This window comes from Callithrix jacchus, chromosome 2 (assembly GCF_049354715.1).
Source record: "Callithrix jacchus isolate 240 chromosome 2, calJac240_pri, whole genome shotgun sequence".
NCBI classification, from domain to species: Eukaryota; Metazoa; Chordata; class Mammalia; order Primates; family Cebidae; genus Callithrix; species Callithrix jacchus.
In genome coordinates this window covers 86,094,687-86,627,500 of record NC_133503.1, presented here as the reverse complement: position 1 = coordinate 86,627,500, position 532,814 = coordinate 86,094,687, and the positions used below count along the sequence as shown (strand labels likewise).

Below are 532,814 nucleotides of genomic sequence, written 5' to 3'. Positions count from 1 at the left end.
TAGAGAAAGAGAAAAATCAATGATCTAGAGGAGCAAATAAATAATATTCCACATATCCCCACACTTACAACAGCAGGAAAATAGAGTACAATGCTATGCAGCCTTTAAGAATGGTTCATTCTCCAATGTCCATTGCAGATGAGGCAATGGGACACAATGAACAGAGTTCCTCCTAGAAAACAGAACAAGATGTTGTCCTGTGAAGACCCACTCCCAGGGAAGAGATTCTAGCAGCTTCTGTTTATCCGGACCAGTGACAGCCGCCTTCCTTTTCCAAATGGGAGTCTTAACTGTGGTTATTACATTGTGAAGGAGAGATAACATTTTCTGTTCACAGGTTGCTAGGCCACGAGGAACTATACCCAGACAAAAATGAGAGCATTACACATAGACTTTGCTCAAGATGTGGTAATTAGATAGGACTTATGAGTTACCTCCTCTTTGATAAGAAAGAAAATAAATATGCTTCGTTTGTGAGAAGAAGCATGTGCACAGATATTTAGGTAGTTAAAGGCACTGACTGTGGCAGATGTTGTTAATTATCCTTCAATATCTGTTCTCCCCATCTTCATTTAGAAATAGAATCCCCAAATTATATCTGGGCATATGACCATCAGACTCCTTTGCGGCCAACTTTGTTCATTTTACTAAGTCTTGGCCAATAATGTCTAAGCAGTAGTGATGTTGAAATTCATTCTTATGTCCTTAAAGTAAAGGAAATGATTTCTGCTTCCCTCTTTTCTTCCTTCCTCCTGTCTGTGAAGTGGACGGACACTTGCAATAGTGAGAGCAGTGATATTGTGCTATAGGTAGAAGCCACATGTTGGAAATAGCAGAGCAGTGAGATGGATGAAACATGAGTCCCAACATTATGAAACCACAATTATCCCCAGACTACTTATTCTTGGATATTACTTAAGAATAAAAAGAAGGCCAGGCGTGATGGCTGATGTCTGTAATCCAAGCACTTTGGAGGCCAAGGCGGTCAGATCCCCTGAGGTCGGGAGTTCAAGAACAGCCTGACCAACATGGCGAAACCCCGTCTTTATAAAAAAAAAAAAAAAAAAAAAAAAAAAAAAAAAAAAATCTCATTTCAAGTATACATTATAGAGGCCAAAACCTTTACCTTAACTAATACTTAAACCAGGGTATAACTAAAGAGAACATGAAATGCAGTAAAGCCAAGAGACAGGAACCTACTCAAGATTTACGTGACTGTGCCTTCTCTCACACCCAGAACAATCAATCTCTAAGACCATGACCATTTGGGAGAATATTGCATATATGTGTTGATATGACAACCCTAGACACTTCTTCATTGGAATTGCATGTGAAAGTACCTATCACGTACTCAGTCCAGATACTATCTTCTACTTCTAAACTGAAGCAGCCCCTATGCAAAAAGGACCCAGTATGGCCCTAAAGCCAATAATTAGTTGGGCAAACAGCAAATTCTCCCTTCTTTGAGGGGACAAAGAGTGATGTTCTTTTTCTTTCTGGCATACAAAGAGCATAGAGGGAGGAAAAAATACACTTGGAAATGACAAAGAGTACTTTTTTGAGACTGGAGGAAATAGTGTGAAACCCAAGGCAAGGAAAGGGTCTCTATAATGACCAGTGATTGATTAGGTGAAGGGGGAAAGGAGGAAGAGGCAAGCAGGACTATTACCCAGAGAGAGGCCTGGTGGAAGCTGATTCAGAGAGTTGAGCCAAATGTGTAATTGAAACCAGAACTGATTAGGATGAAAGTACAAGTTTAAAAGTGAGATCACAAAACCAATTCCAAGGAACCACAGTGTTTATATGTCGAGATGGAATAGATCCTAAGAGCCTTAGGAGATTTCTTGTCTGTTTTCTAAACAATACTCACATTCTCATGCCCAGCAGGGACACTCGAGGGCAATGAGTAAGTACATCCCCTTTTATCTTCCAATCAGATGAGAAATTCCCATGTGCTTTATCTAGTTTGAAGTTTTCTTTTGAAATGCAACTATGGAAATGAAATTAAGATAAGCAACTATTAAAGTCTTGTATTAGACACAAGGAGTTTTACTTGACTAGGGAGTTTGTTTAACTAAGGTGATTTGCATTACGTTAAGTAGCCAGGAAGGAAGACATCCCCTCAGGGACTCAGGGCCTACCAGTGGTTCACAAACAGAAGGAAAACTAGAGATTCGCAGTATTGGTAAATATCTTTTTCTCCTTATTCCCTTGACAAAAGTACGCCTGCTTGACAGAGTCCATTACTCATTTTGAAGGGTGCTCATTGCCAGTTTTCTAAGTATACCATTATTAAAAGATGAATACATTTTTTGAAAATTTCAATACAATTTTAACCGAATTTTAAGAATGTAAGATGGAAATAGTGTATGCAGATGTTCTATATTGATTTCTAAAAATATTTTCTTCCCAGTGACTGATTCTCAATTTTGGGTTTCAGGATCTTTTTCCTTATCTATATTACCTGGAAAATTAGCATGGGGAATTTTCGTAATGCAATATGAATTCTCGATGGTCAATAGAACTGAATCAAAAGGCCCAATTTTGCTAACTGCTAACCAAGAAACTAATTCTCTCTAATACTACTTCTTATCTATGTGGTCTTGTACAAGCCACATAACCTCTCTGTTTATCACCTTTAAAATGAGAATGAAGGCCAGGTGCAGTGGCTCATGCCTGGAATCCCAGCACTTTGGGAAGCCCCAATGGGAGGATCACTTGAGGCCAAGTGTTCGACACCAGCTGGCAACATGGTGAAACCCCGTCTCTACTAAAAAAAAATTAGCCGGGCATGGTGGCACACACCTGTAATCCCATCTACTCCAGAGTCTGAGGCACAAGAATTGCTTGAACCCAGGAGACAGAGACTGTAGTGAGCCAAGACAGCACCACTGCACTCCAGCCCAGAGAAACAGAGCAAGGCTATCACAAAAAATTAATTAACTAAATTTTAAAAAATAAAATGAGAATAAAATGTCTTTTCTCATCTACATGGGAAGCACAATTGAAAGAATACATATAAAACTATACCATAAACTGTCAAATGCTGGTGGACTCCAGGCCTTCAGCTAAGGTAGAGCTGCCTCCAGAACTCAGCATCTCCAACTCTTTCTTCTTCAACCCCATTCTAATGCCAGCCTCTCTCCTTGCCTTCTGAGTTCTTACATTCTCCTTCCCTTCATTCTCTCTGTGTACAAAATGGGAATTATATTATCTACCTAATGTAATTGGTATAAGGGCAACCTGGAAAGTTTCCGGTGCAATGCTTAGCATATGGTCAACTCAACAAATTCAACTAGAGATGGGCAAAAGCAATCAGAGACCATCTAATCCACTTCTCTTATGCAGTTGAGGAACCAGAGCTGAGCAGTAAGGAAACTGTACAGTTACACATGGAGCAGCAGATTTGGATCCCAGGTCTCTGGACTCTCAGCAGAGACTTTCAGTGAAACCAGTATGAGGATGAGGTGAGGGGCAAGGGAGGGAAGGAAAAACAAAATATGCTTCTTTTCCTATGGTTCAGTGGACTATTACAGCTATATATAACATACAAATCTTCTAATTAAGGTTTTATTATTTGACAAAATACATTCTGATACATCCACATAATGGAAGATTATCCAGCCACCAAAAAGTCTAAAGTAGACCAATAACCACTAGCATGGAAAGGCGTGCCCAATATATTTAGGGGCAAAAGAAAACTGCTCTGTGGTATCTACAACATGGTCCCATTTTTGTTTCATGTATATAAGTCTTATGGTAATAAGTCTAGAAAGCATCTTCCAGAGCATTTGCAGTGGTTATCCTTCCACATAATAAATACCTTTCCTTTTCTATTTTATTTCTATATTATTTACATTCTCAGATTTTGATCAATAGGAAAAAATAAATCTTTTTAAGTTAAAAAAAACTTTTGAAATAAAGATCAATTGCATAAAAGTACAATTATTCAGCACTATGAAAGATTAAGAGCTTTGGAAAGAATAATGAAAATATTCAGCCTCTTTCTTTCTTAAAGATTATTGCTGTCTGATAGCATTTCCTTTATGTGAGTAATATTAGCAAAATAAAATAAAACAATAGAGAGAAGCACTTATCATGGAACATCTTTTCTCCATATTCTTGAGTAAATTAAAAAATGCAAAGCAGGCTATTTTGGAAGCAAGTATGAAAATTCTCCCCACCCCCATAGCTAAAAAGGAAATAAATCCAAATTATGTCTCACAGCACATGCACAATAGCCTGCAGTGTTTTTTTTTTTAATTTATTTTTTATTTTAATTTATTTATTGTTTTTGAGACAGAGTCTCACTCTGTTGCCCAGGTTAGGGTCCACTGACGCCATCTCGGCTCACTGCAACCTCCACCTCCCAGGTTCAAGCAATTCTCCTGCCTCACTTTCCTGAGTAGCTGGGATTACAGGTACTGCACAATGCCTGGCTAGTCTGCAGTGTTTTAATCCACTGTTACTTGGTATCTTAGTCCTAAAAATCTTAACCTTGTCTGAGAATGCCATGAAATATACCAAAGGCATACACAAGTACATGTGTACAGTTCTCTGGAGAAAGGAACTATAATTCAAACCCACAAATATTAAGAACCGCAGTATTCATGTATTTACACATATTCAAATATTCTACAGACACTTGAGAATTGTTTTCCTCCATGCATTGTTATACATGAAGTAGGAATGTTACAGCCATTCTACACCCATTGTTTCTAATTCTGGCAGCAATGCTGCAAATAAAGATTATCCCTATTTTACCAATGGGCAATATAGAGAATTAAAGATGTCTACAAATTCTTTGACACTCCTTCCATCGAGAGTTGAGGCCATGGGCTCCTTGAGTCTACATGGGCTCTGTGACTACATTGACTAACTGAATATGGTGGAAGTGACACTGTGTCAATTTCCAGGTCCAGGACTTAAGACACAGGCAGCTTCCAATTATAGTATAGTAGCTCTTCAAAGTTAGCTATCACATTGTGAAAAAGCCAAAGCAGCCCCCTGGAGATGCTCACACAGACAGGAACTGAGCTCACCAAACTGCCAGCCACACAGATGGGCTGTCAAGGAAGTCAGTGTTCCAGTTCCAGTCCCAGTCCAGCTGCCCCAGATGATGCTGTGTGGCATAGAGATGAGCCAATATCCCCAATAAGTTTGTGGTAGGCAGAATAATGGGAAGAGGTACACATCCTAATTCCCAGAGCCTATGAATATGTTACATGGCAAGGGTGAATTCAAATTGCAGATAGAATTGCTAATCAGCAGGCCGGGCATGGTGGCTCACACCTGTAATCCAAGCACTTTGGAGGCCAAGGTTGGCGGATTACCTGAGCTCGGGAGTTCAAGACCAGCGTGACCAACATGGTGAAACCTTGTCTTAAAAAAAAAAAAAGAATTGCTAATCAGCTGACCTTAAAGTAGGGAGATTATCCTGAGATATCCAGATGGGCCCAATGTAATAAAAAGGTCCTCAAAAGAAGAAAAGAGAAGCAGGAGAGGTCAGAGTGATTTAGTGGGAAAACAGCTTGACCAGCTGTTGCTGGCTTTGAAGATGGAGGAAGAGGCTGTGAGCCAAGGAATACAGGCATCTTCTAGAAGCTGGAAACGGCAAGAAAACAGATTCTCCCCCTGGATCTTCCAGAAAGATACACACCCCTGCTGAGACCTTGATTTTAGCTCAGTGAGAACTGTGTTGGATTGCTTCCCTACAAAACTATAAGGTAACAAATTTGTGTTGTTTTAAGCCACTAAATTTGTGATAATTTGTCACACAGCAATAGAAAACCAACATAGAGTTCTTTCCAAATTGAACATTTGTGAGCAAAATGAATTATAGTTTAAAAACCACTGTGTTTTGGGTTGGTTTGCTCCTCCGTGATAGATAACTAGAGCAATAAAATTAAGCTCGAGATAATTAATCTTTCTAAGTGATCCAAAAAGTTCATTTACTTGCCTCTGGTATGACATTTTTCACTGTGAAAACCTTCATGGTCAAAATTTCACCAGTCACTCCTTCCCCCAGGCTTCCTGGACATCACTTCTCTCCTTGCCACTCTGAGTCTGCTCTCCCACGGGTTTCAAGTGCTCTCTGCACCAAACCCCACGTGGTATTTTCTCTGTCCTCATTCTCAGTGGTGATGTTGTTGACCACCACTTCTTTCTTTCTCCAAGAATAGGTTCTTACACACACCATTACTTCAAGATCAACACATTAAAATCCAAACATATCATTCTTAAAAATAATGGCTACTTAAAAAGTTAATAGTACACAAGAGCAAAATTAAAAACTTCTTAGGAGGCTATCAAACATTTTTATGAATGCCTACGCCTCTTGTTTTAACTTACTTGAAGATGTTTTATAGATGTAATTTTCTATGTTTAAGTATCTTCTTTTCAGTGGAGCCATAAATGCCCTTTTAAATTAGTGTTAGTGAAAGTAGTTATCCTAGAAATAATTATATTTAGCAATTAAGTTTTATAATAAAGCTATTTTAATCAGCTGAAATAACACTCTTCACTGGTCATTATACTACTAGATAAGGAGAGTTACATTTTCAGGCAGGATAAGACCACTTCAGTTTGTCAAAAGGAACTTTCATAGTAAGTCTTCCCACGAAATTCCAAAGTAAAATGATAATTGACTGAAAAATAGGATGATTCTCTTTCATTCCTCCTCATTTGTTGAAGACCATCATCTCTCAATGTTTTAAAAACTGATGACTTAAAGAAAGTTCGTTTCTCCCGAGTGAAACCAGTGAGAGATGTTTCAAATCTCAGAGAAACTCCCTCTGGCCTACCAATCCAAACACAGATTAGATGCAACCATGCTCAACTTTAGACTATAATGAACCAAGTAGCCTTTTAACTCAAATCTCTGTGATACTCCCAGAAGTGTAGCTGTGAGTCAGAAGACATAGCAGGGAAAATGCATCACAAGGTGCTATTTGTTAAAAAGATAAACACAACTATTGAGTGTTTATAAATATTACTAAAATATGAAGCAAACATGAATGTATTTCCCTGTAAACCAAGTCTCAATTGAATTTTTGTGTTCTTATTGCAATTTTACCAAATAAGACGAATTGATACAGTATAAGTCAAAAATCAAACAAAAAGAGGATTTAAAGCTAGACTTTCATTATTAAGAAAGTAAAAAGAACTTCCAAGAACACTTGGGGAAACCTATCAGTATACAAAGATGTAAAAGTCATTGGGTGACAGAGTAACTGGTCTGTTTCCCTACAGGCTACACAGCAAATTTAATTTCAGGAGTGAGCTAATCAGGATACAAACAAATTATTTTGTTGGGCTCCCCACCAAAAAAAATGAAAACCATGAAGATGTAAAATAACTCTACCCGTTAGCACCCTTTAGTATATGATAGAAAATCCGACTCAAACTTGCCTAGTTAATTAGAGAAATATATTGGTTCACTTAGCTGAAGGCTCAAGGACTAAGCTTCAGGCATAACTTGATTCAGAGGCTTATGCAGTGCTATATGAGGTAGGTTAATCTCCATATTTTGATTTTGTCATTCTCTGAGTATTGGCTTCATCCTGAACTTATCTCCCCTTGTGACCGTAGCAGTGTCAAGCCTCATGTTCTTACATCACTGGATTCTATGGAAATGTGAATGCTCTTCCTTCTCAGGACCCCAGCCAAGGTCTGCTCATATCTCCCTCCCTTCGACTGGGTTAGATGCCCATCATCAACCCCACTACTTGGCCAGAAGAATGGGATATGCTAATTGGTTTTTCCATGGAACGAAGGAAATAGTCACACCCATACAAATATGGCTGGAAATAGGGAAGTAGTTTCTCAAGGGAAATTTAACATACTATAGAGTGTGAATGTTTGTTAGGCAACAGTGTTCACTGTAATATACTGTCATCAGGTGTTAACACAAGACATTTTTATTGACACATGGTATTTATACAGATTTATGGGGCACATGTGCTATTTCATTAAAAGCATAGAATGTGTAATAATCAAGTCAGATTATTTAGGACATCCATCATTTCAAGCATTTATGCTTTCCGTGTGTTGAGAACATTTCAAGACCTCTCTTCTAGCTATTTTGAGATATGCAATATTTTGTTAATAACTAGTCACCCTGTTCTGCTATCTAACATTAGAAATTATTTCTGCTATCTAACTACACGTTTGTATCCACTAACCAACCTCTCTTCATCTCCCCTTGCCATACGCACACCCTTCCCAGCCTCTGATAATTATTATTCTCCTCTCTCCCTTCACGAGATAGACTTTTTTAGTTCCCACATGTGAATGACAATATGGTATTTGCCTTTCTATGCCTGGCTTATTTCACTTAACATAACGACCTCCAGTGCTATCCATGTTGCTGCAAATGACAGGATTTTATTCCTTTTATGACAGAACAGTATATACAATAACATATTTTCTTTATCCATTTGTCCATCCCCAGACACTTAGGCTGATTCCAGATCTTTACTACTGCGAATAGTGCTGCAATAAACATGGGGATGTGGGAATCTCTTTAATCGGCTGATTTTATTTCCTTCAGATAAATATCCAGGAGTGGGATCATATGGATAGTTCTATTTTTAGTTATTTGAGAAAACCTCATACTGTCTTCCATAACGGCTATACTCATTTACATTCCAATAGTGTATAAGAGTAACAAAAGACATTTTGAGTATTGTTTTATGTTTAAATGAGAAGTAAAGTCATTTAGGTTTATAAGCACTTATGGTCTAATATGCAAGTATAAAAAATATTCAGCCCAGCCACTCTGATACCTAATGAGGTATTGATTTTGTTGCTCTTTCATTCTCTCTGTGTTTTGTCCAACTTTGTCTCCCACAACATCCATCCATGCAAACTTCGCTCTGGTCTCCTCCATTGGCTGATCTGGATTGCTTACTTCTATACCTTGATCTTCCCGATTCCTAGTGCCTGGACTGTCCTTTCCCCTCTTTATTCTCCAATATCTAAATTCTCCTTTTTCGAAGCCTGACTCATAGCTAGTTTCTCTATGAAGCAATTTAGAAATAGTGACCTTTTCTCCTAAATTTTCTCATAATTTTTAGGTTACAATTTGCTATTTACCACTAATTCCCACTCTCTAGATCATGGACGATATTATTTTGATGGTTGAAGTCACGTCAGCTGACCTTAGTATGATCCTAAATTTCCTCTCCATAGAACACTCCTAGAAGTCCTGATAAATCAAAGTTTGCTCATAAAATGAAACTTCTTGGCTGCTTTGCATGAACACTAGGTATTACATTCTCATTCTTTTCATTTATAGCCCTAACAGCTTATATCTTATGAGTATATAAAGCTTTGTCCCTAGAAAATGTTCAATAAATGTTTGGTGAATGACACTTAATGGAATGGAGGGCAAAATCTAAGGATAAACTAAATGACAGTGGTAACTAGTACAAAAACTAATTATGTATTAAGGATATACACTTCCATGATGAGCATTTAAAATGTGAGCATTCCAAGTTTCCTTTCCCCAAACAGTATGTATTCACAAAATTGAAAATTAAAATGTACATAAAAGCTTTCCCTGAAGAAATGGTTATAAACCACTTAAAGGAAAATACTGACATTCAGCTATTCTTTGTCCTGAGAAATAAAATATTTTAGCAGATTCACCTATTTAGAAAATACAATCTGTGGCAGATGATATATTTGAGGAGAGGGGGAAAAAAATCCGTCCTCACAACCAGATGTGGTTGGGGAATGATTTCTGGAATTGTGAACAATTATTCTATATATTTTTAGCTGTGGTTTCAGATGACCTTATACTGTATTGGGAATTATAGCATTTTATAGCCCAGAAGTGATTACATAAAATCATGTTAAAGTGATTATAATAATAACTACATAGGCAGTAATGTTTGCTGCTCTGCAAAACACTTTGCCCAGGAGACTCTTTAAAGCTGAATGGAGCAGAAAATGCTGGTAGTCATATTAGACCTGCTCCTCCAGTAAAAGCCCACACTCACTAGCAACCACAATCTGCCAACATTTTCTTTAAATCTCACATCTCATCTACCACTGAACGAACATCCAAAGAGCCAGTTACATCCTTGTAAAACAGGACAGATTAGCAATTTAGCAGCATATCATAAGTGCCTCTTCCTTCATCCCCCTATCATTTTTACATGATTTTATTTTTTGTATATTTGTTTTTGAGACAGAGTCTTGCTCTGTCACTCAGGCTGGAGTGCAGTGGTGTGATCTCGGCTCACTGCAACCTTCATCTCCTGGGTTCAAATGATTCTCCCGCCTCAGCCTCCCAAGTAGCTGGGATCATAGGCACCCGCCATCATGCCCAGATAATTTTTGTATTTTTGTAGAGACAGAGTTCCACCAGGTTGGGCAGGCTGGTCTTAAATTCCTGACCTCAGGTGATCTACCCAACTCAACCTCCCAAAGTGCTGGGATTACAGGCCTAAGCCACTGTGCTGGTCTGGTTCTACACTTTCATGAATTTAGAGTCTGTGGCAGGAGAGAAGATGAACTGGGATAAAAAGAATGATGGGGGAGGTAGGGCTGTCAATTCGGAGTACATTGCAAAAGTCTGCCCAAATTGATGATAATAGTCTCTTCTGGGGAAGTGGCAGCAAAACTAGAAAGGAAAGAAAAATCCTAAACTGGTGGGCGGCCACAGCCTACGGTAATCTGCAGTTGCTTCCTGTCAGATCCCCACTATTTCCCGAGTAACTTCTCTTCCTGGAGCAACACTTTATTTTTGCCTTTTCATAAATCTCTTATTGTTCCAACTCAAATTTCCCTAACTTTATAAAAGTTTTTGGTCTGTTTGGATTTTAAGGTTTGTTTTTAAGGGTGCTGAAGAGTCCAGGGCAGGGAAAGAAGATAAAAGTTGCTTTTGCTTTTCCTTTTAATCTATATTTGCCATAGGAATATTTTGACAATCTTTTAAAACATATGATACATGTCAGGAAAGTTGGAGAAAGTCACTGTGTGAATATAAAGTGATAATTATCATGAGGATAGAGCAGGGATTACAAAAGAAAGACTTTTATAACTATTTTTAATCCTCACATTTTAAAAGTACTGGTATTTGAGTTGAACAAAAGGACTCAGAGCCAACTTTAGAAGGTTGTTTAAAATGTATATATCTTCTCAGGCTTTCCTGGATGGAAACATTAGCAATTTAAAAACTCCAAATTATTCATGAAGAAGAATAAAGTATTTTCTAAAGCCTCAGAAGAAATCATCACAGAAATTATTTTATCAATTTCTTGCTACTAAAAGATTGTATTTTATCCCCAAATAGAATGGAGTTTCCTAGCTATCCATGACTCAGAAAAAAACAAATCATCCTGTTGGTCAGCTTCAGATATAATTTATCATTAAATATGGGAGTTAAGGAAGAGGAAACATTATCAAGTTTCTATGTCAATAACTGAAATAAAGTAAATTACATGACTGTTCAGAACATATAAAAATACCTTAGTGTATATATAATGCTTCTGTTTGGGGAATTTGTTTTAATTTCTTTCTATACCATCTACAACAGGGATGTCACAATGATTTCAAATAAAGAAGTTAAAATCTGAACCCCTATGAAAATAAAAGCACAAGTTGTAAAATTCAAAATTCTGTCAAATTGATCACTTGGGGCTATATAGAACCATAAAACCTGATTTAATTATACCAGGGTGCTCAATAAAGAACAGTTTTTTAAAGGAACCCATATCTTCTTATCAAAGGGCCCTGTTTCCTTACCCCACAGTGAGTAGGATTATGTTGTGACCATGAAGGACCAGTGTTTCTATCTGTGTTCTCTCTGGGCTGAAGGGTGGAAGCGCCCATTAAAACAAGTATTATTGCTGCTTTCTAACTTCTTGCCACTTTAAGTGTGGCCCCCGGACCAACAGGTAGCATGCTACCTGGGAGGGTTTTTTTTGGGGGGGGTTGGGAATGCAGACTCTTAGGCCCTACTCAAAATCTGCTGAATCAGAAAGTATATTTTAACAAGATCTCCAGGTAATTCATATGCACACTATATTGTGAGAAGTATTGTTCTAGAACACACAAGAATGTTTCAGGTTCCAATGCTCACCTTTCATTTTAAATATCACCTATTTGATGTTTCCATCTGGTTGTGTGAGATGTTTCCTCCTTGGCTTCATGCCCTCCAGCCCTAAGGTAGGTGCTAGCAACTACACCTGGCCCAGGCTTTCAGGATAATGAATCCTGGCTCAGATCCTAGAATCTAGAACCCCTTGAGGGCAGAGAGCAAGCTGAAAGAATGTCTACATCCATTTCAGTACTTGCCACATAGCAGAGACTCGAGTACTTTTTGAAGAATTAATAAATGATACATAAGAACATGGCCTTTGATATCAAATTGAGGTAAATACAAAACCTCATTCTTCCACTTACCAGCTGCATAACCTTGAATAAATTACTTAATTTCTCTGAACCTCACTAAAATGTAAATCATAATCCTATCACAATGAATTCTACTGAGGATGAAATAAAACTAAATGTATCTAGCATAATGTACATATTCCATTCTAAGTCTGGGTTTTTTCATGTATTAACAAAATAGTACTCTGTTTTTTCATTTTTTAACTGTTGTTTACTTCTTGTCTTAGTCTACTTAGGCTGCCATAACAAAATACCATAGACTGCTAAAATTTTTACCTTGGACTTTCTAGCCTCCAGAACTAGGAGAAAATTAATTTGATTAAGCCATGCAGAGTTCAGTTTCTAGCCAGGGCTCTCTTCCTGGCTTGCAGTCAGCCTCCTTGCCTTCTCCTCACATGGCAGACACAGACAAAGCTCTTCTTTTCCCCTTATAAAGACACCAAACCATTAGGATTAGGGCTCCACCTTCATGAACTTACCTATGCTTAGCTACCTCCTAAAAGCTCTATATCCAAATATGGTCACACTGGGGCTTCAACATTTGAATTTTGAGGAGACACAATTCAGTCCATAGCATCTCCAATACATAGCATTGCAGTGTTAACAGCTGTAACAAAAAACTTCTATGTTAGACAGATTTACGTTCCTTATAGCAATGCTATTATTTCTTTGGCCTTATAATGTCCTGATATTCCCTTTATTTCAGTTTTTCTGTTTCCTCGGTATTCTTTATTCATCTTAATATAGAGTCTATTTGAGTTTTGCCTCTAATAACTATTATCATTTTTTTCTAGGTTCCTCAGAGTTCCAGTAACACGATTCAACTGTCTTTATGCTTCTTTAAATCCTTAAACCTTTTATTAAGTCAATAAACTGCTAGAAATGCAAGTGATACTCATAAGCATTTTCTTACAATGCATCAAGATAAAAATAGGTTAAATACATGATGAAAAGGATTCTCAACTTTCTTTCTTTCTTTCTTTTGAGATGGAGCTTTACTATTGATTCCCAGGCTGGAGTACAAGGGTGCAGTCTCCGCTCACTGCAACCTCTGCCTCCCCAGCCCAAGCGATTCTCCTGCCTCAGCCTCCCGAGTAGCTGGAATTAACAGGTGCACACCACCACACCTGGCTAATTTTTGTATTTTTTGAAGAGATAGGATTTTACCATGTTGACCAGGCTGGTCTAGAACTCCCAACCTCAGATGATCTGCCTGCCTCGGCCTCCCAAAGTGCTGGGATTACAGGTGTGAGCCAATGTGCCCGGCAACTTACTTTCAAAAAGATTATGCAATCTAGCATCCTCTCCTTTACTTTCTGAATTCATTTCTGACTATTCTTCTGTTTCTTTATTCCAGTGCAAAACCATATAACTCTTTAAAAAGAGCCATTACCAACTGGTCACTGTGGCTCATGCCTGTAATCCCAGCTCTCTGGGAGGCCTAGGAGGGTGGATCACTTGAGGTCAGGAGACCAACCTGGCCAACATAGTGAAACTCCGTCTCTACTAAAAATACAAAAATTGCCTGGGTGTGGTGGTGGGTGTCTATAATCTCAGATCCTTAGGAGGCTGAGCCAAGAGAATCATTTGAAACCAGGAGGCGGAGGTTGCTGTAAGCCGAGATCAAGCCACTGCACTCTAGCCTGGGAGACAGAAAAAGAAAAAAAACAGAGCCATTACCTCTTTTCAATCTGTGACTAACAACCATTATGAAGAATGTGAACAGGCTTTCCCCCTAGTTCTTAGATGCTAACGTGTTTTTTGACTGCCATGATAATTTTAAAACCATGTCTAATTAAAGGTATTTATTATTCATAAATATCTAGTTTATGCATTATGCTTGGTAAGAATAGAAAAATGAGAAAAACAGATTCTTCTCTCTGGGAGCTGGTTGGCTAGTGGGAAAGACACACATATGAACAAAAATAAAATATCATTCATTCCTCATAAATGCATCTGTAAGATACAAATGATTGATGGTATTTCAAGTATACTTGGACTGGGAATATAAATTCATGTTGGTGGCAGGAAATCTCCTCAACAGTATCGTCTAGGTTTACTGCCTTCAATTCCTCTTCTCCATTTTGTCTTGAATACATGCCAGGTAAGCTTTAATCCTCACGACTCTGCTGAAACAGCTCTGGTCACGGTCACCAAGTCCCTAGGTAATCTCAGTGTGCCCGTGGTTTAAATTTCATTGTAACATCTCACAAGTGTGTTTCTCTAGCCTGAATCTTTCCTCATCTGAACTCTAGACCATTCACTGGAGTGTAAAATAAATGTTTCAAAATTATATGTAAAACTGAATCTTCGATTTTCTTCCACAAGTCTTCCTCCATGGTCATCCCTCTATCCTACTATTCACCTCGCTGTTCAGGCCAAAAATGAAGAATCAGCCTTCATTCTTCTCTTAACCTTGCATTCTTAGAAATTGTCATCAGCAAATTTTGTCAACTCTACCTTGGAATAATATTCTAAACCCAACACCTATCACCACCAATGCTCCCACTGCTCCAAACCATCACTGTCTTTGCCTGAATCCTGCAATAGCCTCTCAACAGTTCTCTTGGCTTCCATTCTTTCTCCCTTGCAGTTGATTCTCCACACAGCTGCCACCGGCTTCTGCTAAAATGTCAGCCAAATCATTTAGTCCTCTGCTCCAAAATTCTCTAATAGCTCCCCATCTTACTCATAGTAAAAGTCAGTGCACTCGATGGCCAAAGATCCAAGCAGTCTAGAGTTGCCACCCACACCCTCTGAACTCATCACCAGCTCCTCTCCCAACCCTGACTGTGATCTCACCTTACTGGCCTCATTGCTATTCTTCAACCACACAAGGCACGCTCTTGCTGTAGGGCCTCTGCCTCTGCTGTTCTCTGCCAGATCGCCATCTGCATAGCTTGCTCCTTTAGATATGCATAGCTCGCCTCTATTATATCTTTGTTCAGTTATCACCTTTTCAGACAGGACTTCTGTTTTAGACATCGTTCAATCAAAGAAGCAGAATTAGTTGAAGAGAGAGAAGGGAGAAAACGAATTCATTACATAGACTTGACTTAACCAATTATAGGAGCTCATTAAGCTGTCTCTGTAAGGCTGTTTTCTTTGCATTTGTTGCTGGAGTTTGAAGTCCATAGATCAGAGAGTAGGAAGAAGAGATGGATATAAAGTTGAGAAGAGTGTGGTCAGTGGGCTGGAATCCAATAGGGCACACTGGACCCCATATCAGTTCTCATTTCCTCCAGACTGATGATGGGGCTGTTCTACATAAGAAGCCAGGCCCTCTTCATCACAGAACTAAACACACACCTGGCCCAGGAGTCTGGGAAGCTGAAGGAGGATTTGGGGGAAGGTGGAGCAGTTGCAGGCCGGCTTCTGTGCTATATTAATGAAGTGAGCCAGTAGAAGGGCCACAGCATTGCCTGTCCTGACTTACTAAACATAAGAATCAAAATGGTGGCTGTTTCACGTCTTCCCTCCAAATATTGCACAAAATACACACAGGAGAGATATAATTCAGCCTAGTCAAGTTACATATTACAAAGTCACCATCCCTTTTATGATTGCCCAGTCTAAAATTGCAGCTCTGCCTCCAGCACTCAATATCCTTCTCCTCTGCATTATTTCTTCTCCATGGCACTAACATTCCATATATTTTACTTATTTGTTTCATTTAGCATCAGTCTTGCCCCACTTAAATGTGGACTTCATGAGGATAGGATTTTTTTTTTCTTTTTCTTTAAGACAGAGTTTTGCTCTTGTTACCCAGGCTGTAGTGCAATGGCCTGATCTCGGCTCACCGCAACCTCTGTCTCCTGGGTTCAAGCAATCCTCTTGCCTCAGCCTCCCGAGTAGCTGGGACTACAGGCATGCGCCACCATGCCCAGCTAATTTTTGTATTTTTAGTAGAGACGGGGTTTCACCATGTTGACCAGGATGGTCTCAATCTCTTGACCTTGTGATCCACCCGCCTCGGCCTCCCAAAGTTCTGGGATTATAGGCATGAGCTACCCTGCCCGGCCTAGGATCTTTTTTTTCGTGTGTGTTCACTGCTCTGTGTCTGTTGCCCTGAAAAGTGTCTAACACATAGTAAATATCTGTAAGTATAAAGAATAACAGAGTTTTGCAAGCATTTAGATGAAAATTTTAATAGCTCTGTAATTATGATTATTTGTCAATGAAACATTTACATACAGATTTTCTAACTGAAGCAAGTGAACATTACAGATATAGGCAATAAATTCACAAACTATAAAATAATAAGGGAGCTAAAGAACTAATGGCCTATATTCACTCCTGATTCCATGGGAATGAGGAACAAGTTTATAGACAATATCAAAAGAGCAAAAAGGTTTTGTAAGATCTTTCATGTAATATATGGAGTAGTGAAGATAAGACTTTGTTAATATAAAAAGGGATGCTTATCACCAGACTTCTCACCTTCCCACATTAAATTAGGCCCTTAATAAATTTACTTGGCTGCCATGTTTTTTGGTTTTGTTTGTTTGTTTGTTTTTTGACAGGGTCGGGTTCTGTCACCCAGACTGGAGTATGGTGGTGCAATCTCAGCTTACTACAACCTCCACCTCCCAGACTGAAGCCATCCTCTTACTTCAACCTTCAGAATACCTGTAACCTTTGTAACAGCCAGCTTAAGGTGACCTCTCAGGGTAATCTGTCACCTCTGTGGAAGTGATCAGTTTTACTGTAAATACTGCAGTGAGTCTAACGAATCAAGAATCAGCCTGAAAGGCAAGAATCTTTCACTGAGTCATGTGGGACATGATGTTGGACAGGAATGAAGGGTAAAACCTGAAATACCTCTGAAATATTTGTTGGTCCATTCGTATGCTGACCAGAAGGTGTCAACAGTCCTCTACATGGGAGATACAGGTGAGAGGCATGGGAATGGTGCACTGAACTCTAAGAGCAATAGAACAGTTCCTACAGCAACACGCCTTGTGGTGCTACAGGGTGTGAATTCCCAGACTAGGCTTCACAGGCCACTGGCACAGGTCACTGGCAAACTCCACCCTCAAATAAAGAGGCCTTGACCAGGATCTCACAGGTTTATCTTATTACTGATTATATTACTCTTGTAACCTTATAACTTTATATGTATGATTTGTGTGTTCTGTCTCTCTCTTTTTTTACTTTTTATATTTTTATTTATTTATTTATTTTGAGATGGAGTTTCGCTCTTGTTACCCAGGCTGGAGTGCAATGGCACGATCTCGGCTCACTGCAACCTCCACCTCCTGGGTTCAAGCAGTTCTCCTGCCTCGGCCTCCCAAGTAGCTGGGACTATAGGTGTGCACCACCATGCCCAGCTAATTTTTTGTGTTTTTAGTAGAGACGGGATTTCACCATGTTGACCAGGATGGTCTCGATCTCTTGACCTCGTGATCCACGCCTCGGCCTCCCAAAGTACTGGGATTATAGGTGTGAGCTACCACGCCTGGTCCTACTTTTTATTTTTATTTTTTATTTTTTGAAATGGAGTTTCACTCTTGTTGTCCAGGCTGGAGTGCAATGATGCAATCTCGACTCACTGCAATCTCCTCCTCTGGGGTTCAAGCTATTCTCCTGCCTCAGCCTCCCGAGTAGCTGGGATTACAGGCATCTTCCATCATGCCCAGCTAATTTATATGTGTTTTCTTTAAATGTTGGTCAGTGATAGATTTAAAGGAAGATCAATAAAGGAAGGAGAAATATGCCTGAGAACTATGGAACTTAATATTTTAAATGTTAGGCTAAGGAAATCAGACAAGGCAACTAGGAACACATATCTTAAAGACCAATTCGCATTCTACATGCGTTTTATGAAATGGATACCTCCTTTAGGTATACTGCTTTTACTCAACAGCCTAATAACCTGGAAAGTAGTAAAACTAAATGTGTACCTTATTGATTAGCCATCAAAAATATTATATTTCACCTTTCTCATAAAATATATGTGAAAAATGTATTAGGACATTAACATACAAGTTCACCTCTCTAGTGGGATGAGCTACTAATCCAAAACAGTATGATTCCTTTGGTCTTCTCAAAAGCAGCATTCTAGGATAGAACTGCAAAAAATACATATCTGTGTATGGCAGTTTTCATAAATAAGGATTTATCTTTGAGCCTTTCACACATGTCTTTAGTTCTCTTTTAGGGTTTTAAAGTAGCACAATTTCTTTATGATCCTTTAAAGATCTTAAAGGATCTTAAAGGAGAGAGATCCAAGATGGCTGATCACTAACAGCTCAGGATTGTAGCTCCCAGTGAAAGCTCAGAGAACGAGAGGACGCCACATTTTCAGACAAATTTTCGCCGCTCACGGACCAGCAGATTTCTAGTGGAGGAGCCCCACGGGTCGCCAGTGTAACTCTTGTGGCCCGCGCAGCGGTTTTGCCGGCGCCTTGGCGCAGCAGCTCTTCATGCAGAGTAAACGGGACTGGTTCCCTTACTGACCGGTGTTTGGAGCTCCGGGAAGGCAGAGCCGCTTGTTGCGGACTCAAGAAGGAAGCCAGACCAGAGATTCCCAAGCAGAAGAGCACCATCAGTCTTATTGCTGCTATTTTGGCTGGCGCATTGGGTTGCTTGAGTCCCAGCACTGGGAATCAATAAATTGGACATCGACTCAGAAACCTAATTAGAAAGGCGGTAATTGTAAAGACGACAGATGGATAAATTTATAATAAAGGGAAAAACCCAGCCTAAGAAGGCCGAGCATACCCAAAATCAGAACCCCTCTTCCTCTACAGGGGATTGCAGTTCCTCATCAGCAACGGAACAAGCCCTGATGGAAAAGAACTGTGTTCCATTAACAGAAGTAGGCTTCAGAAGGTGGATGATAAGAAACTTCTGGGAATTAAAAGAACTTGTTCTAACCCAATGTAAAGAAACTAAGAACTTTGAAAAAAGGTTTGACGAAATGCTGAAAAGAATAGACAATATAGAGAGGAATATAAATGAACTAACGGAGTTGAAAAATTCAACACGAGAACTTAGTGAAATATGCACAAGTTTAAATAGCAGAATGGATCAAGCAGAAGAAAGGATATCAGAGGTTGAAGACCAACTTAATGATATAAAACGACAAGACAAGAATAGAGAAAAAAGGATGAAAAGGAATGAGCAAAGTCTCCAAGAAATATGGGACTATGTGAAAAGACCCAATCTACGTTTGATTGGTGTGCCTGAATGTGATGGAGAGAATGAATCCAAGCTGGAAAATACTTTTCAGGATATTATCCAGGAAAATTTTCCCAATCTAGCAAAGGAGGACACTATTCAACCCCTGGTAATACAGAGAACACCACAAAGATATTCCTCAAGAAGAGCAACCCCAAGGCACATAATCGTTAGATTCACCAGGATTGAAACAAAGGAGAAAATACTAAGGGCAGCCAGAGAGAAAGGCCAGGTTACCCATAAAGGGAAGCCTATTAGACTTACAGCAGATCTCTCAGTGGAAACCCTACAAGCCAGAAGAGATTGGGGATCAATATTCAACATACTTAAAGAACAGAACTTTCAGCCTAGAATCTCATATCCTGCCAAACTAAGCTTCACAATTGAAGGAAAAATAAAATCTTTTATGAACAAGCACGTACTCAGAGATTTTATTACCACCAGGCCTGCTTTACAAGAACTTCTGAAAGAAGCATTATACATAGAAAGGAACAACCAGTATTAGCCTTTCTAAAAATATATCAAAAAGTAAAGAACATCAACATAAAGAAGAATTTACATCAACGAATGGATAAAATAGCCAGTTAACATCAAATGGCAGTAACCCTAAATTTAAATTGACTAAATCCCCCAATCAAAAGATACAGCCAAAACCTAACAGTATATTCAAAGATACACAAAGACTCAAAACAAAGGGTTGGAGAAAAATTTACCAACCAAATGGAGAGCAAAAATAAATAAATAAACAAAAAGCAGGAGTTGCAATTCTCATATTTGATAAAATAGATTTCAAAGCAACAAAGATACAGTGGTAAAAGGATCAATGCAATAATAAGAGATCTTAATACCCAGATACATAAGACCCATAACAAGATTTAGACTCAACCAGACAGAAAATTAATAAGGATATCCAGGACTTCAACTCAGATCCGGAACAAGTAAACTCAATAAATATTTATAGAGTTCTCCATTTTAAATACACAAAATATTTATCTGCCATTATTAATACCCATTTTTAGAATGAAGCAATATTCCTGTTCTCTCTCCCTCTTTTTCTTCCTCTTTCTTCCTCTCCTTCTCTCCTTTTTTTACTTTTTAACATCCTAGTTCCTCACCTCTACTCAATACATTCCTCTGAACACCTGATTCCTTGTGATTCTCCCATCCCACTGAAACCTCCAATCCATAAAAAAAAAGAAAAAAAAAAAGATATTCATTTTTCTTCTAAAAAAAAAAGAAGTGAATAAGGAGTAGTCTTCTTTCCCCTTCCCTGCCCCCCAAAAAAAGAAAAGAAAAGTAATAGTTAGATGATATATTTAAACCCAAACGTGTCAGTAATGAAATAAAACATAAGTGGTCTAAAAAGTCCAACTAAAAGGCAGAGAATGTTGGATTGGATAAAAATAGCTAAACCCAACTGTATTTCATCTATAAGAAAACTAAGTTAAATATAAATATTCCCATAAAGCAAAAGTAAAAGGATAGAAAATGATAAAATACTAAAGACTAGTGAAAAGAAATTTGAGATATTAACAGCAAGAAAAAGTGTAATTTAAAATAAAACCTTTACTAGGAATAAAAAAAAATAAAGATCTTAAAGAAAAAAAGAAACAGTGTAACAGCATCAACATACATTAAATGAAGCTCATTTTTTCATTCCTGGAAACATGATGAAAATAGAGATTGTTATGAAATAATCATGTTTTTCTCCCAGAAGTGGGGCAGCATTTTATTTAGCTTTGAGTTCTCAAACTTAAGGCTAGTGCCTGGCATATAGTAAGTGTTTTATAAATATTTATAACCTGTGCTGTACCATGAGGCCCTGTCCAAGAATTCATACCCTGTAGTATTTTGCCACAAGCTATGTTGCTGTAGGACATGTTTTATTGCTATGAGAATTCAGTGTTCAGCCATTTCCATGTAGAGGACTGTGTTGGCACCTTCTGGTCAGCATACCAACTGACTGACATGGCATATGACTGTATGGCATATACACTAAAAATGTAGCTAGGGTTTTTATTTAAAGGCACACTCTAATAATTACCTGTAATTACAAATGACTGTAAATGTACTACACGCATTGCTTACACCAAAATATATGAGATAATGTCAGTAGTACAATTTATTGATTAGGATGTTTTCAGCTGCTAGGAAGAGAAAGGTTTCTCTCACTTTGTTAAAAAAATAAGAAAACATATTTTCACATGGTAAGAAGTCATGAAGTAGGGTGGGTCTAGGGCTGGTGAATTCAGCAACCCAGTGATATTTCCAAGGATGCTGGTTCTTTTCATGTTTCTGCTCTGCCTCCTCAGTGTATCAGTCTCATCCTCAGACTAACCTCCCATCCCCTGCCAATGGATAATTCCAGGAATTAATAGAATATTCAGAGACAGAAAGGAAAATCGGAGTTTTCTTTAAAACCACAGAAAATTTTCCCGGAATCCATTATTCACACATCCATCAAACTTCTCCACAAGTCTCATTGGCTAGAAGTGTGTCACATGTTTTCCTGAACCAATCATTGTCAATGGTGATGGGACTGCTATTGGTGGTTTGGAACAATCAGGATTACCAGATTCCCACTCCTGCCAAGATGCAGAATATGTGACCAAGTGGAAGAGAAGGACACTTGAACAAAATGAGGATTTTATAAAGATGGAGGAAGGGGAAATGACCATTGGGCATGCATTCAATGCATCTGCTACAGGAGTAATAATACAGCTTTTCTAAATCTTTAATTATAATGAATATATTAGTTACAACTAAATTTTTATCAATTTATTTGGCAGAATTCTGTCTTTGGTATATAAGGAGAGTTACGGGTCAACATCTAGGCATGGACGGAGGTGAGACTACAGGAGATCAGCTCGTTCTTTATAAAATTTAGCAGCAGGAGAAAATGAGAAGGTGAGTAGGGGGTCAAAAAAGGGAGGCAGAAGGGCCTGTGGCACTTAGAGCAGACTCTTCTGCCATCTGCAAGTGGAAAGAAGATGTGATCTAGGATGAACTGTTTGCCCAACCTGGGAAGCGGCTGATTATTGGCCACACATGAAACCTGGAAGCTTCTGGTTTTGTGAGTTGAGCAAAAATTCTACCCATAAAGAACATTTGAAAGTACAAATGGGAAGTGCAAGTGGTGTCTCCTCAGAGAATAGTAGGGGCAGAGATCTCAGAGCAACCCTGCTCTGAACTGACTTAGCTGGGTGGTGTGCCATCCACCTGTAATCTGAGCTACTCGAGAGGCTGAGGCAGGAGAACAGCTTGAACCGGGAAGCAGAGGTTGCAGTGAGCCACGATTGCGCCACTGCACTCTAACCTGGGTGACAGAGCAAGACTCGATCTCAAAAAAAGAAAAAAATATTGTATAGCCATTAAACATAATTGTGTGAAATAATACTTATTTGTAAAAATGTTCATTATGTAATACTAAATTTGAAAGGAGTATGGAAACAAAGCAGTATGGAAACTCTCTGATAACTTTTTTTTTTTAGTTGAGATAGAGTCTCACTCTGTCACCCAGGCTGTAGTGCAGTGGTGCGATCTCGGCTGACTGCAACCTCTGCCTCCCAGGGCTCAAGCTATTCTCCTGCTTCAGCCTCCCAAGAAGCTGGGATTACAGGCACACACCACCATGGCCGGCTAGTTTTTGTATTTTTAGCAGAGACAGGGGGTTCTCCATGTTGGCCAAGCTGGTCTCCAACTCCTGACCTCAAATGGTCTGCCCTCCTCAGCCTCCCAAAGTGCTCGGATTACAAGCATGAGCCACTGCACCAACCTCTAACAACTTTTTGTTACATATAAATTACACCAAACTATTTTGTTGTTCTTTGTTTTTCAGACAGGGTCTCGCTCTGTCACCCAGATTAGAATGCAGTGACATGAGCACAGCTCACTGCTTTCTCAACCTCCTGAACTCAAGAGATTCTCCCACCTTAGCCTGAATAGCTGGGACTTCAGGCACACACCACCATGCCCAGTTATAATAATTTTATTGTTTGTAAAAACTGGGTCTCACTATGTTGCCCAGGCTAGTCTCCAACTCCTGGGCTCAAGCAGTCCTCCCACCTTGACCTTCCAAAATGTTGGGATTACAGGCATAAGGCACAGCACAGCAAACTATTAACAGTAATTTTCCCTAGATGTTATGATTTGGAGTCAGGTTTTTACCCCTCTCTTTTCGAGATTTTTTTTTTTTTTTTTGAGACGGAGTTTCGCTCTTATTACCCAGGCTGGAGTGCAATGGTGCGATCTCGGCTCACCGCAACCTCTGCCTCCTGGGTTCAGGCAATTCTCCTGCCTCAGCCTCCTGAGTAGCTGGGATTACAGGCACGCACCACCATGCCCAGCTAATTTTTTGTATTTTTAGTAGAGACAGGGTTTCACCATGTTGACCAGGATGGTCTCGATCTCTTGACCTCGTGATCCACCCGCCTTGGCCTCCCAAAGTGCTGGGATTATAGGAGTGAGCCACTGCGTGCCTGGCCTTTTTTTTTTTTTTTGAGATGGAGTTTTGCTCTTGTTGCTCAGGCTAGAGTGTAATGGTGCCATCTCAGTTCACCGCAACTTCCACCTCCTGGGTTTAAGCGAGTCTCCTTCCTCAGCCTCCCAAGTAGTTGGAATTACTGGCATGGGCTACCATGCCCAGCTAATTTCGTATTTTTAGTAAAGACAGGGTTTCTTCTTGTTGGTCAGCCTAGTCTCAAACTCCCGACCTCAGGTGATCCACCTGCCTTGGCCTGCCAATGTACTGGGATTACAGACATGAGCCACCACGCCCAGCATGTTTTCCAGATTTTCATTTTCAAACATTTATTGACATAATAAAAGGGTGCAAATTAAAGTCATCACTGCTGACTTGAAAGTTTCATTATAACAGCATCAACCATTTAGCAAGTGCTCCCCATGTGCCTGTCAATGCACTGAGCACTTAACATTTGCTAGCTCACTTAATCCCTTCAACATCCTTATACGTTAGGCAAGCCATGTTCTCCATTTTCTCCTCAGGCTATAAATGACAAATTTAACCATTTATTATGTTAGACATCTTGCCCAAGATACATACTAGGAAGTGGTTCACCCTGAATTCAATCCAAAGTAACCTGACTCAGAGTCTGCTTTTTAATCATTGATGCTTTTCTGCCTACAAATACAGACTATAAAAAGTAGTTGGGCAGAAAATCAATGAATTAGATCACAAAACTTAGGGAAAAATATAAAGAGATAAGCAGAACTGTATCAAGAAAGCAAAATAAGGCCAGGCACAGTGGCTCACACTTGTAATCCCAGCACTTTAGGAGGACAAGGCAGGCAGATCAAGAGATCAGGAGTTTGAGACCTGCCTGAGCAACATGGTGAAACCTCTCCTAAAAATACAAAAATTAGCTGGACATGGTGGTGTGTGTGCCTGTAACCCCAGCTACTCAGGAAGCTGAGGCAGGAGAATAGTTTGAACCTGGGAGGCAGAGGTTGCAGTGAGCTGAGTTCACACTACAGCCTGGGTAACAAAGTGAAACTCCATCTCAAAAAAAAAAAAAAAAAAAAAAAAGCAAAATGACCTAGAAGCTTCTCCAAGATAAAATAAAATAATATTTTCAAGACCCTAAAAGCTGCTTCATGACTATTTATTGGATTAATAAATACGTAATGCACTACTGGTTTGGCTAAAAATTATTTTTAAAATAACTTTCAAGTTTTTAGTTCATTAATCAGCTGTAGAAAAATCCTGTCCATTGCTTCTTTTTTCCTCCTTACCTTCTGTTGCTGAGGTTATTAACTTTTTAATAACCAGAGATATATCAAATTTGTATTACCTGCTAATTGACTACTATTCTACTAAGAATGATTTTATGGTGAAAGGTTAAGACTATTTAATAGCAAACAGTCTTTTTTTGTGTGTAGTTTTCACCCAGTGCGAGAAGAAATCATCGAAAGACAAATGGGATATACACTAATAAGACAAACATGATCTCTCTAATAACACAATTTATAAAGTCATCTAGTTGAAAAGAAAGACCCTAGCTCATGATTAGAGAGAGCCGTTAGAGAATCGTACAAGACACTTCCTGGGCACCACTTCTTAGCCTCTTTGCCTGGCCTCTTAATCTTGCCACAGCTTTGGTGACCAGTAGCAAGTTCCACAAGCTTCATGCTTAGCCTGTCAGCAACAGCACCTCACCTTAGCCTGTTTAAAGTACCTCTTACTCCCTATCCTGGGGTCTCTCTGACACTGTCTCAGGGGGCATTCACAGAACTCACTCAGCACTCACACAAATACAACTGCACATGTGAATCTTCTGCTCCCCAGGGGAGCTGCCCTCTAGAGGCTGCATCACCCACCGTCTCTTGCCCTCTGGCTAATCGAGTTCTCCCAATGAGAGGCATTGGCAGGAGATCAGTGGGCAAAAGAAAAAGGTGGACTATTTCTTCTTTCATTCCTGTCCTGTTTCAGCAAAAAGTTCTTGTGGAGACTCTGTCCCTTTATAACTACAACTCTTCTGAGCAATCACTCTTGCTTGCCTCAGCACCTAGCAGGCCATTTCCTCCCCTGGTCCCTTCAGGTGGGACAGTGATAACATTCTGTTGTTGCTAGTCCCTGGATGTCTCAACAATCCTTGCTGGTTCCCTTAGCCCTACCTACACCTCTGTAAATAGCCCTTTTACTAAATTATCTTCAAAATCTCAGCTGAGCATTCCTTCTGTTACAGTTACAGTCTTGTAAGAGCTAATAAGTTACCTCCTTTGTAAGAAAAGTACAGGCAACAAGAATACAAGTAATAAGTTAGCCTAGTTTAATCAATGAACTCTATGCTAGAAAGCTAAAAGAAAGAAATTATGTTGAAGAAAGTATATTATAAGAAAAAGATATGATGGCTCATGCCTGTAATCCCAGCACTTTGGGAGGCCAAGGCGGGCAGATCACCTGAGGTCAGGAGTTTGAGATCAGCCTGGCCAACATGGTGAAACCATGTCTCTACTAAAATTTTTTAAAATTAGCCATGTGTGGTGCTACATGCCTGTAATCCCAGCTACTCAGGAGTCTGAGGCAAGAAAATCGCGTGAATCTGGGAGGCCGAGGCTACAGTAAGCCAAGATTACGCCACAGCACTCCAGCCGGGGCAACAGAACGACTCCATCTTAAAAATTAAAAAAGAAAAAGATATTGGTTGGACTGGGCATGGTGGTGCATCCCTATAATCCTAGCCCTTTGGGAGACCAAGAGAGTAGGATCTCTTGAGCTTAGGAGTTCAAGACCAAGCTGGACAACATGGTGAAACCCTTTCTCTAAAAAAGTAAAAAAAAAAATAGCAAAGCATAGTGGCACTTACCTGTAGTCCCAGCTACTTGGGAGACTGAGGTGAGAGGATCACTTGAGCCTGGTAGGTCGAAGCTGTAGTGAGTGGAAATTGTGCCACTGCACTACAGCCTAGGGGAGAAAGTGAGACTCAGTTGAGAAAGAAACAGAAACAGAAGGAGAAAGAAAGAAGGAAGAGAGAAAGAAAGAAAGAAAGAGAGAAGGAAGGGAGGGAGGAAGGAAGGACAGGAAGGAAGGAAAAGAAAGAGAAAGAAAGATAGAAAGAGAAAGAGGAAAAAGAAAAAAGGAAGGAAGAAAGAAAAGAAAGTTGATAAATACAAGTCAAAAGTTTGATAGGGGAGGGTTAACAAATACAAGTCAAAGTTTGATAGGGAAATGTGATAAAGATTATTCTTATTTTCAAAGCTGAAGATACAACTAAATTTCAAGGCTAACGAAAAGAAATCTAAATACAAGAAATGCACTTGTATTTATTGTTTTTGATGTTTAACCAAATTAACCATTGTTGTGTCCACATAAACAGTTTCTAAGCACGTTCCAGCGAAGAGATACAGTGAACTAACAGTATTATTCTCTCTAACAATATGTGTGTCAGCAATTCACATGTTTAAAATGGTCATAAACAATGACTTCAAGTCTTAACTCTTATTAGCACTGGTCACGTGATTTGCGAGCACTGTGATAAATAAATGAGCTTTTAGTAAACACTAACGATAGGCTGGGCCGTGTGCTGATGTGTTCATGTATATCATCTCCATTTATTTTCTTAAAAACTGTGCTGGAATGTACAATTGTCAACTTATTGGACGCTCTCTTTCTCAGAATCCCCTTCTCTGTATTGTTCCAAATTAGGGTTGATCGAAGAACTCGTTTAAGATATGGAAGGCAGAGCAAGCAACAGCAGTGACTCTTGAAAGATTGTCAGACACAATAAGAGACAGATGCAGAGGTGCCCATCAGTCCCAGCTTGTCCTCTCTGTCTCCCATGCTGCATCCTGCTTATGTGCCCAATTGCTGGCACTGCTGACCAGCTGTGGCCCCATGTGATGCTTGCCTGTGGACTAACACAGCCTATATCTTGGATGAGAAAATATTTTCTCTTATACCACCTTACTCAAGAATTAAATCCTCCAGAGGTAGCTGGTAGGAATTCAGTCAGTCTAGCTTGGCTTACTTGCCTTCCCATGAGGACAAGCACTTTGATATACAAGGGACTGCATACTGAGAAATAGATAATTCCTGGTAACGGAAATTTAGGCTAGAGAAAGGGGAATGGATGCTAAGGGGCCAAAAATAACAAGAACACCAAATGTCCAGTCTATGCATTTACCCACTATGTTCTATGTCACTGACTAGCTACTAATAATAGATAACATTTATTCAGCACCTTTTCTGTGCCAGTAATCCGCAATTTATGTGTACTATCATATTTAACCCACACAATAATCATAGGAGGTAGGTATTTTTCTTTCTCTGTTTTACAGTAAAGATAGATAAAGATGGCATTTTGCCAGCATCTCCTGTAAAATATAACTGACCAGACATGAATCTAGTTAGAGGTTTGACTCTAATATCAAAACTACTAGATTTTCAACACCAATTTTTCTATTTTAGGGGAAATTTTGCTGGAATTTTTATTAATCCATCAATTAATAATCTAAGTACTGCTCATTTATATTGTAATGACTAACTACACAGCATAAATCTCATCCTTCATTCCATAGGAGAGCTCTAAGTTGCATAAGATATTTTATTTCATATTATTTTTCAATTTGTTAAAGTTAAAACTTAAAAACCTACTTTTCCCTTAAGCTTTTAATTATAATTTATAAATTCTATTTTCTGTCTAGTGAAGTTTAACACTCACTGTGGAGGGAGCTTTTATATGTTAATCTAATGCTTTAAAATATTTTTGGCCAGGTGCGGTGGTTCACACCTGTAATACCAGCACTTTAGGAGGCTGAGGCACGCGGATCACCTGAGGTTGGGAGTTCGAGACCAGCCTGACCAACATGGCGAAACCCCGTCTCTACTAAAAATACAAAATTAGCCAGGAGTGGTAGCATGCCTCTTATCTCAGCTACTCCAGAGACTGAGGCAGGAGAATCGCTTGAACCCAGGAGGCAGAGGTTGCAGTGAGCCTTGCACTTCAGCCTGGGCAGCAAGAGCAAAACTTCATCTCTAAATAAATAATTAATTAATTAATTTAAAAAAATTTAACCAAACTTAAAACCACATTACATTTTCTTTTATTTCAATTTTTAGTATTATAATTGACTTACAAATCTTCTCCAGAAATCAAGTAATTATTTTTAACAGCTTTATTGAGATACGATTCACATGCCATGCAATTCACCCATTCAAAGTATAAAATTAAAGTGTGAAACTCAAAGTATAATTAAGTGACTTTACTATACTCCCAGAAATATATAACCATTATCATAATGCATTTTTGGGACATTTTCATCACCTCACAAAGAAATTCCTCATTCCTTAGTCAAGCGATTCTTATAAATCAGCTAAGTTAAATTTATAGATAAGGTTAATATTAAAATCTCTTAATTGTTCTAATACTCCATGAACTTAGTGAGATTTTAACTTAAAATCACAATTATAAAACCATTACCCAGGCCGGGCGTGGTGGCTCACACCTGTAATCCAAGCACTTTGGAGGCCAAGGCGGACAGATCACCTGAGGTCAGGAGTTCAAGACCAGCCTGACCAATGTGGTGAAACCCCATCTTGCAAAAAAAAACCATTGCCCAATTACTCATTTTGAATTAGAATCATGGGCCCCTTCTAATAGGCCAAAATACCTAAAACATTATAAACATATAAGTACATATTATTCCTTAACAAAAAAATGTCATAATATGGCTTTGATTTACTTCATCACTTTTACATTTAATTCCAAATCTTCGCTGAGCTATAAATACACCCGCCCACTAAAGAAAAATTATATCAAACAAACATAATTTGGGATTCATTTTCTAGAGCAAATTTGGGGAAATAATTTTCTTCACTAGATGGAAATGCATACCAATAAGAGATTTTGGCCAGGGAACTAGAAACACACTCAGAACAACTTATCTCATTATAGTGAGTGATAAGCCATGCCCAATTTGATAGACACTATATCAGGAGAATTGGCTGTTGGTGGCTTAGTGGCAGCTGAAGGAAGGGTGTTTGAAGTAACCAAGAAGATAAAGAGGCTCAAGTAATATAATGGTAGGCAGAGCCCAGAACCTTGTACAAGAAGAAATTACATATGGGGAAAGAAGCTGAGAAATTTTAGGACAGGAATGTGTGATATTTTGTGTTGTAATTACTCTGTGTTGTTGTCATTCAGCCTTCAGCAGAAGTATAATATGTTTGAAACATAAAAGTAGGACAACTGGATAACCAAAAGTGATGGAAGGAAGCATCAAGCAATGTAAGCATTGATACAGGCAGCAATGTAAGTTGATGCAGGTGCAAAGAGCACTCCCCTTTTCAAAATATCCTTGATTCATTAGAGAGGGCTCTGACTGCTGTGAGTGGGATGGAGGCTTGGGCCATGTTATTTGGATATTATAGGAAAGGATAACTACAGGATGAAGGACTTCAGAAACCCCAGGCAGCAGAGGCTTGAGTTAAAGGAGGATGTAACTGCATCCTTCTTAAGGGAAGTCTATTCCTTAAAAGTAAGTGAAATAGAGAAAAAGTATGGAGAAAAGATGATGGGTTATTTCCTATCATTGTTTCTAAGAACATTGCTGAGTTATAGAATTCTACGCAGATTCAGCTGCTCAGGAACCAAAAAACGATTTTTACATCCTCTTTTTTGACCAATGCTGATGAAAGAAGGAGGAAATGTCATGAAAGGAGGAAATGAATCATTTGGCTGCTCCAGTACTTACTTATTTCCTTTGAATTGCATCAACAGCCCCAAGAATTTTGAATTTGGGTCTTTGTAATTAAATGGAATGTTTTGTCAATTTTTCATAAGAATTATTTATCTTCATAACCCTCTGAATTTGGCTTTATAGAAAGACTTTTTTTGGTTTGTTGTTATTGTTGTTTTGAGATGGAGTTTTGCTCTTGTCTCCCAGGCTTGAGTGCAATGGGGCAATCTCAGCTCACTGTAATCTCTGCCTCCCAGATTCAAGCAATTCTCCTGCCTTGGCCTCCCAAGTAGCTGGAATTACAGGCACCTGCCACCACACCCAGCTAATTTTTGTATTTTTAGTAGAGAGAGGATTTCATTATGTTGGCCAGGCTGGTCTCAAACTTCTGACCTCAGGTGATCCACCCGCCTAGGCCTCCCAAAGTGCTGAGATTACAGGCGTGAGCCACTGTGCCCAGCCTATATACAGACTTTTAAACAGTGTTCTATGTGTGACTGTGTTCAGGTGGCCCCAAACATCTGAACTGATTGGTGAAGTCAGTCAAATCACTGGCTGAAAAATAATAGGAACAGGTAAACTGGCTACTTGTCATCATGAAGACTCAAAAATTGGGCCTTATTTCCCACTTTTCATAAAGATACTTTTAATATTAATTACATAAATAGCCCTTTGTATGTAAACCAGGCTATTTGGGTTTGGCACTTTGAGCCCCTAACTATAAAACAGATTTTTTTTTAGTAGTGTTATTATACTAACTTTTATTTTCCTCTCTGCCTAGGTATTTTATTAGTCAAGGGATGCAAAAGAGGAAGAGTGAGCTGTGCTTCGTGCCACTGTGCCCTGGCTCCTGGGAGCTCTTTCACTTGAACCACCATGGCTGTCCTGGCCATGCCTAGCATTTGGCCCACCTAGAAAGGCACTAACTGTGTCCCAGAGAAGTCTGTGAATGCCTAGTGAGAGAAGTTGAGAAAATGTGAATCACAATTAGTAACTCTTCACGCACCCTCGGTAAGCCGTTAAATTTACCGCAACTTAAATTTTGGTGGAATTTTATAGCTAGCTCTGTGAAACGATTCCTGCTACTAACAGACTTGACAGTCTACTGAATACGTGTGTGGCTTCACAACTGCTTTGGGGATAGGAGATGTCGATGGACAATTACATTAATTTCTGCCTGGGAAAGAAGAAATATTCATGCAAGATTGAGCAGAACTATTGTAATGAGTTTGCTTTGTTCTTTTGCCAAGGAACACAGCATCCTCTTCACTGCCCCTCTCATGTGAAAAAGCGTTTCTCCACAGAGTGGAGGAGTTCTTTTGGGCCTCGGTATAGGCCACGCCAGGTGTCCAGTGAAAACCAAGAATGTGGCATTTCTTGCAAAGGAAGGAGATTGATTTTGAAATTGCTTCTCAACTTTCATGTAAATTATGCCCAATCTTTAACACAATGATAATATAATCAGCTTTCTACTTCAGAATGTGTTGAGTTTTTTCCCTATCTCTATGCAATTGTGAAGTACATATGAAACCAAGTATGTAAATATAGTGTTTTGGGGCTGGGTGCAGTGGCTCATGCCTGAAATCCCAGCACTTTGGGAGGCTGAGGCAGGCAAATCATGAAGTTAGGAGTTCAAAACCAGCCTGGCTAATATGGTGAAACCCTGTCTCTCCTAAAAAATATAAAAATTAGCTGGGTGTGGTGGCACATGCCTGTAGTCTCAGCTACTCTGGAGGCTGAGGCAGGAGAATCGCTGGAACTCAGAGGTGGAGGTTGCAGTGAGCCAAGATCACACCACTCCAGCTTGGGCAACAGAGTGAGACTCCATTTAAAAAAAAAAAATACATACACATATATGTATATAGTGTTATGGGCTGAATTATATTCCTCCCAAAGTTCATGTTTTGAATTCCTAACCCTAGTTCCTACAATGTGACATTATTGGGAGATAGGGTCTTTACAGAGGTAATAAAGTTAAAATGAGCTAATCAGGGTGGCCCCTAATTCAACATGACTGGTTTCCTTATAAAAGGGAGATTTGGGCAGAGCACAGTGGCATATGGCTGTAATGCCAGCACTTTGGGAAGCAGAAGTGGGAGAATGACTTCAGCCCAGGAGTTTAGGATCAGCCTGGGTAACATAGCAAGACCTCATCTCTACACACACACACACACACACACACACACACACACACACAAAATTAGCCAGGTGTGGTCGCTCATACCTATGGTCCCAGCTACTTAGGAGGCTGAATTGGGAGAATAGTTGAGCCCAGGAGTTAGAAGTTTCAGTAAACTATGATCATGCCACTGCATTCCAGCCAGGATGACAGAGCAAGACCCTGTGTCAAAAATAATTTTTTTATTAGCCAGGTATGGGTGCACACCTGTAGTTCCAGCTACTTGGAGGCTGAGGCATGAGAATTGCTTGAACCTGGGAGGAGGAGGTTGCAGTGAGCCAAGATTGTGCCATCGTACTCCAGCCTGGTGACAGAGCAAGACTCAAAAAAAAAAAAAAAAAAGTAAACATTTTATTTTATTTTGAGATGGAGTTTTGCTGTTGTTACCCAGACTGGAGTGCAATGGCACAATCTCGGCTCACTGCAACCTCCACCTCCTGGATTCAAGCAATTCTCCTGTCTCAGCCTCCCTAGTACCTGGGACTACAGGCACGCACCATTATGCCCAGCTAATTTTTGTATTTTTAGTAGAGACAGGGTTTCACCTTGTTGACCAGGATGGTCTCCATCTCTTGACCTCGTGATCCACCCGCCTCGGCCTCCCAAAGTGCTGGGATTATAGGCATGAGCCACTGTGCCCGGCCAAAATTTAAACATTTTAAAATAAAATTATGTCATCAACATACTCATTATAAAATTCTGATTAAACAATCTCATCAGTTATAGCTGGGCTTCTGGACTCTAATTGGTTACAGACCTTAATGAGGCAGTGACATCATTAGAAATGTAACGCTTTCTGGATATCAGCAAATATCACAGAAAGGCTGTCCCTCTTCTTTGGCCTTGTAACTTGACCTTCAAGCTCTATCAAAATTCCTATTCTTGAAACCTCTGGGCCTTATGACTCTTAGATGACTACGTATTAACTTGCTTTTGCCTGCTTATCTAGTATCTTTTACTGCTATCATGAATTTATGTTCATCATTTCTCTCTGTCACCCATAAGTATTTTGCTGACTGATCCTTCCACCTACCACCATCATTTCTTCTTCCAAAATGTCTGTGGACAAGCCTTTAGCTCATTAAGCTGACTTTCCAGCACTTTCAACATGGTTTTATGTCTGTTTAAGTCTTCACATATCGACCTACAGAGTTGTAAGAAAAAAAAAAGAAAAAAAAAAGTCTTCACATATCATAAATTTCACATTGTATATTCTTTGAGGACAAGAACCATACATTTTATTTATTGGTTTATCCTAAGCACCCACCATCAGGTAGGTAGCCTCTTCCACTTAATTGACTGTATTTATATAGTTTTAAATTAGTGGAATGTAATTATTATGATTTATGATGCTTTCCACATTTCTACAGTTCAAATACAAACCTTTTGTTAAGAAATTAACACATTTATTTACAGAGTGATATACATAAACATAGAAACTTTTTGCCTTTTGCATGAATATCTGTTGGAAATAGATGTTGGAAAGAAACATTCTGTGCTGCAAAGAAAAATTAGTACTGAGACGAAGGGTAGCAACAGAGTTTTTACTTTCTGGACTGTAGGAAGGGAACCCTTGCTAGCCATTGTGTCACAAGAGTACAATGAACAAAGGAAAATGCACAAATTTATTTCTTACTGTTATGTCTGATTTTCATTGGCTGGAGCCAGACATTACAATCTAAACTAAAACTCGATTGGCTAATAACTTAAAACTTTTTTAAACAGGTAAAAGCAATGGAGAGCTGGGAAATGCCTGTGAACACGTCCAGTACAGATATTTTGGTTAAAATACAAGAACAGGCCGGGCGCAGTGGCTCACATCTGTAATCCCAGCACTTTGGGAGGCCAAGGCAGGTGGATCACAAGGTCAAGAGATCAAGACCATCCTGGCCAACATGGTGAAACCCTGTCTCAACTAAAAAAAAAAAAAAAATTAGCTGGGCGTGGTGGCTCACGGCTGTAGTGCCAGCTACTCGGGAGGCTGAGGCAGGAGAATTGCTTGAACCCAGGAGGCGGAGATTGCAGTGAGCTGAGATTGCACCACTGCACTCCAGCCTGGAGTCTGGCGACAGGGCAAGACTCTGTCTCAAAATAAAATAAAATACAAGAACATAGAATGTATTGCATACCTGTAAGGATGGCATGTCTAACAGCTATATAGGATAGGGCTTAACAAAGTTATTAGTACACTTATTTTTTAACAAGAAAGGAAACTTTAAAAAGGAACTTTTCTACTTCCCACATATCTGTTGTTTGATTTTTATTTTTTATTGCGACATTTGACAAACCTAATGTCATTAAAGGATTACATTATCATTTAAGACCTTTACCCATGTGACTGCTTATCTCAGTTTATACTAGAAACTATTCACTTTGAAGTCAAATAAGCAAGTAATGTAGATATTATCTACAGAAAGAATTCACCTGAGATACAGAAAGTTACAAAAACAGGGTGAGGACATTTTATTGTTGTAGACTTTCTTTATTCAGCTGGAAATTTTCCCTTTTCATTTAACATTAACTTGAATAGACTGAATTTTGCATAAATACAGACATTTTTATCTTAATCTCTGATGCAACTCAAGAACATACATCACTGCTGTGTTCCATATATCACTGCACTGTTCACAATATTTCTGTATAGATCTCCTGGTCATGGTGATACAGTGGCTCCTATTTGTTGTGTGACGCTTCACTGTTCTGATGTGTCTCATGTCTTTGCTCCTTGTGTGCTTGCATTTCTGCATTTATGCTCCAGAAGCTATATTCTAATGAACATTTGGCTTGAAATTTAGGTACAGCTTCATGATCCATTTAGCAAAATGTCCTGGAGTAATTTGGGAGTGTTGGAGAGATTTCAAGGCTACAGGTAGGTAATTGGGAATCTAATGAAAGAGTAGTGAGTAGGAGGGCCTGATCTAGGATCAGATAAGAGGTACAGTTTCAGTGATTTGCCCTGGAGACAGTGGAAGGTCCTACAGGGCGGAAACAGTCAGTGGAAAAACAAAACAAAAACCTGTGTGGAAGGGGTAAATCAGAGCCTAGTTCTCTGGAAATGGCTGCAGGAATGACACAGAAAGCTGGCTAGTGGGGATGAAAGTGAGTTTCTCTTTTGAGGAAAAGTGAAGGAGAACACAGGTGGCCAAGAGTCCTGAGCATAAGGAGGCCAAGCAATCCTGTTGCCATCTCTTCAGATGTGTTATGGGGCCCAACAACATGACTGACAGCCAGCAGCATATCTGGAGCGCTCAGAGCTTCAAATCTCCATTAAGTAGCTATTGCAGCAATATTTCAAATTTCATTATTAGCAGGGAGAGATCACCTTTCTGATCACCTTTCTTCACTAGAGAGGGACAGAGCAAACTACAATAATCGGGTACTGAGAGCAAACAGTTTGGATGGAACTAGAGCTAGAACAGAGAACTCGTATTTCTCATACAAGTGAGTATCTGAGTAAAAATATATAGAATGCTTTTCCACACCACAGGATTTTACACAGATTTATTAAATTTATGAAGTTCAGGTCAGGCACGGTGGCTCATGCCTGTAATCCCAGCACTTTGGGAGGCCAAGGCAGGCAGATTACCTAAGGTCGGGAGTTCAAGACCAGCATGACCAACATGGTGAAACCCTGTCTCTACTAAAACTATAAAATTAGCCAGGTGTGGTGATGCATGCCTGTAATCCCAGCTACTCGGGAAGCAGGAGAATCACTTGAACCCAGGAGAAGGAGGTTGCAGTGAACCAAGATTGTGCCATTGCAGTCTAGCCTGGGCAACAAGAGTTAAACTCTGTCTCAAAACAAAAAAATTATGAGGTTTATTTTAAAATAGGATTGTTTCTAAATACTATATAAGAATATAGCAAAATGCAAATTCCTAGATACCATTAGATGGTATCACTTACTATAATGTCCTAAATAAATGCTCACTTTTATTAAACAGAAATTATACGAGGCCATTTTTTGGTCTGAGCTCCTATACCAGGCTCCATCAGAAGAAACTAAAAACCAAAACAGTCATTCATGCCGAGGTTCCATGTCACCAAACTGAAATTGAGTTGTTATCTGGTCTTCTGAAAAATTGGTAAAGAGAGATCAAGCCAAATTTCCCAGACAGGCCAGTTTCCATGACCATAAAAATGAAATTCCCTCTGCTTTCATCCTTACCAAAATAAATAAATAAATCACTTGGAGTAACCAATGTTAGCCAGTCAGTTATTTTTCTATTGTTTTGTCTTCCTGTTCCTGCCCTACAGGGAATATAACTTTGAAACAACCAATCTGCTATTTGTTCTTTGCTTTTGCTTTCAGCCCTTTACTGTCTATAAAGCCAAGCTCCTCTACTCACAGCTCATGGGGAAACTTCTATTTCTTAGAATAAGTGTTACCCATTTCTAGAATGGCGACTAAAGCCAATTAAGACCTTTAAACTACATTGTTGTAATTTTGTATTTTAATATTTTAAAAATCTATTTTATATATTTATATTTATATTATTTTGAGACGGGGTCTTCCTCTGTCACCCAGTCTGGAGTGCAGTGGCACAATCATGGCTTATTGCAGCCTCAACCTCCCCAGGCTCAAGTTATCCTCCCACCTTAGCTTCCTGAGTAGCTGGGACCACAGGCACATGCCACCATGCCTGGCTAATTTTTTAAATTTTGTGTAGAGACAGAGTCTCACTACGTTTCCCAGGTTGATCTCAAACTCCTAGGCTAAAACCGTCATGCTGCCTCGGTCTCCCAAAGTGCTAGGATTGCAAGCATGAGCCACCATGTGTGGCCTATTTGACATTTTAAATTAAGTTGAATTTCCAGTCTTGAGAAGGCCTTACTTTTTTTTTCCTTTTTTTTTTAAGATGACTCCTAGCCTCTTGATTACCTGTATCCACAAAATTCCATTCGAATTGCTACCATATATTCCTCTGAATATGCCTGTAGAAAAGGAGATTTGACTACTTTTTGCTTTCAGATCTTCAGAGGAAAATCTCTTTGCTATCCTCATGCTTCTTTTCACCTTGTGGTCAAAGCAAAAGAACAACAACCAAACAAAACACAAACACACACAACACACGCATAGATATGTCTTTACAATCCACTTTCATCTGCACACAACCTTTCTTCTTGTTACAGTGGAAAGTGGAAAAAATGTTTCTCCTGCACCTAAAGCCAATCCCTCACCTGTGTGCTGAATTCCATCCTCTTTTACCCTTTCAGATTTCGATAATCATAAATGGAGATCTATGAAGGAAAACTCTACAGGTGATAAATATTTCATCTGTAGAAAACTATTGACACAATGGAATGTTCACATTCTTTAATCCCTCTTTTTACTTCCAAGTAACAATTTTTTTTTTTTTAAGTTTAAGGCTTTGCTGGAGATTATTATATGAAAGGATTCAATACTGCCTTAGGAAACTTTTAAATAATAATTTTATAAAAATTCTTTCCAATAGATACAATTTCTCTCTGTTTCTAGTTTGGCTTTTTTTTAAAAAAGGGTGAAGCTTTGGTTTCTGGGGAGTTTTGGGGTGACAGAAGCACAGGGGCCATTTATAGTGTGACTTTCTTTTTAATGGAGGGGGATTCTTGTTTTATTGTTTGTTGAAGTGTTCCTATAATGTGCATGTCCCCCTTTATGGTGTTTAAGCAATGTAAAATAAGAAACAGTTATTATGAAAGGATGTGTTAGTCTGTAGCACTCCACTGCCATTCAGGTACTGAGATTAAGAGTCGAACCATACAATGGACCCTTGGACAGTGTAGGGTTTAGGAGCCCTGACCTTCCTCCCCCACAATACAAAATTGGCATGTAAGTTTTCACTCCCCAAAAACTTAACTACTAATAGCCTCCTGCTGACCAGAAGCCTTACTGATAACATAAACAGGTTATTAACATAAATTTTGTATGTTGTATGTATTATATGCTGTATTCTTACAATCAAGTAAGCTAGTGAAAAGAAAATGTTATTAAGAAAATCATAAGGAAGAGAAAATATATTTACTCTTCATTAAGTACAAGTAGATTGTCCTAAAGTTCTTCATCCTCATCATCTTCATGTTGAATAGGTAGAGGAGGAGTAGCTGGTCTTGCTGTCTTGGGGTGGCAGAGGCGGAAGAAAATCCAAGAATAAGTGGATCCATAAAGTTCGAACCCATACTGTTGAAGGGTCAAATGTATAACCATTTCATAGCTATTAGTGATGTCACTGATTAAGGGTTGGCCCACACTTTTAGAGTAATAAGAATTTATTTGTTTGCATTTATGGACTGTGAGGAAAAACAACAACAGCATTATACTTGGCCTTCTATCTCCCTACTTCCCTCTCTCCATACCTCCCTCCCTTCATCCAGCCCTCCTTTCTTCCTGCCCTCTCTTCCTCCCTTCCTTTCATCTTTCCTTCCTTCCTTTGCTTTCTTTCAAATAATTGTGAAGCCTTTTATTCTTTTCCAATAAGAATAGTTTCATTTAATGACAACCAATCATACTTATTTAAGCAATCAAATGATTATTTTTCCCAATATGCTTGCAAAAAAGATAATACATTCTTCTTCTTCTTCTTCTTCTTCTTCTTCTTCTTCTTCTCCTCCTTCTTCTTCCTCTTCCTCTTCTTCCTCTTCCTCCTCCTTCTTCCACTTCTTCTTCTTCTTCTTCTTCTTCTTCTTCTTCTTCTTCTTCTTCTTCTTCTTCTTCTTCTTCTTCAGACAGAGTCTAGCTCTGTTGCCCAGGCTGGAGTGCAGTGGAGTGATCTCAGTTCACAGCAACCTCTCCCTCCCAGGTTCAAGTAATTCTCTTACCTCAGTTTCCTGAGTAGCTGGGATTACAGATGTGTATCACCACACCCTGCTAATTTTTGTATTTTCAGTAGATACTGGATTTCACCATGTTGGCCAGGCTGGTCTCGAACTCCTGACCTTATGATCTGCCCACCTCAGCCTCCCAAAGTGCTGGGATTATAGGTGTGAGCCACCGTGCCCAGCCCCATAATAAATTATTATTTGTTTAAGGCTGACATTCTATAAGCTAACCTCACTCACCGGGAGCTATGTTCAAAGATAAGGACCCTCCCTTCACTTTCTATATATTCTCTTTTCTGACAGAAAGCTCCCTCAACCCTCCTGCTTTGAATAATAGGTCACTTTACTGCCTAAATGCAGCTTGTATTGGGTTCCAAATATTAGTTTTATCCCATCACTTTTTTTTCTTAAGAAATGGAGTCTTGCTGTTTTGCCCAGACTGAAGTGCAGTGGCACAATCATAGCTCACTGCAGCTTTAATTTCCTGGGCTCAAGGGATCCTCCTGACTTAGCTTCCCAAGTAGCTGGGACTACAGGTGGGTGCCACCACACCTGGCTAATCCATCACTTTTTAATCACCTTTTTCACTCTTGAAAAAAATTCTCCTTCTGTGAAATATATGACACCTGCTATCTCTCCTTGTCATTGGAAACCACATATTTCTAGTCACTCCTACTAAGAGGCTTCAAAATCCTTAGTCCCCTTGTTCTCCACCAAGATCATCCTTAAAAAGCCAAACATTGAATCAATCCAAACATCCACCTCCACTCCTACACCAACATTGCTAGGCTATTGGAGAAAATCTCACAAATGTAGAGACTATTTCTATTATAATGTCTCCACCTCGTTTGGTCTTTTTATACTACTTGCCAATCCCTTATATGTCCCTAGAGAATGATCTCTCCAGTTTTACACACAATCTACTGAAAATGCTCTTCCTCATTCCACCTCTGCTGACTCTAATTTCTTTTCTCTTAGTAATTAACCTCCCCCAGCCCCCCACAAATATTGCTTTTGGGTATTGACTTTTTCCATTTCTTGCCCCTATATTTACAAACAAGTCTATAAATACATCCACTGAGGTAAAGTGATTGCATCAATTGCCCCAATTAATGACCTCTCTTTTCCACACTCTTTGCCCTACAATTTTGTAGTCCCTTCCCATTCTGATCCTGTGCTTGGTCATATAATTTCCTTTTGTGGAGGCTTGAAGAAGTACTTGCATATTTCTGCTTTCTGTTTGGAGCTCTGCCAGGACCTTGAACAGAAGCCCAAGCTAACCTGCTGGAGGATGAGAGCACATGGAGCAGAGCTGAATTGTCCTAGCCAAGACCTTCCTAGTCCAGCCAGTCCCAACCTATCTATCAGTTGACCACAGGGCAAGAACAAGCCTGAAAATAAGACTTGCCAAATCTGGTCCAGTAGAACTGCCAGCTTAATCTGCAGACTCACGAGAAACAATATGGATGGTTTGTTATGTAACAATGGCTGACTAGTACAAACTCTTACCTCCATCTCTCCACTCTCAGTGGAAGAAGAATCCTTTTTCCTTTGTAAGGCAAATTTGTCTACTTGCCCTTTATCCCATTTTTGCATTTCAGATCTCATCCTTTTGATTATTCCTGTCTACATTGTATTTTCAACCTCTCGCTCCCTTTTGACCTCTTTCCCTCTTATATTAATATAAGCATGTTCAAATCTTTCCCATTAAAATAAAACAAACATACAAAAATAAACCTGTGCCTCCCACAAGCTATTGACGTATTCTGTCAGATTCTTTTCATTTATATTCCTTGAAAGGATAATAATTTATACTAATGGATTAGTTAGGGTTCTCCAGAGAAACAGCACCAACAGGATGTATATGAGTATTTATAGAGAGAGATTTATTTTAAGCAATTGGTTTATGCAATTGTGTAGGCTTGGTGAATTTAAAATCTGATGATATAGGCTAGCAGGCTAGAGACTCAGGGAAAAGTTACAATTGGAGTGCACAGGCAGTCTGCTGGTAGAATTATTTCTTGCTCAGAGGCCAGTCTTTGTTATATTGTGGCCTCAATTAGTTAGATGAGGTCCACCCACATAATAGAAGGTAATCTGTTTTACTAAAAGTTTTCCAATTTCAATGTTAATCTTATCCAAAAAGCATCTTCACAAACGAACAAAAAATAAAAAAACAAAAAAAGAAAGAAAAAAACAAACAAAAAATAAATAAATAAAAATTTTCACAGAACAAACACTATAATGTTTGACCAAATATCTGGGTACCATAGCACAGCCAAGCTGACATATAAAATTAACCATCACTACTTGCTATACCCGTTTATTTTTATCCATTAACCATTCACCTTTTCAGCTATCATCTTATTAATCTACCAAGACATGTGATACTACAAATGCTCTCTTCTTTGTCCTTTTACTTTCTTTATAGCCCTCTCTCTTGAATTGCTTCCTATCTCTCTGACAGCTGCTCCTCCGTTTCATTTATGGCCCGCCTTTCTTCTCTTTCTTCTTGCTTTCTTATTCTTTTTTGTTTTGTTTTGTTTTTTGAGGCAGAATCTCTCTATGTAACCCAGCCTGGTCTCAAACTCCTGGATTCAAGGGATCCTCCGGCCTCAGCCTCTAAAACACCTGAGATTATATGTCTAAAACTGTACATCATCCTTTGGGTTGTGCTTCCCAGACCGCCTAGGCCTTCTCATGTACCAGTGGCTCCAGCTACCAAATCTGTATCTTCCACTTAGGTCACTCTTCTGAGCTTCATTCATTCATTCTTTTGTTGAGGGTATTGACAGAGTGTCTATCTTAATGAATGCTAAGCACTATGGGGCCTTGTGGAAACTTTTATAATGTCCTCCCAGAATGCTGCCTCCTGTTATTCACACCCTTGTTTTACTTCTCTCTTTGAGTGTAGGCTTCCAATGAACAGAGTACAGCAAAAGTGATGAGATGTTACTTATGAGATTGGATTATAAAAACACTCTGGCTTCTTTCTTATTCACTCTCTCTCACCCTCTCTTAGAGCTGTCTCCTTCTATCTTTCTCAGAGGTCTTTACTCTGGGAGAAGCAAGCTGACATGTTGTGTGGGAAGCCTTACGAAGAGGCTTGTATGGCAGGGAACTCATATTTCAGGCCAATAACCAGAAATAACTTGATGCCTGCTGCCAGTTATGCTATTGAACTTGAAAGCAGGTCCTCTCCACTTCAGTCTTGAGATGACTGCCTCCCGTGCCAATAACCTTCTGAGAGACCCTGAGTCAGGGGCACCTAGTTAAGTTGTATAACTAATGAGCTGGTCAAAGGGATGTGGACGAAAGTGGTGTGTGTGCAACTTCTGGAATGTGCCCTTAAAAGGAAGGTAACATCATTGTTTCCCTTTGACTCCTTTTCTGCTGGCTAGAATGCAGTGTAATTGTGGTGGTGAGTTGAGGATTTTTTTTTTTTTTTTTTTTTTGAGATGGAGTGTCGCTCTTGTTGCCCAGGCTTAAGTGCAATGGCACTGTCTTGGCTCACTGCAACCTCCGCCTCCCTGCTTCAAGCGATTCTCCTGCTACTCAGCCTTCTGAGTAGCTGGGATTACAAGCACTCGCCACCATGTCCAGCCAATGATTGTATTTTTAGTAGAGACAGAGTTTCTCCATGTTGGTCAGGTTGGTCTCGAACTCTCGACCTCAGGTGATCCACCCGCCTCAGCCTCCCAAAGTGCTGGGATTACAGGCGTGAGTCACCATGCCTGGCTGAGGATCCTTGATCCACAGAAACCATGAGAAAATAAATATCTATGGTTACAGGTTGCTGTGTGTTTATGTAATTTGTTTTATAGCAATAAATAACTAATGCAGAGCTGGCTACTCAGGATCCATCATCAAATAATAAATGGTTGCTGACATCAATGATCCTTCATTATTAGGGGTGATAGAACAGTGTTCCTGTGACCACAGCACAATATGGTAGGTGTTAAAATATACACAGCAACTGATGGGAGCACAAAGAGAAGAGAATTTCAATCGTACTTGAAGGTGAAAAGATTCACTTAGTGGATTTTATTTTGTCATTGAAGAGGCTAAATCATTTGATGAAAATGTAGAGAAAAAGATGCTGGTATACTTGAGGAGAAAATGACTTTTTAGCACCTATGCTGGGAAGAATAGTTGAAGGAATTGGAAAGGAAACAACTAATGGTATTTAGGCAGTGTAAAGTAGGGATTGGAAATGATGGACTTACACAATTTTCAATCTGAGGTTGGGGTTTATTATTCAAATACTGTAGCAATCTGGATACAATATTAGAGAAACTGATGGCTGAATTTGGGATTGCAGAGAAGATGAAACAGAAAAGCAAGGAACCAAGGAAGAAGAAGAGCTGAGAAAAATGGCAAGAGAATTCTTGCAGTTCTGGCTCATAGAATTTAGACTGACTAGGAAAAGAAAGACAATCAATCAAAGATGCTGAGAGTTGAGGGAAAATGCACCTGATTCTGATCCCCCACAAATCGCTGAGATTAAGGGAATCAATAATATGTTTGGTTTAAGCCTAGGTGATGTACTCCTCTTTGAGGTGCAGAAAACGCACAGCTGAGAAGAAAATTCAGGTATGCTACCATGAAAACCATGAATGATTGCACTAGCAAGACCACTAGTTCTCTACTTTCTTCTAGGGTAAGTGAACCCCTAATTTTTAGGGGGAGAAATAACGACTGTATTTCCTAATGTCTCCTGTAGCTAGAGATAGCCATGTAGCTAATGAGCTGGTCAAAGGAATGTGGAATGAAGCAGTGTGTGCAACTTCTGAACTGTGCCCTTAAAAGGAAGGTAATACTGTTTTCCTTTTACTCTTTTTCTGCTGGCTGGAATGTGGTGTAACTGTGGTGGTGAGCTGACTTGAACCATGAGTAATGGACTATATCCTATGGAGAGCAGAACAACAGAAGGGGCCCATATCCCTGAATGATCTCATAGAACCTTCACACCAGCCCTAGTCTTACATGAGAGGCAATTAAACTTGTTCATTTTTCAAGCCACTTTGAATGTGGGTCTCTGTAATGAGCACCAGGACCTATATTTCACCTATTTCAGATATACACTAAAAAAGATAAGCTGGGAATATATATGATCATAGCATAAGTCAGAAAGCAGTAAGCAATAAATAGAGGCATATGTAAAAATTAAGGATGTGGATAATAATCACCTCAAGTCAGGCCGGGAGCTTTCATAAAAGGTTAAAATTTCTGAACCGTGACGGACTCCGGACATTCCATATGGCGGTGGAGTGCAGGCCAGGGAATGTGACTACGTGCTCTTAACAATCATCCATTGATTTTCCTATCAGTTTTCTGACTGATCTTATTGAGAAAAATATTATGTGGCCCAAGATAAAACTGGAATGAATCGCGGAGGAGAAATTATTCAGCGCCCTTTCGTTATCTAGAGCGGTAATAACTAAATAGGTAACCACTGGCTACACGTGGCTAATTAGATTTAAATTAATTAAAATTAAATAAAATTTTAAAACTGAGTTCCACACACCAGCCACATTTCAAGCATTCAGGGGTCACAGGTGGCTGGTAGCTTACTGTATTGAACAGCACAGATAGAAAACATTTCCATCATGCCAGAAAGTTCTACTGGACAGTTCTAGAGAGATCTAAGAGACAGTATGTGTCTCTTGCCCACCAATACTGAATCTCGCCCTCAGTCTGTGTGCAATCCAAGCCCAAAGACTGGTCCCCAGGCTCTTCCACTTCCTACAGAAGATTTAAAAACTGGTAATGCCAACAGAAGTCATTTAGCCCAGTCCCGCCAAGAAGGTGATGTGGTAATAAAGTCCAAGATTCTGCCACATAAATCAGATCATCAAGTCGGCGGCGAAAAGTAGTCCACGTCCCGGACCTGCTGAGAGGAGGCGGGACAAAGGGGCGGGGCGAGAGCAGCTCCTGGTGGGCGCCGTCCAGAGGCCGGGGGCGGGGCCAAGCGCGGCTGGGCGGGGCTGTAAGAGGCCGGCTGGGGGCGGGGCAGCTGGCGGGTCGGCGCGGGCCCAGCCGTGCGTGCTCACGTGACCGGTCCGCTAGGCCCAGCTCGCTCAGTCGTCCCGGCGAGCGAAGATGGCGGCCGAGAGGGAACCTCCTCCGCTGAGGGACGGAAAGCCCACCGACTTTGAGGAGCTGGAAGATGGAGAGGACCTGTTCACCAGCACTGTCTCCACGCTAGAGGTGAGACCGCGTCGCTGTGGGTGCTGCGCTGCGCCGCTGCAGCGCGTCTCACCTTTAGGTGCCTTTCCTCTGCCCCGACTTGTCCTCTCCACCCCCCTCCCCGGGTTTGCAAGGACCGTCTTGGGGTGACACCTGTGACGCGGTCCCCACCTCCGGTGCCTGTCAGAGGGCTGTGGCCTGGGTTGAGCGGCAAGGCCTCCTCAGGAGAGCAGCCTGCGGCCCGGGGTGCCGACTTAATCCTCTGAGGGGCCGGGACATTGCAGCGCCCTTTCCCAGCTCAGCTGGCCTTTCTCGGTGTCACTTGCACCTCCTCCTCTTCCAAGCCAGAAAAGGGCTTGCTCTGCATCCCAGTAAACCTCCAAGGAGCTCCATGGGGGCTTCGGTAGCCCTTCTGGAGAGACACTTTTCCTTTCCCAAGGGAGGGTGTGCCGCTGCCAGGGGAGCTCAGTGAAGTGAGCGCTGAGGGTCTGTGGGGAGCGAATGGGTGCACTCTCCCAGGAATAGTCCTTCACGGACTACTGGTGACCCTTGAGGGAACGGCTTCTGATTTGGACTGCTAAATGGGTATATGTATTTGCCTGTTGTTGTTTGTCTTTAGTTCCTAGACTTTTAAAAGGTCATAGTATTTATGAAATGTAAAGCTGAAGGCGGGATTAGTCCAGGAAACTGCTGTTGTGTTTGGGTTTTTTTTTCCCTAAGTTACCAAGGGAGAAATAGAAACAGATCTCCACTCCTTTTTCCTCTTTTCTCGCATGATCAGCGATCTCTGAAGCTGTGTGTTCCTGTTTTTGTTAGAGGAAACACCCTCTGTGAACTTAACTCTGTTGGGCCTCCTGTATCCAGTTCACATTTGAATTGCTTTGCATTTGATGAGAGTACCCACACACACCTCACTGCCCAATTTTAAGTGTGTGTATGTGAATTAAGATGTAAGAAATTTCCCAGAGAATTGTTTACTGTAGGCTGTACTTCCTTATAAAGTACTTTTAATAAGCTTTCTTGGCTTGTTCAACTCTGCACTAAATCAATTGTTACTGTAAAATATCCATTATCTGAAATTCAGTTACCTGAAACTGGAAACCCGGTAACGGTTTTCAGCACTGATCACATTTTGCTAATTGCATGTGCTGTGTCCCAGACAAACCCTACCTCCCCTCAGGTTATAGGTTCCTGTGGCTAGTGTTAGTGTCCTGATCTTCTTTGTGTCTCTCAGAAATCTTGAAAATTTGCCTTTATTAGGTTGATGCAAAAATAATTTTAATAGCCAAAAGCTGCAATGACTTTTGCACCCACCAACCTAATAGTAAAAGTGTGCTTGAGTTAAAACCAGCACCCCCTAAAATTAGTAAAAATTATTGTGCATAATATATTTTCGGAGATTAGTATCCTTTTAGCCCTTTATACTTACTAAACAGGTATTTTAATGTGTCCATGTGTTGAAAGTGTGCAGGATCCTAAGACCTGTATTCCTTTTGGAGGATGTAGTTTTTCTACCAGCAAGAATCAGGACAAACTTGATTGACTGTAGTGTAAACTAGAATGCTAAGTGTTCTGTTGGGGGTTGTTTAGACTTGAGTAAAAAGAACTATAATCTATGTTTCCCATGTGGTTGGAACTTTTTTTTTTTGAGATGGAGTCTTGCGCTGTCGCCAGGCTGGAGTGCAGTGGCGCGATCTCGGCTCACTGCAACCTCCGCCTCCCGGGTTCAAGTGATTTTCCTGCCTCAGCCTCCCAAGTAGCTGGGACTACAGACGCGTGCCAGCATGCCCGGCTAATTTTCTGTATTTTAGTAGAGACAGGGTTTCACCATGTTGGCTAGGATGGTCTAGATCGCCTGACCTCGTGATCCACCCACCTCAGTCTTCCAAAGTGCTGGGATTACAGGAGTGAGCCACTGCACCCCACTGAACTTTTTTGAAAAACAGAATGTTGGCCGGGCGCGGTGGCCCACACCTGTAATCCAAGCACTTTGGAGGCCAAGGCGGGCGGATCACCTGAGGTCGGGAGTTCAAGACCAGCCTGACCAACATGGTGAAACCCCATCTTTAAAAACAAAACAGTGTTTTCTTGATTTTTGCTCAAAGCAAAAAAGGAAAAAAAAAAAAAAGCAGAGTGTTTAGCCTTTTTTCAGTAATTAATGTAATGCTCTGTGAAAGTTGTAAACACATTTGTTTTTGATTGTTCATCTCAGCCCTTTATTCAATGTACTCATTTCGGTTACTAATTTTCGGAAGGTGGTGTGGCTATGAGATTTGTAAAGTCAGATTTTTTTTTTTTCTTTTCAAACTTGGGAAGGATATATAGCAGTATTTCCTTTTTTTTTTTTTTTTTTTTTTTTTGACGGAGTTTCGCTCTTGTTACCCAGGCTGGAGTGCAAATGGCACGATCTCGGCTCACTGCAACCTCCGGCTCCTGGGTTCAGGCAATTCTCTTGACTCAGCCTCCTGAGTAGCTGGGATTACAGGCACACATCACCATGCCCAGCTAATTTTTTGTGTTTTTTTTAGTAGCGACGGGGTTTCACCATGTTGATCAGGATGGTCTCGATCTCTTGACCTTGTGATCCACCCGCCTCCGCCTCCCAAAGTGCTGGGATTACAGGCTTAGCAGTATTTCTTAGTATATCAAAACTGTTTTAGAGGAATGTTCTTTCAGTACTTCACTTTTCTTTTAAACAGTGCTTTTCAAACTGTAGTGTGCTAGAGAATCCACACTATTCATCTTTAAAATGCAGATGCCTGTACCTCACTGGAAACTGCATGTTTAATAAGTGTTGTAGATCTGTGTTTTGCAATCTTTATAGATAGGGATCTTGTTGAAGCGCAAATTCCGATTCTGTAGGACTGGGAGCCCAATATTCTGCATTTTTAACAAGCTTTCCTGATATTAGTGCTTCTGGTCCACAGACAACATTGAGTTGCAAGGCCCTAGGTGATTCTGATGTAGATCTTCAGACTTGAATAGTTATTACGTAAGAAAACATATACTACCTAAAACATAAAATTGAAAGTAAGATATATAAATGAATGTCTTTTAACTTAAGTAAGTCAGAGTTTATTATATTATTCATGTAGGAACTTTTTCATTTGAGCGCATGTAATTTGCAGGGGGATCAATTGAAATTTAAATGATAATCATATTAAGTGAAGATCAATTGAAATTTAAGTGAAAAGCTTCAATGGCATACTTGTTAAACTTATAATGCCTATGTGTTAGTGTATCTGTACACGTAGTGTATTTTTTACTCTTACTATTTTTAATTGACACATAATGTACATATTTATGGAATACAGTATGATGTTTTAATACATGTGTACAATGTGTAATGATCAAATCAGGGTAATTAGCTTATCCATTACCTCAAACATTTATCAGTTGTTGTGTTAGGAACATTCAAAATCTGGTCATCTAGCCCTTTGCAAATATCAGTAAATTGTTGTTAATTTTAATCAATGTATGGTGTTCTAGAACATGACAATTTATTCTTCCTATTTAGCTGTAATTTTATATGTTACCCCATTTTTTACTACTGCCCCTTCCCAGACTCTAGTAATGACTCGTCTACTTTATACTTACATAAAGTCAACTTTTTTAACTTCTGCATATGAGTGAGAACATGCGGTTTTTGTCTTTCTGTGCCTGGCTTATTTCACTTAACATAATGTCCTCCAAGCTCATCCATGTTGTTGCAAATGACAGGATTTCATTCCTTTTTGTAGTTGAGTAATATTCCATCATGTGTATATACCACATGTTCTTAATCCATTCATCTGTTGATGATACTTAGATTACTTCCAAATCTTGGCTATTGTGAATAGTGTTGCAGTAAACATGGGAGCACAGATACCTCCAACATACTTATTTCTTTTACTTTAGATATTTACCCAGTAGTGGGATTGCTGGATCATATGGTAGTTGTATTTTAAACTCCATACTGTTTTCCATAATGGCTATACTAATTACATTCCCATCAGCAGTGTATAAGAGATTCACATCCTTGCTAGCATTTGTTATTTTTTGACTTTTAGTTTTTATTTGTTTTTATTTATTTATTTATTTATTTATTTATTTATTTATTTTTGAGACAGTCTTGCTGTGTCACCCAGGCTGGAGTGCAGTGGTTTGATCTCGAATCACTGTAATCTCCACCTCCCACGCTCAAGTGATTCTCCTGCCTCAGCCTTCTGAGTAGCTGGGAATACAGGCATGTGCTACCATGCCCTATTTTTCGACTTTTTAATAGCTATTCTGACTGGGGTGAGATGATACCTTATTGTGGTTTTGATTTGTATTTCGCTGATGGTTAGTGATATTGAGAATTTTTTTTCTTACGTGTATATTTTTTAACCCAATATTAAATTCCTCCCCTTTGAAAATTAATAGGAGCTCACATAAAGCCCTATCAGTAAATAAAATATTTCAGACCCCTACTGTAAGTTTCTATTGTGACTATAAAACAGAAAAAGGATGGAAACAGAGAAAGGAATGAGAAGGGAAAAAATCTGTTAGAAGCTTGTTCTTTTATGGTACCTGAGAGGCAAGGCTTTAAGTTGTTTATGAGTACTGTTTTATTCCTTAAATGGCACAACCCTAAGCTTAACAGTGCTTGACCTTTAAGTAGCGTTTTGCGTGGAGTAGAAGATGGCATTTTTTTTTTTTTTAAATCAGGAATTTATATTAACTACCTGGTTCCTTTTTAAAAACAGCTGTGTTGAGATATAATTTATATACCATACAATTTACCCATTTGATAGGTACAGTTTAATGGTTTCTACTCTATTCACTGATATGTCCAACATCACCTCAAAAAGATACCCTGTACCCTTTAGCTATCATCCCACACCCTAATTCCCTCATCCTCTTTGCCCTCAACTCTAAGCAACCACTGATCTACTTTCTGTCTTTATAGAGTTCCCTATTTTGGACTTAATATGGATGAACTGTATGATATATGGTCTTTTGTGATGGGCTTTTTTCCTTTGGTACAGTGGTTTCACGGTCTGTAGCATGTATCAATACTTAATTATTTTATATGACTAAATAATATTCTATGGTCTGGCTGTGCCACAGTTTGTTTAACCATTTGTTGATGGACATGTGGGTGTTTCTCACCTTTTGGCTCTTGCGAATAATGCTGTTCTACAAATTCGTGTACAAGTGGAATTGCTGGGTTATGTGGTAACTCCTTGTTTAATAATTTGAAGAGTTGCCAGACTGGTTTCCCAAAATGAGTTGGAGGCACTGTTTTTTTTTTTTTTTTTTTTTTTTTTTTTTGATGCAGAGTCATATTGCATGGACAGGCTGGAGTACAGTGGCATGATCTTGGCTCACTGCAGCCTCCACCTCCTGGATTCAAGCGATTCTCCTGCCTCAGCCTCCTGAGTAGCTAGGACTACAGGCATGCGCTACCATGCCTAGATAATTTTTTTTTTTTTTTTTTTTGAGACGGAGTTTCGCTCTTGTTACCCAGGCTGGAGTGCAATGGCGCAATCTCGGCTCACTGCAACCTCTGCCTCCTGGGTTCAGGCAATTCTCCTGCCTCAGCCTCCTGAGTAGCTGCGATTACAGGCACGCGCCACCATGCCCAGCTAATTTTTTGTATTTTTAGTAGAGACTGGGTTTCACCATGTTGACCAGGATGGTCTTGATCTCTTGACCTCATGATCCACCCACCTCAGCCTCCCAAAGTGCTGGGATTACAGGCTTGAGCCACCACGCCCGGCCCTTTTTTTGTATTTTTAGCAGAGATGGGCTTTCACCATGTTGGCTAGGATGGTCTCAATCTCTTGACCTCGTGATCCACCTGCCTTGGCCTCCCAAAGTGCTGGTGGGATTACAGGCATGAATCACCGCTCCCTGCTGGTGACTTGTGTTTTTGTTCAATTAGCAGTATCTTAGAGCAGATGTTTAACATTTTGTTATAAAGGAAAGCTATCTTTTCTTTTTCATTGATAGTATCTTAGATGTCATATATATGAAATCCTTTGCTAACTTTAACCCACTATCTAAAGGGGTTATAATTTTAGGTTTTACATTTAGGATTCCTGTTGAGTTAATTTTTGTATAAGGTATGGGTTAACGTTCTTTTTTTAAAATACAGATACTTAATTATTCCGGGACTATTTGTTGACAGTCTAGCCTTTCTTTATTGGGTTGTCTTTTTCAGAAATTAACTGACCGCATATGTGTGGATTAACCTATTTCTTTTTTTCTTTTTTCTTTTTTTTTTTTTGAGATGGTCTCGCTCAGTCACCAGGCTGGAGTGCAGTGGCACGATCTTGGCTCACTGCAACCTCTGCCTCCTGGGTTCAAGTGATTCTCTTGCCTCAGCCTCTTGAGTAGTTGGGACTACAGGTGAATGCCACCACGCCCAGCTAATTTTTGTATTTTTTGTATTTTAGGTTTCACAATGTTGGCTAGGTTGGTCTTGATCTCTTGACTTCTTGATCTCCCTACCTCGGCCTCCCAAAGTGCTGGAATTACAGGCATGATTCACTGTGCCAGGCCAGGTCGACCTATTTCTGTATTGTTTCATTGATCTATTGAGAATCCCTTCCTAGTCTACATTGTCTTGATTACTTAATCTGAATCTTTAAGTTGAATGACTCCTCTGACTTTGTTATTTTAAAAATTGCCTTTGCTATTCTAGTTCTTTTTGCTTTTTCATATAATTTTAGAATTATTTCTTTGAAATATGCTGCTGAGATTTTAATTGAGATTGTGTTGAATTCATAAAGTAGATTCAGGAGAATTAACCCATTAACAGTGTTGAGCCTCCATTTATTTAGTAAGATCTTATTTTTTTCACTAATGTTTGTAGCTTTCAGCATACTGTCTAAACACTTACTAGGTTTTGTGGGTTTTTGTAGAGTCTAGTGATTTTCTATGTGGATAATCATATTGTTTGTGATTGGAGTTTTATTTTCTTCTTTCAGGCTTATACCTTTCTTTCTCTTGTCCTAATGGTTAGCTAGGATCACTAGTATAATATTGAATAAAAGTGGTGATAGTGCTTTTTTCTCTTGTCCTAATGGTTAGCTAGGACCAAAAGTGGTGATAGTGAATATTCTTTCCTTTTTCATGATCTCAGAAGAAGATATTATCTGTAGGGTTTTTTTTAATGAGTATAATCAAATGAAAAGATCTCTTCTGTTTCTGGTTTTCTGAGTTTTTATCCATGAATGGATGTTAATTTTTCTGTATTCATTATAATAATCATGTAGTTTTCTTCTTTAGTTTATTGATAAGGTAGATTATATTGATTTTCTTTTCTTTCTTTTTTTTAACCCCCCACCCTCAGAATGATTTTCAAACTGTTTCAAAAAGGCTGAAGCAGCATTGCATTCCTAGGATAAGCTCCACACAATCATAATGTATTTATCCTTTTTACATATTGCTGGATGTAATTTGCTAGATTTTGTTTAGACTATTGTGTCTATGTTCATGACAGATATTTGTGTTTTCTTTTTCAAATGTCTTTGGTTTTCATTTTAGAAATGCTAGCCTCATTAAGTGATTTGGTGAGTGTTTAGTCTTATCCCACATTCTTGAAGAGGTTGTATGGAATTAGGTTTACGTCTTCCCTAAATGTTGATAGAATTTACTAATGAAATCATCTGAACTGTAGTTTTATTTGTTGGAAGGCTTTTAATGACAAATTCAATTTTTAAAATTCAGGAATACTTCATGGTGAACTTTTGAAGTATGTATCTTTTAAGGAATTTATAGTCTCAGTTATGAAATGGGCATACTGTTTGTCATAGTACTTATCCTATTATCATGTTTGTGGAGTCTGTGGATGGTATGCTTTTCTTTTTATTCCGGATACTGGTAATTTACATTTTCTGATTGTTTATTTATGTATTTATTTTAATTTGATAGAGGTTTGAAACCCTCTTAGGATCTTTTCAAACACTTAGCTTTTGCTTTCATTGATTTTTTTTCCCCATTCTTTCTGTTATGAATTTCATTGATTTCTGCTCTTTATTTTCTTTCTTCTGCTTGCTTTGTGTTTAATTTGCTCTGATACTTTCTTGTGTTAATTTTAAAATTTTTTATTTTTCTCTGGAGACAGGGTCTCACTATATTGCCCAGGCTGCTGTTGAACTCCTGGCCTCAAGTAGCCCTCTTATCTTGGCCTCCCAAAATGCTAGAATTACAAGTGTGAGCCACTGTACCAAGCCTGCTTTTCTAGTTTCTTAAAGTAGAAGCTTGGATCATTGATTTGAGACTTTTTTCCCCCACTGTTGCTGTTTAGCTTTGTATTTCTCTCTAAGGACTGCTTTGGCTGTGTTCCACAAATTTTGATATTGTATTTTTGTTTTCTTTCATTTTAAAATAATTTCTAGTTTCCCTTGTGACTCTCATTTGACTTAGGAGTTATTTAGAAGTATGTTATTTAATTTCCAAATTTTGAGGATTTTCCAGATAGCTATTACTGATTTCTAGTTTAATTTGATGATGGTAAGAGAATTCTTTGTTTTTTTTTTTGGGACAGAGTCTCAGTCTTTCACCCAGGCTGGAGTGCAGTGGTGCGATCTCAGCTCACTGCAACCTCTGCCCCCCAGGTTCGAGCGATTCTCCTGCCTCAGCCTCCTGAGTAGCTGGGCTTACAGGTGCGTGCCACAGTGCCCAGCTAATTTTTGTATTTTTAGTAGAGACGGGGTTTCAACATCTTGGCCAGGCTGGTCTTGAACTCCTGACCTTGTGATCCACCTGCCTCAGCCTCCCAAAGTACTGGGATTATAGGCGTGAGCCACCGTACCCAGCCAGTAAGAGAATTTTTTTTTTTTTTTTTTGAGACAGTCTTGCTCTGTTGCCAGGCCGGAATGCATTGGCGGTATTTCGGCTTGCTGCAGCCTCCACCTCCCAGGTTTAAGCGAATCTCCAGCCTCAGCCTCCTGGATACAGGCACATACCACCCTGCCTGGCTAATTGTTGTATTTTTAGTAGAGACAGGGTTTTACCATGTTGGACAGGATGGTCCTCAATCTTGTGATCCACCTGCCTTGGCCTCCCAAGTGCTAGGACACACACAGTCATTTATAACCTAATATCAGAAGTGACATACTATAATTTATGTAGTGTGCTGTTGGTCACACAAATATGTTGGTACACTGTGGGAGGGTACTATACAAAGATGTGGATACTCGGAGGTAGGGATCATTGTGGGTGGCCCCTCTTGGGGCCTAACTACCACACTCCATCTTGGCTGCAACATGATCTCTTTGTGTTTCTGTTTTCTACAAAAGCAAAATAGAATTCAGTGTGATAAGTTGGGAGAACTCCAAACAATTTTTTATTACATCAGTGAGCGTAAAATGCAAATCATAGGAAAATGGTGTGTGGTTGCATATGAGGCTGTATGGGAAAGACAGAGTTTGCTACTATGAGCCTTGTATGCATGCAAAGGAGTTTAGGTTTTAGACCATAGATAATGGAAAGTCATTGAAGAACTATGAGCAACACATAGATTTTTAGATTTCCTTGTAACAATAGGAAGAATATACTGGAAGTTGGGGAAGAAGTTAGGAAGACAGTTCACTTTGGGCAGAAAAAAAAATGGTTTTGGGTTGTGGCAGTGGCGATACACAGAAATGAGAGATAGTGAGGATAGAAGATATGGGAATTGGGAGGGAGGACTCAAGATGGCGCAGTGAGAACAAGCCAGGATTGAAGCTCTCGGTGAATGCGCGGAGAGGGTGAGTCAGGGCCGCATTTCCACATGGATCTTTGTTGCCCACAGAACGGGGAAATTCCCAGGTATAAAAGAGACACAGGACGCCAGGCAGAGGTTTTGGCTGGTGCAGCTGGCAGCCGGTGCGGCCAGTGGCCGGCGCTGTAGCGCAGTGGTGCTACACAGCGCTCCGCACAAAGCGCACTGGTCCGGGTGCCCTGTTGAACTGGCAATCTGAGACTTGAGAGGGCTGAACTTGAGACTGAATGGAACTTGGACAGTGAGCCAGCCCAGGAGATTCCAGGAAAACAGCGTTTGGGGTAGCACAGTGGGACAAACAAAAAGGAGATTCCAAACGCTCCTGGTGGAGAGGTTCCCTTAGGACACAGCTGAACCCAGTACGGTGCAGCTCCATGGGGGAGGGTAGTCCGCCATTACCGAGGCAATCCGCCCCTACTGAGGTCCACGCCCATTGCTGATGCCCGTTGCCGAGGAAACCCGCTGCAACAGAGAGACTCTGCCGCAGGGCATAGCCCGTGGCAGCAGGGCGGAGACTGCAGCAGAAGCGCAGAGCATGCAGCAATAGGGCGAACCTCACACCAGCAGGGCGGAGCCTCAGCAGGCAAATAGTGACTAGACTGCCTCCTAGCTGGGCAGGACAGCACAATGGACACTCACAAAGAAAGCCCCAACCCCCCCGAGACAGAGCATCTGAGAAAAAAAGGGTTTTTTTATGAGTTCTGTTGCAGCAGAATTAAACGTAGCAACCTAACAGCCCTGAATGAACAACAGAGCTCACAGCCCAGCACTTGAGCTCCTATAAAGTACAGACTGTCTCCTCAAGCAGCTCCCTGACCCCTCTATATCCAGAAGACTGACATTTGGCAGGCATCATTCTGGGACAAAGATAGCAGAAAAAGAAACTGGTAGCATCCCTCACTGTTCCACAGCTGCTATAGGTGCACCCCAGACAAGCAGGGCCTGGAGTGGACCTCAGCAGTTATACAGTGGAGGGGCTAGACTGGTAGAAGGAAAACCAAGTAATAGAAATACTTCATCATCAACAATCTGGGTGTCCACTCAGAGACCCAATCGAAAAGTCAGCAACTACACAGACGACAGGTGGATAAATCCACAAAGATGGGAAGAAAACAGCGCAAAAAGGAGGAAAACGCCAGAAACCAGAACACCTCGCCTCCTACAAAGGACCAAAACTCCTCACCAGCAAGGGAACAAAGCTGGATGGAGAATGACTGTGATGAAATGACAGAATTAGACTTCAGAAGGTGGATAATGAGAAACTTTTGTGAGCTAAAAGAACATGTTTTAAATCAATGCAAAGAAACTAAGAAACTTGAAAAAAGATTCGAGGAAATGATAACAAGAATGGATACCTTAGAGAGGAATATTAATGAATTAAAGGAGCTGAAAAACACAAGAACATCACAAAGCATGCACAAGTTTCAACAGTTGAATTGACCAAGCAGAAGAAAGAATATCAGAAGTCGAAGATCAACTCAATGAAATAAAACGAGAAACCAAGATCAGAGAAAAAAGCACAAAAAGGAATGAACAAAGTCTCCAAGAAATGTGGGACTATGTGAAGAGACCTAACCTACGTTTGATAGGCGTACCAGAATGTGACGAAGAGAATGAATCCAAGCTGGAAAATACTCTTCAGGACATCATCCAGGAAAATTTCCCCCACCTAGCAAGACAGGCCAACACTCAAATGCAGGAAATACAGAGAACACCACAAAGATATTCTGCAAGAAGAGCAACCCCAAGGGACATAATTGTCAGATTCAACAAGGTTGAAATAAAGGAGAAAATACTAAGGGCAGCCAGAGAGAAAGGTCGGATCACCCACAAAGGGAAGCCCATCAGACTCACAGCAGATCTCTCAGCAGAAACACTACAAGCCAGAAGAGAGTGTGGGCCAATATTCAACATCCTTAAAGAAAAGAACTTTCAACCCAGAATTTCATATCCAGCCAAACTGAGCTTCATAAGTGAAGGAAAAAGAAAATCCTTTGTGAACAAGCAAGTACTCAGAGATTTTGTCACCACCAGGCCTGCTTTACAAGAGCTCCTGAAAGAGGCACTACACATAGAAAGGAACAACCAGTACCAGCCATTCCAAAATCACACTAAATGCTAAAGAGCATCAACATAATGAAGAATCTACAACAACGAATGGGCAAAACAGCCAGCTAGCATCAAAATGGCAGTATCAAATTCACACATAACAATATTAACCCTAAATGTAAATGGACTAAATGCACCAATCAAAAGACACAGACTGGCAAATTGGATAAAAATCCAAAACCCATCAGTGTGCTGTATCCAGGAAACCCATCTCACAGGCAAGGATACACGAAGGCTCAAAATAAAGGGATGGAGGAAGATTTACCAAGCAAATAGAGAGCAAAAAAAAAGCAGGAGTTGCAATTCTCATCTCTGATAAAATAGACTTTAAAGCAACAAAGATCAAAAGAGACAAAGAAGGCCATTACATAATGGTAAAAGGATAGATACAACAAGAAGAGCTAACGATCCTTAACATATATGGACCCAATACAGGAGCACCCAGATACATAAGGCAAGTTCTTAATGACTTACAAAGAGACGTAGACTCCCACACAATAATAGTGGGAGACTTTAACACTCCACTGTTAATATTAGACAGATCAACCAGACAGAAAATCAACAAGGATATCCAGGGTTTGAACTCAGACCTGGAGCAAGCAAACCTGATAGACATTTACAGAACTCTCCACCCCAAATCCACAGAATATACATTCTTCTCAGCACCACATCACACCTACTCTAAAATTGACCACATAATTGGAAGTAAAGCACTCCTCAGCAAATGCAAAACAATGGAAATCATAACAAACAGTCTCTCAGACCACAGTGCAATCAAGTTAGAACTCAGAATTCAGAAACCAACCCAGAACCGCACAGCTTCATGGAAACTGAACAACTGGCTCTTGAATGTTGACTGGATAAACAATGAAATGAAGGCAGAAATAAAGAAGTTCTTCAAAACCAATGTGAACGAAGACACAACATGCCAGAATCTCAGGGACACATTTAAAGCAGTCTCTAGAGGAAAATATACAGCAATAAGTGTCCATATGAGGAGAATGGAGAGATCCAAAATTGACACCCTATCGTCAAAATTGAAAGAGCTAGAGGAGCAAGATCAAAAAAACTCAAAACCCAGCAGAAGACAAGAAATAACTAAGATCAGAGCTGAACTGAAGGAGATAGAGACACGAAAATCCCTTCAAAAAAATCAATAAATCCAAGAGCTGGTTTTTTGAAAAGATCAACAAAATAGACAGACCACTAGCCAGATTGATTAAAAAGAAAAGAGAGAACAACCAAATAGATGCAATAAAAAATGATAAAGGGGAAATCACCACAGATTCCACAGAAATTCAAACCATCATCAGAGAATATTACAAACAACCCTATGCACATAAACTAGTAAACCTGGAAGAAATGGATAAATTCCTGGACTCCTGTGTCCTCCCTAGCCTAAACCAGGAGGAAGCTGAAACTATGAATAGACCAATAACAAGGTCAGAAGTCGAGGCAGCAATTAAGAGCCTACCACACAAAAAAAGCCCAGGACCAGATGGGTTCACAGCCGAATTCTACCAGACACACAAAGAGGAGCTGGTACCATTCCTTCTGAAACGATTCCAAATAATCCAAAAAGAGGGAATCCTTCCCAAATCATTTTATGAGACCAACATCATCCTGATACCAAAACCCGGCAGAGACCCAACGAGAAAAGAAAACTTCAGGCCAATATCCATGATGAACATAGACGCAAAAATCTTCAATAAAATATTGGCAAGCCGATTGCAACAGCAAATCAAAAAACTTATCCATCATGATCAAGTAGGATTCATCCCGGGGATGCAAGGCTGGTTCAACATACGCAAGTCTATAAATGTAATTCACCACATAAACAGAACCAAAAACAAAAACCACATGATTATCTCAATTGATGCAGAGAAGGCATTTGACAAAATTCAACAGCCCTTTATGCTAAAAACCCTCAATAAACTCGGTATCGATGGAACGTATCTCAAAGTAATAAAAGCTATTTATGACAAACCAACAGCCAATATTATACTGAATGTGCAAAAACTGGAAGCATTCCCTTTGAAATCCGGCACTAGACAAGGATGCCCTCTTTCACCACTCCTATTCAATATAGTACTGGTTGCTGGAGAGGATGTGGAGAAAAAGGAACACTTTTACACTGTTGGTGGGAGTGTAAATTAGTTCAACCATTGTGGAAGACAGTGTGGCGATTCCTCAAGGCCTTAGAAATAGAAATTCCATTTGACCCAGCAATCCCATTACTGGGTATATATCCAAAGGACTATAAATCGTTCTACTATAAGGACACATGCACACGAATGTTCATTGCAGCACTGTTTACAATAGCAAAGACCTGGAATCAACCCAAATGCCCATTGATGACAGACTGGATTGGGAAAATGTGGCACATATACACCATGGAGTATTATGCAGCAATCAGAAATTATGAGTTTGTGTCGTTTGTATGGACATGGATGAATCTGGAGAACATCATTCTCAGCAAACTGACACAAGAACAGAAAATGAAATACCGCATATTCTCACTCATAGGTGGGTGATGAAAAATGAGAACAGATGGACACAGGGAGGGGAGTACTAAACACTGAGGTCTATTGGGGGGAAAAGGGGAGGGCCAGCGGGAAGGGGACCTGGGGAGGGATAGCCTGGGGAGAAATGCTAAATGTGGGTGAAGGGGAGAAAGGAAGCAAAACGCACTGCCATGTGTGTACCTATGCAACTGTCTTGCATGTTCTGCACATGTACCCCAAAACCTAAAATGCAATAAAAATTTAAAAAAAAAAGAAGATATGGGAATTGGCTAGATATGGAAGATGTGTGTGATAAGAGAGAAGTAGGACTTTGGGAAAATATCTGGATTTCTGAATTGTATCACCTACAGAGAAAGGCAGTTACTATTTCTTCTTCCCAGTCTGTCTGCCTTTTACTTCCTTTTCTTGTCTTTTTTCATGCAGCTAGAACTTTCAGTTGAAAAGAAAGTGATAAAAGGGGACATCCTTGTCTTGTTCCTCATCTAGGTGGAAAAGCTTCAAATTTCTCACCCTTAAGTACAATGTTAGCTGTAGGCTTTCTGTAGAAATTCTTTATCAGCATATCCTCTGTTACTAGTTTACTGAGAATTTTTATCATTAATAGATATTTGAGCCACTGTGCCATATTTTTATGTGGATGCACTCTAGGCTATTTTAATTTTTATAGCAATATAGACCATCTGATTGACAAACCTGTAGTTAATTCTTTGACATATCCACCATTGTTTTCTTAAAACTATTAAATGATAGTCATTGAGTGTTTTGCTGCCAGATAGTGAGTAAAAAGTAGTGAACAAGATGAAATACTCTTCCTTTCCTTATACAGCTTGCAGTCTATAAACAGATAATAATTATAATGTGGTAAGAGAAATTATGACAGAAGTAGGTATTCTATGGAAACATATAGGCCAATCACCCAGACTTGTCTAGAGTTACAGTTTAGGTTATTAGGAGCACTTTCAGGATTAACTTACTTGTTCTTTAAATTCCCAAGTGAAAGTTGCTAAGTTAAAGAGAGGCCCACTTTTGTGAAAATTTGGGACTTTAAGAACTAGCTCCTGAGAGAAAAGAAAGCCTCTTTAAATTTTCCTATTAGGGTTTGAAACTGCTTTTGAGTGTTCTAAAGAGATGTCTTTGTGCCATTGAGAATAGTTTACTTAAAAAGCTGATGAGAAAATCTTATTAATTAAAGTGGCATCAAGAGACTATTGATCCTACAAAATCCTTAGTAACTGCTAGGCATGGTGGCCCACACCTGTATTCCCAGCACTTTGGGAGGCTGAAGCAGGTAGGTCACCTGAGGTCAGGAGGTCTAGACCAGCCTGACCAACATGGTGAAAAAAATTAGCTGGGCGTTGTGGCAGGCACTTGTAGTCCCAGCTACTTGGAGAGCTGAGGCAGGAGGATTGCTTGAACCCAGGAGGCGGGGGTTACAGTGAGCCAAGATTGTACCATTGCACTCTAGCCTGGGCAACAAGAGTGAAACTTAAGTTTCAAAAAAAAAAAAAATAAATAAATGCTTAGCAACTATAAAAGAAAAAATTGGTGTAATTTGCCTTTAATGAAGAAATTCTATTGCAAAATCTACCATTAAGAACGTAAAAAGGTAAGCCAAAGGTTGGGAGACTAAATTATTGATACATACCTGACAAAAAAAATTTTATCCAAAATATATAAAGAACTTCTACAAATTAATAAGAACAGTAGAAAAATGAACAAAATATTTGAAGAGACTCTTCACAAAAGGATATCCAAATTGCCTTTAAACATGAAAAATTGCTCACCATCATTATTCATCAGGGAAATGCAAATTCAGAACACAGTCATACATGCTCTAGATGCTAGAGTAGCAAAGTGGCAAAAAATGGAATGTATCAAAATGTTGAGAAAGAATTGGAGCAACAGAGTTTCTATGCTGCTGGTGGGTCTGTGAAATTATACAACCACTTTAAAAGATTATTTACTAATATCTTCTAAAGCTGAACATTCATATCCCCTGTGATCCAGCTATTCCACTCTTAGGTTTATACAAACATATTTGTTCACATGTTCACTAAAAGATGAACTAGAAAGTTCATAGCAGCACCATTGGTAGTATTAATAGTAAAAAAAAACTGTTAACCACCCAAATGCTTATCAACACTAGAATGGCTCAAGTGTGGTATTCACACAATGGAATACTATACATTTATGAGAATGAGTGGTCTAATACTACACAGAAGAATATGGAAGAATCTTACATGCATAGTAACATTAGGGCCAAAAACCAAACCAAAAATATGTACTGTGTGGCTCTATTTTATGAAGAGCAAAATTAGGAATAGCTAATCTATGCTCATGGATGCCTGCATGGTAAAGAATGGGAGGGAGCGTAAGTGGAACTTCTAGGTTTGATGGTAATGGTCTTTCTTGATCCAAGGGCATTTGCAGAGGTACGTTGAGTTTTTTAAAACTATCTAGCTGTATACTTTTGATTTATACAGTTTTTTTGTGTTATATTTCAATAAAAAGTTTTTTTAAGTCCTGATTTTAAGTATTGTAAGAAAACCATAATAAAGAGAAAAGCTACACAATCTAGGTGTCATTATGTTAATCATTATACTTTAAGGTTAAAGAAGTATGAGAGTGGCTCACGCCTGTTACCCTAGCACTTTGGGAGGCTGAGGTGGATGGATTACCTGAGGTTAAGTTCAAGACCAGCCTGATCAACATGGTGAAATCCTGTCTCTACTGAAAATAAAAAAATTATGCAGGCATGGTGCTGCATACCTGTAATCCCAGCTATTTGGGATGCTGAGGCAGGAGAATCACTTGAATCCAGGAGGCAGAGGTTGCAGTGAGCCAAGATTGCACCATTGTACTCCAGCCTGGGCAATAGAGTAAGACTCCATCTCAAAAAAAAAAAGTGCAAGAATAGTCATAGTCATTAGTGTAGATGAAATATAAATGTCTTGAGAGGGTGTATTTTTAGTTTGAAGTGATAGAAACTTTAGAATTATTGGACTTGATTCAGCTAGTATTAAGCTTTCCTCTTATAGTAAAGCAGTAGTGTTTTGAACTTCTAGGACATGCAACATGTTTTCAAGATCTGTTGAGTCATGTGGAATTTTGATGTTTGGGTATATCCACCCCCCACCAGGGGAAAAAAAAAAACACCTTGGCAATAACAAAAAAATAGGAATTTTTGAAAATCAAGGAACGTTACATGGTTTTGATTCTATTGTATATGACTGTGTAAAATATTAGATTTGGTTTTTGTCAATTATAACTCAGCATAACAAACAACTTAGTACCTCTAAAAGGATGACTAGAAAAGGTTCTGGCCAGGGGTGGTGGCACACACCTATAATCCTAGCACTTTGGAAGGCTGAGGTGGAAGGATCACTTGAGCTCAGGAGTTCAATCCTGGGCACATGGTGAAACCCCATCTCTTAAAAAAAAAAAAAAAAAAACAGATATGATGACGTGTGCTTTTAGTCCCAGCTACTCAGGAGGCTGAGGTGGGAGGATCCTTTGAGCCTGGAAGGTCAAGGCTGCAGTGAACCCAAATCATTTGAGCCTGGCACGTTAAGGCTGCAGTGAACCAAGATTACAAAACTACCCTCTAGCCTGGGCCATAGAGTGAGACCTTGTCTCAAAAAATAAAAAGGAAAAAAAAAGTTTCTTTTTTAAATCACAAGTGACTTTTTGTTAAAAAAGATGATGAATTAGATCATCTGGTGTTGGGAGTTCAAGACCAGCCTGACCAACATGGAGAAACCTTCTCTCTACTAAAAATACAAAATTAGCTGGGCGTGCTGGTACATGTCTATAATCCTTGCTACTCAGGAGGTTGAGGCAGGAGAATGCTTGAACCCAGGAGGTGGAGGTTGCAGTGAGCTGTGATCGCGTCATTGCACTCCAGCCTGGGCAACAAGAGTGAAACTCCATCTCAAAAAATAAAAGAAAGATGATGAGTTAAAAGCTTGTTATTAGTTCATTCTTACTCTCAGAGAAGGAAATATAGATGGCTATTCTTGTTCTTACCTCCCTTCTTATCAAGAGAATGTTCTATTCCTGTAGTACATGGTGACAGAATTACAACAGATAAACATGCCGATCATTACCTATTATTCTTTTTTAACAGTCAAGTCCATCATCTCCAGAACCAGCTAGTCTTCCTGCAGAAGATATTAGTGCAAACTCCAATGGTCCAAAAGCCACGGAAGTTGTGCTAGATGATGACAGAGAAGATCTTTTTGCAGGTAATTGTCATGTCTTTATTTTTTAATAATGGCCAATTGCAGTATATTTTCTATTAGATAGAAGATATTATCTAAAACAAAACTGAAATGCTGTGTTGTAAAGTGTTAGTGGCAGCTCTTGTAACAACTTAAAAGGTTGGGGAATTTCCATTCATATCACTCTACAAAAAATGTGGACTGTCAAGAGAAGCAAAAATGTGGTTCTTTCTGGATTTAAGCATTTGAAAATAAATTATTTATTATAGTTCGATTGGGGGGCAGTACTCGATTCAAAAGATTAATGGTTGTGATACTCTGAGACATAGCAGTGATTGTACTTTTTTATTACTTAGAAGATGTCACAAAGCAAAATTAAACTGTGAATTTAAAAATTATTCTGTAATCTATTTATATTTGAAAGCTGTTTTAATAAATTGCTGAACTATTTACTGTCTGTTCCATTTGACCCACTTTTAGGTGAATAATTTGATGCTTAAGGAATTTGTTTTTTGTATAGGGGCAGGATGTGGTTTAATTCATCCTAACTTAAAAAAAAAAAGGACTCTCTTAAACAATTATGTGCTTTAAAATTAAAATTAATGTTTTAATATTAGAAAGCAACATCTTCCTTAAAATTAATGACTTGAGAAATGAAAATGGTAAATTTTATTTTCTTTATTTTTTATAGCCTAATTTAACAGAACTGGCCTTCACTGAGTTAAAACTTAATATGGGTGGATTCTTTTGTGGCTCATGGCTTGGGATTTTCATGCTAAACATTTTTAACTTGTAAGATTGAGACTTCACACTAATCTGTGAGATATGCCTCCCTCAAACCTTGCTACAGTTTTGGCACATTATTCATCTCATATGAAAAAGAAAAAAAGATTAAAAAAATTAATAATTATGTACTTAACTTTCATAGTGATTCAGTATTCAAACCATTCTGTTTTTGTACAAATATGTTTGAAGATAAAAATCCTCCACAAAAATCCATATAATTTCCAGCTTGATTCATTCCATGAGAAGTTGTCACTGCAGAATAATTCACATATTTTATTATGTTACAGAATTAAAAGTATGATACCAAATATCAGTCATGTTCTTTTTGAAATTTTAAGCCACCTAACAACATAGAATCCAAATCACAGTTAACCAAAGTTTTAGTGTTTCAGTATTTGTTATTGTGTCCTCTCATTGACTTTTTTTCAGGTAATCTTTCAAAGTTGTCTCATGATATTTGTATTTTAAGCTAAAAGATGACAGAAGTTCTTTCTCTATGAATCAACTTCTAATCTAAAATTCTGTGTATTCTTTTAATAGTATAAGGTCATACATAGAGGTTTCAAATTATCCATTTTATTAAAGATTCCTTTACTCTATAATCTCGGAATTCTATGTAGATGAATACATTTAAATCTTACTGTAACAAGAGAACTGGTGGCTCATGCCTGTAATCCCAGCACTTTAGGAGGCCGAGGTGGGTGGATCACCTGAGGTCAGGAGTTTGAGACCAGCTGGCCAACATAGTGAAACCTCTGCTAAAAATACAAAACATTAGCCAGCATGGTGGCGCATGCCTGTAATCCCAGCTACTTGGGGGTCTGAGACAGGAGAATCGCTTGAACCCGGGAGGTGAAGGTTACAGTTAGCCGAGATCGCACCTTGCACTCCAGCCTGTGGGACAAGAGCAAAACAGAACTGTGTCTGTGTGTGTTTGTGTACATGCAAAGTTTTTTTTTTTAACACTATGCACAGCTAGCTGATCAGAGAGTTAGCCAAGTGAGGACTATATGGTGATATTTGCCCCTTAACTTGATTAGAAAAAAATTTTTAAATACAGGGTCTCTGTCACCCAAGCTGGAGTATAGTGGCGCCATCATAGCTCATAGCAGCTTCGAACTCCTGGGCACAAACAATTCTCCCACCCCTGCTTTTCAAGTAGCTAAGACTATAGACATGTGCCACCATATCTGGCTAATTTATTCATGTTTTGTAGAGATGGGGTCTTGCTATGTTGCCCAGGCTGGTCTTGATCTCCTGGCCTCAAACAATCCTCCCACCTGGGCCTCCCAAAGTATTGGGATTACAGGTGTGAGCCATTGAGCCCAGCCAGAAAAATCTTTATAGTGTTTTATTCTACTTAACAGTCTATACTAAATTCAGTGAATCAAATACAGTGACTGTTATTGTTTGCTTAAAAAAGAGAGAGATGGGAACTAAAGAACAATAAACATAGTCATCTATCTCCTTTGTTGATGTAAAAATAGAAACACTTTTTATGCTTTAGCTTTCATTTTAAACTCAGCTGTATTTCATGATATCATTAAGTGATCGAAGACCTAATCTGATCATTTTTTTGTGAGTGAATGAATGAATATTACACTTGGTTCTTATTCATAATACACTTTAGCAGGTGTAGCATTCCTCCCTCTATGGAGGAGTATGGGTCTAGAAAAGTAAAATAGAGAGCAGCATATGTTACCAGGATGGTGAAAAGTATTGTCCAGTAATAAGAAACCTGTACTTTATTGTTTCTCTTATGCCAGAGGAGAGAATATAGATACTGCTCTAGTGACATTGACATAATCAGTTTATACTTGTCTCAAAGTATGTCTTCAAGGAAAAGTTAATATTTATAGTTAGCACCTGTGAGACATCTTCCTGAACCTTTTAAGTTTGCTTTAAATTAAACCTTGTGAATTTGTAATATGTTGGTTTACTTAAGCTAAAAGTGTCATGAAGAATATTTAAGACATTATATATTAGTATGTTGAATCTAAATCCTACAGTTTTTGAATGAAGCAGCCTGTTAGCGTAAATAACACAAAACCCAGTATCAGTAAAGTAAAATGTGATTAAAAAGTTTAAATGACTTTATCTGTACTGATTTCTCAATAAAGCTATTCTCACCGTATTTTGTCTGTGAGTCTTGCCACATAACAGTGCCTCCTTCAAACTCTGAGGGTTTTGTTTTGTTTGGTGCTTCTGTTTTGCTTATTGTTGTAAAGATCTCATACCTCCTAGCTTCGATATACTGTGTTTTTTTTACTGTATCATATTCCTCATTGGTCTTATTTCTTACAAAAATAGTAATGAATACCAGCAATCATCACAGCCTGAAGTTGCATATAAGCTTTTATTTTGTTATAGTAGGCTTAGCTATAGCCTGTTACAGCATCTATAGTCCGTTTTCCCTCCTCTGGTTACTGCAGTTTGAAAGATTTTTAGTTATTGAACATTTTCACTTTTAATATGAAAAAGCAAAGCAATGTATACCAAATAAGGCTCTCATCAACATGAGATAATCAGTAAGAATAGCTTGATAAAATATTAACATGTATAACCTTATTTCAGGTAAACATGCTATTATTGATTTACCTTGAGGCATTAAAATTAAAATGGTTCACTGACTATCATTACCACCATCTAAGAATCTAAGAACCTCAGGTTAGAAACCACTGGTCTGATCCTATGTTTTCCTTGAAGTCCTGCCTTCCTTTCATAGTATCAGTTCTACAAACCAGCAAATTGTAGTTTACATTATGCCCACCAATTGTAATTTACCCTTTTCCTGGCTCTGCTTTTTGCATATGTCATTATTCCATTTTCATGGAATTCTTCCCTCATTTTTTCTCTACCCATCTCAGTCTTCTCAGATCCATTTTATAAACTGTTCCTGATTTTTGTCTCCTGTCTCAACTCAAATTGTAGTGTTTGTTCAGTAGTTCGTATAGTAATTGGATGTCTTGTAATATTCTTTTCATTGTTTGCCTGGCTATTATTTAACTCTTTTATTATTATTTAACATCCCACATGTTTATGTCTTGTTTTCCCGAACTAGATTATAAACTCTTAGGGCAGGTATGATATTTTACTTTTTTTGTGTTTTTCCATGGTACTTTTTTTTTCCATGTGTTTTTCCATGTACTGAACATCTGCAGTGTTATGTAACCTGCAGATGTTCAGTTTATTGATTTGGTTTGAGTTTTAAAAATTATTAGTATTAGATTTTTCAAGTGAATGCGTATTTTAATTTAAAACCTAAATACCTGTTTGCTTTGTGTCATATTTGTGTATCCAACTAATATCCAATAACCTTTAGCAATTAATTGCTTTAGATTACTAACTTTGTGGGTTTTCCATAGCCAATTTTTAATCCAAGTTGAAACACTTCTGGGCAGACTTCTGCCATACAATTTTTGTTTATATGTATAAAATAATCATAATATTAGTGTGAATACATATTTGAAAGGTAACTTACCACATAGATGTTACAAATCCAAGCACAAATGTGGAATCATTTACATCATTGCTTTTCTTTCAGCCTTATCCTTACCACTAGTGTAGATAATTAAGCTAACTTAATAGGATTCTTTCTGAAACTAACAAAGTTACAGTTGGTTTTAAAGTTATGATAAAGGAAGGATGCATGAAATTCCTTTGTGACAATTATTTTTAAATGACATTTTCGATATTTGTGGGTAATATAAAAACATTTTTTCATAATCCATTAACTGCTATGTAGAATATTGGGGGTTTTGTTGCCAGTGTTCTTAAACTAACTTGTTTAATCTATGTCTAGAAGCCACCGAAGAAGTTTCTTTGGACAGCCCTGAAAGGGAACCTATCCTCTCCTCGGAACCTTCTCCTGCAGTCACACCTGTCACTCCTACTACACTCATTGCTCCTAGAATTGAATCAAAGAGTATGTCTGCTCCCGTGATCTTTGATAGATCCAGGGAAGAGGTACAGAAAAGTGTATTCTAAATTAATATGTAAATATATACTTTTTTTCCCCCGCTACCCAACATCACTCTCCTGTTAGTCATTGCTAATCAAAGCCTTTCAGACATTTTGGGAATAGAACATTGAACTAAGTAAGTTATGGGATCTGGCTTCTAATTTTATCTCCCCCATTCTACCCAGTGACCTGGGCATATCATTTACCTTCTTAAGTGAAGGAGTTTGTCATTTCTGACTTTATGATGATAGTTCGTGTTTCCCCAGGTTTCTCTGTTGGTCAGATGGTATATAAAAGTGCTTTGAAAATGGTTAATCACAAAAAAGCGATATTTTTGAGTTTATTTATTTGATAAAATTTGTAATAAATACTGTTAATACTTAAAGGTTGCTATTGAAAAAGAAGGGGGAATGTATATCAGTTAAAGGTACATTCTCTTAATTTGGCAATAATTTCTGACAAGATGAATTTGGAAAAGAAAAATTATGTGGAGGTTATTTTAATGACAATTATATATTTAAAAGTTATTCATGGAAATATGTCATAAAGATGACCATAATTAAGTAACAACCACACAAAAGATATGAATAATCTCACAAACATAATATTAAGGGAAAGAAGTAAGACATAGAAGAATACTTACATAATTCTAATATATGAACTTTAAAAGCAGGTATAACTAAGGTATAGTGTTGGATGTCCAGAAAGTGGTTATGTTGGCAGGTAAAAAATGTAGGTGCGGTGGCTCATGCCTGTAACCCCAGCACTTTAGGAGGCCAAGGCAGGCAGATCACAAGGTCAGGATTTTGAGACCAGCCTGACCAACATGGTGAAACCCCGTCTCTACTAAAAATACAAAAATTAGCTGGGCGTGGTAACAAATGCTTGTAATCCCAGCTACTCGGGAGACTGAGGCAGAAAAATTGCTTGAACCCAGGAAGTGGAGGTTGCAGTGAGCCAAGATCTTGCCACTGCACTGCAGCCTAGGAGACAGAGTGAGACTCTGTCTAAAGAAAAAAAAAAAGAATGGGTTGTAACTGGAGGGGAAGCATAAGAGGGCCTCCTGGGCTGTAGTGATGATGCTTATTTCTGATCAAGGTTCTGGTTACAAAGATGTGTTCACTTTGGGAAGGTTTATTGAACTGTACACTTAGAATTTATATACTTTTTATATAATGATTTTTCAGTTTTACTTTAAAAATATCTAAGAAGACAACTGTGAAATAAAACAAGAATGGTTGGAAACACTTTTCATTTAGAGAACGTTAGGCTATTAATAATTGCTTTCAAAAATTCGCAAAGTTGAATAATCTCTGAGCTTTCTGCTAGAGAATAACAAAGCTTTCCCGCAGAGCTATTGTTTGGATTTTTTATTTATAATGACATTTACAAGGGCTTCTATGAAGTCTCATAGGGTTATCATTTTTCCCACTTACTGCTTTTTCAATGAGGTTTATAGTGCTTTCCTTGGCTTACAGAAGAACATGTGTTTATTAGATAAAAATTAGAGAAGTCTTGATGCTAAAGTTGCTTTTCAGTGTAATCACTTCTGCTGGTTTGTAAGATTCTGCTGATGAAAGTAATGACTACCTACCTCCTTGTTGTTAAAGAGCGGAGATACAACTTTGAAAAATGCTAGTATTAAAATTAATTAAGGAGGTAATTTTTAAATCTGAATCTGAAGATTCAGTATATAGAACAAAAATTTCCACAATATTTGTACAAAAAGGCTAAGACATTTTTTTATACATCTGAGGATTATAAAAACACAAGATTTTGGGCCAGGCACAGTGGTTCATGCCTATAATCCCAGCACTTTAGGAGGTCAAGGTGGGCAGATCACCTAAGGTCAGGAGTTCGAAACCAGCCTGGCCAACATAGTGAAACCTCATTTCTACTAAAAATACAAAAATCACCCAGGTGTGGTGGCAGACACCTGTAATCCCTGCTACTTGGAAGGCTAAGGCATGAGAATTGCTTAAACTTGGGAGGCAGAGATTGCAGTGAGCTGAGATTGAGCCACAGCACCTGGGCAACAGAATGAGACTGTCTTTAAAAAAAATTGTTTCTCCAAATGGTCTTTTTCATGTGTGTGTGTGTGTGTGTGTGTGTGTGTGTGTGTGTGTGTGTATGTATGTATGTATTTTATTTACAAAGTCAGGAAATGTGAAAGTTTTTATTGCTTTTCACAAATGAAGTGCTGAGTGGCTAAATTATTTGTTGTGGCAGTGACTCTTACAGAAAATAGATGATAAAATCAGTTTAATATCATGACAATAAATTATAATCTTTAATGCCAAAAAAATTATACTTTCTAGATTGAAGAAGAAGCAAATGGAGATATTTTTGACATAGAAATTGGTGTATCGGATCCAGAGAAAGTTGGTGAGTCAATATTTATTATATTTTGTATTCACTTTTTATTAATTTGGTGGTTTTGTACTGTTTTTCTTAATACATCAGTATAGTATTAAATGAGTTATGCATGTGATTTTAATAGCAGTGTTTGACTTTTTTTGTAGGTGATGGCATGAATGCTTATATGGCATATAGAGTAACAACAAAGGTGAGCTTCTGTGATTTTTAAAAAAAACTATTGAGCCCTTACTATGTGTAATATGAGGTTATGGCTATGATTAAGGTAGAAGTGATCCCTGTCTTTATAAAGGTTACCACATAATAAAGATTGCCAAGAAGTGATTACAATGAGTTGTAAGTAGTTTGATATGTAGAGTATTCAGTGAGAGTACGCAGGATGGGACCTAATTTAGACCTCAGGATGCCTAAGCCAAGACATAGGTGAGGGAAATCATAGGAGACGAGCGGGGAAAGAAGAATGCGTGTTCCAGGTGAGGAATTTGCTTGTGCAAAAGCCAAAAGTCAGGAAAGCATTATGCTTTCTAGATTCTCTAAGAAGTGATGCAAGATTGAATTGTTTGGCAATAAGCCTTTGTCTATTATGAGCAGCCACATTTTAAGGAGTTTGGCTTCATCCTAAGTATAATGGAGAGCCTTTAAGAAGTTCAAAGCTTCCACAGGAGGCCTATACGCCACTGCTTGTGCTGCCGCCATGTCTCTAGTGATCCCTGAAAAGTTCCAGCATATTTTGTGAGTACTCAACACCAACATCGATGTGTGGTAGAAAAATAGCGTTTGCCATCACTGCCATTAAAGGTGTGGGCTGAAGATACGCTCATGTGGTGTTGAGGAAAATAGACATTGACCTCACCAAGAGGGCAGGGAGGAGAACTGATTAAGGATGAGGTGGAACATGTGATCACTATTATGCAGAATCCACGCCAGTACAAGATCCCAGACTGGTTCTTGAACAGACAGAAGGATGTAAAGGATGGAAGATATAGCCAGGTCCTAGCCAGTGGTCTGGACAACAAGCTCTGTGAAGACCTGGAAAGACTGAAGAAGATTCGGGCCCATAGATGGCTTCGCCACTTCTGGGGCCTTTGTGTCTGAGGCCAGCACACCAAGACCACTGGCTGCTGCATGGCTGTATCCAAGAAGAAATAAGTCTTTAGGCCTCGTCTGTTAATAAATAGTTTATATACCAAAAAAAAAAGAAGTTCAAAAAAGAATGTGGCACAATTAGGTTTTTGTTTTAGAAAGATTTCCTTGGCCTCAGTGTGAATTGGGAGGGTCAAAATAGAGATCACAATTTCCAGTTAAAAGGACACTGTAATGATTAAAGAATTGTAGGCCTTCAAATCTTAAAAGAGAGTGTCTGTCACAGTGATTCTAGCTGTGAGCTGTAATACTTTATATTAAGAAAATGGTTCTGGAGATGAGCAAAATAACTGGCTTCTTGAGTTAACGTAGGAGGCAGAATTGACAGGACTTGGATGTAAGGGGTGAGGAAGGAGAGCGATGCCTGTTACTGACTAGAGGGACTTTGCAACTGTAAGAGTTATCCATGGAGAAAGGCAACACAGGCAGAAACACAGTGAGGGTAGAGATGACAGTTTTTAATTCATGGGGTAGATATTCATTAAACACCTACCATGGTGTCAAGCTTTATTTCAAGCACTACGTTATAATAGTAAACAATACAGACAAGGGTGGTGTCTTATAGAACTTGTGTTTCAGCAGGGGGAAATATGGTGAGTTTGAAGTGCCAGTGAGATATAAGTGAGAGGTATTTGGATAAATTGGACTGAAGCTTTGAAAGATATCTGGGCCAGATGTAAATATTTAAGAATTTTTAGCATAAATAGAGTGTGAATAAGATCAGTTAAGATAGAATAATACAAATACTTTTTTGTCCCATTAAATTTCTGTAAAATACATCTATGATTTAGGTTTTTTTAGTTTAAAATCTCTATACCACACTAGTTAGATACTCTGCATTCTTTTGCAAAGTAGATATATGTGTGTGCTCACAATTATGTATAACATTAACAGGTGAAATATTGCTTACTATTCAAAACTTGAAATACTTCTTCACTTGTAGACATCTCTTTCTATGTTCAGTAAGAGTGAATTTTCAGTGAAAAGAAGATTCAGCGACTTTCTTGGTTTGCACAGCAAATTGGCAAGCAAGTATTTACACGTTGGTTATATTGTACCACCAGCTCCAGAAAAGAGTATAGTAGGTAAGCACAAATTTTCAAAAATTAATTTTTGTTACTGTTTACTAGTTTAGTTTTAACTGTATGGATTTGTGGATTTCATAATCATTCACTGATTATGAAACATTTTATAATGTATAGAGATAACTGAATTTAAATATTTCATTTATATTAATCATGCATGGATTGAAGAATGTATAGATAATAGTTTTATTTTCTAATGTTAAATATTGGGTTAAACCAGGTATGGTGGCTCACACCTGTAATCTCAGCACTGGGAGGCCAAGGTGGGACGATCACTTGAGGTTAGGAGTTTGAGACCAGCCTTGCCAACATAGTAAAACTCTTGTCTCTGGTAAAATACAAAAATTGGCCAGGCATGGTGACACATGCCAGTAATCCCAGCTACTCAGGGGACGGGGGCAGGAGAATCACTTGAACTTGAGGCGGAGGTTGCAGTGAGCTGAGATCATGCCACTGCACTCCAGCCTGGGTAACAGAGTGAGACTGTCTCAAAAAAAAAAATTGGGTTGAAATTTACCAAGTTAAAAGCAGTTTGAAACTCTAACCTTTCAGGTCATTAAATTACTGTTTTACTGAATGACAGTCAGATAGTACTTAATATTATTAATATGTTAACATTTTTCTAAGGGATGGAGGTGTTTAACCCTCAGGTATACACTAATCTTGGCTCATATAAGAACGATTTAAACTCATCTTAGTTCATTTTGTACCTCCATTTAAAGTTTAAAAACATTTCTACTTCTATAAGCAATAAAGATTTAGTTAAGAAAATGCAGAAAACTACAAAAGAGGAGGATACTTCTATAGTCCCGCCATTAAAAGACATCTGTCGTCTCTCAAAATTTTGTAGTATTTTATTCAATGCTTTTTCAGTTGTAGGTTTTTATTTACCTTTTTCTTTTTTTTTCCTTTAAAGTAATTTTCTTCTCTGTATTGTTCACAATTTTAATACATGTGCTGCTGAAGTCAGCACTACCATTACTTTTCTTTATACTTAGATTAATCTGAAAGGTTTTTTCTTTTTTTTTTTTTTTTTTTTCTCTTTTCGAGACAAAGTCTCACTCTGTTGCTTAGGCTGGAGTGCAGTGGCTTGATCTTGGCTCACTGCAACCTCTGCCTTCCAGGTTCAAGTGATTTTCCTGTCTCAGCCTCCTAAGTAGCTGGGATTATATGCACATGCCACCATACACAGCTAAGTTTTGTATTTTTAGTAGAGATGTGGTTTCATCATGTTGGCCAGGCTGGTCTTGAACTCCCAACCTCAGGTGATCCTCCCGCCTTGGCAGTGCTCCTCCTACCTCAGCCTCCCAAAGTGCTGGGATTGCAGCAGTGAGCTACCTCGCCTGGCCAATCTGAAAGATTTTTTTTTTGATGGAGTCTCTGTTACTACTGGAGTGCGGTGGCACAATCTTGGCTCATTGCAACTTCCACCTCCCCTCCCTCCCTGGGTTCAAGCAATTCGGCCTCCCATGTAGCTAGGACTTAGGCACGTGCTAATTTTTGCATTTTTAGTAGAGACAGGGTTTCACCATGTTGGCCAGGGTGGTCTCTATCTCTTGACCTCATGATCTGCCCCTCTTGGCCTCCCAAAGTGCTGGGATTACAGGCGTGAGCCACCACGCCTGGCCTTAAAGATTTTTAAATTGAATTCTGCTGGCTGCGCACTGTGGCTCATGCCTGTAATCCCAGCACTTTGGGAGACCGAGGTAGGCAGATCACCTGAGATCAGGAGTTTGAGACCAGCCTGGCCAACATAGTGAAACATCTGCTGTCTCTACAAAAATGCAAAAATTAGCCAAGCATGGTGGCTGAAGCCTGTAATCCAGCTATTGGGAGGCTGAGGCAAGAGAATCGCTTGAACCGGGGAGGTGGAAGTTGCAGTGAGCTGAGATGGTGCCATTGCACTCCAGGCTGGGCAACTGAGAAAAATTCCGTCCCGAAAAAAGAATTTTGCTGAATTTTTCCCCCCCACAAGCTGATATCAAACTCCTGGCCCCAACCAGTCCTCCTGCCTGGCCTCCCAAAGTGGTGGGATTACAGACTGGAGCCATCATGCTCAGCCAAATTTTGCTGATTTTTAAATTCTTGTTTTTACTTTTTTAAACATTAGGTTTAAAAAGCAATGTTACTCGTACCTGTTAGAGTTTCAAAACCTAGCGTATTTATATGAATTTGTTATATTCTTTCTTTTTTTTTTTAAATCAAAAATTGAGTTGAGTGGTTCTTTAACTTTTTGGTCTTTCAAGACCTTTTCTGTATTCTTAAAATTTATTGAGCACCCTAAAGAGTTTTTGCTTATGTGAGCAATATTTATGGACATTTCCTTTGAAAACATTTTTAAATTTTTATTAATTCATTTAAAAATATCAATAAATTTATTATGTGTGAAACATTTTGTGAAATAAATGCTGTAAGACAAATTTAATGATGAGAGTGTCTTGCTTTCTTCTACATTTTTGCAAATCTTTTTAATTTCTGGCTTAATAGAGGATAATTTTATTCTTGTATCTGCTTCTCTACTCAGTTTGTTTTGCGATAACACATCATATTACCTTGGTAAAACTACACTGAACATTCATGAAATAATGAGAGTAAAAAAAAAAAAACAAATAGCTTAATATTATGAAATAGACTTTGTGCCCACCCACCTACCCTCCTTAAGTGTCTCTGAATCCCCCTAGGATTATTAACGTCTTTTTTTTTACTTCATCGTGCAACATTTTTGCATACCAATAGAGGTAAAACAATATATTATTTTATCTCATTTTGATAGCTATATATGCTAGTTAATCCTTACACGTTGACCAAAAAAACTTAAAAACTAAATTTTCATGCCTAAGATCATGTTTCCAACTGATTGTCTGCCTTAATAATCTTGAGCATTCCATGAATTATTGCAGTATAATAAATACCGCATGTAAATTCAAAGTAGAAGTTAGAAACTAAATCCTAAGAGCATCCTTTTCTATTACTGATTCTGACTAGCTCCAGATATTAATAGGGAACAGTACACAGTTATATTTATGTTATATGACCAGGCTAGCCTGTTACAAAACTATCCATTAAAGTAATGGTCCCCAACCTTTTTAGCACCAGGAACAGGTTCCATGGAAGACAGTTTTTCTACAAAGGGCGTTGGGGTAGGGCATGGATTCAGATTGAAAGTGTTCCACCTCAGATTATCAGGCACTGTATTCTCATGAGGAGCACACAACCTAGATCCCTTACATGCCCAGTTCATAGGGTTCACACTTGTATGAGACTCTAATGCCACTGCTGATATGAAAGGAAGCATAGCTCATCTCCTGCTGTGCAGCCCACTTCCAAACAGGTCATGGACCAGTACTGGTTCATGACCTAGGGGTTGGGGACTCCTGGGTTAAAGCATAGGAATAACTAACATTCCCTGAATGCTTACTGTGCTAATGTACTATGTTAAGTACTTTATGTGCATATGTGCATTCTATCAGTTGATCCTCCCAACAACTTTATGAGGTTAACTTATCTTTGTCTTTATTTAATGGGCAAGGAAACAAAGGTTAATCAAGGTTATGTAACATGCCCCAAGTCATTCAACTAAATGACAGAGCTGATCTTTGAATGTAGGCTCTCTATCTCCAGACCCTTTACTTTTAATCACTCTTAATATTCTTCTATTCTGTATCCTAATTTCATTAGGGTTATTTCAATACAGTTATAGTTTGCTTGAATTTTTTAGCTGAAATAGCAAACTTTTCAATTTTTAAAAATAACATAATGCTATGTTATTGTAGAATCATCTAAAATATACTTAAGTCTGGTCCACATAGTAGACCCCATCTCTACAAAAAAAAAAAAATTGACAGATTAGCTGGGCGTGGTGACATGCACCTGTGGTCCTAGCTACTCAGGAGGCAGAGGTAAGAGAATCCTTTGAGCTGAGGAGTTTGAGGCTGCAGTAAACCACAGTGCACTCCAGCCTGGGTATAAGAGCAAGAACAAAATTTATTTTATTCTTGTAGTAGCTGGGACTACAGGTGTGACACCATGCCCAGCTAATTTTTTTTTTTTTTTTTTTATAGATAGGATCTCACTGTGTTGCCCAGGCTAGTCTCAAATTCCTGGGCTTAAACCATTCCCCCTACCCCGCAGGTTTGGTTCAGTCCCAAACTGTTGAAATTACAAGAGTGAGCCACCAAACCCAACTGAAACACATTTAATGTGGATTAAATTGTTTAAAACTTACACATACACCACCATTCCAAAAAGGATGTCAGGCAACTACATGTAATACAGTTTATATAGAGAGAAATTATCAGGAAAAATAAATGTAGTCAAATAGTAATACGAAGCCAAGCAAAACAGTTTCCTCCAAGTATGGTAAAGTCTTTTAACAGTTACTAAAGGTGGGTGACAACTTGATCTTTGAACTTCTAATTACATAGCTGGTGGTTTTCAAGTAACTTACACTTGAAAGTTACAGGGGGTGTGTGAAAAAAGAGTCATAACTTCTCTTTGCTGGGAAGCTTTATAACTGCCACTGAAGGGAGAAGAGTGTTCATGAACACATAACTGTTACTGCTTTAGTAGGACCCTAGTTGACTTAAGAACACTATTCCATGTAAACTGTTAGAAAAGAACAACAAAGTTGGAAAGTATTAAAAGTTAACTAGTTAGGATAAGTTGTTTGTTTTTTTTTTTATTTTATTGGTCACGATGTCCCTTAACAATTACTTCTAAAAAGTAGAGTAGATAGAAGGTCTTTAACTTCAGTGAAGAATTACCCCATGGTGAGATTTTTTTCAGGGAAATAGAGTTTGTGAAACAATTCACATCCCATATCCAGTAGTTCAGTCAGAGGTAATTTTAGGTATCTAAGTTTTCCTTTTCAAGCCATTGTATTTCATTGGAATTTTGTTAAACAAAACATTAATAGGTGATAATTAATGTAACAAACTGAAGATGTACCAAACTGAAAAATTGTATGGTTTTATATAAACTGTTTTTAAAAGGCTTTATTGGAATATAAATTATATGCCATATTATATCCATTTAAAGTGTCTAGGTCGGGTGCTGTGGCACATGCCTGTAATCCCAGCACTTTGGGAGGCTGAGGTAGTCGGATTGCTTGAGCACAGGGGTATGAGACCAGCTTGGGCTATATAGCAAAACCTTGTCTCTACAAAGAATTAGCTGGGTGTGGTGGCATGTGCTGGTGGTCCCAGCTACTGAGGAGGCTGAAGTAGAAGGACTGCTTGAGCCTGGGATATTGAGGCTGCAGTGAGCCATGATTATGCCTCTGCACTCCAGCCTAGGTGACCGAGAGAGACCGTGTTTTGAAGAATAAAAATAAATGGTATCCAATGTACTGGCTTTTAATATATTAGGAGTTGTTAAATACATTACCACAGTCAATTTTAGAGTATTTTTATTACCCCAAAAAGGAATCCGGGATCCCTTAGCCATCTTCCCCTAATGTCCTTATTCTCCCCAGCCTTAGGCGAGCACTAATATACTTTCTTTCTCTAGAGATTTACCTATTCTGGACATTTCATGTAAAGGAGATCATACAAGAGATTATTTTTTTGTGACAAATTTCTTCCACTTAGCATCATATTTTCAAGGTTCTTTCATGTTGTAGCATATATCAGTATTTTGTTTCCACAGAAGACATTTTTGAAAGGGAAAAAAACGGGGGAATGAAAGACAAAAATCTGGCATCTAAAATTTAAATTGCCTGTACAGAAATAATTAACATGACTTATTTTTTAAATCTGAAGTTGTAAATGACTCTGTGAAAGAGCTTTTTCTTTCATCCATTATAAAACCAGCTATGATAAGTAAACAAGAACATGCTCTTAGAATCTGCAGGAGGGAAAACAACAAATTCATGGATTACATTTACTTTTATTTTTATCATCCTAAAGTAAAGAATTTTAATTATTGCTCATAAGAAATGAAAATGTTAATTGAGCTTAAACTTATTGATTTGAAATTCCATTATGTATATTGGGTTGGAAACACATTTTAATTTACTCACAGTGTAAAATACAACAGATAAGGGATCTTTTTGGTGTAAGCTTTAATGTAAACAAAAGCAGCATGGGTCAGAAAACTAAAGATTTTATCTGTTTTCTCATTTTTTTTTCTCTTTTTCTACAAGAACTTCTGTGACATCTCTCATGTTTAAGTATTTACCAAGTAAAAATGTTAACACATCATGAGATTTAATTCCTCAAAATGTTTTTTCTTTTTAAATAAGATACCAGTTACAAGTTTAGGGCTTTTTTTTTTAAGTTCGAATTTTAAGTATATTTTAAATTGTGAAGAAATGATTATAATAGACTTTCACAGCAATATAAAGTCATCATGAATCTCATATAACTTCTTCAAAGGGATGACCAAGGTCAAAGTGGGTAAAGAAGACTCATCATCCACTGAATTTGTAGAAAAACGGAGAGCAGCTCTTGAAAGGTAATTCTAGACTGCTATACTTTATTACTGTCATGTTTGTACTTTACTATAAATGTAATTCCATTATATGGCACAACTGTGTTTTAATGATTACATTTTTTCCAAAGTACCACTTGATGGCTCTTAAAACTGCTTTAAACTTTTTTAAGAAAATTACTTCTTTCAAGAACATACTGTATAATTGTTCTATTTTTATTAATTATCATCAGTAGTCTGACAAAATAACACCTGTTTTTCTATTATATGTTACAAGCAGGAGCATTTTATAGAAAACATATAAAGACATGAATTAGTTGGGGATAGAATTATATCATAGGTAGTCACCAAGAGTACTAAGAAACTGCTGAACTTGGGAAACATGGAAATTGTGAATGGGAAGAAAGATAAAAATATGTGGATAAAAATAATCCACTTTGGTATTATTTAGGTTTCTAGGAAGTTATACCACGTTCACGTACTGTGTTGGATGGTATAGCTAATTATAGGTCGTCTAGTTTTTCTGATGAGTTACTTGGTAAGAACATTAAATACAATGAGAAGTACAGTTTGTACCCCCTCATTTTTGTATACTTGATTTTTACTTAAATGTACAAAAGTATTAGTCTTTGCTTGAGATGACTGTATACAGTTGGCCCTCCATATCTGTGGGTGTCTCATTTGTGGATTCAACTAACTGTGGATGGAAAATACTTGAAAAAAATAATTACATCTGTACTAAATATGCACAGATGTTTTTGGTCATTATTGTCTAAACAATACAGTTTAAGAACTGTTTTCATAGTATTTTCATTATATTAGGTATTCTAAGTAGTCTAGAAGTGACTTAAAGCATAAGAGTATGTATATAGGTTATTATGCAAACATTACACCATCTTATATCAGTAATTTGAACATTTGCAGATTTTGGTATCCTTAGGATGTCCTGGAATCCATCCCCTACTGATAACAAGGGACTATACTTAAAGACTAATATATATCTGTTTTCCTTTAGAGTACTTGACTCTACACATTTCCTATAGCTTTGAAGACTTATCTGCATTGAGGCAGACTAAAAGGGGAATGGATGGGAGGATGGGAAGTATCCCACTTCCATAATCTTAAAAATTTATTCTTGAAAAAGTGAGAAAACAAATTTAAATAATCTTAAATCCCAGCATTTAAGATACAAGTTGGTAGTTACCTTGGCTTGAAACTTTCTAATTTCATTGTTTGTTTGTTCTTTATTTTTATTTTTTTTTCTTTTTATAAAGTTTTATTGGAACACAGCCATGTTCATTCACTTATGTATTTGTCTATTTTTCTGTTTTTTTGAGATGAGACACTTGGCTAATCTTGTATTTTTAGTAGACACGGTGTTTCTCCATGTTGGGCAGGCTGGTCTCCCAACTTCTGACCTCAGGTTATCTACCTTCCTCAGTCTCCCAAAGTGCTGGGATTACCAGCATGAGCCACCTCGCCCAGCTCCCTGTTCTTTATTTTTCTCTGGCTTAAAAATCAATGGTTAGGGTGGATAGGACAGGTCTTGGGGGTGGTATCTATTTCTCTAGGTCACAAATTATTTTTTTATAATTTGTGAAAAACTATTTCAAGGCAACTTACTTCTGGTTTTCGGTAGTAAATTATTTAAATTTTAAGAAAAATGCCACAGAGAAGTTAGATTTGAACAATTTAAGAAAAGCTAAAGAATATGTAGTTTAAAATCTTATATTAGAGAAGACTTAAAGATGGGATTATGTCTGTGAGAATCCGCAGTTACCCATAAAAAGGATTTAAATTGCATCAAGAGAAATTTAGATTAGGCATTTGAATTGATTCTATTGTAGAAGAGGTCTTAGACTGAATATTTTTAAGAATAAAGGTAGATAATGGTCTGCCTTGATTTTGCTTAGTCTTTCCTGAAAATGTAACCATGACCCTTTGAGAAACCTTTCAAGTCTTATTTTTCTATGAGCAAATTTGAAGTATTTCAGATGGCATGCTTGATAAGGAACTTAATGAAGATTTATTGTACCAAGGACATATAATTTGATTCTACATTTACCTTTCTTCTAACTTGACTGCATTGCATAGTACTTACCATACCTTTGTGTAGTGTGAAATGTTGAGAGTTTTAAGGGATATTGAAACTTGACCCCAGTGTGTGTATAAAGACACTTGGTTTACTAATAAATGTTACTTGTTAAATGCTGCCACAGTGGAATTTGCAATAGTGAAAAAAAGAAACAGTATTGTATGAGGGAGAAGTTCATTTTCAATTAGAAAAAAATTACTAAAGACAATATAGGCATTAAGATTATAGAAGGAAAGGAACTGGAATGATTTCTTTTAATCTAAATTCTTCTATACAAGCCAAATTTCCTGTACACATGTATTTTTTAATCCATACAGGATTTTAAAACTGCATTTTTCTTACCCTTTCATATAACCAGCTTTTCTAAAGTGATTTTTCTGTGATTTTTTTTCTTCCCACCCCCTGTGATATTTCTTTTCTTTTCTTTTTTTTTCTAAAAAAGACATTTATTCAGCATCACAATCAGACTGTTATTACATTTAGCAATCAACATCATGGGTGCAAAAAAGAAAAAGAAAAAAATCTACATTAAAACCCTTTGTTGGAATGCTTTACACTTTCCACAGAACAGAAACTAAAATAGCCTATTATAAAATTAGTCACAAATACAGTCCTCGAGTTTTTTGCCTATACACATGAGTATTTGTCTAAATCATGTCTTTTTTGTAGCAGCTAGGCCCTGCCACTACTGTGCTTGGTTGAGTTCACAAATCTGTTGTAACCTGTAGCTTCCCTGTCACTTCTCTGGCTCTCCCCTCCTGCTAAGCTTTGCTTCCTAATTAAAATCTTCTGCCACTGCCATAGGTATTGCTGCTACTGGAACTGCCATAGCCACCTTGGTTTCGTGGTTTGGCAAAGTATTGGCCACCACCACCATAGGGGCCAGAGCTTCTGCCTCCAAAGTTTCTTCCCTTCATGGGTCCAAAATTTGAAGACTGATTGTTGTAACTGCCAAAATCATTGTAGCTTCCACCACCTCCAAAATTGCCTCCATCATTACCAAATTCATTATAGCCATCCCCAGTGCCACCATATCCACCATGGCTGCCACCAAAGCCACCATGACCACTGAAGTTTCCTCCATGACCAAAGTTGTCATTCCCACCGAAACCACCTCCACGACCACCACCAAAGTTTCCAGAACCACTTCGACCTCTTTGGCAGGATGAAACACTAGCCAGCTCTTGCTTTGACAGGGCTTTCCTAACTTCACAGTTGTATCCATTCACAGTATGGTATTTCTGAATGACAATCTTATCCACAGAGTCATGGTCGTCAAAGGTTACAAAGGCAAAGCCCCTTTTCTTGCCACTGCCTTGATCAGTCATGATTTCAATCACTTCATTTTTTCCATACTGTTCAAAATAATCTCTTAAGTGATGTTCTTCAGTGTCTTCTTTAATGCCACCAACGAATATTTTTTTTCACAGTTAAGTGGGCACCTGGTCTTTGAGAATCTTCTCTTGAGACAGCTCTCTTTGGTTCCACAACTCTTCCATCCACTTTGTGTGGCCTTGCATTCATGGCTGCATCCACCTCCTCCACAGTTGCATACGTGATGAACCCAGAGCCCCTGGAGTGCTTGGTGTTTGGATCTGTCATTACCACACAGTCTGTGAGCGTCCCCGTTGCTCAAAATGGCTCCTCAGGCTCTCTTTGGTTGTTTCAAAGCTCAACCCTCCAATGAAGAGCTTCCTCAGCTGTTCCAGCTCTTTTGGAGACTCTGACTTAGACATGATCACAGGGAGAACAGAGACTTTAACCATGCTTCTTCGGCGGAGTCCACAGGCCAATATTTCTTAAACTTTAAACATCAAATGGGTACGTCTGTGAGATACCCATCCTAGCTCGATCTGTGGGTTAGGGAAGTATTTTCTTTGTATTACTTTATTTAATAGTATGATGTTTATTTACATATTTGTTTGCTCAAACTTAGATAATCCAGATGGCTATCTTGAATGAAAGGATAAATATCTGGTATTAGAGGTTAGGACGAGAAAAGGAGTGCTTAAATACCCAAGTATTCCCCTGTGCCGCACTCAGTAAAGTAAGCAAAGACTAGTTCTATTAAGAGTATCCCTAACATCACTTGCTTGGTTTTCTTGAGAGTGCTTCACATCTTTAGATCATACTGAGTGTATTTATAGCTCAGGATACACATCTGCAAATATAAAATGAGAAATTTAGAGCATAATAATAAGTGTATAAGATTTAGAATTCCTTTTTAATTGAAACCTGAACTAACACTACACACTTTCTGTGTGACCTTGGGTAAATTACTTACATACATTCCTCTTTGAAGTGTAAGTGTGAGGCCGGGCACAGTGGCTCACCCCGGTAATCCCAGAACTTTGGGAGGCCGAGGGCAGATCACGAAGTCAAAAGATTGAGACCATCCTGGCCAACATGGGGAAACCCTATCTCTACTAAAAATACAAAAAATTAGGTGGGCATGATGGCGTGCACCTGTAGTCCCAGCTACTCAGGAGGCTGAGGCAGGAGAATCACTTAAACCAGAGAGGCAGAGGTTGCAGTGAGCTGAGATAGTGCCACTGCACTCCAGTCTGGCAACAGAGCAAGACTCCGTCTCAGACATGGTGGCTTATGCCTGTGATTCCAGCACTTTGGGAGGCCGATGCGGGTGGATCATGAGGTCAGGAGTTCAAGACCAGCCTGACCAACATGGTGAAACCTCGACTCTACTAAAACTACAAAAAAATTAGCCAGGCGTGGTGGCACACACCTGTAATCCCAGCTACTTGTGAGACTCAGGCAGAAGAATTGCTTGAACCTCAGGGATGGAGGTTGCAGTGAGCCAAGATTTTGCCACTGCACTCCAGCCTGGGCAACAGAGCAAGACTCCATCTCAAATAAATAAATAAACAAACAAAGTTTAAGTGTGTCAGTTAGGATTGTGTTTATTTCAAGCATTTAAAAACCCATCTAGCCTTAACAGTTAATTTAGATTAACTAATTGACTTTCACATCAAAGAGTTTAGAGTAGGCAACTATTTTCAGGATTATCTAATTCATCAGGAAATTCTGTTGCTTCTTTCTGATGTCTGATAATAGAACCTTTTCTCACCATTCTACTGACTTTTAGTCCAAAGGTGTTAATTAACTGCAGTAGCCTCCTAATTGTTGTCTCTGCTTCCATTCTTGGCTCTTCTACTTTAATATAGAACTTACAGTAGTCATTCTAAAATATAAATTAGATCATATTAACCCCTCCCCACCCCAACCCCATTCCCCTATTTTACTTAATAAAAGCTAGAGTTCTTACAATGGACTACAAGACTCTATATGACCTGCGTTAGTCACTGTGTTACCCATTCGATCTCATCTCTTCCTTGATCACTCACTCTGCTTTAGGCCAGACTAACCATTTTACTGCTTCTCAAACACCCCGGCATTTTCCTACCTTACAAGTCTTTTTGACTACCTGCTCCCTCTGCCTAGAATGCTTTGCTCCTAGGTATCTGCATGACTAACTCATTCCTTGTTCAAGTTCAAATATTCAAATATCACCTTTCAAGTGAAGCCTATTCCAACGATTGACTTCCTTCTGACCTATTATATTTATATTGCCACCAACCACGTCTTAAATACTTGGTTCCATTTACCCCATTGTTCTTTTTTTCCCATAGTTTTTGCCACCACCTTGTCACCTACTTAATAATATGTATGTTTATAGATTATTGTCTATCTTGTACTTAAATGTAAGTTTCACCCAGGAAGGAAACTTAGTCTCTTTTGCTTGCTGATATATTCCAAGTACTCAGTACAGTACTTAATAGGTAGTAAGAACTTAGTATTTGTTGAATAAACAAGTCAGTGTCATCCAAGACCCAGACTCTTTCTACCTTTTTATTCTCCCACTATGTGCACTTGTGTTTTATTTTAAGCAAGATAAATATTTGTTAACTCTGTTGCTTTCACCACTTCTTACCTGGTGTGATATTGGTCAATTTCTTTGTTTTTCATTTCTTTTTTCAGTGTTTCAGTTTCTCCCCATACCTCTTTTCCTATCTTCTTCTTACTCTCATTTTCCCTTTTTATTCTTTCTTTCCTTTATATTACAACCATCTCTGGTCTTAATTCTGAATTGGTGTATGTTTATAAATATTGTTTTAAAATCCATTTTATGTTTCTTTTCTTTCAACGTTATATAAGCTTATATTTGTAAATGCATATAAGCTTATATATATGAGACGTGTAAACTAAAAAATATATGTATATATATTTCAGTTGTGCTTCATTTCATGTTGCCCTTAAGAAGGAAAGTTTTATGTCCTTTTTCTGGAATATCATTTTCAAAATTGATTCTTCAGAATGCTAATATGTAGTAGAATGAAAAAGATCTACAGTCAATTGAGTTTTGTTAACATAGGGTTTAACAAAGTTAAACTAGGGTTATTTTCTGTAGGAGTTCTCATAACACTTAATAAAATGCTGTTTGATATGAATTTTAAAGACAGGAATATATATATATTTCAAACTTTCTTGATTATGGAATCAGTCTTTTTCATGAATATTAAGTGAGACTAGTATTCTACAGAACTCACTTTGGAAAGTTGTTTTAGAATATAAATGATACAAGATATTTCCACTTAGGTTTGAAATATTGGAATATTTCTTAGAGATTAGGTACCATATGTTTTGTCTTTCTTGGATTTTTGTTTGTTTGATTTTTACAAATATCTGAAGGCCTGCTGTTATCCAGCTGTTGTATGCATTGAGATTAGCAACTTAAACAAACTGCCTTCAAGTAGTACTTAGTCGAAACAACTAAAAAACATATGTTGTGAGAAAACTTCAGTGTTAAAATTGTAAGTCAGATTCAAGTGGGAAAACACCAATATTTCTCAAATCTGCAGGATTAGTGTTCTCGCTGTATCCCATTTTTTGGCTTCACAATATAGGCAGCAAATATCTTTTTAAACCACAGCATAGATTGTATTGCAGATATCTGTTAAATGCTCCGGTTCTAGTATAATGACTTCTTATGTGGACTACTGACTTAAAATGAAATTTAGTATGCTGTGTATTTTATTTAAATTTATAAAAACAGAAGTTAACATTTTAATACTGATAAAATAGTCATTTTGATCAGTGTGTAGAATTTGCTGTTAGAGAAGCTGTCACTTTTTTGGGAACATGAATTTTAGGCATATTTTATAATCTTATAAAAAGGTAGAAGAAATTACTGACTGCATTTATTCTAAAGAAATAAATGTTATTGTAAGGTAAAAATATAGCTGAAATATTACTGCATGTAGTTATTAACCTGGAGGAAGATAGCAGTTGTTTTTAATGGGATTAGATGATTAATTGATAATCATCAAATAGTTGACCTTATTTCCTTTTATGAAATCATGATTGGTAGTTTATAATGGTTGACAGGTACATTTGAGCTTTTCTAATAAAGGGAAATTGATTTCATAGTGGTGTTTCTAAATGTTTATTTTTATTCATTTTATGTGGTATTCATTTATTTGATTTTATATGGTATCATATAGATAAGACACCAAAAATAGCAAAACCTTAAAAATAGAAATATTGAATAAATGCCTTTGAAGAGATATGGGGAAAATATTGAAGAAAATTTAGTTCCTGTCAGGTGAGAACCAAAGCTAATTGTGATCATTTAAATATGCTGAGATGCAAAAAAATACTTGCAGACTCTCTTCCCCATTTTGGTGATAATAGCAATTTAAAACTTGGTTGAGTATAATATATATAATGATATTAGTATGTTTCTTAGAACTCTAAAATTATAGTTGAGAACATAATGACTCCACCAAAAGATAAAATTATTCAACAAACTCACATGCTCCTTTATAACATTAATACTTTGCCGTAAGAAGTTTGCTCTCCCCACTCCCACCCCCTACCATTTCTCTTTTTACATAATTATGGAAACTGCATGATATATCGATTTTCAAAAGATGAAAAAAACCTTTATAATTATTAAGTTACTGTAAGATTCTAAGTAATTACAGTGAGAACAGACTAATAGGAGGTGCTGAGGACATCTTTTTTCCTAGAATTTCTATTTTTTATTATTTCGTCGAAATATAATTCAAGATGCTACTGATAAAGGAGCCATTTTACTCTTAAATCTAGGTATCTTCAAAGAACAGTAAAACATCCAACTTTACTACAGGATCCTGATTTAAGGCAGTTCTTGGAAAGTTCAGAGGTATTATTTCTATATTAAATTTTTATATATAAATGTTCTCTTTTTTTGTCATTGTAATACTTTACATGACTACATATATAATAAATAATAGGAGCAATAGGTGGAATAAAGCAAGGGTTTTTTTGTTTGTTTGTTTTTTGTTTCGTGATTTAATTATCTTGCTAAATTAGAAGCAAAATATCTTTGCTTTGATACTTATAGTATGGTTAGTCCCTTTCTTGAACACTTAAAACAAGATTTAAGGGGATGGTTTACAAGTACTCTGAATGCCCTAAGTTGTTCCTCAGGCATCATGTTGAAATAAGTTTATTCAGACTTCATTTTAGAGAAAAAGAAAGTTGAATGTGTATTTGCTTGTCTACATTCTGATATCCTTTTTAAGGTTTTGAAATGCTTATTTGTGACTTGAAAGAGCCTAAATTATAACCATGATGCTCTTTGTATTTGAAATGTTTGGTGTATTTTGGGCTTCTAAGAACAATTTGAGTTGTAGTTTGAGTTTTTTTTTTTTCTTTAATTTACTTGAGTTGCAGAATGTTTTAAAAACTCAAAATCACACAATGCTAACTGAGCGTAAAGAGATTTTTCTCAAGACTTTCTTCTTTCCTTATAAAAAGTTCATTTATGTTAGCAAACAGGTGGCCAGTGTTAGGGTACCTGGCAATTTCTTAATATATTTCGACAAACAGGGTGTTTGTTCCATCTAAATGTAAACGTGCAGAAGAAAAGCAAATGGAAAGTCTATTTTTTAAGTTTTCCTTTGAGAATGTACAAGTACTATATTTGAGAAATTAGATCTCACTATTGAAATGTATGAGAGTGAAGAAAATACAACCACCTTTTTTAAAATTTTTTGTGTGTGGTGGAGAGAGAAGGGGGGATCACTTTTGTGCCCAGTTAAACCTCTAGGCTTTTAACCGGTTTGTTTGCCCTTATTTGTCATTCAATTCCAGCTGCCTAGAGCAGTTAATACACAGGCTCTGAGTGGAGCAGGAATATTGAGGATGGTGAACAAGGCTGCCGACGCTGTCAACAAAATGACAATCAAGATGAATGAATCGGATGCAGTAAGAGCTGATTTTTCGACTTGAATAATGAGATGAATTAATGAGCCCAACAATTGCATTTTAAAGCTGTACAAGTGGAAAATAGGATATTAATTTGCTTATTGAGTTCAGTTCTCAGCCACATCAGTTGGCCACCATGGTTATACATGGTTAATTTGTTGCTTTAAAACAAGGAATGTAGCTTGCTATTGGTAACCTAATTTACAATGGTTTGTTCTTTCTAAATTAGCTCCATTTTTCATTTTTTTCTTAGTGGTTTGAAGAAAAGCAGCAGCAATTTGAGAATCTGGATCAGCAACTTAGGAAACTTCATGCCAGTGTTGAAGCCTTGGTCTGTCATAGAAAAGGTTTGTTTGCCTTGTTACTTATGTAGTTAGCACCATAAAACTAATTAAAATATTTTATTTAAATTTTATGTAAATATCTGAAGTTATTGCAGAAGAGAGAAAACAGTCATTTAAGAGAATGTTTTCTATTTCAACTTTATTATTTAAAGTTTTTGTTCTATTTTGATCTAATATCTAGCAGTAGAAAAATAATGAGCGTATAAAACTATTTGTTAACTGGTACAGATAAGAGCTAACAAAAGAACAAAGAAAACTGTATTTGAATTTTGGATTAAAACTTGGTCACTTGATTAACTCTTTGTTAAGTAAAGTTACAGTTAAATGGATGAAGATGTCATCAATTAGCAATTTATTGTAATAAAAATACTTGAGATTCAAAAATTGCTTTTTGAAAATTTTTTGGAAAGTATTTGTTCTGTGCCTCTATTTTCTGTAAAATCCTTTGAAGTATTTTTATTTTTGAACCACAATATTTGGTTTTTCTAAAAATTTATAGAAAATTTGAGTTGTAATATTTTAATCTACAGTGAAATTATAGTTTTTTGGTTTATTTTTAAAGAATCCAGTGATTTTAAATATCAATTGTCCATAATATTTAATAAGTAAATACTCTGTAACATTACCAGCAATACATTTTATTAAGGTAAGTATGGAAACTTACTAATACACTTATTGAAAGTAGTTTATAACAGCTTTTGCTCTTTGAATTATATATCTCTTAGGGAATGGGCTTTATGGCTCTTTTGGAGAACTTTGCATAACATAGAGCAACAGAGCAAATTCCAGACAATGTAATTGTTAGTTGTGGATAGTATTTAGCCTGTAAACATCTTTTCTTTATTTGAAATATCTGAAATGATCACATTCTAAATCTTTTTAGAAATTCTAATATTTTACTGAGCATTGTTGTACAACAAAGAAAAAAGACAATAAAAGTTATGTTAATTATATATATAATTTTACCTTTTTTCATTAGCTAAATAATCTTCTCATTAAAAATTATATACATTATTTTCAATGACAAATGTTTAAAGGCCAGAAATGTATAAATTAATTGTGAGTATTGCCAGTGCTTCTCATATTAAAAATAAATTTCATTTTTAGGAATGAACAGAGAAACAGTGAACACTGTGGGAGAATATAGAAGAGGCAGATTTTTATATTAAATGATTTAAACATAGTTTATCCACTTGGAAAATAAGCAGTGATTTGTCTTAGTTTTCAGTAGATCTCTGAGCACTTGGCATTTATGCCTGAAGCATTTTAATGTCTAATTGTTTCATATTAATTAATTTAAAAATTATTTGAGCAACTTGTGAATAGGTAAAATTTAGAGAAAAGTTGAAAAATCAATACAATATTTTTAGATTTTACTAATGAACACTAAAAGTACATATGTTTTTTATTTCAGAACTTTCAGCCAACACAGCTGCCTTTGCTAAAAGTGCTGCCATGTTAGGTAATTCTGAGGATCATACTGCTTTATCTAGAGCTTTGTCTCAGCTTGCAGAGGTTGAAGAGAAGATAGACCAGTTACATCAAGAACAAGCTTTTGCTGACTTTTATATGTTCTCAGAACTACTTAGTGACTACATTCGTCTTATTGCTGCAGTGAAAGTAAGCCCTTTCTTACATTCTTCTCACTTTTCTCATGTGCTTTAAAAAGTATTTTGTTTCCTATTAGTTATGTATTTATCTAAATTCCTCATATACTAGCACAAATAAAATGGCTTCAAGATAAGTATCCATAACTTAATACTTTCCTCCCTATGACTTGCACAGTACAATAGACAGAATTAATGTTTTTAACAGGTCTAAGGAACGATAGATAAGATAGAAAACATTACACATTTACTTATGTATTTGCTTATACAAGTTTGTAACTAACTGATAGCATTCATTTGCTCATTCTAGCACTAACCGAGACTACTCATTGGACTCTATTATCATTAGTAAAGCTGACTGTGTAATGAGTGGGATAAAACCAGAAATGATCATTGCAGTGAATATGTTTAATTGGGATTTTATCATGAATTTGGATGTAATAAGACTTTCTGTTTGTATACTCAAATGTGTAATCACCATGTATTTATAGATGAGATTGGACTCGATTAGATCATAACTTGTGTTATTGAATGGTAATACTTAAATAAATAGTCCAATTTCTGAACAGTTGAGAAAGTAATCCAGTTAATAAAAATTAGTATTCTACAGATATCTCCAGTATTCAGATAGTTAAACTGAACTGAACATTACTCCATGTGTCATGTTTCAGAAGATACTTTAAGATCTTTGAATTATTGTTATAGATATTAGTTACAGGGTTGGGGGGTACTGGGTATTTACCTTTTACCTTGAATTTAAGCATCTAGAAAGTTAATGAGACCTTATTTCTTTCTTATGCAAAATTTTTTCAGCTAAAGTCTGTGATCAAGTTAGTACTCGTCTGCGATGAGTGTATTTATTGATGGTTCTGTTCTCAAGCTACTGGTGACATTTATTACTAGAGCATTCTTAGCAATTCGGAATGGTGCTTTTACTTATTTGATCAAATTGCCAATTCTACTTGTATTTATTGTTCTAAATGTTATTCCTTATGCTGTTGGTAATTAATTTTTCAGTATTTAGAAATGCTAATGTAGATAGCAGTTGTCAGAGTATACTTCATTATATACAGGCAGCTTGTGATGTATGGAGATCTAGTTTACAGATTTGTTCCACCTACTCTCACTTCTTACCAGAGCTCCCAGTAGCATGAGAACCGTTATAAAAAAAGTGTGACACTTCCAAAAAACCTGTGGCTCAAAAAAGGGAGATTGGGCAGTGTCTCTAGCAGTACATACCTGGTAATAAGAGCTAGCCTGGAAAGAGACCCCCTGGCAGTGATGGCCTGCCTGTGTAATGGATACTGATCCCTCAGAAACAGCTTTCCTCATACCCTAAGTCTTTTTGCTATATTATTATATTTCATGAAATTATAGTTGTATTAATGTTTTCCAAAATATTTTCTATAGAACACTGGCACCAAAAGATTGATTACAGTTAGCTAAGTTTGGGAATTTACTTATGTTTACAGTATCCCTGTTTGCGAGATTCAGAATGCATTTTAAAAGCTCAGAACTATCTAGGAATGAAAAAAGAATATAAATTTTAATCCAGAGGTTTCTAAAGTCATATGAACAAGAATTATTTTCCACTAAATATCTATTTACATACATGGAACACATTCGGGGAAATACTGAATTAATGATTCATTGACTGAAAGAGTTAAAGAGCTGTGGTCAAGTTGCCTTTAGGTAAATTAAGCTCTTTAAGATTGGTTTCTACTGAAATGTAGCTTAGATCAACTGCACAAAGTAATTGAGATGATATGGAAGGAGGTGACAGGTAATTTTTATGGTTTTTATTTTTGTCTTATTCTCTGTTTTAAACTAATTTATTTGTATTTGAAAAAATGATGCATGTACATGACAGTTTTAATGGCCCAGCAAGGTAAATTTCCCTGCAGAACTAAGACCTGTAGTCTCTGACCTCAGTCATAAACTATTAGATTCTTATGTGTCTTTACAGAAGTAGCTATGCATGTACCTAAAACTGATTCTCTTCGTCTTTCTGTTTATTCCTTCCGTCCCCCTTCTCTCCCTCCCTTCCTTTCTCAAAAAGGAATACACTGCCTGTACTGTCCTTTGTCTGCCTTCTCACCCACTCCTCTTATTAGCGCAGTCTCCCTATCAACATAGGTAGATGTCTTTTTAATGGTGGTATAGCATTCCATCATATAACATTTAGATGTTCCTTGAATTATAGTCTAGTCTTTAAAAAAATCAGGTATTTTGATAACTCTTTGGTCATAAAGATTCTATAATTAGAAATGCTGACCAAAGGTTATAAGCATTTTAAATTTTAGCATTGCCAAATTACTGTTCAAAGAGATTTTACTTTGTGCCCTAACTAGTACGTGTTTCTTTTTACTACCACCCAAGAATGAAGGTGTTTTTTTTTGTTTTTTTTTTGTTAAGTTGTCATTTACTCAGTGTGAATCAAGGCATCTTTACAAATGATAAGCCATTTACATTTCTTTTTCTGTGAATGAGCTGTTCAAGACCTTTGCCCCATTTTTGTTTGCTTATTATCTAATAGCTGCTTAATATTAATTAACTTTTAGTTTCATATCTATCGAGAGTACTTTTCTGATGATAATTCTGCAAGTTAGGAGTACTTTGGGAATTAATATAGAGCCATTGTTGGGAGCAGAGAACATCAGGAATTAGAACACAAAAGAAAAAGCTAAATTTTACCCTTTTCAAAATATTGCCTAAGTCTGGCTTTGTATCAGGAAATTCCTGTTTTCCTCTTTTGTACAGTACATGGCCTCTGAAATTTAGAACTACAGGTTTTGGCTGTATCCTTATAAGCATTGTCATGTATTGGGCTTCTGTGAACCATTTCTAAAGTAGGGTCAGAGATTGAGGGCAATGGTTCTTAATGTTTTTAGCACTAGAACTCTTTATAAGTAATTTTTGTAGGGGATTCCAATTTATAAAACATATTAAATTTTTTTTTTAACTAAAATATGGGTTCCCCAAAGGTTTTAAATGCTTTGTTGTTTGGCTATAAATACTCAGCACCTCTTCAGAACTCCATAAAACTGGGCAGCGTATTTTCAGATTAACTGAATTAGAATATGGTAACAATTAAAATTGTAGCATCAAATTTCCTGATGGGCCAAGAAAATTGTTAGACATCTGCAATCTTATCTAACCTAGACCAGCTTGCATACAAATGTATGCCATAAACTGGCAAGGGAATAAAGGTCCTACATGGATGATCAGTGTAAACTTATCCCTCTTCTAATGATTCTACTAGAGTAGATTAGTATCTTGGCATACAAAGGGAAACATTGCTACAATTTAATTGATTTAATTAATTGTTAGAAGTTTGACTGTGTTGCTTGTTCTTTTTTTCTTTTATTTTCTATTATTTTGTTACAAAGGAAAGAAAATGAGGAAAAAGTTAATTTGTATATTTAAGATTTTTTTTTTTTTCCTGAAATAACCTGATTTTAGTATTCTTATCTTTATCATAGCTCCTGCATCTACACAATAAACATGTCCTGGTTCTGGAATACTATGAGATAATAAATTGGACAGGGAACAAATTAGTTTAGATTTAGCATATCAATGAAAAAGCCAGTTGATATACATTAAGAATGTAAGCAAATTTTGAATTAAAGGGTGTTCTTTACCTTTTTCTTTTATTGGTACATATTTTAAGGAATCAAATTGTTATTGAACAGAGAAATTTAGAAACGAACAGATATGGCCCTGTTCCCCTAAAGCGAGACTAGGCCTAAAATCTTAAATTACTTTTTGGTTGGTTGTGTGTATGGTGTGTGTGTCTGTGTGTGTGTGTGTCTGTGTGTCTGTGTGTGTCAGAGGTGAGAGGGATTGTTTGTCTCAGATCAAGCCTGTTCAATATGCAGCCCAGGACAGCTTTGAATGCAGCCCAACACAAATTCATAAACTTTATTAAAATGTCATGAGATTATATATATATATATATATTTTTTTTTTCTTTTTTTCTTTTAAGCTCATCACCTGTTAGTATATTTTATGCTTGATCCAAGACAGTTCTTCCAGTGTGGCCCAGGGAAGCCAAAGGATTGAACACTGCTGTTTTAAATGATAGTTACTTTTTCTCAATTTGTTTGTGTTAGATGTGTTACTTTTGGATTTTACCTTAAATTAATTTGACTAAAGCAAAGTTAATTTATAATAAGGGATGTTTTAGGAAAAAATGTGGTCTTAAATACAAGAAAAGCAGACAAAGGGGTTGGTAAGATTTACTTACTAATATTATCTGAGATAAATTAAATAATAGCAGAGTGGATTTAAATACCCCTAGATACGGTGCTTTGACTTGCCAGTTTGCCCTGGATATCTGTTGTCCTGGTTAATTTAAAATGTTCACGATCTGTAAGAATTCTTTTGGAAAAATAGGAAAAATACTTTGGTTTCTGGTTGATTGGATTTTTTAATGTTATCACATTTTTAAAAAATTGTCATATGATATAAATGCTGTTTAATTATACATTTTTTCCATAATACTGAGCTATCCTTTGTACTTTTAATAGAAAGCTTAACAGTTTATAACTACATTTACATGTGTATGTTATTTAGAAGTAATCCACAATAGCTGTACTTACTGATTATTAAGCATCCACTAGGTTAAGTCACTATGCAATAATATACTCGTTATGTTATTTCTAATCCATAAATGTAGACATCACTTCCCACCTCTTATATTTGGGAGCATTATAGCTTGGAAAAGTCCAGTGAATTTACCCATGGTCATACAGTGACAAAACTAATAGTAGAACCAAATTTGATTTTCTCCAAAGCCTGCTTTTAAAAAAAATACGCTATCTCCATATTTTTCTCTTCAGGAGATCCCTATAGGAACATGTAGTTTTTACTGCTTCATGGTTCAAAAACTTTTTTATTTGGAATAAATTAAAATAACTGGTTTAGTGCTTCCTGATTCACCCAATGTATTGTTTATTTCATGAATTTTTGATTAGTAATTACTAAAATAATTTTAATATTTCTCATCAAGCCAGAAAGGGGATTCTTAGTGGGTTCTTCCATGCTATCTATGATGTTTTTTCATGAGACTGCTAGTTACCTTAATTTGTCCATATTTCATTTCTTTTCTCTATTCATTTGCTCTTGCTCTGCCGGACTCCTTGAGAAAAGTCATGGATTTGGTTGACTTACTGTATTAGGATCTTTTGTCTATTTCTTCTTTAGTTCTGCAGTGTATACATAATATATATATAGTCATCTTTTCATCTTTTGCCCTTTTCATCTTGTGTAAGATTATCTTTTTTTCATTTTGATATATTTTGCTTTTTGATTGCTTTTCTTTTTATTTGCTGTTATTTTTTCTACCGCATATCTTATGAGTGTTTCCCATTTTGTCTTTTCAGTTTCAGACATGTTTCTAACACTTAATATGCTTCTAATAATATTTAGCAGGAAAATTTCCAGTGTAGATATGACACTAGCATTTTCCTATTAAAGACATCTTCCTTCAAAGCATAAAACTCTTAGAAATCTTTTTATAAACCATATTTAAAGGCTAAAGGCTAGTGACGAAATGGATTTTGAATGTAGTTTTTTATTCTGAGTGTTCATGTTTCATCCATTGACAGGGTTTTTTGTTTTAAGCAGGTGAATATGGACATTATTTTCTTTGATATTGGCATGCTTATTTTCAGTATCTTAGTATATTAGAGTAGCACTTAAATACTTGATTTTATTGCTTTCTGTATTATAATACTTCTAGTGTTATGAAAGTATTTTAAATGTTACGCTTACTTAGTAGCATTATGTCATTCACTTATAGGGTGTGTTTGACCATCGAATGAAGTGCTGGCAGAAATGGGAAGATGCTCAAATTACTTTGCTCAAAAAACGTGAAGCTGAGGCAAAAATAATGGTTGCTAACAAACCAGATAAAATACAGCAAGCTAAAAATGAAATAAGAGAGGTGATTACTAAATGCTTTATCTCTTTACTTAAATTTTTCATGAGTCATTCATATATACATAATTTTTCATAATTTTTTTCTAAACCATTCAACATGTGGCTATTTTTGCATATTTTAATGAACTGTGTTAGAAGTACTTTAAAATTTTGATCATTATTAAAATCTCCAGAGCCCTTTGTTACTACCTCCATGTGATTATGGAATGGATAAAGAAGCATACAGGAAAACACCTAAAATTAACCTTTACATTAATAATTACACAATTCTTATTAGATGGTTAATTTGATTTCAGATAATTATTTTGTGTCTAAAAATGGTTTTAGAGTTAGATCTATCCCACATTTAGCTGTCCAGGCGACATTATCCCCCATATATATGTATTATATATGGTATTTTAGTGAATTTGTATAAGTTTATTATAATTTATACACTTTTCTTACCATGCTTCAATAAGGAAATTGAAGAGGTAGGACAACCTTTATATTACTAAAAATAAATGTACCTGCTCTTTGAAGAGTATGTACCAGTGTTTTGGTTACATAGTGGGAAAAATATCATTTCATTGCTTAAATCTTCAGTTATTTTAGTTGTTCCATTGTTCACTAATCACAACATTTCGTTGTTTCTGTACTGAATTTAATATTTATTGATGGTCTTCAGTACACCATAATTCCACATTTTTTTTATTCTGGTCATTTTACCATTACAAAAACATTTTTAGAATGTTTATTATGTAATTTTCCTAATTTAAAGTATTTCCATCAGCATATAAATTTTGATGAACACATATCCTTCGACTTAACAGTAGTAATATATTCTGAAGTAATTACTGATATAAAAAAGTAATTAAGAAAATCACGCTGATCATTTATTTTGTGGTGAATTTTATGCCCAAAATCTTTCCTCTTAGTTATATTTAATTAAGCTTTGGACATTGTAGTTTATTAAGTACAGTATTGAAATATCTTAATGTTGAGTAAATTTGCCTGTGGAATATTAATGGAAATTAAGCTAACATGCCTATTAGTCGAATTGTGCTTTGCCAATGTTGAGCTTTCTCAGGTTTTTGAGGCATTGTGATTAAATGAAGTAAGTGGTCATGACAGTACTGTACTTTTTTTGAGCTAAGCATAAAATATTTCTTTGTTTGTTTTTATTAGTGGGAGGCGAAAGTGCAACAAGGGGAGAGAGATTTTGAACAGATCTCTAAAACGATTCGAAAAGAAGTGGGAAGATTTGAGGCATGTATAATAATTTTGCATTTTTCTCAACAACATGGTCACATTTTGCTGCAATTTTGTGGTAAAATTTAGTTTTCTACTAACGGACTTTTTAAAATGTACTTCAACAGAAAGAACGAGTGAAGGATTTTAAAACTGTTATCATCAAGTACTTAGAATCATTAGTACAAACACAACAACAGGTAAGCCATTTTTGTTTGTAACTTAAACTTCTAGAATTTGTTTTTGCTATATATTTTTTTATTTTAAAAAGATGATTAATGAACTGGGCTTTTAAAGTCAAGAATAAGAAATGGAAGACAGAAAGCCAGTGATGGTAAAGCAAAAAAGGATAAATTAATTGGAAACTGTCTTAGGTTCTTTTTGCAGAGATACAGTTTTCCCAATTTTAAGCCATCAGAAACCTCATGGGCAACTTTCCCCTTTCACTGTCTTTCTAGTTTGTTTCCTTGTTGGTCAGACCTGTTTGAGTAAATTCTCAATAGTAAGTTCTTCTTTTCCATAACAGATAGAACTTAAACACCTTTTCAGAATTTTTGAAAAATGTACCGTTTTCATTTTTGCTTTATTTTGTTTGGGGTTGTTGGTGGTTGAGTGCTGCAAGTGGCATCTGTCTCCTTTACCATGAATTTTAGTGGTACATTAAATAAAAAGATAATTGCCGAAAATTTTCCTATATATTTTAATGTAAAATTGGAGTAACAGGTCAAGTAATTTAATATCTTGTATAGAAGGGTTTTTTTCTTCCCGTTTTTAAATATGTGGATCTAGAATGTTGTGTAAAATATAATAGGTTGTTTTTGAATTAAGCAGTAAGATGTCTTCTAATTGTCTTTAGTTTTTATTTAAACAGTTCATAAAGTTAGATTTTTTAAAATATCAAAATAAGTCATATAAGCTTGTTTTTAAAGGAATTATTTTAAACATGACTTCAGTTTATATTTAAAACTGTTCTCTGGACTATTCAAGGAAGACTGACAGCTAATTCTCTCCAATCCTTTTTTTTTTCTTGTTCAGTATTTTCTTTTCTTCTTTCTTATATCCCATTCTTGTCTAGCAACAACATAAAATGTCAATATGCTCTGATTTGGGAAATCTTATCACTTTATGCTGGAAAAGGTCATTGTAGTTGTATTATTTAAGGTAATCTTTAATATATGGTAACACTGTTCTATGTAAAATCTTGCATAAATCAAAAAATTGTACATTTAAAAATTCTATTATTTTACATCAAAAACTAAAATTAGTCAGGAGTAATGTTTTAAATAATTTATTTATGAAACATATTGATGGACTTCAGATAAGGAAGTTAAAATTATTTCTTTAAGAACCAGACATTGACCGGGCGCAGCAGCTCACTCCTGTAATCCCAATACTTTGGGAGGCCGAGGTGGGTGGATCACCCGAGGTCAGCAGTTCAAGACCAGCCTGGCCAACATGGAGAAACCTCGTCTCTACTAAAAATACAAAAAACTTAGTTGGGCCTGGTAGCACGTGCCTGTAATCCTAGCTACTTGGGAAGCTGAGGAAGGAGAATTGCTTGAACGCAGGAAGTGGAGGTTGCAGTGAGCTTCAATCACATCATTGCACTCCAGCCTAGGCAACAAGAATGAAACTCTGCCTGGAAAAAGAAAAAACAGACATTAGTAAATATTAGTCATTGTTAGTTAGTGATTTACATAGTTTTTTTAGTGTTGTTTTTGTTTTCATTTGTTTTTTTGCTTTGTTTTGTTTTGTTTTGTTTTTTTGAGATGGACTCTTGCTCTGTTGCCCAGGCTGGAGTACAGTAGCGCGATCTTGGCCCATTGCAACCTCCATCTCCTGGGTTCAAATGATTCTCCTATCTCAGCCTCCCAAGTAGCTGGGATTACAGGCACATGTCACATCGCCCAGCTAATTTTTCTATTTTTAGTAGAAATGGAGTTTCACCATGTTGGCCAGACTGGTCTCGAACTCTTGACCTCAGGTGACCCACCCACTTTGGCCTCCCAAAGTGCTGGGATTACAGATGTGAGCCACCCTGCCTGGCCTATATAGATTTTTTTTAAATGCTGTACAGGATATATGCATATAAATGACAAAAAGATAATAACGTATTTTAATTATCATTCATTCACAGCTGATAAAATACTGGGAAGCATTCCTACCTGAAGCCAAAGCCATTGCCTAGCAATAAGACTGTTGCTGTTAAGAAGACCTTGGATGTTGTTCCAGTTAGGCTGAGTTCCACAGTGAAATCATTTAAAACCATCTAAATAAACCACTATATATTTTATGAATTACACGTGGTTTTACACACACACACACACACACACACACTGACATTTTATTACAAGCTGCATGTCCTGACCCTCTTTGAAATAAGTGGACTGTGGCATGACATTCTGCAATACTTTGCTGAATTGAACACTATTGTGTCTCAAATACTTGCACTAAAAAGTGCACTGCAAGACCAGAAAATATTACAATATTTTTTTCTTTACAATATGTTCTGTAATATGTTTACCCTCTTTATGAAGTGAATTATCAATGCACTGATAAATGTTCACTTATACATTCCTGTACAGAAATTATGATTTTGTGATTACAGTAATAAAATGATATTCCTTGTGAAATACTAGTAACAAATTATTTGGGTATTTAAACATATTAGGAATCTTTTCCAAGCATTTTTAGTAGGAAGAAACTTTTTCTTCTAGATGTATATAAGTGATGCTATGATTCCTTAATTATTTTAATTGACAAAAAAAGCTGAACTCATATTATTGAATTACTAAATGAAGCTTAAGTTTTCTTATGAAACCATCATAAATCAAAGAACATTTGTCTCATGATTGTCTTTGGTAAAGAAGAGAATAATTGTCTTTGCTTGTTTTTAACCATCCATATTACAAGTGCCCAATTTAAGAAATAGGAAAAAATGTCTTTATATACTTTGGTTACAAGTCCCATGGAGTTTGTTCATCTTCTCCTGTTGTCTTCAAAATGTAGTATTTCGCATATATTTAATTTATTCCTTGTCTTTTGTTTTCTTTTAAAACTAAAAGTATATCATCTATGCTTACAGTTGACAAGGAATGATACCATGCTAAAATAGACCATGATTTGATGAATAAGCAAGCATAACACAAAGCAAATTTGCAGTGAAATTTACTTTGCCTTGGGCAATGTTTTTACCCAATTCTGTATGCTACTTAGACAGCTGTTATCTAGTCCTTAATGCTGATGAAAATTTAAGTTATGGCCGGTGCATTGGCAACACTTTGGGAGGCTAAGGTGGGTGGATCACCTGAGGTAGGAGTTCAAGACTAGCCTGGCCAAGATAGTGAACCCCTGTCTCTATTAAAAATAGAAAAATTAGCCAGGCTTGGTGAGGTGTGCCTGTAGTCCCAGCTACTTGGGAGGCTGAGGCAGGAGAATCACTTGAACGAGGAAGGCAGAGATTATAGTGAGCTAAGATTGTGCCATTGCACTCCAGCCTGGGAAACGAGGGAAAATCCATCTCAAAAAAAAAAAAAAGAAAAGAAAATTTAAGGTATGACTGGCAACAGAGTTACTTTTTTAAAAAAAATATTCTTACCAACACCCCTCTTCTTGATCTTAACAACAACATCTCCTTTTCAGAGGAGCAAGATATGGTATGTGTAACTAAGTCCTCTCTAGTGAGTCACTGGATACAATTTATATATCAAAGTATCCTTAGCCTGTGTTTGCCTCTATTTATTTTAGTTGAAATGTTACGCTTTCTATAGGTGTTACTCATATTTATACTCCTAGACCCCAGAAGAGTGGCTGATACATTATAGGTTAATAAAAAAGGCTTGATGGACTAGGCAAAGTGGCTAACCTGCCTGTAGTCCCAGCTTCTCGGGAGGCTGAGGCAGGAGGATCTCTTGATTCCAGGAGTTTGATGCTGTAGTGCACTATGATTATGCCTGTGAATACCCACTGTTCTACAGCCAGCCTGGGCAACATAGTGAGACCCCATCTCTAAAAAAAAAAAAAAAAAAAAATTAAGACATGATGAGTTGAACAGGGAAGAATAAAGTTTGCCCTTTTAAGAAGAAACTGAAGCAGAAATAGTACAGTCTTCTTTTGTTGCTTCTACTGGGAATACTTTTGAGAAATGAATAATTTATAATAATATATATAAGATGCTACCTTTTTGCCCCATTAATATTGAGCAACAGATAGGCTTACCAGGAATAGTTTCACTAGAATGATGTCCTAGTGTTATAGCCACAGTTATACTGCTTACAGAGGTATAGTTTGCACATGGGATAGTTATTCAGGTTGTTAAAATCTTCCATTCAAATGTGGCACAGTAGAATACTCAGTGTCTCCAAGTAAAATAATATTTTCAGCCTTGATTAAACTCTACTACATTCCAGTCTTCATTTCCCTTGCCCACGTTTACTAAAAGATGAGTGTGTTAGAAATTTCAAGTATTATATGAACCTCTGATACCAGTATTTAAACAGGATTTAATTATTTGAACACTCCACCCATCAATCTTCTTTTCTCCTGTTCAGATATCTAAAATGCTTTCATCCCAAATAAATAAACAAGAACATTAATAGTGCTAACAATATCTTTGTTGGATAGGTCTGAATTTAATTTTTTTTTAAGGAGAGCAAAAGTTAAAGGACTAAGGCAGCATAATATCTTGAAACAAGATGAACTTAGGATCAACATACATTTTTCAGTCTTGTTTCACTTAGTAGGCGTATGACTTTGAGCGTATCACTTAAGTCTCTTATCTATAAAACAAGTACATAAAACTTGATTCCTGAAGTGCCTTTCTACTTTAAAATATTTTGTTTAAAATATCAAACTTCAATATAAATATTAAGTTGGAAAACAATTCTGATCAAAGAACTTCCATTAAGTAAAACAAGACAAACTATTTAAAAATATTACTCTAACACAGATTTCCTTGATTGTATTTTCTACTCAACTATTTTCAAGTATTCAGCTTGTTTTATACAGATATTAGTCTCAAAATACATTTGTTTCGTTGTTGCTACTCCTTAAACTTCTTTTCTTTGTTATCTAAATCTAGTAAAGTTTTCCAAGTTCATTGTATTAAGATTGGTGCAGAAGTAAATTTATTCTTTGTCATATAAATTGTTTTGTAAGTAGCTTTAACTGTGAAGTAAGCCTTTTAACATAATCAGCTTTCTTGAAAGGAGGAAGTCAGATGAGTAGAGAAGGAAAGTTACATTTCTTTACAAACACTTTTAATTTTAATGTCTAAGGGAATTACAGAGACTTACCTTATTCTGCCTTAAATAAGGGATGTTACTTGAATCTTCTTGTCATGGTTCCTTGCATGGGCAGTCATGTTAAAAAGAGTTAGGGCAATAGCAGATATTCTAAAATAGTGACTGCAGATAGATCAATCAGTCATTTTGTTTTAAAGAAAGGAGGTCACTGGTAGTGAGGTGGGAAAATAATGCCTGTGAAAAGGAATTCTAAGTCACTGGCTCAGGGACTTAGCATTTTCATCTCATATTTACTAGTTAAGAAATGTGTAAGTTATATGTGTGATTGACACAGTCTATTTCAAAGTATTGGAAAGGAGACAATAGAATCACCCCCCCACACACACACACCCACTTCCTTATGTAAAATCAGAATAAAATAAGTATCATTCCAAACTCTTACGGTGAAGGATTTGGTTTCAAGTAACAATGAAAGTAGATCATGGGTCAGACATGGAACTAGCAATAAAAGAGAAGTACAACAAGATGAATGTGAGTAATAGTTCATTTTCCTGCATTTGTGATCAGGGCCATGAAGAGAGGTCATGGTAATCTGCGGAGAAGGTACTTAAAAGTATAGAACAATAGAAATATAATGTGAGCCATATATATATATTTTTAAATTTCTATAGCCACATTTTAAAAAGTAAAAAAAATTATTTTTAATAATCCAGTAGCTCCAAAATATTTTAACATACATCCAATATATTGAAGTTACAGGATAGTTTACATTCTTTTTTTTGATATCTGATGTATATTTTACACTTTCATTACATCTCCATTCAGCATTTTAAGTGATCAGTTTTCACGTGGCTGACTAGTGGCTATAATGGACAGCATAGGTTTAGAGAATGCCTATTCAACTACTCAACTTGTTTTATATGTATAAATCTCAAAATACCTTTATTTCATTGTTGGTACTTTTTTCCTTTATTATCCAGATATAATAAAGCTTTCCAACTTTCCTTGTACAAATGAAATGAGTTTATTGTGGTAATGAAAATGGAGAGGAAGTCCAACAGCTAGTTTATTTATCATCCTGAAACCAGTGAAGAAATCAAAGCTGAATAAAAGGGACTCCTAGTTGTCGCTCTCAAGGGCAGGTATAATTTAGGTGCAAGACTTTGTAGCATAATGTTTTGCAAGTAGTGGATGTTCAATATCTACAATTAATGAATTGTACCACTGTATTGTTTGAAGGAAGTTTATAGCCTGTCTAGAACAACCTTCTCAATTTTACAACTAAACTAGGAGATTCAGGGCTTAAATCATGATTGAACTGATTATTCCTGTTAAATCTGTGTGAACCATATGTGAAAATTCTTTGAAAATGTATAATAAGCATTTCAAGATTCCTGTTTTAATCATTAACATTTAAAATTCTAGGAAATCTTTTGGTATGCAGAGAACTTATTTCTTCCAACTGTTGTTTCAGATGCTGAGAAGATTGTAGAAGATAGGGAAGTTGTAGTTTACTATCTAGTTTTTTAATGCATAGGAAGTAATTTAAAATGCTCTTCCTTTCTTGTCACTTACTTTTAGAAAATTCTCTAACGATTGAATGATTTTAAATATTTCTTAACTGGGTGAAATGGAAACTTTGTAATTGAAGCCAATCAAGGTGAAGATGCCCACTTGTTAATACACAGAAAATTATTTTCTTATTAAGGCCAGTTAATGGGATAAACCGTTTTAAGAGAGTACTTTGAGAAAAAAATTTCTATTTTAAATTTATACATGTAACTGTTTAATAAAAACTAAGTCAGACAAAATTTAACAAAACTAAATTGCCTTCTTTTTGCTTCCATAGTCAGCCTCGAGTTACCTTGATTTTAACATACATTTTATTTTCTAGATCTTCATTTCAAATCTCACTACATATGTGTATACAGCATGTTTGTATATTTGTGTGTGTAGAAATGTGTGTGTGAATGCAACAGGCTTTTAAACCAAACTTAATTTCTAAATTTTAGTTTTAAATATGTCCCAGCCTTCTATAACTGAGACTTAGAGCCAACTGCTTATGTTTTTAGAGCTATATTGCTTAGGTGTCATAGTTTTACTAGGACCAACTTGAGTTGATTCTACTTTGGAAATCTCTGCCGTTCTCATTTCTGTTGTCTCTATCCTTAGGGTCAAGATCTTGTGACCATTTACTGGAACTATCTTGAGTCTCCTGTAAAAAACTGTTAGTCTCTCTCTACTCCGCCAGTGCTACAACCTGTTCCCAAACTGATCTTCCTAAAAAACTCCTGTCATGGTACTATGCTCAGAAATCTTTATAGACTCCTTACAGTCTGCAGATGAAGTCCAGATGCTTGCTTCAGAATAATTTCGTCTCAAACTATTTTTCCTGTCTTGATTCTTATCCCTTAGCTTCACCCACCTTTTGCTTTAATGAAATTAGGCTCCTGTCTCATGAGCATGCTCTATTCCTTCCTGGTTCATATTTTTGTTAGTGACATCCCTTGTCTGGTCTACCTTTCCCTTTTAATGGCAGTTGTTTAAATCTTGTCCATTCCTTAAACTTTAAAGCCACATTTGAAGTCCACATCCTTTTAAGTACTCTAGCTAGAAGAAATGTCTCTTGATCCCTCAGTAGGACTCCAATAACACTTTGTTCCTTTTAGATTGCATTTATGGAGACCTATTTGCATTATAGTTGCCTGGCATTACTGCCTTGACTAGTTTGTCTCTTGAGGAATGACTATGCCCATGTTATTTATTGTAGAAACTAGTGTTTTACAGCCAAGACAGTGTAATTGAGTGATTAAGAATGCAGTTACACATTCAGCCCACCAGTATGAATCCTGGCTCAAGAGCCTACAATATTGACTTTAAGCAAGTTATTTATCTCTAAAAGTTACTTTCCTTATCTGTGTAATGGGAAATGTGCCTTCAGATGCTTCTTAAGGACATTAAGATAATGTGAATTTCTTAGCAGTAGCAAGTGCTTAATAAAATATTAGCTATCATATATGCAACAAATGTTTACTGAACACTTAACATCTCCGTCTAAACAAAGCCCTCATTTTGATTATTTCACCAGTATTTAGGCCTTCTTCAAAACAATGAGTTTATGCTTGACAAGGGTCTAAATAGGCTTACCAAAGAGTCCTTTCCAAAATAGTATGCCCTAGGAGATCCACACTGGGAGCCCTGGGCTGAGCATCAGAGGCGGAGGGGAAGAAAGCAAGCAGTCAAAATCAGTTTGTATTCAGCCAACAAAAGTTTAGAACTTCACCCACTACAGAGATACTCTACTATAGTTAAATGAATGTTGTCAGTAAATGTGAGAAACCTTTAAAGAAGCCTGAAGACCAAGGATGAAATACAAATGTGGTTATTACTTAGGGGAAGAAAAGTTCATTTCTACCCACACATGTAAGAACCTTGAATATGTTATAAGCCAGGGCAAATAGTAAATCATGGAAGAAAGATGATGAATGAAAAAATTATAAGAACATTTGATGGAGCAGCAGCCAACCAACCAAGTGATGGTTAAGGGCCTATACCACTGTAGTGGAAGTAAGAAAGGAGGTAATTCAGGGAAATGGTAATTAAAATGGCAAGTTTCATTTATTTCATTTATCCATCCATTTTGCAATCAGAATGCTAATTTCAAAATCCTGGGTAAAACAAATGTCTAAGAAAGGAGAAGTGAGGTAGATGGAAAGACCCTCAGAAAGAAGTAGGGATATTTCTTACCCTGCACAAAAGGAAAGGGAAGAACGGGTATATTTGGAGATGAAAAAAAAATATGAGTTCAAGCAGGACATTTTTTGTTTTGGCAAAGTAAGAAAGCCATCAGGGAGTAATGTCAGCAGGAAGGCCAAAGAAGATTGGATGCCATAAAAGAATAGCACATGATTAGGAAAAAAAAAAAAGGATGAGTAAAAGGACTATTGAGTGCTAATTTTCAAAGGAATGAAATTCATGAGTTTACAGTGAAGCCAGCTTAAGAAAATAGCCATTTTTTTCAGCCATCAGAAAGTAGGACCTAAAACATCAATTTTTTTCAGTATTGGGGATTGTTGATGGGTTTGAGAGAACATTTAGGGAGAAAGTTGCATTGAGAGAAAGGAAGGCAAGAGAGAGGTGACAAGCATACATTGGAGGATTTTGATGTGGTGATGAAGTAAAAGCAGATTTTCTACCAGAGAATAGAGAGAAGAATTAAGAAAGTAATCAATGGACAGAATTCCTTTGACTTCATTTCAGAAATCAAAACATTAATTTTTAGTATATTGGCACGTTTTAGAAGAGAGAAAAACTTCAAAATGGCAACCAACCTGTACTTAGTAATGCCATTTGGGTTATTTCTGTGGCATTCCTAGAATTTAATTTTAAAATATTTATTTTTTTTAACATTTTTATTATACATTTTATTTTTTAAAAAATTATTTTCATAGAATACATTTTCACATTAGAGGTTCCCATAGTGTGAAAATAACAATTAATTACTTAGAGTTTTATATTTGTGGACAGATTTTAGAACAAGTAGAACACATTTGAGAATTAACTCTCAATTTATGATCTGTAATATTTTGGTATGTATAGAAGGGGAACTTTACCCTTATATGGAACTTCTCTATATTCAGAAGCACTACAAGCTTTTCTTCCTAGGATTTAGAAATTTATATGTGAGATACCAGCATGTCCAAATTTAAAAATTTCCCTAGTATATGTATCCATCAGTAGGTGGTATCTACTGAATAGAGAGGGAAGTTTTCAAAAATTAAACACTGTCTAATTTTCTGCCAAGTTTTTATTCATGAATTAACGGTATTTCCCTTTGTCCATTATTTCCAAGGCAAAGAATAAGTTTGATCATATAGTAATAGTAATAAAGCTGGATTCTCTTTAAGAGATTGATAAATTAAAAGGCAAAAGCTCATATATCATGTTTAGTTATACTGTGAGTCTTATGAGAAGCTGGGAGGCAACCCCATTTACTCACCAGAATACAGAACTCAGTCTCACAATTTCTTAGACATAATTCCTCTCAAACCTTTTCCTCAAAGATTAAGAGAAGAAGCCTGTCCACCAATAGACTTATCTGTTACTTCTTCCTTACTGTGAGCTGAATGACATGACAAAGCAGAGGCAAAGAGGCATACATCAATTCTTCAAAGTATGAAGTCAAAAAGGTCAGAGCTTCCATAGCATGGCAACAGCTTTGCAGATGCCCACATCGTGATAGTTGAAATAGCAAAGCCCAGCAAAGGTTAAAGCTGAAAGTGCCAAAAGCCCTGCCTTGGCAGCTTTCTGCGAGGCATCCCCATGAACATAGTAACAACTTGTCCAAGGCCCCAGTGACCATGAAGAGTGAGAGTTGCAGCCAGAGAATAGTCCATCTCAGAGCAAGGATTCAAATAAGCAGCCGGAAGCAGACCCAGGAGCAAAACACTGACAACCCTTTCACTAGTCCAGTGGAGAGATGCAGCCTTGGAACCAGAATGGTGACTCGGTGACAAGTGAATGTGGTGCACTCCACACCATTCTGGGGTAGGTTGGTCCTGAAGAAACGCTGAAATATGAGCAGGTCTGACCACTGAAGTTCGCAGCAACAGAGCTCGGCTTCCTTGGGCACGGCAAAGAGCACTAAGTCTCCAGAGAACCGCCATCTTGTTCCTGAGGGCTCCTAAAATATTTATTTTTTATTTTGAGACGGAGTCTCACTCTGTCCCCCAGGCTGTCGTGCAGTGGCATGATCTCGGCTCACTACAACCTCCATCTCCTGGGTTCAAGCAATTCCGCCTGAGCCTCCTGAGTAGCTGGGATTACAGGCATGTGCCACCACAGCCAGCTAATCTTTGTATCTTTAGTAGAGATGGGGTTTCACCACGTTGGCCAGGCTGGTCTCGAACTCCTGACCTCAGGCAATCTGTCTACCTTGGTTTCCCAAAGTGCTAGGATTACAGGTATGAGCCATTGTGCCTAGCCTAGAATTTGCTTTTTGGTTTGCCAATGTCTTGGCAGTTTTTTGTTTGTCAATGCATTAAAATCTATTTCACCCTTTTGATGTTTTTAAGTTGATGTTTATCAAATTAGTACATGCACACAATCTGAAAACTAACATTGAAAAGGCTAAATAGCTGGGCAAGGTGGCTCAGGCCTGTAATCCCAGCACTTTGAAAAGCCAAATTGGGCTGATGGCTTGAGCTTCAGAATTTGAGACTACCCTGAGCAACATGGCAAAACCCTGTCTCTACAAAAAAAAAAAAAAAAATTAGCTGGGCATAGTGGCTCACACCTGTAATCCCAACTATTAGGTAGGTTGAGGTTGGGACGATTGCTTGCGCCCAGGAGGTTGAGCTGCGGTGAGCCATGTTCATGCTACTGCACTCCACCCTGGATGACAAAGTGAGACCCTGTCTGGAAAGAAAGGAAAAAAAAGAAAAGGCCAAATAAAAAACAATGGTTCTCTGTCCCACATGTCCTGTTTTCTTAATCCTTTTACTCAGAGACAACCTCTTTCTAGTCTTAGCTGTTTCTCCTGCTATAATATGCCTTCACATTTTTAAATAATAGCCACATTCTGCTATCAATTATCAATTTTAGGCATTATCTACTTATCTTTTTTATGGTAAATAAGAGTTTGGTTCTCTCACTCTGCCATCTCTCTGCTTTACACATTTCTTCCCCACCCTTCCAATGTAGTTACATTGCAATCTTTTTGTTAAATCAGTATTTGCATTATTGTACCTATACAACTATTATTCAAAGCTCAAAGCTGAAGTGTATTTAATTGTGATTTTCTTCCTTTTTTAAAAAAATAAACTTTATTTTTTAGCAGTTTTACAGAAAAATGTCAAGGTTGTACATACAGAATTCTCTTACCCTGGACTGTTTCTTCTATCAACAGTTAGTATAGCACATCTGTTACTACAAATAAATAAATACTGAGACATTTTTATTAGCTAAAGTCTGTTGTTTACTCAGATTTCCTTTGTTTTTGCTTAATGTGTTTTGTCTGTTCCGGGACCACTTCCAGGACACCACATCCAGGATATGCTGAGTTGTCATGACTCTTTCTGCTCCTCTTGGTTGTGACAGTTTCTCAGGCTCTCCTTGTTTTCTATTACCTTGCTGTTTTTCCCTCAGGTAAAACATGCCTTGATTTTTTCCATGTGGTTGGTGCTTCTTGTATTATTGCTTACTTTTCCCATGTCTTCCCATTGTGTCTCAGTACATTTTCCCATAGCCCACCCACACTGGGTAATCTAGCTACTTCAACTGTTTTCCTTCAAGCCCTCCCTCCTGGGGACTTCTCTCTGGGTCTGTGCTCTCTGGGCTTGCTGTAGTGTTACCCTTGGACTTCTCTTGCTTTCCAATTTGGAATTGTCTTTACCATTCTCCTGGCATGTATTCCCTGTATCCTGAGACTCAGGCCCTCCTCTTTCTTGATTTATTTTCTTGTGTTGGTGAAGTATAGTTTCCAGTAGTTCCTTTACTTTAAAAGGAAGACACAGCAGAAAACACTGTGAAGACAGACCACAAAATGCCTGCTTCTTGAGTCATGTTGCTGTAGTATGTACTGGTTACCTTTTTAAACTCATTGCACAGTGGTAATCCTAAAGATTTCCTTTACTTCTCTCCTGGGTTGTATTCTTTGCTTTCTATACCCCACAGTTTCCTCTTTCTTGATTTATTCCCTCATTTTGCTGAATATACAGAGTAAGTTTTTAAAAACAAATACAGCAAAAGTCTATTTTTTTTTTTTTGAAAAGTCTTGCTCTGTTGCCTAGACTGGAGTGCAGTGGTATCTCAGCTTACTGCAGCCTCTGCCTCCCAGGTTCAAGCGATTCTTCTGCATCAACCTCCTGAGTAGCTGTGATTACAGGCATGAGCCATCATGCCCAGCTAATATTTTAATTTTTAGTAGAGATTTCGGGGTTTTAACATGTTGGCCAGGCTGATCTTGAACTCCTGACCTCAGGTGATCCACCCGCCTCAGCCTCTTAAAGTGCTGGGGTTATAAGCATAAGCCACTATGCCTAGCCTGTTTTTGAGACTTTCTTTTACCCTAATTTTTATAGATAATTTGTGTATAGATTGGAAAAGTTTTCTCTTGGAATTTTGAAAACATTGCTTCATTATCTTCTAGCTTCTAGTGTTGCTGCCAAGAATTGCAAAGCCTGCTGATTGGTCTAATCTTTTGCGATCTGTTTTCCTCCTCTCCTTGGAGACTAAAGGATCTTCTCTTATCTCCAGTGTTCTGAAATCTCATAAAAATTTGTAATAGTGGCCAAGTGTGGTGGCTCATGCCTGTAATCCTAGCACTTTGGGAGGCCAAGGCAAGAGGATCATTTGAGGTCAGGAGTTCAAGACCAGTCTGGCCAATATGGTGAAACCCAGTCTTTACTAAAAATAAAAATAAAACAATGAGCCAGGCATGGTGGTGTGTGCCTGTAATCCCAGCTACTTGGGAGGCTGAAGAATAAGAATCGCGTGAACCCAGGAGATGGAGATGGCAGTGAGCCAAGATTGCACCACTGCAATCCAGCCTGTGTGACAGAGAGTCCGTCTTGAAAAAAAAAATTTGTAACAGTGTGTGTGTATTTTCATCCTGTGTGGGGACTTTCAATCAGGAAACATGACATTCCATTGTAGAAATTTTCTTGAGTTATTTCACTCATTATATCTTCCCTTCTGTATTCTCTGTCTTCTCTTTCTGGAATTTTTTCATTATTTGAATATTGGATGACCTGCATTTGATTTTTACTCCTGTTTTTCATCTCTGTCATTTTGCTCTACTTTCTAGTTCTTTTTCTGTTTTCTGATAGTTTCTATTGTTTTTTTCTTTTTTCTTTTTTTTGTTCTCCTTTCCAATTTATATGTTGAAGATTGTTTCTGTTTTTTAACAGCTTCCTGTTCTTATTTCATAGATGCAATGTCTTTCTATATCTTTCTGAAAATTTTAGTGATGATTTATTTTTTAAGTATTTTCCCCCTCCTGGTTTTTGTTTCTTCCAAATTGTTTTTTTTTATTTTTTAATTATTTTTTTATGTTTTTGAGATGGAGTATTGCTGTTGTTACCCAGACTGGAGTGCAATGGCACGATCTCTGCTCACCGCAACCTCCGCTTTCTGGGCTCAAGCAATTCTCCTGCCTCAGCCTCCTGAGTAGCTGGGACTACAGGCACGCACCACCATGCCCAGCTAATTTTGTATTTTTAGTAGAGACGGGGTTTCACCTTGTTGACCAAGATGGTCTCCATCTCTTGACCTCGTGATCCACCCGCCTCAGCCTCCCAAAGTGCTGAGATTATAGGCGTGAGCCACCGAGCCCCAGATTGTTTTTCTATTTTGGTATCTCTTCCATGTTAAATGTTGTCCTCAAATATGTTACTCCTTAGATGTCTCCTCCTGATTAGCAGTGGGATTTGAAAGCTGATTGGAAGCTCTGTGTGTAGTTATGGGGCTTGTCAACTTAGAGCATCACTGAAGAATGATCTTATTGGGCTATCTGTAGGGGACTTTCAATGTTGGTATCTCTGAAGGTTTTCCTCTTGAGCTAGTTAGATTCCCCCAGAGAATAGATTTCTTGTTGACTGTTTTGTGGCTGCCAGCCTTTATAGAGGGCCAGCATTCATTACTCAGTATGTGTATGGTCACTTACCCTCAGACACCAATTATTTTTGATAACAGTATCCATGCCCTCAGCTGGGCCAGTCAACTTCTAATGCAGATTGTTTCTTTCTCCCTCTCTAGAGGAAATATTCTCCAGTTGTAGAGGAAGATAAAAGATCTTCCCGATTCTCAGTTTTTACCAATACTCCTTATTTTAGCCATTCTAGAGGTACCTATTGTTCCTTCTGTGGTCTCTTTTGAGTATTGTGCTGTGTAAATCTGGTTGGTTCTATGTTTTTCCTGCTGTTGGTTTAAGATTAGGATTTCTCTTGTTTGCTAGAAATGTTACTTCCCTTCTATCTCTTTCCAGCTGACAAAAGTCTTGCTCTCTCCTCTCCTGTTTTTTTCTATCTCTGTAGGTTTAAAAAAATAAAGGGAAAAATTACTTGCATTTTTACTGGGACTAGAAGTTTGAAATTAGTTACGTATTTTCAATTTGCTATCTTAACTCAGAAACCTGTACACATTTGGGAGGCTGAGATGGGTGGATGACCTCACATGAGGTCACGAGTTCAAGACTGTCCTGGCCAACATGGTGAAACCCCATCTCTACTAAAAATACAAAAATTAGCCAGATGTGGTGGTGCACAACGGTAGTCCCAGCTATTCGGGAGGCTGAGGCAGAAGAATTGCTTGAACCCGGGAGGCAGAGGTTGCAGTGAACCAAGATCATGCCATTGCACTTCAGCATGGGTGTCTTAGTGAGACTCCATCTCAAAACAAACAAACAAACAAAAAAAACCTGTACAACAGTCTTTTTAAATGCAATTAGTATTCATATATTTTATTCAATCTTCACTGAATATATATTTAATTCAATCCTCATCGATAGCATTTCTTTCCAAATTTTTGCCCATATTGAAGTTATTCTTTTTTTTGGGGGGGGGACAGTTTTGCTCTTATTGCCCAGGATGGAGTGCAATGGTGCAATCTCTGCTCACTGCAACCTCTCCCTCCCAGGTTCAAGCAATTCTCCTGCCTCAGCCTCCTGAGTAGCTGGGATTACAGGCATGTGCCACCATGCCTGGTTAATTTTTTGTATTTTTAATAGAGATGGGGTTTCACCATGTTGGCCAGGCTGGTCTTGAACTTCTGACCTCAGGTGATCTGCCTGCCTCGGCCTCCCAAAATGCTGGTATTACAGGCACGAGCCATCACCCCCAGCCTGAAGTAAGTATTTTTCAAAACTGCCAATATACTAAAAATTATTGCCATTATTTCTGAAACTTAACTTTCCTTCTTTCACTACTTTCTCATTTCTTCTCTCCTATTCTCTCATTACCAGAAAATCTGCTTTCATCTCCTCACATTAAATCCTCCAATTTGTGCCTGTCACCTCCCTCTTGCCTCATTTCTCTCAGTATAACCTTCCCCCTTGATGTTCTCTCAAAGCAGGTTGTTATAAAAGTGAGCTCAGCCCCTTATTCTTTCTTTCATATGCTCCCTTACCCTTCTGCCCTTCTGCTATGAGATGACCGTCACAGATGCCAGGGCCATGTTCTTGGACTTCCCAGGCTCTGAGCCAAATAAGCTTCTATTCTTTATAAATAACCCAGTCTGTGATATCCTGTTATATCAGCAGAAAAGGGACTAAGACATTAATCTTTATCAAATTAAAGATATTTCTTTCTACTTCTAAGAATTTGTATGAATGGTTGTACTGTTTTGTTAATTTTTTTCAGGATCTACTGGGATATTTTTTAGTCTGACAATATTGAAAAATACATCAAAAGATGTCCTCATGTTTAGCCATCTTTACATTCCTGGGATAAATCTTACTTTGTCATGATGTTTTAATCTTGTAATTGAATGCTGAATGTATAATATATTCGATTTACATTTTAGTCAAAACTTCTAATATGTTAGTATTTAAAGCAGTATATCACTCACTTTGCTGAAGTATATTTCTACTCAATACTAAGTAAATTTTAGTGTAAGAATTTTGCACCCAGATTCCAGCAGAATATTATTTTTTTTTAGCCAAGAGGTTACTGCTAAAGAATTTTATGATTTTGCTCATGAAAATTGTTTGCTTCTATTAAGAGATACTAACTGTTCAATGTCTTATATATGTATTTACCATGCATTTTTATTAATGTTTTTAGGAAAAGATATTTAGCTGGCCTGTTAGATTATACAGTTAGATTAAAAGATAACGTAGCAACAACAGGATAATACATTTGCCATTTCGTTTTCCTATGGTGCTCTATTCTCCCCTTCCTTGGTGGCTGGAAGACTCACAGAATTTGGTTAGAAATTTAGTTCTTCCAGTTATTAGCTAGTAATTTCATAGTACTTATCCTCTGTGAGCCTTAATTATGTCATCTAAAATAGCTGAAATTGTAACAATTACCATTTATGGCTGGGCCAATATAGCTCAAGAACACACCCACAAATTGATAGTTTGTATATATTTTCAGCAAGGGAAATGTAAATTATACACAGCTATTAGTGGAATACAGCAAATGGGTATTATTTGGACCATTTGTCAGACCTTCATGGTCCACACATTTCTGCCTCTTAAATCCAACAGGTAAATGGGTGAGCCATGCCATTATCAAAATATAATATCCTACAACTAACAGGTTGTAGGATATTATAGAGAGCATATTAAAAACTTGATTCTTGGGAAGCCCTTGAAACCCATGTTGCCTCTTATTGCACGTAACACTTCCTCATGTGATTGGTTTTTGTTTGTTTGTTTTGAGATGGGGTCTTGCTTTGTTGTCCAGGCTGGAGTGCAGTGGCATGATCTTGGCTCATTGCAGTCTCTGCTTCACAGGTTCAAGCAGTTCTCCCACCTCAGCCTCTCAAGTAGCTGGGATTACAGGGGTGAGCCACCTCCCTGTAATCCAGCTAAATTTTGCATTTTTAGTAGAGACATGATTTCATTATGTTGGCCAGGCTGATCTCAAACTCTTGACCTTGGGTGACCTGCCTGCCTCAGCCTCCCAAAATGTTGGGATTACAGGCGTGAGTCACCTCGCCCTGCCATACGATTGTTATAGAGCTGAAGTGAGTCAACGTTATGTGATAGTATTGAACATAGTACCTGCTGCATTTCACTAGTTTTGTAAAGATAAGTACTTATCTAAATTATGTGCTGGGTAGTATGCCAACCACGAAATGATGTGTTTTTAAAAGCATACTTGCCCTAAAACCTAGTGGGTAGAGTAAATAAATCACACATACAGTGTATAGTCCACCAGTGGCTTAAGGTAACCTACAAGCTGGGCTCTGAACTCAGACAGCTTATCATCCACAGAGCTGGCTGGTTACCTCAGGAGGTGCTGGCCAGAAAAAAGAAAGGTGTGTAGTCACAGGGCACAGCTAAGACACAGAATTTTGAGAGAAGGGCACATCCTGGAGCTGCAAATGTATGACTGCTGGGTTAGGAGGACAGATATTCAGATGAGGCTAATGTAGAGGGCTGTGCATGGTCCATGTCAGGTAAGTTCCTGAGACGAGAAGCTGCCTTATCCCTCTGTTGCATGGCTCAGGGTCCCATCATAAACTCTAGAGTTTGCCAAGTTGACAGTCCCCTGCCCTCAAGGACCAACTAAGTGCAATTGTTTGTAGGCCAAAAAAGCTTGTTGGCTGGTAACTTGTTTTCTGGACGGCTGAGGTCACTTCTCAGTGACCAACAAATCACATCCATATTTCTTTTCTTTGTTTTTCTTTTTGAGATGGAGTCTTGCTCTGTCGCCCAGGCTGGAGTGCAGTGGTGCGATCTCGGCTCACTGCAACCTCCGCCTCCCGGGATCAAGCGATTCTTCTGCCTCAGCCTCCCGAGTAGCTGATATTATGCACCTGGCTAATTTTTGTATTTTTAGTAGAGATGGGGTTTCATCTTTGTTGGTCAGGCTGGTCTCGAACTCCTGACCTTGTAATCTGCCCACCAGGGCCTCCCAAAATGCTGGGATTACAGGCATGAGGCACCGCGCTCGGCCTTTTTTTCCTGTTTCTTTTTTTCAGACGGAGTCTTGCTCTTGTCGCCCAGGCTGGAGTGCAATGGTGCAATCTCAGCTCACTGCAACCTCTGCCTCCCGCATTCGAGTGATTCTCGTGTCTCACCCTCCTGAGTAGCTGGGATTACAGGCACGCACCAGCATGCCCGGGGTAATTTTTGTATTTTTAGTAGAGACGGGGTTTCACCATGTTAAGGCTGATCTCGAACTCCTGATGTGCTGGCCTATGCCTCCAAAGTGGTGGGATTACAGGCGTGAGCCACCGCGCCCGTCTAAGTCCACGTTTCTATTCTCCGTGCTTTAACCTAAAGAAGAAACTCAGTGTTTACTTGAGTAACTTGATAATCAAGCTTCCTCCGCTGGGACACTTCATATTTTAGGGACCTTCAGGCTACTAGGTCCTGGTCCGAGGTGCGGGGTTCAGTCCCTCCTTTTCTTTCTTTCTTTTTTTTTTGTCTTCTGTTTTTCCCTTATAGTTAAAAAAGCACTTCACAGTTAGAGGGCAGCATTTTAGAATTGGAGCGTGAAGTCAGAGCGTTTGTCTCTTAGTGACCTGCCAACTTTTAGGTTCACTTCGAACTCGGTGGGACAACAACATTCCCAGATTCGACGGCTAACTCAAAAGGAGACGGTGACCGACGAGTCGAAAGGAAATCGGAGAGTCTTGGTAAAAGCTGGATGGTTCACCCGTTAATACCAGCCGAGAGACAAAAACAAATTTCAACCAAACAAAACAAAAGTTAAAAGCGCCACGCTTTCTATTCTTTGCTGTCTGGCAATCTGTTAATGGTGGTGTCTAGCAAACTGCAAATCAAGCGCCCGCCGAAATCCGCTGGGTAGTGGGCACCGGGTGCGGCCCAGTCCCTGCGCCTAGCGCGGTGGCGCACACAATTGGTTTCTGCAGGCTCAGATTTTTCTGGCCCCGCCTCCTTCGGGCCCAGCTGATCTCCACCGCCCATTAGGCCCGAAACCCAGGCGCCAGGAGCCCTGCGCCCTCTGCTCCCTGCCCTGGCACGCCCTGGGCGCGGCGAGCGACCGCGTCAGCGCGCGGACTTGAATCCCGACCCGCAGCCTCCGGGCCCCGCGGGCGCTTGGGAGCGGGAGGCGGGGCGGCCCGGCGGTGGGCGGAGCGGCGGTCGCGGCCGTGAGCCCGCCCCCCACTCACCCTCCGCCGGCTGGCCGGCAAGGCCATGGAAGTCTACATCCCGTCCTTTCGCTACGAGGAGAGTGACCTGGAGCGGGGATACACGGTAGGCGCGAGCCGCGGCCGGACAGGGCCCCGCGAGGCGGGCCTGCGGCTGCTGCGCCCAAGAAACACCCGCGGCCGCCGCCGCCGCCTTGGCGCAGGGGGTCCCCTCGCTCCTCTCTCCCCTCCCCCGGCCCAGAGGAAGGACTCCGCCTTGGCGCGGTTGTCAAGGAAACGGGCGCCCCTCCCTGGCGCGGCGGCTGCGGACGCCCGCAGCCCCTCGGGGTCCAACCCTTCTCCTCCCGGCTGAGCTCCCGGCCTCGGGGCAGGAACGCGGGGAGTCCAGTCCTCGGACGCAGCGCTCGCCATTCTCCTGGCCACCTGCCTTCGGGCGTCCAGCATGGGCTGCGTTTCTTTCTGGCACAGCTGCCCTCAGTCCAGACAGTAGTAGCTTCGCGGCAGGTTCACACTGGCTTCCAGGTTCTGTACAGTTCGTTCAACTGGAAAACCTGTTTTTTTTTTTTTAATCATTTGTAGCTGTTTATTAACCAAACTGAACACACGTATTGATTTGAGATGGTTTCCAAAGATTTTTCTTTTTGAGTTGTGCAGTTCCATGAAATGGCAAAATCACTTGCTGGTCACCTGTTTCATACCCAGGACGTAGTCACCGACTGTGGTCACCGAGATATGTGAACCAGGACCGGTGGTCTCAAGAGGGAAGGGGAGAGTAGAGACTAAGGCATGGGTCCTTTGAGTAACAAGTTTACTAAGTGAATTGTTGGTGGAGATTTCCCAGTGAATTCAAAGCATTCTTTCCTGGACAGTCATTGCTAGTGGCAGAAATGTCTGAGAGGGCCTGCACCTTGGAGGAATTTATTTTCAGTTGTTAAAGAGCCGGGAGGGTTGGAGGAAGATTGCAGGACAGTCTGAAGGGATTGTTATTTTATTTACACCAGTCACTCGCTCGCTAAACACCCGTTAGGTTAGTTTGACGGAGAGTGTTTTTACTTCCCTCCTCTAAACATTACTGATATTTGGTGACAGTCTGTTTGGGCCCTTGTGTTTTCATAGTTGGGACTAAATTACCCTCTCAAAGGAAGATTTAGAATGAAAAACAGTGATTGAAAAACTAGTCCAGGAAGTGGGTGGGTTTTTAGAATCGTGTAGACTGCTGGGTCAAGTGTTCTGAAGCAAGTTGTTAAAAGTGCTTTCTTTGGGAAGGAAACTGCACGGAGAGGGAGCTGTGCTCCACAGTGGCAGTTGTTTATATAAATTATCCTTTCCAATGCATTCACATTTCGTTAGTCTGTATCTTCCTTAAAAAAAAAAAAAAAACTCGAGTTTGTTCAAGGCTGTTTTTTTTTCTTGGAGATTTTAAACAAGTCTCTTGAGCCTAAAACCTTGCTTGTTGTTTGGTCTCCCAGGTACCTCGCTTCTCCCATCAGCACTGTCAGTGGTCATAGAGGGCTTACCATCTATGGGACATTCTTTTAGGATCTGAAGATCAAAAGGCACCTTGTTAGGGGCGTTGGCTTTCAAAGAAAAGATGAAGTTGATCTCACTGGTTCAAGCTAAAAGTTAATTACCTGCAGAAATAAGCACTTTGAAATAGACCATAATTAAGACTCGTTGTCCATTATTGATTTTCGTCTATTAGACAGCTGTGTTTTTCTCCCAAAGCTTTATGTATCTTTTTATTATTTGTATTTATGACCAGGCATGTGCCACACTCCAGGTTGTGAATTAAACTGATTTGAAGGAGCTCTTTTTTCGGACAAATTCGGTAGAGTTTGAAGATTACTTACGTGATGAGATTTCACTCTTTAAATATTTGCTTAAAAAAATCCTAACTCATCCAGATTGGGAGCTAAACTGTTAAAATCTCTGTTATCTTTTTTGAGACAGTCTTTTGCACCTAGGCAAGTGTGCAGTGGGGTGATCTCAGCTCACCTCAATCTTTGCCTCCTTGGCTCAAGTAATCCTTCCACCTCTGCCTCCGGAGTAGCTGGGACTCCAGGCACACACCACCACTCCTGGCTAATTTTTAAATTTTTTATAGAGACAGGGTTTCTCCATGTTGCCCAGGCTAGTCTAGAACTCCTGTGCTCAAGCAATCTACCAGCCTATATCTCCCAAAGTGCTGGGATTACAGGCGTGAACTACCACGTCCAGCTCTAAAATACCTTCTGAAGTGATTTTTTTTTTGGCCTCTGTGAATTTGTGAACCAGATGTTAGGTGCTTTTCCCCTCTGAAAAACTGGCTTTATAATTGTACAGTAGTTTTTTCATTCAACAAATATTTACTGAGTGCCTGCTCTGTGTCTGTATTAGGGGTATAAGGAATATAGCAGTGAACAAGCTATGAATATTAGCAGCTAAAAAAAAAAAAAAACCCGGAATTTAAAAAATATCTTTGTTTCCTAAATAAGAAGCTGGTAAAATAATGTACACTTTAGTGCAAAAAATAGCGTTTTACTTTAGCGATTATGTTTGTATGTGTGTGTTTTTATTTTTATATTTTTGAGATGGAGTCACCCTGTGTCACCCATGCTGGAATGCAATGGAACTGTCTTGGCTCACTGCAACCTCCGCCTCCTGGGTTCAAGCAGTTTTCCTGCCTCCCAGGTAGCTGGCATTACAGGTGCCCACCACACTCGGCTAATATATGTGTGTTTTTAAGAAATAGAGTCTTGCTCTGTCACACAGGCTGGAGTGTAATGGTACAATCCTAGCCTTGGATTCCTGGGCTCAAGTGATCCTCCCCCTTGGTCTCCTGAGTAGCACAGGCAAAAGTCACCACACCTGGCTGATTTTTGTACTTTTTGTAAAGATGGGATCTCATTATGTTGCACTGTCTGGTCCCAAACTCCTGGGTTTAAGGGATCCTCTCACTTTGACCTCCTAAAGTGCTGGGATTAAAGGTGTGAGCCAGGGTGGGGTGCAGTGGCTCAAGTCTGTAATCCCAGCACTTTGGGAGGCCGAGGCGGGTGGATCATGAGGTCAAGAGATCGAGACCATCCTGGTCAACATGGTGAAACCCCGTCTCTACTAAACATACAAAAAATTAGCTGGGCATGGTGGCGCACTCCTATAATCCCAGCTATACAGGAGGCTGAGGCAGGAGAATTGCTCGAATCCAGGAAGCAGACGTTGTGGTGAGCCAAGATTGCGCCATTGCACTCCAGCCTGGGTAACAAGAGCGAAACTTCGTCTCAAAAAAAAAAAAAAAAAAGGTGTGAGCCACTGAGCCTGGCCCATGTTTATGTTAAAAAATTTAAAACGGTGGGGCATGGTGGTGAGCACCTATAATCCCAGTTACTTGGGAGGCTGAGGCAGGAGAATAGCTTGAACCTGGGAGGTGGAGGTTGCAGAGAGCCAAGATGGTGTCACTGCACTCCAGCCTAGGCCACAGAGCGTGATTCTGTTGCCAGATAGATAGATAGATAGATAGATAGATAGATAGATAGATAAAATAAACACATTACATCACATTCTAACAAATTCAGTGATAGGTAGTTTAAGGTAGAAATGGTTGGTTTCTCCTCTTTGCTTCTAGTCTCATTCCCCCAGAAATAAAGTGTCTTGGTGTATCTTAGAAATTTTTTCCTGTGCTGTGAGCACATACTTTTTTTTCTTTTAAAAAAATAAATGGCAAGATTTTACTATATCTGTCATCTTACAATTTATGGACATCTTTCAGTGTTGATATGGAGAGGTCTTCCTCCTCTAACTACTGGAGACAGGCTCTTCCATGGTGGGATGTGCCATAATTCATTTACCCAGGTATCTGCTGATGGCCGAGACATCCTTGGACATGCTTTTTTAGGCCCACTACTAAGGTTTCCGTAGAGCCTTAACTACAAGTGGTACTTCCAGCCCTTTAAAGTTTTTATAGATATTGCACAATTGTTATTCAAGAGGTTTATAAAAATTTATACTCAGTACTAAGTAATTTACCTTGAAAGAATGACATTTTGCCATTTAAACATATAAGCTTTACTGTGGGCCTGTACTATGTTGGTGATGTTCCTGCCCTTAGGGATTTTCAGTCCATACAGAAGCTGCTCAGAGCTAGGCCAGGGTTCCCCGATGTCAGCTGGAGCCTTGTATCCGGGGACTTGAGGAAGGGAGAGGTCAGTTTGGCTTGGCAGGGTGGCTGTGCTGAGGTGGGGGTGGGGTGTTTAGGAAATGCTGACTTTGAAATCTGATTAGGTTTTTGCTAGGATTGTGAATTTTAGAAAGAGGAAATACAGGACAAAATCTTATAAGCCACTTTAAAACTCAGTTACACCAAAAATAAAAGGGGTGGGGTGGGGAGGATCATTTCTAAATCAGTTTATGAGAAGTAGGAGATGATAGTGTAAGAAAATACAGATGAACCCAAATGGTCACATACAAAAGTATGAATGTATTAGACTTTAGCTTTTTGTTTTTTGTTTTTGAGACAAAATCTCCATGTGTCACCCAGGCTGGAGTTCAGTGGTGTGATCTCGGCCCACTGCAGCCTCCACCTCCTGGGTTCAAGCTCTTCTCCTGCCTCCGCCTCCCAAGTAGCTGGGACTACAGACACGTGTCACTATGTCTGGCTAATTTTTTGTATTTTTAGTAGAGACGGGGTTTCACCATGTTGGCCAGGCTGGTCTTGAACTCCTGACCTCAAGTAATCTCCTTGGGAGATTATTCTCTTCCATCCAAATAGCTTATTTAATATCCTCTGTCCCTAAGCTTGAGGCTAGGTAGTGTCCATCTCCACTGTTGTATCCTAATACAGAATTCAGTACATGTCTATTGAATAAATAATGAGTGATATAATCTTCATAGGAGGAGAAAAATCAGAAGAACAGTGATCTTGAGGCATGCAGCAGCTCAGAGAGTTAGGTGGAGGGTCATGCTACAGGCTGGAATTTTGGGATTGTGCAAAGTGATTGCAGTAAGAGTGGTGGAGAGACCAGCTGACTACCCTTTAAGAGGGAAGTTATAGGAGAATGTTAAGGAAGGAAGTAACATGATGAGCTTTGCATTTAGAAAGATGACTATCTTATTTCAGGCTACTTTAACAAAATACAATCAACTGGGTAGTTTATCAACCACAGAAATTTATTTCTCACAGTTCTGGAGGCTGGGAAGTTCAAGATCAAGGTGCTAGTGGATTCAGTGTCTAGTGAAGGCGCATTTCCAGGTTTACAGGTGATCCCTGCTTGTTGTGTGGCAAAGTGGCAAAGATCTCACGGGGACCTATTTTATAAGGGTACTAATCCCAGTTATGAGGGCTCTGCCTCTGACCTAATCACTTCCCAAAAGGCCTTACCATCTAATACTATCACATTGGAGTTAGAATTTCAACATGTGAAATTGGGAGAGACAATCAGACCATAGCAATGATCCTGGAGCACTCATCATTTAAGAGACACTTACAAATGATCAGAAAGGAGAAGATGAAGGCTAGAACTAAGACTTTAGCTTTGAACATGAAAAGGAAGGGATGACTGCAAGAATCTCCAGAACCTGGTGACCAGATGTACAGCAGCCGGGTGACTCCTGTGAGTGCAGGTACCAGTAAGCAAATAAGAACCTCCTGTGAGGGAAGATATTTCATGTGGGCACTCGCTGAGTTTTTGGTGATGGGTGTAGCTATTTGATTTTGGAGTCTAGGGTAGATTGAAGTCTGCTTAGAAATATGGCTCTCAGGGGACATTCAGCATAAAAGTTAAAAAAAAAAAACAACCCCACAGAGAACGAGGGAGGACAAAGGGTAAAGCTTTAAAACTTCAGTGAGCAAAGAAGACCCACCACAGAAGCCAGAGGGAGAAAGAAACCCCGGAGTGTGAGGCTAGAAGAGAGGGCAGAAGATGCTTTATAAGAAAGAAGGTACCAGATGCTCTTGACTGGTCTTACAAGTTGAGGATAGAGAACAGTCCATTCTAAGAACTGGGAGTAATAGGTCTTTGATGCCATTTTAGGCTGGTATTTTCAATTTTAAGATACATTGTTGATAAAAACAACAAAACTAAAATTACTACTTAGGTCATGATACAAAAGTATGAATGTATTAGACTTCAGTTTTTTGTTTTTGTTTCTTGAGACAAAATCTCCTTGTGTCACCCAGGCTGGAGTGCAGTGGTGTGATCTTGGCTCACTGCGCTCACTCACTGCAGCCTCTGCCTCCTGGGTTCAAGCTGTTCTCCTGCCTCTGCCTCCCAAGTAGCTGGGACCACAGGATGTCTGGCTAACTTTTTGTATTTTTAGTAGAGACTAGGTTTCACCATGTTGGCCAGGCTGGTCTTGAACTCATGACCTTAAGTGATCCACTTGCCTCAGCCTCCCAAAGTTCTGTGATTACAGGCGTGAACCACCACATCCAGGCTGAGACTTCAGTTTTTGTAGCTGTAAAAATCAAAGCATTGAATTAGATTCAAGTCCATTTTAAATGCTTGACTGACTGCATGTGTTATACATGACAAATATATCTTCTTGGGATCTGGACTCTCTGATTCACTTGATAAACAATTAGAAATGTGTCATGCTCTTCAGTACACATGGCAGCTTCTTATATATAGCATCATAATGTGATATATTATTGTGATCATTATTGTTTTAAAGCTTTTATGGATTATACTATAAAAACTGAACAATTTAATAAACCATCATTTACCCATTACTTAACCTTTACTATTTTGCAGTTCTTTCATTCACTACCCCCAGTCCCTGTCTTAAAAAAAAAAATTCTAGAGTATTTTCAAGCAAATTCAAGACATAGTTTTATCTGTAAATATTTTACTATGTATATCTGACAGGTAAAGACTTTTAAAAAGCATAACCAAAATGTAAATGGTACCACAAAATTAGCAATACCCTGATAGCACCCAGTTTCTGGTAGTTTTCTGTTGTTTTTAAAATAAGCACAATGTAATCCCTGCCTTGGAATCAACAGTGATTTGTGGCATTTTATTGTTATTGTAGTGCCATTATATATGTGTGTGTGTGTGTGTGTGTGTGTGTGTGTGAGTGTGTGTGTATTTTCTTTTTTAAAAATTTTTATTCAAGCTCTGGGGTACATGTGCAGAGCGTGCAGCTTTGTTACATAGGTAAAGTGTTCCATGGTGGTTTGCTACACTGCTATTTTTTTTTTTTTTTTTTTGAGATGGAATTTCGCTCTTGTTACCCAGGCTGGAGTGCAATGGCACGATCTCAGCTCACTGCAACCTCTGCCTCCTAGGTTCAGGCAATTCTCCTGCCTCAGCCTCCTGAGTAGCTGGGATTACAGGCACGCGCCACCGTGCCCAGCTAATTTTTTGTATTTTTAGTAGAGACGGGGTTTCACCATGTTGACTAGGATGGTCTCAATCTCTTGACCTCGTGATCCACCCGCCTTGGCCTCCCAAAGTGCTGGGATTACAGGCGTGAGCCACCGCGCCTGGCCACGCTATTTTGTATTTTTTAGAACAAGGCCGAGACGCTGAGTGAAGGAGCCTGGCTCCCTGAGAGTGGCTCTTCTGTTTCAGAATAGCTTCTTCTTTTTCTTGACACAGGATTTCATTCTGTTGTCCAGGCTGGAGTTCAGTGGTACAATCAAAGTTCACTGCCGCCTTGACCTCCCCAGGCTCAGGTGATTCCCCCACCTCAGCCTCCCAAGTAGCTAGGACTACAGGTACATGCCATCACGCCCAGCAAATTTTGTATTTTTGTAGAGACAGTTTCACCATGTCACCCAGGCTGGTCTTGAACTTCTGCGTTCAAATGATCCACCCACCTTGGCCTCTCAAAGTGCTGGGATTGTTGTGGGCATGAGGTACCACGCCCGGCCACATTTAATAGTAAGGGCACTTTCCTCCCCAGAAACCCTGAGCAAGTAAGTCTCCCTTCAGTTTCTTTCTCATTATCCCCAGTTGATTTCTTAACACAGAATTCCGGAGGAATTTGCCAACACAGAATTCCAGAGGAATTCCAGTGCCAATTTGCTGAGGCCAGAGTTATCTTAACCAACCATCATGGCAAGGAGGGTCAGTTAACTAGATGGAGTTAAAATAGGAGGCATCTCTGGAGCTGAAAATGGGTTAGTCGGTTCCTGCCACCAAACCCCTCAGGCATCACAGTGGGAGAAGGGCAGCAGGATGTCAGGAAGACCACAATTCCACACCACGTCCTTCAGCCATCCATTACCAGCATATACGATGAACGAGGCCTTTGTATAACAAGAACATAGCTGGCACAGTGCCTCATTCATGGTAGGCTCATAGCAGAAGCCCACATTAAATATTTGTGGAATGATTAAATCAAGCATGTGTAAAACATGTTCCTTACCCTTAAGGGTAAGAAATGCAGTTTGAAAACATTCTTCTTGAACATTAACAAACTTAGAATGGTACATTCATTTAAGAATCAAAATAGGCACAAGAGGATTGAATTTTGAAAATACGGTGCTTAGAAATTTGGGGGCACAAGTTAGTTTGTTTTCATTGAGCTAGAAATATATTTGAACTTTTTTTTAGAGGTTCTTTTCAAATTTACATATTCTTTTTAAAACTTTTTCGTAGAGGTGGGGGTCTTGCAATGTTGCCCAGGCAGGTGTTGAGCTCCTGGCCTCAAGCGATCCTACCACTTCAGCCTCCCAAAATGCTGGCATTACAGGCTCGAACCACTGTGCCTGTCTTAAAAACTTGAAAATAAACCAAATAAGTTATTTTGTTCTTCATCCTGTTCCATGAGGAGTGTACAGTCAAATGACTGGTTTTAAAATCACTTGGATTGGTCTTCTCTCCTTAAAATACAAACTAGCTGCCCAGTCTCATATTTTGTATTTGTAGGATTTTTTAAAAAACGAATTTTGTTTTATATTTGTGTAAAGCATATTGATAATTTTAAATCATACAGTGCATGAAGTGTATCTACTGAAATTTAGCATCTTTTTTTCTCCTCACTTTATTACTTTCTGTTCTCACTGATTACTATTGGAAAAAAAAAAGGAAGGGGGTATGAGGCTGTCCCCAGCACTACATTGATCAAAGGGAATTATTTTTTCTTCTGTATGTAGAAGCTCTCACTACTAGCAGATTTATGGGATCAAAAGATGCATGTAAAAATAATCAGTAGTGTTACCTATGTAAAATAAAAAACCTTATGGCTTATCCTTCCATTAAAAAAATATAAACAAATACTAGCATATTTGTGCCCCCACTCGTTTTCTTAGATAAACAGTAGTATACTAAAACATTTGATTTCAACTAGCTTTTTTTTTAACTTAATGATATATCCTGGAGATCACTGCACAGGGACATATACGAAGATGTATCATTCTTTTCTGTACAGGTATACCTCAGAGATATTGTGAGTTTGGTTTCAGACCACTGCAGTAAAGTGATTATCTCAATAAAGCAAGTCACACTAATATTTTGGTTCCACAGTGCATATAAATGTTTACACGACACTATAGTTTATTAAGTGTGCAATAGCTTTATGTCTAAAAAAAGTACATACCTTAATTAGACGTACTTTATTGCTAAAAACTCTAATGATCATCTGAGCCTTCGATGATTTGGAATGTTTTTGTTTGCCTTAATGCTAATGGCTGCTGACCCATCAGGGTAGTGGTTGCTAAAGGTTGGGTGACTGTGCCAAAAGGTTGGGTGACTGTACCGATTTCTTTTCTTTTTTTCTTCTTTTTCTTTGAGACAGGCTGTTGCCTCTCTTTCTGTTGCCTTTCTGTTGCCCAGGCTGGAGTGCAGTGGTATGATTTCCCCTCACCACAATCTCTGCCTCCCGAGTTCAAATGATTCTCCTGCCTCAGCCTCCCGAGTAGCTGGGACTACAGGTGCATGCCACCATGCCCAGCTAATTTTTGTGTTTTTAGTAGAGACAGGGTTTCACTAGGTTGGCCAGACTGGTCTCAAACTCCTGACCTAGTGATCTGACCTCCTCAGCTTCCCAAAGTGGTGGGATTACAGGCGTGAGACACTGCTCCTGGCCGATGGTGCCAATTTCTTAAGACAATTAAGTATGCCTTATCAATTGACTCTATCATGAGAGATTTCTCTGTAGCAAGTGATGCTGTTTGATAGTATTTTACCCTCAGAAAATTTGGGCATGGTGGCTCTAACTTATATTCCTAGCACTTTGGGAGGCCAAGGCAGGAGTATTGCTTGAGTCCAGGAGTTTGAGACAAGCCTGGGCAGCATAGTGAGACCCAATCTGTACTAAAAAATAATTGTAATCAGTCCTCTCAAATGCTGCTGCTTCTTTATCAGCTAAATCTGTGTAATGTCCTATATCCTTTGTTGTCATTTCAACAGTGTTCACAGAATCTTCATTAGTAGTAGATTCCATCTCAAGAAACCACTTTCTTTACCCTTCCATAAGAAGCAACTTCTTACCCACTGAAGTTTTATCATGAGTCCAGTGTAGGGTTATTAATTTACCTAATTTCAGTATTGTTTGTCTCAGAGAATAGTGAGGCTTGAGGAGGGGGAGAGAGGCAGGTAATTGCTGGTTTGTCGAACAAACAAACACAACATTTGTCAGTTAAATTTGCCATCTTTTATTTATTTATTTACTTATTTTAGGCTGGTTAGCCATTTTTATGGTTACTTCTTTATTACATACTAAACAAGGGGTGGATTATTCATGAGTTTTCTCCGGGAAAGGGATGGACAATTCCCAGAGTTAAGGTTTCCTCCCTTTTTAGATAATATAGGGTAACTTCCAGATGTTTCCATGGCATTTGTGAACTGTCCTGGTGCTTGTAGAAATGTCTTTTAGCATGCTAATCCATTATAAATAGTGGCTGGGCCTGTGGCTCACATGTGTAATCCTAGCACTTTGGGAGGCCGTGGAGAGCATATAACCTGAGGTTGGGAGTTCGAGACCAGCCTGACCAACATGGAGAAATGCCATCACTACTAAAAATACAAAAAGTTAGCCGGGTGTTGTGGTACATGCCTATAATCCCAGCTACTCAGGAGGCTGAGATAGGAGAATTGCTTGAACCAGGGAGGCAGAGGTTGCAGTGAGCCAAGATTGAGCCATTGCACTCCAGCCTGGGCAACAAGAGCAAAACAAAAAACGAAACAAAACAACATTATAATTGGCATATAATGAGCAGTGAAGACGACCAGATGTCACTCTCGTCACTGTCTTGGTTTTGGTGGGTTTTGGCCATCTTTACTACAGCCTGTTTTATTAGCAAGGTCTTGTGTGGACTTCCTATCTTATTCTGCGACTTACTTACTGGTAATGTAGCCAGGTAGATCTCAGCTTTATTTTACCCAACCTCTATCAAGATAGAGGCACTCTTGTTCAAATGCCTCTGACATTCCCCCACTCCCTTTTTTTGGAGATGGTTTCGCTCCCTTTGCCCAGGCTGGAGTGCAGTGGCATGATCTTGGCTCACTGCAACCTCCACCTCCTGGGTTCAAGCGATTCTTCTGCCTCAGCCTTCCAAGTAGCTCCGATTAACCACCACCATGCCCGGCTAACTTTTTGTATTTTTAGTAGAGATGGAGTTTCTCCATGTTGGTCAGGCTGGTCTTGAACTCCCGACCTCAGGTGATCCACCCACCTCAGCCTCCCAAAGTGCTGGGATTACCAGCATGAGCCACTGCACACAGCCCACACTCCCTTTTATAAGAGAACCCTTAATCCTAAGGGTTGTAGAGAGACAAAGATTCACCTTTGTAACTTCTTCATGATGAATAGGAGCGATGATATTCCTGCCTAACTATTAAGAGTCTCTTATATTTGGGGTAGAGAGGAGCTCAGTTAGAAAGCATCGGTATGGCAAGGGCCATTAATAACTCTGAATTCTGAACAAAAGGTGATATCTGAAAGATTAATAAATGTTCAGTGTAAGAAAACATTTTTTTTTTTTAAATTTTTTATTGGATTTTAGGTTTTGGGGTACATGAGCAGAGCATGCAAGACAGTTGCGTAGGAACACACATGGCAGTGTGCTTTTCTTTCCTTCTCCCCTTCTCCCACATTTGGCATTTCTCCCCAGGCTATCCCTCCCCACCTCCCCCTCCCACTGGCCCTCCCCTTTTCCCCCCAATAGACCCCAGTGTTTAGTACTCCCCTTTCTGTGTCCATGTGTTCTCATTTTTCATCACCCGCCTATGAGTGAGAATATGTGGTGTTTTATTTTCTGTTCTTGTGTCAGTTTGCTGAGGATGACGTTCTCCAGATTCATCCATGTCCCTACAAACGACACAAACTCATCATTTCTGATTGCTGCATAATATTCCATGGTGTATATGTGCCACATTTTTCCAATCCAGTCTATTATCAATGGGCATTTTGGTTGATTCCAGGTCTTTGCTATTGTAAACAGTGCTGCAATGAACATTCGTGTACATGTGTCCTTATAGTAGAACGATTTATAGTCTTTTGGATATATACCCAGTAATGGGATTGCTGGGTCAAATGGAATTTCTATTTCTAAGACCTTGAGGAATCGCCACACTGTCTTCCACAATGGTTGAACTAATTTACACTCCCACCAACAGTGTAAAAGTGTTCCTTTTTCTCCACATCCTCTCCAGCATCTGTTGTCTCCAGATTTTTTAATGATCGCCATTCTAACTGGCGTGAGATGGTATCTCAATGTGGTTTTGATTTGCATCTCTCTCATGACCAGTGACAATGAGCATTTTTTCATATGATTGTTGGCCTCATATATGTCTTCTTTCGTAAAGTGTCTGTTCATATCCTTTGCCCACTTTTGAATGGGCTTGTTTGTTTTTTTCCTGTAAATCTGTTTGAGTTCTTTGTAAATTCTGGATATCTGCCCTTTGTCAGATGGGTAAACTGCAAACATTTTTTCCCATTCTGTTGGTTGCCGATCCACTCTAGTGACTGTTTCTTTTGCCGTGCAGAAGCTGTGGAGTTTGATTAGGTCCCATTTGTCTATTTTGGCTTTTGTTGCCAATGCTTTTGGTGTTTTGTTCATGAAGTCCTTGCCTACTCCTATGTCCTGGATAGTTTTGCCTAGATTTCCTTCTAGGGTTTTTATGGTGCCAGGTCTTATGTTTAAGTCTTTAATCCATCTGGAGTTAATTTTAGTGTAAGGTGTCAGGAAGGGGTCCAGTTTCTGCTTTCTGCACATGGCTAGCCAGTTTTCCCAACACCATTTGTTAAACAGGGCATCCTTTCCCCCTTGCTTGTTTTTGTCAGGTTTATCAAAGATTGTATAGTTGTAGATATGTTGTGTTGCCTCCAGTGCCTCTGTTTTGTTCCATTGGTCTATATCTCTGTTTTGGTACCAGTACCATGCTGTTTTGATTACTGTAGCCTTGTAGTATAGTTTGAAATCCGGTAGTGTGATGCCCCCCGCTGTGTTCTTTTTGCTTAGAATTGACTTGGCTATGCGGGCTCTCTTTTGGTTCCATATGAAGTTCATGGTGGTTTTTTCCAGTTCTGTGAAGAAAGTCAATGGTAGCTTGATGGGGATAGCGTTGACTCTGTAAATTACTTTGGGCAGTATAGCCATTTTCACGATATTAATTCTTCCTAACCATGAACATGGAATGTTTCTCTATCTGTGTCCTCTCTGATTTCGTTGAGCAGTGGTTTGTAGTTCTCCTTGAAGAGGTCCCTTACGTTCCTTGTGAGTTGTATTCCAAGGTATTTTATTCTTTTTGTAGCAATTGTGAATGGCAGTTTGTTCTTGATTTGGCTTTCTTTAAGTCTGTTATTGGTGTAGACGAATGCTTGTGATTTTTGCACATTGATTTTATATCCTGAGACTTTGCTGAAGTTGCTTATCAGTTTCAGGAGTTTTTGGGCTGAGGCGATGGGGTCTTCTAGGTATACTATCATGTCATCTGCAAATAGAGACAATTTGGCTTCCACCTTTCCTATTGGAATACCCTTTATTTCTTTTTCTTGCCTGATTGCTCTGGCTAGAACTTCCAGAACTATATTGAATAGGAGTGGTGAAAGAGGGCATCCTTGTCTAGTGCTGGATTTCAAAGGGAATGCTTCCAGTTTTTGCCCATTCAGTATGATATTGGCTGTTGGTTTGTCATAAATAGCTTTTATTACTTTGAGATACGTTCCATTGATACCGAGTTTATTGAGGGTTTTTAGCATAAAGGGCTGTTGAATTTTGTCAAATGCCTTCTCTGCGTCAATTGAGATAATCATGTGGTTTTTGTTTTTGGTTCTGTTTATGTGGTGAAATACGTTTATAGACTTGCGTATGTTGAACCAGCCTTGCATCCCCGGGATGAATCCTACTTGATCATGGTGAATAAGTTTTTTTATTTGCTGTTGCATTCGGCTTGCCAATATTTTATTGAAGATTTTTGCATCTATGTTCATCATGGATATTGGCCTGAAGTTTTCTTTTCTTGTTGGGTCTCTACCGGGTTTTGGTATCAGGATGATGTTGGTCTCGTAAAATGATTTGGGAAGTATTCCCTCATTTTGGATTGTTTGAAATAGTTTTAGAAGGAATGGTACCAGCTCCTCTTTGTGTGTCTGGTAGGATTCGGCTGTGAACCCGTCTGGACCTGGGCTTTTTTTGTGTGGTAGGCTCTTAATTGCTGCCTCAACTTCAGACCTTGTTATTGGTCTATTCATAGTTTCAGCTTTCTCCTGGTTTAGGCTTGGGAGGACACAGGAATCCAGAAATTTGTCCATTTCTTCCAGGTTTACTAGTTTATGCGCATAGAGTTGTTTGTAATATTCTCTGATGATGGTTTGAATTTCTGTGGAATCTGTGGTGATTTCCCCTTTATCATTTTTTATTGCATCTATTTGGTTGTTCTCTCTTTTCTTTTTAATCAATCTGGCTAGTGGTCTGTCTATTTTGTTGATCTTTTCAAAAAACCAGCTCTTGGATTTATTGATTTTTTGAAGGGTTTTTCGTATCTCAATCTCCTTCAGTTCAGCTCTGATCTTAGTTATTTCTTGTCTTCTGCTGGGTTTTGAGTTTTTTTGATCTTGCTCCTCTAGCTCTTTCAATTTTGACGATAGGGTGTCAATTTCGGATCTCTCCATTCTCCTCATATGGGCACTTATTGCTATATACTTTCCTCTAGAGACTGCTTTAAATGTGTCCCAGAGGTTCTGGCATGTTGTGTCTTCGTTCTCATTGGTTTCGAAGAACTTCTTTTTTTCTGACTTCATTTCATTGTTTACCCAGTCAACATTCAAGAGCCAGTTGTTCAGTTTCCATGAAGCTGTGTGGTTCTGGGTTGGTTTCTGTATTCTGAGTTCTAACTTGATTGCACTATGGTCTGAGAGGCTGTTTGTTATGATTTCAGTTGTTTTGCATTTGTTGAGCAGTGCTTTATTTCCAATTATGTGGTCAATTTTAGAGTAGGTGTGATGTGGTGCTGAGAAGAATGTATATTCTGTGGATTTGGGGTGGAGAGTTCTGTAAATGTCTATCAGGTTTGCTTGCTCCAGGTCTGAGTTCAAGCCCTGGATATCCTTGTTGATTTTCTGTCTGGTTGATCTGTCTAATATTGACAGTGGAGTGTTAAAGTCTCCCACTATTATTGTGTGGGAGTCTAAGTCTCTTTGTAAGTCATTAAGAACTTGCCTTATGTATCTGGGTGCTCCTGCATTGGGTCCATATATGTTTAGGATCGTTAGCTCTTCTTGTTTTATCGATCCTTTTACCATTATGTAATGGCCTTCTTTGTCTCTTTTGATATTTGTTGCTTTAAAGTCTATTTTATCAGAGATGAGAATTGCAACTCCTGCTTTTTTTTGCTCTCCATTTGCTTGGTGAATCTTCCTCCATCCCTTTATTTTGAGCCTTTGTGTATCCTTGCATGTGAGATGGGTTTCCTGGATACAGCACACTGATGGGTTTTGGATTTTTATCCAGTTTGCCAGTCTGTGTCTTTTGATTGGTGCATTTAGTCCATTTACATTTAGGGTTAATATTGTTATGTGTGAATTTGATACTGCCATTTTGATGCTAAGTGGCTGTTTTGCCTGTTAGTTGTTGTAGAATCTTCATTATGTTGATGCTCTTTAACTTTTAGTGTGATTTTGTAATGGCTGGTACTGGTTGTTCCTTTCTATGTGTAGTGCCTCTTTCAGGAGCTCTTGTAAAGCTGGCCTGGTGGTGACAAAATCTCTGAGTACTTGCTTGTTCGCAAAGGATTTTATTTTTCCTTCACTTCTGAAGCTCAGTTTGGCTGGATATGAAATTCTGGGTTGAAAGTTCTTTTCTTTAAGAATGTTGAATATTGGCCCCCACTCTCTTCTGGCTTGTAGTGTTTCTGCTGAGAGATCTGCTGTGAGTCTGATGGGCTTCCCTTTGTGGGTAACCCGACCTTTCTCTCTGGCTGCCCTTAGTATTTTCTCCTTTATTTCAACCTTATTGAATCTGACGATTATGTGCCTTGGGGTTGCTCTTCTTGCGGAATATCTTTGTGGTGTTCTCTGTATTTCCTGCATTTGAGTGTTGGCCTGTCTTGCTAGGTGGGGGAAGTTTTCCTGGATGATGTCCTGAAGAGTATTTTCCAGCTTGGATTCATTCTCTTCGTCCCCTTCTGGTACACTTATCAAACGTAGATTAGGTCTTTTCACATAGTCCCACATTTCTTGGAGACTTTGTTCATTCCTTTTTGTGCTTTTTTCTCTAATCTTGGTTTCTCGTTTTATTTCATTGAGTTGGTCTTCGACTTCAGATATTCTTTCTTCTCCTTGGTCAATTCGGCTATTGAAACTTGTGCATGCTTCGCGAAGTTCTCGTATTGTGTTTTTCAGCTCCTTTAATTCATTCATATTCCTCTCTAAGTTATCCATTCTTGTTATCATTTCCTCATATCTTTTTTAAGTTCCTTAGTTTCTTTGCATTGATTTAATACATGTTCTTTTAGCTCACAAAAGTTTCTCATTATCCACCTTCTGAAGTCTAATTCCATCATTTCATCACAGTCATTCTCCGTCCAGCTTTGCTCCCTTGCTGGGGAGGAGTTTTGGTCCTTTGTAGGAGGCGAGGTGTTCTGGTTTCGGGTGTTTTCCTCCTTTTTTCGCTGGTTTCTTCCCATCTTTGTGGGGTTATCCGCTTGTCGTCTGCGTAGTTGCTGACTTTTCGATTGGGTCTCTGAGTGGACACCCATATTGTTGATGATGAAGTATTTCTGTTACCTGGTTTTCCTTCTGCCAGCCTAGCCCCTTCGCTGTACGACTGCTGAGGTCCACTCCAGGCCCTGCTTGTCTGGGGTGCACCTCTAGCAGCTGTGGCACAGTGAGGGATGCTACCCGTTTCTTTTTCTGCTATCTTTGTCCCAGGATGATGCCTGCCAAATGTCAGTCTTTTGGATATAGAGGGGTCAGGGAGCTGCTTGAGGAGACAGTCTGTACTTTTTTGGAGCTCAATTGCTGAGCTGTGAGCTCTGTTGTTCATTCAGGGCTGTTAGGCTGCTATGTTTGATTCTGCTGCAACAGAGCTCATTAAAAAAAACCCTTTTTTTCTCAAATGCTCTGTGTTGGGGGGTTCAGGCTTCATTTTTCGATGTCTGATGAGGTGTCCTGCCCAGCTAGAAGGCAGACTAGCCACTGTTTGGCTGCCGAGGCTCCGCCCTGCTGTTGTGTGATTCGCCCTGTTCCTGCAGGCTCTGCTGTGGTCTCCGCCACGCCCTGCGGCAGAGTCTCTTCGTTGTAGCGTGTTGCCTCAGCAACGGCAGGCTGCGTCAGCAGTGGGCGTGTATCTCAGTAGGGATGGGTTGCCTCGGCAACGGCTGGCTGCATCAGCAGTGGGCGTGTATCTCAGTTGGGGTGGGTTGCCTCGGTAGTGGTGGACACCCCTCCCCCACAGAGCATCTCGGATCGTCTGCCCGGGATAGTTTGAAATCGCGGTTTTGTTCGTCCCACTGGGTATCCCAAACGATCTGTCCCTGCAATCCCCTGGGCTGGCCTACTGTCCAAGTCTCGTTCAGTCTCAAGTCCAGCCCTCTCAAGTCTCAGGTTGCCAGTTCAACAGGGCACCCGGACAAGCGCGCCCTGTGGGGATTGCTGGGTAGGGCCAGCTGCCGCCGCCCCGGCTGCCGGCTTCGCCAGGCAGACCTACTGCCTGGCGTCCCGTGTCTTTTTTATACTTGGGAGTTTCCCCGTTCTGTGGGCAACAAAGATCAGTCTGGAAATGCAGCTCCGACTCACCGTTTGCGGATTCATCGAGAGCTCCATTCCTGGGTTGTTCTCACAGCGCCATCTTGAGTCCTCCAAGAAAACATTTAATAAGCTTATCCTGCATTCCTATACAAAGAGTACAACAGTAAATATATTTCACAACAGTAAAGCAAAATAAGTAAAATTATCCCAAGTAAACTAAATAAGAAGGCTTTCCATGAACTGGGCAATTATTGGAATCAAGCTGATATGGGGTTGCTATATGTGCCATATGTTTCGGTAGGTGTCCAGAATTAGAATACTGATAAAGAATTTTACATTACCCATTCTTCTTGTTTCTTTTCCAGTGATCACTGCTTGATTCACAGGAATAAGCAGAGTCAGTCTAAATTGCAGAAAAAAACCCAGAAAACAACTGATGAGACTAGAAGCTAATACAGGTGTACCATAGTTTTCAAAACGTAATTTTTTTTCCCTCTCCAGTCCTTCATTTATACTAAAGCCAAATTATGGTAAGACCAGTTTGCTTTATTATACTTGGCCTGATTATTTGTATATAAAGTACAGCAAGAATAATTATCTTTTACATAGGCATTTTAAATTGACTTTGATGGAACACTGTTCTGTAAGGAATCTCAGATAAGACCTTTTTTTAAAGCTGAGCCCAGCCGTGGGTTTGTAACCTTGAATACCTGTGAGTTGGTTAAATTCCTTTCCTTTTGAGGTTCCAAGATAACTTGAGGCTCCTGGGCCTATCAGAAAGTAATATTCTTTACTTACCACAGGTCAGGAACCCTGTGTACACAAGGTATGAGACCAGTTTTCTCAAAGTGCTTTTATTGGCTCTATAAGTCAAGTTGGATTCCTTGAAGAAAAGCATACCATTTCAGTCAAAGCCTTGGTGAAACAACCACTTTGTCTAATTGTGTCCTGTTTCAAATGAAAACAGATTCTTATTGCACTGATGAAAATAACTATATTGCCATAAGTTAAGAATGCTCACAAATGGTTTCCAGATTCTGGAAAAATCAGGTAGAAAGAAACAGTGTGCTCCAAATTTTTTTCCTTGGAATACCTGTTATTTATTTATTTATTGACACAGAGTCGTGCTCTGTCGCCCAGGCTAGAATGCAGTGGTGTCATCTTGGCTCACTGCATCCCCTGCCTTCTAGGTTCAAACGATTCTTTGAACCTAGAAGGCAGAGCCTCCTGAGTAGCTGGGATTACAGGTGCCCACCACTATGCCCAGCTATTTTTGTATTTTTAGTAGAGACGGGATTTCACCATGTTGACCAGTCTGGTTTTGAACTCCTGACCTTAGGTGATCTGCCCACCTTGGCCTCCCAAAGTGCTGGGAATACAGCCATGGGCCACTGTGCCTCGTCTGTTACTTAATTGTTAAAAGCTGTAAATAGCTCAAAAGAAAAGTTTCCTTAACTCCAAAGTCTTCTATTCAGTGATGTGGTCTACTTCCTTTGGGTCAGGGGTATCCTCAGTATCTTTCCTTCATGTTCATCACAAAGATGTTACCAGAAAGGGGTCCATCTCTAGATTCCAAGAGAGGGTTCTTCGATCTTGTACAGAATGAATAAGAAGTGAATCAGAGAGTAAAGTGAAAACAAGTTTATTAAGAAAGTAAAGTAATAAAGATGGCTGCTCCAAAGGCAGAACAGCCTGAATGCATTATTTTTTGACTTTTTGATAATAGACATTCTGACTAGTGTGAGGTGATATGTCATTGTGGTTTTGATTTGCATTTCTCTAATGATCAGTGATGTTGAGCATCTTCTCATATGCTTGTTGGCTGCTTGTTTGTCTTCTTTTGAAAAGTGTTTGTTCATGTCCTTTGCTCACTTTTTAATGGGGTTGTTTTTTATTTGTACATTTATTTAAGTTCCTTATGGATTCTGGATGTCAGACCTTTGTCAGATGCATAGTTTGCAAATATTTTCTCCCATTCTGTAGGTTGTCTGTTTACTATGATAGTTTCTTTTGCTGTGAAGAAACTCTTTAGTTTAATAAGGTCCTATTTGTCAATTTTTGTTTTAGTTGCAATTGCTGTTGACATCTTTATCATGAAATCTTTGCCAGGGCCTATGTCCAGAATGGTATTTCTTAGGTTATCATTAGGGTTTTTATAATTTTAAGTTTTACGTTTAAATCTTTAATCCATATTGAGTTTATTTTTGTACATCGTATAAGGAAGAGTTTCTGTTTCAGTCTTCTACATATGGCTAGCATTTATCCTCGCATGATTTATTTATTTTTTAACTTATTGTAGGTTCACAGATACATATACTTGTTTGTTGTATAGGTAAACTCATGTCACAGAGGTTTGGTGTACAGATTATCTTATCACCCAGGTACTAAACCTAGTACTTGATAGTTATTTTTTCTAATCCTCTCCCTCCTCTCATCTTTTATCCTCCAGCAGGCCCCAGTGTCTGTTGTTCCCCTCTGTGTGTCCATGTATTCTCATCATTTGGCTCCCACTTATAAGTATGAACATGTGGTATTTGGTTTTCTTTTCCTGCATTAGTTTGCTAAGGATAATGGCCTCCAATTCCATTCACATTCTTGCAAAGGACAGTGTCTAATTCTTTTTTATGGCTGCATAGTATTCCATGGTTTATATGTACCACTATTTTATTATTCAGTCCACCTTTGATTGGTATTTAGGTTGATTCCATGTCTTTGCCGTTGTGGATAGCCAGTACCATTTATTGAGTTTGCCTTGTTTTTATGGGTGTGGCTTGTGGTACTCCAAAACAATTATAATGGTAACTTCTTTTTATTTTTCAGTGAGATCTAAGTGTAAATAGTAACTTCTAAGATCACAGATCACCATAACAGATAAAATAATAATGGAAAAAATGGAAATCCTTGGAGTATTACAAAAATGTGACACAGAGACACAAAGTGAGCACATGCTATTAGAAAAATACCACTGATAGGCTTGCTCAATGCAGGATCACGACAAAACTTCAATTTGTAATAAATGCAATATCTGCAAAGCATATTAAAGCAAAGTACAGTCAAACAAGTTAAAGCCTTTAGCTGAATTGTTCTGCATTGTTAGTCTTCAATCAATAGCCTGTGCTTATGTCTTTTTGTAGTTTTGTAAGTGAATATTTAGAATAAGTTTCTAGCAGTGGTTTCTGGACCAAAATTAAATGCATGTTTAATGTTAGCTGATATTGTCAAATTCACATCCATAGGGACTGTACTATAGCAGTTTATGAGTGTATATCCTTCCTCATAAGCTTGCCAACTGAGTGTTCTCAGGCTCTTGGATTTGTGCCAATCTGATAGGTGAACAGTACTATTGCAGTGGAATTCTTAATGTCATTCATAATTTTGTGAATCATGAAGTTGAACATCTTTTTATATGGTTAAGAATCGTTTTCATTTCTTTCTCTGAATAAGACAGTTTATAAAATTGTATTTATTATTTTAAATGTCTCACTATTTCAGTAGCTGGAACTACAGGTACCGACCACTACGCCTGGCTAAGTATTGTAGTTTTGGTACAGATAGGGTTTTACCATGTTGTCTCCGGCTGGTCTTGAACTCTTGAACTTAATTGATCCACCCATCTTGACCACTCAAAGTGCTAGGATTACAGGTGTGAGCTACAAGGCCCAGGCTGACCTTGTCTGTTTTTTTTTTTTTTTTTGAGACAGCGTTTCACTCTTGTTACCCAGGCTGGAGTGCAATGGCATGATCTCGGCTCACCGCAACCTCTGCCTCCTGGGTTCAAGCAATTCTTTCTGCCTCAGTCTCCCGAGTAGCTGGGACTACAGGCACGCGCCACCATGCCCAGCTAATTTTTGTATTTTTAGTAGAGATGGTGTTTCACCTTGTTGACCAGGATGGTCTGGATCTCTTGACCTCATGATCCACCCACCTCGGCCTCCCAAAGTGCTGGGATTATAGGCATGAGCCACTGCATCCAGCCGACCTTGTCTATTTTAATGCCATTGATTTCTAGGTATCATGCCTGGATATTGTAATCATTGGCACTTGAATACATGAATGAATGAGACCTGCTTATCTTAGTCTCACCTTAAGAGGTTTAGTGAAGGAAAAAAGTTAATGGCTTATGCCTCCAGTGTCAGGCACTCAAGAGGCCAAGGCAGACTTGAGCCTAGGAGTTGGAGACCAGACCTGTTTCCCCACCAACAAAAATTGGCTGTGTGCAGTAGCTCATGAAAGTGATCCCAGGACTTTGGAAGGCCAAGGTGGGAGGATCCCTTGAGCCCAGGAATTTGAGGAGTAGCCTGGGAAACATAGAACTTGTCTCTACAAATAATTTAAATAATTAGCTGGGCATAGTGGCATGTACCTGTGGTCCCTACTTGAGAGGCTGAGGTGGCAGGATCGCTTGACTCCAGGAGATTAAGGCTACAGTGAGCCATGATCACACTACTGCACTCTAGCCTGGGTGGCAGAGCAAGACCCTGTCTCAAATAATAATAATTGTCAATGAAAAGAGTAGAACTCTGTAAAATATTTGGAGAGATTTATTCTAAACCAAATACGAGTGACCATGGCCTGTGACACAGCCCTTGGGAGGTCCAGAGGACATGTGCCCAAGGCGGTTGGGGCACATCTTGGTTTTATACATTTTAGAGAGGCATGAGACATCAATCAGATCAGTCAGATACATATAAGAAATACGTTGGTTTGTTCAGAAAGGTGGAACAACTCAAAGCTGGGAGCTTCCAGGCTATAGGTGAATTTAAACATTTTCTGGTTGACAATTGGTTGAGTTTGTCTGAAGACCTGGGATAGATAAAAGGGAAATGTTTGGGGTAAGATAAAGATTGTGGAGACCAAAGTTCTTTTCATGTCTAATAGTGGCTGCCCTTAGAGACAACAGGTGACAAATCTTTCCTATGCAGATCTTAGTTAATCTCTTTAGGATTGGGAGGGTCTGGAACAAAAAGATCTACCTATGTTAATAGAGATTCTTTACAGATGCAGCATTTTCCCCACAAGAACCGCTTTGCAGGGCCATTTCAACATATAGCAAAGAAACATGTTTCAGGGTAAAACATTTTGATTTTCTTTTTCATTTGTTAATGTTATGCCAGAGTCAGGTTGGAAAGTAAATTATGATATATAGGGCTAAATAAAACCCATCTGAGGGCATGACTCCCCAGACCGCTTAGATAGGAATTTGGGCAAGATAAAAAAATCAGTTTAGTTGTCATAATTAACATAAGACATAGACTTACCACTGATGTGCTTTATGTGTATAAGTTACCCAAAGTTCCTGGCTCATGGTCTGAGCTCACAGGCTGTGTTTGTTATCTTTGGGCCACTCTAAACATTGAAAGTAGAGTTACTCTATCTTTTTTTTCCATTTGTAGAACCACATTAAGCTCTGTAGGAGATGAAGGGGCATTAACAGTGAGAGGTGCATACTACTTTTCTAACAATTTTTAAAGAGTGGAAGAAAGAAATTTTAAAAGCTGAGTTATTTAATTATCTGTCACAGTAGGAAAATGTCATCTCATAGTAACTGAGAATTTACTTTAGATCCACTCGGGTGGGGTGTTTTTACCACTTCCCTTATGTTTCCAACCTAATAAATAAATGCAAGAGAAAGAAACTGAGGCCTGGTGTGGTGGCTCATGCCTATAATCCCAGCAACTTGGGAGGCCAAGGTGGGTAGATCACTTGAGTTCAGGAGTTTGAGACCAGCCTGGCCAACGTGGTAAAACCTTGTCTCTACTAAAGATACAAAAAACTATCCAGGCATGGTGGTGTGTCTCTGTAATCCCAGCTACTTCGGAGGCTGAGACATGAGAATTGCTTGAACCTGGGAGGCGGAGTTGGCAGTGAGCTGAGATGCTGCCACTGTACTTCAGCCTGGATGACAGAGTGAGAATTTGTCTCCCACCCTCCCTTCCAAAAAGAAACTTGGCCCAGCTCTGTGAAGCGTTACAACTCAGCACTGTAACAGCCTTGGAAAGACCATTCCATGATTCAACCAAGCCAGCTGCTTCTGAGTGATGGGGAATGTGGTAAGCAGTGAATTCTGTGAGTACAGGACCATTACCTCACTTTGTTTGCTATTTCATTTGATTTGGGAAAACTCTAAGAGGATTTTTTTTTAACTTTCATAAAATCTTTAGAAGGAACAGAAAACTTTCCACAAAGCTAAAAGCCCTCACAGATCCCATGTAATTTGCTGACTAAATTCTGATTATTAGATTGAGCATATTTGAAACACCCAATGTGGTGTCTCTTTTCGGTTGCTTTTTTTTTTTTTGAGGGGAACAATTGAGTTTTTCTAAAGACTCCCATCTTTGCCTGTTGATTTAAAGACATACCATATTTGAAATATGCTATTCCCCTCTTCTTGTTGATTTTATAATTCTCATTCTAAGGAAGAGCCAATATGTGAAGTGTCACCAGCTGCCTTTTCTTAGTTCTCTGAATTTAGAAATCTGGGGATTGTTTTAGAAACTGTAAGCTTCTCTTTTCTCTACACCTCACCCTTTTCTCCAGTTCTCTTGCTACTGGAATAGCAATTCATCTGATTATTGAGGTTACATAGGCAGGTAGAGTAAAAATTCATTTCTGTGATTACTTATTCTGTACCTCCCATTCCCAGGGGTTGTACTGGTATTGCGGGGCAGGGGCCACTGAAATGAAAGCTCATTCTGGAAGGGTGAGTGGAAGTTTGCCAGTTCGAGAAAGGGAGGGAAATAATTTTAGGCTCAAGGAAGAGTATGGGGAATGGTAAGAAGTGTGTATTGTTGCTAATTTCTTAATGGGACCATAATGGGTTGGAGCTTGAAGAGTTAGGTTGAGTGGTTGCAGTGGGAGTGAAGCTCTCCAGTTAAAAGTATGGTCTGGAAGCAGCGGCGAGTAGGGAATGGTTTTTTGTTTGTTTTTGTCAAGAGTAGAGAAACATCAGGGGCACACGTTACAAAAGAATAAAAAGAAAGAGAAAAAAAGGAAGAGAAGATAATCAATTTCCCTAGTAATTGAAGAAACCCAAAGTAAAACAAGTTTTTGTTTTTTTTTTTTTAAATTCAATAGGCAAAATGGAAGAGCTTGCTAAAAACCAGTCCTTTTGAACATGGAGGTGAGAGGAGACAGGTTCTTCAACACACTATTGGTGAGACTGAAAGTTGGAAACTCTATTTTGGAGGTCAATTTGGCAGTATTTATTAGATGAGATATTTAATTTATTAGATAAGATATTTATACACCCTTTGAGACAGCCTTTCAACTTTTTAGTCTGTATCCATAAATTCATAAAGATATAAAGTTGTTCACTGTAGCCTCCCAAAGTACTGGGAACACAGGTGTGAGCCACCATGCCCTGCCATAGCTGGTATTTATAAATACCTTACCCATTTTATATTCCCTTTGCCTTCAGCAAGCACCTCAGCTGGTTGTGTTTCTTCACCTGGTAGGTCATTCAAACCTTCATTCCTCAGGGTCTGGGCTCTAGTAATCCTGCCTGAATTGGGTTGCTGCAGTTTTTTCATTGACTTTAATTACAGGTACAGTAATACTAATACCATGCTCGAAGAGATCTCCTGTATTCGACAGGAGATCTTTACATCTATTGTGGAGTAGTGGTAGTCCAGTTTCCCTTTGGTAAGCAGGATCAATCACCCCAGCCAGTACATGGCAGAGCAGTACATGGCACAGTAACTCCCATCTTTGCCTGTTGATTTAAAGACATGAAGAGTATAAAGTGGCTAGGCAACAGCCTTAGCTTTTATTTCATTGGTATCATTGTGTCTCCTGGTAGAAGCATTCTTCACTATGGAACTATGACCTCTAGGCCTGCAGAGCATAAAGTCCTGTGGACTGGAAGCAAACATTTTGCTAGGGGGTCACTAGGGATAATGGTGAGTGGTGCTACTGCCATTTCCACCCCTTGATTCCTGGACATATCAATCCTGGCTATGGGAGAAACAGCACTATACGTTATATGTTGATTCAGAGCATATATGGCCTTGGGAAGAAACTTAACCCAACCCTGTGAAGTATTGCAACTTAGCTAGCACTGTAACTGAGTCTTCAAAAGACTATTCCATCATTCTACCAAGCTAGCTGTTTCAGGATGATGGGGAATATGGTAAGCCCAGTGAATTTCATGAGCATGGGACCATTGCCTCTCTTCATTTGTTATGAAGTCAGTTCCATGAGAGCAGATACAGTATCCTGTCAGTCCACTGATGGTAGTTTTGGCAGAAGCATTGTGTGCAGGAAAGGCAAATCTATATCCAGAGTGTCTGTTCCAGTAAGAACAAAATTCTGCCCCTTTCATCTTGGAAGCAATCCAATGTAATCAACCTGCTGTCAGGTGTCTGGCTGATCATCCCAGCGAATGGTGCCATATCAGGGCCTCAGTGTTGATCAACTGCTGGCAGATTGGGTGCTCTGCAGTGACTGCAGCCAGGTTGGCTTTGGTGAGTGGAAATCCATATTTCTGAGCCCTTGTATAACCTCTATTCCTGCCACCATGGCTGCTTTATGACCCCATTGCCTAATGACAGTGGTGACTGGGGAAAGAGGCTGACTTGTATGCACAGAATCAGTCATTTTATTCAAATCCTCGTGATTATTAAAATCTTCATTTGCTGATATCACCCTTTGGTGGGCATTCACATGAGACAAATATCTTCACAGTTTTTTGTCCGTTTAGAGAGGTCTTCCATGTAGGTCTTCTTGGAAGACTTGGTCTTCCACGTCATATTCCTTCCAAGTCCCTGACCATTGAGACCATTGGCCACAGCCCCTGAATTGTTCTATAATCACATGTCTGGCCATTTCTCCTTCCAAAGAAAGTTCACCATCAAATGTACTGTCTGAAGTTCTGCCCACAGAGAGGATTTCTCTTCACCGTTTTCCTTCAAAGATACCCTAGAGAGGGACAGTGGTACTACAGTTGTCCACTTCCAGGTAGTACCTGCTTATAATGTAGAACCAGCTGTAAGCCAGGCACTAGTCTTCCCTTCCTCTGTCAAAATGATCATTGGGAACTCCCCATGGGGCCATAGGTGCAGGCTGGGAGAGAGAAGGCAGTGTAGCTGGATTAGGGCCACCTCTTTCTGTAACTTACTTTCCCCTTCAGGGCCTGCTTGGGTTCATCTCCTATATACCACTTCCCATTTGATGATGGAGTGCTGCTGGTCATGCCTAACTTTATAGCTTGATGGGTCAGATAACACACTGTTCATGATGGCCAGGTCAGGTCACATGGTACCTTGGTGGCCCATGGTTAAGCATTCAGTGTCTACTAAAACCCAGTAGCAGGGTACGAGCTGTTTCTCAAAAGCAGAGTAATTATCCACAGAAGTTGGCAGGGCTTTGCTCCAAAATTCAAGAACCTGCATTGCAGTTCACCTCTAGCAACCCGCCAGAGACTCCAGACAGCATCCGTATCTGCCACCGGTACTTCAGGCACCATTGGATCTGCTGGTTCATATGGCCCAAGTAGCAGAGCAGTTTGTATGGCAGCTCGGACCTATTGCAGAGCCTGTCCGTATTCTGAAACCCACTCAAAACTAAAAGCTTTTCAAGTCACTTGATGAATGGACAGAAATAACACGTCCAAATGAGAAATATGTTGCCTCCGAGATTCAAAGAGGTTCACTCACATTATGAATGATAATATTCTTTACTCAGCCTACAGAATTAAATATATGACTCTCATCCAAAAACACTCTCACAGAAACGCCCAGAGTAATGTTTGACTGAGTATCTCGGCACCCAATGGCTCAGTCAAGTAGACCCGTAAAATTAATCATTATACCACCTTCCAAAAGTGAAATGCACTCTTCCTTCATAAACTTTGTAGTGCTTTTCTCCTTTTTGTTCAGATAAATATAAAATGAGAACCATTTTTACATTTTATTATCTGATATTTATTTGCAGTTGGAGGGTTTTTCTTCAGATGCATACCTGTGGAAAGTGGGCAACCAAATTTTTAAAATGTGAGTATAGTGCAGGATAAGTTTTTTAAAAAGTTCTGTTTTCCTTGTTTATTATTGGTGAACAATTAGATCTCATTGTCAGTAAAAATTGATGACTGCAGCTTCCAAACTATTGAGCCTGAGCTAATAAATGCAACAGTTGTTCATAATTTGGTGGTAAATGACCTTTAAATGTAGCTGTTTATGGAGGCTGTCCTTGGGGAACAATTTAACTTCCAAATGACACCCATGAGTACTTGTTATCATTTAAATATGCTTCCTTTTGTCAATAACAGAATAACAAATACTGGTTAGATTTCTGATGTTGATTCAGATACCAGGATACCTGCTGAATAAATTAGTGTACATTTGATTTATATTGACCAAAATTTTTTACATTGCTGTGTTACAGGTCAAGGTGACATGCATTTAAATGTGTTGTAGAGCAGAGGTCATGCTTGACTGACAGAAGTGCTTATGTTGCTTTTAATTAACTTTTAAATATTATCCTGACATTTCTTCTTAAATACCAATGATTATGAACAGGATTGAAATTAACTTGGGACATTAGTAGAGATCTTACTTAAAATGTCAGTAATCTTGATTCTTCCCATAAAAATTATTGGAATGTATTATTGCTACATTTTATCTCATAATTTGTATGGAAATCAAATCTGCTTTTTCCATCGTAGACTCTAAATTCATTGTCTATGTTTTTTCCATTGACAGTTTTGCAGAAATAGTCTGAGATAGCATTGAAAAAAGCAAAGTAATGGACAAAGTCTTACCTAGTTCAGAACTATTTTATGAGGCAGATGCATTTCTTAGTGGTATGAGCTTTCTTTTACTGATGTTGTTATTTGTATGTGGTTGGGGGATTGTTTGCAGGATGATGCCAGGGATTAACTTTGTCAGCCATTTATTAGTAGTCCACAATAGTATAATTTTAGGGAAGCTTTAATCAACACCTGATTTGCCCTTTGAGAGGATATCTTCACCCTGAATGCTGCTTCTTTTGCATTTAAATATTGTTGGGTAAAAAGCATTTTGCTTGTAGTATGCAATATTTTTCATTTAGGCCTCGTGAGAATTTTCATATAATTTAGAACTTTAGAACGGCGATGTACAGAGCTTTTCAGTCTTTAATAACCATAAAGATCTTTGTTGTTATTTAAAATGCGTGCCTTGGAAATGTAGTATAACCTTTTGAGCTCTGCATCCGAAGGAGCTGCACGTAATCAAAAAGCAACATGAAGCTCTGCTGCTTCAAAACTTTCTGTGATGTGAGAAACCCCGTCTCTACTAAAAATACAGAATTAGCCGGGCATGGTGCTGTGTGCCTGTAGTCCAAGCTACTTGGGAGGCTGAGGCAGGAGAATCACTTGAACCCTGGGAGGCAGAGGTTTCGGCGAGCCGAGATTGTGCCATTGCACCACAGCCTGGGCAACAAGAGTGAAACTCCATCTCAGAAAACAAACAAACAAACAAAAAACCAAAACATAGAATTCTGTGATGAACTTCTACAGTTGTAAACAGAGGTGCCCTGCAAAACAAAGAGGACCTCAACCCTGCCCACATCTAATGAATAGCAGTGGGTCTGGGATGTCAGCTTAGTTTCAGCCAGCAACACTTGGTTTCAGTGTTGTTCCTTAGCCTGCAGCTTTGTACCTAAATTTAATGAATCCAGAACAGCATTAATCCCATATTGTACGTAACAGCAAAAGTAGTGACAGTGTTAAAAATGCTAATAAGTGAGAAACGGAAGTGGAGATAATAAAATGGAAAGTGGTGGAAGAATGACAAACCCGTTTCCATGTGGAATGAATCATCCAATCGTAGGAATGATTATTAAGGACAGAAGGGAGACTCATGCAGCATTTCTCATATGCCGGCATGCACATGTGCAGGGAGTTGGGGGAAGTGCCTGGCACATGGAGAAACTTTGGGTGTTAGTACCACTTCAGGGGCCTGACCCTAAGGGAGAGGGCAGGGAGTTTGAGAAAAAGGCTGTTGATGTGGTGGTGCTGCTGGTGGATGGCACATTGGAACACCAAAGGAGGGTTTGGGTTTCTGGTGCACGTCGCTAGCTGCTAAAGCCATGGAGCTACGCCTTGCAGCACACTGGCATCACCTGGAGAGCTTTACAAACTACTGATGCCTCTGGCCCACCCTCAGAGAATCTGATGGTTCTGGGGTATGAATTGAGCATCAAAATTTTCTAAAGGTCCCTTGGTGAGTCTTATGAACAGTGGAAGGTGAGAACTACTGCACTGAAGATGTCCCAGGATGCTTGTGGAGATCGTTAAGGCAGATTACGTGCCCCAGCACATATTATTAATAAGTTAGTTCAGTAATTCTTGGGAAACACTTAAAAACACACATTAACAAGCTTTGTCCCCAGAGATTCTCATGCCATAGGGGCTCAGGCTCTGGTACTGTTTAAAAACTCTCCAGATGATTTTAATTTGTAGCTAAGCCTGCAAACTGTGGGGTAGTTAGCTTCCCTGTTTGGAAAAGATGCCCTGTAGCGTGTATATTCAGCATAAAGGAGAAACGTCAGCTTTGTTTTAAAGCTTTAAAGGACTGGTTCACATTCTGATACCGCAAAAGTGCATCTAGGACTGGCTTATAAACAAATGAACTTAAGGAAAGCTTTTCTGACCTCAGCCTGCTTCAGGAAGTTCTAAGGAGTGTCATTATTAAGCTCTGGAGCCAGAAAGACTTGATTCCACGTTCTGGCATTGTGACTAGTCAGAGAAACCTGTACAAGTCATTTAACTTCCCTAAGCCTCATTCCCTAAAATAATTATTCCCTTTTCTCATAAGGATCACCTGTAAGTACCAGGCACAAAGACCTCACAACAAGGAGCTATTGTTATTACTGATATTTCTAATTAAAATTTTTGCCAGTTGGAGCTAATACATCATCATATATTTTACCTTCCTTTCATCAGTATGATAATTGTTCTCTTTCTCTCACTTTAGAATTATTGCAAATTTAATTCACTGCTTTAAGTTTTTATAAAAGCAATATCAAAAGATCCCTGCAGTGGTTTTAAATTAGAGAATAACATCTGTAGTGTCCCAGCCACATTGTATGTAAGAAAAAATGAAGAATGGTGATTCTGTGGTTAAACCAATTATTAACAGCTATTTATTAATCACAGAATACTTAGGTGAAATTCCAGCTACCTTTCTGTGCTGTAGGCGCTAGTGGTATTCTCAAGGAAAACCTTGTATTATTTTCCTACTTTCTCCATTTATAAAAAGTACTTTTTAGAAGAGGCCAAAGAACCAATCCTGAATTTGTAAGTATGGTCATCCCTCAATATCCATGGTGGATTGGTTCCAAGACTCCACATGGACACAAAAATCCATGAATGCTCAAGTCCATGATATAAAATGACATAGTATTTGCCTATAAACTATGCACAGTCTCCCATGTACTTTAAATCAACTCTAGACTATTTAAATACCTAATACAATGTAAATGCTATGTAAAGAGTTGTTATATATTTGGGGAATAGTGAACAAAAATGTCTGTATGCATTCAGAATTCTTTTCCCCTTATGTTTTCTAGTCACAGTTGGTTGAATCTGTGGCTGCAGAATCCACAGATAATGAGGGCCGACTGTATCACCATATACAGCTCTAGCCTGGCAGTGGAATGGGGCCAGCTCCCACCCAGACCCATTTATGTGTGCTTTGCTCTGAGCAAAAGTAGGACTTTAGACTCCTGTCAGTGTTTGTTCAGGTTCAGATGAGGCCAGTTCTGTGAAGCTGATCTTTCTGTGGCCTAGAGAATTCTAAATGCATGGGTGGGGAGGCAGGCAGCCTATTTAATTGGAAGTTTAGGTCAGAGTTTATGTGATTTGCTATAAGCGTGTTTGTATGCTGGGTGCTTGGTTGGGGCTGAAGAGAGGGCTGGCAGGGACAGTCAGGCAGAAGTGCCAGGCAGGAGTTGTAAGAGGTGGCAGTAGATGAGGGCTGGGTGAAGGCACAGTTACGAAGTGTGAGGCACAATTTTGTCAGCTCCAATATTTACTTAGATTCATTTATTTAACCAATGATTCTTCAAGACCTTAATTTTACCAGGCACTGTACTGGGCCTTGGAAATGCTATCACTTTCAGTAGGGTTTCTTTTTTTTTTTTTTTTTGAGATGGAGTCTCTCTCTCTTGTCACTTAGGCTGGAGTGCAGTGGCATGATCTCAGTTCACTGCAACCTCCACCTCCTGTGTCCAAATGATCCTTATGCCTCAGCCTCCCAAGTACTGTGATTAAAGGCACGCCCCACCATGCCCATCTAATTTTTTTGTGTGTATTTTTAGTAGAGATAGAGTTTCACCATTTTGGCCAAGCTGGTCTCGAACTCCTGACCTCAGGTGATCCACCCACCCTGGCCTTCCAGAGTGCTGGGATTATAGGCGAGAGCCACTGCACCGGCCAGGATTCTTTTTATATGTGAACACAGTATATAGTGGAGCTGAAGTTAAATCAACCCATCCTGTATTGTTCCATGGAAATATGAACATATAAATACAATTATGTTAGCAAGATTAAATATGAACCTCAATTCCCTTATCTTGAAAAAGGATTGCCAACATAGTGAAAACCTGTCTCCACTAAAAAATACAAAAAATAGCCAGCAATGGTGGCACATGCCTGTAGTCCCAGCTACTCAGGAGGCTGAGGCAGGAGAATAGCTTGAACCTGGGAGGCAGAGGTTGTGGCCTCTGTCACTGCACTCCAACCTGGGCAACATGTCACTGCACTCCAACCTGGGCAACAGAGTGAGACCCCTCTCAAAAAAAAAAAAATGGATTAAGATTATTATGCAACCCTGTAGAGTCATCCAAGATTAAATGAAATAATGCATGTGAAATGCCTACCTCAGATTACATTTAGCTAAGTGAGGATCAGCTGATGTTACCGGAACTGTCTGCCTTCACAATCTTGGGTTGGTCCCTTTCCAGAAGGGAAGGGATTATACAATACAGTGAAGAAATCTTGTGAAAGACGAAAGTGGCTGGGTGAGATATCCTGGCAGAGCAGACTCTAAGCATGCTTCCTTGTTGGCTAACATATTGGCAAACCAAGGTGTGAGCATTAAATAGGTGAGATTGTTCAAGTAGGTGTATTGATGTGTATCCCTTGGGTGCTGACCAGTGTGTAGCATATTTTACTTGTTCTGATACTGGGCCACACAGCATTAGGGCCAGCTCTTATGAATCAGAAAGAAGCTAGGGTTATGTTTATTCTGCAACTTCACCTTTTTGGGAGGAGGTTCTTCAGCTTTTTGGGAGAAATGAAGTAGCATTGTGGTTGAAGAGTGAACTATGGAGTTGAGAAAACCTGGACAGGCCCCTGACCCTACCACTTGCTAACCATGTGTTGAATGGTAACCAATTGCATAAATGCTGAGTCTTGGCTTCCTTCAATGGAGATAATAGTAACTGCTTCATGACCAATAGGAATTGTTTTTCCCAATTGAAATAATAAGTGCCAATCCCTTAACACATAATTGGTTCTATAGTAGCTAGTATTGGTATTTGTTTCTAAAAATTAAAATCTTTATATTGAATTTCTACAAAGAGGTGCCTGAGTTAGGCTTATATGATCTGAATATAGTTAATACCATAAGCCTCTCTCCTGTTCTTGTATAACTAAAGCAAAACAAAAACAACAAAAGTAATGCTTTCAAGTAAACATTTGATCAAAATTTCAGTATGGCAAAGGGATTTTGGGTTTATAGAGTTGAATTAGAATTTGACCTGAGTTATTTTATCCATGAACTGTTTAGAATTGTTTCTTATAGTGTCCAGTAGGGACACTCTATTAAAACTGATTAATAATATAGTTTCAACAAATGGAAAATATGATGCCATAAAATAGATTACCCAGAATTCTGTAGAGCTCAAATATTAATATTTCATGTTTATGGAGAAAATGTATGTGTCTGTGGATAGCCCATGCAGATATACACTTTTTTTTTTCAATTTTTTATTGCATTTTAGGTTTTGGGGTACATGTGCAGAACATGCAAGACAGTTGCATAGGTACACACATGGCAGTGTGTTTTGCTTCCTTTCTCCCCTTCACCCACATTTGGCATTTCTCCCCAGGCTATCCCTCCCCAGCTCCCCCCCCGGCTGCCCCCCCCCTTTTTCCCCCAATAGACCCCAGTGTTTAGTACTCCCCTCCCTGTGTCCATGTGTTCTCATTTTTCATCACCTGCCTATGAGTGAGAATATGAGGTATTTCATTTTCTGTTCTTGTGTCAGTTTGCTGAGAATGATGTTCTCCAGATTCATCCATATCCCTACAAACGACACAAACTCATCATTTCTGATTGCTGCATAATATTCCATGGTGTATATGTGCCATATTTTCCCAATTCAGTCTGTCATCAATGGGCATTTGGGTTGATTCCAGGTCTTTGCTATTGTAAACAGTGCTGCAATGAACATTCGTGTGCATGTGTCCTTATAGTAGAACGATTTATAGTCCTTTGGATATATACCCAGTAATGGGATTGCTGGGTCAAATGGAATTTCTATTTCTAAGGCCTTGAGGAATCGCCACACTGTCTTCCACAATGGTTGAACTAATTTACACTCCCACCAACAGTGTAAAAGTGTTCCTTTTTCTCCACATCCTCTCCAGCATCTGTTGCCTGCAGATTTTTTAATGATCGCCATTCTAACTGGCGTGAGATGGTATCTCAATGTGGTTTTGATTTGCATCTCTCTGATGACCAGTGATGATGAGCATTTTTTTCATATGATTGTTGGCCTCCTATATGTCTTCTTTCGTAAAGTGTCTGTTCATATCCTTTGCCCAATTTTGAATGGGCTTGTATGTTTTTTTCCTGTAAATCTGTTTGGGTTCTTTGTAAATTCTGGATATCAGCCCTTTGTCAGATGGGTAAACTGCAAACATTTTTTCCCATTCTGTTGGTTGCCGATTCACTCTAGTGACTGTTTCCTTTGCCGTGCAGAAGCTGTGGAGTTTGATTAGGTCCCATTTGTCTATTTTGGCTTTTGTTGCCAATGCTTTTGGTGTTTTGTTCATGAAGTCCTTGCCTACTCCTATGTCCTGGATGGTTTTGCCTAGATTTCCTTCTAGGGTTTTTATGGTGCCAGGTCTTATGTTTAAGTCTTTAATCCATCTGGAGTTAATTTTAGTGTAAGGTGTCAGGAAGGGGTCCAGTTTCTGCTTTCTGCACATGGCTAGCCAGTTTTCCCAACACCATTTGTTAAACAGGAAATCCTTTCCCCATAGCTTGTTTTTGTCAGGTTTATCCAAGATTGTATGGGTTGTAGATATGTTGTGTTGCCTCTGATGCCTCTGTTTTGTTCCATTGTTCTATATCTCTGTTTTGGTACCAGTACCATGCTGTTTTGATTACTGTAGCCTTGTAGTATAGTTTGAAATCCGGTAGTGTGATGCCCCCCGCTGTGTTCTTTTTGCTTAGAATTGACTTGGCTATGCGGGCTCTCTTTTGGTTCCATATGAAGTTCATGGTGGTTTTTTCCAGTTCTGTGAAGAAAGTCAATGATAGCTTGATGGGGATAGCATTGATTCTGTAAATTACTTTGGCAGTATAGCCATTTTCATGATATTAATTCTTCCTAACCATAAACATGGAATGTTTCTCTATCTGTTTGTGTCCTCTCTGATTTCGTTGAGCAGTGGTTTGTAGTTTTCCTTGAAGAGGTCCCTTACGTTCCTTGTGAGTTGTATTCCTAGGTATTTTATTCTTTTTGTTGCAATTGTGAATGGCAGTTCATTCTTGATTTGGCTTTCTTTAAGTCTGTTATTGGTGTAGAGGAATGCTTGTGATTTTTGCACATTGATTTTATATCCTGAGACTTTGCTGAAGTTGCTTATCAGTTTCAGGAGTTTTTGGGCTGAGGCAATGGGGTCTTCTAGGTATACTATCATGTCATCTGCAAATAGAGACAATTTGGCTTCCACCTTTCCTATTTGAATACCCTTTATTTCTTTTTCTTGCCTGATTGCTCTGGCTAGAACTTCCAGTACTATATTGAATAGGAGTGGTGAAAGAGGGCATCCTTGTCTAGTGCTGGATTTCAAAGGCAATGCTTCCAGTTTTTGCCCATTCAGTATGATATTGGCTGTTGGTTTGTCGTAAATAGCTTTTATTACTTTGAGATACGTTCCATCGATACTGAGTTTATTGAGGGTTTTTAGCATAAAGGGCTGTTGAATTTTGTCGAATGCCTTCTCTGCATCAATTTAGATAATCATGTGGTTTTTGTTTTTGGTTCTGTTTATGTGGTGAATTACATTTATAGACTTGCGTATGTTGAACCAGCCTTGCATCCCCAGGATAAATCCTACTTGATCATGATGGGTAAGTTTTTTGATTTGCTGTTGCAGTCGGCTTGCCAATATCTTATTGAAGATTTTTGCGTCTATGTTCATCATGGATATTGGCCTGAAGTTTTCTTTTCTTGTTGGGTCTCTGCTGGGTTTTGGTATCAGGATGATACTGGTCTCCTAAAATGATTTGGGAAGGATTCCCTCTTTTTGGATTATTTTGAATAGTTTCAGAAGGAATGGTACCAGCTCCTCTTTGTATGTCTGGTAGAATTTGGCTGTGAACCCATCTGGACCTGGGCTTTTTTTGTGTGGTAGGCTCTTAATTGCTGCCTCGACTTCTGACCTTGTTATTGGTCTATTCATAGTTTCAGCTTCCTCCTGGTTTAGGCTTGGGAGGACACAGGAGTCCAGGAATTTATCCATTTCTTCCAGGTTTACTAGTTCATGTGCATAGAGTTGTTTGAGATATACACTTTTAAAGAAACCTTCTTTAATATTTTGCCATGATTTTCTTGGGGCTTATGCAGTCTAGGAGTGCAGCAGAGCAGAAGGAAGCCAGACTGGTTTCTCACCTTGATATGCCTCCACATGCTTCAGTGTCCTCCTTTGTACGGAGGAGTGCTATCACCAGATATTGTCAGGAGAATTATATAATGGAGATAATAAATGCCAAGCACCTAGCACAGTGCAAGGCATGTATCAGGTTAGGTTACTCATACTAACAAATAATTGTTCATCCTGGGTCTGAAAAGCAGGAGAAGAATGATAGTCCTCTTTATTGCAAGCAGGACATGAGGAACACTTTTATTTTTTTTAAGACAGTCTTAAAAATCTTGACTCACTACAACCTCTGTCTCCTGGGTTCAAGCAATTCTCCTGCCTCAGTCTCCCAAGTAGCCTTATTAGCCTGGCGTGGTAGCAGGTGCCTGTGATCCCAGCTACCGTAGCTACAGTAGCCTGGCTAATTTTTGAATTTTTAGTAGAGACGGGGTTTTGCCATGTTGGCCAGGCTGGTCTCAAACTCCTGACCTCAAGTGATCCACCCGCTTCAACCTCCCAAAGTGCTGGGATTACAGGCATGAGCCACCACGGTTGGCCCCATTGCTTTTCTTCAAGTGATTTTCTTAGATGAATATGGGTAGGCAGTAGGTTTTTGAGCTGGCCACAGTACTGGCATTTTGACAGTGTATATATTTTATAATTTTTTAGATTTGGAAGGTTTTTAAAATTATTTTTTATTTTTTATTCTTCAATATTTCCAGCTGAGATTTGGAAGGTTTTTTAAAAGCAGGCTTTGCTTTATGTTAGAGATGCATTCATTTTTGTTGGCCATTAATAATGTCAGTGTATAAAAATGAAAAAGATTAGTTTTTGAAGGTACCTTAACATATTTTGAACTAATTAATTGCTTAACACTGGTAATGTTGTAAAATAGTTAATTTTAAGGAATAGTTTCATTAAAAAATAGCTGGAGATTATTTAAAAATCAGTGCCATTTAAACCTCTTGTGATCTTCTTCTCAACATAAAGTCTCAACACTGAAACATTTGCTTCAACACTTTGAAGCAAAGCGTTTATCTTTATGTTATCAAGTAGTGTGATTAATCAATATAGCCCAGTAAATGAAGTATTTGAGTGCCTGCTTTGTTCCTGCTACAGACCACTGACAACTATAAAGTATGATTCTAGACCTCAAGGAGTTTTTAGTTTAGCTCTGCACAAAATCACACAATACCTATGAGTCAATAATGAATGCTCTATGGTAATAGCTTGTTTTGAATGGAGATTTTGAAAATGAGATCAAGGAGGAGTGGAGTGCAGTACCCAGAAGACTGTCTGCAAGAGATGATGCTTAAGCTGTATTTTGAAGGCTAGGGCTTCAAAATAAATGTATGGAAAGGATAGGGCTTTGTCAAGGAACCTACCCTCAGAAAAGTTAAAAAGATATAAATGAACATTATACCATGGGGGTTAGAAAGGGAGCAGGGTCCTATGTGCAGCAGGTCAGTGGTGGGTAGAGAGTGGAAATGTTCTGGATACATGGGGCAGAGCCATGTTGGGAGGTCCCTGAGGAGGACCACCTTTGTTCCTTCTGCTCCTGGAGGGTGGGCATCTGCCATTGTTGAAGCTGTGAAAGTCAACCCTTAGACTTTTGATGGGCATTGGGAAGAGAAGGGGCACATTCTGGTGGGGAGAGTATGAGTTGCTTTCAGGGGAGGGGTAGAGATGAGAGAGGGCTCTGTCACTGGCACTACTCAAGCAGTGCCTGTGGGGCTGCCAAGGGTATTTCTCCAAGATCCGCCAAGGGTATTTCTCCAATATTAGGTGGGAGTGAGACCAGAGACTCTGAAACCTGAGAACTTTGTGAATAAATAAACAAGGTTGCACAGAATGTTAATGAACAGCAAAGTGATATGAAAATGAGGAAACCATGCTGATTAAACATATCTTGGTATGTAGAATGTTTCCAAAGAGGGTTGATTGAAATCAGGTATGGGACTGTGGCTATGGGCCAGGATGAAGGTCTGGACTGGGCCAGTGCAGGGGATGGACATGAGAGATTCTGAAAAGAACATATGAACTTTAGAAACTGTAGTTAGTAGCTGAAAGAAAAATATAAATAAAAGATACAATTTAGTATCCTTTGTCTCATCTCTGCCTAACTCTCCACTCAGCACTCCTGAACTGCCTCACTCACTGCCCAGCTGCAGGAGAACCAGGGACGTCCATGCTCTGAGTCTCATGATCTTCTGCCTACAGGAAACCTATCCCACCCCCAACCCAGAGTTGGTTAACTTGTGTTTTTGCTTTTCAAGCTAGTTCTAGTTTCACTTTCTCCTGGTAGCCAGGGGTAAGAGTTTTGATTCTGCCCGAGTTTGCTTCTTACTCCACTGATGGTATCTTCAAGCCAATAGGCCAACGGATGGTGATTCCCCACTGGACTCCCCTCTTGGTGTCCTGCTCCTATGGGCAGGAGCCCTCAGGCTATGCTCTGAAAGATGGCTGCTACACATGCTGGATGTCCACTCAGTTCCGATGATGCTTGAGACTCAATCTGAATCTTGCTTTTCCTGTACAGGCAAGGTGTTGGGGGAGCAAGGAGTTGGGGAATCCACACAAGGGAATGATGGCTGACCTGGGAGGGTCCATTACAGCTGCAACGAGCCACATCTGCCTTGAGTGAAATTATTCCTAGATAATGAGAGAACCTCCTTTTTGGGACCCCAGGTGGGAGAATGGAGTGGGAAGGTTGGTGCCACTTCCTTGTTTTGTTTGCAGAACTTGGTAAGATTCTTTCCTGTCTTCCAAGTATCTGATTGGTGCTCAGCTCAATTGAGGCCTGCTGTGTGGTTCTAGAGACTCAATGGCAATTCTACAGAGGGTAGCGAGGTCAGGAGAATGAGGTGAATAAAGGGCCACTGGGAGACGGAAGTTAGATTACAGTGGATTAAGGAAGCTAGGAGAGAGTGAGGACCCTGCCAGATGCTTTGACTATGAAAAGAGGGAGAGAAGTCATAAAAGCATGAAGGAAAAGCAGGGTCAGGTCAAGGCTTTTTCTAAATCAGACCAAAGACAGTGAGTACTTCAAGGTCAGGGAATGGAGTCAGTGACATAAAAACCTGAGTTTTGAAGGGAGAAGAGTTTACGTGGAGGTGGGAATGAAGCTTCCCGGGAGGTGAACTGCTGTTCTTGGAGTTGTTTCCCCTGTCAGGGTTATAGATTTGTGCTAATGATTCCGCCATACAAAGTTTGGCATTAAGGGATGAGTTTAGAGCAGCATTGTTTAATAGAAATATAATGCTAGCCATGTGTGGTGGCTCACGCCTGGAATCCCACATGCTTGGGAGGCCAAGGTGGGAGGATTGCTTTGGGCCAGGAGTTTGAGACCAGCCTGGGCAATATAAGCAAGACCCCGTCTCTACAAAATACAATTAAAAAATTAGCCAAGTGTGGTGGTGCACAGCCATAGTTCCAGCTACTCAGGAGGCTGAAGAAGGAAGATCGCTTGAGCCCAGGAGTTTCAGGCTGCAGTGAGCTATGATCCAGACAGAGCAAAACCCTGCCTCAAAAATAAATAAATAATTAAAATTGAAAAAAGAAATATGCAAACCACAAATATGAGCTACAGGGAGATTTAAAAATTTTTAGTAGCCATATTAAAGTGAAATGAATTATAATAATATATTTGATTTAATGCAATAAATCCAAAATACTATTCTAACGTGTAATCTTTATAAACATTATTAATGAGACAACTTGTTATTTTTGTAGTAATTCTTTGAAACTTGGTGTCTTTATGCTTATAGAGTGTCTCCATTTGGACCAGCCATGTTTCAAATGCTTGATAGCAGCATGTGGCGAGTGCTGTACTATGTTGGACAAGGCAGATTTAGAGAATAGGAAGGTGTCCAACTTCCAGCAAAACATGTAGTGAGGCAAGAATAAAGGTATCCTGTTTCAGGAGCTTTCAGACTTTAGCCCCTGTTGAGAATACAGTCTCACTATTCTTGGTGTACACTGTCAACATGAGTTCTCTGCAGGCTCTTGGTTTCAGCTCAGGTGAGTAATATTGTTCTTGTGGTTACCTTGTCCTTAAGTAAATGGAATTGTGGAATTGAGAAGCAGTAGGAGCCTGAGTCAAACTCTTCAGACTTAGTTTCCCTCTCTGCCATTTCAAACTGCGAGACATTGAATAAGTTATTTAACTGCTCTGTGCCTCAGTTTCCTTATCTCTAAAATGAGGATAGTAATAAATTAATTAATCAATTAATGTATGTATGTATTTAATAGAGACCGGGGCTCACTAGGTTGCCCAGGCTGGCCTTCAACTCCTGGGCTCAAGCGAGCTTCCTGCCTTAGCCTCCCAAAGTGCTAAGATTACAGGCATGAGCCACCAAGCCCAGCCAGTAATAACAAATTTTACTTAAATGACATTTTATACCTATGTTATAGGGTTGTTGCAAAAACTAGATGTAGATGACTTAGAACAATAGTTGACTCACAGTTAAGGCTTAACAAATAAGTTAAATTTTAAAAGAAAATATTTAGGCTACTTTATTTGAGTTGGTGTTAATGACCATTGTAGACTTTTTCAAAAAAATGTCTAAGGACCAGGACTCATTTATGGAATGCTGAAGTCTGAGTTGAAGCAAAAAACTGCCTCCTCTAATTTTCTATTTACTTTGGAGAAATAACACAACATAGATAAAGTTTTGCATTTACCAAATTAAAATATGTGAAGCAGTAATCAATATGTTATCCTTAAAGGAGCTGCCTTAGAATGGGCAATATACTCTTTAAAATCTTTTATAAATGGAATAGCAAACTTGAATCTGAGATATTGGTGTTTTGGAGATGTGTAGTGACATAAGGCAGCTTTGTTCTAATTGCATCCCAAGTTTGAAAAATTTTTTCATTAAGAATATCTGAATGAAGAGGTGGTTAGAATGGGGCTGAGGGTAAAGGAGAGAAGGCCAAGGAAGCAGAGACCTTGTAAAAGCTACTGCCCACATGCCCTTTATCTGTTAGTCAATGCCCCATTTTTCAAATGAGCTTTTACAATAACCAGATAGCTGGATCACATCACTAAGGGGGGATGCACTAACCTGCCTGCCTTCTTATGTCCAGCTCAGCCCTTCTAACTGAGTGCAAAGTTGATTTTTGCCTATAAAAGTGGAAAATGGACCTGATAAAAATGTTTAGTCTTCGAGGCCTCGTTTTATTTATCGTATCAGAAAAGAACAATGTTTTGTGTTGTGGTCAAAATAGAAGCTGACCTTGCTTGTTCACAAAAGCTCAAATCCTAGAGATAAGGGGGGCAAAATAATAGAGTACAATGGAAAGAGTAGGGTGTAATTATTTGTAGCTTGTCAAGTGAAGCCCTTTCAAGCCCCAAGTGATTCAAATCTGGGAACTCTGCACAATTCTGTAAACTAACCACAACCAGCATCAGAGAAATCTCCCCTGGCCCGCAGACAGCATCGAAATTGCATCAGTTTGTCATGCACTGAGCATGCCAGCCTCACACAATATCATTTGGTTGCAAATGGGCCTGCCCCTAAAGCCCTGAAACACATTCTGTGGTATCTGACTCTTGGCCTGCGATTTGTCATGTCCCTGCTGCTATCAGTGTGCAGTAATTTTAATAGATTCTGATGGTTTCCTTGTAGAAACACAGGATGCATCTGGTTTGGACACAGGACACAGGAGAGGCTCTTCTGGCCAAAGACAACAGGAATGTGTGCAAAAAAATTGGAGATTCATTTAATTTCATTAAAAATTTGTTTTAGGCTATACAGTTATGTTTTCTGATTTTTTTTTCTTTTTTTTTAATTATAAAGAGACCATATGATTAGAAGAAATCCGATTTTTTAAAGTATTGCACAGTTTAACATATAGAAATATATTGTTCATTTTATCTTTAAAATAGTTGCCTTTTTAGAGATACATTACTGACAGTATACTTACTCAGCTTTTAGAAGTTACGGCTGTTCGTGTGTAGTTAGTCTAATATAATGGTTTATTTGCCCCCTTTCTGCTCAACATATGGTGGTCTATGGATCAGCAGCATTGGTGAGAATGTGTTACAAATGCAGATTGTCAGGCCCATCCCAGACCTACAGAATTGGACTAGGGGATTCATATGCACATCTAAGTGTGAGAAGCTCAGGATCTCGGGCTTAGAGCACAGGCTTTAGAGTCAGAGAGCTCTGTGTTGATATTCTGTCTTTCTGACTTAGTGTGCTTGACTCTGGGCAGTTTGGTCAATTCTGCTAAGCTTCAGATTCCTCATCTACTGAGTGGGGATTATAATTACTTATATGGTTATTTTCAGGGTTGAATAAAATTATATATACATAAAATTATATAATTAGGTATACATATATTAAATAAAACTATGTATCTATAAAATTATGAATACATATAAGTATCTCTATACTTCTATCTATATAGACCTGACATAGAAAAAGCATACAGTAAAGATGTCATATAGTGTTGGTTCCAGGGACTTTGCCTTAAAAGCATTAACATTTGTCTAATTGTGGAATAATTCACTTGCAAATAATTTCCATGGTACAAGAATTGTGAATTTTTTTTGTTTGTTGGATTTTTTTTTTTTTTTTTTTGAGACAAGGTCTCACTGTGTCACTAAGATTGGACTGCATCGCTGTGACCAACTCCTGGGCTCAAGTGATTCTCTCACTTCGGGCTCTGGAGCCACTAGGACTATAGCTGCATGCCACCATGCCCAGCTAATGTTTTACTTTTTTGTAGAGACAGAGTCTGACTATGTTGCCCAGGCTGGTCTCCAACTCCTTGCCTCAAGAGATTCTCCCACCCCAGCCCCCCAAAGTGCTGGTATTATAGGCATGAGCCATCTCACCACACCTAATTGTGAATTTTATAGATGAACTTTAGCCGACTGTAGCTGAATTTAGTGTTAGGATGCCTCTATTCCCTCCCACATATCTTGTTAGCCTTTTTTCCTAAAGCATCTTTCTATTGTGATTTAGAGTATATGGCAGAGCCATGGATGGTGCTGGCTACTTGGAGAGTTGTGTAAAATGCACCACCCCCAAATTCTTGGAGATTGGACTTGGTCCCATCTTCATGTCAGCCAGGTTCTGGATAGAATGCCCTCTGGGCCTACTGGCCTTGGCCCAGCACACAGCTCCTGCCCTCATCTGTTTGTCCTGTGTTCTGGACCCACTGTGAATACTTGGGGCTCTCTGTGTCCCTGAAACATCCTTATCGTCATGGGTGGGGGCACAGTCATTTTTTCCTAGTATGGACCTATGGCAAAAAAAAAATACAGAGACAAAAATTAGGGCCAGATGTAAAATAACTATTTTTTTCCTTGAAAAACACTATTGTTTTCCTTCTTTCTTCTTTTTTTCCTTATAATTAGTCTCTCAATTTATCTGTAAATGTAATTTTTTCAGTTTACTGGCTTTTAAAATTATGAGCAATAACATAAAAATTTAGTTAATTGGGTCACCCAAGTATATGATTTATTTTCATATTCATACCAGTTAAGGACATGGGGACAGGAGTGTATATAGGGAAAAATGGGAGTAGGTGAGGAACTGAGGAAAGCTGGGCAGGGAAACAGAATGGCTTGGGTGGAGGAGTGGGTAGAGCAGATCAAGGGAAAGAGCCACAGAGAAAGCAAAAGTGGAAACAGAGCAGAGGACTGCAGTGAGCCAGAGGACGAATCAGTGTGGCTAGGGAGGCTTGTTCAGAATCACTTAACTAGCTCCTCAGTGGTTCAGAAGGTGGGAGGTTAACTGTTCTTTAACATGGGTTTCTAATCTTGAAACTACACGCAGAATCTTACATGTATGTGTATGTATGTTTCCACAGAGGTCTTCACATTTTCAGACCTGTGACTCCAAGAAAGGTTGCGAGTCACTCCTCATCACTACTCCAAATGGCACTTCTACCAAAGCCAAAACTGTCCCCTATGAGTTATATTTCTGCACATTTAAGGGCTTTCTTCTTTGTTTATATAATTATTAATATAGCCTTTTCTGTATTTGTTCATGTATGATTTATTAAATCTCTGGAACAGAAATAAAATGAATAAATGGCATGTCTTCCTAGATAATATTACCATTACATTCTTTTCTTTTCAGATTTTAAACTTACGTCATTGGTTAGCTTTTGTCATGATTCTATGAACTTCTGTTAATATTTGTGCATTACATTAAGGTGTTAATGTTACTGGCTTGGAACCAGTAGGCTTCAAAACTGGCAGAAATGTATTACTCAGGATTGCCACATCATTGATTTTTTTTTTTGAGACAGTGTCTTGATCTGTTACCCAGGGTGGAGTGCAGTGGGCACAATTATAGCTCACTGCAAGCTTGAACTCCTGGGCTCAAGAGATCCTCCCACCTCATCCTCCGGAATAGCTGGGGCTGCACTCACACATGCACTACCACACCTGGCTAATTTTTAAAAATTTTTAGTGGACTTGGGCTCTCAATCTGTTGCCCAGGCTGGTATTGAACTTGTGGGCTCAAGCAGTCCTCTCACCTTGTTCTCTCAAAATGTTAGGATTACAAGCATCAGCCAGTGCTCCTGGCCACATCATTGACTCTTACACTAGAACTTTGCTTGAGTGGATTGGTGAATATTTTCTGTGATAATTCCATTGGTTCTGTATAAGAAACAGATTTAGTGTCAGCTTTAACAAACACTGTTTGATTTATTCAATTGAGTATATAAATATTCAGTTTTACTTACAAATTTAAAACTTGAAAGTCTCAGATATGAAACACATTTTCTAGCTTTTCCTTTGGTTCCTGTAGGAATCAGTGTGTCTGATTTGAATTCTGGATTTTTTTTCTCTACTTATTGTACTTATTGCTGTCTTGAATAATTACCCCCAATTGTTTCTTTTGTTTTCTTTTTGAGACGGAGTCTCGCTGTCGACTAGGCTGAAATGCAGTGGTGCAATCTTGGCTCACTGCAACCTCTGCCTCCTGGGTTCAAGTGATTCTCCTGCCTGAGCCTCCAAAATAGCTGGGATTACAGGCGTGCACCACCACACCTGACTAGTTTATGTATTTTTAGCAGAGATGGGGCTTCACCATGTTGGCCAGGCTGATCTTGAACTCCTGGTTTCAAGTGATCCACCTTCCTTGGCCTCCCAAAGGCCTGGGATTACAGGTATGAGCCAGCACACCCAGCCTGTTTCTTTATCTGACAGAATGTACATTAAAAAAATGAATTTCTTTCAATAAAATCTGTCCTCTATAATTATAGTTCCAACTGCAGTTGACTCACCTTAGACTTTAATAATAGAGAACAAGCAATAGAGACTGTAAGGTGTGTCATGTGGGGATTAAGAGAAAGGTTCAGACAGAAGAGCAGGGGTGTGAGGTAGAATAATGAGTGTCCACAAGTGGGGGTGCTGTGTGGTTGCTGAGTGGAGAGCATCTCAGCCTCTCTCTGTTGAGGGGCCTCTGTTCTAGCAGAAGGTAAGTAGTCTCTGAATGGAAAAGTCAATATTTATGCACAGATGCTCAGAAAAATGTGGAAAACAAAATACATTTGTACAAACATTTCTACTTAGGACCATTGTACCAAATTGGCACATGTATTCTTAGAGAACTGTGGGCCCCTTTAGAAGCATGCTATTATGGAAAAGAACATGTTGAAATAATTGTTTATACCAATTTAGCAGTAAACAAGGAAATCATTTTTTAAAAGCACTGTCAAAGGGCTGGGCTTGAATAGAGTTGGGGATGCTCCCTGTGTCTGTGGGAATGGAAAGAAGAAAGGAGGCTGGATGTGTAGGTGGGGCGGGGGTGTGTCCAAAGCCAGTTCTCAGTGTTGGGGGCTCCCCATTTTTCTTAGATGTTACTTCCTTCCTGCTTGCCTCCCTGCCCCTCCTCCCCAAGCTCATTCTCTGTTCCCTCTAGAGCAGACACCTGTTGGCCACAGGTTAGCCAATGAAGTTGGGGTAGGGGCCCCAGGTTAGCCAATGAAGTGGGGGTAGTTGGCCACAGGTTAGCCAATGAAGTGGCGGGCACTATTCAATGCCCCAGGCACCTCCTTTGTTCCAGGCCCTTCCACCTCTGTGTTTGGAATCCGCTGTCGCCCCTCCCCACTTTTGTATCATCTTCTTTTGTACATGCTCTGAGAACAGTGGCTTCCTCCTTCTCTCCCTTCTAATGCCTTGTTATCTGTGACAGTTTTTGGTGTACCAAAAGTACCCATTCTTATATCTCTAATGTCATTTCTAAGGAATTTGGGGTGGAAGGGCCTACAGCCTATTCTCAGTCTGCCACCTTAACTCTGGACCAAGCAGCTCCTCCTTTTCTTTGGGTCCTGACTTTCTCAGATGAGCAGCCAGTTAAGGCTGAGGAATCAGTGGATTTGGAATAAGGAAAGAGGTTTGTAGGATTCTGGGCTTGGGAAAAATAAGAGCAAAGGTACTGAAATAAAACAGAGTAGAGTGCATGCTAGAGCAGTGGTTCCCAACCATGGACGGGGTCAGGGTATGGGGGATGGCTTTGGGATGAAACACTAACACCTCAGATCATCAGGCATTAGATTTTCATGAGTATGCACCCTAGATCCCTTGAGTGCACAGTTCACAATAGGGTTTGTGCTCCTTTGAGAATCTAATGTCCCCGGCTGATCTGATCAGAGGTGGCGCTAAGGTGGTAACGCTCACCTCCTGCTGTGTGGCCAGGTACAGACCATGGACAGTTCCCCCTGTCTCGGGGGTTGGGGACCTCTGAGCTAGAGGCCAGGGACAGGGCTCAGAGCAAGTGGTTGTACTCCAAAGTTCCAGGAGTTTCGTGGTAGGTGAGGGAGAGTGCAAGGAAATGCTAAAGCTTCATGATGACACTTTAGATGTGATTTAAGGTGGAAGGCTAAAGATATTTAATTGATTCTTGACAGTGGGAAAGCATTCATTTTTAGTAATTGCTTTGCACATAACTTTAGAATACTTTATAGAAGATAATGTGTATTTTAATAAATTTGTCTATTTAGTTTGATTACTATACATTTCTGTCATCTTAATTTGTGTTTTCTGTTTATCAGGCTTAATTCCTGCCTCTTTCTCTCCTGTCTTCTGTTAGGTGGATAGTTCTTTAACTTTCCATTCCGTGTATCTTCCCAGCCATTTTGGAGGCTATACATTTTAGAATATTTAATATCAAAAGTTTAACCTTTATCATTTGTTGTATATGTTTCTAATAACATTTAAAATTTCTCATTGTTTTTATATTTCTCCTGAGTAAGACAAGAACCTTAGCACATCTTAGGAGCACACCTCATCCCACTTTTGTTTTTCTGAGGGAATTTTAGAATTTTTGTTCAGTTTTTTTAATTTAAAAAATGTTATTTTAACAAATAATTTATCCATATCCATACTTACTGTTTTTTCCTGCATCCTGTTGCTTCCCTCTGGGCTTATGTTTTATTTGCTGAAGTATACTTTATTAATTTAAAGAAGGATCTCTGGGTGATAATCATTAATAAAATAAATAGAAGTAGGTAAGTCAGTAAGTTAGACAGTTATCTTAATTGTACCCGTACTCTGAGTTGAGAGTTTAGCTCCATTTGCAAGTCTGGGTCGACAGTCATCTTTTAGCAACACTTTGAATATATTACTTGATTATTTTTGGCATCAGTTGTTGCTAGTAAGAAGTCCGCTATCAGCCTAATTGTCCTTTATCTGTAAGTAATCTGATTTTCTAATAGTTTAAAGGCTTCTCTATCTTTACTGTTCTGCATTTTCACTGCAGTATGTCCAGGAGTCTATTTTTATTTAGCCTTTTCATCATTCTCTGTGCTTTTTAAATCTAAGGACTCAGGTCATTATTGAATTCTTGGAAATTGTCAGCTCTTGGAACTACTTTTAGATGTATGTAGAGTCTTCTCAATCTAGCCTTCATGCCTTTTTATTACTCTTTCATATTTTTTATGCCCTTATTATCTCTCTCACTGTGTTCTGGGTAATTTTATAAGATTTCTCTTCCACTTCATCAGTTTTCTCTTCAGCTTTGTCTAATTTGTTTAACTGAACCAGAGTTCTTGATTTCAGGGATTGTAGTTTTTTTGTGTTTTTTTTTTTGAGATGGACTTTTGCTCCTGTTGTCCAGGCTGGAGTGCAATGGTGTAATCTCGGCTCACTGCAATCTCCGCCTCCTGGGTTCAAGTGATTCTCCTACCTCAGCCTCTGGAGTATCTGGGATTACAGGCACATGGCACTGTGCCTGCTAATTTTTATGTTTTTAGTAAAGATGAGATTTCACCATGTTGGTCAGGTTGGTTCGAACTCCTGACCTCAGGTGACCCACAGGCCTCAGCCTCCCAAGGTGCTGGGATTACAGGTCTGAGCTACCGTGCCAAGCCTGTATTTTTTATATATATAGGATTTGTATTTGGTTCCTTTTTATATCTCCCTGTATATGTTTAATTTGACTTGCTTTTGAATTATCCTGCTCTAATGGATGTTATTATTTTCATTACCCTTTTGAGCTGATTAAGCGTTCTTCACATTTTTCAGTTCTATTATTTGCATTTTTTTTCCTGATTATTTGTTGGCTGTTCTTCTGTGGTTTTTAATTTTAATCTTCAGCCTTACTTCAAAAATTTGGGTCTACTCTCCCTCCACTCTGTTTCGCTCTTGTTACCTGGGCTGGAGTGCAATGGCGCGATCTCAGCTCACTGCAACCTCCGCCCTCTGGGTTCAGGCAATTCTCCTACCTCAGCCTCCTGAACAGCTGGGATTACAGGCACGTGCCACCATGCCCAGCTAATTTTTTGTATTTTTAGTAGAGAAGGGGTTTCACCACATTGACCAGGATGGTCTCAATCTCTTGACCTGGTGATCCACTCTCCTCGGCCTCCCAAAGTGCTGGGATTACAGGCTTGAGCCACCGTGACCGGCCAACTTTGTGTTTTTTGAGAAAGAATCTCACTCTGCCACCCAGACTGGAGTGCAGTGGTACAATCTCAGCTCACTGCCGCCTCCGCCTCCAAGTTCAAGCAATTTTCCTGCCTCAGTCTCCTCAATAGCCGGGATTGTGGGAATATACCACTATGCCTGGCTAATTTTTGTATTTTTAGTAGAGATGAGGTTTCACCATATTGGCCAGGCTAGTCTCGAACTCCTGACCTCAGTCAATCTGCCTCCCTTGGCCTCCCAAAGTGCTGGGATTACAGGCATTGAGCCACCGTGCCTGACTGGAACAACCTTTAAATAACTTTATTTTGAAATAATTTTAGGGCCGGGTGCGGTGGCTCACGCCTGTAATCCCAGCACTTTGGGAGGCCGAGGAGAGTGGATCACCAGGTCAAGAGATCGAGACCATCCTGGTCAACATGGTGAAACCCCGTCTCTACTAAATATACAAAAAATTAGCTGGGCATGGTGGCGCGTGCCTGTAATCTCAGCTACTCAGGAGGCTGAGGCAGGAGAATTGCCTGAACCCAGGAGGCGGAGGTTGCGGTGAGCGGAGATCGCGCCATTGCACTGCAGCCTGGGTAACAAGAGCAAAACTCCATCTCAAAAAAAAAAAAAGAAAGAATTTTAAGTGTATCAAAAAGTTGCAAAAATAATACAAAGAATTCTCATTTCTGTATACCGACATTCCTCAATTTTTAACGTCTTTATTATTTCCCCGGTCCCCTCTCTGTTTTTATAGACATCTATACCTGTCTGTCCAGACACACTCATCTATCTGTCTATATGGATGTATATAGGCCGAGTATTCCTCATTTGAAAATCTGAAATCTGAAATTCTCCAAAATCCAAAACTTTGTGTACCAACATGAGGCTCAAAGGAAATGCTCATTGGAACATTTCAGATTTTCAGATTAGGGATAATCAACCAATACATATGTTGCAAATATTCCAAAATGGGAAAAGACCGAAACGCTTTTTGTCTCAAGCATTTCAGATAAGGGATATACTCAATCCATATATATACGTGCATATGTGCATATATATGTGTGTGTGTGATTTCTTTTTTTGAACCACTTGAAAGTAAATTCATTGCATATATTATGCCTTTTCACCCTTCTTTTTTTCTTTATGCCTAAGGACAAGGAATCTCTTAGTGTAATCACAGTAAAATTGTCAAATCAGGAAGTTTAATATTGACACAATATTTTGTAGTCTGTATTAAAAATTTGTCAGTTATCTCAATAATGTCCTTTTTAGTATTTTTTGTTTTTTGCTGGTACAAGATCCAAATAGTGCATTGTATTTACTTGCTGTGTCTTTTTAGTCTCCTTAGATCTAGAACTGTCTCTTAGCCCTTATTTGTCCTCTGTGACATTGTCATTTTTGTAGAGACCGGTTGAGACAGGCCATAGACTGTCCTTCAATTTGACTTCATCTGATGGTTCCTTATAGGTAGATTTAGGTGATGCTGGAGAACTCTATAAGGTCACTCTGTGACCTTCTTAGGGTATCACATTCAGAGGCATATGGTGTCTGTTTGCCCCAAACTAGTGATGCTAATTTTGATCACTGGTTAGCTTTTGATGTTTTCTCTGTTGTCTATGATGGTGTTTTCCTTTTATAATTATTAACTAACATTGGGGAAGACACTTTGAGGTTATATAAGGATTCTGTTCCTCATCAAATGTTTCTGTCCTGGTTCAGCAGACATTAAATGTTTTTTGCCTAAGTTTTTGTTCTGTTGTTGGCAAAATGACTAACTCCATCGTTCCTTCTCTATAAGGAAAATATTTCCATTTAGAGGGGATTTTTTTTTTTTTTTTGAAGATGGAGTTTCACTCTTGTTGCCCAGGCTGGAGTGCAGTGGTGCAGTCTCGGCAACCTCTGCCTGCTGGGTTCAAGTGATTCTCCAGCCTCAGCCTCCCAAGTAACTGGGATTATAGGTATGTGCCACCATACCTGGCTAATTTTGTGTTTTTAGTAGAGACAGGGTTTCTCCATGTTGGTCAGGCTGGTCTTGAGCTTCGGACCTCAGGTGATCCGCCCGCCTTGGCCTCCCAAAGTGATGGGATTATAGGCATAAGCCACCATGCCTAGGCGGATTTTTTTTTTTTTTTTCACAGAGTTTCACTCTATTGCCCAGGCTGGAATACAGTGGCACGATCTCGGCTCACTGCAACCTCTATTCCCAGGTTCAAATGATTCTCCCACCTCTGACTCCCGAGTAGCTGGTATTACAGGTGTCTGTCCAGCTAATTTTTTGTGTTTTTAGTAGACACAGTGTTTAACCCTGTTGACCAGGTTGGTCTTGAACTCCTGACCTCAAGTGATCCACCTGCCTCAGTCTCCCAAAATGCTGGGATTACAAACGTGAGCCACTGCACCTGGCATAGAGGGGACTTTTAAAGCATGAATTTATAGCCCTATTTTGACAGTTAAGTACCCAGAAATATCCTTTCTATAACTGATTATCTTTCAGGAAATGAGCTGTAGTTGAGCAGTGACTTTATAATCCTTTTTGTACCTTTTCAGAAACAGGAATTGTTAATTAAAACTTTTTTACCTTTAAGATTTTTCTGCAAGGATTTTAAAGTAAAATTCAAATAATATAAGGGTATGAAGTTAAAACCAAAAGCTTCTTTTGTTTTCTGCCTTACCTCTCAGTGGGTAATAGTTTGGCATAAAGCCTTCAAGACAAAAATGGAATCATATGAAATTACTGTTCTAAATTGCTTTTTCAAATTGAAGACTTGATGTATCAGGTATTTTTGACTTTATAAAACTTTACCTAGTGTTTTTTTTTTTTCTGCCTAAGTAGTTTATTTTTCTGGTTGAAATTGTTTAGGAGTGTTGACTTTAAAGTGCCTATTTATTCTAATATTAATCTATTCTATTTAAAAAATACAGATCGGCAGATAATTTTAAGAATTCTCTAAAGCTAAGTGTTAAATTAAGAAAGCAAGTTACCAAATGATATGTACATTATGATACCATTTGTGGGAAAAATACCAAATCAATTTTAATTTTTATTGTCACATATACATGAAGTAATCATAGTTACCCAGGAAAAATCCTGTTTTATTGAGGTAAAATGGGGGAATTTTTACCTTGTTTTATTGAATTTTTTTCAGTGATGATGTATTCATTTTTTAAAATAAAATGCAATTTTTTAAAAGTATAAGTTTTACATATTACCTTACATGGTTTTTGGTTATCTCTTTCCACATGTCCTGCTCTTTAAGCAGTAATGCATACTCCCAAAGAAGGCCTCTCACGTTTCTGGAGAAGTATCACTGGATCTTCCAGATTTATTAAAAATTACATTGACTTTGGTATGATTTACTTATGTAGAGACTTACCTTATTCAAACCCTTGGTGTTATGTTCAGTTGTATTATTCTTGAATAGACTTTTTGGGCTGGCCAGGAAAATTAATGCTTCTGTGAATAAATCCGTTGTGAATGTTAGATGTTGACTTGTGAGCAAACGTGAGAATAAAATATGTGTGTAATTTGGAGACTGTTGAGTGACCAAAATGGTGCTTCTGTTATTGAAATAGGATGGTAAGGGTAAGACTATGGGAATGTAGGGTCAAAGGGATGAGTTCAAAACATCATGAGGACCTTCAAAAATGGGGAGGCCCATGCAGCAGACTTACTTCTTTGTTTTTTCCACCAATAATTAATTTTGAGAAATTAAAATTTAAACCTAAAAGAATATTGAAAGCACAGTACAAGGAACTCTTATGTTCATTCGGATTCACCAGTTAACCTTTTGCTGTGTTTGCTTTATATTCTTTTTCTCTCCATTAGTCTCTCTCTTTCTCTATATACACACACACAATCATAATGTAATAGCTTATTCAGGCAAAGATCATTACTCTAGTAATGAATAAGCTATTACATTGGTGCATTTTCTAACTCTGTCGTTTCCTTTAAATAAATTTATTTATGTATTTTATTTACTTTTTTAAATTGAGGCAGAGTCTTTCTGTGGAGTGCAGTGATGCGATCCTGGCTCACTGTAATCTCTGCCTCCCAAGTTCAAGCAATTCTTGTTTCTTAGCCTTCCAAGTAGCTGGGACTACAGGTGCCCACCACCATGCCTGGCTAATTTTTGTATTTTTAGTAGAGAGTGGGTTTCACCATGTTGACCAGTCTGCCTTTGAACTCCTGGCCTCAAGTGACCCATCTGCCTTGGCCTCCCAAAGTGCTAGATTTACAGGCATGAATCACTGCGCCTGGCCCACTTCCTTCATTTATTTATTTTATTTTTTCTGAGTCAGAGTCTTGCTCTGTCACCCAGGCTGGAATGCAGTGGCTCGATCTCGGCTCACCGTAACCTCCACCTCCCAGGTTCAAGCTGTTCTCCTGCCTCAGCATCCCTAGTAGCTGGGATTACAGGCATGTGCCACCACACTCAGCTAATATTTGTATTTTTAGTAGAGATGGGGTTTCACCATGTTGGCCAGGCTGGTTTTGAACTCCTGACCTCAAGTGATCTACCACCTCGGGTAGTCCTGGGATTATAGGCATGAGCCACCACACTCGGCCCCATTTCCTTTAAATTTACTAGTTGGTATTCTTCTGGAAAGAGAAACTTCTCCCTTCCTCTTTATCCTCGTGTATCTTTATAGACCCACAGCTTAAAAAAAAAATTCAAAGTGTTTTCTACTACTGTCATCATCCTTTTAATACCCCAGTTGTTTTAAATTTGTCACAAGGACTCTCCTTACAGTCAGCTCTTGTGTCCTTTTGACGTGATTCCGTTTTTCTTTGATGACCATTTCTTTCTTTATTTTTATTGCATTTTAGGTTTTGGGGTACATGTGAAGAACATGCAAAATTGTTGCATAGGTACACACATGGCAGCATGATTTGCTGCCTTCCTTTCCTTCACCTATATCTGGCATTTCTCCCCATGCTATCTCTTCCCATCTCCCCAACCCCGGCTGTCCCTCCCCTATTTCCCCAACAGACCCCAGTGTGTGATGCTTCCCTCCCTGTGTCCATGTGTTCTCATTGTTCAACATCCGCCTGTGATGCAGGTTCACCTTGTACTTTCACAGTTCTACATTGTCCTAGGACTCCTGCTTTCTTTTTGTGGGTAATGGTATGTAGAAACCAAGATCTGGGTGGCAGGTGTGCTATGGTTTATCATTGCTTTTAGACTCTTTCAGTAAATAGAACTAAGAAACATGTTTATTTTATGTTTCCTATACATACACACACATACATATATATATACACATAGTTATATAAAGTATGAGCATAGGCCGGGCGCGGTGGCTCAAGCCTGTAATCCCAGCACTTTGGGAGGCCGAGGCGGGTGGATCACGAGGTCAAGAGATCGAGACCATCCTGGTCAACATGGTGAAACCCCGTCTCTACTAAAAATTACAAAAAATTAGCTGGGCATGGTGGCGCGTGCCTGTAATCCCAGCTACTCAGGAGGCTGAGGCAGGAGAATTGCCTGAACCCAGGGGGCGGAGGTTGCGGTGAGCCGAGATTGCGCCATTGCACTCCAGCCTGGGTAACAAGAGCGAAACTCCGTCTCAAAAAAAAAACAAACAAACAAACAAAAAAAAACAAAGTATGAGCATATACACTTTAAATTGTATTTTAAATTGTGACATTTTATTTTGTATCGCTTCTGCTCATACATAATAATTCCAGTATTTCAACATCAAAACTGTTTTAACAATAAACTCACTAAATAGAATTTAAAATTTTTATGCAGTTCGTTTTGTCTTAGAATATATTTCGTTAGGTTTGTACAGTCAGAGTTCTGCATTCATAAGTTACTTGAAGCTAGGTGCGGTGGCTCATGCTTGTAATCTCAAAACTTTGCGAGGCCAAGGTGGGTTGATCACTTGAGGTTAAGAGTTTGAGACTAGTCTGCCCAACATGTTGAAAGCTTGTCTCTGACGGGTGCATGTAATTGCAGCTGCTCCGGAGGCTGAGGCAGGAGAATTGCTTGAACCCAGGAGGTGGAAGTTGCCGTGAGCCAAGATCATGCCATTGCACTCCAGCCTAGGCAACAGAGCAAGACTCCATCTCAGAAAAACAAAGTTACTTGAATTATTTGCTCTGTATTGTTATGTAATCAATTTAATATGCATTTAGGCTCTTTTTTTCTGTTTAAATTTTTAAGGTTTTTCAAAACCTCTTTCTTTTGATTTAAATGTAAATTTATAAATAGAGAGAACATTTATTTGGTTTAAAACTATACAGAGACATTTGGAAAAGTCTTGATCCCCTTTCATTCTATACCCATACCTATAGGTAATTATTTTTATTAGGTTCTGGCTTATACTTCCTGTGTTTTTCTTTTGTGCATGCACAGAAACATGCATACATGCTTATTTTATTCCTAATATATCTTCACATCATTATATATGTCCCATATTTTTTCCTTTCATAAATAATATTATATGTAATCTTTTTTTCCTCAATTTTTTTTTTCCAGTCAGTATATCCTAAAAAGTACTCCATGTGAGTTCATAAGAATCCTCCTCACTGGTTGGCACCATGGAACTTCCTTGTGTGACTGAACCATCATTTATCCAGTCAGTCTCCTTTGGATAGGTATTTGAGTTGTTTTTCAGCATTTTTCTCTCATAAATAATGCTTTCCCTGCCAATTTTTTGTTTTGTTTTGTTTTGAAGATGGAGTTTTGCTCTTGTCCTCCAGGCTGGAGTGCAATGGCACAGTCTTGGCTCACTGCAACCTCTGCCTCCCGAGTTCAAGCCATTCTCCTACGTCAGCCTCTGGAGTAGCTGGGATTAGAGGCACCTGCCACCACGCCCAGCTTATTTTTATATTTTTAGTGGAGACGGGGGTTTTACCATGTTGAGCAGGCTGGTCTCGAATTCCTGACCTTGTGATCCACCCACGTCGGCCTCCCAAAGTGCTGGGATTACAGATGTGAGCCACCACATTCCGGCCCTAATTTTTTAAGTGAACATTTGCTATAGAAAGGGCAGTGTCTTAGGACTGCTAGGTTGTCTAGTGAAGAATACGATACCTTTTCTGCCCCTGAAGTGCTTACTGCTTCTGGTAAGGGATGGTTTTAGAAGGAAGAGGGCTAGGAAGAAAAGTGGCCCAGTACTTAGTGGGTAAGTATAATCTGGATGCTTCCAGTAATTCTGAGTGTTGACTGTGCCTTCTCATAGAAGTGGGTGAGACAAATATATGGGAAGTAACTATTAGGCTGTAGACTAGTTTCCAAGAAAAAATAAAAAGTAACCTTTTAAATTAAATGCTCCTCAGCAAATAAATGTTTAATAAATTTATTGAGCTACAAATGCTAGGTTTCAGTAAATCATTTTAACAGCACTTTTTGTTTTTTTAAACAGAGGACTTTCTAAAGGTAAAATATAGTTAGGGAAATCTTTTTCTTATTAGTATTATTCAGCCAAAACAGTAAATCTTTTTTTTTATATTTTTAAAAAGCTTCATATTTAATTCACTCTTACACATTCAAAATATACAAGGTTGCACAGCCTATTCATGGTTAAAAAATTTAATTTATATTTGTATTAATAATAGAAAAGTTATAAGACAGAAAAGTATAAAAAATAAACTTAGGGTATAGGTGTAAGCATTAGGTTATCCATGATTAACTTGGGCATTTTCATTAATTTTAGATAAAACATGTCTCGATTTTAGCATGATATCATCTCTAATCAAATACATTAGAGCCAGGTTAAAAAGTAGCTTCCCAGTGAAGAGCTCAGTGCTGTTCAGATTTAGAAGTCATCCCCCTGAGAGAATCCACACCATTTTGTATCCCACATCTTGGACCAAGGGTATAGGCAACCTTGGGTCCTGGTGATTTGAAGCAAAGCCCGTGTTCTTTTCTGGTGGAAGGATGGGGTTTTGTGAGAGGCCCCTAGACTGGGGGTTAGGGGATGATGAAATATCACCCCCTGCAGGAGACACTTCTGCCAAGTGTGTTTAGCATGCCAGCAGCTGCTACTTCTCTAGGCCAGCGTGCCCTGTGTCAGCAGTCGTCCTTTCCACCCTCACCATCCCTCTCGACCAGCCTAAGAAAATCCCGACTTCTGCCTATTTGAGCCACAACAGGACTGTTTTCAAAAGATTCTACTTGGAAACAAAGGAAAAGACTAAATACACAAACACAAAAGTGCAGCAGTACAGAAGTGATACAGAAATACAGCAGCAAGTTTGGGCACAGTGGCTTACACCTGTAATCCCAGCACTTTGTGGCCAAGGTGGGCAAATCACTTGAGGTCAGGAGTTTAAGACCAGCCTGGCCAATATGGTGGAAGCCCATCTCTACTAAAAATACAAAAATTATCCGGGCACGGTGGTGTGCACCTGTGATCCCAGCTACTCGAGAGGCTGAGGTGAGAGAATCTCTTGAACTCGGGATGCAGAGGTCGCAGTAAGCTGAGATCACGTCACTGCACTCCAGCCTGGGTGACAGAGCAAGGCTCCCTCTCAAAGAAAAAAAGTAGAAGCAGAAGCAGAGTTTTGTTTTTAATCTTCGGGTGGTGAGGTCACAGTCTTTGGCACACATATTGTAATTCCCTTTCTCCATACCCATGACAGACATTGCTAATTGATCCCATACACTTTCTTGTTAGCACCACCTTGAAAATCACAGCAGTACAGTGTAGCCATGCTAGTGGATCAGATTTGCCATGTGAGTTGCATATCCTATTCTTGAGGTAATTCAATTTTGCCAACAGGTTGGCTTCACAGAAAGGATTTATCACGGACATGTTCGTGTCATTCTCTCTGGTCCAGTTGGACTTAGCTGCAGCTGGCGAAGGCTCTCCTACCATGTTGACTTTGGTGGCAGCCACCGTTCCTGTCATCTCTGGAGCCTCCTGTTCTATCTAGCCATAGGCCCTTTTATTTCTATTGTCAAGTTACACTACCTTTAGTTGCCAGACTTCTGATGGATGCTCTACTCACTTGCCCATATTTTTTCCAGCTGCTTCATCCTGAAGTTATTTATCTCTCTGGCCAAATTCAACAATAGGATATGTACTGTTAGGAAAAAAAGTCTTATGAGTCTTGCCTTGTTTCTGTGATAGACCATAGCTTATTTATAATAGGCCACAGCTTGTTTATAAAGCAACTAACCCCTCCCAACGACTATTTTTTTAGTTTATATGATTTTTAAAAATTATCACGTTATGTGACTGCCCTTAGCCAAACATTGATCTTAGTGAGGTTTGAGGTTTAACTCTAACCACCAAACATAAATACTTATGGCTTTTGGAAAATGTGAACAGAACACTGAAGTCAGGCCTCTAAACCTTGTGTGTGTCAGTCTCATGGTGTCATTAAGTTAGAATTGAAAAGCACACATGTGAGCTTTTCTCTTGCTTCTTTCTAGTATTAAATCAATACAGTGTTTTATAATATTTTACGTAAGTGTCATTTCACAATGTAAACATGTCTACTTCAGAGGTCTCTGCCTGTGTGTGAATTTTCGCATCTTGTCTTCATTGCCTCATCAGTATGCCAGTAGGTGTCACTGTGTACATTAAATGGAAATCAAAGATCTCATTAGAGGAATTTCCAAAATTATCATGGCAATTTTTGTCTTTTAAACCAGAGTTCCCAAAAGTAAGCCAGAATGTTTGTACCACTTTTTTTTATTTAAAAAAATTTTCTTAGACTATCTTAATAAAGCATGACATCAATGTTTCTCTCCCTGTTTCTGCTACCACACTACCTTATATGAGCCCTTATGTATATGTGAAAATATTTATTTTGGATGCATTCTTAAGAATTAGAAGACAGCATATAGACTAACATGTTAACATGTTAAATGGAAGGAATGGATCATTTTCAACTTTTGTATGTCACTCTGCTAGTATAGAACTATATTCCAGAAACCTTTTTCAGGGGTTGGGGTAGGGATTTCATCACACCAAATACTTATTTGTGACAATACAAAAATATTATTAAAAAAAAATTAACATGCAGTGAATGTGTGTGTGTGCCTGCACATGCATGCTTGCCAGTTGAGGACTTTCTTAACAAGTATTTTTAGGTCCTCTATACATTTATGAGGCTACTCTTCAGAATTTCTAGGTTTTCTGTAACAGAAGAAACTGTTCCCTATCTTGTTACATAATCCTGAAGTTTCAAGTTTCCTATACAGTAATATTAGTGGAACTTAATTGATTAAAGGTCTGAGGCTTTTTTCTAGGGGCTCACTGTCCTGTTCAGCTCTTCAAAAAAGTAAAAGTATTTGACTTTATGTCTTCTGTTGCTTCTTAGGGGAAAAACAGCGTGATGCTCACTTAAACTCATTTACAGGTCTTTCATACTAAGATTAGCAGTATTGGAGAATGCTTTCTTCAGCTGAGCAGTGCAAATTGAGGTTATACCAATGTTCTGGAGAGCTGTTGTGTGCAAGTGTCAGAGGGGTGATGTTGGAATTGTGATCTGTCACCTGAAATACTTACATGCAGTTTTTTCATTCAGAAGAATGTTAATGTTCATTTCGTGAAGAATGACTTAGGGAAGATTCATGATGACTGAGTGGACCCTTGTGGAACTCTAGGGCATAGATGCGCTCCTACAGAGTCAGTCTTAAATCAGCTTCAACCCTATTTTCCCTGATACACATAATAAAAATGAAGATGTGTTCTTTTTTTTTTCATTTCCTGAGTTATAATTTTTTCAAAGGAGGAAAATAGACATGATACAGATGGCAATTAAAATGCAGTGGGGCTTACTCAAAATTCCTTTCCATTTATAACTCTTTAAATTAATAGTACTTGAAGTAAAAACCCTTTCCAGATCTGAGGCCCTGCAGGCAGTGTGGGACAGGACAGTGGGCCACGTGCATTGGGGTTAGAGGGTCTGGGCTCCAGCTGCTGTGGCAGCACTCTGAGTTTGTGTATAGGCAGAGCTCAGATTTTCTCCAGCTTTGAGTTCTTTGGTCTGGGAACGGAGAGTTTGTTTTGTAGGTTCAGTGTAGGGCTTTAGCTGAATCAATAACATTTTGTTTCCTAAAATAAAATGAAATAAAAATAAATATGGAAAAATATCCACTGAATTTTTATGATGGGTAGATGTTTCTGTTTATACTGTTTTCTACCCACAGTTTCTAAGTGGTTGGGTTGAAGGCGTGAGCACTGATATTTTCAAAACGTTCTGCAGGTAATTAATATGCAGCCAGAATTGAGAATCAGGTCTACATGGTTTCTTATTCCTAAGCCGGAAGGCCAAATGTGGTTGATGGGGTATTTCACAAATCAGAGTCCAGGAACTGGAATCAGAGAACCTTGAAAGTGTCCCCATCCTAGGGTGTACACGGGAGGGTGTCTAGAGGCTTACAGTGTGTGTGTATTATTGGTGGTGGGCTGTCCTGGCCACTTTTGAGAGCTTCTTTTCCTTGATGCTTGAAGCTTTTTCTTTACTATTCTTACTGGAATAACTTTCTCCACCTGCTGCCAGACTCCTCTGTGAGATCTCTGCCCCACCTGAAGAGCACAGTCTCTTCTGCTCTTTTCACTCCTGTAGTCTTCAACATACACCTGCCCCGGAGTCATGGTGACTTTAGAGCTAGACTACTAAATCCCTTGCTATTGGTAGGGTTCTGGCAGATGTTTGGCATAGGCAGTAGCAGCAGTAGCTTGAGTGAACATGCCTTCAGCTATCATGGAGTCCATAGAAATATACGATTTCCACCAGAAGAAATTAGTTTAACATACAGTCTATCAGTATTGCTTCTGTTGAATATTTTTATTTTTATTTAGTTTTTGAGACAGGTTAGTTTTTGTTGCCTAGGTTGGAGTGCAATTGCACAATTATAGTTCACAGAAGCCTCGAACTCACAGGCTCAATCTATCCTCCCATGTTAGCCTCCCATATAGGTGGGACCACGGGCACATACCACCACACCTGGCTAGAGACGGGGTTTCACCATGTTGCCCAAGCTGGACTCAAATCCTGCATTTAAGTAATCCACCTGCTTCTGCCTACCACAGTGCTGGAATTACAGGCGTGAGGCTCTGTGCCTGGCCCCTTCTGTTGAATAAAAAAAGTTCCTTCAACACTTTCTTGATTCTTTGCTAGGTGCTTATCGTATAATGATGAAGGAATGCAGTGAGCTATTAGCCCCCCAGGGCAGTGTATGCTCTTGGGGGGATAATCCTTATAGGAGAGTTGGGGAAAGTTTTTCTTATTAGGATTGATAACTCAGGTAGAAACCTCAAGGACTTTAGTAGAGCCAATTTAAAAAATCTTTATCTCTCCCTTTTTTCCAGCTTTATGGAGGTACAATTGACAAATAAATATTGTATGGATTTAAGATGTGGGGTTTTCTGTTTGTTTTTTGAGACAGGGTCTCACTCTCTTGCCCAGTCTGGAGTGTAGTGGTGCAATCACAGATGGACCACTGCTGTCTTGAACTCCCAGGCTCAGGTGATACCCCCTCCTCAGACTCCTGCGTAGCTGGGACCACAGGTATATACTAGCACACCCAACTACTTGTTTTTGTTTTTTGGTTTTTGTTTTTGAGATGAGGTCTTACTATGTTGCCCAGGCTGTGATGTTTTTGATAATACATATGCAGTGTGAAATGATTACCACAATCAAGCTAATTAACATATCAATCACCTCACAGTTATAATTTTGAGAGTACGTGTAGCAGCAATTTTTAAAATGTGAACTATTAAACTTTTTTTTTTTTTAAATTAAGAACAGAGAACATGCAGGTCTGGGCACTGGAAATTAAATTCAAGGCTGGCACAGTGGCTCATGCTTGTAATCCCAACACTTTGGGAGGCTGATGTGGGCAGATCACGAAGTCAGGAGTTTGAGACCAGCCTGACCAACGTGGTGGAATCTCATCTCTACTAAAAACAAAAATTAGCTGGGCATGGTGGCACATGCCTATAATCCCAGCTACTCAGGAGGCTGAGGCAGGAGAATTGCTTGATCCCAGGAGGCAGAGATTACGTGAGCTAAGGCCACTGCACTTCAGCCTGGGCAACAGAGCAAGACTCTGTCTCAAAAAAAAAAAAAAAGTTCAACATTTGGTTCTCTATGGCCATGTAAAAATAGTGTGGTATAGAAAACATAACTGAGGGCCTGGTGTACTGGCTCACATCTGTAATCCCAGTGCTTTGGGAGGCCAAGACAGGAGAATCTGCTTAAGCCTGGGAGTTTGAGACCAGCCTGGGCAATGTAGTAAGACCCCACTCCTACGAAAAATATAAAAAATTAACCAGGTATGGTGGCACACACCTATAGTCCCAGCTGCTTGGCAGGCTGAGGCAGGAGGATTGCTTGAGCCTGGGAGGACAAGGGGGTAGTGAGCTGAAATCACACCACTCCATTCCAGCCGACAGAGTGAGACTCTGTTTCAAAAAATAAAAAGGAAAACAACTGGGAAAGGATAAAATCTTTTTAAAGAACGAAGAGCCAAAAATTTATTCTATTACCATTATAAGTAATGTTTCTTTTTGAGAGGGAAAAAATGATTTATATGTCTTAAAAAGGCAAAATGTAGCTGAGTGTGGTGGCTCGTGCCTATAATCCCACCACTTTGGGAGGCTGAGATGGGTGTATCTCTTTGAAGTCAGGAGTTCAAGACCAGCCTGGTCAACATGGTGAAACCCCATCTCTACTAAAAGTACAAAAATTAGCTGGGTGTGGTGACGCATGCCTGTAATCCCAGCTACTCAAGAGGCTGAGGCAGGAGAATCACTTGAACCTGAAAAGTTGCAGTGAGCCAAGATCACACTATTGCACTCCAGCCTGGGTGACAAGAGCAAAATTCCATCTCAAAAAAAAAAAAGGCAAAATACTGCTAGTATTTATGATGAAGAACTATTGCAGTGTACCTAAGCTTTGGATCTCTGGAAATATAGCTTAGTTTTCTTTTTATTAAGTATTTATTCATTCCTACTGTATGCATTGACTGTGGGGGACAATAAGGAGAATGTAGAAGATTTATAAAATGCGATATCTTTTTGGAATTTATAGGCTATTTGAAGAGATTGTAGTTAAACAACAATTAAAGCTAGGATATGGTTAGGGACAAAACACAAAGATATAATAAATATTCTAGGAATTTAGAAACTATCAGCCTGGTCCAGCAGGGCTGGTCTGTGGGAGGTATTTGGGCATCCCATTTATTGCCTGTGTCCTGGATGCTGTTGCCCTGCTGCTCCCTTTGTTCTGTACTCCTGTTCGCATTGAAGGTTTACTTGGCCTCTCACTCTTTTGACTTTTGTCTCCTGTCATTGCCCTTGGACTTCACAGACTCATCTTACAGGATCTTGACCCTCCATTCTCTCCCTGGGATGTGTCATACACATATGTTCTACCTGATCTTGACCTTGGGGTAATAACAGAGGTGCCTGGTAGATGCCTGCTTCCAGGATCCTCCTCCACATTGACCCATTTGGAATCACTCTGCTCTGACTTGCTTCTTACTGGGTGTCTGTTCCTGGTCATTCTGTAGGACATCCTAATTTCAGGATGTCCCAAAACTGATTGCATTATCTCCATTCCATCTTTCTCTCTTCCATAAACAATATTCTTTTGTTTTCTGCATCTTTATGAGTCTGAGCTTGAGCTTCACTATCTACCCAGTTTAACATAAAACATAAGAACAGTCATTTTCTCTCCCTCATCTGGGCATTTGGCTCTTTGTCCCTGTGGCCTCTGGCCCCTGCTCACACTCCTCCTTGTTCACCCGCCTTTCCTGTGTACTCGTGGTGGCAGTGCCACTCTTCTCATAGGCTTTCCTCTGCTGTGTCTCTCCGTACCTGTTTTGAGTTTGCCTTTCTGAATATTTCTACTGCCTCTTGGCTCTCTATAGCCTGAAGGTCAGACTTGTAGGTGTAGTGTAGTGCTGAACCCCTTTTGACTCTAGTGGGGATGGCATCAGCTTCAAGAGACTGAAGAAGGGACACAGAGCCAGCAAAGGAGACATGAGGTTTTATTGTTTACATACAGGGGAAATGGAAGAGGACTGGGAAGGATAACCACACAGCTCAGTGGCAGTGAGCTGGGCAGGAAAACCACAACCACTTGCAAAAAGCATGCAGTTTAATATAGAGTTTCCACTTAACACCTTCTCTCTAACAACCTCCACCTGGCAGTCTTCATTCCACATGAAACTCAGGGCCTCACTCTGTTCACCTTATATTCTATGGGAGGGGATGTGGGCTCAGATGTTCCTGTAGACAAGGAACAGAATCTTTGTATTGCCCACTCCTGGATTCCATAGCCCAGTACACATGTTCAAATGTTTTCTGCCATGCAGGGTCATCCTCAGGGTATGCTTAAGTTGTTGCTATCAGGTGCATTTACCATGCATATGGTTCAGAGAGCCCCTTCCCGGTCTTGTCTCAGCTTACCTTTATAACCATCTCTTAGCCAGTTCAGTTCCCCTCCTTTTGATGACTCTCTGCCCCCAGACTCAACCAAGTTTCAACTCGTATTAATCTGCCATTGTTGCACAGATGTATCATAGCAATTCTGGATCTGTATCTTCCTACCTATTCCCTAGGCCTGAGGCATCCCCAACCTCTTCAGTCTCATGTTCACCCTGTACACAGAGACCCCAGTACCCTACTCAGAAACAAAGGTATTTCTGTGAATCATTGTCTAAATGCCCCAGACAGAGGTAGTTGCACTCTCCTTTGCACTTTTTTTGGATACAGGGTCTTACTTCGTCACCCAGGCTGGAGTGCAGTGGCACAATCATGGCTCACTGCAGCCTCAATCTCCCCAGGCTCAGGTGATCCTCCCACCTCAGGCTCCCTAGTCACTTAGACCACAGGCATGTGCCACCACGCCTGGGTAATTTTTGTACTTTTTATAGAGACAGGGCTTCTCCATGTTGCTCAGTCTGGTCTCGAACTCCTGGGCTCAAGTGATCTACTCACCTCAGCATTCCAAAGTGTTAGAATTACAGACCTGAGCCACAGTGCCTGGCCTTCTCTGGACTTTTAATGTACCCTGTTTATGTTTCTTTTATATCAACTTTTGCATTGTGTTTTGCCCAGTGAACAGGTCTATCCCTCTGCTACTGGTGTGTGACGTTTGATCTGCAAATCATGCTTTCTGCATCTAATTATCTCCTGTGGACTGGGCACCCACACGCTATTCAGCTCATCTTTGTTGCATGAATGAAGGCTGATGTTGAATGAAGTTTTAAAACTGGGGAAGCTTTAGGCCATGTGCTTAAATGTTGAGTTTTGTTTCCTAATTAACCTGAAGTTTTGGTTTACTGTGGTGTATCCAGTTCATGCTCCTGTAATTTAAAGCATAATTACTTTCTGAATCTGTTTGAGAAGGGTATGTTTTAAAATTTTTGTAATTTTGATAAGCTTCTGCTTTGTTGCATTAATGATGTAACAAAGCCCTTCTATTGGTGGACTACTTTCTAATTAAAATACTCTATTTACAGATTTGTTCAAAGTCACAGTATGTTCCAATAATTACAATAAAAGACATAAATATGCATATTAATATTGAAAACACAAATGTATGAATGTTAAGTCTAATTGATCCTATAGTTAAATGGCAAGGTAGGAACAGGAGACCTTATATATATTTTTGAAGCTCTTATAAATTCTTGGGTTCTGTGGGTTAAGTTTAACATAGTTTTAGACCCTATAGCAAAAGAAGCTTGAGAATGATGGGTTGTTAAAGCATTACCCAGTGGAATACCTAGTCTTTTTAAAAAAATTATTTCTTAATTATTTGAAGTTCTTTAAGTGTCTAGCCTTTTCTACAAATCTATAATTACATGATCCTAGTATTTAAAAATGTTTCTTATAGTTACAGCTTTTTCTGTATTTTATAGACAATTTTATAATTTACATGGTCATCAGATAATTCAGCTTAATATGTCTAATTCTATTGAATATGCTCTTAAAGTTAACTCTGACCAAAGGAACATTGTCCACAAAGAAAGCTAAATGTTTCATATTGATAATAAATTGAGATTAATTGTTCTTTTGGCTTTCGCTTAAACTCCATGGAGTTTAACTGGAAAAAAAATGCCACCACTTTAGACCCATGTGGAAGGAAGACAGCCTGATGCCCCAGGCTTGTTTGGAGCGCAGTGGCCGTCTGGCATTTCCCCACTCATGAGCCATAGTCAGCTTCTAGCAAGCTGTGTGTGGGTGTTGTTTTCCAGGAGACATTTTTTTTGTGTGTGATGGAGTCTCACTCTGTCATCCAGGCTGGAGGGTAATGACATGGTCTCAGCTCTCACTGCAACCTCTGCCTCCCGGGTTCAAGCAATTTTCCCAGGAAACATTTTAAGTAAGTGTGTAAGAACATATATGTGTCTGTTCAGAAAAGTTCTTCCAAGTCCTTAATGTCCTCAGTGAAAGTATGTTAGAATGTATTGTGTTTTTATAACCCACATTCCAGCTGTGTAGAAGTGAAACAAGACTAAATAGGCATAGTTGACTTCATGGGTTTTGTGGGTGGGGCATGGGGGTTAGGTAAGGGTCCTGATTCCATTCTGAAGTTACCAGCTAGGGATAGAGAGTGGAGGGAAGTGGGAGACTGGGAAGTAGGAGGAGGGAAGGGGTGTGGGGGACAGATAGTACCTGACAGTTGGGTTCATTCTACCAGCACACCCTGAGAGGTCCCACCACTCCTAAGCAGAAGTCTATGATTCTGGGTCTTTACTATATTGATCATAGGTGGCCTGCCTCAGCCACTCATCCAGGAGGCTTAGGATATACCGGCACTACTTCTTAACTGCATTCAAGAAATTTATACAGGTTGAGCATCCCAAATTCAAAAATCTGAAATGCTCCAAAATTCAAAACTTTTTGAGTGCTAACCTGATTTTCAAAGGAAGTGCTCACTGAGATATTTCAGATTTGGGATGCTCAACCAGTAAGTTTAATACAGTTACTAAATCTGCAACATTTCTAGTCTTAAGCAATTCACATAAAGGATATTCAGCCTATAATTACCCTAGGAACACTGATGGGAGATTTGTCCAACTTCCTGAGCACTATTTCGAGATCCTTCTCTCTTTCCGACTCAGATATTACTTTCATCTGTAAGAGCAGGTTTATAATTACAGGTTGCAGATTTAGAGATATTACCTGGCAACTCATGTTCAAATAATTTTCACCTGACCCTGACCATTTACTACTTTCCTGGTTGAACTCAGTCCTAGCAGGTTTATGGTAATCCATTAGTTGTGGATGTCTCAGGATTAATCATTCAGCCACAATTAAGTACCTACTATGTAGTAAATTCAAATAGACAGTGGAGACAGAATAACAGTGAAGAGTCAGGAGAATGTGTATATGCAACAAATTCGTATAAAACAACCACAGGCACTTCAGGTATACACAGAGAGCTCTAAGACCACAGAACCTGCAGGTAGTGAAGTGTTCCTCTGCATTCTTGGGGTGACCATACAACTTGGCATCCAAACTGAAATGTTTTTGAAAGTACAAGGTGGTAGTATTGACATTTGTGCTGGGATTACAGAAGTAGACCTGGGCCTGTCTGGGAACAGCCAGGGTGGTGCCTCTCCACATAGTACCCCACACCTGGCTTGCTCTGGGTTCCACATGCTGCTGTCCTGTCTGTCAGTGTACAAGTACTTTACAAGATTGTATTTAATGGTAGTCATGTGTCTTACTAATTATGAGTACAGCATAGTGGGTCTGATTTGAATCAAATTTTTGTTCCTATGTAGCCCTAGAACAGAAAGTGTGTGAAGTGAAAATATTTCGAACTTGACATGCATAATCTCATTTACTTCTCAGAGCAATTCTTTAGGGTTCATATGCTGTTGCTATTTCCTTTTATAGATGAGAGGACAGTGAGGCACACAGAGGTGTAGGAACTTGTGGGGGCCACACAGTCAGCGGCAGAGGCAGGATTCAAGCCCTAGCAGCGTGACTCCAGCCCCTGCTCATGCAGCTTACTCGGCTCATGTTCTCTGGGTTTGGATACAGGCCATCAGTGCCACGGGAGATGATTTAATTGGTGCCTAGACATTGAATAACATTGACTCAAAAGGAAGAACGTTACTCTCTTTTCACTTATCTTTTAATCCTATGTCATTTTCTCCACCACCCTAAAAAATTCTCCAAAAACTTTAACTTGGTTTTAATTTGCTGATCCCTCTTTCTAAGGAAGAAGGAGTAACTTCAGGTTCCAAACTTTAAACAAGAAATGTAATTTTAAAATAAATATTTCATTTTTATACTCACCTATTTATGGCAAGTGATACTGGTTTCTCATATCTATTTGTGACATAAGGTTTTCTTTAAATCTTATTAAAGTAAAAAGTCTATTAAAAAAAAAATCAAGTACAGATAGGATGCAGATGTGGCTAAATTGTTAAGGTAGTGTGGGAATTTGTAATTTGTGGGAACACTCCCTCCCCAAGGGAGGAATTAAGGAGTAGAGATAAAAGCCAGACGGCCCTCAGGGTAAAGTTTTAGCATTCTTTCACCTAGGAGTCAGGGGACTGTAATTCTGTCCCGTTTGTTGCCTTGTCCTTTTCTTCTGTTTGAGAAGTCACATAGCAAAATATTAAGAATCTGTCTGACTTAATGATCTCTATTCCAGACATGTACTAATTTATAACTTGGTGGTCATTTATCTACACTGGCAGTTGAAATGGGAAGTAGTTTAAATTGTTATCTTTATAACTGAAGGAACAATTTGCATGCAGAGGGGCTTAATCTGCTATTTTAGTTCTTAGAAACACTTAAATTCTCCTGTTTATAAGTAAAATGTGACTGTATCTCAAGTTACCAATTTTTTTTTTTCCTGACAGTGACACAAGAATTAAAAATCCATTGAAACTTCTTAACACTGTGTTATAAAAGTTTAACTTTAAAGTATAATTGGGCAGTTATAGCTCACTGAATGGTAATTTTCTTTTTTTTTAAGGACAGCACAATTAGATTTTGGTAAGATTGAGACTTCAGTGTCTTCTGGTATATTTGTCAGGACAGATTCACAAGTAGTTTGCAAGTGTTCATGAACAAATCGGGTTAGTAATACATTGAAACCAGCACAAATGGATTGTCCTCATCACCACATAGACAAAACAATCAGGAGATGGGTTTGGTGCTGTAAGCACAAGTGGCATGATATAATGAAGTTGTATTCCATTAAGCTCTTGTGTACGGGGAGCAAAATGTCATCACCTGAATGTGGCTGCATTTCTGTGATACAACCTCATCTGTTCCGTCAACTAGTTTTGCTCTGATCAATAAGCAGTTTTCTGTGGCCTTTCACTGCTGTCAGATGTCATTGAGTGATGTAAATGCACATCAGAAACTAGAAACTTGACAGCTCACCCAGAGAGGGAAAGGAGAGAGGAGAGGGAAATCGCTACAATAGACATGGTTGACAGCTGACATCTCCTCGGGGTAACTGATTGGATACTGTAGCAGCCGGCACTTTTCCTGTATAAACACGAAGAAAAATGATCCTGTTATGTGTAAAATACAGTGCAGATATTTTAAAATAACTTAAGGGAAAAATTATTCGTGTAAAACTGTAGCATAGTGGCTGTATAGCTTGTTTGTATAAAATATACCAAAAACAATTAGTTGCTTAGTTTTTGACTAAGAACAATTAAGGCAGATGAAAATATTGTATTTCTACCCATTTTTTCCACACCCACTGCCAAAACTATAATTAGGAAAGCTTGTCAGTGGAGAAAGAAGTGTAGCCTTAAAGACGTTTATTATAACAGTGTTTATGCAATAGAATATTATGTAGCAGTAAAAGAAAGAAGAGGACTTTTTATGTCCTGATGTAGGAAGATCATCAGGGTCCACTGCTGAGTGAAAAAGCAAGAGGTGGAACAATCTGTACTGTGCTGCCTTTTGTGTTGAAGGGAAGGACTTAAAACTGACTGTTGAAATGTGCACATAGCAAGACTGAAGGGATCTTATAGTGAGCCCTTGAGCAGGATGTGGAGCATGGGACTTGCTCAGAGAAGGGTTATGATTGCGAGACCAAAAAGATACTCTGGGTATCTTTTTTTTTTTAATACTCTGGGTATCTTTTTTTTCTCTTTTTAAACCATATGACTGTATTACCTATTCAAAACACTATTATAAAAAGACATGCATTTCTTCCACATATGAAATTATCTTCAATACTTGATGAGAAACACAGCATTGTTACATTAACAAGGGACTCATAGTCTCAGAGTACTCCAGTTAAGAGTCTTCATTACCAAAACTAAAAAGGCATTCAGATGTGTTAGAATGGGGTTTTGAAATCTCATTAAATGCTAGTTTAAATGATTTTATTGTCATTGACTAAAATTCAGGGACATTTAGACATAGTACTTATTACTTATTGAATGCTTAGTCTATGTCCAATATTATACTCTCTGTTTTATACATAATAACTTTTTAAAATCTCAACAGAGAAAGTGTTATTATCTCTATTTAACAAGTGAGAAAACTGATGCTCAGAGAGTTTAAAACCTTCCTGTAAGTTATACAGCCAGTACATGAGAAGCTGAAATTTGAATCTAGGTTTTACAGTCTCCAAAGATAAGTCTAAGGTCTGAGTATTAGAGTGAAAAGAGCTATAACTGATAGGCACAAGCACCCAAGTATATGTATACCGGTGAGGACAGTTGCCTTAACCTGGCCATGCCGTGAAGAGTAGAGGGCAGTGTTAAATCCCTGGGGTGGTTCATCACTGCCAGGCTTACCTATTAAGATGACTTCTTGGCACCATGTGTGTTTCTTTGTAGTTCCCATTTTAGTCACATGCTTACCATTGGCCAATCTGTCTATCCCTCAGGTCTCCATGGGGCAGAGACCATGTCTCTTTTGCTGCCCACTCAGCCCCAGCTCAGAGTCTGATGCAGGGAATGTACTTAATAAATACTTGCCAAAGGAATGCTCCATTACTACAGGCAGGCAGATCTTGTAGTAATGACAAGATTACATTACACTGGTGTGGTTGTCTTCCACAAACTACCTAATAGAATAATTCTTTCTAGTGCATGCTTTTCACTAATGAGGAATGCAACTTTGAAGCCAGAGTATAGGGAGAGCTTGTAGGTTAAAGGCAGAAAGATATTAGTTTATTTCATAAATAGTGAACCATCACTTTACTATTAGGGGTAAAGCTGTAAAAGGAGAAGATTAGGCTTAAGACAAACAGCAGAGATAAAATTTTCTTGGGGAAACATAATTGAAAAAAATAAAATGGAACCAAGTTGAATTAGAACTTTAATCCTACTATTGTGATGTTCAGAGTTTGTACGCTTTGCTGTGTGTCTGGACACCTTGAGACCTGCACTCTCCAAGGCTAATCCCTTGGTCTATAGCCTAGGCTGTTCTCTGTTCACAGCCACCCCATCTCTACTGCCTTCTGTTTTCATTTTTACTTTTGAAATTCTTTTCCTCTTCATTTCAGGACCAGTGTTATTAGAATATAGGGAGGAGCGTAAAATTAGGGTCATCCCTACTGTAGCCCATCCAAGGCCAAAGCAAAGACAGGCTTTGATGAGTGAGTGGGGAGAAGGAATTTAGGTATGGATGTGGCTGTTTTGAAAATGAAGGCTCTAGGTTGGATGATGCCCGACCCCTTTTCCTTTGGTCCAGTTGAGGTGGAGGCAGGAGGAAATGCTACTAACTACAAGATGAGTGTCCCTTATCCAAAATGCCTGGGACCAGAAATTTTCAAATTTCAGGGTTTTTTAGACGTTGGAATATTTGCATTGTATTTAGTGGCTAAGTGTCCTAGATCTGAAAATCTGAAATCTGAAATGATCTTAACTCTAATGCCAAATCCTATTGACTCTACCACCTAATCATCTTTTACAGTGTGCCCACTTTCATCTTCTCCATCTCCATCATCACTCTCCCTCCCATTGCTCTTGTTATCTCACCCTGCTGTAATATTACTGCTGTAATAACTTCCTACTCCATCTTCCCTGTTTACCTTGAGCTCTCTAGAATCCATCATTTTGGAATCTGATTTTTCATGGCCAGGTGCTGTGGTTCATGCCTCTAAGCACAGCAACTTGAGAAGCTGAGACAGAGTGACAGTTTGAGACCAGCCTGAGCAACATAGCAAGTGCCCATCTCTACAAAAGAGAAAATATATTAGCCAGGCCTGGTGATGTGCGCCTATAATCCCAGCTACTCAGGAGGCTGAGGTGGGAGGATTGCTTGAGCTCACAAGTTGAAGGCTGCCGTTAGCTATGCTTATGTCACCATACTCCAGCCTGGGCAACAAAGCAAGACTCTGTCTCTTAAAAAAAGATTTTTCATAGTACACATCTGATCATGTCAGTTCGCACTTACAGTCATTGAGTGGCTTCTCCTTTCTTGTAAGGTAAAGGCTGGTCTTTAGTGTGGCCTGAGGCCCTCAGTGTGGTCTGCTCTCTGCCTACCTTAGCTGCCCTGGAGCTCTCCTGCGCCCTGAGCTCCAGTCCCATGGTCTCAGTTCCTCAGGCAATCTGTTTCTTTTTTTAAACTCACCTTTCCTCTTTGCCTTGTCCTCAAATCCACCATCAACTCCCCCCAGGTTGCAGGCCTGTTTCATCATGGCCTCCTCAGAAATTTAGCCCTGGCTCGGCTCCCTGGTTTCATGCCCTCTCAGTAGTCTATCTTTCCCCCCATAGCATGGCGAAGATGATTCATTGTGCCCTTAGTTCACTGTATTCCCATCCTGTAGCACATGTTTACACATAAAATTGATCAATAATTTTTCACTGAATAAATAAAGTAACCTGAGCCAGAAGTGAGAGTAAATGATCTATCCAAGATAGCATGGCCACTTAATATCAGAATTAAGACAAAACACACAGACTTTCCACTGTATCTGGTTTTTGTTTCTTTATTAGTAGTCTGGGTCTGCGTAGGAGACTTGCTCATTCTGATTGCATGAGGAAAATGTGCCTTTGAGTCTGTTTCCAGGGAGACATGGATCTCTGCTTTTTGTTTCCAACCTTTCTGTGGAGTTGATTCCTTCTGATACGTTTCCTAGACCCCTTCTTAAGGTTTATCCTAGGGGGCCTGCTTGTTCTCTTGGCATCATAAAGCTAGAAGTTGAATGTTTTTCACTTTTTAAAATTCTTTAAAGTGACTATTTCAGATTTCATGTTTATAATATTTTGTGCTTTTTTATCTTAGAAGCTTTTATTCTGAGTCTTGATCTGGATGCTTCCTTACCAGATACTTTAAGCTTGAATAGTCCATTTGGGACCTTCTGCATCCCAAGTTCTGTGTTTGTTATTTCCATGGCTGATGACACCCCTGTCCTTATTGACTCACTTTAAAGGAAGAGCCTGTTTACTTAACAGTGTTGTGTCATCTGTTTTCCCAACATACAATCTGACCAGAGACTGGGTTGATTGGTAATCTTTCTTTACATAACCTGCTTGGAAACTGTCAATTCAGCCTTATCTGGGGGTGATTTGGGATGTGGGCTTATTATGCTTGCATGGCATACTCTGTCTTGGTCTTTTTTCTGAGCTCTAGACTGTTCGGAAAACTGCCTAACTGCCTTTAATTCTGTTACTGGAATCTAGAAAACCTCACTACATTCCCTCTACCCATTTGCGCTGAAAGTACTTAAGGACTCCTCCTCAACATCTCTCCTTGCTTCTCAAATACCAGAAGGGAAGACCTCTGGCCCTGCTCTGGCTTCTCTATGGAAAAGACTCTATCTTGTTTGACAATGACTTTCTTAAAATGTGGCATCCAAAAATGATTCAGGGTGGACCTGGTATACAGGTTTTTCACTGTTTTATGGAACCAAAGAAATAAGCATGTTTGCTTGCTCGCTTGCTTCTGTTCCCCGCTTCTTCCCTCCTTCAGAGTCAGTTGTCAGACATTCAGGAAGGAGGATCTGAAGAAAGCCATGTGGTTTGGTTTTAATTTGCAGCTATATCTTCAAACCATGGTGGTGGGGATGATGTACATCATCCACTTTTAGGCCTTCGTGTAAGGACCCTGCCCAAAATCTGTTAACACAGAAATCAGAAGCTGCATTCTTCACATGTTAGCTAAGTAAATGTATTATAGAATTACAAGTGTGTGCTCTAGCTTCCTGGTGAATAGGTAAATAGTAAATAATAAGCACTATTTAAAATAATGCTGACAGGCTGGGCCTGGTGGCTCACCCCTGTAATCCTGGAACTTTGGGAGGGTGAGGTGGGAGGATCACCTGAGGTCAGGAGCTTGAGACCAGCCTGGCCAACATGGTGACTCCCCATCTCTACTAAAAATTAAAAAATTTAGCTGGGCGTGATGGTGCACACCTATAATCCCAGCTACTCAGGAGGCTGAGGCAGGAGAATCACTTGAACCAGGGAGGCAGAGGTTACAGTGAGCCAAGATTTCACCACTGCACTCTAACCTAGGCGACAGAGTGAGAGGTTCTGTCTCAAAAAAATAAAAGATAAAAAAAATAATGCGAACAAATCAAGGGACATCATTGAGGACAGCGAAGGTTTTTCAAGGGAGTGAAAAGATCACAGGGATAAAGCCTTCTTTAGCCTTATTCAGTAGTTAATTTTACAAAGGGCTGCCTAGGGTCATATCCTGGAAGACAGACTACTACTGATCTGCTATGAGGCTTCTGAAAAGCCGTTTACTTTTGTGATCCACATCTGATCTGCTCATCTGTAAAATGTTGATAATAGCCTGATCCTTGTGCCTCTCATGAACTAGTAAATAATATCACCATATTGAGATAAGGATGATTAATTACCACTACATGACTATTAAATGTTTCAGAGGGATTTTCATGTTTTAGTCAGCTCGGGCTGCCCTAACAAGCAAGATACAACAGACTTAAACAACAGGAGTTTGTTTTCTGGCAATTCCGGAAGCTGGAAGTCCAAGATCAAGGTGCCGCCAGGGATGGTTTCTGGTGAGGCCTCCCTTCCTGGCTTGTTGATGGCTGCCTTTTCTCTGTGTCCTCACAAGGGCTTTCCTTGCACTCAGGAAGTGAGAGGTTTCTGGTGTTCCTTCTTGTTGTAGGAACACCCGTCCTATCAGATTAGGGCTCCATCCATATGACCTTATATAACCCTAATTACCTCCTTAAAGGCCCTATCTCTAAATAAAGTCATATTGGAGTTAGAGCTTCATTATATAAATAATTTGGAGGTGGTGGTGGTGGGGTGCAGAGTTCAGTTTATAACAGGGCAGTGGATTCCATACATAGTTTATTCTTCGCCCAAGATCACTGTTAAGTGACCATCTAATAAATACTCTTCTATACACCTATAGTTTAAAGGCCAAATTATGTAATTTGGATGACTACCAAGGGAGTTGCATTCCCCATTTACATGTACAGCTATTCCTTAGGACTTTTGGAAAGATAATTTGTTTTATAACATTGGGCAGCACTTTTACATGTTGCTTCGTAAGTAATCATATATATTTGTGTTTTCATCTTTACTAAGTTTTAAGCCTGTTGAAGCAGTGAATTAGAATTTGTATAATATCTTACTCTGTCCTGTGTCTAGTACAGAGCCTAGCATAGTGTAGGAATTTAATAAATAATTTATAGACTTTTAATAAATCATTTACAGTCCTGTGTCTAGTACAGAGCCTAGCATAGCATAGGAATTTAGTAAATAATTTATAGACTTTTAGAGCTCAAAGAATATGTGGTGACAGTTTAATTTCACTTTCTCATATTTATTGATGGAAAGAACAAAAAAAGAGATGCAGAGAAGTTACGTGGTTTACCAAAGTCACAGAGTCCTGAGAAAGAACAGAATGTGAAATGTAGGTTTCTACTGTATACGAAATACTGCACTGCTGTTGAATAAAGTTTAAACGAGGGCTAAAATGTGATTCAAGAAGCGATGCCCTATATACTGTCTTAAATATGTTTCCCCATATACAAATTTAATGGTGTATATGTGTAATCTATATGAAAATTTATTTTATGCTCTTAGCGCAATTACAACTTTTTGTCGCTTATTAAGACTTCAGAGACACAAACCAGTAGCTCAGTAATTGCTTTCTTGAATCTGCCTTTAATAATTACATTTAGTAAAGCTGTATCGAAAATTAGAAAGGCAGAGACTAATGGAAAACTAGATTTTTCACTGAATTAGAAAGCAAGACAATCCATATATTGACAACACTTCAAGTTGAAACAGATCAGGAAAACTGTTTTGGACTGTTTGTGCAAAGAGGCAAACCTGGGCCTGATGGGCAGTGGCGTCGCATTTTATGGAAGCAGAGAAACTCTAAGAGATTTCATGTAAATCGGCATATTGGGAAGAGCGAGTCCAGGTCTGATTTAGAAACAAGTCATTTGAATCTTTTAAGGCCTGGAATTTCTCCTTGGTACTAACAAAGAAGTAGAATATAAAGAATTGTGTTAATGAAGTGGAAATATCTTTGAATAAAAAAAAGTCCAAAACTCATTTGGGGGTCATATCTTGCAGTCAGAAAGAAACGTGCGCAGGAAAATTGTAGTAGCTTCTGTAGTAGCTGATGTGGTGTTTTGACTTCGTGGCCAGAAAAATAAGTTGTTTTAGTTTTTTGGCATTTCAGAAAGCATATTAAAAGGATCCCAATGGTGGATTAACTCAGGATTTTTTACATATTAGGAAAATAATTAAAACTAAAATATAATGATATTAATTGAAATAAACAACACTGGTGAATACCTGACAGAGGGACAGTGTGTTTTTGCACAGGAAGCCAGGGGACAGTCCAGGTAGCCTGCTGACATACCAGCTCCCCAACCAATCCAGACGCTGGCTACATGGTTCACATCCATCAGGGCCCAACAAACTCTTCCCAGACTGTGGAGGCACAGGTCTCTAACAACTATAGAAAAATGTTATGCCCTTTAAAAGGGCCCAATTTATGTGTCACATTATCATGGATAGATGAATTGTTCTAATAGTTACCTGTTGAGCAAGCTCATCCCTTTCTGAGAATGAGGGCAGGTGTTTGCTTACAGTGTTTAGCAGTGGGATAGTTTATGTTTCTCTCCAAGGCAAGAGGAAACATCTAGAAACTAGAAAATTCAGGTAGATAGTCATGTACAGACTTGATTGCCTTTTTTTTCAGGTTAAGGGGGAGAGAGGTATGAAAAGTTTAGAAAAGCTGGTAGGATGAGAAGGCATGTGAAATGAGCAGACAGCATGTGGTCAAGTCTGTCCGAGAACTTTTGTCTGGCCAGATTAACTTGGGGTTTAAATTTGTTAGAGCTCTCTGATTTCACCATCAGAATTTACACATAGGATGGAGAAGTAGGGTAGTGTAAGTAAGGTAGAAGATAGGGTTATCCTGCCTTGAGAAGTGAATTTGCGGTTTGTTAAGATAGTTACAGACTAAGACAACTAACTGAACAGAATCTGATCCCGAAAATAATTATTTTGAGTGGCACAGTAAGCATGCATGGTTGGTTATGAATGAGTTAGCATTTGTTTATCCTGCACAGTGTATAAAGTATGGAACACAATATGCACATATGGCACTGTTTCTGCCTTACAGTAGAGTTGCAGAGCAATGTACATGACAAAGCAATACGCAGTTGTTATACAGGAGTAGAATGCTAAGACTCTAGAAGACAATCTGATCAACCCCCTCACATCCGCAAATTTTTTTTTAATCTCTCCCCCCCATATATATATAAAATTGCATTTTAGATTCTGGGGTACATGTAAAGAACATGCAGGATTGTTGCATACATGGCAATGTGGTTTGCTGCCTCCATCCCCGTCACCTATATCTGGCATTTCTCCCTGTGTTATCCCTCCCCAACTCCCTACCTCCACTGTCCCTCCCCTAGTTCCCCCTCCAACAGACCTCAGTGTGTGATACTCCCCTCCCTGTGTCCATGTGTTCTCATTGTTCAACTCCCACCTATGAGTGAGAACATGTGGTGTTTGATTCTCTGTTCCTGTGTCAGTTTGCTGAGAACAATGGTTTCCAGGTTCATTTATGTCCCTACAAAGGACACAAACTCATCATTTTTTATGGCTGCATAGTATTCCATGGTGTATATGTGCCACTTTTTCCCTGTCCAGTCTGTCATCAATGGGCATTTCAGTTGGTTCCAAGTCTTTGCTCTTGTAAAGTGCTGCAGTGAATGTACGTGTGCACGTGTCCTTATAACAGAACGATTTATAAACCTTTGGATATATACCTAGTAATGGTATTGCTCAGTCAAATGGAATTTCTATTTCTAGGTCCTTGAAGAATTGCCACACTGTCTTCCACAATGGTTGAACTAATTTACACTCCCACCAGCAGTGCAAAAGTGTTCCTATTTCTCCACATCTGCTCCAGCATCTGTTGTCTCCACATTTTTTAATGATTGCCATTCTAACTGGCGTGAGATGGTATCTCAGTGTGGTTTTGATTTGCATTTCTCTAATGACCAGTGATAATGAGCATTTTTTCATATGTTTGTTGGCCTCATATATGTCTTCCTTTGAAAAGTGTCTGTTCATATCCTTTGCCCACTTTTGAATGGGTTTGTTTTTTTCTTGTAAATCTGTTTTAGTTCTTTGTAGATTTTGGGTATAAGTCCTTCATTAGATGGGTAGATTGCAAACATTTTTTCCCATTCTCTTGGTTGCTGGTTCACTCTAATGATTGTTTCTTTTGCTGTACAGAAGTTCTGGAGTTTAATTAGATCTGATTTGTCTATTTTGGCTTTTGTTGCCAATGCTTTTGGTGTTTTAGCCATGAAGTCCTTGCCTGTGCCTATGTCCTGAATGGTTTTGCCTAGGTTTTCTTCTAAGGTTTTTATAGTGTTAGGTCTTATGTTTAAGTCTTTAATCCATCTGGAGTTAATTTTAGTGCAAGGTGTCAGGAAGGGATTCCAGTTTCTGCTTTCTGCACATGGCTACCCTGTTTTCCCAACACCATTTATTAAACAGGGAATCCTTTCCCCATTGCTTGTTTTTGTGAGGTTTGTCAAAGATCAGATGGTTGTAGATGTGTGGCATTGCCTCCGAGGCCTCTGTTCCATTTCATTGGTCTATATCTCTGTTTTGGTACCAGTACCATGCTGTTTTGATTACTGTAGCATTGTAGTATAGTTTGAAGTCAGGTAGCATGATGCCTCCAGCTTTGTTCTTTTTGCTTAGAATTGACTTGGCTATGTGGGCTCTCTTTTGGTTCCATATGAAGTTTAAGATGGTTTTTTCCAGTTCTGTGAAGAAGGTCATTGGTAGCTTAATGGGGATAGCATTGAATCTGTAAATTACTTTGGGCAATATCACCATTCTCACAATATTGATTCTTCCTAACCATGAGCATTGAATGTTTCTCCATCTGTTTGTGTCCTCTCTTATTTTCTTGAGCAGTGGTTTGTAGTTCTCTCTGAGGAGGTCCTTTACATCCTTTGTTAATTGTATTCCTAGGTATTTTATTTTCTTTGTAGCAATTGTGAATGGCAGTTCATTCTTGATTTGGCTCTCTTTAAGTCTGTTATTGGTGTATAGGAATGCTTGTGATTTTTGTACATTGATTTTATATCCTGAGACTTTGCTGAAGTTGCTTATCAGTTTAAGGAGGTTTTGGGCTGAGACAATGGGGTGTTCCAAAGTACAATCATGTCATCTGCAAATAGAGACAGTTTGACTTCCTCCTTTCCTATTTGCTTTTTTTTTTTTGAGACAGAGTTTCACTCTTGTTACCTAGGCTGGAGTGCAATGGCGCGATCTCGGCTCACCGCAACTCCGCCTCCTGGGTTCAGGCAATTCTCCTGCCTCAGTCTCCTGAGTAGCTGGGATTACAGGCACACGCCATCATGCCCAGCTAATTTTTTGTATCTTTAGCAGAGACGGGGTTTCACCATGTTGACCAGGATGGTCTCGATATCTTGACCTCATGATCCACCCGCCTCGGCCTCCCAAAGTGCTGGGATTACAGGCTTGAGCCACCGTGCCTGGCCTCCTATTTTAATACCCTTTATTTCTTTTTCTTGCCTGATTGCTCTGGCTAGAACTTCTAATACTATATTGAATAGGAGTGGTGAGAGAGGGCATTCTTGTCTAGTGTCAGATTTCAAAGGGAATACTTCCAGTTTTTGTCCATTCAGTATGATCTTTGCTGTGAGTACATCCCCAGATGTTACAGATGATGAACAACCATAGAGGTGAGAAGTGGTTTTCCTGTCTATATGGCTAATAAGTGTCAGAGGGATCTGGAACTCAGGTTTCTGCTTCACAGATTTTTTTTCTCATATAGAATGTTATCACTCAAAAATTTTAAAAATGAGATATACATGTTCAATATAGAAAAATTGCAGGGAAAACATGAAATATGAAAATAAGAAAAATTATTCATAATCCCTTTTAAACATTAACATTTTTGTCTTTTTAGTAGAGACAGTATCTCACTATGTTTCCCAGGCTAGTCTCAAACTCCTGACTTCAAGTGATTTTACAACCTCAGCCTCCCTGACTGCTAGGATAATGGGCATGAGCTACCATGCGCAGCCAACATTGGCATTTTTTTCTACCAGCATTTTTGGTAAAGAATATATATACACACACATACATACACTATTAGGCACATATATTTGCTAAATAAAACAAAAATGCATTCTGTAGCCTGTTTTTATTTTTTTTAATTTTAACAAAAGCATGGCTTTCCCACTCTCAGCTGTGTTCAAATTGGATGTACTGTTTCTCCCTGAGGACCCAGCAGCTTGCCTCTCTGAAATGTTCTTATATGTCCATATTTGATATTGAGAATTTTAGTTTGTAAAAGGGTAGCTTTGGCAAAGCCATGGTGAGGGATAGAGGGATTGGTCACCTAGAGAGCAAATGTTTGGAAAATACCGGCACTAATCATGGTTGAAGGTGTTGTGAACCATTTAGAAGCCCAGGAATAAGGTCTTTTTCAAAAAGTTTCTTTTAAGTCTATGTGTCCTGACATGTGGGAAAGTACTTGGCAGAAGATTCACAGTTGTACTGTCTCTGTAAAGAAACACTTTGGAAAGAAAGAAAAAAAATTTACATCCAGGTAGTATAGGTGATTTAGTTGTGAACGTCTAATACGTGAAACCTGGATTTAAGACTTGAAAAAAATATTTATTCTTCCTACATTGGGAGTACTGTAAGAATTTTCAGATGTTGGATGCTTTAGATTTAGCTCAGGCTCTTGGGAGGGCATGAAGTAGAGCTTTGCATTTTCAGTTTTTCTACAGAGACTACATATGTCATATTACTAAGGGAAAGCAGCCCATAGTAACAACAAAAGAAAACTTGCAAAATGGTTGTATTTTTGCAAGTCAACACCTTTTCTCAAATCCATTGTTCTTTCTTTAAAGCAGTCAAACAAATTACATGATTATGATATATCATGTAACTAGGAGAATCTCTTTGTTGGGGGAAAGAAATCAATACAAGAAGCTCTTGGAATGGCGTTTTTCTCTCTCTCTCTTTAGCAGCTCCTTATGTATGACTTTAGAAACGCTGATTGTACATGAAGAATGACAGTGATTCATGCTGAGGCCCAGCCTTGTTAGACTCCTAACTGCTCTCTGAAAATCATTGACACTGATACTGGTTGTATGTATCTAGAAGAGGTAGTGGTTGGTTTAATACAGAAATATAGTTGTAAATCTTTCATCAGATAAATTTAATATTCAAAACTTTGTATGGGGCATTTTTTTTTGTTTTGTTTTTGTTTTTGGGAGACAGGGTCTCGCTTTGTTGCCCAGGCTGGGGTGCAGTGGCACAATCTTGGCTCACTGCAACTTTTGCCCTCTGGATTCAAGTGATTTTACTGCCTCAGCCTCCCAGGTAGCTGGGATTACAGGCGCATGCCATCACGCCCAACTAATTTTTGTATTTTTAGTATAGATGGGGTTTCACCATGTTGACCAGACTGGTCTCAAACTCCTGACATCAGGTGATCCACCCATCTCAGCCTCCCAAAGTGCTGGGATTACAGGCACAAGTCACTGTGCCCGTCATTGGGTGTGTTTGTTTGTTTATTTATTTATTTAAGTAGGTTAACTTAAATTTAAAGTAACAATAAAGGCTATTCCTAAGTTCCCTGGAATAATTTCATATTCTGCAGTTGCCATCCTCTCAATGCTGCCTTCTCTGAGTATTGTATTGAAAATTACAACCTTTCCCACAGTGCTCGTACTTTTGGTTACCTGGCTTTATTCTCCCCTTCCCCATGCCCAGTAATCACGTCCTAAAAATTACTTTTTAAGTTACTTAGTTTTATATTCATTGATTGTTTTCCGTCTTTGCAAAATGGCCTGCATTCTTTTACGGGCACAGAGCTTGTCCCTCTCTACTTCTTCTCTTCCCATCTTTCTTTTTTATTTTTATTATTATTTTTTCTCTTCCCATCTTTCAGAGTCCAGCTGCAGAGCTTTGAAAGCTGGCAGCCGTTGTCCCCAAGCAACCTTCCCTTCCTGGGGTCCAAAAAGAACCATAAGTTCAGTCTTGAAAGAACACAGGTGAATCTTGGATCTCATTTTTCTGATGCCCATAGAAAGGAGCCTGACTCATCATGAATGAAACAAGAGATTTGCAGCCATTCAAGCTTACACTTTACACTTCTTTTGGTTAAAGAGATAATTATCTATCCATCCATTCATTCATCATATGTGCATGACAGAGACAGAAAACACTTTAAAGTTTTTTTGTTTTAAATTATATAAGTTTATAATGAAAATGTGGTATTTTTAGAAATAAGCATAGCACATCATAGTACTTCATGGTGTGTTGAAGAAATGATGGCTTTTCATTGCTCTGGATTCCATTTTGATTTCTGAGAAACTAAATAATACCGTAGCCCCCCCTTATCCTCAGGTGCTGTGTTCAGAGACCCCCAGTGGATGCCTGAAACTATGGTTAGTACTAAACCCTATATGTGCTATGTTTTTTCCTATATGTGCACACTTGTGATAATGTTTAATTTATAAATTAGGCACAGTAAGAGATTAACAAGAATAACTATTATAATAATAATAAAATAAAACAATATGCCAACATCACTTCTCCTGTGCTTTGGACCATTATTAAATCAAATAAGGGTTCCTTGAACCATAAGCACTGAAATACTACAACAGTTGATCTGATAACTGAGCTACTACAGCTAGTTAAGTGACTAATGGTTGGGCTGCCAGACAAAGGGAGGGGTCATGTGCCAGGTGGGACCAGGGAAGACACTGTGGGGCAGTGTGAGATTTCACCATGATACTCAGTACAGTATGCATTTTAAAACTTACAAATTACTTATTTCTGGAATTTTTCATTTCATATTTTTAGACCATAGTTGACCATGAGTAACTGAGATCGCAGCTAAGGGGGGGGACTACTATATTCAGGAGGATGGCGGAATGCATTGAGCACCAGTTATGTGCCAAGCTAGGTGCTAACGGTTTTTATATACCTTGTCTTGTTTATTTACTTTATCACCAGCCATAAGAAAGTAGGCATTATCATCTCTATTTTACATAAGAGGAAACTAAGGTTCAAAGTGGATAAGCAACATCTGTAAGGAAATATAGCTGGGAAGTAGCAGATCTGGGTGTCGGGTGTGTCTAAGTCCAGACTGGTGCTTTTTCTACCATATCATGTGGCTTTTCAGAATAGCACAAATTATTAAGATTGATAATTTCTTATTGATGAAAGGAGTGGCCTTCCCTCTCCTTTCCTTCCTTCCCCCTCTTCCCTTCCCCTTTCCTCCCTGTTCTCCCCTCTTTCCCCTTTGTCTTCCCCTCCTTTTCTCCTTCTCTCCTCCTCCGCCTCCCCATTCCTCCTCCCTGTTCCCCTTCTCCCTCCCCTCCCCCTCACCACTCCCCTCTCCCTCCTTTCTCCTCCTTTCCTGTCCCCCTTCCCTCCTTCTTCCTTTCCCCTTTCCACTTTTCTCCCCCTTTCCCTTTCCCTTTCTTCCTCCTGTCCCTCCCATTCCCATCCCATCTCCCTTCACCTTTCCCATTTCTTTCCTCTCTCCTTCCCTCCCTCTTCTTTTTCTCTTTCCCTTCCCTCCTTCCCTTCCCCCTTCCCCTTTCCTTCTCAGTGAAGTGGCTTAGCCGTGGCTCACTGTAGCCTCAACCCCCTGGGCTCAATTGATGAACCCCCTAGGCTCACTCGACCTCCAGAGTAGCTGGGACCTCAGGCACATGCCATCACACCCAGCTAATTTTCAAAAATTATTATTTGTAAAAATTAGAGCTTCCTATATTGACCAGCTGGTCTTTATCTCCTGGGCTCAAGTGATCCTCCTGCTTCGGCCTCCCAGTATGCTGGGATTAGAGAGAGATGTGAGCCACTGTACTTTATTTTCATAGCTTTCAGGCTCTCCTGAACAGTTCATCCTGCTGTGTTGCAAGGTAATGTTTAAGGCAGTGAGGGTGTTAACAGTGAACAAAACAGATGAAGTTCCCATTGTTATTGAGCTTACAATTTAGTAGACAGACAATAAACCAACCGACAAACAAGCATTGTATCTGCGTGGTGTGTGTGTGTGTGTGTGTGTGTGTGTGTGTGCGCGCGCATTCCCACGTGCACCAGACCATGGTAAATGCACAGAAGAAAAAGCCAGGTTTGGGGATAGAGGATGCTGGGAGCTAGTTTTAGATGGGTTGGGTAGATAACACCTCTCTGAAAAGGTGACCTGGAACAACAATTGAACAGACTTTGAGGGAGAAGCTCTAGGTAGAGGAAAAAGCACTGCAAAAGCCTATTAAAGGTGGCAGTGAGGGGATGTGCCTATTAGAGTTGTCAGCGAGGAGGCTGGTGTGGCTGGACCAGGGTGAGTGAGAGGGAAGTAGGAAGTGAGGAAGGATCTGATAGAGATTGAAAAGAGCCACTTTGGCTGCTGTGAAATATAGATTGCTTCAGGGCAGGAGTGAAGCAGGGAGACCAGCAGGGAGGCTGTAGGGTGAGAACTCAGGCCTGGATGAAGACACAGAAGGCAGGCACTTCAGATTTACATGTGATACAAAGTTTGGCAACGACACTGGCTCATGTTTTGGAAGACAGAATCAGTTTCCAGAAAAGTTTCAACAGCCTTGCGTAATGAGTCAAAATTAACATAATATTTAACAGGTCGTTATAAAGCCTAAGCTCAGGTCTGAAAATTGCCTGTTTAAGAACTGTTGGGGAGGACTTGGGGGTTTTGTTTGATTCCAAAGGCATCATTACCCAACAGTGAGATATAGTTCCCAAAACATTTAGGTGAATGCGGGTTGCAGATATAGAAGCTTAAGTTAGAATCATGGGAGGTCAGGGTTCCACTGGACCTTGTGCTCATCAAGCCTCCTCAGGAATCCAGGCCTATGAATGGGCGTTGACAGAGGTGAGTGCCGCAGCCCACTGCACGCATGCATTACAGGGTCAACCCCTCTCGTGATGGAGAGAGAAGCACCTTCTCTCCCGTAAATGGGTGAACACGGTCAGTGTTACTCTCCTGGTCATCATTTCCCCTATCTACCAAAAGCTTCCCTCTCCACTGATAAGGGAACAGTTATAGCAATGGTTAGAAGTTAATAATATGAATGGGTAGCATTGTTTGGATTCTTGCTAAATAACAGATAGTGTTTTAATGATTTGCATGGATAATTGTGTTTCATCCTTGCAACAAACCTATATGATAGGTGCCACTATAAACCCCATGAAGCAAAACCTTGTCATTAATGAAATGATAAAACTGTAAACTCTAATATGAGCTAAAGGCCCCTATTTGACTTCTGTTTCTAGGTGATCAGATCCAGGCTTCATTCACACTCTAATGACTCCCAAATTTATATCTCTAGTTAAGACCAGACTTGTAAATTCAGTCGTCTGCAACATCTCCATGTCATGTCTAATGTGCATCTCAAACACAGTGTGGCCAGTGCTGAGCTGTTACTTACCCCCACAAACTGGTTGATGCAGACGTCCCCAGCCCAGTTGATGGCATCACCATCCTTCCAGTGTCTCAGACAAAAAACCTCACCATTGCATTTCATTCTTCTCTCACTTCTCCCTTTTACTTTTATGTATTTTTACGCTTTTCCACATCCAGTCATCAGCTTATCCTGTTGGTTCTACTTTCACACACCTCCTTCCACTGCCACTCACACCTTCCCTCTAACTATTCTCTCTCTGGATCACTCTTAGCATACAAGCATTCCAAGCATTCACTCTTCCATCTGCCCAGACCTAGGTGGGCTTAGTACTCCCACCCTCCTGTCCTTCAGGTCTGTAGTGAATGAAATAATGGACCTTCAAAAATGTCCACACCACAATCCCCAGAACCTCTGAATATGTTACCTTACATGCAGAAGGGACTTTGTAGAAGTGTTTAAGGTTAAGAACCTTGAGATGAAGGAGATTATCCTGGCTTATCCCAGTGGGCCCAGTGGAATCATATAAGTCCTTATAAGTACAAGGGGAAAGCAGAAGAGTAGGTTAAAGAAATGTGACAAGGGAGGGGGGCATGAGCTGCTGTTGCTGGCCTTGAATATGGAGAAAGGGACTCAGGAGCCCAGAAACGTAGGTGGCTTCTAGGAGCTGGAAACAGCTAACAAGAAAGTGGGGGCCTCAGTCTCACAACTGCAGAGATCCTATTGCAGGAACCTGTTCTTACCTAGAACCCCTGCAGTCACACAGCCCTGCCAGTACCTTGATTTTAGTCCATGAGACTGAACAGAGTAACCAACCAAGCCCACTGGACTTGTGGTCTGTAAAACTGTGAGATAAGTGGATGTTGTGTTTACTACAGCAAGAATAGAAAACCATACAACAGCTCTGCTCAAGTATTGTTTTACAAGACCTCACCCAGAATTACAGCTATACACTCATCCAGGCCCTCTCTATCCCCATCACCCTGGTTTATTTTTCTCTGTGCCACTTATCAACTAATACGCATTAATTTGCATGTCTTTGTCCCACCCTCTACCCTCATTAAAATGTAAGTTAAACTCTGTTAGGGGTTTTCCTTTGTGTTCATTGTTGTATCTCCAGTGACTAGCTCTGGAGCTGGCATGTGATAGACGATTAATACTTGCAGAAAAGTTGAGTGGACTTAGCGTTTTGCTCCCTCTCCAGCATCCTGCAGAGGTGTCTCCTCACTGGCTGGCTGTAGCACACTCAGCTGCTTCCAACCTCTTACCTGCTGCTTCAGGTCTTTTGCACATGCTCTGCCTACAGTGCTTGTCCACTTTGCCTCCTTTCTCTGTAGTTTATTCCAAAGCATCAGCTCTTTAGGAAAAGCTTCCCAGGTCCCTGGGAGAAAATCCTGTCCTCTCTCATTAAAAACTATTTCCAAGGCATATTCATTTGAGGGGAAAAATAAGCATTTTATATTTAGTATAGCTCCAATAGCCTTTTTAATTTTTTCTTTCTCTAGAGACAGGTTCTCACTTTAATGCCCAGGCTGGAGTGCAGTGGCACAATCACAGCTCACTGCAGCCTCAAGCACTTGGCCTCAAGCAGCCCTCCTGCCTCAGCTGCCCAAGTTGCTGGGACTACAGGCAATCACCATCATGCCTGTTTAATTGTTTTTCCTTTGGTAAAGACAGGGTCTCACTATGTTGCACAGGCTGGTCTCAAACTCCTGTGTTCAAGTGATCCTCCAGCGTTCAAGCGATCCTCCTGCATTCAAGTGATCCTCCTATGTTCAAGCGATCCTCCTGCTTTGGCCTCCCAAAGCACTAGGATTATAGGCGTGAGCCACCACATCTGGCCCAGATACCTTTTTAGACATCTCCTTTATAGCATACTTATGGTCCATTATAGCAAAACCATAGTCTTAGCCTTCATGGTGCTCACAGAGAAGAAATTAAGTGGTATTAATATAATCAAAACAATTCATAATTATATCATGTTAGCTGCTATTTCTTTTGTTATTAATACAGCCTGGCACATGGCTCAATAAATATCTGTGGAAATGTATCAATGAATCATAACAACTTGATAGTTGTATTAAAAAATAATCATTTATTACATTTATTCTAGTATAAGTTTAGAAGACAAAAATTTGATTAAATCTTTTCTCCTGCTTGTAAGAATAGTATATACTCTAAAGAAAATTTTAGTTTACACAGAAAACTATAATAATTTACAATCCTTCCACTCACACATCATTTTGACTTTGTTATCTTTCGTTGCATGTTTTATGTGTCAACAGCACAGTGTGAATAAATTATTTGTGAATAAATTATTTTATCCTGCTTTTTAAGTTAATACTGTATTACAAATACTTCCTCAAAACAGCACTGTAGGTCCTCTTTTTTCTAAAAAAATTCTCCTAAAAAGTACAGGTTTTTTGGGGCATATAGTACATATCTGTGTGTAATAGACAATAGAATTACATTTGATAATGCTGAAAGTTAAATTAAAATCTGTGACTATACTTTAAATAATACTATTATGCCATTTAGATGCTCTGTTTAAGTAGAGGTATGGAAGACAATGATGCCTGAAGTCCCAGCAGGCTTTGGAATGGAGGTGGGATTTCACCTGAATGCTGAAAGGAGGATAGGACAGGAGTCCTGGGCCTAGAAAGGCTCACCTGTGAGCAGAGGTGGGCCAGCTCTGTGCAGGTGGTGCCCAGAGTAGAGACTTCAAGAAAAAGTTGCTTCTGATTTGCTCTTTCAGAACAACTGTGGAAGCAAGAGTGTGTTGATGGGTTGGAACAGATACTGAAAGATTTTGGAAGTAGGTGCAAGAGTTGGTATGATTTGCAGATGGTATGGACTTGTGATAAGGAGAAGCAATCTATAGCTAAGTAGTTTCGAGAGAAGAAAGGTATATTCTTTTATTTCTCTATGTGACAAGCTATTTCAACCACAGATCCCTTCTTCGACTAGCCTGTAAAGAAGGCTGTCCTGAAATACCCATGAAAACCATTCTCTGCTTTCTGCTGGAGACTTTGTCAACCTCTTCATAATTTGCAGTAATTATTTCTACTATTTCAAAATATCTTACAAAGCACCAAGACATTTATTATACAACAAACTAGTATAGTAGACTCGGCTTTGTTATTTTTATTTTGTTGATGAAGATGCTATGACTCATATCTCATATCTCAAAGATATGTTGAGATTTGCCCAAATTAGTAAGTAGTGGAGATAAAACTTATCTATTTTCACTCTTGAAAAGCAAGTTATGAGGGAGAATAATAAAGCTATATAAAAGCTATATGATGGCAGCTGTCTTCTAGAATGTTTCACTGATTAACACAATGTGTGATTTATTGTTACAACTCAGGTAAGCAAAGAACCAGCAGTGTTCACATTTTATAGAAAAACTTAAGTCACAGTTATATGATATTGAAACTAAGGAAAAACTATATAGCCAGTCAGCACGTATGACCTGATGTATTTGAGTGCATTTTTTCCCTCACACGGAATTGATTGATTGGTTTTGTGTCATATTGGTGCAGCTTAAGAGAAGAAAAATGAAGACTTTTCATACTCAAATTATCAGTCAAGGAGATGCAGCTAAAATTAGTCAGTATTAGGGTTTAGACTGAAAACCTGGAATCCTGTCATATCTGGAATCCTGGAATTCTGTAAATACCAGTGAACTCAAGAAAATATTTTCTTTATAATGAGAATGATTCAAAACATTTACCAGAATCATTCTTAGGATGTCTGAAAGTAATACAGTGTGTGGAGAAAGTTCCAACACTACCTAAACATGTAAGAGGAAAAGATAAAATGTGTCTAGAACCTTCCAGAATCAAGTTAGTTGAAAAGTTGCAGGTTTGTTTAAAGCACCATGATTCTAAATAACATATCTGTATCTCCATTTCTTGAGGTCTGAATCTTCGAAAATATACACTGTCCCTCCATTTAAAAAACTGGATTTAGCGTAATCTACCCATGTATTTACCTCCTTTCAGCACTCAATTTTCACTATGTCTATGATTTTAATGTCATTACTTTTTTGAAGAAACTAGTGTTATAATTTTTTTCATTGGTTACTTTGCAATTTGAACTTATTTCTTCATCCGCCAGCTTTTAGCAGTATTCTCGGACTACCAATTATGCAAGATGAGAGAATCTGCACCCCATTCACTTCCTTTCACCCAGTCCCTCCGCAGTTCATCTCTTCTGCTTGTATGCCATTTTATGCTGGCAAAGTTTTAAGATACTTACAATATGTTCTGTAAAAATAATTGTCTTCTGTGCTGTATAGATTGATTCCAAAACCTTACCCCCATAATTAATGTTTCCAAAATTATAATTATATATGTATGTGTACATATATTTATTTATATTTTCACTATATAATCAAGAATTGTATTTGGAACTGCAGAGAAGAAAACGTTGCCCTATAAATTACTAAATCTGTACTATTAAGTGTGAAATATTTCAAGTGTTATGTGAAATGGACACTCTTTTCTCATTATTCTGTAAACTGTACCAAATCATATCTATTTTTTTTTTCCATGAAAGTGTTCTTCTTGGAGCTGTCTGGCTCTTACTCTAACTTGAACACTTTTAAGACTGGGTCTACAGTCTTGGCTTTTTTTGTGAATCCTTTTTTTTTTTTAATATTCAAAGAAGATTCCTGAATGTGTCCATAATAAACCATTTGTGCTCCTGCCTGTCTGAAAATAGCATTTTCCCTTGCACTTGGTGGAAGATTTGACTAGATAGGGAATTCTGCATTAAAGCTCATGCTCTATCAAACTTTGAAGACATTTGGAGCTAAAATTTTGAACTGTTTTTCTATGGATTTCTTTTGTTTCTCTGCGTGCCATGCGCCTTTGATCACAAAACCTTTCTAGAGAGGAGAGCAACAGAGCAGGCTGTGAGAAGATGCCTTCAAGCGGCCTAGAAGCCCTTGTGTGCTTTCTGCTGGGCACTTTGGTAGCCTTTTCTTTAGTAGCAGCCTCTTCCTTTTGATTTATCTTTCCATGGCAGTTCTGCACCTTCAATAATTTTTTCAAAAAAGATGTTTGGGTTATTTGTTTTTTGAGTTTTCCCACACTGAGATTGACTTTTTGTTGTCTTTATACATAAATAATAATTTAGATGACTATTAGATAAGATTATAAAACTCCGCAGGCATTGCTCTACTTTTTCTAGCAATTAGTGTGTCAGAGAAAAAGTTTAGGGCCATCCTGATCTGTTTCTGCTCTTTGTACCTGTATGTTAGCAGTGCTTTTTTGGTTATGCTTGTAATTAAGAACAAGTTCTAAGGTGGGTAAGTGTGGACATCCTTTTCTTGTTTTTCCGTGAGATATGTAAACCCTTGTTGAACTTTCCAGCTTAAGAAAGTTAGATTTCTTTTGTCTTTGATGTTTGCTCTTGCTCTAATTTTTGTGTTTTTTCATCAGGGATTCTTCTCATTGTAGACTGGATATGTGTTCTCTGTCTTCCATCCATGATCTTCCTGATGTTCTTTTAGGTATCATGAATTTTCTTTTGAAAGCAGAATCATATTGATACACATACACATATATTTAATCATGTCCAACTCTTATGCAGGTATTCTGTTGTGACAATTTTGGTTAAGTCCTTACTTAATATCAGTAGGTTATTGGAAACTGCGACAAGTGAAATGACAGACAGCAGGTCCTTGAATCATGCTGTTTTGTTATGAAGTTGACAAGGAAAAGATTGATTTTGTTACATGTGCTTCATATGCCAGTTTCTGAGAACCTCTACAGCAACGTTAAGTGAGGGCTTACTATATTTAGAGAATTATTTTTTTGAAGTAGCGGTTTGTTGGTAGCAGTATGCCTTTTTCTTGAAAACTTTTTAAAATGTCTGAAATTTAGATATTTTTGAAAACACGAGAAAAAAGTTAGCTGCCTCTCTCCCACCCAAAACAGTCTGATTAAATTAGCAATGTCTCTTGCTCTGTCAATGTGGCCTGAGAATAGAGCAAACATGACTTAAGGCTCAGAATAGGAACAAATCGAATTTTTATGCTAGTTTTTTAAAAATGTAAATGTACTTACAAATTGAATATCATAATAATTTTTTACAATTAGAGGGTTTTTTACTTTTGTCCCCTCAGAAAAACTGTATGTGTTGTGAATTAATACCTTGCTAAGTACCTGAATTAATACCTTGCTGAGCACCTGACAACAGGCCCACAATGGCTCTTTTAAGCTGGGTGCAGTGGCTCACATCTGTAATCCCAGCACTTTGGGAGGCCAAGGATCACCTGAGGTCAGGAGTAATGATGAAACCCTATCTCTACTAAAAATGTAAAAAATTAGTTGGGCATGGTGGTGGGTGCCTGTAATCCTAGCTGTTCAGGAGGCTAAGGCTGAAGAATCGCTTGAACCCAGGAGGCAGAGCTTGCAGTGAGCCGAGATCGTGCCATTGCACTTCAGCCTGGGCAACAAAAGCAAAACTACATCTCGAAAAAAAAAAAAAAGTAGCCCTTTAAGAGATTTAACTTTTTATAGTGGAATAACAACCTTCTTTATTTTATTATCTTGATTGCTTATTCCTGCTAAAGAAGGAATGCTGATTTTTAAGCCTGGCTTTAATATTTATTTGGTGCATCTTGTTCTGATGAACAAGTATTAAATATACATATATATGCATGTACATGTATATATATTTATGAAAAGTCATATTCTACACAGATAGTTGTCCTTCATGTATATTTCAGATGACCAGTGTAACGATATACTGACCTAAACTACTTGGAATCTTGGGGTTAAACCTTTATTTGTATATAGAACCCCCATCTCTATTTGGCAGGCACTTGAATTATTTATTAGATACTTTAATCTGTTATAGAGAATACTTTCCTTTTTTTCTTTCTCTCTCTCTCTCTCTCTTTTTTTTTTGCTTTAGAAGTGATCAACATTGTAAGGTATGAGTTTCTGAGACAGAACATTCAACCTGGAATATAAGTTAAGTCCTTCCTTAGCTTAAGTTTATTTTATTTATTAGACATACTCTTGAAAAATTGGTGTATAAACCCATCTTTTGAAATAGTTTAGCCTTGACTTCTAGTATAATTTCAGAGATGTTACCACAAAGGAAAAAAGTTGGCTTTCACATATAATTAAAACCATACTTGGGGATCAGATTCTTTCCTTTAAAGTAATGGCATTTGTTTTTCTTTTTAATTTGAATTCTATTGACTTAATAATGTTTCTACAACTGTGGCAAAAATTTAGTCAAATGAACAGAATGATTTTTGTTTTGTTAAGCAAATCTGAATGGAATCCTTAATACATTTATTTAATTACATGCAGCTTCCCTTACTTTATACAGAAGGGATTTCTGGAAAACTGAGGAAAGATGTCTCTAGGAATAGAAAACTAAACAGGTAGGTCAGAGCCAGGCGCAAAGGCACGGGCCTCATCCTACCTACTCAGGAGGCTGAGATGGGAAGATCACTTGAGGCCAGGAGTTTGAGTCCAGCTTGAGTAACATAGCTAAATGAATACATAAAATAAAAAATAAGCAGGCAGCTCAGGCCTATATGTAATTTTATGTGAGATAGTTGGAATGGAAACTTATGCCACCATACATGCTTGTCAAAATATGCCCAATTAATTCTCATTTTATGCACCAGACTGGCCAAAGTGACTATGTTGACCAGGATGGGCTAGACATTCTGTACCCTATTAGTAACAGTGTAACTTAGTACATTGGAGGGGAAATCTGGCAACCTTTTTGTTAATTTTACCTTGTTGGGTTCTAGATGTTTTTATAGTCCTAAAAATATTCTTGAGCTTTGTTCTGGCATGTGGTTAAGTTACCCGGAAACAATTCAACCTCTTCAGACCTGGCTTTGAAGTGTTGTTAAACTGGACTAAAACAACTTTTAATCTAGTTCATTTTCCCCACTTCTGAGTCAAGAACTTTCAGGGTACTGTAACTAATGCCTTGTGAATGATGAGGTTTTCTGCCCCGGCTTTTGAACACAGGCACCATTACCAGTTGCATGTGAGCTCTAATCCTTTTTCATCCTTGGGTAGTTTAGTTACTCAGTCTCATGCGCCCATCAGTTTTCACCTGAATACTTGAGGGAGGCCCCCTCAGCTGCAGGCGCTAGCTTCTCTCTGGGCAGCAAGCTGAGGTATTAGTAGGGCTCACCTTGTTTGTTTCCTGTCTCTCACTGTCTTTCATTTCCTGATGTCCAGTGTCTTGAGAGCCATTTTTTCCCACATATTTAATTTGCCCAGTTTCAAGTGGGAGGCTACAACTCCTTCCCGTTACTCTTTGTCCAGAAGTGCCCTTGGTTTTAACCTTAAAGTGTGTGGGGTTTTTCTTTTTTAAATAGGAGTGAAAACAGCCCTTGAAATTCCAGGCAACACACTCAACTTTTTTATTTTTATTTTTTTTTCTCTATTGCCCAGGTTGGAGTGCAGTGGCGTAATCTTGTCTCACTGCAACCTCCACCTCCCGGGTTCAAGTGATTCTCCTGCATCAGGCTCCCAAGTAGCTGGGATTACAGGCTCCCACCACCATGCCTGGCTATTTTTTGTATTTTTAGTAAAGACAGGGTTTCTCATGTTGGCCAGGCTTGTCTTGAACTCCTGACCTTAGGTGATCCGCTTGCCTCCACCTCTCAAAGTGCTGGGATTACAGGTGTGAGCCACCACATCTGGCCTGCGCTCAACTCTTGCATCCCTTTTTGCTGGTATTTACCCCCAAGTTCGGTACCTCTCACTGCCTCGCTCTTCAGGGAAGCCTTCTCTGACCAATATCCAAACAGTACCTTCATGGAGCACCATCTCCTCACCCTGCTTGCTGTATTGTTCTTCATGTCACAGATTATTTCCTAAATCATGCTATTTTTTTGTCCCTCACTGGATAGAATGTAAGCCCCATAAAAGCTGACCTCTTGTCTTTTTTGTTCACTGCTGAATCGCAGAGCCTAGAACAACTTCTGGGCACTTACAGGCCCTCAGTAAATATCTGTTGAATAAATAAATAGATGAATGTCAGATTCTATGCTGAGTGCTTTCGCAGCACCATCCGAAAGGCTGCCACCTCATGAGTTGCATAATCACTACTAGGAGTTTGCCAGCAGAGCCAAGCAACAAAAGGGATTTCCAGACAGCAGGGTCAACATCTGTAAGAAAGTTGGAAAGGCTTTACAAAAATGACCTAGCATGGTATTCAGGAAAATAGGATTTATAAATTGACTCTATTTCCTGCTTCACTTTGTCATGAAAATCCTGATGAACAACTTCCTTTCCAAAATGTTTTCCCAGAATTTAGAAGAAAGTCTTGATAATATTAGGCATCTTGTGTGTTTTTCCAATTGTAACATTATTAAAGTTTATCACAAACACTCCTGTGGGTGTGTGCATCCACCCTCGCCCAGCCCACACTGAGAATTTAGTGCTTGTGAAGAGTAACTGTGGAACTCGGTCATGTAACCATCTGGGCGGTAGAAGAGGTGACATTCTGTGAAGCAGCCGTTGCGTAATTTGTTTTACCTTGGCCTTCAAGTGGGGGTGCTTTGACGGGTGAGCCAGTAGGTCAAGCCTTGCTCAGTTTTCAAACTTCTCCCTGTTTTATAGATTCTGTAGCTAATGTGCCAATTAAGGTGGTGGTTTTGTGATAAAGCTTCAAGCAGTAAGACCCAGAACATAACCTCATTTATTTCAGAAAGCTCAGCAGATGAAAACTACTTTCACTGCTACCATATTGTCCTGATTTCAATCTGGGACCTGATAGTAAAAAAGGGTCTCTGTAGCTTATTAATCAAGCCCCCAAGTTAAAGCTGTGCTTCTCTTGTTTGTTTTCTTGAGGTATTTTCCTGGTTCTATTTCTGTCAAGGTCTTTGAAGAATAATTTTCTCTGGTGAATTAATAAACATTTTTTTTCCTAATAAACAGTGTAAGTATATCTGAGAGGTTGAAGCATATGTAAATGGTTTTAGAAGAAAATATTTTTACTAGTTCATTTTGTTTTTTGTGAAAAACAATAAGATATTGATTACATTATTGAAAATTTACGGCTTCATAAAAGCAGATTTCTTAAACTGAGCCATGCAGCAGAAGATTTTGTTTCTGATTCTAAGAAGCACAAAAATGCAAACAGATTTTATGTTTGATGACATAATTTCTGGTTTTCTAAAACAGTCATACTTAACATATAAGATAGAAATATAGAGCCATAGCAATCTATTTTCGTAAGGAAGTTGAGCAACCTTGTATCTCATATGCTAAATTTAAGTAGTTCTTATTTTTAGACTAAAAGTAAGCATGCTTTTAATACTTTTTAATGTCATGTGATCTCAGCTACAGTTTTGTATTTTTTTTAGAAGGACAATTGAAATAGAAGATTAGGCTTACTATGTAATTAAACAATATTCCTTCACCTTAGTGTTTATAAACTCTCACTTAGCAAAACAGGAGTCAAATACAAACTCTTGGAATGACAGAGCTCCTCTTTAGATCCTGCCAACCATCCCTCCCCATCTGACCTTAACATTGTATTTTCATGAGCATTTCGCAGTATTTCTCATCCCTTGTTCCCAGTCTTGACCCACTGACCCAAGAATCAAGAAAATGTCATGTTAGTGTCTACTAATTAGTGCACCCAGAGAGCCTTTTCATCTGGCCTTTCAACCTTGTGGAGGTAGGAGCACAAGCTGTCACTTGTATCATGCAGGGAAAATGAGCCTTTACTACATTTTCCCTGTTTTGCAAACAGCAGAGTAAGCCCAGCTGAGACTAGAGATGAATATGCAGGTTAGGAGGAAATTAACCTAAAATGTACTGCTGTTTGCATGATTGTCTTATAGATGACACAGTACTGCCTACACTGAACTGCCCGTAATAGAATGCCGCATGCCTGAGATTTTTACCGGAGTATTCCTCTTGCAATACTGTGGTAAAGAGTATTATTTCAGTGCTGTCATATTCGCTTGGAGAAATAATTTTAAGGGAGAAATATTATCTTATTAAAAAATGAGGTAGCTTTTTAATGCATTTATGTTTCCCTTGTTTTTAGACATGTTTTTGGAGAATGCTGTACTTTGTTAGTGAGCCTTTGGTTCGAGTGCTCATTAATCAGTGCTGTTGGGCCAGGGTCTCCTGAGCCTTCTGGGTTTTGGAGTATCAGCTACTGTAATTAAAGGAATGAAATATATCAAGGTCACAAACTTACCACCTCAGACAATTGAGGGTTTTGAACTAATATAATTAATCTTCTAAATTTTTTCCTCAGGTGTTTAAGATAGAAGTGTTAATGAATGGAAGAAAACATTTTGTCGAAAAAAGATACAGCGAATTTCATGCTTTGCACAAAAAGGTAACTTGTTTTTTGGTTGTTTTTCTTTTCTCTATGTGGCGGATGGTATAATGTTAATACTCCTCTCTGTGGTTCTAAGAGCACTGATATTTCTTGGGTATGTATATACAGTGTCTTATATCAGGAAGTAAATTTCTTTTTAGAATAAATTCAGTTCCTTAAAGGTATGCTTTCTGAATAGGTAGATTTTATATGTAAAATCTTTTACATATAAAAATCTGAGGCTGCAAGCTGTTTGCATTATGTTACATTCAATGTTACAGGTTCAGAAAGAATAAGACCCAGACCCTGTTTTATCCATGAAATACACTTAATGTTCTTTACCGAAAGGGGAGAAAAAGCAAATGATTGTCTTACAGGAAGACATTTATTAAACTCAAATTATACTTACATGTACCTGGAAAAGATCATATACACGTAGTTGTGTATTCAGAGACTGGGGAACACACGTTAAAAGAAGCTCTTAGCCTTCTTTTGAATTGTAGAGCCACTTTACAAAACTGATGTTTCAGCACTAGGATACACTTCATTAAAGGTCTTAGGTAAATGAAACAGAAAGACAAAAAGAAGAGCTGAGTTTTGGGGAGAAATGGTTATTAAAGCATAGGAGAGTGAATGCTTCTTTAATTTCTACCTAAATTTAATTTTTCTAAGTTATAAATTCTTATTGGTGTGCTGAAATTATTTTAATATCTAGAAATACCTCATGAAATTGCCCAGAAAAATCCTGCTAACAAGTAAACGTATAAACATTAACAGGATATTAATGAGAGATTAATTAGTCTGTTTCCTTGTTTTCTTTTAAAGGGGAGCTCTAACTTGTCAGTACACTTTTCTGTTAGGTCGGCAAGGGATAATCCACATCTACTTCTCTAGTTAGCACTTTGTTCAACACAAGTTGACTTGGAAAAGAAACAGTACAGGTGAACAAAGATTTACAGCAGGTGTTGCCAGCAACTTTGCAAAAGCTCCAACCCCAGGGTACTCCAAAAAGAAACAAATCTGGAGTCTGGGGCTCACTTCCTTCTCAGGGAATTCTGGTTTTGTTTGTGTGTTTTGGGAAAAAGTCTAGTGAGGTTTCTGCCGGGTACTGATGAAATTAAGTCCCTACTGTGGTATTAAAACAAGTACTCCCTGCCTTGCCCAGCCTCTGTTAACCAGTCTGGAGGAGGCAGCCTGTCATATGCAGGCCCCTCGCTAACCTCCTAGGTCAACACGCAGCACTCCATAACCCTAGCACAGCCCAGCTGTACTCTCCAGATACTCAGGGACCAGCTCCACACCAGGCACAGGTGGGTGACTGCCAATTAGGCCTGCCCCAAGCTCGAGGCTGCCTGTGCTTCTGGAGTGAAGGCTTGTTCACCCTGTTCTCTGCTCTAATACAATTTATTTTCTTCTGCAGAAGAGGACTCTCTCCCCAATCAGTATAGGCAGTTTGTAGCTATTTATGGTCAAAAAGATTTCTAGATTTTTCAGGACTCTCCTTTCTCTCAATATCTGCAGTTCTATTATAATTTTAGCTGTTCTTATAATTATATAATGAGATCTAGCGTTAATAGAATAGAAATTATCAAATCTCCCAATTTGGAATATTTTTAGCAGCCTTTGAGACAACTTTACAGGGACATAGAGATAAAAATAGCTTTGTGGAGCAGAGTTTTAGTTGGGATACACTGTCTAATTTTATGTATTATCAAGGGGCTAGCAGCTGCTAGAAGTCTCCTTTGCTTGCCTCCTTGTGATTGTATTAGATTTGGCAAAAAGATAACTCTAAAAGGCAGTGAAATACAGATACTGATGGGGGTAAAAAATAAACATAAATCTGTAAGATAGTGTGCTAAGAAGGGTTGAAATGGGTAAAAAATGCAATCAGAGAATAATAATAATAGGCCAGGTGTGATGACTCATGCCTGTAATCCCAGCACTTTGGGAGGCCTGAGGTCAGGAGTTCAAGACCAGCGTGGCCAACATGGTGAAACCCCATCTCTACTAAAAATACAAAAAATTAGCCAGGCTTAGTGGTGGGCACCTGTAATCCCAGCTACTTGGGAAGCTGAGGCAGGAGAATCAGTTGAACCCAGGAGGTGCAGATTTCGGTGAGCAGTGATTGTGCCATTGCTCTCCAGCCTGGGCAACAAGAACAAAACTCTGTCTCATAATAATGATAATAAAAGTTAAAAAGCCCTTCAATAGCTACTTACAGCCCTCCAATTTAACAGTACAGTCCTTACCCTGGCATTTACAGCTTTCATTAAAAAAAAAAAAATGCAATCAGAGTCCTCAGACTTGACTGACTACCACTGCCACATCACGCAACCTTACCCTTTTATTGCAGTTTTGGTACCTTAAATTTCCACATTTGAATCTTGTGATGTGCTTTGAATGTTAGAGTTTAACATAAAATATTTTCCCTTTAAATGTAGTTAAATCTATGGTTACTTAATCCTCTTGAAATATTCAACTCTATTACCCCTTCAAAAATTAGATTTATTAGCAAGCATGTATGTTGCCTTGTTTTAATAGGTGTTTCTTAGGTTTGTTTAGGAGTTGTAGTCCCTCTTTTTTGAACTGTCTGTTTTATGTGTTTCTCATTTATCTGCTAGGGTCTTGGGTTTTTTTTGCTTATTAGTTTGTGTGGCCTATTAATACAATGTTAGCCATTTGCTGGAAGCGTTTTTTAACAAGGGCCTTTTAATTTTGGTTACAACATTTATTTTAATTTATGCAGGTGTTAAATTTTTCTGTTTTCTAATATGTCTGTTTTTACCCTTTCAGATGCTATCTAAAATTAATCTTGTTGTGCTATGATGAGTATTTGATTCCATTTTCTTTTAGTTTTTCTAGATTGGCATTTTTGAATTATCTAAGGTCAAATTCCTGGGCAACACTTTAGATATACTGAATTAGAATATTTGTGATGAAGCCCAATAATCTGCAGCACCCCAGATGATTAATGTCTGTTAAAGTTTGAGAATTCCTCTAGTATGATTATCACTTAGACACAACCCTTCCTAACGTACTTCTATCACACATACTGGAGTCACAGAACTTAGAACCATACATTTCAAGGTTTTAAACCTTCAAGTTTGTTCCTACCTTTCTGTTACCTTGCATTATCTTTCAAATTCCTATAATATGCACTACTTAATTTTTCATTTTCTTGATCTCCTGTGCTCAAGCGATCCACCCGCCTTGGCCTCACAACAAAGTGCTAGGATTATAGGTGTGAGCCATGGCGTCCAGCCTTAATTTTTCATTTTCTTTTCTTTTCTTTTCTTTTCTTTTTTCTTTTTTGAGATGGAGTCTTGCTCTTTCACCAGGCTGGAGTGAAGTGGCTCGATCTCAGCTCACCACAACCTCCACCCACCAGGTTCAAGCAATTCTACTGCCTCAGCCTCCCAAATAACTGGGATTATAGGCACCTGCCACCATGCTTGGCTAATTTTTATATTTTTAGTAGAGATGGTGTTTTGCTGTGTTGGGCAGGCTGGTCTCGAACTCCTGACCTCAGGTGATCCCCCCACCTCAGCCTCCCAAAGTGCTAGAGTTGCAGTCATGAGCCACGGTGCCCAGCCTAATTTTTCATTTTCTATTCCTACTGTCCCAGTCCAGAATCTTACTACTTTATATCAGTATTACTTGAACCATTTCAGATCCTTATCCAGTCTCTGCTGCAGGACAGTTTCCCTAAAACACCATTTTTATCTTCATTCTTTTACTCAAATACTCTGAAACAAGTCTCTGTTGTCTACCATCATAGACATTGACCCTCAAGGCCAATAATCTTAAACCTTGTATGAGTTTCCTACTGCTGCTGTAACGAAACACCAAAAATGCAGTGGCTTAAAATTTATTTATTATTATTTGAGACAGAGTCTCACTCTGTCACCCAGGCTGGAGTGCAGTGGTGCGATCTAAGCTCACTGCAACCTTTGCCTCCCAGGTTCAAGTGATTCTCCTGCCTCAGCCTCCCGAATAGCTGGGACTATAGGCATGTGCCATCATGCCCAGCTACTTTTTTGTATTTGTAGTAGAAATGGGATTTCACCATATTGGCCAGCCTGGTCTTGAACTCCTGAGCTCAGGTGATCCACCCGCCTTGACCCCCCAAAGTGTTGGGATTACAGGTGTGAGCCACCACATCTGGCCTTAAAATTTATTATCTGACTCTAGCTGAGTCTTCTGGGGGTTATAAGACAGAGTCCATTTCCTTGCCTTTTCCAGCATTCCTTGTCTTGTGACCTCTTTCATCTTCAAAGCCAGCAATCACTCCACTTCAGCTTCTGTGTCCATCATAACGTCTCCTGTCATCACCTCTCCTCTGACTTGACACCATGTGTATACAGCTTTTCTGATTCATGCAGATAAGTACCAGATTCCATGACACCACAAACTCAGTCCCCTTTTCCTTGTGCCTCCCCTTATAATAACATTGAGCCCACAAAGATAATCCAGGATAGTCTCCCGTTCTCAAAATCCTTAATTTAATCACATCTGCAAAGCCCCCTTTCCCATGTAAACAAATACCTTCACAGATTCTGGGGATTAGAACTTGGACATCTTTGAAGAAATCATTATTCTGTCTATTACTAACCCCTTTGCTGGCCAACTTTATTTTTCACTCCTCCTAAGAACCTTCAGTGACAGCTGAGCCAGTATCTCCCGTTACCCCATTATATGCTATAAAACTTGCTTCCCACCTGTCTTTGCCCTGCTGAATGCCCTTTCCTCTGTGTTCTGGTCTATTCACACCAAGACATTTCAAGTTCTCCTTTTTTCATGTTAGCTCCCTTTCTTCCCTAATGTCTTTGTTCTTAGAACTCCTGTTTAGAGTAGAGATTTCTGCTTAAATTTTGGAAATATATGAGATAAAACTGTAATCCCCAAATTATGTCTAATTAGAAGGTACTTTTTAAAAAGTTGGGACCATGTCCTATCTTTTGCATCTTCCACACTGTTAGAGTATCTAGTAGGGTCTTGGGCACATACCGGGCATTAAATAAGTATTTGGCAAATGGCATATTTGGAGAACATCATACATGTTTATGAATTACTAGAGGAACAGTTTCTACTGTGGGAGTTTGCATTCTCTGTTAAGTTTAACCCCAGGCTGTGCTTGCCTGATGCCTTTGTAGCTCCTCTGCTAGTACTAGGTGGGAAGAACACCACATCCACACCAAAACAAAAACAAAACCCCATCCTAGTCTTCTTCGTTACAGGCCAGGCACAGGCTCCTGTGACAGGGTGAGCCTTCAAGCTTGTATGCGTTTTCCTGTGTGCCTCTGCTATACCTGTCCACACCCCACTACGGCCAAATAATTTGCTATTTTAAATGGTGGTTCCTGAAAAGAGCTGTATCTCCCTAGGCCAAAAATTGCATGTATGGGCAGAAAAACCTTTCCAGCATGGCAAACTGCTAAGCACATTTTATTTTCATGCCTTCCCAGCTGTTTTTTTGTCAGTTGCAGCCCATCCTTTATTCACAGAGGTTTCAGTGAAATGTGGTGCTGTTTCATTTTTAAATTAACGATCTTCATTTTTTATTGACTTACTTTTGGCTTGAGTAAAAGACTTCATTCTCCTGTATTTATTTCCATGAAGTAGACAATAAAGAAGAACCAAAAACCCACCATGTGGGGTCAAACCAGTAGCACAGCACCCTGTACATTCTCTCTAAAAGGAACCCTGGGGGGAAGATGGGATATTATCCCCAAATGTTTCACGCCTCTTTAACTTTTCTTTTCATTCATGTGCTTGGGAAAAGTCTTTCTGCTTCTTTGTGGAAAATGGTTACTATAACCAATGTATGCAGTGGTAGGTCTGCATGGAGTAAGTTATGTGTAAATTCTAGCAGTATAAAAAAGGAAAAGGGAGTGGTCACACCAGGAAAAGGGGATTGTGTTTGTGGTATCGTGGAATCTGGTACTTATCTATGTGAATCAGAAAGGCCGTTTGCCTGGACGCAGCTGGGCCAGGACTGTTAATCATCGGGTGAAGTGGCAGAGGAGTATTTATCTTATAAGCAGCTGAGCCCTACTGGAAACATATTGTCTTGGGTTTGTCTCTCATCTAAAGCAATTCATTACTCACCTACAAATGCTGTCACAGATCCCAGCAGCTACGATGATCCGCTTCCTCAGTACTCCTGACATAAATAAAAAAGGAAAAATGTTTTCAGTGCTAGATCTTCAAAAGTTTTTTTTAAAGGGGACACATATAATGGAGTTGATTTTCTATTCTGAAATATATGTTGTGATTCAGTAGTTTGAAAGGAAGTTTCTTTATGTTTAAAATGAAACTTAATAAGCTTATTACCACAGAATAATTTAGCATTTTGGCTTTGATCTTGAGAAATGTCTCAGACCATATAGAGATGAAGTATGTATTTATTCTGCTGTCACCAATTATAAATCTTCCTCCTTCTCTGTCTCTTGCATTATCAGCTTCCCCCTCAACATGGAATCAGTCTCATCAATATATGAACCTATTGCAGTAGTTTGTTTCACAAAATAAAGCCTGCCTTTGGCCCTGTGCTTCCCTTCTGCACTCATCCCACTGCACTCCTTCCTATTCTTTTAGTAGAACTCCTTAAAAGAGCTGCTACTTCCCCACTCCCCTTCTCTCTGTACCCGAGTTACTGACTTCCTATCATCTGGCACAGTCTGATTATCCCTGTCCTCCTGATGAAACCTACTCACCCACTTCCTCCAGTGATTGCCCTGCTTCTCTTCCCTGCCGCTCCATCCCATCTGAGGCATGGGGCCCTCTTCCAAGCTCATTTAGGCAGAATTCAGTGGCTTGCAGTTGCAGGACTGAGGTCCCTTTTTTTCCTTGCCGGCTGAACACAAGGGGCAGCTCTCAGCTCCTAGAGATCACCCTCAGGTCCTAGCCATGTAGCCCTCTCATCGCATGACACCTTACTTGAAAGCCAGCAGTCTACTAGGACTATCAGATACAACACAATGTAATCATGGGAGTGACTGTCCTGACATAGTCACGGGTCCCACTCCTGCTCAAGAGGAGGTGATCATACGAGGCATTTACACCAGGGGATCATTTTAGGATTCCGTCCACCACAGCCTTTTTTCTCCATCTGTACCTAAGTCTTAATGCCATCTCCTCTAGTTACATGGCTCTAAATACCCATATATTCTGACCTCCACATTTACAGACCCATACCCACCTGCCTACCCAGCATCTCTGCTTGGAATCTATTGAGCATCTCTGACTTAAACTAGAACAAGTGATTCCTTTATATTAGTAGTGTCTTTGATTACATATAATAGAAACTTGATTAGATTTCTTAAACAAGTAAGAGATTTATTATTCTCATAGGAAAACTAAAGGCAGGCAGTCAAGGTGATGCAGGCATCTCACAACATTCATGTTCTGGGCTCTTCATGTTTCCCTGCTTCACTGTCTTCATCGTAGCATGTGACTTTCACACTTCTGGTGATAACATAGCTGCTACCCCTCTAGGCATGGCTTCTGCATTTTCTGGCAAGAAAAGCCAGTTGCTTTTTGTTAGGAAAATAAGAGCCCTACCCCCAGTAGACATGTACACATATTGGTAACTGTCACATGGTCACCCTAGTTAAAAGAGAACCTGGAAAACCAATTTATAGCTCAACATGTTAGCCCTCTGAATGACATTGATCTTTTTTTCTGCAAAAGAAGGAGGGAATGAATATTGGCTAAGCAGCTAGCAGTGCTAGCCACATCCCTTGTTTATGAGGGATTGTATTTGGCTGCAAGCAACTCAGAAACCAAAATAATGGTGACATTAGCAGATATAACTTGGTTTCTTCCTCCATAAATGTCTGGTGCTGGTGTGGTGGTTTCATGATTGTCAGGGACCCAGGCGCTTGCTGCTTTACCATTCTCATGTGAGACTTCTACCTCAGAGGCAAAGATGGCTGCTCTGCTCTAGCCAGTACATGGGCCCCTTCTTTGTGATGTACAACAAATTTTACTCTTACATATGGAAATAATTTTTCATTATAGTTCTAGCTGCCCAGGTTTAATTCCGTGCATTTTCTTATTCATAACTCTGTTGTTTCTGTGCATGTTTAGTAAAGGAGCAACCTTGGTAGGTTTTTTCAAGTTTTTAATTAGCAATTAAGCACATTTCATTTTTAGAGGCAGTGTATTTGTTTCCTATTGCTGCTATAACAAATTACCGTAAACTTAGTGGCTTCAAACAATATAAGTTTATTGTATTACACTTCCTGATGTGAGGAGTCTGAAGTGGGTTTCACTGGGTTAAAATCAAGGTGTCAGAAGGATGACATTTCCTCTGAAGGCTCTAGGGCAGAATTCATTCTTTCCAGCTTCTAGAGGTCACCTTGCCTCGTGGTCTCGTTCTCCATCTCTGGAGCCAATGAAATTGTTTCTCCCAATCTCTTCCAACTTATTCTGCTGCCTCCCTTTTGTAAGGATCCTTGTGATTACATTGGGCCCACCCTAACAATCCAGGAGAATCTTCTTATTTTAAGACGACCAATTTAACCAAATCTACCAAGCCCCTTTTGCCATATAAGGTAACATCCACAGGATTAGGATTTGGGTGTCTTTGGAGAAGGAGGATTATTCTGTCTACCACAGACAGTTCTAATGCAACTTGCAAAGAAATTTTTCTTTATTTATATTATCCCCTAAAACTGCTGTCCCAAAAGGCTTAGCCGAGAACTATCATTGAGTTTTCATGAATGGAGTTGGAAAGTAATTGTTAGGAACATTGAAAAGATTAGGCTTTCATTTTTTTAGTTTTCTCTCCAAATGATGTAGTCTAGTTAATGGCATTTCTAGGGACAACGCTTATATACAGTTGCATTTTGTTTTGATTTCTTTATGTGAAAAATATGTAGAAAGATTTTTCATCAGTGGAGTCCTTCATCTGAGCAAAATTCTGTTGTATTAATTCATTTTTGTAACTAAATTTCTTTACTTTCTTTTTTATTTATTTACTGGGCTTTTAATTTTTCAGATTTCAACCTGAAATATCAACAATAATACCTACCAAAACACAAAACTATTCTTCTGAAACCTCAATAGTCAAGACACCTAAATAAAGAATTGTTTGACAAAATTTCAGTGTAATTATATTTTTCTCTATTTTATATTGCAGATAGCAGTAGTTCACTTTCTTTTATTGGCGTTTTTCCCCCAAATAATATCATTATAATTAACAGACATCTCTGTTTTTTTTTTCTATTCTGTCTTTATAGCTTAAGAAATGTATAAAAACTCCAGAAATCCCTTCTAAACATGTTAGGAACTGGGTCCCCAAAGTCTTGGAACAGCGACGACAAGGTTTGGAAACATACTTACAGGTAAGATATGTTTAGACCCTCAATTTATATAATATAACTTAAATAATCATATGTCTCACCATTTTTTTTCAGGACATATGGGTGCAATGCAAAATGTATTAAGCAGCCAAAGATTCTAAATGAAAGGACGTTCAGAATTACAGATATGTTGTTGATTGGTTCTTGTAACTTCAATTAGGTTTCTATTTAAAATTGGTTCTATGTATTGGGGAAGTGAAATTTTAATAAAAAGGCAAAAACTGTCGTAGAGAGGATCTGTGTTTTTTTTTGTTTTGTTTTTTGTTTTTTGAAATGGAGTCTTACTCTGTCACCAGGCTGAAGTGCAGTGGCACTATCTTGGCTCACTCCAACCTCCACCTCCTGGGTTCAGGCGATTGCCCTGCCTCAGCCCGCCGAGTAGCTGGGACTACAGGCACGTGCCACCATGCCCGGCTAATTTTTTGTATTTAGTAAAGATGAGGTTTCTCCATGTTAGCCAGGATGGTCTCAATCTTCTGACCTTATGAACCACCCGCCTTAGCCTCCCAAAGTACTGGGATTACAGGCATGAGCCACTGCACCCAGCCCTGATCTGTCTTTTTTTAAATTCAACTCTACAGATTACTTTGTTTTTGCTTTTTGTTTTTCCTCTAAGATTTTTTTGCTACTTTATAGCAATCCCAGCCTTTAGGTTTTGAGTTTTGTGGGGCTGGTTGCCGTAGGTAGGGAGAGAAACTGAACTCACAGCAGGTCTGGATAGTATATTTTTGGAATCAAATTGAAAAGGAATGTATAAAAATTGCTGATGATGAAGTGCCAACTTCTTTGAAAATTGGAATGTCCACTTAGGAAGAATGCACTGGGACACTCTTTCCTGCAGCTGAGAGGAGCAAGCAGGCTGCCTAAGTGAGATAGGACAAAGACAGTCTCTCTACCAAGTGACAGAAGAAGCAAAAGGAGAAGGTAGAGCAGTATCAGTTTCTCTGAGTTTTAAAACAAAAAGAACTAGTGGCCCCAGGTGAGTACTCAGTGTCGTCGACATTAAATCCAATACTCTGTAGGGGAGGAGCTGGGGTGGTCAGGGCCTGAGGTCAGCCATTGCTCCCTGGCACCGGAGTCCACTGGAGAGGCAACACATGAGAATGACGGAGTGAACATGGCTGGGGATGGGGGAATCCTGGCTCTTGAAATAGTGTAGCCGGACTCCACCTAACAGCTATGAATTTCTGACTGACCCATCTAAGACATGTTATATCAAACAAATTGGCAGCCATGACTGTGTTCTCCCTTTGATATCTTCATGGCCCTTTAAGCATTAACCTTAGGGTGGATTCTGTCGAGGAGGGAAACAGGGCTGTCGAGCTAGTATGCTGTCTCTTCTACAGAGCTCTGCGAATGGCTGTCCCTGAATCACTGGTGATGAGAAGCTGAGGGGAGGCTAACTCCTCAGGCTTGTACTTAGTGAGAAATTCAGAGGACTCTCTCACAGTAGAAAGATTCCAGAATTCTGTTCCTGGCCCTTACAGTTTTCATGGTCTTTACAGTGCTCTAATAGGAAAGCTGACATGCAGAATGCCCCTGAGGACATCCAAGGAGGGCTCTCTTTACTGTTTCTGCTCTTCTGCTTTTGGACTTGGTAGAAGAATCCTCCGCTGCCTCTCTCTGGGGGTGAGAGCTTAAAGGAAATGGGGATTACAAATCACAGGAATGTGTGTGGCCATGGTTTTTGAGACTGTGTATGAGGAGCTATGATCCTTCCATAGCTTCAGGCAACACTACAGAGCAAAAAACAAACAACAACAAAAACAGACTTCAGAAACTGTATGTAAAGAGTGAAAATGCATGTTCTCTATAATTAAATGAAATAGGTAAACAATGCATTCTTACTCGTAAGCCAGATTTTCCATGATATTGTATATCTTTAAGCTTTAGTTCTGAAGAAAGCTCTACTCTCTTCCCCTCATTGTATTTGACACATGATTTCCATTACTACTCAGTGTAAACATTCTAAGTTGTTTGTACTTTGGGTATAAATATGTGCATAGAGTCATCTGGCACTGAGAGGAGTTTATAGTGACACTCAAATTGAGCTTAGAATTTTCTATTCTCAGAAATAAGGCTTGAAAGATGTGGTCGAAGGGCTCAGAGGGTTTGTTTCTTGTTGTGCATTTAATAGTCAATTTGTTGTCACTTAATTCCCCAAGGAGTTCAAGGGAGATTTCTTTTCTACTTGATTCTGTTTGCAGGCAATGGGAGCTAGATGGATGTTGCAAAGATAAGCCTGAACAATTTATTAATCTTAAATGAAAATCCTAGCCTAGGTGTCATTTCTTGATCATTTAAATCTTGTTAGAAGTAAGACAGTGTTACTGTTTCTTTTGCTTTCATTACACCAGCTAGAGTGCATTCACGCTCCAGTCCAGTCTAAACCCCAGGCAGTGGGGTGCCAGCAGCACTTTCTCAGCAGGTACCCTCCTTCCACTAACCCATCTCCGTAGGAGCCGGTAGTATGGCCCTGATCTGGCCCATCAACCTAGGAAGGTATTAATACCTTCAAGCCATAGCATCTTAAGTTCACTTAAGGGAACTTAAGATGTTACATAGTCTGGCCCTTCAGCTATGTTCACAGTCATCCCTCCAGCCTCAATTTTCCACCTGTAAAACAGGCAGATCAGCTGTTGAGAGGGTCAGAGAAAACAACTTCCTGCCATCCAAGGGGCAACTAGTACATTCTGGACCATCGGTGAGTACAACCGCACACATTTCCTAAGGTGGTTCCACACTGCTCTTTTATTTTAGAGATGGACAAACTGAGGTCCAGTGGAGTTAAAAATCTTGCCCTGCTCCTGCTCTTGCAATATAATAAAGAGTTGGGACTGGAATTTTAGTTTCCTAACATCCAGTATGGGCTCCTTTCATCATGTGTGGTGGATTTTTCTAAGTCAGGAGAAATTTTTCAACCTTGACATACAGCTTTACCTAAGGCTTTAATAATAGATAAAGGAAAAGACCTTATAATCATAAACTATTACAGTCTAATTGACTATCATTCCCCAACTCCCTGGATAGAGAGATACATGATTTTTTAAATCGATAACTTGAATTGCAAAAACTATTCGCATGCTTTCATTTTCTGTGCTGTATTTAAGTAAGATGCTAACTTAAAAACAAGAAAGGTCAAATTACAAATTACAAAAATTATTTTCAAAATTAATTTTGTCCTATCTGAGATTTTAAACAAAGGAAATCCAACCTATGTCGGCATTTGTACTTTTAGCACTCTTTTTTATTCCTTTGCTAGTTACCAATGAAATTAATGAAAGGAATAAAACTAATGAAAATGAGAGGCAAAAAACCCTACGCTTAGCATTTATCTGGCTGTTTCTTCAATTTGAAAATAAACACATCATATTGGTCTTTAAGATGCAATTTATAAATATTTTCTTTTTTATTTTAGCATCTCTATTCAATTTAAGTAATTTTAGTTTTAAAAAACTATTTTGGCAGAGAAGTAGGGATTAGGAAATTTTCCTGGTATATTTTTTATTGTAGGTTTCTTTAAAATATTTTACATTGTATTTGAAAAAGCCACTTTATTTTCAAATAGAGATTATAGATCTTAAGGAGAAAAAAGCAAGCATATTATTCAAAGTAATGTGGAATTGCCACAGTATGAATAATTTGTGGATAGGTTCTAGTCAGTGAATTTACCTTCAAAAACTTCTGCCAGTCTAGAGATTTCCATATGATCAATTTTGCAGAGTCTAACAGTGGAGCAACTATAGTGAATACTGTTTAGTATTACTTGCCTGGAGAATAAAAACAGTAGTATTCAGGTCATACAAGTGAGTTTTAATTTTTTAAATACATTTCTAAATCATTATTGCTTTCCTACTTAACTTTTCAAATGATTTGATTAGAAACAAATTCTGAGACAAAAACAAAAACCCCTAGCTGAATATCTAAGTATGTATAGTATCTTAGAATCAAAATCTAGAATTAATCAGGGAGATATTAGAAGCTATATTTGGCATTCGAGTAATTTGAAGTCTGGCAATCTACCTGATGAACAGTGAACCTTAATTTTATTTTCTAGAATTATTTCCTGTTTATTGAATAAGGAATCAAGTAGCTATTATCATGTTTTCTTATCTCTTTTCCCCTTAAACAATATTCCCCAGGAAAACTCCCTGAGGTTTAGTGAATGAGGAAATCAATCACCTGTAAAAGTAGAATTAAGTAAAACAATATCTTTATATATGAGTGGAAGAAAATTAGTTGGTTTTCATCTCAATAAAAGGTCTATGCCAAATAGTTTTCTATTAGCAAACTTAATTTTTCAAATTATATAAACTAGAAATTTATCTATTCTGGAGGGTATTTTAACTTGAAGATGAAAGCAAGTTAATATTTGACATTAATTTACCAATAAATGTTGTATGTGTGTGTGTTTGTATAGTTTTGCTTAATGATAAACACTCATCAAGGACCTATGATGTCTGAGGCAGAAGGGCAGATCTAGCTTCAGATACCTTGAACCATAGCCCAAATTAAGCCACTATGGTTATTTTCTCTGTTGCGCCTCTCTGCTTTCTATTGTGCAGGCTTCATCTGGCCCCCCTAGTGGTACAAAAGGGCTGCAACAATTCTAGACCTCACTCTTAGCACATAGCCAAGTACAGGGGAATAGGAGGTTTTCTTTCAGTGAGATATCACAGAAGAAAGAGGCAGTGTCTTTCACTAGGAGTCCTGCAGATGTTTTTCCTGATGTCATTGGCTTATATTTGTGTGCATGCTCACATCTGAAACCTCACCATGGCCAGCCATCCCTGACTGAGTTAAGTGAATCAAAGCTTGCTCCTGAAGCTGAGGGAGAGAAAGGGGTTATTTTGCTAATGAATAACCAGGGTATTCTTGAGAAAAGAAAAGGGAATATTCTGAGTGTGAGTTGGGGAGTGGAAGGCAACCAGCAAATTCCCATCACAGAAAATGATGATCCTCAGAAATTTTGAGTGAATTGCCCAGGGTTATGAAAAAGTGGAGACTTTCTTGACACTGGAATTCAAGGCTCTTTCCTAGAGAGATAAAGTTTCTAGAAAATTTAAAGTCATGAATATCCTTGACTTTTGACCTAAAGACCAGAAATATTTCTTCCCTTTATTTTTATTTTAAAAATATAAAATAATATTTGTCCATTAACGTAATTACTTTTTACATTTAAAATTTGTAATTACCAATGAAGTTATGAGCTAGAACACTAAAGAATTTAGCATCTCATAGTGTTCACTAGTTTCTGAAAAGCAGAAATCTTAAGAATAAATTAATTTCAGTTTCCCAAACTGACTTGACCATCAAAAACAGTTTATATGATAGTTTTGCCTCCTGATTTGAGATGACTTCCTGTCTTCCCTGAGACTCCACTGAAATAAAAGTACAGAAACTTAAGAATGAATAAACTCCAAGAGTTAAGTAGTAGATGCGCAAGGAAAAGAGAGGATCATCAAAGGGAAAACAATGTTAACAACTTTTTGGAAGATAGGATGTGGTGGGAACATATGAGTGGATAGAACAGAGCACAAAAAGTAGCAGCTGAACTCAGTCATGTGGGTCTGTGGTGGAGGCGGGAGGCAGTCTGTGCAGGCAGTGCTGGAGAGGCTTCTAGGCTCAGAGCCTACAGGTGAGGAAGAGCATGGGGTGTGCAGAGAAGCTGAAAACAAGGAGATCCATTCAGGGCACAGGTTGGGTATTCTTCATCTCTGGATGCCAACATGATGCCACAAGAGGAAAATTCCACACGTAAGTACTTAATATAACTGTTTCATGCATGAAAGTATTTAAAATATTGAATAAAACTACCTTCAAGCTATGCGTATAAGATATATAAGAAATGTAAATGAATTTCATATGAAGACTTGGGTCCCATTTTCAAGATATCTCATTATGTATATGCAGATATTCTAAAATCTGAACACATCTGAAATCCAAAACGTGTGGTCACAAGCATTTCATATAAGGGCTATCCAAGCAATGTCTGCATGGAATAGATGCCACTCATTGTATGCAGAATACATGCAGCCTGATGTTTGTGACCAGACAAAGTTTTTAAAAAATAGTTTTCTCATAAAAACAACAATACAACAACAACAAAAGAGTAAACAGAATGGCTGGGAACAGCCAAGTCTTGTAATGTGGATAGTAGGGCCCCCAAGTTTACAACCCCCTTCCCACCCACTTACCCCAAGGAAAAGCTCCCCTGACTGCATGCTCCACCCATATGGTCTTTGCATTCAGGCAAGGGCCTGTGTGAGCACTCCTGCTGACATACTAGCAGAGAAAACCCACCCCAGCCACCCAGGCTGCTTTCTTCAGTGTGATCTCATGATAATCAGACATTTCAAGAAAACAAGTAGCGTGAACAAAAAGACCAAGATGAACTAAAATACTGACTCTTCAGGAAAGAGATAATTCAGGACATAAAATATATCTTAAAAATTGATGTAATAAATCCAGAGATCTTCACAGTAGTAGTACCTCCCAAAGATTACAAAAGGATGCTACATAAAAGGAACAATCTGAGAACACATGAGAGTTCTTAGAATTAAATGTTATCCAATTGAAAACATTCAGTAGATGCTCTCTCTAGTTGGAAAACTGTCCCATAAAGTACAGATACAGAAACTTCAAATAAAAGATGTAGAGGACCAATCCAGGTCTAACATCCTGCTTCTCTCTGGAGTTCCAGAAGGAAAGGGGTTAGGGAGTACAATACACAAGTAGGGAAGGGAATAATTGAAGGAAAAATAGTTGAAAACTTCCCCAGGTTATACAATATAAGCTTTTTTCCCCCCTTTTCTTTTTGAGACAGAGTTGTGCTCTATCACCCAGCCTGGAGTGCAGTGGCACAATCTTGGCTCACTGCAACCCTCACCTTGCAGGTTCGAATGATTCTCCTGTGTCAGTCTTCCAAGTGGCTGGGATTACAGGTGCCTGCTACCACGCCATGCTAATTTTGTATTTTTAGTAGAGACAGGGTTTTGCCATGTTAGCCAGGCTAGTCTCAAACCTCTGACCTCAAATGATCCTCCTGTCTCAGCCTCTCAGAGTGCTAGGATTACAGGCATGGGCTACTGTTCCTGGCATGAGCATTTAAATAGGAAATGTGCTCCAAGGATAAAGAATAAAGAATGACAGAAGCCTTGTAATGCCTAGACATACCTGGTAAAATTTCAGTACAGTGGAGACAAGATCTCTAATTTTTCAGAAAGAAAAAGCAAATGATGGAGAAGGTTGAAGTTCAGTCATGGCGTCACTTCTTCTTTTGAGGCTGGTTTAATGGGCATATCCCTCCATTATTCAGTAGAAACATTAATTTGTAAACTGGCACAAATTTTTAGACCAAGGATTTTAATGGAGTTGTGCATGCATTACTTGTTCCATTTATTCCAATAATGTGGAATTTATCTTTCTGAGAAAGGTACATCTTAAATCACTTACTTGAGAATAATAGTTTTTGTTTATATTTTTTTCTTTTTGTAGAGTAAACATTAATTAAATATAGAATTAGTGTTGAGAGCTAAAAAGAAACAGCTCACAGAAATCAAGAATAAGGATAATCTAAGCTAATAATACAAATCCTTTTTTAAACAGTTTATTTGTAGAGAACACTTACAAAGCAAGCGTGAGGCTGTCTTGTTAAACAATAGTAGATGCCCCTGAGTTATTGTCTGCACAAGACCCTATTACTTGACTAGCCCACCCTTCATTAATTCTTTAAATTATACAATATGATATCTTCCATTGGATCAGTAGTCCACAGTAGGTCAAAGAGTATTGTATTTTTTACTTTTTCAGTTGTATGTAAAACATTTACTAAAATTGACCATATGAGCTTCAAAATGTGTATTCTTGAATTCTCAAATGCAGTGAACTATATGTAATCAGATCAATGTTGTTAAGCATTCTGTTTATTAGTGTTTTTATTTTTAATTTTTGTGGATACATAGTACATGTATATATTTATGGTGTACATGAAAGCATTCTGTTTAAATGTCTTACATTTTAACTTGGCCACTTAGTCTATAAGAACAAAGATGTGTTAAAATTTCCCACTTGAATTTATTATCATTATTGATATAATTGGGCTTAGTTCAGCTATCTGTGCTATCACTTCATCTTTTTCTATGATTTTTTTTCTTGCCTCCTTTTCGATTGGTGACCAATACTGTTTTTTTTTCTATTGTTCCCCCATTAGTTTATATTTGTTCCTTTAATAGTTACCTGTTATCTTTACTTTCCTCTTGAATATTACAAGGGCCTTACAATATTTTAACTCTGTTCACCCTGGATATTGGACTCTTGAGTTGACAGTTCTTTTATTTTAGCACTTGAAAAATATTGTGATACTTCTTTCTTGTCTTTGTGGTTTCTGATTTTTTAAACAATCACTGTCATATTGTTCTTTCTCCTATATTTAAGGTGTCGTTTTAAAAAGGCTGCTTTCAATATTTTATTCTTGTCATTTTCAGAAGTTTGATTTTGATGTGTCTTGGTGTGTATTGAAGTTTTCCTCTTTAGAGTTCTCTCAGCTTCTTGAATCTGTAGATTAATGTCTCTTGCCTGATTCGAAAGGTTTAGCCATTATTTCTCTGAGTACACTTTCAGCTCCTTCTTCTTTCTCCTCTTATTCCAGGACTCTGATAATAGGAATGCTGGGTTTTTTATTATAAATCCACAGAGACCTGAGACCTTACTCATTTTTTTCAGCCTGTTTTTTTTTTTTCTCTATTGGTCAGATTTGGTACATTCTATTGTTTTGTCTCCCAGTTCACTGATTCTTTCCTTGGTTCCTTGCATTCCATTGTTACACCCTTACCCTAAGCTTTTTTATATCCGTTATTATATTTTTTAGTTCTAAAATTCATATTTGTTCTTCTTTATATCTTTATTTCTTTGCCGAGATTTTATATGTCTTCCTTGATTCTTTCTCTTGTGTTTTGTTTCAGATGTATTCACAATTACTTACTGATAAATTGTTATTGTGGCTGGTTTAAAATCATTGTCCAATTATCTTTACATCTCTGTCATCTTAGTGTTGGCATCTATTGATTATCTTTTTCATTCAGTTTGAGATTTTCCTGGTTCTTGGTACAATGAATAATTCTGATTGAATCTTACACATTTTTATAATTATGAGACTCTGGCCCTTATTTATACCTTTTAGATGGTTTTAGATAGTTTTCTCTGCTTCACCTGGGGAAGATGAGATGTGGAAGACATCACCTTGTTTTTCCCAGGTGAAGGTAGAATATTAGGCTCCTCACTTGGCTCTCAATGACACCTGGAGGGTGAGGTATGCTCCTCATTACTGTTAAGAAGTAAAAAGTTCTTATTCTTTGCTAGGTTTTATCTGACGCCACCACAGAAGAGAAAGGGAGGAGTACCTTGTTACTGCTGGTGGCCCTGAAAATCTAAGCTCCTCACATGTTTTCCACTGACACCAGAAGAGGGGGCCCATTAGCAGGTCGTGAAGGCCGTGGTCCCTTAAGTGGCTGTCTCTGTTACCAACCTATCATTTACACATCATTACAGCCTTATAAGGGTGGAAGTCTAGGCTTCCCTCTATGCCTTTGCTGCCGTGAGTGGGGGTGGGGGCCACAGTTTCTTCCATGGTGTTTGGCTGGAATACAGTGGTTATGTTTACAAGTTTTCTTTCTTGCTAGGCTGCCCCTCTCTGGGTTCTGTGGCTAGACAGAACAGGCTTTGGGTGCAGCTTTTTTTGTCTGTATCTCTGGGCATTTCCTGGTTGCCACCTTTTCAGCTCCAAGTCTGCCATATATAAGGCAAAACAAAAATCCAAGAAAGATAAAATTCATCACTGTATATCTTAGTTTATTTTCTGCAGCTATAATAGAATGCCACAGACTGTGTAATTTGTAAAGAAAGGAGATTTATGGCCAGGCGTGGTGGCTCATGCCTGTAATCCAAGCACTTTGGAGGCCAAGGTGGGCAGATCACCTGAGGTCAGGAGTTCAAGACCAGCCCGACCAACATGGTGAAACCCCGTCTTTATTTAAAAAAAAAAAGAAGAAGAGGAAAGGAGTTTTATTTGGCTCATGGTTCTAGAGGCTGGGAAGTCCAAGATTGAAGGGCTGCATGTGGTGACAGCCTTCTTGCTGTGACAAATCATGGTGGAAGTCATCATATGGCAAGAAAGGGCAAAAATACACAAGACAGAAGATGGAGGCCAAACTTATCCTTTTATCAGGATCCCACTCCCATTATAACTAACCTACTCCCTTGATAACAGTATTAATCCAGTCCTGAAGACAGGGCCTTCATGACCTAATCACCTCTTAAAGGTCCCATCTCTTAATATTATTATCTAACAATTAAGTTCCAACTTGAATTTTGGAGGCAACATTCAAATCATAGCACTGTGTCATTCCTCTAGTCCTGCTGTCCCTGGTAGGTCTGCCGTCTGTCTTCAGCCTTTCATATTTTCTTATATTTGTTTTATGTACAATATCCAGGAGTTCAGTTGAACTTCGCAGAAAGAATAGGGAAAAGTATATCTCCATTTTATCAGAAGTAGATCCATTGACTTTTTGTTTGTTTCTTTGGTTTTATTATTCCCCAATTTTTAAAAATGTTTATACATATAAAGTTTACTGTCTTAACTGTTTTTAAGTGTGGAATTCAGTGACTTTAAAATACATTCATACTGTTATGAAACTATCATCAGCATCCATTCTCAAAATTCTTTTCATCTTGCAAAACTGAAGCTCTATACCCATTATACAACCAATCTCCATTCCCCACTCGCCAGCCCTTATCAACCAACATTCTACTTTCTGTCTCTGATTTTGACTATTTCAAGTGCCTCATATAAAAGAAAGTACAGTATTTGTCTTTGTGGCTGGCTTATTTAACTTAGCAGACTGTCCTCAAGATTTACCTGTGTTGTATTATATGCCAGAATTTCCTTCCTTTTTGAGGCAAAGTAATATTCCATTGTGTGTGTAGAAGCCAGAAAGCACCCCCAGATGACTGGGAGTTGATTGAGCCAACACTGGAGGAATTAGATCAAAAGCTGAAACAGAGAACCTTGTGAGAGAAAGAAGAGTGCAGTCTCTGTAGCCCATCTTAGGATCCACCACCAGAAAGCCACTATATTTTTAACCTCTTTACAAGTGGAAAGCCATCAGCAGAGAACTCTTATGAATATTGTATTAAGGAGGGATATCAAGACAAAAACCTGATAGTAAAATGAGAAAAGTAACGGTATGAGAACTTTTGCTGCTTGTGGTGCATCCAGACACCAATTTCAGGATGAACTCCATCTGTTGGGTTCCCCAAAGCAAGCTGGAAGTGGGCCGCATCATCCAATACACACAGCGTGGCTGCCAGGGCTTCTCTGGCCTGAGGCTATCACTCCCCACTCTGGATTCTGGACTTTGTGGGTTCCTGCGTGTGATGCCAGCCCCTTCCTTGGAGCAGTGAGCAGTGCCCCAGGCCGGAATTGGAACACAGTCTCTGCAGGGAAGGCTTAACTGTCCATTAGCCATGACTTGTAAAAATAAAATCTTTAAACCTCTTGAAAAAAAATGTGCCCGTATATATATAACCACCATACTTTTATCTACAGGGGCTGTACTATTTTATTTCCCACCAACAGTGCTCAAGGGTTTCAATGTCTCCTCATCCTCACCAGCACCTGTTATTTCCTGGGTTTTTTATATTAGTCATACTGATGGGTGTGAGGTGGTATCTCGCTGTAGTTTTTATTTCCCTTTTTCTAATGATTGCTGATGGTAAGCATCTTTTCATGTTTTTATTGGCCGTTTAAGTCCTTTACCATTATTTAATTGGGTGTTTTTCTTTTTAATTTTTGAGTATTAAGGGTTCTATGTAGATTCTGGATATTCTTCCTTTATTATATATAATTTACAAATATATATGCCAATTTTATATATTACCTTTTTTGATAGCAGAAAACTTTAAATTTTCATGAAGTCCATTTGTCTGTTTTTTTCTGTTGTTGCCTTTGTGCCTTGGATATCATACCCAAGAAATCATTGCCAAATCCAGTGTCACACAGCTTTTTCTTTATGTCATCTTCTAAGAGTTTAATACTTTAGGTCTTACATTTAGGCCCTGGATCGATTTTGAGTTAGTTTTTGTATATGTTATTAGGTAAGGATCCAGTTTCATTCTTTTGCATGTGGATATCCAGTTTTCCTGGCATAATTTGTTGAAAAGACTATCTTTACTCCTTTGAATGATCTTACACTCTTGTCAAAAAACCATTGGACCATATACGTGAGGATTTATTTCTGGACTGTTTATGCTATTATATTCGTCTATGTCTATGATATGCCAGTACCACCTGTTTTCAGTTACTATAGCTTTATAAAAAGTTTAAAAATCTGGAAGTATGAGTCTTCCAGCTGTTTTTCTTTTTCAAGATTGTTTTGGGTGTTTGAGTGTCCCTTGAGGTTTCATATGATTTTTCAAATGGACTTTTATATTTCTGCAAAAATATAAATTCTTTATTTTTATTTTTTTATTGCATTTTAGATATTTGGATACATGTGAAGAACATGTGAGATTGTTGCATAGGTACACACATGGCAGTGTGATTTGCTGCCTTCCTCCCCTTCACCTATATCTGGTATTTCTCCCCATGCTCTCTCTCCCCAACTCCCCACACCCTGCTGTCCCTCCCCTATTTCCCCCCAACAGACCCCAGTATGTGATGCTCCCCTCCCTGTGTCCATGTGTTCTCATCGTTCAACACCCACCTATGAGTGAGAACATGCGGTGTTTGATTTTCTGCTCTTGTGTCAGTTTGCTGAGAATTATGGTTTCTAGGTTCATCCATGTCCCTACAAAGGACACGAACTCATTGTTTTTGATGATTGCATAGTGTTCCATGGTGTATATGTGCCACATTTTCCCTGTCCATTCTATCATCGATGGGCATTTGGGTTGCTTCTAGGTCTTTGCTATTGTAAACAGTGCAACAATGAACATTCATATGCATGTGTCCTTATAGTAGAACAATTTATAATCCTTTGGATATATACCCAGTAATGGGATTGCTGGGTCAAATGGAATTTTTATTTCTAGGTCCTTGAGGAATCGCCACACTGTCTTCCACAATGGTTGAACTAATTTACGCTCTCACCAACAGTGTAAAAGTGTTCCTATTTCTCCACATCCTCTCCAGCATCTGTTGTCTCCAGATTTTTTAATGATTTCCATTCTAACTGGCGTGAGATGGTATCTCAATGTAGTTTTGATTTGCATTTCTCTAATGACCAGTGATGATGAGCATTTTTTCGTATGTTTGTTGGCTTCATGTATGTCTTCTTTTGTAAAGTGTGTTCATATCCTTTGCCCACTTTTGAATGGGCTTGTTTGGTTTTTTTTTTTTTTGTAAATCTGTTTTAGTTCTTTGTAGATTCTGGATATCAGCCCTTTGTCAGACGGGTAAATTGTGAAAAATTTTTCCCATTTTGTTGGTTGCCAATTCACTTTAATGACTGTTTCTTTTGCTGTACAGAAGCTGCGGAGTTTGATTAGGTCCCTGTAGCCTTGTAGTATAGTTTGAAGTCCAGTAGTGTGATGCCTCCAGCTTTGTTCTTTCTGCTTAGAATTGACTTGGCTATGCAGGCTCTCTTTTGGTTCCATATGAAGTTAAGTTGTATTTTTCCAGTTCTGTGAAGAAGGTCATTGGTAGCTTGTTGGGGATAGTGTTGAATCTGTAAATTACTTTGGGCAGTATGGCTATTTTCATGATATCGATTCTTCCTAACCATGAGCATAGAATGTTTCTCCATCTGTTTGTGTCCTCTCTTATTTCATTGAGCAGTGGTTTGTAGTTCTCCTTGAAGAGGTCCTTTACATTCCTTGTTAGTTGTATTCCTAAGTATTTTATTCTCTTTGTAGCAATTGTGAATGGCAGTTCATTCTTGATTTGGCTCTCTTTAAGTCTGTTATTTGTGTATAGGAATGTTTGTGATGTTTGCAAATTGATTTTGTATTCTGAGACTGCTGAAGTTGCTTATCAGTTTCAGGAGATTTTGGCCTGAGACGATGGGGTCTTATAAATATACAATCATGTTGTCTGCAAATAGAGACAATTTGACTTCCTCCTTTCCTATTTGAATACCCTTTATTTCTTTTTCTTGCCTGATTGCTCTGGCTAGAACTTCCAATACTATATTGAATAGGAGTGGTGAAAGAGGGCATCCTTATCTAGTGCCAGGTTTCATAGGGAATGCTTTCAGTTTTTGCTCATTCAGTATAATATTGGTTATTGGTTTGTTGTAAATAGCTTTTATTATTTTGAGATACGTTCCATCAATACCTAGTTTATTGAGGGTTTTTAGCTAAAGATCTGTTGAATTTTGTCAAAGGCCTTCTCTGCATCAATTGAGATAATCATGTGGTTTTTGTCTTTGGTTCTGTTTATGTGGTAAATTACGTTTATAGACTTGCGTATGTTGAACCAGCCTTGCATCCCTGGGATGAAGCCTACTTGATCATGGTGGATAAGCTTTTTGATGTGCTGTTGCAATCAGTTTGCCAGCATTTTATTGAAGTTTTTTGCATCTATGTTCATCATGTATATTGGCCTGAAGTTTTCTTTCCTTGCTGAGTCTCTGCCAGATTTTGGTATCAGGATGATGTTGGTCTCATAAAATTATTTGGGAAGGATTTCCTCTTTTTGGATTGTTTGGAATAGTTTCAGAAGGAATGGTACCAGCTCCTCTTTGTATGTCTGGTAGAATTTGGCTGTGAACCCTTCTGGACCTAGGCCTTTTCTGGGTGATAGGCTCTTAATTGCTGCTTCAACTTCTGCCCTTGTTATTAGTCTATTCAGGGTTTCAACTTCTTTCTGGTTTAGGCTTGGGAGGATGCAAGTGTCCAGGTGTCCAGGAATTTATTCATTTCTTCCAGGTTTACTAGTTTATGTACATAGAGTTGTTTGTAATAATCTCTGATGATGGTTTGTATTTCTGTGGAATCTGTGGTGATACCCCTTTATCATTTTTTGTTGCATCTGTTTGACTAGTCTCTCTTTTCTTTTTTAATTAATCTGGCTATTGGTCTGTCTATTTTATTGATCTTTTTGAAAAACCAGCTCCTGGATTTATTGATTTTTTTGAAGGGTTTTTTTTTGTGTTTCTATCTTCTTCAGTTCTGCTCTTATCTTAGTTACTTATTATCTTCTGCTAGGTTTTGAGTTTTTTTGATCTTGCTCCTCTAGGTCTTTCTATTTTAATGATAGGATGTTGATTTTAGATCTTTCCTTGCTTCTCATGTGGGCATTTATTGCTATAAATTTTCCTCTAGACGCTGCTTTAAATGTGTCCCAGAGATTCTGGTATGTTGTATCGTCATTCTCATTGGTTTCGAAGACTATCTTTATTTCTGCCTTCATTTCATGGTTTATCCAGTCAACATTCAAGAGCCAGTTTTTCAGTTTCCATGAAGCTGTGCAGTTCTGAGTTAGTTTCTGAATTCTGAGTTCTAACTTGATTGCACTATGGTCTGAGAGACTGTTTCTTATGATTTTCTTTCTTTTGCATTTGCTGAGGAGTGATTTACTTCCAGTTATGTGGTCAGTTTTACAGTAGGTGTGATATGTTGCAGAGAAGAATGTATATTCTGTGGATTTGGGGTGGAGAGTTCTATAAGTGTCTATTAGGTTTGCTTGTTCCAGGTCTGAGTTCAAGTCCTGGATATCCTAGTTAATTGTCTGTCTCGTTGATCTGTCTAATATTGACAATGGGGTGTTAAAGTCTCCCACTATTATTGTATGGGAGTCTAAATCTCTTTGTAAGTCATTAAGAACTTGCTTTATGTATCTGGGTGCGTATATATTTAGGATCATTAGGCTCTTCTTGTTGCTTTTATCTTTTTATCATTATGTAATGTCCTTCTTTGTCTCTTTTGATCTTTGTTGGTTTAAAGTCTGTTTTATCAGAGATGAGAATTGCAACTCCTGCTTTTTTTTGCTCTCCATTTGCTTAGTAAATCTTCCTCCATCCCTTTATTTTGAGCCTTTGTGTATCCTTGCATGTGAGATGGGTTTCCTGGATACAGCACACCAGTGGGTTTTGGCTTTTTATCCAATTTGCCAGTCTGTGTCTTTTGATTGGGGTGTCTAGCCCATTTACATTTAGGGTTAATATTGTTATTTGTGAATTTGATCCTGCCCTTTTTGATGCTCGCTGGCTGTGTTGCTCATTAGTTGATGCATTTTCTTCATTGTGTCAATGCTCTTTACCATTTGGTATGTTTCTGGAGTGGCTGGTACTGATTGTTCCTTTCTATGTTTAGTGCTTCTTTCAGGAGATCTTGTAAAGCAGGTCTGGTGGTAATGAATCTGAGAAATTGCTTGTTCGTAAAGGATTTTATTTTTCCTTCACTTATGAAGCTTAGTTTGGCTGGATATGAAATTCTGGGTTGAGAGTTCTTTTCTTTAAGGATGTTGAATATTGGCCCCCACTCTCTTCTGGCTTGCAGGATTTCTGCTGATAGATCCGCTGTAAGTCTGTTGGGCTTCCCTTTGTGGGTAACCTGACCTTTCTCTCTGGCTGCCCTCAGCATTTTCTCATTTATTTCAACCCCGGTGAATCTGATGATTATGTGCCTTGGGGTTGCTCTTCTTGCGGAATATCTTTGTGATGTTCTCGTATTTCCTGGACTTGATTATTGGCCTGCCTTTCTAGGTTGGGGAAGTTCCTGGATAATATCCTGAAGAGTGTTTTCCAGCTTGGATTCATTCTCTTCATCACATTCAGGTACACCTGTCAAATGTAAATTAGGTCTTTTCATATAGTCCCATATTTCTTGGAGACTTTGTTCATACCTTTTTACCTTTTTTTCTGTGATCCTGCCTTCTCATTTTATTTTATTGAGTTGATCTTCGACCTCTGATATCCTTTCTTCTGTGCTTGTTCAATTCGGCTGTTGAAACTTGTGTATGCTTCACAAAGTTCTCGTGTTGTGTTTTTCAGCTCCATCAGTTCACTTATTTTCCTCTAAGGTGTTTATTCTCATTAGCATTTCATCAAATCTTTTTTCAATGTTCTTAGTTTCATTGCCTTGGGTTAGAACATGTTCTTTTAGCTCAGAGAAGTTTCTTATTACTTACCTTCTGAAACCTGTTTCTGTCAATTCATTACACTCATTCTCCATCCAATCTTGTTCCCTTGCCGGTGAGGAATTCTGATCTCTTGTAGGAGAAGAGGTATTCTGGTTTTGGGTGTTTTCATCCTTTTTGCCCTGGTTTCGTCCCATCTTTGTGGATTTATGTACCTGTCGTCTTTCTGGTTGCTGACTTTCAGATGGGGTCTCTGAGTGAATGTCCAGTTTGTTGCTGATGAAGTTATTTCTTTCTGTTTCTTAGTTTTCCTTCTAACATTCAGGCCCCTCTGCTGTAGGACTGCTGAGGTCCACTCCAGGCCCTTCTTGCCTGGGGATCACCTGCAACAGCTGCAGAACAGTAAGGGTTGCTGCCAGTTTCTTCTTCTGCTGTCTTTATCCCAGAAGGATACCCTCCAAATGTCAGTCTGAGCTCTCTTTTATGAGGTGACTCTTTGGATATACGGGGTTCAGGGATCTGCTTGAGGAGATAGTCTGTCCTTTATAGGAGCTCAAGTGCTGAACTGTGACCTCAGTTGTTCATTCAGAGCTGCGGGGCAGGTACGTTTAAGTCTGCTGTGGTAGAACTCATAAACGCCTTTTTTTTCCCCTAGTGCTGTGTCCTGGGGAGTTAGGGCTTTATTTATAAGTTTCTGTTTTGCTGCTGCCTTTTTTCATGGCTGCCCTGCCCAGCAAGGAGGCAGACTAATCACAGTCTGCCTGCAGATGCTTTGCTGAGCTTCCGTGGGCTCCGCCCAGCTGCCATGTGACCTTCCCTGCAGTCCTGTTTATATGGATACATTTACAACTGCCTTGACAATGGTGGCCCACTTCTGTAATTGTGGGCTGCCTCAGCAATGGCAGACTACCTCTGTAGTGGTGGACTGCCTCGGTAATGGCGGACGCCCCTCCCCCACAGAGCTGGACTGTCCCAGGTTTAGCTGTGCTTGCTGTAAAAATCTCAATCCAGAACGTTTCAGATTGCTGTTTCTTTGTGGGGGTTGGAAAAGCCAAGCCTGATCACCTGGCTCCCTGCCTCAGACCCCTTTTTTTTTCTTCAGTTGAATTGTTGACTGTCTCCCAGGTGTTCCAGTCGCCTGTTGAAAAGGCACCGGGATCTGTGTGATTTCCTGTGCAGCGACCCACTGCACCAGCTGAAGCAGCCACGCTGAGATTCGTGGGGCTTCTTTGCCTGGATATCTCCTGGCCTAGCTCCCTGTTTCAGTCCCCTTTTTTATTGGTTGAATAGGTAACTGTCTCCCAGGAGCTGCAATCGCCTGCTAAAACAGCACCCGGACCCGTGTGTTTTGTGCAGAGACCCGCCGCACCGGCCAAAACAGCCATGCTTGCGACCCATGGGGTTCCTCTGCCTGGGAATCTCCTGGGCTGTGGGCAATAAAAATCCATCTGGAAATGTGGCATCCACTCACCCTCTGCAGTTTTGCTGGGAGCTGCAGTCCTGAGCTGCTCCTAATCACCATCTTAGATCCGTCCACACCAAAAAAGTTCTTTGGAATTTTAATAGGAATTGCCCTAAATCTGTAGATCACTTTGGGTAATAGTGACATCTTAGCAATTTCAGGTCTCCTAATCCATGAACACGGGATACCTTTACATTTATTTGTGTCTTTTTTGATTTCTTTCAGACACATTTTGTAGTTTTCATTGTATAAGTCTTTCACCTCCTTGGTTAAGTTGATTCCTAAGTATTTTATTCTCTTTGATGCTATTGTGAATGAAAATAGTTTGTTAATGTCCTTTTTGGATTGTTCACTGTTAGTATATCAAAGTTGATTTTGTATCATACTACTTGGCTGATTTGCTTGTCAGTTATAATGGTTTTTTTGGGGAGCCTTTATGGTTTTCTTTTCTTTCTTTTTTTTCTTTTTTAGACTGAGAGTCTCACTCTGTTGCCAGGCTGGAGTGCCATGGTGTGATCTTGGTTTCTGCAACCTCAGCCTCCCAGGTTCAAGCTATGCTCTTGTCTCAGCCTCCTAAGTGGCTGAAATTATAAGTGCACACCACCATGCCCAGCTAGGTTTTGTATTTTTAGTAGAGACAGTGTTTCATCATGTTGGCCAGGATAGTCTCCATCTCTTGACCTCGTGATCCACCTGCTTCAGCCTCCCAAAGTGCTGGGGTTACAGGCATGAGCCACCATGCCCAGCTAGGGTTTATTACATGTAAGATCATATCACATGCAAACATGGATCATTTTACTTCTTCCATTCCAATTAAGATACCTTTATTTCTTTTTCTTGCCTAATTTCTCTGGCTTAGACTTTGAGTACTCTGTTGAATAGAAATGAGGAAAACAGGCATCAGAGTTTTGTTCATGGTTGTAGAAGAAAACCTTTCAGTGTTTCACTGTTAATTATGATGTTTGCTATGGGTTTTAAACATATCACATTTATTATGTTGAGATAATTTTGTCTATTCCACTTTTGTTGAATATTTTTGTCATGAAAGGCTGTTAAATTTTGCCAAAGAGGTTTTTTTTTTTTCTTTTTCTTTTTTGAGACAGAGATTCACTCTTGTTACCCAGGCTGGAGTGCAATGGTGCAATCTTGGCTCACTGCAACCTCTGCCTCCTGGTTTCAAGTGATTGTCATGTCTCAGCCTCCCAAGTAGCTGGGATTACAGGCTCCCACCACCATGTCTGGCTAATTTTTGTATTTTAGTAGAGACAGGGTTTCACCATGTTGGTCAGGCTGGTCTCGAACTCCTGAACTCAGGTGATCCACCCACCTTGGCCTCCCAAAGTGCTGGGATTACAGGCATGAGCCACCACACCTGACCACCGAAAGTTTTTTTCCCTTATCAATTAGATAGATGATCATGGATTTGTTTCTCTTCTGTTAGTGTGGTATATTACATTTACTAATGTTTATATGTAGAATCATCCCTGTGTTCCATGAGCAAATCCTACTTGGTCACACTTTATAATGTTTTAATTTTTTAATTTTTTTTGTAGTTTTAGTAGAGAAGAGGTCTCGCCATGTAGCCCAGGCTGTCTCAAACTCCTGATCTCAAGCAGTCTGCCCACCTCAGCCTCCCAAAGTGTTGGGATTACAGGCTTGAGCCACCCTGCCTGGCCAATATGGTCTTATGCTGCTGAATTTGATTTCCAGTATTTTGTTGAAGAGTTTTGCATCAGTGTTCATCAGGAATTTTGGTCTGTAGTTTTCTTTTTTGGTGGTATCTTTGTCTGGCTTTGGTATCAGGGTAATGCTGGCTACCTAGAATGAGTTAGGGTGTATTTCCTTCCATTCAATTTTTTGGAAAAGTTTGAGAAGGATTGGCGTCAATTCCTTAAATATTTGATAGAATTTAATGAAGCCCTCAGGTCCAGAGCTTTTCTGTGTCAGGAGATTTTTTTCTTATAGGTTAAACATCCTATTAGTGAAAGACCTGTTCAAATTTTCTAGTTCTTCGTGGTTTAGTCTTGGTATGTTTTGTGTTTCCTTCTAGAATGGGCATGTTTTAATTTGTCCATTTCATTTAGGTTATACAATTTTTCTTTTTTCCCCTCTATATTCCATTTTTCTCTGCTCTAATCTTTATTTCCTTCTTTCTCCTTGCTTTGAGATAGATCTCAAAATATTTTACTTATGTATGTATATTAGAGACAAGGTCTTCCTGTGTTGCCCAGGCTGGTCTTGAACTCCTAGACTCAACTGATTGCCCACATCAGCCTCACAGAGTGCTAGGATTAACAGGTGTGAGCCACCGTGCCCAGCCTAATTTCCTGGGATCTTTATCTTCATGCAGCTTTTATGACTAGAATTAAACTGAATTTACCAGGAGAATTTTTATTTGTTTTTGCTGATCATTTGAAAAGACTATCAATTGAGACTTCTTAAGGCATTGTTGCGTTTTTTTTTTTTTGGACCACACTGATGGCATTAATTTAGGTTACATTAATTTAAGGCTTTCCAGGTTCACTTACCTGTAAAGGAACTGAAGCAGCTACGTTGTCTGGGTTGAATACTCAGGATTCACCATCTCATGCCAGGAAAATTTAGGACACGAACACACAATGAGGGTAAAGTCTATGAGCAGAGGTTTAATAGGCGAAAGAAAGAGGAAGGAAAGCAGCTCTCTCTGCAAGTAGACTTAATATCATGGGGTTTACAGAATAACAGAATTTCTGAATAATAGAGTCTCTGTGTCTGCCTTTGACCCTCTTCAAACACCCACAGTGTTTCAGAGGCATTTTCCTTCAAAGTAGGCTGCTTTCCCCTCCCTACACTGGATGTGTTTTCCACCTGTTTTCTTTCTTTTTCCATGAGCTTCTTTACTTTCCTAAAGAAAAGATTTGGCAGTAACTTGATTTTCTTCTCCATGATGGAGTAAAAACTGGTATTTTATTTTGAAAATTGTTGTCAGTAGCTGCTTTGCTGCCTTTATCACTGTTGCTTCATGAAAATGCTTAAACAACATCCCGTCTGCCTTTAGAGACAAATGGTCATTAAGTGTCAGGCAGGGCGGGTCCTTACCACCATTAATATTTTCTCTGGAGCTCTTTCTCACTTGACTGCTAGTTTTGTATTAGTATTCCCACTATTTGTAGATTAGTATTACTAATCGACAAAATTTTTGCTCCTTAAACTATTTTGTGAACCACATTTTCATCCATACTAGAGTGTACTCATGAACTTATTTTTCATGACTGTAAAGTACATGAAAAATAAAATGTTTGATATTTTATTCTGAAATTACCCAAAATTTCTATTATATGGCCACAAGCCATTTTTAGGTACATATTTTCGCCTTTTTCTCATTTCTTTAAATAGTGCCAGCAGTTAATATTCTTTTAGGGAGCCTTTTCTTCAAGTCCTGTGCAGACCCCCAAAGTTCTTGCTTGTTTGTTTAAATCACTTCATGAGAATTGTAGAGAAGCCATAATTGGGCTGAGAATAGATTAAATTAAAGTGAACTGAGAGACTCAGGTCTTTAATGCTTTCTGGGTTCACTTACCAGAGAAGGGATTCCCTCTTGGTCATCTCATCAAAATCACAAAACATTTCAAAGACTGCTAGGATTTTTGAGTCACAAAAACTACAATGGTTAAGTTTAGAACAGTTTCTAATTACTATCTTAGAATTATTATTATTTCTAAGTTACTTTTACTTCTTAATGGTGTTTTCTCATCATTCACATAATTATGGATGTCTATATAAGTAAAAAACTTCTTATGTAAAATGTTAATCTTTTCTCTCTTTTTCTTCAGCTTCTGTTTTTGTGGTCTTAAGTCAAACATAGTCAAACATGAACCTATCTTTCTAGCCATCCAACTCTGGCCGAGGATTCTTTGAAAATTTCTCCTTTAATCCACATCTGACAAGGTAAAGGCATTGATGAAGCTGAGTAAAGTCAGAGTGCAGCAGGGAGCCCCATGCTATCCATCCTTATTGCCATCCTAACCCTGACAGCTCAGGTTCGTAGAAGTTTTAGATTAAGAAGTGATTTGTCATGGCAGTCTTGGTTCTTGCCATGGATTTCCTTTAAACTGCATCTGAAGGAAAGAACAAGACCTTATGTATTTGGGAGAGGGTGGGGGTTGGTAAAAGAGAAATGTATAATTTGAACTTTATAAAATCATCATAGAAGCCTGTAGAATACAGTGTCTATGATGGTCCTGCTTATAGCATGAGACAAACTGTTGTTTGTTCTTGTTAAAGATTGTGAACAGTGTGTTAAATAATATTAATGGCTGGGATTGTCAGTACTTAACAGTACCTTCCTTCTACAAGTGATTTTATTGATCGATACAGACTCAATGTAATGGGGGCAGATTATTTTTACTGATTTTATCGAAACCTTAACCAAGTTTGTTAGTGTGCCGCATATCTTTAAATAGATCTAGATGATGATGTAGATTAAGAAAAGCAAACCACCATCCATCTCTTTTTGATCTGTTAATAACTTAAATCCATCATTGCTAGCAAGTGTTTTCAGATTCTGTTGTATATACATGTTTCTGTTGTGCCTGGTTAGAAATACTGTAACCCAGTTTCAATGGTTAGTTTTTCATACAGAAAAACCCTAATCACTTACCTAGGATTTGGCAGACAAGTTTTTCATCATAATTGGTGAATGTATTGACGAAATATGAAAATGAGAAAAACTTTAGAAGTCTTTGTTTTGTAAATTTAGTTTTTGTACACAGTGACCTATAGATTCACAAGTTTTATGGTAGTTCTATGAGACTTTTTGTGCTAAGCTGGAACCTCTTTACAAAGGCGACAGATAATTTCTTAGAACAATGTATGACATTTCCTTTTACAGTTTTTTAAGGCCTGCATGGTAACTATGGAGAATTGTGCTACTTAATTTCAAATATATTTTATTTTTCCCAGTGATTTACATGCTTTCCATTTATCTCAAAATGATATGTACTTTATTTAAAATAATTTTTAGTGCTACAAATAATTTTTTAGAACAATGTATGATATTTCTTTTCATATTTTTAAGGCTTGCATTATAACCATGGGGAATTGTCCTACTTAATTCCAAATACATTTAATTTTTTTCAGTGATTTACATGCTTTCTGTTGATCCCAAAATATGGCATGTATTTTAAATATGATATATCTCTTTTCAATGATAAGTTTCACTTAAAATAATGTTTAGTGCAGAGCAGTGTTTTAAATTTTTAAAATCATCTATATATATGATTTCTTTAAAGGAAAACAGTACACTCTCTTTTCTAGGAAATAAACCAGTATTTTAAAAATTCAGGTAATGCATTCTTGCTCACCTTGGGTAGACAAGCCTGATGAAAGCCAAGCCTACCAGGCTGTGGGAAATGAGCCTTCAGAGGTGACGTGGGCCAGTCGAGGAGGCATCAGTAATGACATTTTGTGAAGCTGTGGCAGTAATGGCAATTAGAAATAACAAAAATATGTATGATTTCATGGAGAGGAATTTATGTGAGAGAAAGGAATGGAATAAAAATATTAACTCTAGTGGATTGTGGCCCCAAAGATTTGACTGGGCTTAAAACATAAAACTTTGGGAGTTCTAAACCTATGAATTATAAAATATTGACCACCTGGTTTGGCAATGCATACTGATTTTTAAAAATACCTTCAGCAGTCATTAAGTTCAGTGACCTCAGCTAGAGCCCCCTGTTAATAAGGTGAACGTTTTGGGTTAAATCCTTTTCTAGGCTGGACATGATGGCTTATGCCTGCAATCCTAGCACTTTAGGAAGCCAAGGTGGGCAGATCACTTGAGGTCAGGAGTTTGAGGTCAGCCTGGCCAACATGGTGAAAACCTGTCTCTACTAAAAATGCAGTAATTAGCCAGACCTGGTGGCATACACCTGTAGTCCCAGCTACTCGGGAGGCTTAGGCAAGAGAATCACTTGAATTCAGGAGGCAGAGGTTGAAATGAGCTGAGATTGTGCCACTGCACTCCAGCCTGGATGACAGAGTGAGACCCTGTCTCAAAATTTGATTAATTAATTAATTCTTCTCTAGAGCTGGCCATGCTGGTTGGTGGCTCACAGCTGCATGCTGCTTCTAGAAAGAAGACTGGTGGGGTGTGGCATGATGTTGCACAGACCTGTGCTAATTTCCAGAAAGCCAGTTCAAAGCCCTTTTAGAAACAGGTGGTGTCATTTCATGTATATGGACAGAAAGACCACATGTTACCTTCTCTTCACATTCAGACTTCTCTTAAAAAGTAGATGGTTTTATCTGATGAAAACATAACCCTTGAATTGGTGTTATATTTCTGTGAATATTAGTCTTTTTAAAGTGGCTGCAGGCTTTATTCTCTATCAGTACTGCAATCTTCCATTCAGAGAAGATTTTAGGAAGGGAAACATTATTCTTGAGATAATTTTTATTAGTATTTTATTAGATTTTTGTGTGATGGAATCATGAGTTTTAAAAGAACTAGCGTTTGTAGTGAGTTTCACTTTTACCTTGACTCCAGTTTAATCCAAGGAAATCACTAAGAGTCAATATTTTAGTAATTTACTTTCTAATATAAGTAATCTGTTTCTTCATAGACGTTAAGAGTTCTCTTCTTGCGGGTTAATATATTTTAGTAACAGTATTTTTTGTTATTGTTCTGACTATATAATACATGTGTATACACATAATCTAACATCGCTGGAAAACAAACAACAAAAATAATTTTCTGTAATTCATCCACTTAGAACAATGGTTCTGAACAAGGGACAGTTTTTGCCTCACAGGGAACATTTGGCAGTGTCTAGAGACACTTTTGGTTGTCGCAGCTGAGGACGGGGTGCTACTAGCATCTAAAAATGTAGAGGTATGCTGTTAAACACCCCACAATGGACAGGCCAGCACCTAACTAATAAATATTAATAGTGATCCATAATGTCAAAATTGTAGTATGCCTTTTTTCTTGTGCATATTTATAATAATATATTTTCAAATATTTGTTATACCATCTATAATGGTTTGTAAATTCCTCTTTTAACTTAAAAATGTACCATACGCATTTACCATGTATTACATGTTCTTGTAAGATAAGGTTTTTAAATATTAACTTTTTTATTATGGAAATTCTTAATATATAAAAAGTATAAACATAATAAACTCTCAGATTCCTATCATCCAGCTTCAACAATTATCAACTCAGAGGAGATTGTATTCCTCAGTTACTCCCCCCATATTATGTTGATGAAACTGCCAAATATCATATTTTCATCCATAAATACTTTAGCATGTATTCCTAGTAGTTTTTTTTCATAACAGGATTTTTTTGTAAAACAATTCTAACAAAGGCTCCATAATATCCTGTACTGTGGATGCATTATATTTTACTTAACTAAGAGTCTGCTATTGAATTTTTAAGTTGTTTCTAGTTTTTCTTCTAGAATTTTTTTCTTTTGGTTGGTTGGAGGTTTTGGTTTTTTGCTTTAATCTTTATGTAGCATATTCTCCTTGTTCTACAGGTGAAGTAGAAAGTCTGCAAACTAAGCAAGTCAAGAATGAGCACAGGACCCTTAATTTCATTAAACACTGTGTAACTGGTAAAGATTAATGTACATATCTCTTGCTAATTCTTTCCAATTACTTAGTTCATATAAATTCCCAAGCCTGGTTAATTATGCTGAAGTCAGGTAGTAATTCTGAACAGTGTTCCAACAACAAGGGAATTTTCCTGGTGTAACCTTGCCCTCTTCACAGACTCTCAGCAGATTAGGCCCTCAGCCTGGAGTGCATTCATTTTCTGTTCAGGCCTAATTGCTGCCGACTGGCTGCCACAGGTACCGGGATAGCCTGAGTTTAAAGAGGCAGGGACTTCTGAGAACAAATAAGGAAAGATTAATTGTTTGTTTTGTTCCCTCCCAAGAGAAATGTGGGTGCTTAATCAAGAAAAATAATTTCTTCTGTTGATTTGGCTTATTTGAAGAAAAGATAATTGTGTAAAGGTAGGTGCAAAATGATGCCTTTTATAAGAGATATTGCCACTTACCTACACAAGAGACAAGGATATGGGGAAATAAATGTAAGACACTGACGAAATGGATGGGGATGGCTCACATTTCTCATAGTAAGTAATTTGGCTGTTGGGCTTTTATTTGTACCAATAGTGCTAGCTAGTGTTGTCATTTGTTTTGTCTGGATCTTCGGAAATCTAATCAAGGAGACAATAGTGTAAAAAAATCAACAACACTTTTCCAAATTGTTCTTAATTGCTGGAGTACAAAGTGAGCTAAATGCTGTGATGTTTCCAATTAAAGAACCTGTTTCAACCAAATACTATTAAATTTATCTTTCCCATTCTGATAAATAAGCTATCAAAGAGTGGAGCCAGATTAATTGAGAGCAATTAGTTCTAGATTTCTTATAATAGGGAATGTGAACCAACATTATTAATGAATCTGGTGGTTTGTGGCATGGTAACTGTGTCATTTGTACCTCTGGCATATCAAAAAGGAAAACTGATTAAATGTTATCATATTTCTTATGATTTTTAGTGCCAAAACTATTTGCTTTCCAAAATCTCCAGTTATATAAGAAGGATGTTTGCCATATTCTAAATCAAAGTTGACCCTTGTATTTGGAAATGAGGAAGTGATTAAATTAAAAAAAGAAGTGTGTATTGTTCTCTAATAGGAAGGGATTAGACTTGCAAACACAAAAATGTCTAGACTAGGAAGAAGTTAGCAAACTTTTTCTGTGAAAGATTCAATAGTAAATATTTTAGGCCATGTGAGCCATATGGCTGTGTTGCAATTACTCCATTCTGCCATTGTAGTGCAAAAGCTACCGTAGATGGTACGTAAAGGAAAGAGATGGACTGTGTTGAAAAAAACTTTATTTACAAAGGCAGCAGCAGACCTAATTTGTCTATCAGGGTATAATTGACCCCTGGATTAAAGGCTGGTGGCAGGTTGGGCAGAAAGGTAACAGTGAGGACTGGAATTAAGCATGGCCTAGCATAAGGAAGACGTGGATTCAGAGCCCCTAGTCTCCACTCTGCTCTATAAACTAGGGTAGTTATCTATCCTCTCTGAGCACTAGTCTCCTTTTCTTACTAGAGAGAAAAAAAGATATACCACATGGAGTTGCTAAGGATGACGAAATTAGCTAAAATACATGAAGCATCATCTAATTCCTAAAATATAACAGGCATATGATAAAGAGTTAGCTACCAAGTTTTCCTCAGATCTGGGCTGTATTTGGCTTGTATGTTTTGTCTTCATTTTCCACAAATCCCAGAATGCCTCCAGGAATTCAAGGAGTCTGGAGGTTAATGCACAGTTTTAAGTATTTAGTCATGGAAATTAAATTTGAAAATATTCTTTCAGGAACCATCTCACCATTTCGACTAAAACTATGACTGATTTGAAATGCTACTTAGGACTATATGAGTTAGAAATTTTAAAGATGATGCAGAATGTTATGACTAGAAAGTTCTGATGAAACCTTTTATCTAATCATGCATTCATTAATTCATTAAATAAACGTCTTTGAAGAACCTGTGCTGGGCCAGACCCTCTGAGGATGCTTTATGCTTATTATCTCATAGTCCATCTCATCCTAGCTCAACAGCAGCATCTGGTATTGGAGGTCAGTCTGCCTAAATATAAGCTACTTTGTCTGAAACCACAGGTGTAAGGCTATCTGTAAAGCACATCGGTTTTCCTCAGTAGACAGCCACACTGAAATTGCCTTGAACCTCTTTCAGATCCTGGTGTTCATGAACACCTGTGGGAATCTGGTACCTGAGGGGCAGTGCCTACAGCCCTCTCACTAGCGTGTCTCCAAGGTGGACTGTGTACGATAATCCCCTGGGGAGCAGAAAGCAGCCAGGAAACTTGCCATTCTATTTATTTTTCTCTGGTGAAAGGCAGATTAAGCTTTATTAATCTGCTGTTTAGACTGATACCAGTACTTTCACAAGTCAAAATGTCAGACTGCCTGGGGTCACATTTGATAGGGGCATTCCCACAACCAGGGGCCTGACTTGCTTGTTGATTAGAGCCCACTGCGATTTGTGGGGCCTGATTAGGTGGACTTACGAGCTCTTTTATCTGCATTCAACTAAACCTCACAAAAGGCACAGATGACTTACCAGGAGTCCTGCTGGGAAACCACAGATTGAAGATTAAAGTAGAAAACTTGAGCTCATGTGAATGGCAGTAGCTCTGTGCTATTGCTGCTGCAAGTCCTCCTGAAAGTTCTCTGCAGCCCTCCCTTAATTTGACCCTTCAGAGTAAAGACCCTTTGAACACCAAGTGAGAAAGTAGGTGGCTTTTGAAATAACACAAATCTTGGAAAGAATATTTTGAACATGGGTGTTTTTAAAAATGTCTATCATTATCGGATGTTGTTGCCAGAATGAATGTGTGTAACCTATAAAATTCTCTCTACCTTTCTTAAAACTTGGAAGTAGATTGGGAGGTGGAGGCAGGCAGATCACCTGAGGTCAGAAGTTTGAGACCAACATGGAGAAACCCTGTCTCTACTAAAAATACATAAATTAGCAGGGCATGGTGGCGCATGCATATAATCTCAGCTATTTGGGAGGCTGAGGCAAGAGAATCATGTAAACCTGGGGGGCAGAGGCTACAGTGATCCATATTATGCCACTGCACTCTAGCCTTGGCAACAGAGTGAGACTCTGTCTCAAAAAACAAAAAACAAAGAACTTGGAAGTAGAATTTTTAGCCTGTTTAAAATGTTTCATAGGAAGAGTTTGGGTGGGTCTTTGACCCCAAATTGTTTTAAATGCAACATTTTCCTGTTGTTCTATAAAGAACAATTGTGTGACATCAAGAAGGGCAATTTCCTGACCAAATCTTATCAGAAAATCTTTGCATTTTAGATGGACAGAATTTTTAAAAATGAGTATTGTGATTTAGCAAGTACAGTTGTTGGATCTACTTGTCTTCATAAGATGTTTTTGACAATGGCAGTCATTAAAACCAGGTATTTATGAGATAAGCTGAACTTCCAGTCACTCTTGAACACAAGGAACACCACTCACTGTGTTGCAACCTAATAGACCATATCCATTCACAGTACTCACAAGTTAAAATATTATAACTACTCATGTTAGAATAAGAACAGTGAAGTTTTTTATACCAATAATAAATACAATAAAACAAAATTTATTACTTCATCTTTATATTATTTTAAAATATCTTTTTGTATGTGTTTTGTACAGTACCTAATTGGCACAGTAGTATCTTGATATCAGGTATAATTAAATATGCACCTGTTTGGGCTCTTTTACGCTGGAGAGGAGTGTGATAAAAAAGCATTTGGAAAACACTGTTGTAACGCTATTCCATCCTGAATGGAACTTCCTACTTCGGGTTTTAAGTGAAATAGTGTAGTGACAGGGTGTGTAGAACCTTTTTATTTAAAGATGTTCTTTTTCTTTATAATTTATTAAATAAGGCGCTCTATTTTCAGAAATCTGTGTTTTAAAAGTTCTTTCCCATTCAGAATGTGGCCAGTTGTTGCTTGTGAGGTGCAAGTGGTAGGTTATTTTCAGGTTGGATGAAGGGCCTCACTTCCACACAGCTGTATCCAGAGTGAATTCTAGTTGTGGCCATGGAGTTAAGGTCTTAAGAAAGTCTAATACTTTGTAAAACATTGCCTGGTTTTGCTTCTCTACTTTTTCTTGTCTCCATTTAGAGAACAGATATTGGTTTTCAAAAAAACCTTAACGTTTTCCACAGAGGATGCTTGTGTTCTCAGAGGGACTTGTGGCTTATATTCCATTTTCACTATTTTCTGACCCTTGCAGAGATTCAGGACGACTTCGTAACATCTCTTGTCCCAGAGTGCCTTTCATGTAGCTGATACACAAATAAATTGACATTTCTTTTTTTATTTCTCATACACCTGCGATATCAGAGGATATTCTGCAATATTATTACAGAAAGACATTAGAGCAGTGTGGATATGATGTTGGAACTCTGATAATCTGTTTCTGTTATTATTTTAAACCATTCATGATAGGAGACTAATCCTGGATCCCTCTTTCCCCAGTGAGACTGTTTTTATATTCCACACCCATTACCAAATTCAGCACCATCACACCCAGGGTGCTGCTTATTTCAGGCAGTACTGTTCTTTGTCTCTGTACCACCCACCCACCCCTATTCAAGGCCCTTTCTCCACGGGCCTTTCTTGTACTATTTTGGAAAAATCTGGGCCCTTCTTAGTTTTTTTTTTTTAATAAAAACCACTCTCTTTACTAAAAACAGGCCCATGACTGTGCCCTGGAAGCTATTTGTGATTAGTCAAAAGAGTGCTTTCCTTGTTTGTCCTTGCCACTGCCATTGCCGTTTACTGCTTCGTTCTTTTCCTCTAAGACCATGATAGCAGTTTTCCGATTCACTCCAGCTCTTCTGGCTCACTCTCAGAGTTTCTGGGTAGATATTCCTATTCGTGGTATCTACCTGCCTGCCTACCAAACTACCTACTGAACTTTTAAATTTGGAGATATTCTTCCTGGACTACTTGTTTATAGTTTGTTCAATGTGCTGTATTTCTAAAAACTTTATTTTAAAAGTCCTTTCCCATTTAGAATGTGGCATACTCTTGCTTGTGGGGTGTATATCTCTGATGGTGATAACTACCTACTGAAAACCTTTTATGACTCCTTGACGACTACAAAATTGTGGTGTTCTTAGGCCAGGTATTTGGAATTCCAGCCTTATTCTGCACAAATCTTATGTGTCAGCCACTCTATTTACTAACTAACCTCTTCAGTTGGCCCCTGTAATTATCATACTCTGTACCTGATACCCTCCCCTTTTCTCATCTCTGCTTCTCAAGCCCCACCCCACAGGCTTATTTCCACAACACCCTTGTATTAGGGTTCTCTAGAGGGACAGAACTAATAGGATAGATGTATATATGAAAGGGAGTTTATTAAGGAGAATTGACTCACACAATCACAAGGTAAAGTCTCATGATAGGCTGTCTGCAAGCTAAGTAAGGAGCAAGGAAGCCAATCCAAGTCCAAAACCTCAAAAGTAGAGAAGCCAACAGTACAGCCTTCAGTCTGTGGCCAAAGGCCCTAGAACCCCTGGCAAACCACTGGTGTAAGTTTAAGAGTCCAAAAGCTGAAGAACTTGGAGTCTGATGTTCGAGGGCAGGAAGCATCCAGCACAGTAGAAAAATGAAGTCTGGAAGACTCAGCAAGTCACCTTCTCCCACCTTCTTCTGCCTGCTTTATTCTGGTTGCACTGGCAGCTGATCAGATGATACTTACCCAGATTGAGGTAAGTATCCAGATTAACTCAAATGTTAATCTCCTTTGGCAGCACCCTCACAGACACACCCAGGAACAATACTTTACATCCTTGAATTCAGTCAAGTTGGCACTCAGTGGACCATCATAGGTCCACCCCTTGTCAACTTGAACCCATGTGTGTCTCCTGAAAACATACATAATCTTCAAATAAATACAATAATAAGGGTCATAATTATGTGTAACATAATCCAGCTATTCTTCATGCAACCAGAAGCACACTAATCCTTAACCTAAATGCTATTAAATGAAGCTGACAACATTTAAATGCTGATATGAAATCCATAAATCTTATGTCACATGATAAAGGAAAAAGAAAGGAAATAAGATATTTTTCTAGTGTAAGTGTATACATGCACAAACATGTTTTTTTAAAAATAAGGAGGGAATATGACAGTTACAGTCCTCATTTATGCAGCTGGTCACATGGCCATAGCTGGTTTTGATAACTGCCTTCTTCTGCCTGTTCTTTATTCCCTTTTCCCTCCCCCAGCACCTCAGTGGGTTGTGGTTTTTTACCTGGTAGAGTGACCCAGACCTTCATTCCTGAAGAGTTTGAGCCATTTTTAGTCCTGCCTGGATTGGGCTGTTGTAGCCATTTATCTTAATCACAGGGCTGTATTCCACACATACTCTTCCTTACCTCCAGTGTGGAGCAGTAGACTGATTTCATCTTGATAGTCTGGGTCAGCCACCCCAACTAACACTGTAACTCCCTTCTTAGCCTGTTTTCTTAGAAAAAGGAGGAGCTCAAAGTAGCCTGGTGGCAATCTTAGCTTCCAGGTTAATGGAATCATTGTTGTGCCTCCTGGTGGCAGCATTCCTCTGTCTGGAACTAACACCTTTAGGTCAATAGAACATAATGTCATGGGAACAGAAAGCAAACATTTTGCTAGTGGGTCACTACGGGTGCTGGTGAGTGGTGCCATTTCTGCTTCTGCTTCTACCTCTTGATTCCTGGACCTATAAATTCTGGCTATGGGAGAAGCAGTACCATATATTGGATGTGGATTCAGAGCATACACAGCCTTCTGGAGAACTTTGCCCCATCCATCATTCTGTCAGTCCAGCTACTTCAGGATGATGGAGAGAATGAATGATAAGACCAGTGAGTTTCATGAGCATGAGCCCTCCACTGCACTTCTTTAGCTGTAAAGTGAGTGCCTTGGTCAGAGGCAATGCCATGTGAAATACTTTAACTGTGGATAAGGCCTTCTGTGAGTCCATGAATGGTAGTCTTAGCAGAAGCATTGCTTGCAGGATAAGCAAACCCATATCCTGAGTGAGTCTGTTCTGGTGAGGGCAAACCACTGCCTTTTCCATGATGGAAGAGGTCCAATATAATCATCCTGCTACCAGGTAGGTGGCTGATCACCCCTGAAGAATGGTGCCATATTGAGGGCTCAGTGTTGGTCTCTGCTGATGGCAAATTGGGCACTCAGTGGTGGCTGTAGCCAGGTCAGCGTTGGTGAGTGGAAGTCCATGTTGCTGAGCCCATGCATAACCTCCAACCCTGCCACCATAGCCACTTTGTTCATGGGCCCATTGGGCAATGACAAGGGTGGCTGAGGAAAGAGACTAAGTGGTGTCCACAGAATGAGTTATCCTATCCACTTGATTATTAAAATGCTCCTCTGCTGAGGTCATCCTTTGTTGAACACTCATATGGGATATTAGTATCTTTACAGTTTTTGACCACTCAGAGGGGTCTATCCACATCCCTCTTCCCCAGATTTCTTTGTTACCAGTTTTCCAATCATGCTTCTTCCAAGTCCCTGACCATCCAGCCAAACCTTGGCTACAGCCCATGAATCAGTATTTAATCACACATCAGATCATTTCTTTTCCCATGCGAAGTGCCAGGTGCACTGCTCAAAGTTCTGCCCACTGGGAAGATTTCCCTTCACTGCTGTCCTTCAGGGGTATCCTAGAAAGGGGCTGTAGTGCTCCAGCTGTCCGCTTTCGGGTGGTGCCTACATATCGTGCAGAACCATCTGTAAACCAGGTTCTAGCATTCTCTTCCACTGATTATAGGGAACCTCCTGTGTAGCCACTGGTGCAGGCTGGGGAAGAGAAGGCTGGATGGCAGTAGTGGGAACCATGGGGATTTGAGCCACTTCCTCATGTAATTTACTTGTGCCTTCAGGACCTGCTCGAGCCTATACCTCTTCCATTTAATGATAAAATGCTGCTGTGCATGACCTACTTTATGGCTAGATAGGTCAGAAAGCACCCAGTTCATGATATGCAGTTGAGATTGCATGGTAAGTTGGTGACCCATAGTCAAACATTCAGTTTCTACCAAAGCCAAGTAACAAGCCAAGAGCTGTCTCTCTAAGGGAGAGTAGTTATCTGATGGCAGGGCCTTACTCCAAAATCTTGGAGGACTTTTGCTGTGATTCATCTATGGGGGCCTGCCAGAGGCTCCAAACAGCGTTCTATCTGCCACTGACACCTCAAGCACCATTGGATCTGCTGGGTCACATGGCCCAAGTGACAGAGCAGCTTGCACAGCAGCCTTGACCTGTTGTTGCAGAGCCTTCTCCCGTTCTGGACACCATTCAAAACTGACAGCCTTTCAGGTCACTCAGTACATGGGCTGGAGTAACAAACCCAAATGAGGAATGTGTTGCCTTCAAAATCCAGTTAGGTCCATTAGGCATGTGTCTCTTGGTTGTAGGAGGGGCCAAATGTAGCAACTTATCCTTCACCTTAGAAGGAATATTTCAACAGGCCCCACAGCACACCACTGGACACCTAGAAATTTTACTGAGGTAGAAGGTCCCTGAATTTTAGTCAGATTTATTTCCCATCCTCTGGCATGCAAATGTCTCACCAATAAGTCCAGTGTGCTTGCTGCTTCTTGCTCACTGTCAGCATAATGTCATCAATGTTACGAACCAGTGTGATATCTTGCAAGGGAAAAACGATCAGAATCTCTGTGAACAAGACTATGACACAAAGTCGGAGTTGATATACCCCTGAGGTAGGACAGTGAAGGTGTATTGCTGGTCTTGCCAGATGAAGGCAAATTGCTTCTGGTGGGCCTTATGAATAAGAATGGAGAAAAAGGCATTTGCCAAATCAACAGCTATGTACCAGGTATCAGGAAATGTGTTAATTTGCTCAAGCAATGAAACCGCATTTGGTACTGCAGCTGCAGTTGGAGTCATCACTTGGCTAAGCTTATGCTAATGCACTGCCATTCTCCAAAATCTGTGTCTTTTTCACAGGCCAAATAGGAGAGCTGAATGGGGATGTGGTGGGAATCACCACCCCTGCGTCTTTCAAGTCCCTGATGATGGCACTAATCTCCACAGTCCCTTCAGGGATGTGGTATTGTTTTTGATTTACTGTTTTTCTAGGTAGAGGCAGCTCTCATGGCTTTCATTTGGCCTTTCTCACCATAATAACCCTCACCCTACCAGTCAGGGAGCCAATGTGGGGGTTCTGCTAGCTAATAAGCATGTCTGTGCCAATTATGCATTCTGGCACTGGGGAAATAATGACCACAGGATGAGTCTGGGGACCCACTGGACCTAAAAGTCCATTAATTACCTGACCTTCATAAGCCGCTTCTTTAACTGGAGGACCACAATGATGTTTTGGGCTCTCTGGAATCAATGTCAGCTCAGACCTTTCTTGATTCTCCACACCCAGGTTTGTTATTCTTAAACCCTAATGCACTTTAATAGACTATTAGCCCATCACATTTTTTCTTGTTACAGCTGTTAGGGTATTTGTCTTCTCTACACCAGATTGCCAGTTCTGTATGTCACCCATCTGGGCTCCCTGCAGTGTCTCCTAACTTTAGCTCAGTCCTTCTTGATTACTGTCCCAAGGCTGCCACATAGATACTTTGGTTTTGATGATATTTGATATTATTTTAATCCTTCCTTCTGTTTGCTGAAGATGAATTTTGTGTGTGTGTTCTCTGAGAGCTTGGAACATAATCTTACATTTGAATGAGTCATGTCTACATGATTTCATTATGTAGTATTTCATTATATTACATTCTCTGAATTGATAGGGTATTTCTGTATGGATATATGCAACTTTTAAATTTTAGCTGCATAAAATTTAATTATGTACAGTAAAAATGTCACCACAAATTCAAATCCTAAGACAAAAAGACTGAAAAAATATATTCAAGACATATGACAAAGGTCTAATTCCTATGATATGCAAAGACCTTTTACAAATCATTAGGAGGAAGACAATTCAATAAGAAAATTGGCAGAATTCAGTCATTTAAAAATAATTATAAATGGTCAGTAAACAGGGGGAAAGAAACTGGATTAATCAAGAAATGGTGGATTAAATGAGGTAACATATTTGCTTTTGGATCTGCAAAGATTAAAACAAAACATTTGTACTTATCATTGGTAAGGGTACAAAGGAACAAGCATCCCCATATGCATTTCAAGGAACCGAAATTACAGTAACCTTTTGAGAAAGCAGTTTGGTAGTTCCCTCTCTATGAATCTATCCTACAATTATTCTTACATAATTTGGCTATGCTGTGTGTAAGGCATTTTCCTTGCAATGTAATTATTAAAATTACCCAGTAAGAAGGAATCTGGTTCAAAAGGTATTCAAATATTCATATAGTGGAAAGATACAAAATATTCCATGGCAATTCAAAAGAATGCTATAAATGTATGTATTCTGATAAGGAAAGATGTCCAACACCTATGGCTGATATACGAAGAGATATCGGAAGTTCTTCAGAGACAATTTTTTTTAAATATAATGTTTGTCTTCTGATCAGTAACATTCACAATTTGGAGGTCTGTGAAGACCAAAATATGGGAAATCTTGTAATCAGTCAGTCATTAAAAAAAAAAAAACACAGGCAAAAAAAACTTACCTTTTTTATGATTGGAATTGTTTAAAGCCCTGTTTAAGAAATCCTTGTTACTTATTCTTATAGCCACAAGTTTTCTGTTGTTATTCTTACTAGCAAGACAAATATCATGAGTTTAGTAATTGTGCTGTATTATCACTAGCAAAATAAGAGAATTTGCTGAAGAAGAATAAGGATCAAAGTCACTCTTCCAGATTCATGCTATTTATTTTTCATTGGCACACAAAAGGTTGCTAGCATCCCCTGGTCAGGTTCTGCCAGCCCTTTATGACAGTAATTGTATTGTTCTATGTCTTTATCAAGGAATCCCTTGCCAGCGAGTTTTCGGGAGGGACAAGTGTCAAGGAAGGGAAGCCACAATGAAGTACCCCTGATTGAGCAAAGATTACACTGCTCAGGTCATTCTACAAAAACTTGTCAGTTTGCTGCCCAAATAAATGCCTAGAGTGCGTAAAACACAGAGCACAGTGACCCCAGGAAGAAAAATCAATCGCAATTCATATTTCATATGTCTATAATGACTGTGAGAGCATGGCCGTGGTTTGTTTGCAGGGCAGATTTTCCTTCCTTTTGTTTCCTTTCTCTTCCCTTTTCTAATGGTATGTCTTTCACATGCTCTTATTTACAGTGGAGCAAAATTTGTTTTTTTTTTCTTATCCACGTTACCATTCTTATTACTGGTGTCCTGCACTGGATTTGGTAGTGCATTGCACTGTAGACAGGCATAGACTGTACACTAGAAATGGCTGTTTTGCTTTGAGATTCTTGAAGGTTTGAGATTCTTGAAAGTGTACTTTGTTTTGCTTTGAAGTGAAGAAATGGGGTTGTGGAAGAAATCATCTTTTATTTGTAGAGTTACTCATTTATTAGGGTTTTAAATATTAAAAGTGAATTTTTACTTGTGGCTGTGATCTTAAATGCTTTTTCATCAGAACAGGGGACACATAATATCTGCTAATTTTAAAAATCACCCAATCTGTCTATTCTGTCAACCCTGTCTTTCTCCAACCCATCCCCACCCCTTCCCAACACACACACATTCTCATACGAAGCTACTTTTGGATTCTTAGCCCTTCTGTGGACTGAGATGTCATAGGGATAGAGAAAATGCTGCTCACTTTATGGATTACTGTTAGGTCAACAAAACTTTGGCAGCATTGATTAACTTGACAGTGAGTACAGCAGTACATTTATCACTTATGGCTGTGCTGTAGAAAATCTAATAAGAGGCAAACAATTCCCTTTAGAGCAGTAACAGGTTCAGTGTGGCTAACGGTGCATGCACTGGAAATTTCTGCCTTTAAATTATACCCTTGCTGCTGGTTGGGTCAGTGACTCAAAGCGACTGCACTTCTATAGTCATGCTGTTGCTGTTAATTTCATCACAATTATTTGACCTAAGTATTTAAATTGTTATGAATATACAGTGTTTAAAAATCAGAGTAGAAGAATTAGATACACTTCTAAGATTATGATTTTAAAATAATAGCTGGAAATAGTTCTTTTGTTTGAGTTCTTATGATGATAAGAATATCACAAGGAATTTACTTCCCATAATCATCATAAAATTTAGTTTATTTCCTAATGGAGAACTTTGGGGAAAATTTTAGTCTTAGTAAAGAAAAGTATTTTTAATAGTATTTGATGTGAAATGATATACAAACATATATTGGTAATAATTTGGTGGGATATTTATTTGGTTTTAATTTTCCTCATATTAAAGATATCCTGGTAAGACTTTTCATACTTATTCTCCTTTCTCCTGTATAATAAATATCATTACTCATTTTCCCCATTTGTCATTTCGATCTTAAACAATTCACTTCGGTATACATTTGAAAAAAAATAGGACAAAATATGTTCATTGAATAACAGAAATTATATCTAATAATTAGAGAAGTGTTTACAAGTATGATAAATTTAGTAGATCAGGGTAAAGAATAATAAGATTTGGTTTCTAACTGTTCCGTAATAGTTATCTGAAAAGAATATTTGATTTATAGGTAACTCTTGTCACTTTTTTAGCATCCAGAAAATCTGAAAACATACTAAAACAAAAGCCATCTTCTAAGAGGCTGTTCTAATTTCACATGGCAGTGTTTTGTTTTGTTCCTATCAAACTGCTTGTTAAACTTTCTAGAAAGATATCTAATTTATCTTATTTTTATTCCTGTGCTACACTAGAATTCACAGTTCAGCTGGAGATACCCAGTTAAAATGGAAAAGTTCCCAGCTTTTTTAGTGTTTTCAGTTTTGCTGGGGAACAGTCTTCAGTTGAGGGCTTTTATATGGTAGCATCTGTGAGATGATATAGTTTTCTTTGTTGGGAGAAAGTATTCTGCTTGAATCAATTGTCAAGAGGTTTAATATAATAAGGCAGCTTGTGGTATGACTGAAAGAAACACCGTGCACAAGAAATTCCCACAGCAGTTTGTTTTTAGAAGAAAAACTGAGTTCACCTGAAACATGAATACATTGAAAAACCAAGACTTAATAAGGCACAGCTGAGAAAGAGCAGAAAAGGTTCCTGTCCAAAGGCCCATGTCAGTTATCTCATCCACTATTTGTCTTTGAAATTCTAAAAGGCATATACAACAAAATTACTTTTTCTTGGGCTTTGGAAAGTACTGGCTTGAATCAGTAACATTCAAGCCTGTTGATGTTAGTATTTTGATTTAATTCAATGAGAGTGTATTCTAAGTAATCTGCAGGGTAAATGTAATGTATCCCTTCTAAAACAGTCTTTTCTGAAAGAGCTACGTCTACCACTCTGGATTTCACAGGTTACAATAGGAGTACCCCCACCACTTGCCCTCGTGAACAGAGGCTGGATATTGATTAACTATCACGCTGGCATCAGAACTACTCTTAGGATTCAATTTTTTTGTTGTTTTGCATATTTTATTGATCAAAGTGGTAAATGAGCATCAAGCGTGCAAGAAGACGATGAATTGTTTACTTGCATAAAATAACCTTTCAATAAGGGAAGATGCATGGCTTACGCTTTGGTTCTGTTCTGCGGCCCGAAGCAGATGGCATTCAGCTGCTATTGATTTGCTTCCATAGTTAAGGAGCAGCCTGTAACCCGGCATGCCCACTGCATTGTGAAAAGGGATGTAGATCTGGGGACCAGGGTGGAAGCCAAGAAGGGCCGATGAGCCCACCCCCAAATCCTAAAGAAAAAAATTTTATTTGGAAACCATGCATATCTACTTAAATGAAAACTTGAATTAACATAATTAGATGTGATAGGGCCACTTTATGCACTGGTGCTTTTAAAGAAAGAATATTTGTGGTCATCACTTATGCAGATGTCTCCAGTGAATAACAAATAGAGTAAAAAACATAGAATACTAATTTTAAGCATGTGATATTTGAAGAAAACTAAATAAAACCTCTCCTCCAGCCTTTGGGGTAAAATTAGGTAATCTTCAGATACACCATGTAATGCTCACCGTTGAGCTTTCTAGCCTTAAATAAAAGTGAACATGCAAGTTGTGCTGACAGCCCACCTCTCCATGTTTACCTGTTGTGCCATCTCCATTTATCCTGCAGTCCACCTGGATCTTTTGTCAGCAACCACATTTGGTTTTAAAATGTCTTTCATTAATAGGTAGTTGCAGATGTTGAATTTATAAGTATTTTCTTTGAAGCTGTGTCCAACAATGACTTTATATTGCAAAAACTAAGGATAGGTAGGCTAACCCACCGATTGTGGGTTTTTTCTTTGTTTTCCAGACTCTTAAATATCAAAAATCCTTTCGTCAAAAACAATATGAAAAAATGGTAAGCGTACTTACATCATAAAACATACATTTTATTCAGTAATACACACATTAGTCATGTTTAGCCAACTTTAATTTTTTGGCAATTGTTTTGCAATTCATAATTTTAAATGTAAGTAACAAAAAATGTATAATGAAGCTGTTTGCCCATAATAACAGAACTCTGCAGACCTACTTTACTGGGTTATCTCAGAAACAACCTGTTATAACAAATAATTATTTTTAACTGCTGTTCCTTATAATGGAAATGTTTTATTGTGTGCTGTTTTTCTTGGTGGAGGAAAGAAGCAAGTTCCCTTTGCTTGATCCCAAGTAAATGTTAGCTTTGTCCCTTCCCAGTATCCACTCCTACCCTGGCAATAAAGAGTTTGGGGATGAAATTTAATTTACTTGCTTCTTTAACAAAATGAAGTTGCATTTCATGTTTTTGACCTTTTCTTCTTCTAGTACTAGAAAACTCAACACATTTCTCAAACTTTTCGCATAACAGACAATCTTGACAAGCAGAAGGAGTTTAAGGTGCAAGAGGCACACTTGAAATGCTGGTGTGCTGAGTCTGGTGTGTGCCTTGACTAATTTACTTACTCAGTGCCCCTTCCAGTATCTAGTGTGACAGAGAATACCTACTCCATGCTTTACCCCAAAAATATGAGCTTTCATTTCCAAGGTGGGAAAAGACTAGTTGGCATCAGGCTTGTTGGACTCAGAAGGAAGTTGAAAAGAAAGAAGACCTTCCTTCTACAGGTTGCTGTTGGTGGGGGACCAGAATAAGTGTGAGAACAGAGAGCCATTGCCTCTGAGATTACCAGTGCTCATACTTTGTCCCGGACAAATGGGAGCTGTGTCCATGAGGTCAAAGGGAATCCATAAGCTGAAAGTACAGATGATATTGTAGGCAAGATGCTTGGATACTTCTAAACAAAGCTCCCAGCACTCCATTTCTGTCCCAAAGTGTTGACTGTGAAAATATTAAATTATTAAGGTTAGAACTTAATTTATGCAAAACATGTTATTTGTGCCAATTTGGTGCGTTTTTAGTAGATGAATAGTATTTCTACCTTGATATTCCATTAGATATATTAAAAGTGGTATGCTTAATTAGCTTTTTATCAGAAAAAGAAATTCCTCCCCATTCTCTTGACAACACCCTACACTTGAGTATTAGCCATATTTAACAGTCTTTTTGCTGACCCAGAAAAAACTTGGTCAGCATCTTCTAGTAGTTATTTAGCCAAATCGTCTGACAACTTGACTCTTTAATATCAGCTATAGGAGAATGAGAAGATGAAAAAGATGTTTTAAAAAAGTTTTACTGAGGCATAATTTACATAGCATAAAAAGCACATATTATAAGTACACCATTCAATCAAATTAGTAAATTTATAGAGTTGTCTAACCACCAGCACAATATAGTTTTAGAATATTTATAACAACCTCAATATTTGCATCTTGCCCATAGAATCTAGTTTTCTTGTCTGTACAGTTTAAGAAATTTTCATTATAAACTTGAGATTTTAAAAATAAAATACATGTTTTGTTTTTTGGGGTTTTTTTGTTTGTTTTTGTTTAAGACAGAGTCACGCTCGTCTCCCAGGCTAGATACAGTGGCATGATTTCTGCTCAGTATACCCTCTACCTCCCGGGCTCAAGTGATTCTCTTGCCTCAGCCTCCCAAGTAGCTGGGATTAAAAGTGGTGGTGCCTCCCTTTTCTTATCAGTGAGTCTTTGACTCTACTCCCTTGTCTGTTTCAGGTTTGGAAGGTGACTTGTCCTTGGAATGTAGACCACCTTGGAAGGTTGTAGCTGTATCTTAAAATGTGGGTTTTGGAACCTGCCTTTCCAGACAGTCAAGAGAAAGAGACAGAAGGCAGGAAGTGGAAGAAACTAATGTAACTTTCATTGTGTTTGTGGCTTTGTCATTCCCTTTGGCATACACATTTGTTTTCCACGGAAGAATGGCTGGTGGAAAATAGAAGCCTTTTCCGTTTTAATTTTGTCACTGATTCCCTGTAGAAGTGGATTCCGGGGGAAAAGGAAGGAGAACCTCAATTTCTTGAGCATCTCCTGTGTTTCAAGGGCATGCCAGTGCTCCTTACGTGGGCTCGAGTTAATCTGAAGGAGCCATGGTATCATATTCTGCTACTTATTCAGCCTCTGTTTTGAGCAGTTTTTTTCAACACGTGTTTAATCATATTCCATTCAGCATGTAAAATGTATTTTGTGACAAGTTAAACTACTTTTTATATTACACAATTTAGAATTATAAGCAACTTAATTATTTGTGCTACTGGGAAAAAATGGGACCTATAGGTAATCTAAAGTAAAAACTGATATCAAAGGCATTTTTTTATGAAATGAAATTTTGTAGTTATCAGAATATAGGGTGTGCGTCAACAAATTAGGAAAAAGATGCTAATGTTCAGTAGATATTGAGAAATCTACCGTGGGAGCTGCCCAGCACAGAGCAGGTTGTTAGCACATAATCCTTGCCTTTGAGGAATTTAGGTTGGCTATTCAGATATCTAAACAATTATTACAATGTAATATGTATGTTTGAAAGAAGTGTGTACAGTGATATACAGTTTACTAAAGGAGAATGGGGTTGATTTGTTTTGTAGGTGGTTCAGGGGAGATATTTAGTTTTCAGCAAAGTCCTTTAGTAAAATAAAAACTGACATTAAATTTAAAGGAATAATTAAGAGTAAGTCTGTTCATGGGAGATTTTCTTGTATTATCTGTGATGGACAATACGTTAAATATTGCATAGGCATTGGATATTTTATTTGAAAAAATATTAACTCTTTTAAAAAAAAGCATTTGAATAGTAATAATAGTAGTAGTACTGGTAATAGCAATGCAGGCTATCAGTAGTTATTGATCTGCTTCTCCAAACAGAATTTTGAATATCTACTTCTAAAACACACCTAATTCACCAAGAAATTGAGGAAATCACTACTGGTGCTATTTTTTTAGTAAGTAATGTTTTATTCTCAATAGTTGAGAATAATTATATAATTAGTCCCAAAATGAGACATATTCATTCTAATTGAGCTTTTTCAGCCTCTTTTTCCACAAGTGCAACAGTTTAGATTGTCTTTTGATTATTCTTTCACTTGTATTTCTTCCTTTTTTCTCTTAAATAAAATATAATTTAAATTTTGCATAATCTTATTTACTTTTGCATAACTAAAAGGTACCTTATAATTTATCTTCTCTTATGTTCTTTCACTGTCTTAAGACACTTAGAACCTGTGATTTTTAAGCATTTTTTAATATTTACCTATACCACATACCATCTGCATAAAATATAAACCATTTACCTTAGGCTCTCTTTATCTCAAAATCAACTCCTTTGGAGTCACTGATGAGGGCAGACTACTAGGCCAAGACTCAGAGTGAGATTACAGTGTTAGAATGACTGGCTATTCAGACTTTATCAAAATCCTTCAAATATAACCAACAATGTAGTGAACAATTTTTGTTGTTATTGTTGAAACAGGGTCTCACCCTATTTCCCTGGCTCGAGCACAGTAGCAGGATCATAGCTCACTGCAGCCTTGACCCCCTGGGCTCCAGCAATCATCCTGCCTTAGCTGCCTGAGTAGGTGGGACTATAGGTGTGATAGGTGTGTGCAACCATGCCCCTACTATTTTAAAAAACTTTTGTAGAGATGAAATCTCACTATGTTGCCCCGGCTGTGAGCAAATATTTTAAAACTATGACTGTATTGCTTCTGTTTATATTTAGGGTGAAGTTGTATGTTTGAAAAGGTATACTTTTGAGTTTGCTAAATATTCCCATTATTGTGATAGTCATCAGATCGGTAACAGAAGGCCACTAAAGAATCATTGATATCCGTTGGTTTACTATAACATCATCATCAATGTTTTTTCCAGAGTAATCTTTATTTCTATTAATTAGTGAAAAAAGGGCTCTTCTGTCAAAACTGGGTTTGGTGATAGTGTGTTCAGTCAGACACACATCCGTCACTCTTCTCTCTAGAGCTTGCTCCCCTCTTATGTGCCATGTGATTATCACAGCAATCTGTTGGAAGCTATATCTTGAATATCAGATTTTTCCCTGAAAATATGACTAGCTAATGTGTTCTTTAAGTACATAGGCATTTCCGAGTGTATTGTTAGAGTAGCTGAAATACACCAAAAAAAAAAAAAAAAACCACGTTTTTTACTTTTAGACTTCAATCTATCAGATTGATCCTTCTTTTTTCTTTCCATAAATGACACAGTTAATAGAGCAGAGGATATCTAAGCTTAAAGAAGCTCCTAAAAAATGAGAGCATTAACTCCAAGTGCACTGAATTCCCTGAACTTCTTGCATTCTCCTGCTCAAACTTGAGGTGGGCACCTGCTGTTTAATGTAATTAGTTTCAAAGGGAATGTTGGATCAGTCCTCAGGAGTTTACTCTGACCCAAGAACCCTCATAAGGAAATATCAGTGAGAAAAAGCAAGAAAAGTTATCACAGTTGGGAAGCTTCTCATTGCATTATTCAAAGTTGTGTTTCAAAAGAGTCCAGGTTGCTGTCTGACTCAGTTATATTCCAATTGCAGAATTGTACTCAAGACAAATTGCTTCAGTGAGGAGCTGTTTTCTTCTTCTAGAAATGAAGGCATAGTGAGCTGTGTAAAAAAAGTTAGAAAATGTTTGCAACTTTGACATGAGATTTTAGCACTTATTAGGATAGTAGGATTTAAAAATTAAAGAGAAATTAAGCTAATTTTCAGCCTGCATTTTTCTTTATGCATTAAAAAGTATAGTGAGAAAATAAAAAAAGAGAAAGAAAAAAGAAAAACAGTATAGTGAACAAGCTGTTTCCAATTTCTCTTTTTTGTCCTTATTGAAGTTGAGAATGTGATGAGCCATGATAAAGGGGCCAAAGAGGGACTTCTTTGGGTAGCAGAGTACATTTGACACAAAGCAAAAGCATTACTGTTCTGTTTGGATTATTTTTCCCAAGATTTAGATGAACAATGGAGTATTTTATTGGTGACTTGTAACCACATCATCTCTTGTTATGACGCTGTTTGTTTCACCTCCTGTGACATCCTTCTTGGTTGAGCCTTGTGTACATAGTCAGCCACAGCTTGGCCTTTCACCAGAGCATGAGAGAAATGCTATGGGTCCAGATGAAGAAGAGCAGCTGACCCTTGAAGGACCAGAAGGTGGTGAGAGAAGGACTCTTCAGAGCATTTCAGGGAGAGTGCAAGACCTGGATTCTCAGCTCTCCTGCCCGAAGACACAGAGACTGTCCACTTGGTGGATCTGAGCTTGGTTTGGTTAGGAAGGACTGTAAATCATTTAACATCTCAGAGTTAGTTTTTCCGTCCATAAAGTGCTCTTGAGCTTATCTACCTCAAAGGTAGTTGAGAGGATTAAGTGACCCATTATATATGAGGCCACTTAGCAAGCCATAAAACATTATGAAGATATTAGATATTATTATTGTTTCCCCAGCAAATCCCTTGCTTAATTTTGTATCGATCTCTAAGTTCTTGCCTCAACATTCACGTGAACTGGGCCTCCAGCTGCTTTGGGTCAGACACTTGCTGCAGTGGCACCTATTGCCTTCCAAAGCAGAGCATTCCATCAGGAGACTTCAGTTATAAAGTTTCTCTTTATACTAAGCCGAAGTTTGCTTTCTCAGTATTTAACCTTTGTTGGCCCTGATTCTGCCTCTCGAATAACCCTCATGCGTTCAGAGCCCTTTCTTGGCTGCAGAGATACAGTGATGATGAGGCAGACTCAGCCCTGCCCTCTTGGAGCTGGAGTTGAATGGATGAAAACCAAGTAAACCTATCAAGGAAGGAATTGCTAGCACTCTGAAGGAAACAAATAAGGGAGCAAGAAAGAGGTTATCAGAGAGTGAGAATGAGTGCTTAGTTTGGGTGGTCATGGAGGACAAGTCTGAGGTGACATTTGGGTTGAGCCCTAAGAATGAGGTTTATTAACCCTGCCAAGTGTGAGGAGGAGGCCAGGGGAACAGCATATGCAGAGGCTGTGAGTAAACAGATTCACATTGGGAGGTCTGAAAACCACTGTGGCTGCAGCTTTGTGAGCAAAGGAAGAGGAGCTCCAGAGGATGCTGTGACAGCCTGGTTGTTGGAGGTGAGGGAAAATAAGCTCCTGGGTGGATGTGGCCATCACTGGCAGAGATGAGGAAAGTGGACAGTGATGGGGCATGGAGTGGCCGGTATTTTTATTGCTGTTGTTCAAAAAAATGCTGAGTTCTCCTTTGGACATTTTGAATTGTGACGTCTGTAAGAAATTCAAGTGGAGATGTTAAATAGATATTTCGTTTTATGAGTCTGGATCCCAGACAAGAAGTCTAGCCTGGAGATGTGAATTTGCACCTCGTCAGCATTAAGGCTGTAAAATCCATGGCAGTTGGTGGACTTAGGGAGAGAGGGTGCTGATTAAGCCTTGAAAAATCTCATTGTTTTTAGTTCAGATAGAATAGGAAGAGGCTACAAAGGAATGAGAATGTGAAGTGAAATAAACCTGAAGAGTCACAGAAAAAAAGAAAAGAGAAGTGGGAGGGAGGTTGTCAGGGTGAGTGGGGATTGCTCAGAAGCTGAGTAAGGGGAGGTTAGAAGTGGCCAGAATTTAGCAACCCAAAAGAGACCTGTGGCCATGGCAAGCTGAGGATAGTGGAAGCCGAAGCCAATTTGCAGAGCATGGAAGAGTGAATGAACTGGAGATAAGAAAGGGAAACAGCATCTGTAGAACACCCTTGAAAACTTTTGCCATGAAGAGCAGAGAAATGGGCTGTAGCTTCTGTGGGATTTTTTTTTTTCCTGTTGTTTTACAATGAATGTGCATGTTTATATGCTGTTAGGAATGATTCAGCAGAGATGGAAATGTGAATAGATAGGTAGATGGATGGGTGGGTGGGTGGATGGATGGAATTAGTGAATGGCTAGGAGAAAGAAGGGCAATAACTACAAAAGTGAACATTTGAAAAAAGTGAATATTTGAGAAAGTCGAGAGGTGGGCTGAGAGCCAGAGCAGAGATATAGGAATTGGCTTCTGATGGAAGGTGGGATATTTTCTCCACTGTAGCAGAAGAAGGAGAAGGTAGATGGAAGTGCAGTATAGGTAGAGTTGTTGGGATGAAGATGAGGAGGATCAAGCCAGGTGGCTTCTGCATCCTCATTGAAGTGTGAAGTGTGATTATTAGCTGGGAGAGAGGTTGGAGGAAGGGATGAGGAAGATAAAAGGAGAAGAGGGTAAGTTTTGAAAATGAGTAAAAACTGATTCTTCTAAGGCAATAGTTTTCAAATGTGTTTTTTAGACCAGTAGCTTCAGTATCACCTGGAAACTTGGTAACTTATTTGAAATGCAAATTCTTAGGCCCACCAAAGACCACCTAGATCAGAAACTCTCTGGGTAAGATCAAGCAAACTGTTTTAAAAAGCCCTCTAGGCGATTCTGATGCTGGCTACAGTATGAAAACTACTGTTCTAGAGAAAAGTAATAAGATTTCTGGACAATATTTTGAGGATAAGAGCTTAAATTTAAAGTGAAATCAATCTTTTTTATATTCGGTGATTTTTCTGTGTTTAGCTGCTTAGGTTGAGGCATGAATGAGAGATTGCTGGGATTCAGTCAGAACTGGGCTGTCCCAAGTAAAGCAGAGGGAGAGGGGCGGATGGATTTGGAGACGGTTCAGGGGACTGATTCTGGTGGTAGATCATGGCGCCTTAACTGGACAAGAGGGCAGAAAATTTAGAGGGGGCTAATGGGAGTTAGGAAGTACTGGGTCAGTGGATTAGAAATCTTGCTGATACTAGGGGGGCAACACCATTGCAGAGAAGGCCTTTGTCTGAACTTACTGGCCCACAGAGATGGTGCTTTTAAGGTCTGAGTAAATGAGTTCACGTACCAAGTCTGTAGAACAAATACTTTTTTGGCCTGTATGCATGCATTAAGGGGCTAAGAAGTTACAACATAAGTGGATTACATACAAAATACAAGCTTTTTAAAGAGAAGTTAATAATAATGTAAGTAAAACCATGTAAGAAAATGTTCTTTTTCTTTAATGAGCTATTTAGATTATTCAGGCAAAAGGTGCATGCCTGTCAGGTGTTCCCAGGTACTTCCCTGCCCTTCTCCCCAGAGCACAATGGGGACAGACTGGGGTAAGGGTGGTTGAGTAAACCACTGCCTGGTATGGTTTGTCTGGCCAGCTGGAATGATGAATAAAGAGGCCTGACAAGCTGACTAGGCTGGTGGTTTCTCCACTGTTTTTAGGAGTACTGCTGTGTCTCCTGAACCTTTGCCCAGCCCCAGTGATGTCTGGCCCCTTAGAGGGGGTGTACTAGGGATAACCATGGGCAGGGAGGAGAAATGAATTCAAAAACTTTATCCTGAGACACCAGAGGCATATATTCCAGCTTTAAAAAAAAAAATAAATTAGTATATCTTCCTCAAACTTAGCTAAGTTCTTCAAGATAGAAAACTTCTGCTTGAAGATGTATGTAGTCACTTTAACTTGCTGGAATATTAGTGTAAGTCCTTGCTGTCTTCCTTTAATTGCTCTTAATGGATGGCTGTTAAAAGATCATAAAATTTGTGATTAAAAAGACCTGTTAAATTAGAATTGTATTTTTTTTTCCACCAGCCAATGCTAAAGTATTCCCAATGGCTCATTGTACAGTGGTTCGACCATTCTTTTGTAAAGTAAGTTTAATAAAACACTCCATTTCCCTGGGAATACAGTCTATGATTTCTTTAAAAGACCCAATTTGGGAGGATATTTTTCTAGATAATTAACTTACATTTTTCTTTGTTTAGTCCCATCTCATTACCTATATTCTTGATTTCTTTACTGTCCTATAATGGGTATTCTTGGCACCTGCTGAGTTAAGTTTACAAATTTTTCATATATTAGTGCTTTTCTTTCTTTTTATAGACTGTGCATGAACCTAATTGCTTTTTTATTTTTCATATGCTATTCTTTATGTTGTGGACTTTTTTAAAGTAGTAAATTAAAAGTAGCATATCAGCATTATTTTTTTTTCCCTTAAGTATTCTACCTAGTACTAAAGCAGTAAATTAAAAATAGAATATCAGAATTTCTTTTTCTTTTCCCTCTCTCTCTCTTTCTAACAATCATTCTACTTAGTATTCTATCCTATGGGCCAATAACAGGACTTTACAATCTGCAGAGGCATGAGGACTCTCATCAGTAGGGGTTTATATGCTCTGCCATAGGTAACAAGTCAAATCCAAGGACTTAACTGAAGTGAGTTTTAACCTTCTCAAGAACTGAGAAGTAAAGTGGTAGATAATTGTGGGTTTTAGCTCACTGGCTCAAGATTATCAGGGATTGCATCTTCTTGATTCTTTTGGCCTTTTCTTCATAATTACAAGATGGAAGCTGAGCTCAAAGACCATGCCTGTATTCTAGCCAAGAGAAGGGAGGAAACAGGTAGAAATAGGAGCAGAAAGACGGGGGCCAGTGCAGCTTGGCCAGTCACTTTAAGGAAGTTTTTGACTTTTCCCATCCAGTCGCTTTACTCATATTTTGTTGGCTAGGTCTGTGTCCCATGCTAAGGGACAGTGAAGCAGGTAGGGGGAGGGTTGGTTGATGGGAAATATTGGGGGAAGAGTGGAGCAGTGTATATCATTTTCGTCAGTTTTTGTTATTGCTGTTTGTTATTTGTAGCTTGGCAGCTTGCCATGTACCCCAAGAAAATTGGCATTCCATTAGTAAAGAAGGGAAGACTGGATCTTGCATAGACAACTAGTAGTCTGTACCATGTCTACAGTAGCAGACAGTAGGCCATAAAACCTGGTGTTCATGCAAGTGTGAAGCTGCTTTTCATGTAACCCTTCTATTCCTACTTCTAGGGATACCAGGGAGCCTATCAGAAAAAGGCTATGTAATCTGAAAAACTCCCAGGAAAGGGTATATTCATTGTTGTGTATAGGTTCCTGAAAAAATGTCTGTAATTTTAACTCCTGAACAAATGTTTGTAATTTTTAAGTTATAAAAGGATTCTTGTCAGTGTAGATTTGGGAGAAGGGCTGGGGTACACATGTTCTTCTTTCTCTGAACTAAGAGAATAGGTTCCAGCTTGGACTTCCTGTGCCATCCTCACCAGCCATGTGTAGATAGCCCTAATTTCTCTTCTTTCTTGCTGTTGTGTTCTGTCTTTCGTAGTGCAGTCCCAGAGCCTACTATTCCTACCTGTGTGTTTTATATGAACAACTTCATTGACTATACTTTTTGTTGCAGTCAAGAGGACAAGCACCTCCTCCTAACTTTCTTTATAGATATGTTTTTAATTTTATAGCCTATGAGCCATCTCCACAAGGGTCACTTTTCATTCATTGTTTCTCTGAGGACTAGCTACACAGCTCATAATAATTCTGTTTTCACACTCTCTAACTATTTCCCACTATTTTCCCACTAAGTGCTGTACACTTTGAAGTTTGCTCATTGAGGATTCCTAAATTTGTGTAAAACATCAATTGCATTTAAACAGGTGACTAAATGTAGTGTTATAACTGATCAAATATAAAATGGTGTTGTGTTGGCAGTCTTCATTTAAACAAATGGTATTAGCCTAGTATATTCTGTCTAAACTATAATACAGTAAGAATATATACTCCGAGGAAGGCCTTCTCTACCTGGACTATACCGCTCGAAATCTGGCTATGCTGGAGGTGGATCAAAGTGTACACTATGTAAAGAAGGAGAATGATGAATAAACCAGGTAGTTGGGGGAATGCTTAGGAGTCTGAGAGAGCAGATTGTTTTAAAGCACGTTAAAAGCATCAATTCATCAACATATATGGGCTGTGTTTTTAGTAAATCTTTTATTAAAAACCAGTCTCCTAAGGCTATCTATACGGAACATTTTATAAGCCTAGTTCTGATTACTATTTCTTCTATAAAGTAGTAAAACAGCACTTCCATAGGAATATTCTATAATTTGTATTTAACTTAATGTCTTACCACATTATTAGAATTATTAAATCTGTTTTGGTTTGCTTTGTTGTAAAACACTAATATTAAATACCATAGTCTCTTGATCTTAGGTTTGACTTACAGGTACATAGCTAGTTTATAATTGTATGTATGTATGTATTTTTGAGACAGAGTCTCCTTCTGTTTCCCAGGCTAGAGTGCAGTGGCCCGACGATCTTGGCTCACTGCAACCTCTGCCTCCTGGGTTCAAGCAATTCTCCTGTCTCAGCCTCCCGTGTCGCTGGGATTACAGGTGTCTGGCACCACACCCAACTCATTTTTGTATTTTTATTTTATTTATTATTTATTTAAAGATGAGGTTTCACCATATTGGTCAGGCTGGTATTGGACTCCTTACCTTGTGATCTGCCCACCTCAGCCTCCCAAAATACTGGGATTACAGGCATGAGCCACTGTGCCTGGCCCTAATTTTTGTATTTTTAGTAGAGATGGGGGTTTCACCATGTTGACCAGGCTGGTCTGGAACTCCTGACCTCAAGTGATCCACCCACCTTGGCCTCTGAAAGTGCTAGGATTACAGGTGTGAGCCACTGCACTCAGCCTATAATTGTTTAAAGTTTTTTTTTTCTATTAGATAATCAAGAAAATGCCTCATAAATCCTGGCATTATCTATTATGTGTAATTGAAGTGCATTTTTATTCAATACACAGTTAGGTTATTTAAAGGGATCAAATATGCATAATATATGACTTCAAAGTAATTGTACCCAGTCATTTTCTGAAAAGAATTGACCTGGTCAGAAGTCAAACAGATTTTGAATTGTTATAAGGCCAGATCCTTTTGTTTTTTGGGTTGTTTGTTTGCTTTGAGACAGAATCTTGGTCCGTCACCCAGGTTGGAGTGCGGTGGTACTATCTTGGCTCACTGCAACGTCTACTTCCCAGTTTCAAGTGATTCTTGTGCGTCAGCCTCCCCAGTAGTGGGATCACAGGCATGTGCAACCTCGCCCAGCTAATTTTTTGTATTTTTAGTAGAGATGGGGTTTTGTCACGTTGGCCAGGCTGGTCTCAAACTCCTGACCTCAAGTGATCCACCCGCCTCAGCCTCCCAAAGTTCTGGGATTACAGGCACGAGCCACCATACCCAGTGTTGTTTTTTTTTTTTAATATAACAGAAAGATTAATGAAATGTATTGCCTTTCTTAGTCTGAAAGTCTTTATATATTTGTAAGAATTAGTTGAGATGTTAAGATAAATTTAAAATTCAAGGAAAATCAAGAATGTATTTTAATTGAGCCAATTTCAATGGGTCTCTTAAATATATCTGTCAAATAAATTAAGTTTATAAATATAATTTAAAAATTGGGAAAGATAAAATATTCCAATAAAATTAAATAAGAAAAGAATTAAACTATTTAGCATAGTGCTATTGTGCATGCAGTAAATGTCAGTAAATATTTGGGGAGTGAATGAATAAATGACTCTGAAGTGGTACATAATTTGAACAGGAGTTTTGGAGCTGGAGATACCTGGGTTCCAATCCCAACTGTCCTCTTACCGTCTAAGAAAATTGCACAAGTGATTTAGCCTTTCTCAGCCCCAAGTTCCTCATATGTAGAATTTGGATAATGATAACATCACATGGTATTTTGAGAATTAAATAAGATAAGGAACCTGACACAGAGTAGACATTAAATAAAATATTGTTGTCCTAACCCACATGAAAATTGCCATATTTGGTAGGTTAAAGTTGTTGAAAGTTAATATGACAACCCAGTATTAATCATTACATCACATAAAAGTATTCCATTTTGTCACCAAAAAAAGATAAGAGCCCAACCTGAGGGTTTGGAAAAGTTTCCTAAGGGAAATGACACTAGAGCTGGAACTTGAAAAATAAGTTAGAGTTGGCCAGTTAAAAAGAGGTGAGAAAGTCATTTCCAGTAATAGAGCTATGCCCTCACATCATTTACTTTAGGGTAAACAAGGATGAAAGAGGTTATTTCAAGTAGTGTTGTAGGGATATATTGGGCCTTATCGGCTTGGCTATTATAAACTCTTCAGTATACTATATTCAGAGTTCTAATCTACTGGCCTAGCACCATACATCCTTATCAATGAAAAATGGTTCAGCATAACACTCCAAAATGTGCATATTTAATAATAAAATTTACACATGTACTGTAAGTCCACATACTAAAAATTAGAAAAGACAGGTTTTTTATTTTTGAAGTAAAAATAGAAGTTCTGATACTTTTTTCTGAATCACAGTTAATGATCTTGCTTGATGCTCCACATGTCTGTAACATACTTTGGAGACCCCTGGCCTGTGAAAAAACCCATGAGTATGGACAGGGGTTTTCCTAATGCTTTCTAACCATGTTTCCTGAGAGTTTAGAGTTTGAGAGTTTTACATATAAATATGTATGTATTTATATATATGTGTTATATATGTGTGTGTATATATCTTATATATTCAGTACCTGCATAGTCTCAGAAGCCCCAATCTAGAAAATTAAAGTTACCATTGGCTCAAAGCTGATTATATCCCTAGGTAAGGATCTGCTTCCTAGGAGAAGAAGCAAAACCATCTGAGGAAGACATACCTAGAACCTGGCCTGCAGTAGATCCCCACAGATAAAGCCTTTCTGAAGATGAGCTAATGAACCAAAACTACAAAATACAGAAAACTACAGGAATAAACAGCTATGAGTGAGAACACACAAAACAGCAGGAGTAGATTCAAAGAACTGCAAATAAAATAACAATTTAACAGAAACAAATTTAAAAATGTTTAGTCTAAGGTATAGGAAAAGATTAAAACTGTAAGAAAAGTAGAACCTCCAGATTCAAAAAGGAACCAAATATGAAATGAAAAATATAGTCATTAAAATTAGCTCAATGGATTGGTTAAGAAGCAGTTTAGAGACATCCAAAGAGGATTTAATGCATGGTCCCTGGATCTGATGAACACTACTACTATTCTAGTTGTAGTCAAAATACAAATCAGACTGTGTCATGTACAGTGAGATACACTATCTACCGCCTACCCACATAACATCACTCAGTGACACCCAAAATCTACAGAGAAAAGAAAAAAATCATTCACATGGTCCAAAGGCCCTGCCTAACCTCTCCAGCTTAGGTTCCCTCATTTTATTGCTTGGCATTATTTTTTGTGGCCTTCTTTAGGGTTCTCTAATGTCATGCTTCTACCTTCCACAGCCTTTGAACAAGCTGGAATATCCTACTCACATTATTCTCATTAGCTCATTCAACTCCCAGCTCAAGGGTCACTTCCTCAGGGAAGCTCTTCTTCACCCCACAGGTTAATAGGGGTGCTTTGTTACTAATGATCAAGGAAACTAGCTACTCCCCTTTAAGGTACGAAGTCACTTTGTAATTTTGCATTCATTGCTGTGATTCAGCATTCATCTTTCCTGCCCAATGGTAAACCCTGCAAGGCAGGATTATATTTGTTGGGCTAACCATTGTGTCCCCAGTACAATGCTTGTACTTAGTAGGCTGAACAGATACTTTTGTATGAATGCCTTCCAGAAAAACACAGAATGTGAATTTTGATATTTAAATAGTTCCAAAGACTATTGATTTTCTAGTTTCTTTTGTTCCATGGTTAGTTTTGTCCTTTTAGCCACTTTATCAGAAAAGATATTCCTTTTTTCAAATCTTCTTAAGCCAAATTTTATTATTTCTTTGTGCAGATTCATTACTGTTTCAAATAGGCCCTTTTCAGCATTCAGCGTTTAGTGCAGGTCCCCAGATTTCTTGCAAGGTAGTCTGTAAAGCCCTGTAAAACCATAGCAGATGTCTATTTGAATTCCTTGAGTAGTGCAGTTTTTACCAAGGCACAGCTAGACACATCTTGTAAATGGTGTCACAAACAAAAAGCGGGATGCATGGTGCAGTGGGTTCTTCAGAGCACATCTGATTTTTATTTTTCAGGTGGTCATGATCCTCCTTAAATCTATTTACTGGCTGGCTTTTTAAAAAGTGTTCCTTTGCTAACCTGATTTTGTGAAATTTTGACCAAGTGCAGGGAAGTGGTAAGTAGAAGACTGAGGACTGTAGAGCCTCTGTGAGCTCATAGGTTTGGGGCCCAGAGGACAGTGACACTGCAGCCCACTTACTGCAGTGAGGAGGTATTGATTTTTCTCCTTCCCTGTTTTTAGCTGTATCTCTAAAGTAGATATGGTATGAAGCATCTTTCCTGGTAAAGAGAGGAAAAGCCGCAGTGGTAAACTTTGTCACCCCAACCACCCAGATATTTCAAATCAAACTAGATGGAATGGAGGAAGGGCTGAAAGTGCTCTTGTAAACCTCTTGACTTAGTTCAGTACCTTGGCTTTTGTGACAAAGAGGTTCCCTACAGTTTATAACAACCCTGATAGACAATGATAAGGGGTGTGTGTGTGCGTGTGTGTGTGTGTGTGTGTGTGTGTGTGTGTTGAAAAGGGAATAAAAGGATCAAATCAGTGAAAACAATACAGCCCTGTGCTATGATCTTAGAAGGTTAGCAAAGTGGTCTTGTCCAAGTTTTCAACAAGATGTTCCATTCCTGTTATAATTGGCTGCTGGGTAGGTTTGGACCTAACTAGAATGCCAGCGTTCGATTTCACCGTGTTCTCAGTGGAGATGTGTCACCGTTTATGCTCGCCTTAGTGACAATTTTCTAAAATGGAAACTCGTGGGAAATCATTACAGTGTTTATATGTCTCGCTTGTCGGACGGCGTTATCCTGTGATATTTTACCAGTGTTTTCCACTGCATGATGGCATCTTGCGAAGGTTAAGGCAGAACAAGTCCCTGTGTAATTTTGTGACTACATTTTAGTTACTGAAGAAGAAAAGATAACTGACAATTAAGTATTTGGGATGGCACAGAAAGAACATGTGCAACTAATCAATGGTATCCTTTGGGAACATGATTTTATAAAGCTGATAAGGTAGAAAATTGGGATTTTGTGATTTGTGTTACATGATGATAATTGTACCTTTTCAATAAAAAGAACATTTCTTCTGGAGTAAACATTGAGCTTGCAGGGGCTGCTGGTAGTAATGCAGTTGTTTTTCTGCTCCATTCAGGCAGCTTTTTGTAAATGCTTTCATAGAATATACATTTTTAAAATTCTTCATTTAAAGTGATATTTCTTCAGAAATATCTGATCTGCTTTAGAGAAAGTCATTTATTCTTACAAGAGTGAGCGATATTGTGTAAAGAAAAGTAATTTTTTTTTAACAAAGTACACTGTGTTGCCCAGTTTTACCATTTATCAGAGTTGGATGTAGTAATATCAGAGTAAGTCAAGTAGCCTGTCACATACTTGTACCAATTCTTTCACTTAACCTCATTTCCTACGTGCACCATAACAACAACTTAATTTTTAGTCTACCTATATTCCTAAGTGATAAACTGGATGGAAATTTCTTTAGTGCATTTCTCTGTTAATTCTATAGCATCTCCAATCTGCAGGTGTATTAAAGACTCCAGGATATTTAGACACTCTTCAGTGCCTAGTCTTCTCAAACCTGTGCCACTTTTAATAGTTTTATTGCACACGCTTCAATTAGAGAATGACTCCTTCCTTGCTGGTTTTGACAGTACTTTCTTCTTGTTCCAGCAGCTTGAAAATGCTGGGTAACCAGTGGCCACCCTCCTTAACAGAACGGTTAGTTAACTTAAAGATCATTATCCCCTTTACTCTCCACTGCCTGATTCCATCCTTGGTACCCACTATTGGATGACTTGTTTTTATGGAAACTATTTTGAAATATTTTAGTTATTTTTATCACTTGCCTCTAGCCCTTCCTAGGTTTATTTGTATTTCTCTTTTGGATGGCTCAGGAGTACTTGATAATATTGCCTTAAGTGGAGTGAAAGAACTGTTCAGTTCATTTGACACCTTGTAGAAGGAGCACTTTCTTGCAGACCTGCTACTTGAAACCCATGACTCTCCTTCATAAACAGCTATACACTGTCTTGCATCTGGGTAATTAATTCTGCCTCTCATAGTATTTCACTCCGTATATATACCTGTAAAATTTATTGGGTTCTATTCCTAGCTTTTTCTCCAAACTTGTCACATTCATTTTGAATTCTTGATGTTTTACTACATTAATTAGTTGACAGGCCATTTGTGCCAACTTGCATCCAGGAATGGGATGAGCAGCGTCAGAACTCCACCACCAGAGTCACTGGGTTATTAAGTAGACAGCACTGGGCCTGATCCCATCGCTGCCCTGCAGTTCAGAGTGCCCTCTTATAACAGGGGCAGCATGGCGGTGCTTCATCAACTGTACTGTAACCCAGCAACGATAGAGTTGAAATTCATACTTTCCTTCATGTTTTATTAATGTTGGGAACCGTCCACACTACTGACTGCTGCATTTTAGAATAATATATAGAAGACACAGAAATCATAAATATGAATTACTCTCTAGAATTGGTGTAGCAGTAGATTTTGGCCTATTAGAAAGAATCCTTTACCACAGTAGCCTCAATGCCAGACAAATGTTTTCAACTCAGCCCAGAGCTGAAGGCATTAATGAATTCTAATAGCAAGGCAGCATACCCTCCAGTGGGGTTCTAATTGACAAAGAGATAGAAAACTGAAACAAGAAGGCCAGCATGTCCTTTGGGGAGCTGGCACACAGCACCAGCCAACAGTGCATCAGGCTCCAGGCCAAAGAAAAGTGGGCCCTACAGTGCTATTGCCCTGTATAAGCTAGAAGTGGGTGTTCTTGGCTGGGGCTGTCAAGGGTCTGCAAGCCCCCTGCCACTAAAAGCACAATTATAGTTGTATGTGTGTTTTCCAGCAAACAGGTTATTCAGCTTTTATTTGATACTCAAAAGGATCCATGAAATATAGAGGGCTAAGAAGCTCTGTTTGCTTGATGAACAATAATCCAAACTTCAAACTGGATAAAATAGGTTGTTGGGAATTCATGCAACAACAATACTCAGGGAAAAGAGAATTAGCATCTATCCATTGCTAATTGTGTATCAGAGACTCTTGGAAACATTTAATCGTCACAATAACCTTTTAAGATAGAAAGAGAAAGGATTCGAATTCGGGTCTTCCCCAGAAGCCCACGTACTTGCTACACTACACTGCCTCTCTCTCTCTCTTTTTTTTTTTTTTTTTTTTTGCATTTTAGGTTTTGGGGTACATGTGAAGAACATGCAAGATAGTTGCATAGGTACACACATGGCAGTGTGATTTGCTGCCTTCCTGTCCTATTCCCCCCAACAGACCCCAGTGACTACACTGCCTCCCTAAAGGATGAAAGAGATTAACTATTGGAGATTAATAAAAAATAAAGATAAGCAATCTAAAACAATACAGAGATAGGATTTGATGTTCAAAAATGTGATTTTTTAAAACTTAGGAGCTTATTGTTTGCAAAGTTGAGTGATTTAAACCAAACTGACATCCTTATTCTGTAGGATGACCCAGGGTGCACCTTCAAGAAGGGGTGGTTCCTTCAAAAGCTTTTCAAGAAACTGAAGAAGTTTGTCAGTGGAACAGTTGTGAGGTCCAGCCTTACTGTTCAGTTTCTCATGAATATGATCATGTGTCTGTGAATGAAAAGATTTAATTCCTGTTTTGTATCTCTGTACCAACTGATGACAGTCATTTCATTGGTACATGTTAGATTATATAAATTCTACTATATTTTACTTTGTCTCTGAAGTATTAATTCTTTTCTCCCAGGCCTTTAAAACAGAGTTTAGGAAATACTTTTGCCCACATAACTAAATGCTTAACTAACCCTTGATGCTGCCTTCTCTAAAACTGTAAATCCCAAAGTACATATTGGTCATTGTTTTATGGAAAATATTATTTGAGAATATTCACTGACAATTTAGCAAAATAAATTACACACAGATTTCTGGAGTTTTCTTTATTGCTTTTTGCCAGTATATCTTACGTAAAGCAATGTGATCATCTGTTTGGAGAACTCTTGTTTGGGGAGGCTGAGCAGGATTAATTCCCGTTCCTGTGTTGCAGTGTAAACAGCTTTTTGCCTGTCTTTTGTCATTAATGATCATGCTGTAGATGTAGCCAGTGCATTGTAAGCCAATCTGTCAAGGCAAATAAACAATTCACCTTGTTAAAATTCCCTAAATCTTGCATTAATAAAACCTAAGTAACCCCCTGAACACTCAAGAGATGTCTTCCTCTATACTGCGGTGATGGATGACATGTCTAAAGATCCTGGAAATTAAGTAGTTCAGGTCATTAAAAATCTTCCACACTTGTTATTGATTTAATTTATTTTAAAAAGGTGGGGGTGGAGATAAGAATGTTATATCCTCCCCTCTTTTTTTAAAATCTGAAAGCTACCACTTGTACAGATAATTAAAACTATTACCTAGGAGAACAGGTCTGCATGTGTTACAACATTCAGCTTTATTATTCAAATAAGTATTGTATCATCCTCTTAAACAGATATCTAGAAAAAAAACACAATCATTGAAACATGTATCACAACCAAAATACCTTGGAGTTTTATATGTGTGATGATTCCTAGAACCTTTTGAGTCCTAGGCACTGAAATAATGACCTCTGGGCACCCAAAAAATTTCCTCAAATAGGTAAAAACTGAGATGAAAGTGAAATGATTTAAGGAAATTTAACTGAAATAGTAATGAAATTATGTCTCTGGACAGAAGGCCTTTTTCTCTTTATCTTCTGAACTTTTCATTTTTCTCTGGACTTGTAAGCTTTATTGTCATGTCCCAGTGTGTAATATATAGATGCCCAGTAAATTATTATTTAATTAATAAAATATAACACCCAATTTTTTTCTTCTGTCTTTTATTCCTTAAGCTTTCATGGGAACAGTGAGCTGTGTAAAGAACAGTAGCAGCCCCCAGTAGAGGTGGCTGTCTAGATCATCCCTCTCCAGGGACTGAACACTAAGAGGGCTGTGCTCTAGTGTGGGACAGAGGGCAACCTAGGAGGCCTGGCAGCCTGTATAGTCACCCACCCCATTTGTATGACCTGAACTGGGTAACGGTATTACATAACCTGATGAGAAATTGGGGCAACTCAGTATGTAAACCATGGCCAAAAACAAGATGTGATCTAGAACTATGTATCTACAAGGTACATATAATTTCACCTCACTTTTGTTGCTTGTTATGTGTCTTATGCATCACCTTACACAGTATTCCTGATTAGCTGTGTGAATGATGTTTCACCATCAATTCTCACAGTTCTTTAAACAATATATACTTATTGGACAAAATTTACCCATGGTAGTTATGAAAAATGACCCTTAAGAATAGTAGTATTGAACTCAGAGATTATTATACAATCTTTGATGCTTTTCTCCTATGGTCTTTTGGAAAAGTGGGAGGGGGTGGTGGCAAACGTACATTCAGTTCACACACTCTGGTAGACTTAAAAAGTGCATAGCTATGAAGATACATACTTCTTTGTCAGATTTCTCTTGACATTGCATAATCTGGATCTCTGAATACTGACATGGTTATGCCATTATGCCAGCTATGTAGCAAAGCTCACTAAATGGAAGAACTTTATAGATTTTTTTTCGGCGTGTATGCTGATTTACATTTAGCAGTAAAGTTGTTACTGACCCTTTAAGTGGAGCTGTCCAAATGGCAATAAATGTCAGTTGATTCTAATGCCAAAACAGGTGATAATTGAGGGTCTTGACTAAATCTTTCAGTTAAAAAATGATTTATCATATTTCCTAAATATTAGTGGTCTCCTGTAGGGAGACACACACACACACACATACACACACAAACGTGTATACATAATGTATATCAGATCACTTTATCACTCAGTAAGGAAAATTTGATATACATATCTTAATAGTATTATTGATATTCCCAGGTTTTGAAATACTCTAGATTAGAATCTCCATGAAGGCAGGAAGCATTTCTACCTGGCTCCCCACAGTCTTGTCCCCTAGACAGCATCTAGTGTATAGTAGGTGTTGAATAAATGCCCATTGAATGAAAGAACAAATAAACTGCAGCATTTGCCAGCACTGCCTAGCATGTGTGTCAGCTTGAATTTCTGGTGGGCAAAACAGAGACCACTCCTCATCTTGACTCTGAGGAATGTTGCTGGTAAGAACTTTGATGGACGGTTATGACTTTTTGAAATAGTTCATTTGATTGATCGCCTAGCAAACTTCACTTCAGTTTCTAATTCTGTTTTCTGCTTTCACAGGCTGTCATTTTAGAAAATGAAGAACTTCCCAAACTGTTTCTTGATTTCCTAAACGTGCGACACTTGCCCTCTCTACCAAAGGCAGAAAGTTATGGGTAAGAATCATGTTTGCATATTGGATGTGTATTTTAAATTACACTTCAATGACTGATTGGTCTAACAAATAGCCCAGAGTAGTGCCCGAGTAGCCAGCCGGCCACGCCCACTCTTTTGGCTTGCTACAATACTCGCTCGCCCCCTGCTTGTGATCAAAAGAATTCCTCTAAAGTCCTCATGCCCATCTTGTGGCCAGATGGCCATGGTTTAGTAACCCATGTTTAGACTCGGAATCAATCTTTTCAGTTACACTGTTACATAGAATGATGTTACTTGATGGGAATTATGAATCTAGATAACTTGTTATGGACTCATTTATTAGTGAAAACTCAAGCAAAGTCCATATCCTGGTAGTACACATATTCATATATAAATATATTTTTTTAGGGGATGGGGGGATGATGGAGTCTTGCTCTGTTGCCCAGGCTGGAGTGCAATGGCACTGTCTGGGCTCACTGCAACCTCTGCCTCCCGGGTTCAAGCAATTCTCCTGCCTTAGCCTCCTGAGTAGCTGGGATTACAGGTGCACACCACCATTCCCGGCTATTTTTTTTTTTTTTTTTTTTTTGTATTTTTAATAGAGATGGGGTTTCACCATGTTGGTCAGGCTGGTCTCAAACTCCTAACCTCGTGATCTGCCTGCCTCAGCCTCCCAAAGTGCTGGGATTACAGGCGTGAGCCACCGTACCCGGCCCATATTCATATAATTTTAAAGCTGTTAATGACCTCAGAGATGATTTGATCCAACTCCTCTCATTTTGTAGTTAAGCAAACAGAGACACAGGAATTTAGCGTCTTTCCCAAGATCTCTTGTCTTGTAGCTGACAGAACCCAGGCCTTCCAAGGTGAGCCCTCTTCCTCTGCTGTCCAGCTGCCTCTCTCAGGAATTTCCAGTGGCAGGACCACAGACTCTAATCCCTATCTACCAAGGACCCAGAGGTTTGATATCATCAGCAGTTGGGAAAAGCTCTCCTGAAGAATTAACTCTGAAGCAAGTCGCTTGCCCAGCTATAGGCACATGACATAGGCTGAGCTAGCTTCAGAAGGCCTTCAGGAACATCCGTGGCATACTATATCCGTTTACAGAGAAGGAAATCATTACAAACTCTCTGAAAATTCAAGCAAGAGGCAGATTTAACCATTTTCTCACTGTTTCCAGACCTGCCTGAAGGAAACACACTAATTACAAGAAGATCAAGCAGACCACACCCAAAGTCGTTAAACCCCAGCCGTCTGCTGGATGACAGGGCTGCAGACAGTTATCACAGCTCCTAATGGGCACTGTTTATCAGGGCCATTTCCACTTATTGCAGAGCAAAAATTGTACACTACACTTGGCAAATAATATGTTGTCAGTGTGTTCTGTTCCAACTCCTATGTGTTTATAGGGTGGTTAGGCTTCATATATGTTTATGTATTTTTCAGAACAGACATTAGCAATAGCAGTGAGTGAAATGTTTTCTCTATTATACAAGCCCAAAAGTAATAAAACCTGAGAATTTTTAAGTAATCTTCAGGAAAATTGAAATCAAAGAATATTTCAGTCTTCAGATTCCTTAGGACGGTGCATAGCCATGCTGTGGCTCAGTGGAAACTCACAACTCTTTTTAAAAATATTTCCCAATTCAGTGGTCTGATAACATTGGGTATTTTTTCCTTTGTTGGCATTAACATTGACTCAACATATGTGGTTTTTCTTTCTTTTTCCCCCCCTTTCTCAAAACTTTTAGATCTTTTGATGAAACAGAATCTGAAGAGTCAAGGTAAGGGCTATTCTTCATCAGCCAGGAATAAGATTATGATCTTGCTAAATGTTTGATCACCATGATGTGTTTCAAGTTTTGTTTTTCTTAAAAACCTCTGTTTGGAAATTGGTTTAAGATTATAAATATTTGATAGGGAATTACAGGAGTAACCAGTTAGAATTATGAGTGAAGGAATAAGAGCCCTACATTGTTTCATGCAAGTAATAAGAATGTTTTATCAACAATCATAATACAAGATTTTTAGGAAAGCACGTTTCAGCAATGATTTATTGTATAGATTGTATATCTGCCTCAAATTCCGCAAAGAAATGTTTAGAAGATGAGAGCAGTGCTCATTTGTTCCCTCTCACTCTGTGCACTATTATTCACCCTCACTGTTAGAACATAAACCTTGAGACGTCCCCGCACAGCAGTTTGATCCCCTCAAAGCTAGTTTGTAGTGTTTTCTGTTTACCATCGTCCCCTGATGCTGACATGCCTGTTCTTGACCTTTCCAGCAAACTGTCCCACCAGCCTGTGCTGCTGTTCCTCAGGGATCCATACGTCTTGCCTGCAGCCAGCGGTAATCAAACCTGTCATCTGCTAACAGCTCTTTACTGATCTGACCCTGCACCACATAAACCACGTTTTTAATACAGGTCTAACAGAGTGACATTGGTCCAGGGCTTAATAATCTGCCAATAAACCAGTGCTCTTGGTGTAAGAGACATTTAAAATTTTAATTGGGGCTGGCCTTTCAGGAGGAAATGTAATTTTTCTTTCTCTCTTACCAGACTATTTTGAATTAGAGTAATAAGGAAGAAAGGTATTTATGGTCCTTAATTTATCTGGTCATGTCATTTTGGCCTCTCCTTTTTTTTTTTTTTTTTTTTTTTTGCCCAGATGCCGGGGTTCAAATTCAAGGCTCTAGTCTTTTCTAAAAATGCCTCTTCCCAAAAACTATGTATATATATATTGCCAGCATATCTCCATTTCTATTTAGATTATAGCATCTTTGATGACCAACTATATATTTTTTAAAGTTGCATATTTTAAATACAATTAATTGATTTAAGTATAATTGTAATCAATATATTTGACTGAGTCTTCTCTATGCAAAGAAATTTAAATTCATCAGAGTCCCTCTTAAAGTGTTCTCTTATGCATCTCTTTATGAGCTCATGTGCATACATTATCTCATTTAATTTTCTTAACAACCTTGTGAACTAAGCAGGGCAGATATTACAATTGGCTGAATGAGAAAATTGGGGTCCAGGAAAGTTCCAGACTTGTCCACTCTCAGATGGTTGATGGGTGAATCTCTTTTTGCCTATCTGTGCTCATTGCATATAGTGAATCTTGTTTCTGAACATCACTAAATAGTAATAGATAAATGATCCATTGAAACCCTTCCTATTTCTGACAATAAAACCTTACCATGAGCGAGAGAAAGGGAATTGCTCTCTATAGCAAGGATGCACGTACTCAGATTACCCACTTAGCTGTCAGTTTAAAGAAGGGTGACCAGGACGAAGCTCTGCTCCTCCCTAGGATGGGTAGAGGGACCCTTCCTAGAACCCTGATCACAGTGGGCTGCCTTTGCTATATAAGAATATGTGCTCATATTCTTTTTCCTGTAAGATCCTTGCAGTGAAGAATACTGCCTCTCTATAGCATTTGCTTCTTATGTTTAACAAATACACGTGATTTTAGTTGATGTTAAAATATCATATTTAACAAATATTCATAATGCAACCTAATATAGATTAAATAGACAATGTTTTATAAATTATTCTTGCGGTCTTTGAAAAGTGTCTCCACAAGCACTTTTTCCATGTAATCTTTATGCTCAGATATGTCATGCATCTGTTTGAAATTCCTGCAGAAGTGTAGAGAGTGAAATGGTTACTTTGGACTAGAATAGCCAGGATACTTGATGGAAGAGGAAAGATATTTTATGACCTTTAAATCCAGTTCCTCCAGGTTATTGAGCAGTGCCTATCATGTGCTATATGTCTGGCTTGACAGTGAAGAACAGGAGGAACTTTCTGGGAATGAACATCGGGGTAAATGTCTTGAGTTAGAAAGAGTAAAATGTATGTATTATTGGTAGCATGGCAATATGGATGAAGACTTGCAAAATAAGGGATCTCCTGTTTGAGAAATAAATGGATCACGGGTTTAATGGATGGGATGGGAGATATGGGAGGACCAGTCACCAGATCTGCTTTCTGAGAGTTTTGACCAATCCAGTTTCATGAATCAGATTCTTGTTATCGTAGGTATTGTACTAATGATATATTCTTGTAAATCTTTAGCATTTAATTTAAAGAGAAACTTTACTTGCATCACATTTTTGTTATTATGCCTCTTAGCAAGACATTAAGGTTATTATTGCAGAGGAATTGCATATGGAAATCTCTTCACAGATGTACTGAACCCCCTTACAAAGTCAGAGGAGTATCTTTCTTTAAAGATCTGACAAGCAATATCTTCTTATAAAATACTAATAATCGAATATCTCTTAGCTTTTAACATCAGAAGTCAGGTGAGTATGCTATTAACAGATTGAAAAGCATTTGCTTTTTGGTCTTTGTTTTGATTTTTCTGGAAAATTCAAAACAATTCTTGCTGATGTCCCCAGTGACTTCAGTGTGGCTAAAGCCCATGGATATTTTCAGTCCTCATCTTCCTTGGCCTTTCATGCACTTTAAACATGTTGATCAGTTTCTCCTCCTTCAAACACTGTCTCCCCCTGGCTTTCCCAGTTCCTTGCACTCGCTGGCAGCTGACTGGAATGCTGTCACACACCCTCTCCTCTTCTCACTACACTTTCTTTCAAATAATCTCCTTGTGCACGACCTGCCTCCTGTGTGTATCCACCACCTGAGTCACAATATTGTATTTCCATCTTAACCCTCTCCTGGGAGCTCCAGACTCTTAACTGTGGTTTGTCTACAAGGTCCTCCATAGTCTGCCCCAGGCTCATGTTCCTACTGGACCTCCTCATACACTCTGCCGTAGCTACACTGGATTCTTTCTGGGCCTCAGTTGTGCTGTTTCCTCCACCTTGAGCCTTCTTTTCTCCATCCATAGCTGGCTGTCTCTCATCTTCCAGGGCTCACACTGAATGTCACAGCTTCAGAAAACCTCTGCTAATTCTCCCTTTCCACGAACCCCCCTACTCATTCACAGTAAATGTTCGTTAAATAAGCAAAAACCCAAGAAAAATCACAACAAAACCTGCCCTGAGTCACCTTCCTTCCCATTACCTGTCAATGAGAACCAAAGGCAAGAACAGTCTTCTGAATAATGCTGGCCATAAATGGACATTGTAGTAAATCATGCATATGATGAAGCCAAAAGTCCATCAGTTTAAAGTGGAGTGGAACAGATGAGAAAACAAACCAAAACCCTGATTATCTTATTTCTGGTTACTAGTTGGTGGACCTTGCTGTAAAACACCTTCATCCCATTAACTTTTTGTCAGAGAACCCTATTTGCTTCATTCATATTAGTGGTCACAAAGGATCTTATCTTTGTTCTTTGTCTTCTAAATCCCCGGCATCTAGCGTATGCTCAGCTCTTGGTGGACAAACACACAGGGCCTTAGTTCTCGTGGTTCCCTCTGCCGGGAATGCCCTTCTCCCGGACACCCTCCCAGCGGGCTGCTTTGTCCCTTCCTGCAAGTTGTCGCCCAAATGGCACCATCACAGAGGTTCCCCCCTCACTTCCCTGTCCCTGGGCCCTCTCCAGCCCTGCCCTGCTGTGTTTTTCTCCTTGCCCTGTTCTTGTCACTGCTTGACATACTACCAGTGCAGTAGAGTTACCCACAGTATTTATGTTATTTTCCTTTATGTCTTTTTTGCTTCACTTATTTAGTTGAATCCTTTTAAGCAAAATATACTTATGATGTCATTTCACTGACCTTCAAATTGACTTTTATATTGTGGGTGGCAAAGGGTAAAGGCACATCTGCTACCTTCATGTGATAGATCCTATTTGGGTATCTTTTAGAAAATTAATCTACAGCTCTATTCATGGCAATTGATTTTGATACCCTTATATGTGGGAGAAATACATTTAGAATTAAAATTAACTTAGTTAAATTATTGCTTTGTATTGGGCTCTAAGTTACATGTATAAGGCCTGTCACAAGCTTTCAAAGATATATTTCATGAAAAATTTACTTCATGTTGGGGAAAGGCATCCACTAAAAAATTAAGTGTCATCAACCAAAAATAACTGGATACACATGTATGAGAGATTTTGTGTGTTCATTTGCTTGTCTCCCCAGTTTTTATAACAGCCTAGAAGGCAGATACTATTATAAAATCCATTTCACAGTTGAGAAAACAGAGGCACAAAGTTGTTCAATAATTCACCTAAGGTAACGCAGCTATTAAGTGGCCGATCCAGGACACAGAGGCCTCTCAGTAAACATTAGTTGAGGTAAACTTGTCACCATATTCTATCACTTACTTGACTTCCCCTTTGGCAAGTCTCACGGGTACCTCAAACACACCAAGTTGATGATCTTCTGTTTTACTCCCATTCTGGGTCTTCTCCCACCACCCTCTGGTTATGCGAGCCAGAAACTCAAGAGGCCTCCTTGACTTCACTCCTTTCCTCACTAGCCACATCTAACCTGTCACTTGGTCACATCCTTCATTTTTCCAGAATTCCTCCATGGTTCTCCATCCTCAGCCTCATTTGGGCTGCCATCATCTCCCTCTTGAACTGCTGCAATAGTCTCCAAACTGATCTCCCTGTGTCTGCTTTGAACTTGCTCCAGTCCATTCTCCAGGTGGCAGCCAGAATCATCTTTTTCAAAACAGAATTCGACTCTGTCCCACTCTACTTAAACTCCCTTATTGGCATTCCCATTGAGTTTCTGATAAAGCAAGAATTCCGTCCATTCTTCCCAGGTGTGATTCGGCATCCCGTGCCCTCCAGCCTCCTCATGGCCACTTCTCTCACTACGTTTGCCTTCGTTTAGGTCTCTGAACCCTCCAGGCTCCCTTTGGCTACAGACTTTCCACCTGGCTAGCTCCCTCTGCCTACCCCTAGCCTCTGAGAGCCTTTCTGCCTCCTCTGATGAGGCTCAATCCCCTAGTAAGTGATTTTATTTACATAGTAGACACTCAATAGAGGTTAGATATACTTTTTTTCTTAAAATATTGGACCACTTTAATTTTCTTACATAATAACTATATTTATTTATAATGCTCAGCTTAAGCATAGTTCCTGGATCTCATTATATACAGATGAAAGTTTAAAAATTAAACCTCTGAACCGTGAGATAGATTGGTTCCCATTCAAGTAATCCATTCAGATTTTACCTACTCTAATGACTGGAAGGTGGTACAGTATACTCTGCACCCCTGACCTTCCTTTCTATCTGTCTCCTGTAATAATGTAGCTGTGGGCTGTGCTTGGTGGCTTATGCCTGTAATTTCCAGCACTTTGGGAGGCCAAGGTGGGTGGATCATGAGGTCAGGAGTTCAAGACCAGCCTGGCCGACTACTGAAACCCCATCTCCACTAAAAATACAAAAATTAGCTGGGCGTGGAGGTCGCAGCTTCTTGGGAGGCTGAGGCAGAAGAATCACTTGAACCCAGGAGGTGAGGTTGCAGTGAGCCAAGATTGCACCACTGCACTCCAGCTTGGGCAACAGAGTGAGACTTCATCTCAAAATATCAAAATAATAATAATAATGTAGCTGTGTTTTCAAGTTTGGCAGGATGGCTTCTTTTGGAAATTTGCCCTCTTAAGTTAGAAAGACAGGTCCCCATCTTACTGCTCTCTAGAAGCTAGTCTAATAGAACAAGTGGACTCAAGACGACTTGGACTAAATGCGCTATAAACCACAATGGAAAAACTGCAGTGAGGTATTCCCAGTAGAAATCTTGGAATTCCTTCAAGTATATTGAGATTTTGTTAGAAATTGAATCGCCAGTGTAATTCATCTTCCTTGTGAGAAAACATTCAGATAAAGAGCTGAGGCCTAGCAGCATTAACCATCAGAACATCCCTTAAATCAATAAGCTACAAATCTGGCCGCACATTCCTGCCGCGCCTGGTGGTGTGCTCAAGTGGCTTTAGGCTGAAGCAGCATGACTGATGGCACATCCTAAACCAGGCAGACGCCAGCAATGCAGATTCCTGTGTTGACCGGGGGCCTTGCCTTGTTACATTCTACAGAATGCAATTATGTTTTATGGTTACACATAAGAAAAGCAGCTTTTCTTTCTGTTTTTCAGATTTTCCAAATGTGGTCATTGAAGGAGTCCTCCATGGGATATTTTACCCTCATCTACAGCCCAGGTAGAAATCCTACATGGCTAAAAGAAGCAGAAGCAAGTTTCAAAGTCACAGTCACGGAAATCAATACCTACCAAATTAACCTAAACTCTGTGATATATAACAGCTCTGGCTAGTGGCAAAATTCACAGTCCCAGCTTAATTCAGGGCAGGGATGTTTCCATTAGAATGGTGCTCTTAAAAATAGAAACTGAACTAGGGTGGTGGTCAGGCTAAGGCCAAGTGTTTAAGAAGTAGAGTGTAGCCTCCAGCTTAGAAACCCATGGAAAGGAGGCCACAGGAGATTCCTGGGAGCACTGGATGTAGCAAAACAAAGCCACTCGCTGCTTCAGTCACACCATTGAAAAACATGTCCTGAATCATACTGAGACTGATCAACTTTGGTAGCTTTTTTGTTCAGATCTTATGACACACTACTCTTCTCACCATGAGATTTTCTCAGCCAGTGATAGTACATTCTGAAATGCTGGCATCAGGAGACAGTCACAGACACACACTGCTAAATGTGAAGAAGGAAAGGAAGTAAACTGGAAATTAAGTTATACTGACAATATTATGGCATTGTTAAGATCATGGCATTTTAATTTAAATTAGAGTGGGTTGCATCATACTCAGGGGTTAGCTTCCAAGGTCAGTACATAGGTAAAATGGGCATTAGGATGATCCTTGAAAGCCCTTTAGAAAGGTGCCATGTTGGAAATCTGTACATCTACCACAAGTAGCTTTTCCTCCCAGGTTGGAAAAAAAAGAGTGTTTCTTTGTTTGAAGACCAAGTGAAGTTGTTGGTGTTTATTTAGGGGCGATTTTGTATAAAAAGCACATACCTTTAAACACTAGAATCATACTCAGTGCTGCAAGATGCTTGCCCTGTGAGTGGCAGATGTGAACTGGCAAGGAGTGAAGCACCAGCGGGCGGACAGCACCCACCTGTGTTTACTTGGGGGACCGCATTCATCATAGGCGGGACCACCACAGGATTTCCTGTTACTTTGCTATGGCTTCCTTTTCACTGACCTCATGTGTTAATGTAAGTTAAATGTGTTTATGATATAACTCCACTCTACATCATACTTTGAGTAAAAAAGGATAAAAGCATATATACTACCTACATGTATGTGCTGTATGTGGGCATTTCATTGAGATTTAATTAATAGCTAGCCTATTTATGGTTGTTCATTTTAATAAGTTTTTTGGGGGGAAATATTTAAAATCAAAACTAATAACTACATCATGGTTTTTGATTAGGATCTAAACATACGGTTTTAAGTCTGCTGCAAACTTGTAAAGATATGTTATAATAGACTTTGTTATTATATGTTGGAAACAAGCAAGAAATAATCAAGTGGTGTTAACCAAAAATAACGGAATAGTTGAGTATTTGAGGTTTTTTTTAATGTTTTTATGTTATTAGCTATTTGGAGTTAAATAAAAACAGAGAACAAGAAAATATTTGAGTTTGTCTTCTGCTCCTAGAATTTCATTGGAAACATGGTTTGTATCTGTCTGTTTGCACACACAGCCTCTCACATGTTCACACAGATGTTTACAAAAAGTTACCTCATTATTAAGTCAGTATATGTTCATTAAATATTTGATGATTTACCAAGATAATAAGAACTTTTCTTAAAAAGACCAAGTATCTATAGCGATACACTGCCCAAGAACTCTTTTTTGAGAATCAAATTTTTTCTTAATGATGACTTTTACTTTTTATATTTATGTAAATTTTATTTTTTTAATTTTCTGTGTCAGAGAGGTCATATGCGGACATCATAACAAGATTTGTAGGAGGCACACGTCACACAAGGGTGGGAAAACCCAGTCGTCACGCCTGTGCACTACAAAAGGATTGTATTTATTTACATTTTTAATGTGTAATTCTATCAGGGTTATTGAAGGAACTAGAAACCTGTATAGGTCTTTTAAGCAGAAAAGGCTGTAATGCCAAAAACCGAATGCTTACAGAATCTTTTGGAAGGGTGAAAGGAGTGCTCTCCTGGTAGGTGTCCACGGACAAATTCTACAATGCCCAGCAACTTCTAGCACTTACCTGCCTGGGAGCTACAGCCTGCGTGGTAAGCAGGAATATAGGGAGTCAGGAGGCTGTGAGCGAAGCTCTTAAAGTAAAAAATAGCATGAGAGCTGCAATCCAGGGATCAGCAAGTAGGATCAAAAAGTACCTGTTATCTGTGAGATATGGAGCTCCCAGGAGATACAATGGCGATATCTCCAAGAGGTACGGCCTCACAGCGGCACCCAGGAAGCTGGTGACTGTGCTTGCATCACAATTGCCTCTCAACACCTTTGGCCTTGCTTGCCAGCAACCATAGCCCAAAGTGGCAGGAAAATGGTGTTTGCCCACTCGCATCTCCCACTCCATAGTTCCCTTCAACACACATCCAGTTTGTAGAACCTTATTCTCCATTCCAGGTACAGGGAGTCTGGAAAGGAGCTGCTAGCCTTCTGCAGCTCAGGAACGCACTGGGTAAGATGATGGAACATATTTCCATCATTTCCATGGTTGAAAATTTAATAAAAAATATATAAAACTATAGATAAAAAAATAAATTCTTCTCTCATCTTATCTCCTACATACCCAATTCTCCTCCCACAGGCAACTACTGTACTTAATGTGTCTACTTTGAGTAATATTTCATCTTCATGCAAGCAGATACTGTATATTTAGTGTACATATATTTAATTTCTCCTCTTTTACAAAAATGGTAGCATGCAATACTCATTTCTTTCTATCTGTTTTTATTTAACACTATCTTGGGCATTCTTTTTATATCAGTATATAAAGTGCTATCCTCTTTAAAAACAAAAACAAAATGTATGGGTTTTCTATAATTTGTGTAACCAGTACCATTTTCCTTTTGGATTTGACTAGGCATGTCTGGCCCGTATTGCTGTACAGGTTGTGCACTGTGCAAGTCCAAGCAGTGCCATCACATGGACCACAATGTTAATAGTATTTCAAATCATGCTTGGAACCCTGCACTTGGGGAAATATCAAAAAATTAGATCATTCAAACCATGGAGTCACAGGCAATAGAGAAGTAAAGGACAGAGAGAAGAAACCAGAAGGAAAACATCCCATTACCATCTAAGTCAGGATGTGGGGACATCCCACTCTCACACCCCCTGGTTCCTGGACTCGCTGTTTTGCCTAGACGGTCTCTCGATGCTGCCTTATGCAGTGCCTCTCAGGCCTCATCTCTGCCTACCCATTCTGCTTATTGGCAGCCCTTGTGTCCTTTCTCCTGGTGTCCTTGTTACTGCCCCCATTACAATCAGCCATGTGAACAAACCCAATAACACCATGGCCATTGCTACATTGTAAGTCCTACAGTTACAATTATAAGCTCCCATTGGAAAAGGTTGAGCTATCATAATCAGAGTTTAGAGAAATATGATCACACTTTTGAAATAACAAATGGCTTTCATCTCATTTGTCAATTTTGATTGATTGACAGTAGCTGCTCGAAGTGCTGCGATAAGCATTCTAGCACGCTCCTGAGGATAGCTAGTATCAATAAAGCAGAAAATAACAAGGTGGAGAAATTAGAAACCTTATAACTATATATTGCTGGTAGAAGTGTGAAATGGTTGCAGCCTCTGTGGGAAATGGTATAACTTCTTCAAAAAATTAAGCATAGAATTGATCCAGCACTTCCACTTCTGGATATATACCTAAAAGAAGTGAAAGCAGGGACTCCTTTTCATTAAAAAAACAGCTATTTGTTTAATGATATGGTTTGACTCTGTTCCCACCTAAATCTCATCTTGAATTGATCATGGTTCCCATAATCCCCACAGGTCATCAGAGGGACCCAGTGGGAGGTAATTGAATCATGGGGGCAGTTACCCCCATGCTGCTGTTCTCATGATAATGAGTGAGTTCTCATAAGGGACTTTCCCCTGTCACTCGGCACCTCTTCTTTCTGCCATTATTTGAAGAAGGATGTGTTTGCTTCCCCTTCCTTCCTCCACGATTGTAAGTTTCCTGAGGCCTCCTCAGCCATGTGGAACTGTGAGTCAATTATACCCCTTTCCTTTATAAATTACCCAGTGTTGGGCAATCCTTTCTAAACATGTGAGAACAGACATACATATATCCATGTTCATAGCATATATTCATAGTAGCCAGAAGGTGGAAACAACCCAAGTGGCCTGCAATGGATGAATGGATAAAAAGGGAGGAAATTCTGACACATGCTGCAGCATAGATAAACCTTGAAGACATTCAGAGACATAAGCCAGTCACCACAAAGCAAATACTCAGCTGGGCGCAGTGTACTAAGTTTCTACTGGATGTCATGTGTTGTTGAACAAGGGTTTGCATATTTTATCCCATTTTTTACACAGTAGTATTTAGTGCCCCCATTTTTCTGAAGAAGAAATTGAAGATCAGTGAGATTAATAAAAATAAACAGTAGCTAACATGAATGAATACTAATTTGGGGACCAGGAGGCACTGGGCTAAATCATGTTCATGGACTATCTCATTGAAGCGTCACAACATCTTTAAAGATGTGTGTATTCTTATTCCACTTTACAGTGAGAAGGAAGCTTAGAGAAGTGAAATAGCTTAACCAAGGATACCAGTTAATAAGGGATCTGGATTTGAACCTTTGATCTACAAAGCTTGGGTGAATCCATTTCCCAGTCAGCCTTACAGTAGAATTGTATTTGTGTGTGTGTGTGTGTGTGTGTGTGTTTAATTGGAGACTCTTTGCACTGTTGCCCAGGCTGGAGTACAGTGGCATGATCTCGGCTCATTGTAGTCTTCACCTCCCGGAATCGAGAAATCGTCCCACCTCAGCATCCCAAGTAACTGGAACTATAGGAACATGCCATTACATCCAGCTAATTCATGTGTGCATGTGTTTTCTGTAGAGATGAGGTTCCACCATGTTGCCCAGGCTAGTTTTGAATTTCTGGGCTCAAGCAATCCTCCTATCTCAGCCTCCCAATGTGCTGGGATTATGGTTGTGAGCACTGCATGCAGCCCAAGTGCAATTCTGAACCAGACATGAACTCTTAAATCAGAAAGAACTGATATTGCAATAGCTGCTAATGTTTCCACACTGTTCTATATTGCAAAGTGCTTTCCCATCTCACTTGATTAAACCAAGCTCCATACTAACAGCAGCTTCCTCCCAGGGCTCTCTGCTTTCATTTTTAGTGCAATCCATTCTTCTTAAAATGTTGATCAGATTATATCACTCTCTTGCTCAAAGTTCTCCAGTAGATTCCATTCCCACTAAGCATAACATTTAAATTTCTGCTGCCCTCTCCAAGGTCTTTCTACATTCTTCCTGCAGGTGTTCACTGGCCACAGTGGCCTTTCAGTTCCCAGAACATGTCAACCTTGGTCTATCCACAAGACCTCTGGACCTGCCAGTCTCTGAAACCCTTTTCATCCCTCTTCAAAGGATGGTTAATGCTCACCCTTTAGGTATCAGCTTAAATGTCACCTTTTCAAAGAGTTCTTTGGTCACCCCATCTGAAGCACCCTAGGCCCCACTCCATACCATTATTTTGTTGTTGCTTCTTTCAGAGCTGCTATCACCATCTGAAGTTATCCTGTTTGTGTACTTGTTACTGCCTTTCTCCTTCAAAGTATGTGAACTCCATCAGAGCAGGGGCAGCATCTGACTTGTGGACAGTTTCTCCAGTGCAAGGCCCAGAGTCGATGTTAAGAACCACTGTTGAATGGGTGGATGGATGGCAGCTTATCTTCTGGCCTCCAGGTCAGTGCTGGCTGCATATTCCGTAGCAGGGGTTTCAGAACTGTGCTTTGAGTAAATGACCTTGAAATCAGGATTGGCTAACATCTTCCCAGATTTCAATTGGTATTTGTTACATTCTCCTTGTTCTGAAAACAGTGACTTTCTATAGTTTGCTATTGACACAGAGTGGTTAATGGATTATGTAACTATGTATTTGGATGATCTCTTAGATGTCTGTTCCTTTTACAAATACCTAAGCTAATTCAGTGATTACAAACCATAATTTTATGACACCCCAGGGCAGTGGTTTTCAACTTGTGGACGCTGAACCAGTAGCATCAGAATCACCTAAGAACGTTGTACAGCTTTTCAGGGCCTATACCAGACTTGCAGAATCAGGCAGTCTCGAAATTTGACTAGCCCTCCAGGTGATTCTGATTCACCGTAAGGGTTGATAACCACAGTCCTAGGGCACCTCAAATTATTTTTATGTTGCACATTTTAAAATGTTTAATTTTCTTTTAATTAAAAAAGAAGAAAACACTTCAATACTTCTAGAAGGAGCAGGTACAAAATCAAACAGAATGCCAGCATAGCTACTGCAAGATGCTGTTGACCTTATAGTGGGGGTTTCAGACATGAGCTAACCTTTAAGGCAGCATTCCAATGCTCAGCAACTCAAGCAAATATCAGGATGACTGGACAAAATAAGTAAGGTATTTTAAATGTAATAAAAAATAAAAGATACCATATGCACCTATAAATTATCACCTTTTACATAAATTTTTATAGCTAGTTATAGTAACTTTTCTTCATCACAGCAGACAACATGGTGTTTTTCTAAAACCTTGGTGTCTTTCCAAATTCAACCTTAGTAAAGTAGAATTGTTGCTCTTATGAAATTTACAGAATAATGTGATATTGGCTGGATAAATACTTGAACAATCGTAATTATACTTGAACAATTGTAATTATAAACTATGTGTTAAGTGTGATGAAGGAAAACAAGGTTTACTTATACCTCGATTTGGGCAGGCTAGGGCCCTTCTCTGAGGTAGTGACATTGAAGTTGAGACCTAAAGAATATTGGAGTAATTAGCCAGGAAAAGCAAAGGGGCAAGGGAAGGGTGTTGCAGAGACATCAGCCAGTTACAAAGCCCCAAATCATAAGAGAGCATCAGTCAAGGTCCTGAAGAAAAGCCATTGAGCTTCGAGCATAATGAGGGGCTGGGGCTAGTGAGGTGGGCAAACTGTGCAATTTAGGGTAATGTGTATGATGGATCACACTTCTAGTTATTTTTAAAACATTACTGTGGTTCCTTATGGTGAGTGGACTGGACAGGCTCAGGATTTGAAGCAGAGAGACTTAGGAGGCCACTTGAGTAGATGGGAGGTGACCTGGTGTAGGGTGGCAGCAGTGGAGAGAATGAGAGAGATTCAGGATGTATTGCACCAGTGAACTTGCTGATGGATTTGGACGTGGAAGGCAAAGGGAAAGGAGAAAGAAGTGAAGGATGGGTTTTTGACTTGAATAACTGAGTGGATGTTGGTGCTATTCATGGATGGAGGTTGGAAGGGTGGGACTCCTGTCTTTAGGAAGCTCAGGTTACTCCACATGTTCCTTTCTCTAGTTCAAACATTTTCACTTTCCATTTTCAGGATGTGTGCAGTTGTTTGAAAGTAAAACTAGATGAAACACTGACCCATCAGCAGAAGTAAATGAGCCTAGGTTTTCCCCACTGTAGTGACGGATTTTTGTGGAACGATTTGCAACTTTTCCCCATTTACTCTGGTCAGGAGCAAAGCAGAGCACAGAGATCAAGCCTGTGACTTTGTGCTCAGTCAAGTACATCATCACTACCTGCATTCACAAGTGCTGAATAGTGTGAGTGTACATAATTGTCTCATGGGGCCCCAGGAGGGCCACATAAATCACCCAACAAGTGGGGATTCGAATTTAATAGTTTGCAGAGTGGATGCTGTGCTTCACAGTACCTAAGGGAGGGTGGTTCCTCCTCACCTTTCAAGTCAGATCTCACCTGCTCTGCTCAGGCCCGCCTCCCCTGGGCCTTTCCTCTTGCCATCTGCCACCCACATCATTTTTGCCAGTCTACTTCAATCATGCCTTTCAAACCTCAACTCAGAAAATAAAAAGTTTTGTTTTTCTTTAAGTTTTTTGAAAAATAGTAGAAACAGTTGAAAGGCAAGTCCAGTGTTTGACAATCTTTGGGGGCTTGAGAGATTATTATAAGTACCTCAGTCTAAATTTGAGCATATTATTTTTTGGCCATTTTGATATGGTTTGACTGTGTCCCTACCCAAATCTCATCTTGACTTGTGGCTCCCACAGCTTCTACATGTTGTGGTAGGGACCCCATGGGAGGTGGTTGAATCATGGGGAGGTGGGTCTTTCCCATGCTGTTCTTGTGGTGCTGAATGAATCTCATGAGATCTCATGGTTTTGTAGGGGAGAGTTTCGCTGCCCAAGCTCTCTTGTATTGTTTGCCACCACATGAGAGGGGCCTTTCACCTTCCACCATGATTATGAGGCCTCTCCAGCCTTGTGGAACTGTGAGTCCATTAAACCTCTTTCTTTTGTAAATTGTGGAGGCTTGGGTATGTGTTTACAGCAGCATGAAAAGGGACTAATACACATTTATTCTGAACATACTTACTGATCAATTATTAGGTGTGAAATACTCTGGGGGTAGATTAGGAATGAGATAATCCTTGCTCTAAAGGAGCTTCCAGTTCAGGGAGGACATAGGAGACAGCAGGGCCATAAACAGCTACAGCTCAGAGTGAGGGAGCATCTGAAGATGTCCTCCTGAAAGAGCCCCACACTGAGTCCCCAGGGATGGCCGGCAGCAGGTAGAGAGCACCTTGCACAAGGCTTGGAGCTAATTCAGGGGTTCTGAAGCCTTTGTAAGAGAAGCTATGCTTCAAGCAGACACGATTAAAGCAAGTCTGGAGTTTCTCTGCTCCAGGCTGAGCAGTTCTTCCGCGTTTACTCTGGACATTGTCTCAGAGTGCAGCTCCTGGTGTCCAGAAGAGGCACCGGAAGCAGACTTGTCTTTCAAGACCAGGGAAGAAAAAGGATCATTTTCATATAGAGATATCTGGATCCTGGAAACTGATCCAGGATATCTGTAACAGGACATAACGTTACCACCTCGGACAGACAGTGACTGTAGTTTTAACAGCACTTTGAAGGCCCACTGTGCTCCAAGAAGCAAGTCCTTCACATGCTCTGAAAAATTAACGGGAGTGGAAACTTACCTGACTGCTAAAAAAAACTTTAAAAGTGGGTAACAGAAGGGTTTTTGGTAAGTTGGGTCCTCTAAATCCTCCAAATCTGAGAGTTCCCTGCATCCTAATCTAACTAGGGTGGGATTTTTTTTTTTTTTTTGCAGATGGAGAGTCTCACTCTGTTGCCCAGGCTGGAGTGCAGTGGTGTGATCTTGGCTCACTGCAATCTCTGCCTCTCGGGTTCAAGTGATTCTGCCTCAGACTTCCAAGTAGCTGGGATTACATGCAGCCGCCACCATGCCCAGCTAGTTTTTGTATTTTTAGTAGAGACAGGGTTTCACCATATTGGACAAGCTGGTCTTGACCTCCTGACCTTGTGATCCTCCCACCTCGGCCTTCCAAAATGCTGGGATTACAGACATGAACCACAGCGCCTGGCCCAGGGTGGGATTTTAAAATGCATTTTGTTTTAGCTCTTACTATGTGTCAGATGGTCTTTTTTTCTGACTTGATTCCTGGGACTAGTCACTCCAATTCTGCATTAATGCTAGTTGTTTTTCCACCACTCCAGAATGTCAGTAACACTAGCAAACCTTAGAGGAGCTTATGTTATGTCACACCTAAAACTTACTCTTGGCCAAAATCTTAAATCCACAAGATGAATTACAGACTTAAGTAAAAGCTGTTATGTACTTAACCGCACCAACATTTTCCATTACAAATACTGTTTTTATTCTTCTTTAATTTGAAAAAAATTAAAAAAAGTGCCTTGAGGGGGCTTTGAATTTCCAAGCTTTCTAGATCAAAGATTTCTTCAGCTGTCTGGATTATAGGAATGTTGAAAAACAAAAACAAATCATTTTCCTGCTATAAAATCCTTGCCATGTTTTTGTCTTTATGTAACTCAAAACGGCTGAACTGAGAAATGAGGTTGGTGACTCCTGTTCAAAACCTAAAACTTAATCAGAAATAAAGTAATTGATAATTCCAAAAATGTGATTCCAATGAATTGACCCAAAAATAAGTATTACTGAACTCTTATTTGATGACCCAGACAACTGCTAAAGAGCACTTGTAAGAGAACAAAATAGATTTTGGCTAAGAATACCAATATTTTAAATTGTTGATTAAAGTGATTCAAGACTAAATTATAATAATTAGGGCTTGGTGGTGTCCAGTGTCAATTTTCCTGATTCCACATCCGCCCACAGCTATAAATGTGTCCTTTTAGTAATGTGATCTTCAAAACAGTGAACTATTTATTTCAAAAGCTTTTGCAGAAAACATTAGATTATATAAAGTAACAGTTCCTATTTTCATAGTCATCAGTTTGCTCATGTTTTCTGTATGAGGCCTGACCTGTGGTATGTCCTTAGCTCTTGGTCATCTGGCATAATAGATAACATGATAATTTACCAGGGGTGCACTAGTGGGCTCAGAATTTCAGCACTTCCAAAATGAAGCACATTTTGCTTTGTCACTAGAGAGAAGTCATGTATGCTCACAGTAGTGAAAAAACGAGATGGCATGTATGGTGTAAAGCATATGTCCTTCTGCATGGGGGACAGTGATGGCTATGTGTTCTTGCACATTGAGATATGAAGCACTTTTGCATGGATCAGAGGTCAGTTGTTTCCAATTTTCCCTCCATGTTATCTTTATTTAAAATTTAAAAAATTATTTTCTAATTATTAAAAAGAAATGCACCTAGAGAAAAATTAAAAACTGAAAAAAGTAAAAATATAGAGTGCAAAAATTCCACCATTTGCATTTACTTATGTGAATTTGCATTTGTTGTATTTACTTTATGAGAATGTTTACATAATTGAGATCATGCTGCATACAGAATTTCTTTAAAGAAAAATTAAAACAATCATTTTCTCATGTTACTCTGAGTTCTCTAACATCAGTCTTAATGAATACATATGATTCTATTATGGGATGTATGCTTTATAACCATTTTGGGACACTGAAGTTGCTCCCAGTATTTTGCTATCAAAAATATTCAGCAATTCACATCTTTACACATAAAAAATGTTCTATATTGCTATATTAGGTAAAGACTTTAGGTTGCAAGTCAAAGGAAATCAGTTTGCCTTGGCTCAAGAAAAAAGAAAATGTATTCGTTTACGTAGCGGAAAGCTAAGCGTGCATTAGCTTTGGGCACAGCTGGACGCAGCAGCTAAATGATGTTTTCAGATGCTTTCTGTCTTCTGGGCCACTTCCTTCTATGCTGGCTTTGCTCTGAGGCCTGTTCCTTTATATTCTCTTTCACAAAGACAGTAGCTGTTTCCCAGTCATTCCAGAAGTCCAACGATGGCTCGTTGATATGACTGAGGTCCAGCACCTGGGCCTGAGCCTGTCACTGGAGCCAGGGTAAGAGAATGTTCTAGATGGCCAACAGGAGAGCCCTGCTCCCTCTCCCACCTCCCCTGCTCTGTTCATCTGGCCCCTTTGCTGTTTCCTGAGCCCATCCAGCCTGCCTGTCACTGAGGACCACTGTTCTCATTCCCCTCCGCCTCCACACTGTCCCCCCCACTGTCCCCACGGCATGGTGCTCCTTCACTTCCTTCAGTCCCCACTGACCACCCCCACTGTCTCTGTTTTCCCTGACTTCACAGACCTATTGCTCCCTGATGTTGTGTTATATATTCATGTAGTTTAACTTGTCACCTTCACAGGAACCACAAGGGGTGACACTGTTTGTTTGCAGCTCTAGCCCACCCTATAACATTGATACTATTTATCAAGTGAGTTAATGAACGAGTCTGCCAGGCCAGGTGTGTCCCCATCTGTAGGGTGGGCTCACCCTAAGGACTACAGATGGGTGAGGGATAGGATAGGATGTGATTTCTCGAAAGAAAAATAAGAAATTGGGCAGCTATCTCCAGAACTAGCAGACTAAATGCTGGGCTAACTGAAACACTGATGTCCCTTACCATTTCAGATCACTTTCTTTTTTTTTTTTTAAAGGGTTTTCATTTTTTTCAAAAATTGCACCAACATAAAGCAGAGCTTTAGTTGATGTGTGTGTTGTTTAGGCGTTAGCAGTACTGCCCTCACTATGTGCTCACTGGACAGTAGCACAACCCCAATCCCAGGAGCGAGAAATTCCAAGGATATGAATGTTCGGGTTTCCTGATAAGGACTGCTTTCACTTTTACGCCCCCCCAATATAAATTCTCCTTATAGCAGATAAAATAGTATTTCCTAGATGCAGATCATGACATCATGCCCTTCCCCAACTTCAAACAGATAACTTTCCTGTGTACCATGACCAAAAGCTCACCCTGGCATCCAGGCCCAAACTGGTCCAGTCTCAGCCTTACCTCTGACCACGTCCTCATTCTGCTTCCCTTTGTGCACCAGGCCCTAAAACACTGGCTTTCTCTTCTGCCCTGGAATTCACTCATCCTTATCTTGGGACCTCCATATTTTCTCTTCCTTCCTCCTGGAAGGCCCTTCTTAACGCTTCCTACCCTTTCTTCAGGCCTTAGCACAAATGCCATCCCTCAAGAGGCCCAAGAGGCCTTCCACTTCCACGATGCTTCTCTCCCAGCCTCTCCAGCAGATATGGGCATATATTTTTTTTTTTTCACAGAATTCACCCTTTTTGGTTCCTTGTGTATTCTCTGTCTTCCCCACTAGACTGTAAGCCCCATGAGGCCCTTTTCTGTCCATTATTATATCCCCAAAAGTCAAACTGGCACCTGGCAGATCAAAGACACTCAATAAATATTTATTAAAAAAAATAACAAATTGCTCTCCAAGAGTATTGTAGCAATTTATGAATCAGCAGTAGGAACACTCAATTCATCTCGAATGGATGCTATTTTCTTAGAAAACAACTTGAGATAGATTCTTTTGGATCCTCACTGTGTGAGTCCTGGAGGAGAAGCAATGGCACTGTTTTCTAACAGACAACACTTCCCATCTGAACAGAAATCAAGCACACTCTGTTATAGCCAGGTATGTTATAACAAGGACCTAGTAGAATTTCACTTTCCCATTAGGTTTTTTTCTTTTTTAAAGATAGGGTCTTGCTATGTTGCCCAGGCTGGAGTGCAGTGGTAATTCACAGGTGTGATCCCACTACTGACCAGCACAGAAGTTTTGACCCGCTTTGTTTCCAATCTGAACCAGTTCACCCCTCCTTAGGCAACCTGGTGGTCCCATGCTCCCTGGTGGTCACCATATTTTTTTTTCTTGAGATGGAGTTTTGCTCGTTACCCAGGCTGGAGTGCAATGGCACGATCTCAGCTCACTGCAACCTCCGCCTCCTGGGTTCAAGCAATTCTCCTGCCTCAGCCTCCCAAGTAGCTGGGATTACAGGCACACACCACCATACCCAGCTAATTTTTTGTATTTTTAGTAGAGATGGGGTTTCACCATGTTGACCAGAATGGTCTTGATCTCTTGACCTCGTGATCCACCCGCCTCAGCCTCCCAAAGTGCTGGGATTATAGGTGTGAGCCACCAAGCCTGGCCTGGTCACCATATTGATGCCAAACTTAGTACAGATACACAATCAGTATAGCTCACCATAGCTCCAAATTCCTGGATGCAAGCAGTCATCCCACCTCAGCCTCTTCAGTAGCTGGGACTACAGATATGCGCTGCCACACCTGGCCTGATCTAGTTTAAATATAGCCTGAGTGGTTTGTTGTTGTTGGAGACAGGGTCTCACTCTGTTCCCTGGTGCAACCGCAGCTCACTGCAGCCTTGACCTCCTGGACTCAACTGAACCTCCCACCTCAGCCTCCTGAGTATGTGAAACTACAGATGTACACCAACATAACCAGCTAATTTTATTTTTTGTAGAGACAGGGTCTCACTATGTTGCCCAGGCTAGTCTCAAACTGCAGGGCTCAAACAATTCTCCTGTCTCAGCCTCTCAAAGTGCTGGGATTACAGGCATGAGCCACCATACCCAGGCTTTATAGCCTGAGTCTTAATCCCCTTATGAAAGTAACAAGAAATATTCCTATTGCAAATGGACTCAAGATAACTTTCTAAAAATGTTACATTGAATAACAATAAGTGAAAAAATCAGCTTAAGCATATGAGATATGGATGGACATAATTTCTGAGTTATCTAATTGTGTTTGTAGTTGGATTTATAAAATCTTTCTAATCTGTTCACTATTGATGCTAGAGAGTGTATTTTTGTATATTTGTTTTTTTTAAAGAACTTTAAATTTTTTTTAAAAGTATTGCAAAAAGAGTTGATCTATATAAAAAGTATTTAATATAAAGAACACCAAAGCACCTTTTTGTCAGGAAGAAATCCCTATGACATATCTCAGATTACGCTAGTCAAATTTCCCTTATCTGAATTTCTACTTGGATACAAAATAATAAACATATCCTCATCTGTTTCAAACAAATCTTTAGCATTACCCAACACAAGGATCATAATGAATTCAGAAAAAATATTATTACATTAAAAAACAGCCAATTCAAAGTTTTTCCAGTTTAAAAATAGCACCACTTGAGGAAGGGAATATATTTCAGTTCAAAGTCCCTAAGCAGGTGGTTTACTAAAATTCAGGCAAACTAAAGACTGACGGTTTGACTTTCATAACTTTCCTATGATCTGGGTAGCAAATTAAAAGAAAGTAAAAAAACAAACCAAAGAATTGAAAGACACACAACACACACACACACACACACACACACACACACTCCTGACAAAGTGTGTCTGTTTTCTGCCAGTTGTGTCACCAGTCAGCAACCTCAACCACAAAAGGTGTTTTCACATCTATCTTGCCACTGTTGACGATGGAGCAGTTGGTGAGTGGACGGTCATGCCCATCAGTTGCTTGGAGCTCTATGGAGTGCACCACTGTCTGGTGAGAGAAAAGCAGGCGTGTTTAATTCTGACCAGCAGCTATAGAAATCCAGAGGTTAAATCAAAGCCAACTCCAAAAGCCCAAGTGGGAATGGTTTTTTCTTTTTCTTTTCTTTTTTTTGACTACTAAGACCATGCTTGCTAACTGTGGAAAACTTAAAGCATTCAGAAAATATATACATCACATAATAAAATTCATTCATGACCTTCTTACTCAGACCACACTGGTATATTTCCTCACATATTTTTAAATAAGCATTTTATATTCAAAAGAAAAGATTATTGTAAACACCCAGCTCTAATGAAAGGCATTTCCATTCACCTGCTATAAGCCAGTGTAAGAGTTAACATGGAGTCTGAGTCACTTTCAGCTCCATCCTATAATAGGTCTGGACATGATAAAATGGGCCAGAAAGCAGAATCTAGAAGTGGACCTACTTCTACATTTGTCCATTTTAAAGGTGAGCCAAGCCATTAACCTATAAGTTGAGCCTAAGACTAATGTAACCCCAAGTCCTCACAGTACTGTGAAGGCACCTTTCTCTACCCTGGAAGGCTTCACAAGCCCAACAGAACTGTATTTTACACTGAAGGAGGTTAGGACTGGTTATGGACCAAGAAAGTAGGTTTTTGCTGGGTTTCCCAAACAGTGCTGAGGCTACCAGCTCAGTTCCCAAACTTGTGTTAGGTAGAGTCAGAAGAGCAGGTAGGTAGTTGTGGAAGAACTGCAGCCAGGAAGATTGGTTTATTTATATTTGGATGAGGGAGGCAGAACAAGTCAAATGGAAACAAACAAAATAAAATATGGAAGAGGGCAAGGGAGACAAGGATGTTCCAGGCCTGGGTCAGGCAGATTTCACGGTAGCCAATTTAGGAGCTGAAAGAGCTGCTTCAGTCAGCTATGAGGCAGAAACATTGAGAAAGAGAGAGAATAAGGATTTTAAGAAGTGTTCCTACAGGTTGTGAATTGGACTACTTTGACATTCTTTGAGAACCAAAAGTATAGATTCAATTTCTCTTCAGTAATTTTTGGTTGCTGTACTGTGTCTCTGTGAATGTGACCTAGGTGTCTGAGCTGAACCACATAGGATTCTGGAGTTGTTTTGTTTTGCTTTGTTTTTAACAATTTTATTTTTAATTCTGGCAAGAAACACATAACATAAAATTTGCCATCTTACTCATTTATAAGTTCACAGTACAGTGGTGTTGAGTATATTTACATTGTTGTGCAACCAATCTCCAGAATTTTTCATCTTGCAAAACTGAAACCCTATACCTATGAAATACAACATCCCATTTACCTCTATCCCCAGCCCCTGGCAACTACCATTCTACTTTCTGTTTCTATCAATGTGACCATTTTAGATACTTCATATAAATGGAATAACATAGTATTTGTCTACCTACGACTGGTTTATTTCACTTAACATAATGTCCTCAGAATTTCCTTCCTTTTGAAGACTGAATAATATTTCATTGTATGTATATATGGGGTCCTGGTATATATTGGTTCCATTAAAAAGGGCTTTACATTTATAGCAAGTAGTAAAATAAATCAATTTAAGTACTTAATTTCTCCTTGTCAGGTCCCTAGCTGCTGCACCAATGACCCTAAGAATTAAAATGTCATACCATATATAATTTATTCACCTTTGAAGAGGCCAGTCAGTTATATAATGGATCTCCAACAAGCATATTTTAAGATCAAAATAAATCACTGAAAGTACTCTCATTAAAAATATAAAGCTTTGAAAGGGAAAACATGTATCAATTTACCATCCCATCAATGACTTTTCCAAATACCACATGTTTTCCATCCAACCAGGTGGGCTTGGTCAAGGTGATGAAGAACTGAGAGCCATTGGTGTCAGGCCCAGCATTGGCCATGCTGACCCACCCAATGCCATAGTGCTTCAACTTGAAGTTCTCATCTGGAAACGTCTCACCATAGATGCTCACACCTGAGACAAAACAAGGAGGAGAATCAACAGATGTCTTCCAACAGGAAGGTAGGGATGGGGAAAACATGTTCAAACATGGAGAAGGGAAGGAGGGAATATCATTAACTCCTTAGAAACAGGGCCCTAGGGCTTAAAATGAACAAAGAAAGCACAGGATGGCGGGATATCGTCTAACTTCAAACCGAGAGCCAAACCTTGGTCAAGCAGGTCTACGATTTCACTCTGAAGTGGAAAGAAAGTGAAGGGCAGGAAACCATCCTAAAGCCGGAGGGAAAGGTGTACAAGCTATCCTGGTGGCTCTGTACCTGTTTCCTGAGCCTCAAAGCTCAGGACAGTCCTGTTACTTATCCAGGAATGGTTGTTACTTAGCACCTAACCAGGATGCACCAAGTATTCAATATACACCCACAGCGAATTCTCATAACAACCCTGAGGAGTAGGCATTCTCCATCCTATTTACAATGGGATACAGAGGTTACAAAACCTGAAAATAGCAAAGCAGAATTTGAGCATCTGACTTTCTGACTCGAAAGCTGGTGCTTTTTCTTGCCTCAGCACTGAGAACAATAGCAGCTGATCTGGAAGCTGTTGGTCACAGCAACTTCAGGACCCATCAGGACACAGAGGATGCCACCCAGTGGTCAACCTTGACCAGGAGAACCAAAGCAAGGCATGAGGTCTGGAGTTCTAGCAAAGCAGCAGGCAGAGTGAAAGACCTTTTTCCACAGACCATGAGAAGGATCTGACCATCCTCCAACACCTCAAGGGTCTTCCAGGCCCATCTCCCCTTCTGTAGGGCCCCCTTATCTACCAGTTGCTAACTTCAAAATTCTGATTTCAGTTAGAAAGCCCAGAAATAGCCGGGCATGGTGGCTCACACCTAAAATCCCAGCACTTTGGGAGGCTGAGGCAGGCAGATCATCTGAGGTCAGAAGTTTGAAACAAGTCTGGCCAACATGGGAAACCCCCCATCTCTACTAAAAATACAAAAATTAGCCGGTCAAGGTGGCAGGCGCCTGCAATCCCTTATACTTGGGAGGCTGAGGTAGGAGAATTGCTTGAACCCAGGAGGCGGAGGTTGTAGTGAGCCAAGATTGTGTAATTACACTCCAGCCTGGGTGACAGTGTGAGACTGTCTTAAAAAAAAAAAAAAAAGCCTAGAAGTGGATATCACAGGCAAGCAATTTATAACTGGCTGGTTAGTGATACTTGAATTGGCCTTATAAGAGAGTGCTCCTAAAGAGGGGCCTAGGTTGTATTTAAATGGCCCAAAACATCATCTATCCAAAATTCAGAGAATTTTAACATAAGACATATTGGGAAGGGAAGGTAGTAAGAAAAAAAAGTTAGCAAAAAGATGACAGAGTGGCGCTCAGTCACCATTCCTGCTGGGCAGGATTCCTATGGCAGGAAGGTGGGATGCCAGCACTGAGGCATGGGTACCAGCGCAGCAGGGTTTTTCAGTGAGATCCACCAGTGTCCTCAGCAAATCCCAGTGCCTGGGGTAACGTGAATGCCTTCCTCCCTCCAGTCTACATCCCCATACCCCACAGCATTTTTGCAAGAACTAAAAGTAATCTTCCCAGAATGCCTGGCAAATCAAAACACTTAAAAGCAGCCATTTTCTTTCTCATAAACAAACCATTGCAATAAGCATCAAATTAGAAATAGTGCTTGAAAATGGCCTGTTGCTTTAAAATGAACAATAAATATCCATCCAAAGCAGTATTTGCTGAATGAAAAATCTTAAATCTAAAGTAAATTTAAATTTTTTGGAGTTATATAGTGTATGTTCAAGAAAAGAACTCACTACGCTTCTGAGGGAAAACAGTACGTGGAGCTGGATAGCTATAATCCTCCATGAGAAACAATAAACGGAAAAAATTTGAAACTCTATAAATTTAACTATTTATACTTTATTGAACTCCAGCTTTGTTTATGAGAGTGAGTTTCCAATACAATTTTGACAACTCAGCTATTGCTTTAACTTTAAAAAATTATTGGTTCCCACCTTTGTCCAAAGGACAGCAAATAGTAAGCTTGGGTCCTGACAAAGCCACCACCCTGTAAACTCGGACACTGGATTCAGTCCTCCTGTTCCCAAGTCACCCAAGTAGAATTTGCTTTCTCTAACCCAACATTTTAGAACACAAAAAAGAAAACACACAGCAGAAGTATGTATTACTCTTTTGCAGGTTAAACCTTAAAAGTTCTCTTGGATTTGCTTTTAACTGTTTCGTCAATATGATAAAAGACTTGAAAGAAGGAGGAAAGTGCGCTGAGACTCTGCTACTAACTCTAGTGTCACCCTCCTGCCACACCAGCCTCTGCAGCAGGCTGCCATCCCAGGGGAACACAGCTTCAAGTTCCAAACCTTTTCCTTCCTACGGCAGATATTTTTCTGTATGGCTACTGACTAGTAGTCCGGCATTTTAATAATTGCAAAATATCCTGCCAAATGAATGCATCTCGATTATGGAAAGACAATACACACCAGAACAATCCTGCTCAACATAAGGATGCCTCCCTCATACCTGCCAAGATGCTGCTAGATGAGTCCCCCAAACTCCATCCTTCTTAAAGAGGTAGAGTCATCTTTACAACTGTGTTCCTTAGCTCTGGATTTCAATGGATTGGGTTCATATACTGGCTTAATCTTAGGTTTCGATTTGGTAAATGGGGAAAGAGAAATGCAAAGACATTACCACCAGTGCCATCTCCAGCAGTGATGTCACCTCCTTGAATCATGAAATCCTTGATGACACGATGAAACGTGCTTCCTTTATATCCATATCCTTTCTAAAGAGATGATTTCAGTTGAGTAACAAGTAATAGAAGCCATACTGAAAGATAAACTCAGTGTTTATCTGGAAAGGACAAACTGAGGAAATTAAATAAAATATCTATAGAACTTGATTACACCCCAGCTATGGTTTACTGAGAGGAATTTATCATTAGCTGACCAAAAAATAAATATGTTATGTAAGCAAAGTATTACTGTGAATAAGTTAAAAGAGAGCAAACTGTATTTTCACTTGATGATTATTTTCTCCCAATTTCCAGAAGCCTGAGGGCACAGAGTACTCAAATAATACAGATTTTACTGGAAAATAAGGTAAAATGTGGTAAAGTTCATCTGACATACTAATTTAATACTTATTTTCCAGACGACATCTTGATATTTGGCTTAAAAGAGAAAATACCCAGTTGAAAGGAAACAAAACTGAGAGATACCTCTCCTGTTGCTAGAGCAACAAAATTTTCCACTGTCTTGGGCACAACTTTTCCAAAGAGGCCAATCACGATTCTGCCAACATCTTTGTCTCCAATCCTTACATCAAAGAAGACCTGTGTGCAGTTGAAAGAAAGGCAGAGTGGAAGGTTATAAGGTGGAAAATCACAAATACAAAGTAAGTCAAAATTAAAATCTGAGAATTGATCCACTACAAAAGCCCTGCCCATCAGTGTTTTATAAAGGAGCATGACATCGATTAAAGGTACTCTAAAACTATTGCGTGGGTGCATTTCACTCACAAATATTCATTCAACAAACATTATTAAGCAACACCTATGGACCAGGCACTGTACCAGGTTTTGAGCTTAAAGCTGGCTCAACACTGTCAGGGTTGGGCAATGAAGTCTTCAATAATTCTTCTTTTCCCATACCCCAGACAAACACTGCTGCTACTTCCCATTTCCCAGCTTTAAGGATAAAGATTAGAGTGGAAAATGTTGCTCTTTTAGAAAATAATGCTCTCTAATCTTGGCAGGAGAAAAAAGTTTGTGAGGAAATGGGCTAACCATCCAAATTTATTGTTTTGTCATTTCAAACAGTCTCAAATTTGCTATGAGTTCTCAATAGATGTCTGCCATCCAGGCGAAAATGATGAAACACAGCAGTGTTTCATCAGGCCTTCAAAGGCCTGCCACTCACGTCTAAGCACAGTAAAGCAGCAGGTCCCCAGGTTTTCCAAAGGACAGCAAACATTAAGCTTGTGTCCTGACAGAGGCATCACCTTGTAAACTCAGACACTGAATTTAGTCCTCCTGTTCCCAAGTTACCCAAGTAAAATTTGCTTTCCCTAACCCAACATTTTAGAACAGAAAAAAAGGAAACGTGGCCAGAAGGGAGTGTGAGTCCCCTTTCTGCAGGTAAAACCTTAAAAGTTCTCTTGGACTTGTTTTGAACTGTCTCATCTGAAACAAAATTATATGCGTTTTGCTTCACAAATCACTGTGCTCAGATGATTCTGAAATAGAACGCTTGAAAAGGCCACAGAGTCGAAGGGCATTCTATTAGCGAGTTTAGATTATATGAACCAATTTACTGTTTGAATGGGTAAAAAAGACATTCAACAGATGGCTTTAAAAAATATAAGAAGAGTTGTCAAAGAAAAAAGATGTCTTACAGTTTAGAAAAATCACTAAGTAAAGACTGTCAAGCTTTAGTTCAAGACAACAACTTCTGCCAATACATCAGCACGTCAGTCACAGGGTGATGTGATATTTAGTGTTCCATGTGACATTTTACAATTTTTACATGGCCAAAGCAGCAAAACTTTTATTATTATTTATATAGAAGAGTGCTGTAGCATGCATAAAAGGCCCTGCCCTTGAGATGGGGCAGTGTGTTAAAGGAGTACAATTCAGCATGGCTTGGGATAGGAAGCTGCTTCAACACATGCGTGAGCCTGCTCAGTGCAGAGCTGGCTTACAAGATAAGTTGTTTCCCCAAAGGGAATTGCGAGCCAAGGTGTAAATTCAATAACCAGCAATAACGAAGTAGCACCCGGAAGCCAGTCAGAGAGGCAACCTTAAATAAACATCGTATAAGACACGAGAAGTGCCTTCCGGACTTTTAAAATAAAGAACAGAAAACAAAGCCTGAGAATGTTTAGAAAGGAAGGGAGTATGATCTGGGAGAGCAGCATGAGCAGATGAAGAAAAAGTACCTGTCACCCAGCGTAACTCTTCAGCAAAAATCACATTTTTTTTTTTACACATAGCCTAGCACACATTGTGATTTTTCCCCCCAAATTGAAATATCCTTCAGCTTCATGAGTGAGCTGAGCAAAAGAACAAAAAGCAGGTTTTCCCAACTCTAATGGAAACGATAAAATCAAATCTTAGTTTGTCAACAAGTATTTATGCAAGGTCCATGTAAAAGGCAATGTGAGGGCACAAACTGCATAAGAGAGTCCCCGTCCTCAAGCAGTTTAAAATAGATAGGTAGGCAAGCCCATAGCCACAGTACAGGGCAGCGTGTGACAAATGCCTCCAAAACACTGTAAGCCCAGGAACAATGAGGCTGAGGAGGAAGGCTTAAGGGAAGTGGGTCTGGGAGGAGGGGAGCCATCTCTCCAACAAGGATAGGGGTGAGCCCTGCCTGGCAGACTTCTTTCTGGAGCCATCCCACCTAGGCAGGAAATGTGGCCTGTGTGCAGAGAAGCAAAGCTGCCCTTCTGACCACGACTAGGGGTGAGGGTGAGTAGGGGTCAGCAAAGAAGCTGCCCACCAGTTTCAGAAGGCAGAGGAGAGATGCCGGCTTAAGCATGAGTTTTGTTAGACAACAGAGAGAAGAGAAAGAATCGGGCCAAGTGAGGCTCTAGGAATGTTACTTAGAGAGAGAGAATCCGGAGGCTCTCACACTAGTTCAAGAATAAGGTCATAATGGCCTGCACTGGGTGGTAGCGGAGGGAATGCACAAGGGAGATGGGAAAGACACTTATTTATTTATTTACTGAGACAGAATCTCGCTCTGTCACCTAGGCTGGAGTGCAATGGCACAGTCTTGGCTCACTGCAACCTCTGCCTCTCGGATTTAAGCCGCTCTCCCGCCTCAGCCTCCTGAGTATCTGGGATTACAGGTATGCACCACCATGCCCAGCTAACTTTTGTAGTTTTAGTAGAGACAGGCTTTTGCCATATTGGCCAGGCTAGTCTTGAACTTCTGACCTTAAGTGATCTATCCATGTTGGCCTCCCAAAGTGCTGGGATTACAGGCATGAGCCACAGTGCCCAACCAGAAGAGGCATTTAAACAAAGGGGCAAAGACTGGAGGAGGAGCAGGAAGGAAGAGGGAAGGAAACAAACGTTACTTAGTGTTGGTCTCAGTTTGTGTAACCCACATCATCTTATATAATTAATGCTCACCACACCTCGGAAAGGTGGGATAGGAGCTATTATCACTAATTTACAAACGAGAAAAGTGGAAATGAGAGAGGTTAAGTGATTTACCAAGGTTTCCCTACTCTAAGTATGAGAGCCAGAATTTCAAGGCTGCCTCTAGCTAAACTGGTTTGTCGTTAATAGGACTCTCCCAGTCTAGCCAGGGAAACCTAAGGGGTAGAAACAGTGTTTTTAGTTCCCCAGCTAAAGGTCAGCAGAAGGAGGCAGTCAGGAAATGTTAAATGGTTCAATGTCAAATGATATTCAAGGAAGACCTGGACACACACATTCCTACGCAGAAGGTGAGGGAGCTGGCAGCAAACTCTCTCACTCTAAACCCTCTCACCACTGGATTCATCTCTGATGTTGCTGAGTGCCTCTGGGAAACAAGGCCCAGTGCTGGGCCAGGGGTGGGGTGGGGCTACAAAGCTTAGTCTAACAGAAAACACGTACATGAATGCTATAATATAATGAGAAGTCAGGTTTTATAAGACAAGGACAGATAAAGTGTCATGGCAAGGGGTGGGTATTATCTGTGGAGATCAGGGTGCGCTTCCTGGAAAAGGTGATACCTGGATTCCATGCTAGACTTTGGGGATGGGCACCTCAGTCACTTGTTTTTTTCCTCAAGGCTGCCCTTGAAAGTCATTTGAAAATTATGCAGCATTGGAGGTGGGAGGAGGTAGACAGGGAGGAGGCATTCACACGGCCTGACCCAAACCTCTGCGAAATTAATCCTGATTCCATTTCCAAAGTAACTTGAGAGCACACCCAGTACGTGAGCGGCCATGTCAAAGAAACTGTTCTCAAACGCAGCTCCACCACTCAACGGCCATGGAAGCCTCAGCAAATTAATTAAACTCTGAACTCCCTCTCTTCATCTGTAAAATAAATGATGATTCTTTTCAGGTCTGCACTGTCACAGTAGGGTTAAGAGTGACTTCTGAAATCAGGGACTATGGACTATGTGCTTTACCTGCTGCTGTGGTTTGAATATTTGATCCCAATGTTGGAGGTGGGGCCTAATGCAAGGTGTGTGGATCATGGGGGTAGATCCCTCATGAATGGCCTGCTGCTTTCTCAGCAGTGAGTGAGTTCTCACTCTGTTAGTTCCCATAAGAGCTGGTTTTTAAAGGAAGCTGACATCACCCCCGTCAGCCCCCTCTCTCACCCGCACGCCTGCTCCCTGTTACCTTCCACCATGGGTGGAAGCACGCTGAGACTGTCACCAGATGCCCAATCTTGAACCTTCCAGCCAACAGAACTGTGAGCTAAATAAACCTTTTTTCTTCATAAATTACCCAGCCTCAAATATTCCTTTATAGCAACACAAACAGACTAAGACATCTGCTTTACCACATCTAATATGCAAAGCCCTCCCATATATTTCTGTCTCCATTTGACAGAGGAGGAAACGGGGCCATAGACATTCAATCACTTGTCCAAGGCCACCTAGCCACAGCCTCCTGGCCACTACATGCTAATGCGTTTGCAAGCTGTAATATGTGTGCAACTGGAAGGATGGTGGCATTACACTCCCAGTACTGGACCCTGCACAGATTTGATGGCATTGGTTCAAAAATATAGGTCAGCAAATGTAATTCTGTGGATTTGGAGCCCAATGAGCTAGAGCCCCCACCTGAGCCTCTATGGCTGGGGCAGGAAGCTGCCAGCCTGGCCCAGCAGCAGGATCTATGGATGAAGTCAGTGCCACTAATGGGCCATGTGGGCACAATAGTACTTCACACCTCGCTTATTTACAGATTCCTACTTTTAAATGAAATCAGAGGTAAACAAAAACACTGCTAGGGAAAACATTACACTAGAGCGAGGGCCAGTTAATGTACTTGTCTGCACTCAGAAAAATTATTTGTAACATCATTTTCCAATAGATTTAGTTGTCTTTAAAAGTTCATGAAAAAGTAATTTAACAGAGCAGAATCTGTTTAAGATGCGCCTACACAATTAGCTTTTAGAACTTAATGACAAATTTGGTAGGGGGAATAAAAGACATGTTAAGCAACAATTCTCAGAGTAGGGTACATGCTGACTCCCCTCAGTGACAGTGTCACAGACAAGGGATTAGGATACTCAAACTCTTCCCTTCCTGCAGCCACCAGCTTCCTCTTCTCTTGGCTCTGTCTTCCAGTGGTTCCCAGTCCACGCTGCCTGCACACCAGAATCATCTGAAAGCTTCTAAAAGATAGGATACTGAGCCCCACCCATACAGATTGTGATTGACTTGTTCTGGGGTGGGTCTCTGCATCAGTAGGTTTAAAAAGTTTCCCAAGTGAAACTTATTCCCAAATATTACAGGGGACATACACTAAAAAAATTTATTCGTTGTTAATCTGAAATTCACATCTAACTGGGCATCCTGTATTTTATTTGGCAATCCTATTCCCTCTCCACCCACTTTGTAAACCATCAGCAACTCTGGTTAGTTACACCTCCAAAATCTATTCCAAGTCCTTCCCTTGCTCCTCATTTCAACGATTACCACCCTAATCCAAGCCACCATCTGGACTCTGGCATGGTGCCCTGAATGACCTCCCAATTCACTATCCACTGAGTGACCACAGAAATTTCTCAACAGCATATATTGAGATTATGCCATTCTCAGGCTTAAAACCCTTCAGTGGCTCTGACTGCAGAATAAGACTTCAAATTTTAATAATAATTGCCTCAATACCCGCATGCCTACCTGCAACCTCTAAGGCCCTGTGTGATCCCGCTGCTGCTCACCCCTCCAACCTCCTCTCAAGTCACCTCTCATTCTGTGCTGAAGGCACACCGCAGTCCTCTCCACAGGCTCTGAATGCAGGGAGGGCTCTCCTGTTTGAGGATTTTTGCACATGCAGTTGCCTTTACCTCCTGAGTCATCCCTGCGCTGCTTTTTCTCATTTTTCAGGTATTTTTAAATGTCACATAATCTATATTAAAGTTTATTTCCTCCAAGATTTCATAATTGTGCGAATTTTATGTTTATGGCTTTATCCCAAGAGACCCCGTTCGGCTCTGTGGCCTTGCACAAATCATTTCCCAAAATTAGATATGCCTACAAGATCAAGAGGCTGGGAGTAAGATCAGAGCTTCTCAAAACCATCAGCCTGTTTATCAACCCGGCCCACAGCGTGGCATGGCCTTTTATGCGACATCAAATGCTGAGTTGGACCTCTTCCTTCCCACCCTGGTCTTCCCCGGCCTCAGGTGGTGTCTGCGGTAGAGGATGTAAGCATTCTACTAGTTAATTAGTCTTTTCCACGGACAAACCCCAGACTGATTAGGACCACTTTCAGCTGCACCCCGCCCGCTCCGGATTCAGTTTCCAAGACACTATTACTGGCGAGTTTTCTAGAAGTGGTGATTATGGGCACGAAATTATCCCCTCCCTCTCCCTGCGCTCTCCCACTATCGTCTACCCTTGGTTAAAGATGCTGAAAAAAGAACTGAAGCGGAGTTAAGTACGAGGAAGTCCTGAAGACGCACTTTCTGGCAGCCCCCCGCCCGCCCGCGTCCCCCCGCCGTTGAGGCCGCCCCAGGTGCACAGGTGCCGGGTTCGCCGGGCCTAGCACACCCCACAGCCGGCGCCGCTGGCCCGCCGAAGTTGAAGGCGCACCTCCCCTTCCCGGGAGAGGACGACGGTTCCCCAAAACGGGCGGGGTACAGCCTCTCATTTGAGCGAGGCGCTTTGACGCCTGCCCGAAACCCCGCGGCCGGCGCGGAACTAGGCTCTTCCCCGCCCCAGGACAGCGGGGCGGGCTGCTGCAAGCCCTGGGCTCCGAGCGCCTCTCCCGCGCGGGTCCCGTCCCCCACCCTTCCCGCATTCCTCTCGCTCCGCTCCCGAGCCCGGGCCACGGCGAAGGAAGTACTTGGGCAGTCTCCTTCCTGGAGAACGGGCCCGCCGGTTCCGGAAGCCTCTCCTACCCCCAGGCGGCTCACCTCGGACCCTCTACCCTGGACAAGAAGTCCAGGCAGCCGGCGGCCGGGGCCAGCTGGTCTCAGCCCAGAGCCCCCAGGGTCTCCACGGGAGCGCCACCACCCCGCACGCCAGCAGCCCCCTCCCACCCAGCCCCGCGGCCGCCTTCCGTCCCGCTGTGCCCGGGACGCCTCCTCCTAGTCCGCCCTGACACCGAGCCCCAGTGTCCAAAGCGCCCCCAGGCCCCCCGCCCGCCACGGAGGAAGTTGCTGCGCGCTGCTCTCGGTCACCTTAGCCGTCACCGAGGGGCCTCGCTTGCGGAAGCCCCCGACCCCCGAAGAAGACACGAGCGCGCCGAGCCCCACGCAAAGCACGAGCGGTAGCAGCAGCCGGAGACCCGGGGCCATGGTGAGCGGTGGCAGCGGCGCCACCGGCACGGGCGTGACCGCTGGTTCCGGGACCGCTGGCTGGACTCCCGGACCGCTGCGCCTGCGCGCTCCCGGTTGCGGGGGATGGGGATCGGGCAATCGGGGAAGGGCGGGGACCCGGGGCACGTTCCTCCCAAGTTCAGCCTCGAGACCCGAACTTGTGACTCGGAGGGGCGCGCCCAGCCCGGACTCGGCCGCCGCGCCTAAGGATTCCCTGGGGGAGCCCAGGTTGCCCAGGCGCGACGTCAGGGGCAGCGGGCTCGGCTGGGAGCACCTCCTGGAATTTACCGAGTAGGCGCGGATTGAACCTGGACGGGAAGACAGCCACTCTCGGGTCGCCGCGTCCGCCCGGCAACTAGCGCTCCGCGGGACTGAGACCTCTGCGCCCGGTCGTGGTTTGACTGTTGCCGCCCTTGGAGCAGCCTCTGCCGCGGCCGCCGACTTCCAAAGGCCCAGCGGAACCTTTTGTTGGGATTCGGAAGCTTGGCAGAACTTCGGCACCGCTAGACGCGTCAAGCTCTTTGCACTAAAAGAATGACTTCTCATTGAGATGATTCACGTATGGGGAACATTGGCAATTGCTGGATTCACAGTCTCCCTTTGCCTTGGAAAAACTTTGACATTGGCTTTAAGTACTTTATTTGGAGGCTGATTCTGTGATCTTTCACTGTTTACAAGGCAGCACTTATACAGGCCCAGAACCATGTCACGTAGGATTCTTTCCCGGGGAAACAAACAAACTGACTTTTAGGTATATCTGTAGGATGGAATTTTTACGGACTTAAGGATTATGTTTAGGAAGATTATTTAATGACTGGGGAAATAAGTTCTTATTATATTTTTAAATGGAAAACTTGGGTTGCAAAACGACATAGAAATTCTGATCTCAACTGTGAAAATAAATATATCAAGACATTTAAATATTGAAAGAGAAGTACCCCAACAGTAACTACTGTTATATATAGATAGAATTATATATACTGTTATAGATAGAATTGATAGCTATTCATATAATTATGGATTTTCGAGGGTTTTTTTTTAACAGTTTTCTGATTTCCCAAATGTTCTACAATGAGCATATAAGTATTTTGTAACATGGAAAGATTTTAAAACTCATTGCTTTTTAAATCAGAATTTCAGAAGAACTTTTTGATTTTAGAGTAACAGCCCTAAAATTAACTAAAAATTAGTGGCATTCACACATAGGTGCCATTTTAAGGGGGCTGGTGCCATTACTTTCAAGCCAAGATTTTCCTCAGATTAACGGATGGGATTTCTAAGTGTCAGATGGGATTCCTAGGTGTAACTAAGTGTAGATCTAAAATGACATTGAAACCATTAGACAAAAAAGGAGTAACCACTACTTTTTAGGGATGGAGAAAAGGAGAAATGCAATTCTGAACTATTTTTATGATTCAGTCTAGTGAAGGACCTAATAATGGCTTTTCTCTTCATCTCCACCCTCAATAAAGAGTTCCCCTTGTGTAGCAAGACAAGGGTACCTCTCAGAGCACGTACCCTATGAGGCAATTGTATATATTTATCTGTGTTCATTAATTGTTTTCGTCTGTCTGCTATCAGAGATAAACACAGTCAGAGCAGGGATCATGCCTATATTTATTCCCTTTGATGACCCCAGGCCCAGTGCAATACCTGATATATAGTGATTTCTCAATAACTTGTTGAATGAATGATTGTGTCCAACTACTTATACCACCACCATCTCATCCTCTTTCCCAGCTCCCTAGAAACTCCTCTAATACTCTTAAAAAAGTGCCGGTTAGTAACACTCTTTTCTCCCCAAATTAACTGCAATCTTGACTTTTCTTGCACTAAAGTTTAATTTTGTTTTACTTTTATTTGAAACTAGAGGATTACAGTATGTATTTCTTTTGCTTAAACTTTTGTTTGTGAAATTCATCAGTATTTTTGCATATAACTATTTTGGTGGCTAAAACAAGGTGGAGAGCAAATTCATTTTTTTCATACGAATATTCATTTACTTTAGTACAGTTTATTGAAAAGCCTCCCCTTTAACTCACCACTCCATAGTGTTCTTCTGTCATAGAGCAAGTGCCCATGTGTGCAGAGGTGTGTTTGTATCTGCCCCTTTGGCCTGTTTGTCTGTCTTTGTGCCAATACTACATTGTCTTCATTAAAATAGCTTTATAATAACTCTTCATATTGAGTAGTACATGCCCTCTTAGCTTTGTTCAACAAATTCTTGGCTGTTCAAGACCTTTTCCATGTCCGTATAACTTGAGAATCAGCATGTCAGTTTCCACACACTGAGATTTTGATGGGGATTGCATTGCATCTGTAGACAATTTAAGACTTCGCAAATTCACAATATTGAGCCTTCTAATTCATGAACATAGCATATTTAGGTCTTCTTTAGTTTATCTTAGTAAGATTTTATAGCTTTCTGCCCAGAGGCCTTACCTGTATTTTATTAGTTTGATTTCTAAGTGTTTGGTTTTTTATGCTATTGTTATGTTTTGTAGTAAAATGAATTTTATATATTAACCTTGTCTATACCAATCTTTTAAAAATTAATTTTAATAATTTATCTGTGAGTTGTTTGGGATTTTCCCCATAGACAATAATGTCATCTATGAGTAGTGATGGTTTTATTTCTTCTTTTCTAATCTTTATATTTTATATTTACTTTATGGCTTATTACACTGGCTAGGACCTGCAGTTCAAAAGGAAGTGGCAACAGTGGAGTCCTGGTATTGTAGACTGAAGTATCCTCCAAAAAGGTATATTGAAGTCCTAAACCCCAGTATCTGTGAATGTGACCTTATTTGGACTGTCTTTGCAGATGTAATCAAGCTAAGACGAGATTCATACTGGAGTAGGGTTTGCCCTACTCTAATATGACTTGTGTCCTTATAAAAAGAGAAGAGATACAGACACACACACAGAGAAGAACACCATGTGAGGTTGGAGGTGGAGATTGGAGTGCTGTATCTACAAGACAAGGGATGCCGAAGATTGCTGGCAACCCCCAGAAGCTAGGAAGAGGCAAGGAAGGATTCACCCCTAGAGCCTTGAAAGAGTTGATGGCTTGATCTCAGTTGGTGGCTTCCAGAACCGTGAGACAATGCATTTCTCTTGTTTGAAGTGATCCAGTTTGTGGTACTTTGTTACAGCAGCCCTAGGAGGCTCATACACCTTGTCTTGGTCCCAGTGACAGGGGAAAGCTTTCAGTGTTTCACCATTAAGTTTGATATTTGCTGAAGGTCCTTTTGGGGGTATCTTTTTTCAGATTCAGAAAGTTGCTTTCTAGTCCTAGTTTGCTAAGAGTTTTTAGCATACCTTTGATTTAAATTTTATCAACATCATCTATTGAAATCAATTGAAATAATTATTCCCTTACTCTGTTAATGTCATGAATGACATTGATTTTCAAATTTTAACCTAAGCTTACTTTCTGGAATGTGTCCAACATGGATTATTCTTTTTATACATTACTAGATGTGGTTTGCTAATATCTGTTTATTAACAAAGCTACCAAAAACTGAGTGTAGACACTCTTCTGAAGTTCAGGAAAAAAGGAGTGGGTAAAGTGTGGCTCTGGCTGTCCAGCTGAGACTGAGTTGGTCACCTACATGTCATTTCAGTGTTAGTGAGTAAATCTGAGAATCTTATTTTCAGGATATTTGCATCTAAATTCATGAGTGAAACTAAGCCTGAAATTTTTCTTTCTTGGAATTTCCTGTCAGTTTTTATATTAGCGTTATTCTGGCCTCTTAATGTGAGTTGGCAAATGGTAGCTGTTTTTCTTAAAACAGCTTAAAGGGTTTGCATAAGATTACCATTTCTTCTTTAAATGTTTGTCAGAAGCCTGGTGTTTTCTTTATTGTGTAACATTCTAAATTATATATTTAATTTTTTAAATAGTTGAAGGATATTCAAATTTTCTGTTCTATCAACTTTGTAGTATTTTTCAAGGAATATATCCATTTGATTTATATTTTAAAATATAGTTTTATAAAGTTGTTTAAAACATTTTTCAATGATTTTTTTAGGTCTGCAGGACCTGTAGTAATGTCTTCTTTTCATTCCTGACATTGATTCTTTCTTTTCTTGTTTTTCTTGAACAGTTTCACCAAGGAAGCTGATGAATCCAATGCTTTATTTTATTAACTTATGTTCTAACTTAATTTCCTTCTACTTTCTTTGAGTTTAATTTACTGTTATTTTTCTGTCTTCTTGGACAGACTCTTAACTCATTGGTGTTTAATGCTTCTCTTTTGTTTTTTATAATTCTTTATATACAGTTAAAATAATAAAGTTCCCCTTGTGCTTCTTGAAGCTTTGATATGTCATATTTTCATTATTCTTTAAAAATATTTTCTAACTTACATTTTTTGACCCACGTGTTATAGAAAGGCATAGTACTTTATTTCCAAACATGATTAAAAAAATCATTTTGTTAGTGATTTCTAACTTAGTTGTATTGTGGTCAGAGAACATATTCTGTATTATTTCATTCTTTTAAAATATGTAGAGACTTGCTTTATCACATAGGGTCTGAACAATTTATTTGATTCTCCCCTCATTAGAGATAGTGTTCTACATATGTGTTCATTAGACCAATTCATATGTCTATCCTTACTTTTATCTGCTTGTTATAAGAGTTCCTGAGAGAAGTGTGATGAAAATCAATTTCATCATGAATGTAGTTTGCCTATTTCTCCTTGTAGGTCTATAAATTTTTTCTTTATGTGTTTCTTTATATATTTTTGGAACACTTTGTTGAATGCAAGCACATCTAAAATTATCTTTTGATGAACTATCTTATTATGTAGTATTATTCTTTATTTCTAGTAATGTACTTTGCCTTAAAGTCTGATACTAATATAACATCTTTCTTTTGGTTACTGAATGCATGGGTTTGTTTTTTTTTAAATAAGATTCTACTTTCATTCTTTCTGTCCTTATGTTTTAATACATCTTTTGTAAATAACATAAATTGGGTTTTTAATGAAGTTTGATAAACTTTATATTGAATATGTAGCCTGTTGACATGTTTGGGTTTAAATCTAACATCTGAATAATATTTTATCCCTATTAATATCCTGTATTATGTTCTTCTTTCTCTCCTTTTTCACATTATACTAATTCAGTGGGACAGATTTTAATATTCTGTGTTCTGCCTCTACTGGATTGGTCCGTTAAACATTCTTTTATTAATCTTTCTGTAGTTATATTAGAGATTACAATATATATTACTGATTCCTTAAAGCCTACTGTTACTTATTACTTTCACTCTGGGTGATGGAAAAAGCTCAGGACAGTACCTCCATTTCCCTTCTCTAGAATTTTATGCCATTGTTTTCATGTATTTTATTTTACCCTCGTGACACACAATTATTATTGTTTAATAAAGTTATATACACTTAGATTTATCCATATATTTACATTATCTTTGCTCTTCATTACTTCTTGCATTTCAGACTTTATATATGTGGCCATTTTCTTTCTGCCTGAAGAAGTACATTTGGTATTTCCTTAAGTGCTAGTTTTGCTTGCCTGAAAATGTCTTTGATTTTATTCCTGAAGGATATTTTTGTCCAGTATAAAAGTATTTTCTTTCAGTAGTATCAATATGTTCCTTCCTTTGACTTCTAGTTTCCATTATTTCTATTGGGAAATCCACTATTAGTATAGTTGTTGCTCCTTTGAAGGTGATCCATTTTAAATCTGAATGATTTTAACATTTATCTCTATATTCTGGTTTTAAAGCAGTTTTATTAGAATTTGTTTAAATGTAGATTTCTTTTTACTTATCCTACCTGGGACTCAGGGTTTCTGATGCTTTACCAAGTTTAGAAAATTAACAGTCATTAATTCTTGAAGTCAGTTATAATCAATCTCACTACCCTCATACAATTACTTTTTTTTTTTTTTGGTAGATGGAGTATCATTCTGTCTCCCCATGCTGGAGTGTATGGCTGATCTCAGCTCACGGCAATCTCTGCCTCCCAGGTTCAAGTGATTCTCCTCCCTCAGCCTCCCAAGTAGCTGGGATTACAGGTGCCCACCACCACACCCAACTAATTTTTTAATTTTTAGTAGAGATGCGGTTTCCACACATTGGCCAGGCTGGTCTTGAATGCCTGACCTCAGAGGATCCACCTGCTTTGGCCTCCCAAAGTGCTGGGATTGCAGGCATGAGCCACCACACTTAGCCCAATTACTTTCACTTATGCATATTTTTGTATACTGTCAAGTATACAAAACACTACAAGTGTACATGCAGAAGACACTTGAAGTGATATAATCATATGATAAAATTGTACAATTAAAATATAAATAAAAATGTAAGACTGTGACATGAAATCCAAATAGTATGTGGATGAATTATAAAACCATTAGCTAATCTGCTGGCAGTTATCTTTTGTAATGCTAAATAAACAATGGCAGCATAACATTTCCATAGCTTTCCTCCTTTGTTGTTGTAGTTATGATTCATCACAGACTGTTTGTGTTTCATTGATTAATCATTTATGAGTACCAAAGGGTACAGTTTTGTCACATTTAGTGTTTTTTCCCCTAGCTTATTAGAAGCACGTTTTAGATTACTGCTACTTGTAAAATAAATGTAGCTCTCAAAGCTGCATGTCAATGTCTTTTGTAAAACCATTTATTTATTTTTTTGTCCACTATATTAACTTCTTCCCTCATTTATGTAAATAACATCTTAGTTAAGTCAAATGTTACCTTCTCCTCAAATTTGGAAGTGGCACAAATGCCTTTGTTAAATTACATTCACTTTTAGCAAGTAAATGCCTAAGGTCTTTGTTAATTACCAGCTATTTATTTGAATGATGAGTTTTGCTTGGAAACTTTCCTTTAAATGTTAGAATGGGGGAAGTGTACGGGTCACCTGAGATCACCCAGGAGGCACTAGGGTCTCCTGGCTAGAACCTGAGATAGGGTGAAGTTACTGGGGCTCTCATACTGTTCTTGTCTTTACTGTGTGCAGTATCTTTTTTTGGAGCTAAACATTTAGCCAAATGTTTCCCCCTTTACAAGCTGCCCCTGCCAAACTTTCAGTGACAAGATTTTCAAGGGATTAAAAATCAATCTTGCTTTTATTTGCCAACCTGGACAAAACCAACCAACACTCTTAATGACAGGTATCATTAAAACACCCTGTTCTCACCCTCCCTGAGCTCCTTCAGCAGTCAACCAGAAGAGAAGCAACAGCAATGGTACTTACCTGGGATGGGCACTGTGGTACAAAAATGAAGATGCCCTCAAGGAATTTCAAAGGTAGGATGTGTACATGAAAAGCGTTTAACACTATGTAAAGGAACAGGTTTAGACCGTGGAGAAAGATTGCAGAAGGGAAATACTATGCAAGGCATCTTGTATACAATATCCTCTATAATCCTGAGAGGGAGGTATTGTTAGAAACCGATAAAACTGAGAAATTGAAGTTCATTGAAAACCTCAGTGTGTCTACATCTGCGAAGTTCAGGTGTGATGGAGATTTCACAGATATCTAACTCAGCTGGTCAAAAATGGTGAATTTAGAGAATATGGAAGCACAGTTGCATTGGAGAATGATAATTAGGAAGTGATGAGGGGTGGAAAGCAAGTAAATATGGCTCTTGCAACTGGTGAAATAGGAGATTGAGTAAACATTGATTATATTCCAAAAATTAAGGAGAATTTATTTATGCAAAAGAATGAAAATCTCATGCTGTAAAACCCTGATGATTTCTACTTCATGCTGCATTGATCTGAGTGCTAGATGTGTCTTCCTTGACAGGTCAGGCAACACTGTTTCTAATTCTTTGGAGACAATCTGTTATTAAATTGATCTGTGTATTTATGTTCTGTCCTATTCAGTTATTTACTATTCACCAAGGCTGCCAACTTTTAAACAGTCTTGATGTAAATGTTTGTTCCTAAACCTTTGCTAATAGATGTGTTTTATATAACAGTTACGAAGTCCATTAACATGAAGCACTAAAACACAAAAAGAAACTGAAGAGATTTACAAGCATATGAAATGCCCTCACCAGAGACAGTTGAAATAATAAATTGAAAGTCAAAGGAACATTTGTGAACTTACTATGAGCAGATTTATCTACTTCAGAACATATTTTGTGGGACTGAATCATGCTATATATTATGTTTAACTTAAAATACAAATTGATTCTCATATATTGGTAATGACTTATTGTGTTTGAGAAAACCCTACTATTATAGGGGAGAGAAATTTCACTTTAAAGATTCCTATGTCATTTGTTAAAAGAAATTATCTGAATGATTTTTCTTTAAACTTGGAAATTTAGGAAAGCTCAAATTATTAGTATTTTTAAGTGATAGCAAAATACTTCTAGTATTGTTTTACAAAAATATCCAATTCTAAGCCCAATTGCTGATAGCAACAATAGTCTAAAGAAAAAAAATTTCTTAACTGCAACTTGAGATATAATTAGTATCCTTAAAAACAAATATCCCTGCCCTTAGAAAAGAAAAAAGTTTGGCAAAGCAAAATGGTGGCATCTATCGCCTCGTTAAAACATCACATTGACAAAGTCCATGTACTTCTCTGTCTCAAAAAGTCCCAGCCCTTTTAAACATTGACATTCTTATCATTTTGTGTGTTTGGTGCTGGCCACTGGCTAACAGTGTCTGTGTGGCTTTCTCCTTGAATATCTTTCCTCCATCAGCTGATAAGCTAGTCACTCCTAGGATTTCTGGTCAAGAGCATGGCTCAAGAAAGCAAGCTGTTAGTACATATTTGAGATTGCAACAAAACATTCCTTCTCTTCTAGTTCTGTGTTTTGTTATTGCTTGCTTGTTTGTTTTTTTTTCATATTTGAGGGTAGATCTAAAGGATACTGAGCTTTCAGGCTGAGGTTGCCCTGGCACTAGAGTGGCAGTTTAATATGCTTTTCTGGGAGAGAAAAGACATTGGTATTGTAAATCTAGCCTGTATTCACTATCACAGGGCTAATCCATGGCCATAAAATTAGAGTCAAATATAAGATGAACTACAAGTCACTCTTTTCACATCAATCTATACATACAAGCTAATATGTTATTTTAGGAATGAAAACAAAATTCTTTTTTTTTTTTTGAGACAGAGTTTCATTCTTGTTGCCCAGGCTGGAGTGCAATGGTACGATTTTGGCTCATGGCAACCTCTGTCTCCCAAGTTCAAGTGATTCTCCTGCCTCAGCCTTCCAAGTAGCTGGGATTACAGGCTCCCACCACCATGCCCGGCTAATTTTTGTAGTTGTAGTAAAGACAGGCTGTGTTTCACCATGTTGCCCAGGCTGGTCTCAAACTCCTGACCTCAGGTGATTGGCCCACCTCAGCCTCCCAAAGTGTTGGGATTACAGGAGTGAGCCACCATGCCCAGCTCAAAATTCTTAATTGCTCCTTAAAGTAGCTTAAGGTATGGGGCTACCATAACAAATATTTTTGAGCACATGTATTTTTCCTATATGTAACTTTTGTTTTGAGATGGAGTTTTCTCCTATATGAAACTTTTTTTTTTTTTTGAGATGGAGTTTCTCTCTTGTTGCCCAGGCTGCAGCACAATGGTGTGGTCTTGGCTCATCACCAACCTCCACCTCTCGACCTCCCTTCCTGGGTTCAAGTGATTCTCCTGTCTCAGCCTCTCAAGTAGTTGGGATTGTGGGCATATGCCACCATGCCTAGCTAATTTTGTAGTTTTAGTAGAGGTGAGGTTTCTCCATGTTATTCAGGCTGGTCTCAAACTCCTGAACTCAGATGATCTGCCTGTCTCGGCCTCCCAAAGTGCTGGGATTACAGGCATGAGCCACTGTGCCTGGCTATAACTTTTTTTAAGAAATAAGAAAGGTTAAAATTCAGGAAACTAACAGGAAAAAATATTCAAAATCCTATTTCCCCAAAGTAAATATTGTTAATGTTTCCTTTCGGTGTTTTGGTTATTCTGTTCATCCTATTCTGTATTTTTTATTGAATTCAATTAGCATAATGCTCTCGGATGTCTTTCATGATGATGTGTAGATTATGAGTTTGATCATTAGCGTATATTTTTTTCAGAAATAGGATCTCACTCTGTCACCCAGACTGGAATGCACGGCTCACAGCCTTGTGAGTTGGGACTTCAGGCGAGTGTCACCATGCCTGGCTTTTTTTTTTTTTTTTTTTTTTTTAATTGTAGAGACAGGGGTCTTACTCTCTTGACTCAGCTGGTCTTGAACTCCTGGCCTCAAGTGTTCCTCTCACCTTGATTTCACAAAGTGCTGGGATTACAGACATGAGCCACCACACCCAGCCTAAAACATGTTTTCGAGCCAGGTGTGCACACCTATAATCTCAGGGGCGACAGAGGCTAAGGTGGGAGAATTGCTTGAGGCCAGGAGTTTGAGAGCAGCCTAGACAAAATACTGAGGCCCTGTCTCTTAAAAAATATTTTTAATTAAATAATTAAATTAAAATTGAAACATGCTTTTGGAAAATGTAAGATAATTAACAGAATTGAGAAAAACTTTTAGTATTTCTCCTGAAACAACAAAATCGTTCAAAAGAATGATTTTGTAAACACCAAACAGTAGTTTTCATTGGTAGGAACTAATAACTGAATTTGGAAATGTAGCAGGGAGAAGTGAAAAGAATCTCAGCCTTGGTGGAGAAGAGTGTGGAGATTCACTCACCTATGTCCCCCACCCACCCTCAGGCCACATCAGCTCCTGGTAAACTTCCGGGGTGTCTCCTCTGCGCTGCTTTGCATTGGCAGTTTCTGCAGCCAACCAGGCCCAGAGAGGAATGCGGCAGCGATGCCCCATCCACCCTGCTTCTAAGGATATCAGAACAGGAAGAACTTTAGTCCAGTGCCTCTCACTTAATAGATAAGAATGCTGAGGTCCAGGGAAGTGAAATAACTCAACACAGAGCTGGCTCTGTCACTAGGCAGCAGTCCTTCCTCCCTGGGAGTCTGAAGGGGTGCCTGGGCAGCTTCTCCACTTCTCTTAGCAGGTTACTCTGCTGCCTCCAGCTGCCTGCAGAGAACTGCCCAGCAGTGGTGGGCCAAAGTCAGCCTGTTTTCCAGCATAAGCCCAAATGAAAGTTTCTAAATAGCAAAGGAGGATTTCGACCTCCCTTTCTACCAAGGGCCCATCATAAATCCATTTGAATGATTCTGAAAAGCCTCTATGTTTTCCATTCAATGAGGAAACATGCCAGATAAACTTGAAAACTATAGTTTTAAATAACAGAACCCAATAAAGCTCACTGTCTTTCAAGCTTGACAGAAATCCTGGAATTCTAGAAGCTTGGGGCTGGAAAGAGCTTTATCAAGGTGATATTTTGTTATGGCTTTTAAGCCACAGTTTTAAAAAAATGGAGGTTATTACATCTATCACCTAGAGAGTACTAAACATTCCTGCCTTCAACTAAAACTATTGCAGAAAGAGTTTTTCAATTTTTCTGCACTTAATTCTAAAGTAGCTGTGTGAAATTGATCTAATGGAATTAAAGCATAGAATGGTGATTACTAGAGCTGGGAAGGGTGGAAGGTGGGTAGGGGGAGATGAAAACGGGTTGGTTAATGAGTAGGAACATACAGTTAGATGAAAGGAGTAAGTCCTAATGTCCAAGAGAACAGCGTGACTATAGCTGACAATAATCTATTGTGTATTTCAGAATAGCTAGAAGAGATTTGGAATGTTCCCAGTACAAAGAAATAACAAATATTTCATGTTATGAGAATCCCAATTATTCTGATTTGATCATTACACATTGTATGCATATACCCTATAAATATGTACAACTATTATGAAAACAGTTTTTTTAGCTCATGCATACGAGTGAGAACATGCCATGATATTTGTCCCTTTGTGTGGCTTATTTCAATTAGCAGTGTCTTCCAGTTCCATCTATGTTGCTGCAAATGACAGGATTTCATTCTTTTTTATGGCTGAATAATATTCCATTGTGTACATATACACATTTTTAAACCATTTGTCCATTGATGAACACTTAGGTTTTTCCGTCTTTGCTATTATGAATAGTGCTATAATAAATATAGGAGTGCATATATCTTTTTGATATACTGATTTTCTTTTTTTTTTTTGGATGTATACCCAGCAGTGGGATTCCTAGATCATATGGTAGTTCTGTTTTTAGTTTTTTGAGGGATCTCCATACTATTTTCCATAGAGGCTGTACCAGTTTACATTCCTCCAGGGGTGTATGAGCATTCCCTTCTCTCTGCATCCTCATCAGCATCTGGTATTTTCTTATTAGTAATGGCCATTTTAATTGGGGTGAGATTACATCATTGTGGTTTTGATTTGCATTGCCCTGATGATTAGTGATGTTGAGTGGTTTTTCATGTGCTTGTTGATCATTTGTATATTTTCTTTTGAGAAATGTCTGTTCTGATCTTTTACCAATTTTAAAATTAAATTACATCAGTTTGTTTTCTGCCATTCAGTTGTTTGGGTTCCTTAAATATTCTGGTTATTAATCCCTTGTTGGATGTGTAGTTGGAAAATATTTTCTCTCGTTCTATAGATTGCCTCTTCCCTTTGATGTGTCCTTTGCTGTGCAGAAGCTTTTTAGCTTGATGTGACCCCATTTGTCTATGTTTGCTTTTGTTGCCTCTGCTTTTGAGGTCTTTTCCAAAACATCTTTGCCCAGACTAATGTCCTAAGGCATTTCTCCAATGTTTTCTTTTATAGTTTTATGGTTTGGGGTCTTATATATAAGTCTTTAAGCCATTTTGATTTTGTTTTTGTAAATGGTGAGAGATAAGGTCATTCTGCATATGGGTTTCCAGTTTCCCAGCGCCATTTATTAAATAACCTGTTCTTCCCCTAGCATATGTTCTTTGTCAAAAATAAGATGACCCTTAATGTGCAAATTTATGTCTGGGCTCTGTATTCTGTTCTGTCGGTCTATATATCTGTTTTTTTATGCCAGAATCTTGCTGTTTGATTACTGTATTAGGGTTCTCTAGAGGGATAGAACTAATATGATATATGTATATATGAAAAGGAGTTTATTAAGGAGAATTGACTCCCACAGTCACAAGGTAAAGTCTCATAAGCTATCTGCAAGTTGAGGAGCGAGGAAGCCAGTAGTGGCCAAGTCCAAATCCCAAAACCTCAAAAGAAGGGAAGCTGACAATGTAGCCTTCAGTCTGTGGCCAAAGGCCCGAGAGCCCCTGGCAAACCACTGATATAAGTCCAAGAGTCTAAAAGCTGAAGAACTTGGAGTATGATGTTTGAAGGCAGGAAGCATCCAGCACAGGAGAAAGATGAAGGCTGGAAGACTCAGCAAGTCTGCTTTATTCTAGCCACACTTGCTGTTGATTAGATGGTGCTCACTCACATTGAGAGTGGGTCTGCCTCCATTCACTCAAATGTTAATCTCCTTTAGCAATACCCTCAGAGATACACCCAGGAACGATACTTTGCATCCTTCAATCCAAACAAGTTGACACTTAACATTATCATCACAATTACTATGGTAGTATATTTTGAAATCAGATAGTGTGATGTCTCCAGGTTTGTTCTCTTTGCTTATGATTGCTCTGGCTATTTGAGGTCTTTTGTGGTTCCATAAAAATTTTAGATTTTTTTTCTTTTTGTCATTGGTATTTTGATATGGATTGCATTGAATGTGCAGATTGCCTTTGGTAGTATAGACATTTTAACAATATTAATTATTTCAACCCATGAGCATGAGCATGGAATATCTTTCCATTTTATTGTGTTCAATTTTTTTCATCAGTATTTTACAGTTTTCCTTACAGATATCTTTCACTTCTTTGGTTTAATTTATTCATAGGTATTTTTTCATAGCTATTGTAGATGGGATTGCTTTCGTCACTGCTTTCTTTTGACTTATGTACACTGTTAGTGTATATAAATGCTACTGATTTTTGTATGATGATTTTGTATCCTGAAACTTCACTGAATTTTTTTTTTTTTTTTGAGATTGAGTCTCACTCTGTCACACAGGGTGGAATGCAGTGGTACAATACTGGCTCCCTGCAACCTCCACCTCCCAGATTCAAGCAATTCTCCTGCCTCAACTTCCAGAGAAGCTGGGATTGACAGAGTCGCACCCAGGCTGGAGTGCAGTGGTGTGACCTTGGCTCGCTGCAACCTCCATCTCCCAGTTTCAAGCGATTCTCCAGAGAAGCCGAGATTATAGGTACCCACCACCATGCTCAGCTAATTTTTTGTATTTGTAGTAGAGGCAGGGTTTCCCCATGTTGGCCAGTCTGATCTTGAACTACTGATCTCAAGTAATCCCTCCACCTTGGCCTCCCAAAGTGCTGGGATTACAGTCATGAGCCACTGTGCCTGGCTTGAACTTCTTTATCAGCTCTAAAACTTTCTGGATGGAGTATTTAGATTTTTCTAAATAAAATATCATGTCTTCTGCAAATAATTTGAATATTTTTTTCCTATTTGGATGTTCTTTATTTCTCTTGCCTAACTGCTCTGTCTAGGACTTATATAGCACTATGTTGAATAAAAGTAGTGAAAGTAGGCATGCTTGCCTAGGAAAGGCTTTCGATGTTTCCCCACTCATGCCATTAGCTGAGAGTTTTCAGTTATGGCCTTCATTGTTTTGCGGTATGTTCCTTCCATACCCAATTTGTTGAGAATTTTTATCATGAAGTAATGTTGAATTGTATTGTATGCTTTTTCTATTTGTATCTATTGAAATGATCATATGGTTTTTGTCCTTGATTCTGTAAATGTATTACATTTATTGATTTATGTATGTTGAACCATTCTTGCATCCCTGGGGTGAATCCCACTTGATCATGGTGAATGATCTTTTAAATGTGTTTGGTTCGCTAGTATCTGGTCGAGAATTTTTCAGTCTCTGTTCATGAGGGATATTGGCCTTAGTTTTCTTTTTCTGTTCTATCTTTGTCTGGTTTTGATATCAGGATAATTCTGGCATTGTAGAATAAGTTTGGAAGTATTCTCTCCTATTCAATTATTTGGAATAATTTGAGTAGAATTGATATTAGTTATTCTTTAACTATTTGGTGGAATTCAGCCATGAAGCCATCGGGTATTGGGCTTCTCTTTGGTAGGACACTTAATTACTGCTTCTGTTGTTATTCATTATTGGTCTGTTCAGGTTTTCCATTCCTTCACAATTCAATCTTGGTAGGTCATATATGTCCAGAAATTTATCCATTTCTTCTAGGTTTTCCAACTTGTTGGCATATAGTTGTTCATAATAGTCTCTGTTATGTATCTTTTGTATTTCTGTGTTCTCTATTATGAATCCTTTGTATTTCTGCAAAGCAGTTGTAACTTCTCCTTTTTAATTTCTGATTTTATTTGTGTCTTCTCTTTTTTTTTAACTCTAGTTAAATGTTTATCAATTTTATCTTTTAAAAAAACCAAGTTTTGGGTTTGGTTTGTTCTTGCTTTTCTAGTTTTTAAAGATGCATCATTAGGTTGTTTATTTGAGTCTTTCTACTTTCTACTTGTCATTTATTGATACAAACATCCCTCTTAGAGCTGCTTCTGCTGTATCCCATAGGTTTTGGTATGTTGTGTTTTCATTTCATTTGTTTCAATAAATTTTTAAATTTCCTTCTTAATTTCCACAGCAACCCATTGATTAATTTCTGTGTGTTTTTATAGTTTCCAAAGTTTGGCTTGTTACCGATTTCCAATTTTTTCCACTGTAGTTAAAAGAGATTAATGATATTATCTAAAGTTTTTAAAATTTGTTGAGATTTGTTTTGTGGCCTAACATATCCTGGAGAATGTTCCATGTGCTCATGAGAAGATTGTTTATTCTGTAGCGCTTGGATGAAATGTTCTGTAAACATCACTTAGGTCCATTTAGTCTAGAGTGTAGTTTAACTCTGATGTTTCTTTGGTGATTTTCTGTCTGGATGATCTGCTCATTACTAGAAGTGGGGTGTTGAAGTCCCCTACTGTTATTATATTGCAGTCCAGCTTTCCCTTTAGATACATTAATATTTGCCTTATGTAGTTTGGTGTTCCAGTATTGTGTGTGTGTGTGTGTGTGTGTGTGTGTGTGTGTATGCGTGTGTATATAAATTGTTATGTCCTCTTACTGAATTGACCCATATATTATTATATAGTGACCTTCTTTGCCTCTTTGTACAGTTTTTGACTTGAAGTCTACTTTATCTACTATGAGTTTAGCTACTCCTGCTCTTTTTTGGGCTTCATTTTTATAGAATATCTTTTTCCATCCCTTCACTTTCAATCTATATGTGTTTTTATAGGTGAAGTAAGTTTCTTGTAGGCAGCATATAGTTGGGTTTTGTTTCTTTATCCATTCAGCCACTCTATGTCTTTTTTCTGGAGAATTTTATTTATTTACACTTAATGCTATTATTGATAGGTAAGGATTTACTACTGTCATTTTGTTGCTTGTATTTTGGCTGATTTGTAACTCCTTTCTTCCCTTCTTACTGCCTTCCCTTATGGTTAGGTGATATTCCTGGTAGTGTGTTTTCATCCTTTGCCTTTTATTTTCAGTGTATCTATTACATATTTTTACTTACTTTGTGGTTACCATGAGCTTACAAAAAATATCTTATAACAAGTTACATTAAATAGATGACAAATTTGATAGAAGAAAAAGGAAAAAAAACAAACAGAAAAAAACTATGAAACTCTACACCTTAAGTCCATCTTCCTCTTGTACTCCCTGTACCTCTTTTGTAAGGTCATTAATCCCACTCAAGAGAGTGCTGCCCTCATGACTTAATCAACTCTTAAAAGGCCCCACCTCTTAGTATTACCATATTGGTGATTAACTTTCAATATATGAATTTTGGGGGGATACATTCAGACTATAGTAATCATTGAATGTTTAATTGTATTCGCTCTGAATCTACCCACATGGTAGATTGTTTAATGACTCCAAATCCCCTCCCTTACCTCCCAATTCCAGTATGTACTCCTTTTTATAACAGGTCTTTGCTTCACAGCCCATCCAGAGGTGGTGCCCATTTCTCCACCCCCTTGAATTTTGGCTATCAATAGAATGTGGTAGAAGTGAGGTTGTTTGAGTTCCTGAGCCTAGGTATCAAGTAGCCTCGAAAATGCTGCTTTCACCTCTTGGAACACTGCTCAGAACTGCCATGTAAGGAAGCTTATCTAGTCTACAGGAGACTGAAAGGCCACATGGAGAAAAATCAAGGCACTCCAGCCAGCACCAACTGCCAGACATGTGAGTGAGGCCATTGAGCCCTCCAGCCAGATAATCATCTATCTGCATGAAGCTACTTGAAAAAGCACAAGCAAAATCAGCAGAGAAATTGCCCAGCAAACTCACAGAAGTATGAGAAATGATATACTTGCTGTCTTAAGACACTACATTTTGGGGTGATTTGTTACATAGTAATAGATAGCTGACACAGCCTGTCATAATCTTTTAACCTGTAATTATATTACAGAAGCTTATTTGCTTAATGGAAACTTTTACAATTCCTCTACATTCTTGCACTGTTCCTCATGCAAAGTAATTCTCTCTGTAATGAAGGTTATTCACCTGCCTAATAAAAGAACACCCTGAACTTCCAAGGTTAGTAAAGGAGGAGAATCTCATATGGGGAGTGTGATTTCTCCCTTTCTTCTCATGAACATCACCACCCTAGCATGGAAATAGACCCAGCTCCAGGTGAAGTTGGACCTACCAAAGACTTGGGAGTAAGTGAAAGGAGAAAATACACACACACACACACACACACACATGCATACACACGTGCACATGCATGCACACATAAACACACAGTAGTATATTAGTGTTCTTCAGAGAAACAGAACCAATGGGAGTGGTGTACGTGCATGTGTGTGTGTGTGTGTGTAGAGAAAGAGAAACGGAGAGAGATTGAGGAATTGGCTCACATAATTATGGAGGCTGAGATTTTCCACAATCTACCATCTGTAAGCTGGAAACCCAGGAAAGCAGGAGGTGTAATTAAGTCCAAGTCTGAGGGTCTGAAATCGGGAAACAATGACATAAGTCCGAGTCTGAGGTGAAGAGATGAGATATTCCAGCTCAAGTAGTGAAAAGAGGTGAGCTCAAGTAGGAAAAAAGGATAAATTCCTCCTTACTCCACCTTTTATTTTCTTCAGGCCCTCAACAGACAGGGTGACGCCCATTGGGAAGGACAATGATCTTCCTAAGTTTACCAGTTCAAATGCTGCTGTCATCTGCAACACCCTCACAGACCCACCCTGAAAAAATGTTTACTCTGGATACCTGTGGCTCACTCACTCAAATTGACATTGAAATTAACATATATATCATTATATACTATAGTAACCATTATATATCATTATACTATAATGTAATATATAAAATACATGTCATACACACATATATAAAACCCAAGGTCACATAGCTAGTAAAGAGAACAACTAGGATTCAAACCCAGTAGTCTGGCTTCAGAGTCTGTGCTATTAAAAATTGCATTCTACTGCCACAAAGAGTCATATGTGTGACTTCTTTGGTCACACCTAGGTATGACTTCATAGGTATGGCTATTTTAGGAGCCCCCACGTACCAACCATTGCAATGGGATTTTCTGCTGCACTGGCTCCTTAATCTGACTGCAGCTTGCCTCCTTGGGCCAGACACTGTTCTTCCTCCATTACCTAGGAAGACCCTCTTGACTAGACTCTTAGAGTCCAGGCCCAAGTATAGGAGATACTTCATCCCAGATGTGTAATATGGGGAATTCCCATTCCCTTTAGGGTGTGGCAGATATGGTAAATTGCCTTCCTAATTTCATTTCAACTTTAGTGCCCTTTCTAATTTCATTTCCGTTTTCCTTCTTGTACGATGCAGGCTGGAATGTTACAACTACATTCTCCAAGACTCCCTTATAGCTAGTTTCTACATATAACCTATCACCAAGAATACATACTGCTTGAGACTAGGAGGCAGAGATGCCAAATGTGAATAATAGCTCCACACAGAGAGATCAGATCTTGCAAGTGCAGTGAGTGAGGCACCTGGATTTCCTGGGACAGCTGCACTGGGGATTGGGAGTCCAAAGCCAGGTTCTCTAGTCTTTTCAGAAATTCTTGCAAGGTGCCTACTACTGTTTAATGAATTCTTCTCTGCTTAAACTAAGTAACGTGGATTCAGCTGTCTACAGTTGAAGGTCCTGACACATACAGGATGTTACTGCACCCCCAACCATAGGAGCAGCCCCTACAAATGAAGCACATTGGAATACAGTAGGCTGATTTCCATATGAGTAACTTTAAGATTTCCCTTTGATTCCAATTTCACCTGCAGTCTCCAACGTAAGAGTGGAAAAGCAGAGGTTATAATGGAGAGAACAGAAGTGAGCCCATAGAACCTGGTTCAATTATCAAATATTGAGTCAGGGATAGGTTGAGCCAGCAACAAAATCAACCCACAGGGACTTGAGGCCTCAGCAGAATGAACAAGGCAGTCTGCATCTGAAGATCAAGATGGTTGGAAAAGTAAAGCCAGGACACCAGGTCTAAATTGGGTTTCATGAATAGTATTTGGCCAAGTCAGGAACCCTTTATGAACACCCCAGCCCCAACCACAGGTGTGTATGTTCTCATTTTAGTGAAACGAGAGGACACGAGGATATGTCTTAACACTTAATTAGTGTGCTGGAGTGCAGTGACACAATTTTGGATCACTGCAACCTCTGCCTCTCAGGTTTCAGTGATTCTCCTGCCTCAGCTTCCCAAGTAGCTGGGATTATAGGCAACTGCCACCATGCCCGGCTAATTTTTGTATTTTTGTATTTTTAGTAGGAGATGGGTTTCTGCATGTTGGCCAGGCTAGTCTTGAATTCCTGATCATAAGCCTTGGTGACAGAGTGAGACTCTGTCTTAAAAAAATGGCAATTATTAACAAGTCAGAAAACAATAGATGTTGGCATGGATGTGGGAAAAAGGAAAAGGGAATGTTATACACTGCTGGTGGGAATGTAAATTAGTTCAACCTCTATGGAAAACAGTATGGAGATTCCTTAAAGAGTGAATAGTAGATCTACCATTCAATCCAGCAATCCTACTACTGTGCATCTACCAAAGGAAAAGAAGTCATTATATGAGAAAGACAGTTTCACACATATGTTTATAGCAGCACAATTCACAATTGCAAAGATGTGGAACCAGCCTAAGCACTCATCAACTAATGAGTGGATAAAGAAAATGTGGTATATACTCATGATGGAATACTACTCAGCCATTAAAAGGAACAAAATAATGTATTTTGCAGCAACTTGGATGGAGCTGGAGGCCATTATTCTAAGTGAAGTAACACAGGAGTGGAAAAGCAAAAAACAAATGCCCTCACTTGTAAGTGGGAGCTAAACTATGAGTACACAAAGGCTTGAAGAGTGATATCATGGACTTTAAAGACTCAGAAAAGGGAGGATGGGATTGGATATAGGGATAAAAAGTTACACAGTAGGCACAATGTACACTACTTGGGTGACAGGTACACTAGAATCTCAGAATTCACCACTATACAATTTATTCATGTAACAAAGAACCCCTTGCAACCCAAAAGCTATTGTAATATAAAAATGCAGCTTGCTGATTTCAGTGGTCCATTGAGCCCCAACTCAATCCCATGGCACCCACCATGAGACAAGTCCAGGCAGTTCGCCACTGGAGAAGAGTTTGTTTATGTCATGACTTAGAAGCTGCATATCCCTAAAGGGAAAATGTGCAAACTTTGAGAATTTTATTTCCTGGAGTTTCCTCTTTTTCCATAACATGAATTAATAATAATCTTCTTAAGGCTGCTCTTATATTAGATAACCATTTTTTATTCTACAAAATTGTTGGAACTTACATCATTCATAATAAATTAAAATTCTTTTTCTTTCCTCCCCTTTTTTTCAACCCTTTCTTCCTTTTAAAATTCATAAACCTCTGGTCATTACTTCATGGTTTTATCTGACATAAAACCACTGTAGCTGATTAAGGTGATTATTATTTGTGAAAGTACCATAATTATCATGTATTCCTGAGTTATATGCTTCATATAAATAGCACAAATATCTACAATAGAGTAGAAAAAACAGAATACAGCTTCCTAGATAATATGGCAGGTTGAACCCCTTAGTCTAATTTTGCTCTCTCCTGAAACCCCACAAAAACTGTAGCAAAGAGATTTAAAGTGAAAAGTAAACTCATGTGGGCAGAGTAGACAAAACAAGAGATAAGAACAACAGTTTGTAAATTAGAAAGCAGATGGACAGGAGGCATCTTAGCAAATGCAGGAAACCCAACTCTAAGCCTGCAGTGGAAAAAGCTGAGAACCAACCTGAATTTGAAGCACAGTCCTCAAAAGGCTTGAGCAGAGGTAGCACCAGGGGCTTGGTTGGAGGAAGAGGGTTGGACCAGAAGGAGGAAGTTGGGTGGTGCAGAGCAAAACACAGAGGCTCAACTGACAGCTGTTGGAGTAAGCAGATCCCTCTGCTAGCTGCCCACTCCACCCTGGGAACTGGCCCCTCAGCCCCGGAACTTTATTTACAGCAGAGGGTGAACTAATTATGTCTGGACTGGGAAATTCCAGGCAGGGCTTTGGGTGGCACTACCATATTAAAACAAGAAAGTCAGGCAAATGTTTGTGCACTCTATGCTGAAGACTTTCTGCTTTTTCTCCCACTTGATTCTCAGAATACAGAAAGCCAGTTTTTTTTCCTTCTAGGCAGGAAGAGAGAAAAGTATTCCAGCGAGAAATTGACCAGCCCTAGAAAAAAGACCTAAAGATACTGACTGATGCTAAAAGGTGCCCAAAAATAACTCAGCCAGAGAAATCTTCAGTGAAATTCATCATGGATAAACTCAAAGAAAATGTCTCAAAACTTAAAATCAGCTTTCTAGTTCCCCATATTAAACATAAACAGACAGCCAAAGATTGCCTGGTGTGTGTGGGTGTCACTAACCCAGAAGATAGAGGTGAAAATGAACCGACAGAAAGAAAAGCAGGCCGGGCTCGGTGGCTCACGCCTGTAGTCCCAGCACTTTGGGAGGCCGAGGTGGGTGGATCACGAGGTCAAGAGATCAAGACCATCCTGGTCAACATGGTGAAACCCTGTCTCTACTAAAAAAACAAAAAATTAGCTGGGCATGGTGGCGTGTGCCTATAATCCCAGCTACTCAGGAGGCTGAGGCAGGAGAATTGCCTGAACCCAGGAGGCGGAGGTTGCCCTGAGCCGAGAGCATGCCATTGCACTCCAGCCTGGGTAACGAGCGAAACTCCATCTCAAAAAAAAAAAAAAAAAAGCAATTTGTAGAAATCAGAAGCAATGCAGAGAAAAGAAAACTAAATGATACAAAACCCCCAAAGAACATTAATATCCACAGAATGTTAAGAGAAGATACTACATTTAGGTAACAAATGTTATTAACCAAAAAACAAAATAAAAACATAAGAACTTTTGAAGAACAAAAATAAATTTTTAGAAATTGAAAGCATAATAGCAAAAATATTATGGTTGGAATGTGAAATACTGAAAAAGAAAGTTGAACAAATGTTTCAAAAAATAGAAGGCAAATGAACACTAGAAGATAAAAGATAAAATTAGGTAACTAGTACAGAAGTTCCAATAATAGCAGTTTTTCATTTATATATATATAATATATATTATATTATTGGAACTATATAAAAAATATATATATAAATATATTTTTTATTGCATTTTAGGTTCTGGGGCACATGTAAAGAATATGCAGGATTGTTGCATAGGTACATACATGGTAATGTGGTTTGCTGCCTCCATCCCTATCGCCTATATCTGGCATTTCTCCCCATGTTATCCCTCCCCAACTCCCTACCCCCACTACGGGGTAGGTACTCCCTACCTCCGCTAGTCCCCTCCAACAGACCTCAGTGTGTGATGCTCCCCTCCCTGTGTTGTGTTCTCATTGTTCAACACCCACCTATGAGTGAGAGCATGTGGTGCTTGATTCTCTGTTCCTGTGTCAGTTTGCCAGAATGATGGTTTCCAGGTTCATCCATGTCCCTACAAAGACACGAACTCATCATTTTTTATGGCTGCATATTATTCCATGGTATATATGTACCACATTTTCCCTGTCCAGTTTATCATCAATGGCATTTGAGTTGGTTCCAAGTCTTTGCTATTGTAAACAGTGCTCCAATGAACTTTCATGTGCATGTGTCCTTATAGTAGAACAATTTATAATCCTTTGGATATATACCCAGTAATGATATTGCTGGGTCAAATGGACTTTCTATTTCTAGGTCCTTGAGGAATTGCTACACTGTCTTCCACAATGGTTGAACTAATTTACACTCCCACCAACAGTGTAAAAGTGTTCCTATTTCTCCACATCCTTTCCAGCATCTGTTGTCTCCAGATTTTTTAATAATCGCCATTCTAACTGGCATGAAATGGTATCTCAATGTGGTTTTGATTTGCATTTCCCTAATGACCAGTGGTGATAAGCATTTTTTTCATATGTTTGTTGGCCTCATATATGTCTTCTTTTGAAGAGTGTCTGTTCATATCCTTTTCCCACTTTTGAATGGGTTTGTTTTCGTAAATCTGTAATCTTGTAAATCTGTTTTAGTTCTTTGTAGATTCTGGATATTAGTCCTTTGTCAGATAGGTAGATTGCAAATATTTTTTCCCATTCTGTTGGTTGCCAATTCATTCTAATGATTGTTTCTTTTGCTGTGCAGAAGCTCTGAAGTTTAATTAGATCCCATTTGTCTATTTTGGCTTTTGTTACCAATGCTTTTGGTGTTTTAGTCATGAAGTCCTTGCATATGCTTATGTCCTGAATGATTTTGCCTAGGTTCTCTTCTAAGGTTTTGATGGTGTTAGGTCTTATGTTTAAGTCTTTAATCCATCTGGAGTTAATTTTAGTGTAAGGTATGAGAAAGGGGTCCAGTTTCTGCTTTCTGTGCATGGCTAGCCGATTTTCTCAACACCATTTATTAAACAGAGAATCCTTTCCCACTGCTTGATTTTTTTGAGGTTTGTCAAAGATCAGATGTCTGTAGACGTGTGGCTTTGCCTCTGAGGCCTCTGTTCTGTTCCATTGGTCTATATCTCTGTTTTGGTACCAGTACCATGCTGTTTTGATTACTGTAGCCTTGTGGTATTGTTTGAAGGTAGTGTGATGCCTCCAGTTTTGTTCTTTCTGCTTAGAATTGACTTGGCTATGTGGGCTCTCTTTTGGTTTCATATGAAGTTAAGTTGGTTTTTTCCAGTTCTGTGAAGAAGGTCATTGGTAGCTTGATGGGGATAGCATTGAATCTATAAATTACGTTGGGGAGTATGGCCATTTTCACAATATTGATTCTTCCTAACCAAGAACATAGAATGCTTCTCCGTCTGTTTGTGTCCTCTCTTATTTCATTGAACAGTGGTTTGTAGTTCTCCCTGAAGAGGTCTTTTACATCCTTTGTTAATTGTATTCCTAGGTATTTCATTCTCTTTGTAGCAGTTGTGAGTGGCTATTCATTCCTGATTTGGCTCTCTTTAAGTCTGTTATTGGTGTATAGGAATGCTTGTGATTTTTGCACATTGATTTTGTATCCTGAGACTTTGCTGAAGTTGCATATCAGTTTAAGGAGATTTTGGGAAGAGATGATAGGGTCTTCTAAATATACAATCATGTTGTCTGCAAATAGAGACAATTTGACTTCCTCCTTTCCTAATTAAATACCCTTTATTTCTTTGTCTTGCCTGATTGCTCTGGCTAGAACTTCCAACATTATATTGAATAGGAGTGGTGAGAGAAGGCATCCTTGTCTAGTGCCAGATTTCAAAGGGAATGCTTCCAGTTTTTGCCCATTCAGTATGATATTGGCTGGTTTGTCATAAATAGCTTTTATTATTTTGACATACATTCCATCAATACCTAGTTTATTGAGAGTTTTTAGCATAAAGCACTGTTGAATTTTGTCAAAGGCTTTCTCTGCATCTATTGAGATAATCATGTGGTTTTTGTCTTTGGTTCTGTTCATGTGATGAATTACATTTATGGACTTGCATATGTTGAACCAGCCTTGCATCCCTGGGATGATGCCTACTTGATCGTGATGGATAAGCTTTTTGATGTGCTGTTGCAATCGGTTTGCCAGCATTTTATTGAAGATTTTTGCATCTATGTTCATCATGTATATTGGCCTGAAGTTTTCTTTTCTTGCTGAGTTTCTGCTGGGTTTTGGTATCAGGATGATGTTGGTGTCATAAAATAATTTGGGAAGGATTCCCTCTTCTTGGATTGTTTGGAATAGTTTCAGAAGAAGTGGTACCAGCTCCTCTTTGTATGTCTGGTAGAATTTGGCTGTGAACCCATCTGGACCTGGGTTTTTTATGGTTGATAGGCTATTAATTGCTGCCTCAAATTCAGCCCTCTTTATTGGTCTGTTCAAGGTTTCAACTTCCTAGTTTAGGTTTGGGAGGGTGTAAGTGTTCAGGAATTTATCCATTTCTTACAGGTTTACTGGTTTATGTGCATAGAGTTGTTTGTAGTATTCTCCAGTGGTGGTTTGTATTTCTGTGGAATCGGTGGTGATATCCCCTTTATTGTTTTTTATTGCATGCATTTGATTCTTCTCTCTTCCCTTTTTTTATTAATCTGGCTAGTGGTCTGTTTATTTTGTTGATCTTTTCAAACAAAACCAGCTCCTGGATTTATTGATTTTTTGAAGGGTTTTTTATGTCTCTATCTCCTTCAGTTCTGCTCTGATTGTAGTTATTTCTTGTCTTCTGCTAGCTTTTGAGTTTTTTTGATCTTGCTCCTCTAGCTCTTTCTGTTTTGACAATAGGGTGTCAATTTTAGATCTTTCCTTGCTTCTCATGTGGGTATTTATTGCTATAAATTTTCCTCTAGACACTGCTTTAAATGTGTCTCCATTCTCGTTGGTTTCAAAGAACATCTTTATTTCTGCCTTCATTTCATTGTTTATCCAGTCAACATTCAAGTACCAGTTGTTCAGTTTCAATGAAGCTGTGCAGTTCTGAGCTAGTTTCTGAATTCTGAGTTGTAATTTGATTGCATGTGGTTTGAGAGACTGTTTGCTATGATTTCTGTTCTTTTGCATTTGCTGAGGAGTGGCTTACTTCCAATTATGTGGTCAGTTTTAGAGTAGGTGTGATGTGGTGCTGAGAAGAATGTATATTCTATGGAGAGTTCTGTAAATGTCTATTAGGTTTGCTTGGTCCGGGTCTGAGTTCAAGTCCTGGATATCCTTGTTGATTTTCTGTCTTGTTGATCTGTTTAATATTGACAGTGGAGTGTTAAAGTCTCCCACTATTATTGTATGGGAGTCTAAGTCTCTTTGGAGGTCATTAAGAACTTACTCGATGTATCTGGGTGCTCCTGTATTGGGTGTGTATATATTTAGGTTCATTAACTCTTCTTGTTGCATTGATCCTTTTACTGTTATGTAATGCCCTTCTTTGTCTCTTTTGATCTTTGTTGATTTAAAGTCTATTTTCTCAGAGACTAGGATTGTAACTCCTGCTTTGTTTTGCTCCCCATTTGCTTGGTAGATCTTCCTCCATCCCTTTATTTTGAGCCTATATGTATCCTTGCATGTGAGATGGGTTTTCTGGATACAGCACACTGATGGGTTTTGACTTTTTATCCAATTTGCCTGTCTGTGTCTTTTGAATGGGACATTTAGCTCACTTACATTTAAGGTTAATGTTATGTGTAAATTTGATCCTGCCATTTTGATTCTAGCTGGTTGTTTCACCCATTAGGTGATGCATTTTCTTCATTGTGTTGATGCTCTTTACCATTTGGTACAGTTTTGGAGTGACTGGTACTGGTTATTCCTTTCTATGTTTAGTGCTTCTTTCAGGAGCTCTTGTAAAGCAGGCCTGGTGTTGATGAAATCTTTGAGCAATTGCTTGTTCATAAAGGATTTTATTTCTCCTTCACTTATGAAGCTTAGTTTGGCTGGATATGAAATTCTAGGTTGAAAGTTCTTTTCTTTAAGGATGTTGAATATTGGCCCTCACTCTCTTCTGGCCTGTAGGGTTTCTGCTGAGAGATCCACTGTGAATCTGATGGGCTTTCTTTTTGGGGTAACTGACATTTCTGTCTGACTGCCCTTAGCATTTTTTCCTTCATTTCAACCCTGGTGAATCTGATGATTATGTGCTTTGGGGTTGCTCTTCTTGAGGAATATCTTTGAGGTATTCTCTGTATTTCCTGGACTTGAGTGTTGGCCTCCTGGCTAGGTTGGGGAAGTTCTGGATAATATCCTTAAGAGTGTTTTCCAGCTTGGATTCATTCTCTCCATCACATTCAGTTACACCTATCAAATGTATTAGGTCTTTTCACATAATCCCATATTTCTTGGAGGCTTTATTCATTTCTTTTTACTCTTTTTTCTCTAAGCTTGCCTTCTCATTTTATTTCATTGAGTTGATCTTCAATCTCTGATATCCTTTCTTCTGCTTAGTCAATTCAGCTATTGAAACTTGTGTATGCTTCACGAAGTTCTTGTGTTGTGTTTTTCTGCTCCATCAACTCATTTATATTCCTCTCTAAGCTGTTTATTCTTGTAAGCATTTCATCAAACCTTTTTTCAGAGTTCTTAGTTTCTTTGCATTGGGTTAGAATGTGATCTTTTAGCTGAGAGATATTTGTTATTACCCACCTTCTGAAGCCTGTTTCTGTCAATTCATCATACTCATTCTCCATCCAGACTTGTTCCTCTGCTGGTGAGGAGTTGTGATCCCTTGCAGGAGGAGAGGCATTCTGGTTTTGGGTATTTTCATCCTTTTTGTTCTGGTTTCTTCCCATCTTTGTGGATTTATCTACCTGTCATCTTTCTGGTTGCTTACTTTCAGATGGGGTCTCTGAGTGGATATCCTTTTTGTTGCTGATAAAGTTATTTCTTTCTGTTTCTTAGTTTTCCTTCTAACAGGCCCCTCTGCTGTAGGACTGTTGGAGGTTCACTCCAGACCCTGCTTGCCTGGGGACCACCTGTGTCAGCTGCAGAACAGTAAGGGTTGCTGCCAGTTTCTTCTGTTATGTTTGTCCCAGAAGGATACTCGCCAAATGGCAGCCTGAGCTCTCCTTTATGAGGTGTCTCTTTGGTTATACGGGGGTCGGGGAGCTGCTTGAGGAAACAGTCTGCCCCTTATAGGAGCTCAAGTGCTGAGCTGTGAGCTCCATTGTTCTGGTGGGAGCTGCTGGGCAGGTACATTTAAGTCTGCTGCAGAAGAACTCATAACTGCCTTTTTTTTCCCAGATGCTCTGTCCCGGGAAGGTGGGGCTTTATTTATAAGTTCCTGTCATTCTGTTGCCTTTTTTCAGAGATGCTTTGCCCAGCGAGGAGGTAGCCTAGTCACAGTCTACCAGCAGAGGTGTTGCTGAGCTGCCATGGGCTCTGCCCAGCTGCTGTGTGAACTTCCTTGCAGTTTTGTTTATATGGTTATAGTTAGAACTGCCTCAGAAATGGCAGTCTGCCTCAGTAGTGGTGGACTGCCTTGGTAATGGTGGATACCCTTCCCCCCACAGAGTTGGACCATCCCTGGTCCAGCTGTGCTTTCTGTGAAACTCTCAATCCAGAGCATTTCAGATTGCTGGTCTTTACAGGGGTGGGACCAGCCAAGCCAGATCACCTGGCTCCCTGTTTCAGTGCCCTTTTTTTCAGTTGAATGGGGAATCTAAACCCAGAAATGGGTAAAGGCAGTTCAGGGATGACAGCCAATGGAGGTGTTAAGATGGCAGCCACCAGGAGTCCTGGTAGTAATAAGCTTAGATAGGAGGATAGAAGGAGGGCAGAGTCCTCTAGAAGGGCATCTTTAAAAAACAGTTATATACATCAGTACATATAGATATATATCTGACAGTTTCACTGGATGAGATTGGTCTGTGATTGAAATGTTTTAAAAGGTTTTTGGAAGGTATAAGAACAATTAACAAAAACTTAGGCAAAGAAAGTAAGCAAATGAAAAATCAAGGCACTTGTTAGTTTCAGGAAAAACAGGGTGTACAATGTTGAATATATTTAATCTAAAATTGTACTGTGTACTGGGAGGATGAAGGAGATGAAGCAGATGGATGGTAGTGGAAGAAAATGGGAATCCTCAGGCCAGGCATGCTGGCTTACATCTGTAATCCCAGCACTTTGGGAGGCGGAGGTGGGAGTATCACCTGAGATCACGAGTTTGAGACCAGCCTGGCCAACATGGTGAAACCCTGTCTCTAAAAAAATAAAAAATTATCCAGGCGTGGTGGCATATACTTGTAATCCCAGCTACTAGGAAGGCTGAGGCAGGAGAACCTCTTAAACCCAGAAGGCAGAGGTTGCAGTGAGCCAAGATCACATCACTGCACTCCAGCCTGGGCGACAGAACAAAACTGTCTCCAAAAGAAAAAGGAAACGAAATCCTCAACTCCCACAATAGAAGGTCAAGTGATATCATCTAAAACAGAGAACCCAAGGACAGTACAATTTTTTGTTTAGTATTACTATATAGTGTTTAGGAGTAAAGTATCATGATGTTTGCAGCTTGTTTTTAAAGGATTTACCAAATGTGTATGTGTATATAATTGTCTATATATATGTTAAAAAAATTTCATAACAAAAGTTATGGATAACAACATATGACTTAGAAAAATTAACATGTGTAAATGCTAGAAACAATACCTCAAAAGTGGTACTCCCTGAAGACAGAGACAAGGAATGATGTGAAAAGTGAGTCAGGGATTGGTGTTTTTGTGAGAAACTTTTTAGCTCTTACCTTTTTGCTTTCTAAACTGTGAACATGCCTCACTTGGATTGAAAACAAAATTTTATTTAAAAATGTAAAGAAAGGGGGAAAAAGGGACTCATGGTCCAGTTATTTTCTACCACTGACTAGTTACATTACTCTGGGCAAATCCTTAACCGCAGAGGATAACAGGGTTCTGGACTATTCTATAAAGAAAGTTCAATTATTTCAAGTTAAAATCACTGATTCTATGATCAGACATAGGCTTATTTATTTTTTCAAACTTTGCCTGTCTTCGTTACTTTAAATTTATGTGTCTAAAAGACCAAAACGATTCCTAGATTATCAAATTGCACTGACTAGAAAGGTAATTTTTAATGAGGATAACTTTAGCTGTTTATTTCACAAAAATTTACACTTGTACTTAGATTTACCTTCCTCACCATTCAACAAAAAACCTGGTCTTCTAGATTCCTAGTCTCTAACGTGGAAAAAAATATGGAGCACGTGGAACAAAAATAGCTTGAATGTAGGATCACTTGGGGAATAATTTGGACTTACACAGTTACACGAAAAAATCTCCAAAGTCATATTCGCCAGAATTACATCCAAGAACAACGTTTTATTTAGCAACTAACTGAGATGAATAGCAGCTTCAGTAGCTCTAAGCAAAGGCTCTATTCATCAAATTTAAGGACACAGGCAAAGGAAATTGATTCATTTCTGGACCTGATTGAGTTTCCACAGTTAGATGCTTTGGAGGGAGACACGACCTGAATGCTCCAATTCTGTGGTCACTGCCAGCGTGTAATCTGGTCTGGAGCACCCCACCCTTGTGTTCTCAAGTCCAACCAGGCTCCCCACATGGAAGACACTCTTATCTCCATACTACTTTTGGGATAATCAGTCTTTAACAAATACCTGTGATCTTTCAGCAAAAATATAAATTTCTCTAGGAGATGCCTGTACATATGAAATAGGAGATGCATGAAATACTGGAATATCTTATGAAGAGCAGGGCTCAGCTTGGTACCTTGCACTTTGTTGGTGCCCTGTCATGCTTGTTGAATCAAAGGCCTCTTGTTAAATGTATTGTTGGCCATTGTTACAAGATTTATTTTCACCTTCCTCCCCTAATCTTGAGAATCTAGTTGGGAGCTAGAAGATTCTTCTCCTGTGTCATGTTCTCACCCACTTCCATAGGTCTTCAGAGCCACTTGATCACTGGTTCAATGTCTTAACCAACCTGTTAGTGTGTAAGATCTGTGAAGGCAGAGGCCAAGTCTGTCTCATTCACATCCCATAAGGCAAGGCTGATAGCCAGTGCTTAGAAAATACTTTTCAGAGGAGCATTCACCCACCCTACAATCCAGGCTTGGTTCTGGTTTTCTATTCTCAACATCCAGGAGGCTTGCTTGATGTTGGGATGCTAAGTTTCTTGGTTAAGTCATTAACTTGGGTGTTTAAACCTTGTCCTTGGAGTCAAAAGGCACTGGGTTTAAGTTGCAATTTGACCAATTAGCAGTGGGACCTCAGACAATTTAGTTAAACTCTGTGAGCCTCAGTGTCTTCATCTCAAAAGGAGGTGATACTAACACCTTCTTCACAAGATTCTGGTGATAATTAAATAATATTTTTATATTTGTATATGTGCCAGAACCATATATATAGTGTCTAGGATAGAATCTAGCACATCATAAGTATTCCATAATATTAGATCTTTTCTGTTTACTACCCAAGCTACTGACCCATATAATTTCTTGGACATAGTAATAAAGGGCTGAAAATAATTTTAATAGTCCAAAAAGGCTAATAGAATTATTATATTTACTTACAATAATATTAACTGAAATGTTAAGTTCTTTTGGGAAATGTTTCAACATATCCCATGCTTGAAAGCAATCTTTCTTAGTACTTACACATCTTAGATTAATTAAAAATAGGAAAATGAACTATTCCTATATGTAACTTGGTATATAAAAACCCAGATACAACGTTCATAAGGTATCTTGGTTACTTACAACTCCAATAGGTTGTTTTTTAATTATTTTATTTTATTTTAGATTCGAGGGTACATGTGCATGTTTGTTACATGGGTGTATTACATACTGGTGGTGATTGGGCTTCTAGGGTGCCCACTACCCAAACAGTGAACATTGTGCCGAATAGGTAATGTTTCAACCCTCACCCTCCTTGCTTATTTCCAACCACCTGTTTTAACCCTGGCTCCCAACTCCAAATTGTGATGGGTTTACAGAATTTTGGGGACTAATGTGTTAACTCTTGGGCTCAAGCAGTCTTTCTGCCCCAGCCTCCCAAGTAGGTGGGACTTCAGACATATACCACCACACCTGGCTATTTCTTTCTTTGTTTCTTAGAAACACGGTCTTGCCATGATGCATTTTCACTGAAAGATCACAAGGCTGCAGTAAGCCATGATTGGGCCACTGTACTCCAGCCTGGGTGACAGACTGAGATTGTGTGTCATGAAAAAAATGAACAAAATAGACAGTTGTGAGTACACTAATCACAACTTGGATCTTGTAAAAGTATGAAAGGAAGCTTTTAGTTTTCTTACTGAGTATACATTTCAATGACCACCAGCTCAAGAATGATAATATCTAGCATCGTATATCACTTTTACATGACATAAGTATGTCAAACAATATCTCATTTTGTTCCTATAATAATCATACGAAGCAGGTGGTATAAATATTATTAGTCTTGCTTTGCAGATGAGGAAACTTGAGACTTGGAATTTAAATTGCTTGCCTATAGCGAAGTGGCTAAGAAGCACTAAATTCAGGACTCAATATCTGGTCCTCTTACTCCTAGTTCTGTAATTTTCCCTTTTTAAAAAGACTGAGGTGACATTCACATAACATAAAATTAACAATTTTAAAGTGTACAATCCAGTGCCTTTTAGTATATTCACAATATTGTGCATTTATAACCTCTATCTAGTTCTACATTTTCATCATCCCTAAAGAAAAGTCCATATCATTAAATAGTCACCTCTCCATCCCCTTTCCCTGGCCCCTGGCAATCACAGTCTGCTTTCTGTTTCTATGGTTTTACCTTTTCTGGAAGTTCATAAAAATGGAATTATACAATATGTGACCTTTTGTGTTCAGATTCCTTTACTTAGCATAAGGTTTTCAAGGCTCATCTACATGGTAGCATGTATCAGTACTTCATTTTCTTTTTATGAGTGAGTAATAGTCTATTTTATACATATGTACATACCACAATTTCTTTGTCCAGTTATGAACATTTGGATTGTTTCTAGTTTTTGATTATTGTCAACAGTGCTCAGTGCTACTATGAACATTCATATACAAGTATCCGAGAACCTGTTTTTGGTTCTTTTGGGTATAGACCTAGGGGTGGAGTTTCTGAATCATATGGTAATTCTATCTCTAACTTTTTGAGGCACATAGTAACTACACTATTTTATATTCCCAACAGAAATGAATGAGGGTTCCAATTTCTCTAATGCTCATCAACTTGTTACTTTGCATTTTGTGTGTTTAAAAAATTATAGCCATTGTATGCTTGTGAAGTGACATCTCATTGCAGTTTTGATTTGCATTTCCCTAATGACTGATGTTGATCATCTTCTCATGTGCTTGTTGGCCGTGTGTATATCTTCTTCGGAGAAAATGTCGACTTAAGCCCTTTGCTCATCTTTTAGTTGGGTTGCTGTATTTCTTTCTTTCTTTTTTTTTAAAGAAAGTATATTTTCTCCTTCTAAAATTCCATAGTGTGCCTTTGGAAAATTTACCCTCTTGCTCCATAACTGTATAGTTATGTAAGAAAGATGTAATTATCACATTCTTGAGATTCTTTGATATTGTAGAGGTGTGTGTGTGTGTGTGGTGGGGAGATATACCTACTTATGAGTAATATATAGAAATTACCACAGGAGGTGAGAGTTCCACTGACAGAGTTGATAACCTAAGATGCAAAGGGTGAGATCATCCATTTGTCCATCATGGTGGTGCTGTCCTTAGGCTGAGGAAGTCACTCAGATGACAAGCTAAGCTGAATAGCAGGGACAGTGGCAGGTTTGAGAATGTGGGCTTTATTTAACTTGGGCCAGGAGGAAGAGGAGTTGTCTGGTGTGCCGCCCTGTGTCAGAGAATAATGTGGCACCTGCTCTGAGGTAAAAGGTAAGATGCAGGTGGCTGTGGGGTGAGAGTGAGGGAGAAAGCCAGACACACTTCTAGCTGGAACAGCCTCCTTGGCCAGAGAGTATGATCTTGGGCCAGACAATTCTCCGAGGAAGTCTTAATCATTTTTATGGTATTTGTATTCTGAGTAACAATTTCCCTTTTGTCTGTCTTGGCACTGAGTACTGCTCTTTGTGAAAACACCAGTCTGTCTCACGTGTGCTAGGGAGAATACAGCGAAGGGTTCTGGGCAATATTTGGTCGGAGGGGAGGCAGGATGCTCCCAGTGCCAAATGTGGGGTGGCTACAGTGGAAATAAGGATGAGAAGACGCCAGGGGAAGGAAGAGATTTCCTCTGGGACTCTCCCTGACATCCTTTATGTTTGACCCTCAAAAGGTTAAATGTTATATTGCGAAGGTGGTAATTTACAGACTTTTCTCTTCCTGCATTTCCCCCCTTTGCCTCCTTCCTTTCAATCAGATAGTTGGCAGTCATCCATAATCTCAGGAGAAGATGACAAACTGGCCAAAAGGCAAAAGCAGATGGTAAGTTACTTGTTTTGTGCTCTAAATGTCTAAATCTTTAGGGACACAATAGAGTCTGGGTTTGAACAAAATGTTTGGGAGAGGGAGGAGCTTTCCTTTAAACATGCAAAAGTTTTTCCAGGGCCAGAGGGGAAGAATTAAGGAGGTACATGGGTGTAAATGCAGACAGAAGTGGGGGTCTAAAAGGGGCCTTCACCAGGCTTTCCAGTAGAGCTTGGATGCAGTGAGGCCCTAGGGAGTGAATGGATCTGTGGGAGGTACAAGGAGGACAAATGGTCTCCCCAAAATGTCCATGTTCTAATTCTTGGAACTGTTACCTTATGTGGCAAAAAGAGACTTTATAGGTGTGATTACGTGAAAGATCTTGAGGTGGGAAAGTATCCTGGAATACCCAGATGGACATGATGTGATCCCAAGGCTCCTTATAAGAGGGAGGCAAGAGAGCAGAATCAGCAATGGAGTCATGATGATGCTATACTACTGGCTTGAGGACTTCCAGCCAAAAAGTGCAGGTGGCCTCTAGATGGTGGGAAAAGCAAGTTAAACAGATTCTCCTCTAGAGCTTCCAGAAGGAACCAGCCCTGCTGACACCTTAATTTTAGCCCTTAGGACTCGTTTTGGACTACTAATCTTCAGAACTATAAGTTAATATTTTTGGGTTGTTTTATACCACTGAACTTGTGGTAATTTTTTACAGCAGCAACAGAAAATGAGTAACAGCAGGGGTGGAGGCAGGAAAGACCATGGGAGGCCTCGTAGTTGACTCCTGTGCCCCAAAAGCATTCCAGCAGCAGCATGAGCCAGTGGGAGACCTGAGGGAACACACACGAGAGCAAGGGGAGCTTTGCAGCAACCTGCATGGACTGAACCAAAGACCCAGTGAGCTCCCAAACCCAGTGCTGTGGCATGACAGGTGCACCCTAGAATGTCCTGTCACACTTCTAGGGAAGCCTAGAAGCTCATTCCAAGTGAGATTAAATTTCTGTCCCCTTGGCTAGATGGGCACTTAAAGGGATAAATCGCTCTTGCACACTGAGCTTGGGAGCTGAAATTCCTACTCTCTATACACCAGTATTTTCACTTCTGTTTCAGGGGAGGGCATCCGCTGTGGGCCTCATGCTTTATATATGCTTGTTCTAGGTCATCTTCACAATCCAATGAGGTAAATACTTCCATTATCAATTTAATTTATTCCTGAAAATGTGCCAGATAGAGGATTATTGGAATGAGAGAGACTATATTCCATCATTTTAAATATATAAAATTATAATGAATTTCAGGCTTATTGAAATCAGTTTTCTCCAAGCATCTTTTTTTTTTTGAGACAGAGTCTTACTCTGTCACCCAGGCTGCAGTGCAGTGGCACAATCTTGGCTCATTGCAACCGCCCCCTCCTGGGTTCAAGCAATTCTCCTGTCTTAGCCTCCTGAGTAGCTGGGATTACAGGTACGTGCCACCATACCCAGCTAATTTGTTTTGCATTTTAGTAGAGACGGGGTTCCACCATGTTGGTCGGGCTGGTCTAAAACTCCTGACCTCAAATAATCCGCCTGCCTCAGCCTCCCATTATAGGCATGAGTTACCATGCCCAGCCACCACCAAACATCTTAAACATCTATGTAACAATCCACCAAGGATTTTCACATCATATTAAAGTATTCAGAATACCCATCATCTAATTATTAAATACATCAGTGGGTATTTTGTGTTGGAAACACAATACTGTATAGTATTAATACCAATTACATTTTTCTTCTACACTGTGGAGAATTATTATGCAGACTAACAACATGCATGCATGTTAAAGACACACAACAAATGCAAATAATACAAAGAAAATGCAGTTCTCTAGAGAGAATGACTGTTTTCTACATCCTCTAGCTTGACTCCTGTGTGCAACATAAACTTTTTCTCTGTTGTGCCCATGAGAATACCTTAAAACTTGGGTGATCATATAATTCATGGTCAAGTCAGGACAGTCTTTGTGAATGAAAGGAGAACTGTTAATAATTACACCGGGGCCGAGTACAGTGGCTCACCTCTGTAATCCTAGCACTTGTGAGGCTAAGGTGAGAGGATAGGATAGCCTGAGGCCACAAGTTTGAGGCCAGCCTGAGCAACATAGCAAGACGCTTGTCTCTGCAAGAAGCAAAACAAAACAAAAAACTTGCCAGGTGCGGTAGTGTGTGCTGGTAGTCCCAGCTACTAGGGAGACTGAGGTGGGAGGATTGCTTCAGCCTAGGAGTTCTGGGCTGTAGTGTGCTCTGCCGATCAGGTGTCTGCACTAAGTTTGGCATCAAAATGGTGACCTCCAAGGAGCAGGGGACCACCAAGTTGTCTAAGGAAGGGAGAAGCAGCCCAGGTCAGAAACAGAGCAGGTCAAAACTTCTGAGCTAGTTAGTAGTGAGATCGTGCCTGTGAATAACCATGGCACTACAGCCTGGACAACATAGCAAGATTGCATCTCTGAAAAATAAAAAAGTAAAAAGTAAATACCTAGTCGGGTGTGACAGATGCTTGTTGTCCAAGCTACTGGGGAGGCTGAGGTGGGAGGATGGCTTGAGCCTAGGAGATTGAGGTTGCGGTGTGCCATGGTCATGCCACTGCACTCTAGTCTGAATGACAGAACGAGACTCTCTCTAAAAATTAATTAATAATTACATTGGTATAATAGCTGAAACTGGAATTGTCTGGGGCAAAGTGAGATGTTATGGAATTTGAAAAATTAACATGCCTTTACATATTTTGCTCTCACCCTGTTTTTGCCAGATCCTAAACTGTGAAGTCTTCTCTTACTCCTTTCCCTAGCTTTAAAAAATGTTACATTTTTCTAAAATGTGATATATTCTTGTCATTTAAAAAAGCCACATTTTGTTTTCACCACACACAAGAAAGGTTACCTGTGAGACAATGAAAGTGTTAATTAGCTTGATAGTGGTGATCACTTGGTAAGGTATACATATATCTGATCATCTCATTGTACACCTGAAATATATACAAGTTTTATTTGTCAATTATAGCTCAATAAAACTAGGGGGGAACCCCATATCTAGCATGAGGCAGGTATCTTGTACATTACTTAATTTTCCTGACTTGCTGAAGGACCCTTCCAGAAACTTTTGTGCAATCTACCTTGACAGTCACTAGACTGTGTGTACCTTTGAGCAAATACTGCCCCTATTCACCCTGTATCTCAGAGTGCTGGGCACAGAGATGGTACTCAACTACATTTGTTGAATGAGGGAAACACCATATGTGAGAAGGAGACAAATTTCACCTCCTTTATTAATTGGATGTGCTAATCTACTTTAGAATGTTTCCTTCTTCTCTCTTGATTGACATGTGGAATTACATATTTTTTCCTGCTATTGCCTTAGTAGCCTCTTCTGGTACCTGTGATAATATGATAGCATGTGACTCATCCTTCTGACCAAAGCTGTGACGACTCTGTGGGCCTTATAACAAAGAGGGTGTGAGCTTCACATTAAATGTGATTCGAAGCTTCTAGATTCCACATATGTATTCAGCTATGGAAGTACCTCCTAAACATGGACAGAAGTGCCTTGACACGTCAGATGAGATTACAGATCAGATTCCACGCAGGATCAAGGTACTTCCCTGCTCTCTTGTGAAACGGTGCTTGTTTTTATAGTAACAAAATAGTCTAATGAAGTTCTTGATCTGTGAAGAATACAAATGTGCTCCATGAAGAGAACTTGTAAGTAATTCATGATCCAAGTCTAAGACAAAATATGGATCATTAAAACCAGCATGGCTCAATCTGAGCTTTCAACACTTGCGACTCTGGAATCACAAATATTGGATTGTTATTTTCGAGCAAGCACACTTCAAACATTTCAAATCCTAGTTTTCCAGGGTAATTGTTTATAGAAAACTCCCTCTTAACTTTGCTAGGTAATTGGATGTGCTAATCTACTTTAGAATGCTTCTCTCTTCTCTCTAGGCTACCACATGGAATTCTAAAGACACACATTCTCCTTTCTCAAGTCTCTCTCACTTTGCCCACCATTAATTTAATTTTGATGGTAGAGGTGTACCCTGAATTGCATTTCATGTATTGCATTTCAATTCATGTATTGCACTTCAATTCAGACAAAGGGTTGAGGATGAAGAATTTCAGCTCATTTTTTAAATCCAAGGCTGAAATAAACACAAGAAAATGTCAGAAGAACCATTAAAGATTTTCTTTCTGTCAAGCTCATAGATGCTTGGATAGCCTCTATGCGTCTCAAAGACCCTTGGTGGGGAACAGTTACGTAGCATGTTTGTGAGTACTTCAGATGGAAAAGAGGGACACTCATTTAGGATGCCTTAGTTAAAGAGCCCTGCCACACTGAGGCTAAAGTGTCTTTTAGGGAACAACTCAAGAGAATGGGCCACTTTATTGTTTCTTCAAGAGCTGGTATCTTTCGACTCCTCACTCTTCTACTGTGCTACTATGGGGTGCCCTGACTTCTTGCTTTCTTCTTCTGAAGAACCTTCTCTTACAGACCCAGAGATTCTATCCCTAAATCACATTATCCAAGAGAAAAAAATCTCATCGGTCAGTCAATCCCCACCAGCACAGAATTTGTCTCTAGGCAGAGATCTTAGACAAGGTCACCTAGTCATGTGCAGATAGCTGTGACTGGGCTAGGCTCCCATTCTTGGTCAACTTAGCTGTGGCCAGTGTACTGGTTTTAAATGATACACTTATATGTTACGTCTGCTGGTAACAAACCCCTGACAAAGGAGGCCATGGAAATGGCAAGCACACTGAAGTTTCCCAGCCCCTGGCATTCTGTTCCTTCAGATAAGTGAGAGTAGTTCTCTGAATTTTGTCACCACCCATTTCTTTCTTCATTAAACTTCCATCTTCTCTGCTCTGCCATATTCCTTACTCCACTCCAATCTCGTAACATCCAGTGGTGAAGCTTCCCTTCTGAGTGTGTGTATTTGCTCACTTTTGACTCAGAAATCTGGAAATAAAGTGTACTCAATAAACAAGTTTCCTCCATTCTTCTAGCAGCTGATGTATCCTATGTTATTTCCAAACTCTGTATTCCATGTAGAATTCATAAAAGCAAGTAGTTCAAAATTAATTTGATTACTCTCTCAGATTATCTGGGGCTTTGCTAGGACCAGCCAAGTTCCCATTTCTTTCCTCTGTGTCGATCAGATCACATAATGTTTTATACTTTAATTTCTTGGCCCCATGATTACACACCATGGAGCTCATTTAGAATGTCTCAGCATTGCTCCTGTGTGAGATATGAGTGCATTCTGCCAGTCCACAGACATGTGCTGGCATTTCCTATTAAAGAGAAAATGGACCACACACTTCTGGCTTGTGCTTACAAGGTCTTAATGGAAATTATTAGACCAGAGGGAAGGCTTGCAAGAGATAATGGTAATGTAGTAATTTTATCAGGTCATTCCATTTGAGAGGAAGAATCTCTCTATTTTCCTTCTCTCATTGGAAGAACTGTTTATGAAGGTGTAGTTCAACAACTCCACAGAGCTGTGTGAGGGCTCCATGGGGGTTTCGGGACAGAAACCCTTAGCTTGAGAAAGGACTTAGGGGTATAAACAGACACCAATGCAGAAATAATTCAATGTATAGCTATTTATGACTGGCATCATGAAAGACAGGGCTCACTGTCTTTCATGATGCCAGTCATAAATAGCTATACATTGAATTATTTCAATGTATAGGTATTGAAATAATAGGCAGGGTGCAAGAATCAAAACATAGGCAGGGTGCAAGAATGCACTCTCCTATAACACAGGGGCAGGTGGACTCAAACTCTCTAGGTTGCCAGCCCCACCCTCTAGCCCTACCACAGTCTCTGAACCACAAGCCTCCTGTTGGCTTCGACTTTCTGGATTTTGTCTTTGACACACCTCCATGTGGTAGGAATTTAGGGTAAACGCATTCATTCACTCATTCATTTATTCATGTCTACCCTTGTTCATTCATTCACTCACTAATGCACTCAATCATTCATTCAATGATGATTTAACAAGTATTTGATGAGAACCTCTATGTGCCTAGTGGCATGTCAGGAACTGAGGTGTTTATGAGGGGTATATGAAAATAAAGGTAAATCACAATCCCTGTTCTCCACAGCTTCATTGTTTTTGTTGTTGTTTGTTTGTTTTTTCAGATGGGGGTCTTGTGCTGTTTCCCAGGCTGGAGTCGTGCGATCTCAGCTCACTGCAATTTCTGCCTTCTGGTTCAAGTGATTCTCCTGCCTCAGCCTCCTGAGTAGCTGGGATTACAGGCATGTGCCACCATGCCCAGATAATTTTTGTATTTTTAGTAGAGACAGGTTTTCGCTGTGTTGACCAGGCTGGTCTTAAACTCCTGATCTCAGATGATCCACCTGCTCTCGACCTCCCAAAGTGCTGGGAAAACAGGTGTGATCCACCGCACCTGACCCTTTGTGGTTTTATTTAAGAGACAAATCTAGCATATATTTTAGAGTTTAGTATAATATATGATGGTTCAGAATGTCAGTGCCAAAAAAGTGACCCAGATAGTATGAGCTATAGGAGTTCCCAGAAAGGTGAACATAGCAGGGGAGGTTACCAGGAGAAAGTGGGACTTGAGCAGGATCCTGAAATATGGGGGCTTTTAGCAGGAATGGAACAGAGAGAAAGGACCTCAAAACAAACAAACACAGAATAAGCAAAGGCAGAAAGTCATACATGATAATACTGTTTATAGAAGAGAGTGAGGAGATTATCCTGGCTAGAGGGAAGGTACCATATTTGGAGTTATTAGGAATAAATATCAAATTAGATGAGGGCCAGATAGTGAAGGAATTTCAATGAGAGAAAAAATGTGTTTTGACTTTACTCAATATAGGTTTTGAGAACCTTTAGCACATGTCTTGAATAGAAATGTGATGCTGTTGCAAAGAGCTTACAGTAGCTCAGGGGTTCCACCATTACCCAAATAATCAGGCAGTGTTCCTGGAAGTATAGTAAGGAGGACACTCTGACACAGGCAGCCCCCTAGTAATGGGAAGAGGAAGAGGAAGAGGAAATGGATCAAAGAGGAAGGATAATGTCTGATTTTTCTAACTACGTGAAATCTTAAAAGACTTTCTTTTTCTCTTTCTTTTTTTTTTTTTTTGTGAGACATGGTCTCATCCTACCACCCAGGCTGCAGTGCAGTGGCACGATCTTGGTACACAGCAACCTCTGCCTTCCTGGTTCAAGGGATTCTTGTGCTTCAGCCTCCCAAGGAGCTGGGATTACAGGTGTGTATCACCACATCTGGCTGTTTTTTTTTTTTTTTTTTTTTGGTGTTGTTTGTTTGTTTTTAGTAGAGACAAGGGTTTTGCCATATTGGGCAGGCTGGTCTTAAATTTCTGGCTTTAAGTGGTCTACGCACCTTGGCCTCCGAAAGTACTGGGACTAATTACAAGTATGAGCCACTGTGCCTAGCCAACTCACTGACATATGTGTACATGTGTAAACTTGAATCAAACAGGAGTTGCCAGTGAGAGAGATCCTTTTGTACAGTGGTTTATTTAAAAGGGAATGTATTGGCTCACATAACTCAGGGCAAGAGGGAGGATTTAATATACATCTTCAGTAGTTTCATATAAAGTTGAAGATAATCAATTTTTCTTGTTCTATGACTAAGGTTCAAATAACTCACATATTTAACATACTACATTATCCTTAAACATTTAGCACCACTTACATGTTCAAATTCCTATAGACAATATTGGAAAAGGACAAACCACAGGTAGACACAGTAATGCAATACTCTTGTAAGAACATTACATTATTCATATAATCCTCACAACAACCTTATCAAATAGGTACTAGTATTCTCAACTCAATTTTTAAAAATGAGAAAAAGGCCCAGAATGTCTTCATCTGTTTTGTGTTGCAATAAGGGAATACCTGAGACTGGGCAGTTTATAAAGAAAAGAGGTTTATTTGGCTCGCAGTTCTGCAGGCTGTATAAGCAGCATGGTGCCAACATATGCTCAGCTTCTCATAGAGGCCTCAAGCTATTTCCACTCAGGGCAGAAGGTGAAGGGGAGCTGGCTGTGTAGAGATCACATGGCCAGAGAGGAGGCAAATGAGTGGGAGGGAGATGCCAGGCTCTTTTTAACAACCAGCTCTCTCAGGAACACCCACCCTCCAGGGAGGGCATTTATCTATTTATTCATGAGCAGTCTACCTCCATGACCCAACACTTCCTAGTAGGCCCTACCTTCAACATTGGGGATCAGATTTCAACACAAGGTTTTTTGAGGACAAACATCCAAACTGTAGGAGAGAATTTTATACATCTAATAAGTTGTACAACTTGGATTCAAACCCAGTCATTCAGACTCCAGAGTTCATCCTCTTAACCACTATACTTCTACTGATAGTAAAACTCGACAGACGTCACAAAAAAAACTACAAATTAACATCTCTTAAGAGTATAGATGCAAAAATTCTCAAAATACTTGCAAACCAAATTCAGGATGAATTATTTGATGAATAATTCAGGATTATTCATCATGACCAAATGGATTTATCCTAGGAATGCAAGGGTGGCTTAGCATTTGAGACCAGCGACTTCTTGAGTCTAGGAGATGGAGACAGGATTCTGGGGAGACCAAGGTGGCTAGAGTGCAGAGCAGAGGATTCGAGGATGGACCAGATAGTCGCAGAGTCCTGGGGAGTGTTCAGCAGCTTGCTGATCAGGTATGTGTATGAGTCACCCATTTCTCCTCTCCTGAGGAAATACATGATTCTGGAACTCTGTGGCTATCTGGACTGTCCTCTTTTGTCCTCTTGAGTTCTGCACTCTGGCCACCTTGGCCTCCCCAAAGTCTTGGCTCCATCTCCTAGACTCAAGAAGTCGCTGGTCTCACCTGGTTTCCTCCTCCTTGTGCCATGTCCTGAAGGCTGTCTCAATCTGTGTGGCTTGATTAGGGCTCAGGTCCAGACCTGACCAGTCAATGTACTTTATTTCCTTGGTTGTAATGATTAGTTCTGGGATAGCTGGGTGCCCATATTAGTCTAAGACTCAATTCTAGAATTTTTGTTCAAAGTTTTGGGAAATAAGTGATCTTTTCTTCTGGGATTGCTATCTTATTCTAGAAGAATAACGTGGGGGCAACCACGTGAAAGATTCTGCCTGAAATTAAATTCAGAACAGAGGAAGGCAGAATGGAGAGATAAAGAGACTGAGACTTCATGGTGTTGTTTGAACCTCTGAATGCATCTACACCTGAAACCCATAACCTGTCTTTTTATTTAATACGTGAGCCATCAAATCCTTTTTTTCCCAGTTGATACCAGTTTAATTTAATTTCTACCACCTGCAATTGACAGAGTCCTCAGTAACATAGCTAAACTACATCAGCCCTGCTTCTTTTTAACACCCTTCTCAAACTCTGGGGATAAATCAGTGGTCCTCCAACTTCACACACACAGAGTCACAGACGCATACCAACTTGATCCTCTCTCCTTTTTGTCAGGGAGAAGGGAGTGGAGGGCTCATACCACCCACTCTTTCAGTATCTGGTACTGAAAAGACAAAGAGTGCCAATAATCATGCCACAGGTAAGATGGCATCTACACAAATAAAATGCAACATTGCTAAACATGAATATATTCCCAATTCGCTTTTACCAAGAAAAAAATATTTTTAAGAATGCTTGCACTCATCATAAAAATCATTTCTGAGGGTCTAGCCCTGTAATGCAACTTACAGAAATATGTAAGAGAATGAGACCAACAGAAGATCTTGAAGGTGACAGAATAGTAGTGACAGTCCTAAGCAAGAAGCTTACTGGAAGTTTGACTTCTACTGGCTCCAAGACAAACATTCGTTTTGAGGAAACAATTGTGAAAAATGTTTCTGTTTGAAAACATTAGCTTACAGAGCAAACAGTTTATTTTAAAATCTATACTTAAACTATTAGGTTGCTGCCAAATAAAATACTTGTCCAACCAAACATATGTTTCAGTGAAAAATACTTGCCATTGTAGACAGACCGGAAGGAACTGCCCAAAATCTGGTCAAACTTAGCAATATTTTAAAAATCAAATTGTTAACCACTGAATTGTCAAAATGGTAATTTTCCAATCAATGTTCCAGTGTCACTTGTCAATTATTGTATTATAAAAATAGACGAAGTGTATTTTATGATTATTCATTTTTAAAAAGTTCTATTTAAGAATTTGGCAGTCTTATCAATGCAAACGTAATTTTTTTTCTTTGAGTGTCAGGAATTTAAGTTGCATTTTTGCAATTTCTCCTCCTCCTTCTCCTTATTATTTTTTTTTTTGAAGGGAGACTAACCATCTAACTTGGAGTCTTCCCAAAGATTCTTACAGATTAACCTTACAGATTGGCATTCTTTGTCTTTTCATCACCAGAATACAGAGTGGGATCCCCTCCACTTCCTTCTCCCTGACAGAAAGGACAGAGGATCAAGTTGGTGTAAGTCTGTGAGTTACTGTGTGTGCATGTGCATCTGTGTGTATGTGAAGATAGAGGACCACTGTGATTTGTCCCCAAAGTCTGAGAAAGAAGTGTGTTAAAAAGAGGTACTGCTGATGCAGTCTGGCTATATAACTATGGTTAATCCATTAGGATCTTTGGGAAGTTTCTTTGCCTATTCTGAAACATTTTCCTACAGGGTCTTTACCTCAGAAGTGTTTGGATCACTAGTCTTTTAAACTTCATTTCATTTCATTCCTTTTTTTTTTTGTCATTGTTCTTTATAGTTTAAAAACAGCGGGTCAGAGAATCATGGCTTGTGCCATCCAGAGCTAGGAAATGGCATCACCAAGCTCACCAAATCATAGTCCAGGGCAATATGTGCTGTACTGATGGCTTTATCCTGGAGCCCTCAAGTGTTTTTCAATTGCCCTAATCGTGAGTTGATCCTCAGACTTAAGCCTGAGCATATTTTATGTCACAACATTCTTGTAGGAGCATCTTCCAGAATCTATGGAATATGATTTCAGTACCAACAAGGAGATGGGATCTTGATTCTTAGGAAAGGCAGCCACCCATCCCATCATTATTCTTATGGATGGAGGAAGAAAAGTCACCTGGGCCTCTCAGACTGTGTAGGGTCCCTTCTTTGGGTTTTTGCTCAGGCAGCTCCAGTCCTAGAACACCTTTCCTCAGTTCCTCTCTACCTACCTGAATGCACACAATCTTTATGGCCCATCTCATTTGTGAAGCTTTGCTTATCTCCTAAAGTGATGGCTTCCTCTTCTGGACTCTTATGCCACTTATCAGCTCTTGAACCTGGACATCAGAGAGAGAAACTAGGTCTCTGAAAGATTTCCACAGTATAAGATCATGGAAGGTGGGAGTACCACAATTTACACACTTTTTGTTTGCCTCACAGTGACCTGCATAGTGTCTTTATTTTGGTTTAAAGACAAGTTCTCCAGTTTCAAAAGGAAAGTGAGAATAGGTTATTTTTTTCTTTGAGATGCTCTTTCACAGAGAACATAGACTTACCAGAAACAATACAATAGAAATAAGCCTTAGTGTAACCCTGTGACATCCTAGCTCAGAGGAGGGTAAGGGCATGTAGCCAGGCAGGAAAGTGTATGATGAGGGAGGCAGACAGGCTTCCTCAGGTTCCTATAGGTATATGTAAGAGACCCTGCGAGAATATGCTTTCTTTTTCCTCAAGCTGCCCTGGGAGAGGGGAGTCTCAGGACCCATTCATTTAAAGGGTAACTGGAAGCCACTGCTAGAGACTGTTGCTAGGCACTCAGGGGAGCCTACCATGCACTAGGAACTGCCAACCCTCAGAATGTGAATTAACCATTGCATATGTTTCTAATTTCGAACAGATGCACTGTAGCATGCTTACCTCATCCTGCTTATAACTGAAGTCCTATAGGCTTCAACAATCTGGTGACCAAAAGAAGACTGTTAGAACCAGGTAGCATTTGCTAGGAGAGCTTCAAAGGAGTTTGTCCTGGAGATCCCTACCAATAGTCTCATGCACATAGTAGGTGTCCATTAGATATTCTGCACAGCTGTTAAATGGTAGGTAACTTTAGTTGGGCTTGTCTATTCTTACAGATGCTTAGGAAAATATAAGATTAAATTCCTGGGGAAAAGGTGGGATGGTAAGAAGATAGTGAAGGGAATTTGTGAGTTTCTGAAGGGATAGCTATGCTTGTCTAATTATTTCTCTTTTCCTTAACTTGTCAAGACTTAAAAAAGAAAAAAAAAGAGCAGCTGTTTTTTACCCAGTGGCTATTCTTTAAATCTTTATGGGACTGAACTGCCACCAATATGTTTTAAACTCATGAGACCTTTGCAAATTATAATAGCTGATTTCCCTGCAAACGGAAAAGATATATTTAGAGGCTTTCCTGGGAGAATGAGCTGGCCCCAGGGATTCATAATGGACTGTAGAGCCTTTCACCTCAAGGTCAATAGGTCAAATCCAAATCAGGCCTGGGGTGGCTGAGAGGCATTGTTTGAGTGGCAGCTGTTGGGTGACCAGGGTGAAAGGAGCTGGAGGATTCGGCTGCATTTCAAGTGAAGTGAACAGGTGCTGCCTGCCAGGGTCCTGGCAGAGGATGAAAGAGAGTGGTCACAAATTGTCTGAACTGGGTCTCCCAGACTCAGAGACCATTTTTGACCTGGCAAAGTGAGGAGCTAAACTTCCAAGTATTTTTGTGAGAGGAGGAAAGCTGAAGGAAAGATGCATCTAAACTGCCAAGGCCTCAGAAGAGGAGGGTGTGCCAGATGAATGGCGAGGCACCTTCTGCATCATCTGAGGCCGGAGCTGGCTTCTGCGTGCTGAGCATTTCACTGTCTCCTACCTCTTCTGCCACACTCCTTGCACCCTTTCTTTCCGTCGAAGGCCGGCACTGTCTTCTGTCTCTAAGTAAGGAAGAACAAGTGAAGATGCAAAGGGATCAGTGGGCAGACTGCAGTGATTAAAATACATGGTGAGGGCTTTTTGGTTTTCAGTTTTGCAACGCATTTTACACCCTATACATCTTAGACTCACAGCATGCAGGAGTGGGATATAAAATGTGTAATAGAGTGGGGGGTCAGAATTCAGTAGCTGTTTCATAAAAGCTTAGGACAGAACACTGTGTTAGTCCTAGCTCTTGTATTGACTGTTGAAGAAATTGAGGTTCAGATAGTTGGAGGTCGGTCACTGTGTCAGGGTCTAAGTCACCAGCAAGTTAGGTGACTCCAATTGAGGAGAACAGTCAATGAAGGTATTGAAAGTATATGGAGAAGTTCACAGCAGCTTAAGGGAAGCCAGTGTGGCCAGTAGTGAGGAGGCAAATGTTTGATAATTCTTCAGGGGAGGCCTCTTTTACTGCTTTAGCCACTGGCTGTAGGTTAGGGCAGGGAATATCCCACTCGACAGAAAACTGGCATCTTCTTGCTTGAAGTCTCTAATTAAATTTCACCTTTAAGAGAAGCTTTCCCTGGCCACTACAAGCAAAACAGTAACTTCTTCCACTTATGTGCACTCCCTTTTCCTCTTATCCTTTATTGCTTTCCATAGCGATTATTACCATCTGGCCATTACTCATTTATTATTTACTATTTACTTTCAGTCTCTGCCTCCAACTCCCTTCTCCATGATCCCATTTCTGAGGGGTAGAGTGTCCTCCAGAAGTTGCCTGTGCCCTTGGGAGAGAAGGTTCCCTTAGATTCCAGGTCTGGGCAAGTTTCAAAGCTCCTCCCTTGGGAACCTCATATGGATGGGGGTGGGGTGCTGTTTTTTTCCCAGAGCTTTCCCCTTTTGCCTGCAATCCAAGATCCTCAGTGAGATGGCTCTTCCCTGGTCCCAAATCCTGGAGGAAAGGAGCTTTCTAAACAAGTGAATGAACAGGTATGGAAGGAGAAAGGGCCACCTATGGAAGGAGGAAAGGCCACCGCAGGCCAGAGTCTCTGTGCTGTTTGGACACCACATTTTCAACCAAGTTTTTGCTGGCAGGCTCAAGCACCTGTCTGCTAATAAGGCTTAGCAAAGATTCCTCCTAGCTGTATTCAGCCTTTCTCTCTCCATTTTTCTTTTCCTCCTCCCGCGCCCCACCCCCTTTCACCTGCAGCCGACTCTCCACCCCCATCCATTTCCTAGGAAAATAAATCTCTGGGAGGAGGCAGGAAGAGTGGATCTCAGGGAACCCTTCTGAATAAATGTCTATATTAATGAATTATTAACTCAGCCACCCGTGACCTTAAACCTAGAAGCGCGAGCACCCAGGGCAGAGCGGAGAGCTGCCGAATCCTTTATTGGAGTTCTGTCAAAGGCAACCGACCATTTGTTCCACTCCCCCATCAAGAAAAAATAATTAATATGAAAAGCAAACTTTTGAATTGTATGTCAAACGAAATCAGATAGAGAGTCTCCCGGACAGAACCCCCTTCTCCTCCTGCCCCTTCTGCTGCTCCCTCCCTACCCTGGCCTCCAGCTCCATCTCTCCCCTCCTAGCTTAGGGTACAAAGGGTTTCCCAAGGATAATTTTCGGGGCAAAAATGCTCGAGAAAATAATGAATTTGGGTAGTTAATTTATCGATCCTGGCTCCTCTTCCCACTTGTTTTATTTTAGAGGTCATTAATCAATGAAGAAAAACACCACCGTGTCCCCCCGTTTGCATTTAATACATTCAGCCTCCTTATTTATTCCTCTGGAACAAATTCCCAGCAAATATTCACCCATCGATTTGGGAGCAATGGATTTTTATAAAGATTTGATCGCTTTCTAAGTGATCGAAGTGATTTGTTTCCCCGGTCCTCTAAGTATTGAAGGGGATGGGGGGAGTGGATTTGAGGGGGCGCTGGTCCGTGCCTTCGGTAGGCTCACTTTCTAAAAATTACTGAGACGCGCCAGGGTGGCCGTGACCAAGCGGGCCAAGGGTCAACTGTGTGGAGGGGAAGCGCCCCTCGGAGCGCACGCAGCCCCGGGGATCCCGCCTACCAGCAGCCCGCCCGCTTGCGCTCCGGGGGAACACTACGCGGACTCCGCCTCACCCGCCCTGCGCCTCCTGCCTGCTGGAGAGGCGCAGGGAAGACTCCTGGTCCATTCCCTTCCAGACCTTTTCGTTCGCTCCCGGGCCTTCCGGGCGGTCCCTCAAACTTTCTCCTGCCCCCTTCATGCGAGGTCCCTATACCCTCTGGGTCCTAGGGTCCCGTCGCCTCCTGATCGACCTGTGCCGGGGGTGAGTGGGGCAGAAGCTTGAATCAGAGAACCCAGGTACGCCATCCGTAGACGTAGTGGGCGAGGGGGACTTCGCTACCTTCTCAGCTTCTTGCCTGGCTCCTGCAGCACGGGGAGCCACATCTCTCCCGTGGTGCTCCCTCAACCCTCTGGCGACAGTCTGGACCGAGTGACTACAGGTTTGACTAGGGTGGGCAGGAGATGCACTTGGCACCTCACCGAACAGCATTTGAATCCGCCTACATTACTCATTATTGGCGTGACCTTAAGCAACCTATCTAACCCGTCTGAACCTCAGCAGTCCCCACCTACAATATGGGGGTTACTGATGCCTTCTCCGCAAGGTTGCTAGATGGATTAAATGGACGTAAAGCACCAACCCGAGCCCAGCACGTCCAAAGCTCTCATTAACAGGTCAGCTAATCTCATTACAAGAGGAACCCTCCCTCTTCCGCTTCCCAGAGTGTGGGCGGCCTGTGGCCACCGAAGCAGCTGCTGCAACTAGCATTTCAAAATCCCAAGACTTTCTACTGGTGGCAGGCGGTGAAGGGGTATGGGGGAGGTGGGTCGGGGCAGGTAGAGGTTCTTTGGGACTTCCAGTCCTGGGGACCAAGCGCTTGGAAGTAGCTGGGTTTGGGCAGAAACAAGAAGGCAGATGGGAAGACTGCTGCCGCCAAGTCCGGACTTCCATCCCTGGAGCTCACTGTCTCTCCCAGGGAACAGAGGAGTGTCCTGGTTTCTCAGCAGTGAACCTGGAGAGTGTGAGAAAAAGGATATGTTTCTTCTCCCGCGGCCCGACAAACCTCTCTTCGGCAGTTCTACCAGCAGATTGATTGAAACGGGCCTGGAACTTCATCCTCTCCTCCTTATGGAGTTGCTGGAAGTCTGCGGAGACTGCCTGGTTAGCCTCCGGGTCCACAGTGCCGTGGGTTTTCCCTTCTGGTGTCTGCCTTAAACTTGGGTGCCATCAATCTGTCCAACGATGACGGATGACCTTGTCATAAAGACGCCAGTCAAAACATTTCGGTCCGACTCTGTTCCAACCAACATCGAAGCATCCTGCTTGAGACCCGGATGAAGTCTAAACAGCACGTTTCCCAGGCTCAGACAACTTGAGTGGTGGGAAGAGAAAAAGAAACAAGCAGAAATCAGAAAAGTATGGCTATTAATTGTTCAGACTGGCAAGTGCTAAATAAGTTAGGTTGTCTGGAGAAAGACAAATGCCGTCTCTTCTCTTTGAGCTACGGCCAGAACCCTGGAGATGGGAAAGCATCTCCTGAATCGGTCAATTGCATACATCTTGCCTGTACCTTCTACCACCTACTATTGAAAATGCCAGGAAGAGCTGGGGGAGGGAAGTGGCTAATTCGTGGGTGCGAGACTGCATCTAAGGGCTGCCCTGGCCCAAAGTCTGGGGAGAGGGCATGGTGGGGGTGGGGCTGCACCTCTTCCGCCACGTTTTGGGTAGAGAAACGTACGCTTGACCTGGGGCAGCTGCAGGAAGCTAACTGCAAACAACAACATTGCTGGTGTCCCGGAGCAGTTGTGCCACCAGACGTAGCACTGGATACTTGCCTCAAGTCCCCAACTAGGAGTGGGAAAGAGCCCTCCAGAAGACAACCTGGAAAGGGGTCGGCTGAGCGCTGGATGTTGTGCAGACTCCATTGCAGCCGCCTCCCAGCCCTGCGGCCAATCCCGCCAGGACCAGCTGCTCTTAGAGACTGTCGGTCCCACGACTCCCTGCACCGACAAGCCTGCCTCCAGGGCTGCAGACGGAGGGTTTCACCCCAGCGCGCAGCCCGTCCCGTTCCGCCCTCAACTTTTCTCCCAGAGGATTTATGATAGAGCTGGAGTGGCGAGCGAGTGGACTCTAGCACCCAGAAGCACTCCAGGAAAAACTGAGCCGGGCAAACCCGGACCGGCGGCACGGGCTTGCTCAAGCGTGGACACTACAGCGTGTGCGGAGATGCATTCGGTTGCCGCGTTTCCAATGATTTCAAGATCAGGGCACTGAGCTGACACCCAAAAAAGACATATCATGGACAGAAAGAGATAACAGGCTAGCGGAAGACGTCACGCCAAAAAAAAAAAAAAAAAAAAAAAAAAACAACGGGGGTTGGTAGGGCGGAGGAGTTTGTGCGGGAAAGGCGCACTGGCGGTGTGGGTCGGGCAGTTAGAACTTCCTTCTTCCCTCTCTCCTCCCCTTCTTCTGGCCTGCCTCCCCTCCCCCCTCCGTTCCCCATTTCTCTCTCTCTCTCATTCTCTCTCTCTCTCTCTCTCTCTCTCTCTCACACACACACACACACACACTTGTATTTTGTGCTGTCGTAAAACCCACGTGTCCAGCCGGGAGGCTGCCAGAGCGTGGAGCCACGGAGCTAGGAGGCGGCAGCGGCCAAGCGCAGCAGCCCCCGGCGGCTCAGTCCAGCGCCCAGGTCCGCCTGCGCTCTCGCGCCCTCCGCGGGCTTCCAATTCCCTCGCTCGCAGGTCGGGCGGGTTCCGGGCGGCACGATCTCTAGGACTCTTCTCCCGCCTTCCCCAGGAGCATGTAGTGCACACAGGGAGCACACTCTCCGCACCCGCACGCCCACCGAGACACACGCACGCACCCACCCGCAGCGCCGAGTTTTCAGGTAAGGTGACGCTCATCTGGGACTTAGAGTCTAGGGCTTGGTGGATAGGAAGGTTGGTGGTCCTAGGTGGGGGGCGGGGGGCGAGACTGTCCCGCCTCCTGGCGCCTGAGGCGAATGCGGCTCGGGCGCTGCTCCACCCGGCTCGGGTCCGCTCCGGGCGCTGGCGGAGGGCGGGGGCTGCGTCCTGCAGCCGAGCTCTGCTGGCAGCGCCCTCCCGTCGGGCCCCAGCATTGTTGGATGGGAGCTGGACGCTGCGGGCGAGGAGGCAGAGCAGGGTGCCCATAGCTCCCTCTGTGCGGCGCCGCAGCGTCGGAGTAAACTTTGCGCCCCAGCGGAGTTGGGAAGAGGGAGCCGAGGAACGGGGCGGCCGCTGGCTGAGCCACCGGCTCCGGTGCTTTCTCCAGGGTCCCAGCGGCCCTCTTCGTGGCCCGGTCGCCCAGGCCCTGGGTCCGGCTCACGCGTCTCCTCTTCCCTGCCCTTTGTCGTCCCCAGTTCCAGGCGTCGGAAATGTTGAAGCCGGGAGACCCAGGCGGCTCGGCCTTCCTCAAAGTGGACCCAGCCTACCTGCAGCACTGGCAGCAACTCTTCCCGCACGGCGGCGCCGGCCCGCTCAAGGGCAGCGGCGCCGCAGGTCCCCTGAGCGCGCCACAGCCTCTTCAGCCGCCGCCACCTCCCCCGCCGCCCCCAGAGCGCGCCGAGCCTCCGCCGGACAGCCTGCGCCCGCGGCCCGCCTCTCTGTCCTCTGCCTCGTCCACCCCGGCTTCCTCCTCCACCTCCGCCTCCTCCGCCTCCTCCTGCGCTGCTGCCGCCGCGCTGGCGGGTCTCTCGGCCCTGCCGGTGTCGCAGCTGCCGGTGTTCGCGCCTCTAGCCGTCGCCGCCGAGCCGCTGACCCACAAGGAACTGTGCCTCGGCGCCGCCTCCGGCCCGGGGCCCGCCAAGTGCGGCGGCGGCGGCGGCGGGGATGGCCGAGGCGCCCAGCGCTTCCGCTGCAGCGCAGAGGAGCTGGACTATTACCTGTATGGCCAGCAGCGCATGGAGATCATCCCGCTCAACCAGCACACTAGCGACCCCAACAACCGTACGTAGCCCCAGCCCGCGCGCTCTCTCCCAGGGCGCTGGCGCGGGTGGGCGCGGGAGCCAGTCAGGCGGGTCGGGTAAGAGTGACACGTGGGCGGGGGGAGCAGCTGATCCGGGCCGCCGGCCCGCTCCTCCCCCGATCTCTGTGACAAAAGTTTTCTTGCAAGGGAGAAGGAAAAGAGAACGGTTGAGTCGGCCGGTGGCACTTCGGGGTTCCCTCTCCCTCCCTCCCTCCCCTCACCTGCTTCACAATCCCTAGTGTTTGGGGCCGGAGTAGCCCGTGGACCCGACCTTGCAGACCTCTGCCCTCCCGCCCGACAGTACCGGGGGCAAGGCGGGTACTGCCAGGGGGTGTCTGGGACCGACTCTGTCTGGTCTTAGCCGGGACGAGGGAGGGACCCTCAGAGTTTCTGGGGAACACGCAGAACAAGCCTTGTTTCTGCTGCTCTCCACCCCACCTATGGAGGTCAGGTCATTTTCTGGCCGCTGGGTTGTGGGGGAAACCGGTCGCGAGCTGTTCACTGTCCAGGCCTCGCTTGAGTAGGAATTTTGGGTGGTACTGAGTCGTTTCTCCTTGAAGGCAGGTAGTATTCCTAGATCTACTATTCATTTAAAAAAAGAAGGAAAAGAAGAAAAAAATGCCTGCTACTTACTGAGAAGAAAATTTCTGTTCCCCGCTGAGTCCGCTGATCCCGCTTTATTCGCGCACCTTTGACCTCGCAAACGTTCATAACCCAAGTTGATTTATTTATTTATTTTAGAAATTAAGGTGATTATAATTTAGTAAAAGACGCTTTCTCCCCTCTTCCTCCAAGTTAATAGCAAATGCCAAACTAAACATCAGGATTCCTGTCGCTTCAGTTCCTATGTTCACAATTTGAAACGCTTATCACAAGTACGGTTCCATTTGGTGGTTTTGAAGCAAAACTCTAAATGATGATCAAGCAGTATGTACTGCTTTATATCTGCTTCTTTTTGGTAATTTCAGAAGTTTTTACTGTGTTTACACCTATACTGAGTTGGGGGTGTTAAACGTGCTCCCAGAGACTTCTGGAGATAACGTTAAAGTATGTTAAGAGCGTCAGATTGAAAGCAATACAGGATTTGAAAGATCATTCGTTCCCATGTTTTCTTCATTTCATTCATTCATCTGGCTTCTGTATGAGTAAAGTCATAAAATTTGTTTTAAAAACAAAATCACAATATTGTTTTTATTCAATTTTGAATAAGTTGCTTCTTGCAAAATGTCTACCACTCTGTGAACTTCTTAATTCGTTGTAAAAGCAAAATAAGTTCAGTTATGGCTTTTTAAAGCATTCCAAAATCGTTGCGTTGATGAAAAAAACCACTGGGCAGCAGCCTCGTGATTGAGGTCTATGAATATTTTCATTATGTTGGACATAGTTGTGATGGAGATGATAATTACCAACAAAAAGAGCAATCATGTTTCCTTTTTTCTTTATAAAGTTTGAGGACAAAGCACTGGTTTAAAATAATGGTTTCAACTCTAATTTTGCTGTGCAGTTGAGAAGACTTGTATTTCAGAGTTTCAGAAAGTTTTACAAAATATACTCTCCCCATAGATTTTAGAAAATACTTATCACCTACTGAATTTCTCAAATGTGTGCTTTTGAAGCAATTATTTTAAATTGTGAATTAAGATTTTTAAGCTGCCTTGGAAAAGATATGTCTTACTGCTAAGTGAAATATAGCCATTGCAGGCTGAGAATGCTTCACCTATCTTACAGTTTCTCTTCTGAATTAAATATATGCTAGAGAAGTCATAGGAGCACACCCCAAAACTCTGGCTGTGTGCTGAGTTCCCTGTACTGTTTACAGTGCAGTCTGGCAATTTAATACATTTTCACCCGAGAAAACTGAACACTAATCAGAGAAAGAATTGGGATAGATTCCTAATGGGTATTGAACTAGTTTATTGCCTAGGTAACTTTTTTCTCTGGTTGGAGAAAATAAATTACAATTTTATTTAAATGATTTATATTGTGTTAATCTCCTGGTATCTCCTTTTGAGCCAACTGGATTGTTTCAGTATGTGAAGTGCAGGGGAAAACATAGAAGGAAAAGAGACTTAGATTGTCCTATTAGAGTTACACCCCAGGACGCTCACTAATTAAAGGGCAATTGAGAAAGAAAATAAAAAGCTGAGATAGCCCTGTGTAATGCTGGGAGACCAGATCTCTCATTCCCCCAGGAACTTCTCTGGAAAAGCAAGCTTAGGCACTCATTTGAAGCCATGGGATGTACTTTTACAAAGATGAACTGTGATTGAGTCTAATCTAAGTAGGAGCTTAAAACAAGTCAGAAATGCCAATGCTGGGAAACTCATTTCCCTTGGCAGGGGAAGTTGGCATAATGGTTATTGAAAGACTGTGAAAAACGAAGCTTCTCCTTATTCCCGAGTTGTAAGTGAGTGGGGGTGGAGTGAGAGGAAGGGTGGAGGCAGAGGGAAGCGCCTATTAATTTATCATGTATAGATTTTCCTAGTTGTTCTTTTAGGGTTTGTTTTTTTTTTTTTTTTCCATCTCCCTCCAAGAGAATTCTGTGAAGTGACCACTTAGCATTGCTTCATTTTGTCAGTTTGTACTTTAAAAGATAGGTATCTCTTTTTCTTACAAGGCGAAATAAAAACGGGGGGAGGAGGCTCCGTGTCCCTTCCCCTTAGTAAAATAACTTTTTGCCTAAGATTAGTAATATTGATATCATTGCTGTGTAATAAAAGAACTTAGGAACACTAGTATTCACCTTGAAACTTTATTAGCCTCTATGGGAAATGTCACAGTTAAGGGGCTTGTAGCTCTCCTTCGTTCCAAAAGACTTTAAAACAGCAGAAACTGCCAGCTAGCCCGGGTGAACTTTTCCAGTATATTACCAACTCCGTATCAATTTACCCTGTGACTGAAGTACACTTTTGACCAAAGCTCTGAATGCTTTTCTACTGATGCTGCTGCTTTCTTTTCTTAAAAGTCAAGTGGTGCCTCCTGCTATATAAATGGGGGATGGGGCCCTTCCTTCCCCCACTAATATTACTGCCCTCATTTGCTGCTGGGCTGTCTGAGGCCTTTGATTTAGTCAGGCTCCATCGGAGTGGCCTCTTCCCGGGTTCTGGCAGCGGGTGCGTTGCCTGAGACCTTGTCACTTACTCTTGGAAAGTAGAGAAAGACAGTCACCGGGCGCACCTGGCGTTTCTGCGGAGCATCCCGGGTGTTCGCTTAGCAGAGCCAATTAGTTTTCAAGCCATTTTGTGAAGATGTGCCTCTTTAGGACCGGGGGGGAGGCGGGAACTGAGCCACTTTAGGTGTCTCGGCGGAGAGTTGGACCACCTAGCAACTTCCCTAGTTGGGGAAGGGGTGTCTGTCCCCTCGCGATTTACTGGAGCCCTCCAGAGCAAGGAACAGTGACGGGAACAGCGCCGTTGGGAGAACGGTGTGGGAGCGGGGCTAGGGGCTCCTTTTCGGTAACGCCACGCTTTGGGTTTAGGGAGAGGGGCTGGGAAGAGAAAAGGAAGTCTGGGCCTAACACTCGTTTGTCGGGTTGCTTGCTAAGGAGTCAAGGAAAGAGATAAAGGAGGGTGAGTGTTTTCTGACCTTCCCTAATCCCTTCCCACCTAGGTGGAAAATACAGGTCTTGTTTGGGCCGTGGCGAGCCCCGAGGTGCAGCAGCAGGCTTTTCTTGCCGCGGAGGAACGCCCGCTGCGCCCCTTCCGCCCTGCGCCTCCACGGAGAAAGACCAGCGATCGCCTTAGATTTCAGACCTGGTCCGGCTGGGAGGGAGATTTGGCTTCAGTGCGTGGGCTTTTGTCTCTCTCTCTCTCTCTCTCTCTCTCTCTCGTGTGTGTGTGTGTGTGTGTGTGTGTGTGTGTGTGTGTGTGTGTGTGTAGGCCGAGCCTCCTCCCGTAACACACATGATTTAGCTATTTTACATCTTTCGTTATCTAGCGCCCTGAAACGGAACATAGAGCCATATATTAGATTGAGGTTAGAAGAGGTGGCGACTGTTTATTTAAGGTGATAAAATGGTCCATCAGCAGTAATCTCCATCGATATGTGCCACCAGGAGATGAAGGATGAGGGGACAAGCCACAATTAATTGCCCTATAGTTTTGTAGGAGAGAGTGGAGCCAGCCCAGACCCGCTTCGATCTCCTCTCGCGGCTCCTATTCATCATCTCCGCATTGTATATGGCAGCCTCGCAGGGGCAGGGGACGGCGAGGTTTATCTCCACGCAATATTCTCTCAACCTCACACACTGGCGCTCCCATTTAATTTATTAATACAGTCATCGGGAGACAAATAAGACCCACATTTTCTCCCTCCCTTCTTTCCCTCTTCCTTTTGTCTCTCTCTGCTGGTCCCAGGGCCCAAACGGCGGCCAGGCGGGGCGGAGAACGCCCAGAGCTTCAGCGATTTGCCGGGAGCTTTAAACTCGCGTAGAGAGAGAGGATTCCCACGAGCTGGGCCGCGCCGCAGGGGTGCGACTGCAATCAATGGGCTCCTCTTGCCGCGGCCAGGCAAACCTGCCTCGCCTCTGGAGCTGCTTCTAGACCCGCTCCCGGGGCTTGGAAGACCCCTGCCTGGTAGAGGAGGAGGGCCGGGTTGGTGGCAGTGCGCAGTGGGGACTTCGGATCGTGGGTGGTGTCGGCGGCCACGCCTTGGTTAAGGAGAGAGCCTTTCGCGGGCAGGATCGAGGTGGGACCTTCAAAACTCAGCCTTCGGCGCCGACGTCTGGGTGCCCCATCCCGCACATGGCTCCCTTTCCGCCATCCCTTCTAGCCTATAGCTCGGGAAGGCAGTGCGGGGTGGCGGGGAGAGCAAGCTGGAGTCCCGGGGACGTGAACCTCCACGCGGGAGGTTCGGGCCCGAGTGCTCTTCCTGCCTGCCCTCTGCCTTGCTGCCCAGCCCCCACGCCCCTCCCCTCCCGGGGCGCACGCGACACTGCCAGCAGGCGGCACTCCCGTGCGGGGATCGATGGGCGCCAGCCCCTCGGGTCTCAGTCTGCGGGACTGAGGGCCGCGACCTCGGCGGCGGTTGGGGAGGATTTCCTGCCGGATCGGGTAGTACCGCCCAGGCGGGGAAGCAGGCTTTTCATCTACTTCTCGGTTTCCTTTACACGGGGCGGGTGGGAGCCGAGGAAGGCCTCGGGGAAGCTTTGGGAAGTGAAGATGTGGCGTGGCGCGCACTCCCTGCACGCCTGCACATGACTGTTGACCTCTCCACACACCAAATGCCTGGAAACATATTATATCTTACCTTTCCTGGAACGAGAAATGAAATTCCAGAAAAGAAAATCATGGCCTGCTTTGCCCTCTTTGCCTTAAAATAGGTACATTGTGAAGATCTATTGCACTTTTAAAAACATTGAAACAATACAGAAGGATAGGAAGTGAAGAGTGAAAGTCTGCTCTAAACTGCACTTGGCCTGGCCTTCTGAAGCCAACAGGTGAACAAGTCTGTAACCTAATGACAGCACCTTTCTTTACTCAGAGAGCCTTAGACAGGAACATTGACAGATTCATTCAAGATAGAAAAGAAAAGGAACCATGGTCTCTTACACTACCTAATGCTAAAATGGAATTTCAAAGTCTGTTGCTTACAGCATATGAAAGTATCTCTCACAAATATAAAAAATTATTTATGAATAACAATTATGAGCTTGTACAAAAACTCTTCTTCTGAGTTTAAGAGAAAGTATGAACATTTGCTTGCTTTCTTGTTAGGAACTTAAGTAGTTATATTATGTATTGCTTGGCCTAGAATGCTCTATGTGTGTGTGTGTGTGTGTGTGTGTGTGTGTGTAATAGATATAATGACATACATTATATACATTTATACACAGTTTGGGCATATAGCCTGCTTCTCTTTCAAACCTTTTCATGTAGGTATTTATGTCTAGAAAATACTGCTAGAATGTTTGTGTACTTGCGTCATATTTGTCAACCCCAAGAAATGTTATTTGTGTTTAATAGCCTCAGGCTACCCTGAGACTCAGACATAAAACACAAATGTTTTCAGTTGTGACGATTTTGTGCATTAAAAAATAACATTGGAATATAACATGTATCTTGATGGCAGTTGGTCTACTTTTCTGGCAAGATATTTTGCTATAGCATTAAGTGTTTCACAAATTAAGAAGACTGGTGTGTGTGGATTAATTAAAGTGGATTGGCTTAGTCTAGCCTGCTGTGGACCTAACACACAGGTAGTCTTCTAGCTATTGAGAGAGCCTCCATTTTTCACTCCTAATAGTTACTGTTGTTAGCTACTATTAAGTTTTTCAACAGTTTATGGAGACAAATGAAACATTAGTTGGTGTTGCTGGCAGAGGTGAGGCAGAAGAGGGCTTTAGTTGAAGTTGAAGAGGGCTTTAGAGGACTACTTGGAGAAAGGCTTTAGCCATAGTTTAATTATCATGCATTATAAATATTAAAAGTGTGCTTCTTGTCTATGGGGGTAGTGACTGCAGTTGGTACCTATGCTGATGTAGTTGATGGGATAATGTGCGTGGGGAAGCATGTTGGAAGTTGACAATCTCCGGTACAGGCTGCTAGGGGCATGAATGCTAGACACTCTTGCTTCTCACCATTTGCATCGAGTCAAGCAGAAAAAAAAAATCAGTTAAGCAACTCCGTGGAGTGATTTATTTCTATTTCCATGGGCATATTGCCTTTGTTTATTGTCTTTTGCTTTTAGCTATTTTTTCAAAGGTGCTAAAAGGCCATCTCTGAAGTCAGACACTAACATTCAAAATCATAGACATTACTTATGTATTTTCCTGTTCATTCTCTTACTTTAATGTCCAAAACCACAAAAGTGTGGGAAGGAGAGAAACCCCTATAACTCAGTCATGCTATAGCAGTTTTCATGGCCCCCACATAGTTACTTCAGTGAAATATTTCAATTCAATTGAGTCACGAGTTTGAATGTTAAATTCTCCCAGCTTTCATTAGTCTTTTACAAATCTATGGGTTTAGAGGCTTTGGAGTTAGGCAGACAGGACTGTGAATCCTTTCTCTGCCACCTTCTAGTTTCTGGTTCTTAGTGGAGTTACAGTGCTTGGGAATTGCTTTATCTGCAAAATGGGAATCATGATACTTAGATAATATGGTGGTTGTTGGTTCTAGACAGGTGTGTGACACAGTATGCACTCTGTAATTATAGTTATTGTCTTTCGTGTCATTCCTAAAATGTCTTGAAGTTTTTATTTTCACAATCAATAAGCTTGAGAGGGTGTGTGAAGTGTGTGTGTTTCAGAGGAGTTGACATATGGATAAGTGTGAGAATACTCCCATCCAGGTCCTGGGGTCAAAAGCAGAGTCTGGAAGAATTTTAACATTAGTTCGGTTGCTGACAGAGGAGGGGCAGAGGAGGGCCTTTGTGTGAGGGAGACCCAGCAGCATAGACACTTTTCTACTTTGGGAATCAGGTTGTTGCTTTCCGTCTCAGAGGCCTGGGGCACTTCTGAGAAGCTTGGAGCCCTCATTCTTCCAGTACTCCTGGGAGGTGTGGAGGAGTAGCTGCTGACTGAGGCGAAGGCTTAGCTGGCTAGAGCCCCCTCGAGTGAGACAGGATGCTTACATAGTCAGCCCTCCTTTGCTGTGAAGCAAATCGCAAAAGGAGGGTTCCCTTACCATGCTGGGTTGCGATTAGGTGTTCCTTACACAAAAGTTTCATCTTGGGCGTTTCGGCCATTTCAGCGCAGATAGGGCACACCCAGGGTGATCCACCGGGCCTGGCTGCGGCCAAGGCCAGCGGCAGGTGCGCGGGTGCCCCGAGGGCCACCCGCCGCCTGGGCCAAGGAGTCTGGGTCGCGCCGGCGGGCGCCGAGGCCACCTTCTCTGGGCAGGCCCGCCGCGCTGAGGCGCAGACACGGCGGCTCCTCCAGGCCCATTAATAACCCGGAGGGCGCTGCGAACCGACAGCGCAGTCGCCGCAGGCTCCTTTTCCCGTAGCCGCCTGGCCCCTTCCCGCCCAGTTCTAGTGGAGGGATACTGGGCGCCCACTACCGCCGGGCCTGGAGGGTGGGGGTCCCCTCGCGCGCAGGCTGCTCTGGGGAGTGGCGGAGAGAGACAGCTTCATCAGAAGCTTCACCCAGTGTATGTAGCACAACAGAATCGCGTTTATCCTGGGGAACAGCCATCCGGGCAGGAGTTGGGGCCTTCTCCATCTAACCATTATGCTGATAATTAAATTTGCTATTCAATTTTTGAGGAGTCTAAGAAGAGCGTGCACACCAAACCCTCCAGAACAGCACCTCCACCCCAACTGTCCCTGCCTGGCTGGACTGCCTGGAGGGAGAACTGACTAGGCACTTGAGGGACCCCAGTGCAGGCACGCCCTTGGAGTCCTGGGGCTGCGGCTCGCACTCCACCTGGCTGCAGGCGTACTCTGCCCCGTCCCGCAGGCGTTTGGGAGGCAGTTGAGGAAGGCTCTGAGTCCCTGGGTCGAAGGGAGTGCGAGTAGCGCCCGCGCCAGACTGGTTGCTCCCCGTCTGGCGATTTTAAATCGTCTCCTGTGTAATTGTAAAAAGAGGAAAGCTAAATACACAGGCGACCATTATAGATAGAATCTCTTCCAGATAGCAGATTGGGCAAGAGACGGACTCTTTTCGTAATACGAGGATAAACACACCCTGAAACTCGAGATAGAAACTTCAGGAGTGGCGAGAGGGTCAGAAGGAACGAGAGGCAAAAGGAAAGAGGGAGAGAAAGAGAGACAGAGACAGAGGGAGAGATGCAGAGACTGAAACAGGAAGAAGCCTGGAGCTGTCGGTTCCGTGGAGAGGGAAAGCGCAGATTCTATCTGCACCCAGATCCAAGGCTTTTTGGGGAGCTTAGAGTCCTGACCCGGTACCAGTCAGATCTGGGTGCGGCGAATTCCAAGGGAGCGGCGCGGGTTCTCTCCCCCTGCTCTGAGTTCGCTTCGGTGCTCCCAGGGCAGAACCTTCCTCGAAGGTGGCTTACCCGGGCGGGTGGTGATGCTGTTGTCCCGGGAGTTTACCCAAAGGTGGGCCGCTCAGAGGGGCCGGACTAACCCGCTCCCTTCCCTTCCTCCTTCTCGTCTTCCGCAGGTTGCGACATGTGCGCTGACAACCGCAATGGCGAGTGCCCGATGCACGGGCCACTGCACTCGCTGCGGCGGCTCGTGGGCACCAGCAGTGCTGCGGCCGCCGCGCCCCCGCCGGAGCTGCCGGAGTGGCTGCGGGACCTGCCTCGCGAGGTGTGCCTCTGCACCAGCACCGTGCCTGGCCTGGCCTATGGCATCTGCGCGGCACAGAGGATCCAACAGGGCACCTGGATTGGACCCTTCCAAGGCGTGCTTCTGCCGCCAGAGAAGGTGCAGGCAGGCGCCGTGAGGAACACGCAGCATCTCTGGGAGGTAAGTGGCCCGCTGCACAGCGCCTCGCCACCGAGCAGGAGCCTCGGCCAGCAGGGAGCCTGGCCTTTAGCAGAGGCAACTGCGAAATGAGCCTCCCTTGGCCCCCGGAGGGTGGCAGAGAATATATTTCTCTGGTCCTGTAGATGGCTGGTGTCTGAAGCACCTGCAGTAAGGAGGCTGACAGAGATGGGGCTGATGCATTAGCAACCCAGCTAGGGAAACAGAGCCTACAAGTGTCTGAAGTAAGAGTCACCTTAACCTGCCTCAGTTCCAGCTGGAATGGATTTGACCGTTGGTCTCTCTGACTTTTGAGAAAAAGAGAAAACAGCTGAAGAGATGGAGCAGAAGAGGGTGGGCATTAGAAGGTGAGCTGAGTGACCTTTATGTCCCATTCCAAGCGCTTCCAGTGTGTTTCTGTGTCGGGAGTAGAAAGGAACGGAAGCATAGAGGAGAGGAAGGAGAGGCTGGCCCCTTTTCTCAGGTAACATCAATTTTGTCAGTGATGAACCTGAGAGATGACATGTTTCACAATTTTCAAAAGGCCCAAAGTAAGCCAATTATATTGGGAATTAGAAATCACAAATTCTGCTGCTTCTCTGAAGAACGGAAATTATGTAATCTTCATCAGGATGGAAAATCAAAACATGAGAACACTCTGAGCACTGTGGTGTAACCCAATTGAGGATAATACTTTAATGGCACAATCTACCTGAAGCAATTATTTTAAAATAACCTATTTGAAAAACGTCAGCCTGAGATTTCTCCCCAAACGTCATGGTGGATTATTGAGGTTCATGCCCGAAGAGATAGATGCTTATCATTAGGTAACCCTCTACCAATCTTAGCCACCTCCACCCATGGAAAGTTGCTTAAGTAATACAAGATGCCAGAAGTCATAACCTTAAGCAATATGTAAATCTGACTAACTGGGCAGGTGGTATAATAAAATGGGACTAGCTAGAAAATAAAGTTTCTTAAATGGCAGGGGCCAAGTTGACAGGAACCCCTGGGGTCCATTAATGGGTCATTTCTGCAAGAGTTTGCCTCTCGTACTTGGCTTGCTGGCCTGTCAAGATGATCTTTTTCACTGTGGGCTGCCTTATAGTCACTAAATAAAACTCAAGGGAATCATTAATCCACTAAAATTTTTGATGAGCGCCCACTCTGGCCAGCACCATATCAGGCCTTGGAGAAACTGTGAAAAACAGATCTGGTATCCAGAACCTTCCTGTGACTATTGAGGCCTGTGTCTGTAAAGCCTCTTTTGATGGAGGAGGAGCTCAGTGCATGAGTCCACCGCCCAGCAGCCCAAAATGAGGACATGGCGGCCAATGAGCTACCTACATTATACTTTCCTGCTGGAGTGCCCTGGCTCAAAGCATCTGGTTTTGAAACATTTTGGTTTTTGTTTCTGACTAATTAGTTGTAACCTCCAATATGGTTTAAAGTTTATAAAATACTTCTAGGTACTTTTCATGTTTCAATGGTGTTATTAGGAACTCTATTATAATATAGTTTAAAATCCGCCAATATTTTTCCAAAGGAAATTGTACAGCAATAGTTCAATGGTACAAATTTACTCTACCAGAAAATGTTAAAACTGAATACTATTATATTGCCTTTCGATGCCTATCTATTTTTAGGTGCCAGGGGGCAAAGACATAAACATAAAACAACAAACAAAAACCTCATAGTTAATTCTGGGTTTTTCCCCCCCAAGGGGCTTTGAATGATTAGGATGTTGGCAGGTGGCCACTACACATATAGACTATAATAATGTATATCAACACTGAAAACTGTGGAACTTCTTTTTTCTACCTTTACTTGTACTTGATGAAGTTAAAATTTTGTTGTAGTAAAGAGACTGGGGAATTTAGTCAGTGTTTTTCTTTTTCTTGATACTTCAGTAGATATAAAGCGAATTTTACATATTGTTCAGGGCATGTGAGTTGAGTGTGTTGGGGTGGTTCTTAGAGTTGGTTCTGTGTTAGAAAAAAGACTTGCTGGGTGTATGCTTTGATGATCTATAGGACCCAATTTTTAAATTCAGGACATAATCTATTTTTTTTAATTATCTGTAACAACAGTTAGAATGATACATTTAAGAAATTGAAAGGATATTAAAACTTCGGCCATGCAAAATGTATGTCTCCTGGAAGATCACATGAAATGTGATGAACTGGGGCCAGGTAACTTAGTGCCAATGGCCAATGTCCATTTGTAAAATAAAATACTTACTGTATAAAATAGGTTGCAGATTTTTATTAGCATAATGATTTTCAACATGTGAAGTATGAGCTTTTACAAAATTTTTAAGCATTATGATTTATTTTTATGAAACATGACTGTTTGAATTGTTACATTTATAATACAAGATTCCAAATGTGACATTGTTCCTTAAATTTTAGTTCTTTCTTTCAAAGCTAAATATTATTCTGAAATTTTAAAAAGTCATCATATTATTTATATTAGAATCAGCAAGTAGAATACATTGCAGATCTGTAGGAAATGTCTGGCAATAATTGTTCAATGACTCATGTAATAATTATCCATTTCACAAACTTATTCTTTTAGATGTCTTCCAGAATACCAAGTCAACATAAAGCGTATTTGGAAAAAAATTAAAAGGAGTTGAATCATGACTATTTTCTTTTAATAGGCAACTGTAATCATTTCTCTTCCTCACATTTTTTCAAATGATTTGCTGATGAAGAAACGTCTTTATATTTCAAGTTCAATACTCAGGTCCTGATGTATCTTACCACAATTACTTATCTTTATTTCAGTACAATAAATGGATTGCTAATCTTTTCCCGTCACTGTTTCCAAGTAGATGATGGATTTTTGTTTCAGTTTACAGTTCATTGTTTTTAGTATGGTTGTACTTTATTATACACATGAAAGCTTATTACAGAAACAATCAGATTCACCTTAGTTACTCCTTTTATTTAATCATTAAAAGCTCTATTTTCTTTGTAGAAAAACGACTTTTTGATATTTAATACACATCAGCCATGGAGAACTTCTTTGGTTTGTAAGCCTGCAATCATTCTTTTTAGTTAATATGTTCTTTGTGTATAATCTAGTTCTTCAAAATACAGCAGTTTAAAGAAAGCTAAATATCATTTCATTACATTCAATATATTTTGACTCTTCTGGGTGTTTATGGGAAATTCGAAGAAAGTTTTTTTGTGTGTTGTTTTATTTTGTTTTGCTTTTGTAATAAACCAAGGTAATATTTTATTTTTTATAGTTTAAGAAGATTACAAGTGAAAAGCCAAATCATTAGTCATTTATTTTTGCCAGTTTCTTTTAGACTCAGGATTTTAATATGTTTTTTAAACAATAATAAATTCAGACACTTTAAAACAAAACATAGCAGGGTGCATTAGACAATCACTTGCTTTGGTTATATATATTTATTCCAAGACTTGGATGCATGTTACATTTCTAGCTATTTGAACATAGTATGAAGAAAAATCTTTCTCAATGTTTTCCAAAGAAAACAGAATCTTTCTCAGCCTTTAGGTCTTATTGATGAGAATGAGATAATTTTATCCCAATGTGTTTTCTAACAAAGAAGTGAAAAGGCACATTTGATTCCAACATTTATGAAAATGTTATCTCTATTATTAATGTGCCCCCTTTCCCTTGAGATAAATTAATCTAGTTGCACATGGTTTCCTCTTTCTGCTTAACATCAGAATTTAATATGACTGGACCTGAGGAATGTACCCAGTGTATACTTAAAATTCTACTGGAATAAAATACCGAAGTTTAAAATAAAGTTACAGTTTAAGATAGGCTAGAATTACTCGGGCCTTTCAACTCAATATCTGATTTGACAAGAAATTATAGCAAGAATGACAAAATAAATTGCACTTATTTTCACCCTAGAAAAATTATCCTGCTAATTGAAATAATGTAGTGACTTGTTAGGATTACAGTTAAGATATTAGAAAGGGCTTTAATTCTACAGAACCTGTCTTCTGTTTGCCTGAGTAAATTTGAGTGTCTCATTTTCATTTGTACTACGTGGAAATCTTCATTATTTTTCTTCCAAAAATCAAGGGGGATAACATAATGTGAGCCTTTTTGTGGTTTGGTTTTGTGCCATAATATTTTAGATTTAATAAGAGTTTTGCTGTTAAGCAAATGGTTTATTTTTCATCGTTACTGTTTAGCGTAGGTCAAGAGATATTAATGAAAACCAATATTAAAAATATATTACACATTGCTAAATGTTTATATTTCAAAACCATCGTAGGTAGTTGGTTCTCTAGAAGAAAATGAATTGATTTCATATTTTAAATGTATTATATATGTTTCTATAAGTAAGTCAATTTCATATACACAGTACTGTACCCACTTGTATGTATTTAGATGTTGAAAAAGTATTTTAAATTAATCACTTTCAATTAAATTACAATCATTTAAAATTTGTCCCAGTGATAGTACTATAATTATATACTTCATATTCTGCTTTATAGACTTTGGCTCATTTGGGCATGATTCACCAAAACACTAGGGGATAGAATTATGTGGCTGTTGCAGTTATATTGAAATAAAAATTGTGTTTTTCAGCAATTTATCATTTAATACAGTAGCCTGCCTGTCAGTTTGGCTTTGAATATGTCAAATTTGTGAAAGTCAAATAATTTCTCCTTAAAAATAAACCATAGTAATGTTACTATTATGTTTTAAATTATGCAGAGTAACAGCTGGTGCATCTCTCTGGCTTTGCCTCATTTGATTTGAGGATGTCTTTTATAGTGGTGCCCATTTGATAGAGTGTGAGCATTTTGTAGTTTTACATATACTGTAAAACCATCTGCTGCCTCTTGGAATGGTTTCCAGCATTGTGTTAAAAGTCAAAACTTAGTAATTTAAGTTGCTTTGAAAATGTCCATTTAAATTTCTGGTCCTTTTCGTTTATGTATCCTGCTGTATAGTGCCACCCTTGGTTTTCTAAGTTCAAAAATAATGCTGCTTTAAAAAAATTTTAACAGCCATTTGGACAGTCTCACATCAGTGAAGTTTAATCCCGACATGCATATGACACTACAGTGCTTTAGCTGCAATTACTTTATAAAGACTGATGAGTTCCACATCCACAGGACTGTTTTTTTTATTAATTCAGTTTATCTGTTTTTACAAATTACTTCTTTTATTGATAGCATTTTGTCAATATGAAGAAAACAATTTACAAATATTTACTGGTCCATAACTATATATTTTCTTACACTGTATAATTTTTTTCGTTTCCCATACTGACTTAAAAGTAAGGTATAAAAAGAGGTTAGTGGGTAAATGGAACCTGCTCTCCCCAGTCACTGCCTGGCAGCAAGTGATCTGAGGGAAATGTCATATAATAACACTGATTCCAAGAAGCCTGCAGGGGAACCTTCTTATTTCACTGTGTAAATTAAAGCAGTTTTAATTTGAGAATATCTATTGTATTACCCAAAAATCACTTCTAGTTGTAGTATAATATGAATTAAAAATTGTTGTGATTGAATATGAAAAACTACATATTACTCAGCTGGGGAATATGCGTACAATATGAAAGTTCTCTCTTCTCAGAAGATGGATTTAATACACTGGTAGTGTGGGAAAAACCATTTGCTATTCTAAAGAACCCTATGCGTAGAACAACTATGAGCCTGCCTCCTTCGTTCTTTTTCTTTCATTCCTTTTTGAACCATATATACTCCAAGATTCATTTGTTCAGACATTCCTTGTATATTTACACAAGAAATATAGACTTCGGCATAAGTACTTAGCATAAAAGCCAGAGAAGCAAGAGCAGAATATACTTTTCCTTGTAAGCATTTGCCACCTCACTCAGATAAGTTACAGAATTCCATTATCCAAATTGTTACACATGTGTGACAGAGGTTGACCTTTCGTCATGTCAATCCTTTTTGTGTAGGCCCCAGGCTCCAGCCTAATGGCTCAAACCCTGATTTACTCACTGTAATAAGGGCAGGAGGTCGAGCAATTGTCAGGCTGCCTGTTCGTACTCTTCTTGGAGCCTGGTTGAAGGCTGTTAACACAAAGCTTTTCAAAGTGAATTTACAACCAGCACCACTGACAGAGGCCAATCAGTGCACCATAAATGTCAGGTTAGTGAGATTGAGCAGTAAGTAAAGTACTGACAGCACACTATTGGCTGGAATCAATTGGCCAAGGTTTAACTGAGAGCAATCTATGTGTGGTGGGCTTAGGGAAAGAGCTAAGTGTGTAGCCTGATTTTCCAGGTAGACTCCATAGATTTACCGATTAGTGGGAGCATAAATGTTGGGACATCACATGTTTGCTTCAGTGCATCCAGCATCATCCATGTTGATATGATGCAAGATCTGGGGGCTCAGAGTGGCCAGGCTTGCTGACTCTGAGGCTTGGTGGTAAAAAATGGCATGGCATTAGACAGACAAAAAGGAGAGACAGAGGACAACTACAATGGTATGAGGCTGTCAAAACTGGCAGACACATCCAGTGCATTACAGTTCAGTGAAAGGTAATTTGTTCAAATTCCAAAACTGTTAACAGGGATTTCCACAAACATGCAGACACAAATAAGCCTTCTCTTTTGCTCTTCCAAAGGCTCAGCAGTACAAAACTTTCATGGAAGTCACTAATGAGTGATTATGGGTTGAGGGTCTGAATATCCATGAGATGTGGTTTCCCCACCAGATGGAATGTTTTTATCATTTTGTGTAATGACAGCCTGGACAACAATTCATTTAGCTTTGAAGGCATCAGCATTAAAATAGAGGAATCCATTAAAATGCTCTATGCAAGGATTTATAAATTAGGCAATTTCCTTGATTATTGCAATCATTTACAAAATTGATTGTTCCAGTGTGGTATAGACAGATTTCAGCAATGATCATTGACAACAAGCACATTCTCTGATATCTATAGCTGCTGGTCACTAAACCAGGACACTGTTCCCCCACCCTGTTGTTCTTGGTCTCAAGGTCAGGTGGACTTTTCAAGGAATCTTACGATTATGAAATTTCATTTGTCTTCAGAGAGACCCACCTAGGCTGGGAGAGCAGGTGCAGATTGTTTTAAAGGTTGCATCATTGTTTTTGGACTTGAATCATAATTTTGGGGGAGGGTATTGATAATACTGATATGCTTCAGTTCAGTAGCACAGATTTTGATATGATGCCAATTTAAAAGGAAATAATTTTTGCAAATTGCAGCTGTAAATATTTGTTTGATTGAAGATCTAAAAGTCAATAATGTGTTTTATTTGTTGGTCCTTAGAGTTCTAATTATCCAATAGATATATTGTGGAATTACTGGATTTTAGGTCAATTAATTCTGGAAGGCATAATAAAGACATTGTTACAAGTGTGAAATGCTCAAAATGATGCAGGTTTTCCTATACAGGAACATACACACAACAAGTTCACTTGGTGCTCAATCACTAACCACAAACCGCAGAGTTGCTTTTATTCCTGAAATAACAGAAATGGGTATGCCAAATGTATCTGCAGGGCTCTTTCCAATGAAAGCTAGCCATGTGGTTTAGGCTTAGTACAAAATAACTGACTTTGAGACATTTGTTTTTAATCATCCTTTTGTTTTTAATCATCCTTTTCTCCCTTTAAAACTTTAACATGAACTGGGGCTTGTAAAATAATAGCACTTTAGAAAATTGTTTATCATAGTGTTGGGAAAACAAACAATTTTTGTTCTGATTTTTGTCCTGTTTGTAAATACATAGTAATTTGATCTCAAGGTAGTTCTTTGTTTAAAATGGGAAATGTTATATTTCAGGACGTCGAGTGGTTTGGTGGCACCTTGCCTTTATTTGCTATTGTTGCCTGAGTCAGAAGTTCATTTTCATTTTTAGTTAGTTGTAAAACTGACTACTTAGAAATTTAGCAAAAAGGTAGTATTTTCACTGTCTTCATATTATTGCCTCATTTTTAATTAAATTTTTTTCACAGCATTTCTGGTTTCAGTTAAGACTTAAAAGCTGTGTGGTTAGCTCTGACTTGGGTGAACTGTGATGAGGTACTCAGTATAACACATGCTTTTCCCAGTGCCCCTGTACATTTATTTAATAAACCAAAATCTACAGCATGCAACTGTGAAATAATGATATGGGATTCAGCCCATTTTATTAAAATGAACAGTGTTTTTCACTCTCTGTGGTCATTTTAAATTAAAGCTGCCTCAGATAATGAAGTGTCTTCTATAGAAACATTCAGTATAATCTACTTCAATAGAAACTTCTTAAGTGCTTTTTAGTTGGAATCAAATTAAATGTAATCAAGTCATGTTTTCAATGTCTTGTAAAGCACCGAGAGCTAAATATTGTTAGCACACCTGGGAATATTAACATTTATCACAAAAGTAACAGCATTAAATTTTGAGATATCCATATATACTTCAAAAGGAGAGCTAGCTCCTAAATACATTCATAGGATACAATGCTTTTGGAATCTGCTGTGTGTGTCCCAAACTAATATTAAAATTAACTTTGATATAAAAATACACAAATAGTTTCTTGAGATGAGAGTCCTGAAAAATATTGGGTTACTAAGGAAAGCACTTAATTTTCATTTATTGCAATTAATTGCAATGTAAAATTTGATCCAGATAATCCACAAAGTGGAATTATCTCAAAATGAAGCTTCAAAATCGTGGAAATTAATTTTTATTTACAAATAATTATTGTGAGGATCAGAAATTCAAACTCTATCAGGGTATAAAGCAGTGGTAACCATTGTTGACAGTTTTCATGATGAGATTTTGAGAGCTGATTATGTAATATAATATAGATTTATTTCAGTGGGTCACAGTTTTGGTTGAAGGTATTTTCATTATCTCCTTGATACTTCGAAACATCTTGGAAATTGCAAACAATGGTACTATTTTCATAGGGTTCCAGCAAATGTTTAAATTTGGCTCACTTTTTTTTTTTTGAGACGGAGTTTTGCTCTTGTTACCCAGGCTGGAGTGCAATGGCGCGATCTCGGCTCACCGCAACCTCCACCTCCTGGGTTCAGGCAATTCTCCTGACTCAGCCTCCCGAGTAGCTGGGATTACAGGCGTGCACCACCATGCCCAGCTAATTTTTTGTATTTTTTTTTTTTTTTTTTTTTTTTAGTAGAGACGGGATTTCACCATGGTGACCAGGATGGTCTCCATCTCTTAACCTCGTGATCCACCCGCCTCGGCCTCCCAAAGTTCTGGGATTACAGGCTTGAGCCACCGCGGCCGGCCCTTGCCTCACTTTTGTCTCGTCTTATCCTCTGCACTCCATATTTTCCCGGTGGGAAATTTTATTAACAGTCCACAGACCCTTCTGATACTATAAAAACACTTCTAATGTTTTCATGTATTTTATAGCATGTGTCTTTAATAAAAAAAACAAAACCTTTCTGGGGTCTATGAGGAGATTATAATGGTCCTCAGAAGAGGAAGGAGAAAGTTTCAGTTTCCTTTTTATACATGAAGGTGTTAACAAAAAAAGGGACCAAGTCTCTTTGAAATGCTTTTTAAAGTAGAGACATTAATTTATCTAGTTGTGGTAAGATATTAGTGAAAAAACTTAATTTCTTTATACCTCTTTTTTCCCACATATGAAGGAGAGTAATATTGAATAGTTATGTAAATTACAGAGAAAATATTTATGGTTTTTGTGTAACAATTGAGATTTCCCCCCATTTTTCAGTTGGATTTTAATAGTAAACTTTGTCTGTAGTGGACTCTGCATATAGGTATAAAGAATATCATTATTTGATCAAACAAAAGATTGTATATATTAATAGTAGACCATGATACATCATTTGGATTTAATTACTTACTAAAAATCAAGTGTAAGTAATATTTCAATATAAATTTATTTAGCAATGCTTACAAATAAAAATTATGTGCTAAAAGGATACCATGCAACATGGATGTCAGAAAACTCTATTGGATCACTCTCATTTTTAAAATTGTATTTTTAATGGAGGGCAACAAGGATGACTACAAATGTTGGCACGTTTATATTTCCTAATTGTACATGATTTCAGTAAGTAAAATGCTAACTGAAAATCCTCACAAAAAAGAACCATCTTGCAAGATGAAAATGTGAGAATTGCTTAGTGACATCCAAGAAAAGTCGTAAGGAAGCCCTAACATGTGAAGGCTTTTTGACCACGGACCTCAAATCAGGAGAAATTCATTAGGTATGTTTGACACTGGATATTGAATTCTGAATAGCAGATCATCTCAGTGTCCAGCATATTGTGACTTAATGACAACAAATCAACATAGTGGCATATTTGCTACTGTCCATAAAAATGTGCATGCAGCCATATGTGTACCTGTGAATGCAGACCTAACAGTATATCATGCAAACCTGAATATGTGTCACTGTTGACCCCATGAAAAGCAAGAATTCCAAGTGACACTCTACAGTTAAAAATTTTAGATGAAAAAATAAACATAGATGGCAAAACATGTCATAAAGAACAAAACTTTTTTTTTTTTTTTTTGAGACGGAGTCTTACTCTGTAGCCAGGCTGGAGTGCAGTGGCACAATCTCGGCTCACTGCAACCTCCGCCTGGGTTCAAGCGATTCTTCTGCCTCAGCCTCCCGAGTAGCTGGGACCACAGGCGCGTGCCACCACCCCCGGCTAATTTTTATATTTTTAGTAGAGACGGGGTTTCACCATGGCCAGGATGGTCTCGATCTCTTGACCTCGTGATCCGCCTGCCTCGGCCTCCCAAAGTGCTGGGATTACAGGCGTGAGCCACCGCGCCCGGCCAGAACAAAACTTTTAACTAAAATTATTATTTTTCTTAATATGTATTTATTTACTATTAATCATTTATATTACTGTCCCTGGAGTTTTTACTTTTATGGCAACCTAAGCAGGAATGATCTTCAAAATATGTCATAACCATTCCAGCTTAGACCCTGACCCATAATCCCAGATGCCCACAGTAATACCTGTGCTCCTTGACCTGCATATCAGCTCTAAATCTAGGATAGCTGGCTAAACATCAGCAAAGCTATTCAATAAATTAACAGTAACAATAATAATATATATTATGTGTATGGGTTTAGATTTGCAAGATGAAAAAGTTCTGGAGATTGTTGCATAACAATATGAATAGACTTAAGAGTACTAAACTGTACATTTAAAAATGGTTACAATGGTAAGTTTTGTGTTAGGTGTATTTATTTTGCCATAATTTAAAAAATCTACAGTTTCGATGACTTTCCTACAGCTCAGTAGGTCTCAGCCTCTAGCATAGTGCAATTTGGGGACCTGCCCTTAAATGATTCGGACTCAGTGGTCCTGGATTGGGCTCAGGAATCTACTTTGTTAAAATGTCCCACTATCTTTAAGAAACAAAATGCCAGGCTCCTCCTTTCTCTTCTTTGCCCCTTGTGGTTGTTCGCCTCCGTTCTTGCCTCTTCCTTTGTCTTTGTTACTCTTGAGCTCACCTGGCCTCTCCTCTGCTTCAGGTCCACACTTGATCTAGTTCTATTAATATTTCTGTGTTAATTCCGGTCTCTACCTTGCCTTCATCCCTGCTACACCTTGGCTAATCTCCTCTGGACATTTCCAATCTCTTCCCTTATCACCTCCCCCTCCCCAGATATAGATAGATGATAGCTAGATAAAGATATACATATTAAAGAACTACTAACAGTCAGCAAAATAAATTTCCATGACTTCCATCTTTCCGTATTTCAGAACTCCAACTGGCTGAGGATAAGGAGGCAGCAAAAACAGCAGAAAGCTTTATATTATGTGTAAACTGCTGTGTGTAATTAGCTCCTAAGTAATCAAGGTGTACTTCAGGAGGAGGTGGCCCACTGGAAGGTGTTTGGCAGTGTACAAAGGGCCTGGGTTCCAGCTCTCACTGGGTCTGAACTATGCGACCACCTGCAGCACACCTTAAATCCCTACGCTCTTACCAGTGCTGCATCCAGCAACACTGTCCTTTCCACCTCTCCTGCCAGCCTCTTCAGTGCAGTCCTGTGTCATATGGAGAACCCATATGTTCCTTGCATGACATTTGTGATTTGCATTCTGTAAATTTTCCATATGCCAACTTTATCTGCTAATTTGCTGATCTTTTTTCCTTCTTGGCTTCCCACTACTGCCGTTGATGGAAGTCATCTGAGCATGCAGCCTGTTTTCTGTTCTTACTGTCTCACACCCAGAGAGCTCACCTGTTCTTCTTGTTTCAATTGCTTCCCAGAAGCGATGCTCTCAGATTCAGTATCCTGCACTGATCTCTCTTAAATCTTATATCCTTAGTTGTATGTGAACATCTCTAATTGAAAGTCCTGACGTTGTTTCAAATTGAGTTCACTAACTGCTGGCGCCCACATGTCCCCCAATCTTTATCCTTATCTTTAACTTATGGTGCTCTCATTGTCCTTTTTAACCTATGAGCCCAATGTTTTGGAGTTACTCTAATGGCGTTTTTTTGTTTTTGTTTCTTTGTTTTATGCTATGCTGCATTCTTCTTTTATTTCATGGTGCAAATTTAAATTTATGAAGTCAGTCATTAGTGGTACAACTACAGACTGACAATTTAAAATTTGCTTCACGTAAACAACAGCTCAATCTGATCCTTAGACATTTCGCTGATTGTTAAAAATTAGGTAAAATGGATCTTTTCCTGAAACAGTGTTGCCTTTTGAATTAACATAGAAATTGAAAACGTTAGAGCAGAAAGTTCTCATATCCCTTCCCCACTAGGTTTTCCTTTTAATCACATCTTCCATTAGTGTAGTACATTTGTTACAATGACTGAACCAATACTGATGCATTACTATGAACTAAAGTCCAGCATTTACATTGTGGTTCACTCTGTGTTGTACAGTCTATGGATTTTGACAAACTCATAATGTTATTTATCACTATGTAAAAGCTTTTTTAAAATGTTCATATCCCCAGCAGCTGAGAGCCTAGCATATATATGGCACTTAATAAATACTTTTTATCTGGTTGCAATAATGAGAGCTAACATACTTAAGCTGAGACTATCTGCCAGGCACTCTGCTAAGAGCTTTATGGTGGTTATTTTAATTTATTCTCACAATGACACAATAAGGTAAAGACTCATACTCATTTTTCAGGTGAAGAGCCTTTTTAGATGAAGGCACTGAGAGCGTAAGCAACTTGCCCAAGGCCATATTTAGTAAAGGTAGGACTTCCACGTAGGTGTTGTAGACTGTAGAGTTCTTGCTCTTCACCAGTCTGCTCTTTGTTTTCTGCCACTTCTCGCTATCTGGCCTGTATTCCTATTAAATTGTGGGGCCCCAGCCTCTGCCACAGCCTTCTTTATTCAACTGACCCTGGCCTCTGGGATGAGCTTTCTCCTCTAGGTGGACACTGCACTGGTTTTTCAGACACAGAGCAGTCACAGCTTCACAGAGACCATGGCTCAGGCCCTTGACATGATTTGCCTACGTTGTGTTCCAAGACCATGGGCTTCATATTTATTATCCTAGAAAGTTCAAACTCAGCATTCAGAGAAACACATTTATAGAGAACCTATCATGCATGAGGCATTGTACCAGTCACAAGGATGGAAAAGACCAACTCTGGCCTTCAAAGATGCTAAAGTAGTAGAGGATAATGAGTAAATTCCAGTTGGAAGCCGTGTGCAAAAACTGCTTTTGGGGTGCACAGAGGAGGCAGAGGTGACTTCCTGCTGGAAAGATTAGGGAAGGTAGAAGAGTTTGACCTGGAGAACGTAGATGGCTAATTTGTGGAATCGAGGATCGGAAGGGAGGATGCCCCTGTGTCAGCCACTCATTGGTGGGGCTCTACTGTCTTTCCAAGCCCAGCTCTGCTTTCTCTGCCAGCTCCTAATAGAAGCACTTTGGTTTCTGGACCAATGTCTCGCTAATTTCCACTGCTGTGATTTTGCCTGTGCTATTTCTTTATGCAGAAGACTCTCATCTTATTCTGGTCAGCTCATCTCTTTCACTGTTTTAGAATCACATCTCCCAAGAATTCCTTTCAGGCTAATCCCAGGTCTTCATCACTGTTTCTACATTCACTTTCCTTCCAGCATTCCCTTGAAACTTGTTGAGCTTTTTGCTTTCTCTCCCGATATTACTTGTAGCCTCAGTCAGTTTGATAAGCTCATTTGGGAAATAGTTATGCTAAAAGTTTTATTTTTTATATAGAATTCAATATTGACTGGATGTCCTGCATTTTTGTATGCTAAATTTGATCATTCAGGTTTAAGATTAAGATGACAGTTGAGGACCGACACCTGATAGAAAAATGAATGACTCTTGTGACTGTCTGGGGAGGCCAGTGTGATGAAAGCCCAGTGTTTTCAGAGGAGCATGGTGGGAAATAAGGTAATGGTAGTTGGGGTCAGATAAATTAGACTGTGGGAAAGACTTTGTTTTATTCTGAGTGAAATCGATTTTGAGTGGGCAGTAGTAGCATGAGCTGACTTATGCTTTAAAAGGACCACTTTGTGTGCTGGATAGGAACAGGGTGGATGCTGTTAGGACAGGATGTGGCTGGAGGAATAAATTAGGAGCTGCAGGTGCATAGCTGTTGTTTACATCCACAAGACTGCTTGAAGTCTGCTGGGGAGTGAGGGTAAGCAGAGCTTTGACTAGAGGAGGTCTAAGATATCTGTAGTTCTGTAAACCTGTGTGAATTGGATCTGCAGGTCAAATGTGGGCTCATTACCATGTAGTTAGGTGTAGTTGTGGATTCCTCATCTCATTCCCCTCCCCTGACAATATAGGGAAGAGCCCTTACTCTTCTCTTCATGGTGGCTGTAAAGCAATAGTGTAATGACCTTGGAATGATGCTGCCACTCCTAAATGTGTTGGATCTGTGAACCATGGGGACTTTGTAAGTCCCAACTGAGGCCTATATCAGAATTCTTCTCCAGGGAAAGGGATGCTTAATCTGATACACCTAAATGTTTTACTGAAAACCTCTTTACCTCCTCTACTCATAGTGAGCCATGCTAGCCACACGAGTGCAGATACACATGGGCACACGTTCACACACACACTGTTCTCAAATTTTGTATAGTATTCTTTCTCACTTTAATTCTGTTTTATCATTACAAAGCCTGAAAATATTTATAAAAGGAAATTTTAAAAGTGCAGGAAAATGTTTTAAAAAGGAAAGAAAAATAAGAAAAACAAATTTGGTGTAATTTTTTCTTATTGCAGTTAGTATTTTCTTTAAATACATAGATGAAAGCATGCTGCTTGTCCTTATCATAAAACCATGATAAGATTTCTCCATATTGGCTGGGCGTGGTGGCTCACGCCTGTAATCCCAGCACTTTGGGAGTCCAAGGTGGGCGGATCACTTGAGGTCGGGAGTTCAACACCAGCCTGACCAACATGAAGAAATCCTGTCTCTACTAAAAATACAAAATTAGCTGGCCGTGGTGGCACATGCCTATAATCTCAGCTACTCAGTAGACTGAGGCAGGAGAATCGCTTGAACCCAGGAGGCGGAGGTTGCGGTGAGCCGAGATCATGCCATTGCACTCCAGCCTGGGTAATAAGGGCAAAACTACATCTCAAAAAAAAAAAAAAAAAAAAAAGTTTTGAAAATCTGTGAACATAATATCTATTGACTCCATACTCTTAATATGACTGAATCCAATTGCTCAACATTTGTGTTGGTTCTTCCCTCCTTCCTCTTCTCCTCCTCTTCTCCCTTTCTTTCTTCTTTCCTTCCCTCCCTGATCCCTCTCTCCTCATTTTGAAAATATTACTAATCATTTGTTATCCTGAGCATATTGGATCATGCTTGCCAAAATACCTGCAGGAAGAGACACAGAGGAACTCCCTCTATACTAATAACAATAGTAATGGGAATAACACTGATCATTTTCGTTGATCACTTTTTAATTTACAAGAGCTTTCATCACAACTGGCTGGCTGTTCTGTTGCTGTGCCCTCTCAAATGCAGGGAGTGCTCCATGCTGCCTGGTGTGAGTGAGATGGGGAAGCTGTGGATCCCAGAGGCTGCTTGCTCAGTTCCTCTGAAGGTCAGATGGAGCTGGCTCCTTTGACCCACATGCTCCAGGGGAGCTTTCCACCAGTCCAAATGTTAGCCTGGAACTAAACGCCTCCACACAGTGATGAAATCCCCAACAAATGTAGTGACAACACTGAACATAAGGCCTTAATTTTTTTTTCAAATTGTTTGAATTTACAGTTAATTCAATTTGAATTATAAGTCACCTCCATGTGAATGACTCATGCACTCATTATTAGGAGCTTTGCATTCTAAAATATACAAAACAGAGGAGATAGTTTGCAAACTGGGTATTACCAAGGTAATATTAACCTAGTTTCAAACCAAGAAAGTGGTTTCCTGTCATTGCACATCTTGTGTTCCAGATCCAGAGTTATCAAAGAAAACTGTCGTATCTTTTAAGAACACATTTGGGTCACTGTATACAGTGGCTATTGGAGGGGATATGTACGGAAATCAAACTCAGTTATGTAGCACAAGTGAAAAACTTATTTTTCTGTTACAGGACATTTTGCTTTAGGCCAGTCGAAAACCTTTTCCAAGTCCAGACCTTTTGGGACCTAGAGGGACAGTCAGGCTAGGCTTTGTAAGTTGTGGTGGAAGTGAAAAAATGACTTCAAAAGCAAATACTTTTAACACTCTATAATAGACTGGGGAGAAACAGCAAGGAAAATGCCCAGAAAACAACCATATAAATAGATAATTGCTGAAATATTTGGATAATTTCAAGAAAAAGTGCAGGCTAAATTTTTGGACAGTGAAATCAGCTTTCCATAATAACTCTGTCTCCCAGCCGGTAATTTCCTTGTTCTCCCTAATTTACTTCACTCCTCTGTAGTTGGCACATTCCTGTGTTTTGTGCCCTAATAAGCTGGCTCTCCAGCCACTAAGTTCTATTGTGAGATTTTTGTCTTGCCTCCTGATTTTTTTTTTCTTTGAGATGGAGTCTCCCACTGTCACCCAGGCTGGAGTGCAGTGGTGTGATCTCCACTCACTGCATGCTCTGCCTCTTAGGTTTAAGCAATTCTCTTGCCTCAGCCCCCTGAGTAGCTGGGATTACAGGTGCCCGCTACCACACCTGGCTAATTTTTTGTATTTTTAGTAGAGACTGAATTTCATTATGTTGGCCAGGCTGGTCCTGAACTCCTGACCTCGTGATTTGCCCGCCTCGATGTCCCAAAGTGCTGGGATTACAGGTGTAAGCCACTGTGCCCAGGCCACCCGCTGCTTTTATGCACATAACTGGTCCCTGCCAAGGAGCTCTGGAGTCCCCAAAGAGCTCTAAGTTTTTTGACAACTTTTCCCAGGGGTCCTCCAGGGCTGCCCAGCAACACAACAGTTTATTTAAATTTGGACCCAAGTCCAGAGTAACTCTAGGGTTATGTAATTGTAAGATTTAGAGCTCCTAAACATACAGGTACCCAGGTTATCTCTGCTAGGGATCTTATGACCAAAGTAGGCACAACTCTGGGTTGGCCTGCTCTAGAAGCCAGTGGGTCATTTGAGGTACCTTTGGTTTTTGGCATTTATTACCTCTAGCCAAGGCAGTAGCTTCTACTTCTGAAAACTCTGTTTAGTGGCCTGGCATGATGGAAATTTTCATAATCTTGATTGGATCACAGCAAGTTTGTGTCTGAAAAGTTTAAAAATGGGTATTTTGGGGACACATGAGAAAGGACTAGATAACTAGCAGGAAGGATGGTGGGTTTCTTTTTGGTGTCCCCATCTCCTTTCCTGTTAGGTTAGAGTCACTGATGGATTTTCCTCAGATTCATCCTTCTGTCATAAGAACTCTAAAGATAAAAGTTCTATTTAATCTCACTGAAGTTGCCAGAGCAAGGAGTTTTGTTTAAAGCAACTGTGGAGTGTGTCCCATAGGGATGAATGTGAAGTCCTAAACAGCGTTTGCTCATTTGCTTTGCGTGTGCCGTGGCTATCATACCAAGAAAAATCGTGGATTATTTAAAGTGCTAATGTGCACAGTTCCAATTTTGGAGGAGCTTACAATGTGTTGGGATATTTAAATATATGTTGAATAATTGAACTAATTATTCAAGACTCCACCTGTGTAGGAGCTTGGAGTTTAAAGATGGGGGTGATGGTGTTTATATTATGCTAGCAGAAAAAGTTGAATAAGGCACTAGAGTAACTGATTTGTAGTAGATAGCATTAACTGTTATTATTTCCTACCCACAAACAAACAAGAAAAAAACTAGCCCAAACCGATGTCCAAACTAACAAGAAAACTAAGGATGCAAAGTGAGTAGAGATTAGACTAGGGAATAAAAGATGAGAGGTTTGTAAAAATGAACGAACAAGAACAAAATGAGTGATAAGGGTTAGGACTTGAGAAGAGGACATGGGCAAAAGGATGACAGTTTCTGAGAAGGTGAAGAAAGAAGTGAAGGGAGCTAGAGGTGCTGAAAGCCGGTGGTGCTCGGCGCCCATTGCAGGAAGGGCGTACAGTCCTGCCACTTTCAGGGCCGCTGTGCAGCTTCCTCAGCTGCAACATCTACACTCCTGCTACAGTGACTAGAAACTTCTGCCAGTGATGCCTCGCCCTGCCCCCTCTTGGAATTAGAGGAATGCATCTGTTTGTGGGCTGGAGATTAGAGCCCAGGGCTGGAGACCATGAGGAAAGCTGTCTTTTTGGGTGGCCTCACAAGACATGCTTCAGACCCTAAGCTGATACATCCAAACTTCCTTCTCTGATAATCTATAATTTTCTGTTTTTAGAACTACATTGTCAGCGGTGTCAGAGAGACCCTTCTCAGATGATTCAGTCATTTAAAACCAGCAGTAATATCTTTTGTTTGGAAATTAAGCAACAGAAAGGAATTCAAACAGTCAAGCTAAGTAGAGACATTTTTTAAATGAAAATATACCCATGGTTATGCTACCAAGTTAAGCCAAGTCAGTTTTATTCCAGAGCTTTATACAAGGTTTAAAAATTATGTTTTAATTTATATTACATTTTAAATTCCATAAAAAAATTTTTAAGGTTTTTTCCCTTGTCCTCTCTCCCAGAATGCTTAATATGCATTAGATATCTTATAAAGAGTTATTGGTTGATTTTGAACATTTTTTATTCCATTAAGGGTGTTTATTTATCCTCAGTTCACCTCTTTCCAAAAAGATTTAAAGTGGGTCTTAGAAAGCTGAAGTTTAGAGATGAATAAATGTTCTGAGAAGATGAAAATGAAAAACGTAAAGAGAAACGAATGTGCCTAATTTAAAAATATTCTAGATGCTGTTTTGAAGCTGTACTTTGTCATGTCAAAATAGTGTTGTTTTGATGCAGTTACCTGGTGTCATTCTCCTCTAGGAATTCTCCTATTTGTTTGTTGAGTGGAAATGGTGTGACTGTGATGTGATGTTTGTCCCACAGAGGACAGTGCCACACAGAGGACAGTGTGAGAGGTGTGGAGTTGAGCCGCTCAGTGAGGGTGGTGGGGGTAGCTGGGATTTGTTTTTTTTTAAGTATAAAATTAAGGACTTCCCTTATTAAACAAGTAAATGGTTTTCATTACCAAAAATTCAAAAATTACAGGAAAACTTTTTAAATTCTCACAGCCCACCATCTGGAGGCAAACTCCAAAATTTTAAATGTATTTTTTCCTAGAAAATTTTACATATGCATATGTGCATGTTTTATGATGAATAGACTTTTAACTTTAAATTATTATCTAAACATTCCCTAGTGTAATTAATATTCTTTGTAATCATTATGTTTAAAATATTGTCCATTAAATGGGCAAATCAGAATTTGTTTAACTGTTTCCTTACTGTTAAACACTTAGCATCTAGGTTGTTCATAGATTTTCATTAATTTTGTGAGCATATTTGGACATGTTTGTTAATCTTTTGGAGCCATAGATTTGAATTCTTCTATATCTTGTGAATTATCTCTCTTATAGGATTATTGACAGAAATGAATAAGGTAATAAATGATAAATAGTGGGTACTTATTAAATGTGGAACGTGTTTTCCTTAGGTTTGTTCTTAATAGTGTTGTCTTAAAAATCTGTGAATTGATGTTTATAAACGTTAGTTCACTGATGTTTTTAAAATGGTAATTACAGAAATGTAAAATTTCTTTCTTTGTACAAAAGAGAAGGGTCCTGAAAAGTTGCTTTAGGTCCAATTTTGCAGACTGAAAACCAATTATCTTTAAACCATCTGGTTCCCAAGCTACTGAGAAGCTTTTTTTCCACTATGTTTTTATAGAAATTTCAAATATGCCACAAAGTAAAGAGAAATAAATAGTAAGTCGTCTTGCACCAATAATCCATTTTCAATATTTTTCTTTCTATTCTCATTTTCTCTGTTTGCTCCAGCTTTTCTTTTTTTGCTTTATTTTTATTTGTTTTGTATTGTTTTTTGCTTTTCTTTTGTTTTGCTTTTTTGAGACAGGCTCTTACTCTGTCACCTAGACTAGAGTGCAGTGGTGCAATGATAGCTCACTGCAGCCTCAAACTCCTGGGCTCAAGTGATCTTCCCACCTCAGCCTCCCAAAATATTGGATTACAGGTTTGAGCGACATGCCAAGCCTGTTTTTTTGTTGGACAATTTTAATGTCAATCCATGTCACCTTAACATTTGACCTATAAATATTTTAATATCTGTCTTTAAAAAACACAGATTAAAAAAACCACCTCATAACCACAATCCCATCCTCACACCTTATATAATTAAGAATAATTTCTTAATGTTGTCTAATTTCCATGTCTCCTCCTTTTGCCCCCAAATATTTTTTTACAGTTAGTTTGTTTGAATAACAATCAAAACAAAGTCTTCACATTGTTGAATAATCTCTTGCATCTCTTTTAATCTGTAACAATTTAGTTGGGGAATTTTTTTTTTCTAATAAGAATTCCTGAGCCTCAGCTGTAACCTACTGAATTAGAATCATCAGGGGTGTAGTCTGATGGCAAGCATTTTATAAATCTTCAGAAGATTCTGATAGACAAACAGCCTTGAGAATCTCAGTACAACAGAGTAAATTTAAGACACCTTTAAAATAGATTTTTTACTAAAGGAGTAAACTTTTAGAAATATTATTACCAATAGTTCTCTAGTTTATTTATCTTGTGAATGTAAACATTTTATTTATTAGATTTCCCGAGCAGGGCTAACTTCTTCTATGGATGATGACTCAGACGATTTATGGCTTCTTTCTCTCATTGCTGCTGTTTTTCCTGGTAATCATTTCTTGTTATGGGTGTTTTCTGCTTTCTCTTGAGTAATCTCTACTTAATCCCTGAATGTGTTTGCATCATATCTCTAGTTATCTATGTTTTCATTGCAAAAAACAGTTTTTTGATTATATGGGATAATTGCTATAGAAAACAGAGTAGGTAGAGAAGTAAGAAGAAAATAAAAAATACCTATAATGTCTCTAGCTGGAGGTAATAACTTAGTACTTTCACTGTATTTAATTCTCGTTTTTTCCTGCGGCAATAAACCTTTGAAAAAAGTTTAAAATTCTACTACAAGAATTTTGATAGCATTTTAAACATAATATATTGTAAAATGTTTTAAATGATGAAACATATTCTTTCCTATGGGTTTAATGACTGCCTCGTATTCCAGCATATGGATATGGCCTACTTTTGCATCTTTGACTTTCTTGAATTTTTTGCCCAGAATCAAAATCCTTATTTGAATCCTTACAGATTCTTTTGCTGTATCTATGACTATATAATTTTTTTATTTTTCTGAATTAAGATTCTTATGTATTTTTAAAGCTTTTAATTTTGCCTAATTTGCCCTCAGTAAGGTTGTATCAATTTACACTCCTCTGGGAGTGAGAGGGTGAGATTATTTGTTTCCCTGATTCCTTGTCTACACTGGGGGCTTTTTCTATTATAAACCATTTACATATCTTTCCCTCTTTCATATTAGTGGTTTTTAACTGAGGACCCGATTATGCGCTTTCCAGGCACATCACACCTAAGGATCCAGTATTTGGCCCTTTTGACTCTTGAGTGTTAGGAAACATCTTTTGGAGGTCTGGGAAGCCACCTGTAGTCAGTTCAAAGCCTTTGGCTCTCATTCCAGAGATTAAGGATGCATAGAACCATGTGGCTGGCTATTGAGATTTTTCATCTGGTCCATTACTTTTACATACTACATTGCCACAGAGATCATGAAATTTCCTGGTTCTGGAGGTGGCTGTATTTCTCTGGTAGGCTTTAAAATAAATCCAAAACAAATAAACTTTCTCAATTGTCTTTGGGATCCTTGAAATCCATATTTGCAGAAAAAAAAAGTTTTGCAATTAACTAATTTTGTTTTCATTTCTATTGCCTTTTGTTCTCTTCCCAAATTTATACCGATGCTTTAAATAGGCACAATTTCTCTTTCCTCCCATGCAAACTCTTAGCACCACTCTAATGATGTTGGAAACTTTAGGCCTGTTTGATACAAACTCTTAGATGTACCTCTGATTTCTTATCTGGCTTTTCTGGTGGCCTCAGTCATGAGAGTTCTATGGGCTCTCGCTAGAGGGCAACTGAAAGAGAAATAACATGGAGAAGAAAAGGAGAGAGCTGAGGTATGGGTGGAGAAAGGGAGAGCTGGCGTATTTGAATATTTTGAAAAACTGGAGAATCCATGGTTTAGAGTAGGATGACACTCCTTAAACAATGCTCATTAGAGTAGCATGGAAGACAGGGTTCCTGCCAAACTTCGACCTGGTCCAGGGCAGGCCGACCTTAGAGACTGATCTGCCGGGTTGAGAGGCTACTCCTTCTGCGTTGAAGGCAGGTTGGGTTTGGCACCCTTATTTTGTGCTGCTGTTGGCTTGCAGCAGAGCGACCATACCAGAATTCTCTGCATATGTGACTGTTTCTGCAGCACAACAGGAAGAGCTGATCTGGTGGTATTCTAAATAATTATTTCCATGTAGATGTCCAGCAGGATAATTCAGATGCCAATAAAAATTATATGATCTTAATTGTTCACGTTAGCCACTCACATTGGTAGAATTAATGTTTCCAAATTTCAGTTTACTTTTGTGCTGCTTAGACATACTTCATATGGTGCTTGTTTTAAAAGACCTCAAAATATTTTTATGGAACAGACAGACATGGGAAGTTTGGTTCTAAAGGGCTAAGACAATAATATTATTCCTCCATTGGTAGATGTATTTACCCAAATCTGCTCTTTCAGACAATAGCCCAACTTAGTACTGGCATTAAATGGAATAATTCTGTTTTTTTACTGATAAAGTGTCTAATTTAGAAACTTTGCTGTTTTTGGCAATCACACTGCCTTGATTTAGGTGGGACAGGGATCAGGGATTAAAATGTCTCTACCCAAGAGGAAAGTAGACAAGTTTGACAGCAGTGAAAACCAAGACATTGCTGTATCCGGAAAATTTATGGTTAAGACCAGAGAAGTCTGGAAAGTTGGTCAGCTCTGTCATTTATTAATTTACTGGCCTATGTAACATGTTTTTACTTTAGAAGATTGATCTATGACCTCTGAAAGGGTATGTCTTCAAACTCTGTATTTTTTTCTACATGTAAAATAAAGACATTCTACATACCATTTTCTAAAAGAAAAAAAAAAAGTAAAACAAAAGGGGAATAAAGGTCCCTAATACCGCATCCAGGTCTGTGAAAAACTTTTCTTTTATCTCTATTCATGTTTTGTGTATTCTGAAGGTTTGATGCCAGAACTTCATCATTACCTTGGAGACTGATGGCAGGCAACCTAAAACATTAAAAACATTTTTTTTTGAATCTTGTGTTCCATTTTTCTAAAAACCCTCCTAGTACCTTGCTGAATTTGTATAATTACACACACACACACACACACACACACACACACACACACTGGCACAAAAGCCACAGCTCATAGAGCCCAGGGCCTTCAGCTGTGAGTTCCTTTTGCATTGCTAAATCAGCTGGGCTTATAGTACATTTTAAGTCTTGGTGACTCATAGTCTGTTTGTTTTGTTGCCTCATTTAAATTGCGGCATCATAAATCATTTCATTTTTTAATCATTTGAGTAGCAAACACCCCAAAGCATTAAAGTTAAACAATGTTAATGGAGATTTACTTTGGATGCCATTGTTTTAATATGACAAATGGCCATGCACCAAGCTGCGTAGCACAGTTTATTTATGCAGACATAATTAGCCCTTTGAAATGAAATATACAGTGAGCCATTTGCCAGAAATTCAAAGTCAACTTGACATGCCCATCCTCCAATTTTACTCCTCCTATGCGCTTGATAGGTTCAAGGTAAAATGTAAATAAGGATACTCTTGGCTGGGGGAAGTCGGAATTAGGCTTAGGGAAGAACTTATCTTGTATTCAGAATGGAACACTTTCTTCTCCATTTCTTTGCCCTTTTGGGTGACTTCCAATAGGAGAGAGTTGAAAAGTTGGAAAAGAAATTATTTTTTATTCCAAATATCTGAAGAAGGGGCAGTTTCCTACAATTGTTTCGTTGAAGACAAGGAGTTTCATGCCCTGGAAGACACTGGGGTCTAATGTGCAGGTTCTGGGGAGAAACTGTAGAATATTCTTTCTCAGAGATCTTGGAGAACAACGTATGTATACTAATTTTCAGGATCTTGTCAAAACTTTATAGGGTCTTTTTCCCTGTATGTGTTTACTCTGTTGTGCTTATGTGTGTGTGGGAGTGGGTAGGGGGAGTGGGAATAGAAGATGTAGTAGTCATTCACGGATGCACAGAAACTGCTTTAAGATCTTAATTACTTACATTTTGATAGCTAGCGAGTAGGGGCCATGTTGGCCTAACAGACAAGTTCTGGGAATGATGAGTCATCCCTCACAAATTCATTTCCCCTTCCCACTCTTGCACATGCATAGCTAGGCCTGATCTTCCTCATTAATCTGAGAGGTATAGGGCAGTATCAATGAAGGCAGAAGGCTGCCTCCAGGGTTCTGTAAGTTATGTCACCCTTATGGCAATCACTGTGTCTCTTATGCTTAGCATGAAATGTCAGAGGAGGTGAGTGACTGCTTAAAACTCTGGGCTCTGATGAACCAAGTTTTTTTTTTGGTTAATGTAGCATCTCTTTGGTAACAGAGGGCCAGGACTCCAGCAGTGAGCAGTGGATCAATGCTATTTGGGATAAGTCTTTTCCGTGGGCTCAGCTACTTAGTTATGGAAATGACTTCATGCTAGCCACCACCATACATACCCAGGTTCTGGTATGCTCTCAGAACCAGCCTCATGCTTTTAATGATGCCCATAGATTCCTGGATTTCATGTTGACCAAATTTTGTCTGTTTAAACAAGATATTTCTCCTGGACAGGAGATGACACATATTTCTACATTTCCTTAAAATGTAGGAAGTAGGATTTAATTTTAGGGAGGCTACTCCTAGCCAATAACAAGAATTTCCAAAAGTTTTCCACCTGTTTCTACCTTTGTTTCCAATAGAAGCCTTCTAGCTATTAACCTAATCCTAGCCTCCAAAGAGTTACTATCATAATCTCCATCCACATAGTTATTAATAAACCTTTTGTGTTTTATATGGTGACACGAAGTAGTCTTCTTTTGAGGTAAGCATTGTTTGATAAATGTTGATTGTTGTTGCTCTGGTGCAAATGATCTACCAGTAAATTTATGTGAAAACCCTGGCTTTCAGAATTTAGACAGGCCCCACCCCACATCCACCATTTACTTTTTTTTTTTTTATTTTTGAGAAGGCAATAGTCTTGTTCTGTTGCCCAGGCTGCAGTGCAGTGGCATGATCTCAGCTCACTTCAACCTCCGCCTCCCAGGTTCAAGTGATTTTCCTGCCTCAGCCTCCCGAGTAGCTGGGATTACAGGTACACACCACCAGGCCTGGCTAATTTTTGTATGTTTAGTAGAGATGGGGTTTCAACATGTTGGCAAAGCTGGTCTCAAACTCTCCACCTTAGGTGATCCACCCGCCGTGGCCTCCCAAGGTGCTGGGATTACAGGCATGAGCCACCCTGCCCAACCCCAACACTTACTTTCTTTACTCCTATTCAGTGGAAGCACTGGGAAGACAAAACAGTTGGGAAGGAAGGAAAACACATCAAGAGGCTGGGAAGTCTCATTTCTCATCTCTGGAACTGTAAATTCAGTCTCGGTGTGGAGCATCATTGAGAGAAGTCAATGGAGAATTGACTACTTATTTGCAGTTGAAAAATATAAGCATTGTTAGTTGTGAGACTTAATACCATTCAGGATTTATTAACTTTTAAATCTATTCCTGGAATGATCTATGGATGAAACTAAAGCAAAGACTTTTGATTCGAAAACATTGCTTTTAGAGAAATGCTATTCTAACGGATTTCTTATAGAGCAGGGTAAGAAGAAAGGGAAGGAGTAATATGTTACTATGAAACCATATAAAATTATACCAAATTCAGGACTTGGTATGTCATTATCATTAATTATAATTACCATTAACAAATAACACCTTTAAATTCTAGGTATGGTAAAAATCTCCTGAGGTATTTATTAATCTTGTAGGTCTATCCGAAATCCACTGAATTTAGATTTGTGAAAAACACCTTGCATTGTAAACAAGCACAAAATTTGAGGATGTTAAATAAAGGTACACTGCTTATCATATCATCATATCTCTGTAAATGTTTCCTTTCCTTTATTACATTAAAAAATATCTGGATTATCAAGACCTGTTCCACTATGGATCTAAGCCAGGGAGAATCAGAAAATTGAGTATTTCAAACCTAAGGAATTCCTGTTTATAAAAATAGCATCTGCACTGATTGGCAGCTTGCCTGCCTGCCTGCATACCTTTCTACCTTCCTTCCCCTTCCCCTTCCCCTTTCCCTTCCCCCTTCCCTCCCCCTTCCCCTCCCTTCCCCCCCACATTTCCCTCCCCTCCCTCCCCTCCCCTCTCCTCCCCTCCCTTTCCCTTTCCTTTACCTTCCTCCTTCCCTCCTCTCCCTCCTTCCTTTCTTCTTCCCTTCTTTTCTCCCTCCTTTTTTTCTTCCCTCCTCTTTTCTGTCTTTATCTCTTTCTCAACAGCAGTTAACCCTGAAATGTATCTTGAAGAATCAGGAAAATTTCAAGCATGAGGAATAACTAATTTCTTAATACAGTCAACAGTACACGTTTTTTGGTTAGAATCAGGCACAGAGAATCTTTCTGAAGTGGCTTATTTCAATTCTGTCATTTATTTAGGAATATTTTTTAAATGATAAAGTCCATGTGTTCCATTAAAGTGTTTATGGTATTTAGTGATTAAAAGTTGCTTTTGAGCCAAATGATAGCCAATAAACAATTACTAGTTCTTTCAAGAGATGGTCTGGGAATTCAGTACAACTGCAATTCTGCTTATAATTCTTTATTCTTAACAGCTCACAGTATTCTCTGCTACTCTTTTCATTATATTAAAAATTATAATGATGATACATGTTCTCACTAATATGTGGGAGCTAAAATATTGCTCTAATGGAGGCAGTGAATAGGATGCTGGTTACTAAAAGCTGGAAAAGCTAGTAGGGAGGGGCGATAAGGAGGGTTTGGTAAATGGGCACAAAAATACAGTTAGGAGTAAGATCTCGTGTTCACTAGCACAATAGGGCAATCATAGTTAACAAGAATTTATTATATATTTCAAAATAGCCAGAAGAGTAGGTTTGGAATGTTTCCGACACAAAGAAATAATAAATGTTTGAGGTGATGACTAGCTCAGTTATGCAGATTTGATTATTATCATATTCTTGCATCGAAATATCACATGTATTCTATAAATATGTACAAGTATTATATAAAAAAAGAAAGGTAAAAGAAATTGTTATTAGTGTTGATTGTATTTACCATGTGCCTGATATTGTTTTGTGTACTTTGCACATATTATTCACCTTAATCCTTGAATCATCCTTTTGAGGATCGTTTAATTATTCCCATTTAATATGTCAAAAACCGAAGCCTCAAGTGGCTATGTCCATCCTAACACCATGATGCATCGGAGTCATAAATTTTAATATCTATCTTTCTCAGCAGATTGGATAAAAGCAACTTGAGGCCAAAGCTCATGTCTGACTTGAGTGTATATTCTCAAGTTTTGAATGAACAATGATGATATTTATTGTGATAAATAATTGTGATAAATCGATGATTATTTATTGATATTGAATGCTTATTATATGTCCGGCACAGTGCCAGATGTTTTGTGTCTAGGACAACCTGGGGTTGCATCTCAGCTCTGTTTCTTACTAGAAGTGAGTTCTTGGGTTAGTTGTTTAGCCTTGCTGTACTCTGGGTGCCTCAAAGGCAAAATGGAAATAGCAATAGTATCTGTTCCGTAAAGCCGTTTGAGAATGACGTGAGTTAGCATATAAAGCACTTAGAACAGTGTGTGTGACACAGAGTGGCAGCTTGAGCATATTAACTATCATTATTATTTCCAACCTAGACATGTTCCATTCTGAAGTATGTTCCATTTTTATAATACTTCTCCTACTTTATGTCATACTTAAAAATTTTATGTAGAGTTCCAAACTTCCTTTGTCTAGTACTTGAGCTAAACTTCTATATTGTAGTCTTTTCATTGCTAAGAATCTCATTCATTACTGTATGGGGTGTATAAATGTGGAGAAACATCTTTGGCCTTTCAAAGTAGAATTATTGCTAGTTCTAATTAAATTAAAGTTACCAATTTTCACATAAGTAGGATAAACAGATTCCTCTGTTGAAGTAACAAGTTATGTGGGTTGTGTGCGTGTGTGTGTGTGTGTGTTTCCTCTTTCTAACTTATCAAAGATGAGTTTTCAAATATTGGATTTTCTATAAGTACTTTCTAATGGGTTTCCTTGTTTAGTTTTTCACAAGAGCAGGTATATCATCCCCATATCTCTGGTGAAGCACTCTCAAAGTGTGTTGACATTTCAGGAAGCTTTGAATGTTGCTAAATGTGTCTGTGTTTTCTGCTGATGGTTGGTCCAGACTCAAAAAAGTGTGCCTACACAAGATAATTTCCAAGTATGATTTCTAACACAATAGAATTGTAGTTGTATAAACATATATGTATATGCAGGTCAATATTGCTTAGAGGCCCCTGCCCTCTTTATTACCATTATTGTTTTAAAGGTTTTTAATTATCTTAAATTAAAAATTATTGTTTTAATTATTTAAAAAATTATGTCCCAGATATATTAGCTTTTTGATAATTTTTTTCTATTTTGCCAGGATGTAGATATTATATCTTTATAGTTGTTGAAATTTGACCAACTCTTACATGTTATCTTTATTTAACAAGTATTATCATGAAGACTATCCTCTGACAAAAAGTACATTTTGTCCATCCCCAGCTTGCAAAAATGTACAGTTTACTATAGTTATCTCTCTAGTAAAGGCTATGTAAGGAGAGAGGGCAACTTGATATTGAAAATACATTTTGTTTTGGAAAGAAGATATAAAGTCAGTGACATCCAGTGTGAGAGAACTGTGAACATGAAAGTAAAAAGGAAATAATTGCTTGATTGCAGAAGTAGTGTTAGTCATCTCTGTCACAATCTTCTTTTTCATTTAAAAGAAAGTATTCTTACTATTATAGGTAATGCATTTTGCCAAGCAAAGGAAACAGTAGCAGCAATCTTATATAAATCCTTCCTATGCAAACATGTGTGTTTCTCCTACAACTGAAATAACTACCTTTGATAATACTAGTAATCTTTTTCTTTTGAAACCGAGTTAGTCAAAGCTTCCATAATAGGAAGGAAGAAAAGTTCTAGTAGCTTATTACACATTCCTGAAAAAAAAGACAAAAGAGCAAAACACAACCTAAATATCCTTTTTTATTAAAAGTCAGTATTAGCATTGCAAATACAATCCAGAACTTCAGAGCTGTCACTTAGGGTGAACCTTTTGATAAATTGGATCCTGATATTTACAAAATCTATTAAAATACAACCAATAGTGTGTTTGCTTATATGTTGACAAGATGATATACACCCTGAAGGTCAAGGGTGATGTGAACTGTTGTGGTGTTCTTGTCAAAGTAGCTAAAAAAAAGTGGGGGGTGCTATTTAAAGAGTTTTGATGGAATAATGACTTTACCACAAGTGTGACAGCAAATGCAAGGATCATCTTGAAAAAGTTCAATTGATTTGAAACAAAAATCTGTGATGTTTATCAATCAAAAAAAAAAAAAGAAGAAAGTCTCTTCCTTCTGTGGCATGTTAGAAAGTTGGCAGCTCAAATGGAAAAACAAATAGTGAAGTTAAACAGAAAGAAAAGCATTGATTTAACTTCTTGGGTGGTTTATCAAATGCCACATGAACTTTTCATTCTGTCTTGTCATTTATTAATTACCCTCTTAATCAAATTAATTAAAGATCAGTTTACAAACTTTTGGGTTACTTCTGTGTAAATAGTTCCAACAACTGAAACTCACTTTGTCCTTTTACTAAATAATCTTCTCTAATTGTTAGCCAAGTTGTACTTCTTTTTCTCTCATAAAAACTCAAAATATATCTGAAAAATTAATGTGGGATTTAAATAATGCTTTTCCCAGCATGATTTTATTACTACATTTGAGTTCCTTGTTCTCTTTTTCTTAACAATGGTAATGGCCTTAGTTATTAGAGGCATTAGCTCAAAAATGTAACACCGAAAAGAATGTGAATGCATTCAAAGTCAGTTTTTCAACAGAGAACTTTATTTTAGAGTTCAAACTAGCATCTAGAAAAAACTGAGTAAAAACTGTATATGTTAATTTCAAAGTAATAAATTAAGTTTAATTTAATGAAGAGAATTGGTACAGTATGTTAACCAAATATGAATTGTTATAACAAGATGGAGTTGGATATTAGATCCCTATATCTATTTAGAAAGCATTTAATTTTTATGTATTTTAAATTATGGTAGCACACACAGAAAGCTAATTTTATGGACATTTTTAAATTTAATGTTAAAAGGAGCAGAGCTTTTTCATGTGTCATCAAATGGTTTAATTAAATGAAATTAAGCCAGAATAAATGTAAACAGACATAAAAATTATTAACCTCATATCTCTACCAATCATTTTCAGTACAGGATTTCTGCCATACAGTATGTGGTTTAGCTCCCAGGAATTAATTCTTTGAGTACATTTAAATAAATTGGATCATCTCAAGTTACTGCTCCATAGGCAGAGATCTGAAATAGAATGTTAAGTAAGACATTGGTGTTTTAAGAAGCTGATCACATCGCAATGCAGGGACATTTAACCTGCAGTGGTTGACACATTCAGTCTCCACAGGCAGTAAGGACAACCAGATCTTATCAAAATAATGCATTAAAAAGAGCAAACACATTCTTTAAAAAAACCCCAACTCATTGATGCCTGTTCTCCTTAAATAATTAAAAACTTTTGCTGAAAACAAATGGTTTCTGTGGTTTTCTTGACTTAAAGATTCATGATCACCTCAGAATGAGCAATTATTAGATGGTTTACACAGGCTGGAAACCATATATCAAAGTACTATGAAAACAACTAAGTGCTATACAAGTGCAAGGTGTTATCATATTACCATGAATGAAGATACCTTTGCCTGTGTGCATTTAAAACATTTTACTTATTCTATTAGATGAAGGTTTAGAAATCAGCAACTCAGACACAAGAAGCGGAAAATCTTTAAGGCAACATTAAGACTTCTGAAATTCACCATGCTGAAAAAGCTAAGGCTGTTGCCCAAAGCAAAAATAAAATAGAACAGAAAGACATCATTAACTGTGAGAGTAAATGCAGAAATTTCTCTACCCAGGTGGCTTGTACATGTTCAAGGGCTGAGTTCAGCTTTGTATTAAAGACCTGTGGATTTAATAGAACTTTAGGGTTACCAGTTAATGGTTGCTATAGATGGGAAGTGAGTAACATTACATTGCAACACCCTCTCCCACCCCAACCCCGCAACTCCCAGCCTAGAGCCCCAGGAACTGTATCTAAGCCATTAAACTATTACTAAAACTGATTAATCAACCCTGACTGCTTTGAAATAAAACAAATGATTTAAGAATTAAAGTTTCTGTATCCTATTATCAAACTCATTAAGTCATCTCAAACTGCTGAATTTTGGATGAATTTCTAAATTCCTAAGAATCTATTCATACACATTTATTCCCCCTTCCCCATATTTATCCATGATACGCAAATATTAAGATAATCAGACCAATCCACTTGGACAATGGAGATCAACATAATTACTTTAAAGTTTCATTAGATTGTTTTGTTAACTGTCATACTGCCTTGGGATATTTTTAAATGATTTTTTATTACTTTTTCACTCTCACTAAAGTAAAGGAAATTAAAAGTATTAAAATTTTATTTGCAGATGGTCTAAGATCTTACAGTAGAAATGAAACTTTCTTGTTGGGCCAGCTCTCACTGTTCTAGATGTGCATGGGTTTTGCAGAGGCCTCTTTGAAGTGAGAGTGACCAAATTTCTTGTGAGTTTCAGGGAAGATTTCAATTATGAGGTTATATTTTCGACCCCATCCCACTCTGAAGGCAGACCCTTATCTCCTTTTGGAAATCATTCCATTTACGAGTTTTCAGACTATGATCATATGACTACAATTTGAGTGTATTCTTTGGCATGTTACATGGTGACCCACCGCTTCTATTTTATTTCTGTCCTGGCTGTTTTAATGTGGTTATGGGGTTCACATTGGCTGAGAACTGCCGTGAGATACTCACTGAACAGAGTGGACTGTTTTACAAAGTAGACACTGGAGAGGCAAGTGTTTTTCATCGTTATTATTTTCTTTTATCTTGTAGAAAGAATGAAAATATAAAAAGAAAAAATAACTTAATTAGAAACTAAGTAGCCAATAAATCTAAGAGATTACACATATATTTTAGCACATTTGACTCTCTTTTGGAGCCTTTTGACCACATTTTTGTTTTTAATTTTAATTCTCTTTTTTTGGGGGGAATAAAGGCTGGAGATGTTAGTTGGATTGCTCTTTTAACTTGCTGATGGTGGTAAATAAAGGTTTAATAGAAGTGATTTTATGTGTGCTGAAATTAGGCAGAAGAGTGCATGTGTCAGTGTTTTTCTTCTCCATTTCCTTATCATGTTCTGTCATTTACTTTCCATATTATTTTCAGCATTCTCTCTCTCTCTCTCTCCCACTGTTCTCTGCACTTCCCAGAGTTCTGCTAGCAATGTGTGCATGGGAACCTTAGCTGAGGGGCACCCTAAGTTTGCATTGTGGTTTGGTAGCAACAACCCACCCTCTGCAACCAAGCTCTTGGGGCTTCAATTCCCAGCTACATCTAATTGTATAATCTTGTGGAAGATGCTTCTTCTCTTTATGCCCCAATTTCCTATATGTGAAATAGGTTAATGGATGGTTCTGAGGATGAAGTGCGATAATATATGGTGCATCCTTGGAACTGTCCCTGACACGAGTTAAGCACTAGATATGTGTTTGCTGTCATTTCACAGTATATCCGTTTCTAAATTACTTGCACATTTGTGTGCACAGGGGGATGTGGAAGACTAAACTGGAACAATAAATTGGGAGTTGAGAATTCCAAGGCCTGAGTCTGATTCTGCTGTGGGTCAGTGTGCAAGATGACTGCAAATTGCTCTTGGTGTCTTGGGATCATTGAATTTTAGGATTAAAAAAATTTGAGATTACCCTGGCATTAACCAGGAAATCTTAGAACTTAAAATTACTCACCCTATGGCACACATTGCTTGGGCAGAGCTGGCCTTGGAAGCCAGTGCAGTGTCTTGTTTCTTAAGCCAGTGTTTCCCGAAGTGTGATATGTTGTATTTAAAATACTTTTAGGTAGGTGATATATTGAAAAATGTTCTTAATATATTTGGCACATCGAACCTACAATTTTACAAATAATATTGCCTCATGATGAGGCTAAGTACCAGGAACAAATTGATTTCAAGTCATTTTAAGAATCTTAATTACGTAATGGTACGGGTGGTGTAAAGATACAGCAAAAACCATGAATGCTGATGCTGAGGTATGGGAAATCCTTCCTACTCTAGGTTCACTCCACCCCCTTTCAGATACTGATACAGGCCAGAATTATATGACAGCCTACATGGTTTTCTATGATGTAAGATTTTTTTTTTTTTCATTCATGATTTTGTGCCCAAAGATAAGAAACTTAGGTCTGAGAAGTTTTTCCTGTTCTAAAGACTTAAAAAAATAAGCACGTGAGTGAATATTGGTAAATCATATGACATACTGTTCTGGAATCCTAAGTGCAAAAGGAAGCAGTAGTAGTTGGCAACTGTACCAAGCTAAGAGAAGTGTGAAACATACTTTAGAGGGAAAAGGCAGATATGAAAACCAAAATGTCAGGAATGGTTCTGATAGTGGGTTATCTTATCACATGCCTATGAGCATTTACTCACTTGCTTTCAGCAGAGATTATTAAGCGCCTGTACCATCTCTGCTCTTTATCCGTGTGTACACACAGGTAAAACCTATTTCACATAGCAGCTATGTTTTTGAAATGTTATAATTTGAATTTGCTTTATTCAAGTAGTAGTTTAGGGATTTGGGAAACTTGAATGTTTTCAGAACACCAGTAAAGTTTTTTGTCAAACAAAATTATTCCTTTATCTCTTTAGTAAGTTTGGATTTTTATATATCACATCTGTAAAAAGCAAAGCAAACATAATCAGAGAATTTTCAATATGTGGACACGTTAGATGACAAGCATTTGGTTTTGTTTCAGTTGTTTGCTGTTTCTTTTTGAAGGCATGGAAAGAAGCTGTTGGAAAAGTCAACTGGCCTAGAGAAGAGAAGCAGCAGGGCCCTTCCTAAGCCTTGTTAAGAACGATGCTTCCCACACCCTCCCTTTAAAGTTCACAATATGGCTTGGCTCTGTGTCTCAACCCAAATCTCATATCGAATTATAATCCCCCCCCGCTGTCAAGGGAATGAGATGATTGAGTCATGGGGGCAGTTTCCCCAATGCTGTTCTCATGATGCTGAGTTCTCATGAGATCTGATGGTTTTATAAGTGTCTGTCTGGCATTTCCCCTGCTGGCACTTCTCTCTCCTGCCTCCTTGTGAAAAAAGTACTTGCTTCCCCTTTGCCTTCTGCCACTATTGTAAGTTTCCTGAGGTCTCTCCTGCCATGTGGGATTGTGAGTCAATTAAACCTCTTTCCTTTATAAATTACCCAGTCTTTCTTATTTCTTTATAGCAGTGTGAAAATGGACTAATACAGTACACTAGTTCAGTTTTTAAATGAATGAAAATTCTAATATTAGATTAATAGTTATTTGATAAATAAGATAAGAAAAAGTTTATTATTTCTCAAAGTAGAAATGAGCTTTAAAGTATGCTGTAGAATCTCTTGGTGGATTCGTTTTAGGGATATGTTCTTTTTTAGGTAGTCTATGAACTGATCTCATGGAAACATTCAGAAGAGATGCAGTTTATGGATGATATTCAGTGAAAAATTAGATTTTGCATCTATTTTTTTGGAGGGGTGTGTGTATGTGTATTTTAGCACGTGGAAGGCATGGTCTGTAGAGTCTTTGCCATTCTTGAAAGCATCTTTAGAGAATCATTACTGGTATATGCAGAACCAGTCCTCAGGGATGCAGCTGTCACTCACTGTGTGTGGCCTCTGCTGGACCCTGGATCACTGTGTCTGCTCTTTTGATTCCTTTGACTGATCCAACCAATTTTTAAAATGTGAAGATTTGGAGATCTTGGGTTTATTACAGGTGCAAATTGAATGAAGTTAGAGATTCTGGAACCAAGATGTGGTTGGAGAGGAGAGTGAGGGATGGGCTGGATGATGTGGGAGGACGACCTTGAAGGAGGAAGGATGGGTGGCAAAAAGGATGATGCAGAAAGGGCTCCTGTTTGATATAAATGTTTTTATGATTTGTTTGTGAAAAAGATGCTGACACACTTGTAACCCTTATTTCAAAGGGCAGCAAATCCTGCACTTGATTTTTCTGTATAAAGAAACTGTGTAATTGGTAATAGTTTATATCAAACCATTCAAAAATATTCTAAGCACTACTGTAAGCTCATAGACTTCCTAAGTGATATCACAATTATATCATCATTACTGCAGCTTATGAAAAAAATGGGTTAAGTTCTAAGATGTAGTAACATCTTTATTCTGAAATTATCTGTACTTGGCCAAATCAGCTTGCCTGTATTTTCTTTCACAAAACATTTGGTCCCAATTGTAGTTTTCTTTCTTAAAAAAAAAAAAAAGGTCAGAAAAAGTTCAAAATGACATGATGGAATATATATTTGTTTAGAAAAATGATCTGGTTATTGCCATGGCAGCTATATTAAATTTTTAGGGGTATGTGATATAGTTTTTATATTAATACCATCTTTGAAATTTATTTACATGATGTAACAGCTCTGATGGTACATTACATCTTTGAAAGCAAAAATGTACAAACTAGCCAAGATTTATGTAGTTTCTCAGCAGGACAAAATTATTCACTTTAAAGGAAAAAAAAGATATTTGTTGGATTTTAATTATACCATTTAGACATTGACATGTATTGAATTTACTGCAAAAGAAATGCAAAGGTGACTTACAGGAAAAAAATTTCTTACCTAATAAAAAATGGCACATATCTTGATAGGGCTATGAATTTTTGTTTTTCGATGAAATTGTTACAAAGTAAATGTCAGAAAAACAGGTTTCATGAATAAGACAGAATCTTTATATTCAGCCTTTCTTCTGGTGCATAGGATTGTTATATGTGTTTCCTCTTGCTGAGACTTAGGCTTGTAAATGGCTTACTAATAAACAGAAGGCAAGTTGTTAATTCTTAAATTTTAATTATAGGTATTACTGTTTCTTAAGTTGTTTACAGGCTATTCTTTCATCAGCCATGTTGCCCTTTTAAATTGAACCTCAGATTCTAAGTTAAAAATTTTTTTTAACGAAGTCAATTATTTTTTAGAGTTAATTATGGTAATTTTTACAAGGGTGATTACAGAAATTATATAGAGAAAAGTATAAACTATGTGCAATTTATCATGATTATACTTCCTTGGTTTTATAAACCCAATTTTGAGTAATCATATCCCAGCTCAACATTATTTTGTAAAATAAATATATCAAATTTGATTGTTTTGAGGACATGGAGCACTATTATTTCCCCTTTAAAATATTATTTTAACTTAGAAGAAATATGGTGTGATATAATGAGATACATCTGAAATGACTTAGAAATTTTGAATACGTTTTTCAAGTTTGAATGTGCCTGAATTGATATATTAAAATGTTATTTAATACATTGATATTTATGTAATTAATTCATTATATGATTAAAGTAATTGTATAGGAATTTTTCAGAATTTGTTATGATTTGTGAAAGGGGGGCCACTAAGCTACAGAAAAAAAAAATTTTTTTTTCTAGAAATTTCCTTTTGTAATTATATTTCACTCACTATTTGCAGCCCATGATATGTCATATTTCTCTTAATCCATGCTTCCTCTATAGAGTTATTATTCTCTTCTTACACACAAGAGTGAGCTTGGAGAAATTAAGTAACTTATCTGAAGTCACCCAGCTGAGACTTGATTCCTGCTAGGCCCAGTTCCACTTAACTCACAATACCCAAGGGCCCAAAATTCTGTCATTTTCTTCTGTATCTAGTTATACTTAGATTTTCAGAAATATTGAAGTAGAAGGAAATTTGTTTTGGAAAGGGAAATTAAAACCCACCAATAGAAAACAATGATAATGGTGCTGTTTGAGCACTTACTGTGTGTCAGGCCCTTAATATGGACAATCTGTTTATCCTCACAGAAACTCTTGAACATGAAGGCCTTCCTCATCTTACAAATGACTTAAATGTTTTGCTGAATCCCAGATTCAGAACCGGGCTGTCTGATTCATTCCACGACCGTGTCTCCTTTTCATTTAATCTAAATACATAGCTTAAATGTTTGTATAATTGAATTCACTTCTACTTACGTGGAATTTTTTAAAGTATAACTTTTTAACAGTTTATTCTTGACTCAACAGCTTGGAAGGCATAACTTATGATTAAATTTGCTTAGGTCTAATTAAAGATTGTGACTTATGTTATCCCATCTCCCCCTTATTGGTATTGACATTATTTTTTATATGCTTGAAATGGTTGCATTGTGACTCTTATCCTTCTGGGTTCCAACAGTCAAGTACTTATATTAAGACATATTTACGTAGTCATCAATTTATGTGGTCATGGAAATAGGCTGGAGAATCCCAAAGATCATCTAACTTAATGCCCATGCTTCACAATGAAGCACATGGAGATTCAAGTTGTGTGATTTATGAGGTTATACAATTAATACTGCCAGAGGAAGAATTAGAACACAGGATTCCTAATCTGTAGGTCATCTGGCAACTAATTAACTAGGAAATATGAGGGGAAAAGCCAGAGGAAGATTAACAATACCTTAATTTATACAAAATTTATAGCTCACAAAGGAAATGATTCTATTGAATGAGGTAATTTAATGTGATTATATGTTTTCTTTTTAGTAGGAAAAATGGTGGCATCATAGAATTTGATCAAAGCTGAAAGGGAATGCTGTGGTGTATTAATAACCATTGACTCACTAAATTCAGCAATAGGCAGGCTAAATGTTCACAAAGTTGAAATATTGAGCAGTCCAGCGTAATCTGGGCCACACACATGATTTTTAACCTAAAAATGTCTGTCTTATGAAATAAACCAACCAACAGATTCTATTTCAGTTTGCTTTCTAGTGGTCCTGAAAATGTGGTCAGAGATTTAGGTAAAACCAATATATCACAACACACTTGCAATCAAATTCAAAATGAAAGCACAGTGAAAAGAACAACAAAAAAAGCTCAGGATTTCTAGCTCAGGAAAGGAGGAAATGAAAGCAAGATCACGTACTTCAGAGACCAGAGAAACCCATCAACCTTTGAAGAGCACCTCCTCAAAAGTACATTAAACACCCCAAGAACTCTAACTCATTCACAGATGTTCTCATTTCCATTTATCCAGTCAGCACTGTCCTTTTATCTGAAAGTATGAGAATTGGCAGTAGTTTTTAAAGTGTGTGTGTGTGTGTATACACATCCTTTGAGAATCTAATAAAAACTATGAACCTTCTTCTCAGAAGGTTACTCGTGTGCACACATCATTTTACTGTGGTTTCAAGGTGTTCGTAGCCTTGCCTGAAACTTCTCTATAGACCCCAATGTAAGAGATCCCATCCATTATTTCCTGTCAGTCCACAGAGGCTTCCTGTGGAAAGAAGGGACTCCTACAACCTGTCTAGAATTTAGGAAGCCTACAGGTTATAACAATGTGGTAATTAGGTGCCTTCTTTTCTTTGGGGGCTGATGTGAGCCATAACCTTTGCTAACCAGAGGACTGGCAAACCTTGTGTCCCAGACATTCAGATTCAGGTTGATGGGCTCTCTTGGTTAGATTTTCAGGGAACCAAACCTTATGGACACAAATGCCCATCTGGAAACGCGGGACTGTCTCTCTGGGGGAGAGCATGGTGTCCCAGTGCTGGCTGCATACTTGCCAGCCTCCCACCCAGCTGTGTGAAAGGAGCTTTATTAGCCAGCCCAAACCAGGCCTGTTTGGAGGCCGGGGCCACTTTCGTGTTCTGAGGCTCTTGATATATTGAAAAATGAAGAAAAATGCCAAAATAGGGTTACAAAAACAGTGGTATACCTTAAATATTTACGTTTAACAACTTAATGCTTTTAATACCAGAAACATAGAACCGTACTATTCATAAGTTAATTACAGGATTTATAAAAATGTTAATTTATGGTTTGCTACAGGCAGTGTGGTCCCGTCATGGGACCCAATTTAGACTTGTGCAAAGAAGGCCTTCTTCTTTCAATTCTGTCAGTCTATCTTTGTGATTGTATGTGTAACCACATCTGGAAATGGCTTCAAAGGTCTAAATTCGAGGTTCCTTATGAAAGTGGGGCTGAGTGGCCCTGCTAGCACCCCCTGTAGATTACTTGCAGAAAGCTCTTCTGAGGAGGAACTGGGGTTGCCCTTGTAACCTGAATCCCTTGCCTTCTCCTTTGAGCCCCACCCTCCTCAGGGAGCCTGTGCTCTTGGATTAGGACTGCAGCAGCATGGTAGGCAGCTTTCCCTAGAGCTCTGTGAGGACTGACACAGCCATCTATGCAATGGGAAGGGTCCTGGGAATGGCTATCTGCCCTCCCCGGTGATGGATGACTTCAGCTCTTACTACAGGTTTTCAAATTCCTTTAAAAGGTCATTGCCCCCTTTCAAACTTCACTTAAGGTTAAAGCTCAAAATGCAAATATTCTTTTCAAGAGTAGCTCCTTGACCCACCTTCACAACTAGGTATAAATTACAGCTACCAGGATCCTTATAAGAGTAGAACTGGGCCCTGAAGAGAAGCACTGAGGCATGATGGGGAGTTGAGAAGTCAGCAAAAGGGAAAACTAGGGATGGTAACAATAGTCCTCTGCATGGAACAGTTTTGGGGATTGGAATGGGAGGAGGACCAACATTTGGAGAGAGACAGGTACATGCTAGACCTCTCCATTGGGTGAAGTCTTTATCCTGCTGCTTTGTAGCAGCCTCAACTCTGCAGACACTTTTGGACATTTTTAAGGAAAATGTTCATTTTAGTCATTGAGGCAACGCATACTTTTGAAAGCAACATTGCATACCATAAAATTCTCCCAGTTGCATACTCAACTCTGCCTTAGCTGGCTCACTCAAAGCAGAGACACATGGCCCAGCCCTTAATGCTTGGGTACCTGGAAGGCATCGTATCCTTTTATCTATATCCACCTGACTGTCCCTCTCTTCATCCAACTACCTATCGAAGCAGCCATCCATTTAAGCAGCCATCCATTTAAGCAGCCATCCAAGCAACCAACAAACTGACAGACATATTCCCAACACCAGGTGCTATGTGCCAAGCACTGTGTAAATGCCTAGGCATGGCAAACAAGAAACCATTACAAACAAGACAAATTTTGTCCTTGCCCTTGTTGAGGTTATATCCTTGCATGCTTGTTTAATGCTGTCTTTTTAATCTAGCATTAGCTTAAATGATTAGCTTTGCCTCTCTTTAAGTCCTGATGTCCTTTTTGCAAAATTATATTACCTTTTCCACACGTAGGAACCCTATTCTAGATAACAAATATCCAAAGATTGGATGGGAAAATCTACTGATTTTGTGCCAGATTGGATGGCTTATGATTTGTTTTACACGTCTCTCACCTATGGCACTGGAAATTACTTGAGGTGGGAGTGGGTCTTGTGTTTTTAATGCTTTGCACCAAGCACAGTGGCTGGCACATAGTAGCTGCTTACTAAATGTTTGTTGAAAGAATGCTGTCTGGGACATCAAAGGTCTAAATTTGAGACTCGCCATTACTGTCATCACCCTTTATGGTGCCTCATCTTTATGGTGCCTGGATCTTATGGGGATGAAACCTATGGCAAATAAATGCATTTGATCTAGGCCAGCTGTGGCTCTTACATGCTCTCTTTCTTGAGCTCCCTGAGTCTGAGGGCAGGCTTCGCCTATTCTGTTGTTGTCAGATCCAGGGCAGGACAGTGTAAATTGGGAACCGAGTGCATGCTCAGCGCTGTCCCAGCTTGACGTAAGGAACATCTTCTCAATTATTTAAGGTCTGAAAATATGTTTTCTATCCTTGGCAAACGGTCACTTTCCCCTTAATAAAGTATGTCTGACAATCACACTTTATTGGTGTGGTTAGGAAAAGAATGTCGTAGACTTAGGAAAACATAATAATTTAAAGAGTGACACATTTCAGCAAAGAAATAAAGCTGTAGACTGCTCTGAAAAGAAGTAAAACCATAGGAAACCATTACTTCATTGGGACAAACATTCTGTGTCTTTAGAGAGTTTTCACTAAAAAAAAGCGGGTGAGCTCTAGGGCATAGTGTGTGTGTGTGTGTGTGTGTGTGTGTGTGTGTGTCTACATATATGCAGAAGTAGTCTCCTCGAATTTTTTAGAGATGTTCTCTTTACAAACATTTCCCACTTAGTACTTTGTAAGTATTTGATACGATTGCTGTCTAACATAGCAGTTTGCACCAAGGCTTTGGTCCAAGCTGCTTCTTGGAAATTATATTTTTCAGTAGCTACTAGGCTGAGGTGTAGTCAATAACTGAAGTATAGTCAGGTTTCAGCAAGGTCTGTTTGGTATTGTACCCACTAGACTATATAAACCAAAAGTTCCATTACAATAAAGAGTTAAATAGTACTCCATAAGATGTGTTACATGAGCCATAGGGAGATTTCAAGTGTACATCGCATTAACTTCAATGTGTCATTTTATAGTTCTTAGCGCAGAACTATTTGGTATTCTATTGTATGTAACATGCAAATCCCATGAGTTTACACTACTATTATTTGTAGGATTATTTTAACAAAATAATAGTCCCATTTCCTGTTTGGTATAAAACCAAGGCTTTATTTTTAAAAGTGGATGAAGATGTTTATACAAATTTCTCTGTGGTTTATTTTCCAAAATTGATACTTTCTCACATATAGCATGTTTTTGTTGTTGTTGTTTTCCAAAAATCCACCTTTTGCTGAGACGAGAAAGAATACTGAGTAGCTGTTCACATTTGCTAGCCATAGTCTGAGACATTTGCAAGGCAGGATTCTCTGATGTCAAGGGCTGAGGTATAGTTTACTGATCCCCTTCCATCTCAGCAAAAGTGCATATGAGAGAGAAGAGAGAGGAAAGCCAGAATAGAAGGGAAGCTGAAAACTGTGGTGCTTTACTTGTTCATCTCAGGATATGGAGAAAAACGTGGTAATAATGAAAGCTGCCCTTTGTTTACAATACACAGAGTTTGTGGCAGCAATGTTTTGAGCCCCCAAATGGCACTTAATAAATAAAAGAAGATACAGGTTTTCTTGATTAGTTAGATATAAATGTTTACTCAAACTTTCATGAGAGTTTTCTTTATTTTTGCAGCACACTCTCTGCTCAAATGAACGCATGAACGAATGTCTATTTTTTAGTGTGAACTCAGTATATACAAAATAAGTTCAGGATCCAAATTCATTTCATTTTTAAATATATTTAATAAAGTCAAGAATTCTTATTGACTGTTTTAATTAAAGATAGATTTTTAAAGACTGGATTTAAGCAATTTTTAAATGGGTAATTTTGTCAAAGAATTTTACAGTCTGTGAAATACATTAACATTGAAACTAAAAAGAGAGAGAGAAAAAAAATGAAAAAGAAATTGCTCCATGAAAATATTTCCAAGGTTGTTCTTAGCAATGTAGGGTTACCATTTTTTTCCTTTTTAGTGTTGATGTTGTGTGGACACTGGAGACAGTTGTGCACTGTGGATATTATTGCTGCAAAGGAGGAGAGGGAAAAAGATAGGTTTGCAGCAGAGCCTGTGGATGGCACCAAGCCAGTGCCCTGAAAAATGGCAAACATGTCACAGCTAACAGCTGGATGCAGAAATATTTCTCTTTAATTTGGATGGATAAAATTTTTTTCACAGCAGGGCGCTCTCAAAAGAGTACAACATCAAAGAGGGCGGGTCTCACCAGTCAGACATCAGCTGGCTCCAGGATGGAGCAAAATGAATGAACTGTCAGGACTTTTCCAGCATATATGCTTTTGCCAAGTGAAAAGTTAAAGCTTCAGTGGCTTGTTCAGATCACAGACAAAATCCTGATAATGGAAGCCTGATTCCCCAAAGTCTTCCTCTGATCAACGGACAGAGGATGTCTGAAGAAGACTCCAGATTGATGGATGGCAGGCTTCATATCGATGGCTGCCGCCATCCTTGGAGATAAGTAGAATTCACCAAATGCTCAACAGTTCTCAGTAGTGCCTGAGTCTCTTTGTCATAATCCTCAGAGTCACCGACTCTCCTCTGCTAACTTGACACTTAGCAGCAGCTGACCCACAGTGTGACCAAAATACCCATTTCCATTTCTTCACATGGCCGGCTTTCTGATGAAAGCTTTGCAAACACCACCACGGGTGTTTTACAGTTTATTGACACTTTTCAACTGTTTTTCTGATTACCATATTTCAGTCTTGACTTATATGTTAGTATTATCTGCAAACTCAACATAAACCTCTAATGATTTTCTAATATTTCTGGAACTTGATGAATGTGAATTGACAAAGTACAGTATATAGCTTTATATCAGCATTACTGAAAATACAGCAACGGTGTATATAACCATTACTCACTTATTTTATGGGGCATTTATTACTTGACCTTTGAAGCCACGTTTTAGAATCTTGGCATTCCAGACATTCCAAAGTATTCCAAACCAAAGTGAGAGGAAAGGATTTCCTTATTAGAAACAACAACAATATAAGTTAATTCTAATGGGAGGAGGAGGGAGAGATTATTAAAATGAAAAAACGTATAATATTATATATTTGAGAAAAAAAGCTGAACACACATAATATGGGCACACTTGTCGGTGTTTACGTTAATGAAGAAGCTTTATTGAAAAATATGCACATTCACAGTCTTATGCATTGTCTTTTTTTTTTTTTAATGTTCCTCGTCATTATGACACATTGCAATATGCAGAACTGGGGATTTGTGTCTTATGACCCTCATTTGGAGAATTTCAGATAGTTTTAAAGGCAAATCTCTACATACCTCTCTGGTAGGGCAAAAGGGATGCGATGAAAAAAGCAAAAATAACATAGAGGCTTATGATTCACATTTCTTAAATATTTAACTGCAAGCAAATCATTTCATCTTTCTCAGCACAAGGCTTATTACCTGTAAAACAGAATAATATTCTCAGTTTCCCTTGTAGGTCAGTTATAAGGATAAATAAGCCTGTAAAAGTAGTTTATAAACTCAAATGCCACACAAATATGCATGACTTGGTCATTAACTGATGTTCTTTCCTTGTGTTAGTGGGGAGTCAGATGCTTTCACTTGTTCTGAAAGTTTTATTTTGTGATCTTTCTTCTCAAGCCTTGATTTAGCTTGATTTGAAAGTTTAAACCCGGGAAGGTTAATAGGCCACCCTGTTGTGGTATTTGCTGTTTTCCTCTTGGGGAGCAGTGCTGGATCTCTGTGGATTTGAGGCTCCAGGCTGAAATCCACAAATGTCCCCTGCTCTGCATCCAGGTACATGTGACTGCACAGACAGCTCACCTACCTTGAACTTATGGAGTGTTTATGCAGAAATATGGCACTGTAATTTGGGGGTCCCTCTGGCCAAAAATGTCAGTGACTTCAGAGGTCAAGCAATTCTATATGATAGGTGATGTTCAGTGAGAGATCCTCGGATATGGAGGTTCTGAAGCCACAGCTAATTAAAACATTTGTAATACTTGTTAATTTCAAGTATGCTCCAGAAATGTTCTCAAAGGTATAGTGGGTGGCTATGTCTTTTGCATGACAAGGGACACTGCAATATAAAGACTGATTAGGAAAGTGTAGGGTTGAAGCAATGCTTCCTTACTATTTTCTGGACAGTATTTACATTCACATAGGATTTCTTATTTTGATATAGTTTGCTTTATTTTAAAAATAGACTCATCTGGGAGATAAAAATATAAACTATTAATACATCAACTGTTTTACTCCTGTATTCCCTTGATGTCATTCTAAATCTTCTTCTTTCTCCTTCTTTCTTTTTCAACAAGAGTTGATTTCCTGTGTGTAAAAACCCTGTGTAAGGAGAAAAAAATTTACATATCAGTAAATTTTTTTAAATGATTAAAATGCATTCCTGCCCTCAGTGAGTTTAAGCTCTGATAACCTTAGCAATAGTTTATTTGCACAGATTATATTGTGGCCAGTGTCCATGAACAATTTAGTAGATTATGTCTGGGTTGATGTTTCTCATCTAATAATAGTGTTGGTCTAAGGCTAGCTTTGTTCTTTGAGTTCTTACTAGATGTCCAGCATTGTTTTAAGTTCTTTACATATACTCACTCATTTGGTTTTTATATCAGCTCTTTGAGGTAGGGGTTATTATTAGCACTATTTTTTTTAAGAAAAAGAAAGTCTCAGCTTCCTCAAGAGGTTAAATAACTGACCAAAATCATATCACCACAATTGTAACTCACAAACATTGAAACTGACACCCACATGCATGCTCTTAACCTCTGCACTCTGTATCCTGCAGTCGCCCATAACCGCAGTGTGTTTTCACTGAGAATACTTAAGAAGGTCTCCTTTAACAACCACCTTTCACCTTTTAAAAATCTTTAATTTAGCAATAAAAGTATTCTGGCTACTAATTTTTTCATAGTCAAAACAGCCAAGAATCATTCTTTTGAGTAAATAATTGTAGAGCTGTCTTATGAACTATAAAATATTGGGCCTCGTAGGAAATCTACCTCCTGACACACAGAGGAATTGTGTAGTAAAACATATTTATCTACGTTGACAAACAGTGTGCTTTCTCAAATTGTGCTTTCTCTGATTTCTAATACACTTGACAGTTGGAACCCCAGTTTTGTGAATTTTGCAGAAAGATGGGGCTGTATAAAGGCACTGTGTAAATAGGTAGAGGAGATCTGAGCAACTGCGTTTTTTTAATCTGTTCTTCACTGGATCCTCCATAAGCTGTGAAAGAACTTTAAATAGTGCTGGGTTCACAGGTCTAAACTGGAAATCTCCAATGACCTTTTCTGGGCCCTTACTGTGGTAATTGTTTATTCTGTTTTAAATCATCATATGAAATTCACCCTTGTATTTCATAGAATTGAAAGAGATTGGCTTCAAAAAGAATGTAATGTTTTTTAACCCTAGTTGTTAGTACTTAGAATGAAGGTTTAATTGCATTTAGTGGTAATTTCTTTTTAAACTTTGAGTAAAACCCAAGATCTTGAAGAAGATAGAGAATTATTGTGAGAATTCAATTCACTTAGGCACGCATTGGGTTCTTCCTTTGTGCTGGGCCCTGTGTTAGATGTATGGGCATAAAATATGCTTCCTCACTTCAGCTGCTTGGTGAAAACTGAAGGAGGCTGGCACTTCAACAGACAACCAAATGACGGTGTCTGGAGCCTTAGCACAGGGATATGCCAAGGTTGGGAATATGGGAGAGGGCGTCTGAAATGTCTCCTTACTCCCTGAAAACTGACTAATCCCTTTTATATGAAACCTTCGGCTCCTCCTTCCCCCTCCCCCTGCTGAAATCCAGGGACAGAGGAACAGATTCATGATTAAGTTGTAATTCAAGTTCCTTCTGTCTGAGGTCATTGGCTCTCTTCAGGATATTCACAGGACTGAATGGGAGGCAGAGAAGTGGAGAGCGGATGAGAAGGCCTGGAGATGAGGCCTGGTTCTGTCACGGACTAGTCGTCTCTCTTAGCTTAGACTACTAACTTTCACAGACACCATTTCCTTCTGTATACACTGATGGGGTCAGAACAGATGGTCTCTGAGGTCCCTTCCAAATCTTATTTTCCTGGGCTCTAAATTTAGCCACAGTGCTTGGCATTCTAGCAGAAGACTTGGTGACTGAGTTCTTCATGGAGGCCTTATCTACTGGAGGAAATGTGCTGCCTGTGCTTTTTCACACAGGGTCCCCCAGCTCACCTCAGGCCCCTAGAGGTGTCCTGGGAACTGTCTCAGAGAGTCAGAGGTGGGGTTAGTTGTGCCGGTGGGGTGCTCCCATCAACCTGTCATTTTTTTAACCAGGGCAACGTTCATCTATTTTTATGGTAATTACATTTAAGACTTCCTTGAATTAAAGGGGATTCTTCACTTTAAAAAGATCTTTGAAAGCCTCTTCTGATAAAAATGAAGGGAAAAAAACCCCCAAAACTCTGTGCTCCCCTTCACTGGAAAACTACAGGACAGAAAGCTTGGATCTTGGGTCTGATGACGGATCTTGGGAAGCACAGGAGTGGTGAATCTTTGCAGTTTTCTAGGCTGTCACTTCAAACAATTTTCTTTGAAAGTGCCCCCAGCTTTCAAATGGGGACTGATTTTCAGTGGTGGTAGTAATTCCCTTATAGCTGGGCTTCCAAGTGTAAATGTCTAATGAGGGCAAGCAGGTAAGTAAATTAGTGAAGTAAGTGGCATAGAAGACAGTCAGAATGGTAGGGACTGCAGAGCTGGGGAAGCTCAAGCCCAGTCTGAAGGGATTACTGCCGGCGATCAAGGACCCATCTTTTGATTTTCCAGAAGTTAGAAATCTCAATTAGATTAAATTTTAACATTTTTTAAACATTGTGCAGGAAAAACAAGGTTGGCCTATTGCTTGAATTTAGCCTAAGAGCCACTAGTTTGCAAATTTTGCTTTGGAGAAACACTGCTCAAGCCACCAATACACACAGTTCCTATTATTTGGAAGATGGTGTTATGCTTATGTTAAAAGGAGCTTAGATCGGTCGCTGGCTTACACTGTTTCTATGATTATTATTGTTATCATAGGCTGGCAGCCCTGGTAAATGACAAAGCAGTGGACAAGCCACTCATAGTCAGTTGTAACACTCAACCCTGGAGCATATTTTACTCCTGCTGTTCTCATTTAAATCTAGATTTTGTGCAAGGAAAATAAGATCATAGGAGACAGTGGCACTTCTTAATATCCAGGATCACAATACAGCTCCTTTCTTGTGGTAGCTTTCAATTAATGCCATGCGTGTTTTGTAGTGAGTAATTGTGTGATAACTATTTCAACCATATGTGTGCCGTCCCAATAAATAGATTCGAAACTGTTAGAATCCCCTAATAAAGGTAAGAATTAACTCTCCCTCTTCCTTTTATTTCCACTCCTGTTGGTAAAAGAGAAAGTATAGACCAAAAGCAATGGTTTGAAAATAGCAGCAACAACAATCACAAAAGAAATCAGAGGCTGAAAGTGTAGCAATATGTGTTACAAATATTTTTCCAGGAGGATAACAGATAGTTTTTGACATTAGTTAACATAACTTCTCTGTTTTAATAATCGATGCAAAAACTGAACTACAAAAACAAAAACAACCCAAAAGGGCTAGGTTTTCTTTTCATTTATTTTTCTCTGATTTTTAAAAATCAGTTAAGAGGCTCTTGGTATTCTTTAGGTGAGGAAAAATATCTCATTTGGACTAAAATGGTTACCAGTGGAGAGAATAACATAAATGCACTTGAAAAGTATGTAGAAGGCAAATGCAACGGGATTTGATGATAGCTAGGCTCTGGGGATTGAGGGAGAAAGCAGTATCAAGGTTGAATGAGTTTGTTCAACTCTGGGTATGTAGTTACAGGGTTAAAGTAGGTGCATGGGATTTGTGTCAAAGTTTCATGTGAAATATTATAATATTAGTATTAGCTAAAGCCAGGAAAGCCGAACCTCATGCCATGTGCTACATTGTGTAATATTTGGGAAAAGCCTGACAAATTGCCTTCTACTTTTCCTCAAGGCAAGTAGCAGTTTATATCAGGCAGTCAAAAATTGTAGGTTTCCTCGTAGTCACAATATACTTACTTAAGATTATTGCCAAAACAAGAGTGTGGGAGGAAACACTTTTTATGCTTATTTTTAGGATGGGCTGGTTAGTGGCTGGTGCTCAAAAGAGCCAACAGTTAAGACAGGCCCCACTAGTTAGAAATGTTAGAAAATTTTACTTGCTGTTGAAGACAGTGGCTTGATATACAAAGGAAGATTGTTGTGTGCACTTCTCAAGATGCTTCATAATAATTTTCACCAGCAGTCCCAATGGAAGATTTATTCTTGGAGGAAGAGAGGGTAGGACACTGGGTCATCAACATTTTTTACTCCATTAAAGATTAACAGTGGCATTAAGAGAACCAAATGGCTTTGGTCAATGTTGCAATTTTTAAGAAACTGGTTAAGATTCAAAATTTCAACTGAGACTTTTGTTGACATCCTCAGAGTTGAAATTTTGAATCTTAATAAGTTTCTTAAAAACACAAAAACGAAACAACCCCCGCCCCACAACAACAAAAGCAGAAACAACTATAGTGTAGTCAATCCTAAATATGTTGTCTATCATTAGATTTCTCATGTAGCAGATGTAGCCACCCCGTGAAATGTTTCCATTTTTTATCATTATCTAAAACCTAGAAATTAAATAAGTCATTAGCCTTAAATAAATATAATTCAAGAATCTCTTCACTCTTCTCAGGCTAAATTGATTATCAACTGTGATCACTCTGGTGTGTTTACCCAGTCATAATTTCTCAATTGTTTTTATCAGATTAATGTTTGTCTTTCATTGTGGGGTTAGTGGAAAGGTTGGGGGTGGAGAAGAATGAGTTCAAGGGAAGCAAAATAAAATAAAATATAAATAAATAAATAAAACTCAGCTGTTTTTAAATGACTGGTGATAGTAAAAAGAAACAGTCATCCCTAAGCCTGTTCTCCCCCCACCTCCCGAGAATAGAAATGCTGAGCTAAAGGAATATGAATGCCCATACTAATTTTTGGGCCTAAATGTAACCAGTGAGGCTACATTGTAACCAGCCTAAATGTAACCAGGCTCTTTGAAACACTTATTTTCCATGCTTATTGAAAAGGAAAAGTGGAAGGGCTGATTAGTGAGAGTGAGAGACATGATTTGTCAGGATGCTCTGGGGAAGGAGCTACCAGAAGAAGGATCCCACCGCTGATTTTACCTGAAGAGGTACAGTGTATGATGGTCCTTCTGAGAACCATACCCTGCGAACCAGAAACTCTTAACTGTCTCTGCTTCCTAGATGGCCCCAAGACTGGGAGTGACTTTGTAGAATTTCTATGGATACATGACCTCCTCATCTCCCACTCCTCTAGATACTGCGTCCCCCTGTATCTGAAGTTGTTTCTGGAAAGGCAAGCTGTGGCCTCTGCTGTCGGCACTGACTCCCTGTTTGCTTGGCTCCCTAGTTGCTTTGCACAAGACTTTTTGTCCCATGCTTATTGCATGGTTCGAAGGGGATTTCATTTTCTCATATGCTATCTTGAAAGGAAAGCTGCTTGAATTGATGTGAGGCAGTAATGATTAGAACAACTCAGTTAAGAAATGTAGGCTTCAGAGGAAACAGCTATTTTTTTCTTTCCCTTTTTAAGGTTCTCTCTCTTTTTTATTTTTATGACTCCTCTCCTAATAGTTTCAGGTCCTGAAAACTGAAGTCCTACATCTTCTTTGAGGTGAGAGTCCATTTATTTCATCCAAATCAAAATCTGTTTTGCCAGTTCTTTATGGCTCCGTAACTCTCCAACTGCCTTCTGCTAGGTGTCACCCAGCCTGTTGAACAGACAGTTACTGCCTCCCGAATGCCTTTGGACAGTTGTGTGTTTGAGACTGAGGGGCCACAAATGTGGATGTTCCAGCCATGTCAGAGTGGCCTCTCCTTTCAGCTTGCTTTGTTTATCCAGCAGCTCATTACTTAAGACTAGCCTGTCAAAATCAGTTAAATATTCTTTGGGAAATATGGTCACATCCTTGAGATATCACAAATATGTTTAATACATAGAAGATTGGCTTGATAAGAAAAACCTGATCGACTTGCATCACCAAAAAATATTTTCCTGTTATTCTGGATGAGTTTCCACAAGCATCAATAAGCACTAGCAAACCTAAGGGCAATAAATTTCTGCAGCTGACACATAAAGACACCAAGGGAAGCAGGGAAAATGATTGCTGATGATTCGTTCTAACTACTTGACCTTCTGACCTCTTCTCCAGATATATGACCAGGATGGGACACTACAGCACTTTATTGATGGTGGGGAACCTAGTAAGTCGAGCTGGATGAGGTATATCCGATGTGCAAGGCACTGCGGAGAACAGAATCTAACAGTAGTTCAGTACAGGTAAAGTATATCTTGATTTACCACCTACAGAGCTAAAGCCATTTGGCTTGCATATACAAATTCAAGCTTGCCACTGGTGGGTTAAAAAAAAAAATCCTGCAGAACTCTGAAAGGACTGGCAGACATTTTTTTTTTTTTTTTTTTTTTTAGCTAGGTTTCTGAAACCTCCTTAGTTCTTATGATAGTAAGAGCGTTCATGACATTCATGAACATTTAAGATTAAAGATGCTAGTAGATGGCGTCCTTCACTCTGTGCACATGGTAAAGTTACTCCCACATCATTAGAACTTCCAGAATAGTCTGAATGAGTCCAGCAAACCCACTGACTTGGGGTGCTTTTCCCAAGCAGATATATACACACAATAAGTAGAAAGTGAAATTCAGCCTCAGGTCTCTTAGTTTCTGTCTGCTTCATGTTATCTCCCTTGAGGAATGGTTTTACTTGCATAATGGCATGGGAAACCAAGAACTCTCTACCTTCCCCAGGATACCTTTCCAAAACCCCTAGGCTTAGTGGCAGTGACAGAGCCAGGGTAACTCTCCTGCTTCCTCTAATGGTGGTGGTGGGTTTGGCCCTTCGATGATTAAGGATTTGTTTCAGTTGATGAGGCCGTTCCTGGGCACAGAGAAACTCCTGGTTTCCTGAGGTATGGGCAAAACCCAAAGGATAACAAAGGCAGGGTGGAGCCATTCCCATTTTCCTGTAGGGAGTCCACATAGGGAGGACTCTGGGCATCTGAGAAGCAGGATGGATTCTCTGGATGCTCCGCCAGTTCATCTGAGTGCACCTGCTGGTGAAGCATTTCCACTTAGTGCTAAGGAAGGCTGGAGTGGAGATGAGAGGGCAAAAACAAATCAAATGGGAAAAACTCTACAACAAAGCCTTCTTTTCTCAAAATCCCTCGAAAACCTGTGCCATATAAATATATGACCTCAGTTATAAACAGCCGTGTTCCCTTTAGAATCAGAAGCAACTGTTCAGCTTTATTAGGCACCACAGACACATCAAAGTAGAGGGCTCTGTGCTCAGCAACCTGGAGTCCTGCCTATGGCTATTTATTTTCCTTTCCTTTTTTTTTTTTTTTTTTTAAACGTAGCTTAAGGTTTTTCTTTTTAACTTTCTTCCCCTTGTTGGTTAAAGGCTGCACAAATCTGGCTTGCTCTTTGAAGGTCTTCAATTAAAAACAAAATTGGGGCAGTGTGTGACTCACTGCCTTGGTTTTCAGTGCAGTTTCATTTCATTAAACAATGGTTTAAATGTAGTAGCACAAGACAGTATTTCGTTACACTGCTGTAGACGAGCTTTACACGCTTTTATTACAGCTACATTTCTGTTGTGAGGTTTTTAATAAAACTCTGAGCTAGAAAATTAGTGAAGATTGTGCTTGTCCATTTAGCAAGAGATAGTTTGGTTCTGTAATAAGTACCCAGGGAGCTATTGAGGCAAATTCTGAATTCGGGAAAACAAGAAAGCCCTAAGAGGAAGGTGAGCATGGGTAAGTCATTGCCTATCTGTCAATATTAAGTGGGTTTCTTAAAACTCCCCTTTCATGATGGTCCTTACACTATGAGCTCTCTCTGCCGATCTGTTTTCGATTACTTCAGATCTTTACAAAATGAACTACAAAAACACAATTTTCAAAACTGGCATTCATCACCAGTGACCATGTCCAAGAGTAAGAAAATAGAAAAGTTGGACCCTGAAGAGCCAGCCTAATTTTTATTGTACATGAATGTCCTCTTCACAAAAAGTCAGCTGGTTTAAATTCATTCTGTTATGATTTGTAATATCTAAATGGAATTTTCTTCAAAGCGCCCTTGATTGATTGACCCTTAGCTGAACGTTTTGTTTTTATTTTGAGGCTGACAATAATGTTTGTTGGCATGTGTTCCACTTCAACTGCGTTGGGACGCCATGAAGCTATCTTTATGAGTCATCCAACCACAATACTAAATACATGTCAGCAAAGGAAATATTATCTGAAAAGGGAAAAATCCCTTTGATGTGCTTCAACATGCAGAGATTTCTGCGAGTTTTGGAAGCTCTGCCCGCTTGTAAGGATTGGTGTACGCTTACACATTTTTTCCCCCTTTCGGCCTACTCGGTGCCTCAAAAGACCACCCATTGCTCGAAAACAGTTCTGCTCTTTCAGCAGCAAAGTGTGTCATTTGGTTTTAGCACATTCATTTGCCGGGCGCAGTGTTTATATGAAGGGAAGCCAAACCGAGAGATGAAATGTTGCAAGGGTGAAGTACAAAGTAGACTCAATTTTTCTCAAGTTAGGAGATGCCAGTGATTTATAGCTCAGCTCCAATTTTGATTTTTTTATGTAACAGTGGAAAGAATTAATAAAATGCACAGCTCTTAGAGATGCAGAGGGAGGAAGGGTAGCAAGAGCTGGACAACTGGCTGGAGTTTTTGTCAGATATTCATAGAATGTTGGAAAAAACATTCTGCTTAGCTAGCAGTGCCCTCATGAGACAGAATGGCAGCAAGTAAGGAAAATAACAAGATAAATGAAATTTTTGCAGCTGCAAGTAAAATATTGAGAATCTGCACTTTTTTATTGATCTTTATGATCCCATTGCCAAGAGCCACTTTGTGGTGACAAAATATGTTGACAAGTGCATATCTCACTGCCATGAAAAATGTGGAGAAGCATTCGCCTTATGTCTGCACTGTTATACAAGGAACAAATTGCCCTGCTACAGCCAATTCCTTACAGAAAAAAGAAATTTAAGGCCCACCAACCCTACACACTTTTATCTTGAACTTGAGGTTCATATTTGTAGCAATTCTTCATTGAGAAAACCAGTCGCAGTCTCCTCATTTTTTTCATCTGTAGATTTTTTTACAGTACCAAAGCTATTATAAAAAATGTTTATTTCTTGGTACCTTCACTGTATCATTTCAGAGTGTAATTTTTCAGCCAGAGTAAAGTGCTCCTCTTGTAGTTATTGTATTTCCATCCATTTCACATAAGAGGGTTTTTCTCTTCTGTATCAAACTTTAGAAGAAAAGCAGTGCAGAGGATTTTTATTTCTCTGAGTCCTTATTTCACAAAGCTGCTTAATTTTATTACAAATTTGGGAACTCCCAATGCCAAGTTGCAATAATACATTTAATGCTTTTCCTTTAAATAAGAGACCAATAGTATTTATATATGAGGTTGGGGCACCAGTGTCTTTGCAATTTTCCAGAGAGGGAATTTTCTCATTAGTGTGAGATGGAATTTTTTTTTTTTTTTTTAATGAACTCTTCCTTTCTGATGTCTCCTGGGTTAAATATCTGTCTCTTCAGTCAATTCATTCTAGGGAGGGACACTGTGGAAATAAACTGAATGCTGTTTATCATACTGAGTTACAGGCTCTAATTGGTTGCTGGGGACAATCAGTTGGGTGTCGATTTATTACAAACAGAAACTGTTCAGATGGAGTTGAGCAGAACTTTTTCGGGGCAATAAAAATATGGATGGGGGCACATGAGTCCTATGTATTACTAAGCTGGGTTTTCTTTTGTTTCTGAATAGGTCGAATATATTCTACCGAGCCTGTATAGATATCCCCAGGGGCACCGAGCTTCTGGTGTGGTACAATGACAGCTATACGTCTTTCTTTGGGATCCCCTTACAATGCATTGCCCAGGATGAAAACTGTAAGAATTTATTTTAGCTCTGAATTCACATTTCAATATACGTATTTCAAAGCTAACTTTTTAAGAGCGTTTTTTGAAACTCATGAAATGTGGTTCATTATGATAAGTAACACAAACATACGCAAGTCTGTTCCATCATTTTCTTTTCCCTGCATGTCATGTGCTTTCTCATAGGGCATCTTAACCTGTACGGGCCAGTCCTTCACCTATTAACGACTTCAAAGACTTTGCCAGAATTTTAAATAATAGTTGAAGCAAGTTAAGTCAGTTGGTATTCACTGAGCACCTACTGTGTGTCTGGTTCTGTGATTGCCGCCTTAGGGATTACAAGAGCAGTGTAAGATTCAGCTTCTGCTCTGAAAGGATACACAGTCTTGTGGGAACCACACTATATGCAAAAATGAAGTAATAAGAAAGCAATGTAATTTAGTCAGGGTATGTAATACCCCTTTAGTCGATTGGGTGTGCTTCCTCCTACATAGTCATTTGCATGATAAATAATATTTAAAATGGTAGATATGTGACTGAGGAATTCATGTCTTTCTAAATTTTTTGTCTATAACTGTGTCTGGAGACGTGCAGTTTTCTCCTGTCTTTATTGCCATGCCAACCATTATTTTTAAAAGAATTAACATCTAGGCAAATGTGAACTTGCAGCAACTTTCATGTAAACTTTATATTTCTGTTTTATCAGTTATTTGAAAACTATTTGAAAGTGATTTCCAGTATTTGGAACAGAATTAGGTCATTCTGATGTGCTTCAGTGAGAAACATTAGTTTCAGTGATACTGTGTTTTCTTGTCACCAAATTGACTAATTTGTGAACTGATAATTTGATGTTATGCTACAAAAAGAAACAAATATAACAGATAGCTTTTGATAATAGATAAGAAATTTCATTTGGAAAAAAGCGTTATTTTTTATTTTCTTCTCCACTTTCTCACACGTGCACTTACACACACAAAAACCACAATTTAAAAATGCCCATATTATCACTGACCAAAATGCTGATGGTCAGATATTTCTTTCTCACTTTGTTTTTAATTTCTTTGTAAAAAGAAAAATCTTCAACAAGCCTATTACTATCAACTTTCCTTTTCCATTTTACCCTAACCCCCAAACCAATCTCAAATTTAAAAAAATGAATCTTTGGACATACAGTACCTTCCTCTGACTTTGCAGCTTCCACTAGAAGTTTTACTTTCTGCAGACATACTCCTGCTTCAGTGAGTTCCTGTTTTCATGGGAGAAAATCTCAGTGTTGGACATGGGTATGTAGTGAGAGGCAAATGAGACAGGAGCCACTGTGCTCAGCCTCAAACAGAATGGCTCCATGCTCCATATTCCCAAAACTAAATCTCTGTCTGTGCACAGAAAGGTGTCAGCATCAGCCAGCCTCCTGATCTACTAACATGGACTTGTCTGTATGTTGGAAGCTTGTCATAACCTCACCAAACACTCCTTTTGGAGTGTTTGATCCAAAAGGACTCTAGAAATCTCACAAGGTCCTCTGTTTCTTCTTTTAATACAGCCTGCTACAGACTCTGAAGGTGTTGTGGTATGTGTGTTGAGGAATGTCTGAAAGTAAACATATCAAGGTCAAATATTCATTTATTTATTGTTCAGTTGTGTAAGGAACACCTACCATGCCTGGTGATGCAAATACAGCAGTGAACAAAATGGACAAGAATTCCTGCCCTCATGGAGCTTCCATTCTAGTGGAGAGAGACAGATTATCAACAGATATATAAGTGAATAAATATTTGGTCAGATGCTGATAAATGTTGTGGGCTAATAAAGCAGAAAAGGGGCAAAGGGGTACCAGGCATTGGGAGTTAGTTTCAGAGAGTTAACAGGGTAGGATTCACTGGGAAGGTGGCCTTTTGGCAGAGACTTAAGATGATGAAGGAACAAACCATGTGCTCATGTGCTAGTAGACAGAAGACCATTCCTAGGAGCCAGAGAATTACAAGTTCCAAGATGGGAATGTTCCTGGTGTGTTGGAAAAGCATCACAGAGGTCAGCATGGGTGTGGCAGAGTGAGTGAGGAGGAAAGAGGTTAACTTAGATGTGGGTGGGTGCCAGAGCAGGGAAGACCTTGTAGGGCCCTGGAGGCTATTATCAGGATGTTGTCTCTGACTCTGTGTGAGCTGGGCAAAGGAGCTGTTATAGGGTTTTGAGAAAAAGAATGATTTGACTGAATTTTTTTCAGGATCACTCTGTCTACTGAGTGGAGACTGGACAGTAAGGGTGTGGGAAGAGCACGGAATCCAGGGGAGAGGACAGTGGTTTGGACTAGCATGGAAGTGGTGGAGGTGGTGAGAAGTAGTTGGATTTTGGATATGTTCTAAAAGTAAATCCAACAGCATTTTCTGACACATTAGATGCACAGTGAGAAAGAGGAGTCAGGGATGACTTTGAGGCTTTTGGCCTGAGGAGCTGGAAGGATGGCATGACCACTTACTGAGTTCTGAGCCAGAAATGGAAACTGTGGAATGACCACTTAGGAAATGCATTTCTTATCCTTGACCTGGATCTCTGGAGTGGGAGACTCATATCCACATGGTGCTTCCACCTGATGATGCTGTCACATGAACTGGAGGGATGAGGGATTGGAGTAGAGCATTTTTGGGTCCATGTGCCATTCACGGCCACCTGACAATGGGTGTCTGAGCGCATACCACCTGGCCTTCAGATTCGTTTGGCACAGATGACAGTGCCAAAAATGTACTTTCTGGAATAAAAAAAGTTTGCTTTTTTCAGTTCTTCTTTCTGCTAGAGTCTACCCTGAGTGAAGCGTTCTTGAGATTATTAGAGTACTGAATAAACTCTACCAGGATATATGATATATCATTTAGCATCTGAAATCCTTGAAAGAAAATTTGCAAAGCTACAACAGCTCAATGTATTGTACACTCAGTAGGAAAACTAAGTAGTTCTTTTGGGTTCTGTTCAGAGCAGTAAGTAAGGTTGAGGCAAGTTTAAAAGGAATAAGCCTTTGACTAAAGTGCTCAGCAGTGACAATCCCCTTTCCCCCAAGGGTATTATAGGAATTTTATTTCGGTTCCTGTCTCGGAGCCATATATCTGTCATGTGATTGGCCACCCAGGAAACCAGCAGAAGGCTCCATCAGATAGTGTTGGGGAGATACATGACTTTGACTACCTCTAAGATGGATTCTCATTCCATGTGATTCACTGGGAGACCTAGTAATGCCTTAAAATGAGGATTCCTTCTTCTGTGCTAAGAAAATACTCTTGATTTAAAAGCACAAATGTGTGAAAGGGCACGGACAGATAATTTAACAGATAGCTTTCCATAGTCTTGAGTAATTTAAATCATCTCCACTGGATTAGCAATTCTAAGACAATTTTTATCCCACTGAGCCAGCCACAAAATAAATTAGGTATCTAAAAAGAAGCTTCTTGAGATCAAAGACTTTTTCGATACAATACCTCCACAGAACCTCTTTATAGTGCTGTGCGCACAGTAAACAATGAGTAAATGTGCAGTGGATAAATACTGAGAATTTCTATTGCTGTTATTAGAAGGGATTAAATATTTCAGGGAGATTTTTTGTTGTTAATGAAGTTGATACCGGGACCAAGGCATTCAAGGAAAATATGATTTTACTTAGTGAATAATATTAAGCACTTTCATTTATAAAAATACAACTTTCTTCCCATGGTTCTTTCAACATTGAAAGTACACATTTCCTATTGAGCGTGTGCGGTGAGTTTGGGTTCAGGATGCGCCCCCTCCGCTGGCGGCCCCAAAACAGGGCGGCTGTGGGTACACTCACTGCTTGGACAGCCCACTGAAAGCTGCCTTGACTCAGAGAAGACAGCAGTTCACACAGGCATTTAGGTTCTGGAAGCAATTCCTATGTTATTTTCTTTTTTAAAAAGTCATATTATAAATGTAATAGAGCTCCAAAGAGAGTGCCTCTCCATCCACTGTGGGCCTTTCAAAAGAGCCTGAAGGAACGCCTGTGTCGACAGATCGCATCCGCAAGAAGGAATGAGGTTCCCCAAAGCTTCCAGTGGGGGATTAGCTCCTGCAGAGTGTAAAGACCTTAGTGTATTCATATTCGTTTCAGAGGAAATTAAAAAAAATCCTGGGAATAAATGTTAAACAAGTCTTCCTGCTGCTTTTTCTGTCTCGGTATATGAAGCTGAGGTGGCAGAATGTGAACCTTGATGGCAACAGGGGAGTTGCTGCACCAGAGTAAACCCTGCCTGGTGGAGACCTGCCTTTTTCTTTTGATTTTAAAGAGCAGAAAATAAAAAGGGGGGCCTCTGTGTGGTGCCCCTCACCCCCACCGTTCCACTAACAATGAGAAACTAGGTCAGGGTCAGAAAGGCCCTACTCAAGCCCTTAGCGGTGACCTTTAGAAGATTACAGTATAGTTCAGTCCACAAAAGCATCTATGCAGGGCCCTGTAGGAAGCATTGTGATGGGTGCAAAAACTCAGGTCCTGTCTTAGAGGAGCTCAGTCTAGAAGAGAACACGTAAGCACGTAATCACAGTATCAAACACCATGCAGATGCTGCATGAGATGGCTGCAGCAGAGAGCTTGAGCTCGGGGCTGTCAGGCTCTCTAAGTCATTCAGCTGGGAGGAGTCAAGCTTCCAAGCCTCTTGTGTACAGTGCAAAGCTGGGGTTGGACTTCTTGCTTAAAACCAGGAGCCAAAAGGCACTATCTTGTCCCTGAATGGGGAATAGAAAAATGCTGCCCTCAAGCCAGTAAACTAAGGAACTGTTCATCTTGGGGCATTGGTAAAAACAAAGTCACACTCTAGAAACTAGCTCTAGCTATGGGATGTTATGAGGCTTGATTTTGCACTACTTGCCAGCTATGGAAACCCTGAGCCAAGAAACTAATACAAAAATTGCTCTAGAGCTGTTGAAACCTGTAGGTTCCTGGAAGAAGAAAGTCACTCCCCAGGGATGCTTCTGAATCTTCCACAAGACTCCAACAAGGAGGCAGCCCACTAAAAAAGTGTTCATGGGAGAAATGACAAAGTTCTCAAGGAAAGTCACTGTCATAAGAGATTTGACTTTTTACGTGCTGTAGGGTATTGTGATATGCTGCCTCAAGTCCAGTTTTGCTACTGGATGGAGGTGCTCATTCCCACTGTTTGTGGGAATGTAGGGGGCTGACATCTCAGATGAGTTTGTTTCCAGGAATTACCTTTAGCCCTCTTGAACCACCTCACCCTTGGTCATACTTCCTCCCATGGTAGCCCATGGACAATGACTGGTCAATGCGGGGTGTATAAAGGACTTGTTCCCTTGCCTCAAATCAGGACAACACTAAAGGGCATTCATTCCATCCAGCTCCAGAGCTGTTAAACTCCACCCTCAGCTCAGTGCTGCCTGCCTCACTTCCCAACAGGTGTTGATCCTGAGAGAAATCCCCAAACCCCAAATCCCCATTTCAGAGTCTGTTTCCTGGGAGACCTGATTTACGACAGGTATTCCCAGATTTCTATTTTCAGTCCAGACCTCTTTACTGAGCCCCAGACTCCACTCCAGCTGTCTTGGCAACAGCATCTTCACTTTCCTGTCTCACATGCATCTCCAACTAAACCTGTGTAAAACTAAACCCACTCTATTCACTCCCACTAATTGCCTCTCCCGTCTTTCAGCAGTTCTCACTCCCAATCATCTAATTGCTCTGTCAAGTAACCTTGATATCTCACTTTTGCTCACGACTTCTTTTCAATCAGCCACCAAGTCCTGTTGATTGCATATTCCTAATGCATTTCTTCACTTCATTTCTGCTGCCACCTGACTAGTGTCAGCATTCACTCTGGCTTGGACTTCTGCAGTAGCCCCCTGCATGACTTCACACTTTCTCTCTTTATTTAGTTCATGGTGGTCAGAGTGAAGTTTCATCCATTTGCTTATTTCATTGTTTCGGTTTACTCACTTGTTTTGTTAATAGGTAGCTCTGTCCCATAGATCAAAATGCACAAAGTACTGTGGACATATAAGTCTCCTTCCAAGATGCCATCAGTAATGTTGGCAGGTTCTCAGGTATTCTTTCAGAGATAATTTTTGCCCATTCCAGCATCTAATCATATTTTCCCTTTTGTTCTTTGGCTGTCATTCTCCCACATGTATACATTGTTCTGTATTTTGTTTATTTACTGATACAGAGTAATGATGCCTTTAAAGCATACATCTGGCCAGGTGTGGTGGCTCACACCTGAATCACAGCACTTTGGGAGGCTGAGCGGGGTGGATCACGAGATCAGGAGTTTGAGACCAGCCTGGCCAACATAGCGAAACCCTATCTCTTCCAAAAATACAAAAAGTAGAGGGCATGTTGGCGCATGCCTGTATTCCTAGCTACTCAGGAGGCTGAGGCAGGAGAATCACTTGAACTTGGGAACCAGAGATTACAATAAGCCAAGATCACCCTACTGCACTCCAGCCTGAGTGACAGAGTGAGACTTCATCTCAAAAAAAAAAAAAAAAAAAAAGCATAAATCTGATCACCTGACACCCAAGCTTAAAATCTCTTTTCAGCTTGCCATTGCTCTTTGCCTATGGGTCATATAGAGTGTCCAGAAACATTTCTATGGTCCATAAAGTATTTTACAATATTAGATTCCAAACATCTCTAGACTATGCCCTGTTCGGGGTGTTACTGACCCCACCATCCTCTATTGTGTTAACTTGCCTCCAGCGAAATATACTTGCCTTATTTCTCCTACCCCCACCCCCATATTCTCCTACCCCATCACATATTTCCGTCGCCTGTCTAGCTCCCACAGGCATTGGTAATTGTGTTGCCTTCCTCTCCAGCCTCAGCTGCAGCCCATCTCCCCTTCTCTCTCTGGCCACATTGACTTTTTTTCCATTCCTTTAGTGCACTGAGCTCCTTCCTACCTCAGCATGGCACAAAACTCTGGCAAAGCTGCCAATGTTCCATCTTCTTGCGTTTCCTTTTCCTCCCTTTGCACTTGTATGATGCCTGTGTATCGCTCAGGACTCAGATTTGCTCATACGCCAAGTTCAGCTATCCCTGATTTATCATTTCCTGGCATCCTTTCTTTTCTCTAACAACACTTAACCATACTTGTCATAACTGTATTTTGTCAATTCTAAAATGTATGGGTTTTCTTTTTACATTTTAATCTTTCTGAAACTGGCAAGTGTCTTGCAATTAATTGTGACTTACAATTATAATGGTGAAATTAATGGAATATTAGATTTGATGAAACTGAGTAAACATTTATCTGTAGAAACATCAGCTTAGTATTTGTCTTTCCCACTAGAGTTTATGTGCCACAGGGCAGGGACTGTGACTTTCTTGGTTCCCCTGTATCCATGGTGCCTAGCACAGGGACAGGCATGGAATAGATGTTCAGCAACTATCTGTGGACTGAATGAATGAATGAGGAAGGGGTAAAGTTGAACTTTGTTTTGTGGATCCCAAATTTGCCTCTCTCAATATTTTAACTGTCCAGATTTCATGAGTTCATGTTCTTGACTGTATCCTTCAAGCTTTGGGAGTTTGCCCTCTTCCCCTTAATCTTTGCATTTCCAGACCAAAGAAATTGACTAGCTCAATATTGCTTCATGCAGAAACCACTTCATCTTTTTGGTCATTTTAATAATCCACCTCTGCACCTTTTGCAGTTGTCTGTGTTGTCTTTCTTGTGTTGGGCTGAAATTTCCTGTTCTTTCTCTGAAAATTTTCTGTGTTTAGTTTACACCTTTGATGGCCATAGTCAGTGAGGCTGATGTTTAGGAAGAATCATCTTGTGTGCCTTCTAAAATGTTCTGCTTTAATTTTTTTTTTTTAAGAGACAGGGTCTTGCTTTGTTACCCAGGCTGGAGTGCAGTGGCATGATCATATACAATAGAGCGTTGTAAACTATCATCACCCTACTGATCTATCAAACACTAGGTCTTATTTCTCCTACCAAACTGTAAATTTCCACCCATTAATCAATCTCTCTTCATCCCTACTTCCCTATCACCCACACATTCTTTTGTTTTAATGTAAAGGTTATATCACCTTAACAATTATTTAGAATTAATCAATTAGGTTACTTTCTAGGAGTGTAAGTCAGAATTCAGAATCTATCATCTACACTTAGAGTATTATTTGTATTATTTCCCCTCAAAGGCATTTTATTCCTTTTCGTACAGTGAAGTGGCTGGCCAGTGTTTCCCGCTCTCCTGTGTGCTGATGACATCTTCATTCTACAATTTTCTTACCATGCATTCCTTCCTGTTAGTCTGAAATTGCCTGGCCTGAAAAAGCTTAGTGTTGCCGATAACCTTGTGGGCTTCCCTGTACTTTGCTTCTTCTGGATTAGCAATGAAACAGCCAAACAAGATGGTTATACCCTGATCTCTGACAGTGCTGCTGTTTTTATGTTTTATTTTTTTTAAAAAAGCCAAAACATGGCAAAACATTCCTTCTTGTCTTTCAGTGCCTATTTAAAAAGTAACAGTGTGTGTGCCTTAAAATATTAAGTGTAAAAACTATTCACAAATTCTATACTGACTATATACTTTTGCCCCAGAAGTTCAAATATACATAAATATTTGTATATAGAATAAAGACATACATACATACATATGTAGGTGTATATAAGTATATGTATCACTTAAGTATATGTAACTTAAATATATATATAATGTGATAATACACACAAAACAATGTACTAGCTGTAAAAATATCCTTTAAATTTTGAAACACAGCTATTGAGCAGAGATGCTATGAGTCTATGGTCAGAAGAAAGAAAATTCTGATTTATAATTTAGAAAGCTAAAACTCACCACCTAGATGTGTTCTTAACTGAATGTGTGACCCTGGGCAAGTTACTGGACCTTCTTGGGACTCGGCTTTTGTCATTTGTAACCAGAGAAGGTAGGAATAGATCAGCGATTCTCAGCCCTGATTTCAGTTTAGAAGCAGTTGCGGAACTTTAAAAAATGCAGATACCCAGGCCCTATTGAGAGATTATAATGTAGTTTTTAAAGATTCTTGTGTGTGGGTCTAATGTGCAGTAGCCAAGGTTAAGAACTGCCTTGGCAACTAGACAAGTTTTAGGCGCTTTCTAGGTCTCCAAGTCTCTTGCTTTACTTTTCTTTCCTAAGACAGTGTGGGCTATGCAGACAGACCCTGCAGACAGAGCTACTACTCTCGTTGAATTTGCTTAACACATGTGATTCTACAGAACATTCTGAGTTGAAGAGTGTTTAGGCAGCACACCTACCCCATTCTGTGCCCACACACGGCATCTTCCTGTCCACTGAAACACAGAGCTTCGTGGCAGTCACAGTACCCTGCCCTTGAGGATGCCTGCATCTTCGTGCCACAGATGCCTGTGTCTTCATAGCATTCTCGGTGATGGTCTGTGGTGGGGCATGAGAAGTGCTCCCAGGTCATGCGTTTCCTTCCATGGGGCCTTGAACCCATGGCCAGTGGCCATAGTCTGCATTATTTTGTTACTTGCTATCACAATCTTTTGCCAATCATCCTTTTCAAAATTTTTGGTCTCTAATTTCATTCTCTTAACCACCCTGTAACTTTAATCTCTCTGAGCCTTGAAATGACCCATAGATATAGTAGTTACTTTTTCAAAAAAGAATTTTTAAAGCCTATTAGGTTCTAATCACTTCTGGACCTATGGAATGACCAGTAAATAGTTTATAAATATTATTAACTCACTATTATCTTAATAAAAAGAACAACAAATTCTAGATATATTATTAGATTATCCTCCTCCAAAGTATTTCTTTTCATTCTCTCCCCACTTCCACTGCCACCAGCCCAGTTTAGGGCTGTCTCCCTCACACCCGTCACTTCTCTTTCTATAATAATAATAATGGTGGTTGCTGTTCATGGTAGGCTCTGTGATAAGTACTTTCATTGACATATTTAAACCTCGTAGAAGGGGACTTTAAAGATGAGGATGCCAAGGCTCATAGGGCTGAACATCTATTGAGTGTCAACCATAGGTCAAGCTCTTTACTAAATGCTATCTCTGTATTATCTCATTCAGTCCTTATGATGACTATTTTACACAATACCCAGCACCAAATCATGGATTTAGATGTTCCATACTTGCCCAAGGATAGTAAATAGTGGAGTTAAAACCTCAGCCACCTCAACCACCATACCATACTGCTGTTATTCTTAGAAGCATTAGTGCCATTGTCCTCCTTTTACAGATGGAGTAACTACAGCCCAGAGCTACTGAATAGTTTGCCTAAGATCACCAAACTAATAAGAGGCAGAGGCAGGATTTGAACCTGGGTCTTTGATTCTAAAGCCTGAGTGACAAGCACCACATTCGGTTGCCTCCTTCTCTTTCCTTATTCACTTGCATCCCATCTGTAAATCAGGTCTCTCTCAATCCCTTCCTAAACACTAATTCTATTTTTCTTGCTATTCCTCTGCTCAGAAATGGTCTGTGTCTATTTCTTCAGTCTGAAATCTCTTATTTATTTATCTGGACTTTTAAGGCCCTCTGAAGTCTCCTTCTGACCCCCAATCCTTGTTTCTAGAGTGCCCAGATCCCTCGCCCTGCTCAGTCAGCCATCTCCTTACTATCCCACCTGCATGCTAGACTTCTCCTGCCTCCAGGTGTCTTTCATCTTATTTCCTTCATCTCTTCAAATAGCTTTTCCTTGATACCTAACCTGTGCTGCCAATCCTGTGATACCTATTCTGTACTGGAGGAAAGCCTGAAATTCTCCAGGAGTCAAGCTGAATCTACTTTCTCTGTGCTGCTCCGGGCTACCCTCTTTGGGCAGCATCCCCTGCTCACTTCCTCTCCCTTGCTGTGCCTCCCATCTCAATTCCCTCCAGGGATAGGTGCAGTGTGGGACCTCATTATGGACTCCTGTAGGTCTCGAGTCATAAGTGAACTCCATGAGGGCAAAGACCATGCAAGACAATCCTGAGCATATAGTAGTTGCTTAATAAATAGGAATTGGGTGAGTTATTAATTTGTGATAATAGTTTTTTCCAATCAAATCAGATTTTTATTATGTTAATTCTGAGTCCAGAAACACAAATTTTTGAAATGTCAATTTATTTGATTTTTTGAAAGTATGCGTTATTGTGCTTATTTTAAAGGTTAGTAAAACTGATCTTCTAAACTATTGCTATTCTCCTAGTAAATGTCCCTTCAACGGTAATGGAAGCCATGTGCAGACAAGATGCCCTGCAGCCCTTCAACAAGAGCAGCAAACTCACCCCCGCCACCCAGCAGCGCTCCGTTGTTTTCCCCCAGACTCCGTGCAGCAGGAACTTCTCTCTCCTGGATAAGTCTGGGCCCATTGAGTCAGGATTTAATCAAATCAACGTGAAAAACCAGCGAGTCCTTGCAAGTCCGACTTCCACAAGCCAGCTCCACTCGGAGTTCAGTGACTGGCATCTTTGGAAATGTGGTCAGTGCTTTAAGACTTTCACCCAGCGGATCCTCTTACAGATGCACGTGTGCACGCAGAACCCTGACAGGTAACCCTGACTCTCACTGCTGACAGTGTGTTTGCTTAGTGAGACCCACTGCTTGCCTTCCTGCCAACTTCTGAGTGCCTCCACAGGTGAAGCCCTGTGATAAGCAGTGCCTGCATTCTGGAAGGTCAGAGAGAAATGTGAGACCACTGCTTGACTTTCTTGCATGTAAGGGCTACACGGACAGGTTGGTGGCTGCAGAGGAAACTCTGCACTTGCCTTCCAAACAGTTCTGTCCAAGCTTAAAAGGAAGAGAAATAGAAGGAATGTTTATGAATATCATAGATGGAAAAATGAGGTCAGGATAATTAGAATCCTCTCTGTCTTCCAAAGATAATATAGCTGGCTGCTCTGCTGCTGTCACAGTCATTTCAGGGTTCACCTCCAGTGTGCCGTGGGTATGAACTTAATTAAGTACCAAGAGGTAATGAATTGGAATTTTTTGCTTAGTACTATTTTTCTTCAGAGCATGCAAACCCATAAATCCTGCAAAGCTGTCAAAAGGAAATACCTACTCTGCTAGTGATGTGGAGGAAAACAGATGCCACTTATTCAATAAACTAATATCCACACAGAAGAAAAATGTTGACTAGATACCTCAGAGTCAAAGTTGGTTTGAAAGTTTGTCAATAAAGAGTTTTATGGCCATGAACTGAGGATGAAATTTAGCTGAACAAGTGAATTAAAATTTCAGGTGCTCTGACGAGTGGCACAGTAGATATAATGGAACTATTATTTATGAATCAAAACCGGTTTATTCGACAGTTTTGATAGCTGGGAGCGCAAAAGACAAAAATCAAATTAATTCAATAAGAAAGGATTGCTTGTGTTTTCTCTCTCCTTCACGTCCTATGAAAACTTGATTAAAAACCAAGTATCCAAGAATAGCATTCCAAATGCACTTTAAATATAAAAGCAGAAGATAATTTTTGAAGCTAGGATAGGAGACTTGGAAGCAGGACTCTGGATTATTTTCTTAATTTTGCCACTAATTAACTTTAACTTGGCTCTCCTCTCCTAATCATATACACCCAGCTCTTCCCTTCCAGCTCTGTAGGACACACTGTGTGCCTAGAAAACCCAAGCAAAGACAGGGACGATGGAGGTGTGGGGGAGAGGAGGTGGATATTTTATAAAATAATAATCATCAGTTACAGGATACATATGCTCATTACACATGCATACGTCTTCATTTGTGCTGTTGGAAAAACCACTTGCTTAGCATCAACATTGCTGTAGCTAATTAATGTTGGAACATTAATTAGGGCATTTAAGGCAGCTATGTCTTCACAATCTTTTATTTTCAATAGGGGTGTCCCCTGGTGAGAATATCAACAGACTTCTGCACATCTTAGTACTGTTGGTGTAGAGGCGATACAAACGTTTGAAAATGTTTTCCTCATTCAGAAAAGATTTCTTTTTTCAAAATTTGCCTCCTCGCAAGTGTACATAGAACCTCCAGATATATCTCTTCTAAGTTTGCAAAGCATTTTAGTAGTCTTTAAAATACAAAAGATGCATTAAAATCTTATTATAAACTTGCTTTTTAAATAGATTGAATTCAGTGAATCTATTATTTGCAAAATTTCATTGTCATAACTAATCATGCCAGTTAAAATAATAGTTGAAAATTTCTGGATAGTAGAATTTTCAAAGTGTAGCTTTGAGGATGAGATGAGATGAATTTATGCTGAATGCCATAAAGCAATGAAACTATTTCATGCTAAGTAGATACTGAAACAAACTATTTTGTCTGACCTCAGTTACACTTAGAAAATCATATGTGTGTGTTATGATGTCTGTCCTGTAGAAGAATAGTATCATGATTTATAATATTGTTATGCATGGTAACTAACAGAAAAAAATATAGGTCTCAAAAACTAGAAAGCTTACATATTCAAAATACATTTCAGTGGGAAATGTATTGTTAGGTCTGTACTGATTCCAAGCTAATTTAGAGTTATTGGCAAAAATCTAGGTGGCATGAGATGCCTGTCTTGTCATAGACCCTGATAGGCTTATTTGCTTCAGATGTCCAAGTGTGGAATTGCCAGCTTTTCCAAATGAGGTGAAGTAATGAGTGCTTGTTATCTGGGAAGGAGCCAAAGTGGGATTAAATTACTGAAGCAGTGGGTTCCTTCCCTGCACCTTGTTGGTAAAGACTTGAGAGATGGCTGAGCACAGTGGCTCACGTGTGTAATCCCAGCACTTTCGGAGGCCGAGGCAGGCAGATCACAAGGTCAGGAATTCAAGACCAGCCTGGCCAACATAGTGAAACCCAGTCTCTACTAAAAATATAAAAATTAGCCAGGCATGGTGATGTGCACCTGTAGTCCCAGCTACTTGGGAGGCTGAGGCAGGAGAATCTCTTGAACCCAGGAGGTGGAGGTGGAGGTGGCAGTGAGCTGAGATTGCACCACTGCACTCTAGCTTGGGCAACAGAATGAGACTTTGTCACAAAAAAAAAAAAAAGAAAAAAGAAAAAAAACACTTGAGAGGTGTTACCATCAACTTCTTGAATAAGTTAAAATTAAAAATTATTACTTCAAAAAATCAGTTCCTTTTATAAGCAAAGTAATAAAGTACAATGTTTCTTAGTAACAAAGAGATGCTTGAATTACATCATCACATATGAGTTGATTGTTGAAGACCATGGGAAATAGAGGGAGATACCCAGTCACTTGGACGCCCTAGTTTTATTCTATATACATAATTAGTTTTAGTATAAAGGGCTAGAATGGCTTATTTCTGTTCCAGAACCCTGGATGCTCTGTTTGTACCAGAAAGTTTGGAGGTAAAAGATACTCTCCATAATTTCTTAACCACATGGGTGAATCGCTAAATGGAAAAAATATTCAGAACTACACTAGAACTTCAAATGTGTTCATGACAGTAGCTGCATTTGGAACCTTTTTATGGTTATTATCCACATGGATTACAACTGCTTAATACAGGTTGAGAATCCCTTATTTAAAATTCTTGGGAACAGAAGAGTTTTTGATTTGGGGTTGTGTTGGATTTGGGATGTTAGCATTATACTTACTGGGTTAGCATGCCAAATCTGAAAATCTGAAATCTGAAATGCACCAATGAGCATTTCCTTTGATCATCATGTTGCTGCTCATAAAATCTTGGATTTTGGAGCATTTTGGATTTTGGATTTTCAGATTTGGGATGCTCAGCCTGTATACATATATTTTTTAGTGATTGATTCCACACATCAGCTGGCCTTTAGTCTTTAGTGATATACACCCATTCAGCCATTTACAGTGAAAAGGCTGAATAGTTAGAAAGCATTTTCCCTTGTTTGAAAAACTCAAAAGCTTTTATTTTGATAGGAAAATCTTGCTAGAACCAGGGAAAAGAAAGGCAAGAAAGAGGGACACAGGAGACAAAGTCAGAAGGTAAAATAGGTTAGAGTTTCAAACAAGTCCAAATTTGAAACAGGCCCTTGAATCTGAGGTCCAAATGATTTTTCACTCAGTGGACTGAGTATATGGCCATGAAACCCCAGATATTTGAACCTCCATCCAAGAGACTTCATGCGTCTATATTCATGAGATTTTTCATGTGAGGTATCATCAAAAAGTCTATGCCTTGATATAAAGGAAAGAAATCTGTGTATACTCAGGGATCCCAGCCTCATCCTTTTTCACCACTGGGTTATTCACATTCAACACAGAAAAAAAAAATCAGTCTGACCTGGCAAAGTAGAAATCAATACTAAAGACAAAAACACACCCATGAAGGTCCAGGAGCCACAGAATTATTTTTTCTTGATTTTGTTCTGTTAATATTATACAAAACTGAAAATCTATTTCTCCTTTTTTACCAGGTTACTGACTTTTTCTTTTCCTGAATAAATTCAAAGAGAAGAAGCTGTTGAGATCTAGATCAACCAAAATTTTGCTCAGGGACTTTATAAACATTTGGGTTTTGCATCGGCTTATTGCCTAGGCCAAAGCAACTTTTCTTGCTTTTGCTCAAACCAGGAGTTAGAAATCCCTTTACTCCTCTGGCCTTTTTTTCCTACAGAAACTCTCAACACTCCCACTGGGGCAGTGAGGTGGTAGGGGCTATGCTCCAGAAAGGGTAAAGCAAAGCCTTCAATCACGGTGGATTGTTTTCTGACAAATATGTTCTCTTTTATTTTCTGCAGAAAATGTGTTTATAATGCTGATTTTTATTTTTCATCCCTTTTCTTTTCCATTCTCCTTTTTGACTGTGCCACACAGAGCAAGTCTGCCTTCAGCTTCCTGGGCACACCATCACCTGTTCACATTTGTGTTTGAAGCATCATTATTTCTAAGAAATGTGGTGGAACCAGAGGGTAGAAAGACATTAGCAGGGGCTCTCTGGTAGGAGGGGCCTGGAGAGAATTCATCTTCATAATAGTTGCTTAGAATGTATCAGCGTTCTGTGTCTTGCTTTTTCCCCATGCCCCAAGTGTGAAGGTTATCTCCTTTCTAGCTTTGATGTTCTTCTGGCTCTTTGGTCTTGCACTTCTGTCACCATCCTGAAATATTTTTCTCCTTACATAGAACTAAGTTCTTTTCTCACTCCACACAGCCAGCAGTGACCTAAGTAATCTCCCTTTGAAGTCTTGGGAGATTTGCACTTGGACTGGCTGATGTTGAGCAAAGAGAGAATGTGGCCCCAACTGAACACGTTTTGTCCTGGAGGCCATGGAAGAAAAATCAAAGCAGGATTAATAATTTTAAGCCAAACCATACTTAATTTTGTTAAATGTTTCATCCTTTTCCCATGTGTACACCAAACCAATTACAGATTCAAAGCAAATGAATTGCACATTTTACTGGAGTTATCTTTGGCAAAGGAGCTGCCAGTGACCAGGAGTGCCAGGCGATGTACAAGATTGTCTTTCTGCTTAAACATTTACCAGCATTGATATATGCCAAATACCCAAATCTACCCAGGTGGTTTCTGTTCTTCAGTTATTTCTTTCTTATATAAGGAGCACCTTTCTGTTTTTTCATCAAGCTGGATATATGTGTGTTGGAACTAGCCACATAGAGCTATTTACACATAATTAATCTGAATCAAGTAAAATAGTACTTCTCAGGTGCACTCACCATACATCAAGTGTGCAGCAGTTGCATGTGGCTTGTGGCTCCAGTATTGTAGATCAGATACAGAACAGCTCCATCATTAGACAATACTACTAAAGATCTTAAGTGGTAAAAAAGCCATAAAATACTGTGGTCATGAGATGCTATCCCTTTGTGAGACATGATCATTGCCTTTGCTTTGAGAAGAATGAAATGCTTTGGAGAGAATAAAGTGCTTTAAAAAGGAGATTTCGGGGCTGGGCACAGTGGCTTACACCTGTAATCCCAGCACTTTGGGAGGCCAAGTCAGGTGTATAACTTGAGCCCAGGAGTTTGAGACCAGCCTTGGCAACCTGGTGAAACCCCATCTCTACAAAAAATATAAAAATTAGCTGGGCATGATGGTACATGCCTGTAGTCCCAGTTACTCAGGAGGCTGAGAGGTAGAAGGATCGCTTGAGCCCAAGAGTTTGAGGCTGCAGTGAGCCAAAATCACATGAGCGCACTCCAGCCTGGGTGACAGAGTGAGGACCTGTCTAAAAAAAATAAAAAGAATAAAAATAAAGAAGATTCCCATTTAGTCATGCAATGTCATGAGATCCCGGAAATAGGAAAGCTAAACCCAGCACTCATGGATGTTAGTTCTTACGAGTGTCTCCGAGTATGACACATCATGGGAGGCAGAACTTCAGAACTTACTATATTCAAAAGGTTAATAATAAATTAACTCTTACCTTTTGGCCAGACATTGGAAAATTAATGGGAATGTTGGTTGTCAGAATAAAAAGATGAGTAATGACAACTAATCCTGTGCCCCAAAGGTCCTTTGGCTGTAAATTAAGAGATGTGGAGTTAGGATGTGCTAATTGAAATGTGCAAGCATAGTTTTAACTTCTGTGGCCAGTTGTCCAAAAGAAGTTGTGATGCCTGAGATTCCAAAGTGATGATAATGTTTTCTAAGCTCTGCTGTTGGGCCTGAAAATTTAATTTTTGAATGTACTCCTGTGTCCTTAGGAAACCCTAGGGACATAATCGATTTTAAAATTACTTTTTGATCATTTTCTTTTATTCATATTTTTAAGGAAATATTGACAATCCAAGAAAAGAGGGTTTAAAGGAATCTTGTCTACTTACAGTGTAACTTTTGTAATTTCTATGGACTTTCTATAGATTTCTGGACTGAAAAAGGCACTGCTGTTATAGGGGCAGGTGAGGTACCTGCTTCGGTTCTAAGTTCTGTACAAAATCAGCCTTGGCAAAGGTGAATGGGACCAGGTAGTCTAACATCTTATTTTTCAATGTACCTAACAATGAAGGAATATTGCTTTGCCTTTTGAGATTAACCAAAACAAAGTTTGGTCCTATATTTTGGTACTAGATTTTCTTATTCTGAATTCTCAACTTTTTACCAATGTGTTTAAATTTTCCATATTCTAATGAGCATATACACACATAGAACCACAGAAAGCTCCATGTATAGCGAACTAGCATGTAGATGTGAAGGAGAATAGAGATCATATTGGTGTTGCTGTATCTTGGGAGGCAAGAAATCTTGTATTGTACAGATTTCTTGGGTGACGCACATTTGTCGATTACCTGAAAGCAAGAACAAGCATGATGAGATGCAAGAGATCAGCATCTTCAGTCCATTCCCCTTACCAGGTAGATGAGAAAACATGTCAGGAAAGTTGAATGCTTGTCCAAATGCCACAGCTTAACAGTCAGGAGCCCTATCTCTACTGTTGTAGGCCCTTCCGTTCATTCAAACAGAATTCTGCAAAGTTTTAAAAACGGTGCCGTATAGGTCACTGCATCCCTAGCATATGCCTCTCAGGCTGGTGCTCCAGGCAAAGGTGATGTTTTAGAATCTGCTTTGCCTTCCATTGGTGTTACTTTGATATAAGAATTCAACATAAACCTCTCTGTGGTCATTTCTGCTCCCCTGTGTGTAAATCTTTGCCACCGTGAACTATTAACATAAAAAGGATGGATTGACTTCTGACTGTGAGAAATAAATCACCCCAACTTTTGACAGCAGAGTTAGAAAAAAAAGAAAAGATTAATTGGTTTTATTTAGTGGCTTATTGTTTATTGTGATAGCTATTAAAAATAGATAACCAGAGGCTAATAAATGTTAATGGTCCCTTCACTATCAGAAAAATCAATTGTCAGTGGATATAGCATATATTAATATATTATTTTGTTTATAATCTTCAATAACATTTAAAAAAATCCAACCTTGAGAGAATTATTTTTTCAGGAACCCTTTAAGGTTAATGTTTACCACAAAGAACAGATTTGGCAGGAGGATATTTTCATCTATGTATAATTTTAATGGCTTTCAAAGGATTATTTTATAATTGTCATAAAATGCATGCATAATTTGTCAAGATTGATAAACTCCTTACCAAAGACTTTTATATATTTCTTTGAAACTTGTTTGAGAGCAGGTAGATAGATTTCTAAATGTAAGTAATTAAAATTGTATAGTATTGAGTTATTGACCAATCCTGGGCTATTAATCAAGCTAAAAAATTCTACAATCAGGGCTCAGTGTGCTGAAGCCTGATGAAATAATAGTATTTGTGTTCAGTGAGGCAAGTAGCCACAATTAAGCAGTTCACTTGACAAATGAGAGGGTACACTTTATTTTGCACTTAATTGAATTGTGGTACATGCTCGGTCACCATTGTCTCCTGGCCCTTCATTTTGGTTTCTGATCATTGGAGCTTATGCATTTGTTAAAGGTTGAGCAATTAAGTCTGCTTTTGCCATTGGTTTCTAAATGCAGCCAGAAATGTCTGGCCCACAAGCCAGGGCTTAGTGAATGCTGTTAATACCCTCACGACAGATTATTAATTATCCAAACAAACATTTTGATAAACAAATTAGAATCCTGTCAAGGAATGATATGAAATAGTTTCAAATAGGGAAAACTCCCTGGGTTTTATATCACTCATCATATTCTGCTTAAGTAAGCAGAAGAACTGTAGAGAAGACAGAATTTTAATCTATTTTATGAAAACCAAAAATTGATTTACTTCTCATGAGCTAGGAAGAATGTGCTGTGATAATCTTGCTAATTATCAGGTATTTGTCACCACTTCCTTCCATTTGCTGTTGCACCAGAGTCATCCTTCCGCAAGCATAGTGACATCCTATCATTTATGTGCTGCTATAAATCATGACTTGCTGCCAGATTAAACTAGGGAGGTGATGTTCAAGAGAAAGATCTGGTGGGTAAATATTTGGAGGGGAAATAGCAGGTAGAAGTCAGGATTTCTTTGACAAGAGACACATCTGTGCAAAACCAGTGATTATGCTATAAGTGCACCACAGTTTAATATCTATTAAAATACACGTGTAACTTGCTGACTTGCCTGTGTGTTTACCTAGTACTGAGGATAAGGTCCAAACATCTTAGAATGACCTTAGTATCAAGAGCTTATGTCCTGGGAGGACAGTTTATCCTCAGTTTTCTGAACTGACAGAGATAATAGCAACTGCTTTCTCTGTCCCAGAGGACCATAGTAAAGATTAAACTGGATAACTGATTTTCAAAGCACATTGAAAAGATAAAAGTGCCATGGAAGCATAAGAGACAATTATATATTTTCTCTTGTAACATCTGCTTAATGAAGTCTGTGCTTTCACTGCTTATAAAAGTACCCTAACATTTGCCTGAGGGAAGATAAAAATGAGAAAGCAGGGGTTTCCAAAATGGTATGATTAGTACTGGAAAGGGATATTCATTTGGGAATTGATGTGTCTCTGCAGCTCTGTGAATTTTGTTCCTGTGGCAACAAGTAAAGTAGTGCGAATCCAGTGGCCAAAGCTCTATGCTCTGTCTTAGAAATTGAGAAAATGTCACCAAGAAGTTTTGGCCCCTTGTCATATGATTCTGACTTCCACTGAGCAACACCGAAAATAATGACCAGGCAGTCTGTTTATTTGTTTCAGACCCTACCAATGCGGCCACTGCTCCCAGTCCTTTTCCCAACCTTCAGAGCTGAGGAACCACGTGGTCACTCACTCTAGTGACCGGCCTTTCAAGTGCGGCTACTGTGGTCGTGCCTTTGCCGGGGCCACCACCCTCAACAACCACATCCGAACCCACACTGGAGAAAAGCCCTTCAAGTAAGTAGCAGCTAGCACTCCACCGTCTCTTTCTCTTAGCCTTTCCCAAGAGCCAGCAGATGCATCAGCACAGTGCTGCCTGGCTTAGCCAGCTGGCAAAAGCTACTTGGAAGGCCAGTGTCCAGGCTGTAAACAAATTTCCTTGTATAGTGGCTGACATTTAAAAAATGAAGTAAGGAAACCTATATACTGGTCCTCACTCAAGTTTCCAACCTTGGTCTTGAGATGAATCTTCTTGGTCTGTTTTCTCATCATCAAAATAAGGAGGTAGGAGTAAATAATTTGAATATTTGTTCAGTCTCTGATGATCTGTGTTTCTGGAATTTTGTCTAGGAGCCACATAGAGCTCCTGTAGCCATCGGCAAGCCTCGTGATCATCAGAAAGGTGATTACAAGTTTAGAACACCAGAATAATCCCTTCCTGGAGAACTTGAACACTTCAGGATTCTGATGAAATATATCCTCTTCTTTTCTATATGTTAAAGAGTTTGAACCTATTATAGCAGCCAACTTGTGAGTTTTTAGTGTATACTTTGGACTTTAGAATTACCATGTTGGTGAAAAAAGAGAAAACCAAATCCAGAGTACGTTGACTATCTGAGGATTTGGGGAATGTGGAAAGAGATGGAATTGAATTCTAAGGGCTTTGGCAAGGTAATGGCATCTAAGCAAGAGAGTGTGTTTCTACACATGGCACACTCATCCAAATGGTGGACATCTGAATCATGCAAGATGGTCTGTTCATCCACTTGTTCACTTATTCATTCATTTACACGTTCAGTTATATATGTGTTCATTCATTCAGCAGGTATTTACCAAGTATGTACTTTTGTGCTAGGCACCCTGCTAGGTACAAGAGATACAAAGGTGAATGAGGCTTAGCTGCTTCTCCCCTCCTCCATCTTTGAGAACCTCATAGTCTAAAGGGAAGCCCAATTAATAAATGAATTATAGGACGAACAGTACAACAGTAAGAAATGTATGTATGATATTTCACAGTAGCACAGAAATAGAGGAATCAATGCTATCTGGCAGAGTTGGTGTTTCAGATATGTTTTGATGGATGAATAGGAGCTTTCTAGACATATGGGTGGTGGGTGAAGGTAATTTCTGGCAGTTCAAACAGCACGTGGAAAGCCCTGAGAGTGAGTCAGCATGTGTGCTTGATCACTGGTCTCAGAGCAGTTTTTACAGTCTGTGTGATGAACTCTTTTCAGTTCAACCCTATTACAGCTCTCTTCACACATTTGCTCTACTGGCTTTTTCTGTTTGAGAAGGAGAATTAAAAGAGCATAGAGTTACCCCCTTATTTACCTTCTGTAGGACAAGATCAAGCAAGACAGGAAATGATTCAGATAGTAGGAGACTAATCCCCTTGCTCAGTCTCAGCCAAGAAGCCTTCCCAGAGCCTTGTTACCCAGGATTTTCCATCCAGACCTGCTGTCATGGCGCACTGTTGGGCTCAGCCTGAGGCCAGGCTCATCTCAGGAAACAGAGTCCTGTAGTCTGGGTCCTGCCTATCTCTCTGGCTGCCAGTGAAGGGAGAAACTCATCAAAGACAGTCATTTTCCCTCTTCTCCTCAAGAATTAGTTACTTTATTCAGCATTCTTAACTATTCTCCAACATGGTTTAATTTATGGTATTAATAATCAAAATAGTGATCATTTTTGTTGCTATACATAGGTGCAGCTTGTTCACTGCTTAAGAGCATCTGGCTAAGGGGGCAGAATGGGGTCTAAAATCCAGTCTGTGCTATGCCAACCATGCTGTGCCCACTGAGGCTGCAGTAGCTCAGAGGACATCTTTTTCTAATCCTCCCTAAGGGGCTGCATGGGCTACCACAGTCCTAGGAGTTCCCAATCACCAGTGCTTGTATCCTGCCTAGTGTACTTTGTCATCGCCTTCTGGCCTGAGTCCCAAAGGGTTCCCAGATTCTGGCTTCATCACTGCTCTGGAGGAGGGCATTGGCAGTGAATGGCACATTGCCTTTGCCTTTGAGTAAGAGAGCTTTTCAAAAGCAGAGGTACAGGAGGGTTCAGGATCCTTCTGGCCCCTTATATTAGAAAGGGCAGCCAGACAAATACAGTGCCAAGAATCAGATTGATTTTTATCTTGTTGCTGTGTAAATAGATTTTAGTAATTAATTGAAGAGGTTTCAGGGTCAAAATGGGAAATAGATTTCTATTAATGTTAAGGTGTTACTTATGTGTAACCCTGTTGACTCCAGTCAATTTTTTTCCTTTAACATCTGTTTTTGTCATGTTTCCAATAGAGTTGCCATTTTAACTTAATTTTAATTCATCAGATTAATATTTGAAGCACTTTGATGATTGTGTTTTTCTTGTTCTAAAAATAAGTTTTGTAATCATACTTACCTACATCTGGAACAAAAAAAAAAAAAACAACCAAGGTGTTGGCTTAAATTCCACGTATATGTTTTAGTTCCGTGTGTTCCTCCTCTTATCTAGACAGCCACCTGCTGTAATTTTGTTTTAAATTTTTCAAATAGCTATTCCCAGGGGCGAGCTGAATATATACTTATTTTGAAAGTGCAGGATTTAAACATCTTCTAGGGAATGGTACGTTAAATTCTTTAGTGTATACGATCAGGTCTTTTAGAATTGATCTATCCCAAGGGAATTTTGGGAATCTTCCAAGCACAGCTCATGGATATTCATCCCATGGACATTTGTAAATATCATGAAGATATCCTTTTACAAGCTTATAAAACAAACATGCAAAAAAACTATTTCTTCGAAGATTAGTCAATAAAATGGGTTTCTCTACAACAATTAATTTTACTACTTCAACTAATGGGTATTGGCTTAAACAATGTTTTAAAGAAGGAGAAGAATCTTGTAAAGGCACACAACCCTCAACTGTATGTCTTGGGCTCAGGAGGCCTTTACAGAATTCTCAGGGGTGAGCTGAGATTGAGCCTGCCATGTCAGAGAAAGCCCTTTCCAACTTCTAAAATCTTCTGCTGAGAAGTGGTTTTTGAAGGCATATCAAGATTACTGCAATCCAAAGAAGGCTGGAGAAGATTTGGCATGAAGAGGTCAGAGTTTCAGTCCAGGCTTTGCCTCATATCTGATTGGCTGAAATTCCAAGGAAAGAATCCGTCTCCCAAGTTCTGGGTAGATGATGGGCGTGTCAGCAGCTACCCTAGGCTGTAGAATTAGGATTTCTAAGACAAAGGAGCATGTATGAAAAATAAAAATCAGAGGATCATATGGAAGGTCTTGGCTTTCAGTTTGCTCTATGATACTGGAAGTCATGGAAAACAGGAGCAAAGCAAGATATCATTTAACAGCAATGGCCGAGCATTTTATTGCAGGCAGGCAGGCAGGAAAGAAGGAAGTAAGGAAGATAGTTGGCAATCGAAAAATGATTATTTGCAGCAAGGACTCCTTCCTCCTTCTGACTGAACAGAGTGTCTTGAGATTTCAGTGGGCTGCTCTGCTCTGCCTGAGAGGATCTGTGTGAACTGCCTGATGCCTGGCTTTCTAAACCCGGGAAGCTGAGAACAGGCCAGGATTTTCCTTAGGAGGAGTTCTTCGTTATTGTTAGAAGCAGGGAGAATCATTCATTGCTATGTTCTTGCTGCATTCAAAAAAATGGAGTTTTTGAAAAAAAAATCAAAGGAAATTCTGAAGGACATCTAATATTTGAATAAGAACTAGGCAAAATTAAAGCAAATCCAAGAAGCAAATCAGTAAATACAGTAAATATATATTGAACATACCACACATACAAAGCCCTGTGCAATTTGGTTCAATTCAAAAAGTATTTGGTGACATAGAGGCACAAAAAACTTTTTGCAGATTTTCTGTGGTAACAGAACTTTACATCCTTTGTTAAGCTCCTTGTACATATAATCCAATCAACCATCATAGTAAGTAAAGAAGGATCTCAAGCCTTAGAAATAATTAAGTCTAAGATGCTCACTATGGTATAATAGAAAGTTGAGGAGTTTCTTTTTGCTGAAATACTTGGTAGACTTTCCACTTCACCCTCCTGAGATGCTCCCCTCAAGGCTGTGGCAATAGCACCTACGCTAAGGGAAGGCACAGTGAAGGCCCTGAGTGCAAGGGCGATTCTCCCTCATGACGCATTACCTTCATCTTTCTTTCCTTCTTAGTCTGTTACACTGCACGAAGTCCAGGCTTGGAGATCCCCCTGCCAGTCAGTCATCTGGGATTGTAATTCAGGGTTAATTTAGATGCCAACCAAGTGAAGTCTGGCTCTGACTTCTGTCCTTGTGCTGATTAAACTATGAAAATATCTTGTGGAAGAGATTTCTCTAAAATGTAAGATGATGAACATAAAACTGAAGTCCTTCCCTTATTTAAAAAAACTATTTTTATATCTAGCTCTTACTTCCTCACATATATAAATTGTATTCTTGTCATTCCCAAACCACGTAGATATTATTTCTAGTAGCCTTCTTTCCTCAAGAAGAAGTAATCCCTGAGAAAAAATAAGGTAATTTCTACACATCTGCTTGTATTTTTAACTCACACTTGGTGTGCAGATGGCTCTAGAAATGATTTTTCTGGAATACTCTTCTTACGAACCCTATATATTGGACAAATTTTCTGACTGTTACAACAAATCGTTCCATGTGTGTAAATATCTGCAGTGCATTTAGGCAAACACTTGAGAAAAATGTAACTCTCCTCTTAATGTCTCCATCTAATCTGGATGTTTAAATGTTATACACAGACATACACTTTTGCCTTATAGGAAGTACTAAACTGCCAACTCATGTATTCCTCATATTCTAATACACAAGATTAGAAATGCAAAACCATGACTTGGGCACATTTTCATTCCTCACAATTGTTCAAGCTATTCTACTCTCTTTGAAATTGATTCTAGAGCTTCAAGATAAAAAAAAAAGGAATATAATAATTTGAAAGTTTGTCAAGCAGTGAAAGGTAGTATATTTTGACACACTAATCCAGTAACTAATCCGTTTTCTAATAAACAATCAGCAGTTCGCTAACGTGTCCTCAGCACTCCAGGAGCTCTGGAGAGGGGATGAGCTGCCCACGGACGTTAATGAATACACCAAAAATCATTAGGTGATCAATACTTCTGAGTTATTTTCATTGAGCTGATAGGTCTGATACATTAAAGCTGACATTATACATTTGTCAAGATCACAATGCAGTTTTTAACAGTGGAACTGGCTGCTAAAAATATTCCCCGAAAGACAATCCAAGAAACACAACTTCTTTCCCTTGACACACTCCACTGGTACAGATACCATGAAAAATCCAAATGCGAATATCAAGCTCCTGCCTCCCAATGTTCAAAAACATGCAAGAATGCCCGGAGAGGATGGATGTGTCCTATTTTATAGATACTTATTTCCATGATAGGGTACTCAACATAATATGCTAAAGAGGAGAAAGAAGGAATGCCTAACAGATAACAGGGCTTGTGGCTTTTTTGTCTGTGTTAAGGCAGGGTTACTATGTCATGGTGGCTTTTGCCACAGCTTTCTTAGAGCAGGGGCTCACAAACTGGAGGTTGCATTATTTAAAAGTGAGACAATTTTGTGTAGTTCTTCTTAAATACCTTTTCTTTCAAAGATTTGAGGAAAGGGCATTAGGGTTGGCTGAGATGGCTTCTGAGCTGTATTAGATGCTGGGCCAGTGCTCTAGGCAGCCCAGGTAAGTAAGGTAGTGATGGAGCAGTCACTGTCCGTGCCCAGCCGGCTGCCACAGTTCTTCTGTGGGTATGTGTGTATACACACACAGTCACAAACAATCAGCCAGGGACAACATCCACAGAAAAACAACAGGCTCCCATTAGATTCTGAGTGTGTGTTCTGCTTTTTGTAGATTGAGTAGCCACCAAGCTAGTCAGGGAAGGTTGTTTGGAAGATATGGACATGGGAGATAGGGAGGGACTCAGGGTCTCTAGATTACAGTCTTTGTTTGTTTATTTCTCCTTTAAGTTAAGAAGAGATAAATCTTGAAGTGTGACATTTTCTCCTCATCAGACACACTGCCCTTAATTCTAGCCCATATGTATAATTCTTTCTCCTGTGCCACTGCAAACTCTAGTTTTATAAATCATTTTAACCCTAGGTTTGGTTGGGCTGTGACACTGTAACCAGCTTTTGCAAAAAAGCAGCCACCATGCCTACTGCCCCTCACAGTCACTGCAATCTAACGTATTACTTCCTCTAGTTTCCAAGTTCCAAGATGTTCACTCTTTGGCTGCTGTTCTAAAGGGAGTAGAATTCCTGATTGTAAATTAGCAGTAGGTGAAATTCTATTTGTCATCAATTTCTCTTTGGGGTTACAGAGCAGAAAACTGCAGACAAGCTGCTCCTTTGATGGCTCACTCCTAAAAATCTCTTTTTGTTCTTTATCTATTTGAACTGACAGTGATCAGAGCTGCAACAGGACAGGGCTCTCTGGAGAAATCACCTTCCCCCTGCCTATTGACAGATCCCTCTGTTCTGCATCAGACGGGCTTTGTCCCATCACAGGCATCCAGGCCTTGGAAGGAGCCACCAATTAAACCTCTTGAGCCGGTAAAATCTGAAGCCACTTTGGAGTGTCTGTTCTGATTAGGCAGGATGAGAGGAAGCCCATCACCCTGCAGGCCCCGCTCCCTGGTCTCAATTTTCTCTCTTGCCTCCACCAGGTGCGAGAGGTGTGAGAGGAGCTTCACGCAGGCCACCCAGCTGAGCCGACACCAGCGGATGCCCAATGAGTGCAAGCCAATAACCGAGAGCCCAGAATCAATCGAAGTGGATTAACTGATTGACTGGTTGGAATTAAACTGCAAGGAAAGTCATGATTAAATGTCACGGACACTTAAGCAAAACCAAAGATTTCCTCTGAGCAACTTTCAATCAGTCCCAGAAAACCAAAAGCAGTAATAAAATAAGTAAGATGTTAAGAGCTATTGATCCTGGCATGGAAGTCAGACCAGGAAAGAGATTATTTATTTATGACTAGAGATGAGACGTATTTCGGTGGACAACTGACCTGGGATGGCTAACATTTCCAGTCCCACCATGTATTTTGCTTTGTTTCTAAAAAGCTTTTTAAAAACTGTTATTTAATACCAAAGGGAGGAATCGTATGGGTTCTTCTGCCCTCCATTGTGACTAAGATGCACAGGGACTTGGTTCTCGTTGCACCTTTTTTTTTAGTAGCATGTTTCATGGGGACCCACTGTACAGCCCTTCCGTCTGCTGTGTCGGTTTGGCCTGGCCTGACGCTGGCTGCCCCAGCGGGGACCACTGCGGGGAAGCAGAGCAAGAGCCTTCACAGAGTCAGTGCTACCTTTAGCCCCAGACACATCCCATTTCCGTGTCTTCCATGCTCACTTCTCATGCACTTTTCACACGGTTTCTTCCAAACAGCCCGGTCTTGATGCAGGAGAGTCTGGAAAAGGAAGTACATGGTTTCAATTTCAAAATTCAAAGGAAAAAGTTGAGGACTTACTTTGTCCTGTCAAGATTGCAAGAACATGTAAAATGTACGGAGCTTCATAATACGTTATATTGTTCCGAAGCAGTTCGTTGAGAAAAGTTTGTTTTCAATAACATTTTAGCTTAAAAAAAAAGAAAACAAAAATAAAGTTCTTTGGTCTAAGGCTGGAGATAAGGTGTTAGGCTTCATGTAATTTTTTTAGTTGTTTCTGTGAAAGTGTTGATCATGTGAACAAAAATAGTGCCAACCCCCATTATCAAGGCCCTTTTAGCAGTTTTATCTTTCTTCTTCATATCGATGAACCCCAAGAGCCCCCTTTCCTTTCTCCTGAGTGTGGGGGGAGCATTTCTACAAATACAGGTGAAAATAGCCCAGACAAGGAGACTTTGAGAGGAGGAACCATGGAGAAGGTTGTGGTTAGAAGAGATAGCCCAGGAGTAGCCAATTTTATCAGTGAAATTACCTTTTCTTTTCTCGAGATTGATTAATTGAAAGAAAAAGAATTTTGTATACAATTTCACTATTCTTTGAGTGCTTAGAAAGTGAGTTTAATTTCAGCTAGCCTGTTGGTAGTTCAGCAGTGGTGCTCAATGAAATTGGGTCACATTTAATGAAATGATCTATGTTGGGAAAAACTGATAGCTCCCAGCAGCATCTCAGAGACTGTCTACCTCAATGGCCAGTTTGGATAAAAACTAGAGTGTTTAATAACAACAATTTCTGTTTGTAAGTTGCATCATCACCTGATATCAGGACATAGTCTTTTAAGGAACTCCTTGTCTTTGAGCTTTCCCATTGTCTTCCCTCAATAAAAATGAGACACATAACTGAACTCACTACTAAAAGGCAAGGATACTGCATGGTTTAATCTATTATTATGCCTCTGACTCAGAAAATCTCTCTTTCCGTTTAATTTTGCTTCTCTATTCCTTAGCAGCCCAGCTACCATGTTTTAAATGGAATTCAACAGAGCCTCATTAATAAGTGTTTATAGTTATTTATATATGTATATATGCATATATACACATAACAATAATAATAATCTCTAGGACCCCAGGCCATAAAGAGAAATATGACCTATTCTGATCTCTTTTTTGCCCAATCTCATACCATTCACCTAGAATTTACCTCCAGTTCTTACTCTCTCCTGGTCATGAAAGTAGTAAGGAATCTTTGCTGCTGTATAACAGTAGCTGATTGAAACTGTTCTCTCTGGTAGTTAGGAATGTGTTCTGGTTTTACAATTCCCTGCCCTAAGTGATGGAGGCATTTACCAACAATGTGTGTCATCGGGACGGGTGAATGAAATGTATCCATATTAACCTGAAACCTGTAAGAAAAGGACAGATCATTCTACAGATGAGTAAGCTGTTCCATTTATTAAGGTTGAAACATTTACCCAAACTTCTTGAAAAGAATAGGGAATCACCTGTATGTTTTTAACATATTTTTCATTTGATGTGAAAAACCAGTTCTGCCATTTGCCACATTGCACAGTTGAACACAATGTACCCACTCAGTTCTCATGAGCTTCAGAACATGGGAAGATGAGAAGGCCTCCCTCCTCCCTTGATACCTGGCATGGGAAGGGTTTCCATAACAACGATCTCTCTTGCCACCCTGATGGCTTTGCTATCTGATCCCAAACTTCCACTGAATGTGACAGTAACCTCTACACCAAAATACTCTTCTAGTGTTCTGCTCCATTTAAATTTATGTGAATCCGCTATTATTAAGAGAAATTATTGGCATATATATTCCATCAAATTTGGTTAGAAAATATTTTCTGCTTAACAAATAGAAAATTGGATACTCTAATTTTCCAGGCATGTGGGCACATTCACAATTTTTATATTGCTGTCCTATTGCCAGCTTCTAGCAGACAAGCCTAGGCTGTCTGTCCACAGACAGGCTTATACCTGGACATTGACTGGGAACCCTGAAGCAGGTACTGAGATCATTTGGGTCCAAAATGATTTTAATCAAAGTGTGTGCTGGAGAGGAGGTTCCTCCTTGAAACTTCCTAACAATTGCTTTAGACTTTTCTATTTAAAGTGGACACACAATCCCCTGGGATACAGCAAAAGGGTGGTAGAAATTGCAGTCATAAAGATTTGCTAGTTTTTCTTATTAGTGACTTCCTAATTAGTAGTGCTGTGAAGAGAATAAAAGCTCTGAGTCACTGAGGAAAGGATATTTAAAATGAGAAAGGTAGTCTGTCAGAGCTGAATCAGGGTTTGGCTCTTGAAGCACTTCGTCTTTACTCTTTTCTGTCAATGGGGACATAATAATAATTTTTTTTTTTTTTGAGACAGAGTTTTGCTCTTGTCACCCAGGCTGGAGTGCAATGGCGCAATCTCGGCTCACCACAACCTCCGCCTCCCGGGTTCAGGCAATTCTCCTGCCTCAGCCTCCTGAGTAGCTGGGATTACAGGCACCCGTCACCGTGCCCAGCTAATTTTTTGTATTTTTAGTAGAGACAGGGTTTCACCATGTTGACCAAAATGGTCTCGATCTCTTGACCTCGTGATCCCCCCGCCTCGGCCTCCCAAAGTGCTGGGATTACGGGCGTGAGCCACCACGCCCAGCCAATAATTTTTTTTCTTTTTTTTTTTTTTTTTTTTCAGAATAAGACTTTACATCCTAGCGTATGCTCATTTATTTAGCAAAGAGTCTAAGTCAAAGGGTAATGCCAGGTAAAAGCCAAGGTGCAACAGGATGAGAGGTGGAGCTGCAGACCTTTGCATTTCTAGAAAAATCTCAATATCCCAAGGCAAAGTTGTATTTTTCCCCAGGATATGTGCATACATTTTTCTTAGATAAACTTTTCATTTTCATTTTGTTTTTATCTTTAAAAATGACTCTTTTTTGGAGGAGATAGACTTCTAAAAAGTTATCGAATGGCTAATTAAAGCTGTAAAACTTAATCTTGTATAATTTATATAATTTGATTCAGTTGGTACATTTTTTATCATGTTCATTCAAATGTAGCCTTCTTGAGAAACTATATAACAGAAAAAGATCATGACATCATTGTATCCTCATAAGGCTCATAATTGAATATGACCTTTTAAAGATTTCATTCTGGTCGAGGTATACAAAGATTTATACAAACATTTAGCAGTTCATCAATTTTTAAATCAAATGTTTGTTTCATTCATTTATTCAACAAGTATTTATTGAACTTTTGTTTTATATAAAGACCCTATTTTAGGTGTTCACCACAAGCAGCATTATTTAAGCAACTATTCATGATAAAATAATATTCTCTTCCTATGTGGCTGCTGGTAACATGGGTATTTTAGTCCTTTAGACCATTGTCTCAGTGAAGTTAAAGATATTGTTCCAACTGGGAGAATCTGAGAGGTAAATTCATCTGAGACCAGAAGACAGCATATTGCAAACCAAGCTAAGATGTACAACTTGGTTGTCTTTGCTTAACTCACTGGGCTATTGGTTGTTAGCAGTATCAAGAGACCAGAATTAGAGCCTAGGTCTTGGGTTTTTTTTATGACCCCCTTTCAATGATAAGACAACAAGTGGGGGACAGGGCTGGAGCTGCTCAGGGAAGAAACTTGGAAACCCTGAATGGGTTGCAGGTGCCTCATTCATGATAACTGTTGGCAGTGAAGTCTCTGTCCCCAGTGTGCAAAAGTAACATCATTATTTGTTTTGTACTAATTTAAAATATAAGATGCAAGTATCTATTGAGTTGTTTAAAATGGGAAACATGGCCCATCTCACAAAGAGGGGCATTTCCAGAACAGCAGGGTTAATGGGTCACTCTGGGTGTACCCAGCAGCCTGTGTTTAGGAGCAAATTCATTGCTCTCATATTAATGCTACGCATGCCTGCAGAAACCAGGCCAGGAATAACAAAGTAAATAATCACATTTCCCAAAAGTTTTGTTTATCTTTTTCTTCATTGATGTGAATTTAATTTTTATTTCCCAGATCCTTTATCAGTTTCTGACATCAAATTCTGAAAGATATTGAGATATATCCTTCTTTAAATGATAACAGTAAGTTTCAGAAATGTCATTGGCTTGTCGGGATCCTTGTAAGGTGAAGAGCTTTGAAAAATTTGACTTGGTGACTAGATATCTGGGTGATTATCCACCCAAAGTTTAAGGTTCTCCCCTCACTAGCATTTATCTGCACTACCACAAAACAACAACGCAGGGTCCTAGGAAGGCACCTATTTCAGCTCTCCCCAAGACTACATTCCATAAATCTAAAGATCAGCCGTCAGGTACAACTGGCCAGATGGAAGCCAAACTGAAAAGAATATTGCTTTATCTGTGGAATCCTCGCCACAGATGTTTAACCTGTATTCCATGGTTGTGTTTGACATTTAAAATCGTTAGTTTCTTCTTTTAAATAATAAATGCCAGATGTTTCATCAGATCAATATGTAAACTGATAAATGTCAGAAAACAAGGTGAAGCCATGAAATATTTGAGTTGTCTTTCCTGTAGACTGAATATGTTACTGCTGCACTTAGAAACGAATCTGTGGAGGAAATTTTAGTGGAGACATAAGGACATTCTGAGCTTATTCCCACAGATGTTGGTGGGAATGATGACAATGATTATAACTTATGCTGTGCAATTACTGTCAGGCCTTGTTCTAATGCTTACTGTGGATTATCTCATGTAATCCTCAGTAACTCCATAACAAAGATACTACCATTATCCCCTTCTCATAAATGCTTAACAGTTTGAGCCTTGTGGCTTCTTTGGGTTTTTGCCTTCATTAAAGCCATAAACAGGCAGTTGTTAAAAGGGGAAAATACTTCTCTATGTAAAGCTTTTTTTTTGAGAACAAGGGCTTTTAAAAATTAATAAACACAAGCGTAATTTATTTATAAAATGTTTGTTGAAACAATGGTAAAATGCTGTTAAAATATGTATCGTCATAGCTGCTGATTTTGTCATCCCCAAATCTCTGTTGCTGGACAGAACTTCAAATATTTCATTGCTGGCAGGCACTGCTTTTGTTTTTCTAAACAGGAAACTAAAATTCCACATTGAAAGAAAAAAACAATAACCCTCTCAAGTGTGATCTACATTAGGACAAATGGCAACAGGCAGGAAGGGCAGGTTGTGTTGGAGAGTGGCCAGAAGAGAACGAGACTCTAACACTATCAACACGTAAAAACACATCCTCAGTGGGGCTAAGTGGAATCTCGTTTTCTTTCTTTCTTCTGACTGAATGCTAAGTGAGTTACTTTTCAGGCATCAATGGAGTCATTATGCAGTTGTGTGCATTAGGAACATGGGCTTATGTGGTTAGCCTGTTGGTTTAAAGCAGTGAAGTAGAAAGACTGGGGTCATTTAGGTTTGGTTTGTCAAAGGCAGCAATACTGTAGTTACATGCATGAGGTACTCAAGAAACCAGTTCAAGTCTTGGGGCACAATCTAGATGAAATGGTGAGGTTTGTTCAAAAAGTCAGTGAAGAAAATGTCTTCATGAACTGGCTTTATTACAAGGCAATTTTTTACTGTGGTATATTGAAACCACAATGTATGCTGCTTCCTCTTCCTCTAGATCATGATTCTAATGCGGACAGTTGTTTGTTGAAATGATAAATCTCTTTTCATCGTCAAACATGGTGGGCTTCTAGTTGATATTTCCTGTTTCCTGCCTTGAAAGACATCCTTGGTGGTGCCTTTCTCCCACTTTGGCACATCACTCTCAGCTGAAAACAGTCTGGATATAAACTTTAACAAGTTGTAGATCTATTTCTACAGCACAGCTCTTTCATGTTTAAAAACAACTGTGCCGTATCAGGTGATTGCCACATGTTAGGGAAAGCAGCCATTTTAGAGCAAAAGTCTGCCAACCCCTGGTCTCTGTTGACCCAAATGTGGGTATTATTGTCTAATGCTAACAAAATCAACCCTTGTTGACTCACTTTCTCTGAACAATCTAGTATACTTCTCTAGTTTCTCCCAACCTGGAGAAAATGAAATAGCAAAAGCCAAAGGCAAAATTATTCTCCTCAGCAATTCTAAGTACTTCATGAAAAAGCATCCCCTGGTTCCAATGCAGAGGCCAAGGTGGTGACTAAGGTATTAAGGAAAATTTTGGCTGAGATCAGTAAAAATTATTTTGGAAACTTAATGTCCCAAGGTAATTATTTTATTATATCAAGGGGAAGGCATCAAGTTCTGTAGTATGCTAATAGAAGTGTGATATTTAGATGCTATTAGGACATTGTATGAATTTCTTTAATGTGGTTATTTTAAGTTTAGGGCTGTAAATGTTCCCTATTGGAATAGAAATATATCTCTCTCCTACTTTCCACCAAGTAAAATGGTTAGAGTGAACGCCCAATTTCACATCTGCCTTTTGGATTTTGGAAAGTTTAAACAAGTCAGTTAAGAGAATGAGAAGAAGCTTACTGTGGGTGATGAGGAGTGTGTAGTTCTCCGTAAGGGCCACTGGTGTAACAAGAATGATTATCCTGCAGTAAGAATGGGTAAAACTTAATAAAGTTTTCTAACTTTGTTAAATTCACATTATTTAATGGAAAAAAAAACTGCAAAGGACCAATGAGATCATGCATGCTGCTGTATTCTTGTGATAGAATCTACCAGGATTCAGTTGTATTTAAATAAAAAACAGGCACACATTTAGAAATCATTGACCAAGAAATGTAAATATATTTGATTAATAAAACATTTTTATGATGACTATCTTCCCTTGGGTTCTGTCTTTCCAGTCCCATGGTCATTTTTCAAGCGCCATATGTTCGATTCTAGTGTGCAGCTTAGGTAGTAGGCGGTCAACAAACTCTTGCTGGGGAAGCATAAACTAGAAAATTCACCTAGCTAGCAGGAAGGTTGTTAAAATTCAGCCCTGCAGGTTATTCGGATGCATTTAAGATTACTCTTTTCCTCACTCATGGCTCACATGTTCATTTGCCCAACCAAGTTGGGTGCATAGCTTCTCAAGGAAATTGCACAGAGGCCCAGCCACAAACCTATGGCAGGCTGGACTTGATATTTGACCTCTAACCCCATAAGCCTTAGAACAGAGCAGAAAGTACTTGCCCTGAATGTGGCCTGGGGCTGTGAATCTTCTAAATGTAAGTGGTTAGGGACTCTCAGAAAGAAAGCCAAAGCCAGCTGTTTGTCTCTTGTTCTGTTGGAAAACAAAATTCCACTTAGAAAAAATATGTGAGATTCTAGGCATAGCAAGAAGGACACTGATGCTGGAGTGGCTTGAAAGAGGTGGAGATTGCAGGAGGTAAGGTCAGAGAGACAAAGTGGGCTGGACCATATAGAGCCTTGAAGACCATTGTGAGAACTTGGCACTTCCTCTGAGTGAGGTGGGAAAAGTCTCATTTTGAGCAGAGGCAGGATGTTGTCTGATCTAAAGTGATAATTTTTGCTGCTCTGCTGAGAATAGACTGTGGGAGAACACAGACTGAAGACAGAAAATGGGTAGGAGGAGATTTCAATGCAGCCAAAAGATGATACTACCTTCCTCTAGGTCAGTAATAATGAAGGTGGCAGGAAGTAGTCAAATTCTGGGCAAAATTTGAAGATTGAACAGGATTTGCTGATGGTTTGGATGTTGGATATTAGATAAAGAGATGAATCAAGGATCACTCTAAGACTTTTTGGTCTAAGCAACTGAAAAGGTGGCGTTTTTAGAGTTGGGGGTTTACACTGCATTTTTAGGTTATTTGTACTTTTCCATAAGTACCAGGACTATTCCAGTATAATAAACATGCAATTGATAGTGCACACCAGGCAGCTATCCTACAAAATGGTTGACTCTCCCAGAGTAGCCAAGCTTAGCACCCAGCCCCACCTGGGACAAAAGTTGAATTTCATCTTGCTGCTTCTGCCATAGCACAGGGTTATTCCACTGCCCAAGAATGACATGCGTATATTTCTCAATAAAAATATTACATCAGAAGTGAAGATATACTTTTGAAATAGTAGCATTCTGCATCCACAGGGCACCTGAGCCTAATTCTGGATATTTTTTAAAGGAAAGGGTACTCTGGGAACATACATGGACTTTTTTCCTCGTACAGTTTATTTCTGTGGTTAAGCTGTAGGCTCAGTTCAGTACCTCTTGATGTGTGGAAGGCAGGGCCAACCAAGGGGGTGGTTGGTAGTTTTCAGCCTCTTGGTTGGGACGATTCTGAGCAGCTTTAATGAGACATCTTGTCCATACACAACCAGTGTTTCCCATTCATTCATCCATTCATACATCCTCTTGAAAAATAATTTTAAAAATCTACTATCTGCTAAGGTGCTTATATACAAAAGTGAATAGGACATGGTGGGTTACAAAATCTGGATGTGAAAGAAAGATATGTAATAAGTGAAATATAGAGGTTGTAGGTAGCTATACAGGAACCAGTGGGGACAGAATTGAGGGAGTAGTCAGTTCTCCCTGGAGGGAAGAGTTCTGGTAAATCCATGGAGTTGCTTGCTGAGATGTGAATTGAAATGAACAGAGACAAGTGTTTGAACCCCCTACTAAACAGCAACCACAAGGTATTGTTCATGTGGGCACATTTGGAAGATCTGCCAACCATGTTGATGGCTATCCATTGTGCCCTTCCTTGAAACATTTGTCTCACATGTGATTCAAAGGTATTTGTTTTTATTCCTATGTGAATTAATACTATTGCACGTGGAAACTAAAGAATTTTCCAAAGGTCAACAGCAAACATGGTTCATGGCATTGAGCCAACCTGTGGCTATTCTTACCTTTTTGAGGTAATGGACTTCTTCAGGATGTGATTTTAAAATAGACTGCTTCACAGAAAAGTTTCAGAAACACCAAACTTTATACTGAATTTCAAGGAGGGAAGGCTGCGCTCCAAGACCCCTACATCTAAGATCTTGCATTTGGAATGGTGCTTTTCAATAGTCAATTATAGCTTCAAAAGCCTGAGCAGAGATGAACATAAAAGACCCCTAGTAGATAATAAAAACAGATGTATCAGTTGAATATTCTAAATAATAAGGAAGAACACAGAATTGATTGGCTCACTCTCAAAGCTAGGGAGGCAAGGGGCTTAGGAAGCAGGAGCTTCTCTCTCTGTTTATGATTTAGTATGAGGCCCATAGACACCCAAAAAGAAAACCAGCCTAATCAGCCTATTGGTGAGCTCACTTTGTTATCATTTACGAGGGTAGCTCATGGCCAGGCAGAGATTTTCCCCACTTGTTATCATCCTAGATTATTCCCTTTTCCTATTCTCACGTTAAAAACAAACCTGTATATTTAGGAATTATGCATGACATGTGCCCAATTGTAAGGGGATGCTAATTATTTGGAATCCCAGTCAAACCAAAATTAGCTATTTGACATATATCAGGTAAAATAGAACATTTAATCCCAAAGTTCCCATATAGTAAGGAGTGATTTTATATGGTCTTACTTTCAGTTTTCCTTGTTCTCAAGTAGCACGCGCACGCACACACACCCACAATATTAATAACAATCTATTTTATTTTTAATATCCATAATAAGATAATTTCAAGCTTTCATTATTTATATTCTCTTCTGAATTTTCACCGTCTTCTTTGCCATTTGCAGTGGGTTGAACGGTGCCCTATGCCCACAAGATAAGCTATGTCCACTCCGAACTGTGAATTGGACCTTATTTTGAAAAAGGGTCTTCGCAGATGTAATTAAGGATTTTGAACTCATCCTGGATTATCTAAGTGGGTCCTAAATTCAATGGCAACAGATCTTTAGAAGACACAGAAAAAGAGAAGGCACCCAGAGGAGAAGTCCACAGATGGAGGCAGAGATTGGGTTACACATCCACAAGCTAAGGAACATCTGGAGCCTCCAGAAACTGAAAGGGAAGGAAAGATTATTCGCCTTTGGAGGGAGGATCGCCTTGCTGACATCTTGATTTCAGATCTCTGAAGTCTCCAGAACTGTGAGATAACAAATTTCTGTTGTTTCAGTTATTTGTTATGACAGCCCTAGAAAACTAACACACCATTATAGTTCATAACCCAACATCGTGCAAACAAGAAATGCATATTAGTTAAATGTTGATCAAATTCACTTTTAGGAAATTTTCTTCATCAAGATAATTTCAGTTCCTCTTACTCTCAGTGGTCAACATGGCTTGCCATGTTGCTTTTGCAACACAGAATGATAACATTATCTAATGACAACTGTTCTTAAATGTGACTGCAAGTACCTGGATTTATATGGAATCTGTGTACCACTGACCTCACGACAAAGCTCTTTTTGCAAGCTTATTTTCATTTACTTGATGACTTTTGTTGTTGTTTGAGACAGTCTCACTCTGTTGCTCAGGCTGGAGTGCAGTGGCACAATCTTGGCTTACTGTACCCTCTGCCTCCTGCGCTCAAGTGATTTTCCTGCCTCAGCCTCCCAAGTAGCTGGGTTTATGGGCATGGGCCACACATCCAGCTAATTTTTGAAGTTTTAGTAGAGATGGGATTTCACTATGTTGGCCAGGCTGGTATTGAACTCCCTACCTTGAGTGATCTACTGGCCTCAGTCTCCCAAAGTGCTGGGATAACAAGTGTGAGCCATGGCAGCTGGCCATTGATGACTTTCAAAATCAGTTCAGGCTGTTATAACAAAATGTCATAGACCGTGTGGCTTAAACAGTAGACATTTATTTCTCACAGTTCTGGAGGCTGGGAAGTCCAAAATCAAGGTGTTGGCAGAGTTGGTTCCTGGTGACAGCCTGCTTTCCAAGTTGCAGATGGCCACTTTCTCACCCACCTGTAAACTGGGGCTTCCACACATGAATTTTGGACACACAAAATGTTCAGTCCATATCACTGACAATAATTACTTTACTTTTAAAATGTTACTGTTTAAAGAGTATATAATGGCAGAGAGCATATATGGAGCATACCAATTTTAGGCATATATTTAAAAGAGTTATCATACATTTTAAAATTAAAAATAAAACATCTAAAAATTCATTATAAATTTTTTTCATGTAAACTATAGGAATGGTAGTGTCTGTAAACTTTCCCCAAATTATCTTCCTGAAAAGTCATCTGCTCATCTGGCTCCATAATAGATAGCTTGAGCTGTAGCTATTTCTTCATCTTGTCAGTTTTTCTTTTCTTTTCTTTTTTTAAAATTTCCTTTAACTCAAAATCCTTAATTCCCAATTGTAATTTATTGGCAATGGCAATAGCTATTTAATCTCTCTCTGAGAGTTGTTGGCATTCAGATTAAACACAAACCCAAGAATTAAGGAGAATTTTTGCACTGAAAATTACTGTCAGCACTCTGTTGGACTTCAACCTGAAGAACATCTGCAGTTTCAGGTTGAAAATTTGACATTTCAATTTGAGAGTTAAAAGCAATCTACTCTAGTTGTATATGGCTACAAAAGATATTTCTTCCTGTTCTGTTGTAGCATTTGTTTATGGTTTTAACATGTGTCCAATTCTACAGTATTGTATTTTTTTCCCTCCAACACATGATAAAAATGATCAAGTACCAGAAAAGCTTGACAGTTAGACATTTGCATTCCAGTTTGGTCTTATTAAGGAATTATGGTTTCAGCTTAAAAATTATGATATCTTAGCATTGATTATAGGATCAAAATATTCCCAACTGTTTGACAACCACAGAGCTCATTGTGAGCACTTCATATAAATACAGCCCAATAATGTTAGGTACACTTAAAAAAATGCATCACTAAGATAATAAATCTTGGGATGAGGGCACAACATTTTCAATCATGACCATGACCTTCTACTTTGTCCATCTTTGTAGTCATTCCCTTTGCCATGTGAGCCTGTGGTGTGGGTCACTAAAGAGGTGGAGTCTGTTTTCCCACACCTCAAATATGGGCCAACTCTTGAATTGTTTGGCCAATAGAAAGTGGTGGCAGTGACAATGTGCTGGTTTTGAGCCTAGGCCTTGAGGTTTTGTGTGTTTCTGCTTGCTATCTTGTATCTCTTTCATTGCCATGAGAACATGCCTAGGGTAGTCAGCGGGAGGAGCAGAGACACTTGGCACTAAGCCAAGTTGCCCCAGTAGCCCCAGCTGATTGCCAGCCAACCCCTAAATGTATATGAGCCCAGTCAAATTCAACAGTGCTTCCAACAAATCCCCAAATGATTCCAGCTGCATGAGTGATATGTAAATTGTGCTTGCCACAAGTTTTTATGATCCTTTGTTGCCTGGAATAACTATTGCAATAGATCATCAATACCATAGCCAATAGAACTTGGTGTAGAGAACCAGCGTGCTTGTATTCACCATTGCCTTTTTATATGGGTCATGCACAATACAGTCAGTGGCTGTGAGTTATGTCTACAGTTTTCATTATTTCCTAGAACATTTAATTAACTTTTGGAGGCATATTTTTGGCCACTTACTTTTCTTTGTGAGTGAAGGTAGATACCGATTAACACTTGAGGACGATTATCTTATTCTTGCTGCACATATGGCTAGTACACCTTCAATACTCAAACTAATTCATCTTTCCATTTACATTATAGCTCATAAAATAATTATTAACTTAACAAAATCTCATCTGTAGTATTTGCTCTTACTGTTTTGTTTGTTTTGTCTTGTTTGAGACAGAGTCTCACTCTGTCGCCCAGGCTGGAGTGCAGTGGCACAATCTCTGCTCACTGCAACCTCTGCCTCACAGGTTCAAGAAATTCTTCTGCCTCAGCCTCCCGGGTAGCTTGGATTACAGGCACATGGCATCATGCCCGCCTAATATTTTATTTTTAGTATAGACGGGGTTTCACCACATTGGACAGGCTGGTCTCGAGCTCCTGACCTCAAGTGATCTAACTGCCTTGACCTCCCAAAGTGCTGAGATTACAGGCATGAGCCACCATGTGTTACTGTTGATTAGGACAAAAAGTCATCACATTTCTCCCCCGTATGTATTACACATATGTTGAATTTGTACACTGTATAGCAGTGGTTTTGTCCAACTGCAAGGTGGAATATCTTAACACATGTTTTATTTATTTACTTGACAAACATTTATATAGCAGGTACCTGTCTTAAGTGCTTTATAGTATTGATTTACTTAGTCCTCTTAGCAGCTCTAAGGTAGGTACCATTATTATCCCTATTTTACACAGGGGGAAACTGAGGCACGGAGGCATTAAATATCTTGCCCAAACTTATATTGCTAGCAAGTGGTAGGGTTTGGATGTGGATTTAGACACTCTGGAGTCCACTCCAGAGTCTGAGTTTTCCATCACCACCCGTGATGGTAATTGCTCCTCCACACTTTATGTCATTGTTACTACATGAAACTCATGACACCATTTGAAAAGGGAGCTTCCCCAATAGCTTGTTCTGCTTTCTTGTCAAACATGATATCAATCAATAGCTGACTCTGCAGGCTTATTGGCAATGGTATGACTTGTTTTGCTGTAGAGAGGGACACTTGAAATGATACCTCTCTAGTTTTGGTCTCACCTATGCCTTAACAGCACAATTTGTAAATTTTTTACTGGAAAGTATTATTTTGCACTTGTTTCAGAAAAACTCTGTTGGTTTATCAGGAAGGTTGTTATGCTGTGTTTAAAAATAAGGGGATAGTCTGAGTTACTTCATACTTTCAGATCCTATATGGCAAAAGTTTCACAACAGAAAATGCACCAGAGACAAGGGGTAAATGCATGGATGATCTTATAAAATCTAATCTTCATATGACATATGTTTGGATTTACTTGTCCCAGTCTATCTATCTATCTATCTATCTATCTATCTATCTATCTACCTACCTACCTACCTACCTATCTCTCATCTATCTATCTACCTATATATATACATAGGGAGAGGTAAAATATTTATACTTGAGTTTTGGTAACCATTTGGTAACAAGGAATCCTAATTACCCTGAGTTGTATGTTTTTACTACTATTTTATTACTTTTTTGCATTTCAGTGTACTACTTTGGAGTGTGTGTGTGTCTGTGTGTGTGATTTGAGAATAACATAACACAAAATTGTGAGTCAGCAGAGAGTTAAAGCTTATGGATTTAAGCCAGATTGCCTGGGGTCAAATTCCAAATTCAGCAATTGATCTCTCCCTGACACAGTTTTCTTATTTGTAAAATTGAGATAATAATAATACCTACCTCATGAGATCATTTTGAAATTTTAATGTGTTCACTTGAAATAAGTATATCTGACATATATGTATCTGGCATATAGTAAGTGCATTATAAATACTTGCCATCTAACAAATGAAAATGTATGGATGACAAAAATGAAAATTTAACAATTATACATAATAATATGTAACTATAATGAAGAACTGTACCCTGTTGACTGAAAGTTAGCCATGGCAAAATGACAACAAGGAATCCTAATAGTGTTTGTATACCTTTTAAGGACATAATGACTATTGAGGACAGAATTAGATTTTTTTTTTTTAGATGGAGTCTGGCTCTGTCACCCTAGCTCACTGCAACCTCTGCCTCCCAGGTTCAAGTGATTCTCCTGTCCCAGCCTCCTGAGTAGCTGTAATTACAGGTGCATGCTAATTTTTGTATTTTTACTAGAGATGGGGTTTTGCCATGTTGGTCAGGCTAGTTTTGAACTCCTGACCTCATACAATCTGCCCGCATTGGCCTCACAAAGTGCTGTGATTATAGGTGTGAGCCACTGGCCAGAATGAGATTTTTAAAAAGCCATAACTAAGCTTACTTTGCAAATTTGTGACATGTATATAAACAATGTTGCCTCTTACCTTTTCCTCTACTACTAGCAGACCACATTCAGGTTACTATTGCTATATAACAAATGACCCTAAATTTTAGCAGCTTAAAACAATCTTTATATTTTGCTTACAATCCTGTGGATAAGGAATTTGGGAAGGGCTCTGCTGGGCAGTTCTTGTTTGGGATCTTCAAGCAATGGCAGCCAGCATTTGGATGGTGCTGTATTAACTGAAGATTTGACTAGGCTGGATGTCCAAGATGATTCTAGTGTAGCTTGCGTTTGATGCTAGATATCAGCTGGGAGGTTAGCTGGGACTACTGCTGACCAGAGTGCCTAGACATGGCCGTGCTAGCCTGGCAGTCTTAGGAGAGTTTGACATGTCATGTAGTGCTGGCTTCCCCAGGGTGAGCATCCCAGGAGGACCAGCTGAGAAAGTCACGTAACATCACTTCTGCCATATTCTGTTGGTTGAAGCTTGCCCAGATTCAAGGGAGGGACAATTGACCCAACTTCTCAGTGGGAGAAATGCCAAATAATTCTGGGGCTGCAGAACCAATTACCCTAAATTTTAGCAGTTTAAAATAAGGTGCTAAAGCTCTTTAAATTTAAAGAATTTCCCATGAAGACATTTCCAATTCTCAGTCATAATTGCTTATATCTTCCTTTGCTTTCCCAGCACACATATGTTTTATCTTTAGAATGTTTATTTTATCACGATTAGTATTACAGGTGGTTGCCTGCATTGCTCTACTTTTTAGCCCTTCCCAAATTTCTTATCTACAAGATTGTAAGCAAAATATAAAGAAGTTAAGTTGCCACAGATCACTTAATAGAATTCCAGTAACTACTACAGATCTGTAGAAACATTCCTCTGGAATGTGTATATCTAGGCAATTCAATTCTAGCTTCTTTAACTTTGTCTTAAAGGTCTAACGTTTTACCATGTGAGCCATTCACAGAGGCTTACTCTGAGTCTTTTATAATAGAAATATCCCAGGGCCAGGACAAGGAAAACTCAGAAATCAGCTAAAACTTTGAAGAGTGAGGAGAACCCAGTGAAATTTATTGAAAGCCACTGGTAGTAAAAAGTTCTTCTCTCTTGACGCTTGGAGGTCTCGCTAGTCCTGCAACCACAAGGCACTTACATAGCTCCCCTTAGGGACTGCCTCAGATCAACTCAGCCTTTCCTTAGACTTGGGAAATGAATCACTATTTCTTGGGCCTGTTACTTCTCTAAGTAAATCTTGCATATGACTCTGGAAAAAAAAAATCCCTCTTAATACCATATTCTGTTTTACATCCCCTGCATGCACTGCCCATTCCTCAGTATCCCTGGCTCTGAGTCTTCAAGTACCTCTTGACTGGGCCCCCCTTTTTTAGGAGCAGTAAGAGACCTGATCCATCGAGTCCCAAATATGAGGGCACCGCCTACATAAAACAGGCCAAAGCAAGTACTCTAATATAAATTGTTCTTAGATGAATCCACGTGGAAATAGGCCAAAATCCACAGCTGGATGAGATCTGTTTTCAGGTTTGGAAATAGTTTGCTTTCTAAAAGTTAACATTGTCCATGGGACAATTATGTTTGATATCTCCCATTGCTACTGACTGGGGACAACTTTGATGAATGCATTGGATCACATAACAAAAGAGGGCCACTGGTACCCCGAGATGAAGCAAATAAGCTGGATTTATTGTGAAAATTCTTCGAGTCTCACAAAGTCAGGTCAGAAGAACATGAATAGATTTGACTCATCTTTTAAAACACCATCTCCTACAGTTAAGAGCATCCTCCTGCATCTTGGTCTTCTTCCTACTTTCCAGCTTCCTTTTCCGTGTAGGATGGCTTTCCTGGAATGCCTTGTTTTCATGTGTGCTCTGAGCACCATTCTGCTAAGGCAGCATTGCTTTTTGCCAGGCTGTGTCTTCATGAACATGGCAGCCCCGAGGCGAGACCTGGATCCCAGACTGTTCTCCTGCTTTTGACAGGAGAAGCCTTAAGGAGTTAGAGTTCACCCAAGCTCACTTTTCAGGTACCCAGAGTTCTGTAACTGCCATTCTGCAGCATTTCCTTGCAGCCCTTTTCCTCTGGGTCAAGTTTTGAAAGTACTCAGACTCCACAGGCCCGAGCTTTGGATGTGAATTTGAGTCTGACTGCTTTGTGGTCTTCTGGCCAATCACAAAGCCCCTTTGATTAAAAACAAAGGAGTCAAGAAGAGGCTAAGGTTTTCTTGACATCAACAAGCTCTTCAAAGCAACATTTCAAAAAGTGCTAATGACTCAGAACAGATGGAGTCCATTTCCATGAAAAAGCCGAGTGTCTAAAGAAGCAGGAAGTAAAGCTCATGCAGACCACTGTCTTTTGGTTTTCCAAACTCCAGCCTCACTCCAAACACCACCAAGCTGCATCCTGCCTTCTCTCTTCTGTCTGCTTGAACTGCCATTGCCCTTCAGCTTTTCAAAGTAACTGGACTTAGCCCAGCGCATATGGAAAATAACCTCAGACTTCAAACCTGGGCTGGGATTCTTAGACTCCTTTAGTTACGAAAATGCTTTGAGTTCTAAGTAATCTCTTATTTAACTTTGATTTTTTTAAGTTACAGAAAAATATACATAACATAAAACTTAACACTTTAACCATTTTTAAGTGCACAGTTCAGTGGTATTAAATACATTCACATTGTTGTTCGACCATCACTACCATCCATCTTTAGAGCTATTTTGTCTTCCCCAACTGAAACTCTCTACCCATGAAACAGTAACTCACCATTCCCCCTCTTGCTAACTCCTGGCAGCCACCATTTTACTTTATGTCTCTATGATTTTACTGTTCTGAGTGCCTCATTAAATAGAATCATCCACTGTTTTTCCTTTTGTGGCTGGCTTATTTCACTTAGTGTAATGTCTTCAGATTTCATCCATGTTGTAGCATGTGTCATAATTTCCTTTCTCTTTGGCTTATAATATTCCACTCTGTGTGTGCACTGCATTTCGTTTCTCTATTCATCCATCAGCAGATACTTGGGTGGCCTCCACCTTTTCATGATTGTGAATAGTGCTGTTTTGAACATGGTTGTACAAATATCTCTTCAAGATTCTGCTTTGAGTGTTTTTGAGTATCTACCCAGAACTAGAATTGCTGGTCTTATGATAATTCATATTTTTTGAGGACCTGCCATGCTGTTTCCCATGGTGTTTGCACCATTCTACACTCCCACCAGCAGTGAATAAGAATTTCCATTTTCCACATCCTTCCCAACCTGTTCTTTTCTTTTTTTTTTTTAAAGTAATAGCCATCTTAATTGTATGATGTGGTATTTCATTGTGGTTTTGATTTGCATTTATTTCCATAATTTTTCACGTGCTATTTGGCCATTTGTTATATCTTCCTTGGAGAAATGTCTGTTCAAGTCCTTTGCCCATTTTTAAATCCGTTTTTTAGGGTTTTTTGTTGAATTGTAGGAGGTTTAAAAATATATATTCTGGATATTACATCCATATCAGATACATGATTTGCAAATATATTCTTCCATTCCATGGGTTGCCTTTTTATTCTGCTGATAGTGTCCTTTGATGTGTAATTTTGATGTAGTCTGATGTGTATTTTCCTTTATGTAGCCTCTGCCATTGGTGTCATATTCAAGAAATCATTGCTAAATCCAATGTCATAAGTTTTTCCCATATGTACTTGTAAGAGTTTTATAGATTTAGCTCTTATATTTAGGTCTTTGATCAATTTTGAGTGAATTTTTATATATGGCATAAGGTAATGGTCCAAGATGATTGTTTTATAGGTAGATATCTAGTTTTTCTAATACCATTTGTTGAAAAGATTGTCCTTTCCAAATTGAATGGTCTTGGAACCCTTATTGAAAATCACTGGACCATACATGGAAGGATTTATTTCTGGACTGTCAAAGTCATTCTTGACTCACTGGATTGTGTTGATCACAGAATTGCCTCCTGTTCCCTCAGACCAAGGGCTAGACACTGAGGCCTGCAGAATGTCCTAGAATCCTTGTTTTATATCATAGTCAGTTCCTACACTCATGAGAGGCTTTAGGGACTCATCAGCTCTTTTTTTTAATTTTTATTTTTTTTGAGATGGAGTCTTGCTCTGCTGTCCAGGCTGGAGTGCAGTGGCACGATCTCAGCTCACTGCAACCTCCGCCTTCTGGATTCAAGCAATTCTCCTGCCTCAGCCTCCCAGGTAGCTGGGATTATAGACCCACCACCACACTTGACTAATTTTTGTATGTTTAGTAGAGATAGGTTTTCTCACGGGTGAATCACGAGGTCAGGAGGAATTCAAGACCAGCCTGGCCAAGATGGTGAAACCCCATCTCTACTAAAACTGCAAAAATGAGCCAGACGCAGTGGCAGGCTCCTGTAATCGAAGCTACTCGAGAGGCTGAGGCAGGAGAATTGCTTGAACCTGAGCAGCAGAGGTTGCAGTGAGCCAAGATTGCACCACTGCACTCCAGCCTGGGTGCCAGAGTGAGACTCTGTCTCAAAAGAAAAAAAAAAGAGACGAGGTTTTGCCATATTGGCCAGGCTGGCCTTGAACTCCTGACCTCATGTGACCTGCCTACCTCAGCCTCCCAAAGGGTTGGGATTACAAGCATGAGCCACTGAACCCAGCCCAGTTCTTTCTGTATGAAAGACTTATACTGTGTTGTCCGAGCAAATGAGTAACACAAATGCTGGTGGGCTGATATAGGAGAGAGTGTAATGAACAAGCCATTGTATATGTGATCATTTTGAGAAAGAAGGAAGCACGGGTGTTTTTGAGGTGTATAACAGTTTAGGATTTAAGGAAACTTTCTTGACCAGATGAAGTCTGTTCTGGAAGCTCAAGGATCAACAGGAGTTAGTTTGGTGAAGAGTTGGAGGAAGGAGTTTCAGGCAACGGAACAGTGTATATTGAGTCTTCTCTGGTCATCCAAATAGACTTTGACAATATTAAGAGTCACATCGAATTAAAATGATGTTTCCTTATATGTCTCTCTAACTTTGATTTGAAGTTTCTTGAGGACAGTATTATGTGACATTCATCTTTGTATCTTCAGTGCCCAGCACTTGAAGTACCTGCTTGGGGTGAGAGTTTGGAAAATGCTTATTTTATCAGACCAACAAACACTGAGCATGCGTCTTTGGTTTCTGATAGCTTCTAAGCCTCACATCACCATCAAATGAAGCTCTTTTTTAAATGTAGAGTCTCTGATTTTTTCTTTCTAGCTACCCTGTGAGATAAGCCTTGTGATCTAGTTTAGAGATTTTTTTAAAAGCCAAGGCTCATAGTAATTTGTCTAAGGTTACACAGCTAGTAAATGGAGAAGTCAGGATTGAACCCAGGTCTAACTGACATAAAAAATTATGATCTTGTCATATTTTATGCTGCTTATTTTGCATATTCACAGATAATTCATAATCGTAAGTGGGGAAATTAGCTTTCATTGAGGGCCTAGATATTGTCCTAGGGGCTTATAATAGTTTTCTTTTGTTGAGCACTTACCAGGTTGTTTTAAGCACCCTGCATGTTTTTTTCTCATTGAATTCTCATAACAGCCCTATAAGGTGGGGGCTATAATTATTTCTGCTTTATAGATGAGAAAAGCTAAGGCACAAAGAGCCAGGGTCTGATGGAGGCAGACAGACTAGTGGAACGGCATCACAGCATGCCGGGCTGCTGCCATGAGCCCCTCGGAGCCTCTGGGAGCAGTCAGTATTACCTCTATCTTAAAGAGGAGGCAACTGGGTCAGGGGAGTGATATTTACTGTCTTTGCTCTTGCTTTTAAATCCTTTATATATTTTGGAAAGACTTTTTCTTTCTTCTTTCACATCCTCAACTACCTCCACATAATCAGAAAAATCACTTACAATGGGGCAGAATCTAAGAAATTCTTTCTCCCAAGCAGAAGTTGAGGCATTTAAACCCTCACTGCGTCTCTGAGGTTTTGACTATTTGATGTTCTTTCTGCCTTGGGAGGCTTATGAGCCCTACAAAGAGAGAAGCTTTAGACCTTCTGAGCTCTGAAAGGGTTCCTTGACCCCAGGAACCCCAGCAGCTGGGTCAGACATGGTGATCATGATTTATAGATCAATAAACAGACCCTTTCCAAACCACTTTTCCCCCTCCTTGCTAGGGAGTGGGCAATGAACTTTCTGAGTGTAAAATCTACTTTTCATAAAACATTTTTGTTTGTTATTGAGGAAAGCCTCAGCATTTGAGGTAGAGGGGCAAAGACAGTGAGAGTGACAGCCAGGAATAACATGCAGAAATTAAACAAGAAAGGGAGACTTAAACAAAATGCTTAAAGGCACAAACATCACACATTCTGAATTAGAAGGTTGTACCCAGTCAAGTGCTATCTATTCGTGTCTGTTTTGTTCCCCTACAAACTGCATTTGCAGACGGTGACTGTTGGCTCATGTATTCCCCTAAGGAGAAAAAATTACACATGTGGGAAATAAGATTCTCCTCCCCTTCCTTCTTCCTCCCCACCCCTGCCCACCCCTACTCCCTCAAAACAGCCAAACATTTTTTGAGCTACATGATGCAATGTGATTTTTTTCTTTCTTTTTTTTTTTTTTGCACAGAGGAGCAGCAATTTTTTTTCTCAACAAATTTTTATTCCAAGACCTCACAAGGCGTGAGGAGAATAACTTCCTGAGTAGAGAAAGCATTTGAGTGTCTGCATCTAAAGATACACAAATCCCAGAATTTAATGGGAGTAGGGTGGAGACTAGAGGGAGTGAAAACAGAGTAAAGTCATTCCTGCTACAGGGATATTAAAAACCAAAACCCTCACTTGTTTTTCTACACTCTATCTTTTTCTCTTTCTTTGTCTTTCTGTTTCTTTCTCTTTTTCATCATTTTCTATGTCTATAAAGGATCCTAGAGACTTTAAATAAATTCAACTTTTTTCAGCTGGAAAAAATACTAAGGCACTTTTCCCTTTTTCTTTTAAAGATCTAAGTCACTGATTATTGGGATATCAAAGGTCCTTAGGAGATGTTATTCCAATAAATTCTACTCTGACTATTGGATTGTTAAATTATGCATTCTATTAAGGCATATTTTTCTCCAGTTTCAACTCCAGCAAGTTTTCCCTGTATAAAATACTCAGATTACACACAAGTGAGCACTAAAGTGGAGACGGCGGGAGGAGGATAGATAAGTGTTAGGCGTCACATCCAGAAAATTCCTGTAGCCACAAACCTAGGGGCGCACAATTAGCAGGCCTCTCAGGAAGGTTATACATCATGTCCAGGGCTTTACATTAAAATGACTTTTTACTTGAGTCATTTGTTAGTCCATTACCAGTTCACATATCAGATTGCATTTCATCTTGTATTAAATCAAGGTAATCTGGCATGTAAAAATAGCTCCCTCAATTCACTTCCAGCTCTCAGCAAGAGTGGAGATTCCCGCAACATTTTGCCTCACACTCTTCCACCAGGTCTGCAGAATCACGACCTTTTGCCCAAAGTACTCATCATGGACTGAATCTCAGATTCTCCCATGAAGACATATAATTGGCAGATGAAGGCCTAATTATGTGCTAAATGCTGATTTTTCTCTTCAGGGTTCAACTCCTTCTCCAACAACTACAGTCCTAAGAGGACCCAAGACTGTGTGATTCCTGTTGCTAATCCTGCAGTCATTATAGGCAGAAAAAGCAGAAGCGAGACCCAGAAATAATGACAAAGCAACAGCGGAAACCTGCATGAAGAAGCTACGTTTGTAGACTTTGAGGCCAACTGGATCTTCCTTATATGATGACTAGCTCTATTTCCAAGCAGTGTGCCCTTTTATGGGGGGGTGGGGCTATGACCAAGTGCTGGGTAATGACCAAGACTTCAGTGGGAGGAAAACCGAGCCTCCATATAATTCCCTGTATTTATTGCATGAAGGTACTGTTAGGTTTTTGTGCCACGGTGGTGCTAATGTCTACAGTGTTAGAGTAAAATCCTGCCCACCACAGGCTCAAACCACATGTGTCACATCCATTATGTCCCTAATGCTCTTCCCTGTTACCCCTGTGTTTCAAAATGCTTAATGCTCCTGTGAGTAAATGATTTCTTTCCACCACTGCTTAAAGTGCCAGAAGGCAAGAGAAATTTAAACAGACCTAAGATCAACATTGTGAGTTTACTTGGCCTCCCCCTCTAGCAACACTGCCATAAATTTCTTCGGCTTCTTAGCGGGGAATTTAAAAGGTCTATAGTCTTGGCAAGGTTTATATAACAATGTTTCTTCTATATGGATTATAAACTTGCAAAATCCTAAGCAGTGGTGGGTATCATATTTGGTCAGTGGGTCAACCTGAGAAGCCAACAGAAAAACTCAACACATGTCCAGCCAAAGACTTTTTTCTGGATTTGGCCTGGTGGGTGGAAACAGCTTGGTCAACTCCATCTCTGACAAGGTCAGAAGCTGGGTCTTGGGGAGTGTTGTGGGCTTTTAAAAAATTTTCCTATGGCGCTTTGCTATATGAGAGGCCAGTCTTTTGTGGCCCTTGCAGAGCCAGGGGCCCTAAGCAATGTTGTAGCTGGCAGAGCCTTTGCAGAATCTCTGTTGGGACATTACTAGCTCCAGTTTCATGAGGCTGTCTCAGACAGCCACTCCCCGGAGTGCCGGAATGCTCAGAGAATAGGAATCAGCACTGATTCGTGCTGAGTTTGGCCCTGGAGGCCTGGGATTTATCAACCAGGCAAGTGTGCTTGATTCCATCAAAGCAGCCTTTGTGATAAGAAGGTGCCCCTCCTATCCTGCCTGAGCACATTTTCCTCTTCAGAATGACCTGCTGCCGAAGTTAGTACATATGTCTCTTTTCCCAGGTGCATGGTAGTTGGCACGGACACTCTTGCACAGGACTAATAGGTATATTTTTTAAGTGACTTGGCTTCAAGGGGATTCCAAATGTTCCTCACAAAGAACATTTCCTTAATGAGAGCTAGTGTCCCCTGTGTGAAGTTCTCCCCTCAACACAAGTGTCAAGCTTTCTGCCTCTTATGGGATGACTCAGTAGAACAAGAAGACTTAACATTGAACATGACTCATCATGTGCAGAGAGCTGTGTGTTAGGAACTAAAGGCTAAAAGTGGTGTGAAAACTGGCCAGCAATTGGTTGGCTCCAATATCCAAGAATCAGAGGGATGTATGCACAGACCTGTCTTCCCCTGTTGCCAGGAAAAGCAACTATGGGGCTTTGCTCTGCCTTTGGAGAGACATTTGAGTTTTACTCTCTGCAAAACAAATTGTGAAGATTGTTCTCATAGCTCTAATTCATCTTCCAGAATGGGCTGAAAATTTAGTTTCCAACCAGCAAGACTGACCAGCAAGAAAAGGAGAGAAGTCTACAAAGTTCCTGCGTTGACGGGAACAAAGAGGTCCAGTTTTCATTTTACCAAGCCTTTTCTTCTATTAGAAGGAAACTAAAGTATAAAGATATGAAAATAATAAAGAAGGCCAATGAGAAGACATCGTTTTATAGTATTTAGCCAATAAGATGTGTCAGGGAGAAATAGCAGACATTTAAGAAATGCACAGTCACACAGGTGTTTCTGATTTGTTCTCTTATATTTCAAGGCCCAGACAGTATTCAATTAAATCCAAAGGCTTCCACTGAAAATTGATTCAAGGATATACTCTTTAAGTCTATGAATCGTTAACCTATAATACTCATTGCCTGGGAGTAGTATTTAGGTCCAAGACAAGAAGAAAAACATTAATGATTGGAACTACAGGTTAGATCAGCAATTTTTCAACTTTTTCAAATAAGTGGAACTTTCAAAAAAATGGCAAACAAAATCATTCATTTGGACCTCCAGAAACTGTTAGCAAAAGCTAAAGAGGGCGTATATATTCTGACTTCCTTCATACGCCTTTCTGAGGATTGAATGTCTATCTTTAATTTTGGATGGGCTTTTAAATGAATTGATTTTCAAATCAGATGCCTCTGCCCCATGTCAGGCTTTGATTGTACATATAATGGGTGACTCACCTTACCTTCTGTTCCACATGTGAAGCCAGCACCTCTTGAAGCTAAATTCCTATAGCTTTTGAAAATACAGTATTACTCTTGGAATTGGGTTAACTGTAAATGAAATAAACAGGTTAGCCAAAAAGGTACAAATCTTATCTAAAGGTCTGTATATCAAGTATGGATATTCACTTCTAAATCAATTCAGAATCAAATTGATTTTGGGTGTCAACCCCCAAAGGTATGTAAATATGGATGAGATAACTCTACCTTAGAGAGCTGAATGGCTCCTTCATATTTAAAATTCTGTTAAACTTAGTGAGAAGTGATTATTAAGATATGTAATGAAGTCCTATTTGTATGGAAATTTGATTCCGACGTCCATATAAGGTAAAAAATATATGTAGTCCAATCATCCTTGACAAACCCTCATAATGCATATAAAGTACAGACATATATATGTATAAAAATTTAATTATATAATAAAACACAATACATAATGAAGATTACATGCAATAAATAATTTATAATATTTTAATTGCACAAAAGACAGGTAGACTGATTTTATGCAGCTGAGCTGTTATAAGTTAAATGTATGATTGCATGGCCTCATCTCGCAGACATGTGTCTCTGTGGGCCACACAGGCGCTGGGGTCAAGGCTGAATAATTCTTCTGTACTCACATACCTTCACTGCCAGAGTTTATTTATCTGTCATCCAGTTCTGTTTTTATGGTCCCATTTCTTTGCAGTATCTCATAGTTTCTTGACCTCTGATTTACTTTCCTTGAAATGATACATAAGAGGATTGACATTTTAAAATTCAGATTACTTGTCATCTATTGAATATACTCTTCTAGTATGAAGAACTGGTTTTATAATGAGTCAGAAATCAGCCTTGTAAAATAAAGATGAACACATTGTTTGGACCAAATGCAGATAGGCTAATACCAATTTCTAGTTGTTTTCTTCCCAACATTTTGATTGAAGGTGAGGTGAGGTGTGTCTTGCCTTCAACACTTACTGGATTTAGATGTGATTCAAATCATAGTGCTGAAAGACAGTCAACCAGCAACTGTTACGTTAATATTTCAGTTAAGAAGAATTACAGTAGAGCTCCCTTATCTGAGGTTTTGCTTTCCAAAGCTTCAGTTACCTGTGGTCAACCAGTTCAAAAACACTGAAATGGAAAATTCCAGAAATAAACAATTCGTAAGTTTTTAATTGTTTTCTAGGGGCATGGTGACAAAAGGAATTCTATGGGGGCTGGTCATCTCTCAGCACCCATGATGGAAAACAGGCCATTTCTCTACATCTGATTACCTAGCCCCCTTCCTGGGCAAGGCATCTACCCCCATCTCAGGGCCACCCACTGCTATCTCAGCAATCTCTTCCCCTTGCAAGCTCTAAGATCGCTATTTTGGGTAGAGGTGAGAAATGGAACTCCAGGGAGACTGGTTCAGTTCTTCTGTACTCTAGGATAAGGGGCTTTTGGACTTAAAAACACATAATGTGTCCCTTTGTTCAACCATCCCCTCTGAAATTGCCCTTTAGTGGAGGCCATATGTCTAACAGTCCTAATGGGAGATGCTCACAGAGTCACAAGGTTTAAAAAACTGCAAAAGAAAAAACCCCACATAACTAGTATATCAAATTATTATCCCACCACACTAAGAAGTATGTAGAGATTTGATACATGACTATTAAATAGAAAACATATATGATCATATAACTTTAGCTCCCTTCTCTAAAAGACAAAGACAAATGGTCTATCAAAAAGTCTGTAAAGTTACAGCTGAAATAGTCTTGCAAATCATATGTGCCCAAGGAACCATTAAAACATGCGTCATTTTAAAGAGCAGTAGACCTGGAACCCTCCAAAATAAAATTCACATTTGGTGAAACTCAATGTTAAAAGTTGGAAAGCGGGTAACTCCCTGTGTTTAAACTTCAGTAGTAATCATTTTTGCAACAGCCTGGTTTAAAAATTGTTAGTATCTTGTTAACCATTACGGTGGGCTTTTAATGTTCTTTTTCCCAACACTTAGAGGTAAAATTTATAATATATAGATCACTAAATAAAAATGCAGAATGTCATCTTTGAAGCATACTGATGGATGTGAAATTGACTCAAATAAATGCAGTTTGTGGCTGTCTTCCAGCAAGTGCTTTCGATGCTAAAGAGTTCCATACAATAGATTTCCATTTTCAAAATCACATCCATTTTTACTTAGAGCATTTCTGAAAACAGGTACAGCCACTTTCAATCAGCTGCCTGCCTATAATTTAAGATTCTCTTTCCATTAAGTTTCCATTAAGATGTAGAAGCTTGACCAATGTGTGGCAGGATCTCATTGCTTTGGTGTCTTGATCTGGAAATCAGTGTTTCCAGTGCTGCCAAGGATTGTGCCATCAGTTGCTGTGGGATGAAGGAAAAAAAATCACCCAGAACTTTTCTTGGAGTTTGGAGTCACATCATTTGGACGAAGGAGATGGGTCTTGGGCCAAGCTCCCTTCCATGACTACATGTTTGGAACAGGAAGCATCTCTGTGGCTGGAGAATTGATTGATTGCTTGATATTTATTGAGCACCCATGGTGGGTTTGGTTCTCAATATGTATGAACACATCAATAGTTTTCTTTCCCAAACAGAGATATGATGCCTCAAGATGCTGCCTTAAGTACTTTCCAAAACAGTTCTACCTGGAGTCATTCCTGTACCCTTTCAGGATGGTTATTAAAAAAAAAAAAGTAAATGTGGTTTGATTAGAAGTTTCTTGTCTTTTAACTATGGTCCTCAACTACGTCTCAGTATTAAGCCCAGCCTGTAAGTAGAATTAGAATTAGTTAAGTCTGTGGGAGCCAAGCCGTCTCTGACCTTCACAGCAACAATTGTTGTTATTTCAGAGCAAAGGTCACCTGGAATTAGGAGGAATCCTCTAATTTCTATCACTAGCAGGAATAAAAGCCCCAGGCTTGGCAAACCTAATGGACAGCCTATGCTTCCAAAGTGACTGCCTGGGAGGATTGCTCTCCTCTGGGCTAGATGATTTCATTAATTGGTGTCTAACTCATAAGCCTGAGTTATTTATTGTAAAACCAAATAAGGACCATATGACTTTGAAGATCTGATCAGACCAGGCTGTGTGGGCCAGATACTGAGCAGATCAAGCCTCCCAGCATTAATCTGTCACAGTCCATTTTTCACTTGCTAAATCAGCTTTATGCAAATCTTCCCCTAGAGGGGCTCACCTACTCAAGAACCCCTCTCTCACCTCCCACATCTGTGGATGTTTTTGAGCTATAGGCACATAAACTTGAGTCTTTAGATGTGCACTTAGAATTTTAGAGCAGAAGAGATATTAGCAGTCATCTTGTGTAAGCCCCAATTTAACATAAGGCAAAAGTGAGATGAAATGACTTATCCAAGATCACAGAGCCACAATGATGATAACAAGAGAAAATTGTTCATATAATTTATGCAAAAGTAGGCCTAGAAAGAGCCCACTTCCTTATTCAGCCTTTGGAAAACATTCCTCATTACCAGACGCTTCCCACGTTTTGTAAACAAACACATCAGCAAGAAAAAGTAATATGTATTTTGGAAGCTCTCAACTATTCTACCCATAAACGACTGCTGTTAATTTTTGATGCATATACTTTCACTCTTTTTAACTTAGGCATGAAGGGCATATGATTTCTGGGTTTTTTTTTTTTTTTTTGAGATAGAGTCGTGCTCTGTTGTCTAGGCTGGAGTATGGTGATATGGTCTCAGCTCACTACATCCTCTGCCTCTGGGGTTTAAGCGATTCTCCTGCCTCGGTCTCCTGAGTAGCTGATATTACAGGCAACTGCCATCACACCCAGCTAATTATTTGTATTTTCAGTAGAGACAGGGTTTTACCATGTTGGCCAGGCTGGTCTCAAACTCCTGGGCTCAAGCAATCTGCCCACCTCAGCCTCCCAAAGTGCTAGGAATACAGGAATGAGCCACTGCGCACAACAAACATTTGACATTTTACAAAACGTTGATTGCATTAAAATAAGTAAGAGTAGAATTAGTTGTGAGGCTTTTTTACTTCATTCTACAAACAGACTAAAATATTGTACTGGTTATAGGGAACTGCAGGGCTGTTTAAGACATAGTCTTTCTCTGATATATGTAAACGTAGAACTCTTATTTGGATTCCAATTTGTTTATGGGAAGCCCAGGTCTCTGGATTTAGGAATGGCACCTTTCTGGCACAAATTTTGTCCTGTAGATGTCTGCTATTCTGTTGCAATGACTTCTGACACCAACAATTTGAATTAGGCTTCACAGGTTGAGGGCACAGTCCTCCACAAGACTGCCCTCACTTTAGAGGCAAGTTGCAAGTTCAGGGTCACCAAACCACCTGCACTTATGACCAGCTGGCTACGAATCTGAGGGTTCCCTTTACTTTCTCAGGTTAGAAAATCTGCTAAAATGACTCGAAGAACTCAGCAAAGTGCTACGCTTAGCACTGCAGTTTAATATGCAAAGGATACAAATCAGAACAAGCCAAAAGCCAGAAGAAGACCCGCCCAAGGAGAGGTCTGAGAGGGTCCCAAATGCAAAGCTCATGTGTCCTCAAGGATATGTCATTCTCCCAGCACATCAGTGTTTGACAATAGGCAGGATAATGCCATTCGGGAAGCATGCCCAAGCTTTAATGTCCAGAGTTTCGTTTGTTTGTTTCGTTGTGTAGGCATGATTGCTTGAATCGTTGTCCACATGGCTAGTGTCTGGATAGCCAAGCTCCCAATCCCGGAGATTGCCTGGAATGTCTAAAGCATTGGTGTTGGTCTCATCTAAGATCTGTAGTTTTCTGTCCCCCACTGATGGCCCTGATCACTTAATTTCCTAAACTGACCACGAGGCAAACCCTTAGTCTGCACATATAGTGGGGAGAAAATTCCCTCAGCTTCATTTGTGAACTGCTGCTATTTTTCTTACTCTAGTTCAGCTGCATATTCTTCCTCCTTCCAAAATACTCAGTGGGAACAGTGTATGTTTTCAGGGAAGTGGTGCAGAATGGGTCGTGGGGTGTGGTGGAAGCACTGGGAACACCAAGAAATACAAACATCTATCTCTGGAATCAGACTTTCTATTTTTTGTTTGTTTGTTTGTTTAGCACTCCCTCTAGTGACACCAGAATTCTCTCAGGTTACAATTGGAACACAAAGCAGAAAATGACAAGCACCTCTTAAGAGGCGTAAGGTGCTGCATGGTTAGAGAGAGGAGGAATTGTTTCCATTTGGAAGTAGCATATGAACTGAGACTTGGAAGATGATTATAGTCTGGAAATGTGAAAATAGAAAGGGAAACAAACACACTAACTTAGACCTGGAAGGAAAGAGAATCAGGCAAACAAAGAGTTGACCAATGTGATTGAGATTTGAGCTCATAAGGAGGAATCATGGGGGATATGTCTGAAAAGGATCTAAATTTCAGGGTCCATGAAGGGCCAGGCTAGGCACGATGGAGCCAGCAATCTAGGTTCTATTGATTCTGAGACATTTTGCTTTGTTCTTCCACTTCTGAGGCTCATGGACCCAATCCCCTATTCCTTCCCCATCCACTGAGCAGGAACATATGCAAACTGTCACAGGCAGATGGGTGTTTACCCAGTGATCTCAAAGCTCCTTGGGGAAGCAAGTACCATCTGATCATGTGCTGCCTGTGAATCCATGCTTTGGGTTTGTATCTGGGCCTTCTTCCTTTGTGAGAAAAAGTTGTAAAAAATAGGGCACTGATAACATTTGGCCATTTCCAAATACTGATTTAAACATGAAAAACAAGGTTTTGCAGACTTAACTTGAAATGCTTCTCATGTCTCTGCAGAGAAAAAGTGGCCAACTTAATTCTGTTTTGATTTTCCCTGATGTGTGAGCTGATCTGTGGGCTAGATTTCCAGAGCCACAGTTGTGCCAAACCCCATTAGTGTTTAAGGCATACTCATGCCCATATATGGATTGCTCATGTTTTGTGTTGATCATGTGCCTGAGTCCAACTGTCCAATCCAGGGCAGACTCCTCGCCAGGGCTCTAACAGACACAACATAGACTAGCATTATGTGATGTATAAACAATTTTGCCTAAAATGACAGCATGTGAATAGCTCAGCTGGTAAATTTGTGAGCAGGAAATATGATGTAGCGTGAATGGCTGCTCCTAAAATCACAATCTAATTGTTTCCTGCCAGCTCTAATCTCAGCCTCCAAAGCAAGGACAAGGAGGTGCTTAACTCTTATTTGGAGCTTCTAAGTTCTACTGTCTTCTAGAGAGAGACCTATAAAGCATGATGAGATAGAAAAGAGAATAGAGACTAAAGAAGGTGGAAGAATGAAGGAAGGAAGGAAAGAAGGAAGGAAGGAAGGAAGGAAGGAAAGTATGTAGGGATAAACGTAGGGAAACAAAGGGAGATAGAGGCTCAGAAGGAAATAGAATGGTAGAAGGAGGCAGGAGGAAGATACTGGAAGGTGAATGGGAAAGGACATAGGTGGGAGCAAGAATGGGGAAAGCTCCTGAGGATAAGGGCCACCACTCAAGAGAGTCAAATGAGGTTTACCATCTGGTTTATATGGCATCCATTATCTAGTGTCTGTCTCACGGGGAACTTCAGAGGCCCACATTTTCCGTGACATTGAGAAAACCTGGATGGTTTGTCTGCCCACCTATCACCTAGTGTGGTTATGCTTAAATCTTTCCAATCCAGTGGACTATATGCTAATGTTGATATAGGAGGGTTGACCCCAGACATTGTGCTAAAGTCTGGGTGTTTGTATTGGGTTTAAATGCAGAGCTTCGAGAACTGTAATCTGCACATCTACTCCATGATTTTGCTGGCCTGGATATAGTCCAGCTCCACAACACTCAAGAAACTCTGTCAGGTATAGTCAATATCTATGTCTTGGTGTGTGTGTGTGTGTGTGTGTGTGAGTGTGCACGTGCACATGTGTTTTATTTGTATTATTTCTCCTTTCCCTTTGTGTTCCTCCTTCTGCAAGAAGCCACAGTCCCCAAAACGTGTGTTCTATGTAGTAGCTGCATGAGAAATCCTTGATATATGACTGAAGCTTTATCTCATGTAGAGTTTTGTATCTGCCCACTGAGGTCTATGTTCATTTATTTATTCATTTTAACAAACACTATAGAGCACTTTCGTTGTGCCAGACAGTGAACGTAGAGGGTAGAAAAGATCTGTTTTCACAGACTCACAGTCCAGTGAGCTTGGGCTCAAGGGATCTCATTGGTTGCTTCTTTCTGCTTTCATTGTTTATTTATATAAACTCATTTACTATATAGAGACAATCTCAAAATAATTCTATTTCCATGTTTGAAATCTTTAAATATTATTCTCTCTCAGTATCCTTGTGAGGATGGATGATCATGAAAATTGAGGTAGAGTGAGTAAAGCACCTTACATACCATGTGTGCTCAGCAAACGCTAGTTCTCTTCCACTTTAAGATAAAAAAGATGGTACTTTTTGGTTAGCACAAAAATCCCGGTCTCCCAATAAGATAAGGATGGGCTCTACTTACAAGTAGTGCAATCTTAACCTGTGTACAACTTAGTTTTCTCATTTGGAAAGCTGGGATGAGGTAAGCATGTAAAGTTCTTACCACAGTCACTGGTCGTAGCAAGAATTCAGATGCTGCTCTTCACACTGGGATTCAGTCCCAATCTGGAAGAGTCCCAGACTTGGATTGTTATGTGGATGATCCAGGCAAAGATATTGACAGGCTAAAATGCTGGGCTGAGGTTACCAAGAAGAAATTAAACAGGATTGCTTGTAAAAATCTACCCGCAGATTTAAAATAATTACTTGCTCTAATGGGGAGTAGGGGCTTGGAAGTAGCAAGACTGTCTAGGAATGCTGATTGATTAAAGTCAATGTTGACTGACTAGAGGCTTGGCCCCTAATATAATGAGATCTCCTGGACTGCATTCACAGATTTAGGTCACACATTTCCTAAATTACAACATAAATTATTGTGTTTGGTTCTGAAAAGAAAATGTGGACTAACTAAGAACTTCCAGAAGAGGGAGGCCCAAGGGCTGCGACAATTGGGTGCCTGCTCTTCTGTGAAACAGTATCACACATTGATTGAAAGCATGGCTTCGGAGCCAGATAGACTTGGGTTCTAGCATAAGATGCCTCTCTTATAAATAAGTCATCCTAAACAAATCATTCAGCTTCTCTAATTCTTTCATCATTAAATGGACATTAAATGAGATAATGCATTGTATTTATCAAGGTAGAAGCAACTACTGTAACTGATAAAGCTAACTTCTCAATGACCCAATGCAACTACAGTTTATTTCTTGCCCATTTCACAGTCCAGTGTGGGAGTTCCTGTTAGACGGCCTTTCATGAGGTCATTCAAGGACCCGGGATCCTTCTGTCTTATGACTTGCAGATGAGGAAAGTGACATAGCTCATTTCCACTTACGTTCTACTGGCAAGAATTCAGTCCTATGGGAACTCTGAAATGCAGGGGATTCTGGGAACTATACTCTGCCTAGGAGGAAAGGAAATGAGTTTTTGTGAGCACACAGCAATGTCTGCCACAGTCCAGCATTCTGGTTACCATCTACCCATTTCCTTCTTCCTCCACACTCACCTCTTTCCCAAAGGAGATAATCTCAAGTTCCCTACAGTAGCTGCATCTGGCTCAAAGTCCAGGATCTCTAGGTGAACCCAAATTCTTTCCATTAGGTGTAGAAGATGGAAACAATGGCCTTCCTTTAGATGAGAAACTCTGCCTATGGTTCTCCATGGCCACTGGCTCCACCCTCCGGGGAATCGTCCTTGTCTATTCATTAGCCTCTATGAATATACCTGCATTGGGCATTGACTGTGCCTCATTTGCAGGCTGTTCAGCTTCTTAATATTGTAAGTCCGTGGCCTGAAGGTTGTTTCAAGGTTTAAATGCTCAAAGGGGTTTTTGTTTTTGTTTTTTGGTCCAGGTTCAAAGTTTCTTTGACAAAGGAATGTTCTAGAAAACTTAGGAGGCTTCTGATTTATTTGCTTCAGTCAGTTCCTTGTGCTCATAACCACACACAAGGTTATTTCTTAGATACTATTCTCAAGCCTTCATATTCCATGCCTCCCTCTTAATTAAATGGCAGCTTTGTTGAGGTCACAGAATGTGGGGAGATAAACTTTTAATCTGGTTTTTGCTCTAGAGCTGCATCACTTTGTTTAACTGGAAAGTCTTACTGGGCCATTATCACCAAAGCATTCTTTGCACTGTTCGATTACAAAGGATCTCTTACTCTTTGGAAGTCCAGAAGCAATTGACCCTTTCAACTTTGTAAGATTCTTTCTTTGTTCCTGCCCAACCTTGCTTGAAAATTGGCCAATTCTTTTCTGAGCTCATCTCTTTCTTGTAATACTGTGCTAAAGCCAGCCAGTAGCTAATGTGTACCATCACTCTAACCCTTTCTACTAATTCCAGAGCTTCTAGGACTAGCCACTAAGCCGTTGCCATACATTTCAGGTTTTTGTAATGGCAGCATCTGACCTCCACTACCAATTTCTGTATTAGTGAAGGCGACACCAGTTGGTGTTAAATTCTCAGTGGTTTAACACAGAAAGTTTATTTCTTCCTCACATGAGAGTGTAATGCAGATGTCTAAGTGCGGTGGCCTTCTATGTAAAGGGGCCCCGGCTCCCCCATCTTTTCTTTTATCTCCACCCACCTCTTGATCCTCAGAGTCCTCTCCGTTTAGCCAGCAGGTGGCAAAGCCATCCTACTGCAGTGGGGAAGACAAGCCTGCTTCCTAAGTGCTTCCACTTGCGTTCCATTGGCTAGAACTCAGTCATGTGGTGTAGTCTAACTGTGTGCCCAGTAAGGAAAGGAAATGGGTTTTGATGAACTCATAGCAGCCTCAGCTACATGTGTAAAACACTTTGCTCACAACCCTCAATAAATACTACTTGGTATTTTTGTTACTGTATGTTCATTGAAAATAATAGATGAAGGAAGTGATACACAGTTTTAGGCTGCAATAAAGCAGACTTAGCAGAAATGTGACAGAAACTTCTAAATGTAATGTAAAAGAGGAATTGGACTTACTCTGTGTAGCTCCAGAGGGCAAAACTGGGAGCAGCCAGTGAATGAGGGAGTTTTCCATTGAAGGTGAGAACATCTTTGTATTTAGGAATGAATCCCACATAGAGTGTTGCTTTAAAGACAGCGAGTGCTGGGTTATTAGTAGTACCAAGGCAGAGGCTGCCATCACATATCTTAGAAGGAAGATTCCTGCCTTAGAGAACACTTCTGGCCATAGGATTCCTTAGGCCTCTTTGAATATTAATATGTCATTTTCTGTAGGAGATAATGGGGAGAAAGGACTCTTTGGTCATATCTCCAGCAATGAGTTGACCTCTGAGATTATCTACCCTCCGCTAATAACTATACTTTTTTGCCTTGCGAGTATTTACTAACTCTGTGTTCATATGGCAGCCCAGTACAATCTCCAAGTGAGCTTCTTCAAACCCCACTGAGCAGTTAGTTACTCCAGGAAATGGACTAATCCATTATATTACTGCCCACCCAGTTGTTCAGTCTTGAAACCTGGGAGGTATCCTTGAATCCTCCATCTCATTCACTGTCACGTCTGACCAATCACAAAGTATTTGCTCTTCCATTTTCTAAATATTCTCCAAATCCCTCCACTTCTTTTCATTCTCACTTCTGTCACCCTTGTAGAGGCCATTGTAGTATTTCCCCTGCATCATCTCATGCCTCTCTCCAATCCATTTTTCACATGGGGGCCAAAAGAAGCCTTTCACTCTGCATACGTAATGTGGATCATAGTCCACAATGTCCATAGTGCAGGAAATATCCCAGCCCTTTATTTTTCATGTATCACCTTTCTCTCGATTTTGAAGCCCCATTTCTCCAAGCTGATGGAAACTTGATCGTCAGATGTCCTTAGGGTTTTCCTGGCTCCCTGGAATTGTGTCAGCTTTCCAAGGTCTCATGTGGTCAGGCTTGGGGGTCGGTTGGGGAGGCCTCTGGGCATCCACTGCCCTATCCACATTTCTATTTCAGGAGTGAGGCAGGGTCTTGGGGTGATCCCTTCTCAGGCTGCTGCTGAGAGGTAGCCCCCATAGACCCCCATTCTAGGACCCACAGACCACTCCCCCATCTTCTCTCACTCCAGAGGAATTTAGTTTTCTCACCTGGAGAGGAGCCCCTATCTCTGCCCTTCATCTTCCCACAATTCTTTCTACTTCCTTTGCAAATGTCTGAGTTCACTCTAAGTGCTTAGGCTTTTGGAAATAAAAGCCAGAAATTCTTACATGGTATATCTTACTGCTATCCCTTATACCTCCCCTACAGTAATGGAAAGTACAGTCACATATCTATTTGGAAAGGAAAAAGATAAAGAAAATGCAGGAAAGAGAAAAGAAAACCACTTAAACTATTCCAAAAGCCTCTCAGGCCCCAGGTATAAATCCGCTGTCACTCCCCAACTTCCTTGCTTCCTGTCATCCTTGCCATCTCTCATGGTCTTGGGGCCGCCGCATGATGTCATTCTGCCCACCTCTGTAGCTCCTCTGCCTGCTCTCCTCTGCCCCTCTGCTTCCTGCACACTGGACCATGTTGGGGTCTTCAGATACCTTGTTTCTGGGCCTGGATTGCTCTTCTCTCACCCACTCCTTGCCTGGATGCTATCCAAGTTCCAGGAGTTCTTTAATTATGGCCCCAACAGGATCTGATCTCCTGTTCTGTGACCTCTCACAGCACCTGTACTTCCCCTTCGCTGGACTTCATGCTCCAAACCACTTGCTGTGAGCTGTTCAATGTCTGCAGGTTCTGTAGGGTGGTGATGGCATCTGTCTTATTACTGCTCTATCCCAGCCATTAGTGTGGGGTCTAGGCTGCTCTGGGAACAATGTGTCAGTGCATCTTATCACCAGGCAATTTGGTGCACAGAAGAGCTGGAGTGGGCATGTGCGTGTATGTGTGTGCGTGCGTGCGTGTGTGTGTGCGTGCGTGCGTGTGTGTGTGTGTGTGTGTTTCTACTCTGGCTTATCTGAGCCCTCATTTTCCTCCTATGGAGCTATAAGAATAATTTGCACTTAAACCAAGCTTATCTATGAAACGTTCTATAGACACCACTATTGTCATCTTTCCTATAGATTTGCTTTTCATTCAGAATATTATCATATTTCTTCCTGGACTTCTTCCCACAAATGTCTGCACATCCTAGTTTCTGTGGGAGCCGAAGGGAAGAGGGAATGGGGCGAGAAACCACATTTTGGAGAAACCTGATTCACAGCAGCAAGGGACCCTGGCAGCACAGGGCTCTGGGAGCAAGGACATTGAAGCTATACTACTTTTAGGGGATGTATATTTGCTTTTAGCACATTGGAAGATTGTTTTGGAACCCCACTCCCCAACATATGAAAAAAAAGAAAAGAAATGAAAGAAAAGAAACAGGAAATGAAAAGTCAGCAGAAAGAAGGTCAGACAAAGTTCCAAAGAGTCCAACATCAATATTTTTTTTTGAAGGAGGAAAAAAAGCCAACTTTTTTTTAATGAAAAGAAAACCCTGTTTTATTAACTGATGATAGCTTTATGACAGTTGCATGATCTTGTCTATAATTTCTAAGTCATTCTTGAGCTTGTCCCTCTGGAATCTCCCTTACAGTTGTTCAGGAACTAAAGCTGAACATCATGATTTCTGTTCTAAAAACTAACATCCAGAGCTCCTGGCACAATTATGTTCACATGAACAAGCAGATGTGAAATGTGTGCACAAGGACATTCCCATACTCTGGTGTCACACTCTTCCCGGGAACTATATAACATAATGGTGCAAAAACAAAATAAAATTACTCTGGTCCCACCGCATAAATAATGCTTTAGTATTGTCAAGAGAAGTTGTCTCTCTCTAGCTCTCTTTCCCCCTTCAGATCTTTAATGAGTTCCTTTTCTACACTAAATGCTGGGTCAAGTCCTAGATATTTTCAAACTTAACATGGAAATGCTGAATTTGAAAAAGAACAGTACAGTCATCTTAAGATGTGATTTCCCTAAAAACAGGGACACTGGAAGATGGAATCCTCTGAAAATTATAAAATTATACAGTATAGTCTTGAGATTACTTCTTCTCAAATGGCAGATTCATGAGTGCTTGCTATGGTAGGGAAAAACATTTCTACTTAAATAATTATATATGTAAATAGTCTTATAAATAAATATAAAAAATGCACCAGCATTTTACTCTCACTTCTGAGAATTTATATAATAAAAATTAATCCTAAGAGGGAAAAAGCTGCCTGTAATCCCAGAACTTCGGGAAGCCAAGGCGAGTAGATCACTTGAGGCCAGCCTGGCAAACATGGTGAATCCCCATCTCTACTAAAAATACAAAAGTTAGCCAGGCATGGTGGCAAACCCCATAATTCCAACTACGTTGGAGTCTGAGGCGGCAGAATGTCTTGAACCTGGGAGGCAGAGGTGGCAGTAGCCGAGATTGCACCATTGCACTCCAGCTTGGTCAATAGAGTGAGACTCTGTCTCAGAAAAAATAAAGAAAGAAGGAGACAGCTTTATGCACAGAGTCCAATATAATTATATTTAAAAGACCAAACAATCTGATGCCTTTAAGTAAATCATTTGCTTAATACATTATGCAGCCATTCAAAGTAAGGTTTACAAAGAATTAATAAAGGCATGAAGAGTTGTCATGTTGTAATGTTAAATATAGTGTGATTGGAAACATTCATAATCCAATAACTATGAATACAGAAAAGGGCAGAGACAAATTGGCCAACGTTGGAACTGTGTTGCTTTTGAGATGTTTGATTTATACATAATTTTTGCCTCTACTTTGCTATATATTATAAGTTTGTAATGTTTACAGTGAAGGAGGGGAAGCTTTATTTTTTTTTTTAACAAAGAGTGATCTTTAACCTAATCTTTTCTTCACTCATCTGTTGGAGTGACTTGACTTTTAGATTAATGATTTTCGCTACTCATCTGCCATAAGTTGTTATTTATTTAAAAAGTTAAAGAGCAAAAAATTAACAATATAAAAATAACAAAATACTTATTTATTCTATTCATGCTACCTTGGTTAAATAACACTCATTTATTTTTCAAAAGAAAAGAAATCTTATTGGTAGCTTAAATCTGGGGTGCTGGATCTGAACTGCACATTTACTGCTGGAGAACGTCCTATCTGTTTTACTTTATCTGATGTTTAACTTACAGATAAAAGAAACAAGTTCAGCCGGAATAATTATTACAAAGACTTAAAGATCACAACAACAACATCAACAACACCTCAAACGCTACTTGTTATTTGCCATATACTTTTCAAGTAATTCTATACAACTTCTCCCTTAATGAGCCCAAATCTATGGGATTTTTTCATTTTGTAAGTGGAAAGATGGCATCACAGGGTACAAGTCATCGGGCTTCCAGAGGAACCCCACTTATAATGACATTATTCAATTTTTTCTAAATAACATGCAAACATGTGTTGTTATTACATTATAGAAGCAGAACATACTTGGTTTTAGTAAGTGACTACATTGAAAAAAAGGTTGTGAGTTGGATTGATTAAGACATAGAGACAATGGAAAGGCTGCAAGCTTCCAGCAAAGTCAGAAAGAATTTCAAGTAACTTATCCACACAAAGAATGAGTCCTTTCCAAACTTGGCTGTACACATGTTAGAAGTCTCATTTTATGTAACTGAAATGTTTTTGTTAAAACTTGGCTGTTTTTGCAAGTGAAGTTGTGAAACCCTTTGGACTAAGGCATCATTTGCCTTTGGCTTCAGAAAAAAAAAAACAAGAGAGGTAAGAATAGCTTATTTTTGATAGAAAGACTTATGTGTGATTCTGTGCTGTCATTTGAGATCTCCATGCACAGAGAAAGTTGTAGGAGGAAACTACCTGGGAATCGATACAAAGCAGTTCTTGGCCCGAGACGGAGGTACTTGGTTAAGGCCCCCCTTTTCCATGATAACTATGGCAATGTGGAGTGGAAGAACAGACAGCTTCCTCTTGAATGTGTGGCCTTAAATCAACATGAAAGTAAAGGGGGTTGCATGGGGTACAGGGAGGCTCAAGAGACAGTAGCATCCAGTCTCAGGCTAGACACCCCAGTCTCTAAACTGCATCTTCTTGAGACACTCTCTGAGTAAGAAACAGCCATCCCAGCTTTGTGACTTGTGTGCTTTCCAGACTAAAGGCAAGAGCTAGACTAAGGGACTCGCTGAGGTCCGCTTGACCTCTAAACATTACGGGGCTTCTTCTCCTGTCAATGCCACTGCCAAACACCTGGCAGAAAAAATATCCCTAGAGGTCTCTTTGTTAACTCCCAGGATGTGGAGAAAATGATCACATCTGTTTAACAGTGTATGAGAATGCCTTGTTTACAGTCATCCAACTGTGACCCAGAATGGCAAGGAGGGCTGGATTATTTTATATTTCTGAACGATCCCACAAGTTTTTGTTCATCTGGCACGGCTGAAGCCTGGGCTACAGCCATTCTTTTACCTTTCATTCTGTGCTCCTGGGGTGGAGTCTTCCCATAGATGAGACAGAGGGAGTGAGCAGTAGCAGCAGAGAAAGGAGTTGGCTCCTAGCTCTAAGTGGAACACATCCCAATTCTGCTTCCAACCTATAGATCCAAGGATTTTTGAAATAGATGAAATAGGCCCCATGTGGGAGGGATTATTTGAAAGCCTGTTAGATAAATTCATCATTTCCCCCAACTCTTCCAGGACCCATGCAAAAGTTTGGAATGCCTGGCCATGGTCTTTGCCCATCAAAGTCTCACCTAACTTCAAGAGCTCATTCAGATACGCTCTTCTCCTTTCAGCTCTGATCCCCACAAGTCAGAATGAGCAGTTTTCTTTTTCATGCGCTCACTCGCATGTTCCGTGCTGTGTAGGCCATGTGTTACAGAGGCTGTGTTATACCTGCTGGCCTCTCCCGTAATCCAGAGTAACCGAGCATTCCCCACTCCCGCTGGGTCCCCAGTCAGCTTCTGGATAGAAGAAACAATGTGACATTCACCTCTGTAACCTGCACATGGGACTCAATGGATCTTGTGGAAAGGAAGTGCTAGGTTTGTGGAGGTTCTGGTATAAGGGCTATTTTAGCACAGAGATTTTCAGTGAATTCTCCCAATAAAGGACCTTTTAAGCAAACTGAGCTACAGCCTAGAGCCTGGGAAGGCAGACAGAGTGAACCGCAGGCTGAGAGAAAAGCCCGGCCCTCTGGTGTGAATGAACTCTTTCAGTGCCATACCTCACCAGGGTACCTCCAGGCCCTAAAACATGTCCTGTTTGATATTGTAAGCTCCCAAAGGGTGTGCACTGCGACTGTTCTCCTTACTTAAATAGTCCAGTGCCACATGCATGGGGCTAGTTAATAAATATTGTTTAATGATGATTGCTCTCCCAGCATGGGAGTGTGGGGCTCTCAGTGTGTCCCCGGGAGCCATGTGCAGAACCTGGCCCATCAGACACAGCACACAGACTGCCCACAGTAAATAATATTTGCTCAACTCTCCTTTTGGGCAGTGTGATCCTGCACCAACTTTTGTGGGAAGTAATAAGAGCACAGAACTCATGATTCCTCTCCCGTAAACCTGCTTACAGTTTAATATAAATCTTAGACCCAGAGTGTGCAGAAGATGAGGGCAGAGCTGAACAAACAGATCTAGGCAGAAGTAATTTTAATAAAAATTATAAAATTCCACACAGTTGATCACTGCCTTCAAACTACTCTTATGTTGCTGTCTCATTCTGATGCAGGCGAGCCTTTGAAGAACTGACAATTGAAAGCCTGTGTGTGGTGAAGCTTCTTTGCAGGAAGAAAAGCATCACTTTCTGGTGAGTGTGTGATTAAGCTTCTCTATAGGAAGAAAAGCATCTGGAAGGAAGTATCTTTTTCTGTGAAATCAATTCTTTCACCTAAAAAGCAATTATAAGACTTTCTATGCTTCTGCTAAAAGTATATCTATAAAACTCTTCAAAGTCCTGTTTTCTAAAGAAAACTCAGGAGTAAACAAGTGTTTGTTTACTTTTTGTGCTTGGAAAAGCCACATGCAGTAAAGCTGATGATCTGGGAGCAGGGGAAGCAAGACTGCTTTCTGCTGGCTTCGTCACAGGTGAGTCCACTCCAAAAAAAAGTCACACACAGTTTTTTTCCCATCTTCCCTAACCTTCAACATTGTTCAAGGTCCTTCATGTTTCCCATGTGAATTTAGGAGTCAGAATCTCTGGAAACATTGTTAGATTGGCTGACAGGGACATTAGAAGAGCTTTTTATCACAGCCTCCCCAGTTCCTGGTCAGAACGTGCTCTGTTGTTCTTCCAATACTGCTCTTTTGTCCTCTGTTGAAGGAGTCTCCCAGCTGAGCCCCGAAAGCCTACACTGTGCTACATGCTTCACATTCACCAGCTCATTTTATCCTTCCAGGAATCCTTGAGACAGGTGTAGTGGGTATTCTTTGTGGCCAACCAGCACCTGAACTCCCTTTCTCTTGGAGAGCTACCCAGGTTGAAGTCTCAGTGGAGGGAGGAAGTCTGCAGGAGGAGGCTTATTCGCATGGAGAAGTGGCAAACGTACTCTCTCAGCCTCCCCTGCAGCTAGGATTTGGACAAGTGACTTAGGCTCAATCAGTCAGACCTGGACCAGAGAGTCAATGACACAAAAAGCAGAGATGGCCTAGAGCCTGCTCTGGCCCACAGAGACACACCCGGTTTCCAATAGCAGAAATAATTCTAGTGTCAGCAGCCAGTGAACACTGGAGTCAATATGGCATCCTCATGGGGCCAGTCTGAGGCATGACTTTGGACCTATTACCCAGGTATGCAGCCTGGGGAACCCATGACTACTCAGTATTCTTAACACAGTGTCTTTCTGCTGCTGAAGAATAGCTAAAGTTGGTGTTTGTTGCTGCAACTAAGAATCCTGACCAACATCCAAGAACCATTTTTTTCTTTTAAGTTCTGGGGTGCATGTACAGGTTTGCTACATAGGTAAACATGTGTCATGGTGGTTTGCTGCACCTGTCAACCTATCACCTAGGATTAAGCCCCACATGCATTAGCTATTTTTACTGATGCTCTTCCTCCCTCTCACAACCCCCAACAGGCCCCAGTGTGTGTTGTTCTCTTCCCTGTATCCATGTGCTCTCATTGTCCAGCTCTCACTTATAAGTGGGAAAATGTAGTATTCGGTTTTCCGTTCCTGTTAGTTTGCTGAGGATAATGACTTCCAGCTCCATCCACGTCCCTGCAAAGGACATGAGCTTGTTCCTTTGTATGGCTGCATAGTATTCCATGGTGTATATGTGCCACATTTTCTTTATCCAGTCTATCATTGAAGGGCATTTGGGTTGATTCCATGTCTTTACTATTGTGAATAGTGCTGCAATGAACATATGCGTGCATGTGTCTTTATAATAGAATGATTTCTATTCCTTTGGCTATGTACCCAGTAATGGGATTGCTGAGTCAAATGGTATTTCTGGTTCTAGGTCTTTGAGGAATCACCACACTGTCTTCCACAGTGGTTTAATTAATTTACCTTCCCACCATCAGCACAGAACTGTTACTAACTCTGCTTACAAATGTAAATACTGAGGCTAGTGATGTTAAGTAACTTACCTAAGGTCTAAGAGCTGGTGAGAGACAAACCTTGGATTCAAAGCCAAGTCTGCCTAACTTCAGAGCCCTTTGCCCTTCCTGTCCACCTCAGAGCACCTCTGTGATATTCCCTATCACTACAGAACCCCTCAGGCCTTACAGTGCTGCAAGAGGATGTAGGGTACTAGGACAAACATCCTCAATACACTCTGGACCTTTCAGTTTAGGGAAAGTGAATTAATATTTTCTAAGCCTTTGATGCATTTGTTCTGTTTAAATTCCTACAAGTGCTTTGAAAGGTAGTCATCATTATCACTCTTTTACAGCTGAGAAAACTAATACTAAACAAATGAGGTTATTTCTTGCCCAAGGTCACACCCAATTCCAGGTAATTCCAAGCCTGAGCACTTTCCTCTCCTGTTGCCTGTCCACAAATCCTAGGTCTCTATGAGAAGCCTATAAATTATGGACCTTCTATCTCTCTGCTAATGTCACACAATAATGTGGGAAAAAATAATGTAATCATTCAAGGTTTGAGGCTAGAGAGAGTATCGTTTGCCTATTTTAATATTCTTGACTCATGATTTAAGCAGGTTCATAGGACTGTTCCTTTTTCCAAGTAGAAAGATTTTCTACCATTCAACAAAAAATTCTTTTTCTAGCTGGGTGTGGTGGCTCACACCTGTAATCTCAGAACTTTGGGAGGCGGAGGCAGGCAGATCACTTGAGGCCAGTTTGAGACCAGCCTGGCCAACACGGCAAAACCTTGTCTCTACTAAAAAGATAAAAATTAGCTAGGTATGGTGGCACGCACTTGTAATCGCAGATACTAGGAAGTCTGAGGAAGGAGAATCCCTTAGACCCAGCAGGCGGAGGTTGCAGTGAGCCGAGATTGAGCCACTGCACTCTAGCCTGGGCAACAGAGCAAGACTTTGTCTCAAAACAAAAATAAAATTCATTTTCTGTGTATGATGTGAGACAAGATTCCAATTACATATGTTTTTCCCATGTGAAAAACCAATTGTTCAGCACCATTTAATGAATAAACTATTCTTTCCCTACTAACTTTAAATGCCGCCTCAGTCACATACCAAGTTCCCATATGAGTCATACACCTAGATATTTACATTTTGTCCCCCACATTTTGTCATCTAGATTTTTATTGTTGTTCAGTTCTAAATAGCTCATAATTTTCATTTGATTTCTTCTTTGTTCATGAATTATTTTGAAGGAAGTTTTTAAATTTTCCAAATGTCTAGATTCACAATTTGTTTAAATTTATTATTCAAATTTCCAAGCATCAGAATTCATTATTGTTTAAACTATTGTTTGATTCTAGGTATTACACTGAGGTGGGAGGGTGTGGTCTGTATGACCCAGTGCTGCTCCGTTCATTATAATAGTCACTAGCAACACGAGGCTAGTGAGCACTTCATGTGGGGCTGTCCAAACTGAGATGTGTTGTATCTCTAAGACTTAATATGAAAATGCAATAATATCTGGATATATTGGTAAAATAAAGTAAAATATATTATTAATTAAAATAATTTTAATAATATTGTAATCTTATTATTAAAATAATTTTAATGTTATAATCACATTATTACTAAAATAATTAGTATAATAATTTATAATAAAATTAATTTTACCTGATTTCTAAAATACTTTTAATGTGAATACTAGAAACTCTACATATATGGCTCACATTATGTGTCTATTGGACACAATGGTATCGATTATTTGGTATTTTTAACAGTTGCTTTTGGCTCAGTGTGTAGTCGATTTTTGTAAATATTCTTGCATACTTGAAAAGGAATGTAGATCGAGTTGGTGGATAAAGAGCTCTATTCATGTTCATTAGATTAAGCCTGTTAATTGGATCACTCATCTATCCTATGTCCTTACTAATTTTTTTGCCTCCATTATCGATCAGATTCTAAGAAAAGTATGTTAAAAAACTTCCTACTAGAAGTATGCATTTATAAATTTCTTCCTGCAATTCTGTCCATTTTTGCTTTATATATTTTGAGGCTATGTTGTTAGGTACATATGCTATGAGTCTGAGGGTTACTGTGTTTTTTAAGTGCTATTGTTTCTTTTGGAGGTTATTCTGATGTTAACATTGATCTCTGCAGTTAATCAACCTTGCTGCCTTCCCTCCACACTCCACAAGAGCCAGAGGGTATACTATGACTCCTATCAGTACCATGTCTCCTTCTCATCTTTCCTATTATTGCCTTCCAGTATTTTAACACGTTTGTTTTAATAGGATGCATATCTTTATTTTATTTTTGCATCTTCCTTCTCAATCCTTCCCTCTGCATTCAATTTTCTTCTTACTGCAGAAAAGTCCTTAGTGATTCTTTCAGCAATGGTCTATAACCATCAAACTTTGTCCGAAATATTGTTTTACCTTCAGTCTTTGAATGGTTTACTTTAGCTGGATACAGAGTTTTAGGATGACTACTATTCAAAAGTGACAGTGAAACAACTACTCTGGAAGACAAAATAGTGCCCCTCCCACCCAGCAAAATATGTCTACATCCGCATCCTAACCCCTGGAACCTGTGAATATCACCTTATATGGCAAAAGGTCTTTGCAGATCTATCAAACTAAGGATATTGAGAGGGAGAGGTGATCCTGGATTATCCAGGTGTCATGAATGTAATCACAAGGGTCTTTATAGGAGGAAGGCAGGAAGTCAGAGGCAGGGGAGTAGATGTAATGAGGGAAGCAGAGTTATGTGCATGTGAGGGAGAGTAAAGGGAGGAAGAGAAGTACAAATGGAGAGAGAAAGGGGTCGGAGAGAGAGATTGAAAGATTCTACACTGCTGGCTTTGAATATGGAGGAAGGGCCCCTGAGCCAAGGAATATAGGAGGCCTTTAAATGCTGGAAAAGGCAAGAAAACAGATTTGCCTCTAGAGCTTCTGTAGGAGACAGTCTACAACAATGATTCCTTAATTTTAGCTGAGTGAGAATGGTTTTGGACTTCTGACTTCCAGAATGGTAAGGTAATAATTTGTGTTGTGTTAAGCCACTGTTGTGTGATAATTTGTTACAGCAGCACTAGAAAATTATTATAACCACTAAGGACTGTATATTAGTAAAAAGGAAACTAGGCAGATTGGGTTCAATGTAACAAGATCATGTAGGCTACAATTAGTAAGTTAATTATCACAAGGTTATTTCAATTTGAAAATATTCTTTCATCTTCTGACCTTTTCCTTTTGCTTCCCTTTTTTCCTTCCTTCTTCCATCCCTCCCTCTTTTCTTCCCTCTCTTTCTTTTCTTTCTTCCCCTTCCTTCCTTTCTTCCCTTCCTTGCCTTTCCCTTCCACTTTCCTGTTTATAAATTTACCCAAACTACCTAGGATAGTGTCTGGCATAAAGTAGAGGTATGAAAAATATTTGGGGACCATGTTAAATGTGTGAATAAGTGAATAATAAGTTTTATGCCCCTCTAGTTGTTGCTCCTTGGTAGGTAATCGGATTTTTTATCCTGGTCGTTTTGAAGACTTTCTTTGTATCTTGGATGTTTTACTATGTCCTATGGCACATCTAGGTGTGCATTCATTCTTATTTCTGCTACTGGACTCATCTGCTTCCTAACATAAGGATTCATGTCTTTTCTCAATTGTGGACTATCCTCCAGCTTTTCACTCATGTCAGTAGTGGAAGAATAAGATATTTTTCTTGTAATTTAAAAATGTCTTAAAAATAACTGAATCTTTTTTATTTTAGTTGGGAAATGTGTTCCTTGCAAGAAAATGGAAAATCAAATTTGCAAGCTGTAGTCACAATTTGAAGTAAACAAATACAATTCTCTGCAACAACAAACAATCTAGCACAGGAAATGCTCTAAAACAAATACTCATGGCTTCAAGTCCTCCATCAGCAGTTCTTGGAAATACTAAAAGAAGCAACTTTTGAGTATTACAGAAAAGTTTTTCACTCTTGTTAGTATACTGAATTTAAGGAAACTCGGTTTCCTAACTTCTCCTTCATCTGAAAGATTAATGACTAACCAAGTACTCCGTATTTTAGAAAGCGCTACTGGAGCTGTCTTCTCTTTCTTCTGATGATCTTCATTAACTGTTCATGAAACACATGTCCTTTATTTTTCAATGAAAATTGTAGCAAATGCTTCATTAAAATTATTCAGGGCTTATGATAATTTAGTTCCACACCACCATTCTTCCTAAACTCTATTTCTAGAAAAATTTGTCTGCAGGCTGGACTTTTGCTTTCTGTGTGCTTCTTAAACTCTTGTGTGTTCCATCTATATTTTCTGAATCTCTCTGTGCTGTTATCTAGATAATTTCCCTATATCCATCTCCTAATTAAGAAATGCTTTCTTTTGGAGTGGCTGGTTTGCTTTTAATGCAGTTATTGAGTTTTCAATCCAGTGCCTACATTTTTACTCACAGAAGTTTTATTTGGTTCTGTTCAAAATATTTTAATTTTATTGTAACCTATTACTTCATTATGGTTTCTACTTTTTTCTTTATTTTCTAACCATGTTAAAATGAACTTATTTTATAGTTGTTTTAACATTATTGAACTCTGATTATCCTATTAGTTAAGTCTGCTGACTCTGTTATTGTGGATTTTTTCCTTATTGCTTTGTGGTTTTTCTTAGGAGGGACTCATTACTAGTAGGGATTTTTTAAAAAGCAGTTCAGTGCATCCTAGATTATGGGAGTATTCTCCCATACAGTTTGCTTCTGTTGGATATCCTTAGAAGTTCATAGGCCCAAGACCAGTTTTTACATTAAATTTTCAGACTGAGACTCCCGCACACATGGTGATATAAATTAAGATTCAACATTTGCAAGTGATCTAGGCTTCAAGTTTCTATTTTCTTTAGGGGACATTGGAGCTTTCTTACTGATTCGCTTTGCCCTGGGAAAGAGCTTTTGTTTTAAATGCAGGACCAGTTCTTTAGGAAAGGTTCTCACTAACTACTCTTCAACTGATGCAGGTCGCACGTATGGTCTTTAAAAGCTCATCTTAATAGTTAGGGTCTACGGGCAGATACCATCATGACCTGGTGAAATACTGTATCAGCTTAAGCACAACAGGCTCGTACCTACCTGGCATGAAAGGACATTCCCTTATGAAGTAGATGAAAGTAAATGCCATCTATTCAATGTTTCTACTAATTCTTAGTTTTTAATATGATGATTAGAACTATTTATGGATCCTACATTAAATTGCTGAAACCAGTAGTTAAACAACAGTGAATGATGCATTCTGTAGTTGAGCTTTTGATTTGAACTTAAGGACACATAGAAAAGAATTCATTTATGGCTGCTGCGGTGTGATGAGCAACACCGCAGATGAGTTTTTCAACCCCAGAGCGAGGTTCTATCTACCCAAGGCTGCTGCTATGTGAGTCCCCTGGGTGAAACCACTGTCACCATGTCTGACCAGGAGGCAAAACCTTCAACTGAGGACTTCGGGGATAAGGGGGAAACCGAATACATTAAACTCAAAGTCACTAGACAGGATAACAGTGAGATTCACTTCAAAATGAAAATGACAATACATCTCAAGAAACTGAAAGAATCATACTGTCAAAGACACGGTGTTCCAATGAATTCACTCAGGTTTCTGTTTGCAAGTCAGAGAAGCACTGATAATCATATTCCAAAAGAAATGAGAATGTAGGAAGAAGATGTGATTGAAGATTATCAGGAACCAACAGGGGTCATTCAACAGTTTAGATGTTATTTGTATTATTTTTCTTTTCCCCTCAATCATCTTCTAAAAATTTTTTGTAATGTGGTGTTCAAAGTAAAATTGAAAACTGATACCCCATCTTTTTGAAACATCTGATAATTTGAATTCCAGTGCTCACTATCCATTATTGTTTGTTTTCATTGGGCTGACTTTTGGTGATCAAGCCCCTGTCCCCTTCATGTTGCCCTCTTGTTTACACAAGTACACTTGTGCACACAGAGGCCACCTTTCTCAGGATCATGCATTTTGGGCTTTTGGTGATAATGAGATAGACCAATCCAAGGGTTCATAATGACTTTCCAGTTGGCCCTAGGGTTCTAGTATGGGATTGCTTCACTCCTGGACTACGACTTTCAGTGGGAGGTAGAAGTTTTTCAGAGAACTGGACAGAGGAAAAATGACCTTTTCTTAACTTGAAGCTTCTTTAAAAATTTGAGGATCTGGTACATCCAAAAGGAGAGGAATATCAGGTTGAAATCAAGATGACAGATAAGGTGAGAGTAATGCCTAACTCCAAAGATGGCTTCATTGAAGAAAAGACATTTTAAGTTTTTTTTTTTTTTTTTTTTTTTGAGATGAAATCTCACTCTGTCTCTAGGCTGGAGTGCAGTGGTGTGATCTCAGCTCACTGCAATCTCCACCGCCCATGTTCAAGTGATTCTCCTGCCTCAGCCTCCTAAGTAGCTGGGACTACAGGTGCACGCCACCACACCCAGCTAATTTATGTACTTTTTTTTAGTAGAGACCGGGTTTCACCATGTTGGCCAGGATGAACTCAATCTTGTGACTTCCTGATTCTCTCACCTCAGCCTCCCAAAGTGCTGGGATTACAGGCATGAGTCACTACGCCTGGCCAGCATTTAAAGATTTTTTAAAAATCTTGTTACGGCTGGGCACAGTGGCTCATACCCGTAGTTCCAGCATTTTGGGAGGCTGAGGAAGATGGATTGCTTGGGCTCAGGAATTCGACAAGCCTGGCCAAAATGACAAAACCCTGTCTCTACTAAAAATACAAAAAAAATTTGTTTTTAGTTTTGTCAGCTAGGTATGGTGGTACACACTTGTATTCCCAGCTACTTGGGAGGCAGAAGCAGGAGAATCCCTTGAACCTGGGAGGCAAAGGCTGCAGTGAGCCAAGATGGTGCCACTGCACACCATCCAGCCTGGGTGACAGAGCGACACCCCATCTCAAAAGAAAAAAAAAAAAAAAAAGAAAGAAAGAAAAAATGTTGTCAGAAGATCCCAGAAAAGTTCTGATTTTCATTAGCAATTTTGAAAAGTTTTCCTGCAGAAATGAATATGAGACCAGTGGTTTTTTTTATTTTATTTGTAATTTTTGACCTGGGCTATGGGTTTTAAATGGATGTTGTCTATACCCGCTTTATTAAAATAAACAATATTTGTAAAAGTTGTAAAAATGAAAAAGATAATTCATTTATCTTGTGGCTGCATTAAAGAGTTTTCTTGGTGTCCTGCAGGTATATGACCAACAGCCTGTGACTGTGGAGACATCTCAGGGTATGCAAAGATCTAACATTAAACTGTAATCTTCATGCAAGACTCAGAAAAGAAACACTTCACTTAAAGTCCCAAAGCTAGGACACACCCATCCTCTATGGGGAACTTGAAGACCTTCAGATTTCCTTACCATTTTTTTCTAGCTCATACATTCACCAATGTGAGTGAGTTGCATGAAGCCTAGTCTTTTTGATTTTTATTTTTCTTTTGTTTTCCTTCTTTCTAGTTTTGGTTTCTTATTAAAGGATTGTGACTTTCTGGATTCATCACTTATCAGATCATTTTTTTCTTTCTTGTATTTCCTCTCTTTTCCATTCTACCTTTGTTTTTTCTTTCTTTCCTTTTCCACTGAAGTCTTGAATCTAATGTCTGAGAAATTGGGAAAGAAGAAATCAATGGAAATTCCTCCCAACAGCCATTGGACACACCTTTCCCTTGTGTATATAGATTTAGTGTCGTATAATGAGGTATAATAAGGGTTTTCTTCCTGACCATTGTTATGCTACCACATATGTCTACATTACCTATTCTCAGTAAATGAAAGGAAGCATGATTACTCCACTGAGCAGTATCTTTAGGACTCTGGTTACTTGTTTCAAAGAGTAACAGTTTAATAAAACAGCAAAGCAAGAAACTAAGTTCATTAACTTTCACTTTTCTTAGCTGTATGTAAGAAGTTACTAATTATAACAGAACGGTCATTCCTAAGGAATTACTAATCTTCAAATGATATGAGATAATTATTCCCAAGAGAATCAAACAAATTTGTAATACAAATACACTTGAAATTTCAGACATCAATCTCTCTTTCTCTCTCTCTCGTGTTTTTTTTTTTTTTTTCTACAGCCTGGGAACAAGGGAACTATGAAATATAATTTTACCCCAAGGTCCAACAAATGACTACATGAAAATAATTTCTCTCCTGCCAAAAAAGAAAAAAGAAACCCTTTATTTTGGTACATTGCCTAATACTTGTGTAGGCTGTTGTTTTGTTTAAATAATAAAAATTCCCTGAAGGAGAAAAATTATTTTCTATCAAATGTTGAGTTTTAAAAATACATTCACTATAAATTTTAGGAAACATGCTCTGTGTTAGTTGACAATCTAGACAGTGTTGTTAGTTCAGTGTGTCACTGATAGAATATGGGACCAGCATTTCATTTCTCATTTAGGGTAGCATTTGACCAGCTTAGTCTCTTCCGACTTCCCACTGAAGCACACACAAAGACATTGAAATAAAAGAAAATGCACATCATCATCAGAAGGGGGAACTCAGTCAACCCACAGACCAAATCTGAGAGGAATTTCATTTAGATTTAAGACCAATTATCCTAGATTTTAAAACTATTAATCTACCTCCTCGAACAGTACTTATAGAAAGAAGAAAAAGAAGTCACCTTCAGCACCAAAATCTTGGTGACAACCCCTTTGGGCAGTTTCCCAAACCAGTATATCCATGAGCTTAATTACATAGAATTGTTTTTTCTAGAAAAGCTTACATAGCCAAAAGTTTCGGCCCTTATGCAAAATATATCTCCTTTTAGAGATTCAGAAAAAAAATCCTTACCTATATTAAAGTTTCAGGATTTTCTTACAAAGTAAAAAGTGTCTATAAAAACTTTAAAGGGCTGGAAGTACCACTTGTAGTTAAGGCTCTACGGAAACCTTAGTAGTGGGCATAAAAAAGCATGTCCAAGGATGTCTCGGCCATCAGCAGATACCTGTGTAAATGAATTATGGCACATCCCACCATGGAAGAGCCTGTCTCTAGTAGTTAGAGGAGGCAGACCTCTCCATATCAACACTGAAAGATGTCCATAAATTGTAAGATGACAGCTATAGTAAAATCTTGCCATTTATTTTTTTAAAAGAAAAAAAAGTATGTGCTCACAGCGCAGGGAAAAATTTCTAAGATACACCAAGACACTTTATTTCTGGGGGAATGAGACTAGAAGCAAAGAGGAGAAACCAACCATTTCTACCTTAAACTACCTATCACTGAATTTGTTAGAATGTGATGTAATGTGTTTATTTTATCTATCTATCTATCTACCTATCTATCTATCTATCTATCTAGCAACAGAATCATGCTCTGTGGCCTAGGCTGGAGTGCAGTGACACCATCTTGGCTCTCTGCAACCTCCACCTCCCAGGTTCAAGCTATTCTCCTGCCTCAGCCTCCCAAGTAACTGGGATTATAGGTGCTCGCCACCATGCCCCGCCATTTTAAATTTTTTAACATAAACATGGGCCAGGCTCAGTGGCTCACGCCTTTTTTTTTTTTTTTTTTTTTTTTTTTGAGACGGAGTTTCGCTCTTGTTACCCAGGCTGGAGTGCAATGGCGCGATCTTGGCTCACCACAACCTCCGCCTCCTGGATTCGAGCAATTCTCCTGCCTCAGCCTCCTGTGTAGCTGGGATTACAGGAGTGCGCCACCATGCCCAGCTAATTTTTTGTATTTTTGGTAGAGACGGGGTTTCGCCATGTTGACCAGGATGGTCTCGATCTCTTGACCTCGTGATCCACCCGCCTCGGCCTCCCAAAGTGCTGGGATTACAGGCGTGAGCCACTGCGCCCGGCCATAGATGCTGCTTTCTAAATGCCAGAACGTTATTTCTCTTTTCCTTCCTCTTTTTTAATGTGAAGTTTGAGAGAATTTTTTTTTTTTTAGGAATAACTAGGTATCCGAGCTAGGAGTGAGTGTGGTAGAAAAAAGCCCCTGTAATAGAGTAGACTAAAATAAAATAAAGGCACATGTAATGAAACTGGAGAGCAGTGAGTTATAAAAGCATTGTAAAGGCTCATATATTCAGATATTCCACAAATGCAATTTAAATGCACATATTTAAAGTATTTTAATTACGCAAGCTCTTCTAAAGTTCATGTGGAAAATGAACCAGAAAAATAGAAGAGTTATCAAGAGAATTAGCCATACCAGTTTGGCCTCTTCGTATAAAGAACATGTGAAACAAGGTAGTTTAGGTATATAAACAAATTGCTATCAATGGAAGAAAACAGATTATCCAGAAGTAGACCAAAATACATAAAGGAATTCAGTATATGACAAAAGTAGCTTCCCAAACCATTGAGAGGAAATCGTACTAACCCTTATGTAGGCGTTCACCCTGTGCCAGGCTGGGTCTAAGCTCTTCACATACATTAAATTGTTTCATTCTCACAACTGCAGAAAGCATTATTAACTTCCATTTACAGATGAGAAACACAAGGCTAGTAAATGAGCCGAGTTTGGATTCAAATCCAGGCTATAGATCCTGTACTTTAAACTTGTATATTCATCAAACCATTAAATAAAAATATTCACCAAATCATCAAATAATTACTGTCAAGTTAAAAAAAAAGAGGAGGATATGATCCTGAAAGATATAGATTGACTTCAAATTGTATGTACGTACTTACAGAATTATATATATTTATCTATATCTTTATATGACAATACTTAGAAGGAAAAGCACCAACAATGGTTAGTAGTTTGGGAATTATAGATAAGCTTAATTTAATTTAACTTATTATTATTTTTATTTTTATTGAGACAGAGTCTCACTCTGTCCAGGCTGGAGTGCAATAGCACAATCTCCACTCACTGCAACCTTTGCGTCCTGGGTTCAAGCTATTCTCCTGTCTTAGCCCCGCAAGTAGCTGGGATTATAGGTACATGCCATGATGCCTGGCTAAGTTTTGTATTTTTAGTAGAGATGGGGTTTCACCATGTTGGCCAGGCCGATCTTGAACTCCTGACCTCAGGTGATCTGCTCACTTTGGCCTCCCAAAGTGCTGGGATTACAGGTATGAGCCACCATGCCCAGCCAGAAAAGCTTAATTTTAAATTTGTAATTTGATATAGTTTTCTAATTTTCTACAATGATATAGCTTTTGTGACTGAAAAAAAATAAAAGTACTAAGAAATAAAATAATATTTGTAGAGAAAACAATCTTATATTGTTAAATAGTATAAGATGTTAAATAGTAAAAGAATAAGATATTTACATAAGTATATGTAGCTTATGGCTTAGGCTACAAAATCCACAATGATCTTGAAACTTCAAAAACATACTATGCTTGTGGTTGGCCCCAAGCTCTGCCCAGGCCCTGTATCGATACCTGGCTCCTGTTGGCTGCCGTTAGCGACACTTCCAAGAAGGAGATTAAGAAACACTGGGCTAAGTCTTGAAATGGTGAAGTGAGATATGATTATAAAAATAAACATTCCATGACTCTTTCTGGCAAATTATGTCGTTATTAAAGTATCTAATAACACAATGACTATAGACTCTATCTTCTCAAACCTGTTCAAGAAAATCTAGATTTTTCCCTGCTGAACAAATTGTAGTTGAAGGTTTACGATGAGTTGCTCAGTTCTTTGTATCCTTTAAGCCTAAGCCCTAACAGAGTTACGACATGAAGAAATTATTTGAGAGGCCATTAACCATGTTCCTGTTGTACGTAGCAAGCCATCATAAGACATTTGAGACAGATATTAATTCACATTTAAAAAAAGACATATAGAGAAAGAGAGGATGCCTATGTTGACCACAAGGTTGTTTTGGGGCACAGTGACATTGAAATGCTACCTCCTGGGGTAGCATTTGTGGTTCCTCTGTCCCCTGCAAGCTGAGTCTTCTTCCTCTAGTCTTGTTGGTAGTAACAGTTGGGATACTGTGTTGTTACCATTGGTTTCTTGTGTGTCTCTACTCCAGGATTGCATACTCTTTGAGAACACATACCACATGTTTTTCTCCATGGCCCACCTTTTGGCCCAGAGCAACTGCTTAGTATTTATTTGGAGAATGAATCAAGGAATTAATGCCTTTTAATTCCATATGAAAATGGTCAGTAGGAAATTCAGGAGTATATCTTAGGAGATTTGTCAGGACTAGAGATAAACTTGGAAGTCATAAAATGATACCAAATCACCCTAAAATGATATAATTAAAATACTATTTTCGGCCGGGCGCGGTGGCTCAAGCCTGTAATCCCAGCACTTTGGGAGGCCGAGGCGGGTGGATCACTAGGTCAAGAGATCGAGACCATCCTGGTCAACACGGTGAAACCCCGTCTCTACTAAAAATACAAAAAATAAGCTGGGCATGGTGGTGCGTGCCTGTAATCCCAGCTACTCAGGAGGCTGAGGCAGGAGAATTGCCTGAACCCAGGAGGCGGAGGTTGCAGTGAGCCGAGATCGTGCCATTGCACTCTAGCCTGGGTAACAAGAGTGAAACTCTGCCTCAAAAAAAAAAAAAAAAAAAAAAATACTATTTTCATTTATATATATATTATGCCTATTAAGCCTATGAGGTAAACAAGTATTAATATAAGTAATTTCTTAGGTAAGAGCCTTGTGTTCAGAGAGGTAAAGTAGCATGTCCAATGGCATCCAGCAAGAAGTAAAAATAATGTTACTGACACTTAATGGGGCACTAATTATGTGCTAAGCACTGCTCCAAGCAGGGTATTTGTATTAACTCCTTCAATCCACTTACAGCTCAGTGAGGCTTTATTTGCATTTAAACAGATGAGAAAACGAAGGGGAAGAATGACTGAGAAACTTGCCAAAGACCAGAGAACTGGGAGGTGAAGACAGGCTTCCAAGGCAAGCAGGCTGGTTCTGGGTTTCCTTTAGGTTACCTGTAAGCCATCTTACCTGTGAACCTGCACTTTTAATCAGACTCTGAGCTCAGAGCTGTTTCAACTAAAGTACATCATTTTTCTTATTGATCACTTCTATGCCATCCTATGCATATCTCATAGGTGTCGAGAGGAATAAGTTAGATAAATGCATGTAAAGCACTAAGCAGAATAACCTGCATGTAGTAAACACTAAAAAAATGTTAGCTCTTGTTACAGTAATGTTAGTCATAGGAGTAGATGAACTCTTCAGGGACTTTGTCTATTGAGAAGAAAGTGAACAATCTCTTTAGTGCCCTTATTATAAACTTAGCAGTCATAATGAGCCCCCTTCTTCCCATGCTGGGTTGCTGGATGGATAAAACACGATAATGATTTGAAAAATGGAGTCCTATATGTAAATGTAAGGTATTTTTCAATTATATCTCATAAGAAACCCAAGATTTCATACTGTGACTTTAGCTTGTTTGCTCTTGCTCACTCTTCAGTAACACTAATTAATTGCTCTGCCAACTGCTGGAGATCCTGCCCACCATGCTTACATGGTCGCCAGTGAGCTACAAGCCTGGACCAAAGCTAGAGTTGATTCTCTCTAGCTAGTCTGTGCTTTGGCTATTTTCAAAGCACAGGAAAGAAATTTCAGCAGATCAAGTGACACAGGGGGACTAGGCAAAGGGTTTCACCTGCCTTATTCTACATTAAATGCAATGTCCAATTAACAGTTATTACCCACATTGCTTTTAGTCCCCTGGCAAAAAAAGGATACACTTTCCTAGGGCCTGATTCCATGTTTGGATGAAGACAGGAGAGGGGAGCTGCCAGATGCATCTATGCCCTGAGGTTCTCATCACAGGTCCAGCTACTGATGGAGAGGAGAGGGTCCTGGCCACTTTTTAAACCCACTCTGGAGCATTAGAGGACAGAAGTTGCAGCTTTATGATGAAATTGATTTACTACCCCCAAGGACTCAATCCCACTAGACAGTTAATCAAGTCTTCCCCCAGCAGATATTATTTGACCTTAAACTATAGGACATGTCTCTCCATATATAGATAAAGAAATAAACATTCTCTCATGCAAACCAGAAGAGCTCTAAAAACAGCCTGCAATTTCATGTTACTAGGCTTCCAAAGTGTAGACCTGCAGATACTGTACGTGCAGAAGTGATGTGCTTATGCTGTATCTCACTTACGAACAATTGCTGCAACATGATATTCTCTATTTCAATAAGGCAAATTGCATTACATGCTTGGCACCAGGGGAACTTCAGGTCTCCAGGGGGGATTTTCCCAAAAATCTCCTATATCAGCCTTCCTTTTAAAATAACATTTCTCTGTGGGAATTGTAGGTTCAGTCCCATGTCAGTAAATGGTCTCCTAATAGCCCTCTATGGCAAAGTTATGACTTATCCCTAAAGAAAAATGCTGCCTCGTGAGCATGTTTTATTGAGGCTGAGAGTCAAGCCATAAAACATCAGCCCTCACATCTGAGTGCCTGTTCGCTAAAACACTATTTATTTGTACATAAATATTTGTCTTTTCTTTGCAGGGATGTATTTGCTTGCATGTTCAAGTAGACCATATGTGTAAATTTTAAAAGTCCAAAGCGTTATAATGGGAATGTAGATTAGGAACTGATTATTTTGGCTTCCAGTTTTAAAAACTATATTAAACTGCTTCTTGCTTTATCTAAAGAATGTATACAAATACAATTTTCCTATTAAAGATTTAAAAATCACAAAAAGAGATACAATCATGTGCTACATAGTGATGTTTTAGTCAATGATGGACCACATGTAACATATATAGAAACCTGCCATCTTCCACTTGATTTTGCGGAACAAGTAGGGGAAATGAATGATATTCAGCAATGGTCCTGGGACATTTGGTTTTCCATATTAAAAAATATATAAATAAAAATATATATTCCATCTAGGTCTGTGTAAGCACACTTTATAATGTTATGCAGCATGACTGAGTCATGTGCTACATGACAATGTTCTGGTCCATGAGGAACCACATATATGATGGTGATCCTATGAGATTATAATGGAGCTGTTATTGACCTTGAAGACTTTCCAGTGGGACAAGATGTAGAGGTGGATGACCGTGATATTGATGATCCTGCCCCTGTATAGGCCTAGGTTAATGTGTGTGTCTTAGTTTTAAACAAAAATTTTAAAAAGTAAAAAAAAAAAATTAGTAGAAGAGAAAGTTTATAGAATGAGGACATAAAAGAAAAAACCTTTTTTATGGCTGTACAATGTATTTTTAAAACAATTTTATAGTATTACAAGAGTCAGAAAGTTTTAAAACATTAAAAAGTTTACAAAGTAAAAAATGTTACAGTAAGCTAAGGATAATTTATTATTGAAGAAAGAAAAATTTAAAAATAAATACAGTGTAGGCTAAGTGTAGAGTGTTCATAAAACCACAGTAGTGTACAGTATTATCCTAAGCCTTCATATTCACTCACCACTCACTCACTGACTCACCCAGAGCAACTTCTAGTCCTGTAAGCTCCATTAAGTGCCCTATACAGGTGTGCCATCTTGTATCATTTAACAGTACTTATACTGTACAAATGCTTACCTTAGATGTACAAATACTTACCATTGTGTTACAGTTGCCTACAGTATTCAGTGCAGTCACAAGCTTGCTGTACTGGTTTGTAGCCTAGAAGCAATGTGCTATACATCTAGCCTAGGTGTGTAGTAGGTTGTATCATGTAGATTTGCATAAGAACACTCTATGATGCCAACACTGACTAACGATGCATTTCTTAGAATGTATCACTATCGTTAAGCAATGCATTACTATTAAATTAAAATATGACAGAGCACACAGCTATTTACTGGTTTTTTGCATTTTATGCTATACAATTAATTTTTGTGCATATGTGTTAGGTTTGTTCCTTACGGAAAAAAATGAGTTTCTGTTCATTTGATATCATAAAAGCATGGTAAATTAAAACTATTATGTGACTATGTACATTAAGCACTTTAAAACAATGTGTGCTAAAATGATGAAAGTCTATACAAAATCATGTGTCTGCTTGTTTGTGACCTCTTATTATTTCTGAATTTCTGGACTGTTTGGGGTTTTTTAATTCTTAATGTATGCTATAAAATTATCTTTTCTAAATTATTAAAGAAAATAATCATACTTGCTTCCTGACTTCCACTGGTATAGCATGTGTATTTCCCGAACAGAAATGTGTCTTCTAATTGCTTTTGGCAAAAACTCAAAGTTACTTCTAAGGGAGCTCAAAGGTGGAGTGATTGTTTCCACTTCTCATTTCTTTTTTTTTTTTTTTTCCTCCACAGCATTTGTAGGATGAAGTCAGTTTTCTCAGAAATCCCTGGAATGGCTTAGACACCTAGGCAGGTTATGAAAATGATATGCATAAAAAGCAGACAGAAACAATCTATACTGTGCTTTTAAAAGAAAAGATATAAGCGGTCATGTCAAGAGGGGGGTTGAATATATTCATTCATGATGCTTTTTTTCCTGTCAGGTGTTGATAACAGTTTCATTACACTTAAGTTTGAGCTTAAACTTGGAATGTAGCATTTGAAAAGGAAGTGCTGAAAGCAATCTTAAAACTTTTTTTTATGTCTCTCTTAAAAATAATTAAATGGAACAAAGGAAGAAAAGACATGCTGTCACCTTCATGTCAAATCAGCTAACTATGGGCTCTGACACAAAATGGAAACTGGAAACGAAGTGCTGGTTAGCCTTTGAGGGTGAAATAAATTTTGCTGTTAGTTCATTCTGCACCCTTCCCAGCGATGTTGACAGAAATTACATGTGAGAATCCAATGGCTAAATGTGAGCTGCAATTAGTTCTCTATGGGAAATCCATGTGAAATCTACTTACAGCAAAAGATCAGTGAATTAAATGTAAATTTCAGAGGAAATGGATTTTACATTTTGGTCCTGAATGATCAAGTGTGTGCTTTATGATAAGAAGCCAAGTGACTTTTACTCTCAACTTTGAGCTTGGAAAATTTAGCGTGATAGTGTGCTCATTGAATCCTCTCATAATTAGAATACAAGAAATTGAAGTTATCTGAAAATAAAAATTAAAGGAATTGACTGTACTTCTTTTAAAAAACACCGGGAAAAGCAATCCTATATAAGCAGAGACAGTTTGGTGTTTGCCAACAGTCCAGGTGAGAGAGGGAGTTGACTACAAAAGGTGATGGAGCCGTCTTGTATCTTGACCGTGGTGGTTACAGTCTGCATTCACCAATATGCATTGAACTGAATGTCAAAAACAGTGAATTTTATTGGGTGGAGATTAACCAAAAATGTGTTAAAAAATCACCATATCCAAAAGCAGTTTTAAGTTAAGGTGCAAAAGTTCATGAGTACTTGTTTCATCTCTTGACATGGTTTTTGATTGAAGGCAAGTGGAGGCAAGAAAGATAAGTCAGAGGGAAACTTCTCTGTGCCTCCAGGTCTGTTTACCCTGAGTTCTCAGCAGAGCTTTCATTGGTATTATTTTGAAAAAAAAAAAAAAAAATTCACAATATTAAAAAGGAGGGAAGATGAATATAACAAACAGGAGAATAGTCGCTGCCTAGGATTAACAAATGTTAACATTGTGTCATTTTGCATCACATTTTTATATGTAACGAAAATAGAAGATTGTAGATAATGGGGAAATCTCCTATCTTCTCCTCTCCTAGTACATTCTACTACCTCCAAAAATGGTTTTGAAAAAGAATAGAGTAGGCCAAGAATTCTGGGGAAAATGATGACTGCTCTCTTCAGTAAATGGACTGTGTTAGTCATGTTGGTCACGTATTGATCACGTAATCACTGGGGATGGGTCTCCTCAGTAGGTGCCTGGAGGAAGGCTGGATTAACACACACATGTTAAGATCCAAAGGAGACATAAACAAATGGTGACTAGCTGGTTACACAGAGCTCAGTGCAGTCCTGGGGATTTGCACATTTGATTTAATGCCCAAGGTGAATGAGGTTATTAAAACCTGAGTGCCCCTTACGAGCATCCAGTTTTTCCAAGTTTCTCAACCACTTCCCCCAAGAACTCTGGGAACAGAGTCTAGTTTAGAGAGGAATAACAAGACATGATGGGTCTATGCTTAACAGAGTTAATAAAGTTTTGAGCTCTACAGAGTATCATACCAAAAAAAGACCACAAGAGAAAATAAATTTGATGCTAATGCCAAATCTGCCATATCAATTTAAAAGAAAATAACGGCAGATAGCATTTCAAGTTGCAAAAACTGCCCAAGCTGTCCAAATTTCCCACTACCTTTCTACTGCATGCCTGTCTCTGACAAGAAAATTGCGTCTTAATCCGAAATAAAGCAATTACCAAACAGAGATGTGTCATATTTAGAGTCTGCCCTCAGTTACAAGAATAACTTGTTTGCCACATTGAGAAAGTCACTCAAAATTGCTCTCTTAAATGTTTTGTGGAATTACCAGAGCCCCAGAGTAGCATAGTAGCCTAACTTATTTTATACGACTGTTTGCGTAAGGACTGAGTGGTGTGACTACATGAGGCTGATGTCATCTTGCCATCAACTAATTTTCCCCAAGACTGTCAAAAACAAGAGTTGTTTCTTCAAGTCCAAACTTCTTAAAGTAGCATTTGGATCTCTTTGCAACTGAACTCCAGCCGTGGTCTCCTGTTTTTCACTACTCTCAGAAGGAACCTTTGGATGCAGCCAAATTTTCTTGCTTGAAATGCAGCATCGATGTTCCACTCCTTCATCTTCTTTCTCCACACTGCTTCGCTTGGTCACTTCAGCCAATCTAATGACTTTAAGCGTCATCTAAATATCTGTAACTCCCCAAATTGCATCTTTACCTTTCTGCTGAATTTCACATGCACATTTCTGGCTATCTACCTGACACTTCCACTTGGATGTTGAATGCCTTGTTACTTGAAGTGTGATCCTCAGATCAGCATCATATTACCTGACAGCTTGTTATAATAGACATGTAGAACCTTGAGCTCTATCTTACACTGGCTGAATCAGAACCTGCATTATAACAAGATCCCCAGATTCATATACCCATTAAAGTTTGAGAAGCACTGGTCTATGTCACAATTGGGGATTTAACACATCCTATCATTATGATGTTGTTTATTTTAGGCAACTATTCTATCAAATTATAAACCCTGGATGGTCATACACCATGGCTCATTTTGCTTTGTACTTCTAGCACCTAGCAGAGAAAATGCTAACAGAGCAGCTATACTCAATGTGTTCAATTACACTGAAATGCAAATGGGCAATTTTTTATGAAACCCTATTGCACCGGGGGCTGGGGTAGAGGAAAGGTGACTGACTCACATTGGCAACCATTCACTAGCAGAGGCATTATTGCATATCATTGTGGCTTTATAAGCATGCAAGTGGCATCTGGTGACTGATTCTAGAAGAAGGCATATTGTTTTAGGATGTCAATTAAGTAACACTTTTGCAAGAAGTTACCACTATATGAGGCCACAATCTCACCCTTTCCCTGGCTTTTTCAAAATTTGAATTTGTCCAAGGAGCCAATTAGAGTCACTGGCCCATTTGTCCTTCTCTAACCTGGACATCTGTACAATAATTGGGGCATATCTGAGGCTTTTCCTTAAAATATGTGTTTACCAACATCAGCCTGGGCTTATGCCACATCACACTGGGCCTATGTTTTTAAGCAGAACAGATGAACATTCGCATTTCACTCTGAACTATGGCATTTCCTATTCAATTTCTCAGTTTTGTTCCTGTATCTGATGCTCATTTAAGAGGATTTCACAGGACCCACAGGATTTGTGAAAATCAATGGGCAGTAAATTTCCCTCTCAGACAACCTGAGAATGGCCCTCATTTACATCAGAAATTGAAACAAGGAGA

General features: G+C 39.4%; 5 protein-coding genes, 1 long non-coding RNA gene, 2 other non-coding genes and 4 pseudogenes across 21 annotated transcripts; 8 read left to right on the top strand and 4 right to left on the bottom strand.

Moving 5' to 3' along the window:
• Positions 1–45,839: 45,839 nt before the first annotated feature.
• On the top strand, positions 45,840–101,434 carry SNX2 (sorting nexin 2). Its single transcript, XM_002744664.4, has 15 exons — positions 45,840–45,967; positions 64,443–64,560; positions 69,125–69,288; positions 71,602–71,668; positions 71,806–71,849; positions 73,746–73,887; positions 80,262–80,340; positions 88,538–88,613; positions 89,567–89,680; positions 89,934–90,027; positions 91,439–91,644; positions 97,435–97,578; positions 98,739–98,819; positions 98,930–99,001; positions 100,939–101,434. Exons 1-15 carry the CDS (start codon positions 45,860–45,862, stop codon positions 100,987–100,989), a joined length of 1,560 nt encoding a protein of 519 aa, XP_002744710.1. The 5' UTR covers positions 45,840–45,859; the 3' UTR covers positions 100,990–101,434.
• Positions 65,278–65,410, top strand: LOC118151998 (small nucleolar RNA U13; annotated as a pseudogene).
• Positions 71,802–72,857, top strand: LOC100895725 (small ribosomal subunit protein uS13 pseudogene; annotated as a pseudogene).
• A 7,052-nt stretch (positions 101,435–108,486) lies between the features above and the next one.
• On the bottom strand, positions 108,487–119,045 carry LOC144581406 (succinate dehydrogenase [ubiquinone] cytochrome b small subunit, mitochondrial pseudogene; annotated as a pseudogene). Its single transcript, XR_013532119.1, has 2 exons — positions 118,853–119,045; positions 108,487–114,072 (listed from the first exon to the last, which is right to left on the bottom strand). The product of XR_013532119.1 is annotated as a succinate dehydrogenase [ubiquinone] cytochrome b small subunit, mitochondrial pseudogene (transcript).
• SNX24 (sorting nexin 24) lies at positions 118,858–297,526 on the top strand. 10 transcript variants are annotated; one of them, XM_054252013.2, is made up of 11 exons: positions 118,858–118,937; positions 142,752–142,992; positions 144,017–144,095; positions 146,873–146,931; positions 216,758–216,841; positions 226,069–226,173; positions 227,697–227,820; positions 287,915–288,009; positions 289,741–289,773; positions 290,274–290,338; positions 296,019–297,526. In XM_054252013.2, exons 6-11 carry the CDS (start codon positions 226,109–226,111, stop codon positions 296,084–296,086), a joined length of 450 nt encoding a protein of 149 aa, XP_054107988.1. In that variant the 5' UTR covers positions 118,858–118,937; positions 142,752–142,992; positions 144,017–144,095; positions 146,873–146,931; positions 216,758–216,841; positions 226,069–226,108; the 3' UTR covers positions 296,087–297,526. The 10 variants fall into 10 exon arrangements, with proteins under 10 accessions (XP_054107988.1, XP_054107989.1, XP_078221127.1 ...); XM_054252014.2 differs by lacking the exons at positions 142,752–142,992; positions 144,017–144,095; XM_078365001.1 differs by lacking the exons at positions 142,752–142,992; positions 146,873–146,931.
• Positions 146,947–194,091, top strand: LOC144581407 (uncharacterized). The gene is made up of 2 exons (XR_013532121.1): positions 146,947–159,818; positions 161,429–194,091. It is a non-coding gene; the product is annotated as an uncharacterized LOC144581407 (long non-coding RNA).
• A 299-nt stretch (positions 297,527–297,825) lies between the features above and the next one.
• On the bottom strand, positions 297,826–297,929 carry LOC118151984 (small nucleolar RNA U13). Its single transcript, XR_004740370.1, has one exon. It is a non-coding gene; the product is annotated as a small nucleolar RNA U13 (small nucleolar RNA).
• A 10,117-nt stretch (positions 297,930–308,046) lies between these two features.
• Positions 308,047–308,170, bottom strand: LOC118151962 (U4atac minor spliceosomal RNA). Its single transcript, XR_004740352.1, has one exon. It is a non-coding gene; the product is annotated as a U4atac minor spliceosomal RNA (small nuclear RNA).
• A 611-nt stretch (positions 308,171–308,781) lies between these two features.
• Positions 308,782–323,437, bottom strand: PPIC (peptidylprolyl isomerase C). The gene is made up of 5 exons (XM_002744661.5): positions 323,253–323,437; positions 316,110–316,223; positions 315,581–315,674; positions 312,691–312,875; positions 308,782–310,912 (listed from the first exon to the last, which is right to left on the bottom strand). Exons 1-5 carry the CDS (start codon positions 323,367–323,369, stop codon positions 310,784–310,786), a joined length of 639 nt encoding a protein of 212 aa, XP_002744707.1. The 5' UTR covers positions 323,370–323,437; the 3' UTR covers positions 308,782–310,783.
• Positions 312,783–327,707, top strand: LOC118151400 (uncharacterized). 4 transcript variants are annotated; one of them, XR_008479573.2, is made up of 4 exons: positions 312,783–312,923; positions 316,043–316,285; positions 318,645–318,742; positions 326,083–327,707. XR_008479573.2 is itself a non-coding variant. In XM_078365004.1 (2 exons), the coding sequence occupies exon 1, from the start codon at positions 323,368–323,370 to the stop codon at positions 323,683–323,685; it is 318 nt and encodes a 105-aa protein (XP_078221130.1). In that variant the 5' UTR covers positions 322,922–323,367; the 3' UTR covers positions 323,686–324,141; positions 326,083–327,707. The 4 variants fall into 4 exon arrangements, 1 of the variants encoding a protein (XP_078221130.1); XR_008479574.2 differs by lacking the exon at positions 326,083–327,707 and adding an exon at positions 319,799–320,340; XR_013532120.1 differs by lacking the exon at positions 326,083–327,707 and having other exon boundaries at positions 312,817–312,923; positions 315,071–316,285; positions 318,645–320,340.
• A 47,674-nt stretch (positions 327,708–375,381) lies between these two features.
• On the top strand, positions 375,382–470,533 carry PRDM6 (PR/SET domain 6). Its single transcript, XM_035291000.3, has 8 exons — positions 375,382–375,658; positions 376,151–376,736; positions 385,820–386,127; positions 437,737–437,864; positions 441,395–441,519; positions 452,674–453,016; positions 462,043–462,219; positions 468,887–470,533. Exons 2-8 carry the CDS (start codon positions 376,166–376,168, stop codon positions 468,999–469,001), a joined length of 1,767 nt encoding a protein of 588 aa, XP_035146891.1. The 5' UTR covers positions 375,382–375,658; positions 376,151–376,165; the 3' UTR covers positions 469,002–470,533.
• Positions 470,534–518,443: 47,910 nt separating this feature from the next.
• On the top strand, positions 518,444–518,851 carry LOC108588560 (small ubiquitin-related modifier 1 pseudogene; annotated as a pseudogene).
• The last annotated feature ends 13,963 nt before the right edge of the window (positions 518,852–532,814 follow it).

Bases quoted from the DNA above. Each gene is read 5' to 3' on its own strand.
- SNX24 (XM_035291003.3), top strand. From the start codon at position 118,878: ATGGAAGTCTACATCCCGTCCTTTCGCTACGAGGAGAGTGACCTGGAG. The intron at 226,174-287,914 runs GTAAGATATGTT...CTGCTTTCACAG, and splicing joins GTTTGGAAACATACTTACAG to GCTGTCATTTTAGAAAATGA. The intron at 288,010-289,740 runs GTAAGAATCATG...CAAAACTTTTAG, and splicing joins CCAAAGGCAGAAAGTTATGG to ATCTTTTGATGAAACAGAAT.
- PPIC (XM_002744661.5), bottom strand. From the start codon at position 323,369: ATGGCCCCGGGTCTCCGGCTGCTGCTACCGCTCGTGCTTTGCGTGGGG. The intron at 316,224-323,252 runs GTGACCGAGAGC...AACTGCACACAG, and splicing joins GCCCCTCGGTGACGGCTAAG to GTCTTCTTTGATGTAAGGAT. The intron at 312,876-315,580 runs GTAATGTCTTTG...GTTTTGTCTCAG, and splicing joins TGCTGGAGATGGCACTGGTG to GTGTGAGCATCTATGGTGAG.
- SNX2 (XM_002744664.4), top strand. From the start codon at position 45,860: ATGGCGGCCGAGAGGGAACCTCCTCCGCTGAGGGACGGAAAGCCCACC. The intron at 89,681-89,933 runs GTAAGAGCTGAT...TTTTTTTCTTAG, and splicing joins AGATGAATGAATCGGATGCA to TGGTTTGAAGAAAAGCAGCA. The intron at 99,002-100,938 runs GTAAGCCATTTT...ATTCATTCACAG, and splicing joins TAGTACAAACACAACAACAG to CTGATAAAATACTGGGAAGC.
- PRDM6 (XM_035291000.3), top strand. From the start codon at position 376,166: ATGTTGAAGCCGGGAGACCCAGGCGGCTCGGCCTTCCTCAAAGTGGAC. The intron at 376,737-385,819 runs GTACGTAGCCCC...CGTCTTCCGCAG, and splicing joins CACTAGCGACCCCAACAACC to GTTGCGACATGTGCGCTGAC. The intron at 453,017-462,042 runs GTAACCCTGACT...TATTTGTTTCAG, and splicing joins TGCACGCAGAACCCTGACAG to ACCCTACCAATGCGGCCACT.
- LOC118151400 (XM_078365004.1), top strand. From the start codon at position 323,368: ATGGTGAGCGGTGGCAGCGGCGCCACCGGCACGGGCGTGACCGCTGGT.